Genomic DNA, 533,690 nt, shown 5'->3' with positions numbered 1-533,690 from the left:
TCAGACAGGACTTAGTGACCGAACAACAATGTGCCCACCAATAGGTGGCAGCAGAGAGCAGTGACCACAACCAGCTATTGTGGCTCACAGTCGGCAGTTGGAGCTGTGCAGGCTGAATATGGAAGCTAACTCTTCTGGTAGCAATCCCCATTTGTCTACAGTTGGGGTTGATGAATTCCAAAGGCAGCTTGCAAAACGATTCCTAATGTATGTTGTCTGTGGTCATAGAGTGAGACACACCTGAAAAAGAGGGCAGTTTTTGCCTGTTTCTTTCTGGCCCACCATGTCTACTGCAAGGACCAGAATTGCCTTGAGACAAAAGCTGTGAGAGCACATACTCAATGTGTCTTCGAAATTACTATCTGCACATTGCAGAGTACTAATCCTAGTGGCTATCTTAGCTCTAGACTGGTCCATTTCATGGAATCTCAACATCTCCACATGGGTATTCCTGGGCATCTCAAACTCATCATGTTAAGATTGGATTCCATTTCTTTTCCATTTATTTATTTTTTTCATAGGAAGTAGGTGAGAAGCACTAGCTTCCTTCAAAGCAGCTCCTGAAACCAGAAATCTGGTGTCATCCTAGAATTTTTCCCTTTTCCTCTGTCTTACTGGCTTCAAACTGCTTAGAGAATCTATGTGGAATATCAGTGAATTAAAGAAGCTTTGTTGCCTAATTGGAAAAAAAAAAATTAGTAAAAGGCAAATCTGGGAAAGACTTTTATAATATTCAAATGTCTCTCTTAGAAGGGAATTGTGAGCAAATGGAGGGTGGAGATGGTGATTGGGAAGATGGAGAGAGAGTTCTGAAAACTGTAGCTCCGAACTGCAGGAGTTTGAGAACAAAAATTCGAAGAGTTGTTTGACTCCAGTTGCCTGATTTTGAAATGCAGAAGTCCTCTGACAGGAAACCCTGTGTAGAAAATACAGACTACACCATCCTGCCATTGTCAGCCCCAGGGGCTGAGCAACTGGAGCAGAAGGAAGTTGCTTTTTTTGGTATTGTTTTATTTTTGTCTTAAAGAAATATCCTTCTTAATACGCATATGAAAATCTTGAAAGCTTACAAGAGATGGCAACCATACTGGATGATAGAATCAGAGTCTCAAAAGATCTTGATAGGCTAAAGTAAAAGGACAAATGACAGGAAGTGGAATGAGTAGGCACAAAGGTAAAATTCTACATCGATGTTAAAAAACCCAGTTGCACATGTTCAGAAAGGGGAGACATGGCTTAACAGGAGCCCGTAGTTTTCAAACTTGCTGTTGATGTTATGTTAGTCAGGGTATGCTAATGACTATAATTTTAATTCCCAGGACTCAGTGGTTCTAAGATATCCTATGGAGGAAAAAGTGGCAAAGGGATGATAGTCCTGGTTCAGTCAATTGATTGCTTCTAGCAGGTTTCCAGACATTCCAATAATGTCTGCCCAGTAAGGGGAGTTTCAGCTAATATCTCCTTTTAACTAAGTTAACCCTCATATTGGAAAAATGGCTTTAAAAATATTTCTTCAAAAAAGAAACAGGTAATAGAAAGATAACAACAAAATGAACTTAAAGAAAATGGCAGAGCGAACCTTTCTACTTTTAGTACAAATCAGCTGCATTATGGTTTAAAAAAAAAAAAAAAAAGTAACGTTTGTAATTAGAATAGTCCCATGGCTCAGGGGTAAAGAATCAGTGCAGGAGACACGGGTTCAATCCCTGGGTCAAGAAGTTCTCCTAGAGGAGGGTATAGCAACCCACTCCAGTATTCTTGCCTGGAAAATCCCATGGACAGAGGAGCCTGGTGGGCTACAGTTCAAAGGGTTGGACAGCAAAGAGATGGACATGACTGAGTGACTGAACAGATATAAGAAGGAATCCCTCCAAATCTAAAGTTTTCAAGAAAACCACTTGAAATATGGATATACACCCACTTATATTAATGGACTTCTCCATTAATGGTAGTTGGTTAGCATATTATGTCCTGAGATATTAACTAGTAATACTATGAATTCCAGTGATTAGCCATTTAAAAGCTAAGCATTCAGAACAGGAAGACAAACTTCAGTTTTTCAGAGATACTTAAAGTTTTACGGAACAAACCTGGTTCTTGACAAATCTCATGAAACCTACTAATAATTGCTTAGAAGCCTTTCTTGAGGTCTTTCAATACACAATTAACGAACAAAAGTCACAAATCATCGGCATCTCTAGTTCTTCTTGCCACAGTAAAAACTGTTTGAAATAATTATAAAACAAAAGACCAACAAACTCAAAAGCATTTCTTTGTCAGCACATTTTTAGGGAAGTCACAGAAACATTGCCGAACATACGAAGAAACAAATATTAGAACAGATTGGCCATGCATTTGGGTGATAGTACAAATGTTTGTAACATGTCTCCACTTATGGTGCTTGTTAGAGTCTATTTCAATAGTTACATTGCCAAAGAACTTCTTTTTTTGGTGAGGCACTTAAAATATAGTGCTGAAAAATCCTATCGCTATCCTAGTGATAAATGATTTCATAAATAAAAAAAAGATTTTATGGGAAACCAACTGAAGTGTAGCCACTGAATTCAGAAGAATGAAAGGTATTCCTGCCGAGGAATAAAATAAGGATTTTAGGAAACCTTGACAAGGATGTTCATCTCTGTGGTGTTCATCCCTTAGGGAGCTAAGGTAGTGAAGAAATTGAGGCTAGAAGTGCCCATGATACTACTTGATGCCACTGATGTGATTAGTTTGCTTGAAAACCTTTCAACAGTAGAACTTTACAAGATTGTGAGGAGAGAGGCAGTCTATTGAGATTGAAAATCCATTTTCTTCTCCTGCCTGATAACACTTCCTTCTCTTCCCTTCTACAGGCATGTTTTCCAAGAACATTGCCCAGTTCAATTCCCGTGTGATGGGTCTGCTTCCTGGGAAACTTAACCTGCAGTAGTGGCAGGGGTGGTCCAAGAAAATAGATGCTCATGAGGGATTCTGAAGTTGCCAGCCATCTCGAAGTGAGGACCCTGATCATCAGAAGGAGGAGGGCTGCTCTACATAATGCAACAGAGAAGAAGGTGATGGTACTGTTGATCCATAAGCGGTGCCTCTTGACATTCCTTTGTTCATCTTGATGATAAATGGATAAGCACAGCAGTCATACATCAGAAAGGTGTGGAGATCAGGAGCACAGAGGCCTCAAAACTGAAGATCTGAGTCATGCCAACAGGGAAACCATCTACTCAGCAAAGGCAGTGGCTGAGAACGAGGCAATCTAGAATGGGTAGTATGTGATGAATATGAGTTGTGGTCCCAAGTGCTTGGGCTCCAACTGCTTATAGCCAGGGCTATAATTTATCCCTAACTGTCTGTCTATTTCCCCTAGGAAAAGAGATACAATAGAATCTTGGAAGAACTCTTCTCAGAATTTATATGAAGTGGATCTGAGTAGTGCAAATGGTGAGCCATAGTGAAAGATCTGATCTGCCACTCTGTCCACTAAAGACTGAAGTACATTCCTCCAGCTACTGATGGCACCATTGGTTGACAGTCATCAGAAATTATCATAAGCTGGAGAGTTCTGCCTTGCACAAATTTCCATGCTTCTTTCCTCAGGGCAGCTCAAATCTGATAACTGATCAATGTATAGTATAAAGACCCAAATCCCTCACCTTATCCCAGGAGAACATTAAAGGGCATCAAGCTTCAGGATCCCTAAAGGCTTGGCCTAGTCTTTGCTGAGATTACATCACAGTGCAAGTTCTTCCCATGTCCAATTCTGTTTCCTTCTCTTCCTTTCCATGATGTCCATCCTGAGAGTGAAATTCACTCAGTCGTGTCTGACTGTTTGTGACCCCATGGACTATACAGTCCATGGAATTCTCCAGGACAGAATATTGAAGTGTAGCCATTCCTTTCTCCAGGGGATCTTCCCAATCCAGGGATTGAACCCAGGTCTCCCATGTAGCAGGCAGATTCTTTACTAGCTGATCCACAAGGGAAGCCCAATACTAAGAGTGCTCCCTATAAAAATTTCTCCACACTAATATCCAACCCAGAGTTTGCTTCCTAAGAAATCCACCCTACTACAAAAACATCATCGGGACAGCTCATAGAATTTGAATATGGACTCTTGATTAGATAATGGGATTGTACCAGTGTTAAATTTCCTGATTTGTAAAAATGGTTTTAATTGTTTTTTAATTGTTGTTCTTCAATACCTAAATCGTGTCCAACTCTTTGCAACCCCATGGACTGCAGCAAGCCAGGCTTCCTGGTCCTTCACTGTCTCCCGCAGTTTGCTCAAATTCATGTCCATTGAGTCAGTGATGCCATCCAACCATTTCATCCTGTCACCTCCCTTTGTCCTCAGTCTTTCCCAGCATCAGGGTCTTTTCCACTAAGTTGGCTCTTTGCATCAGGTGTCCAAAGTTTTAGAGCTTCAGCATCAGTCCTTCCATTTCCTTTAGGATTGACTGGTTTGATCTCCTTCCTGTCCAAGGGACTCTCAAGAGTTTGATCATAATATATTGTGTTTATACAAGAGAATGTTTTTGTTCTTAGGAAATACACTGGCAAAACTAGGAATGAAGGCACATGATATATGTGACTTAATCTCAAATGATTAAAAGAAATTGTGCATGGAGAGGTGGAGGATCAGAGAAAAAGAAGAAAATAGGACAAATGGAAATATTTGGAAAACCTGGGTAAAAACTATGGAGCTTAATTATAGACTTCTTCCAATTTTTCTGAAAATTTGAATTTATATCAAAATTTAAAAATACCAAAGTAAAATGACCAGACCTAATACCATTCCAAGAGATTCAGAATCCCTTGGGTACTATTATATTTCCAGTACTCAGCCCCAGTCTGTAGGTATTCAACAAATATTTGAGTAAATGAATGAGTCAATAGGTAACCTTGTAGGTTAAGATAATGAATTCAATTTTGGATATGGAGACTTTTGAGTGCCCATGAGTCCGATTTTGAAAGTCTGCTCTAGGGACTGTATAACTTTTTGTTCAATTCTGAAGGTAACCAGTAAAAAGATAACTCCTGTGTTCTTTTTTGAGGCCATTTTTCTCGATAGCATTTAGAAGTTTGAAGTCCCCATGACACCTCGTATAAGCAATATCTCATCACTTTTTAGATAATTTGATATTTTAAATGAGACTGGATATTGACTTTAAATAATGGAGAAATTGCCTGACTTTTGTTGGCATCCAGATTTCTTTATCCCATTTTGACCATAATACACATAATTATCTTTCCTTTTTCTATTTTTAAATTTTTGAACTTTAGCCTAGTAAGTCACAAGCATATCACATTAAGGTGTTCTGGTAAAAGTTAACTCTAAAAGCAAGGCATTTTTAAGTGGACAAGAAGGACGAGCCAATGAGTAGAAGGGAAAGAAAGAAGAAGGGTGGGGGTGCGGGGTGGGGGGCATCCAAGAATTGTTATTGCCATCCAGTGGTGATGCTCTCAGACAAAGATTGTTCAAAGTCCATCGTTAATCCCTGTTTTCCACTGCAAAGACCCAAATACCATTCATTCAAGCTTAGCGACTAAACTGCAATGCTAACCTGCCATGAAATTTGTATTATGTTTTCCTGATTTTAAAGTAATAAGTTCAGTTTGTCTTCTTGTGGTCCTTAAGAATTCATAAGCTTCCATAGCAACCAGTTTACTCTGAGAGTGTGCTCAATGTGCAGAGAATCTGGCCCATTAGAGACCTTGCCTTGGTAACACCCCAATCACCTGCTCTGTTCTCCCTAGCTCACTCCGTTTACACACCATTACAGAGAGTGAACGTCACTGATTCACTTTTCAGTCCCTACTGGACATTTCCAAGTCATCTTTTTATCTGTGCTCTTTTAATTGTGACCTCCTACATTGACTATTTTTTTAATGTTTACTTATTTGGCTGCATTGAGTCTTAGTTGCAGCACGTGGGATCTTTTGTTGTGATGCGCAGGCTCTCTAGCTGTGGCATGCAGCTTAGTACTTGGCATGCTCAGTCCTAGTTGTTCTGGGCTTAGTAGTTGGCATGCTCAGGCTTAGTTGTTCTGGGCTTAGTAGTTGGCATGCTCAGGCTTAGTTGTTCTGTAGCATGTGGGATCTTATTTCCCCAACCAGGGATCAAACCCACGTCCCCTCCATTGCAAGGCAGATTCTTAACCACTGTACCACCAGGGAAGACCCTGACTGACTATTTTGAGCCCATGGAAATAAAATAGGGAATTGGCCAAAGCCCAACTCATTGATTTTAACCCAGCAAGAGCCTTTTGCCTACTGGAGGGGAAAAAAAAGAAAAATGCTATCACAAGATTTAGAATAAAAGAAAATAAATTGGCCTAAGCATATCATGTAAGTTTTTTTTTTTTATATCTTTTATCTTTTTTTAAACTATTTATCATTTATTTATTATTATTATTTTTGTTTTTACTTTACAATATTGTATTGGTTTTGCCATACATCAACACGAATCCACCATGGGTGTACACGTGTTCCCCATCCTGAATCCCCCTCCCACCTCCCTCCCCATACCATCCCTCTGGGTCATCCCAGTGCACCAGCCCCAAGCATCCTGTATTGTACATCAAACCTGGACTGGCGACTCGTTTCATACATGATATTATACATGTTTCAATGCCATTCTCCCAAATCTCCCCACCCTCTCCCTCTCCCACAGAGTTCAAAAGACTTTTCTATACATCTGTGTCTCTTTTGCTGTCTTGCATACAGGGTTATCGTTACCATCTTTCTACATTCCATATATATGCGTTAGTATACTGTATTGGTGTTTTTCTTTCTGGCTTATTTCACTCTGTATAATAGGCTCCAGTTTCATCCACCTCATTAGAACTGATTCAAATGTATTCTTTTTAATGGCTGAGTAATACTCCATTGTGTATATGTACCACCGCTTTCTTATCCATTCATCTGCTGATGGACATCTAGGTTACTTCCATGTCCTGGCTATTATAAACAGTGCTGCAATGAACATTGGGGTACACGTGTCTCTATCAATTCTGGTTTCCTCGGTGTGTATGCCCAGCAGTGGGATTGCTGGGTCATATGGCAGTTCTATTTCCAGTTTTTTAAGGAATCTCCACACTCTTCTCCTTAATGGCTATACTAGTTTGCATTCCCACCAACAGTGTAAGAGGGTTCCCTTTTCTCCACACCCTCTCCAGCATTTGCTTGTGACTTTTGGATCACAGCCATTCTGACTGGCGTGAAATGGTACCTCATTGTGGTTTTGATTTGCATTTCTCTGATAATGAGTGATGTTGAGCATCTTTTCATGTGTTTGTTAGCCATCTGTATATCATGTAAGTTTTATATAAAGCAAACTTTTTGGCCTGGATGAACACCATCCAGTTTACACGAAGCTCACAAAAGTGTTAATGTAGCTACTTTTAAACCTTACATATAGTGCTGTCTGTGTGCTAATGATGTGGCCTGTTAACCGAAGTTTGACCTTTCTGCACTGTAAACCCAAGCCTACACACTGGCTTGTCCCAAGTCATAATCGCTGGCAGTGATGTCATTCCTTGACTCTAAAAACAAGCACCACCCAGATCTGTGTTCTTTCTCCTGCAGGTTTGTAGCGCATTGTAGAGGTGCCAGTGGGTAAGGGCTGAGGATACAGCAGGCTTTGCTTATATCCACAGGCTTGAGCAGCTGGCTTCCAAGAACCAGCCCAGACCAAAATTAAAAAATGAAAAACAAAAAACAGAGACCAAAAAAAAAAAAAAAAAATCCCAAACCACCTTCAGAGAATGCTGTGTAAGCTCTACTTATGTCATTCACAATGGTGTAAAGACCTAAGCAAGAAGTTGGCATACATTAAAAGGTCAGTATGCATTGTATTTACTGACAGATGACATATGCCAATTTTACAAGAAAATTTGGTGGAGGGGTCTGTGGGAGAAAAAATTGAAACTGTTTTCATCTCACTTGTTTAAAAAGATTTGTAAAGGGGTTCTGTAGCCACAGTAGTCTATATTTAGAAATAGATGAAAATTATTGATTTTGATTATGCATGAATATTCTACTAAAACTGAAAAAATATACATTCACACAATTAAAAAGAAATATATCAGTGACATTTGGTACTGAGTAGGCTATACAACAACAAATTTACTGGTAAATGAAATCCCATATCCCAAATGGAATACTGTATAGAAGGATATCAATACACTCTCCCAACAAATACTGGAAACCAAATGTTAATAACAACATGAAATAAATTTGAATAAATTTTTACACAAACTAATACAAATCAACTAGCAAAACAGAGTACTTAAGAATAATTTCCTTTACAGTAGCCAAAGAGTCAATAAGAATTTGGTGCAGAACATAAAACAAGAAAATAAATGTGAAAGAATGCCCACTTTACACTCGTACATACAGTAAAAGAAAATATTTCACTGAATATTGGTACAGTTGTCCCTCTGCATCCGTAGTGGACTAGTTCCAGGACTCTGGCAGATGCTCAGATGCTTTATATAAAATGCCATAGGACCATTGGCCCTCCATATCTGTGGGTCCCATATCCCAGGGGATTAAACTTTTGAATGTTAGGATACAGGACCTGTGGATATGAAGGGCTGGCTGTATACTATAAACAACAGAAGAAAAATTAATGGATTCTAGTGCAAACACTTGGCACTAACATTACAGCAATGCCTCCGTTGGCTCTTAGATGGTCAGTATCCACTTTGCTCTGAGCTAGTATCTCTGTGTTATTTTCCTAGGAGATCTCGTTACTGCTATTCTCTTTCTGCTTTTTACTCTGCCCTTCCTTCCTTCCTTCTTTTCTACATTGTTGGCTGTTTCATTTTTAATATGGGTACATTGGGGGATGGTATGGGGAGGATACACACCACCAGAGGAAATAAAGTAACTCTGTGCCTCCTAGGTGCTAGGACACTACATTTGGCTGTTCTAGCCTCTGAACTGAAGATTTCCTAGACAGGCCCCTCTGAAAATGCAATATAATCATGCTTTTAATTTTGCACCAAGGTACATACTTGGAGTTGTATACAGTTTGAGAAGTCAAGTTAAAATATCCAGTAATTGGCTAACTTAGTTACCTGCTTAAAGGGAGAATAATAAAAGACTTTATTATCTCAATCAATCAATGAACATTTTTAGAATCCTATGGGACCTGGATTTCTTGGATGAACTACTGAATATTCCTTCCAAACAGAGGCCAGTTCAGACATGTTTCATACTCAGAGGTTTATTCCTAAATTGCATGAGGTTTCTGTTGGTAACAAAACCAAAAGGGATATTTTCTTCAGTGGCAAAATAATTCAATAAAATTCAACGTGTAAATTCATATTAAGGCCCTAGCAAATTAAGAATAGGAAGGAACATTAACCAGATAAAAGACATACATAAAAACAGTTAAGCACACATCATATTAAATAGGACAACAGTAAAAAAGGATTTTCTTTCAAACCAGGATGTCTGCTCCCACCATTCTACAATTCAATATTGTACTGGAGGTCTTAACTAGTTCACTGGACAAGAACCCTATGTCCTTCCTCTCGATTTTTCAATACACATAAAATGCTCCTAAAGTCTATTAATTAAAAAAAAAAAAAAAGCCAAGGTGAATGTACGCCTAAAAAAAAAAAAAGGTGGAAGAATTGACTTAACCAAAAATGAAGGCTTTAAGAAAAAGCCATAGTAATGAAAACACTATGGCACAGATACAGAGATAAACTGAAAGTGATAGAATTGAATGGAGAGGTCAGAAATGGAGCCACGCGTAGTGGGAACTCAATCTGTGTCAGAGCTGTCACAGCAAATCAGTGGGGTGGAGGATGACCATTAAGTAAAATGATCATTTCCATCCACAAGAATACACCCTGAAATCATGCTTCCTAATGTTTTTCACATGATGGCAAAAAAGCCTATTTCACAGATATTTATTTGGCACTCTGGTGTAACAGGGAGGAAATTTGAGGCCTCTAAGTGGAGCATGATGGCAAAAAAAAAAAAAAAAACTCATTAGGATTTTTCTATATTATACATGTATTCATTTTAAGAAAGATAAAATATGAAGTAGCAGGTATGATATTAAGTATATAGAACAATTTCCCTAACCATTCCTAATAAAATGTTTTTTAAAGTTTCACTGAGGAACTTGAGCTTGCAGCTGCAAACTTTCATGTTTTATCTTTTAAATTACTGCCTACAATTCTTATCAAGACTTTTACTTTGATCTCTCAGACTTGTAACGGTCACCTTCAGTGAAAAATTTGCACAGATAGCTGAAAATGTTTAAATCTTCTAAAAATCATTCAAAAATTTGACACTTTAAGTTGTACTTAAAGAAGCTCTTCCTTTCTCACATTGACAAATGCAAAGTTGAAACTTTTTGTCATAAAGTTGTGGGTTTAGAATCTAACCAATATTTTTCATGCCAAGTCTTCCAAATGTTGAAGCTCTAATCTGCAGGATGCCCGTGTATTGTTAGAACTCATCACCTGTTCTTATGCATCTATGGAGCCTACAAACACCCAGCTTTCCAGCGACTTTTCTTGAGATTGGTTAAGGTGTTCTAAGCCAATAGGGAATCTTGGATGTGCTCACACCTTACAAGAGTAAAAACTCAGGCTGGGAAACAGAAGCCATTTTGATAAAAAGAAATCAAAGACGGGGTCCTACTCTATAGTTTGGCACATCGGTCACTTAAAGGAGCACCCTGGGTGGGGTCCTACTCTGTAGTTCAGTGAGTCAGGTGTTTGACAGGCCAGCTTCTCTTGTTCAGCTGCCAGTGCTGGCACGTAGCAAGAGAGAGGCTAAGGTGATGGCTCCACCCCCTACACATGACTCAGCAGTATCGCCTTGCTTCCATGGCTGCCAGGCTTTCCTCCACAGGCATTTTGCACAACAATCTCCTCCCTCATATCCCCTCGATCTGTCTCTCTGCAGTCAACAGCAGCCCTTGCCCTGGGATTGCTCCACGATCCCTAAATTCCAGCTCCTAGCTGCTGTGCCTTCCAGGAGACCTGCATCCCTGTCTGGGGTATGTATGGCTGTGGCAAGGACCTCTGATTCTCATTCCACTTAGGCTGCCACAGATCAGCTGTATGTTTCTCCTCTGACTCAGATAATTGCCCTGATGTGGGAATCAGACCCCTGCTTCAGTTCCCCCAGCTGCTGAGGGCAGGCCCAGTCCTACTAACACTCCTGTTTCCCCCTCTAGTTCCTTCGTCCTTCGAATTTTGCATGGGTCTATAAATCATTTTCTCTGGTCAGGTACTCCTGTCCATTCTCAGCTGGTGTTCTGCATGCATTTCTGTTTTTAAAGATGTATTCCTTATGTATCCATGAAGAAAGATGTATGCCATGTCCACCTACTCCTCTGCCATCTTGTTCTCGAAATCAAAGAATTAGACAAGTTCTGACGTGGTAGGGACCTCAGAACTCATTTTACTGATAAAATAAACAAAGCTACAAGAGGTACAGAGCCTTGTTCAAGGCCTCATAGTTGGCTGTGGAAGAGCCAGAAATCAGGATCAGGAAGGTAGTCTAAGATTCCAAGTTCAGAGCTCTAAGGAAGGGCAGGTGAAGTGGCTGCGATGTGGCTTTCTTTTCCCTAGTGAAATTTAAGGCCAGTACAATTCCAACCATCTCATCTTCTGCCTAGAGTTTCTGCCCCATCCCACCCCACCCACACAGCAGGCCGAATCAGTTGGGTCCTCTTTGTTTCCACAGCACTGTGTTCTAGCTTCCACTGAATTACTTACCTTGTAACACAGTTAATTTGGCTCACATCTTCTGAGCTAGCTGTGGAGTCAAGCACTACAAGTTATTCATGTCTGTCTTCCTAGGGTCAAGCACAGTGCCTGGTAAAATAAGCACTGAGCATGTGTTTATTGGGGAGATGAAATAATGACAATTTTCTTTGGCCTTTAAAATCTTAGCTGAGGCTAATTAGTGCCCATCCAATTCTATGTGGATAAAATCTATACAAATCATTTCCCCCTTTCAACTGCTTTCCCTCTGCTCCTTGCCCACCTGTGGAGGAGACGGATACAACATCTCGAGGACCGCACCTGGTAGGAACTTCTGGTTCTCAAAGGAAAGGGGCTGAAATGGACCCTGCTGGGCGTGTTTCCCAAGACCCACCCCTTGCAATTTCTCTCTGGGTTTCCAAAGGGTGAGAGGAAAGGGCTGTTTTCTCTTCTAAGAGCGGGACGTTCCACCTGGGGCTCAGGAGCAACGTGACATCCTGCTGTGTGTGTGTGTGCCGCAGGAGGCCCCAGGGTTTTTATAGCTCAGAATAATCTGTAGGGAGCTATTAAAGCCACAGGGGAAGGAACCAGCGGGGATCACTCCTTCAGAGAGGAAGAGGAGTTTGTTAACAAATAGCAGAAAAATGATTCATCATTTAAGGGCATTTGAATCTGGGAATGGGATGAAAAGTTGAGATGCCTAAAGGTTGAAGGAGAATTTTTTAAAAATCTTAGGAAGTAGGAACACTTTCTTACCCAGGCCTGAACTCCTCACAGGATAAGAGTTCCCTTTGCCTCTCTGAAGCCATCCATCACCTACGGCTCCACGCGGTGCTCCTTCCACTGTAGCCACACTGGCCTTGCTGGCCCAAAAGTTCCCCAGACTCCCCCAATGCACGTTCTTTGTACTTCCTCTAAGACAGAGGAGTTCCTTCCCCAAGATATCTGCAGGCTTTTCATGCCCTTACTTCTCTGAGGCCTTTGCTCAAATATAATTCCAGGATATGCCTTCCTTAATGTTATGGGAAATAGCCTCTCTCCATCACTCTCCACCTAACCTTAGAGAGTTTCACTAACATGACATTATACTTGATATTACTGTCTCCTCATTAGAATGGAAGTTCCAAGAAAATAAAGAATGTTGTTTATAAGATTGCTGCTGGATCCTAGCACCTCATATACTGCCCAGCACATACCAGTACTCAGTAAATATTTATTGAAGGAATGAATGAATAAGATATATACACTTGAGCCTGACTTTCTGCTTCAGCCTTTGTGACCTGCGACTCATTAATACTAAGTAACCATGAGTCTGATAGAAGACTTGTCCTAAGGGACTCTGAAGGCCTTCCCTGGTGGCTCAGTGGTAAGAATCCATCTGCCAATGCAGGAGACGCAGGTTTGATCCCTAGATTGGGAAAATCCTCTGGAGAAGGAAATGGCAATTTACTCCAATATCCTTGCCTGGGAAATCCCATGGACAGAGGAGCCTGGTGGGCTAAAAAGTCCATGGGGTCGCAAAGAGTTGGACACGACTGAGTGATTAAACAACAAGGGATTCTGCAGGAGAATCTCCTCTACACTCACTTAAATTTCCTGCTGTAAACTGAGAAGTGTATGTTTTCCTTCTAAGCAAGAGTATGCAAGACTGTGGGCAATTCAGGCATGGTGGAAGGGACTATGGCCTGGGAACACAGCTGATATTCTGGGTAATATCCTTGTGGATACCTGGGCCTTTCTTTACATGTAACATGGAGATGGAGTAATAATCTCATGAAAATTGGACATCGGGCTTGACACAGAACAAAGAATCAATAGATAGCAAGTTTACTGTTTGGAAAAGGAGACCAGAGAGGGATAGCATAGAAAGGGAGGGTTAATGCAGATGTGCTGGGACTGAAAGTATTTTGCTGGGAGTGGGATCAATAAGGTCAGTAGGTAAAACACACTGTGTTTCTATGCAGTAGCAACAAGTAAACTGAAATTGAACTTAATAAAACAATTCCATTTAAGTATCATCAAAAAGAATAAAATATTTAAGAATAATTTAACAAACTAGTGTACAGTTTACATCGAAAGCTACATAAAATTGTTGAAACAAATTAAAGATTTAAATAAATGGACAGATGTCTCATGGTTGTGGTTTGGAAGACTTAATATTAATTTGCTCTCCAAATTGATCTACACCTTCAGTGCTGCTGCTGCTGCTGCTAAGTCGCTTCAGTCGTGTCCGACTCTGTGTGACCCCATAGACGGCAGCCCACTAGGCTCTGCCGTCCCGGGGATTCTCCAGGCAAGAACACTGGAGTGGGTTGCCATTTCCTTCAGTGCAATCCCTATCAAAATCCCTGTCTGAGTCTCCAGATCCTGTTGAGGATGGGAGGGCACATCCCCCTTAAACTTGAGATCACTGCAGGTCAGTGTGGCCAGTTTTTCCAAGAGAGAAGCCAAGAAAAACTTAAGCATAAAAGATCTTCTTAAAGTGACTGACTGGAAAAACAGTTAAGGCTGTCCTCAAAAGCAGGGCTTTATTGTTTTCTAACTAATAGATTTCCCCTTCTACCCCCACCGAATTGTATCAGTTTGAGCCTTTAGAGCCCTTTCTGCCCAACACAAGGGTACTTTGAGCCTGGTGCCTTCTGGATGCCCCCTACTCCCATTTGGCTGAAGCAAACTCAAGTATCCCCAGGAGAGCCTTGTACCAAAAACAGGGTGGTTTGGGAGTTACAGGACCTGGGTTAAAATTCCTATATATACAATCTTGGCCAACTCAGCCTCCTTGATCCTCTTTTATAAGAAAGGCTCATTCAGTGGCACACTGGTAAATGCTTAACCATTCACTCTCCATTTGGCAATTTCTGTGGTGTAAATACTCTCAGCATGGCCAATATCCAGCCACCAGTGGGTTGGGAATAGACATCCACAGTTAGTTCTCATGAGCTGGTAACAGCCAGCTCCAGCAACACCTCTTGATACTCAGGTTACAGGGTTGTTATGATGATTAAATGTGAAATGTATGAAAAATAATTACTGGTGTGCTCTACTAGAGCATCAGTAAATAAAACACCTATTGGATGAGGTGCAAAAAAAGGTATTTATTTTAGGCCCACTTGGTGGACAGGTGAAGTTTAGGCCAGTTAACTGACAAAAAGATGGTGGAGTGGGGAAGAAAAATAGGGAAAAAAGAGAATGAAACTGAGCTCCTATCTCAGTATGTGTACATAGGAGGGCATCTTCCTGAAAGAAGTCCCATGATTTCTGGAGCCTGGTGGGCACCCAACCGATGGGTTATTTACGGCAGCGTTTCTCAAACTATCATGCATCAGAATTTTCTGGAGGGCTTGTTAAAACAGATTGCTGGCTGCAAGCCCAGAGTTTCTGATCCAGTAGGTATGGGGCAGAGCTAAGAATCTGCATATCTAACAAGTTCCCAGGTGATGCCAATGCCCCTGTTTGGGGCTCACACTTGGAGAACACCTGAGTTATGGCAATGGCGGCCAAAGGAGCTAGAGATGGAGTTTTCTCTCTCTCTCGGCAGGTATCTCTGGCTCTCATTCTACAGAGTTCGGGACTCTAATCCTCTTCTTGCCACTCTTTGCTGCTGTGCCAGAAATGATTGATTACATATGGCAGGAAGTGAAATGTATGCAGTGATCCCTGAAGGTAAGGCAAGATGATTTATGTGCGTTCATTTATTATTTTTCTTGAACATTGATTGTAAATCTGCTTCAGAGGGCAGTTGTAGCCACAAGGACATTGTTTTCTTTGCCATAAACAACTTTCTTCCCATGTTTCACTGGGAAACCACAGGCTGAGGAATAGAATTGGGAGAGAATGGATCGTCCCAAAGTGTGAGGGCAAGGGAATGGTCAGACCCTCGGTCTGTACTACCCACAACTAGCCGCATGTGGCTATTTAAATTTAACTAAAAGCAGATAAAATCCAAAACTCAATTCCTCAGTTGTACTACTTTTTAAATCCTCAGTATCCACATGTGGCTAATGGCTATCACACAGGACAGCTCAGATGTAGAACCTTCCCATCAGGGCAGGAAGTTCACTGAGATAGTGCTGGTCCAGAGAACTAATGAAGAGGAGGTGGAGAAGGCATTGAGACGGAGGGAAGCAGTGATATACCTCAAGAAGTGTGTTTCTGCCCCATCAACCAGGCTGGGAAGACTTTGGAGGATATTTAACTACCCTGTAGACAATTTGTATAAACTGCAGTGTTTTCAATTCAATGTCCAAAAGCAAAAGTAGTCTGCAGGTATCCCAGCTCTTGTCCAGCTAAGTCATTTTGCAATTAGGGCTTGAAAAGCATAACTGGCTCTTGGACTGAATGATTTGACTGCTTTTCTAGTCAACATGTTGTTTCTCATACAGTTTCTTAGTCCTTGAACTCAATGTCATGGCCTTTCTGGGAAGAAGGGTGTCCCAGGAAAAGTAGGTGGGTGCCCTTAGACGGAGACTATCACCTCTCGAGGAATTGCTTGCCCATCAGCTCGGTGTGGCTGCCTGCTGGAGCAGGGCTTCTGGTCTATTCCCACTGAGTCACCAGGACTTTGCTACGCTGATGGGAAGGCCAACCTCCTAGGGGCCCTCACTGAGCCTCAGGATCTTATTCAGGGTGGGAGAATAAAGCCTTGGGTACACTTGAGATTATACGAGTCAGCGTGGCCATTTTTCTCCAGCAAAGAGAGGATCCAAGAAAACCTTGAACATTTAATACTTCTAAATACTTTAAACTGTCTCAAATGACACAGCCAACTCATGCAGCCTTGAGGCCAATTTGCTCCCCCATCAATTTACTTTTCTCCCACACCTTCTAACACTGATTCTGCCTCCAAAATCCCATGCCTTTTTGAAATTAACAATGTTGTGTTAGTTTCAGGTGTGAGCAAAGTGATTCAGTTATACATATATACGTGTTATTTTAAAAATTCTTTCCCCATTTAAGAAAATTTCTCCATCTATTACAGAATTTTGATCAGAGTTCCCTGTCTTTTTCTCTGGAGGTCTAGATGAATTCTAAATTTACATGCAACTTTTCTCATTTGACCTTCCAAGATCTGTTTCTGATGCTCCATTGCAGCAATTTCCTCCAAAAAACCATTTCAGTCTCTGGGTTAGGAATAGGGTTTCCAGATTCTAGAGATGTGCAGAGTTTAAAGGAAAGTGTATCCAAAGGAGGCCTCAGATTTGGAAGAAAGCAGCTGAAGAAGGGAAGAGAGAAGAAGGAACCCAGACTAATTCTTTGCTGAAGTAAAAGGATCATGTAGAAGAGTCAAGGGTTTAAGTGACATGTGTGCAATCATTGTTTAGTGTTTGTGTGCAATCATTCCTTATCTGCACACAATGACTCTTTCTAAAGCTTTTCCTATATGATCTTATTTTGATCCCTTCTACACTCCCGTGCAGTAATAACTGCAAGTGTCATTATACCTATTTCACAGCAAAGGAACATCACTCAAAGAATAACAGTTCTAAGAGAGAGAATCCCACTGCACCCCAGGCCAATTAATTCAGAATTTCTGGCGATAGGGCCATCAGTTTTTCAAGCTTCCCAAGCGATTCCAATATGCAGCCAAACAAAACAACCCACGTCTTTAAAACAGTGCTTCTGAATATTTACTATGCAGAGGGATCATCTGGGGAATCTTGTTTGCAGGCCTGAGACTGCATTTCTAAAGCTCTTTCAGGAAACATATCTGGTCTGAGGCCCACATTGGGAGTGTGCCTGGCTTCAGAGTCATTTTGGAGGAATAAATCTAAATTCTCGGGCAGTCTTCGGTGAATTCGTATGTAAATGTGTGTGTGGAGGGGATAGTCTGCGGGGAGGAAGCATCAGGATAATCACGGAGTCCTTTTAAAGATTCTGTGTTGTTCACAACAAGAAAGCACAGCATGTTCTAGTTATGCTTTTGTTGTTTCAGTCACGCCGTCATGCCCGACTCTGCTAGAATCTTCTATAAAAAAGAAAAGTCCTCTTCGTAAATGCCTTGGAAGATAACTGGTACACTTCTAATGACGGCTGGCCTACGCTCTCAAAGACAGGTGAAAGCTGGTGACGAAATGAGGGTAAGCATTAGTTACATCCATTTCACCTGTAACCTGCCTTGACCAATCAAGGCCGTTTTAATTGTTGCCACAGAATACTCGGCATGCCCTCCAAGTGGCAAGTAGCCTGATAGGAAGCTGCTTGCCAGAGGTGTTTTCCAGAGATTTGTCGTCAGCCGAACTGATTAAGACAGGATGGGACCCCTGATCCTTCAACTAGGCATGCGCAAGTGTTCACTCGATGGCCTGAAAGTGCGGAGGGTTTTGCTTAGTTAGGCCTGCGCAGAAAGATGATGACCATGCTTGCCGCACCTTTTCCCAATTCAATTGCTCCCCACGCTGGTGATGTTCCTACGCTCTGTGATTCTTTGTTCATTATGTCAGATATGCCAAGCCTCTGCCTTCTCGGGGGCAGATTTGAGATTTGTTCTCCAGTTTCCTCACTTGGTTGCCTTGCCATCTAAGCCCCCTTTGCTGCAGAGCTCTATGTCTCCACGTTTTGGCTTGCTGTGCAAAACAAACCTGGATTGGTGATAGGTTTGGTGAGGGAAAGTCCAGGAGGGAGGTTCACAGGGACCTTTCACTCATGGCTCCTCGCTCCTTGCCAGTACCAAGAGTCTGTGAATGAGTTGGAGGAGCTGCCTTGTCCATGAGTTCTGGAACCATCCCTGGCTTTCCCCGGTGACTTGCTGTGGACCTTCAGTGCTTAGTTTCGTCCTGCGGCAGAGAAATGGTTTCTGGATGCGCGTTTGGAAGCGTCCTTCGTGTGAGTAACTTCGTTAAAGAATCGCACATGTTTCTAAAATGTCTGCAATTCTGACTAGATAGTGGGTTGGTTGGAGAAGGCGATGGCACCCCACTCCAGTACTCTTGCTTGGAAAATCCCATGGACGGAGGAGCCTGGGAGGCTCCTCCCAGTCCATGGGGTCGCTAAGGGTCAGACACGACTGAACGACTTCACTTTCACTTTTCACTTTCATGCGTTGGAAAAGGAAATGGCAACCCATTCCAGTGTTCTTGCCTGGAGAATCTCAGGGACCTGGGAGCCTGGTGGGCTGCCATCTATGGGGTCGCACAGAGTCTGACATGACTGAAGTGGCTTAGCAGCAGCAGCAGTGGGTTGGTGACCCAACTGGGCGAAAAGTTTGTTTCTGTCTGGATTTTGGCTGACAGCATAGAAGATTACAGCTGCTGAGCTACTTATTACCTGGGTTAAAGGTCTGGGGCTCTGGTTTTTGGTTTTCAGCTTGTTTTTATGTGTCAGTTTCTGTCTGCTTGAAGTGTTAAGAACTGGCTATTGGGGAATAAACAGCCTTGGCTGGGCCCACTAGAAAGCTTTTATTGCCGTGATATCTGGAAACAGAGGCCCTTCAAGGTGGGAAATGTCCATTCAGTTTCCTCTTACAGCGCTCTCTGCAGCATTCTCCAAAACTAGAATGTTCAATTATAAATCTGGGGCAAAGAAAGATAGTATTTTTGGTAACACTGCATGGCCACAATAGCTTTTGGCCTCCAGAGCAAAACGGTCTGAAAATGGGCCCTTAAATTACAGTACAGTTTTACAACTAGACGTATTTTGTAAATGGGGAGAAAAATAGGATAAAATACTTATGTACATACAGTCTTGTATGTTGTATCAAAATAAATGTGTGCCAAGAAAATAAGGTTATGATCCAACAGGAAGGAAAGGCAAACCTATTTTTCTTGATTCTAATGAAAGGAAAGATGACTTGCTTGTTAGTTCAGCTGAACACTTAGAAGGCTCCTCCTCCCACCTTACATGATGCTACTTTGCTGCTAGGGCCTGAGCCTCAGGGCTCAGCATCCCCCACTCCCACCCTCATCTCTTAAGAGGGAGAAAGAGTGGTCTTGTCCCCTCATACCTGCTAGGGAGCTACCCAAACTCAGGTGGAGTGGTATCCATTAAGTCAGCACGAATGCTGAGACTTAGCAGCTGATGGTATTGACCTGGGTCCACTCCCCTTTTTCAGCTTTAGATTTATTTCATTGGAAGAACATGTCAAGAGATGACCCAAAGAGAATGGAAAATTTTTTTTCATCGATTTTTTTTTTTTTTTTTGCAAACCACAACCCAACCTAGGCAAATTTTCAAAATGTATTAAATAACCTCCTCCTCACTTCAGACGATTGTATAATGGTGCTAGATAAAGCCAGGACAAAGGCAGGATGGCTTCAGAAAGAAATTCCTGGCAACCCATATTGGTTGCTACAAGAATAGCTGTGTTAACAGATCCTTTTTTTTGATGGCTGAGTAATACTCCATTGTGTATATGTACCACAGCTTTCTTATCCATTCATCTGCTGATGGGCATCTAGGTTGCTTCCATGTCCTGGCTATTATAAACAGTGCTGCGATGAACATTGGGGTACACGTGTCCCTTTCCCTTCTGGTTTCCTCAGTGTGTATGCCCAGCAGTGGGATTGCTGGATCATAAGGCAGTTCTATTTCCAGTTTTTTAAGGAATCTCCACACTGTTCTCCATAGTGGCTATACTAGTTTGCATTCCCACCAACAGTGTAAGAGGGTTCCCTTTAGTTCTAATGAGGTGGATGAAACTGGAACCTATTATACAGAGTGAAGTAAGCCAGAAAGAAAAACACCAATACAGTATACTAACACATATATATGGAATTTAGAAAGATGGTAACAATAACCCTGTGTACGAGACAGCAAACGAGACACTGATGTATAGATCAGTCTTATGGACTCTGTGGGAGAGGGAGAGGGTGGGGAGATTTGGGAGAATGGCATTGAAACATGTATAATATCATGTATGAAACGAGTTGCCAGTCCAGGTTCGATGCACGATACTGGACGCTTGGGGCTGGTGCACTGGGACCACCCAGAGGGAGGGTATGGGGAGGGAGGAGGGAGGAGGGTTCAGGATGGGGAGCACGGGTATACCTGTGGCGGATTCATTTTGATGTTTGGCAAAACTAATACAATATTGTAAAGTTTAAAAATAAAATTAAAAAAAGAAAAAAAAAAAGAATAGCTGTGTTAACAGATCCTAATAAAGTACAGGAGGTAAAAAACAGAAATCCAATTAGGATCTTTCAGAATTTCTAGAAAAGTCTTTAAATCCTATAGGCAATATACAGATCTATATCCTGAAGCCCAGAGAATTTATTTTTGTCTTTTACATTATGGTTTATTACAAGATACTGAATATAGTTCCTTATGCTATAGGTCCTTATGCAGAACAGTAGGACCTTGTTGTATATCCATTCTATACGTAATAGTTTGCACCTTCTAGTCCCAAACTCCCAATCCAACCCTCCCGTCCTCCTCTCCTTGGCAACTAGAGAATTTCAATATGGTTAATGACTTTTGTTCACCAGAGAGCCCCCGTACACAGAAGAAACTGCAAAAGGTGGAGGGGTTTTAGGACTGCCTGTGTCTCTTTTACCAGCTAGGTTCTTGGCCTCCTTAATCAGTATAAATTGATTAGAGGCCAGAGAAAAAATTGAGACAAGGCTTTTTTAGGACTCCTGCCGCAGCTCCAGGATGTAAAAACAAGTAACAGGTTCCTTTACTTGCTCCTCAAGAAGAGCCACGGAGAAGGCAATGGCACCCTACTCCAGTGTTCTTGCCTGGAGAATCCCAGGGACAGGGGAGCCTGGTGGGCTGCCATCTATGGGGTCGCACAGTCGGACATGACTGAAGCGACTTAGCAGCAGCAGCAAGAAGAGGTGAGCTGGTTCTTTATATGGGATGACGGTAGGGGTGTGCCCAGGGGTCGGGTTGGAGGGGTGGCATTTGGTAGTGGTGTGTGCAAGGGGCATTCGCTGTACCCTGCTTTTGTTCCTGGCTCTTCAGAAGAGGCATTTGGGTTCTTGTGGTCTTTTTATGTCTTGTTGCCTATAATTTGCTCCAATTGAAATTATTTTTAGTCCCTTATAGTTTCTCTGTATTTTTATGCGGGAGGAGACATTTGACCAGATGTCAGTACAGCAGCAAAGGGTCCCAGGTTTCAGCCTATCTCATCTCAGTTGTTGAAACTGCCTTCAAAGTTTTTAATGGCAGCCATCAGTTTCAGGAGCAAAAGAGAAAAATAGGCTACTCTGTTTGCAGCTGTCTTAACACAGGGTAGAGCCAGATCCCTTTAGGGACCCCCACAAGGGACTCAGTAAAAGTAGGAGGCCCCAAACCCCTCACTTCCACTGGAATGGGGTGCCCATAGGGGCAGTGCGTATTCCAAACTGAAGGAACCTTGGGAAAGAGACTGTCCCATCCTAAATAAGATTCTTGAAGGTAAACAACAGGTAGCATATCTGTTGTTTAGTCAGTCAGTCATGTCTGACTCATTGTGACCCTGAGGACTGTAGCCCTTGAGGCCCCTCTGTTCATGGGATTCACCAGGCAAGAATACTCGAGTGGACTGCCATGCCCTCCTCCAGGGGATCTTCCTGACCCAGGGATTGAACTCTTGTCTCCTGCATGGAAGGCATATTCTTTTACCACTGAGCCACTGGGGAAGCTATCAGACACCCACATAAATGAAAATGAAAGTGACCAAGAATGACAGCAGGGTCCAGGGGTTCCTTTAAATCTCATAGAGTATATCAGTATCTCTCATATGGCCCTCTAGGTGACTATGATAGTGGAAAATCAATTTTTGCACTTTCCAATCCATTGCGGGACCACTTATTTGGTTTTATCAGTAAATAACAAGGTTTCTATATTTCTGTGACTGTTAGTAACTGGAGTATCCAGGTAAATCTTGCAAAAGCCTTTTTTCCAGCTGCTAGACCATCAAAGAGGGAGACCCATCTGAAACCTTGCTTTCTATATATGCCTGAATGCCCCATTCCCTTTCTGGGATGAGATTTACTAACTAAATGCCAAGTTAGCATTTGCACCTGGATGAATGGACATCTCACATGCTAGTAAAGTAATGCTCAAAATTCTCCAGGCCAGGCTTCAGCAATACATGAACCGTGAATTTCCTGATGTTCAAGCTGGTTTTAGAAAAGGCAGAAAAACCAGAGATCAAATTGCCAACATCCGCTGGATCATGGAAAAAGCAAGAGAATTCCAGAAAAACATCTATTTCTGCTTATTGACTATGCCAAAGCCTTTGACTGTGTGGATCACAATAAACTGTGGAAAACTCTGAAAGAGATGGGAATACCAGAACACCTGACCTGCCTCTTGAGAAACCTCTATGCAGGTCAGGAAGCAACAGTTAGAACTGGACATGGAACAACAGATTGGTTCTAAATAGGAAAAGGAGTACGTCAAGGCTGTATATTGTCACCCTGCTTATTTAACTTATATGCAGAGTACATCATGAGAAACGCTGGGCTGGAAGAAACACAAGCTGGAATCAAGATTGCCCGGAGGAATATCAATAACCTCAGATATGCAGATGACACCACCCTTATGGCAGAAAGTAAAGAGGAACTAAAAACCTCTTGATGAACATGAAAGAGGAGAGTGAAAAAGTTGGCTTAAAGCTCAACATTCAGAAAACGAAGAGCATGGCATCCGGTCCCACCACTTCATGGGAAATAGATGGGGAAACAGTGGAAACAGTGTCAGACTTTATTTTTCTGGGCTCCAAAGTCACTGCAGATGGTGACTGCAGCCATGAAATTAAAAGACGCTTACTCCTTGGAAGGAAAGTTATGACCAACCTAGGTAGCATATACAAAAGCAGAGACGTTACTTTGCCAACAAAGGTTCGTCTAGTCAAGGCTATGGTTTTTCCTGTGATCATGTATGGATGTGAGAGTTGGACTGTGAAGAAGGCTGAGCGCCAAAGAATTGATGCTTTTGAACTGTGGTGTTGGAGAAGACTCTTGAGAGTCCCTTGGACTGCAAGGAGATCCAACCAGTCCATTCTGAAGGAGATCATCCCTGGGATTTCTTTGGAGGGAATGATGCTGAAGCTGAGACTCCAGTACTTTGGCCACCTGATGCGAAGAGTTGACTCGTTGGAAAAGACTCTGATGCTGGGAGGGCTTGGGGGCAGGAGGAAAAGGGGACAACAGAGGATGAGATGGCTGGGTGGCACCACTGACTCGATGGATGTGAGTCTGAGTGAACTCTGGGAGTTGGTGATGGACAGGGAGGCCTGGCGTGCTGCGATTCATGGGGTCGAGAAGAGTCGGACATGACTGAGCAACTGAACTGAATAGACATCGAAGTACCACCAGAGCAGGCTTATGCATTTTGGACTCTTTTGCTCCAGCCACAAAGAAAACAGCAACCACTCTTAAAGAGATACTACAGAAGATGAGTCCAGGGAGAGCAATGAGGCTCTGTCTGTGCAAGTTACACTTCAGTCTGGGGCAAAAATTCCAAACTTAAAGGAGCAGGCAAAGCTTGGAGTTTAACCCCTGCTAACCAACTTCCTTGAATATGTTTTAATATGTCCCTGCTGGTCACCTTGCAATACAGTACTCCAGTCCAGAAACCAGGCACAAATGAATATTAGTTTCTGCAGGACTCAAGACCAAATAATCAAATTCTAGAAGATTTCATCCAGTAGTCACTAAACCATGCACTCTGCTTACTACCCTCTTCAGAGATTTTTGTTGGTTTTTCATATTGGATTTGAAGGAAATCCCCCATTCCCTTTTTTGGGTATACCCTTCAGTGTTGAATCCCAGGAGTTGTTTGCTTTTAAATGGAAAGGTCTAGATACAAAAGGTAAACAGTACTGAGGGGACTTAAGAATTCTGGTTCGATTCCTGGGTCAGGAGAAGGGATAGCTACCCACTCCAGTATTCTTGAACTTCCCTGGTGGCTCAGCTGGTAAAGAATCCACCTGCAATGTGGGAGACCTGGGTTCGAACCCTGGGTTGGGAAAATCCCCTGGAAAAGGGAAAGGCTACCCACTCCAGTATTCTGGCCTAGAGAATTCCATGGACTGTATAGTTCATGGGTTTGTAAAGAGTCGGACACGACTGAGCGACTTTCACTTTAATGCTCTACGAATTCCTTAACAATATTTGGAGAAATCCTGACAAGAGATTTGAGGGACACTTAATGAGGGAGCCCTGCTCCAGTATGTGGATGATATTCTGATTGCTGGTAAGACAAGGACACCTCAGACCAAAACACAGGGTGTTTTTTTCTTTTTTTTAGTTTTTTGAATGTTTGTTTAATTGGCGTATAATTGTTCCACAATGTTGTGTTAGTTTCTGCTGTATACCACAGATGTATGTATACATATATACAGATGAATCAGATGTATGTATACATATATCCCCTCCCTCTTGAGTCTCCCTCCCTGACCCCGTATCCTACCCCTCTAGGTCATCACAGAGCACCGAGCAGCTTCCCACTAGCTCTTTTAGTTGACTCATTGGAAAAGACTCTGATGCTGGGAGGGATTGGGGGCAGGAGGAGAAGGGGACAACAGAGGATGAGATGGCTGGATGGCATCACTGACTCAATGGATTTGAGTTTGGGTGAACTCTGGGAGTTGGTGATGGACAGGGAGGCCTGGTGTGCTGCGATTCATGGGGTTGCAAAGAGTCGGACACGACTGAGCGACTGAACTGAACTGACTGACCACTACTTGGGCAAACTTTGGGAGATGATGAGGGACAGGAAGGCCTGGTGTGCTGCAGTCCAAGGGGTTGCAGAGAGTCAGATGCGATTGGGTGACTGGGTCGACTGAGCGCCTGAACAACAACAACAAAATGTGTATGTCAATGCTGCTCTCTCAATTCATTCTATCTTTTACCAAAATACAGTTTTGACTTTGAGCTTTTTGGTTTAATGAGGCCATAAGGTGCTAAAGAAAAAGGTACAGATTTCTCGGCCCTCTAAAGTATTTGGGTTTTGAACTGATGGAAGAAATTTTGATGTACTGAGGTATTGGAAAGTCATTCTGGTTTACACATGATTTAACTTGAATTTTATGCTAAGTAAAACAGTCTGTGTCCTAGCAAACATACGTTTTACATCTGCGTTTCTTATTTTTATTTAAATTTTAACTATTTTTTAAAGTTTAGTTTTATAATATTTAAGTTTTGAACTGATGGAAGACATTTTGACATATTGAGGTATGGGAAAGCCATTCCAGTTTACACATGATTTAACTTGAATTTTATGCTAAGTAAAACAGTCTGTTTGTGTCCTAGCAAACATACGTTGTACATCTGCGTTTCTTATTTTTATTTAAATTTTAACTTTTTTAGAGTTATAGTTTTACAATATTTAAGTTTCAGGTGTACAGTATAGTGATTCACAATTTTTTAAAGTTATACCCTTAAGCGATTATAAAATATTGGCTCTATTCCCTGTGTTGAACAATATATCCTTGTAGAGTGTTTTAGAAACAATAGTTGGGACCTCTTAACCCTCTCCTCACTGGTAACCACTGGTTTGTTCTCTGTGTCTGTGAGCTGGCTGGTTTTCTGTTATATTCATGTTTGTTGTATTTTTAGATTTCACATCAAAGTGATATCATACAGTCTCTGTCTGACTTATTTCACTTAGCATGACACCTCCAAGTTTGTCCACATTTTGCAAATAGCATAATTTCTATTTTACAGCTAAGTGATATTCCATTGTCATATATATATACACACACATACATTATAGAACCTAGAACCTATCACTCAGTCATGTCCGACTCTTTGCAACCCCCTGAGCCTACCAGGCTCCTCTGTCCATGGGATTTTCCAGGCAAGTGTAATGGAGTGGGTTGCCATTTCCGTCTCCAATATATATCACACACACACACACACACACACACACACACGCCTGCGTCTTTATCCATTCATCTGTTGATAGACACAGGTTGCTTCCATACCTTGGCATTATCTAAAATGCTGCTATGAACATTGATGCATGTATCTTTTTGAATTAGTGTTTGGGTTTTTTTTTTCTTTTTAATTCATATCCATACAGTTTTCCACAGTAGCTACAACAATTTACTACATTTCCACCAACAGAATATCCAGATCCTTACCAACATTTATTATTTTTATTCTTTTTGATGAAAGCCACTCTGAAAGATATGAGGTGATATCCCATTGTGCTTTTGATTTGCATTTCTCTGATGATTAGCTGTGTTGAGCATCTTTTCATGTGCCTGAAAAGATGGCACATGTCCATCTGCATTTCCTCTTTGGAGAAATGTCTATTCAGGTCCTCTGTCCATTTTTTTTTGAAGTATGGTTGGTATACAGTACTGTTTCAGGTGTACAGTGAAGTAATTCAGTTACACTTATATATGTATTTTACAGATTCCATTATAGCTTATTACAAGATATTGAATATAGTTCCTTAAACTATATAGTAAATCCTTGTTGTTCATCTCTCTTATATATGATAATGTATTTCTTTTAATCCCATACTCCTAGTTTATTCCTCCCTCTCCCCTTAGGTAACCATAACATTTTCTATGAGTCTGTTTCTGTTTTTTAAGTACTGCAAGTTTATTTGTATGTTTTAGATTCTATGTATAAGTGATATCATTATATTTATCTTTCTCTGACTTCACTTAGTATGAAGTCTTAGTATGAACCTCTAGGTCCATCCACCTAGCTTCAAATGGCAATATTTCATTTTTATGGCTGAGTAATAGTCCATTTTGTTTGTGTATGTATATAACATATCATATCATATCTTCTTTATCCACTCATTGGTTGATGGACACTCAGTTTATTTTTATGTCTTGGCTATTGTAAATAATGCTGCAATGAACATTGGGATGCATGTATCTTTTAGTTTTTATATTTTCTCATAAATGCCCAGGAGTAGGATTGCTGGACCATAACTCTGGGTTTTTTAGTGATTGTTCTTTTTTTAAATTTTAATCCTTCAGGGTTAAAAGCATTGTAACTGTTGTGGTCAACAAATTATTCTCCAATTGTGTAAGGGGATGAAAAAGTGTACCCAACAGCATCCAACCAAAAGCACCCAACAGTACCCTCATTAGTGCCCCAAGTGGTTCACAAAGGTTGTGAAGTTAAAATATATTTCTCAACATCCGAAGAGAGAATTCTCTTGTGTTCTCAAGTTCTAAATATTAATAATAGTTTACTCCTCAGGAGCAATTCCCTCTTACCTTGTCAACCATTGGTATAGAGGGCACAGCAGTTTGGAATCCAATAGTAGTAATCCTTTTGTGCAGAGTTCGTCCCTTAAGAATGTCTCTTATTAATTCAAAAAACATTACTAAAGGGGCTTCCTGGGTGGCTCAGTGGTAAAGAATCCTCCTGCCAATGTAGGAGACATGGGTTTGATACCTGGGTTGGAAAGATCCCCTGGAGGAGGAAATGGCAACCCACTCTAGTATTCTTGCCTGAAAAATCCCACAGACAAGCAGGAGTCCGGAGGGCTACAGAGTCGGGGGTCCCAAAGAGTCAGACGTGACATAGTGACCAAGCACAAGCACTATTCATTAAGCCTAATGTATGGAACATCCCATGGATGGAGGAGCCTGGTGGGCTGCAGTCCATGGGGTCGCTAAGAGTCAGACATGACTGAGTGACTTCACTTTGCCTTTTCACTTTCATGCATTGGAGAAGGAAATGGCAACCCACTCCAGTGTTCTTGCCTGGAGAATCCCAGGGATGGGGGGCCTGGTGGGCTGCCGTCTATGGGGTCACACAGAGTCGGACACAACTGAAGTGACTTAGCAGCAGCAATGTATAAAACAACAGACTGGTTCCAAATAGGAAAAGGAGTATGTCAAGGCTGTTGTCACCCTGCTTATTTAACTTCTATGCAGAGTACATCATGAGAAACGCTGGGCTGGATGAAGCACAAGCTGGAATCAAGACTGCCAGGAGAAATATCAATAACCTCAGATATGAAGATGACACCACCCTTATGGCAGAAAGTGAAGAGGAACTAAAAAGCCTCTTGATGACAGTGAAAGTGGAGAGTGAAAAAGTTGGCTTACAGCTCAACATTCAAAAAACGAAGATCATGGTATCTGGTCCCATCACTTCATGGCAAATAGATGGGGAAACAGTGGAAATAGTGGCTGACTTTATTTTTGGGGGCTCCAAAATCACTGCACATGGTGACTGCAGCTATGAAATTCAAAGACACTTACTCCTTAGAAGGAAAGTTATATCCAACCTAAACAGCATATTGAAAAGCAGAGATGTTACTTTACCAACAAAGGTCCATCTCGTCAAGACTATGGTTTTTCCAATGGTCATGTATGGATGTGAGAGCTGGACTATAAAGAAAGCTGAGCACCGAAGAATTGATGCTTTTGAGTTGTGGTGTTGGAGAAGACTCTTGAGAGTCCCTTGGACTGCAAGGAGATCCAACCAGTCCATCCTAAAGGAGATCAGTCCTGGGTGTTCATTGGAAGGACTGATGTTGAAGCTGAAAACTCCAATACTTTGGCCCCTGATGTGAAGAGCTGACTCATGTGAAAAGACCCTGATGCTGGGAAAGATTGAAGGCAGGAGGAGAAGGGGATGACAGAGGATGAGATGGTTGGATGGCATCAATGGAGATGAGTTTGAGTAAACTCAGGGAGTTGGTGATGGACAGGGATGCCTGATGTGCTGTGGTCCACGGGGTCGCAAAGAGTCAGAAACAAATGAGCAACTGAACTGAATGTATAAAAATAAAAATTTAAAACATGGAGTTTGCCAACTCGTAAGAAAAATGATTATAAAGCAGTGTGGTAACATGGGAGGGGACAGCTAAGGGAGCAGAGGCAAAGGAACATATAACCCTTCCAGAAGGGTTACAACCCCAATCCCTCTTTGTTCAGTGGTCAACTGTACTCTTATGTGATGTTATAACTGTGCTTTTACCACATAAAATGTTAGGTGGACTCCCCAAACCTGCAACTTGAATCTTTTAGCTTCTCTCCTGCTCTCCAAACCTTCTTTCTAACTGCCTATTTAATATTAATATCTTCACTTACACACTCCATAGTAATTTTAAATTCACATGTTCAAACAACTAATTCTCATCTTTCATCTAAGATCTTTTCCAGTTCATGTTTTCTCTGTTTTTGATCTTCCACAAAGCAGAGCAACACAGAACACTGTAACTTAAGTTTCTTCAGACTACTTTGCCAGCCTCGTGTCTACAGTTCATCCCGTGTGATCATATTCTAGTGCAGTGTTCCGCAGTGTCCTTTTTTAAAAACCAAAATATAGTTGATTTACAATGTTGTGTTAGTTTCAGGTGTACAGCAAAGTGATTCAGTTATACATATGTATCTATTCTTTTTCAGATTCTTTTCTCTTATAGGTTATTACAAAATGTTGTGTGTGGTTCCTTATGCTATACAGTAGGTCTTTGTTGGTTATCTATTTTATACATAGTAGTGTATATATGTTAATCCCAAACCCCTAATTTAGCCCTCCTTCATCTTTTCCCTTTGGTAATCATAACTTTGTTTTCCATGTCTGTAAGTCTATTTGTTTTGTATATAAATTCATTTGTATCATTTTTTTAAGATTCCACTTATAAACAGTATCATAAGATTTGTCTTTCTCTGTATGGCTTACTTAGTATCATAATCTCTAGGTTCATCTATATTGCTGCAAATGGCAGTATCTCATTCTTTTTATGAGTAATATTCCATTATTCCATAATGGTTGTACTGATTTACATTCCAAACAAAAGTGTAGGAACATTCCTTTTTCTATACACCCAATCCAGTATATATCATTTGTACATTTTTGGGTTATGGCCATTCAGACCAGTGTGAGATAATGGATCATTGTAGTTTTAATTTGCCTTTCTCTAGTAAATAGCAATGTTCAGCATCTTTTCATGTGCCTATTGACCATCTGTATATTTCCTTGGGAAAATATCTGTTTAGGACTTGTGCCCATTTTTTGATTGGGTTGTTTCGGGTTTTTTTGATACTGAGTTGTATGAACTGTTTTTGTGTTTTAGAGATTAAACTCTTGTTGGTCACACTGTTTGCAAATATTTCTCCCAATCTTTGCTATGCAAAGCTTATACGTTTGATTCAGATCAGATCAGATCAGTCGCTCAGTCGTGTCCAACTCTTTGCGACCCCATGAATCGCAGCACTCCAGGCCTCCCTGTCCATCACCAACCCCCAGAGTTCACTCAGACTTACATCCATCGAGTCAGTGATGCCATCCAGCCATCTCATCCTCTGTCGTCCCCTTCTCCTCCTGCCCCAAATCCCTCCCAGCATCAGAGTCTTTTCCAATGAGTCAACTCTTCGCATGAGGTGGCCAAAGTACTGGAGTTTCAGCTTTAGCATCATTCCTTCCAAAGAAATCCCAGGGCTGATCTCCTTCAGAATGGACTGGTTGGATCTCCTTGCAGTCCAAGGGACTCTCAAGAGTCTTCTCCAACACCACAGTTCAAAAGCATTAATTCTTCAGCGCTCAGCCTTCTTCACAGTCCAACTCTCACATCCATACATGACCACAGGAAAAACCATAGCCCTGACTAGACAGACCTTTGTTGGCAAAGTAATGTCTCTGCTTTTGAATATGCTATCTAGGTTGGTCATAACTTTCCTTCCAAGGCGTAAACGTCTTTTAATTTCATGGCTGCAGTCACCATCTGTAGTGATTTTGGAGCCCAGAAAAATAAAGTCTGACACTGTTTCCACTGTTTCCCCATCTATTTCCCATGAAGTGGTGGGACCGGATGCCATGCTCTTCATTTTCTGAATGTTGAGCTTTAAGCCAACTTTTTCACTCTCCACTTTCACTTTCATTAAGAGGCTTTTGAGTTCCTCTTCACTTTCTGCCATAAGGGTGGTGTCATCTGCATATCTGAGGTTATTGATACTTCTCCCGGCAATCTTGATTCCAGCTTGTGCTTCTTCCAGCCCAGCGTTTCTCATGATGTACTCTGCATATAAGTTAAATAAACAGGGTGACAATATACAGCCTTGATGTCCTCCTTTTCCTATTTGGAACCAGTCAGGTTTCATTTGTTTTTGCTTTTATTTCATCTTGGGGGACTGAGCTAAGAAAATACTGCTATGATTTATGTCAGAGAATGTTTTACTGCTTTTCTCTTCTAGTTGTATGGTGTTATGTCTTTACGTCTTTAAGCCATTTTGAGTTTATTTTTGTGTATGCTGTGAGGAAGTGTTCAACTTCATTGATTTATATGTGGCTGCCCAGCTTTCCCAACACCACTTGATGAAGAGACTTTCTCTACTGTCTATTCTTGCCTCCTTTGTTGACTGTATAGGTGAGGATTTAATTTGGGGGCTCTCTCTTCTGTTTCATTAATCTATGTTTTTAATGCAATACCATCCTGTTTTGATTACTATAGCTGTGTAGTGTTCTCTGAAGTCTGGAAAGATTATGCCTCCAGTTTTGTTCTTTATTCTCTAGATTGCTTTGGAAATTCTGGGGCTTTTGTGGTTCCATATACATTTTAGGATTATTCGATTTCTGTGAAAAATGTCATGTGTAATTTGATAGGGATCATATTAAATCTTTAGATTGCTTTGGGTAGTATAGCCATTTCAACAATATTAATTCTTTCAATTAAAGAGCATGTTATATCTTTCTATTTATTTGGAATCATCTTCAGTTTCCTTTATCAATGTTTTATAGTTCTCAGCATATAAGTTTTTCACCTATTTGGTCAGTTTATTCCTAAGCATTTTGTGTGTTTGTGTGTGTGCTTTTCTGTGTCTGTGTGATGTGATTTTAAATGGAGTTTTTTTTTTTTAAACTTTCTCAGATGTTTTATTAGTGTAAAGAAATGCAGTATTTTGTGTGTGTGTGTGTTTGTGTGTAATAAAGTTTTATTAAAGTATAAAGGAGATAGAGAAAGCTCCTGACATAGGCATCAGAAGGGGGCAGAAAGAGTACCCACTTGCTAGTGTTAGCAATGAAGTTATATACTCTCCAATGAATCCAAAGAATGTCTGGAGGTTGTAAAGACCTCACCAGACCTACTCCCATAATTTACATTTTAAGATAACAGAATTAGCCAGAAGGTTTAATCCAGTGACTGTCCTCAGGCAGGATACATCCTTGTAAAGACCAGATCCACTCCCATAATTTACATTTTAAGATTACAGAATTAGCCAGGTTTAATCCAGAGACTGTCCTCAGGCAGGAAACATTATTGTTATATAATCCTAAGGAATGTAGAGAAGGAAAAAAAAAAGTTTGTCCTTTCTTCCTCCTTGAGAATTCCAGGGCCTTCTCTTCTTGGGGACCCCTAGTCTCCTTATCAGCCTGCCTAGGAAATGACTCTCTCATTCCCCCCTTTTCTTTTAGGAGAATTATGTTGCCTAGGGAAAAGGGGCATCATTCTCGTTCCATAACTGCTTCCAAGCTGACATGGGGCATTGTCCCTAAATTGGTGAGGCAACGTATTCTCCTAATCCTCATATCGAGGATATCTGATCCAGGGGACCCAAATAGTAGTTGGAGGAAGCTGCAGCAGTAGCAGGAGTTTGAGTAACCATTTGTAACTTAAAAGCTTTCATGCGGCTAGAAACAAATCCAGTTATACAGTTACAGATGCAGGCAACATAGTCATTAAAACAAGTTAAAATCGAAATTAAAAGTCACATTATGTACATAGTTAAAGTGCAACGTGTTGCACCAGTCCATTTTAGGGTTGGTAGATGTCATCAGATGAAGAAGAGGCATCGCATGTGATTGTCGTCAAAGGTATTCAGAGACTTGGAGAAAGTCTTTTCCTTGAAGTGGAGATGTCCACCTCCGGAAGCCTTCCAGTGATGAAGAGGGGAGTGCTCCACAGACCCAGCAGTTAGACCGATTTTGGAATGCAGCATAGGAGTGAGCCCAGGACAGGAAGGCATTGTCTTGAGGATCAAATGGCAGACTCAGGATTTTTGGAGTCAGCAGAAGTAGACTCACATAGATTATCAGGCCCATCTGCTGCCCTTTGCTTAACTCTAGAGCTCGGGTCAGAGCCACAAGCTCCGCTAACTGAGCACTGATTCCCTGAGGGAGAGATTTTGCTTCCAAAACCTGTTCAGCAGTCACCACAGCATAACCTGCTTTACGCTTTCCATCCTGAACAAAAGAACTGCCATCTGTAAATATTTCCATGTCAGGATTGTCTAATGGGGTATCCTTTAGATCCTCCCGAGTGGATAGTTTAAAGTTAGGAATTGAGAACAATCGTGATCAGGTGTTTCATTTTCCTTCTCAGGAAGGAAAGCGGCAGGATTTAGATTTCCACAAACTTTAAGCTTAGTTACTGGTCCTTCTCGGAGAAGGCAATGGCACCCCACTCCAGTACTCTTGCCTGGAAAATCCCATGGACGGAGGAGCCTGGTAGGCTGCAGTCCATGGGGTCGCAAAGAGTCAGACATGACTGAGCGACTTCACTTTCACTTTTCACTTTCCTGCATTGGAGAAGGAAATGGCAACCCACTCCAGTGTTGTTGCCTGGAGAATCCCAGGGACAGGGAGCCTGGTGGGCTGCCGTCTGTGGGGTCGCACAGAGTCAGACACGACTGAAGCGACTTAGCAGCAGCAGCAGCAGCACTGGTCCTTCTAACAAAGAAGCCTACTGTCTGTCATCCAAACATTAACCTTAGAATTTAATATTCCATACACATCATGAAAAGTCAGTAAGGTAAGGTTTCGTCCATTAATTATTTTTAAAGCTTCAGGTGCTAATAAAGCCGCTGCCCCAATTACTCTTAGGCAGTGGGGCCACCCACGTGAAATTACATCTAATTCTCTGATTAGATAAGCAATAGGTTGAGGCCCTAGGGTTTGTGTCAAAACTCCCAATGCCACACCTTTTCTTTCAGTGACAAACAAATTCTGACCCTGTGGGCCAGCTCAGAGCTGGGGCTTGCAGGAGAGCAGTCTGAAGAACCTTAAAAGCCTTTTGAGTTTCTGGAGACCAAACCAGTTTGTCGGTTTGGGCCTGCTGAGTTTCAGCTATAAGTTTATATAAAGGCTGGGCAAGTTCCCCATAACCCGGAATCCAAATGCGACAGTAACCTGTGATTCCCAAAAATCCTCTCAATTGTCTTAAAGTCATAGGCAGGGGATGATTTGGTATAGGTTTAATTCTCGCAGGGCCTATGGCCCTAGTTCCTTCTGATATGATTAGGCCCAGATATCTAACCAGATTGTTGACAAAGCTGAGCCTTTTCTCTTGATGCCTTGTAACCACAGCCTGCCAGAAAGTTTAAGAAATCTTCTGAGGCTTGCAAACAAGCTTCCTCTGTCTCAGCACGGAGCAAGATATCATCTACATATTGTAACACCACTGCTTCAGAGCTATTAAAGTTTAAAAAGAAATGCAGTATATTTCTGTATGCTAATCTTATGTTCTGCTACCTTACTGAATTCATTTATCAGTTCTAATATTTTTGTGTGTAGTCTTTAGGGTTTTCTATATAGAATATCTTATCACCTGCCTGTATTGACAATTTTACTTTTTCCCTTTTGATTTGGATATCTTTTCTTTTTCTTGTTTGATTGCTAAGTCTAGAAATTCCATTACTATGTTGAATGGAAGTGGTGACAGTATGGGCATCCTAGTCTTATTTCAGATTTTAGCAGGAGTCTTTCAGCTTTTCATCATTGAGTAGTATGTTGGCTAGGGTTTGTCATAAACAGTTTTTATTGACGTATTTTTTTCTATACCCACTTTGGTGAGAGTTTTTTTATCATGAATGGATTTTGAATTTTATGAAATGGTTTTTCTGCATCTGTTGATGAGCATGTGGTTTCTGTCTCATTGATGTTGTGTATCTCAATGATTTTGCATGTGTTGAACCATCCTTGCAATCTTGTTGAATCCAATTTGATCATGGTGTATAACCCTTTACATGTACTGTTGGATTTGGTTTGCTGGTGTTTTATTGAGGATTTCTGCATCTATATTCATGAAGATATGGGCCTGTAATAATCTTTTGGGGGGAGTGCTTTTGTCTGGTTTTGGTATCAGGGTGATGGTGATGCCTCTTCAATCCTTTGAAAGAGTTCAAAAAGGATAGGTATAAGTTCCTCTTTGTATGTTTGGTAGAATTCCCCAATGAAGCCATCTGGTCCCGGACTTTTGTTTGCAGGGAATTTTTTTAAAATTACCAATTCTGTTTCAGATCTAGTGATCAGTCTGTTCAAATTATCTTTCTTCTTGACTCAGTTATGGCAGACTGTATGTTACTAGAAACTTGTCCATTTCTTCCAGGTTGTCCATTTTGTTGGCATATAACTGTTCATAGTATTCATAGTATTTTTTTAAATTACTGCAGTATCAGTTATTTCTCCTTTTTCATTTCTTATTTCAGTATTTGAGTCCTGTCACTTTTCTTCTTGGTAAGGCTGATTAGAGGTTTGTTGGATTTTGTTTAGTTTTAAAATTTTAATTTCCTCTTTGAGCCATTGGTTTTTTAGTAGAATGTTTAATCTTCATGTTGCTGTTTTCTGTTTCTCTTTCTGTGGCTCATTTCCAGTTTTATGCCATTGTGATCAGAAAAGATTCTTGAAATGATTTCTACCCTCTTTAATTGTTGAGCGTTTTGTGTCCTAGTTTGTGGTCTATCCCAGAGAAAGTTCCACGTGCATTTAAAAAGAATGTGTTCTGCTTTTTGGGGACCTAGTATTCTGTAGATACCAATTAAGTCTAAGTGGTTTGTCATTTAGGATCTCTGCCTTACTGATTTTTCTGTCTGGAAGATTATTGCCAGTGAGGTGTTAAATTCTCTTATTATTGTATTCCTATTAATTTCTTCTTTTATGTCTGTTACTATTTTTATATATTTAGGTGCTCCTATTTTTCAAAATTGGAGTATCACTGATTTACGGTGCTTTGTTAATTTCTGCTGTACAGCAAAGTGATTCAGTTTTACATATATACACATTATTGTTTAATATTATTTTCCATGGTTTATCATAGGATACTGAATATAGAGTCTTTACTATTATATATTCTTGGGGTTATTTCTGGGCTTTGTATTCTGTTCCATTGAACTATATGTCTGTTTTTGTGCCAGTACCATGCTGTTTTGATTACTGTACCTCTGTAGTATTATTTGAAGTGTAGAGGGTTGTACCTGCTGCTTTGTTCTTTTTCTACAGGATTGCTGTGGCATTTCTGAGTCTTTTTGGCTCTAAATTTTAGGATTATTCTAGTTCAGTGAAAAATTTCATGGGCAATTTAATAGGGATAGCATTAAATCTGTAGATTACTTTGGGTAGTATGCCATATTGTATTAATTCTTCCAATAGAAGAGCATGGGGTAACCTTCCATTTCTTTGAATCATCAGTTTCCTTTGTTAATATTTTATACTTCTCAGCATAAGTCTTCAACCTTCTTGGTCAGCTTTATTCCTAAGCATCTTTTTTGGTGTGATTTTGAAAGGTATTGTTTTTTCACATTCCTTTTCTGATATTGTTAGTGTAAAGAAATACAACTGACTTCTGTAAATCTGTTACTAAGTCCAAGCTCATTCTGTTCACTGCACGACAGCCCAATTAATTGGAGATGAGATGTTGAGGCAAGGAATACAACTTTATTTGGAAACCAACTGCCCAAGATGGCAGACTCATGTCCAAAATAACCATCTTATCTGGGTCTGGATGCCAGATTCTTTTATAGAATGATGTGTGTGTGTGTGTGGCGGGAGCTGGAGAGAGGTAAGGAGGTAAAGTTTAAATGGCCATGAATCTTAAAAACATCTCTTGGAATAGCTAGCCTCGGGACAGGGAGGTGTTAATTTCTTACTTCCTGTAGCCATCCGCAGGTGGACAGGGCTCTAAACAAAGGCATTTTGGTTTAACACTCGGGCAGAGTGGATAGGGTTCCCCAAGGCAAGCCATTATGTATGGACAGTATCCTTTAGTGAACAAAAACGATGAGAAGCAAAAGTTAAAGTGAAAGAAGCAGGTACAACATGGACTCAATTCTTCCCTATAACAAGTCCCCACTGTCACTGTCCATCCCGTAATCTTGTAGGGGAAAAAAGGGCCAATGACCATTCTAATTGTTTCTGGTTGTGTCTTATCAGATGAATCTCTCTGGTAATGTCTGCCATTGGTGCTAGTGTTCCCAAGGTTACTTCTTCTGATCCTATATGGGAAGTTTCTATTTTATACCTGTAGACTTTAAAAATATTAAAACCTAAAAGTTAAGGTTTTATTTGGTGGGAATTTTGAGGACTTCAAGCCCAGGAGGCAATACCTTGAGTTAAGAAAAGTGCTTTTCTATGTACGGGAAGATCTAAGAATCTGGGATGCTGAAATCATTTCCTTGATATGCACCTCTGCTATCTGGGGCCTATATCCTAAGTTTCCTCAGGGTTCACCGTAGGGAGTAGCAGTAGTCTGATGGCTGCTGGATAGCAGGTACTTTTCTCCTTCTTGAGTTTCCTCAGGGTTCACTGGCTCATGTTAGAGGGCTACCTCAGATCCTGTCCTCTCAGTAAGAAATTTAACCAAGATTTGCGAGACGTTTCATGATCATATTTTGTCCCACAGCTCTGGGACGTTCATCCCAGATCAGGAGAAAAATTTTGATATGCCACTTCAGGTGCTAAGTTTTGGATTAGACTCCTATCAATAATTAAAGATTCTTTGGATCTTGTCTATGATCCAGGACACATTTTCCTTTGTTGCCTCTTCCCATACCTCAGTTCAGTTCAGTTCAATCGGTCAGTCGTGTCCGACTCTTTGCGACCCCATGAATCGCAGCACGCCAGGCCTCCCTATCCATCACCAACTCCCAGAGTTCACTCAGACGTGAGTCCATCGAGTCAGTGATGCCATCCAGCCATCTCATCCTCTGTGGTCCCCATCTCCTCCTGCCCCAAATCCCTCCCAGCATCAGAGTCTTTTCCAATGAGTCAACTCTTCGCATGAGGTGGCCAAAGTACTGGAGTTGCAGCTTTAGCATCATTCCTTCCAAAGAAATCCCAGGGCTGAGCTCCTTCAGAATGGACTGGTGGATCTCCTTGAAGTCCAAGGGACAATCAAGAGTCTTCTACAACACCACAGTTCAAAGGCATCAGTTTTTCAGTGCTCACCTTTCTTCACAGTCCAACTCTCACATCCATACATGACGACTGGAAAGTGGATCACAATAAACTGTGGAAAATTCTGAAAGAGATGGAAATACCAGACCACCTGACCTGCCTCTTGAGAAATCTGTATGCAGGTCAGGAAGCAACAATTAGAACTGGACATGCAACAAGAGACTGGTTCCAAATAGGAAAAGGAGGACGTCAAGGCTGTATATCGTCACCCTGCTTATTTAACTTCTATGCAGAGTACATCATGAGAAACGCTGGGCTGGAAGGAGCACAAGCTGGGAGAAATATCAATAACCTCAGATATGCAGATGACACCACCCTAATGGCAGAAAGTGAAGAGGAACTCAAAAGCCTCTTGATGAAAGTGAAAGTGGAGAGTGAAAAAGTTGGCTTAAAGCTCAACATTCAGGAAAACAAAGATCATGGCATCCGGTCCAATCACTTCATGGGAAATAGATGGGGAAACAGTGTCAGACTTTATATTTTTGGGCTCCAAAATCACTGCAGATGGTGATTGCAGCCATGAAATTAAAAGACGCTTACTCCTTGGAAGGAAAGTTATGGCCAACCTAGATAGCATATTCAAAAGCAGAGACATTAGTTTGCCAACAAAGGTTTGTCTAGTCAACGCTATGGTTTTTCCTGTGGTCATGTATGGATGCGAGAGTTGGACTGTGAAGAAGGCTGAGCGCTGAAGATTTGATGCTTTTGAACTGTGGTATTGGAGAAGACTCTTGAGAGTCCCTTGGACTGCACGGAGATCCAACCAGTCCATTCTGAAGGAGATCAGCCCTGGGATTTCTTTGGAAGGAATGATGCTAAAGCTGAAACTCCAGTACTTTGGCCACCTCATGCGAAGAGTTGACTCTTTGGAAAAGACTCTGATGCTGTGATGGATTGGGGGCAAGAGGATAAGGGGACGACAGAGGATGAGATGGCTGGATGGCATCACTGACTCGATGGATGTGAGTCTGGGTGAACTCCAGGAGTTGGTGATGGACAGGGAGGCCTGGCGTGCAAAGAGTTGGACTGAGCGACTGAACTGAACTGAACTGACTAGACGGACCTTTGTTGGCAAAGTAATATCTCTGCTTTTCAATATGCTATCTAGGTTGGTCATAACTTTCCTTCCAAGGAGTAAGCATCTTTTAATTTCATGGCTGCAGTCACCATCTGCAGTGATTTTGGAGCCCCCAAAAATAAAGTCTGACACTGTTTCCACTGTTTCCCCATCTATTTCCCATGAAGTGATGGGACCAGATGCCATGATCTTCGTTTTCTGAATGTTGAGCTTTAAGCCAACTTTTTCACTCTCCTCTTTCACTTTCATCAAGAGGCTTTTTAGTTCCTCTTCACTTTTCTGCCATAAGGGTGGTGTCATCTGCATATCTGAGGTTATTGTTATTTCTCCCAGCAGTCTTGATTCCAGCTTGTGCTTCTTCCAGCCCAGCGTTTCTCATGATGTACTCTGCATAGAAGTTAAGTAAGCAGGGTGACAATATACAGCCTTGACGTCCTCCTTTTCCTATTTGGAACCAGTCTGTTGTTCCATGTCCAGTTCTAACTGTTGCTTCCTGACCTGCATATAGGTTTCTCAAGAGGCAGGTCAGGCGGTCTTGTATTCCCATCTCTTGAAGAATTTTCCACAGTTTATTGTGATCCGCACAGTCAAAGGCTTTGGCATAGTCTGCTGCTGCTGCTGCTAAGTTGCTTCAGTCGTGTCTGACTGTGTGTGACCCCATAGACGGCGGCCCACCAGGCTCCCCCGTCCCTGGGATTCTCCATGCAAGAACACTGGAGTGGGTTGCCATTTCCTTCTCCAATGCATGAAAGGGAAAAGTGAAAGTGAAGTTGCTCAGTCGTGTCTGACTCTTCACGACCCCATGGTCTGCAGCCTACCAGGCTCCTCTGTCCATGGGATTTTCCAGGCAAGAGTACTGGAGTGGGGTGCCATTGCCTTCTCTATTGGCATAGTCAGTAAAGCAGAAATAGATGTTTTTCTGAAACTCTCTTGCTTTTTCGATGATCCAGCAGATGTTGGCAATTTGATCTCTGGTTCCTCTGCCTTTTCTAAAACCAGCTTGAACATCTGGAATTTCATGGTTCATGTATTGCTGAAGCCTGGCTTGGAGAATGAGCATTCTTTGGCATTGCCTTTCTTTGGGATTGGAATGAAAACTGACCTTTTCCAGTCCTGTGGCCACTGCTGAGTTTTCCAAATTGGCTGGCATATTGAGTGCAGCACTTTCACAGCATCATCTTTCAGGATTTGAAATAGCTTAACTGGAATTCCATCACCTCCACTAGCTTTGTTCGTAGTGATGCTTTCTAAGGCCCACTTGACTTCACATTCCAGGATGCCTGGCTCTAGGTCAGTGATCACACCAGCATGGTTATCTTGGTCGTGAAGATCGTTTTTGTACAGTTCTTCTGTGTATTCTTGCCACCTCTTCTTAATATCTTTTGCTTCTGTTAGGTCCATACCATTTCTGTCCTTTATCGAGCCCATGTTTGTATGAAATGTTCCCTTGGTATCTCTAATTTTCTTGAAGAGATCTCTAGTCTTTCCCATTCTGTTGTTTTCCTCTATTTCTTTGTATTGATCACTGAGGAAGGCTTTCTTATCTCTCCTTGCTATTCTTCGGAACTCTGCATTCAAATGGGAATATCTTTCCTTTTCTCCTTTGCTTTTTGCTTCTCTTCTTTTCTCAGCTAATTATAAGGCCTCCTCAGACAGCCATTTTTCCTTTTTGCATTTCTTTTCCATGGGGGTGGTCTTGATCCCTGTCTCCTGTACAATGTCACGAACCTTCGTCCATAGTTCATCAGACACTCTTGTCTATCAGATCTAGTCCCTTGAATCTATTTCTCACTTCCACTGTGTAATCATAAGGGATTTGATTTAGGTCATACCTGAATGGTCTAGTGGTTTTCCATACTGTCTTCAATTTAAGTCTGCATTTGGCAATAAGGAGTTCATGATCTGAGCCACAGTCAGCTCCTGGTCTTGTTTTGGTTGACTGTATAGAGCTTCTCCATCTTTGAAGAATGGCAAACCATTCAATATCACAGTAATCGAAGTCTATGCCCCAACCAGTAATGCTGAAGAAGCTGAAGTTGAACGGTTCTATGAAGACTTACAAGACCTTTTAGAACTAACACCCAAAAAAGATGTCCTTTTCATTATAAAGGACTGGAATTCAAAAGTAGGAAGTCAAGAAACACCTGGAGTAACAGGCAAATTTGGCCTTGGAATACGGAATGAAGCAGGGCAAAGACTAATAGAGTTTTGCCAAGAAAATGCACTGGTCATAGCAAACACCCTCTGCCAACAACACAAGAGAAGACTCTACGCATGGACATCACCAGATGGTCAACACCGAAATCAGATTGATTATATTCTTTGCAGCCAAAAATGGAGAAGCTCTTCCCATACCAAGAATCACACTATTATAATTATCTTATGTTGTAAATGTGATCTATTTCCTCAAGATGTTTAGCCATAGAGGTTTTATTGGAGGCTTGGTTACATATTGGGTACTGTAAGAAACAACACTCATAAATGAGGCACGCTGTATGTAATATAGCTTGCAACACTGACGAAAACACAGTGCAGCAGGGAGATAACAAAGCAATGTTTGGAAACAAAGAACAAATTAAAACAATGATTAGTATAACTGATGGTAATGCAGTTGTAATAATTGAGTGATCAAAGGAGCCATAACTGATTTAATGACCTATCTGCAGTTTCACTGTACCATCTGTGCGTACTTGGACATGTGTGGCTTTGAGATAAGCATATGCCACTGGCAGGATCAATTAGGTACAGAAAAAAATTAATGTTTAAATTTGCTTACAGAGGTATAATTTACCAAATTACTCTGTTGTAATTAGTTTAAGGAGAAGGGTTTTTTTAACATGGAAAACACAGATTTAAGCTAGTAATATTTTTTTAGCTTGAAACCCTAAAAATTATAACCATACTTAGGGACTGAGATGGCCAAAGCCTTTTAAACTAATATTTATGGAAAACAAGTCAAGTTTTATTTTACCTTCTTTTTAAAATTTGCATTTTAGAAGGACAGCAGAGATGAGGGTTCTTTTGAAGACCAGACAGGATGTTTGCATCTCAAAGATACATGTAAGCTTTTTCTAGGATGACTTTGTTTTTCCTTTGTTTAATACTTACAAGCCTCTTGAGATTAATTGAGAAAGTTTTGGGAGTGGTACAAGGATTGGTGGGCTTTGGATTAGTTTTGGAGACACACTTCTGGTCATGTAAATACTACATTTGTAAACAAAGGACAGGTTTGGTTTGTTTTTTCCCCAAAGAATTGGGAGACTATCTCAATGATATTCAAGGACCCATTTACTTATGTTGCAAAGTCTTACTTTTCCTCATTTAGTTGAGAAGGCTTCTTCTTAAATTCCTATCAGGTTCTGAATATTAGCTATGCTTAGTTTAGTCAGATCCATGGCTTCCCGTTTTGTCAGTCTATCTATAAACACTTTTGAGCATCTTCCCTAGGTTTTAACCAGTGGCATTCTAGAGGTTATAAGAACAAATGATTTTGTACTTCTTGCAGAAACTCCTGTGTCAGGGGTATGAAACTGTTTACCTCAGACTGGGACCTGAACCCATGTGCGGGGACTTAAACCCAGCCAAAACCCACGGTACCTAGTTTCAGAACCTAATGAAGCTCAGGTTCTTTATCCCAGAAAGAATTCAGTGAGAGACAAAGTGATAGCTAAGAAATAGATTTATTTAGAGAGAAACACACTCCACAGACAGAGTGTGGGCCATTGCAGAGGGCGAGTGCTGCAGCTGGGAAGTGTGGCGTGGTTAGTTTTTATGGGTTGGGTAATTTCATAGGCTAATGAGTGGAAGGATTATTCCAACTATTTTGGGGAAGGGGTGGAGGTTTCCAGGAATTGGGCCACCACCACTTCTGGTCTTTTGACCCTGCCTTGGAACTGTCATGGCACCTCTGGGTATGTCATTTAGCTTGCTGATTGAGAATCAAGGTCCAGTTGAAGTTGACTTGTCTGCCATCTTGGACTCAGTTCAGTTGCTCAGTCATGTCTGACTCTTTGAGGCCCTATGGACTACAGCACGCCAGGCCTCCCTGTCCATCACCAACTCCCAGAGCTCACTCAAACTCACGTCCATGGCATCGGTGATGCCATCCAACCATCTCATCTTCTATTGTCCCCTTCTCCTCCTGCCTTCAATCTTTCCCAGCATCAGGGTCTTTTCTAGTGAGTCAGTTCTTCACATCAGGTGGCCAAAGTATTGTAGTTTCAGCTTCAGCATCAGTCCTTCCAATGAACATTTGAACTTATTTCCTTCAGGACAGACTGGTTGGATTTCCTTGCAGTCCAAGGGACTCTCAAGGGTCTTCTCTAACACCACAGTTCAAAAGCATCAATTCTTTGGTGCTCAGCTTTCTTTACAGTCCAACTTTCTTTATAATCCAGTGAGTCAGGTACTGAAATGTAAAACCCATCAGTCTACAAAAGAGGTAGGATGAAAATTGGGTTTCTGGGAGATGGAACAAAATAAGCTCACCCAGGGATCGAACCTACATCTCTTATGTCTACCTGCACTGGCAGGCGAGTTCTTTACCACTAGTACCACTTGGGAAAGCCCGTGGCTTGACCACATCCAATTTACTTTGATACATGGACCTAACATTCCAGGATCCTATGCAATATTTTTCTTTACAGTATTGGACATTATTCTCACTACCAGACACATTCACAACTGAACGTCATTTCTGCTTTGGCCTAGCTGCTTCATTCTTTCTGGAGCTATTAGTAATAGCCCTCAACTCTTCCCCAGTAGCATATCAGACACTTTCTGACCTGAGGGGTTTATCTTCTGGTGTCACATCTTTTTGCCTTTTCATACGATTCATGGGATTCTTACAGCAAGATACTGGAGTGGTTTGCCATTTCCTTCTCCAGTGGACCATATTTTGTCAGAACTCTTCACTGTGACCCGTCCACCTTGAGTGGCCTTGCACGGCATGACTCATAGCTTCACTGAGTTATGCAAGCCCCTTCACTACACCTAGGATGTGATCCATGGAGGGATCATCCCAGTGATTACCCAGTAACTCTACCACTAGTGCCCTTGTCCCTGCAGTGAGCCACAGCCGCCCTTAGCACCCCAGGAGACCCTCAAAGACCAGCAGATAGGCCTGGCCCAGGCGCCTGTGAAGTCACTGCTTTTTCCCTTGGGTCCCAGTGCACATAAAGGCTTGTGTCTGCCCTCCAAGAATGACATTTCTCTTTCTCCTCCTCCTGTGGAGCTCCTGTTATCAAACCCTGCTGGCCTTCAAAGCCAAATATTCTTGGGGCTCCTTCTCCTGATCTCAGATCCCTAGACTGCAGAGCCTGATGTGGGGCTCAGAACTCTCACTTCTGTGAGAATTTCTGCAATATAATTATTTTCCAGTTTCTGGCTTGCCCAAGTGGTGGGTATAAGATTATATCATAAATATAATATGACATTTAATATAATATTGCCCCTTCTACCATCTCTGTGACTTCTCCTTTGTCTTTGGAAGAATATCTTTTTTGGTAGGTGCCAGTCCTTTACTGTCGATGCATTGTTGTTCAGCAGTTGTGATTTTAGTGTTTTCACTAAAATCGGAGGTGAGGTGAGGTCTTTCTGTTCCACCATTTTGTCCCCAGATTGACTAGAATCTTTCCTCTCTTCTTGCCAGAGGTTTGAGTAGTAAATCTTAGGTGCTCTAATATATGTTTGCTACTGCTAAGTCACTTCAGTCGTGTCCAACTCTGTGCAACCCCATAGATGGCAGCCCACCAGGCTCCCCTGTCCTTGGGATCTCCAGGCAAGAACACTGGAGTGGGTTGCCATTTCCTTCTCCAACGCATGAAAGTGAAAAGGGAAAGTGAAGTCGCTCAGTTGTGTCCGACTCTTCGCGACCCCATGGACTGCAGCCTACCAGGCTCCTCTGTCCATGGGATTTGCCAGGCAAGAGTACTGGAGTGGGGCGCCATTGCCTTCTTTGAACATGTTTACATAATTCTTATTTGAGAGTTGAGATGATTAGAAAGTGCTTTAGTGCTGCACTTATTAGAGCAATTCCTAAACCCATGGTTATGGTTTCTCCCCACAGAGTGGGGCACATGGCATTAACAGTCATGTGGCATTAACTGTCTTCTTGCACTGTTGACCTAACTGAAATGTTCATGAACCTCATTTTTTTTACATTTAGAGTTTTTTCTGCCAACATGAGAACATTAAAATATACCAGGAGAATTCAAATACATGTTAGAGTAGGAAATAGTCTCTTGTGTGTGAAAACACTACATCTAAATTATGGCATTCTTTTGAATCTATAAACATTTTTTTAGAGACATGATGAAGTTGTACAAAAAAAAATAGTTGATGTATTTAAGGGTTTGCTTTGCTGGATTTGTACTTAGTGCTCATTTCAACTAATATGGCAGGGTTCAAGAATGTAAATTCAAGTTGCATAGGCTTAAATTAGATAGCCAGGCCTAGTTTTGGAGCAGTATTTGATTTTTTATGCCAAAAGTATAGAACGTTACTGATTGCTAGTATTTTATGCTACAGAAACAGTCCTGTGGATGGACAGAGGAAGAGACCTCTTATTCAGGCAGTTGGAAAACACATATATTAGCATAATGGGCTATATAAAATTGGACTAGAAGGCACTTGCTGCATGCCCGTCTCTTCATGGCTGATGAAATAGGACGACAGCCACAGAATCCAAAACTTGAGACTTGGAGGACAACTGGGCTCTAAAAGTAAAACCGTGATAACTACTGAAAAGAGCTAAAAGAATCATATATATTACAGAAAATTTCCTTCTAGGACTGTAAAAACTTAGCTTGAACTGTAACTTCTATTTTGTCTATGTATCTTAATCACATATATAGGCATCTCCTGCTTACTGTCAGTTATCTGTGAAAAGTTAAAGTTTCTGTGTGAAAATGCTAAAAGAATTTGATACACTGCAACTAAAATAGGTTTCTCTGGTGGCGCTGGTGGTAAAGAACCTGCTTGCCAATGCAGGAGATTTAAGAGAGACAATTTGATCCCTGGGTTGGGAAGATTCCCTGGAGAAGGGCATGGCCACCCACTCCATTATTCTTGCCTGAAGAATCCCATGGACAGAGGAACCTGGAGGGCTACAATCCACAGGGCCACAAAGACTCAGACACAACTGAAGTGACTTATCATGAATGCACGCAGCCAAAACCCCCCACTTTCCTAGAAATAAAAACAATGTAGTGATGCTAGAATGTATTATGCTTAAAACACCTTGATCATCAATGAAGTTTCCTTCAGTTCAGTCGCTCAGTCGTGTCTGACTGTTTGTGACCCCATGAATCGCAGCACACCAGGCCTCCCTGTCCATCACCAACTCCCGGAGTTCACTCAAACTCATGTCCATCAAGTTGGTGATGCCATCCAGCCATCTCATCCTCTGTTGTCCCCTTCTCCTCCTGCCCCCAATCCCTCCCAGCATCAGGGTCTTTTCCAATGAGTTCTGTTGTGACCCACTCATGTGGGTTCCTTTTCCACAACTGGACATGTGCTCAGTCTTGTCACTCCATATCAATAGGAGAAAACAAGAGCTCGATGGCCATGGGAAACACTGTGGAAGTGCATTCAAGAGCAGCACAGGAGCCATGGCTGGTCACACTGAGTACAGCATGCCAGGCCTTTCAATGTCAGTGATGTCCCAGGACACATCCACTTGGTTGGTACTGTTTGGGCTTTTCAAACATCTGTGATTCCAACTATTTTATTTGGAATATAAGACTCTGCCAACATCATTTGAAATGCTATATTGAATTGTGGGGGGGGGTATACATTTTTCCTATATAAATGTTAGTTGAAAACTGTTAATAGGTACATTCTATGATGCTGGGGTATTGTTTTAGCTTCCCAGTGCTGCTGCAACAAATAACCACAAACTTAAGTGGCTTCAAACAACACACATTTGTTATCTTACAGTGATACAGGTTAGAGGTTGACACAAGCTTCACTAGACTAAAATCAAGGTATCTGCAGCATAGCATTCTGGAGGCTCCAGATGACAGTAACTGCACCTTGCCTTTTTCAGCTGCTTGAGGCTATCCACATTCTTTGGCTCCTGGTGTCTCCCCACTTTACCCCATCTTCAAAGCTATCAGTAGCAGGCAGTCTCATGTCCCATTTGACTTCTTCTATAGCTGAGTGCTGAAGAATTGATGGCTTTGAACTGTGGTGTTGGAGAAGACTCTTGAGAGTCCCTTGGACTGCAAGGAGATCCAACCAGTCCATTCTGAAGGAGATCAGCCCTGGGATTTCTTTGGAAGGAATGATGCTAAAGCTGAAACTCCAGTACTTTGGCCACCTCATGCGAAGAGTTGACTCATTGGAAAAGACTCTGATGCTGGGAGGGATTGGGGGCAGGAAGAGAAGGGGACGACAGAGGATGAGATGGCTGGATGGCATCACTGACTCAATGGACGTGAGTCTGAGTGAACTCCGGGAGTTGGTGATAGACAGGGAGGCCTGGCATGCTGCGATTCATGGGGACGCAAAGAGTCAGACACAACTGAGCGACCGAACTGAACTGATAGTCACTCATCCCCTTGATGCTCCTATTCTGCCACCTTTTCCTTCCATTCTTGTAGTTACAGGGGGGCCATCTAAATAATCTCTACTTTAAGGCCAGCTGATTACTAATCTTAATTCCCTTTTGACATATGCGGTAACATTCACAGGTTCTAGGGGTTAGGACATGGACATTTCATTTATTTATTTAACTGAAGTATAGTTGATTTACAATGCCGTGCTAATTTCTGCTGTACAAAGTGACTCAGTTATATACATATATATTCTTTTCCTGTTATGGTTTATCTCAGGAGATTAGATATGGTTCCCTGGGATGTACAGTAGGACCTCGTTGTTTATTCCCTCTAAGTGTAATAGTTTGCATCTACTAACCCGAACCTCCCAGTCTACCCCCTCCCTCTTTCCTTCCCCTCGGCAGCCACAATTCTATGTCTATGAATCAATTTCTGTTTTGTAGATAGGTGCATTTGCGCCATATTTTAGAGTCCACATGTAAGTTTTATCGCATCGTATTTGTCTTTCTCTTTCTGACTTCGTATGATAATCTCGAGTTGCATTCATGTTGCAGCAAATGGCATTCTTTTCATTCTTTTTTATGGCTGAGTAGTATTGTACTGTATATACCCCATCTTCTTATCTGTTCATCTGGCAATGGACATTTAGGTGGTTTCCCTGTCTTGACTATTGTGAACAGTGCTGCTCTGAATATAGGGGTGCGTGTGTCTTTTTGAATTACAGTTTTGTCCAGATATATGCCCAGGAATGGCACTGCTGGATCATATGGTAATTTTAGTTTGCTGAGAAACCTCCATACTGTTTTCCATAGTGGCTGTAACAATTTACATTCCCACCAGCAGTGTAGGAGGGTTCCCTTTTTTTCCATGACCTCTCCAGCACTTATTATTTGTAGACTTTTTAATGATGGCATTCTGACTGGTATGAGGTAGTACCTCACTGTAGTTTTGATTTGCATTTCTCTAATAATTATTGATGTTGAGCATCTTTTCAGGTGCCTACTGGCCATCTATATGTCTTCTTTGGAGAAATGCCTGTTTAGATCTGTTCATTTTTCAATTGGATTGTTTGGTTTTTTGTTGAATTGTATGAGCTGTTTGTATATTTTGAAGATTAAACCTTTGTTGGTATCCTAACTTGCAAATTGGGCTTCCCTGATAGCACAGATGGTAAAGAATCTGCCTGCAATGCAGGAGACCCCTGTTCAATTCCTGGGTTGGGAAGATCCTCTGGTGAAGGGATGGGCTATCCACTCCAGTTTTCTTGGGCTTCCCTTGTGGCTCAGCTGGTAAAGAATCCCCTGCAATGTGGGAGACCTAGGTTCGATCCCTGGGTTGGGAAGATCCCCTGGAGAAAGGAAAGGCTACCCACTCCGGTATTCTGGCCTGGAGAATTCCATGGATGCTATAATCCATGGGGTTGCAAAGAGTCGGATGTGAGAGACTTTAACTTGCAAATATTTTCTCCCATTTCATAGGTTGTCTTTTCATTTTGTTAATGGTTTCCTCTGACATGCAAAAGCTTGTAAGTGTGATTAGGTCCCATTTGCTTGGTTTTGTTTTTACTTCTGTTACCTTGGGAGACTGACCTAAGACAACATTGGTATGATTTATGTCAGAGAATGTTTTGCTTATGCTTTCTTCTAGGAGTTTTATTGTGTCATGTCTTATGTTTAAGTCTTTAAGCCATTTTGAGTTTATTTTTGTGCATGGTGTGAGGGTGTGTTCTAACTTCATTGATTTAGATCCAGCTCTCCAACTTTCCCAGCACTATTTGCTAAAAAGACTTGCCCAGCTTCCCTGGTGGCTCAAGACGGTAAAAGCGTCTGCCTACAATGCGGGAGATCCAGGTTCAGTCCCTGGGTCAGGAAGATCTCCTGGAGAAGGCAATGGCACCCCACTCCACTATTCTTGCCTGGAAAATCCCATGGACAGAGGAACCTGGTAGGCTGCAGTCCATGGAGTCGGACACGACTGAGCGACTTCACTTTCACTTTTCCAATTTTATATTATTGCCTCCTGTGTTAAAGATTAATTGACCATAGGAGTGTGGGCTTATTCCTGGGTCCTCTGTTCTGTTCCATTGATCTGTATGTGTGTCTTTGCACCAGTAGCACACTGTTTTGATTACTGTAGTTTTGTAGTATTGCCTGAAGTGTGGGAGCGTTATGCCTCCTGCTTTGCCTTTTTTCCCCTCAGGATTGCTTTGGCAATTCTGGGTCTTTTATGGTTCCATATAAATTTTGGATTATTTATTCTAGTTCTGTGAAAAATGTCAGTTAATTTGATAGTTGTAGTAGTCGTGTTAGTCGCTCAATTGTGTCCAAATCTTTGTGACCCCGTGGACTGTAGCCCGCCAGGCTCGTCTCTCCATGGGATTCTCCAGGCAAAATATTGGAGTGGATTGTTACTACCTTCTCCAGAAGGGAGAATTTGATACTGATTGCATTAAATTTGTAGATTGCTTTGAATTCAGTTCAGTTCAGTCGCTCAGTCGTGTCCGACTCTTTGCGACCAACTCCTGGAGTTCACTCAAACTCATGTCCATCGAGTCGGTGATGCCATCCAGCCATCTCATCTTCTGTTGTCCTCTTCTTCTCCTTCCCTCAATCCCTCCCAGCATCAGAGTCTTTTCCAGTGGTCAGCTCTTCGCATGAGGTGGCCAAAGTATTGGAGTTTCAGCTTTAGCATCAGTCCTTCCAAAGAACACCCAGGACTTTGAATAGTAAGGCCATTTTAACAATATTAATTCTTCCAATTGAAGAGCATGGGATATCTTTCCATTTCTTTGGATCCTCTTTAATTTCCTTTATTAATGTTTTATGGTTCTCAGCATATAAGTGTTTCACCTCCTTTTTCACATTTATTCCTTGGTGATTTCAAAAGACTTTTTAAAAAAATTCTCTGATACTTCATTGTTATTATAAAGAAATGCAACTGATTTCTAAATGTTAATCTTGTATCCCATACTTTGCTGAATTTATTTATCAGTTCTAGTAGATTCTGTGTGGAGTCCAAAGGATTTTCTATATATAGTATCATGTCATCTGCATATAGTGACAGCTTTACCTCTTCTCTCCCAATTTAGATACCTTTTACTTCTTTTTCTTGTTTGTTTGCTGCGGCTATAGCTTTCAATACTATGTTGAAGAGAAGTGAGAGTGGGGGCATCCTTGTCTTATTCTAGATTTTAGCAAGACTTTTAGCTTTCATCATTGAGTACTGTGTTGGCTGTGGGTTTTTCATAAATAGCTTTTATGATGTTGAGATATCTTCTCTCCTTACCCACTTTGGTAAGAGTATTATAAATGGATGTTGAATTTTATTACATTTTTTGGTATCTATTGAGATGATAATGGGATATTTTACTTTTATTTTGTTAAAATGGCATATTACATTGATTTTCATATGTTGAATCATCCTTATGAACTTGGAATGAATCCTAGTTAGTTGTGGTGTATGACCTTTTTTATGTGTGGTTTGATTTGGTTTGCTAATATTTTGTTGAATTTTTGCATCTATATTCATCAAAGATATTGGCTTATAATTTTCTTTTTTGGTGGTCTACTTGTCTGATTTTGGTATCGGGGGATGGTGGCTTCTTAGAATGTCTTTGGGAGTGTTCCCTCCTCTTAATCTTTTGAAACATTTTGAGAAGAATCAGTATAAGTTCTTCTTTGTATGTTTGATAGAGTTTGCCTGTTACACCATCTGGTCCTGGGCTGTTTCTTTGGATTTTTTTGTTGTTGCTATTGTTGTTACAGATTCTATTTCACTTCTAGTGATTGGTCTGTTCAATTAACTATTGTTCTCAATTCAATTTTGTTGGGCTATGTGTTTCTAGGAATTTGTCCATTTCTTCTTTGTTGTTAAATTTGTTGCCATATAATTGTTCACAGTATTCTCTTGTGGTTTTTTATATTTCTGTGGTATCAGTTGAGAATTTTTCCTTTTTCATGTCTTATTTTGTTTATTTAGGTTATCTCTCTTTTCTTCTCGGTGAGCCTGGCCAGAACATTTTCAATTTTGTTTACCCTTTCAGAGAATCAGTTCTTGGTTTTATTGTTTTTGTTTGTTTTTTGTCTCTATTTTATTTATTTTCTCTCTGATCTTTGTTTTGTTCTTTTTTAATTCTTTTAGGTGGTACTTTAGGTTGTTTGAGGTTTTTCTGTTCTTTTGAGCAAGGCCTGTTTTTGAACAAACCTGTTTTGAACAAGTTCATTGCTAGGAACTTCCTCCAAGAACGACTTTTGCTTCATCCCATAGATCTTGTATGGTTGTGTTCTGTCATTTGTCTCAAGGTATTTTTTCATTTCCTTTCAGATTTCCTCATTGACCTAGTGGTTTTTCAGTAGCATGTTGTTTAGTCTTTATGTAATCATTTTTTTCTCATCTCTTTTTGTGTGGTTAGTTTTTAGTTTCATGTCATTGTGGTCAGATAAGGTGCTGGAAACAATTTCTATACTCTTGGTGGAGATTAGTTTTGTGCCCTAGTAAGTGCTTAAAGCTCAACAGTCAGAAAACGAAGATCATGGCATCTGGTCCCATCACTTCATGGGAAATAGATGGGGAAACAGTGGGAACAGTGTCAGACTTTATCTTTTTGGGCTCCAAAATCACTGCAGATGGTGACTGCAGCCATGAAATTAAAAGACGCTTACTCCTTGGAAGGAAAGTTATGACCAACCTAGATAGCATATTGAAAAGCAGAGACAGTACTTTGCCAACAAAGGTCTGTCTAGTCAAGGCTATTGTTTTTCCAGTGATCATGTATGGATGTGAGAATTGGACTGTGAAGAAGACTGAGCGCCAAAGAATTGATGCTTTTGAACTGTGGTGTTGGAGAAGACTCTTGAGAGTCCCTTGGACTGCAAGGGGATCCAACCAGTCCATTCTGAAGGAGATCAGCCCTGGGACTTCTTTGGAAGGAATGATGCTAAAGCTGAAACTCCAGTACTTTGGCCACCTCATGCAAAGAGTTGACTCATTGGAAAAGACTCTGATGCTGGGAGGGATTGGGGGCAGGAGGAGAAGGGGACGACAGAGGATGAGATGGCTGGATGGCATTGCTGACTTGATGGACATGAGTCTGAGTGAACTCCAGGAGTTGGTGATGGACAGGGAGGCCTGGTGTGCTGCGATTCATGGGGTCGCAAAGAGTTGGATATGACTGAGTGACTGAACTGAACTGAAGTGGTCAATACTAGAGAATGTTACATGTGCACTTGAAAAGTCTGTATTCTGCTTTTTTGGATGTAATGTCTTGAAAATAACAATTAACTAACAGTTCTATTGTATATTTCAGGATCTCTGTTGCCTTATTGATTTTCTGTCTAGAATATCCATCCATTGATAAGGAGTGGGGTCTAGAATATCCATCCATTGATAAGGAGTGGGGTATTATATTCTCCTATTATTATTGTATTCTCATCAATTTCTCCTTTTCTGTCGGTATTTATATATTTGGGTGTGGCTGATGAGTGTAAAAATCCTCTTCTTGTGTTGATCCTTTTATCGTTATATAGGGTTCTTCTTTATCTTTCTTTAGGGCCTTTGTTTTAAAGTCTGCTTTGTCTGACATGAGTATTATGACTCTCACTTTCTTGTCATTTTTATTTGCATGGAATGTCTTTTTCCATCCTCTCACTTTCAATCTATGTGTGTCCTTTCCTCTAAAGTGAGTCTCTTGTAGGCAGCATATTGTAGGTTCTTGGGTTTGTGTGTGTGTGTTATTTCTTTTCAATCCAGTCTACCATGCTGTCTTTTGATTGGAGCATTCAGTCCGTTGGCATTTAAGATAATTATTTGATACATCTGTATTTATTGCCATTTTAAACCTTGTTTTCCAGTTAGTTCCATGTTTCTTCTTTGTCCCTTTTTCTTTTTGTAGTTTGATGATTTCCTTTTATGTGTGTATTCTCTTTTTGGTTTTTGTGAATCTATTGTATGTTTTTTTTTATTTGGGGTTACCCTGTTTTTCAGGTATGTTAACTTCTTCCTATATCAACTTGCTTTATGATTGATGGTCATATTGGCTCAAACATTCTAAAAAAAATAGATTCTAAGTTTTCTTACTTTCCCTCCCCACACTTTATGACTTTGTCCTTTTTTCCATCTTCCTGTTTATCCTTTTGCTCTTCTTTGTGTTTATCATTACTTTCACGGTTTTTTTTTTGTCCCCCTTTGTGATCTGTATAATGACTATATGATTTACTTTCCAACTGTGATTTCCTCTTTACCCTATCTTCTTCTTTTCTGAGAATATCTTTTAATATTTCCTATAGGATAGATTTAGTATTGCTGTATTTTTTTAGTTTTTGCTTTTCTAAATGATCTTGCTGGGCACAGTATTCTAGGTTGCAGATTTTTCCCTTTCAATACTTTGATTATATTTTTCCACTCCCTTCTGGCCTGCAGCATTTCTGTAGAGAAATCAGCTGATAAACTCATGGGGGTTCCCTTGTAATTAACTTTTTCTCCTGTGGTCTTTAGAATCATTTCTTTAACTTCTTCCATTTTTATTACAAAACATCTTGGTATAGATCTGTTTGGGTTCATTTAGTTTGGGAACCTCTGTGCTTTCTATATCTGGATATCGGTTTCCTTCTTTAGCTTTGAGAAATTTTCAGCCATAATTTCTTCTTTTAAAAAATTTTATTGAAGTTGCTTTAGAATGTTATTTTCTGCCAAACAGCAAAATGAATCAGCTATATGATTCATTCATTCATAGTCTTTTTTGGATGTCCTTCCCATTTAGGTCACTATAGAGCATTGAGTACAGTTGCCTGTGCTATACAGTAAGTTCCCATTAGTTATCCATTTTATATATAGCAATGCATATATGTCAATTTCAATCTCCCAATTCATCCCACCCCACCCCCCCCCTTCCCTGCTTGGTGTCCATGCATTTGTCCTGTATGTCTTTGTCTTTATTTCTCTGCTGAGTAATATTCTATTGTATATATGTGCTACATCTTTATTATTCCTTTGTTGATGAACATTTAAATTGCTTCCCATGTCCTGACTATTGTAAATAGTGCTGCAATAAACATTGAGGTGCACATATCTTTTGAAATTAATGGTTTTCTCTGGGTATATGCCCAGGAGTGGGATTGCTAGGTAATATGGTAGTTCTCTTTTTAGTTCTTAAAAATTGATACAGCCACTATGGAGAACACTATGGAGGTTCCATAATTTCTTTAAATACATTTTTAATCCCCTTTCTAGTCCCCCTTTCTCTTCTCCTTTTGGAATCTCTATTATGCATAGATTGGCACTTTATATTATCCCATAGGTCTCTCATATTGTTTTTCTTTTTTTCATTTGGCTTTCTGTTTGCTGTTCTGATTGGGTAATTTCCATTTATTTCCATGTATTCTATCTTCCAGATCACATATTCTCTCTTCTGCATTTTTAAATCTTACAGTATAGTATCTTAAAGTACAATAGTAAAGTACAACAGGGGCTGGCATCGAGTGAACAAGAAAGAGTTACTGACTGGAGGAGGGAGAGGAAACAGGAGATGAGAGAGCTGAAGGGTCTTCAACAATAGGAAACAGAGGGCAAACTGCATTTGCATTCACACCTAACACTGATGGAACACACGTTCACATCTTTGAAAGTTTACAACTCGACAGTTCATATGTAGGGGACTTACTATATTCATTCTGCTATTCATTGCCTTGAGCTCAGCTTTCATCTCAGCAAATGAATTTTCTAATTTTTCTTGGACCTAGAAACTATGAGAGGAGCCTTTTTACAGCAATCTGCATTTCTGTTGAATCTTTCTTAATTCCTTCAGTATTTTCATTACCTCCTTTTAAAACTTGGTATATATTAGATTCAAGTAGTCTGTTTGTTCCTTTAGGGGAATTCTCTTGGTCTTTTAACTGGGAGTGGTTCCTCTGCTGCTTTATTTTGCTTATACTGTATTTCTGTTACTCTGTGAGTTGAGAAACAGTTATCTCCTGTAATCTTGGAGGGCTCTTTGTATGTGGGAGTGTCCCTGTGTGGGTTTAATACAGTTTTGGCATGAGGAATGCTTTTCGTTTGGATGTCTCTTCTCTCAGCATATGCTGGAACATTATCCCCTTGATAGTGGGTGTGCATAGCCTGCACAAGCTCCTGGGAAGGCAGGGACAGTGGTTGGCACCTGGTCGTGGAACTCTTGGCAGCAGGGGACATTTTAGGTGTGCCATTCTTCCTATGGCAGAAACTAAAATCCAAAAGCCTGTCTTAGAAGAAAATGTTAGATGGAGATATTTTCTGCTGAGTATGCCTATACATAGTTTGTTTTCTGAAAACGCAGATGTTCTTTATTAAAAATGATTCTGAAATTCAGGTTAAATAAGACAACTGCATGACTGTGGATCTGTATTAAGCAAGGCTTGGAACATCAAAAACTGTTCTTCCTCTGATATCTACCAGTTATTTATTTGCTAGGGCTGTCAAAAGTATGAATACCATAGACTGGGTGGCTTAAATTTATTTTCTTAACCCATTATTGACCAGAGACATTTCAATATTCACTTACATACCAACTTGCTGGCCACTGGTATTAGTTTCTGTAAAAATCCCCCAGTCGATAAAGTTCAAGGTATTGAAGAATTTTCTTCTTAGGCTCCTTCCTTGGCTTGACAATGGCTGTTGGCTCCCTGTGTCTTCCCATGATTTTCCTGTGTGTGTTTTAATCTCATATAAAGACCTCAGCCCTATTGGATCAGGGCCCACCCCAATGACCTTCTTTAATGGTCATTAGCTCATTTAAAAATACAGTCACAGTACTGAGGGGACATGACTCAACATGAATTCCGGGGACACAATTCCACCCATAACAGTATATAACAAATTTAACAATTAACCTGGAAAAGACTCCACATTCATAAAAGACCATTGGTGGTGGGGTGGATAACTGGTATGCATATGCTCATTGACATAACTCTGAGGTAGAAATTTTCTAAAAAAAATGGTGATTTATTTTGCTTTAACATACAGTGGTAAATATATTGGGATCATCAAGTTTTTAAAAAATTTGCTGGTCCTACTTTATACATTACAATACTAATGTAAGCTCATTCATTAGTTCTTCCATTTCAATGTAGGAAAGGGATCCAATTAACACCTACTAGCAGCTTGGCTAAGAATGGACATTAAAATCAGACAACATGTCGTAAATATAAAGTCCTTTTCTCCAAATGTGTATAAAAGTTTTGAAACAATCACCGCCTGCTCCACAGGACAATTTGGATTTTAAAAATCTTCCAGACCTGGAATAGCATAACCCTGTGTAACATTACTTATAATAAACAATATTTTATCGAAGACTTTTGCACTTGACATTTGAAAAAGAAACTAGCCAAGGAACTGCATAACCAAAAAATGAAAATCTTATAAAATATTTCCACCACTATTTAAATGCCAGATTTAATCAAGCAATAGTAAAAAATATCAAAACAAAAACATAATAATACAACCTTCTGTTTAAAATAACAGCACTGTTCTGCCTCTTTTCCACTAAATTTTACATATGAACAGACTATATATACTGTTTTGTTGTTTTTTTTTTTTCAGAGAAATGTCCATTTGGTCTGTCACACCACTCAGGCTCACACTGAATCCTTTCCCTTCTGAGGATATACAACTCCATGATGTTTCCGTATTTCCAGCATTTTGGGTTAGGTGCAGTGTCTGAAGTATAATACATTTCTCTTTCTCCTTTACACAGTGCAGAGTATACAGGCTTAGGTTATGTTAGCTTCTCTCTTACTCCAGGTCACTGTCTTTTTCTAAATTCAAGGCAGTATTCAATGGAGTGCAGTAGTTTGGCTTGTCAGAAGGTACAAAGCCCGGCAGGCACACACACTTATAGGACCCTTCGGTGTTGATGCACTTGGCATTCTTGCAGAGAGACATCCGGTTGTTCAGCTCATCACATTCGTTGACATCTGCAGTAAGCCAAACCACGGAGGTAAGCAAGCTTTCCCATCACTCCGGGAGGAGAAACAATCAACAGCTTACCTGAGGCCCTGCCTAAACACAGCCGGCTATTCCGTGCTCTCTCCACGGTAAGCTGTGTAGTCTTTCCTCTTACTGTCTGTTTATGCAAGGTAAATATGACCTTCTAGATCGCAAAAAGGGAAAGAAATTCTAGAATCCCTTGGATACTCCCCTGTTATTTGACATAACAGGGACCATTTGACCATAAAGGGACCATTTTGTCAGCTTGAGTTTTTATAGTCAAGAAAACTAGAACTATGTTACTTCTAAATCCCTTTCTGCAGATGTAGAAGAGCAGTTAGGTTGTCAAGAGAAATACAGAGCCTCCAAGAAGCTTGTCTCAAGGCTTAAGTTACTTTCTTAGATTTCTTTCCACAGGAAAGAAAGTCTTTTATGCCCCTGAAACACGTGTAACAACCTGGGTTACCTATTTTTGGACCACCACAGACTGAGACTAACAAAACTGAAGTGGGAAAACTACAGGAGGGAGAAAAACAGCCACAAAAATAGGGGAAAAAAAAAACAACACCCTGCAGTCAAAGGTCTTTCAGCATGGAGGCCAGCAGGCTCAGGAACACAGCATCAATTACACAGGAAGGAAAAAAACCCCATTTACTGTTCTCTTAAAGGTAAAAGAGAAGGCTACGTGAGAGTTTTATTAAAAAAAAAAACAAAAACACTTTCTCCAAAATGGAAGCATTTTTTTTTTCATCTATATGTCCCTCATGCTGGCATCAGGTGTTCAGGGAAAACACTGTTTGCTACTGAGTCAAAAGCTCAATTTAAAAGTGTCTAATTACCCCAAATGTTCTGGTGTTTCCTCCATATGTACCATTTGTATGAATTCTTAAGTACTTCTTTAAAAATCAGGGTAAAATATACAGAACATAAAATTGACCATTTTAACCATTTTTGAGTGGATAGTCCAGTGGTGGTAAGTACCTTCACATTGTTACACAATCGTCACCACCATCCACCTCCAGAATTTTTCTCATCTTCCCAAACTGAAACGCTGCAAATCTTTAATGTACTAGACTACATGATGTCCAGCCACAGGGCGTCTCAGGAAAAGGATGATTTCCCGTCAGATACACATGGCTCTTACCGACACAGGTCATCTTGGCCATATCCAGGTGATACCCATCAAAGCAATCGCAGGTGTAGCCTTCCTGCACCCTGACACAGCGACCGTTTTCACACCCATTGAGGATGCCACATTCTTCCGCCTGCAACTCCTCAAAGCTGTTCAGAAAACCTGGAAGGGAACAAACAGGAGGCAAGGAACAAATCTTCATCCTCTTTAACACCAGTTTTAAAAACATGATTTTAAGGTTATGGTTCATCATACATATTTCCAGTACCTTAAAGATAGCATTGAAATTTAAGCGAATATATTTGTACATGATATTAAGTATTTACAGTTACAAACTTAGTATGTTGTACAGATTAGCCCCACATTTTGAATTCTGATGTTCTGAATCAAAATCACATAATACAGCATGTAGGTGTGTGTGTGTGTGTGTGTGTTTGCCTTTAGTTAACATCTTGTCTAAGATTTTAAGTTTCCCAAGTTCTCAGTAGGGCAAACGTCAAAACATCTTTCAGGATGGAACCAATGGAATTCATGATCAGTGTAGGTATTTGCTAAGAGGCACGAGCATTGGAGGCAGCTCTGTTTGATTGCGTGTTCCAAGAGCAGAGAAAAGCCAGGCTGGCCTTGCCTGAATAAGGCCTGTTTGTTTGCTCTGGCTTTGGAAGGAGCCTTACAAAAGGGCCCTTGGGGGATCAAAGGCTAAAGGCAGTTAAAGGGACTCCAAACATCCTGATAAATGAGAAAAATACATCATACTTCTATTGAGAAAACCCAAAAACTTTTTTTTAAGAAAACAAAGACGCTCTTGTTTAGTTCTGAATCAGTTTAAAGAGAGAGCCAGTTTAGCAATACAAAAGCAATGTAACCAGGTGTTAAGAATATTTTAGTTCTCTTTATAGAAAGGGAAGTTGTAAATATAAATTTATGATGACCCCAAAACATGTGGCCTTTCATTCTCTCCCCTGCTTCTGAAGCTACTACCATGGATTAGCTTTCAGGGGGAAGAAAAAAAAATCTCCCTAGGGCCAGAACTCGGAGAAGGCAATGGCACCCCACTCCAGTACTCTTGCCTGGAAAATCCCATGGATGGAGGAGTCTGGTGGGCTGCAGTCCATGGGGTCGCTGAGAGTCGGACACGACTGAGCGACTTCACTTTCACTTTTCACTTTCATGCATTGGAGAAGGAAATGGCAACCCACTCCAGTGTTCTTGCCTGGAGAATCCCAGGGACAAGGGAGCCTGGTGGGCTGCCGTCTATGGGGTTGCACAGAGTCAGACACGACTGAAGCGACTTAGCAGCAGCAGGGCCAGAACTAATTGGCCTTTGAAGTAATTCTCCAGTGGAACTGCAGGGGGCAGCAAAACATCATTGCTTATGCAGCTGTAAGATCTAACATTATTTTACAGCATAGGCTTTTTTAAAATTAATTTAATTGAAGACTAATTACTTTATAATATTATTGTGGTTTTTTGCCATACATTGAGGTGGCTTTTTACATGTCCTGAGGTAACAATGTGGGGTAAAAAATAGAGCTAGTGAGTTAACCAATATATAATTTCATTGTAATTGATTTAAAAAAAGCAGCATCTTAGACATGGAATTGTTAAACTGTCTCAGAAATGTACATCAGGACTTGTTCATTGGGTTGGCAGCATAGGGGCAGAAGGAAGTATAAAGGGAGGGATGTATGTGTGTGCATGTCTTGGCTAAACTGTAAGAATACATTGTCATTAATTCAATGGAAGTATACCCCCTTGCTAATACTTTAATAGTTTAGACTGGATAATGAATCATCTTAGAAGCATTATATTAATACTTTGTTGTTTTATCTTTAATTGAACATTAAGGGAAAGCAGCGTTTTATTCATACCTTTGCCAATATCATTATTTAGAGACTTATTGCCATTTTTGTCTTTTCTGAAATTTTTACCAAGAGTAGCAAGATTTTATATATATATATATATATTTCCTTCCAGATTGAGTTGGTATAGTGTATCAAAATACAGCTTTGGGACATTGAAATGGTAAATATTCATGCGTGTGTAAAAGCATGATACATAACTATATGATTTTAATTACACAAAAATGGATGCTTAGTTGTATAAACACACAAATGAGACTTGAAAGGACACAAACAGTAAACTGCTTGTGACTAAGGATGACTTTGTTTTTTGGTTTCCTATAATACACAAGTAAACTTTTAAGAAAGAAATAAATTAAAATTTGAAACTCCTACACACACATTAAACAGACTCCCCAAAATACTTCTACAGGACTCCGAAACACCAGCAAAGCACACAACCCTGCTCTAAATCGTTCTTGCTACCTATTTGTGTAAACGAAATTTTACTGGAACACAGACAGCCTCACCTGTTCACTAATACCTGTCTGTGGCTGCTTTCCTAATAGCAGAGCAGAGTTGAATATCAGCCGCAGAGAGACTATATAGTATGCAAAGCCCACAAACTTTACTGTCTGGTCAGCTATAAGAAAAGTTGATCTCTAACTTAAGGTAACACCAGTCATTAGCTCAACTTTCTTAAACAGAAAGACAGGACAGGGTGGATCACAAGGTTGGTAGAAATCTCAGCCTCTCTCACTACTTACCCTGTCTTCAGCAGGGGCAAACAACCTGCGATCCTGAGCTGAGAAACAGGAGCTGTTTCTCTGTAATTCACAAGAACTTTAAAGGCCATTACATAGTTAAAGCTGGGGTCCTGCAACTGCATCACAATTTCCTAGGTTGCTGTGTTTATTTTTTAACATTTGTAATGGATTTTTTTTTTTTTACATTTTAAAGCAATGACAGCATTAAAAAAAAAAAAAGGTACATAAGCCAATACCTAAGCCAGAACATTTCAACATTAAAATTTGTGGCATCTGAACTGTAAGGCATTAGAGGCTACACACACAAGCATGAGATTATGTCAGTTACATATAGATTTACCCTGTTATTTTGGATTTATCAGGCAGGCAAAACTGTACTTTTTTCAATTTTAATATTTATTCTCTTTTTTAAAGTAAATGTTTACTGACCTATAACATATACACAGAAGTGTAGAAATCCTAAGTGCACAGTCTTATAGCCGCCAATGTATTTAAGCATATTTCTTGAAGTAGGACATGGTTATCTGTGGTTGATTAAAAGAAATAATCTAAGGTGTTAGAAATTAGGATAGTGGTTACCCTGAGAGGATAGCTGGGCAAGGGCACCAGAGGCCTTCTGCATACTGCCAACGCTCTAGACTCACTCAGATCTAGAAGACCCAACCTCGCTGGTTTAATAGCATGCTGTTTGGAAATTTTAAAGCAGTTTTAGGTCAGCTGAGGGATCAACATACTGCACCTTTCAAAAAACAAAAGGAAAGAAAGGAGGGAGGGAAACACTCTTGGACTCGGAACAGAAGCAGCTCCAGAGGCAGCCATGAAGCTCGTACTGCTGCTCAGGACACAGATCATGGCTAGTCTGCCATGTGCAAAGGTGATAAAAAAGAACAGCCTCATCGTATTTTATGATGTCAGCACTCTGGTCTGCAGGGTGTGGGCCGGGCACCTGGAGTATACTGCCGTCGTCCCATTCGGGAAGGCAGACAGCCTCCTGTCTACTGATATCGCAACTTGTACCATCCCATTTTTCGGACTTCACGTAACTCATCTGTTATTTGCAAGCTCTGGTCTCTTCCACAGACACATTTAGCTTGTGTGGCTCCCCTCTCCAGGACACTCCGGTGGTACCTTCAGGCATTTACTTTCTAAATGGGAACAGGATTCACACATACACATTCCACCTCACACTTAAACTCTGCTCACAAATCCAGGAAAAGCCATCACACATCATCATTTCTTACTTAGTAAACCCCTCACAAATGAATTCTAAAAATTCATCTCTGACCAGGAGAGAGCAACTGTTTTACTTCCCATTTAAATGCTTGTCAAGTTACAACCAAACTATTAGGAAAACTCTGCCCCTTAAGTGAGGCCACCACTTCAGGGGTAAAGAAATGACTTTGTCGTGGAAATTATAGGAAGATGATTTTCTGTAAAGAAAATAAACATACAGCGTTCCCAGCAGTGAGACTCTTAATATGATCCAGTGCTTCTCAAACTTGAGCGTCCATAAGGATGACTCAGAGGGTGGGTCTCACCCTAGTTCCTGACTCAGCAGGTCTATAGCATCACCCACAAACCTGCATTTCTTACAAGTTCCCAGGCACTGCATTTTGAGAACCACTGACTAAGCTTCAAAACCACAATCTAGTTTCAGAGTAAAAAAATGTTGCTTACGGTCTCGAACAAAGTAGGGATCAGCTTCGGGAGCATACTGTTCACTGAAGTCAACCAAGGCATCCCGTCCATATGGCCGCCGGCGTCCCGTGACGGGGATGTTACACAGCTGGGCATAGTCGTCTACAAAAGACAGGACAAAAACCGTGACACACCATCACTGTTTGCTCACACGTGGGTGCGTTCACCCACCGTGTGCCCCTGCCTCCCACGCACACTCCCGATCCTCGGACATCTCAGTGTCCTTTACGGGTGCTCTGCACACCCACATACGATTCATACTCTACAGCACAATTAAGACTCTGAACATAGATGCCAGTAGTAGCTGAACAGTTGGTAGAATGCATTCCAGGAGAGTAAAGAACTGAAAAATCAAACCATCGGAGAGTGCAGCAAGCCTTTGGAAGAATGGCTTTATCTGAACCCATCAGGGGTTTTCATCAAAACATTTTAAATGTATAAAGCAGTCATTTTTACAGATACACATTTTCCCACTCACTGGAAACAGAAAAAAAAAAAAATTTCTGGTGATCTAAAAATGAGACACCAAGCAAGGATGCTACTAAGTACCATTTGAATTTAGTGGGTATGATTATACTTCTCAAGACCTGGTCCTTCATTATAACAGTGATAATGAAGTAATGGCTCTAGTAATAATAGCTAATAGTTGTATAATGTTTGCTCTGTGCCAGCTACTAAGCACTTAAAACATTAATTCATTAAAATATTTACACCATCCTATGAAAAACTATTATCCACATTTTATCAATAGGAAATAGAAGCACACAGTGGTTAAATGACAGCTGGTATGAGGCAGCACCATATTTGACCTCAGTCCAGCGGCTCAAGGTTGTACATGTAACATTTCTTCCTCTCCTACACCTGTCTCAGCTCCTCTGTAATCTCTGTCCTTGCCTCTTCTGAACCTTAGCTAAATTCATCTGCAGTTACCACTTCTTGAGGCCATTTTCCCTTATCCATGGCCAACTTAAGCCCTTCCTTTAGTCCTTCTCACTGGACCCATGGGATCTTGGTTCTCCATTTGTCATGAAGTGATCACCTTTTCACTGCATTTCGTGGTCCCAGGCTCTTTCCTGTATGTTGGTGCAGAATTATTCAGAAGATCTAGAAAGGAAAGCTTTAGAAGAGACAGCTTCATCTTCTGAATGCACATTTTACAAAAACTATACTGCCTGAGGACTCACCCTAGCAGTCGGTGAAAATTCTGAGGCTCCCCAGATGTCAACAGCTGTACCAGAACTGAGAGCTGCGGGTCAGCCAGCCCCAGGACTGGCTGGACACTCTTAGGGCCGCCACACAGGTGACAGCCACAAAAGGCAGCAGCCGCACTTGCCTGGACCACAGATTGAAGGAGCTTTCCTCTATTTTGCTTCCTTCCATAACAAAACTAAAGCAAAGCACTGATGCAAGAGGGTGAATTCTCAAGGCTTTCTTCCATCGCCCCTCCTCAAAGGGGTCAAAGGTGTGTGGGTGTGTGTGCACATCCATGCATTTGTGTACACACCTACACATTCTCTCCTAAAGTGAAAGAAGGGAGTGTAAATCCAGAAAAGATCCTGAACCATCAGACATGGCAGAATTATGGTTGTCCCTTCTTACAAACTCTCCTGGTGGGAAGCATTCCAGGAACAACACCCTCTCCCCCGCCGCGACTTCCCATGCACTCTTCTATGAAATCATTTCATAAGAAGTATTAATGTTATTAAGGAGAAAGCTAAACCTGGAAAAAGACCCTTGACTCACAAAAATAAAGCTTCAAACAAAGAGAACACAAATGGTTGTCAGTTCTGCTTAAAGTCTGAAAGGGAAGAATAAAGGATTTCCCTGTGAGGGCAAGATCGCAGAAATGTTTACAAGTTTGACACACTGAGGTCATTCGTGTTCTCTTATCTCTTTTTATATACATTTGTTGTACATCTGAAAGGGAGACTCAAGATTTTATATGCAGGCCACAGGTGTGATCAAGAGTAGATATTAAAATTAATTCGCGTTCGTATTTTGTAAACCTAGTCCAGAGATGGCTGAGCAGCACACTCCTCTCCGGCACCTGGTGATGAGGCCTGGAGCATGTGGCTTTCCCCTAGACCATGCAGCCTCCACTCTCCAAGCTCTCACCATCTAACATCACAAAAGGAAGGGATCAAACTGGGGAGGAGTGGAGGAGGAACGGACTTCTGTTCCTATGGGATGTTTAGGAACAGCTTCCTGGGAAAGGTAGTACTTCATGAGTGGGATTTACTTCATAGAAGCTATCTGGGATTTTAAAAAGCACTTACCCAAAGGCAGTGAAGAGGAACTAAAGAGTCTCTTGATGAAGGTAAAATAGAGTGAAAAAGCTGGCTTGACACTCAACATTCAGAGAACTAAGGTCATGGCATCTGGTCCCATCACTTCATGGCAAATAGATGGGGGAAAATGAAAAGAGTGGCAGATGTTATTTTCTTGGGCTCCAGAATCACTCCAGATGGTGGCTGCAGACATGAAATTAAAAGATGCCTGCTCCTTGGCAGAAAAGCTATGACAAACCTAGACAGTGTATTAAAAAGAAGAGACTTCATTTTGCCAACAAAGGTCCATATAGTCAACACTGTTTTTTTCTAGTAGTCATGTACGGATGTGAGAGTTGGACATAAAGAAGGGTGAGCGCTGAAGAATTAATGCTTTGGAATTGTGGTGCTGGAGAAGACTCTTGAGAGTCCTTTGGACTGCAAGGAGATCCAACCAGTCAATCCTAAAGGAAATCAATCCTGAATATTCATTGGAAGGACTGATGCTGAATCTCTAAATACTTTGGCAACCTGAGAAGAGCCAACTCAATGGAAAAGACCTTGATGCTGGAAAGACTGAGACCAAAGGAGAAGGGGGCGGCAGAGGATGAGATGGTTAGATAGTACCACCAACACAATGGACATGAATTTGAGCAAACTCTGGAAGATGGTGGAGGACAGTGAAGCCTGGTGTGCTGCAGTCCATGGGGTCACAGAGAGTCAGACCCAAGTTAGCAAATGAACAACAAAAACCCAAAGGCGTCACAAAAGCAACCTATGAGCTATGTTTGGGGACCACCAAGTGGTTCTTAAGGAAGGCTCTGAATGTGACCCAGGCTGCAAAGGGAAGCAGAGGATGGTAATGCGGGTGGGGGGGACCTTTGGTGTTTGCTGCTTCCTCCTTCCCTCCATCCCTGGATATGTGTTTTTCCCTCAACTTCCTAGAACTTACTGTCCTTTGCTGCTTCACATTCTCTACATATTAACAAGCCAGATGTCAAGGTAGTTCTGGTGAGTTTTCAAAACAACACTTCTGTGTTAGATGTACTCTTTTGTATTTGAAGATGACCTGCAGTCCCCTCAACACTGGGGCATGCATTTTGAGTTATTTTTCTGGGAGCATAAATGGGTCTGTTCTAATCCATCCATGCTGCCTCTCCCATTGCACACATCCACTCTCATTCTTGGCCAGGGTCAAGGTTGACATGAACAGCGGGTAATGGAAAGAACCTGGGCTTCCAAGGCAGAAGCAGGAGTTCAAGTTCTGATTGTGCTACTTCACTTTCCAACTTAACAGTTGGAAAGCAACTTAGCAAGTCTCAGTTTCCACATCTGTCACATGGGGATAATTCCTATTTGCCTCTGTGTTAAAAATGAGATGAGGGACCTCCCTGGTATTCTGGTGGCTAAGACTCCACACCCAATGCAAGAGGTGTGGATTACATCCCTGGTCAGGTAACTAGATCCCACGTGCTGCAACCAAGAGTTCACACGCCACAAGACTCTGCATACCAGAACTAAAAGAGCCCGTATGCCACAAGGAAGGTCAAAGATGTACGTGCCACAGCTAAGACCCAGTGCAGCCAAACAAAAAATAGGTATTTTAAAAAGTGAGATGTTACATAATTGTTCATGAATTCTGAAGAACCAAGAAAATGGAGGTTACGGTTTTTTCTCTTTAGGTAAAAATCACTCGAGGCCCTGCTGAACATCTGGAAGTAAATGAGGATTTTCAATGACAGAATGATTGATAGAAATCTTAGTGTCAGCAAAACTTCAAAGGTAGTTGTCAATGGTCTAAGAATTGCACAAGAAATTATGAGCAATGAAAGCACAGCCTCTAGCTGTTTTTAGATATTGTTTCAAGATCAAGAATTCTTAAATAGATGGAGGGAAACTCCAACTCAGTAAATAAAGATGTCCTCATGCATTTCATCTCAAAAACTAATGACTGTTTGGGAAAATTTAATCACTTGGTCAGACAGGGATAAGGTATGAACAACAGCACATTTTAACACCAGACCAATAGAACACATAATACAGGGGAAAACTGATGTTCAGCAGTTGTTAGTATATGCTTCAGCCTTTCAGGAATGCCTCGAGTGGCTGGCAGGTTTCTCATTATCTTCTGAGGGACCAACTGGACTATCATGGAATTTTCTAGTGAGTCCTGGGTAAGGGCACATGCACCTTTTTAACATGTCCTGGGTCTCTGAGCATCCCAAGCCACAACCAGAACCCATCGAGCTTGGAGGTACTTTACCTTGTTCATCCCTAGGGTTGGGTCATGGCTACTGTCCAGTTTGGGGAGGCAGTGAGTTGTGGTTGGCTGATGGCATGGAGCCCAGGAACAGCAGATCTCTGAATTTCCACAACTCCTGATGGGAGCCCATGAAAATCTCCTGGCTGCCATTTCATCCAGTTCAACATGTAAAAATGAACAGATTTTTTTTGTCCCTAAGGCAATGGCAGCCCACTCCAGTACTCTTGCCTGGAAAATCCCATGGATGGAGGAGCCTGGTAGGTGCAATCCATGGGGTCGCTAAAAGTCGGACACGACTGAACGACTTCACTTTCACTTTTCACTTTCTTGCATTGGAGAAAGAAATGGCAACCCACTCCAGTGTTCTTGCCTGGAGAATCCCAGGGACCGGGGAGCCTGGTGGGCTGCCGTCTATGGGGTTGCACAGAGTCGGATATGACTGACGTGACTTAGCAGCAAAGTCTTTTACCTTCTGCAAGATATTCCTTATTTAAGCAGGGTACTTAAGAGTACACCTTACTTAAGAGTTCATATGGTGCAACAAAGACTGAAGATCCTGCATGATGCAACTAAGACCCAGCACAGCCAAATAAATACAGATTTGAAAAACAACAACAACAAATTAAGCACCTAGTTAAGCACCATCTAGTTGTCTGGGGCTAAATGCAAAGAAAGAGCTTGTACTTTGCACAGCAAAAGTCATTTCTTTTTTATTATGATGAAAACAAGCAAAATTTTATTCCACTACTTTATGAAAAGTCAATGTACCATCTCTAGAGAGTCACATTATGATCTGGATTGCTTTGTTTACTCTCTACTTTTAAAGAATAACCCTTTGCATTTTATACATTTCAATTAAAATTTTTATGGTAAAAAGCCATTGCTGGGGAAGGGGAAATTCTCCCTCTGCCCCTCTTGAATTCTTTTGACTGGTCTAATAATTAAACTGATACAAGACAGATTAACAGGAGAAAAAATAAATCAATCTGTACCTATGGAGGTCTCATCGAAATAAGACCTCCAAAGTAAAGAAAGCAGGCTGTTTTTTGAAAACCAGTTTTAGACAAATAGACAATTATTTGTCAAGACTTAACAAAACAAATCTTAACCTTGAATTCCCTAACTGTGATGTTAAGGATTTCTTTTTTCTGCAAATGCCATTTCGAGGACACTATACCTGTCCTACCAGGATCTAGCTGCATATGAACATGAAAAGAAGGAGAAGTGGAAACAGTCACACCTCAAAGCCCCACTCATTGCACTCCTCACCTCAGAAGGCACAGCTGTTAAGCTCTTGATTGGAGCTTTGAGTGACACACGTGGGATGGTGTGGGCCACCACCGCCCACGTGGTCTAAACAAGATCCAGGCCATGGCTCACACTCATCTCCCTGGCATGGCAGATTCACATGACATATGATGCCACTTTGATTTTAAATGGGAAAAAGAAAAGTTAAAAAATTGCCCCCTGGAGCCAGGAGGTCTGAGGCCCCCACTGTCTACAGCAATAGCAAGCACATATCCTGGCAGGAAATCTCCATTCCTTTTGACAGACACATCTGCAGGGCTGGTCTGGACAGTCACATGTCGCAATACCACTCTGGCATGTGAGGACATTGGGAGGTGAAGTCTCTGACTGAGGCAGATTAAATTCAGCTGCTATTAAAAATGATGAAGAGGTTGTATTTTGTTCTCCACACATCAGGGCTGAAAACCGAGTGCTCTGAAGTTTCAAGTGCATCATTTTCAAATAAAGAAGTAAGGCGCAGCAGCTGCATGGTGCAGGAGCGGCCAAGAGGAGCTACCCCATGCCTAAACTCATGGGCGGTAGTCGAGAGGAGATACCCCACATCCAAGGTAAGGAGCAGCAGCTGCACTTTGCTGGAGGGCATGAAGAGATGCCCCATGTCTAAGGTAAGAGAAACCCAAGTAAGACGGTAGGTGCTGAGAGGGCATCAGAGGGCAGACAGACTGAAAACACAATCACAGACAACAAGCCAATGGATCACACGGACCACAGCATGTCTAACTCAATGAAACTAAGCCATACCATGTGGGGCCACCCAAGACGGGCGGGTCATGGTGGAGAGGTCTGACAGAACATGGTCCACTGGAGAAGGGAATGGCAAACCACTTCAGTATTCTTGCCTTGAGAACCCCATGAACAGTATGAAAAGGCAAAAAGATAGGACACTGAAAGATGAACTCCCCAGGTTGGTAGGTGCCCAATATGCTACTGGAAATCAGTGGAGAAATAACTCCAGAAAGAGTGCAGGGACGGCACCAAAGCAAAAACACCACCCAGGATGTGACTGGTAATAGAAGCAAGGTCCGATGCTGTGAACAGCAATATTGCATAGGAACCTGGAATGTTAGGTCCATGAATCAAGGCAAATTGGGAATGGTCACACAGGAGATGGCAAGAGTGAATGTCGACATTCTAGTAATCAGCGAACTAAGATGGACTGGAATGGGTGACTTTAACTCAGAACACCATTATATCTACTACTGTGGACAGGAATCCCTTAGAAGAAATGGAGTAGCCATCATAGTTAACAAAGAGTCCGAAATGCAGTACTTGGATGCAATCTCAAAAACAACAGAATGATCTCTGTTCATTTCCAAGGCAAACCATTCAATATCATGGTTCCAAGTACATGCCCTGACCAGCAACGCTGAAGAAGCTGAAATTGAACGCTTCAATGAAGATTTACAAGACCTTTTAGAACTAACACCCAAAAAAGATGTCCTTTTCATTATAGGAACTATAATGAACTATGAATGAACTAGCTCCTAACTATAGGAACGTTTCATTACTGGAACGCAAAAGTAGGAAGTCAAGAAACACCTGGAGTAACAGAAAAATTTGGCATTGGAGTACAGAATGAAGCAGGGCAAAGGCTAATAGAGTTTTGCCAAGAGAACGCACTGGTCATAGCAAACACCCTCTTCCAACACAAGAGTAGACTCTACACATGGACATCACCAGATGGTCAATACTGAAATCAGATTGATTATATTCTTTGCAGCCAAAGATGGAGAAGTTCTATACAGTCAGCAAAAACAAGACCGGGAGAAGACTGTAGCTCAGATCATGAACTCCTTATTGCCAAATTCAGACTTAAATTGAAGAAAGTGGGGGAAACCACTAGATCATTCAGGTATCACCTAAATCAAATCCCTTATGATTATACAGTGGAAGTGAGAAATAGATTTAAGGGCCTAGATCTGATAGATAGAGTGCCTGATGAACTATGGATGAAGGTTCATGACATTGTACAGGAGGCAGGGATGAGGACCATCCCCAAGAAAAAGAAATGCAAAAAAGCAAAATGGCTGTCTGAGGAGGGCTTACAAATAGCTGTGAAAAGAAGCCAAAAGTAAAGGAGAAAAGGAAAGATATACCCATTTGAATGCAGAATTTCAAAGAATAGCAATGAGACATAAGAAAGCCTTCCTCAGCAATCAATGCAAAGAAATAGAGAAAAACAATAGAATGGGAAAGACTAGAGATCTCGTCAAGAAAATTAGAGATGCCAAGGGAAGATTTCATGCAAAGATGGGCTCAATAAAGGACAGAAATGGTATGGACCTAACAGAAGCAGAAGATATTAAGAAGAGGTGGCAAGAATACACAGAAGAACTGTACAAAAAAGATCTTCATGACCCAGATAATCACCATGGTGTGATCACTGACCTACAGCCAGACATCCTGGAATGTGAAGTCAAGTGGGCCTTAGAAAGCATCACTACGAACAAAGCTAGTGGAGGTGATGGAATTCCAGTTGAGCTATTCCAAATCCTGAAAGATGATGTTGTGAAAGTGCTGCACTCAATAGGCCAGCAAATTTGGAAAACTCAGCAGTGGCCACAGGACTGGAAAAGGTCAGTTTTCATTCCAATCCCAAAGAAAGGCAATGCCAAAGAATGCTCAAACTACTGCACAATTGCACTCATCTCACATGCTAGTAAAGTAACGCTCAAAATTCTCCAAGCCAGGCTTCAGCAATACGTGAACTGTGAACATATTCCAGATGTTCAATCTGGTTTTATTTATTTTTTTCTTGATCACACAACTTTATTGACTCTCAAGACAAACTTAGGACATAGGCATAATTTTCTTTTTTTTTTTAATTTAATTTTATTTTTTAACTTTACAATATTGTATTGGGTTTTGTCATATATCAAAATGAATCCACCACAGGTATACATGTGTTCCCCATCCTGAACCCTCCTCCCTCCCCATACCATCGCTCTGGGTCGTCCCAGTGTACCAGCCCCAAGCATCCAGTATCGTGCATCAAGCTGGTTTTAGAAAAGGCAGAGGAGCCAGAGATCAAATTGCCAACATCTGCTGGATCATAAAAAGCAAGAGAGTTCCAGAAAAATATCTATTTCTGCTTTATTGACTATGCCAAAGCCTTTGTCTGTGTGGATCACAATAAACTGTGGAAAATTCTGCAAGAGATGGGAATACCGGACCACCTGACCTGCCTCTTGAGAAATTTGTATGCAGGTCAGGAAGCAACAGTTAGAACTGGACATGGAACAAGAGACTGGTTCCAAATAGGAAAAGGAGTACATCAAGGCTGTATATTGTCACCCTGCTTGTTTAACTTCTATGCAGAGTACATCATGAGAAACGCTGGGCTGGATGAAGCACAAGCCGGAATCAAGATTGCTGGGAGAAATATCAATAACCTCAGATATGCAGATGACACTACCCTTATGGCAGAAAGTGAAGAAGAACTCAGAAGCCTCTTGATGAAAGTGAAAGAGGAGAGTGAAAAAGTTGTTTTAAAGCTCAACATTCAGAAAACGAAGAGCATGGCATTCGGTCCCATCACTTCATGGGAAATAGATGGGGAAACTGTGGAAACAGTGTCAGACTTTATTTTTCTGGGCTCCAAAATCACTGCAGATGGTGATTGCAGCCATGAAATTAAAAGATGCTTACTCCTTGGAAGGAAAGTTATGACCAACCTAAATAGCATATTAAAAAGCAGAGACATTACTTGGTCAACAAAGGTCTGTCTAGTCAAGGCTATGGTTTTTCCAGTGGTCATGTATGGATGTGACAGTTGGACTGTAAAAAAAGCTGAGTGCTGAAGTATTGATGCTTTTTAACTGTGGTGTTGGAGAAGACTCTTGAGAGTCCCTTGAACTGCAAGGAGATCCAACCAGTCCATCCTAAAGGAGATCAGTCCTGGATGTTACTGGAAAGACTGAAGCTGAAACTCCAATACTTTGGCCACCTGATGCGAAGAGCTGACTCTTCTGAAAAGACCCTGATGCTGGGAAAGATTGAAGGCAGGAGGAGAAGGGGATGACAGAGGATGAGATGGTTGGATGGCATCACAGACTCGATGGACATGGGTTTGAGTAAACTCCGGGAGTTGGTGACAGATAGGAAGGCCTGGTGTGCTGCAATTCATGGGGTCGCAGAGAGTCAGACATGAGTGAGCGACTGAAGTGAACTGAAGGACCAATCCATATGCATAAAGGAAAATGGGTCATATATTTCTAGGTGTTTTTCCTACAGGCCTCCACATGTATTATTAATTGATGATGGTGTTTGGAACACATACACACCCGGATGTGGAGGGAGGAGATGGGGAGAATGAAGATTTATCCTAATGGCTGCTGAGCCAGCAGTATAGTAGGCATTTTTCTTTGAAATTAGTGAAAGCTATGGAATTAGATAAATGTTGACCATTTACAGAACATACTGTCCAATACTGAGGACAGAGGAAGGAACATCAAAGAGGATTATCCTGGCAGTGCCACAGCTTATGGAGTGAAGACATCTGTCTGCTTATGCTCATTCTCAGAGAGTAAACCCTTACCAGCAGTGCCTGCGGAACAGACAGCAACCCTGCTCTTCTGATGTCAAAGCCTGCCGAGTTGGGAGAGAAAACTGGGTATCCTAAAAAGAGAAAGGACCTGGAGTCAAAGCCCTGAGTTCTAGTCCTACTGCTTCCTGTTCTTTGGATTGGAAACCTTTCTCTGAGCTTTATCTACTGAACATAGATTATGGTACGCTGCCTTAGCAGCATTAAAGGATATTTATTGTTCCATTCAGTGATTGACTCACTCACTCATCCAACCAGAGGCTGAGAATATTAACAGGCAGAATGGGGTTTGGGAGGAACAGGAAGGATAAAATGACAGGACTCTGACATATGCGATAATGCATGAAGAAGGGGCAGTGCCTGGAGTCAGTCAGGAAGAGCTGGGGAAGGTTTTGCCTTGGAGGTGAGCATCTACAGAAGTGGGTCAGCCAGGTGAAGAGGAGGAGGGATGGTGCCTTGGAGTCCCAGGCATGTAAAATGGATAAGAAAGCCTCAGGAAAATGCAAGGAGTATGCAGACACTGTCTGCTACAGACCCCTGCTAAAGGACAGTCAAAAAAAAAAAGGGAAAGTTAGTTAACGTCCACTATTATTATAGCACTGGTGTGCCAGGTGCTATATACTTTTGCACCCACTTTCACCTTTATTAATTTTTTTTGGTCACACTGCATAGCATACAGGATCTCAGTTCCACGACCAGAGATTGAACCCATACTGCTTGCAATGGAAGCGTGGAATCCTAACCATTGGACTGCCGGAGAAGCAGAATCACACACTTTTTCCCTTTAAATCTCAGAATCTTACGCAGTAACTGTAATTAGCTCCTTTTGTTTCCAATAAGAAAGCTAAGGTTTACAGCAAAACTGTCCTAGATTAGTTGAAGGATTTGACTCTTAGTCTGCCTGCAAAACCATAATCTTTCTGTTCCACAGCTGCCCTTCTGAAACCCTGAGAAGAAAATTATTAAATACATTCCTAAGACTGTAAGCATCAGGTGAGTACTCAGTTTGGTAATAAGCATCTGTGACTATAATTCCGGGGAGAGTAATAACCATGAATGCTGATGAGCTCAGCCCCACCAGAGTCAGCTTTATCATTAGCAGGATTTATGTTTATTGAATTTGCTCGATTTATTAGGTGAAAGAGATCAAATTGCTTAATGTTCAATTAAACTGTGCTTGTCGAGGACAGGGAAGTAATGAAGTCTAAAGTCTTGGCAGGGTTTACATTCTGCGGGACTCCTGTGAATGTTAAGGCTCTAAGGAGACTCACAGGCCTTCGACCCATCAAGTTCCTCCACCCCCAACCTTCACCCAGGGCTGCCCCTTCCAAGTTCAGTCACTCTCAACGTTTCCCATCACATTGCTGTTTATGTAGCCAGATGCTAACTGGAGACAGAGATTTGTTGGGTATGAACGCCAAAATAATGGAGGTTCCATTTAGAAATAATTTCTAAAACCTGGATTCAACATTTATAGACTTGTAATAGCATTAAATTATGCCACACATAAAGACCTTAAAATAATGATTGATAACTTATGAATTTCTTATGAAACCCTGCATGAAAAGTTTCCCCCATTTCTAAGTAAATAGGACTTTGGAAATAAAACATTAAATCTTGCATTGAGACAATCTCAAGAGATATTAGCAATGACATAACTTCTAAAATTTGGTAAGAGACAAGCCTGGACAATACAATCAACAGGCAAATGGGAGAAAAGTTCAACATGTTAATTTTCTAAGCTGATCTATTTCATATTTTTCCAACTGGAAGGACATAGGAACCGTTTCATTTCCTCCTTTCTTACTCGTTAAGTACCACTCTGAAGTGACAATCTGAGAAGTCAATAATTAGGAAAAACAAACATTATATGGAAGGAACACATTTTGATTTTTCTTTTTTTTTTTGCGTTAACCATGTAAGAATTATTTTTAAGATTTGAGCTATGTGTGCGCTTAAGAATAAAGGGTAGAAACTTCCCTGGTGACCCAGTAGCTAAGTCTCCGCACTCCCAATGCAGGGGGCCTAGGTTCAATCCCTGGTCAGGGAACTATATCACATGTGCTGCTCTAGGACTTAGAACGCCGCAACGAAGACTGTGCCCGCGTGCCCCAACTAAGACCCAATGCAGCCAAAATAAATACATATTAAAAAAATAAAGGGGAGGTTACACAACATAGGGAATATACTAAATGCCACTGAATTATTCACTATAAACACTTACATCATGTGCATTTAACCCCAATTAAAAAATAAGAAAAACAAAATTTAAAGTCCAGTATTCATCTAACGTTTCTACTTTTAATTGGTAAAATGAGAAAATAAGACTAGGTAATCTCTAAGGTCCTTTTCAGCTTACATATTCTACAATTCTAAGCAGAAAATTTTTTCTATTAGATTGCAAAATATTGGGAAGACAGTTATACAGGAGGCAGTGATCAAGACTATCCCCAAGAAAAAGAAATGCAAAAAGGCAAAATGGTTGTCTGAGGAGACCTTACAAATAGCTAAGAAAAGAAGAGAAGCTAAAGGCAAAGAAGAAAAGGAAAGATATACCCATCTGAATGCAGAGTTCCAAAGAATAGCAAGGAGAGGTAAGAAAGCCTTCCTCAGTGATCAAGGCAAAGAAATAGAGGAAAACAATAGAATGGGAAAGACTAGAGTTCTCGTCAAGAAAATTAGAGATGCCAAGGGAACATTTCATGCAAAGATGGGCTCAATAAAGGACAGAAATGGTATGGACCTAGCAGAAGATATTAAGAAGAGGTGGCAAGAATACACAGAAGATCTATACAAGAAAGATCTTCATGAACCAGATAACCATGATGGTGTGATCACTCACCTAGAGCCAGACATCCTGGAATGAGAAGTCAAGTGGGCCTTAGGAAACATCACTACAAACAAAGCTAGTGGAGGTGATGGAATTCCAGTTGAGCTATTTCAAATTGTAAAAGATAATGCTGTAAAAGTGTTGCACTCAATATGCCAGCAAATTTGGAAAACTCAGCAGTGGCCACAGGACTGGAAAAGGTCAGTTTTCATTCCAATCCCAAAGAAAGGCAATGCCAAAGAATGCTCAAACTACTGCACAATTGCACTCATCTCACACACTAGCAAAGTAACGCTCAAAATTCTCCAAGACAGGCTTCAACAGTACGTGAACCATGAACTTCCAGATATTCAAGCTAGATTTAGAAAAGGCAGAGGAACCAGAGATCAAATTGCCAACATCTGTTGCATCATAGAGAAAGCAAGAGAATTCCAGAAAAAACATCTATTTCTGCTTTATTGAAGTCAAAACCTGTGACTGTGTGGATCACAACAAACTGGAAAATTCTGAAAGAGATGGGAACACCAGACCACCTGACCTACCTCCTGAGAAATCTGTATGCAGGTCAAAAAGCGAAAATTAGAACCAGTAATGGACAATGGACTGGTACCAAGAGTACCTCAAGCTGCATATTGTCACCCTGCTTATTTAACTTATATGCAGAGTATATCATGTAAAATGCTGGGCTGGATGAAGCACAAGCAGGAATCAAGATTGCCAGGAGAAAGATCAATAACCTCAGATATGCAGATGACACCACTCTTATGGCAGAAAGCAATGAATAAAGAGCCTCTTGAAAGTGAAAGAGGAGAGTGAAAAAGCTGGCTTAAAATTCAATATTCAGAAAACTAAGATCATGGCATCCAGACCCATCACTTCATGGTAAACAGATGGGGAAACAAGAGAAATAGTGACAGACTTTATTTGGGGGGGGGGGCCCTCCAAAATCACTGTAGATGGTGACTGCAGCCATGAAATTAAAAGACGTTTGCTCCTTGGAAGAAAAGCTATGACCAACCTAGACAGCACATTAAAAAGCAGAGACATTACTTTGCTGACACAGCAAACCTAGTCAAAGGTATGGGTTTTTCCAGTAGTCATGTATGGAAGTGAGAGTTAGACCATAAAGAAAGCTGAGCACTGAAGAATTGATGCCTTTGAACTGTGGTATTGGAGAAAACTCTTGAGAGTCCCTTGGACTGCAAGGAGATCAAACCAATCCATCCTAAAGGAAATCAGTCCTGAATATTCATTGGAAGGACTGATGCTGAAGCTGAAATTCCAATACTTTGGCCATCTGATGCGAAGAACTGACTCACTGGAATGAGCAAGATTGAAGGCAGGAAGAGAAGGGGAAGACTGGGGTTGACATGCTTGGATGGCATCACTGACTCAATGGACATGAGTTTGAGCAAGCTCTGAGAGCTGGTGATGGACAGGGAAGCTTGGCGTGCTGCAGTCCATGGGGTCGCAAAGAATCAGACACGAGCAACTGAACTCAACTGATAATCTGTCATTGAAACTTGTGGCTGTAATATGAAGTAATCACCACCAGAGGGCACTATTGCCTGCACGTGGTCTCACATGGGCATTTCCAGAGGATGACTGACAATCATGAAATTGACTGCACTGTCCGTAAACATGGACAGTCTAACCTCATTCATTTTCCTGCTGAGGAAACTGAGGTCCAGAGAAATGTAATGATATTCCAAAAAAGTCAGGATAAAATTGCAAAATATTGTTTTTTTTAATAAAACTAAATTAGTAAATTCTAGATAGCATATTGAAAAGCAGAGACATTACTTTGCCAACAAAGGTTCGTCTAGTCAAGGCTATGGTTTTTCCAGTGGTCATGTATAGATGTGAGAGTTGGATTGTGAAGAAGGCTGAGCGTCGAAGAATTAATGCTTTTGAACTGTGGTGTTGGAGAAGACTCTTGAGAGTCCCTTGGACTTCAAGGAGATCCAACCAGTCCATTCTGAAGGAGATCAGCCCTGGGATTTCTTTGGAAGGACTGATGCTAAAGCTGAAACTCCAGTACTTTACCACCTCATGCGAAGAGTTGACTCATTAGAAAAGTCTCTGATGCTGGGAGGGATTGGGGGCAGGAAGAAAAGGGGATGATAGAGGATGAGATGGATAGAGGATGAGATGAGAAGTCCATCACCGACTTGATGGACGTGAGTTTGAATGAACTCCGGGAGATGGTGATGGACAGGGAGGCCTGGCGTGCTGCTATTCATGGGGTCGCAAAGAGTCGGACATGACTGAGTGACTGAACTAAACTGAACTGAAGGGTAAAAATAATTGAGCTTTACATTTTGGAACTGTTCGAAACTCTCTTGATTAAAATCCAGAAGTATAGATCTCACGGTTATGAAATATATATATATACTGCTGAATCATCTGAAGAGCACCGTCTAGGTAATTAATGTAACGTGAAAGCACCACCAGAGGAGCCTGGCGGGTGACACTCCACTGGGTTGAGAAGAATCGGACACTGAGCACACACACACAAACGTAGTAAGTGGAACAGATCTGTATTTCACTTATTTACAGGAAACGCAATGAACCTGCAAATCAAAACTGAACTATTTTCAGCTCTGTAACTCTTGGTTTATAACTTGCTCTTACATTGCATTTATCTTCATCTGAAGTGACTCTTCTTACCTGCCCCTCTGATTCAGAACCAGATGCAGTCCTCGTAGCTCTTCCTTCTGTCAGTGACTTATTTGGCTACTATGGTAGGCACTGTAATTATGTTGTAAATGGTTAACTTCTAGGGTTGAACAGTGTACAACAAGTGTAACTGTCCACAACAGCCACTGAGACCCAAAGCTCAGACAGAAGCATAAAGGAAAGCCTTCTTGTGCCCTCAAACCTCCCCATGAGCTCACCTTTCGTAATTTCTTTCTTAAGACACTGGGTTACTGATGCTGAGCAAAACAATTATCATCCTAGTTTCTGCTCCTTGCAGATTTATGCCAAATCACTTCCTAAGCACTTCCTAGACCCTTTCCTCCCAGTCAGTGGGAGGTACACTCTATCTGCATGAAGGGGGAGGAGATAAGCTTTCCCTCATCATTCCTCTGCCAAGCATGCCTGCTCTGGTCCTGAGGTGAGCACATAAAAGGCATGGGCAGCCAGCAGCTTTATTCCAGCCATAGTTGTCTTAAAAGGTCAATTAGGAAAGGGTCAAAGTAAACACACCGTTATTTGACTTCAAAACCTCAAACAAAAGATCGGGCTTAAGCAGTTACATACAGTGGTTGTTCTCACAGCTCATTTTCTTACAGTACCTTTCAACTATTAGTGAAGAGAGAGAAATGCGATCTGCAAAGTTTATTTAAAATACATGAAAGTAAAGCTTTCACTAAACAGCAAATCAACTCATTCAGGGTAACACCAAAAAGGCATTTCTAGAAAATTGAATGTCTATTCATAATCTCTGATTTCAGTTTTAAATGGCTAAAAATTTGATTTGAGGTCAGTTAGATTGCTTGTTAATGAAAAATAAAAAGTGTTGCTTTTTGTAATTGGATTTGGTTCGATCCCTGGGTCAGGAAGATCCCCTGGAGAACAGAATGGCTACCCACTGCAGTATTCTGGCCTGGAGAATTCCATGGACAGAGGAGCCTAGCAGGCTACAGTCCATGGGGTTGCAAAGAGTCAGACACGACTGAGCAACTCACTTTCACTGTTCATTTACATGCATGTCTTATTTTCTCTACTTTAGCTCTACATTATAAAGATCCTAATAGATCAGTGCAAGTTATCCTCCAGTCAGAATATTTTCAGTAACAAAGCATGGCCCAATACCTTCTTAGCACTACAAGTAGTATATAGCTCTTAAGACAACAAGCTTTGAATAAAATGGATACTTCAAAGTTCAAATCATACACAAAGTAAAATTTCAGAAGTGTTCTTCTTATCAACTTTCCATCTGTCCATCAAATTGCCCCCACATTTAACTGTCTTATATTGTTGAGGCCACTGAGACAACAGCTTCAGCCTGCTGGTCCTCCTCAGCTGGCGTCCGGAACCCTTGCTGACTCATTCCCACTCCAGGGAACTGGGTTTGCAGTCCACTTCCAGGACACTCCTCCCAAGTTCATTCGCCAACAGTTTAGCAGGAAATGGAGTAATTTTTCCCCCTGTATAAGAGGTCCACCCCACCTCCGCCTTTTAACTTTCCTTGCTCTGAGACAAACTGCGTTTCCTTTGCTAGTATGTTTCTAATCAACGACTACCATGCGATCATAACCTGAACATGACTTACTTGCTCAGGGCTTTCTCTAATGCACCTGCCTAAGACAATGTTGTTTCAAAAACCCCATATTTTGGCTTCATTTCAAGTGTTCTTTTCATGCACAGTCCCTATTTTCGTGCCTGGCCTTCGGGTCATTCGTCCTGTTTATTCTCTCCCCTTCACAAGTCCAATGTTCCTTTCCTGGTGGAGCGTTTACTGTCCCACCTCCTCCCTGCGTTTCTCCAGCATACATCTGGGGAAGGAGAAGAACTACACTTCACTCCAAACCGAAAATAAAGGCCCTTGCTTAAGTATGTATTTGTACAGGATGGTAATGGGAACTGCAGAAGGTCTACAAAAGGCAAATATTTTCTTTAGCTGGTTCTCAATCTTTTCTTCAATCCCAGTTGTGATGGCTAATGAAAGAAAGAAAGTGAAGTCGCTCAGTCATGTCCGACTCTTTGCGACCCCATGGACTGCAGCCCACCAGGCTCCTCCGCCCATGGGATTTTCCAGGCAAGAGTGCCATTTCCTTCTCCTGGGGATCTTCCTGACCCAGGGATTAAACCTGGGTCTCCCGCATTGTAGGCAGGTGCTTTTACCGTCTGAGGCTAATATTATGTGTTAGTCAGGCCATGGAGTGCCCAGATATCACTGTTCAAACATTAGTTTGAGGTGTCCCTGGTGGCTCATAAAGAACCCACCTGCCAATGCAGGAGGATGCAGGTTCGATCCCTGGTCAGGGAAGATCCCACATGCTGTGGGGCAGCTAAGCCCAGGCACCACAACTGAGCCTGTACTCCAGAGCTGGGGAATTGCAACTACTGAAGCCTGAGTTCCCTAGAGCCCATGCTGCACAGCAAGAGGAGCCACCACAATGAGAAGCCCACACAGCCCAACTAGAGAGTAACCCCCACTTGCCACAGCTAGAGACAAGGCCATGCAGCAATAAAATAAAAATAAATATATGTTTTTAATGTTTTGGGGTGTTTCTGGAATGGGATCAACACTGACATTGGTGTGTTTGAGTAAAGCAAATTACCCTCCTCTTTCAATGGGTTGATGGCTTAATTAAAACAGAAAGACTGGCCCTCCTCTGAGAAGAATTCCACTGCCCAACCACCTCTGCACTTTGGGCTCCTTCTACAAAACTAGCTCTTCCTAATAGCTTCTGACCTGGAACTTCAGTTCTCCTTGGGCCTCCACAGCATCAGGCCACTCTACAGATTTTGGATTTGCCAGCTTCTATAATCACGCCAAAGAATGTTCAAACTATCGCACAGCTGCACTCATTTCACACGCTAGCAAAGTAATGCTCAAAATTCTCTAAGCTAGGCTTCAGCAGTACATGAACCGTGAACTTCCAGATGTTGAAGCTGGATTTAGAAAAGGTAGAGGAACCAGAGATCAAATTGCCAACATCTGCTGGATCATAGAAAAAGCAAGAGAATTCCAGAAAAACATCTGCTTCATTGACTATGCTAAAGTCTTTGACTGTGTAGATCACAACAAACTATGGGAAATTCTTCAAGAGATGGGAATACCAGACCACCTGACCTTCCCCCTGAGAAATCTGTATGCAGGTCAAGAAGCAACAGTTGGAACCAGACATAGAACAATGGACTGGTTCCAAATTGGGAAAGGAGTACGTCAAGGATACATATTGTCACCCTGCTTATTTAACTTATATACAGAGTATATCATGCAAAATGCTGGGCAGGATGAAGCACAAGCAGGAATTAAGATTGCCAGGAGAAAGATCAATAACCTCAGATATGCAGATGACCCCACCCTTATGGCAGAGAGTGAAGAACTAAAGAGCCTTTTGATGAAAGTGCAAGAGGAGAGTGAAAAAGTTGGCTTAAAACTCAACATTCAGAAAACTAAGATCATGACATCTAATCCCATCACTTCATGGTAAACAGATGGGGAAACAATAGAAACAGTGACAGACTTTATTTTCTTGTGCTCCAGAATCATTGCAGATGGTGACTGCAGCCATGAAATCAAAAGATGTTTTCTCCAAGCTATGACCAACCTAGACAGTGTATTATAAAGCAGAAACATTACTTTGAAGACAAAGGTCCACAGAGTCAAAGCTATAGTTTTTCCAGTAGTCATGTATAGATGTGAGAGTTGGACCATAAAGAAAGCTGAGCACCGAATAATTGATGCTTTTGAACTGTGGTGTTGAAGACTTTTGAGAGTCCCTTGGACTGCAAGGAGATCAAATCACTCAGTCCTAAAGGAAATCAGTCCTGAATATTCATTGGAAGGACTGATGCTGAAGCTCCAACAGTTTGGCCACCTGATGTGAAGAACTGACTCATTGGGAAAGACCCTGATGCTGGGAAAGATTGAATGCAGGAAGAGAAAGGGACAACAGAGGTTGAGACAGTTGGATGGCATCACCGACTCAAAGGACATGAGTTTGAGCAAGCTCCAGGAGTTGGTGATGGAAGCCTGGCGTGCTGCAGTTCATGGGGTCGCAAAGAGTTGGACACGACTGAGTGAGTGAATTGACTGATAATCTTGTGAGCCAGTTCCTTAAAATGAATGAATTTAGCAGTCAGTCAGTCAATCTCAATCTCACTCTCTCCTATTGGTTCTGCTTTTCTGGAGAACCCGGACTACACCACCAAGCTGTCCTTACTGGGACAGGGGAAGTTTGTCATTGTTGCGGTAGGCAATCTCAATAAGGTGAGCACATACCTTCAGCAGAAGGTACCTGATTCTTGACAGGAGTTATGATCCCTGGGTTGGGAAGATCCCCCTGGAGAAGGGAAAGGCTACTCACTCCAGTATTCTGGCCTGGAGAATTCCATCTACTACAGTCCATGGGGTCGCAAATAGTCAGACACGACTGAGCAACTTTCATGTGTAGGTATAGAAAAGCTTTTATTAATGCTATCTTCTCTATTATTCCCTTGAAAGTCACTACAATGGAAGATATTGCTTATAAAAAACAATGCACATTAGGAATACTCAGGATCCCCTGTTAACCTGGAAACCCAGAACGTGCCTTGTGTATCACACACATGGCTACTTAGACTCAAACTGTGAGTACACACATCTCATGTCCTGATCTTAATTCTCTAATAACTGACAATCACTGTCATGAATTTTCCTTCCCAGTATCCTCAGTTGCCCTACGATAGTAATGAGGCTACGAAGATAATGACATACATTAAGTTTAGAATATGAACACTTTACTGTTAAGGTTTGAGAGTAAGGGTCTTTTGGTTGTTGTTGCTATTTAATATGTCTAGAATGTTTAAGAAAACCATATACTAGATAATCTTACTAGATAATCTTATGACCTCAATTTGAAATATGTAGGATTTTTATGTTGTATGAGAATTAACAGAACTCTATTAGGTCAGTAAATACTCTCTAAATTCATTAGGGAATTCAATTTCTTGCATTTTAAGTTTGGATTATTAGCTTTGTAAGAGCTGCTTAAATACTTAAGAAGAAAATGCTTGTTAGGATTGTAGGCTGCCCTTTCAGCTCTATAAAGTGCTTGAGAGAAAATCAAATACATAAAGTTTATACATTAGAGGCCAAAGTGTTAAGAGAGTTAATTAACAAGAGTTTTGATATAGAAATAACTCTCAAGGAAAGTTTAATCTGTTCCTTGAGATATATAAACATCACAAAATAAAAATGGATCTTACTTTATATAAAAATATTAGATTCATAAACAGAAGGACAAAATATTTAAGTTGAACTTAAAGTCTTAGGTAAGTCTAGATTTGAACACTGATAAATTGAATATACTGAATTCAACTCTGCAGACCTCCCTGGTGGTCCAGTGGCTAGGACTCTGTGTTCCCAAGGCCGGGGTTGGGGGGTGCGGGGGAGCGGACGCGGGGTTTGATCCCTGCTCAGGGAACTAGACCCTGCATTCCGCAGCTAAGACTGCCAGCGCTGCAGCTGAAGGGTGCACACGCTGCCAAGTTAAAAAAGACCCCACGTGCCACAACTAAAGATGAGGCCCAACAAAAACCCCAACCTCAACCAGTCTTTTCCAGGCCTCTCTCAGACATCATAACCACAGCGGCAGCTCGGGAGCCTCAAGGGACACAGAAGCAGCAGCTTCTTTCGGAGGCTGCGGAGGTGTCTGGCTCTGTGTCAGTCCCCAGACGCACTCCTGCCCCCGCATCGTCTTTGACTCTTGCCTACTTTCAAAGAGATTTCTAGCACTGTATGGCAAGGTGACAATGGGGAATGATTCTTAGCTCAACTCACTTCCTGGAACAAGATTTGATTTATCATCATTGCTAAGACCTACGAAGCGTTTCTTCCGTGTCAAGCATCTCACAATGTATGATCACATTTCTATCCCTCAGTCAATCCTGAGGCAGATGTTGGACTGCTATTTTACAAAAATGAGGAAACTAATGTAAGGATCACATTAAACACTAAGGTTCTATGTGCATAATTCACTACTAAATTTTATTTTGTAATAAGCCTTTCATAGTAAGAAAAGCATTTTCACTCTTTTCAGGAAAGTAAGGAAAAGCCTTCTAAATAAATGTAAAGCATCTTTTCAAGAAGAAGCAATATAAATTGCTTATTTGCCATTCCATACCGTATTCAATTTAATCTAGTTCCATAGATACCAAGAATTTTGTCCCAAAAAAGTGGACCACTTACCGCTGAGAGTATACTCTATGTCCATAGAGTGTATACTTATGGCAGCCACTCGATTGAGGAGATCTTTTGTCTCTTTCCAGTTTGATTTAAATTCTCCACTGTAGTTTATTAACAGCTAAACTTTCTTTAATCATCATAATCAGGATCTATGATCACAATGATAAATGCTCTCATACTTACAGAGTATTAATTACTGTAACCTCAAAAGAGTTCTCAACTTGGGACAAAGGAAACTGCAGTAACTCGTCCAGTGCGATTGACAGAAGCAGTGCCAAAAGCAGGAGGAGATCCCTGGCCCGCCCCAACCAAAGGCGGTGACTACGCGCTGTGCCTCACTCGTAGGATGTTCCAAAGTTATTATTAACGCTCTTTGGAAACATAGTTCTTGGAAAAGCCTTTAAACCGTGACTGCTGAAAGGCCTTTTGCAACCACTGCCCAATTACAATATTTTTTCAAGTTTAGTCCATGAGTCAAATCCTTGTCTTCCTTCACACCTCCAAGGGTATTATGAAACTTGTTACACTAAGATCTTTGGGAACATGTAAGAGCCATGCACGGATATGGAAGAAATCACTAGCTTGGTTGTTCAAAGAGAGATTCCAGCTAACTTCACGCCTGCAAAACCATATAAAAAAACTGGGGGCAGAGATGTTATTGGGAAGTATGAAAAATAGTGTGGCATAGGAAATGATGGATTTATTCAAAAAGGATGTCACCTGTGCATTTAAATGAGCAATACTAAGGAATGAACTTCTAATTCAGCAATACAACATAACTTTGTCAGGTCTACAGAATTTTACACTTCCTGTAAATATAAACTGTTTATCTGTTCTAAAATTTATGGCCGAGATGATACATAGTAGGGTGTTCAAGTAAATAATGAAATGAAGGAATATGTAAATAATTTAACTGAAACTGAAAACAGATAAACTATAAATAATTTAGACTGTATTTCAGACATGGTTCTTAGTAACTGCACTCTGCATATAATAGTTCCCTAAATATGTTGTTATTTGACTTTTTAAAAAGAAAGAATTGGACATTAATCCATATTAAAATCTACAGAATTCTCTACTGACAGAACTGATTTCACATCTTTCTTATGCTGTAATGATTATATTTTTCTTCCTGGCCCTGAGGTGGTTGAGAGCACGGACGCTGATGCGGGGATGTGACTCCACCACTACCAGGTATCTGACCATGGAGGGCAATGTAATAATCTGTATTCCTGCAATGAGAATTTTCAAATCAAATCTAACCTATATATCTGTATCTTTAAACAGCTCTCCAAGCAAAACTGAGAGGATCCATGCCTCTGCATTTCGATTAGTAGCAGTTATTTTTAAAACCTTTTAAAGCATTTGTCCATTTCTTTTGTGGTACTTCAGTTTCCTTGGAGATTTTGTTTAAACACCACTGTCGCCTTTCTATGCCTGACTTGCATTAAGTTATTACTTCAGATATGACACCGCTCTTATGGCAGAAAGTGAGGAGGAATTAAAGAGCCTCTTGATGAAGGTGAAAGAGGAGAGTTTTCTTGGGCTCCCAAATCACTGTGGACAGTGACTGCAGCCATGAAATTAAAAGACGCTTGCTCCTTGGAAGAAAAGCTATGACCAACCTAGACAGCATATTAAAAAGCAGAGACATTACTTTGCCTACAAAGATCCATATAGTCAAAGCCATGGTTTTTCCAGTAGTCATGCACGGAAGTAAGAGCTGGACAATAAAAGAGGCTGAGCACTAAAGAACTGATGCCTTTGAACTGTGGTGCTGGAGAAGATTCTTGAGTGTCCCTTGGACAGCAAGGAGATCAAACCAGTCAATCCTGAAGGAAATCAACCCTGAATATTCACTGGAAGGACTGAAGCTGAAGCTCCAATACTTTGGCCACCTGATGCGAAGAACTGACTCATTGGAAAAGAGTCTGATGCTGGGAAAGATTGAAGGTGGGAGGAGAAGGGGACAACAGAGGATGAGATGGTTGGATGGCATCATGGACTCAACTGACATGAGTTTGAGCAAACTCTGGGAGATGCTAAAGGACAGGGAAGCCTGGAGTGCTGCCGTCCATGAGGTCGCAGAGTCCAAAACGACTGAGCAAACAGGTTACAACACCAGTGGCGCAGTACACTGTATCAACCAATAGGTGGCGCTCTCTCAACACACTAAGTCCCCCGCAAAATTTCTTAACTTCTAAATTTTAGATTGGGCTTCTATCAAGACTTTATCAACTCTTTATGTTCAGTTTTCTCACAGTATGTCTAATTATTTTAACAATTTACTTAACAGAAGTCTAATTATTTTAACAAGATAACCACAGGCACTGGGATCCCTGAGCACTTGAGATCCCAGTGTTCCAATAATGTGTCTCATTTTCTTTCATTTGCAGGTCAACTGGTTTTTATTTCCACAGGATAACAGCAACCTATATATCATGTACATTTTCTCAGAAAATTTCAGTTTATATTTTTAAGAGTAGCAATAAATAAAAACATTAAAGGTTTATTTAGATAAGTGTTAGGCATCATCAACAGTTTAATTCACTGAGAATTACTGACTTGTTTTAATCCATTAATTCATCAAGAATGTATTGTTATCTATGTGCTTAACTCTGATACAGAGTCTAACTTGGCTAAGCTCACTGTCTGGCTCTAAAGCTCATATAGATTTTCTCTCAGCACACAGCAGGGTGAGAAGATGGAAAAAAATCTCAGCTTTTTATTTTTCATTATCACTTTTATATTCTAAGTGATACGGTTTATCTGTGATGAGCTGTGAGACCTTGGGGCGGCAGGGGCTGGAGTAACACCAGGAGCACGGATTGTGGTTGAGAGCACGGATGCCAACCCCTGGATTTGAATCTGCCGTTTCCTGGTATCTGACCATGGCAGTTAATGCAGTCTGTGCCTCAGTTCCTCTCTCCCCAAAAGGAAGTAATTATATACCTACCTCATAGGATGGCTGGGATAATTAAGTATCTTAATTGATGATAAGCATCCTGAACATGCCTGGCATTGAGCAATATACGTTAGCTACCATCATTTTTTATTCAGATGGAGACCCAGAAAAACCAAGCTACATAAAATTCATATTCCAATAAACTCCAGATCTCAGAGTTCATGACTTCCTTCTAGCATGACACTGAAAGCTTACAGAAAGATCAAACAATGGCCACCCTCTGTCGTTCATAACATGGATACAATGGTTGGACTTTCCTGACTTGGTTTTCCAAATAGCTTTTTCTCTCGGAGGCTGGCTGTGATAGCATGATAAGGAGTCCAGACGTGATGGTCCTCCCAAAGCAGTTCAGCACTTCCCTCCCCAGTCAAGACAAAAAAAAACATTTTAAGAACAGGCAGGATTAGAGGTTACTGAGAGGGGAAAGAAAAGAAGAGGACCTGGGGGCAAGAATAAGAGAAATTCCAGAACTGAGGAAGGGGAGGCTGTCCGTACACAACCACTTCAGCAAACTCACCGCGATGCCGCTCTCAGCCCTCTGAAACCTTTTCCTCAGGCCTGGTGTTTGGCCTCCCAGACTGCAGCTGAGACGTAAAATGGGACCCCAGCAGCCCCAGAAATGCACTGAATGGTACAACAAGGCAGATCTCACATCAGGTCACCCTGACACAATCCATCAACCTCCACTCACTCACTCTGCACGTGGTACCAGTCTGCATGTGGTACCAATCCACACGTTGCCATCGAACTTCAGAGAACACTATTTAGGGAGCCACTCCTATCTCCCCCAACTACCAGAATCCTCAGATGCAGTTGCTGCCTTAGCAAGAATTAGTGCCCATGACCTATTGGACCAGAAGTGTGAAAGCCTGTCCTGGCGCCAAGGCTTTACTTTGCACTGCACTTTAATGCTCGAAGCTGATGACAAGCACTGCGATTTATTCCTTAAATTCCTCCAGCACTGTTTCCATCAGCAACTAATTGTTCCCCAAAGCAGTGCTGCACTCCTTGGGAAACTGGAAGGCTCAGTGACAGGCTGGGATTCACCCAGGGCTTTTTTTAACAGATAGATAACATGGTTCTTTTTCAACTATCATATATCCCTCAACTATCATATATCCCTCTTTTTCAACTATCATATATCCCTCAACATCATTTAAAAGGTTCAGTGGCAGAACAAGCAAATCAGTTTTAAAATTCACACATTCTCTGCTTCCTCTTTGAAAAATTAATAACAGCATTAAAGGCAGTTTTAACATAATCAGGTTGAATGCTGTCGGGTGTCTCAAGAACCTTGCTAGTGTGGTCCAAGGACCAGTAGCAGCTGCATTGCCTTGGGACTTAAGAATGTAGACTCCTGGCCACCTCCCCTCCACCTAGAAACTAGAATCTGTCTTTTTTAAAAATAAGACTGTCATGTAGTTGGCATGCCCATTAATGTGGATGAAGCAGCAGTCTAGAAGAGAAAGTTTTATAAAAGGATATTATTTCTGCATTTGTCTATCCTTAATTCATGTCCAGATGCTATTAGGAAGTTGTGTACTTTATAAGAGCCCTGGGTTTCAGTTACATTTGAAAATTCATTTGGCCTGAATCGCCTAGCAGTAGTAGCAGTAAGTGCTAAAATCTTCTAATGCTTCCTATGTCCTTGCACGCTTCCTAGATAGCTCAAGCAGTAAAGAATCTGCCTGCAATGCAGGAGACCTGGGTTCGATTCCTGGGTCAGGAAGATCCCTTGGAGAAGGGCATGGCAACCCACTCCAGTATTCCTGCCTGGAGAATTCCATGGACAGAGGAGTCTGGCGGGCTACAGTCCATGGCATTGCAAAGAGTCGGGACCTGACTAACGCTTTCACTTCTCACACGTGTCGAGCACTGTGCTAAGTGTTCATGTGTTCACGTATTTGATTCTTACCACAACCCTGTGAGGCGGGTGATATTAGTTTCATGTGAGGAAACTGAGGCCCAGAGAGACAAAGGAACAGGGCTATGTAGCTAGAAAGTTGCCAAGCCAGGATTCACAGCCAGGCAACCAGGTCAGAGTCCATGTGCTCACCCCTCAGCTCTGGCCCTTCTCGCTTGCCACACTCCAGCAGAAACACGCTCAGTGAGAGATGGCTTGGTGTAGATATGATCAGAACATCAGGTATGAATCAAGGAAATGCCAGCTAACCAAAGGGCCTGTGCAAAAATTGCTTAACTTTGCCATGGACTTCTCCCTGGTTTCAGGGTATCCCTAAGTTTAGTTCGAGGCCCATAATTTCAGAGCTATGTAAGAAACACTCCTTCTGCGCTATTTACTTCCTATATGCCAACAGAAACAGAATAGTGGTTTTCAATATGTGTTTCTTGGAACCCCAGGGTCCTTCACCAATACCTTGAGAGCCTAACTTGTTGTTCTCCCTACAAGTAGCAGTATTAATGAATTTATACATTGGAAGTTAAAATAATATTTCAACTGACAAAAGACTACCATTTTTTTAAAATAAAGGAGTAAAAATCACTGATTTTGAGGATTTGACTAAGTATAGAGATTCCTTTTGGAAAATTTATCATCACTACTATGCATGTTTAAGTTAGGAAGAGTACAGAAGAGATGCTAAACTTTTTTAATTCGGCATGTGGTACCACTGTTTCTTCATACCACATACTTTCCTAAAAAAAAGTTACACAGTATGTATTTGTTCACATGATTTGTTGAATTTACACTTAAAATTTTGTTTTGTAAAATCTCAGTTAAAAGTTGGAGAAGGACATGGCAACCCACTCCAGTACTCTTGCCTGGAAAATCCCATGGATGGAGGAGCTTAGTAGACTGCAGTCCACGGGGTCACTAAGAGTTGGACACGACTGAGCGACTTCACTTTCACTTTTCACTTTCATGCATTGGAGAAGGAAATGGCAGCCCACTCCAGTGTCTTGCCTGGAGAATCCCAGGGACAGAGGAGCCTGCTGGGCTGCTGTCTACGGGGTCACACAGAGTCGGACATGACTGAAGTGACTTAGCGGTAGCAGCAGTTAAAAGTAACTGATGAGGGACTTACCTAGAGGTCCAGTGGTTCAGAATCTTCCTGCCAATGCAGGGGACAGGAGTTCCATCTCTGGTCTGGAAGACCCCACATGCCTCACAGCAACTAAGTCTGTGCACCACAACAACAGAGCCCAAGCTCTAGAGAGCCCTTGAGCCACAACCACTGAAGCCTGAGCACCGCAACCAGGGAAAGCCCACATGCAGCAATGAAAACCCAATGCAGTCAAAAATAAATAACTGTTTAAAAATTGATGTAATATTTTAAAATTCATTTCTAACACTAAAATAACTTGAATAGTCAAATCTAACTTGAACTTAGATTTGCAAAGGCACTAGATCATCAGATTTACATGCAGCAAATACTTAAATATCACAGGATCAGGACAGGGACAGAATAAAATGAAAATATGTGCAGAACCTTTCATAAAGGAGTTTCCATAACAGCAAGCATCAAGAAAGCAAGCATGCAGAACCCAAATGTTGGGGTTGTAAATAGAATGTGCAACAATGTTCCCACAAATCTGTAAGACTAGACGCAATGTCCAATCAAAGAAACGGTCAAAGGATATAATAATTCACTAACAAGGAAATAATAAATCATCTATAACAAGGAAAAGATGCTCAAATTCCCTAGAAATAAGGGAGACACATGTAAGATACCCTTCTTGAGCATATTATAACAATTTTAAAGATGACTAGTCTTTAAAAGTTATTAGTGCTAAAATGGTATGATGAAAATGGCATTTCAAACACTATCATTGGAGAAGCGTAAATTTGTATTTTTAGAGAATAAAAAGTAAATTTAAAGTTCACATACTTCTTGACCTAGTATTTTCATTTGTAGGAATTTTCTTATCAAGATACTTCCAAAGCAACATATACGGTACATACATGAAGGTTCACTTCATGTGAGCCTTCATACATGAAGATACATACATGAAGATTGGGGCAGGACAAGGGTGGGGGAAGACAGCCCAAATGTCCAGTGCTAGAGGGATTAAATAAAACATGGTACAGACATACCTTGTCTGTAAATATGCTTTGTTTTACTGCATTTTTTTTTTTAACAGATTGTAGGTTTGTGGCAACCTTGCATCAAGCAAGTCTTTTGGAACCATACTTCCAACAGTATTTGGTCATTTCCTATCCGTGTCACATTTTGGAAATTCTCACATTATTTCAAACATTATTATTTACTATATTTATTAGGGTGATCTTCAATGTTACCATTGTAATTGTTGTAGGCTACCACAAACCCCACCCATATGAGACAGCAAACTGAACTGAATGTTGAGACAAAGGACTTGGAATATCATGTAAAACTAGTTGAGAAAGCAGCAGGAGGGTTTGACAGGACTGACTTCAATTTTGAAGTAATTTCAACATTAGCTAAAATGCCATTAAACAGCATTGCATGCTCGAAGACATCATTTGTAAAGAGAGAATCAGTTGAGATGGCAAACTTCATTGTTGTATTCTTTTAAGAAATTGCCACAGTCACTCCTGTCTCCAGCTGCTGCTGCTGCTGCTAAGTTGCTTCAGTCGTGTCCAACTCTGTGCGACCCCATAGATGGCAGCCCACCAGGCTCCCCTGTCCCTGGGATTCTCCAGGCAAGAACACTGGAGTGGGTTGCCATTTCCTTCTCCAATGCATGAAAGTGAAAAGTGAAAGTGAAGTCGCTGAGTCTTGTCTGACTCTTAGCAACCCCATGGACTGTGGCCCACCAGGCTCCTCCGTCCATAGGATTTTCCAGGCAAGAGTTCTGGAGTGGGGTGCCACTGCCTTCTCCGCCCGTCTCCAGCAACTATCCCCTAATCAGTCAGCGATATCAATATCAAGGCAAGACCCTCGACCAGCAAAAAGATAACTTGCTGAAGGCTTAGATTATGGTTAGCATGCTCTAGCAATACAGTGTTTTTAATTAAGGCACGTACATTTTTTAGTACACTTAATAGACATAAATACTTTACAATGTAAATTTAAGTTTTATGTGCTCTGGGAAACCAGGAAGTTCAGGTGACTTCTCTTTTGCAATATTCACTTTACCATGGTGGTCTGGAACTGAATCCATAATATCTCCAAGATATGCCTGTACAGATTGCCAACATCCACTGGATCATAGAAAAAGCAAGAGAAATCCAGAAAAACATCTACTTCTGCTTTATTGACAACACCAAAGCCTTTGACTGTGTGGATCACAACAAACTGTGGAAAATTCTTCAAGAGATGGGAATACCAGACCACCTGACCTGCCTCCTGAGAAATCTGTATGCTGGTCAAGAATCAACAGTTAGAACTGGACATGGAACAACAGACTGATTCCAAATAGGAAAAGGAATACATCAAGGCTGTATACTGTCACTCTGCTTATTTAACTTATATGCAGAGTACATCATAACAAATGCCAGGCTGAATGAAGCACAAGCTGGAAACAAGATTGCTGGGGGAAGTATCAATAACCTCAGATACACAGATGACACCACCCTTATGGCAGAAAGTGAAGAGGAACTGAAGAGCCTCTTGATGAAACTGAAAGAGGAGAGTGAAAAAAGTTGGCTTAAAACTCAACATTCAAAAAACTAACATCATGGCATCCGGTCCCATCACTTCATGGCAAATAGCTGGGGAAACAGTGGAAACAGTGACAGACTTTATTTTCCTAGGCTCCAAAATCACTGCAGATAGTGACTGCAGCCATGAAACAAAAGACGCTTGTTCCTTGGAAGAAAAGCTATGACCAACCTAGACAGTGTATTAAAAAGCAGAGACATTACTTTGCCAACAAAGGCCCATCTAGTCAAAACTATGGTTTTTCCAGTAGTCATGTATGGATGTGAGAGTTGGACTATAAGGAAAGCTGAGCACCAAGGAATTGATGCTTTTGAACTGTGGTGTTGGAGAAGACTCTTGAGAGTCCCTTGAACTGCAGGAAGGTCCAACCAGTCCATCCTAAAGGAAATCAGTCCTGAATATTCATTGGAAGGACTGATGCTGAAGCTGGAATTCCAATACTTTGGCCACCTGATGCAAAGAACTGACTCACTGGAAAAGACCCTGGTGCTGGAAAAGATCAAAGGCAGAAGGAGAAGGGGACGACAGAGGATGAGATGGTTGGATGGCATCACCAACTTGATGGACATGCATTTGAGTAAGCTCCGGGAGTTGGTGATGGACAGGAAAGCCTGGCATGTTGCAGTCCATGGGGTCGCAGAGTTGGACATGATTGAGCGACTGAACTGAATTGAACAGATGCCTGTACATGCACAAAACAAAGCCTGCATATCCATTTAAAAGTTACCATTTTTCACTAGTTCTATGACACCCTAGACTGTAAAATACATCCTGATATAATAGACATTAAGGTGTGAAAAAATAGCTTGTAGCCATTAATCAATTTCAGTTATAGGATACCCCCAATTTCAGAGATGCTGAAGAGTAAACCAAAAAAGAACATGCGCCTAAAATCAATGACACAGCTTTCAGTTTTAAATATTCTCTTAAATATAAATGTATAATAACTAATACAAAACTTAAGCAATAATCGATACACAGAATTAAAGACTTGGATGATGAAAACACCAACTGTTAAGAGTGAACACCTTCAGAGGTACAAGCTATTAGGTATAAAATAAGTGATAAGCATATACTGTACAACATGGGGAATATGGCCAATTTTTCACAATAACTATAAATGGAGTATAACTTTTAAAAACTGTGCATCATTATATTGTACACCTGTAACTTCTATGATACACCAACACTGTACTTCAATTTAAGAAAAAGAGTGAACATTTTCAAGGTGGAGAGTCAGTTTTGATGGGGTAGGTGGAAGGGGACATAAACTCTTAATTTTTTAGAAGTATACATATATATATATATATATTTTTAAAGTAAACAATAAAAACACTGCCTAGTTAGAAAGGTGTAAGCTATCCAAACACCATGATAAGATGACTCAAGTCATATATATTGCATTCGCCTCCTCAGATTTCATCTTCCTCTCCTTGTGGCATCTGCCAGGAACAGAGGTAACAGGGATGCTAATAATCTGCCACGCTCCTGGTTATCCTGCTCCACCAAAATCCTCCCAGTTCTCACGACAATGCAACAAGAGCGATGCCTTCACTTTATAAATGAGCTCCACTGGGTGAGGTTCTTTTTTCCCAGTTCATGCTGCTGCCATGGGCAGCTCTGAATTCCAGACCCACATTTTCTGTACCCAGAACCCACCTTCTTTCCGTTTCTGGGCTACTAGCATTACCATCTATATCTTTGTGTGTTTGTTCTTCCCCCTTTGCTATTCCTTTTCCTTTTATGGCATTTCAAATTACTTTCTTTTTATGCTACCTTGGTTTTAAGTTATTTCCAAGCTAAAAAGCTGATTTATTAAATGGTTGGAAATTTACATTCTAACTAACTAAAAATTAGAGCATTTCCTCTTCTAAGCAATTCTTTCCCTCTTTGCCATTCTGAGAATTTGTTCATTATGAACTCCTGCACTTTATACCCACACAGTATTTTTCTGGCTTTAACAACCAATTCTATAGTCAAAGACAAAAATGCTATACCCAAGACTTTCAAGTGCTTTCCTTTAACAGGCAATAAGAGGCTGCAGGGGTAAGAACAGAAATAGGCCATCAGCACGGACCCCAACAGTTACCAAGCAGCCCAGCCTGGAGCCCAGAGTTGGTACCTTCAAGCCCTCCTCCCAGATGAAGAGAAGGGAGGAAACTGAGAGCTTCGCTGATCCCCCTTTTTCTGTTTTTGACCCCAGGTTTAAAACTTGAAGGCCTTTGCCAGTGGCTCAGCAGCAAAGAATGTGCCTGCAATGCAGGAGCCACAGGAGACATGGGTTTGACCCTTGGAGCTGGAAGATGCCCTGGAAGAGGGCATAGCAACCCACTCCAGTTTTCTTGCCTGGAGAATCCCATGGACAGAGGAGCCTGGCAGGCTACAGTCCATAGGGTTGCAAAGAGTCAGACAAAACTGGAGTGACTTGGCATGCACACACTACAATTTGAAAGTCAGGAAGATTTGTTCAAATACATTTCACTTACTTTTATACTGTTTTCCTTCACGGTTCTAACCCTTCTGTGGAGGGGGGGAACCCTTCTCTCCCACAAAGAGGTTGACATAAAAACTTGAGCTTTGACCTATGGAGAGTGTCTAGTCCCTGATACTTTTTGCTCTAAGCAGAAACTATCAGAAGTGAGAAGGACTGTAGGAAAAAAAGAAGTATCAGGAAATATAAATTCTCAAGACCTATGCCACCAACTGCTAAGATGCATTACATTTCTTTGGGTCATTTATCATTCTTTGGAGGGAAATAAAATGAGGGTTTCAAAAATTAATGACAATGTCTGGATTGGAGGCAAACCAGGAGTCAGATGTTATGTAATCTGCTCCTGTAATGTGCGTGCGCGTGCACACATACCTCTCTGATGAAAGTAAGATATCAGGAGTGAAGTTGAATATATTTAGGTAAAAGAATTATCAGCTTCCAAAGGAGGTGAGAAGAACTGGTTTCTAAACACCTCCAGCAGAAGGACTTGGTAAGGGCTCACCTGAATCCTTCATGGGACAGAGGGCGCACTGCATGCCCCAGGCCTCTCCGTACAAACAGCAGCACTCCGTGTATGTTGTTTGCTTGCCGACAAGAGGGCGGCTACACACATACTCGTCACTCAGATGTTCCCAGCACAGATCTTGGTAGACATCGGTTTCTTCAATTTGTTCTGAAAGGGAAGACACGGTTCCATGACAATTGCACTGCTATTCCGATTTCATAGACACTGTGGTAGAAGCCAGCGAGTCTCAAAGTTTCCATCCCGATTTCTAAGCGTGACTTCCAAGTAAAAGTCTGAAGCCAGCCTGGTCTTTCCATGGATCAAACCTCTGTCATCTCCAACTGCGTGTCATTCCATCAGCTGAAATTCAACCTGCCCATCATGTTCCAATTAAATCCTTCCCTCTGTAGCTTCCACATTATGTAAAACCCTCCACGATCTTGCCTATACTTTATAATCCTGATGGACTTCTTATTCTTCCAATATCTGATTTTTCACGTTTACTCCTCTGTCAAATCCTACCTTTTTCCTTCTACACAAAATTTTGGGGATTCAGCCTTTTTCATCCATTTCATCTGCCAAAGCCCTGAACGAGTGACACTTCATCCTAGGGTTCTTAATTCTAACCTTTCTACTTTTCAATAGATTTCAACCAAAGCAGTCTCCTGAATGTGCTGATACATTGATCAATTAAGTCAATTATTAGGAGCACATCACCTTCAGGGATGAACAGGGACTCCAGAGCCCTCCACTACTGATTAATTCCACCCTCTGCTCTGCCCAGTCTCATCTGTGTCCTCTATTCAGTCAAGCAAACCTAATTATTTTCCCTTCAACTTACATCTTCCTCAGTTGCCTTCGAGGGTTAAATATGATCAACCCCCAGGTATGCAAGAGCTCTGCCATCTGCTCAGTCACTCCTTGTCCTGGTGGCCTTTAAATCAGTATGTGCAGGGTGCTAAATCTGCACATTGATGATACGAAACTCATTCTTTCTCTTAGCATCTCATTTTAATTTTTTCAAAATACCCAAGGAATCCGTTTTTCTATTTTCCGACAGCTCACATTTCAGTCAAAAGGAAAACCTTATGACATTTATTTGGACACAGACTTGCTTCTCACATCCAAACGTACCATGTGATTCAGTTGGTCGGATACATCTTTTTTCTGAAGCATCCAGGACCATTGGGTGTGTACAGAAGCAGTTATAAGAGCCTTCTGTATTAATGCACTGGCCATCAATGCAACTGTTGGGGTCTTGACACTCGTCTATATCTTCAGAGGAAAAAAAAAAATGAAAGAAAATCAGCAATCAGTTACACCTCATACACTTAACCAAACTTAATACACCACTAAATTTAGTCCAGATTTCAAGGTCTGCCACATTTTAATTAGCTACACATCATCATCCAAAAGAGAGCAGCTCTGACTATAAAAATGTTAAGCTGTATTGATTGGAAAAATAACATTGCCCTACAGCTGCTGACATTAAATAAGGAAAGAAAACATTTAAGAACAGGATATACTTAGAAATTTAAGATAAAATGCCTCTTTATGACAGTTTTAAAATTATTTCCTTTTGCTATGTTTTTCTGCATAGTATATATGGTTTTCTGCTTAGGCATTAAAGTCTGGGTCTGTATTTAAAAATGACTTTCAGTGTATGGTATGAGTGATGAAACAGGAGGCTCCCCAGACCAAAAGAACACTTCAGTTATACCAGTGACCTGAATTATAATTCCACACTGAATATTAACTCTTCAAAATCTATTCAAACAATAGTTTGAAGGATTTTTATTTTCTTAAATATTGCTCAAGAAAAGGATTCATAAAATATTTACAAATCTTTTCAACATGAGATTTAGATTCTAATAAACTTTTTATACAAAACATTACTATTTTTTTTCCCATCTGTTTTCACAGGACATCACAAAATATCCTCTTAAAACTTACCAAAGCACTGCAATTTGACAGGATCGTAGTATGTCCCTTGCTTACAGTAGCATTCATAACCAGGCTGAGTGTTCATACAGAAGCCATTTTTGCAGATCTCTTGTCCAAAAAGTAGGCATTCATCTGCATCTATGGGGAAAAAATGGTCATAATATCTGTATCACTGAGATGTTAAAGTGAGTGGTTAATAAGGAAATACTCATATGTGTAGTTTAAATTTCACCAAAGTGAAAAATCTGGAATTTATTTTAGAATTACAGGCTAATAACATGAAATGTATAAAGCACATTGACTTTTATTTTCTTCTTTTCCATTCCTTATCTCTAATCTATGGCCATTAGTAAAAGGTCCTAGCAAAGTAGGATGCTTTATAAAAAAGCAAAAATCTTTGCTTTGTTGATAACCATTAAAGGCCAACATAGTGATCAAATTTATATTGGTCCTAACATACAATTTTTAATATTGTCCTGGAATAAAAGAATGAATCTATTAAAGTACAGAATTTTGTATTAAGTACTTTTACATATGTTACCTTATTTTATCCTCATGACAGCCTCTGAAACATCATTTCAGAGGTGGAAACTCAGAATCTTGAGTGAAATCCCACCGTCATACAGTCTTACATGATCTACTTCCCAAGCCACACTTCTACCAAGACTACTGGGGAGAATTCGAACACAAGCCACGCTTCCACTTGAATGTCAGATATAAACACTCATTGCAAATTAGTTTCTGCTTGAAACTGACCTTTATAGTTTTCACCATCAACGCCATAAGAGGATTCTTCCGAGGGAACAAAACCTTTCCCTCTAGGACACATTTCAGTGAATTCAGCTGATTTCAGAAGAGACAAGGGAAAAAAAAAAAAGGTGGGAAAAAGAAAGAAAAAAAAAAGTCCATGATTTTTTTTCCCCCTACAAGTATGTTTTACATTCAGTTTTGCTTTCTCAAATTCAGCAACTTAAAGGCAAACCTTGCCATCCAATTCAGACAAATAAATTCAGTACAATCTCTAAATTACAAAGTAGGTGCAAATAAACCTAATGACTTCATAAGTTTACTTATAATTTTTAAAAAACTTGATAGTTCACTTATGTTATTTATCCATGTTTTACTTACAAGTGCTATGGACTTTCACGACTTATTGCACCATTACTATGGTCTCCAGTATTTTACCTGGACGAGGGCATGGCAACCCACTCCAGTATTCTTGCCTGGAGAATCCCATGGACAGAGGAGCCTGGTGGGCGACAGTCCATAGGGTCGCAAAGAGTCAGAAAAGACTGAAGCGACCTGAGCACTAGTATTCTAAATTTCTAATAAGAATCCATCAAGAAAAATCTTGGCTTAAATATACAAGCTCTAATTAGGAACAATGCTGTGTCAGTGTCAGAAAAATCATTGCTTTTATATTAAAAATGGAATAAAACTGAATTAAGTTTCTGACAAAATATCATATGGAATGTCACCATAACAGCATATTCTGTGATAAACAGAAGTTCAAGAATTTATATTGAGGCAGGACAGGGTTTGGTTTCTAGCTTTCTAGAAACCCACTCAATTTGACTACAGCAGGTACCAGCACTTTGAGGCTTCAATAACCCAAATGAGAACATTCCAAGACCCGTGAACAGCACACAACAAATACCAGTGTGAACACAGCACTCAGCTGATTCTTACCAGTCCCCGGGACCGGACAGGGGAAAATCTCACAGTTGTCTCCCCACCCAGCACCGGAGGTGCAGCAGCACTCCTGCTTGGTGACATTGGGAGCCAGCACGTTGTCACACAGACTGGCGTCGTTCAGGTTATAGTAGCATTCTTTCTTTTCTTCTCTGGGTTCATCTACTTCTGAGTCTAAAGAGAAAGCAAGAAAGAGTGTTGACAGGGTACATCAAATCTACCTGTATCGCAATGGAGTCAAAACAGAGTGGACTGGATGTGCCAACGGCACTTCATTTACGGAAGGCTGCTTTCTATTCTGTGTCAGATTCTTCCACTGCAAGATAAAAAATGCACTTGAATCCTGAATTTTCATGGATTTCTAACCCACCCCAACGTGTAAATCTGTCAAAATCATTTCCTTTGACGTTAACCAATTACTATATTCATGTGAATTTGGCTGTGAGTACAGTTTCCATATCTGCTTTCTTGCCAAACATAGGGCCATTCTTTACTGAGCTATAACACCTACTTAAATCAATGAACATTTTCCTGACACTGAACCAGAGATGTGAGGCCACTCATAATATTTAACCCTTAGTTATTGAGTTAACCATGCTCCCCCAATCTTTCCTGAACAGTGCAAAGCAGAGGAAGACAACCAGAAAAACACTGCAGTAACCTGAGTCTATAAAATACTCGACTCAAATTGCTGCAACTGTATGACTTTGAATGAAACAGTAAGAGCCAGCTAAGCCTCAGGATAGCATTTCAAGCCCAGGTTCTAGTCCCAGCACAAGTGTGTCCTAAAGAGTATATATTCCAACAGAGTCCTTTTGACTTTCTGTCTAAAAGACAAGGTGATATGATAGAACACAAAGGATAAAGACCTCCAGTGAATTCCCTTGTGGTCCGGTGGTGAGGACCCTGCACTTTCATTGACGAGGGCACAGGTTCAATACCTGGTCAGGGAACTAAGGTAAGATTCCACAAGCTGCACAGTTCAGCCATAAAAAACAAAAACACAAAAAAAAAACCAACTCCCCTTAGTTTCAGACAATACTAATGACTTAATCCCATCAGATTTGAAATCTATGAGCAAGTTTGTGCTTTTAAAAAATGATTTAAAAAATTTATTACCAAGTATCTCACATGCTAGTAAAGTAATGCTCAAAAATCTCCAAGCCAGGCTTCAGCAATATGTGAACCGTGAACTTCCTGATGTTCAAGTTGGTTTTAGAAAAGGCAGAGGAACCAGAGATCAAATTGCCAACATCCGCTGGATCACAGAAAAAGCAAGAGAGTTCCAGAAAAACATCTATTTCTGCTTTATTGATTATGCCAAAGCCTTTGACTGTGTGGATCACAATAAACTGTGGAAAATTCTTCAAGAGATGGGAATACCAGACCACCTGATCTGCCTCTTGAGAAATGTGTATGCAGGAAAAAAAAAAAAAAAAAGAAATGTGTATGCAGGTCAGGAAGCAACAGTTAGAACTGGACATGGAACAACAGACTGGTTCCAAATAGGAAAAGGAGTTCATCAAGGCTGTATATTGTCACCCTGTTTATTTAACTTCTATGCAGAGTACATCATGAGAAACACTGGACTGGAAGAAACACAAGCTGGAATCAAGATTGCCGGGAGAAATATCAATCACCTCAGATATGCAGATGACACCACCCTTATGGCAGAAAGTGAAGAGGAACTCAAAAGCCTCTTGATGAAAGTGAAAGTGGAGAGTGAAAAAGTTGGCTTAAAGCTCAACATTCAGAAAACGAAGATCATGGCATCTGGTCCCACCACTTCATGGGAAATAGATGGGGAAACAGTGGAAACAGTGTCAGACTTTATTTTTCTGGGCTCCAAAATCACTACAGATGGTGACTGCAGCCATGAAATTAAAAGACGCTTACTCCTTGAAAGGAAAGTTATGACCAACCTAGATAGCATATTGAAAAGCAGAGACATTACTTTGCCAACAAAGGTTCGTCTAGTCAAGGCTATGGTTTTTCCTGTGGTCATGTATGGATTTGAGAGTTGGACTGTGAAGAAGGCTGAGCGCTGAAGAATTGATGCTTTTGAACTGTGGTGTTGGAGAAGACTCTTGAGAGTCCCTTGGACTGCAAGGAGATCCAACCAGTCCATCCTGAAGGAGATCAGCCCTGGGATTTCTTTGGAAGGAATGATGCTGAAGCTGAAACTCCAGTACTTTGGCCACCTCATGTGAAGAGTTGACTCATTGGAAAAGACTCTGATGCTGGGAGGGATTGGGGGCGGGAGGAGAAGGGGACAACAGAGGATGAGATGGCTGGATGGCATCACTGACTTGATGGACATGAGTCTCAGTGGACTCCGGGAGTTGGTGATGGACAGGGAGGCCTGGCGTGCTGCGATTAATGGGGTTGCAAAGAGTCGGACACGACTGAGCGACTGAACTGAACTGAAATGCTATAGAGTTCAAATTACTGCCTGATTCAGTTAGAATTTATTAAGTTTTAGTTTATGCTATGTCGAATTAAAAGTTGCTGTAATCAAGATTGCTGGGAGAAATATCAATAACCTCAGATATGCAGATGACACCACCCTAATGGCAGAAAGTAAAGAGGAACTAAAGAGCCTTTTGATGAAGGTGAAAGAAGACAGTGAAAAAGCTGGCTTAAAATTCAACATTCAAAAAAATAGAGATCATGGCACCCAGTCCCATCATTTCATGGCAAATTGATGGGGAAATAATGGAAACAGTGACAGATTTTGTTTTGGGGGGCTCCAAATTCACTGCAGATGGTGACTGCAGACATGAAATTAAAACACACTTGCTCCTTAGAAGAAAAGCTGTGACAAACCTAGATACTATATTAAAAAGCGGAGACATCACTTTGTTGACAAAGGTCTGTCTAGTCAAAGCTATGATTTTTCCAGTAATCAAGTACGGATGTGAGAGTTAGGCCATAAAGAAGGCTGAGCTCTGAAGAATTGATGCTTTTGAACTGTGGCATGAAGAAGACTCTTGAGAGTCCCTCAGGCAGCAAGATCAAACCAGTCAATCCTAAAGGAAATCAGCGCTGAATATTCACTGGACGGACTGATGCTAAAGCTCCAATACTTTGGCCACGTGATGCAAAGAGCTGACTCATTAGAAAAGACCCTGATGCTGGGAAAGATTGAGGGCAGGAGGAGGAGGAGTGGGCAACAGAGGATGAGATGGTTGGATGGAATCACCAACTCAAAGGACATGAGTTTGAGCAAACTCCGAGAGATAGTGAAGGACAGGGAGACCTGGTGTGCTACAATCCCTTAGGTCACAAAGAGTCGGACACGACTGAGCAACTCAACAATAACAATTGCCATCCAATTATTTAGGTTAATACCAATGAAATATTTTCATTAGAATTGCTGTCTACAATTCTTAACCCAAAGAAACTATAGGAACAAAGGCATAACACTTGCCAGTGAGGGTAAGACTTTAATTTCAATACCTACATTTTTAAAAAAGTTGATAGATCATTATACTATTAGGAAAGTTTAATGATTTATTTTCATAACAGTTTCCTATATATTTACTTTGGCAGGGTCAAATTGACTGCAGAAACCTGAATAATATATCACATAACAAAGGTGTCCTTGATGTGTAACTTCATAAAATTCTATCAGAAGAGCTACTGCCCTTCCTTTTCCCTTGTAGCAGTAAAAACAAGCAAAGAAGCAAACAAAGCTTTGACATGTATATTATTCCCAGAATGCAGAGTATCATTGAGAATGTAAAGGATCCCTCTCACCCTTGGCTCTGGCTAATTCTCAGGTTATTCTATGTTTGACAGAATTCAGCTTGGACTCTACTTTAAGTCTTAACAGCTGATATCATATTCAAAGTAGAATAAGTATCCAGGAAAAAAACTGAAATGCTGATCCTATGCAGTTTTTGAAGTGGTTTTAAAGCATTTCCTTGTATGTGAAATTGGATAAAACCTGTCACATTCCTTGTGTCAACTAGCTGTTCTAGAGTGCTGGGGACAGAGAGCTTTGCCAGATCTCGGGGAATGGATCACCACCAGCATTTCATCCTCTTCAAAATGGGCCCCAAGCTCTTCCATAGGGTATCACTGGGGAAAATTAAGGGTATTTTTAATTAATATTAAATCAATCATGAACCCTATAAAAACTGTATAAACTTTCTCCCAAGATGTGTGAATAAGTTGGCAGTCTATTACTATGAACAATTCCACTCATTGTACTCAATTTGCCTTTAAATGCAAATACTTATTAATGAATGAATGCCTTTAGAAATATAAATAACTCAGCAACAGAACTAGAGCTTTGCCAATCAAACTAATAGTCTATTGAAAGAGTGCTCAATAATTGTTTTTCTCTTTGTACAAAGTTGTGGTTTCTATGACAAGATGGAATATTGTACAGTAACACCTCAATGAAGCCTGCTGTATTCATAGGTAATTACAGACCACAGGCTTCTGAGTCAAAAACTTCATATGCGCTTAAACACCTTAAACACTATTTCTACCATGTTCTTTACACTCACAGAAATAAAATTTCTTTTTTCTTTGGAAGGAAACGCTAAGGTGATTGCATAAGAGAAATAATCAATATCACTGTATTATTCGGGTTTTACATTGGTTATTACAAGTTCTGCTCTTATTTTCTTTCCAAGCAGTTTGAAAGTTCAGTGTTTACACAGCTGAAATTGAGGATTAGTCAGGCCCTCATCCGTGTTTGGAAAGAGATGCAAATTCCTTAAAAAAAAAAAAAAAAAAAAACAGAAACTGGTCCATAAAGGTCATTCTGTGAAAAGCTATAATTTCCCTATCTTCTTAACCTTTAAATAATTAACTTCCTAGAGCATTTTTCCACTGGGGCAACAATCTGATCAATAAATACATGTAATGTTATTTCTTCAAAAAAAAAAACCAAACAACTATGAGTTTACATCACTGATGCCAGGGGAGGAATTTTTCTATCACAAAATAATTTTGAAAGATCAAATCAAATGATGTAGAAGGTGCCAAGCTCGGAAAAGAATTGATTCCATTTTTCTTAAAGATTTTATTAATAATGTTAGCCGTACTTCATATCTCAATGCATAGACTTCTAAGCAATATATTACTTCACCTCCAGTATTTTCATATTTGATTTTTCAATATGTATTATGAGGCTGGCTTAACATCTGTGTATAAAAAGCAATGCATGTGTTTTAATCCTGGGGGTGTGGCTAGTGATAAAAAATGAGGTATTGGACCTTCCTACTTGGGTGCTTTTTTTGAAGAAATTATCACAAATGTCTTTTCACGCAATGCACAAAGTATTTAACTCTCCATGAGATAAACAGTACAGATCAAATAGCATCTTCATTTTCTGGAGGAGAGCATTTAGCTTGGATCCAACGTCCTGGGCCTAATGCTTCCCCAAACCTCTTCTATGGAGCTCAGCTTCCTAGTATCTCAATAAACATGAGTTTATGTTGGTTGGCCTTTGCCCAGGGGGCAGCAGCTAATTCCTGCCGGCATGGAGCTTCAGTGTTAAGCCCACGTACAGTGTGATGGTCTTCTCTTACTCTGAATAGGAAGGAGCGAGTTTGAGCAGTAGGTACCACTGGTGAATTGCCCTTTCTAGAAGCTCTCCTCTCCTGTTTCATCAGAAAGAGAACGTGGCTGTTCACTTATATGACTGTTTCCTGCTTTAGTCTTTCCCTAAAGAGACCTAATCTTAGGTTTGCTGCTGGGGGGAGGAGATTTGGAACATTTCCTTGGTTACAGCGGACATTCCATCTGCAATATGTTCTGAAGGCCTTTAGATGCCAATCCCCTCCATGTCCCTCTGAGACGGGATGATGACAGCAACCAAAGAGTCACATTACAAGTATGTGTGGGTAAACAATGCCCCCTAATCCTGAAAAAGACATCCATTTATAAAACTCTGTGACAGTGATAATGCTCAGCAAACTGCTTTTCAACGAAATTATTCAGAAAGCTTTTATTCTCTTTATATTAAAATCATCACAGGCACTAATGTTTTATACTAACTCATACTTCTATGAGAAAAAGAATTCTAAAGCAATATTCCAAGAGAAAAAGAGAACTTGGAAATTCATTTCCCCCCTCTAGTTTTCTCATTCAAAGACTTGGAAAATAAGAAGTGTGTGCATGTGCTTCAAGTGGAATTTAGAAGAAAGCCATTGGTAAGTTTCAGAAAACAGGCACTGATAACAGGAATGGGCCAAAGACAAAGGGATGCAAATAAAAAGGAAGTGTAGAAAGAGGGTAACTTCAGATAGTAAAAGACATGGTGGAAATAAAAAATAGAGGTTAAGAAATGAAGTACAAGAGCAAAAATACTTTCAAAGCAGATTCTTCCACACAGTTGCCATCCTTAAAGAGGTCAATCAGGTGGGGAGTGAGGCCACGACAGTGCAAGAAATGCAAGTGCTGGGCACGTAAGCCATGCTGTAGAGGACAGGCGGCAAGGCTATCTTAGAAGGCTGCCTGGAGGAGCTGACATTTTCAAATCAAGTCCTTGAAAAATAAACTTAAAAAAATTTGGCCAGAAACTAAGGTGTGACAGGTGAGGAGGAATAAAAGTACAACTGTCCTTAGGTCTGTGTGGGTAGAGCAGGCAGGGGAGTGGCGGTCTGTAGAAGGAGTCACAGAGGAGCCTGAGAACCAGGCAGGGACACATTAACACGTGAATAAGGATAGGTGTGTTTGTCACTCAGGTGCTAAGGCAGAGGACAATGCCAATCTCTACTGGAACACAGGTTTTTATGTTTTGCTTTTTTTAGTGATGAAGAAGTTAGAAGATACTGGGAGGAGCAAGCCTGGGAGAGAAGCAGGCTGGGGAGAGGGTGAGAAGAGAAAGTCTCATGAATGGAGGGGCTTCCCTGGTGGTCCGGTAGCTAAGACTTTGTGCTTCTGATGCAGGGGGCCTGGGTTAGATCCCTGGTCGGGGAACTAGATCCCACATGCTACAGCGAACAGTCTCACATGCTACAGTAAAAATCTAACATCCACATGCCGCAACTGAGCCGTGGCACAGCCAAATAAATAAATATTATTTCTTACAAAGGCTCATTGATGGAGCTAGTACTAGAAACTGGAGAAGTCAGGAGAAGAAAAGCGGGCAAATCTGGGTGAAAGAAGAGACTCCTGAAAGCAGAATAAAGTGCCGTGGAGAAAGAAAACCGAGAGAGACACACAGGGGCGATGTGCAGCCATCAACACAGAAGGCAAGCAGACGACGTCACCGCAGCGCAGCCCCAGCACAACACCGGAACACGTGCATGGTGGGCCTAGCGAGGGTGACCTCAAGAATAAAACCACATCTGCAGTGACATGTAAGGTGTCTGGAAATGTTTGAAAGGAATCGGAGAAACCATTCCTCTCCAGGCCCTGTTTGTAGCAAGTTCTAGGAACCAAGGGCTTCCCTGGTGGCTCAGTGGTAAACAATCTGCTTGCAATGCAGACTGGGTTTGATCCCTGGGTGGGGAAGATCCCCTGGAGAAGAAAATGGCAACCTACTCCAGTATTTTTGCCTGGAGAATCCATAGATAGAGGAGCCTGGAGGGCTACAGTCCATGGGGTAGCAAAGAGTCGGACACAACTGAGCAACTAACACTAGGATCTAAAATGTATTTCTTTTTTTTATTTTATTTTATTTTATTTTTAAACTAATGCAACAGTGTGGGTGTCTCTTGTATTAAGAAGATGAAATGGTTTATATATATATATATATATATATATATATATATATAGTTTACTCAACTCGTATGTCAGTTCATTCAAATATCAACACCTCCTTATTAAAAATTCATTTTAGATACTATATACAACAAGCAGAAATGTTCATGAAAATAAAAGCACAATTTGGTAGTAAACGGCTCTTGCTCTGGTTTTTGGAGGTGGAAAGAAACTTGACCCAATCTCTTTTTTTAATAACAAGTGAGCATATTTTCTTCAGCCTTACCTACACTTATGGTATAGATCCACTACAAATACACAATAAGACCTCAGGAGTTTTATGGCATTTTACAATGTTTGCATTCTAAATACTGTGGTTTCACTGTCTTTAACTTTTTTTTCCTACCAAAGGTCTTTTTTTCCAATCAGAAATTATTTTTAAAAAATTCTTCCGAAGTTAATTTATTTTACAGGTTAGCTAAATACATTTTAAAAAAACTCACTCTGCCAACTATAACAGTTGAGTGATATTATACGTGGTCTCCTGCCTTTAAAAAAAATATGTACATGCACAAAACCTGCAGCAGACCTCTCCAGGAAGAGAGAACAAGAACGCTGTTTGGGTTCAATTGTCAGAACCACAGGATGATCTGCATGAAGCGGGGACCTGCTCGTTTTTCCTTTTGCTCTACTTGTAATTTAACAAAAGCACATGGGGTACTGTCCCTGCTACTTAGAAGTGTGGACAGACTATTCCTCAGTTAAGTGTGGTCCATTATACCTTTGATGAAATGAATGATTTTTATTCTACAGAACTAGGAATGAGACGATGGGGTAGAGAAGGAACATCCTTGAATGTGGAGAAACCTATTATTCAGCAGGTACTGAGTGTCTGCCATAGGGCAGGCACTGTGTAGGCAGTGAGCTGGGTGGCAGCCGATGCAAAGAGCAATGACACAGCGTAAAAAGGTCTTGCTACCCTGCTGGTGGATGTGAGGTTCCTGCTGGAGGCAGGAATAAGCAGCTGAAAGTTTTAAGGGTTTAAAACCAGATTTATGTTTTGAAAATAAGAATTGGCAGCAGTGTGGAACAGGAATCGATGAGAGAAACGGGGAAAGAAATGAGGAGAAGGCGAGTGCCACAGTCCAGGTGAGAGATGCTGAAGGACTGGCCTGGGGCAGGGGTAGCAGAGTAGCAGAGAGATTTGACGGATACTGTTGAGGAAGAGTTGGCAGGATGTTACAATGGCTTGGATGAATGGGGTTACGACCTCAGGATTTCCAGTATAGATGTTTGGCAATTAATGAGTATACACAGGGAAAGTAACAAATTGGAGAGGGAATTTGGTCTTGGGTAGTTTTAGGCAGAGATGCTTATAAGACACTCGAGGAAGAAGGTCCAATAACAAGTGGCTGGAAATAGAGGAGTGTGGCACACGGGAGAGGGGTGGAGGCAAACATTTATTTTGGCTGTCCACACCAAGTAAGCAATGGTTGACTCGGAGAACAGGTACAACATCCCAGGAGAAGAACAGAGAGTAAAAAGAGGGAAAAATACGCAGCTCTCTGGGACATGATTATTTAAGAAATGGCAATGGAAAGAGCCCAGAAGGAGACAGAAAAAGACCAATGTAAGTGGTAGGAGGATACGGTGAAGAGGAATGTCCTGAAATCAATCAAAGGGAAAAGGGGGAGGGAAGATGAGAAACTCGTAGAGGAAGGAGTTTCACCCAGATAAAGGGTCTGAGGGCCTGATCTCAGTGCACTGAGGATGAACTGGGAGACAGTTCAGTAGAGGTAGCCATCTCTCTTCCAAGGATTCAGAGGTCAACATGGTGCCAGAAATTATTCCTGGATGGTAACACAGCAGAGGCATTTTCTTTACTGATGTATTTTTATATTTGCAAATTTTCTGAGAATATGCATTGTTTTAAAATGAGAACAAAACAAAGAAATAAAATAAAAAGGAAGCCAATTTTTAGAAGAATGAGGTATCATGGGGTCTTTGGCCTGGAAAAGCAGAATTAAGTGGAAGGATCCTGGAATTGGGTTCCTGGGCCATTCTGCCAAACATTAGCTATATGACCCTAAAGATAAGATTTAGAAATTTTCTATAGGCCTTGCCTTCTTTCAGTTCAGTTCAGTAACTCAGTCATGTCCAATTCTTTGTGACCCCACGGACTGCAGTACACCAAGCCTCCCTGTCCATTACCAACTCCCAGAGTTCACTCAAACTCATGTCCATTGAGTCAGTGATGCCATCCAACCATCTCATCCTCTGTCATCCCCTTCTCCTCTCGCCTTCAATCTTTCCCAACATCAGGGTCTTTTCCAGTGAGTCAGTTCTTCACATCAGGTGGCCAAAGGATTGAAGTTTCAGCTTCAACATCAGTCCTTACAATGAACAACCCAGGACTGATCTCCTTTAGGATGGACAGGTTGGATCTCCTTGCAGTTCAAGGGACTCTCAAGAGTCTTCTCCAACACCACAGTTCAAAAGCATCAATTCTTCAGCACTCATCTTTCTTTATAGTCCAACTCTCACATCCATACATGACCACTGGAAAACCACGGCTTTGACTAGATGGACCTTTGTTGGCAAAGTAATGTCTCTGCTTTTTAATAGGCTGTCTAGGTTGGTCATAACTTTTCTTCCAAGGAGCAAGCGTCTTTTAATTTTGTGGCTGCAGTCACCATCTGAAGTGATTTTGGAGCCCCCCAAAATAAAGTCAGCCACTGTTTCCACTGTTTGCCATCTATTTGCCATGAAGTGATTAGACCCAATGCCATGACCTTCGTTTTCTGAATGTTGAGCTTTCAGCCAACTTTCTCACTCTCCTCTTTCACTTTCATCAAGAGGCTTTTTAGTTCCTCTTCACTTTCTGCCATAAGGGTGGTGTCATCTGTATATCTGAGGTTATTGATCTTTCTCCCAGCAATCTTGTTTCCAGCTTGTGCTTCATCCAGCCCAGCGTTTCTCATGATGTACTCTGCATATAAGTTAAATAAGCAGGGTGACAATATACAGTCTTGACGTACTCCTTTTCCTATTTGGAACCAGTCTGTTGTTCCATGTCCAGTTCTAACTGTTGCTTCCTGACCTGCATACAGATTTCTCAAGAGGCAGGTCAGGTGGTCTGGTATTCCCATCTCTTTCAGAATTTCCCACAGTTTATTGTGATCCACACAGTCAAAGGCTTTGGCATAGTCAATAAAACAGAAATAGATGTTTTTCTGGAATTTTCTTGCTTTTTTGATGATCCAGCAGATGTTGGCAATTTGATCTCTGGTTCCTCTGCCTTTTCTGAATCCAGCTTGAACATCTGGAAGTTCTTGGTTCACGTACTGTTGAAGCCTGTCTTGGAGAATTTTGAGCATTACTTTGCTAGTGTGTGAGATGAGTCCAATTGTGCGGTAGTTTGAGCATTCTTTGGCATTTCCTTTCTTTGGGACTGGAATGAAAACTGACCTTTTCCAATCCTGTGGCCACTGCTGAGTTTTCCAAATTGGCTGGCATATTGAGTGCAGCACTTTCACAGCATCATCTTTCAGGATTTGAAATAGCTCAACTGGAATTCCATCACCTCCACTAGCTTTGTTTGTAGTGATACTTCCTAAGGCCCACTTGACTTCACATTCCAAGATGTCTGGCTCTAGGTGAGTGATCACACCATTGTGATTATTTGGGTCATGAAGATCTTTTTTGTATAGATCTTCTGTGTATTCTTGCCACCTCTTCTTAATATCTTCTGCTTCTGTTAGGTCCATACCATTTCTGTCCTTTATTGTGCCCATCTTTGCATGAAATGTTCCCTTGAAGAGATCTCTAGTCTTTTCCATTCTATTGTTTTCCCCTGTTTCTTTGCATTGATCACTGAGGAAGGCTTTCTTATCTCTCCTTGCTATTCCTTGGAACTCTGCCTTCAAATGGGTATATCTTTCCTTTTCTCCTTTGCCTTTAGCTTCTCTTCTTTTCTCAGCTATTTGTAAGGCCTCCTCAGACAATCATTTTGCCTTTTTGCATTTCTTTTTCTTGGGCATAGTCTTGATTCCTGCCTCCTGTATAATGTCACGAATCTCCATCCATGGTTCTTCAGGGACCTTGTCTATCAGATCTAATCCCTTGAATCTATTTGTCACTTTCACTGTATAATTATAAGGGATTTTATTTAGGTAATACCTGAATGGTCTAGTGATTTTCCCTACTTTCTTCAATTTAAGCTTCCTTATCTGTAAATAAAACTGCTGGGCTTGAAAAACACTAAGGTTTTTCTAGATGTAGATGTCTAGGACTGTCAGCTTGTTACATGAGAATAAGCTCTTACTGTTTAAGGAAACCCTATCATGAATTGTATTAGAACACTTATTTTATAATCCAAATGATAACTCCAATTTATACATCTTATAATTTCTGACCTTGCCTATGTGCTTTTCTTAAATGAAGAACAATTATTGCCTAATGCAAATAACAAGCCCAATTTATGTTTTATAATGTCTGATCTTGTTCATTTTCTTTTCTTATAGCAAAGAACACCTGTATTAATTATAATATATATCTTTGTGTTCTTTTCATTATACTTTCCGTTTTAAAAATAAAATTCAGTTTCCCCCCAGAGTATCCTCTGTGTACCAATCAAGCATTTTGTGGGTATGGCTTCAGTTGCCCACACGAAATATTTATTGCTTCCTTTAGAGTGCCCAAGGACATAAAGTTCTTATTGAGCAATTATCACAGGCACTGAGGAAATAAAAACATCAGGCTGTATTTCATAGCCATATCCTTACAGGTGGTGAGTGGTCTGCTATGGGCCTTTTTTAGGTATTTCTGTTTCAGGTGCTTTTAGGCAATGTACAGCAATGTAGATTAGTGGCCAAAGGCCCAGGCAGTGAAAAAATTCAACCCAGACCTAAAAAATTAGGTGGGAGCCTAGTAGTTTAGAAACAAAAATCCTGGGACAATAAAGGTCAAAAGTACCTTCAGAGTCACCTGGGACAATGCCCTACTGAAGGTAAGAGTCCTTCTGCCAGCCAGTAGGTGTCCCACCTGTTCTTGGACCCACAAATTCACAAGAAATGTGACCAGCTCTAGCTATTGGAAAGTTGTTCTGCATACTGATCTGAAATCTGGCATCTACTCCTCAGCCCCAGTTCTGTCCTCAGTAATGTATCACTTCAGATAAAGATGCTACTGCACCTTGTTGGAATGTCTGTTGCCCTGGGGACATCTAGAGCCAAGTAAAAATATTACGGCCTACAAAGCAAATGTATCTTTTTTTTCCTAATTATTTTCCAGGAAGGATGAGATCTAAGCTTTTAGTTTATCATGTAAAGAATGAAATTAGTTTGAATCCTTGATAAAAACTTAAATATGGTACAACATGTTTTGTTCTAGGTCACAGCAGGTTCTTTGACTGGAAAATGATACAGACTCTTTTAACTTAACCAACTTGTTAGATGAACAAATGTTCTCCTGTCCTCCGAAAAACATCCTGGCTAATGGCCACAAGCAAGTGGAGGGCTCATAGCCAGCTGGCTGTTCTCAGGTGGGTGCACACACTTCTGTTCTAATGTGTTGAGCAGTTCGCCAACTGTGACTCAGCTATGCTTATTCTCAAACACTCTGTGCCAATGTAATGATTATTATAATAAGTAAATTGTATATAAACTAATCAAATATGAGTGAGTGAATAGCTGTTGTTTCTAGAACAAGTTTAAAGCTTTTAGAAAGATTAAGGTTAAAAAAAGTTTTTAAAAAAGTTATCAAACTAGAAGTGGGTAAGACAACCATAGAAAACTGAGAAAAACTGTGAAAACCTAAAGTGACTTTGCACTTATTTACTTAGCAAAGGCCTTTAAATTCTTACTCCCTCTGAAGTGGGTGGTGTAGATAACACATAATAGATGTGGTTTATGGAGGACAAGCCATACAGAATGCAAATGGATTTCTACTCAAAGACAGATCTCAGCTCTTCTTCAGAGATCGGGGAATAAACGTATGTTACATGCTTTAAGTTAAAACTTAAATATTGAAAAGACATATTATCATTTTTATGACTGCCAGTTTTAATCAGCTTTTTCAAACAATTGACCGGTTTGTCAATTTGATGAAGTTTGATGAAGTCAGGGAGGAAGCTCCTCTTGCAGTTTATGGCTAATCTCTCAGGACAGAGAATTATTAAAATGAAGATATTATCAAAGACAATCTTAAGACTCCATAAAATCAGTTCAAGTTTGCCAAGAACCATACAAATTGAGATATGGTAGAAATCAGAGTTGCCAGGGACAGTACAAATTAATAAGCTTCACCAGGCAGATTATACTGACATGGACCAATAAAACAACTGAGTATGTACAATATTTGGCAAAAGCCAGAGAACTATGGGGAAAATAGGCAAGAAACTCAGAAATTAAAGGATCAGATATAATGTTAAGAGGAAAGAGAAACTGTGTATGCATTGGCAGACAAGCTTTATGAAGCTGAGCACTCAAAATGCTGTTCTTTGCAGAAGCAGGAAAGTACTTAGGGAACTCTGGAAGAATTTTCCAGAAAGAGTCAGTCAATGAGAGAACACGGAGATAAAGGGAGCAAAAGAGGCAAAGCAGGTGACAGGCGCTTGATTACAGAAATCCTTAAAAAGTAGAGGATGAGGAATAAGGCTTACAAGAAGACTTACTATGAAGTTTTAAGTAGTTTACAGTGAGCTTGGGTTTCCTGGCTCAGATGGTAAAGAATCTGCCTGTAATACAGGAGACCCGGGTTTGATCCCTGGAGAGATCCCTGGAGAAGGGAATGGCAACCCACTCCAGTATTCCTGCCTTGAGAATTCCACAAACAGAGGAGCCTAGCAGGCTACAGTCCACTGGGTTGCACACGTCGGACACAGCAGAGTAACTGACACTTTCACTTTCACACTGTACAGTGAGCTAATCCAGTTCGTGGAAAATGGTTCAGATGGTCTCATGATCTTATTAAGTCACTATTAATCTCTAAAAATGAAGTGAGCAAATTTTAGGATTGCAGACATCTACCTTAACTGAAACTAGGTGAACTGAACAAACCCCTTCTTGACACTAGCACTCTAGCAAAAAACTATTTGCAATTAAAAAAGATCCACCATCTCCAAAGAGATCACGAAAGGAAGAGAAGTACATAACCCTTATGTGTTTGGATTTTAATACTTCACATAGCACTTTATTATTAACAAATAGCTTTTATGTATATAATTTTTTTTAAAAACCCATAAAGCTCTGTGAGGCAAATATAACCTTTATTTTACAGGTGAGAAAATCAAACTCATAGATGTTGAATGATATGCCCAAGCTTGCATAGCCAGAAAACAGTTCACAGATCAGAACCTGGTCATTCCAATTTAAGTATTCAAAAAAAGTGTGGACAATAAAGGAAAGGATTACAACTTCCATTAATTCCAATAATTATCTTTTTATGTCTTCTTTCCATCCCCTTTCTTCACAGACTGTGATCACTGGACTATCTTTTCATTTTTTCACTTGACATTGTATCACATGCATTTATCATGACTACTAACCTTCATACAGATGACTTAATGACTGCACAATACTGTATGAATTACTGCAGTCACAAGAAAACTATGGGGGACGGTGCTACTCTATAGAACCAAAGACAAATAAAAAGGTAGTTATTTCACCAATCCTATTATTTGATAGGTTTTTTTTTTTATTTTTCCATTATAAGTAGAGTTAAGATGAAAAGTCTCTTCTTTATGGCTCATAAGTTGCAGGATGGTCGTTAAAGGAAAAGCAACCCCTTCCTCCAGAAATACTTTTTTCCCTTTCATAGTGCTTTTGAATTACTGTCTCTACATTTAATTCTGCACCCATAACCTTTCTGTACTTAATCATTAAGAAGAAAACATGTGTGAATGAAAATATTTTTACATTTTATTCCCTACTGCTTGCAAAGATAATTGTCTCACACAGGACAAGTGTACCCTGTTGAGGAAGAGCCAAAGCCTTCTTAGAAGCACGGATGAAATCAACTGGGATTGAGCAAGATAGTAACACAGTCTATGTTTCCTTTTATTTGGGTCTCAAAGGACCATTTAGTCTCCTACTTGCCTCAAAACACAATCATACTATAGCCACATGGCACAAACTAAAAGGGCGATCTGGAAATTGACTGATTTATCTGGAAAAGCATCAGCTCTCCATTTCAGTGTATGCCATGATGACACAGTCTAAATCAAATTTTAAACAAACATAATCATAGCCATTCTCTTGGCCAAATTCTAGGGGGTGCAGGGGGGGGAGCCTTAAGAATTCCAAGTGGAAGGAAGTCTTTGCAGATCCCGAGGGACCTATATGTTGCTTTTAATTTAGAGTAGTGTCAAAATACGTTTCTCCAAGGGCCAAGAGAGAAGAATTATGCAACTGAACGAGATGTTGCCATATTAAGCTCTGAGCTGATGGCTCTCAGTTTTAGGCAATTCCCAGCCAATGTTCTCATCATTTTGGATCCTTCACCCTCCCCACGGCGTCTCCGGGTTGGAAAGCACATTAGAGGTCATCTAGCTCCAACAATCATCACCCACGTCTAAAGTCCACTGATAAGGCAGGCCTGGAAACAGCATGAACGCTTCCAGCAGGGTGAAAAAATATTTGGTCATTTCTTCCTCACTCCCAGAGTCTTTGGCCCAGACCTGTGTAGGTACAGGTCCCCGGAGAGAAGCCCTCCGTCCAGACAGCGTCACTTACCCATGGAGAGCCGGGAGCGGCACTGCCCGGTCATGGGGCTGTACTCCTGGCTTTCGTCAGCGCACACACACAGGAAGGACCCTTCTACATTTTCACAGAAGGCTTCACCACACACGCCACTGAGCAGCTCACATTCGTTCACATCTGGAAAAGGGAGCACAGATCAAGTCAGACGTGTTCCTCACTCCTGACCACGCTTTGTTTTACCAGCTGTGCCATGACTAGTGGTGTCTGCTGGAACAAGGTGACTCCCCCCACCCCGGGAACAATCAAACCCTTCAGCTTTTGCAGGGAAGGGGCTCCCAGAGGCAGGGCTGCAAGCTTTGGTTTGTGTGACAGGACAATGAAAACACAAAGCAAGGCTTGCAAACTCCTATTCTGGTTTTAAGGAACAATTCAAAACTGTACAGCAAGCACTGTCTGTACACTTTGTTTAATTTTCACTTCCCTGACTTTTTGACATAATGGGGTCTTAAATAACCAGGTACTTCTGTCTCAGTTTTATATTCGAGGAAAATGAGCAGCACTGGCACTTCAGAAACTGCCAAATTCTTGAAATGCATTTTTAGAAATTGTTTACAATCCACTCACATATCTAAAGATATAGTTCCCTAGCAGCCAAAATGTTCATAACTTGACAATCAGAATTCAGGTTGGGTATCTCTTTGGGAAATGAAGGAAAAACCCCTGTAAGTAGTTACTGGGTTACATTGATCATTGGCAGGAAGCAAATTGGTCCAGTAACTTCTGATATTACCATCCCTTTAAAATTTCTGTTGGTGTTCCACAGTGTAATTTCTACTTCTGCTAGATATTTTTATTTTTACTTAAATATACTTACCTAAAACACTAAAAATTCACAGCTGAGTCCATTTTATTCAACAGTAAGGAAGTACATAGCCATAAAGAAAGGCTATTTTTATGTTTGCCCTTGTCCAATACTACTTTTTATCTTTTCTCCTCTGAAGAAATATTATTAATGAGTGCCCACTAAACAATGTACCTGACTTGACATCTGAAATGTTCATGTATTTTATGCATTAAACATGATTAAATGTGTATAAACATCGGCTTTCATGAGCACACTCTAAGATGGTTTATAGAAAGTTAAAAATTTGAGCAATTATCCAAATCATTCAGGGAAAAAATACTATTTTCACCTGCAATACCCAATTACTTGGACAAAAAGTTTATCTCTATTGACTTATTTGGATAATTACCTCAGTTTTCCATTTCATTTTGTATATAAACGGATATAAATCCAATAAGCTGAGTTTTGCTATGAAAAGATATTATGACAAAGTAAAGCAGAGAGTTGGTATGTTTAATCAACCTGGACAGTCATAATTTAGACCAGAAAAATTGACTTTAGAAATTTGCCAGTTTGCATTTATCAATTTTAGGTAACTGTCAAACGGAATTTTCTACTTTCTAACTTGTATTATTTCCATAGCTATTGAAATCTTTCCTACCGGATGGTATTCATTCAATCAAAAAATACTTTCTAGTTGACTTCTATGGTTCAGACTGGGGAGACAATGACAATGTAGGAAGCCTTCAGGGAGCTCCTGCCAACTCCTGCCTTCATAGAGCTTAATGTCAAGTCATACAGGCCAGGATAAGTGCTAGGGATGAAAGTGCAGAGCACGACGACAGCATGGACAGTGGACCTTAAGTGCAGTGGTGGGTTAAGGAGGTAATACTGGAACCAAGCTCCATCTGAAGGATGAGCAGATAAGAAGGGTAAGCAGCCAGGATCCAAGCAGCGGGAACAGAGTGGCCAAGGTCCCAGAGGGCTGATTCATCTCTTAAACCCTGAAGAACACCAGTGTGCTGAGGTACATGTAAGAGGTGCTCAGTTAATATTTTTCCAAGAGAACAAACAGACAAATATAACAACATGTGTAAGTCTATTAACAAGATAACAGATATTCCTTCTCTATAGGTGGTTATGTTGTGGGTCGAAATGAAACACTGACGTGGATTTGGTGCACTCATCTGCCTGGTTAGAAATGAACGTTAACCAAGGGCTCAGAAGCTAAGTGGAGTCAGTGGTTTGACATCTGATACCGCAGTAGGTAACAGTTAAAATTTACTGAGCACCTACAATGGGCCAAACATTAGGCCCAGTCAGGAGAGACAGAGACAGACAGACAGACAATGTTCTCAATCACATGGAGCTTGGAAAAGGCAGCTGCAGGCAGCACATACATGATTGATTTATTGCACAAAAGGATTTAAGTATTACAATAGAATTTGCTCAAGGTATTTGGGAAGCAGAAGGAAGGATCATAGCTCAGCTGGAGGGTGAGAAGTGGAACAGGAATGGTCCCTGGGAGAAGATGACATTGAACTTCTGGCTTCAGGGGCTTCAGGAATCAATGAGATGGACTGAGGCTCAGGGAAGGGGAGGCCAGGAGGTTATTCTCAGCAAAAGGAGCAAACAGCAGCCTAATCGCTTCCCAGCTACGTGAACAATCATAAGCAGTTTTATGCTGCAGGAACATAACTGGTGAGGAAGTACGCGGTGAGCCTGAGAATGTAAGTGAGGGCCAGACCACAGGACCTATTAAGTCGACATATTTAGTGAATGGCAGATGGTTTTTACCACTGTAATTTAGTGCATAGGAAACTACAGCAGGAATTGGAACAAGTGATTACAACAATGTTACCTTAAAAGTGGTTACTATTCAAGTGATTTTATTGTTAAATTTCCAAACCGATTTTTGTTTTCCCAGGTCAATCTGGATGGGAAATGAACTGCTGCTTTCATTGCAAATTTCCAAACTAAAATGTTGCCGACTCATCCTCAGCTGTCATCTGCCATGTAATGACCAGAGGCAATTTTTCTTAATTAAGAATAAAGAGAAAGCCTTGTTATCTGTGAAGTTATGAATTAAATAACTTCTTTCCCATTTACTTGCTCTAGTTGCAAGTATGCCTCATGATGAATTTGACTTAAAGAAATCATGGCTGGTCAGAACATGACATAGGAAGTGGCTTCTTTTACGTGAGCATGTGATGGACCATATTCTAGGACATCTGATGGTCCTAGATTCCTTCCAGCTCTGACAATCTCAGAACAGATGGAAGAACTATGCACAAGCCAAAGCATCATTTTACGGGTGTCATTCGTGGAAACAGAAACTCCTGCCAACACGTTTCCTTAAATGCATTGCCTAAGGGAGGTACATTTTGGAGACAGACAAGCTCTACCACACACCAGACTCTATTTCCTGTGCGGGAGGGACTGGAGCGTTCCGCATACCCAGCTAAGAGTTTAAACAGATGCTCTTTTCAATATACATTTAAATCCAAAGTTACGCTTCTCTATTTCGTAACATCCCTAACCATTTCAGAAGCTGCGGGGTCACTGTGCACCTCTCCAAACCATACGACGAGATCAGATCATGATGTCATTCTGCCCAGTTACCTTGCTTCCATCTCTCCTGTGGTTGATGATTTTGATTTCTTCTTGATAGAGAGATGTCTAGAGAAAAAAAAATCTAAGAACTCACCCACACACCCTTGCCCATCCTGTGGGGCCTGAAAGCCCTGATAACAGAGGCAGCGGAAGGAGCCAGCCGTATTGTCACAAAACCCGTGACTGTCACAAATAGTGTTGTTTACACATTCATCAATATCTGCAAAAAAGACATTGACCATGAGACACAAAACACAGACAAACACTAGATATTAATGGAGAGACAGAGGTGCTCAATTAGAGACACCCCGATTAGTATGAGATGATCATGTTTACACAGAATGAACTTCTAAAACATTTTATATATAAATAAAATGTTTTGATGAACATATCTCAACAGACAAAATATTGGGTTCGATGAGAAAGAAAACATTTACTTCTCCTCAGGAAATGTTTTGAAACTGAAATGACTGCTACACTTGCCCCAGTCCATGTTTTCTAAATATTTTCGATTTCTTCATTTCCAAGGAGAGGATATTCCTACAGTGGAAATACGTGCAAGTATTGTCACCTTTTTTTTTTTTTTTTAATTGTTGTAAATACTAATAGTTCTATCTGGCAAATTGGCAGCTGAAATCATTGGCCTGCTTGAGCAACGATTTATTCAGTTCGAGAGATAATGAATGGGCAGAGGAACCTAGCAGGCTACAGTCCATGGGGTCACGAAGAGTTGGATACGACTCAGCAACTGAGCACAAACGCTTGGTCAAGTTTAAATAGCATTCCCACGAAGGGAAGGGGGCGGGAGTAGAGGGAGGGAGAGGGGGAGAATCTGATAAGTTCAGCAGTGTAGCCAGCCAGTCCCTGTTACTCCAGAGGAAAGACTTTATTCACAGGGAACCATTTCCTGTCACCAATTTATAGCCACTCAGATCCTAAATGTCACTGCTGCTCCAACTGATTAGCCAGTGGCCAACTTGTAAGTTCACTTTGTCCTCTATAAACCTGATGACAGTGGTCCTGTGCTTTCTATCTCCCGTTAATAAAAGTGTTCTCGTAAAAATGAAGTCTCAGTTTTAAAGTCACAGATGGACTTTTCAATACAGTTCTTTATCCTCAGCTGCGCTACTCACTGCCCTCTCCAGCCTCCCATCCCCAGCACTTCCATCTTCCTTGTTTATGGCCACACTGCACAGTGCAACTGCCAGGCTCTCTGTCCTCTCTGCCTCTTGACCAAACAGGTCCCCAATACATTTTTTTTTTTTTGAGAAACAATCAAGAGAACATGCAATTATTGCATCCAAATACATGTGAACAAGATTTCATGTTTATGTCCAAATAACAATGAGGTAACAAATGATAAAGAACATGACAAGTGAAATCACACTCGACAGAATTCAGTTTGAGCAAGTTCATATGAATAAAGTTAAGTTTTCCTAAAACTTCAAACACTGAGTCAGAAATTTTTCAAGAAAAGATGCACGCAGTGATATTCAGCAGCTCCCTCACGTCTCTTCCTAACTGTCCAACACTATCAAGCGTAAACTTCAGAGACAGTCTCACTTTTGAACTGTAAAATATAAGTGACTATAAAACTTTCTTAATTTTCTCAAAACGGCATCCCTTCTCCTTAAGGCTGGGCCCTCTCTCCATGCCTACCAGTCACCTCTTCCTCTGGTCCCACCTGCTCATCCTTCTCCTGCATCTTCAACGATTCCTCCCTGGCTCCTTCCCTCACTGCTTTCAAAAATGTCACAGTCTCTCAGAAAAGCTTTCATTCAACCACAATGTCCCCTACTGTGCTTTTTCCATTTCTTCTATCCTTGCAAAATGTATCAAAAGAACTATCTATGCTCACTGCTTTTATCTCCTAGTATACCTCATCAGTAAAAAGGAAACAATAACAATACTAGTAACGTTAATACTACTAGTATGTTTCTAGAATTACTATGATAATTTACAAAATTAAAATGCACAAGGTGCATAAAACACTGCCTACCATATAACTTAGGAAATGTACATGTTACTATTACTCTAATAATTATTACTCCTCTTCTTACTCTTCCCTTACTGACCTACACTCTGTCTTTCTAACTCTTAATCCTTTGAGAAAAACCATCAGCAGCCAACCTATCATTAAATTCAATGCTCATTTTCTAGCCAGTCATTATCATGTCTGGTCACCTTTCTCCTTAAACTCCCTTTTCACGACCCCTGACAGAGGATTATTCTCATTCTACCTTTAACTTCCCAGGCTCACTGAGCCTCACTCTTTCTCAGCCTGAAGGTGGTGCCTGCCAGGGCTCAGGCCGGCCCTCCCTGTGACCTACTTTATTCCCCAAAACTCTCTTCTCCTCTGCTCTTCACCCTCTCCACAGACTTCACAGTGGCATGAATCCAGTCCTGGTCTCTGGCCAAGATCCTTCTTATTCTTGATCATTCCCATTTCATCTTCTGTTAGCATCTCAAATTCACTATTCACTATCTTCCTTCTAAACCCCACTTCCTGACTGTCCTGAGCAATCTCTCTGACCTCTACCCTTTTTTTAAACCTCTACATCTTACCCCAACTCGAATGGAAAAACTCAACGAAATGATTTCACATCTTAAAAAAAAAAAAGTGAATCTTCCTTGCAGCATCTAACACAAAGAAGACACTTATTAAATCTGTCCTGATGGATTTTCAATGTCAGCATCAGGCTGGGATCACAACTGATTTACTAGTCATAACCAGGAGAGACGGAATTGCACTGTGTCATCAAGTCACTTCACACTGGCCACTGCTCATTTTAGACTTCCTGAAATGGGCATTTGTTGAAGAGATTACGTTATTCACTGAACCACAGGACTTAAGGGCTGGAAAGAAACTCAGAAGTGCTTTAATTACCATTTGCATGCTGATGGTTTCCCAATCTCTCTCAAGAGTCTGTCCTTCAGAACCCTTTATCTAATATCTATTGGACACAGTCATAGTAAATGAACTCCCTACTGCTCTCCCCCTTCAGCTCACCTCCATTTCTCTTGTATTTCTGCCTCCTGAGAGCCCAAGCTGTCACCCCAGCCAGGAACCTTGGTGTCAATTCTTCCTTCTCTCCTACTCCTTGTCCCTTCCGAATCCTACCCTCTTATCTTTCCTGGTATTTCTCATCCCCCTAATTGGTTTCTTTATCTCCAGTTTTGTCTGCCTCCCTCAAATCCATTCCCCAGGGATTTCCCTGGTAGTCCAGTGGCTCAGACTCTGCTCTTCCAATGCAGGGAGCCTAGGTTTGATCCCTGGTCGGGGAACTATATCCCACATGCAGTAACTAAGATCTCACATGCTGCAACTAAAGATCCTGCCTGCCACAGCTAAGACCCAGCACAACCAAATTAATTAATTAAATTAATTTGAAAAAAATCCATTCTCCACCAAACTGCAAACCAGCCAGGGATATTCCCTCACTCAGAATGTTCTATACCATTTTGAGGCTAGAGAATACAGACCACTATCTATAGCAGAGTACCGTTCATCATCAGGCGTCTGGCTACACATCTGGCCATAGTTCTTAGCTAACTTCTTTCCTAACTCATGCTTCAGCTCTGTGAGCATAAGTACTAGAGTTCTTTGAAAGCCCTATAGTCTTCAATTTCTCACTGACTTTGTGCACACACCTTAATCCACTAGAAATTCTCCCCTCTGCCCACTTTGCTCAGAAACTCTCCCTGGTCCCTGGTCAGCCCAAGAGATACCTCCTCTGTGGCAGATTTCAGGGCCCATCCTTTGTGCTCCCAGAGTATGTGGGGACACTATAGTGCTTAACAGGGCTACTTCTGGGGGTAGAGAACCTTCAACTCAACCTCGCCAGCAGCTTATTCCCTTCTAAAATGGGACAGTGGACAGTAAAGGATGAGGAAGGGAAAATGGCGCCTAGAAACCCGGTGGCTTTCAGTCCAGACACTTGAAGTAAAATCTCTTGCTTTCCTTTTTATTATTTCTTTTATTCATTCAAGATGATGATTTCTTGTTAATGACAGTCAGCTCAAGGACTGAATAACTGACCTTAAGGTGAACAAGTTCTGCATTGGTAATGAATTACTGGACGTCTTGCAGTCTCAGATTTACTGTAATAGTGATTAACAGAGAAAGTTCAGATGAGCAATATTTTGGACTTCAATGAATAGGAAAAAATAACCTAAAATGCCTGGAGACCAGCTCTTCAACAACTAATATTTTATGAAAATGATATACTCTAGCTCTCTGCAGTTTCATGCTTTCAACAATGAGGTGAGGTAATAGCTTAATAAGAGGATGTTTGTTTCATGTCTCTGACTAATGATCTATATTTAAAAGCCCCATTATTTCATTAGAATTTTCTTTGATGACAAGATATTTTTCCACTGTTAGTCCTATCTATAAACAGATTCATAAGAACTGCCACATTGAAGATTAACTCTAAGGCTAAAGGTTAAGAAAATGTATTATACTAGAATAAAAGCCTGACCAAGATGCATACTTTAGTCCGCTTTTGCTGAAACTGAACTTTGAATATGAAATTAAATTTTGAATGATTCAAATATCACAGATTTTCTTTTTGCTTAATGAAGGATGACTCTAGTAAGTTACTAAAAGAATTCTGCTTAGGCATTTGTAAAAGTCATATATGATATTGTCTATCACCAGCCACAATGTCTACCGAGTGATACAGGAGTAGCTGTTCAGCGATCTCTCAGCTGACAACCCAGATGAAGCTGATACATCAGTGTAAGCACTGATTTCTCATGTGCATTTTTGCTATTTATATTTTACTAAGCAAGGCAGATATAAACATTACCATTTCAATGAAAATGAATTCAAAAGAATTATGCAGATGAAGGAAAGCAGATCATTGATGTGAATTCTCCAACAACAAGATTACCCAAAGGTCAGAAAGTGAAACAGAGCATAATCCTGGGCAAATGCAACTGCCAGGGGCTCATTTTTAAAGGAGCAGCATTGCCAGTGACCATACACTTTGAGGACCTTAACCATTGCCCTACTTGGTAGACCAATGATTCTTGTCTGTATGCTTTTTTTTTTTTTTTTTTGGTGTATAATTGCTTTACAATGTTGTGTTAGTTTCTGCTTTATATCAAAGTGAATCGGCTATATGTATACATACACCTGCCCCCTCCTCATGAGCCTCCCTTCCCTCTCTACTTAGTCCATTTTCTCAATGGACCAAAGGCTTTTCAAAACCTACTGATTGTTACTAGGGATTCTACACAGAAGAGCAGAACTGCAACCTTTTACTGTCCTTCAACTCTCACTTAGGTAAAGTGAGCTATGAAATAAGATAAAAGTAAAGAGAGGAGACGTGATTTTCTAAAAGGGGCTGAAGTCAGGTAACCCTTATTTACTAATAAAGGAATTACAACTGTGTTCAAAGACCTCAACAGTAAAATACATAAGACATCAATGATGCACCAAATATTTTGTATTATAGACACAACAGTCTAAGTACATGGGGATAAGGGGTATTTGTATATTTGGTCAATAAAATGATGTGGCTTTCTTTGTTTCAGACATACTCTTCCATTTTTTGTTTTGAATTAACAAGTCTTTTTGTTATTTTCTTAACATCTCCTACCTTTGCTTTGTCGATTTTCCTTTTTCTTATTCCAAGCAGGACATATCCACCTATTCAAGGAAGGAGCTCTCTGACAAGCCTTCTTTCTGCTGCCAGGGCTCTTGAGAGAGGGGGATGATGGGAATGGGGTGTCATTTTTGGTAAGGGACAACTCACAGGAAAATCTCCACAGCCCTTGTATGGTTGGAAAAAAGAAGCCTTCCTGTCATCAGAGTATTTTTAGATGAATGAAAAGGTTCATCTCAATTTGAAGAGGCTTTGAAGATTACCTGGTTCGATTTCTTCATTTTAAGAACCAGAAAGCTGAAACCTACAAAGGAGAAGTAACTTGCCTCAAGGTTACCCAGTCAATCAGTGGTAGAGTCAACAAAGAAGCAGTGCCTAGTGAAGGAACAATCTTCTGAATCTAAGCTTGTGACAGTACCTACCACATCTTATCTCCCACCATGGTGATGGTTATTGAAGGTCATCTGAGAGAATGAACAGAATTAACTCAAATGTGAGCCCATCAAGTACCCTGGGACGTATGCACTTCAAAGATGCAAGTCAGAAAACACACTCCTTGACTTACCACTTACTGACTTGCAATTTAATCAAGTACCCTCCTCTTGTCCTTTAGCAAGGCCTTAACATCCAGTATCATCGTACCTGAAATCTAAAGATCTGAGGTACTGGAGGTGCTGAAGATGCTGTTTTTCTAGGCGACCCTTGCAAAGAAAGACCTGTCAAGCACCAAGGGTGTGTAAGCCACAGAATGTCCCAGGGCCATGTCTAGCGTTGGTGCTCTTTGGATCTCTCTGTAAGATGGAATGACCCAGTGTTTCAGCCCAAGGATTCCTGACCAACTGAATGGGTTAAATATTTGGCACTAGAATATTAGGAGAACAGAGCCACAGAAAGGGGGCTTACACTAGAAGGGAGTGCATGGCTCCTCCCATGAGGAGCCCTCATACCCTTTACTGAAAGGAACAGAAGCAGGCAAGGAGACAGCAAACCCCAGCCAAGAAGTGGGACTGAACAATGTTAAACCAGCTGAACAGATGCCCAAAGGAATTTCAAATGGCATGGCTGATGGCCCAAAAGAGATTACGGTCTCCCTCACAGCACAGGAGAGAAGCCAGGATTAAACAGAAGATGAGCGCAGGCCGAAAGAAAAAAAAAATACAATTTAGCCAATAGGAAATTAAAAACTGGATTTGGAGACGATCCAGACAACACAATAGGATATGGAAAGCGCCTTTTTAAAAAAAAAAAAAGGTCCACTGAAGTCTGGCAGCATCAACAAGGCTGAAGAATATGGGCCTTATGTGTTATGGAAAATTACTTTGTTCTGGGAAATGGGGATGAGCCAGAAAACAGCAGACATCATCTTTGTGCAGAGTGTGACTGCCATGCTGCTGCCGGACAGATGAGTCGGGGAGAAAACCTGAGGGCCATGATGGTCACAAGCATGTTTTGAAAGCCAGCAGCCTAAAGATCAGCAATGAGAAATGACAGAAGTAGAGCAAGTTATTTCAAATCCAACTTTCTAGCTCCCAAATTCTGGAAAACAAGGCTGGCCAATGAAAGGTCAACTTTTTTTTCCCAGCCTTCAAATGCATTACTTTAAAACAGATTTCACTTAAATCATTCTTTTAAAATTACCCAGAGCAGCCTCCCAACTGATTATCTGAGAATAGCTAGAAATTCCCAAGAAACAAAACCAAAAATTTGCTCTGATTTTAATCAATCAATACATGGATAACAGATTAACCAGTCAGAGTTAAACACAGACTAATGGAAAAGCACCCTAAAATCACAATCATCACCATCCCAGTCAACATATCCAACGACATAGGATTCATCCTTGATCACCTCCCAAAGTACAAGCATTGAGCTCCTTTGATTTTCTCTTCCGTTCATCTCCAAGCTCTCCCCTCTTCTCCAATCTTACTCAGGGCCTCCTCACTATCATTTGAATTCCTGCAAAGGCGTGCCAATGGGGTTTGTGCTCTCAGCCACTCACTACAACTCCAAACCCATCCTCCACAATGAGACAATGATTAACCTACTGAAATGGCCCAGTTGGTAAAGAATCCACCTGCAATGCAGGAGACACTGGTTTGATTCCTGGGTTGGGAAGATCTGCTGGAGAAGGGATAGGCTACCCACTCCAGTAGCCTTTGTGGCTCAGCTGGTAAAGAATCTGCCTAGAATGCAGGAGACCTGGGTTCAATCCCTAGGTTGGGAAGATCCCCTGGAGAACGGAAAGGCTACCCACTCCAGTATTTGGGCCTGGAGAATTCCATGGACTGTATAGTATCAGTTCAGTTCAGTCACTGTCGTGTCTGACTCTTTGGGACACTAAAGACTGCAGCACGCCAGGCCTCCCTGTCCCTTACCAACTCCCGGAGTTTACTCAAACTCACGTCCATTGAGTCAGTGATGCCATCCAACCATCTCATCCTCTGTTGTCCCCTTCTCCTCCTGCCCTCAATCTTTCCCAGCATCAGGGTCTTTTCCAATGAGTCAGCTCTTCACATCAGGCCAAACTATTGGAGTTTCAGCTTCAACAACAGTCCTTCCAATGAATATTCAGGACTGATTTCCTTTAGGATGGACTGGTTGGATCTCCTTGCAGTCCAAGGGACTCTCAAGAGTCTTCTCCGACACCACAGTTCAAAAGCATCAATTCTTCAGCGCTCAGCTTTCTTTATAGTCCACTCTCACATCTACACGTGACTACTGGAAAAACCATAGCCTTGACTAGATGGACCTTTGTTGGCAAAGTAATGTCTGCTTTTCCATAGGCTGTCTAGGTTGGTCATAACTTTTCTTCCAAGGAGTAAGCGTCTTTTTTATTTCATGGCTGCAATCACCATCTGCAGTGATTTTGGAGCCTATATAGTCTATGGGGTTGTGAAGAGTCAGACACAACTGAGTGACTTTCACTTTCACTTTTAAAGCCCCTTCAGGTTTTCTCCAGGGATAATAGTACAAAGGCCCTTGCCACATGGCCTCTGGAACTCATCCATATTCAACTCTCTGTTTATTTGCTTTTCTAGCTGACCCCTCTGCTTCTGTATCTTCTACTGCCCTCTTTCCCTATCTACTGGATCATTCCCTCAGTATCTGTTAATAAAATTTCATGCTATCATCCTAAATAGGGCCTCAGGACACACACAATCCCTTCAGCTAGAGCCACATTTCTCAGTCCTTTTAACAGCCAAGATTCTGGACTATTCTGCTTGTTCTCATTTGCTCTTGGGTGGCTCCAGTATTTAGGACTCCACCAAAATGGCCCTTGATAAGGTCATCATTTTGTAAAATCCAAAGGAATTTGTGCCAGTACCATACTGTCTTGATGACTGTAGCTTTGTAGTAGAGCCTGAAGTCAGGAAGGTTGATTCTTCCAGTTCCATTCTTTTTTCTCAAGATTGTTTTGGCTATATGAGGTCTTTTGTGTTTCCATACAAGTTGTGAAATTATTTGTTCTAGTTCTGTGAAAAATACCATTGGTAGTTTGATATGGATTGCACTGAATCTATAGATTGCTTTGGGTAGTATACTCATTTTCACTATATTGATTCTTCCAATCCAAGAACATGGTATATTTCTCCATCTATTTGTGTCATCTTTGATTTATTTCCTCAGTGTTTTATAGTTTTCTATATACAGGTCTTTATAGATCAATGGAACGAAACAGAAAGTCCAGAGATAAATCCACACGCTTATGGACACCTTATCTTTGACAAAAGAGGCAAAAATACACAATAGAGAAAAGACAGCCTCTTCAACAAGTGGTGCTGGGAAAACTGGTCAACTACATGTAAAAGAATAAAACTACAACACTTTCTAACACCATACACAAAGATAAACTCAAAATGGATTACAGATCTAAATGTAAGACCAGAAACTATAAAACTCTTAGAGGAAAACATAGGCAGAACACTCTGTGACATAAATCACAGCAAGATCCTCTATGACCCACCTTCCAGAGTAATGGAAATAGAAACAAAAATAAACAAATGAGGCCTAATTAAACTTAAAAGCTTTTGCACAATGAAGGAAACTATAAGTAAGGTAAAAAGACAACTCTCAGAATGGGAGAAAATAACAGCAAATGAAATAACTAACAGAGAATTAATCTCCAAAATATACAAGTAGCTCATGCAGCTCAATACCAGAAAAACAAACAACCCAATCAAAAAGTGGGCAAGGGACCCAAACAGACATTTCTCCAAAGAAAACATACAGATGGCTAATAAACACATGAAAAGATGCTCAATGTCACTCATTATTAGAGAAATGCCAATCAAAACCACAACGAGGTATCATCTCACACAGGTCAGAATGGCCATCATCAAAAAGTCTACAAACAATAAATGCTGGAGAGGGTGTGGAGAAAAGAGAACCCTCTTACACTGTTGGTGGGAATGCAAACTGGTACAGCAACTATGGAGAATAGTGTGGAGATTCCTTTAAAAACTAGAAATAGAACTGCCATTATGAACCAGCAATCTCTGCTGGGCATAAACCCCAAGTAAATCAGAACTGAAAGAGACTTGTGTACCCCAACGTTCACTGCGGCACTGTTTACAAAGCTAGGACATGGAAGCAACCTAGATGTCCTTTGGCAGATGAATGGATAAGGAAGTTGTGGTACATACACACAATGGTATATTACTTAGCTATAAAAAGGAATACATTTGAATCAGTTCTATGAGGTAGATGAAACTAGAGCCCCTTATATAGAGTGAAATAAGTCAGAAAGAGAAAGACAAATACTGTATATTAACACATACATATGTAAGGAGATCCAACTAGTCCATTCTAAAGGAGATCAGTCCTGGGTGTTCATTGGAAGGACTGATGCTAAAGCTAAAACTCCAATACTTTGGCCACCTCATGTGAAGAGTTGACTCATTGGAAAACACTCTGATGCTGGGAGGGATTGGGGGGCAGGAGGAGAAGGGGATGACAGAGGATTAGATGGCTAGATGGCATCACTGACTCGATGGACATGAGTTTGAGTGAACTCCAGGAGTTGGTGATGGACAGGGAGGCCTGGCGTGTGTGATTCATGGGGTTGCAAAGAGTCGGACACGACTGAGCGACTGAACTGAACTGAACTGAACTGATGGACTTGAGAAAGATGGTAATGACTATCCTATATGCAGGGCAGCAAAGGAGACACAGATGTAAAACACAGATTTTTGAACTCAGTGGGAGAAGGCAAGGGTGGGATGATTTGAGAGAACAGCATTGAAACATATACATTACCATATGTAGGCAGATGACCAGTGCAAGTTTGATGCATGAAGCAGGGCACTCAAAGTCTGTACTCTGGGACAACCCAGAGGAATACGGGGAGAGAGGGATGTGGGAGGAGGTGTTCGGGATGGGGGGACACATGTATACCCATGGCTGATCCATGCTTATGTATGGCAAAAAAACATCACACTCAGTGGTATTTAATGCACTTGACAACTCTCCTCTTCTTAAAGTACTCTCTTCTGTTAGATTTCACGGTCCTATATGCTCCTGGGTTTTCTCTGGACACATTTCCACAGTCTTTCTCTCTTACTTGACCCCAAACTATGTTTCTCAGGACTTAGTCCTAGGCCTTCTTTTCTTCTCATTCCATGGTCTCTCTTGATGGCCTCATCCATTCTAATAGCTTCAAACACCATCTATATCTGAGGATTTCAATTCAAATCTCCAAGAAAGACCTTCTATTCTAAACATCAGATCTAACTTGATCCAATTGCCTGACTGTCACACCCACATGGATATCCAAGGGCAACTCTAATTCAGTACACCCAAATGATACTTTCGATATTAAAATTTTCCCTTCATCTTTCACCATGTGAAGAAATAGTGCCACCAAATATCTACTTGTTACCTCCAGAACCAGGGATCTATCCTCAATATTCCATTTCCTCCTTCCCCTCATCCAAGCCAACACTATGGTCTAATCCAGTACCAGGGTCTATGTCCAAAGCATTTGATTTGTTCATTTCTTTCCATAACACTGTTACTGCTCTAGTCTGAGCTACCAATATGGCTGGTGGGAACAACATCTAAGAATATGCCCTTGCTTTTCTCTTGCCCTTTTAATCCCATTTCCAAACAGTACCCTGGGCAACATACAGTTTAAAAACATAGAGTATTGAATAACATCAAACCCAAGAGTTTACTTTATATACCCCCAAAACATAAAAGAGCTTTGCAAATTCAATTATTTCCTAGTGTTTATTTTTAAACAAATCACATCAACTGAAAGAAACATTCCTATATTAAAATGTGAAAAAAACACACATCTTATAAATTATGGAATATTATCACAGTCCCACTTAAAATCTGCTAGTATGTTTCAGCTATTCTTAGAATGATATTCAAACTCGTAATGTTTCCTGTGAGGCTTTGTACATTCCATCCCTGACTCTTCAGTCTATCCCTCACTATGCCTCCCTCCAAGCACCAGGCTTTGGTCATTCTCACTTCCCTGAAAGCTCCTAGTACTTTCCTGCCTCGGAGCCTTTGCCCTTCCTACAACTCCACCCAACCACACTCTTCCACAGGTAACTCACTTCTCAGGGCTCAGCTCAAATACCCTGTCTTATGAGGCCTTCAGGTGAAATGAATGAGCTTTCCCTCCTCTCATTGACTAGACTGTTCTTTCCCTTGCAGCAGCTTAATGATATGTGGTCATGTGTTTTTTGAAACACTTATTTGAGTATTTACTGCTTGCGTCCTGCGCATGCATTTCCTAGAGGGCAGAGACCGTGTCTGTTTTGCTAATCACTGTGTGTCCATAGCCTTGAACAACGTCTGGCACATAGTAGGTGTGTAATGGCAACGTTAAACATAATACCGTTTAATACAAAAGCAAGCAAGCCTTTCACAATCTAGCCTTTGTTGACCTCTTCAGCTGTATCTCATGCATCACTTTATCCCCCATCTCACATATGCAACTGAGACAACTTACTAGTCCCAAAACCCATACAGTATTTCATGTCTCCAAGTCTTTGCTCATGGCGTTTTTCTGCCAAGACACACTCTTCTTCCTTTCCCCCTGCAGCTCTCAGGCCCTATTTTTCATCCAGATAATCTTCCTTTGCCCTCCAAGCTCTTCTAGACTCAGCTGGACCTTCTTGAGGGCATTTTGACCCAACCTTAAGTCAAAAATGTATCTACACACAGGCTCTTCCTGCCCCTCACTAAACACTTAGGAAGATCTTAAGTAATGACATTAGTAACAAAATGCAGGGCTGAGCGCTCAAGGCCACAGCATAGGAGAAAGAACCACAGACACAACGGGGCTGGGCTAGAAAAAACACTCATGACCTAGCCAGTTCCCACGCCATCGGAGAACAACAGTCAAATTAAAGCTGCCCTGAAGACAGTTTGAAAAGCAGAATTTATAATGTAGGAATTTGTATTTGAAATTTTCAAATGCCAACTTAAAACACTCTTCTAGAATGAAGATAAAAGGACAAACTGAAGGGCAAGAAAACATTCACTTTCATATCTCAGCTATATGAAAGATTTAAATACAAAAAAAAAGCCCACAAAGATTAAAATACTATAAGAAATATAAATATACAATTGTTCACAACAGGACAGGGAAAATTACCAAGTAGAAAGCAACAAAAGAAATAACAGCATTATAAAATTAAAAGGCAAGTTAAAGAATGAGAAAAACATGTGTAAAGCACAGATAAATGATTATTATCCTTAGCACAGATAAATCAGAAAAACACCTCAGGTAGGTTAAAAAAAAAAAAAAAAACCAGAAAAAAAGGAGATAAATATAAAAGAAGTGAAAGTGAAAAGAAAGTGAAAGTGAAGTCGCTCAGTCATGTCCGACTCTTTGTGACCCCATGGACTGTAGCCTACCATGCTCCTCCAACCATGGGATTCTCCAGGCAAGAATACTGGAGTGGGTTGCCATTTTCTTCTTCAGGGGATCTTCCCAACCCAGGGATCGAACCTGGGTCTCCCGCATTGGAGGCAGATGCTTTAACCTCTGAGCCTCCAGGGAAGCAAATTAAATGAGATATTAAATTCATATCAAGTTCATATCAAATTAACAGAGGAAAATATGAATGTGAGTTTCTTTTTGGAGAGAGTGTTAGAAGACAGGAGGTCTCACTGGGTTCTGGTGGAAGCAGAAACTGGTACATTTCTGGAAAGCAAGGAGCTCACATATGTTGTTAAGACCAATAAAGCTGCTAATATTCTTTGATCTTGTAATTAAATGTCTTAGAATCTACTCCAGGGATAGGATAATTGATGAAAAGAAATATTTACATGCAAGTGTCTTCATAAAGCATTAAACAGCAGCAACAACAACAAAGGACAGAGTTTATACCTCCATAATTAGGGGCATATATTTAAAAATATAGGGTGTAATCATAGGATGGAACTATGCAAAAATTAAGAAGATATGAGTATCAGAAAAATAAAGATAAAAAGCATATGATCTTACTATAACATTTAAATATTGAAAACTATAAAAAAGAAATAGACCAAATAGTAACTGGTTGGTTGACAAATGTTTTTCTTTTCCACTTTTCATCATTTTCTAAGTTTTTCACAATAAACACATATTACTCTTAAGTTCTTTGTTTGCAATCAACTATCTGAAGATATGAAAGCAAAAAATATTCTACTTGAATATGTATCTTGGTATATTCTACATTCTAACAGCAATGAGTGAAGTAAAACTGTGCAAAAGTAGAATAGACTTTCATAAATATTCTAAAACTTAAAAAAAAGAAAAACTTGTAATGTTTAAATAATTCTTCCAGTTGAAAATTAAGAAACTGAATGTTGAATTTTAAAATAAACTGTTAAATTTTAAAATAAACTGTTTTGCTTGAAATGATAAAAAAATACTTCTTATGCTGATCATTATTAAGTTAGGAAATATTTTAAGTTATAAAACCACAGCAATTTTCAACAACCGCAGCTGCAATTGAAAACAATGCAGCAAACAAAAAAAATCTTTAGGTGCTTTTTAATCTAAACAAGTTTTTTTTTTTTTTTTGGCATACAAAGCTATATTTATTTCCTTTCAAAATCTCTGGAGACCCTGCCATAAGTACAGTCTTCTGTACATGAATTCAGAGATTCTGTTGAATGAAAAATAAACACTTTGGAGCCAATCCCTTCCTCAAATATAAATGGTAAACTGCCAGCTATAAATATTTTCTCTCTGAAGATTTTACTTTTCTACTGTATACAGATAAGTACTGTATAGAATTTCACTTTCCATTATGTGAAAGTAGAACTTAGGCCAATATGCTTTGGATCCCAAACTTAACTTTTGGTGCATTTTATTTTCCTTTCATTCATTATTCAGTTTAAAAAATCATAGGAAAGCATTCTTTCAAAAACATATTTAAAAAACAGGGTTGGGAGTGATATAATAAAAAATACTCTAAAATGTAGAGGTAGGAAAGAAAGGAAAAGGAACAAAGAGATGAGACAAATGGAATACAGAGGTTGATACAGATTTGAATCTTCCAAATACCAGTAGTTAAATGTATACAAACTTAATTATATACATGAATTAGAAAAAAACTAGTATACCCTTCTTATAAGAGAAAGAACCTTTAACTATAAGAATACAGAAATATAGGAAAAGATACATTGTGTAAAATCTAATTGAAAGAAAGCACATGAAAGATACAGTCGATTTAAAGGTCAATAGATTTTAAGGTAAGATGCATTGATAGAAAAAGTGACACTTCAAAGAGATGAAAGGTTCGATCCACCAGGAAAATACACAAATTCTATATCTAATTCGACTGCCAGAAAATATATAAAACAAAATCCGGCAAAGTAAAATCAGAAACAGATAAATCTCCATAACAATGAAGATTATAAAATAACCCCTCAGTAAATTATGTAATAGGCAGACAAAAAACAGTGGAGTTATAGATGATATGAACAACACCATTTACAATGTATTACCACTGTGTAGTAGAGGTACTAGAAAGTATCAGGTAAGAAAAGGTGTAATTATTGAAAGAAAAATAAGACTAACTTTAAAATAGCTGAAGTAACACTTTTTCAGCTATAACATAATGGTTTATGTACAAAATCCAAAAGAATCTGAAGGTAAACTACTACAAATAAGTAAATTCAGTAATGTCATGGATACAAGGTCAATGTACAAAAATCAAATGTAGCTCTATACACTAGTAAACAATTACAAGGGTTAAAAAACACTCTAAATACCATTTACAACAGTATAAAAAATATTAAAAACCTCAGTATAAGTCTAAATACGTTGTGCAAGACTGTACACACAAAAACTGCAAGAAAACACCACAGTAAATGAAAGAAAATCTACACAAACAGAAGGATATGTCTTATTTGTGGACTGGAAGACTCAATATTGCAAAATAAGAAACTTCCCAGATTAACCTGTTGAGTCAATGCAATTCCAATCCAAATTCCTACAGTTTTGGTTTTTTGTTTGTTTTTCTGTTTTTTGGTGAAAATCAATAAGCTAATTATAAAACTTACATAGAAATGAAAAGAGCCAAGAATAGGCCTGACAATCTCAGTGAAGAACAAAATACTATAATTTAGAATTTACAGCACCATATATTTAAATTTACTATAAAGCTATATATATAAAGCTATACTATAAATTTATATATACATTTACTATAATTAAGACAGTATGCTACTGGTGCAAGCTGTGCATAGAATGAAGAAGGAGGAAATAATCCAATCTACATTTGAACACATGTTTCATGACAGAGTTACCATTGTAGATCAGTGGGAAAGGGGTATGCTTCTCAAACAGTGATGACCCAAATGGAAATCCATTTAAGAAAAAAAGTAAATCCTGACCTCTATCTCATACCATATGCAAAGATCAATTTCAGGGCAAGGACAATGTAAAATATAAAATAAAGCTTTCAGAAGAAAATATAAAAGAGTATCAAAGATTATAAACACAAAAAGTACTGATCTCAAAATAATCAAAATACTAGAAACTTCAAAATTAAGGTTCATCTGAAGTTACCATTGACAGGATTGTTGTATTTAGCATCTCCTTGGGAAGGGATGTGTTATACAGAAGCAGACAAATGAAACAATACTGAAAGAGCCAATGTAAAGGTATGAAAACTTGTTCTACATCAATCCTCACAAGAGAAATGCAAATTGACACCATGATGAGATCCCATTACTTAGCATGACTAATTGTTAAAAGGACTAACCATTCCAACTGTTGATAAAGATGTGGCACTGGAAGTCTCACACTTAGCTGGTAGCAGTGTAAATTAATACTCTGAAAAACTGGCTATGAAAATGAGACATACATATGATCTATGACCTATAAATTACATGTGTGCATGCTAAGTCACTTCAGTCATGTCCAGCTCTCTGTGACCTTACGGACTGTAGCCCTCCAGGCCCCTCTGTCCATGGGATTCTCCAGGCAAGAATACAGGAGTACACAACCAGGTAATATCCAACAGAAATGAGTGATTATGTCAATCAAAAGGCATGCTCAAGATTAGTCACTAAAGCTCTATTTACAACAGTCCCAAAGTAATCCAAATGCCCATCAACAATAGAATGGCGACATAATTGTAGTATATTCATACAAAGAAATCTGTGAAGATGAAGTACTGCTACATGTAACACAGGTGAAGTTCACAAGCATACTGTTGCACAAAATAAGCCAGAGACAAACGAGTAGCTACTACATGATTCTATGAATATAATGTTCAAAAACAAGCACAACAAAGCCCTGGTAATGCAGACAAAACTGTGGGTACTGCTGTGTGTGGGTAATGAGGAGGGGATGGGTAATAAATGGAAAGAAGCTTGAGAGAGGGTTCAGGAGGCTTGCTACCAACACTCTCTGAAAGTTTACCAAAAGTGCTCTATGATTGATTCATTTTTCTTTATATATTTTAAGCAATTAAAAATGCTACTGGAAAGAAAAAAAAGCCTGTCCACACTCTATGCTAAGCTGCGATGTCACTTCAGTCGTGTTCGACTCTGTGCGACCCCATAGATGGCAGCCCACCAGGCTCCCCCGTCCCTGGGATTCTCCAGGCAAGAACACTGGAGTGGGTTGCCATTTCCTTCTCCAATGCATGAAAGTGAAAAGTGAAAGTGAAGTCCCTCAGTCGTGTCCGAGTCTTTGCGACCCCATGGACTGCGGCCCACCAGGCTCCTCCATCCATGGGATTTTCCAGGCAAGAGTACTGGAGTGGGGTGCCATTGCCTTCTCCCCACACTGCTATATTTCCTGGTTAAAGACAATCTTAACCATTCAAAAACTTGTTCTATTTCTTTCCCCTTGGTAAGACTTATTAGACTAAAATATTAAGAGACTGAGTAGTAATCCTGGTCGCCACTTCCTATCTGTCCATTGTAAGCCACTGAAATTCTCTGAAACTTCAATTTCCTCCATATGCAAATGAAGTCAATTTTTTTTTCATACAGGTGAAAATGAGAACCAATGTAACAATACATATTTTCTTAAAATTTTATCATTTCTATGTGATCCACTGTAAGTCAAGGGAATCAACTGAATACTGTCCAGACTATGCTACTATTTTTTGTCTTGTAGAAGGTGTTTGAGTGTTACTATGGAATGAATTTTTTAATCACTTCTTTAGAATTACAACAGCATTGATATATGTTCAGAACGGACTGAAATCCTAATGTTCTAGGACATATGGTTTTAGAAATTATGAATATTTAAACAGGCAACAGAAAATGGAAGACCGATACATGTGATGTGTGAAAAGGAGGCCATATTTAGCTACTAAGCATTAATGAGGAAACACTAGGTCAGTCCAGCTCCTAGGCCCTCACTGGCAACACTCCCTCCCAAGAGCATCTGAACTGAGAACTGAGAGTAGGTTCCTAGTTCTCTTCTCTTTCTGCAACTTGCATGCCCTTTCATAAGTTTAAAATTACTGCAGTTAGTAAATGTCTTTCTGCATGAGGATAAAATATAAAATTAATGAGCTTTTAAATTTTGTGGGTTTTTTCTGAAGATCTAAAAAAGTCTTAAGAACTTCTCAAATATTTACATTATGTCCCTTTTTCTCATTTCCATATGGCTTTTGAAGACAAGGAAATGGAATAAATGTACAGAAAATGATTATCTCTATCATTCAGACTAAGGCCAAGGATGAAAATCCTCATGAATGAAATCATTTTAAATCAACTGCTTAAAAAAAAAAAACAAAAAACTGAAGAAGCATAGTTTGGCTTTTACATTTCGAACTGTATTATCATGCAACTGCAGTGAAAGACTAAGGAAACAGGGAAAGGGATCTGTGGCCACTTCTCCTCATGGAGGGAGCCCACAAAGCTCAGGTTCGGCAGCTGGAAAGGTTATCTGTGTCGTTAAACATCCCTGAAAGCCTCCAGCTTGCATTGGGTTCAGATCGTCCCCCTCAGAGAAGAGGACATGAGTGGAGCAGAGAGGTGCTGCCTGAGGAAACCATTACAAGGGCCAGATGTTTGTTCAATTGTGATAAAACCTCGGTACCATAGGTGCAAATCCCAAACTGAGTATCTGTGACATCTAAGGAAAAATTCCGAGTTGAAGAGTAGTATATTTTTAATCAGATACCGAGCACTTTTTCTTTTTAGAAAAGCAAAAGCTATAAATGCAATAAATCATCTGTGTTTCTTTCCAGAGAAAGAGAAGCAAAGTGATTTCTGAACTTAAAAAGCCATTTTCTTCTTATTTCTTCCTGTGATAGGCTGACAGAATATTATATAAAAACAGAAATTTAAGAAGTATTTGAATTTGATACACACACACAATTTCTAAAAATTTATAGAGAAGAAATAAGAAAGCTTTAAAAAAAAAAAAACTTTCTCTACTCCCAAAGGTTAACAATAATTCTAATTTACTGTCACGTAACAGAATATCACATAAGTGGGGAATTTTAATAAGTTCTCCAAATAAATCCAAGGCCATTCAGAAAAAGTTCCCCAAATTTTAATTGCTTATTTCTCCTACCACAATTTACAAAAAAGATACTATGTGTGAAATACATATCTTGCATTTTCACATGGTTTCAGTTTTTAAATGACAAGAATTTTGTTTTAACATGTTATTTATAACCATTTGGGTTATCTTTGCATTCATTTAATGGTTTTACATTTCTACACCTGAGCTGCTCTAAAAATACATATAATATCTTATTCTAACTTCAGAGCCATGCTGTGCATTTTCTCTTTTCATATAGTATTTCTTACACTAAGAGGTGCTGCCAGTGAGACCAGGAGAAAACCCTAACCACAGGCCAAACGCATCAAACCCCAGATTCATCTTTCTGACACTTAGGCCCCAGAGGCAATATAAGAGCAGCCAAAAAAATTCCCATTTTTTTACTATTATAATTTTTCTTTCTATATTCATACAGGATGCCAATAAAGATGAGTTTTGAAACCACAGAAAATAGTACCTCTAGAAATAACACTGCTGATACCTAAATGCAAACAAGTGTTAGCATGAACGATCAGTTTATTGGCAACTGACGCATCAAACACTTAAAAACTTGAAATACTTGGGGAGTAATCAGGGAAAGTCAGTCATATGGAATGCTTAGGGAAAATAAAGGGTGAGGAATTAAAGCAAATTATATATAAATGAGTTACTGAACCATATTCTACATGACTTTAATAAATTGGGATTTAAATGTAGAAAAAAATATAGTAGTAATTAATTTATATCCAGACTTGGACTTTGAATTGCCAGACTATTTAATTCACAATACACAATTGTGTATCAGATCAAATAAAAATAAACAGGTTTTAGATGCCCCCTTCCTTTTAGGTACCCACATATCAAGGGAAACATATGGCAATAACTAGGGTGTCAGTATAAGTGCTAAAATACTAACAATAATTCACATCCATTGAGCATATTCTAGGGACCAAGCTCCATTCCAAGTGTGTGTTAATACTTGCCAACACCCACTGACATACTTAATTCTTCCAAAAACTCCTACAAAAAAATGTAGGTGCTGTATTTTATGCTTATTATGCAATGCAGAACTGAGATATATGACTCATGTGAGTCAAGTCCACACAACTGTAAAGTGCTGGGGCAAGAATTCAAGTCCATGTATTCAAATTCCACAGCCCAGCTCTTTAGCCACTGCTGCACCCAGTCACCAAGCAGAGTGTGATTTAGGGAGTGTGCTTTTAGGAGTCAGATTTTCAAAAAATAGGGAAGGCTTTTCACTAAGTCCCTTCATTCATTCATGAGGTACTGGGTTGGCCAAAAAGTTTCTTTGATTTTTAGTAAAAATTAGACATATTTTTCATTTTCATTAGGAACTTTATTGACACATTCACTAACCAAATGACTCTTTTGGCCATCCCAGTTTTTACCGGCCCTACCTAACATTCTCAAAGGCACAAAATTATGAACAAAACAAAGATTCACATCTTATGAGCCTTAGTGTCTAGCAGAAAGATTGGACAATAAACAAGACAAAGAAGTAGAATAAGGTAGTTTAGAAAAGAGAGAGAAACAGAAATGTGGGGAGTGGGTAAAGGTGAGAAAAGGATGATTAGAGTAAAGTTCACTGATAGATGAATAGATAAAGAGGATATGATACATATATACAATAGAATGCTACTTGACCATGAAAAAGAAATAATGCCATTTGCAGCAACATGGACACAAGAGATCACCACACTAAGTGTAAGTCAAAGAGAAAGTCAAATACCATATGATATTGACCATATCAAATACCCTATGATATTGACCATATCAAATACCCTATGATATTGACCATATCAAATACCCTATGATATTGACCATATCACTTACATGTGGAATCAAAAACATGACACAGTGAACCTATCTATGAAAGAATCAGGGACATAGAGGATAGATTGCTGGCTGCCAAGGGAGAAGGTGAGAGGGGGATGGATTGGGAGTTTGGGATAAGTAGGTATATATAGAATGGATAAACAACAAGGTCCCATTTACAGCACAGGGAACTGTATTCAATATCCTGTGATAAACCATAATGGGAAAGAATATGAAAAAGATCTTCCATTATGGTTTATCACAGGATACTGAATACAAATAATATTCAACACTGATATTGAATATTACACAGCTGTATAGCAATAATTAACACATTATTGTGTATATCAACCATACTTCAAAAAACTGAAAAATAAGGACCTACTGAGAAAGTGACATTAAATAAAGACCTATAGTAGATGAGAGGTAACAATCAATGTACTTCTTGTTAGTATAATAAATTCCCTTATTTTAAGCTGCTCATTGCAACCAAAGCAAACAAATTAATATTTAACCTACCTACCTATATGTTTGTTGTGAAAATTAAAAGAGAAAATAGGTACAATACATTTAGCATAAGTGCCTGGCTCCTAAAAAGCACTCAGTGAATGCTGGCTATTACTATTACTGCTTCTGTTTTAATAAAGTCATGAAATCAGATATGTGAAGTTTCTCCAGTACACTCATACAGGGTGTCCAAGACAAGCACATCATACTTTCTGTTAGATGCCTATAAAGTAACTGATTCTGGACTCAATATATTAAGCATTACAATTTAGGTCTAAAGTACAAAAGTATCATTGACAACAACCTTCCATGATATAGTTCTTCCATGAGAACATGGGTTACTGATGACATCCAAAGATTCATCAAAATAGATACAAGAAGCTCTCGGCGCCCAGACATGAGCTGGGGGACATAGCAGAAGGTGTGAGGGGCAGCCTGCCTGTTCACAGACTGCCCTTTCTGGAAGCTTCATGTCTATTTTTTGGCCGAAAGGAAAAGTGTTTATTTCTTCGATGAACAAATGATTTTCCATAGCTCTGGGATATGAAAAGGTCAGTAGCGATAAAAGGCTTAGGAAGAGCTCTCGAATTTTTTTGCCACCATTGTGAATTTCTTTATAAAAATGTTGATATATGGAGGACAATCAAGCAACGCATGGAAAATATGTATTCCAGGTCCAAAAGGAGCTTATTCCAGCAAGATTTCCTCAGCTCTCTCCCTAATGATTTAAACATCCATTTCATTCACTTCTGCAGAAGTACATTCACAGGAGGAGTGAGTGTGAAGAACAGTAGCCTTTATAGTAAGAGGCCACTTCCTTTCCTTACCTGGAATGCTGTCTGATCCTTTTTCACACAAGGGAGGGAAAGGATCCTGTTGTTAAGCTAAATTCCCTGTCTTTAGAAAAGAAATACTCTGGTTGTATTCCCTTACTAGATTTTTTTTTTTTTTTTTCACTTTCCAAGCCTAAAAGTACTAAAAAAACCAAAAAATCTTTGGGCCAAGTAGCCAGATGTAATATATTATTGTGTCAGGGTACTTCAATGTCCTACTTGGCTAAGTCATTTTCAAAAATATTTTCTCTTTGGTGATAGACATAAAGTTCTATCTTCATGCCACAAAACCACCAACTGCCTTGGAGTGCTGTCAACATGGTTTTATACTTTCTTTCTACACTGCTCGTGGAAAATGTACCTCAAAGTCTGAAAACAAAACCACACTCACTCCCAGTTCATTTTTCTTTCTTTGATTTGGCAAAGGTTGTCCTTAGTGTATTTTCTGGTTCCCAACGCACACAAAATTGATCTAAGAGTTTGGACCCAACTTCTTTTAGTCTTTATGATATCACTGTTCTCAGTGAACTTCATGAAGCCAGCCATCCTTATCACTTGCATTTGCTGTTTTTCCACCCAAATGAATGAGTTAGTAAGAAGCAGTTTAAGGTAGATATCTAAACAGGTTACAGGATTAGAGACTATAGCCATTCAACAGTAAGACTTGAGTGCTTTGGGTTTCAGAGTTAAGTTCAATGTTCCAAAAGTCCCCTTCCAATCCTACAGTTCTCATTTTTAAATCAATATGGGAGATGCTTTGAATGTGAGAGCAGAAGTTCCTGATCACATACTCCATCTGAGGTGCTTTTTTGAAAAGTAAGAAACAAACAACAACATTCAGAGAAGAAAAAGATAGCAGTCGAATACAGAATTGAACTTAAAGGGTTTTTGGTGTTTTTTTTGACAAAAAGTAATTAATTTTTTTTCAGGTTAATTTCAGGAATGTCTGATTTTTAAAAGCAGACTTTAAAGAGCAGTTTTAGGTTCACAATAAAATTTCACAGGAAGTTTGCTTATTCCCCTTGTTTTCCCAAAACCGTCCCCTCCCCTAGCTTCTCCCACTGTCAACCACCCCCACCAGAGTGGTACATTTGCTATGACTGATGAACCTACACTGACGCATCACTATCAAGCAAAGCCCATAACTCACATCGGGCTTGCTCTTGGTATTATGCTCTGATCTTTTATTCCCGTCTGGACAACAGAACTCACATGTTGGCAACTGGAAAGAGGCCTTCAGCAGACAATCTTACATCCTCCGATCTATTCATCGACAGCTATTATTACTTAGCCAGTCGATGACCAGTTTGAAAAAGAAAAGCACTTAATATGGCTCCATCTGTTACTCGGACACAATTTTGGCATTACTTTCATTAACGTACATTGCTATGCTATGCTAAGTCACTTCAGTCGTGTCCGACTCTGTGCAACCCCATAGACGGCTGCCCAACAGGCTCCCCCGTCCCTGGGATTCTCCAGGCAAGAACACTGGAGTGGGTTGCCATTTCCTTCTCCAATGCATGAAAGTGAAAAGTGAAAGTGAAGTCGCTCAGTCGTGTCCGACTCTTAGCGACCCCATGGATTGCAGCCTAACAGGCTCCTCCGTCCATGGGATTTTCCAAGCAAGAGTACTGGAGTGGGGTGCCATTGCCTTCTCTGTAATGTACATTATAGAGGCAGAATGGCCAGTTGTGACTACCCTAGTTGGTAACTTCCGTTCTTTGCTCTAGCCCTCAGACCCTCATTACTCTGCTCTCTTTCATGGGGTTTACCACTTTATAGCATATTATATAGCTGACATTAGTTTACTGTCTCCAAGCAAGTGGAGCTATTCTTTGTTCAGAGACATCACCCCAGTTCCTAGGAGTGGCCAGTATATAGTAGACATGCAATAAATATTTGTCAAACGGATGACTCAACGAGGATGCTTTCTAAAGGACATGATTTTAGGGAGTGATTTTGGTCATAGTTTAGAGCCCTAGTTCGTCATGACTAACCAAGTTCTGTAAGTCACTGATGTTCCCTCTGTGCCGCTAGGCTCCTCTGGGGTCCCTGCTAGATCAGTGTGGCCAGTGTACTATGCGAACAGACTAGAAACCGCAGTGGAATCTAGAGGTGCCTGATGTCCCCAGTTTCATCTGTTGTCATGCAAGGTCTCAGTTGACATGGACGGCCAACTGGGAGAGCACAGCCAGTCCTGGCCAAGAGCAGCCCTCCCAGAGGCACGTGAACAGAGTGATGCCAAGTCAGAGGCCAGGAGGCATTTCTCCAGGGGGCCCAGAGCACGGACATGGTGACACTGAGGATTCTGACTGTCACAAGTTTCCCCAGTCTTCTTCCCACTCACTCACATCCTGTTGCCGATGAAGAAACGAAACTCTGAGTAAGCTTACAAATGGGAGGACACATATTTTTCCTATGAACCTACACTGATATTTCATTATCAAGAAAATTTGAATTCTGTAATTTAAAAAGTGGGGGAAAATAAAGGAACCAAAGAATTGGGACTGTTTAAAACAAATGGATAAGCCAAGTTAAGATATAAAACAGTGAGCTGAATGAAAGAAGTCAAAAGTCTCCTTTGCTTTCCTACACAATCTCTGGCTAGAGGGTGTAAAGGGGGGTGGCAGGAGGAGAGGAACCACAGTTATGAGAAGAAAAGAAAGAATTACAGAAATGGGTAAATAAAAAGGGCCTTGCTTCCCTGTACTTTCCTGACATTCACAGGTAGGACTTGGGGAAAAAAAAAACTCTGTGAGTTATAGATTATACATGACATGCAGTACCCTGTACTTTTTTATATCCTTAAATAGAACCGTGCTATATTATTTAAATACAAAAACATAAATTTCAATATGCACTATTTACTTATTTATCCCCAAATCTCTTCCTGGAATGTAGGTTCCATGTGGACAAGAACAGGGTGTATTTCGCCCTCAGAACACTAACAGTGCCTGGCACGAGATAGACACTCTGTCACTGAGCAAATGAATAAACAAATAGCTGCACACCCACCACTTACTTCCTATTCCAAGTTCAACTGACACTTGTTCTTTATCTCATGTGGGAAAAACAAGATGCTTCTTCATCCTCTCCCGCATACGTGCTCCCAGAGCAGCATAAGAGAAAGGATGGAGCCAGGGGTGGTGTTTTTATTTTCAAAGACTCGATCCTGCTCCTTGATATCTGAGACAGTTGATATTGACAGATTGCCTCTTCATTGTGGTTCAATATCTGTGAACAGATGTGGACAACTCTCCAAGTCACGGGGGATTAGGGAAGGGCCCTCCTCCCCTCAGCTGGGCCGGATTCCTTCAGCCCTGCTTGAAGCAAGGTATGCCAGCCCTCGTGTCCATGTGGCTTCAGCTGCTTTAATTAGAAGTTAGGAGGTAAGCTGATGGATGGGCACGGAGCAAGAGTGCCAGCCACTTCTCGGTGTTAATTCAAATCCCATACACATCGGCTCCATAGCTAAATCCCAATCACAAGGACTGGCTCCGTCCTCGACCACTGCCAGGGGTAGAATCAAGACGTATTGCTACTGTCACAAGTTTCAAACTAAGTCCAATGAAAGAAAATTTGAGCCAGTTTAGTCTACTGGATTAAGACCATAAAAAATGAAAATCTCGCAAAGCCTATTCAAGAAAGAGATTAACATGCCTAATAATGAGGGGGCTTTCTAGTTATACTGCCAGGTACCAGCACAATATTCTAAAGTATCTGCTTTATTACATTTGTAAAAATTGTCCAGATTCTGGAATAAAAAATATGGAACAAGGGTCAAAGACCGTATACTAAAGTACAGGAATTTACAAAGCCCTAGAAGTTTTCTAAAAACACAGTTTAAAATTCAAATCCCCGCCAAGTAAATGCCTAAACAAATTAGAACTGCAACTAAGTCACAGTGATTATATAACTCTTGAGTTGCAGAAATAAAGATTTTAAAAGACACAGATTTAAAGAAAAGTACAAAAGAAAAAACAAACATGAGTATGTTTATACTGGTATATGGCTTTGACTGGTGAGCACTTGAAATAACTTACACATTTTTTTAAAATACAGTTTTTGCATGGCACAGCTACTGGTATCTGTAACTTGGACCATTTCTCAGTTAAGGAAGACCTTACTAGCCATGTTTACAGCTAGCTGAAGAAGCAAACCTGCACCCTTCTAGAAGGCAGGGAAATGAACATTCTGCAAATTTCATGTCTTCAGTCACTCAAGTCAGCTAGCACCCTATCCTCTCTACCAGGGAATTCAGTGATTCCCCCTAGAAGGCCGGCATGCATGCTCTTTCTTATGAGCTCTAGTCTCAGAGCTCTAAATATAAAATTAATTAAAACTCAAACCACTGAAACATGGAGTAAACCTCTCATGGGCATCTTCTTTATGATGTTTTTCTCCATTTCCCCACTTTTGATCACTTCCAAACCCCTCATAATCTTTAAACCCTGCCCTGCACTATCTTTCTTTCACTTGAAGCCAAATCTGGCATTCATGTTTTGTCTACTCAGCAGGAGAGCAATTTCAACAATCTCCTGCTTTTTATAAGATCAGTTTATTCTTCTCAATAAAATAATTCGTTTCAGATGAACCTGTTTGCCGGTCCTCGGCTTGATTCCACTGTGGTGTGAGTAAGGAGAGAACACACTTCCTGCTCCACTCCTTTTTAAAAGCAAAGACACTAAGTCCTATCACAGGCCCAGAACAGAACTTTCATACTTCTTTAAAACAGAGCTGGGTTTTGATAACCTAGATTCTCAAAGGGATGGATGAAAAATTACGATTACAGGACTCTTCCCAGTTTACTTTTATAAAGGCTCAGATGAACTATTCTTCAATTTTTAAGTCATCAAGAATATAAAGCTTATATATATAACCAGTGCTGCAGCCCTGCAAACATAAAGAGGTTGCCAATAGGAAGCCAACATGTTATCTTAATGTCTTGCAACTTAATTTGCTCCTAGGATATAATAAATACTGAAAGGTAGGAAAATATACTGGTTCAGAGCAAAGGATCTTAAAGGAATAACTCTGGAAAATTTCTGCTGACAATGGTACAGAGAAAAATCAAGCAAGGCATGCTTATATACAGAATGATACAGATGATCTATACGAAACATAATCAGAATCAACAGAGTCTTGGGTTCCATCAGAGGTGTTGCTCCATTTTCCTTTCTATCTCCCACATGCACCTAAAATCACCACCTCCTGCACATTTTGACTCATTAATTCAGTACCAGTCATGGAAGCACCTGTGAGTATTTTCACCATTATAATAGCAGTTTATCCTGTCTGTAAATCCTAGCCACCTTGAGCTGCATTTCAAGGAGGGGTCCCCTCAGTGCATATGTGCTCCAAGGCCTTAAATCATGAGTGCCTGTCAGTGTCTCAGAGCCTGTGCTAATTAAAATAGAAATAGAAATTAAAATAGAAAGGCATCTCTGCTTTATCATGCAATAATTACATGAGGTCTTATTGTTCGTCTTACCTTCACACGTGCGTCCATCTGCAGAGATTGAGAAACCCTGTTCGCAGATGCAGTGAAAAGAACTGTCTGTGTTTAGACATTCTCCATGAGGACCACAGAGTCCGGGTTGTTCACATTCATTAATATCTGGAATCAAGAAGAGTTCCACAAGCTTGAAAAAAACCTGTTTTGCTTTCTGATGATATCAGATAAGATGGGAAGCAAAATCTATTACAAAATGGCCAGACATGTATTTTGTGGCACACTACACCATTCGTATACACACCAGACCACAAGACAAGCTGGACTGTCAGGAGAGAGAAATTACCTGGGTTCAATCATAGGAAATAGCCAATGTTCACCATTTTTATCCTAAAAAAAGCAAGTTCATAGGTTCAAATCAAGGATACCATTTTATATATATATATATATATATATATATATAGGAGGCTTGAGGGTATTTAATAAATTAAGTCTTTCGTGAAATATTCTTCAGTACGAATACTGTGTTCTCCTTCATCTTCTTTCACCACCATGAAAACAGCTCTCTTGTGGCCTGTATGTCTTCTCAAGTCCATGCCTATCCATCCCTGGGAAGTGAACTTAAGGGCAAGGTTGGACATGTCTCACAGTATTTAACTCAAAAATGTGACTTCTCAAATATCTGAATATACAAAGGAAATTGACTCCAATCTATTTCACTGAAAATGGATACAAGAAATAAAGTACAAGAAAAATGTGGCCTTTAATATTCGCACAGCTTTGTGATAATGAAATTATGGATGAGCATCCAGTGCTTAGTGCAGTACTCAACACCACCAAGAGTCAGAAAAGTGGTAATGAGCACTACTAAGACTCGTGTCCAATTCATGCTGTAGCTGTGTTGCCCACTGTGTGTTGACCATCTCATACTCTGCTTGTCCTCAATGAAGAAAGATCACGCTCCCTCCAGCCAGGGTGATGATGTACTTCTAAATGCTAATAATGCAGGAATTGTTTGGTGTCCACGCAATGTTCTTTCAAAGCAGTCCTAATGATGCTAGCTAAGAGCACCTGAAGGGGACAATGTAAGGAATCATGGAGAATGGCTCACCTAGTCACAATGGTGCTGACTCACATGACTACCTGTGTGCACTGCATCTTAACTGCTGTTTGTCTCCTCTGTGTCCCTCTTACCCTGACTGCTTCTTCAAGAGAACTTCGTATTTTAACTCTGAGTCCACCTCCCAGTAGAGCAAGTGGAGAGTGTATTGTGAATACTCGTTCACCAAAAACTCTCAGTTTTGTCCATTTTGTTCTAACTGAACAGTGATTGATTAAGGTTCTCTTAGTCAACTGGAGTCATAAAGGTATCACATGTCCTAGGCACCATCCAAGCAGTAGCCCTACTAAGGTCATTTTCCTGTCTTTCTGAAGTCATTTCTTACTAACGGGGGTCCTCGGGCTTCCCTGGTGGCTCAGTGGTAAAGAATCCACCTGCCAAGGCAGGAGACATGGGTTTGATCCTTGGGTCAGGAAGATCCCTTGGAGAAGGAAATGGCAACCCACTCCAGTATTCTTGCCTGGGAAATCCCACGGACAAAGGAGCCTGGCGGCTACAGTCCATGGGGTTGCAGAAGAGTCAGATATGACTTAGCGACTAAACAACAAATAAGCCCTCAACACACCATCTTGAAAGTCCATCTTTAATGTGGTACATACATACAATGGAATAGTACTCAGCCATTAAAACAGAATGAAAAATGCCATTTGCAGTAACATGAGCGGACCTAGAGAGTGTCACACAGAGTGAAGTAAGTCAGACAGAAAAGGAGAAATATCATATGACATCTCTCTTATGTGAAATCTAAAAAGAAAGGATACAAATGAACTTATTTACAAAACAGAAACAGACTCACAGACTTCAAGAATGTTCTTATGGTTGCCAGGGGAAGGATGCGGGCAAGGGATAGTTAGGGAGCCTGGGATGGACGTGTACATGCTGTTATATTTAAAATATTTAGAATGGATAATCAACAAGGACCTACTGTATAGCACATGGAATTCAGCTCAATGTTATGTGGCAGCCTGGATGGGAGGGGAGTTTGGGGGAGAATGAATACAGGTATATGTATGGCTGAGTCCCTTCAGAATTCATCTGAAACCATCACAATATTATTTGTTAATCGGCTACACCCCTATGCAAAATAAAAAAAAAAAACAAATTTCAAGTCCATCTTAAGTTCAATTAAAAACTTTTACTAATGGTTTCCTAAAAGATGGTTGAGTAGGCAGGGGCCCATACTGTAGAGAAGCTCACAGTATGATAGGGGAGGCAGAAACCAAGACAAATAACTATAAAGTTGAATGGGAGCATGGAAAACATACATATGACAGGCCTTTACAGTGACCTAGAGAACATGCTTAGCCACCAAGCTGGCAGCTCCCCTCCTCCAGAGGGTCATTCCTTTCCCTGTATCCAGGGTCTCCTGGGGCTCTTCCTCATGTCTGTTCCTCTCACTGTGTAACGGGAATTCTGGCAATATTACTGATTTAGCTATCTGAATATTAAGTTTGAACTCTTTACCCTTCCATCTGCCATATATTTCAGGCCAGTTGGCTTATCTACTGCTGAACCTAACTAAGAAATCAAGCAGGAATTACTCATTTTCTTAACAACTCTCCCATTCTGGTTATTGTCACTAATTTTAAAATATTTCAAGAAAGAGCAATGAATCATTTTCTACTTTACTATTTCTTAATATGATGCCACTCTGTGAAATCCTTCCCTTCTTTTGTAAATTCTCTGGTATCCTCTATGTTTGCTATCTACTGAAAATATCTTAGATTGTAATCTTTCCTGAACTCTGACCTTCTTTTACCCGTTAGCACTACTCTTTCTTTCCAACCTGCTGCCTGGAATCCGTTGGCCTCCACCTGGGCAACAGGTGCCCTAAAGTTCCACTGGCCTGGGGAGCAAGTCCAGGGTCGCTGTCTATCTGCCTTAGAGGTTATCTAAGACTACCTTCTTACTTTACCTATGACTCAATGTGACCTTCTCAAAACTGTCAGACTTTGCAACTTTGCATAGGGAATCGTGTGCATAAACATTTTTGCTTCAAGAGAAGTCACTGATTAACAAATAATTGTCTAAAAAGTCTATGACAGGAACTGTAGACGAATTCCCAGACTTTTTTCCAGGAAACCACCAAGAAAGAACAACATGAATATCTGGAACCAGAGAAACATATGCATTCAATTTGGGTTGTACTTATTGAGGCATTTCTAAACTATGCTGCTAGTAACTCAGCTGAAAGTCAGACTATATTTAAGTTGGGTTTCTTTCATGGGTCCGAGATTCCACAGAAATTCACAATTTGGCATGTGTAAGTCAAACTGTGAAACTGAGTATATTCTGAAGCTCAAATGTATGCCGCCACATTCCTAAAGAGACTATTAACATAGAATTTCCATGCTGTCTGTGTATCATAATTAATTGTCTTGAGGGAAGAGATTTTTACACTTTCAATTGAAAATGCCTTCCTGAATATGGACCTATCTTTAGATTATTAGGTAAGATGTAAACTTAATGCCTATCACACATTATTTTTCAAATATGTTCCATGATTATTCACATTGTCATAAATTACGTTTTCAGCATTAAAACAAACTGAAATCTATGCCCACATACAGAATGCTGACATGATCATGGGATTAAATAGAAGTAGGATACTAACTTCAAGCAGAGTGAAGGATCATAAACCTGCCTCCAGTGATGTGGCAAAGAGAGATGACTCAAAACAAGGTCAGTGCACAAGACATTATAAACAGCCTCTAATCAGAGTAGGTGGGTGATGGAGCAAATTCATATACTATTTTTTAAATGGTGCTATATCCCACTGCAGGAATATTCTTCATTAATTTGGATATAAGTTTTTCAAGTAGACATATTAGTTTATTCTGGAAATTGGGAGTCACCAATGTAACTGAGAATAAAGTCAATTTAATAATGATTTATAGTCAATAAAACATCATATGTTTGAAGCAGCCACATTTGAGCTCCTAAAAAATCTCAAACAAATTTTATATACTGAGAGAAGACAGTATAATTAATTAATCAGATGACTAAGTTGGTTTCTTATAATTTAACTCTAGAAGTACATAAACTTTGCAATATGAACTCATCGTCCATTTATACAAGACTTGGTTTTACTTCTATTTGGTCAAAACTTTATGACAAGAAGAAACAAAAAAAAATTATTCCTAAGCCCAAATGTCTGTAATAAAAACAGGATTCAGAGGTTTAGGGGTATCTCTTGGCATTTTTATATAAATCAAGGTTCTATTAAGATTTAAAAGTCCCCCAAATGGAAATACTGTCATAAATTTACAATTCAAATCTTTCTTCTCAATTGTATTAAGTCCGAACACATTTAGTTTCTGTATTGGGAACACTGAAAATTTTAAGTTTACCTTGAAGGTAAATAAATATATACTCTCTAAGGTGCATGCTGCAGAACATTTACATCCTGGGATCAGTAAGGGCATTCATTTTAAAAGATCTTGAGGCAAAGGTCCATGCATTTTATATCTCAGGGACACAGAGCTGAATGTAGATAAGATACGTAGGGTAAATATTCTAGAACCACAGCTCAGAGAGTAGACACCATATTCCCTTTTTTAAGAATACTGTGATTTGGGACATGTGAGAGGAACATAAATTATGACAAACCAGAATTTTACAAGTCACATGTGTCCAGGAACAACAGATAAAAATGACTCCAACAAACTTTTATTTATATGTAATTTGGGCTATATGGAGATCAGCCCTGGGATTTCTTTGGAAGGAATGATGCTAAAGCTGAAACTCCAGTACTTTGGCCACCTCATGCGAAGAGTTGACTCATTGGAAAAGACTCTGATGCTGGGAGGGATTGGGGGCAGGAGGAGAAGGGGACGACAGAGGATGAGATGGCTGGATGGCATCACTGACTCGATGGACATGGGTTTGGGTGAACTCCGGGAGTTGGTGATGGACAGGGAGGCCTGGCGTGCTGCAATTCATAAGGTTGCAAAGAGTCGGACACGACTGAGTGACTGAACTGACTAAACTAACTGACTGAGTTCCATAATGATGGAGGAACAATAAGAAAATTTATCCAGTATTATAAATAAATAAATAAGAGAACAGGTAAGTGTGAGTTTTCAATGGAAAAAGGCATGGGTTTACTAAGACTAATAATTATAGGAAAATTTGTGGGGTAATTAGGTGTAGCTAAAAATGTTGGAAGAAATGTGACTTTTTAATCACAACATAAAAAATAACTCTATGCATTATATTGGGGGGAAAAAATCACTGAATCTGTCTGCTTTCCTTTGGCTATACATGTAACAATAATTGGCATGGCAATGCAGAGAAAATAAAGGGGAAAGATCTTGGGTTCAAATCTCAGTTCAATTACTTCTTAGTGAGGAGCATGCTAATTAACATCTCTGAGCTTCCGTTACTCAATCACAAAATGGATAAAAGTTTCCTCCTCGAATCTCTACAAATCAAGTGAGGTAATACAGTAACTGGCACACAACAGGCATTTAGTTAAAGCCGTGTTGTGATCAGTGCTATGATCTTATTAGTACTTGTGTCCACTGTACAGTGAGTCCTCCTTTATCCCCAGAGAACACATTATAAGACCCCTAGTTGGATACTTGAAATTATGGATAGTACCAAACCATGTATACACTACTTTTTTCTTATATATACATATAATGAATTTTAATTGATAAATAAGGCACAACAAGAGATTAACAACTAATAATAAAATAGAATGAGAACAGTATACCAAAATAAAAGTTATGTGAACACAATTTCTCTCTCTTTCCAATTATCTTACTGTGCAAGTTTAATGTCTTTTTCATCTTATAAGGACTTAGCATGTACTGTGGCCATGACTTTTGCAGTCTGAGGGTCAACAACAAAAACAGAACGAATTTCTTCTCCTCTCTTCACGGTATCACAGATAAAAGATTTGTTCTTTTGTTGCCATTGATCTTAGCAACCTTAAAATAGGATTTTTTTTTTTTTCTTAAGAACTTTCACTTCTTCAGTAAAAGAAAAAATACCCTATGGCTTCTTTTTGGTCTATCCAAATGGTGTGCATCACTACCCTTGTTCTCTGGAACCATTATGAGGTAAGATAAGAGTTGCTGGGACACAGGCACTATGGTACCTCAACAGCGGATCTGATGACGGTAGAGATTGGCTACTAAGTGACTAACAGATGAGATGTGCTGCACAAAAGGATGATTCACATCCGGAGCAGGATGAAGCAGGATAGCATGAGATTTCACATACTCGTTAGAACAGCAAGCAATTTAAAATTTGTGAATTGTTTCTGGAATTTTCCATCTATTTTCAGACCACAGCTGACGGCAGGTAACAAACAGCAGATAAGGGGAGGAGGACAGCTGTTCGGGAGATCAAATGTGATAGCACTTTGCAAAAATATAAAATTCTGTCCTCTGTAATTATGACCAAATTATTAATAAGGCTTTTTGGGGGAGAGGGAAAGCTAGATACTGAGTAAAAACAGGGATCAGGAAAAACAAAAAAGCAGAAACATGTTATGGGACAAAATGAAATAGGCCCATGAAGGATATGTAAAAATGAAAAGGTAACTTAGAATGAAATACCAAGTTTGGCCAATGGAAGGAAAGTACAGCAAAGCACAGGTGAGCATAGTTACCACAGAATCACGCAAAGCTAGGACACAGCTCCAAAATGCACGAGTTTTAGTTAGTTTGGTGCAGTGCAAAGCAGGAACGTCCTGTACTTGATGTAGACTCAAAAAAATTATAATAATACTTATAAATAAATTATTAAAAATTTGCATCAGGAAGCAACACACAACTGAGTAATTATGTAAAGTATAATTTAAAAAGCAGAGAAAGAAGTTTACCTTGACATCCTTTATTGTCATTTAGCTGGAATCCATCTGGACAAGTACATTCATAGGACCCTTTAGTATTAATGCAGTCTCCTCCCTGGCAAACACTCTTGTCCTCCAAGCATTCATTGATATCTACAAGTCAATTTACAAGATGTATAAGACAAACTGTATTAAGAAAAAATTTTCCTTATCTTTACACACTAGACTCACATAAACGAACATTATTTTACATCTCTGGTAATGCATGATTTTAAATGAATGACTGTTTACCTTTTAGAGTTATTAAAAATGAAACATTTTGAAAGGATTTTAGCCTTTGAAGTTTGTACAATATAAATAGATGCTATACAAGATCCTGTATTACACATCACAGGAAAGATTTTAAAATATCTGGCATGCTCCCTGCCTCCAAAGAAAAATGATTGTACAAAAAAAAAAATCCCCAAATTGTATTATAAAAGTAAACACAAAAATATTGAGTTGATTTATAAGTTCAAAATAATTTAAGAATTGTCAAAGATATATGTCACAAGAATAGTACCAACTTCCAGAGTCACATGAATTTAGAGAAAGATACTGTGAAGATTAAAGGTAGCTTGTGTAATAGAAGGAACTTACTTGAAGCCTTGACAGCAGCGTGAACAGTGGCAGAGTGGTAATAAGAGGAGTTTTTGGAAGGCAACGGAATGAGCAAAATCAGAAGTCATTTACTCAGAAGTTATCACAAACAGGTATAATGCTGTCTGGACTTCTTAAAAATGTAAAAACTTGTAACATATGTCCAACTAAAAACGGTTTATGTAAGCACTAATGAGTCTTGACTGTGAGCATGTAAGACAATTAATGACCCCACTCACTGCATGAACTTGAGGCAGATCTTTCACAAGGGTTGTTTATAACCTCAATTACTCCTATCAAAGTTCATTATTCCTAACACACTCCATGAGTCTCAATTCCGTTGTATGTGTAAGATTCAAATTATTAGCACTGAAGAAACCTAAAGGACAAAACCTTCTTTGTTCACTCAGAATTTGGTATGTTATGGTATTTCTTGCAAATAAGATTGCTACTAAAATACAACTGCACTCATTTTACATTCTAGCAAGGTAATGCTCAACATCCTTCAAACTAGGCTTCAACAGTTCGTGAACCAAGAACTTCCAATGAATAAGCTAAATTTAGAACAGGCAAAGGAACCAGACATCAAATTGCCAACATCCATTGGATCATACAAAAAGCAAGAGAATTCTGGAAAAACATCTACTTCTGTTTTCATTGACTATACTAAAGCCTTTGCATGGATCACAACAAACTGTGGGAAACTCTTCAAGAGATGGGAATACCAGACCACCTTAACTGCCTCCTGCAAAATGTGTATGCAGATCAAGAAGCAACAGTAAGAACCAGACACGGAACAACCGACTGGTTCAAAACTGGGAAAGGAGTACATCAAGGCTGTATACTGTCACCGTGCTTATTTAACATCTATGCAGAATACATCATGTGAAATGCCAGGCTAGATGAATCACAAGCTAAAATCAAAATTGCCAGGAGAAATATCAACAACCTCAGATATGCAGATGATACCACCCTAATGGGAGAAAGTGAAGAGGAACTAAAGCTCCTGTTTATGAAGGTAAAAGGGCAGAGTGATAAAACTGCCTTAAAATTCAACATTCAAAAAACTAAGATCACAGCATCTGGTTCCATCACTTCATGGCAAACAGAAGGGGAAAAAATGGAAACAGTGACAGACTTTATTTTCTTGGGCTCCAAAATCACTGTGGATGGTGACTGCAGCCATGATATTAAAAGACTCTTGCTTTTTGGAAGAAAAGATATGACAAACATAGACAGCATATTAAAAAGCAGAGACATCACTTTGCTGACAAAGGTCAAAGCTATTGCTTTTCCATAGTCAGCTCTGGATGTGAGAGTTGGATCATAAAGAAGGCTGAGAACCCAAGAATTGATGCTTTCAAACTGTGCTGGACTTCAAGTGCTGGAGAAGACTCTTGAGAGTCCCTTGGACTGCAAGGAGATCAAACCAGTCAATCCTAAAGGAAACAACCTTGAATATTCATTGGAAGGACTGATGCTGAAGCTCCAATACTTTGGTACCTGATGTGAAGAACAGACTCACTGGAAAAGAACCTGATACTTGGAAAGACTGAAGGCAGGAGAAGAAGGGGACGACAGAGGATGAGATGGTTGGATGGCATCACCGACTCCATGGACATGAGTTAGAGCAAATTCCAGAAGATGATGAAGGACAGGGAAACCTGGTGTGCTATAGTCCATAGGGTCGCAAAGAGTCAGACAAGACTTAGCGACTGAACGACAACTAAAATACATGAAAATGCCCAGAACTGAATGTGAAGACTGTTGCAGTCTATTCTCCTTGCTGTCTGGTTGACAATGTGGGCACATGGAATTAAGTATTTCTCATAGAATCCGAACAAGTAATTAACTGCCCTCTGTACCATTCATGAGGCAGATAAAAGAGAAGCACCTTATAATTTCACTCTATGAAAAGAAATTATTATGAAGTTCACCCATTTTCAAAGTGTTTCTGAATACTGATCCTAAAATGTAAACCACAGCTGATGTGACTGTCACAACTAAAATAGTTTACTACTTTTTTAGTGTTTTTCCAACTTCATTTAAGTGTAAATTACATATTACAAATGCTTCTAAGAGTCCAATTCAATGAGCTCTGACAAATGTAAACACATGCTTGTAACCACCATCACAACCAAGGCACAGGCATTTCTGTATCAATTTATATCTCTTAGGATCCACTGTTGGATTCTTACACCATTGCAAATGCAACATTTTTTAAAGGGATGAATGAAACACCTTTCTAAGAACGTTATTCTGTAGTGACAAACATCAAGTCTGGAGACATTTTCCTTTGTCTTTTTGTCTAATCTCCATTCCTGTTAACCTTGTGCCTTGGGTGTTTTAATTGCCATCAAAGAGTCAGTAAAGGAAATATGCACAAATACAATGAAGAAAGATAATAGCACAGAGGACTAAGTGTCTCTTACAAAGCCTGAAGGCATCAACAACTGGTTTATTCACTGGTTAACTGACCTTTGGTGTATCAAGATTCCTAAAACAAAATTTAACTGGGAAAAGGCTCTTAGATACAAATTCTGTGAAAATAATTCTTAAGACCAAACTTTCTGCTAATTTCATGATTTTGAAGTAGTTGAGACAAATGGGAATATTCTAGTCTACTGTTGGTGGATCTTTGCCATAAAACATGTATTAAAGGAAAAATCTGGACCAACCATTACCAAAAAATGTACAGGCATTTCCAATGCCCCCAAAGGTTTACTTGTACCCCTTTTCTGTGTGGCTGCTTCTGGTCAGCGTAGTGTTTTTGAGTCATCCTGGTTTGTCACATGTATCAGTAGCTCTCCCCTCATCATTGCTGAGTAGTGTTCTGTTGTATCAATGTCTCCTGATTTGTTTACCCTTCTCCTATGCTGAGTACTTGGATTGCTTACAGTTTTGCTATTGTGACTGACATTTTTATTCATATGCAAATCTTTGTGTTAACATATGCTTTTCCTTGAGTAGATTCTGAGGGGTAGAATGGCTGGGCCACACAGTAGATTTAACTTCTGAAGTTTTCTAATGCGGTTGCATCGTTTTACAATCCCACCAGCAAGGTAGGAGAGTTCCAACTGTTCTATATTTATTCTAACAGCTTCACAGCCATCCTAATGGCAGAGAAGGCAATGGCACCCTACTCCAGTACTCTTGCCTGGAAAATTCCATGGATGGAGAAGCCTGGAAGGCTGTAGTCCATGGGGTCGCTAAGAGTCGGACACGACTGAGCGACTTCAGTTTCACTTTTCTCTTTCATGCAATGGAGAAGGAAATGGCAAACCACTCCAGTGTTCTTGCCTGGAGAATCCCAGGGACGGGGGAGCCTGGTGGGCTGCCGTCTATGGGGTCACACAGAGTCAGACACGACTGAAGCGACTTAGCAGCAGCAGCAGCAGCAGCATCCTAATGGGTGCTGAGTAAGAGATCCACATTTAGATTTACCTTTCTTTCTTTGCTCTTTGGGAAACTGAGACAAAATAAGAAACGGCACCTCTGACCATTAGCATTATGTGAAAAATTTCAAATCAAAATACAGCAAGTAGAATACCAAGGATATGAATTTAAGGAACAATACTCCATTACCTAGTATGCCCTAGCATAATGGAAATCTATCAGCTTTGTTCACCTCTCCCTAAAATAATTTTCTTTCACTTTCCAAAGTCTAGGAGAAATAATATATGTGAAGAAAAGAAAGCATTTTTAAAAGTTCAAAAACAACTGGACAGATTTTAAAACAGTTCATTACATTAGAATCTGGTTTAGTTTACATATTTTTGCAAGACCTCTAGAAAGTAAAAAAAAAAAAAAAAAAAAAAGAGTAGCTGGAATATTAAGAGAGCCCAATGTGGGATTGTCCAGCACCGAAGCTGAGGGTAATATGAAAGAGCGACTTCTTCTAGGAAAGAAAAGATTTCTTGTAGGAGCTGGCCATCAGGCTTTAAAGAAAGCACCAGTCAGTCGTGGTCACCTCTCCACTGAGACTGCTGCCAGTCACCAACGACCTCCACTTTGCTAAATCCCATCAACTTTTGGTCCTCATCTTGCCTAGCAGCAATGTTTAACACAGGTTCATTACTCCCTCTCTGAAATACTTTCATCTCTTGGATTCTGGTTTTCCTCCTTCACTTGCCACTTTTTCTCAATCCCCTTTGCTTGTTCCTATCACCTCTTCACTTCTAAATGAGGGACCATGACAGTCTTTGGACCACTTCTCTCTTAGCTACATACACTCCCATGTGATTCCATCCAACTTCATGGCTTTAAACACTGTCTACATGCTGATGAATCCCAGCTCAGAACTTACTGCTGAATTCCAAACACGTAAGTCCAATTGCCTTTCAGATATCTTCATTTGGATAGTCACCATAGGCATCGCAAACTTAAAATGACCAAGTTCCTAATTCCCTCCACAAAGGCTTTTCATGGAACACTCCCCCCATAATCAAATGTCATCATCTCAGACTAGCTGCTGCTTGCCTACTTATTTAAAACTCTCCCTCCTTCCCTCAGCACTCCTCATGTACCCTACTTTAATTTTCCACTTAACATTTATTGCTATTTAACAAACTATATAGTTCACTTATTTATCATGTTTATTGTTTTCTCCCTCACAAATGAAATGTAAGCTACCCAAGGGCAAGACTTTTTTTCTTGTTTAGTTTACTGCTGTATATCCTGCACCTAGAAGAGTGCCTGGCACATCCTTGTCACTCAAATATTTGGGTTTTTGTTTGTTTTTGTTGTTGCTGTTGTTTTTAAAAATTTGCTGACCTAGTTTATTTATTTCTCTGTTGCCAGGTCTTAGTTGCAGTATGTGGGATCTTTAGCTGTGGCAAACAAGATCTAGTTTCTTGATCAGGGATCAAACCCAGGCCCCTAGCACTGGGTGCGTGGAGTCTTAGCCACTCGACTACCAGGGAAGTCCCAAAAATTTGTTGAATAAATGCATAAAAGAATAAATGGGGGATGACTTTGACTTGGAAAGAAATGTCAGAAGGTAAGAAATACCAGCATTTCCCTGTTTCGACTTGGTCTGCAAAGAAATGACCAACAGAAAGAAGGGCTACAAGGAAGACAGAGTATGAATCTTTTTCTCAGGCTTTGCAAGGGACTAGCATACAGCAACCGCAAGTTACTGCTCCGAGGTAGGCACAGGGGCAGAGACTGTGCCTGGAGGAAGACAAATCAGAGGCAGAGCCTCTGAGGACTGAGATGCCAAACACCTCTAATAACCAGGACAACTGGCCACACAGCATCACAGACTGGGTGGCTACTGAGTGTGCTGGAGTAGAGAGCACACGGAGATTAGCGCAATACTCGGGATTCTGACTCCCATGAGCAGTCCAGCAGGACTGCAGGATGACAGTGTAAGAAAACACAGTCCCTGCCAGAGTTATTAGAAAAATATTACACATGTAAATATAAACGCCAACAAGAAAGATGGCTCTTCCTCTCACAGCTGCGAGAGGCATGTGAACAGTCACAGCTCAGTTAATTACAGCTGAGTACGATTAGGAAGGGTTGGAAACAGTGCTTGTTGGGCATTAGCGGGCTGAAGTCCTATTATCGTTTCAAAGGGAGCTCTGAAGTATTGAATGGACTCCAGTCCTATTTATAATCCAGAACAGTAGAGAAATTAGCCCTGATTTGAAGAGTCTGATGATATGCTTAAAAAGAAGGTTTCTTTCTATCTTTTGAAGATAATCTTTAGATATATTTTCCAATTTATTGTAGGGATATGGGTTATTTCGGATGTTTTGCTTCTTGGGTTGATTTTTATGATTTAAATTTTCTTTTAAAAAGTACCCATTTCAATGATTTGATCCAATATATTTTAGATACAAATGTACTACTGTCTTTTCATGTTTTAATTTGCTCTATACTGCTCAAATCCTTTTGGATTTCTAATTTTTTCTTTCTTCTGAGATTTACACGAAATTGGTCCATTTTATTACGTAGCTTTTTGTTTAATCAATTTCTACTTTTCTCTTTTGTACCTCTCAAATTTTTCTTTTTCTGAAAAGAAGCTTTCTTATGGAACATATATACTAATGATGACAAGCAAGCTGAGTAAAAGTTTTTATTTGGCTCTTCACATAATGGTTTTAGAATAAAAAATATTAGCCTCCTGGTGAAATGGTTACACATTAAAACAGCCAAAATAAGAGGGATATATCCCATAACAAGGACCTATTGCCCAAGATTTAGTCAGTGAGCTGGTTATCCTCTTGGCTAGGCCAGGACACAGGGCAGACAGAATACATACTAGGGTCCGTGTTGGTTTTCAGTGCCTTGGCATGTGCCCTGCCACCTACCCACTTCCAAAATAGACCCTTCCATGACTGGTTCCTGAGAATACGACTGCCTCTTCCATCCTGGAATGCCATTATGTCGAATCATCAACATTTACCCAGATATTGTCGTGTTCCCCATTCACAGTTTTCAGAAAATCAATTATTACTCTTTCGACTTATCACTTGATCATCTGCCTACTTTTTCAATAGGTACATTGATTACAACTTTTCACTGGTGGTATTAACTCTTCAAAGAACATTACCACCTTAGGATAAAATCCTAGAAGATGATTCACTGATTCAACAACAACATACATTTTAACACCTCGGAAACTGCCCCTACTTGCCCTCCAGACAAGTTGTGACTGTATGTATCAAGTTCTCTGGTCAGAGCAGAAGGATGCTATACAATACAGTTGGTCTTTCCCAACCCTTGGAACTGAAAAGTATTTGGAGCCACTGAAGTATGTGTCACAAAACCAGTCACTAAACGAGCTTATTCTCATCTATAAAACGTGGGGTTCAGAACCTCATGCATATTCTACCTAACTGTGTGAGGCAAACTCTGTTGTGTTCACATTCCTTGTTTCACAACTGATAGGATCTAACAGTAGCAAATCAGTAGATAAACTGGAAAAAAATGCCATTACTTGGGTGGACAGTGAACCCAGAGAATTCACAAGCACCAGGCTGGTGACAAGTGGCTACAGCAACCCCGACCACCTCAGAGGGGCTCTGAGCCAAGGCAGGTAGTGAAAGTGGGTGAAGACTCACAGTGGGATATCTTTTAGAAATATTTTATGTGAAAAGCTCTAAATTAAAGTCTGACTTTTAAAATTTTACAGTTATCTGGAAAATTAACTCATCTTTGCTTACTTGGACCGTTGGGACCACTTGTCCTGCACCCCAATGGATGCTATACAGAATGAGATACTCAGGATAAAGTATCCGTAGCTGAGAAAAGTTACACTGCTTCTTTACACACTTCGCTGGCATAACTTTTCTTAAAAACTGCTCCGAGCAGGGCAGACAAAACCTGGATCCTCGCATTTCTTTGCATTATTTGTGTGACCTTGGGCAAAATATCTCACAGGGATCAAAAGTCCTCAACCGTGAAGTCAAAAGTATGGGGTTGAGGACAGAAGCCAGGATGATGTTCAGACTTCCCTGATCCTGATTCTGGCATTTTATGATTCTGTAACCAAGAGCAACTCTCACCTTCACAGTGGTCTCCAAGGGCGGATGCTCTGTAACCATGGTCACAGACGCAGCGGAAGGAGCCCTCCGTGTTCCTGCACTGCCCGTTACTGCAGAGATGATGGTGCTGGCACTCATCAATATCTGTGAGCAAGAGAGTAAAAGGAAACTTAGAAGTGGTGCTTTAAAAGGGAGGTTTTTAAAAAATAGTTATTTGCCTGTGTCAGATGGGATCTTCGTGGCCGCATGCAGGCTTCTCTCTAGCTACGGTGTACAGGTCCAGTTGCCCTGCAGCATGTGGGATCTTAGTTCCCCAACCAGGGATCAAACCTACATTCCCTGTATTAGAAGGCAGATTCCTAACCACTGGACCACATGGAAATCCCTAAAAGTGAGTTTTTAATCATTCACGTAAAGGAGATCTGTAAACCATCTGATTTCTAATTCATTTAGAATCTTTATCATGTGACTCAGACTGAGCTCTAGTAAAAAGGTCACTCATTAATATTTCAGTAGGGAAACCCAGATGAGCAATGAGCTAAGAATCTGTACACATGTATCCACTGGGCACTGATGAGGGGCAAATGCTTGGCTGTAATCTGGGAATCACAATAAAGCTTCTTAGAACTCCTTCTAAAGATTCAAGTATAACACTCTGAGTTTAAAAGCACTATGGCCTATGATAGCCTAAAGCAGGGATCAGTAAGCTATAGCCTACCACTACCTATTATTGTTAATAAAGTTTTATTGGAAAATAGCAGCACACAATGGTCCTTCCCTGCTCTCAGCCTATCTGATACCTACGTTTGCTTTGAATCTTTCTTCCTCGATGCTCACATCTTCTGTAGAGATTATTTGTTCTGTAACCACAACCCTGAGCTCAGACTCACACATGTGCCTGCATCATATCCACATACAAAAGGCAAAGTAATGTATTCCATATATTTCATCACCTGCTTTGACCATTAGATTTTAAGTTTCTTGAGGCAGAGCCCATGTCTACCACGCTCTTTACTGCTCTTCAGATAACCTAGTATTTTACCAATCAGCGGGCACTTAATTCATGTAGGTCGCTGATAAACTTTGTTGATTATATTTACACATATGGGCCTACTGGCAACGTGATTATTTATTTTTAATTGAAAGATAATTGCTTTACAATATTGCATTGGTTTCTGTCATACATCAACATGAATCAGGCATGGTATACATATGCCCCGCCCCTCTTGAACACCCCTCCCACCTCTTCCCACCCCTCTAGGTTGTTACAGAGCCCCAGTTTGAGTTCCCTGAGTCATACAACAAATTCCCGTTGGCTATCTATTTTACATAGGGTAGTGTATGTTTCCATGCTACCCTCTCCATTCATCCCACTCTCTCCTTCCCCCATCCTCCCATGTCCATAAGTCTGTGCTTTCCGTCTGCACCTCCACTGCTGCCCCACAGATAGGTTCAACAGTACCGTCTTTCTAGATTTCATATATGCGTTAATACACGATATTTTTCTCTCTATGACTTACTTCACTCTGCATAATAGATTCTAGGTCCATCCACCTCATTAGAACTGACTAAAATGTGTTCCTTTTATGGCTAAGTAATATTCCATTGTATATATGTACCATAGTTTATTTATCCATTCACCTGTCAATGGATACCTAGGTTGCTTCCATGTCCTAGCTATTGTAAACAGTGCTGCAATGAACAGTGGAGTACGTGTGTTTTTATTTCTTTTTTCTCAAATTTTGGTGTGACCCTATTGCTAACCTGGTGAGTGATTCTCCCGTGTCTGACTTCTCTCTTGGAGTGACATCACAGGCTCTTCAAAAGAAAGGCCTGTGAACACGATAGCCTTATTATATTATGTGTGGACCTCTACTCTTACCATACATTCATTTGCACAGTCCAGTATTCATAAAATAAAGAACTTTGAGAGGGACTAGAATTAAGAACAAATCACCTAATTAATCTGTGTACATGAGTGTGTTTGTATGTGTCCGATCAGTCTTCACCGCTAGGTTAGGTACTGTAATGACTTTCCATATTCTAGAAAGGGATAATAGAAGAAGGTTATGATACTATTGGTAGATCGCTTTATAGTATCATTATACCTTGTCTCTTTTATAACACTACCTCAGGAGACCTTTCTACTCATTAAATATCTTAAGTTTACATACAGACATGGATAGAAATTGCTTCCTTATAATAAAATAACTGATTATGTGCAGTGTGTATTCTGTTCTTAAATGACATTTCTTGTCAAGAATTCTGGATATCTGTGCTTGTCACAGGCAATACCACAGCATCTTTAAATTCAGGAAACATATCCTCCTTCCTGAGAAGTACAGTACAGTTAACCCTTGAATGATGCAGAAGTTACAGATACTGACCACCGCACAGTCAAATGTCCACATTTAACCTGACAGCTTGTCTTCTGTATCCACGTTTCTATATCTGAGGATTCAACCAACCACTGATGGTGTAATACTCTAAGTATTTACCAAAAAATCTGCAAATACATGGACTCATGAAGTTCAAACATGTGCTGTTGAAGGGGTCAACTTGTAATTCTGTATGAAGTTCAATGAAAAAAACTAACTTTTTAAAGTCTAAGGTCAACCCCAGCAAGGCCCAGAACCCTCACTGTCACCTGTAGGAACAGAGCACACTGCACAGACTGTATCCCTGAGCACAAGGCAGACACTATTTCAGTCTGCCTGAACAGTCTTCTTTAGTGATTTTTTTTTTTTAAGGAAGGAATTTAAAAGCTTAATGCACACAAAAACTAAATCACTAATATTCCACAATGTAATACCAGGCAGACATAATTCCTTTAAGTAAATGTTAATCCTATTGTGTGAAACTTTCATGTAATTTTAATAGAATTGATTTTCTGCATATAAGGAATTACACAGGGAGCAACCATTTTTCTTTCCAATAGTAATGCCAGCCACTGATCACTAATACCATATTTTTCAAATTCAGCCTTTTTAAATCCTGTTTCATTGATTTCCCTGACTTAAGTGTAAGTGCCTTGCTTTCTGGCACAATAACACAATCATCTGGGTAGTTTCTCAGGAACACACTGACACATTTGCTTTACTGAGTGCACATTTTTTTAAGGCAGGTGCCTTAAACTGAAATCACAGCAGTTCATGTTGCCACACACCTACCTTCACATTGGTCTTTTGCTGCTGACAGCTGGTAGCCCTGCCCACAGGTACACCTGAAGGAGCCGTCGGTGTTTTTGCACTGCCCATTCATGCACATAGTCCCTTGCTGACATTCATCAATATCTGTAAACACAGTGACAATTGCTTTACATTAAGTCTTACATCTAAACACCTATTGGCTCAAGTTTGAGACCCTAATCCAAGCTACTGCCTTCTAAGCCTCCCATTTCCAGGGTGGACTTTTATGGCATGACCCAAACAACAGAAAATTTTCAATAAACATTAAAAAAGAAGTTTTGCCCCCTATAATGCATCCTAGGGTTATTACTGCAAAAATAATAGTACTTCTGCTATGTGATGCATGATATATTTTAATTTGAATCAGCCCACCGATGTTCTTCATATCAACTTCAGTGTGCTGGACTATAGAAAACAAATAATTACAAATAGATGATAAATTATGATGAAATAAAAGTGCGTTCAATACAACATCAAGCTCTTTGCCATGTCTCTCTCTCTCACTCTGGGTATAACACAAACATAATAGGAAATATTTTACAGTTGATAAAGAAAGAATCTCAAGCACAAAACAATGGCTATGAAGCAGCTTGCTGACCTATGGAGTTTCAAGAAAGAAGGCAGAATTAAAGCTCTACCAAGAATTTTAGAAATAAAACCAGAATGGAGGCAGTTGTGGAGGGAAATAGGCACTTGTACTATATTAGAAGAAGCTGAAAAAGTGTAAGATCAAACAGTTGTGTTAAAGGACACTGAGCTCATTTTCAAAGTAACAAGGAGAGCCAAGAGAAATGATCCTGTTTTGATGACAGATGTTGGAAAGTCAAAGAGAAAGTGATGAGTGAGGAGTTTTCAAAATACCTTGCGTAAACAAAAAGCTATTGACTGAGAAAGAACGTAATTCTTTGTAAGTGTTCTAATCGTGGAAATGAATTCACATAAATGAAGAAAAGACTGGACTCATCAGTAACTTGAACACGAGGCTGAAGCAGCACTTATTTTCTGAATGTTTTTGTTTGGACATGAGGTTGATCCAGTTTAACTGGGTGACTCTGTCTTGTCTTGTCTATGCAGATACAGCCTCAGAATGTCCTGCTGAGTAGCTACTCAGTGTGTGAGAGTTCATGATGATTAAAATGTGGTAGTATTGAACTTCACCACCTGCACTATAGGTTTGTTGTGAGAATTACTGGAGAGAACGGATGAAAACACACCAGCCCTATACTCAGAGTGGGAGAAAGAAGTCCTAATCTAAAAAGGAAACCAGGTCCCAAAGATTAATGTCTGACTATTGCTTCCTTGGAGAAGGCAATGGCACCCCACTCCAGTACTCTTGCCTGGAAAATCCCATGGACAGAGGACCCTGGTGGGCTGCAGTCCATGGGGTCGCTAGGAGTCGGACACAACTGAGCGACTTCACTTTCACTTTTCACTTTCATGCATTGGAGAAGGAAATGGCAACCCACTCCAGTGTTCTTGCCTGGAGAATCCCAGGAATGGGGGAGCCTGGTGGGCTGCCGTCTATGGGGTTGCACAGAGTCGGACACGACTGAAGTGACTTAGCAGCAGCAGCATTGCTTCCTTCCGAAAATATCCTATTATTTAATAAAATGCATCTACAAGTTTTTGCCAGGAGAACTCAACCAACTGCACAGTCCTTTCCCTTAAATATTACTGACAATTACCTGCTTCCTAAGCAAAGTTGCATTTAACCGCCAGTTAGGCATTATTAACCTTTTGAATTTTACCCTGATACAAGCAAGGTGAGTCAGGTTATCTCACATAACCTGAAAAAGCTCACATTGACTATTAATGTATTCAGAGTTCAGGAATTTGTTTCTGATTTAATTTCTTCTAGCAGTTAGTTTACTAGAAACTTTTGTTTCACTTCTTGTGCAATCAATCCCTTCTTTTGTATATAATTCCTAGCTGTCAACCATTGACTACCAACAGAGAAATTAAGAATTTTGTCTTGTGAATGATTCAACACCTTTCCAAAACACTCAGTCTACTAGCTTTTTAAGTGGTCGTCAGCAAAGAGGAGCCCACATCATATTTTCTTTCAGCACATTTTATAAAATACTTGAGACATCAGTTCAAGAACTTAAGACCAACAAAAGCTCATGTAGCTGGTTGGATCTCATGTAATGTCTGACAACATTTTTAGTGCTTTGGCCTCTTTCTGATTTTCTCAAAGAGGATGACAAACTAAGCATTCCCATGTGAAGATGTCTGCTGCAAGAACATACCCTCCATGCCAAGTACTGTCAGGGTACACCAGACATCCTACATAAGTTACTCATTTATGTTGGGAAGACTGTCAGAAGTAATTCATTATAAGTAATGATACATACATTTGGAATAACTCCAGGCAACTCTGTTATCTTGAATAAGGTGATCTCTGGGTCTTTAAAAGGACCAAGGGGAACGAAGGCAGCATAATTCTATGCATTTAAGGAAAAAAAAAAAGCATCTTTTCCTTTATTGATTGAGATATAAAATTTCTATACAAAAGAACACTTTCCAATAAAATAGGCATGTGGGACAAATGTCTTCTCTCCCTTGTGCCAAGGGATGAATAGAGAATATTATATTTCATAAAAGGTACTTTTCTTTAAAGGACTTTTTGCACATATTACTATGATAAATTCTGATAGGAGTTAAAATAGAGGCTATCTCTAGTTATTTATACATTTAGGACATATACCAGTAAAGTGTACAAAGAGATGCAGAGATACAAAAAGATTCAAACAAGTAATGGATTAATACTGGCTTGGCTAAAAAGTTTGTTCAGATTTTTCTGTAACATCTCAGGAAAATCCAAATGAATATGTCAGCCAATCCAATACATTAGATAATGTATTAATATTTACAACCTGAAAAGAGTTAGGGAGGTGAAGACACTGATAATAGTTAGGACTATCAACAGAATGAAACTGGCAGTTACTGCAGTGCTGGAAAACAGATTTATGTTCTGAGCAGAATCTGGCATCTGTAAGTTGATGTCGTTTGGGAAAGATTAGAAAATAAAGAGAAAGGATGTCATACAATGTATTATTGTGAAAAGGAAGGACATTGGGGAGTAAGAAACACAACCAGTGAGTATGCAGGTTTCTCAAGCAGGTGGTGGGGACCTTGCCTGATCTTATCCCAGGCTGTAATGGAAAGACACCGGGAAAATGAGAGAAGAGGGCACGCTTAAGTGGCAAGTGGAGAAAACAGTTCTTTCCCACCTCCAAGTTTTGATATGTGCTGCTTCCTCTGCCTACTAAGGTTCTCCCCTCTGCACTCAATATTTTAAAACCAAGTTCAAATAGCAACACCTCTGTAAAGCCTTCTCAGGAGCATGCAAGTAGAATTAGTCACACAGTACCTGGCTGCAACAGGACTTTGCACATGCCTATTACTTGGTGAATAACACCATCCACCACAGAATGTCATGCTCTGCCTCTGCCTTCTCTCATCCTCCACGTATTACCTCCATATTTCTCCAGTATCTCGTTATCCTATTATCTCACACAATTCTCACATCAACCCTCCTAGGTGCCATTACTGCTACCTTCCTGCAGATGAGCAAGTAAGGCTTGGTGAAATGAGATTACTTATCCATGCTCACACAGCTCCAGGCTATCCAAACCAGAATATGATATACTGCATTTAAAAAAAATCCAAAAACTAAACTCCAAATTTATTTGGATTTCACCAGTTTTTCCATTCAGGCCCTCTTTCTATTCCAGGATCCTATCCAGGGGACCACATCATGTTCAGATGTATTATCTCCTAGTCCTTCCTTGTTTTAACAATCTTAATTGCCTTGAGGATATGGGCCAGGAATCCATAGTATGTCCCCAATTTGGACTTGCCTCGTGTTTTTCTCATGATTAAGACTGGAGTAAGAGGTTTTTGGAAGAACAGCAAGAAGGTAAAGTGTCCTGGTCCTCATATGTCAGGAATACATGACATCACTGGTGACTTAACTTTCATCACTTAGTACTTTGTGAACTCTAATTAGCTGTTGCAGCTATGCATCTCTTTCAATGAATAATACATCTTTGAGAGATTATAGTCTCTTGGTAACATATGCAGTGCCTGGAATGCATTGGTTCCTTGATACACTTGACAGAAAGGATGAATAGAAGCAGCCGCCCTGCACAGTGTCCCAGAGACTGGAACATACAAGTGTTCCTAGGGGGTGATAGCAATTGATGGTGTGAATTATGGAGTGGGAAGCAGACAGATTAGAGAGGAGCAGGCTCATTTGGGATGGCAATGCCAGGAGGAAGAAGGTGGTCATGAGTTATTCATTCAACATGTATTAACTCTGCATTTTCCCTCTACAGCATTTAATTCCTGAATTTTAGAGATGACATGATTTTGGGAAACCTGAGATTGTTTTTCCAAGGTTGTACAGTGGATCACTGGAAGATCACATAGAAAAATTCAAATGTCTATGAATCTGCCCGTGGAAGATGCTTCAGTTCTTACAGGTCTATAGTAGGGTATCTGTTTACTGTTTCCCTACCACAGTGACAAATTAATTACCACCCTGCTGCTACTGCTAAGTCACTTCAGTCGTGTGCGACCCCATAGATGGCAGCCCACCAGGCTCCCCCGTCCCTGGGATTCTCCAGGCAAGAACACTGGAGTGGGTTGCCATTTCCTTCTCCAATGCGTGAAAGTGAAAAGTGAAAGGGAAGTCGCTCAGTTGTGTCCAACTCTTAGCGACCCCATGGATTGCAGCCTACCAGGCTCCTCCGTCCATGGGATTTTCCAGGCAAGAGTACTGGAGTGGAGTGCCATTGCCTTCTCCCAATTACCACCCTAGACCCTTCACTTTCACTGAGACAGCAAAGAAAAGAAAAAGGTTTACTTATTTCCTCTTCCTTCCTTTGAAAGAGCATCCTTTAAGTATAAAAGTGATGGAAGACAGCAGAAAGGAAACAAATTAACCACAGAGAAGATGAAAACTTCTTTAAAATTACTTTAAAAATTAGAGAAATCATGGGCAAATTACACTAATATTCTAGAGGAAAGTGTATATATTAAATATATACATATATATGTATCTGTTATATATAACATGTTCATATACACTGACTTAAAAACTTGACTAATGGTAAAACATATTAACAAATATACAAAAGAGGAAATACAAATGCTTAACAAATACATGATTAAGTATGTAATAATAAGTGTTCACACATTTTAAAGTTAGAAAGTAGTGTTCTATTGAAATAGTTAAACACAGAGCACTTTGCCCAATTATTCCACCTTTACAAAATCTGAAGAACAGAATGAAAATGCAAAAACAGCAATACACTGGAATATTACACTGCCTTTAAAACTAATGTCTGAAACAAGTTATTAATGAAAGATGCTCATGATATACTATTAAATAACAATAAGCAAGACTGAAAACTGGACACAGTACATAATCTTAATGATACAAAACATCCTTGAGATATGAATATCCACAAATGAGGCTGAGAGATTATCTATTTTACCTTTCTGCATTTGCTACATTTTCTATAGCAAATGCATTTTTAATAGCAATGTTATTAAAATAAAAAATTATATATCACATAGTTTATCTATTTAAACTGTACAATTCAATAGTTTTCAGTATATTCACAGAGTTGTAGAACTGTTTTTACAACTAGAAAAAAACTAAATAGATCTGTGGTTTATAGATGTTCTCAAAAAATTCACTGTTTTTCTCTATGTAAATAAATAGGAATTTAACCACCATGAGGATTCACTTTCAGAGACCAACCAACATGTGCTCTAGGAAGCCCAGTTAAATAAATGACAAGTCGTATGGTTTCCTTTCTTAAAGCTAGTTGCGCTAACACGTTTTTAAGTGTAGTTCAAATAAAATGAGAAATCTGATCGCACTACTTACCTTCACAGTGCTTGTGGTCTGGAGTTGGGCTGTAGCCCTTGTGGCATGAACACATGTAGGATCCTTCAAGGTTGGAGCAAGTACCATTTGTGCAGATCTTTGGTTCCAGGCATTCGTCCACATCTTAAAGAATGTGGCATAATGGAAAAGAGGGGGAAAAAAAAGAAATAAAACATGAATTATTTGAATGTGGTTAGAAATGGAAACAGTGGGTCTTCAAAAGAGGGGCAGATTCTTTAAGATAAGCTTTCGAATTAGCTCTTTAGGAGGAAAAGAAGCTCTGGTATGAGGTGCACATATAATGGTTTCGTGGCTTTATTTACTTTCTGCAAAATAACTCTAAAAAGGAACCAAACATGCTCTGAATAAATTCAGTGGAAGGCTTACTGTGGAAGAGAGGGAGGAAGAGAGGATAGCTGTAGAGCAGCATCCCCTACAAGATAAAATATTCCAAAGAATCACAGATGTGTGGAGGTCTAGTTAGGGAGCTGATGAATTTCAGTAGAATGTGAGGCATCACTGAAGCAAGATACATGACTCATGACTCTGGGAAACTGTGGGAAAATCTGTAACAGGTGAAAAAAAAATCTTTCAAAAATTCTAAGATGGCATTGAATCTGATTAAGAAAAAAAAAATCTAGGGGACAAACAAAATAAGACTACTGGGTAGTCTGAAGGTGGAGTACAGGCAGAAGAGGCAGATAATGTAGCTAATGTTTATCAAGCACTGACTGTCTAAAGTCACTGAAGGCTTTACATATATTCTCTCACTTAATGGTAACAAAATCCACATGGGCTAACAATTCACAGAGGAAGGACCTGAGATTTAGAGAAGTTCAAAGCTTCTCACATAGTTGTCCAAGGTCCAAGGTCACATAGTTAGAAATTGATGGCTCAGATTTGAACCCAGTCAGCCTAACTCCAAAGACCATCTTTTAAACCTGACTATGAGGTTCTGGCATAGGCAATGTTAAATCTAGAGATGGAAACAGTTGAAGAGAGAAAGTATGACTTTGTTTTTATTATTTGCTAACACAGCATTATATCAATAATCATTATCTAATCATTCACTGATCTCATTCAACAAACATTCGTTAAGCTCCTACTAGGATACTGTTAATTCAAAAGGAAAAATCTGAGTTCTGTGCCCGATCTGAATGCCCCAGGGTAAGTCCACTGTATATTGCAGTAAAAAGGCATATAATGAGCATAAACAACCAAAAATTTAAAGAAAAACTTTAACTACAAAAAGTACCCAAAATACACAAAGCATCAAAATTTATGCTTAATTTTACAATGGCCTGGAGAAAGGAACGGCAACTCACTCCAGTATTCTTGCCGGGAGAATTCCATCAATAGAATAGCCTGGTGGGCTACAGTCCATGGGGTTACAGAGAGTCAGACACAACTGAGTGACTTACACTTTACAATGGTCTATAACTTAATCAAGGTCTTTCATACATAAAGCAGAAAACAGTGGAGAGGGAAAGGCTCCTGATTATATCCATTTCATTTCACGATGCTCACCACAAAAGCAATACAGCTTTCCACTTCAGTATTAACAGAGAATCATGAACACATTAGCAGAAACCTAGTTTTAGGTCAGCGACCATTCATTTGCATTGTAATTCACTAAAATGAAATCTTTCTTATTATGGAATTCAGAAATAGAGTATTATCAGTAATTATCATTAAATAATGCACAGGGACATCTTGTACGTGTGCACCATATGCATACTGAAAACAGCCAAGTAACTGACACTGCCTAGGTATTCTACTGCACTTTCACAATATCACTAATTATGGTAAAGTGACCCTAACTCCATGACAAATGGAAATATCACTTTCAACTGATCAATTATCCAACCTTTCTTTGGCTGTGGGAGTCCACTCTCGTAAATACTGAAAGCAAACTACTTGAAAGAAGAAGCCAAAGATCGGAGCCAAAATAAATAAAGGGACAGAATGAACTTAGATACTAGGCATGGAAATTCCAACAGCAATGTGAAAATGTTATGTCTAGGTTCTGGTTTGGTTTCAAATATGTTAAGTTGAAAATTGTATGAACTGCTCCCTTTAATCATACATGGACCAGAGACTGCAGAATAGAAGAGTAAAATTAATTTCTAAGACCATATTTTCTCTTGAAGCAAATTAACAGGCATTGCAGATTACCATTCATGAGATACTTGAATAAATTCTATTTTGCCAGGCAACTACCATGATTAACAATGAACCAGAACACTCTGAAATATCTAGGAGAGCTTGATGTGTTTATTTCCTTCTTTACTTGCCACAGTCATAACTGCATGGAACCAGAATCCTGTGGATAGAAGAGTTTGAATAGTTTGAATTGAATAAGTACATAAGCTTAGTGGCACTTATGCTCTTAAGGAAACAAATGTTATATAGTAAAATATCATTAAAAATTCTTTGATTTAGACTCAAAAGGCAGATATATCCAGCTATAAAATAAGTTAGTCATGGGGATGTAATGTGCAGCATGGTGGCCATAGTTAACAACACTGAATTGCATACTTGAAAGCTGCCAAAAGAATACAGTTGGCCCTTGAAGAACATGTGTTTGAATTACATGAGTCTACTTACACACAGCTTTTTTTTTTTTTTTTTCCAGCAGAAAATACTACAGTACTACACAATCTGCAGTTGGGAGCAACCACAGATGCAGAAGGTGAACTATAAGTTACATGCAGATTTTCAGCTGCACAGAGGGTTGGTGCCCCTAATGCCCACATTGTTCAAGGGTAAACTGTGGGTCTTAAAAGTCCTCATCACAAGAAAAAAAAATGAAACTATGTATGGTGATGGATATTAACTACACTTATTATGGTGATCACTTTGCAATGTATACAAATATTGACTCATTTTGTACACCTGACATATAATACTCTCTCTCAATTATACCTCAATCTTAAAAAAAGAATATATAGAAGGAAGGTGTCTAAAATGGAACCTCATTTGGTGGATGCAAAAGAAATGAATACACTCAGTTTTGTATCTTTAGCCAGACCTCTCTCCTTAACTGCTCATCCCCACACTTTGTTGGTTAGTCTACTGGGACATCTCTATTTGATGTCACTCAGGCACCTCTGAGTCCTCATGGCCGAAACATCTTTCTCTTGCCTTCTCTCTATGCTGTCTCCCGGGTCAATATAGGTTACCCCTATCCATTTAAACACACAAATCAGAAACTTGGGAGTCATCCTTTCTAGATTCCTTCCTCTCTTTCTTTCCCCACATTCAATTTACTACAAAGTCACATAAATTCTACTACCCAAATGTCTCTCAAATACACCCAACTTTACTTCATTTTTGCCACTCCCAATCTCTCATATGGGTTACTGGCATCGTCTTTTATCTCTCTATTTAAAGTCTTTCCCTATCATATCCATTATCCAGCCTGCAGCCAGAACAATCTTTCTAGAACACAAATCTGGCCAATGATGTTGTTGCTCTACTTTAAAAACTTTCAATAGTTTCCAATGTTCATCAATTTAGTCAAGGATACAAACTTGTGGGGCCCTGAGTGGTACCGACAGAAGGTCAGGTTCCCACAGTTCCTACCTCTAACCCTTGGGAGAAACAATGCCATAGGAAACAAGGTGGTCATATCTACCCTATCATCCGTCACCGATTATCCACCTCTTACCCCAAGTCAGAGGAAGATGATTGTATCTATGTTTTCTATATTGGAGCTCAAAACTCATTCTAGCATTACAGTCTAGCATTACAGAAGAGCCATATCACCCAACTTCTTACACAAATACATGATGAGTTCAAAAAGGACACTGTCCATAGAAAACTGGGTTACAAATTCAAAAAACCAATTTACCAATGGGACTTGGGGACATAATCTGGCACTTGCCATTCAATAAATTAATTAAACCTCCCACAGCAAGGAAGTTCCCAGGAGTTATGAATCCACCTCACTATACTATCATCCACTCTGAATTGATCCTTCTTGTCTACAATACCTTCATATGTCTCTCACAAATGCCTGCTGAAAACTAGATATTCCATGAGTACAGGATTTCCTGATCTCCTTTCCTAATAATCCTATTAGAAGAGGCAGTCAGGACAGTCTGGCATAATTTGTGTCCTTAGTGAACCCTGGCTAATTCTTATGATCATCACATCCTTTAAAAAATGTTTCACTTCATCATTGAAATCCTGCAGTCTACAGTTCTTTGTCAAGAGCAACATGAAGTTCAATGGTCATTAGTTCCTGAACTCCACCTTCTTTCTTCTTTGGGAGAAATGAGCACATTAATCTCGCTCTAGCTTCCTGGCAACTTTCCATCCTCCACAGTTTCACAAAGATGATTCCCAGCTGGCCAGCAATCCCACCTGCAAATTCTCTCATTGCCTTGAGAGGTAGTTCATCTGGGTCAGGAAGCCTTTTGAAATTTCCCTTTTTAGTATCCTGGGAACACGCCAGTCTGCCTGAAGCCCTTCCCTGGTGGGCGGGACCTGTAAGGTGCTGAGAACATCCAGGGGCCACCTTCCCATGAGTCAGCCCATGGTGGTGCTGCCCCCTATCACTCCACCCATCAGTTCCTTGAGGTTGGTCAGAACTGGGTCCAGGGCAAGAGTTTACCTGCATTGCTTCATTTACTTTCAATGAGTAAAGAAAAGATTTACTTCAAAGATTGACAAGGTGAACCAGTCATTTTTCTGAGACCATTCAGCCTCATTTAATTCCTTAATGACCAAGAGACTTCCATGAGTGAGCACCATTTGATACGGAATGAAAAGTCTTATTCCATCGCCACAACTACATGAAAATACAGGATTACTCCCAAGGCAAACATTACTTCAATCATCCCTCAGCTATTCTTCACACATCATCTTTATACTAAAGATGATGGGAGAATACATTTGACAGAAAAGCAAGCATGGTAAAAATGAAAGACAGACTCTGGTTAGGCCAGGACAATCACATCCTCCCCTCACTTGCACTCGAGGTATATAGTAAGTCCTTAGGATCTCACCCTCTGTCAGTTCTGACCAAATTTAAAAATGTGCAGTAACAGAGCTGTCAATGAAAATATATTGTCTGTTCCTCAAAGATTCATCACTACTTTTTGGGAACTGGAAAACCAATGCCAATGGTGTGTGCATGCCAGATGAAAATCAATCCACTAATCTCAGCACATCACTGGCTTCCTATCTCAGCTTTACAAAAGATCATTTTGTTTTCTAGCAAAACTCATCTGGGCTACCTTGGACAAGTCTGCCATCTCAGACTCTCGAGCCAAAACTATTGCTGCCTGCAAGGGATGGTTCCAGTTCACATGGATCTTTCCTATGGACTTTAATTTTCCTTACTATCTCAAAATCGTATTGCGCTGTCCTGTGATTTTCCTGGGTGTACATGAGAGGTATATGAGCTACTACATAAGACAAAACAATATTAGCTTTGATGCTAAAAGATGAGGGATCATGTCCTAGCTCTGCCATTTATTACCTATGATGGGGAGCTATCCCATTAACCTATTTGAGAATCAATTTCTGTACCACAGGTAACTGTAAACTATTAACATATACAGTTATTACAATATACATAAATTATAACATATACAGAAATTATTACAATAACTAGGATTCCCACACAGGCATATTTCCCACCTTCAAAAGTAGTTTTGGGGGGTTTCTGTTGAGATATAACTGACATTAAAACAATATGTAAGTTAAGCACCAAGGATATAATGGGCAACATAGAGAAATACAGCCATTATTTCATAAAACCTTTAAATGGAGGATAATCTTTAAAAATACCAAATCATTATGTTGTCATATGAAACTAATATAATACTGTGAATCAACTATGAAGTGAAGTCAAAGTAAAGTGAAAGTCACTCAGTCATGCCCAACTCTTTGGGACCCTATGGACTATAGAGTCTGTGGAATTCTCCAGGCCAGAATACTGAAGTGGGTAGCCTTTCCCTTCTTCCAGGGGATCTCCCCAACCCAGGGATAGAACCCAGGTCTCCTGTATTGCAGGCAGATTCTTTACCAGCTGAGCCACAAGGGAAGCAGTGAATTAGCCATACTTCAATAAAAGACAATACTGTGCAAGCTTAAGGGATGCTTTGACATCCTATCTCAAAATTATTAACATTTATTGGAGTATTACTAACACTTCTATCATGTCACACAATTATCATTTCTTTCCTGATGAAGACAATTAAGTTCAAGTCTCTTAGCAACTTTGAGATTTCCAATTCAGTACTGTTGATTATAATCACTAAGCTGTGCATTTCATTTCCAGGGCTTACCTACTAGTTGCAAGTCTGTACCCTTTAATAACATCTCCCCAACTCCTCTACCCTCACATCCTTATGACGACCATCCTACCTTGTTATGGTTTGCTTCTTTACAACTTCACATCTTTTCTGGCATCTAACAGATCTTGTAGACAGTGTGTGCTCTGTGGTCAGTCATGTCCCAGCTCTTTGTGACCCTATGGACTGTAGCCTGCTAGGCTCCTCTATCCATGGGATTTTCCAGGCAAGGGGAGTGGGCTGCCATTTCCTTCTCTGGGGATCTTCCTGACCCAGGAATCAAACCCACATCACATGCATTGGCAGGCAGGCTCCTTATCACTGAGCCACTTGGGAAGCCCATATGAAGGCAGGTGCTCTACTAAACTATTTATTGACTGATTAGAAGATTCCTTTAGCACTTAATGATTCAGGGATAAGACTGATCCTTGCACATTATCTACAAAAGGTAGACCTTGAGCTCAGTTGCCATCTGATATAAGAACAAATGTAGGACTAAAGTCTTCAATTTCACTTAAGTCTATGAATATTCATATATTCCATAAAGGTTAACAGTGACTCCTAAAATCTGAAAAGAAATCCTAGGGTGAAAAGAACTCCTAGAACAAGGAGCTCTCCATATCTATCCTGCAAGTTTTCTGTACCTGGTTTTAGTTAAGATTGCAGCTAGCCAGTTGTCAAGTGATTTGAATGATATGAAGTTCTTCAAATGCTGAAGATCTACTACATTTACAAAACTCAAATGGGAGTCATAAACTCATCATCAACTTAATTATGGCCAACAAAGAAGGATTGCTTTGATTAAAATCTCAGAAATTTGTGTTCCCGAGTCACACATATTTTGTCACAAACTCAACACAAAGCAAGGTAATAAACTCAAAAACAGCTAGCTGACATATCTACCAGGTGATAGATATTGTATTTTGTGAAGGTGAGCAAAGAAAATGAAGCCAAAGAAAGATGTTAGTACTGCAAAAGTGGAAACATTTGTTAGGAATGATCAATCTTCCTGCAGAGAAATCTTGTGATTCTCAAGAAGTATATTTCAGCAAAACAAAAATGTTCAGAAGTTGAAAGAAAACTAAGATGAATTAAATGTATAAGAGAAAGCTTCTATGACAGAGAGTTAAAAACTCTGTGAGATGAGCTTAAAGAAAGCCAAAGAAAAGACAATTATCCACAGAACTCTGACATATAATTTACTTTAACAGATATCAGTTATTATTCCATTCCCTTTCTTTCAGGACAATGGAAATAAAACAGAGGTAACAGGATTGGGGAAGAAGAATGATAACGTTTTTGTGTTAGTCGTTCAGTCGTGTCCAGTTCTTTGTGACCCCACAGAGTGTAGCCCGCCAGGCTCCTCTGTCCATGGAATTCTCCAGGTAAGAATACAGCTGGAGTGGACAGCCATTCCCTTGTCCAAGGGATCTTCCCAACCCAAGGACTGAACCCAGGTCTCCCACAATGCAGGCAGATTCTTTACTATCTGAGGCACCAGGGAAGCCCAATACTACATTTAATTCTGATAATAAACCCTATGAAGAAAGTACTTCGATTTCCATTTTACAGATATTAAAACTAAGCTTCAGAAAGGTCATATAACCCAAATCTGCTCAAATTCAGGGAAACGTGATCGATATATCAGAGTTACTGAATATACCTTTAAACAATTAAATGTTAGAGAAATTTCCTTTGGGAGATGGCTGTAGTCAGGTTTGAATCAGGCCAGTTTAACTTTCCTGAGACAAGCGAAACATGTAAATTGAGGACTTGACACATTGGCTTCTTTCAAGAAAGATTCTGATTGAAAGCAGCCAGAGAGAACTGGCCAGAACTCAAGGTGATGAAATAATTCTAAGAGGTGGAGATCGCATGGGCAATAGCTCCAGGCTGAATGTGAGGTCCAATGAATACAGTGCTCAATGATGAAAGTGGCTCTCAAGAGAGCACCGAAATCCACAACTTGAAAGAAGCAGCTTCATTAACAGAGGAGCCAACAAAGGTTGCCAAGAAAGCACTGAGGGACAGATATAATAAACTATTGAGAATGAAGGATCATGTGCCCTGAACTAAACATAGCAGGTGTGGCCTGGGGGTTCATGCTAGGGAAAAGGATGAACCCTCAGGCAACACTTGCTAACATTTTACCTGTTTCTGCACCAAACTCCTGCTCTAATTCATAAATTAAGGAGCAGCACCAAATAGTAAGATACAGTATACATGGCATGAATACAAAAAGGCCATTAACGGTTTCAGTAAGTTCACCATTTAGTTAGGAGAAAGTGTCACTGGCTTTAAATCTCTGTAGAATAGAAGGGTCAAAATGGTCATTCTTAATTCTTAATGAAACTGTTTAACAGAAAAAAGAGCCAAATGGACATCAAGATCGATGAGTTTTAAATATATATATAAAGCATAATGCCAAAGAAAGTATTACTCTGTACAACAATGTCTAGGTTTAATTATAATAACTTAAAAATATGCTGAGAGAGGAGAGTGGTAGAAAAAACGGTTACTAAGATCTACAGAACAGCCCTGCAAGGTAGAGACTGTCATCTCTCCAGATGAAAACTAACAAATGCCCTGTGTAGGACTTTTCTCCAAACACTGAGATTTAGGAATGCTTTTTTTAGTCTTTCATGTTCTCATACATTAAAAATTGAAGGAAAAAGTCTCATCAATGTACCCTAAGGTGTCTGTACTAAAAGGATAGAGGAAGCCTCAAACTAGTCACATTTAACGGTTAGACACAAGAAGAGTTGAACAGCAAGGAACACTTGGTGAATCATTTATCATTTGATGCTTTCCCTGACCTCCATAGAAGCTCTAACACTCTCTAATCCCTTAGGCTGCTTTTTTCCTTAATGGGATTCATCACCCTGACATACCCTATACTCTACTTTTTGCCTTGTGAGCTCTAGAGTCTAAGTGCAATGAAGGGAAGAAATTCATTTTGTCCACTATCAATCCCCAGGGTCTAAAACAAAATACCTGACTCATAGTAGGAATACAGTTTTCAATGATGAAAGTGGCAAAGAGAGAAATAAATATAGGTCAGGTTGTGCTATGGATGAGCTCAACTCAAAGACAAACTTAGGTAGGACTATGCCCTCTGAAAAGTTTAGAGTAGCAGAATTACAAAGATGAGAAATAAAATGAATAAAGCAACAAAGCCAAAAAGATATGATGGGGTATTCATGAGCATTGTCAGAGCGCTGTGGAAAAATCCAATCCATTCATTGGCTCAATCTGAACAGAAAGGTATTCTGCAGTATCTGCTTTCCATCACATTCAACTTTCACACTTGAAAGCTTGACTGCCATAAAATATTAAGATGGAAAAATCCATTTTGGTACAATCTGCAAAAGCTCACAGGAGAAATTTACAAAAACTGCAAGTTCAAAATGAGCAATGGATGGCACTGCAATTACATCACAGACAAGAAGCTTGATCAATAGATGATACAGAACCTAAAACTCTACCCAAAGCAGAAGGAAAAAAGGACATGGCCTATTTGTAATGGGAAATGTGTGACTTTAGTTAGCAATGCAAAACTGCTTGGCCAAGTGGCCAAGTGTGTAACTTGGGGTGAGTAACAGGGTGACCTAATAGCTTTGCTTATGATTCTGCTAATCTGGTTGGCAAAGTGAAATTGCTGCTAAATGAGGTGCTTTGTTTCTGTCACTCAACTGCAGCAGCACGGTCATGATCAGATTGATTGCACACATCTAGGTGTAAGAACTCATATACTTTTATTCCCCAACCTGGATCCACGCAGGATGTTGTGGAGAGCAATCACTTGCCAATTTGGTCAGTCATGTTCCATTAGTAAATCCATGAATCAGGGCTGCGTTTATGCCATGGTTGTGAATTTTAGTTAGTTAAGGTAAAGTTCAGGCTCTACTTTTGGATTATAATATGCATTGGTATGTGAAAATGAGTATAAGAATGGAACTTTGATAGGCAACTGTGAAATTTATGCCAAACGGGAAAATTAAAACCACACGCACTTTCTGACCAGCACTGATTATATAAACAAAAGCTTATCAAATAGGCAACTAATAAACAAACAAAAACAACTTCTTCCCAAAGATCAACACCTCACAGCTCTACTGATAGAGACCCTTGGGAATGGGCATAAGATTCAAGGCAGAGGGCCTCCTGCACCTGGTTCAGGGGCTCAGCTCATGCTGTCTCGTGAGGAGTTCAAAGTGTTGAAACTACCAGTACTTCTGCCAAATCTACCTATCCCATCTCCTCTAACACACCACATATCTCCTCAGAGATGTATGAATAAAGACCAACATTTTTAATAGGACCAAGAGGGTCTGGCATGGTCTTTCCCCTCATGGTCTTCCCCCTGCAGCAAATCTTCCCTTGTACTCTGTCTTACAACCACACTAGCTCTTCAGCCTCTGGAACATGATCTGCTTCCGCCTTTCATGAGCCCCTTGCACACACCAAATGTCCAAAACAATCTTCCTTCCATCCCCTTCCCCAGACAAAGCCCTGGTTAAACCTCAAGAATTTTCCTTGAGGCAACTCATTGTATCATGTGCTCTTGTAATATCAAAGAACCCTCTTTCCTAACACATGTCTCTTTTGCACAATGAAAGAAACTATAAGCAAGGTGGAAAGACAACCCTCAGAATGGGAGAAAATAATAGCAAATGAAACAACTAACAGAGAATTAGTCTCCAAAACATACAGTCACACAGCTCAATATCAGTAAAACAAACAACCCAGTCAAACAGTGGGCAAAAGACCTAAATGGACATTTCTCCAAAGAAAACATACAGATGGCTAATAAACACATGAAAAGATGCTCAACATCACTCACTATTAGAGAAATGCAAATCAAAACCACAATGAGGTATCATCTCACACCGGTCGGAATGGCCATCATCAGAAAGTCTACAAACAATAAATGCTGGAGAGGGTGTGGAGAAAAGGGAACCCTTTTACACTGTTGGGGATGCAAACTAGTACAGCCACTATGGAGCACAGTGTGGAGACTCCTTGAAAAACTGGAAATACAACTGCCATATGACCCAGCAATCTCACTGCTGGCATACACTCCGAGGAAACCAGAACTGAAAGAGACACATGTATCCCATGTTCATTGCAGCACTATTTACAAAGCTAGGACACGGAAGCAACCTAGATGTCCATCAGCAGATGAAGGGATAAGGAAGTTGTGATACATACACACAATGGAATATTACTCAGCTATAAAAAGGAATCTTGCCTGGAGAAACCCTATGGAGAGAGGAGCCTGGTGGGCTACAGTCCATGTGGTCACAAAGAGCTGGACACAACTGAATGACCAAGCACATAAAAAGGAATGCATTTGAGTCAGTTCTAATGAGGTGGATGAACCTGGAGCCTATTACACAGAGTAGAATAAGTAAGAAAGAGAAGACAAATACTGTATATTAACTCATATATGTGGAATTTAGAAAGATGGTACTGACAATCCTACATGCAAGGCAGCAAAGGAGACACAAACATAAAGAACAGACTTTTGCACTCAGTGGGAGAAGGAGGGGGTGGAATGATTTGAGAGAATAGCACTGAAACATATACTTTATCATATGTCAAACAGATGACCAGTGCAAGTTCGACGCATGAAGCAGGGCACCCAAAGCTGCTGCTCTGGGACAACATAAAGGGACAGCATGAGGAGGGAGGCAGGAGGGGGATTCAGGATGTGGAGGGGGACACACGTATACCTCTGGCTGATTCATGTTGATGTATGGCAAAAACCATCACAATATTGTAAAGCAATTATCCTCCAGTTAAAACAAATAAATTAAGATAAAAATAATTAAAAACAAACAAAAGAAGAAGGTACTTTGGTTGGTCCCTCAGTGTATCCCAGCACTGAGTACCACTCTGTATGTAAGTAAAGTGAAAGTCACTCAGTCATGTCCAACTCTTTGCAACCCCATGGACTGTAAAGTCAATGGAATTCTCCAGGCCAGAACACTGGAGTGGGTAGCCTTTCCCTTTTCCAGGGAATCTTTTCAACCCAGGGATCGAACCCAGGTCTCCCACACTGCAGGCAGATTCTTTACCAGCTAAGCCACAAGGGAAGCCTAAGATTACTGGAGTGGGTAAACTATCCCTTCTCCAGGGGATCTTCCCGACCCAGGAATCAAACTGGGGTCTCCTGCATTGCAGGCAGATTCTTTACCAACTGAGCTATCAGGGGAAGCCCACCACTCCGTGTATAGACAGTGAATTATACAGTATTTAAGAAGAAAAGAAAGAAGAGAGGAAGGATGGAAAAATTTAACTCACACTGTCAGATTGTGGCATGGGGTGGGAAAGAGTTCAACTTTTGTGAAAAAGATCACACGGTAAACAGAAACACAAAGGAAAACCATTAGGGGGGAAAGCTGACTCGATCACAGAAAATCAGGAGCAAAGCAGAGTTGTTATCTTCCTCAGTGCCTTGAGGAGGAGGTACTCAGTATTCATTAAATACTTGAGTGAATGAATAATGAACAAATATAAGGGGTTGCTGTTGTTCAGTCACGTCCGACTCTTTACCACCCCATGGACTGCAGCATACCAGGCTCCTCTATCCTCCACCATATCCTGGAGTTCGCTCAGATTCGTGTCATCAAGTCAGTGATGCCAGCCAACCATCTCATCCTCTGTCGTCCCCTTCTCCTCCTGCCTTCAATCCTTCCCAGCATCAGGGTCTTTTCAAATGAGTCAGCTCTTCGTATCAGGTGGCCAAAGTATTGGAGCTTCAGCTTCACCGTCAATTCTTCCAATGAATATTCAGGGTTGATTTCCTTTAGGATGGACTGGTTTGACCTCCTTGCAGTCCAAGGGACTCTCAAGAGTCTTATCCAGTACTACAGTTCAAAAACATCAATAGGCAATCAGTCCAGATTTCTTTTTATATTTGCTGCTTCTGCTGCAAGTTTATGTATATTTCTTGATTCTATAGGTCTGTGGTAGCTCCGTCTCATACCTTCTCTTTTTAAGCATTTTGCTCTCCACCTCTCTCCTCTTTGTGGCACTTATTATCAATATTTTATTTGGTTTTGAGTATTAATCACATCAGGAATAACAATTTGTTTCAATCAGAATTATGTTTCATGTAAAATCTTCATGTCCACTCCATTTCTTATTTTCTTCATGGTTAAAAGTTACTCAGAACTTTTCTCTGAATGACATGAGTTTGTTACATTCCTCTGTTTCTCTCACCTTTTTCCATTTTGAGAGACAGCTCACTTGGCATTATGCCACTCTATCAGAAAACCAGCCAGACAGAAGACACACAACTATAAGTGCCCTCCAGTACTTACCAAGACACTGCCCGTTCCAGCCTCGAAACCCTTCCGTGCAGGGAACACACTGGTAAGATCCGGGAGAATTCACACACTGCTCATCTGGACAAGTACTTGGAGTCAAACATTCATCAACATCTGAAAAAATAAAAAAGCTAGGTCACAGACATTTTATCAGAGCACTACAGCACGAACTGACTTGTGATAAAGGGGAGAACGATTGGTGGGGAAAACAATAACTGGAAAAGTAAAGCCCTAGGTATGCACTTAAACACTCAGTGGAATGCATGGCCAGGTATAACTTGATTGAAATATTTACATATGTTTCAAGGAAGAACTTGGCCCCAATTCTCCAACTGGCAGGCCCAGATCTCTCCACTCTGTGAGTTGGCAGTTCTCTAGGACCACTTTTTGGACATCAACATCTTTTAAGTAATAGTCTGGTTTGCCAGAAAGAAATACAAGAAATGAACACAACAGTGAGGAAGCCATTTATCCACCTGGCTAGAGGTTCTCTCTGCAGACCATGGGGTACTCTAGGGAAACCCTTGCTTTGGCTTCACGGTCCCCAAAACATCCGAGGTTTGAATAATTTAAAACTTTTCCCGTGATAGGAATTGCTTGGAGGTCAAAAAAGAACATTAGGAGAGAATGAACTCATCAAATACTTCCAAGATTTTCCAGAAACTATGGTGAATAATCATAGGGTAATATATTCTGGTTTAAAATACACCTTGCTTTTCACATTCACAGCTAACTAAGTTATTAATCATTGTTCTTTTCAATGTGAGGAGAAAAAAAAGTCACCTTAAATATGGACAGAACTGTGGCAGAGATACAATAGCTTCAGACTTTCTAAAGAATGGTCAAACAATTGGAGATGTGGATACAGAAAAAAGATTTGTAGACACAGTTAGGGAAGGAGAGGATGGGATGAACTGAGAAAGCAGCATTGACATACATACACTAAAATGTGTAAAAGTGGTGGCTAGAAGGAAGCTGCCATATAACTCAGGGAGCCCAACCTTGCGTCCTTCTGACAACCTAGAGGGTTGGGATGGGGGCAGGAGATGGGAGGGAGGCTCAAGAGGAAGGGGATATATATACATACACACACACACAGTTCTGATCGATTTGAGTTGTACAGCAGAAACCAACTCAACATTACAAAGCAATTAACCTCCAATTTAAGAAAAAAAAGAATGGTAAAACAATAAAATGGGGGGAAAGGTGACAGAGGTAACTTTCAACCATTTAATGAAATGAAAAGGTAACTTTTCAACCATTTAAAATGAGCACTGACACCTGCATACCAACCCCAACTGAAACAGGTATTTTCCAAGTGAGTGGATTCAGTGTCTAAGCGTCATGATATAAGATGTATATAGGACCTCTGCTGCTGCTGCTGCTGCTAAGTCACTTCAGTCATGTCTGACTCTGTGTGACCCCAGAGACTGCAGCCCACCAGGCTTCCCTGTCCCTGGGATTCTCCAGGCAAGAACACTGGAGTGGGTTGCCATTTCCTTCTCCAGTGCATGAAAGTGAAGTCACTCAGTTGTGTCCGACTCCTAGCGACCCCATGGACTGCAGCCTACCAGGCTCCTCCATCCATGGGATTTGCCTCTAATCATACTTAAAATTTAAACAAGATTTTTCAGGAAAAAAAGTGAAAGAAATATATAATGAATACACTGAACATGCACGGGTATTTGATGTCATCATGTTGGCAAATTCTCAAAAATCACCTCCCATTATGTATCATTAGAGATGTATGAAAAGATGCTTAAAGTAAAAGATGTTATTAATAGAATAAGCACCAGGTCAGTGTTGCAATTTTTTTTTCCTATCAGCAAAAAATCCTTGCCAATAGACAATGACACACAGTGGTTTTTTTTTTGTTAGGTCAGATGTTCTGGGACTTCTTGTTCTACAAAAAGATGATGCTTGCCAGTTGAATTTTCCAAACAGCATTACATTCTTCTCTGGATGGGATTTAAAAAAAAAAAAAAATGGAACCACAACTGCTAAGTCAGAGAAGGTCATTGAGATAGGCTGGTCTGATAAATAAGGTACAATGCTGAGCAACATAAGACAGTAACATCCCTGGATTTCCTGCTGCTCTCACCTGTTTGCTTGTTCCCTCATCTATAAATGAGGGACTACCTGCCTGGTAATACCTTCAGAGAATAAAGTAAGGGTGCATGAGATAATGTCTGTAAGCTACAGTAGACTCCTTGGAGACTGGCGCTGTTTGAAAGCAACTTTGTCAGTGACAGCTGAGAAAATCTTCAGTGAGCCAGAAGCCCAGGGACCTTTGGTTCTGATCCATGGTGAAATTAGGAAACAGCCACGTTATTTGGCTCCTTCATTTCAAGCTTTTTCATGGGGATAGAATTATATAATTATTAACTCAGGGGATGCTGGTGAGATTTCTGTTAAATAATTTCCATGCACTGAATATTACTGAAGAGTCTCCTTCTTTCTATTTACTTACTTATCTTCAACTTTCTTTTCTACTCCTTTCTACTGTGCATCCTTAACCTGTAGTAATTCCTTAAATGTTTTATCTTCCCATCCTGAGTCTGTGTGTAGAACCTGAGGATCTATATTTGATCTTTTGGGGAAGCACAGTTTTGCATATAAGTGCTTGCCATATAAACCCAAGCCCCATTTTCTTCTAAAAAAAAACTCCCACAATTATAGATATTCTGAAAATACCTATGCAAAAACCAAAGGAGTCAGGGAAAGGGGGAGTTCAGGGAAACTAGTGCTTCTTGAGAGCTAACAAGGTGACAGGCACCATATGACATACGGCAACACCCATGTACCTGCACGAGCCGGAACGTTAACTGCATGGTTCCCATTTCACAGATGAAGAACTAAGTTTTGAAGGGCCTACATAACTGGCCCCAAGCTAGACAGTTACTGAGTATGGGGATCATGAGCTGAAAAGCCATCGTCTCCATTCTACCCATCCTCAAGCGGCCTCCAGAGCAGAGGGACAGTCCCCCGTAAAAGAAGAGCGGGGACACTTCACACCTGCACTTTCCCAAGGCCCTCAGCCATCAGGGGAAGAGTTCATATCTCTGTTATGATGGGAGCTGATGCGGTAACATAAAATGCTCCCCACTTCTCTCCAGATAACTCAGGGGCTGAGGCAAGAGGCCAGCAAGCGAGGCAGGTGCAGGCTGCCAAAAAACTGTCTAATGAGCTCTCCCTCCAGGCCTGGTCATTAGAACTGTGAAAAAAACCCAACATATTGGAGCCAAGAAACAGCAGAGAGCAGCCTTCCCCAACCAGCCTATCCCTCCCGAGCTCTGGAGGCCCAGCCATGTCTGAAAACAGGCTAAATGTCAGGTAGCCAGGCAGCGAACATGTGGAACCAGCACCAACCCCACACCCAGGCTCCTCAGAACATGTCCAAAGGCCCCTGCTCCTTTGTCTTGTTCACGTTTCCATGAAGACTGAAACAGAGGTTCAGTGCATTTCTTCACAAAAATAATTATTCAAAGTGTACCACGGTGCTTTCAAAAAGAACCCATGTGACTTGGGACACATACACAAACAGAAATATTCAACGGTTAATCATCTTAACTTTGAAATGTTCAAAACTCTTCAAGACATTTTTGCAATGAGAGCAAATCCATTGCTGGGGTCAGCATTAAAGACATTTTATCTGACACAGCTGGAGTCTGACCTGTAGTTGGTCAGACATTTTTTAGAGATCTGCAAGCAAGTCCCGGAACACAGGCGAAAGTAAGAAGCTGAGACAAACGAATGGACCAAGATGAAAAGCTTGAAAACAAAAAGTTCACACAGGTGACACCTGGACTATGTCCCCAGGTGAATGATGCAGACAGACACTGTGATTAAATCTGGGTTTGTACTAAGATCCTCTGCAGTTCACTGTTACAAAGTGATGTCACTCCACCTACCAGGGAAGGCAGATACTGAAATGAGTAATAGAGAGAGGAAGAAGACAGGAAAAGACCCAGACAGAGTCACTGAAGGGAGGCAAAGAGGCTCTGATTCTGGGAGGTAGCCAGAGCCTGGGCGAGCTGGTGTCCTGCATGGATTGGCAGTGGAGGAAAACCCGTACCAGGCCAGATGCCTACAAGCCTCAAGTTCTGGAACTAGCCCTGCATGTCATGGACATGTGTGCTCCACACTGCGAAGGGCTGTGGTCTCCCCTTCCTCTCAGCAGACTCACCCTCGCACTGGCCTCCTGGGGTCATGTGGTACCCGCTATCGCAGTATTCACATCGGAAGGCCCCCATGGTATTGACACAGTGCCCTTCCCCACAGACGTCCGGCCTCAGACACTCATCGACATCTAAGCAAAGCAGAAAACATTGTCGAGTGTTATTTCCCAAAACCTAATTTCAAACCTCTCCCATCTTCCAGGTTAGTTAAAATTTAAGAATGAAGCAAGTGATTCCTACTATCTATTATCTCTTTGATTTGTTCCAAAAAATTGAGTGGCTTGGATTTACTCGAGTCCAAAAAAAATATTTAACACCACTGGTCTTTGTAGACATTTGATATTCTTCATTCAAAAGTGTTGGGGGAAGATATTTCATTTTTTAATCTTCCAGAATCTAGCAGATTACTGTGTTGTAACGGGTTTAATAATAAATTCTGGGTTGTCTGAATGGGCCCTGGACTGATGGAATTGGGGGAGCTAGAAACCCACATGAGGGAATTTATGCATCAGAAAGAACACTGTCATTACCTATGCAGTTAGTACCCTCCTCACTGGCCATGAATCCTGCTGGGCAAATACACAAGAAACTTCCCTCAGTGTTTTCACAGCGTCCCTGGGAGCAAAGGTGTTGATCCTGAGCGCATTCATCAATATCTGTTAACAAAAAGATATACAAAAGGATTAGCGTAGCATGAAATTCTCAGACTCTCTGTTCATGAAATACTAGCGTTCTGTCTCCTCTGTCCGACCTTATAAGTGAGGAAAACAGTAAAAGGAATACAGCCAGTTTCCCTGAATACTTGAAGGTCTGCTATTGCAAAGAGGGAGTACACGTATGGCGTACTGCTTTGAAAGTTCAAGCTACAGCTATGATATTGGTGTTTCAAAAGAAAGATTTCAGGTCAACACAAAAAGACGTGCCTGATAACTGGAGTCACGTAAGTGCTGGAATTCACTGTGCAAATCCCAGGCCAGCTCAGCAGAGGCAGTGAGCAGTGTCATGATAGGTGCTCTCTTTCACAGTGCACACAGGTAAAGCGAGACTGAATCATCTCGACTGACTGCCCTTTTCAACTTTACGCTTGTGATTCTAAATATAGTAAATCTCATGTATGCAAATTCACGAGAAACAGTCATACTATAGAGCAAGTGGATGTCCCCCTCACACCTCAGTCCACATATATATGCAAAACCAAACAGCAGAAGTCATATTTGCGTAAGGGAATTCAGCATAAAGTGGGTTTAATTAGGTATATCCCTTTGCGGCTCCATATTTGCCTTATAACTCTTATTGAACTTCCTTTTTCTAAAAAAGATATTAAACTTAGTGTTAACACATTAAAATGACTTAACACATTTACACCCCTTTGTGAGATACATTTTTCCCCAAAGAAGCATATATGAGCTCCCTACGTTATAAATCCATTAACAGTCTCTTGTCAGCATATACTGATTTTCAATATAGAAATTTCAACAAAGGTAGCTAGAGTCAAAGCTATGGTTTTTCCAGTAGTCATGTATCGATGAGAGAGTTGGACCATAAAGAAAACTGAGCACCGAAGAACTGATGCTTTTGATCTGTAGTGTTGAAAAAGACTCTTGAGAGTTCCTTTAACTGCAAGGAGATCCAACCAGTCCATCCTAAAGGAAATCAGCCCTGAATATCATTGGAAGGACTGATGCTGAGGCTGAAGCTCCAATTCTTCGGCCATCTGATGCGAAGAACTGACCCATTAGAAAAGACCCTGATGCTGGGAAAGATTGAAGGCAGGAAGAAAAGGGGACGACAGAGGATGAGACGGTTGCATGGTATCACCAATTCAACTGACATGAGTTTGAGCAAGCTCCAGGAGCTGGTAATGCACAGGGAAACCTGGCATGCTGCAATCCATGGGGTCACAAAGAATCAGACATGAATGAGTGACTGAACTTAACTGAATAGAAATTCCTTTTAAAAATCAAATTTTATAAACTTATATAAACATATTTTTATTGCAGGATATATTAATATTAATTTTTGCTAAACATGTTTATAGATAGCTATTTCTAGAGCTCTTAATTATTGTCTATATTCTTTACCTGAAAAACTTTGGGAGATTATCCCACCTTGATGTAACTGTATTACTCTTGGCAAAGCAGGCAGCATTGAACCAAGAGGTAAGAGCCTTCTAAGAGTTAAGCAAGCCTCTTTTTTGAGTACCTTTAGCTCAGGGAGAAAATTTTTTTTTAATTAAACAGTATTTTCCCCATGATTAAAATGTTCTTAATGTGCAAACATTTGATATTTAATAATCTCATCAACCAAAAGTATCTTCTTACCAACACATTTCCTCTGTTGCTCATTGAACTTGTAGCCATCGTAGCATATACAGGTATACCTCACTGGCAGGTTAATGCAGTGTCCTGCTCCACAGATGTCAGGGTTCACAGTACATTCATTGATTTCTTTAAAAATAAGAAAATGTGGGACAAAACAGATATAAACAAAGATTTCATTGCACCTTGCAAACGATTACTTTGTTTTTCCTGAATACCTTATTGCCAGTTATGCATTCAGAAAACAAAATTTTACACTCTAAAATCAAGTGTAAACTCATCTGATTACATTATAATTGATCAGTTAGTCACAGCCAAAGCCATCAAAAATTCTTAAAGAGACAACTTCTAAGATGAACTTGAGTAGGTGGAAATTTAGAAAGAGGCCATCCTGGACCTTATCATCAATTCTGAACTTTCAAGATAGCCCATCAATGAGTTTCTACAGTCTCCAGTTCATTTTGGATGATGGACTGAATCACATGATTCCTTCTGATAAGAAATAGATGGCAACTGTCTACTATTTGTTAGCAGGCCAAATTCAAGTTCCAAAAAACATACTCAACCTCCTCCCAAATTTCTCATTAATTCTCCAGAAAGATTTACCACTTCTAATCAAAGCAGAACTTCTGGATGCAACTTAGTCTTAATTTGCCAATTTCAACAGGAGCATATTTTATTTATACTAGTAGAATATAGAATCTTATTCCAAATCTTTTCTGCTCAGTTCCTCCCTTCCTTTCCTCCTGATTCCTGCATGAGACTGGCTGCTTCTGTGAAGTCCTTGCTCCACTCACAGACACAGGCCGTGTCAAGGCAAGGGGAGGGGAGTTGCCAACGGGTAAAGGCCATCACAACATGCTTTATTACCAAAATGACCTGAAAACTCAAAGGTGACTTTCTGAGATGAATTACTCCAAGATAGTCTGTTGAATTTCAATGATCTTTGTAAGGATGTATAACAGTATAGTAGGGAGTGGGCAGTACAGCTGGTGGTCAGAGCTCAGGCTTGAGACGAGAGTACAGATACCAACCTTGCTGCCCCTTTTTGCTCTGTAACAGAGCACAAATTACTTAAACAATCCAAGCCTCACTTTTCTCTATGTATAAATGAGAATGACCAGAGCACCAGCTTCAGAGTGTGAGGTTCAAAAGAGATAACCTAAATAATGCATGTAGCTCAATGCCTGGCACAGTATATGTGCTCAGTAAAAATTAGCCATTATTACTGATTACTGTAGTTGCCCCTATTGAAGTTATTTAAGAATACATAACAGGGTCTTTCCTAGTGGCCCAGTAGTTAAGAATCCACGCTGCAATGCAGGGGACATGAGTTCATTCCCTGGTCCAGGAAGACTCCATTCACCACAGGGCAACTAAGCCCACACACCACCACTACTGAGCCTTAGATCTAGAGCCCATGAGCTGCACCTACTGAAGCACATGTTCCCTAAGACCTGAGCTCTGCAACGAGAGAAGCCACTGCCATGAGAAGCCTGAACAGCACAACTAGAGAATAGCCCCTGCGTGACGTAACTAGAGAAAGCCCATGCACAGCAATAAAGATCCAGCACGGTAATAAATAAATAATTTGGGAAAAAAATATATAACACAGAAATAGCACATAAATAATACTACTATTATCTCACTGTCATCAGGCAATAAACAACACTTAAAACAGATGACATCATGGATAAGCCCAAATGGCCCAGTGGAGGAAGACCAGGGCTCAAGTGTGACAAGCTAAAACACACCTTTGTTAATGGGGTCTATGGTTTGAATGAAAAGAAAAACAGTCATGCTACTGTCATCAATAACCCACTGTGAATTCTGAAGAAAAATGTGGAAAACAGTGCTTTAACAAAACTTCACTATGGAAATGACCTAAATTGGGTTGAGGTTACTCTCCAAAACCCAAACCACATTCATTTTTCATCAAGTGTTATTCACTGTGCTGTGATTTTAAGACAACTGATGCAAGTTATTTGAAAAGTTGTTAGGCTTTAAAAGGAAGCATATGACTACAGAGCTGCAGTATTTTGCATAAAATCACTTGGATTATGATAAAGGCACACATTTAAAATTATTTATATCTTTAGTGAACCTATTTATACTAATTCACTATCAGAAAAATAGTTTATAGTCAGTATAATGTCAAGATACAGGAAAAAAAATCCAAAAGACTAAAGTCATAGGTAATTAACATGACTGCTTAAACTTAAATGACTGATAATAACCATATAAAATAATGAATTATGAGACATACACAGTATAGATTATATAATAATCTTCAGCAGGATAGGAAAATGCTTATTTTTTAAGAAAATATAGTCAGGTACATATTATAATATAGGATATGATCTAAATTATTTTATACACAGAGCAGCAGATTGGAAGAAAATAAATCTAAGTGTTACAATTATGGGGATTGGTACTGTCTATATTTTTCTGTATCTTCCAAAATTTCTACAATGAACAAATGTTATTACTTCTATAATCAGAAAAGTCTTTCTTAAAAAATTATCATTTCTATGTGCTGCAAAAATCTGAAGGTAAAAAATGTAATCCTCTCCAGGTTCTACTTCTAGACTCTCAGGTAAGAATTCTCTTCTCTGTTTATAAGAATTCTTTAGTAGAATAGTGTGAGAAGCAGTTCTTTAACCATCTATTCTTAATGTAAGCCAGATGGCTCCTTTTAAAATTAATGGTATTTAGATTTCTTGATTTCCTTTGAAATTATTTTATGTTCTTCTCTGCCATTTGCTTAAATCAGAGAAGACATATTGATCAAATTTGCAAAATTTGACAATAGAAGATGACAATATACTAGGAAGAAGTAGTCAGAATTAATTAAAAGATTGTACATCTGGGGTTTTCAGGAAATGCCTGATGGGTACTCATTGCCCCCACTCCCACACATACCAAATATTTATCTGTTCTTTTTCAGGCACAGCTTTAGAATGGAATGTTTACACGTGTAAGTAAAGTCTTCAAAAATATGTGATGCTTAATTCAGATGGGATACTTTCCTATGCCAATGTGCCAATATTTAGATAATTTCTTCTTAAGTCAACTCTAAGATAGAAGAAATGATTAAGAATTTTAACTCTTTTGTCTTAAGAAATGAACAATAACGGCCTTTCCTTCCAATTTAGTATCTTAAATAGAAGCTATGAGGTTGAAATATTTATGAGGAAAGCTTGAGAATTCTTAGCTGATTACCTCATAGATTATGTATATAAAACTGCAGTTTGAAAATGTTGATCCCAAATGGCACTAACGTATGTAAGAAAATGCTACTCTGACACCACTAGAGGGTACTAAGAGATACATCAGTGTGAGGGGATATTTACTAACATATTCTAGATTTCTATAGTTTGTCCCATTTTTTATACACATGATAAATTGTATCAGTTTATCCTCAGAGATCCCATTTATCTATTTGCTATCCCACCCTTGTAAGTTCAAAAAGAAAAATTAATAACTTCAAAATACTTCCGCTTCCTCTTTACCATTCATCAAAAAATTTACCAGATTATAGTCAACAATACTAAATCTTAACTTTCCTTAACACACAAGAAAGCATGTGACTTGATAGAGATGTTAGCAAATTCTTTTGCAGTAATCATAGTGCAATACACAAATGTATCAAACCAGCACTGTATACCTTAAACTTATACAATGTTATATGTCAACCACATCTCAAAAAACAACAAAAAAAACAACAAAATTGATCAACACCATTTTTAAAGTTAAAAAAAATTATTGATACTCCTAAAAGTTTCACACCTTCTCTTCCTACACTTCCCTTCTTTGCCTGTTACACTTTCATTCTTGATTATAAGTTACACAGAAAGGCAGTCCTGATGGTATTGTCTTAAAACTGAAAAAATTAAATTTCAGGCTTAGGAAAAAAAGTTTCTGGATTTCTCTGCATTTGGGGGGGGGGCAAAGACCTTATTGCTTTACATTTTTCTAAGAGGTCACTCACACAGCCATGCTAGCCTGTTCCCACAGAAAGATAAGTTCAGGTCAAAATATACATTTCTCCGTATGTGCTGATGGCACAGACACAGGCTCTGGGAATATGGTAAAGCCTTGCACAGAAAGCAGTAATGATTGGTATCTGGGGCACTCAGGTTAATGATCATGTCTTCTCTTCTGAAGCATGTTTGGCTCCCCAGAAACAAGAGACTGTTCCCACTGGACTCTTGGAAGCGTCCCCCTTCATAATGCCCATCATATTTCCCCTAGGGTGCAGGACTGCCCTTACACACGCGGCCCCTGAAACAGCTTCACCTACATCAGGCCAAGGACTTCATTGTATCTTTCCCGGGAGTCCATTTAGAATTTGGAAAAAAGAGTCATGACCAAAAGCCAATGGAAAACCAAATGGTCTATTTGTCCCAGAAAGACAGCCAGGGATAGATTTAAGAGTCTGGTGTCTTTTAGAATTAAATGAAAAAGAAAGCTTTTGGCAAGATATGAAAATGAATATGCTGACCTTTTGTTTTTTTCCTGCTCATGTGATTACTCAAAATAAATAAATAAACAGAGCTGGAAATATTAAAGCATGATGATTTTACATGCAACAAAGTTCATCTTCCATGAGCCTACATAGTTTATTGAGGCTGTCATGACGCTGGTAATATGCTTCAGGGACAAAGGTTTTTATAAAGGGGTCACTGATGAGTTCTGGAAAAGATCTGATGAGCAAAATAGTTTTTACAACGTTTGGGCCATGATGATTACAAAGGTTTACACAAAGCAGTCATGAAAGTCAGAAAAATTTCTGGCTGGTCTGCAAGGGCCACGGAGAAAGTTTAGGAAGAGCTGGCAGAGGAAGGTATCAAATGTCAACTCATGGAAAGGTTTACAAAAATGCCCTGGCTTCCTAACTGCCCCACAAAGAGCATAAATTGTCCCACAACAATTGAAGCAGATGTTTCCACTTTGTAAATACTCGCCAGAGAAATAAAGGTTTGATTTTCCAACCTATCCTTGAGCTACTAAGACACTATGCTAAATCAAGAATTTATATGCTGAAATGTATCATTTCTTTGGAAACAGTGTGCCAATAATATTGCAAGCCACCAACTCAGCTGCTCAGAGTGGAAAATATCACCCTTATTCCCTCCAAATATGTGGCTCCCTTTATAATTATTGCAAGTCAAAGTGAGTCTGACGAAATCTACAAAGGCTACTTCCAATTTCGCCATCATAAAGATATCATTGCTGAGCAATGTGAGGCTGATTTTGGTTATTTTAGACGCCTACATATTATTCTATTCCTTTCTTCAATTCATGGAAGAAACTAAGTGACAAACATCTACCTCCTTTCGTGTTCCAAGAAAAAAAAAAAACAACTCTGCCTAAGGTTCCAGAGAGACTTGATCAGATTGCTCCTTCAATCTACATACCTGGCTCTCTTATCAAAATCAATGGGAACATCTATATTTTGATTTCAATTAAATTTGATACAAAACATTCTTCTTGTTCTAGGATAGATTACAGATCATAGTATAGCTCCAAAACTGCAAATTATTTAAATTCAAAAACTATTTAAAATGTTCTCCCCATGCATTGGTTCAGAAAGATTCTTTTACTATAGGAAGTCAGAGCACCTATAAATGCTGTGTGAAAATGAAATTTCAATGTCACTTGTTTCCTGGAAGGAAATATTTGTGCTTCAAACATGTGATAGCAGATGTTAGCCCTGTATCTCTGCCAAACTCAAATTAAGCTGTCTTCTAACAACTTGATATAGCACAACTACTTTCATTTTTTCAATCAGTTCCACAGTTCCACACTTCACTTACTGAAGCTGAGTAACTGCAGTTTGTTATTCCTCACAGGGCTGCATTTAAATGATCAAACTGCGTGTATCTAGCCAAACCTCTACAAAGCTAAACTGCAAGAAGTCTGTTTGTTAAGTCAGCCGTCGTTAAAAAGGCACAAAACGACAGTGTCTTCACAGTGGAAAATAGAAATAGAGTACTTGAAAGAACTAGCACATCGACAGACTGCAATTTTCTTTTTTAACGCAAATATAAACAATGAGAAGACTCGCTGACCAAACGGTACATTATATGTTTGTATGCCTTGCACAGCAGCCATTCATGTGCTGTGCTTTGTCGCTCAGTCATGTCTGACTCTTTGCGACCCCGTGGACTGCAGTCCGCCAGGCTCCTCTGTCCATGGGCTTTCTCCAGGCAAGAATACTGGAGTGGGTTGCCATGCCCTCCTCCAGGGAATCTTCCCCAACCCAGGGATCAAACCCAGCTCTCTCTCATTGCAGGTGGATTTTTTTACCATCTGAGCCATCAGAGAAGCCCAGTCTTTCATAAATGGGTTTAATGAAATAAGTAGATACAGCTGTAACTTCAGAACAGAGAAAAACAATTTTAGCTACAGCCATTAAAAACAAACAAAAAATCACTAGCATTTCACTCTGTCACTAGAAACACAGGGTTTGGCCAGAAAATTCATTTGAGTCAACCCACTACTTAGAGGAGTTAACATTTCTGTATCACTCTGCTCACTATTTACAGTAAAACCAAAGAGCAGCTGCTTTGCATTCACATGGGAAGGCCATGACTCTGGGTGCAGCTGTGCCTTGAGGGTATAGCTGAAGCAGGTGAGAACACACTGCTGGGTCCATGACGTGACTCTGCACTACTTATCTGCACTTCACCTCAGGACAGGGCAGTGGTTTAAAACCACTTTTCTGTCTGCTGTATCAATTCAAGTGTCTAAGAGAAAGTGCATCCACAGTTTTGAGAAAATAGGTCAAAGCTTTGGTTTTAAAACATATAAAAACTGTTATGTACTTAACGGCGTACAACTTGACGTTTTAATATCTATACATTGTGAAATGATCACCACGATCCAACTAATTAATACATCTAACCAAGCATGTTTCTGTTTGAAATGACGCAATGTTATGTTTCTTAAGAGGCAAAACTCTGAGAGAGGCTGCACACTCCTCTATTAGCTTCTCCTGTATACACTGCCAACAGCATCCTGCAATGGTATCATGAACTTATGCTATTATGATGCACCTTAGTGATACTTTGTCTGACTACAAAAATATTTTTCCACATCAGAATATGTGGAATACACAAAAAAATCCAGTGAAACAACATCCAAACCCCTCAGACCCCACTCCCAAAATAACCACTGCTGATCTGGTGTATTTTCTTCTAGCATTTTCTCAATGTATGTCTTTTTTTTTATATAATTGGTTTAATACTTTTTATCCTTCATCTTTACATACTTCGTCTTGTATTTAGCAATATCTTGTGACCATTTTTCTGGTATATTTTTAAAAATTCTTCAAAAATACTGTAGTAATTGGTGGTAGCATAATGTTTCAATGTAGATATAATTATCTATTTCCCTGTAGTTAAATATTTAGGTTTTTCTATTTTTTCTCTATTATACACAGTGCTGTGGTAAGTGCCCATTTATACAAACCATTACATTATTTGTAATGGGGGGACATTATTTCCTTATACTAGTTATCTTAAAGTGGGATTACTGAGTTAAAAGTCTTGAACATTTTTAAAGTTCTTGATACATATTGCCAGTTTGTGCTTTCCAGGAAAGTTGAACTACTTTATATTCCTTTCTGTAATTGTGTGAGAGCCTTGACTTCACTCTAGTAAAAATGAAATATTACATTGATAAGAATAAAGAATTCTCACTTTAATTTGCATTTCTTTGACTACTAGTAAAGTTGAAATTTCCTATTACATACCTGTTTCTTGATATGTTACCTATGAATTATCTGATGATATTAATTTCATTTTTCTATTAGTATTTTTATTGCTGACTTATAAGACCTCACTATACATTAAGGATATTAACTTTTAAGCTGTTGGTTATAAATTATAATAAATCTTTATAATTTCTCACTAATGGCTGAAATAACATGTTTATTAAACAGAATTTTGAAAATATATAAAAATATATTGAAGAGCAGAAAGCTTATCCATGATCCTATTAACTGAGGATGGTTAAATACTTCAATGAACTTTTTTTTTCTGTGTTTATAAACATTTAGAAGATAAAATTGGAATCACTGTGTTCTGTATTTCTTAATACCATCCTATAAGCATCTCCTGTGACATTACTTTTAAAACATTAACAGCTGTGTGATATTCTACTGTATATGTGCCATAACTTATTTAAACATATTCCTACTTCAAAAATATTTAGATTATTTCCAAATATTTGCTCTTATGACTAACTCTGCCATGAGCGATCTTATATATGTGATACAATTTTGACTTTACATTTAAAATGTTCACATCCCTGCCTCCTCCACAGACTCTGCAATATCAATACTGTGCCTACCTGTTACTTGAGTAGGTGCAATGACTTGGCTGGCGCTTGATGTTGAAGCTTCAGGAGCTACTTCCACAGGCATAGGAGGTGATGTTTTTTCAATCACTACTATATGAGGAGGGAGAGAATAAAATGAAAATTAAAGCCTGTTATATGCATTGAGATCCCATTTCAAAATGTAAGCAAAATTTAGTCTAACAACATACTGCGGTTAATTCTTGGATATTAAGAGCAGCTATAGGTCCCTAAAGGTCATGATATTAACCTATAGCCCTGCTTTCCACATTTAGTGACATATCTGAGAGCAATTCGGAAGTCAAATGATGAACCCTCAATGATGTTCTAATAATATATACTACTCCTGACCACAGAAAATAGTGAAAAAATTTTATCATTATAACACTTATAATACAGTAGTCTCCCTTTATCCATGGAGCATATGTTCTAAGACCCTCAGTGGATGTCTGAAACTGCAGGTAGTATCAAATCCTATATATACTGTGCTTTTCCTATACTAGTGGGCAGGAAGCATATAGAACATGGATACTGGACAAAAGGATGATTCACGTCCTGGGCAGGATGGCGCTAGATTTCATCATGCTACTCAGAACAATGCACAATTTAAAACGTATGAATTGTTTACTTCTGGAATTTTCCATTTAATATTTTTGGGCTGTAGCTGACCGCAGAAAGTAAAACCATGGATAAAGAAGGATCGACTGTACCATACTTACACTAACATTATATGAGGATATTAATATACATAAGTGTATTTCACATTTCACTTCACTTAGGAATTCTCATGACTAAAACTTTAAAACCAGAGACACTCAACAATCTTCATCTTACTCTCTTATTCTGGGTACTCTTACAAACAAACTCCACAAATCAACACAGGCTACCTGGAAACTGTGGATGCAGATGAATGGTTGAAATGCCTGGAGAGAGCTGGGGTTGACCAGGCTCAAGTCTGGTTTTCTCTTGATCCAATGAAGGTATTTCCTGGATGGTTGTATTAAAAGGGGGAGAAAAAAAAAGAGAACTGAGAGTAGGAATTTTTAGTTTCTACATATTACTATTTTTATTTCATTAATTCTACTCTTAGGCAACAAATATCATAGGATATTACACAACTTGTACAACTGTGTAAAAAAATTTTTTTAAACGTACTATTGATGTGCTACTATACCAAGCCCTTGAGTTTTCCTAGCAGTGCTGATCCATGCTCACACCCTCACCCATTTCCCAGAGGCCCAAAGCAAAAGGTCTCTTAGACATTTTAAACAAATGCCTTGGCTCAGAGGCCCATGTTTGGTCTGGAACAAGGCAAAACTAATCCCAGAGAAGAACTAAAATAAGCTGTCACCTCATTCACATGTGGCTTCTGCCCAAATAAAATGACCAGCCACATCCTGCAGATTAAAAATGGATACAGGTGTGTCATAAGAAAGAGCACACAAGTATGGTAAGTCTGCCAATTACTTTCCATCTCCACCTCTCAGAATGCTGGTAGTTGAACAGCAACAGAAAATTAGGGACTTGGAGGAGACCAGGGATTTCCCCACACATCCTTTTGCCCACTCTTATCTCCTGAACCACAGACTTGTACCCAGGACTCAGTTTCCAGTTACAGCTCCTGTCAGGACTCCTGTAGACTGAACCATCAGGCTAGGTAAAGGTCTGTGACCTTGCCCACATCCATGTGGGGCCAGGGCACTCATGTCACCACTCCTGTAAAAGTATTCATCAGGTTATCCTACACACTCCTTCCCTCACTTTAATCACCATCATCTTCCAGAAAACTCACTCCCCTGGCTTCTCCCTTTTATTCAGTTCAGTTCCAGTCTGACATGTCAGTCACGTCTGACTCTTTGTGACCCCATGAACTGCAGCATGCCAGGCCTCCCTGTCTATCACCAAATTCCAGAGTCTACACAAACTCTTGTCCATTGAGTCGGTGATTCCATCTAACCATCTCATCCTCTGTCGTCCCCTTCTCCTCCTGCCTTCAATCTTTCCCAGCATCAAGGTCTTTTCCAATGAGTCAGCTCTTCGCATCAGGTGGCCAAAGTATTGGAGTTGCAGCTTCAACATCAGTCCTTCCAATGAACACTCAGGACAGATCTCCTTTAGGACAGGATCTCCTTGCAGTCCAAGGGACTCTCAAGAGTCTTCTCCAACACTACAGTTCAAAAGCATCAATTCTTCAGTGCTCAGCTTGCTTTATAGTCCAACTCTCACATCCATACATGACTACTGGAAAAACCATAGCCTTGACTAGATGGACCTTTGTTGGCAAAGTAATGTCTCTACTTTTGAATATGCTATCTAGGTTGGTCATAACTTTCCTTCCAAGGAGTAAGCATCTTTTAATTTCATGGCTGCAGTCACCATCTGCAGTGATTTTGGAGCCCCAAAAAATAGTCTGACACTGTTTCCACTGTTTCCCCATCTATCTGCCATGAAGTGATGGGACCAGATGCCATGATCCTTGTTTTCTGAATGTTGAGCTTTAAGCCAACTTTTTCACTCTCCTCTTTCACTTTTATCAAGAGGCTCTTTAGTTCTTCTTCACTTTGTGCCATAAGCGTGGGGTCATCTGCATATCTGAGGTTATTGATATTTCTCTCCGCAATCTTGATTCCAGCTTGTGCTTCTTCCAGCCCAGCGTTTCTCATGATGTACGCTGCATATAAATTAAATAAGCACAGTGACAATATCCAGCCTTGATGTACTCCTTTTCCTATTTGGAACCAGTCTGTTTTTTCCATGTCCAGTTCTAACTTTTATTGGGTTGGCCAAAAAGTTCGTTCAAATTTTTCTGTAAGATGTTAAAGAAAAACCTTCTCTCCTAGCTTTCTTTACTTATCACCTTTTCTGCTCTTAATAAAATAGATATCCTGCCTGAGTACCTCAAAGGCCCAATTTTGAAGGCATGAGTGCTTACAGGGTAACTCCATTTAGATATTCTACAAATCCCTCAAACCCATCTCTTCCTGAAAACATCCGGGCTCTGATTCCAACTTCTTCATCTCTGTGAATGCCACAGTCATTGATCTGTCCAGGTTTAAAGTCACTTTTCATTCCTCATTCCAAGCCCTGCCTATTTCCACTATTCCTTATATTGGTTCATCTTTTTCCACATCCACAGCCCCCCACTACCTTCATCTGCACTCACTCTCATTCTCAGTTCATAGTTGTCGTCTAATTGGCCTCTCAAGCTTCCTCTTCCCCCATCTCAGTTAATCCCATTGTGTTGCTTCTTCTAGAAACACAGAGCACTTACTACTTTCCCCTTCACATTTCCCCCTCTTCTTAAGAATACAGACTGCTGCTGCTGCTGCTGCTAAGTCGCTTCAGTCATGTCCGACTCTGTGTGACCCCATAGACGGCGGCCCGTCAGTCTCCCCCGTCCCTGGGATTCTCCAGGCAAGAACACTGGAGTGGGTTGCCATTTCCTTCTCCAATGCATGAAAGGGAAAAGTGAAAGTGAAGTCGCTCAGTCGTGTCCGACTCTTCGTGACCCCATGGTCTGCAGCCTACCAGGCTCCTCCACCTATTACCCATTGAAAGGTGATGCCAATCAGGCTCAACTACACCCCATCCCCTGCAGCCCAAGGTCAATGCTACCAAGGAGTGGACCATAACCAGGTGTTAATCAACTCCTGCAGCTTACAGACAGGATCCCAGACTTGTCCCCTCCCTCCCCCACTACCCAGGAGCATGGGGCGGTGGACTTCCTACTTCCTGATCCATGCCACTTCTCCACTTGACAAGTGGGTCCAGCTGAGGAGGCCAGTATTTCCCCACTGACTACAACTGCAGTTTGGTATTCCAAGCCTTCCGAAGCACCTCCCAAGTTCTCCGAGTCTTTCCTGCTCCCCTCAATGACCTCGTGCTGTCCCCACCCTCGACTTCACCTTTGTGCACATGATTTCTCATCAGTGGATCACCCTGCTTTCTCTTCATTGATCTTTAAGAACATGAGATCTCCACAGAAAGTCAAGACCATGAAGTCCACGGCTGCATTTTCCCCACTGCCTCCTCTCCGAACATGCACAAGAAAATTTTCGGGCCCTCTTTCCGAGTCTTTATGAAAGTTTCACAAACTCAACCATAAACAGAGGAGAAGAAAATCAGATAAGATGAGGTTGTCAGGGAGCTGGCTGGACCACTCGTGCTAAAGGAGTCCTCCCACTTACAAACCAGAACTAAATTCAAAATCAACAAAATTGCAAACTACCGTACGTCACTGATCTTTAGAGATGCTCTCCAAGAGCGGCAAATTATCCATGTAAAATATGCAAATCTCTTGTACTTCTTTTGGGGGTCAGTATAAAAACATTTTTCCTTACTGGATGCTATCACTCTAAAATCATTCCTTTTTTCCTGGATTCTGTCAGCACTTTTAATGTTTGTGTTATTCTATCCCCATACTTATAAACTAAAGATTTTTAAAACTATTTATAATATTTTACAGAGGTCTATGTCCCCATCTAAAGCCTAATACTGCATTCTTATGAGAGAATGAACACTACACAAATGTACAAACATACAATAATTACCTAATTTTCATGTTACCAATAAATCTTCAGACAAGGAACAATATTATATAAACAGGACAGAGCTTCAGCAAATGCCAATATTTTCTACTAACAAATCTCACAATCCAGTGTCCCATTTCATGGCCCCCCCAAAATGAAAGATTAAAATTTCTCTAAAATTTTAAGGAAGCAATATCCCAGTACTTGATTATCAATTTCAAGGGTAAGTTCTGCTCATACTCCAGTTTAAGTCAAACATGCATATCAAATTTTAGTTGAAGTGAGAAGTACATCACTCAGTATATATATGAATTCTGGAATAACACAATTACATAAACATGTCAGAACCTTTCTTTCCATAGATGTTCCAGGCCATAAACTAACTCTCTGAATTTCACTTAAGTCCCTGATTCCCATGAGGCCCATCATTTTCTTTCTTTTTTTTTTTTTAGAGCATTAATTTTTTTAATATTTATAATTCATCTTTTATAAATTATAAAAGTAAACTATTTTAAAAACTTCAAGTTATATGAAAGCTATAAAGCAAAATACTGAATTTCCTTCTCCCCCCCCGACAGGGGTAACTATCTTTTAGTGTTTTTTTTTTTTTTTTTTTTAATAGTAGCCTTTCTTTTTTTTTTTTTAAATTTTATTTTATTTTTAAACTTTACAATATTGTATTGGTTTTGCCAAATATCGAAATGAATCCACCACAGGTATACATGTGTTCCCCATCCTGAACCCTCCTCCCTCCTCCCTCCCCATACCCTCCCTCTGGGTCGTCCCAGTGCACCAGCCCCAAGCATCCAGTATCGCGCATCGAACCTGGACTGGCGACTCATTCCATATATGATACTATACGTATTTCAATGTCATTCTCCCAAATCTCCCCACCCTCTCCCTCTCCCACAGAGTCCAAAAGACTGTTCTATACATCAGTGTCTCTTTTGCTGTCTCGTATACAGGGTTATTGTTACCATCTTTCTAAATTCCATATATATGCGTTAGTATACTGTATTGGTGTTTTTCTTTCTGGCTTACTTCACTCTGTATAATAGGCTCCAGTTTCATCCACCTCATTAGAACTGGTTCAAATGTATTCTTTTTAATGGCTGAGTAATACTCCATTGTGTATATGTACCACCGCTTTCTTATCCATTCATCTGCTGATGGACATCTAGGTTGCTTCCATGTCCTGGCTATTATAAACAGTGCTGCGATGAACATTGGGGTACACGTGTCTCTTTCAATTCTGGTTTCCTCAGTGTGTATGCCCCGCAGTGGGATTGCTGGATCATAAGGCAGTTCTATTTCCAGTTTTTTAAGGAATCTCCACACTGTTCTCCATAGTGGCTGTACTAGTTTTCATTCCCACCAACAGTGTAAGAGGGTTCCCTTTTCTCCACACCCTCTCCAGCATTTATTGCTTATAGACTTTTGGATCGCAGCCATTCTGACTGGTGTGAAATGGTACCTCATAGTCCATCAGGCCCATCATTTTCATCTCCCCAGATTTAAGTTCCATGAGAACAAGCAGATTCATCTGATTTGGTTTCTACTATTTCCCTAATATTCAGCATAGCGCCAGTCATATAGCAGGCACTCAATAAATGTTTATTGAATGAATGGCTGTTATTCAATATATTTCCTTAAGTGAAATGATGTATAATAGACATGTTACTATATTTAAGTCTTAAAAAATCACACATAATCTAGAAGAGAATCATTATGAAGGTAACAAAAGAAGACTTGCAAACAATGAATAAATTACCTTCTCAGGAGGTACAGTTGCCACTAAAACCAAAAAAGAAAGAAGAACATTAGTACAACTCAAGACAGTTTACTACATAATAGTTCAATTTTTAAAAAGCAACAAAAAAATAAAAATAAAAAAATAAAAAGCAACAAAAGTTCAGTCTCCAAAAGGATTAAGAATCAAACTAAATCAAGTGCAGAATTATAGTCAACTACCATTTTGGAGCATTTTACACATGACTGACAGGGGAAAACTGTATGTCATTCCTCAATTGCAGGAGATCAGCAGTAGATGGGATGCAGTTCTTTCCAACTCACTAACTATTAAAGTCATAGGAGGCAACACTTCCTGATTCATTGTCTCATGCCTACTCACAATTTTGTAGCACTTTCCATGCCTTAGAAAAGGAACATTTTCATTACAGTTATCCTTAATATAATAAACAATGTTTGAAATGCTTTCTGATATCAATGTTAAAAAAAAAATAAATGCCCCTGTTTCAGTAAGAGACCTAAGAAAGGGTGCTGCATTCTTGGTGCACACTGATCTTTAATGAAGCCCTGTGAGCATTTTCAGAAAGATATTCTAACAAGATTACAAAAAAAAAAAAATCACAAGCCAGCAAGATTCAATGAGCAATTAGCATCACTATGTTGAACAAATCACAGATTACACAATCACCAACATTATTATAGGGTGGTGGTGGTAGTGATTATGCCTTTCCATTTGAAACACTTCAAAAATCAGTTGTAGAATTAGTCCTCAAAACTTAGATCAATAATCACAGGGATTCTGCTCATGCGTCAACATCTCCATAAACATTAGTATAAGATATGGTAGATGCATTACTCCTAAACGCAATCAGGGTACCAGATTGCTACCACTGCTGCAACATTCTTGTGGTTAGAAAAAGTCAATAAACTTTCTAGCCTGTCTAACCTACCACCAAGAAACTCTTGAGGCAGAATCTGGACCACAGCCCATTTTCTGCTGCTTATGAAGAGGAGGAGGAATTGCAAACACCTGGCCAACCGTCCAGGAACCAAGTGGCCAGCACTGTCGATCTTAGATGAGGTCCTGCCTCATCTGCCTAACCAAGGAGAAGTGCAGCAAGTCCAAGAGCGGACTTAACTGGGCTACAGCACATGAAGGTTCAGAGCCCTGAAGAGAGACCTCTCTTCCTTGCCATGCTCCCAATGCCTCATCTAGCTTGAGCCCCTTCTCTCCTCACAAAATCCATAAATGCACACCCTGAACTCCCATCCAAGATCCAAGTGTGAAAGACCAACAGAAGCTTTATGAAAGCCAATACCTATCCCACACAAAGTTATGATTTTTGTTCATCCTATCTGGGGTGAGCACTTCTGTGGTGAAAAAGATATTCAAAGTATTGGACACGCTGGCTTCTATGAAGAGACAAAGATAGATAATCCTTCTTTCTGAAACAGAACGAATTGTCTCTAGTCTCCTTCTGGAGAAGAAGGCCTTAACCACCTCCTGGGAAAAATGTGTTCCTTGGTTTTATCACATGCTCTTCGTATGACATTTGCAGGTCAGTTGCTCTATGTCTCCAGTTCTCAAAATGCAAATCAAAGGACTTCACTAGGTGAACTCTCTCCAAAATCCCTTTCAAGGACCCTATCTTCCTTCATTTTGCTGCCCATTATCCCTGACTGCCTGTGAAACTATTTCATGGAAGCTGAGTTGATGCTTCAAGCCTGTGGATTCCACTTTTTAAAGTAAACACATATTTATTAAACAGCTCTCTAGATACAGAAGCAAATTCTGGCTATTCCCTGAAAAATCTAAACCACTATCCAGGAGTAAATAGCAAGAAAAAGTAGCCCCCAAACATAAGACAATGTCATTAGATTATCATGGAATGCTGTCACAATTGTTCTGGAGCAGTGGTTCTCAATCAGGGGTAATTCTTCCCCCAGGGGACATTTAGTGATATCTGGACATCTTTTTGGTTGTAACAATCGGGAGGGGGAGGGTGCTACTGGCACTAGAGGTTAGAGGTTAGGGATGTTGCTAAACACCCTATAATGCACAGAGCAGCCCCTCACATCAGAGAATTATCCACCCCAAACTGTCAATAGTGCCGAGGCTGAAAGCCCCTGTTGTAGAAGTTACATACAGGGAAACCAAAGACACACAAGACAGAAGGCTAGCTCCATGATCCGTTTCCACTCTCACCTTCTGGCTCCACCGCTCCTGGCCCCTGTTCCCGGGAGAAGGTCAGGGCCTCCACTGGTTCTTCCTTGGCTGGGAGAGGTGGAGGATGAGTACTTTTAGCAACAGGTTGAGTGTTCTTTGGCTTGACAAATACAGGTCCTTTACCTACATGGTGATGGATTGGCCTGCGTCTATGAACGCCAGAAACCGTATAACCCATTCCACCAGGACAGATTTCCTTAAAAGCAGCTAGATTTGGGATGGGAAAATATTCCTTTTAAAAATCTAAAAGTGCAAACTTATACAGAGGAAAACAGCATGATGAATATTGCTTAATAAACCATCACTAATTTATAGTTACATTTAAAAACTTAAAGAACAGATGCAAAATGCTCGAATTTCTCTCAAACTTGCATATTTACAGGAAAAAACTCAATTCTTCTAGTAAACATTTCTCCATCTGTTAATTCCTTATCTTACACAATCAGAATCTTATATAGAGAGAGCATATATTTTATATATCAAATTATATATATCAGAAACAAATTAAGAGATAGTATACATATATTTTATATTTCATATTCTTTATCACACTATGTATTACACATAAAATATATGTAATACATGAGATTTTTAGGTACAGAACATACTATATAGATTATATATATATATCGGAGGAGGGTATAACATCAGTAGAAATCAGACTTTTCACTCTTGCTTTGGTCTAATTTCATTAACTATTAACCAGGAACTTAGTAACGTCTAAATTAAATGACTAGCAAGAAGGTTAAAAAAGAAAAAGCAGTCACTATTGAGGGAAATGAGGTACTGAAATCATCCTAATTTGATTCCCATTGAAGAAACCAAAGATGAAGAAACCAGGGTGGGGAGTATCAGCTGATATGCAGAGGTTGGTTAAGAAGGAATGAAAAGGGCAAGTGGTTTTGAAGAAATACTCTCAGGATGCTGAAAATGAAGCCAGTCAAAGACACATGCTAAAGAGATGACAGGTAGAAATGAAGGGAAACGGACACACCAAGTTAGAACGTAGTTATTTTCAAGGGGAGGAGTGACAAGTGAGCAAAAGCCAGACCACAACCAACTGGTTGAATTATTGTGAGGACAAGGAGATATTCTGTATCCTGTAACTGCTATTCCTGCCAGGAAAGTGGTTTTGTACACTTAAAAAATATCAGCCGGGCACATGTGATTTCCTAACCTTCATTGCATAATCACCAGGAATAAGTCAAGGGGGAAGACAAGGGAGGCAAGGCCATGTGTGGCCTGAGGAGGAAAAGTCCACCTAATCTCTTTGGTGTTGGTATTGGAGGCAAGTTACCAAACGCAGACAGCAAAGGGCTTACAGTCAACTCCTTCATTTCTACCTTTAAAACTGAAAGTAAAATAAGTCACTTCCACTGAACAAGAGATCTCCTATGAATGTTCTGGACCTAAAATTAGTTCTCAGTAAAAATAGAACTCTAAAATACTCCTTAAAGCATGCTAAAATACTGTTTTTCTAAGGATCACACATTAAATGGTAGAACCTCATTTTTACGTTCAACTATGAAATACAATTTTCATGTGAAAGAACAGAAGTTTCTAAAAAAGTTTTTCTATCAAATACTTTAGGTACATGAAATAACTAAACATTACTTTCATGAAAATCATCTTATAATCAAAAATTGGTTAAGTGTCCAAGTTTTATCTTTAATATTATTTTCAAACTTAGTGACTCTACTTTATGGGAAAATCTTCCTGTGTTACATTCACTTTCTTGATTTATGCTTCATGTAAGGGCTATAAAAGCTATCAAAATGGAACTTAAAGAGAAATGGGTCTGTGAATTATCAAGATCATTAATTTCACTGATTATTACTTTTTAATACTGAGCAGATCAGACTCCTCAGGAGGCTACTAGGGCCTTCTGGAGATGTCTCAAGTCATACAGTATGCCAAAACATCATCAACATTATACTATCTCTGCCTCACCAGTTCTTTATGATCCTAGGCAACAACCAAAGTGGCTTGTGATCATTACATTTATATTTAAAACTTGTCTGAAACAGTGCAAGTTATAGGTGTAAGACATTAAATGTCTCTCTGAGAGTGAACGCACTTCCATAGATGGGAACCACCTTATCAAATAAGAAACCAGGTAGACGTCTTATGCCCACCCCATGTCAGCGAAATAGGTACACCACTCTTTATATATATATTTATATATATATATATATATATAATATTATGCCCAGTATTTGCAGGTATGTTTCTTTCTCTTCCATTAAACTCTACTTGACCCTGCTTGAGAAGTTGGTGATGCCTTGGGATACGTACGGCACTTAGATAAATTTATGCTTTCAGAGCATTAGGCAATTATATACTCAGCTGAAGGATAAAGAATCATCACTTCTTATATTCAGTTCCCATCCAGAAGTTTATAGGAGGACCTGCCCTTGAGTTATGAATTTTCATAGCATAAATTCAATTGTGAATACAATTTTCTCCATTTCCACCTGGAGAAATCAAGCATGATGTTCTTAATAGAACCTGACAGGCACCCATTCAATACATGAGTTAAAAGAGTTAACCTACAGCAGGTCTAGTGACCATGCAGGCAGTGAACAGCCACTGATCAGAAAAGTGCAAGCCCCACACGGCCTTCCGGGGTCTCCACACTTTTAAACAGCAGAAACTAGGGACAGCAACCAGGAATAAAAAGCAATGGCTTTTCTTCACATCCAAAAGGAAGTCTAATGTTACACACAAATGGGAAAAGCTCTTTGCATGTAATTTTTTCCACTGATTCAACCTCGTACATTCATGGTCTGTTCAAAAGGATAAAAACACATTGTATTACTAATAACTGATTTAAAGTCAGAAACCACAAAGAACCCATGCTGTCCAAATCATCCTGTGTGGCCGGGAGTGAACGAGCACATGCCGGGGCGCGTCTTACCTGTGCCTGGAAGGGGGCATTTCTCACAGTGCGGGCCCCAGGCCTTGCCCACACTACAACAGCAGAGCTGCTTGGTGAGGTGGACAGACAGAGGGTGCATACACTGCCTTCCGGAACTGACCAGTCGGTAACACGGCCCTTTCTCTTCCGAGATCACAGGGGTGTCCGCTGAAGCAGAGAGATAAGGCCTGATGTCACCCAAGAAATGACAAAAACCAGTTTGACATTTCACATAAATACTAAAAGGAACCTTAAAGTTTGTATTAGAAGCCATACTTCAGGATAAATCTATCTAGATGTAGGGCATTACCCTACCTGATGTAGGGTCAGCTGACCTATTGAGTCTTAGGAGTCAGGATATCAAACATCCCTGTTGTTGCCTGGCCCCTTCTTCCATTTTAGCTAGTGTTAAAAATCAGTTATATGATCCTTTAATTAGAACTTAAAATTTAAAAATATCAGTTATGTGTGCATGAATGAAAATAAATCATTGCAACCAAAATAAACCTGCCTAAATAAACCTAATTGTCAAAATCATGATTTCATTTGCTGTTTTGTAATTAGCCATAATAGAGGTTATTTTGGGCTTCCCTGGTAGCTCAGCTGGTAAAGAATCTCCTGTAGTGCAGGAGACCTGGGTTCAATCCCTGGGTTGGGAATATACCCTGGAGAAGGGAATGGCTACCCATTCCAGTATTTTGGCCTGCGGAATTCCAAGAACTGTATAGCCCATGGGGTTGCAAAGAGTCAGACACGACTGAGCGACTTTTACACACACACACAGGTTATTTTAGGATAGCATCTATTGAATAGCCAAGTACCATGGAAAATCAGGATTTGAACATAATTGATACAAGTCAACTGTTACTCTTCTCACTTGGAGGACAGTGAGAGCCTGCAGGGCCTCATCCAGTCTCATCCTAGACCAGCGACCAGAAATCGGAGGCTGAGAGCAGCTTCTGACTGGCCCTGCCACACAAGGCCCCCTGTCCAGCCAGAAAGCACACCAGAAAAGGAACAAATAACATCCTCACACCTCAGAAAATATCTTTAAAAGCACATCAGCCCATACCCATCCAACATCTAAGTCCTAATTCGGATTCTTCTATAAATGTAGATGAGACTTCATTAAACTAACAGCTACTGGGCAAATGAGGTGAATATGAGAGAGAAAGACACATCTCTGTCTTCACAAAGATCACTTTCTAAAGTAAATGTGCATGGAGAATGTTTTTACAGGGCCAATTCCAGGCCAAGTCAACACTGCTGTATGCACCAAGCTTGACGGTCACCTCTCAGCTCTTTCTTCTACATCAAGACGAGTTCTTCTCTATAGCACCATTGTCCAAATGAGGTTTTTCCAATTTGCCTTTCCCTTACCCAATTGCTCTAGCACTTGGAGCTTCCAAATCAACTTCCCTTTCCCCTCAAAGCTGTATATTCATTCTCACAAAAGGACTGACATCTCTGCTACAAGAAACAACCTCACTCCATGAAGGTACTACAGGACAGTGAAGAGAGCAAGGGTTTTTAGAGCCAGATAGACCTGGGTTTGCATAGTAGGCCTACCACTTACCAGCAGCATAACCCAGGAAAGTGACTTTGACTGACTGCAATGGTTTGTGAGTGCAAAATTGACTGGGCCATGGTAACCCAGATATCTGGTCAAAGACAGGTCTCAATGTTGATGTGAAAGTATTCTGCATATGAGATTAACATTTAAGTCAATAGATTTTGAGTCAAGCAGATGACTCTAGAATGTGGGTTGTCCTTATCCAAGCAGTTGAAGTCCTTAGGAGAAAAGACTGATCTCCTCAGAGTTAGAAGACATTTTGCCAGCAGATGACCTTCAAACTCTGGCTGCAACATTAACCCTTCCCTGGGACTTCCCTTCCCTGCCAGCCTAAACTGAAGATTTGGGGCTTGCCAACTTACTCCTTGGATGGAAAGTTATGACCAACCTAGACAGCATATTAAAAAGCAGAGACATTACTTTGCCAACAAAGGTCCATCTAGTCAAGGCTATGGTTTTTCCAGTAGTCATGTATGGATGTGAGAGTTGGACTATAAAGAAAGCTGAGTGCTGAAGAATTGATGCTTTTGAACTGTAGTGTTGGAGAAGACTCTTGAGAGTCCCTTGGACTGCAAGGAGATCCAACCAGTCTATCCTAAAGGACATCAGTCCTGGGTGTTCATTGGAAGGACTGATGTTGAAGCTGAAACTCCAATACTTTGGCCACCTAATGTGAAGAGCTGACTCATTTGAAAAGACCCTGATGCTGGGAAAGATTGAGGGCAGGAGGAGAAGGGGACGACAGAGGATGAGATGGTTGGATGGCATCACCAACTCAACGGACATGAGTTTGAGTAAACTCTGTGAGTTGGTGATGGACAGGGAGGCCTGGTGTGCTGCAGTCCATGGTGTCGCAAAGAGTTGGACACGACTCAGCGACTGAACTGACTGAACTTCCACAATCATGTGAGCCAATTCCTTCAAAATCCCTTCCCATCCACCCACCCTGCTGGCTCCATACCTCTGGAGAGAATGTTAATACAGCAGCTAAGCTTCAACAACTCCCTGACATAAGTGACAAGTTCAATGTATAGACTAGATTTATCATATGCTAAACATTTGGTTCAGGGTAGACACAAAACACATGTCAGCCTCCCTTATTAATAAAACCGGTTATCTCCATCCTCTCAAGAGCATTTGAACACATCTTGATCACTATTAGTTGCAGAATTTCAACAAGCGAAAAATATTCGGAAAAAAAGATATAAGTGAATTGGAAGATTGGAGCAGTGAACTGAGGGGAGCAGAGGAGACCTTCCTAAGGCTTCAAAACTTAGCTCCTCTAGTAAAGCCAAGTTTGCCCAAAACTACTCAAAATGCGGTAAAAGGGATAAGTTTGAGTTTTTTCTCTCCCTTTTACTACTCACTTTCTGGAGTCTGTGCCAGTCAGCTGTGAAAAATCAAAGGTCACAGAAGTAAAACAAAATGTAAGAGAATAGTTATTACCCCCAAAAGGATAGTAAATTTCTGAAATGACTGACCATCACTTATACAGCACATATATGTGTATGTGTGTGTCTGTCTGTTTCTATAAGTAGGTTGTATAATCTTAAGAACATATACATAGTTCTAATATAGTCAGCTCACCAAGGATTTTGCTCCAAAATTTCTCCTCCAAAGTGTTTGGAATTCACAACACATATTTCCATAGAAACAGTGTTGGGTCAACACACAAGAGCCTATTTTACACACGTGCTGTGTGCTTAGTCACCCAGTCACGTCTGACTTTTTGCAACCACATGGACTACATAGCCTGCCAGGCTCCTCTGTCCATGGGATTCTCCAGGCAAGAATACCGGAGTGGGTAGCCCTTCCCTTTTCCAGGGGATCTTCCCGACCCAGGGACTGAACCCCAGGTCTCCTGCATTGCAGCTGGACTTTTTTTTTTTTTTTTTACCATCTGAGCCAACAGAAAAGCCCATTTCACACGTGGCAGGGCTTAATGCTAACACTAATAGCATTAAGTTCTAGATCCCAAGAACAAGGGCCATTTAAAGCAGGGCAGAGTTTCCCCAAACCCTGGACACTGGCAAATGGGGACACTGGCCCCTTGCACTGACTTATCCAGGTTCAGCCCCTTGTGTCCACTCACCTGCTATCCAGGGTGGGACACTATCTCAGGTACCACCCCGTTACGCTCGCCCTGGTCTCCTAGCCAAGGCCTCTACTCTGAAGTAGCACATTGGGCCTGCTGCCCAAACTCCCAATCAGCAATTCAGTTTTCAAGGGATTAGTATGTATACTAGTGTGTGAGTGAATGGTAAGAGACTGCTGGTTCATTCAAGCGAATCTCTAGTTGAGACTCCCAGGCACGGCATTCACAAGTAAGTAAACTTTTAGGCATTTTACCATATGGAGAATAGCTAATTCCTAAGTATCTTCCCCTGAAAGGTCTCTTTTATAGGCTTTTGTTCTTCCCTCATTTCCTAATATCAAGATTTTTCCCTAAGTGCTGGGGTACTGGTGTTCTTTTTCCATGACAGCTTCCAAAGCACTTCAAGTTAGGGGGCAGTCTTTAAGGGAATAAGAATCATCAGCTTACAAAGTCATCAAAACTCAACTGTTGTACTTATTTTTATTTTTAATTTTATTTTATTTTTAAACTTTACATAATTGTATTAGTTTTGCCAAATATCAAAATGAATCCACCACAGGTATACATGTGTTCCCCATCCTGAACCCTCCTCCCTCCTCCCTCCCTATACCATCCCTCTGGGTCATCCCAGTGCACTAGCCCCAAGTGTCCAGTATCGTGCATCGAACCTGGACTGGCATCTCGTTTCATACATGATATTTTACATGTTTCAATGCTAAGATTTTTTTTTTAACTAATCATTTTGGGGTGTTCAAAATGTACTTCATTTTTTATTAAAAATTCTATTTACACTTAAAACTCAACAGTTGGTGTGTCGGAACATCAGACCATGTTGCTACCAAACATTTTGCTTCATCCCAAGTACACATAAGCTACTAACTAATAAAAAATCTGCTCCTTTGAAGATGGAAGAAAACCCAGGAGGAAGCCAGTGAAAAGCTTTGGGTTACATACCTAAATTTTACTGATGTTCCTATGATTCAAATTTTCAAAAGTATTAATGTATGTCTCCCTCAGATTTCTAATAGGATGTGATATTTAAAGCAGCCTCTATTGTAATACCTAAGTCATCTGTTATTCTTTTATCATTTTAAATGACTTAGTGGCAATTTCACTTATTTCATTAAACATTTCTATAAACTCAGGAACAATATGCTACCTAGAATGATGCAACATTGGTGTTTCTATTGTTTGAGTACTATCTTTAATCATAGATGGGAAGCCTGGTTGTAAAGGATAATTCAGTGATGTTAGTATACTACATTTATTATTTAAAATATGATAAACAGGATTAAACATTCTACTGCATTGTAAGGATTTACACTATACTAAAAAAAAAAGAAAATGAGTATTGCCCAAAGATTGCTAAAGGATTGGTGGAAATGGGAATGGGATAGAATACTGAGGAGGAATTACAAAGCATGCTGATGGGTTCATATTTGTCAGTCAGTCAGTCAGTTCGGAGAAGGCAATAGCACCCCATTCCAGTACTCTTGCCTGGAAAATCCCATGGACGGAAGAGCTTGGTGGGCTGCAGTCCATGGGGTCGCTAAGAGTCGGACACAACTGAGCAACTTCACTTTCACTTTTCACTTTCATGCATTGGAGAAGGAAATGGCAACCCACTCCAGTGTTCTTGCCTGGAGGATCCCAGGGACGGGGGAGCCTGTTGCTCAGCCGTCTATGGGGTCGCACAGAGTCGGACACGACTGAAGCGACTTAGCAGCAGCAGCAGTCAGTTCAGTCGCTCAGTCGTGTCCCACTCTTTGGGACCCCATGGACTGCAACACGCCAGGCCTCTCTGTCCATCACCATCTCCTGGAGTAAACTCAAACTCACATCTATTGAGTCAGTGACACCATTCAACCATCTCATCTTCTGTCATCCCCTTCTCATCTCATCTTCAATCTTTCCCAGCATCAGGGTTTTCAAATAAGTCAGTTCTTCGCATCAGGTGGCCAAAGTACTGGAGTTTCAGCTTCAGCATCAGTCCTTCCAATGAATATTCTGGACTGATTTCCTTTAGGATGGACTGGCTGGATCTCTTTGCAAAACAAGGGACTCTCAAGAGTCTTCTCCAACGCCACAATTCAAAAGCATCAATTCTTCAGCGCTCATCTTTCTTTATAGTCCAACTCTCACATCCATACATGACCACTGGAAAAACCATAGCCTTGACTAGACAGATCTTTGTTGGCAAAGTAATGTCTCTGCTGTTTAATATGCTGTCTAGGTTGGTCGTAAATTTTCTTCCAAGGAGTAAACATCTTTTTATTTCATGGCTGTAGTCGCCATCTGCAGTGATTGGAGCCAAAAAAAATAAAGTCTGTCACTGTTTCTCCCTCTATTTGCCATGAAGTGATGGGACCAGATGCCATGATCTTAGTTTTCTGAATGTTGAGCTTTAAGTCAACTTTTTCACTCTCCTCTTTCACTTTCATCAAGAGGCTTTTTAGTTCCTCTTCACTTTCTGCCATAAAGGTGGTGTCATCTGCATCTCTGAGGTTATTGATATTTCTCCTGGCAATCTTGATTCCAGCTTGTGCTTCTTCTAGCCCAGCATTTCTCATGATGTACTCTGCATATAAGTTATATAAGCAGGGTGACAATATACAGCCTTGACGTACTCCTCTTCCTATTTGGAACCAGTCTGTTGTTCCACGTCCAGTTCTAACTATTGCTTCCTGACCTGCATATAGGTTTCTCAAGAGGCAGGTCAGGTGGTCTGGTATTCCCATCTCTTTCAGAATTTGCCACAGTTTATTGTGATCCACACAGACAAAGGCTTTGGCATAGTCAATAAAGCAGAAATAGATGTTTTTCTGGAACTCTCTTGCTTTTTTTGGTTAGTATTCTGTGATTGTGGTTTTCAGTTGTCTGCCCTCTGATGGAAAAGGATAAGAGGCTTATGAAAGCTTCCTGATGGGATAGACTGACTGAGGGGGATACTGGGTCTTGTTCTGATGGGCGGGGCCATGGTCAGTAAATCCTTAATTCAATTTCTGTTGATGGGTGGAGCTGTGTTCCCTCCCTGCTGTTTACTTAGGGCCAAACTATGGCTGAGGTAATGAAGATAATGGTGACCTCCCTCAAAAGATCCCATGCATGTACTCTTACAGTCCATGCCCCCAACCCTGCACCAGGCCACCACTGACCCATGCCTTCACCAGAGACTCCCAGACACCCACAGGCAAGTCTCCTGTGGGGTCACTGTTCCTTTCTCCTGGGTCCTGGTGCACAAGGTTCTGTTGCGCCCTCCAAGAGTCTATTTCCCAGTCCTATGTAAGTTCTGGCAGCTCTATGGTAGGGTTAATGGCAACCTCCTCCAAGAGGACTTATGCCTACCCACACGCAGAGCCCGTCCCTGCAGCAGACTGCTGCCAACCCATACTTCCGCAGGAAACACTCAAACACAGTTCATATATATAGGAAATCTTAAGTATGGGTTTTGCAGATTCTATTTGTTTGCAGGGCATGTTGCTAAGACTAGGGTACACAGATTCAGGTACTCTGTATAGAGGGAAAAGCATTTCAGAAGCATAAATCCTATCGGAAATGCCACGGTCAGTCATTCAAGGAAACAAATCTTTTGCTCTTGGCAACAAACATGGGAAAAATCTTCCAAAGTAATAACCGTACAGCTCTAAACCCAAGTGTAGTATTGAATCATCACCATATATTCAATGCTGATGGTGATTCCATTACAAACCACAGTAAGAAGATATGACACTATGGTTCTCACAGCTAAGCTCCCCAATTATACATTAAACACCTTATGAGTTAATTATAGGGTTGTACAACCAACTCTGTAACACTCTCAAAGGCATGCTGCTCTTATCAATTCAAACATTATTAAACAGACATAAATTACTCTGGGACTTTGAAGAAGCTGAAAACTACAACAGACTTGAGAAGATAGCTAGTCTCTCCTAGTAGTTTATTTCTACTCCTCCCCGACCCCAAACACCTCCAATATCCTTACTCACTTCTTGGAGGAAATTCCACATTAGTGTTTCATGTCTTTAAAGCTTAGAGTCCCAGGGGAATGAGCACTGGGATGCAGGTGTGGGAATCAGGTAACACTGTTAGGAGGAGTCCAACAGATGACTTTACTAAGGAAGTAAGAGCCACTGGGTAAGAGCCTTTTCAGGAAATGGGCTATTAAAAATCAATTCTGGGAGAATCAAATTTTTAAAAATGACCCTGAGGCCACTGCAGAGTCAGACTAGCTATTATACAGTGAGACTAAATAGTGGCTCCACTTAAATATATGACTCACTCCTATCAATTTAGACTAGTGTCCTCTTCCTGATTAAAGGCTCAGCTAGTGGTGTGAGACAGAGTTTCAAATTTGGGCTCTACCACTTACTTAAAGGCTGTGTTACTTTTGGAAAGATCCTTACCCTCTCTGTGCCTCAATCTCTTCATTTCCCAAATAGGAAGAACAACAATACAAGCCTCACAGAGATCCTGCAACTATAATATTTGGTAATCCATACAAAGTACTCATCACAGTGCCTGGCACTTAGTAAGTACACAGTAAAGATTACTACACTAGTGTCACAGTTTGAGTTGTTACTGCTTTTATCTGGGAGCAAACACTTGGCACAGATCTGTTTGTGTAACCTCAAGGCCGTGATGCTATGTGGTCACTAAATGAGGAAAACTAGGGGTCTAAGCTGAGACAGCCGCAGCAGAGGCTGGAGGAAAGGAAAAAGCATAAAACAGATTATGAAGATTTAATGATTTTCTTGAAGACCAAAGGAGATGAGAGAGTCAGGGGTGACAAAGAGGCTCCCAGCCTCACTTCTGGGGAAGAATAATCTTACCATGGACAAAACCACCAGGTCAGGAAGGAAAGCCCATCTTGCTCTCTCTGCTAGGGAGATCTTGGTGGTCATTTACCCAATCAGTTTCACAAAAACGCGCTAGAACTATGAGATCCCATTCATTAGCTCCTACCCACATACTCCTCCTTTGATAAAATTTAAATGAGATACTGCTCAATGTTATGTGGCAGCCTATGAATGGGAGAGGAGTTTGGATGAGAATGGATCCATGTATACATGTATGGCTGAGTCCCTTCGCTGTTCACCTGAAACTATCACAACATTGTTAATTAGCTATACTCCAATATAAAATAAAAAGTTTCAAAAATTGAAGACAGATACAATTAAAGATTCAATCTCTTTGGCACACCAGCCACCTATGACTAGTATCTATCACCTCAGACAATGTAGATACAGAACATTTCCATCATTACAAAAAGTTCTACTGGACAGCACTGATTCAGCCCAAAAGCCAGAAATCTTTCTCTGTGAAAGGTAAGATAAACATTTTAGGCTCTGTGGTCTATATGGTCTCTATTGCAACTTCTCAGCTCTGCCAACAGCTATTTCACAGCCGTGGATAGTATGTAAATGAATAGACAAGAATGTGTTCCAATAATAAAACTATTTACAATTACAGACAATGGGGCATATTTGGCCCATGGCTATTATTTGCCAATTCCTGATCTAGAACCCTAAATTTAAGGCACAAAATCCAATTCTATCATCTCAAATGTCAAGGATGAGCTATATGATCTTGAAAAGTTACTCAAACTCTCCTGGCTTCAGTTTCCAATTGTGTGAAATAACTCATATCTCTTGAAGGAAGCTGAAGAAACTAAAAAGAAACAGTGTTCATGAATAAAACTGGCTTTTCAAAGGGATATGTTCGACATCTCGCGATTTCTGGAGTCAGAGTAGGAGTCCATCTTCTCTCTAACCCCCTCTACTGGCCAAGGGTATAATGGACCAGCAAACAGGCAGGCTCAGAATTCAGATGCTAAAGCATCTGCCCGTAATGCAGGAGACCTGGGTTCGATCTCTGGGTCAGGAAGATCCCCTGGAGAAAGAAATGGCAACCCACTCCAGTATTCTTGCCTGGAGAATTCTATGGACAGAGGAGCCTGGCAGGATACAGTCCATGGGGTCGCAAACAGTCAGACATGACTGGGTGACTTTCATTTCACTTTGAACCTGTGGACACACCCTTCCCAGCATTCATCCTAAGAGGTCTCAAGTTTCTGAAGAAAATTAATTGCAGTTTAAAAAGTCAGGAAGCTTCCCTACTCGCTCTTCACAGGTTATTACACTTTTCTTGGATGTGCTCTGAGAGATCTTGGGTTTCAGCCTTCCCCACAGATAGGCAGAAGCAGGTCTAGAGAATGCTATTGCAGCAGAGCCCTGATCCACAGATGCAGAGGTCGCAGGCGGCCAAGACCAGACCCCTCCTACCTTCCTCTTTCAGCTTGGCTAAGTCGAGCATAGGGAGTGGGCAAGGAGAGAAAGTGAAGTGGTTGCAACCTTTGGCTGAAGTCAAGGAATTCTGAGGGTGTTCACCTCAGCGTATTCGAGAACAGGGAGAGCTTCCCACTGCTCTTCAGCCACTGCCAAGTCCATTTCTTTGAGTTCACAGAGTCAGCCACACCTTTTATGGCCGGGATATGCCCTAAATTCATGCTGCCTGAGCAAACGCAGCCAGTCACCTCCATCTGCTTCCACCATCTATCTAAGGCTGTTTTTCTGTCTTGCAAGAGCATTCATTTCAAACGGTAAATAGCTTTGCTCAGTGCCCTGTGCGTCGGTGTGCGTGTGTGGCCCCCTGCCTCCTCCTGCTATTTCCTCCATGACTATCAAAGGTACCACCATCCTGCCAGTATTTTTTGCCCCTGTATTGTAAGTATCTCACTCCAGTATTCTTGCCTGGAGAATTCCGTGGACAGAGGAGCCTGGTGGGCTACAGTCCATGGGCTCACAAAGAGTTGGACACGGCTGAGCGACTAATACACGTACACGCTGTTAAGTATCACCTTCTCCCCTCCTTATTTCTCAAGACATTCTTTCTCTTCGGACTTCCCCCATCGACTTGTTCAAAGTATAGTTCACCCACAAATCGGACTAGATTGAACCAAGTCACAAATTCTAAAGGACTCTACATATTTCTGTGATATTGCATGTGGTAAATTCAGAGGAAAGAGAAATAAATCTGCCCACTCAACGCTGGTAAGAACCCAAGTTTTAACTTCAAATCTAAACTGGAACACTTAACTAGCAACAAACATCTCCTAATACTTATCATTTCAGCTGTTGTAGCTGAACCATAAAATTGAATTATTTATTTTTCAAATACGAACGGATGGCTGTTTAATATGTTCAGTATTATCTGGGAAATGACAAGGAAAATAAATGCTAAGGAAATGTGTAAGTGTTTCAAAATCTCATTGGCAGGTTCCTGCAATCTCATTAAAACCTGGATGTCTGCCCTTAGCTCTAGACATCAGATCTAGTCAAATAAAACACTTTGTGACCAGTCCTCCAAGTTTACCTAATCTACAACGCTCAACATGGCCATTTTAACCAGACTACAAATCAATTTAACAGAAAAAAAAATATTCACAATACCCAAACTCTAAAAATCTTTTATGCTTAAATTATAAAAATATATTTATAATACTTACTTATGTAATTCCAATCAGCCAGAAATTATCCCTAAATTATCTGGATATTTTCAACAATGTTTTTTGGCATGAAATTTCCAAATCCTTGCATCAGTTTGCAAATGAACCTTGTATGCAAATGTAATTTTACAGTCTGATTTCTCCACCCATCAAAAAAGCCCTATAATTAGTAGGTGTCTGTCTGCTGCATGATCAGAACTGTCTGTGAAAGGACATGGAGGAAAGAATTTACGTGCAAAATTTCCTAATCTGCATTTGACAGGTTTTAAAGGAAAATAACAGTAATTAGTAACAATGTTCCAAAACCCTCAATAAACTCATCTAAAAGTAATGAATGAAGTTGTCATTTTATTTTACTATATCTGTCTTTACTTCACCATGTCTATCCATCAGCTTAGGGCACAGAGTTAAGAGATGCACAGTTAAAACCAAATGATAGTACCTTCATGAAAAAAACATGTCTTGAAGATACAGCACATTTAAAACTGGGGATCAGAAAGATACCAAATAACAAATACCGGAGCCACATTTAAAAAAAAAATAGGTAAATAAAAATAGAAACCCAGCAAGACAAAAATTAATGAAGAATTGCTCATAATATTATCTTGACAACTTTCTGCCATGCATTAGTTTAAAATGTTTCACATTTAATTGTATATGACTTTGAAAAATCTGTTGTGTTTACCTACTTTGTAATAATGGGCACAAATACCCTAAAAATTCGGCTTCCCTGGTGGCTCAGATGGTAAAGAACTGCCTGCAATGCAAGAGACCAGGATTTGATACCTGGGTGGGGATGATCCCCTGGAGAAGGAAATGGCAACGCACTCCAGTATTCTTGCCTAGCACTTCCATGGATAGAGGAGCCTGGCCGGCTACAGTCCATGGCGTCACAAAGAGTCGGAGACGACTGAGTGACTTTCACTTTCACTTTTCACCTTAATAAATAAGGTAGTCTTAAAAAAAAACTCTGTGTTTGAGCACTTTACATGTAAAATGCATGCATCTCTAATCGTCAGGTGATCTGTAATGATTACACTGGATTGGGTTTTGTGGTAAGAGTGTCTTTTTGGAGAAACTACATTTTCTATACCAGTATTAGAACGTACAGAAAGTTTGATGGAGGATCTTTATCCTTACCAAGAAGAAAAATCGTAGAGACAGATTCATAAAGCAAAATAGTTTAGGGACACATTTTGGTGGTTTTTAAGGACACCAGAATAGAATATTTGAAATTAGAACTGAATAAAACGTTTGAAACACAGGGCCTTGGTAACTATTTCCCAGACTCTTCCAACCAAGAAAGTACAGTGAAACCTCATTAAATCAGACACAAGTGACTCAGAATTTGGACTAATTAAAGACAGAAGCTGGAACAAAGTTTAACTCCACCTAAATAATGCTTAAAATACTCATGAAGGAAAATCTGTTTTCATCTCTTAGGTATGCTAATTTTAATCAACTGCTTTCTTTGCATTAAAGTATCTTTCCTCTGTATGCCTGCTCTTTTTCTTGAGTTTTAGCTTTCATTTTCTTCTGAACACAATAAAAATGAAAAGGCTTCATAACATAGATTTACTCCAGTATATCAGGCTACCTCATCCCCTTTATTATTTTAATGACATCTTCCTGCATATTTACAATATTCGGTTGACCACCAAGCTGTTACCTTCTTTTGGATTCTCCTCCCACACCCTCTCAAAGCAAAACAAAACGAAACAAAAAACCTGATCCAAAATAGGAATAAAAAGTGATCATTACTTACGAACACAACTTGAAAAGGTAGGATCTGGCCCAAATCCCACTTTGCAGGTACATCTGTAGCTGCCCATGGTATTCAAACACTCACCATTAGGGCACACACCCTGTAGTTGGCATTCATTAATATCTGCAGGAAAACAACTCTTTTAGAAGGAGATATCAAGCACTGTTGAACAGATTCTGGCTGTAAAATGCATACCCTCTCCCCTCTTTTTTTTTTTTTCCCACTATAATATCTCTCAGTCACAGTAAGTGTGAGATGCTAGCAACTTTTAATGCATTAGCAGTTTAATCAAATCAAACATTTACTGAGCATCTACAATTTAGCAAATATTTACTATAAGCCTATTAGGTACCTGGTTCTATTCTAGATACTAGACCCTTACCACTGAATAACAGTGACAAAGATCCCAGCCTTCACAAATCTTCTATTTTAGTGTCTGTGTTGTTAAGTATTATAGAGCATACAGGTAAGGCAAAGACCCTTGCCCTGGAGACTTTTACAGTCTAGCTGTATATATAACTATGTAAAAATTAAAGAACTGAAAATCAGTCAAGTTATCACCACCAGAAGAAAGGTCATAACCCTGAACAAGTTATACCATGAGACTGCCTATCTAGACAAGTAAGAGCTATGGGGGGAAGGTGCAGGTAAGGGAGACGGCAGCATGGCAAAGGAGGTAAGACTTCATCAGGTAGTGAATCTGGGGAGGAGCCAAATGGATGGGCAGGAAAGGGTAAATGATCTGCATGGGTGGACACGAACATGAGCACAGAGACTGGAGAAAGAAAGGCGATCAGGAAATCATGAGTCAAATCATCGGCTGGAAAAGTTTTAGGAAGGTGAATAGCTGGAAAAAGAGCTGGTTAAAGCCAGGCTAGGTTTGGATTCAATTTTACTGAAAACAGAAATATACTAAAGGTTTGTGAGCAGGAGGAAGATGTAATCAATGGCAGGCTGTAGGGAATGCATCTGGCCAGCACATGGCTTGGTGAGATGAGATTTAAAGTTTGATCGCTGAAGGAATAATGCAAGTATGAGACTAGTGACAAGCCAGGTTGGTGACAGTGAGAATAATCAGGAAGAGAAGGAATGAAGTATTTTTTGTATTTTTGGAAGGAACAACTGACAATGCATGGCGTTCGGTATTTGACTAGCCAACACAGCGTTGGACAGGAAGAAGGTCAAAGATGCCTGCAAGGCTTCTAATCTGAGCAAAGAGGAAAAGACATGGTTGGTTTTGTGCAAAGTTCTGTGAAGGAAAGAGGGAGATGAAGAGATATGTTTGATACTACAAGGTCACACTGGGATACTCAAGTATAATTATCCAGCTGCAGCAGCAGATTCAGGAATAAAGTGAAAGGAATTACAGCCAGAAAGAGAGTCTCAAGATCGTCTACATAAGGTGACTGCTATGGTCTCAATGTTCTGTGCCCCACCCCGCCGAATCTGTTGAAATCCTAACCCTCCCCAAAGGTCACAGTGTTAGGGCTTCCCTGGTGGCTCAGCAGTGAAGAATCCGCCTGTCAATGCAGGAGACACGGGTTTGATCCCTGGTCCAGGAAGATCCCACATGCCGCAGAGCAACTAAGCCCATGCACCACAACTACTGAGCCTATGCTCTAGAGCCCAGGAGCTGGAAGCCCATTCACCTGCTCTAGAGCCCAGGAGCTGCACCAAGAGAAGTCACTGCAATGAGAAGCCTGCACACAACTAGAGATTAGCCCCCACTTGCCACAACTAGGGCAAAGCTGGCATAGCAACAAAGACCCAACACAGCCAAAAATAAATAAAATTATTTTTTAAAGATAAATATATTTTTAAAAAAGGACACAGTATTAGTAGGTGAGGCCTTTGTGGTGTGTTTAAGTCATGAGGGAGAAACCCTCGTGAGTGAGATCATTGTCTTATTAAAGGGGCTTCAGGGAGACCCCCAGTCCCTCCCACTATTTTGAGGATACAACACAGACATCTATAATCGAAAGAGGACCCTCACCAGAAGGCGACCATGCTGGTGTCTTGATCTTGGACTTCCCTGCCTCCAGAACTGTGAGCAATAAATACCTGCTGTTTTTAAGCTACCCAGTTGGTGGTATTTTATTCTAGCGGCCCAAATGGACTAAGACAGTGACCCAAGGGGACGTCAAAATGATTTAGAAGAGGACAGACAAAAATGTGGCAGCTTTTTTAAAAAAAGATTATGGAGTCATTTGCAAAGATAATTAAAAATAAATAGAATGTGACGAGTTAAAAATTTTTTTAAAAATTAGAAGTCATCTATTTTATTCAGTGTGACTTATGAAGCTCTTTTTTTTTAACATTATAGTTTCTAATTATTAAGAAGTATGGATTTTATTAATCCATACTTCCTGGAGCAGCAACTGGCAACCCACTCCAGTATTCTTTTTTTTTTTGACTTTCAACTTAATTTAATTTTATTTTTTAACTTTACAATATTGTATTGTTTTTGCCATATATCAAACTGAATCCGCCACAGATATACATGTGTTCCCCATCCTGAACCCCCCTCCCACCTCCCTCCCCATACCATCCCTCTGGGTCGTCCCAGTGCACCAGCCCCAAGCATCCAGTATCGTGCATCAAACCTGGACTGGCGACTCGTTTCATATATGATATTATACATGTTTCAATGCCATTCTCCCAACTCATCCCACCCTCTCCCTCTCCCACAGAGTCCAAAAGACTGTTCTATACATCAGTGCTAACAAACTTGACTCTTAGTGTCTCCATTTCAAATAATACTTACTTCTTGCAATAATTAATTCTAATAAAACTACTAAGGATCTTAAAATGCTAATTTTCTACATTAAAACTGAACACCATGGTAGTAAACAATTACTAGTAGAATCATCACATAAAAGGTAGATACAACCTGAAATAAATCATTATTTGCTTATATTTCATATTCAAAGTAGCCAAAAACATGTATATGGATGTATTTTACCCAACATATGCAATTTTTAACTTCAGTGACAATATGACATTTTCAACGACATTCAAATGACAACCCATATTTGTTGTATAAATTCTAGAGCATTCCAGGTTTGCACCCAGCTGGAAGCTGGTACAGCTAGATGACACCTGGCCCAGCATATGGTCTAGCATCCATCTTATACTTGATCAGAGTCTGTGTTTTACTATAAAGCACATTTATGCACAACACGTAATTGAGAACATCCCCCTGTAACTCATTCTCCTTAAGAGAAGCACCATAAAGAAGCAGGAAGAGTGTCAAGTTGAGGTGGGCCTGGTACACGCAAAGCCTTTACGTACGTCCCCACTTAAACCTCAAATGTGGGTAACCAGTCAATTGGGTCAAAAAACCTGGACAAAAATCTCCGTTTCCCCTCATGTTCCCACTATGGTGTGATCATCAGCCTTCCTCTTTCTCAGAGTGGACTTGACTCCTAATCATCGGTTGCGCCATTACACCATCCATGTTTACCTCTTAGGACCCAGAAGCTCCCCTCACCTGGAAGTTTCTATGATAGTCCTGTCAGGGCCTCCCTGCTGGCTAACCTCCCTGCAGGTTAAAGTCGTGTCTCCCGCCCTCTCCGCCCCAAGACATAGATACCTGATACACAACCACTGCCCTGTACCCTCTTCCAACGTCCCCTTTTTGACTCTTAACATTGTCCACCGCCTCGACCATGATGCCATAGGAATGGAGGACACAAGTTAGGACATAATCAAAAACACTATGGCTGCAGACAGGAAGAAATAGAATGAAGAAGAGGAATCATGTAAAACTTTTCCTTTTCTTACCATCTCTATTCTAATCAGCTTGTGCCGCCAGCACTAGCAACACCACTTCCCCTAATTTTGGCTCCAGAAACTCAGAAACATGGACACATGCTAATAGCTTCCAGATAAACTCCCGTTTCCCTAAGCTGCGTCAATTTATTTTTATCACATTCTCTAAAATACCATAAACGAAATTAAATTTCCAAGATTTTTTCTTTCTAAAGTTATAAAAAGCTAAGTATATCAATCCTAAGTATACAGCTACATGAGTTCTTTGCATGTATATATACAACTGGGTATGTGTATGTGTGTGTGTGCAAATACTGTGTAACCACCATCAACATCATTACTTAGCACATTTCACTCCCCAGAAGGCTCCTTCATGGCCCTTCCAGGTAACTACTATTCTGCCCCAATAGGTAACTACTATTCTGATTTCCATCATTATTTATTAGTCTTGCCTGTTCTTAAACTTCATACAGAGTAAATATCACTAACATTTTTTTGTCTGACTTTTAATTATTATGCTTATGAGATTCATCAATGTTGCTGCATGCGGTTCATTTTTAATTGCTGTTATATTTTATTATCTGAGCACAAAGTTAATTTACCATTCTACTGTTGACAGACATTTGGAGGGTTATTTCCAACCATACACCAGTGAACATATATATATATATATACACACACATACATATATAAAGATATATATATCTTTTGATAGGCCCAGGTACTCATTTCTCTTGGGAACATATCTAGGAGTAAAATTTCTGAGTTACTAAACAAGGCTCATGCTTACTTTAGTAAATACTGTCAAACAGTTGCCCAAAGCGATTATGTCAAGTTCCATTTCCAGTACTAACTGCTCCACATCCTCAAGTTATTGTCGGTTTTCTCATTTTAGTCATCAAGAGAGTATGTAGTGTTATCTCATAGTGGCTTCGACCTGCATTTCCTTTTCATATATTAATTAGCCACTTAGATGGAAAAGCAATCTCTTCTAACATGTAAATACCTACAGGAATGTTGTAGGTCAGTTAAGATAGCTTCGCTCTTAGTGCTCAGGGAGAATCAGTTGATTCTCAGAGGAGGATATGCTTGTTCCAAGGGCTGGGGGGCACTCACTGGGTGGACACTAAGCTAAACAAACTGTGGTTAGTCCCCCTGGACAGACAACTGTTCTGCCAAAATTGTCAATAATGCCCTCACTGAAAAACATACAAAGAGGGGATGAAAAATGAGCTTATAAGCACAGAAAGGACCATTTTGAAGTGAGGTTGTCTAAGGAATGATGGGGTGGAGCCAAGTGGTGGTTCCATGACAGGATTTGGAGGGTTTCATTCGCTCAACTCAGCATCTACACTGTCTACATCTGGATGGTCTCCTACTATCTCTGAGGAGGTTCTCCAGCTGAGCAAGAAGCAAAACAGACTAGGTTCCCCAGATTGCTGAGTATGGGGCTGTGTGCTTTGTGATCTGCAAGACCAGAGTCCTAGCATCACCATGTCTGACCAGGGCTCTAAGGTAAATTCATCAGATTTAATTGTGATCTGCAGACCCATCCCAGGAGCCTGGGCATCCTGCCTACCTCTTTTAAGCAAGACAGTTCCTTTACATCTGCTTCAAAAACGGAACTTTTGAGTTGGTATTTGTCAAGAAAATTTGAACATCACTGACATTATTTCTGTGAAAAATCACATTCTGGTTTCAACAACTCACAAATAAAAGTTTAAAAAGTATTCCATTCATATACTGTTCATTCCTAATATGCCAAATTTTTCACATCTAAAAATTGGATAGAAATTCTCTTATCTTTGCCACTTTATTCTTCTATCCCCTGCTTTGTTCTTGAGAGGATTGTGGGTAGCTAGATAGGGTATACCCTTTGTGTTTAAAAGAAAAAAAAGGACAAAAAACTTATGCCCCATTGTTTTTAATTTAGAACTCCAGGATTAATATGAAACATGAGCAATTATCTAAATGACTTTCTGAGGTACTCAAGCTCTTTAGTTCAGTCACTCAGTAGTGTCCAACTCTTTGCAACCCCATGGACTACAGAAGGCCAGGCCTCCCTGTTTTAAATAAGCTAAAGGAAAGTAAAGATTCACAAATGCATTAAGAACAAAACTGAAAGTGAACTATCTGGATGTGAGTGGTTTAAGAATTATGCTAAGAGAAGGCATTACCAGGTCAAAGTTTAACAATTATATGGAATGTAACTGACCCATTATGAATTATAATTCTATTTAGACTACAATTCCTTGGGCTATTTTCTTATTTAAAATTAAATAAAAACTTCTAACTTGATTATAACATCTATAAATTATTTACATTTGACAAATATAACTGCTTCAGAAGTGTCATATTCTCTAGGAACAGCCAATTTCCTTTAATGTGTTCTGATTAAATTGAAAGTACTGTAGTGCTTAGTCTAAAAAAACAAAACAATGGTAAACAAATGAATTTGGTCATTGTTTCCCTCTGTGGACCACCAAATTTCTCTGGACAACTGTGGAATTCTATTCTTTGAAAGAATGGTGTAACCACTTGCAAAAAAACCACAGTTTACTGAGTTCAAGAATGAAGGTCAAAATGAATGGCTGAAGGAACTGGCACTCAGAGCCATCACCCACTCCTATATGTCCGTCTGAGCTGCGGTGGTGGGCAGTCTAGACGCTTACAGATGCAAAAAGGAAGGGAGAAACTCTTCCAGCCCACTGTGCACCTTTAGAGAAGGCAAAACCAAGGGAAGGAGTACAGCTCGTATGATTTACATACTTCTCCATTCACTTAGAACATTTATAGCATTCTCTGCCCAGTACAGCCTCCCATGAACCTCTGGCCACTTATCAAGTTCACTAATACAAAACTGCTCTTCTTATAAATCTAAAAGGGTTGAACATTGGCAGCATTGCATATTGGGAGGTATGCATAACAAGAGACTGTTTAAACAATCAAATGTAACCCAGCCTCAGCATTTCAGCACCCAAGAACGATATAATAACCCAGTACAATGAAGCAAGGATCGTCACCATCATCTTTTGTATCTGTAGAGCGCACCTTCTCTCAATGGAACTTTGGAACCACTTTGGACCAACAGCAACATAACAGTTATTTTCAGCTTAGAGAGAGAACTCGGTCCAAGCTCTTATTTTTTTAGAAAAGGGGTTAAGGGAGAATGGGGAAATCTAACAGGAGAAATCTCTCAGTATGACCTAGTCTGGTAACTAGGATCTTAAACTATGTCACCCAGAGTAAGTCATTTATTTTCTCTTGAGCTCACTTTCCTCTCTCACAACACAGATAATCCCCACAGTTGCTTCCAGTTTAAATATCCTGACTTCACAACAATCTGCCAGTTGCCAAAGTTAAAAATGCCAAGGAATAAATAAAGTAGGACATTTACTGCAGAAGATATATCATGACTAGTATAAGTACCCTGTGGGAAATAAACACATTTTTATGTATCCATGCTCCTACAGGAAAGTATGTATCTTTAACCGAGTACTAATTTACTGCCTTTTTAGTGACGCACGTTTATCCAGGAAATGAGGCATGTCCAGTAACCAACAGGAATTAGGCACAAGGTGAGAACAGAACATGCAGATCTTTGCACTTTGCACTTTGTGAAAATGTGAAGCACTGTGGAGATTCTGCGGTGTCTACTCAATTTTTGCTGATGGGCAGAAATTCCACCACAATTCAGCAATCTGACTTCCAGTTGAAAGCAGAAAGAAAAAAAAAAAAGACAACAAACTACCTCTTGAGGTAAGTACTTTTCTTAGCCAGACAGATCATATGGCTATTCAAGAGGGATCACTTACTTTAGAGAAAGGAGGAGTTCACTCTCTTAAGAGCACATATGTAATTTTTAATCCTTCCTTGCCCCTCTTCTTTCCCAGAAGCAGCTTCACACCAGGTACACATACCCCTGAAGGCAAGTGACAGGGGACACATATGCTTAAATACTTTCATTTAAGGAATCAATTTCTAGATCTTAAGCCTTCACACGTTTCCTTCTCTGCACTCAGTCACTCAGGCACGTCTCTTTGCCACCCCCATGGATTGTATGTACCCTGCCAGGCTCCTCTGTCTACAGAATTTTCCAGGCAAGAATACTGGAGTAGGTTGCCATTTCCATGTCTAGAAGTGCTCTAAAACCACATAAGCCAATCTCCTTTCCTTTCTCTCCTTTACTCAGTGTCTACTTTCCCTCCAAGGCACACTTCTTACTCATCTGGAATCTCTCTAGATACACTGTCCTACAATGTGAAATGATCAGACATCAAACGAACAATTCACAAATCTCTTTCCTGAAGCAGAGTCCCAGGACAAGGGATAAGCCTGATCTCTTTCATAAGAAGGTCTGGTTTTGCCAATTATGTTAGATGACAGACATTATTTATAAATTAAGTAAGCCAACTCCGCTGCTCCAAAGTTTTGATGAAAGCGTTTAAAGTCCATATCTAATATCAATGTCAAAAATGAATCTACCTATGCCCATTTAATTTTTGATTTACAAAATGTAGATGTCAGGTTAAAAATGTGTGAACATCTACATTTTTCAAAGTAGGAGACAAGGCAACAAAAAAATATTTGAAGATCAACATTCTAGAGCAATTTTACCCAAGGTATTTTATATAAAACACAAGCTCTGTGAGACTTCTGCCCAAAGAAGGGTTTTGTGGTCGAATATGATTGAGAAACGTGACATATTCTGTATAATTAGCACATTAAAGACCTTGAGACGTTCTCTGGCAAGGACTCTTGGCTTTCTCTGTTTAACCTGGTGTTCTCCACTCATTTGGCTGTGGGCTCTTTTTTCACACACCATCTATTAACATCTAGCTGAACTGGTGGTTTGTGGAGCAAATTGTGTGAAATGCTGCTCTCTTGGGTCAGCCCCACAAACTTATATGGGTCTCCTTGTGGCTGTATTTGTTTCAACCTGGGCCCTGATGCAGTTGTTTATAAAACAATCATCAGGCTTCCCTAGTGGCTCAGTAGTAAAGAACCCACCTGCCAGTGCGGGAGACACAGGTTCAATTCCTGATCCAGGAAGATCCAACATGCAGTGGAGCAACTAAATCCATGTATCACAGCTACTGAACCTGTCCTCTAGGGTTCATGAACCAAAACTACTGAAACCCGCACACCCTAGAGCCTGTACCCCACAACAAGAGAATCTACCGCAACGAGAAGTCCATGCACTGCAACCACGGAGTAGCTCCTGCTTCCCACAAAAGAGAAAAGCCCACACAGCAACGAAGACCCAGCACAGCCAAAAATTAATTAATTAAATTAAAAAAACAGAAATCCTCTATCATGGGATGGATTCAATCACTGGACTCATCCAAAGGAAGCAAACTACTGTGGAACAATTCCCTGCCTCCCAATCCTTCTGTCTGCAGAGTAACATGATAAAAAGAACTGTTAGAGCCCAGAAAACAGTTTGCATTTATTTCTCAATACATGTGTGCTACACATGGAAGATGCACATCTCTGCTGGTCTTGGATTTCTGACTATAATCTATAGACACTACATTAATTTCTCCTTGAAACATTCATAGTACCATATCTATCATGGGCTTTCCTCATCACTCGTGATTCAACAGGCATCTTCCCATTGAGTTTACAGCTCCAGAGATTAAGGTCAAAGAGAGCTATTGGAAAATACAATGTGCTAATGACTCACTTCACCACTGTCTTTCCTGAAGAAAAGTGAATAAAATAAACAGACATTTCCTTTTTGAGTCCTATCCCAGCGATAGAGGCATAGGAAGAGGACACACTAGAAAATGATTCTACAATGGGTGGGAATGGGTCCCAAATTGAGTTTAAATGCTAAAATGATACTCAGGTCTGGATCAAAACTGTTTAAATTCTTACCCAAAATACTGTACCTATTTAGACCACAAAGAGCAGCAGGAGTTCCAAGAGAATCTCTAGGACAGTAAAATAACACCTTCAAATCAGTAAAACATATCAATTGCTTTGATCATCACTACTGCAAAACATGATTCAGCATCACATTAAGCACCCCCACAATTTCTGGCATTAAATCACTAAATACAGCACAGCTCTGAGATGAATCTGATAGGTAAGTTAAAAGAATTTTAAACATTTTAAGTACTTTGAGTAATTTAATTATCAAGTCTGGTTGACTCCAGCCTTAGTTCATACCTATTATTTTCTACTATAATTTCCCAAATATATAGCAACAACAATGGATCCTAAGTTTCATTTTTTCACCCACACTACTCTCCTATCAGATCAGATCAGATCAGATCAGTTGCTCAGTCGTGTCCGACTCTTTGCGACCCCATGAATTGCAGCACGCCTGGCCTCCCTGTCCATCACCAACTCCCAGAGTTCACGCAGACTCACGTCCATCAAGTCAGTGATGCCATCCAGCCATCTCATCCTCTGTCGTCCCCTTCTCCTCTTGCGCCCAATCCCTCCCAGCATCAGAGCCTTTTCCAATGAGTCAACTCTTCGCATGAGGTGGCCAAAGTACTGGAGTTTCAGCTTTAGCATCATTCCTTCCAAAGAAATCCCAGGGCTGATCTCCTTCAGAATGGACTGGTTGGATCTCCTTGCAGTCCAAGGGACCCTCAAGAGTCTTCTCCAATACCATAGTTCAAAAGCATCAATTCTTTGGCGCTCAGCCTTCTTCACAGTCCAACTCTCACATCCATACACGACCACAGGAAAAACCATAGCCTTGACTAGACGGACCTTTGTTGGCAAAGTAATGTCTCTGCTTTTGAATATGCTATCTAGGTTGATCATAACTTTCCTTCCAAGAAGAAAGCGTCTTTTAATTTCATGGCTGCAGTCACCATCTGCAGTGATTTTGGAGCCCAAAAAAATAAAGTCTGACACTGTTTCCCCATCTATTTCCCATGAAGTGATGGGACCGGATGCCATGATCTTCGTTTTCTGAATGTTGAGCTTTAAGCCAACTTTTTCACTCTCCACTTTGACTTTCATCAAGAGGCTTTTGAGTTCCTCTTCACTTTCTGCCATAAGGGTGGTGTCATCTGCATGTCTGAGGTGATTGATATTTCTCCCGGCAATCTTGATTCCAGCTTGTGTTTCTTCCAGTCCAGCATTTCTCATGACGTACTCTGCATATAAGTTAAATAAACAGGGTGACAACATACAGCCTTGACGTACTCCTTTTCCTATTTGGAACCAGTCTGTTGTTCCATGTCCAGTTCTAACTATTGCTTCCTGACCTGCATACAGATTTCTCAAGAGGCAGATCAGGTGGTCTGGTATTCCCATCTCTTTCAGAATTTTCCACAGTTTATTGTGATCCACACAGTCAAAGGCTTTGGCATAGTCAACAAAGCAGAAATAGATGTTTTTCTGGAACTCTCTTGCTTTTTCTATGATCCAGCGGATGTTGGCAATTTGATCTCTGGTTCCTCTGCCTTTTCTAAAACCAGCTTGAACATCAGGAAGTTCACAGTTCACATAGTGCTGAAGCCTGGCTTGGAGAATTTTGAGCATTACTTTACTAGCATGTGAGATGAGTGCAATTGTAAGGTAGTTTGAGCATTCTTTGGCATTGCCTTTTTTTGGGATTAGAATGAAAACTGACCTTTTCCATATTCCTTCTTTCCTCCGGGAAAGAAAGAAACATCACAACAATCAATTCCCTTATGATAATGGAACTAAAGGGAGCTACAGAGAAAACACTAACTGTAGCGAATGTTGCATAAACTGCAAAATCACAGAAGAATGAAAGGAAAAGGCACTGAAAAGCTTTTACATCGAAACATCGATGGATATTACCACTTCACTAGTCAGTGTTCTGAATGTTAAGAAAAAGTAGTATTGGCCACATCTGTTAAGTGAAAGAAGTCACGAAACATAGTGGATAATTTGAAAATTCATAAAAAAGATAACACATCTATGCTTATAAGAGTTGGCACAGTGACCACTTCTGAAAAAAGGGGATATGGTAAAAACTGAGAAGAGACAGAGGGAGGGCTTTAGGGTGCAGGGGATCTTCTATTTCTTGATTTGAGTGGTAAGTACACAGTTATGTTCATTTTGTGATACTCACTCACTGGGATTTTCACTGTTCTATACATTGGTTACACTACTAACAAAAATTAACTATGTAATAAACTACATAATTTCTAATATCAGACTTTTTTTCACCAACAACATGGCCTCTTAAGTTTAAACATAAAATGATCACCCAGGTGGCATTAGTGGTAAAGAACCTGCCTGCCAAAGCAGGTAGATGTAAGAGACTTGGATTCGATCCCTGGGTCGGGAAGATCCCCTGGAGGAGGGCACAGCAATCGGCTCCAGTATTCTTGCCTGCAAAGTCCCATGGTCAGAGGAGCCTAACAGGCGACAGTCCATAGGGTCGCACAGAGTCGGACACAACTGAAGCGACTGAGCACGCACGCACAACCTCCCAGTAATACAAATAAAGATCTTCATTTCCTTTTTTCTCAAGCAAGACATAAACCGTCAAGGTGTCACAGAATGATTTCTAAAATAGGCCCAATTCTCTACCTCTCTTTGTATCCTTGTCTATACGACTTTGTAGCTTCTCCCAGTAAGAAGTAGAGTCTTTTCCCCACTCCCTCAATGTAGGTTGGCTTTATGACTTCCTTCAGCCACTAGAATACAGCTGAAGTGGCACTGTGTAAATTCCAAATCTAGGCCTGAAAAGTTTTAGATGAGAAGAAAGCTGAGCCAACCCAACTGAAGCTGTCCTGGACCATCCAGCATAAGGCAACCATCAGCTGATCACAGACCCTAGATGGAGCCCGGCTGAGATCATCCACAGCCTGCCTGGGTCAGCAGAACTGTCCAGCTGTCCCCAGCAGCGTGAGAAACACACGATTGTTTTAGCAAAGTAACTGTTAACTTGCAGGGGAAGGGGAGAGACTCAGGAGGAGTGCTCAAGAGGAATGCGAGGTTAAATAAATACCCTCTAGATCACCAACATTCTGCTAGTTAAGGGCTTCAGGATAAAACTAAGGCACAGTGCTAATAACGTAAGAGAAAAACACTTTACCTACAAAGAAGACACATTGAAAACCAGAAAATTTGCTATGAAAATAAACAATGAAGTGTGGAGAACTCTGATTTCTAAACCAAACTACTGAAAGCATGGAACAGGCTAGTACAACCTAAAGACTAAAAGAATCAGAGAGCATTACTATCCCTCCCAGCACTGCTGCTTATTGAGCAAGGCTTTAAGCCATGGTTTTCTAACTGTATCAAGCAGATGCAGTTGTTGTCAGGAATTGATAACATAGAAACCACCTTAAAAAGTACTACAGACTACTACATAAATGTTAGTAGTCCAAAGTGGGGAGCCCAGGCAGCCAAGGTTGACCCTTGGATACATACACTCTCCATACATACATACATACATACACTCTCCAGGTATGTCATCTTCCATTACTAATTTCTTGGAGACTCAGGGCTCAGTTTCACTGCAAGTTTAAAGAAAAATAGCACTACCTCACCGGGTTACTGTGAGAATGGTGACATAGCTGGAGCACCCAACCCAACAACTCCACTAAACAGGCATTCAATAAACACTAGCAAAATACATAGAGAAAAAAATGTGTAGGCAATAATAACCAAAAAGGAAATTGATTATTATGAGCCTGATGGGCTACAGTCCGTGGGGTCACACAGAGTCGGACACAACTGAGAGACTTTACTTTCACTTTCAGTAAACAGAAAGTTATCAAATTTTTTTATCCAAGTGTTACCATAAGGAGAAAAGCATCACATAAATAAAATCAACAGTCATTAGAGCAGCAGGTGGCCCAGCTAGTTCACCTCTGGAGAAAGTCTGGGGAAAAGTCGGGTGAGGATCTGGGATTACCAGAGGAAGAACTTAGGTTAAGGGTCAAGCTGGCAACAAGGATGTCTGTGCAGCACAGGGATCTCTGCTCAATGTCATGTGGTAGCCTGGATGGGAGGGGAGTTTGGGGGAGAATGGTTACATGTATATGTATGGCTGAGTTGCTTTGTTATCCACCTCAAACCATCACAACATTGTTAATCAGCTACACTCCAATATAAAGGTTTTTTAAAAAACAAAAACAAGGTTAAGCTGGGTTGGAGTGCTAGTGAACTTAGCACACTTTTAGTACCAGATGTTTCAGGCTCACTGTCACTAAGAGTATAATTATGTCTACAGTTCTTCACTGTCTACTTTGTTCCTTGACACCATCACTGCAATAAGGCCCAGAACAAGTTGAGTGGGCCTTGAAAGAGGCAGTGGGGGAGAGAGAGGGAAGGAAGATTGAGGAAGATGGGTAAGTGGGGAAAGGGGAGGAAGAATCCAGAGCACTCATCACAGTCGTCCCCCAGTATCCCTGGGGGATTGGCTGCAGAACCCCTTCTCTTCGTGAAGATCTCCAAATCTGCAGATGCCCAAGTCCCTGACATCAAAGGGCGTAAGACAGGCAGCCCCCCATATCTCCATGCAGAACCCACAGATAAGAAGGGCAACTGTACTAATCTGAAGACATTTAACTTTTCAGAAACATTTATGTCTCTGAAGACATCCATGAATATTTGGTCACAATCCAAACTCTTTGAAGGAAACCAAAAACGTCAATGGGGGAATCAAAAAAGTTAAAAGTTAATTCACAAAATATATCAGCTTTGCATGTATTTAAAATAAAACCTTGAAAGAAGCTGACACTCACTAGCCTGAGGCACTGTACCAAACCGATTTTGAATTTAGCCTGCCTCCACCCCCAAATACCTTGACAAGTCTCACCCATCCCCACTGGTGTAAATGCCATCTTTGATTTTCCAACTCAATGGGAAATTTCCTCTGACACTGCATAGTATCTGGTTCATTTCTTACAGTGCTTACTACATGCTGCCTTGATGTTATAGACTGACATGATGCCTTTTAATTATTTGTGAGAACAGTGATTTTTTTAAGGGTATGAACTGAGTGTTAATATACTTCTCAGAGTGCTCCCACTTAAATTGTCATTAAATATCCATAAAATAAAGGAATGCGTGAATGCCAGATGGTGAATAAACTTGTGTTGATGGGCTGCATAATTACAACAGATAAAAAAAGACTGAGGATAACTGTTAATTATATAATTTGAAGTCCTCTGAAAAGCTTTTCTATACTCACAAAGAAAAACAATTTATTATATATATGTTAGAAATCACATTCTGATATTGATTTCTTTAAATAAAAAAATTAAAAACCTCAGTCCTGATATGAACACTTTTTTTTTTTTTTAAGTAGCATAGTAAGTTCATGCTTTGGCACTCACCCCTATTTCTAAATATATAAGAATTACTAAAATATTAATACATGATACAGGGAAGCCATTGAAACTCTGGGTCTACTGTCTAGAAAGCACCAAGAGAAGCCAGGATACTATCAACTGAGGGTAACAAATTAAATGTATCTATGAAAACACTCCTTCCTCAGCAGCTGAAATCCAGCTAAACTTCTCAGCATGCTTAAAATGTTGAATAAATACATTTTTAAAAAATGAAATAAGAATAGATAAGCTATGACAAACAATGAGATTTCAAAAATGAAAAATAATCTTATAATAAAAAGTGTAACAGATAGGGTAGAATCTAGATAGGCATAATAAAGCAGCAATTAGAAAACTGGAAGACAGAACTAAGGTATTTATGCATAAAGCAGCAAAAGAGACAAGAGGAGAAAAGGACAAAGGACGTGTTATGAGAGACATTGAAAACGGAATCTCCAACACTTGTCTAAAAGGAGTTACAGCTGGAGAGCACGGTGGAGAAGCAGTATCTGAAGAGATAACATCTGATCATTTTTCAAATATGAGGAAAGACTGGAGTCTTCAGATGGACAACACACTCTGCCTACTGAGTAAAATCAAGATAAATCCACATATAGACACATCATGGTAAAACTACAGAACATAAAGAATTAAGAGATGATCTCCAAAGACAGAACCATTCTCTACTAAGGAAAACAGTATCAAAAAGAAGTCAGAAATCCAGTGGTATTCTGTAGGTCAAAAGTACTGCTGGAAAATAACTGTTATCCTAAAATTGTATACCTGATTACTCTCATTACAGAATGAGTTCAAAATAAAGATATTCTCAGGCATGTAAAGTATATACTTCTTAGTGATTCTCACTTAAAGAACTGTTAAAGGCTGTGATCTCAAAATATAAATTAGCAAGTAAAAATATAGGACAGCCAGTTAAGCTTGAATTTCATACAAGCTAATACTTTAAAAATATATGTCCCAAATTATTTGCAGTTTACCTGGCATTCAAATTTAACTGGGCGTCCTATATTTTATCTGACAATCCGATCACAAAAGAAAACATGAACCCAGAAAGCAAGGATACAAGAAACAACGCTGGGTGAAAAAAACTGATACCATCTCAATAAACTCATTTAACTATTAGCCATACCAAAAAGTTGTTTCCATTAACTATACCTTTGGAAATAGTTCTAAAATGATAATCTCTTTTCCAAGAAAGTAATCACAAATCCATTTTCTTTTAAATATGCAAGCTGTTGTCATAATGGTCTTTGGACATCTCTACATTAAAAGAAGTGTAAATCCAATAACTGTTTCCTCAGCATGTACCACAAGTCATATTACAAATGATGCATGCAATTAATCATTAAAAAAATAAGAAACTGGTCTTAAAATTAAGTATCACTGTATCTCACCCTACTGTTTTAACCCAGCAGTATACCACAGGCCAATTCTTTTCTCCAGCCAAGCCAGTTTACTTGAGGGTCTTTCCTGTACTTTCTAGCCTCCTTCATTTTTCACTTTCATGCACTGGAGAAGGAAATGGCAACCCATGCGAGTGTTCTTGCCTGGAGAATGCCAGGGACGGCAGAGCCTGGTGGGCTACCATCTATGGGGTCGCACAGAGTTGGACACGACTGAAGCGACTTAGCAGCAGCAGCAAAGCACTCAAAGACCAGTCTTCCTCTACATATTCACCATAGTGCAGTCACAGCAATTTTTTTATGTTCACTTAAGAGGCCTGAAATGTAAGCTACAGTCCAGACAACCTCTTTATAACCAAGAAGTTCCATGTACACCTTCCTTATATGGACTATTCATCAAGACTGGTCAGTTTCATTTAATGACAGAGGTATGCCCCTGGGCGGGGCGGGGGTGGGGGTTAGGGGGAGTGCATTATCTTTTCTGTGGTCTGAACACAATTCAATTCCAGATGCACCTCGGAGCACTTTCTAGCAAAAAGAAGTCCTGCAGTGAAAGTTTTAGTAGAGTATTATTGTGTCTTAGTGTATCTGTTTTGTAATTTTATTTTATTAGAGCAGAACAACCAGTGTAATAAAATCAAGCCAAAAGAAAGTTATGTGGACAGCTCTTTTATATTTGCTTTAACGGGCTCATCTGGAGTGAGCTGAAATTCAGCTAGTTGGATGACTGAACAAAGCAAATTACATCCTGCTGATTCAAACTGATTTAATTACACTGAATCCAAAGGGCAAGACTGATGTCTTATTCATCATTCATCACATATCCTCAGTCTGTAGTTCAGGAGTGCCCCGCCAACTCATGTTTACGGGCTATGGGATATTTTTTAAAGATTTCAAGATTCATGAAAAAGAAATATACATACACTGGATTCTAAAAGCACAGACACTGTCTGGCTATGTATTTTGGCATTGCCCATAGCACCTCAGCACATGCTAAAAATGTAGAAAACAGTAGGTTGATTTCAGAGCTATAAACTAATGAAAGAGGCAGGTGATTTTAGAATGTTAAGAGAGATATTTGCTTTAAATAAAAGATTTCATTGAATAGACTGGTCCCCAAGTAATTTCAGAACCCAACTCTAGAAGTGAGATTTACACCTAATTTTTAAGAACACATTTAGTTCATGGCAAAGTGACAGTCAAGTGTTCTGTCGTGTCCAAATCTTTGTGACCCCATGGACTACAGACCACCAGGCTCCTCCGCCCATGGGATTCTCCAGGCAAGAATATTGGAGTGGGTAGCCATTTCTTTCTCCAGGGGATCTTCCCGACCCAGGGATTGAACCTGGGTCTCCTATATTGCAGGCAGATTCTTTACCATCTGAGCCACCAAGGAAGACCATGAAACAGGAGTTCCTATGATCACTGCCATGAGGTATTTCTTCATTTAATTCTAATTCTACATCAAACCTTCAGCATAATAATGAAATGACAAATGCTGCTCTAGATATCCACCAGAAATTTTAATTGAATTATTTGTTTTTATAAATGAAGCAAATTATAACAATTCCATAAATGTTGAGGGTAGTGAGGGCAGGTTTTAGAGCTCCATGTGTGTATATGCAATAAATCATTCCTTTGAAAACATAATTGCAGCACCACTAGAAAGGAGGGGAAAATCCAACTTTTAGGGCAATTATTTGAAAGCTTCTCAAATTAACTTGTGCACAGTTGGCTCTTTGTTACAGAGTACACGTTATGAAAAGTTGTTTCAGGCATTAATTCACTTAGGTGAAGGAAATAATGCAATTCTAGTTATTAATCACTTTAATTTTAAATGTGCTTTGTAAACTGAGAAGACATTAAACTCTAAGAACAATGTGGAACGCACAAGTAATTAGATGGTTAACGGGCTTCTTTTGAAAAACTTCAAAATAAAGAGCTTCAAGGCTCTAGGAAAATCCAAGTGTACATATGTAATGTGAGAAAGTTCTACCTAAGTTTAGTGGCCAATATCACAAAGGGAATGAAATTAAGCCCTTCACTCAAAAGTAATGTAATAGATTATGATGAATGAAGTCATATGATGTTATGAGTCAATCTACTCTGTAGTGTAATTTAGCAGTGCCTTCTTGAGGCACCATGAAATAGAATTTTCTGTGATATTTCACTCCAGAATTCATGCCAAAAAGTACAACATTGTTTTGCAAATATTCTCCTAAGACAAACATAAGCCAGGATTCGGCATTACTGAACATCAGTGTGACTGAGGTGGAACCATTTGATATGCTCAGTATGAACAAAACTTGTTAAAGGTCACTCCATACCAACCAAACCAGAAAAGGAAAAGACTAAAATCCTCAGGGAATTACTTGAAGGCTTCTCCACTTTATTTTGCTAAATGAGATGACAAATGATTACTTGCAAATTTTCACTTCCACTTCTATAGTGGCATTTTTCTGAACATGAACTGTTAAAACCTTGAACCAGCCAGTAGAAAGAATATATTAGATAACCATCCTTTCTTATTAAATCAAATATTAATTTCATTAACTTCTATTAGTTCTCAAAGCAGATAGTATATCATATTTACATTAGTAATACTTAACAGATACATACAAAATTGGTAAAGAGGTCATGCTGCACACAGAAACAGAGGTGGCTTGGGAATTTAATCCTGGCTGGGCCTCCTCATTATCTCTGTGATCCTGGGTACTCTCTTTCAGTTCCTAATTGGGATTAATAATGTCCAAATCCTATCCCACCCCAAGAAAATGAGTAAACTCTTCATCATTTGACATTCAGAGAAATTAGGAGCATCTGACATTTCTGGAGAGTTTCTAACAAGTAGTCATGCAGACTTAGAATGCTGAGGTATAAATATGGATCGTCCTCTTTCTACAGCTTAATGAAGAGACCAGATATACCTAATCAAAGCAACACTTCAGGAAACTACATGTCTATGGTCTAAAATTTGTGTGACAGACCAGTCATTTCTTTCTTCTCATGCACAACACCTCTATCCCAGGTGACAGAATAATACTGCTATCAGAATAAATTGACAGAGTCATTTAACATCACGTACTGTTCAGGAAAATCCCCCCTGTAGCATCCTGGGCCATCAGCTATTAGGGATCTGTCGGATCACTCCTAAGTGGTGGAAACTCAGTACTTCCAAAAGCATTTCATTACAATGATGGGGAATTCTAATCCACAGAAAAGGTTTGCACGTAGTTGTTATAAATATGCCTCCTTATAACTCCAGGCTATTGACTTTAGCTTTTGAAGTAATTTATAAGTCTTGTAGGACAGTTGACTAAACATTTAAAGGCATATTTCTAAGGTAGCCACTATATTTCTCTTCAGTCAACTTGGTTTATATTTCTCTTCAGTCGAACAACTTGGTTTATATGGTAGAATATACATTTAGCCATCTATTCATTCTTCCACCCATTTAGTTCAACCTTCTACCCATACAGTATGAACTTTTAATGATATCTGAAATTCTACTGATTCTTACATAATGTTGATTAATCTGCTACTCCCACATCCCTAGTAGTACTACAAGTTTGCAGATGTTTCTCAAAAAGCATCTTGAGCACTCTCTCCTTTGCCAATATTCTTTGATCTACAATGAGGGCTTAAAATATTTGAAGGAAAACGTTTTAAAGACGTGGTATATCTATGTGCATTTCAAAAGAAGATTCTTTCGAAGTCAGCAAAAGCTCTTTAAATCATAAAAGTTATACAGATGCAATATTGAAGAGACAATTCACTTGAGAGAATTCTCAGATAATTAAGATATTCCCATGACTTGAACCATTTTGATAGGGATTAACCTAAATATTGTTAACACTACATTAATCTGCTCTGTCCCTATAAACACATACTGGTCAAGGATAGAGAGTCTCAGACCACAAGTCAGAGGACATGTGCTGCGTTTTGATATGGATTTTGGTTCAATAAGACTCTTGAAAGCTCCTTCTCTGTTTATTGCAAAGTACACATATTTCCAAGTTACTACCACCACCTTCATCCTAGACATGTAGTGGGAAATTAAGAGCACTGATTGAACATCTCCCAAAGTAAATGAAATGAAATTTGCTATCATATATGGGTACTATAAGCTAGGCACCGGTATTTGGCCACAGAAAAGTCACTTAACCAGTCTGGACTTGAATGTCCTCACTCATAAAGCACAGACACTGAACTAAAGGATTTTTGAAGGTCCCACTGCTTGTATGTTTCTATATAGATTGAACAAAAGCAATTATCCTTCAATTAAAAAATTAAAAAAAAAAAAAAGAAATGTGTTTGCTCTGATATTTAATACCTTAATAGTTTGAGTAGCCAGAAACAGTCTGATGAGAGAAGAAAGGGAACTCTGTGGCCCAATCATATGTCAGTAAAGAAGTAATACTTGTAGGAACACGCATGTGCTCACGTGTGCACACACCCCATGTGGATCGTGCAGTCCATAATGTAATCCAATCTGCCGTGGATTTCAACACCAATAGATGGGGGGTGGGGGTGGGGAAGTTCCATAAAGTTTAAATGGTAGTGATGTAATTCTAGCAACCATACACTAAACTTCTTTTTCCTAAATGGAGTGAGCAAAAGGTGGTTCTCTGTGTGACCTTCACAAGCTGGGTTAATGAGCAAAACACAGCAAAAAAACTCAAGTTTCTAAAAGCAAAACAACCGTTGAGCTCATACACCAGTGAATTCACAGCTGATCTTACCTTGACAAAAGGTGTTGTTAACCCGTTTATAACCTTGTAGACATTCCATCATTTGATTATACCCATGATAAGCTGTAAAAAAGAAACAATGCTGTTACATGCTTAAATTCTTACAACCCTAAACTACTGTATGTGATAAGCAAAGGGATATAAAGCATCAGTGATCTTACTTCTAAGATATCAACCCAATGTATATCCATTTTCCTTTGTTTTTCAGTATATCTCATGTTTTGCAACAGACATAAATCTCAATTAGTTGTCAATCTTTATGTTCATTCAAAAACCATAAAACTGTTCTATATTTTCTTCTAATTAGTGACTCTTACCAAAAAATTCAGTTCCTCCCCAATGATTAACTACTGGCAGTTGAATTTTCTTATAAATTCAGAGAGGGTGATTGACATCCTGGTCTGCCTAGGACAGTCCTTGATGATACCTGTTGCTCCATCAAGGTTCATTAACAGCACTCCACTCCACTCTGAAAAGTTCCCCAGTTTAGATAATAAACTATATGTTCACTTTAATTATAGGCTCACATATTCTAGTATAAGCTGATTCTCTCTACCATGCAGCTGAGAAGAACAGGTGTTAAAGGAAGCTAGGAGATATAAAGAGCTGCTCTGATACATTGTCTGATCCAGCACTCAGAAAATTCAACCCGTCAAATGTTGAAGCCACCAATTTACCAACAAAACCCTAGCCACTGAAATTTTGACATCCTACTGTGATACCTGAGAGACTTCTTGGCATAAGTTCCAGGACCAGTTTGACCTAGGTTCAAATCTTGGCTCTGCCTATTGACAGCTCTGCCACCTTGAAAGACAAGCTTTCTGGGTCCCAAATGGAATTCTGTACAATGGGAGTATTCCCAACTGTTGAATAAGTCAGGGCTGTTGCGGAGTATAGAGATACTTTATACAAAATGCCTACCGTAGGGCCTGACAAAAGTATGCACAGATATCATTGCTTCCTGCAATAATGTATTCTTTTATTAAGATAATAGTGGACTGTCGTGAAAATAGGCTAAATGGTTAAACGACTTAGAAGACCTAAACAAGCAGTAAAACAAAAAAGTTCCAAGTAAAATGGAAATTTTCCTTTGAAAAATAAAATTATTTTGCCCCAACACATGGTCTTTATTCTCACCACCGAGGAATAGCATTAAGTATTTACTACTCTCATTCCTCTCCTCTATTACTTCCTTTCTTTGCCTTATTTCCTCTGCTAGAAAATGGTCAAAGTGAGGAATCTGGAAATAGTGGGTTAAAAGGAAAAAATCAGTATGTGGGGAGTCACCCATTCAGCCCCTTGGCCACATGTCCAGTCTTGTCCCATTTAACGAGGCCACCCTGTAACACGTTACCTCCAGAGACTGTGAGATCTCTGTCCGTGAATTGTTCAAAGTCAAAAGAGAGATTATTATCTCATTTAAAAATTAAGTCATTTACCTCAAGGCAGAAAGCCAGACCAGATGATCTTAAAGTCTTCCTCTGCTTAGAATTCAATGCTAATTTTCTTCAAAAAATGTTTAAAGGACAAGCAACTTGTTCATACCAAGTACATTTTTAATAGATTACAGACTCTTTAATGAAATCATTTGCAGATTTAAAACTAAGTTTTCACAGTAAGAACTGATCAACAATGAAAGGCCTTTCTGTATGTGGCTAAACAAAACCTTCAAAACATTAAATAAGAGCCACTTGAAAACTACTCTGAGTGGTGGCGGGTGGGGGGAAGCATGGAGCACAAAACCCTAGCTGCTGAAGCCAAGAAAAGTCTGCTGCTGCTGCTGCTAAGTCACTTCAGTCGTGTCCGACTCTGTGCGACCCCATAGACGGCAGCCCACCAGGCTCCCCCGTCCCTGGGATTCTCCAGGCAAGAACACTGGAGTGGGTTGCCATTTCCTTCTCCGCAAGAAAAGTCTGCTCTCTTCCAAAATGAGTATGATTTTAAAATAAGCAAAGAAAGTTTTTTAAATGACACAGGAAGAATATGACTCTGAGCGTGTTTCTTGGGAGTGGACTACATGGTAGGATGGCATAAACGGAGTAAAAGTCAAGATGTCAATAGCTTACTTCATTCATAATCCATGTTGCTCTTCAATTTATACATTAGATCAACCCATACAGACCTTATTTTCATTAGTTAAAAGTGATAGCAACTTTGTGCTTTTACTTTCTACTTAAACTATTATCAACATTAAAATATAGAGCTAACAAAACCATATAAAGTATTGAATTTATCCCCAAATAGTACAATTCTAGATAGAAAATGATGCAATACTGTGATTCCCTTTACTCTTCACTTCTGTCCCTGTCTTGCAACTTTGGGCTTTGGAAATAAGAGGAAAGACTGAAGCAACTTAGCAGTAGCAGCAGCAGTTCCTCAGTTCTTAGACTCAGCAATGGAAAACATATTCACCTTCATACTATTCTAAACTTAGCCCCCAAATGATGGGGAGACATTTTTTGAAAGGCAATGCTTCTTCAACATTTTAGACACAGATTTGTTTCATGGTCCGTAAGACTTCACAGCAAATGACAGAGCTGGAAGTCAAACTCAAGTCTGCTGCTGCTAAGTCACTTCAGTCATGTCTGACTCTGTGTGACCCCATAGATGGCAGCCCACCAGGCTCCCCCGTCCCTGGGATTCTCCAGGCAAGAACACTGGAGTGGGTTGCCATTTCCTAACCCTAAACTCCATGGTTTCGAAATCATACAAAACATCCCCTAGATGTCCCTTTGGTCAGCTTGTCAGGATAATTTTATGTAGATAGATCTTTTAGTGAGGTGGGACCATCAAACTCAACCCACTGCTGGAAATCGCATTGCTAATCATTATTGAAACCCAGAGAAAATTACCTGGAGACAATGTCTCAGTACTGAATGTCTTTATTTATATGGGGTTTTTTCCCCTGCTGCTGCTGCTGCTAAGTCGCATCAGTCGTGTCCAATTCTGTGCGACCCCATAGATGGCATCCCACCAGGCTCCTCCATCCCTAGGATTCTCCAGGCAAGAATACTGGAGTGGGTTGCCATTTCCTTCTCCATTTTTCCCCCTCTATATGAATAATTCATTAATTATCAGAAACTTCAGTAGGTGTTTCCAAAAATTATTCCTCTAAAGGAAGATAGGAGCAATTATCAAGGAAAAAAGTAAAATTAAATTAACTTTAAACATCAAAAGATTTAGAGAACAAGTTTGAGAGATAAGAATCATTTATGATGATGGAAGAATAGTATACAAGACAGACCAAAGGAGATTCTTAGGGGCAGTTTCTAGACTGAACAGGTTTTAAAAGGCAGTTGAGAATACCATTCAGATCAACAGATGTTTAACGAAGGATAAATAAAAATTATCCAATGGAAGCAAATGAGAAACTCCTTGCAGCATAAACTATTAAAAAATAACTATTAAAAAAAAATGACAACATATAAAAATATCACTTGCTTTCTTGGCAAAAACATGACAAGAAGAGGGAAAGCTCCACTTAAACCCAGCTACCTCTGTCTTTCTAAAAAGTACTAGGAATCAATTATCCAGAGCAGACACTATATTCAAAAACTGGGGAGAAAGTAACAGAAAGATGTAAATCTGGATTTATTCACATCAATAGGTTCTGGAAAACAAATTTTATAGACTAATCAATGCATGCAGATGTCAGTAGAGATTTATGTCTTGAAAAATGTGATAGTTTAACAGCAGAGACTAAGAGGAAAAGGGAGGAAGCACTGTGTCCTTCTGACTAAGCTTCTCTTTCACAAATCAGCAATCATTCCTTTCTCTATTTTACTTTTCTTTTCAGTGAAATTTGAAAACCTATAGCGTAATAAAAACTACAAGAGAAGTTGTGGATATTAATACACATTTAAGGAAACTTAACAACTGCTGATTTTTTATAGCAGCATTTCATTATCATTTCATTATCATTTCATTATCATTTTAAAAGAGACTTTATTTTTCTTTCATCTTAGAAAATAGAGCCTACTTATAGCACATCCCCTTTTAAAAGATTTTTTCTTTAAAGTAATCCGGCTGAACAAAAGGCAACCGATAACTATGTTTATTAAAAAGCAGAAATCGATATGAAAGCTTTCTCAGACTTGCAAGGTTTCTGGAAATGCAAATTATTGTACTATATTCTACAATTCAATGTGATTTCTTTGAAGTCTAATGTCTCACCATTAAAACAGTCATCATAAGAAAACAGACATGCTACATTAACTTGCAAAAGAATGATGAAACGTCACTTACATGGTTTCTTGGGGCATTTCTGGCATTTGTGAAAGCCCCAGGAGGTGCCCACAGTTCCACAGCAGTCCTCCTGCTTTGAAAGGCCAGGGAGAGCTTTGCCACACTGCAATGATGAGGTGTGAAATAGGAAAGTTAATTGAATGCAGGATGCCCAGCTCCAGAGCACTGGTGTGCTTCACAGCCACATTATAAAACAGTTCCCTTGTTGTTGACACAGAACCTGGGAGGTGGGGACTGTTCAGAGTGGGGGCTCTAAAACCTCAGAATGAAACATCAGTACACAATCAGTAGGACACTCAAGCAAACAAGCATATTTCCAAGAGTTCCTTGGCATTTTTAGAGTCTTCATACACCCTATCACTGTTCAGAGCACTTTATAAAACTTAACCTTCCAATGCCTTTTTTTGTATTTTTTTTTTCCCTTAGTAAGAAGGAACTTAAAAGATACTTTGAACTTTTTACATTTGAATTTTAACTGTCTACTGAGATGTCTGCAGTGGACACTCAGGGAACAGCTGTAAGGGTGAGGCGTGCACGAAGACCTTGAGAATACGGCACAGATCCCACCTACAAGAGGCCATGGGTCCTCCTGTAACACCAAGGCCTGGGCAGGGACAGAATATGACCACGGGCTGAGCCAGATCAGCCCTGGGTGAGACAAACACTCCAGACATCCATGCAGCCTGACCCAGGGAAGTCAGCCACGCTGGGAAGGTTCTGGCAGGTTTAAATCAGGCCAGCAGGCAAAGGAGCCTGGCTTCGGGGTCACCTGAGCACCATGGAGATGACAAATGCAAGGATCCATCTCATGTTCCAGTCAGCCAAGGTCAGAAGAGGCCAAGGGGCAGAATCCTGAAGTTAGACCTGCTCAGTGGCATTGACAAGACTTTAGAATGAAAGACTCTGCTTTGCGCACCGATTTTGAGGCCAATGGTGCAGGAAGGGCCACCTGGCTCCTCACTCCTAATATGCAGGCAAAGCCCAGATCTAAGGGGCCACTCTGCCTTCCCCTGCCTCAGCCTCTACAAGATTCTCCAAATGGCTTTCAGAGTCACCTTGGCTTCCCTTGTGGCTCAGCTGGTCAAGAATCCACCTGCAAGGTGGGAGACCTGGGTTCGATCCCTGGGTTGGAAAGATCCTCTGGAGAATGGAAAAGCTACCCACCCCAGTATTCTGGCCTGAAGAATTCCAAGGACTGTATAGTCCATGGGGTCGTCCATGGGGCCACAAAGAGTTAGACACGACTAAGTGACTTTCACTTTCACAAGACAAATCTGATCACATTACTCTGAATGAAAACCTTCAGCGACTCTCCCCTGTATGAAGACTGCAACCTCCCCAACATGATACGTGTGACGTTCTAGTTCTCACCTCGGACAATCTCTCTCTGTCCCCTCCCACCACTCTAAATCCATCCTTCAGGCACACTCAAGGACTCCTTATTCTTAACAGGCCCAGAGAACCCTCACCATGAAACCTCCTGTCTCCTCAATTTTAGTGAGTTCCTCCAACCATCCCCTTTACTCCATGACACTTTCTACACAGTTCTGCTGCCTCCACTATATATTTTAATCAAACACAGATGTATTTTATTCATCTTTATATACCAATGTATAGTACAGGTTGCAAATAAACTCTCAATAAATGTTAAGGGGAGGAAGGAGCAATCAGAAGAAACTAAAGAACAAACCAGTTTCAGTCCATTCAAGCAAGCAATGGTCCTGGGGAAAACAATGGAAACTAGCAAACTAGCCCAGGCTGGTGAGCAGCACTCAGGGGCAGAAAGTTGGGACAGGTGGTGACTCGTAGAAGGGCAGCAGACAGTGGATACCACTTGTCTGGCAGGCCTCCAGGGACCGCACTGCCTGCCCTCCAGGTCCACCCAGGCAGCATTCCCAACAAGGCTCTGACTACATGTCCAACTTGTAAAACAAAACCAGAGAAGGCAGAGCTCGGCTAATGAAGTTGGAGTTACATCATAGCTTTGAAGTCCTTAGGTTTTTGTGGGTTTTCAAGATTTCAACAGGATGTCGTATTCTCTCCAAAAATAGTGTATGATGAGCAGGAGGAGGGGAGGGGGGCAATGTGGGGAGAAAGTGAACACATGTACAAATGCAGAACCTCGGGGAGGAACAACACATACTGGCTGCATTCAGGTAGTTCCCAGGCTCCTTCAGCTTAATAACAGAAGGCTTAAACCTGAAATACGAAGCAAGGAAGAAGGAAGATGGAACAACGCTCCAGGCGTTAAGACTGCAAACAAAATGATATGTGAAGAACACAGAGGTCTCCACGGTTGCAATCAGCTGCCAAAGCGTGCTTGTGGTTTACTTCCAGTATGATCAGTCAGATTTATGTCAGACACCAGTGCACATCACATGTAGACCATTCTCATCCCAGCCCCTCTAGGTTCTTCTCCTCATCAAGCAAAACTCTCAACACTTGCCGATTTTATATGCTCCAAATGCTGGTAGCAGTTAAAATCCAATTTTCACCTTGGATTCCTAGAATGTTTGATTTGGGAGGGCAAAAATAAATCATTTCTCCCGACTGGGCCTCAAAAAAATGGTACAAGGTTTTCATTACAGGATTCAGGCTGCTTTATCCTACGGCTTTGTTTTTGCGGGTCCACAGCCAAGAGCAGCACAAGCCATCCAAGTCGATTAAATAAATGGCAGGGTAGGTGGTACCACAACGCTGTGTGTTCCTCTCAAAACTGGGTCTGCACAGTATGAGGACAGACTGCCGGAGATAAAGTCAGGTTTGTAAAAGGCATGAGGTTTCATGGGCGCCCCTTTAGTTAATTACCTATGCAGAGATTTCAAAGGGCAGCAAGAAACTCCACCTGAGATCTTTGCAGCCAGATGCAGGACTTTCTCTCATACAAGAGGTTCCTCAGCACCTGATATTACCTGGATGCTGGAAGCATCTAGAACAAAAGAAGGTAGAGGAAGGATCTCCCCTCCATACCAAAAGTCCACACAGGAGACAATGACATTGAAAGAGACATTAGAATCTCGAATGCCCCCTGTCAGCCTGGAGGAGTCTACTTCTCAATAAGACATAATCACATGGACATAGGCTGATGCTACTGAGCTACATTTTTATTCCCAGAGTAAAGTGATTTTTTTACAAGTTAAAAACACAAATGGAATTTCTCTTGTGTGAATCACTCACCACATTTTCAGAGAAAGCCTGTCTCTCATTTCAAGGCATATCTTATTAGAAATCCAGGAGAAATGTGCTAACTGTATAACCCAATATTTAGTTAGTTCAAGCCAGAAAGGAAAACCTATGCTGTCCATCGAGCAATGCGATAAAGCTCAAAAAGGTCACACAACTCCGGGCTGCACATTAGGGGACTCTTGGACCCCACACGTCCATGCTAGGATTCAGCAAATGCATGGCCCACCTAGAGTGGTCCAAACAGAACAATAAAGGTTCAGGCTACCAGGTTCAGTGACTATCAGCTGAAGAAAGCAGAGATAATCAGACAGACAGCAGAGTTCAGGCATGTTCAACAAACTTGTTGCTTGAAGTTATCTGCATGGTGAAGGTATTAGCAGGACTACAGGCTCCAGCTCACAAGAAAAGAGGATTCTACTCATTAAGCAGGAGACCTTTTCAACACTGAATGATTCTCAACAATGGAAGAGGTCAGCATCTTCACTGATGCTGAAGGCTGAAGGATCATCTCGTGGGAATGCCCAGGGTAAGAGCAGATGTCTCTTAGGGGGTCTGTCAGATCTAGGGCTCCACGTTCAATATACACCGATAGGTCGCATTACTGACAAAGGAAATATTAGAGCCAACCCCAAGTATTGAGTTGCTCTCCTGTCTCTAACAGGACGGTGTCTGGGCAGATACACTCCTACCCAGCTTCTGTGCTTTACCTCGTCCCTCAAATCAACACGGCCAGGGATGCTCATACCAGTCTGAGCTTACTCCTAAGGGACCTACACAAACTAGACAGAAAAAGAGGAAAACAAATAGAACTCCTCCCAGCCCTAATCACCATGATTCTTAGAAGGCTGGCTGCATGAAAATAACTCATCAACCATTACTATCTGCATATCTGGACTAGCACCATACATCAGAAGGTAAGACTATTTGGAAAGCATCACAATTACTCCATGAAAGTTCATGGTACTACTTTTACAGCAAAAAAAGTTATTACAAACAATGGTGTAAAAGCCTTTGTTAAACATTGTTAAGAATTAACAGATTGCAAAACCATGAACTCTTCTAAATCTTGACCTGATTGAGAACACTTATCTGTAGACTTATCTGCAGCACTTACCTGCAAACCCTCACTTTTAAAATATCATAACATTTTCCTGCCACTCAAAATAAAGCTGTGATGACAGCTGGTTTTAGATCTCCCTATAAATATATGAGCATTAAGATTTAAATTTAATGGCTTATACTTTTTGTCTATTAAAAACTCGCCAATGGAATTGCTTCATAGATGAACAATCACTTGAAGAGAGTATGATAAATAAATATTGGAATATGGTTTCAAGAGATTCAATTTTCACACCTTAAAATGACTAGTACCTATAATATCCTCATTTCAAGAACATTTGCTGCACCAGGCCAGTGGATCTTCCCCAGGAAAGATTCAGCCATGGGGAAAAGAAAGGAACAATGGTGTGGAATCATTACACCTGGACCTAAACCTCAAGTCTCTCTGACAAGATGTTCCACACACCATCCAGCATCTCCAGACTAGTTCCCAGACAAAGGGATGGTAATCCCAACTTCAAAGGACTGTGGTGAGATTCCACAGTGCTTGTCCAAGCATGGCTAACCTTATCCCGTCAGCCCCTGTGCAGGGCCTAGTAGACAGTCATCTTCTGGGGCGTGTTCTGCACCAGGACATAGTGTTTGGTAAGCAGAGCATGGGCTGGCTGGATTTCCACCATCCTCCTCAGCTTATATCTTATGTGGGTACAACCTACCGAGAGTTACAGTGCTGGTCAATTTGTTAGGCTCTCAGGATACATTTCTTAAAAGAGTTCAGATACTTTAGGAGTAAACGGGCTGCTTTATGAAGATGGCAACCATGTCAAGGACCCAAAACTGAAGACATTTGAAAATGTTAATACTGAAATACTCTTACAAATTATCTTATCATGTGTACGTAACTCACTTTATTTTGCTATCAGGAACCATTATATACTGAAGTATAAAAGACTCTGAGTTTGAATAAAGAACATTTCTCTCAATGAGATTAAGACACTGGAACCAAAGAAACACAGAGAAACTAAACTATTAAAGTAATATAGATTTTTAAAATGCTCCTAGAGATTGTACCGAAGTAAAACATGAAAGGAGAGAGAGGCTGATTCACTGCAACTCTCTTTCCTGTAAGAGTATGCAGAGCAGTGTTTAGGCAAGAACTGAAACAAGGCAGTGACTCAACGGCTGGACTGGGGAGAAAGATTCCAAAGGGATGGAGCAGCTTTAGCTAAGCCCAATACCTAATACCAACTGGAAGGGACGCCAGGGCGAGAGTAGGCGAAGGACAGAGGAAGGCAGGCCAAATGCAAAGGAACCGCGAGCCGGTGGGGCAAGTCAGAGAATGAAGTGGAGCTAAGGCATGGAGCATTCTCCCAATCTGGGATTCAGCTTGTAGCTGGATATCAAAATTAATCAGGAGGCAGGAAAAAGGAAAGGTCAAAGCAAAAGAGTTCTGGATTGCTTGCAGTGAAATATCTGGCATCTGTGAAGCAGCATGGCAAACAGAAATATTGATCAAGAGGAGGAGGAAGAGAAAGAAAAGATTAAGTGTTTTATAAAAGTATAGTGCTCTACATCTGGTTTGTGTGTGCATACTAAGTCACTTCAGTTGTGTCAGACTCCTTGCAACCCCATGGACTGTGGCCCACCAGGCTCCTCTGCCCATGGGATTCTCCGGGCAAGAATACTGGAGTAGGTGGCCATGCCCTCCTCCAGTCTACATCTGATACTTCCCCTCAAAAGTAAGTATGAATTATTAGGATAGAGTACATCATTCATGGGGAAAAGTAGAAAGTAGAAGAAATTACTGATCAATATGATCAGTAATCAGAGGCCCATAACAAAACTAGGTAATTATTAAATTACTAGAGAAGTGTTGGCTATACTTCTCCTCAAAGAACTAGAAGAAGGGCGTTTTTAAGTTCACTACAAAAGATCTCTTTCCCAACAAATGCTGTCCCCAACAAGAGACATCCCAATACAAACTCCCAGGCATCTCTGTGTTTGGCAAAATTAGTACATTATGATTGTGAAACTGACCTACCCACACAATCTTATTCCCGGATGTGGGACCAGTGAAAAGTTGTATAAAGATGACCCAGAACTGAATAAAGGACAAAAGTATAGCTTTTGAAGTTGGATCAATGTGTCAAAATCCTCACTTTATCCATCACCACCTACATGGTCATGGGCAAAATTCTCAGTCTCTCTGCCTATTTCTTCTTTTAAATGGAACTAAAAATTTCCATTTCCACCAAGCTCTCAAAACTTAAACAATGCATGGAGGCAGATTCTACATGAGACAGCCACGTGTCCAGACATGCTTGGCTCAGAATCAATATTAGACCCCTTCCCTCTGGGTCACTTGTTTAAAAACCTGGGCTTATTTAACAAATGACCGAGTAATCTAATAGTTACTCAATATAATACAGTGTCCCAACTTACAGAGAAGAGCTGCATTAAAATAAGTTAGATCTAGAAATTTAAAGGGCTTCCCTGATAGCTCAGTTGGTAAAGAATCTGCCTGCAATGCAGGAGACCCCGATTCAATTTCTGGGTCAGAAAGATCCACTAGAGAAAGGATAGGCCACCCACTCCATTACTCTTGGGCTTGCCTTGTGGCTCAGCTGGTAAAGAATCCAACTGCAATGCAGGAGACCTGGGTTTGATCCCTGGGTTGGGAAGATTCCCTGGAGAAGGGAAAGGCTACCCACTCCAGTATTCTGGCCTGGAGAATTGCATGGACTGTATTCCATGGACAGAGGAGCCTGGTGGGCCACAGGCCATGGGACTGCAAAGGGTCAGACACAACTGAGTGACTAACACAGAGAAATTTAAAAAGAAAAAGATATTATTATTATTTTTTTTTAAGCTGCACTGCACAGCAAGGAGATCTTTGTTCCCCCACCAGGAATTGAACCCATGTCCCCTGCAATGAAAGTGTGGCATCTTAACCACTGGACCACAGGTGAGTTCCCAAACAAGATATTCTTAAGATTTTGCTAAAAATGTTCAGGTTTTCGCTAAAGTTATCTGACTAGTTTGTTAAAAAATAAAGGTCAGGGGGTTAATGCTGTGGAGAGTTTGTGATTTCATTTTACTTCTACTCAATAAGGACAACATGGTATCACTGAATCACAGTGAGTTAACCAGTTAATATCAGTATTTAAGCAACAGATGACTTCACTTTGGGGACATCAAGATTCTTCTTGTCATACGTCATGTCTTGGTGAGAGGACCAAAATCATGAAACCACAATAATGGAGCCTACTACTCTGCATCCACTCCCAAGCATCACGGCCCAAGCGCAAAGACACCGCAGAACACAGACTCCCTGAGACAGGCCCCAGAGAATGTCTGTTCTTTCCTGTTCAGCTAGTACCATGGACTGAATATTGTTGTGCCTCTCTGTGCATATTCACATCTGACCCCTAACAGCATGACATTAGGAGGTGTGGCCTTTGGGACATAATTAGATTTAGATGAGGTCATGAGGGTGGGCCCTTGTGATAGGATTAGTGTCCTTATGAAGAGAGACAGACTAGAGCCCTCTTTCTGCCCTAGGAAGACAGTGAGAAGGTGGCCATCAACAAACCAGGAAGACAGCCCTGAAGTGAAGTGAAAGTCGCTCAGTCGCGTGTGACTCTGCGACCCCATGGACTATACAGTCCATGGAACTCTCCAGGCCAGAATACTGGAGTGGGTAGCCTATCCCTTCTCCAGTGGATCTTCCCATCCCAGGAATCAAACCAGGGTCTCCTGCACTGCAGGCAGATTCTTTACCAACTGAGCTATCAGGGAAGCCTGAAGAGAGCTTCCAGGAATTAAATCTCTCAACATCTTGATCTTATACTTCCAATCTCCAGAACTGGGAGAAAATAAACTTTGGTCATCTCTACTACCCAGTCTATAGCATTGGGTTGGCCAGAAGTTCATCTGGGTTCTTCCATAAGATGTTACAGAAACCTGAACAAACTTTTTTGGCCAACCCAATATTTGTGATGGCAGCCCAAGCCAACTTATACAGAGAGCAACGGTTCTTGTAAATCCTCCAGAAGAAATGAGGATTTCTAAGAGCCTGCATGGAATAGCAGAAACGATACTGGAGTAAGACCCAGAAAGCCTCAGTTTTAGTCCTTACCTACCATAAACTCAAAACAAGACATGAAGCAAGTTTATTTCTCTCTGGACTTCAGCTTCCTCACCAATCAAACTTTAAGGACAGACTAACTGTGAACATTCACTGATAAGCCTAGAGTCTATGATTTTTGAGGGTAACCTGTGAAGGTCCACGTTCATTGAATGTCCCCTGCCTGTCAGGTTAATACACTAGATTCTCTGCCGCCATGTGATTCCACATCCTAACATCATGCCCTGACCTAGACCAGCTCTATCAGTGATAACCAGAATGGGCTTCCTCTTCTGGACCCTGTTTCACGTCCTCCCCTTTTCCTGCTGGTTGGCACTACCAAAAACAAACAAACAAACAGTTCTTTCTAAAAACAGTTGTGGCTTTTCAGTGACTCCTTTCTAAACTATAAGAACTATAATAAATAGATAATTACCAATAAGTGAAATAAATTATTCAGGATAGGCATGGAGATGCAGACTTTCCATGCCTTGAGGTATGACTGTTCAGAAAGTTACATTATGATTGATCAACCCACACTGCACAGGTGTCCCATGAATTATTCCATGTGTGAAAATGCCACACTCACCTCTACCACACCCAGAAGTACCTTATTCCAATGTTCTGGCAAAAAGCCTCAAGGTATTCTGGCAAGAAGAAACTACACCCTCAGTTCTACGAATCTGGTTGAGGGAACATGAATCCCACTTATTAAACCCACTTATTTAAAAAAAAAAAAAAAAACTCTGGGATTTCTCGTAAAAACCAGAATGAGGACCGTCATGGGAAGAGCTCTCCCTGCAAGTAATGTAACGATTAATCCAAACTCCTGTCACAGCTCTTCTTTGTTTCTATTAATCTTTTCACTATGATATAAACACATCTCCACTCTGGCAAAATGACTTCTGCCCATCTTCTGAGCAAAACAGTCCTCCTTGAGCCTGTGGACCAACCATGGCTCCAAATCAAACTAGAAAACCTCATGAGAGCTCTTCAGCATCCATGTACCAGAACATTAAATATGTTTATGTCTATGTGCCAATAAGAAAAAGCGTCCAAATCTCTGAACCCTATCACTAACGCAACATATTTGATCAACTTGTTCTAAAGGCCTGTTGTCATAAAGGGGAATATTGTTCGATGGAGCACTGGCAGGGTAACAGGCATTGTCTCACAAGAAGAAGAGGAAAACGCTTAAATACTTCCAGATTTTCTAAAAGAACTTGTAAAAAATTTGCTTTGGCTTGAGTAGAACATTCTTTACAGGAAAGTTTTTTTTTTTTTTTTAAAGTTCACCCAGCTTTCTTTTATTAGAGTAATTAAAGCAATGTTAGGCATTTGGGGTATCTGATACAACCATAATCCTCTGATATTTCAGGGTATTGATTTTACAAAGTATCTACTGTGACTAGGGCATTAACTGTTGTAAATGTATCCACATTGATTTCTGACAGTGTATTTGTTTAAAGCCTACTGAAGCCAAACCATGGCTTCAAGGAATTCCAGACAACGACTTTAGTTTTATGAAATGGTATTTTTAAAGTTACACTAAGGCAAAAAATGGCTTTAAAGTAACATAAAAGGGGAAAAAATTCTTAAGCATGAAACTTATGATTCTACTTGACATCTTTTCTAAATAAACGGTCAAATTTGGGCTGCCTGTTTTCTCCACCTCTACAATGATTTGAGGATTTCAATAGTCAAGTCTAGCAGGCTATGATATGTGTGTCTTGCTACTCTTAAATTGCAAAAGGAATAATTATGCTTTGTCATGATTATATTCCAACATCATAATTCCCTTAACCTCCCCTTGCAGCAAAACATAAACAACATCATAAATCCTAGTACTAGATGATACAGAGATGAAATTTATCCTAACTCCACTACCAAGGATACTTCCTTTATAAAGACAGACCCAAGATGAGGACGGAAATTAAGACAGGCAGATTGGCATGGCATGGTTATTACTACAGTAATCGGATCTCTCCCAAATGATGAACATAAAGGCCTCTTCTGCCCAAAGCTTATTTCCAGAGCTGTATTGAGAGAAATTCTTGCTATACAGCTTCACTGCCTGTCAGTTTCCTTTTTGTTTACAAAGAAAGATACTGAAAGGAACATAAAACCGTTTGGGGCCTTATAGCACTACATAAACTGTAACACGTGCCTCATTTGGTTAAGCTTTCAGTTTTTCTGTATCTCATCCAAGTACACAGAACTCAAAACTAATAATTACCTGTGGCTTGGTCGCAAGTAGTATAGAAAAACTGAATGCCACAAGTCATATTAAGAGGTTTAATTCCCTGTGAGCAGGGAACCATGGCTGTCTTGACCACTGCTCTGCCACTTGTGGCAGGAACATTTGCTGCTCACCAAAGAACCACTTGCCTCCCCACATGTTCCGGTTCCTAACCCTTATTAGTCAGCATGGACTGCCATAACGAAATTTCAGAGACTGGGTGGCTTCAACAACAGACATTCATTTCCCCTCCGAGTTCCAGAGGGTCAAGATCAAGGTGCCAGCATGGCCAGTTCTGGTGAGGACTCTCCCTGGCTTGCAGGAGGCTGCCATCCTGCCATGCCCTCACCTGGCAAAGAGATGGAGCTCTCTGGTTACAAAAAACACTAATCCTGTTGTATCAGGGCCTCACCCTATGACCTCATTTACTCTTAATTACTTCCTTACAGACGATCTCCAATTACAGGCACATTGGGGGTTAAGACTCCAACCTATGAGTCTTCCTTGCCGCAGGAAGTGAGAGGCCGTGCATTCCACACAGCACAGCAGCAGAGCCGTGGAGACCACCGTTGGCCTGAGTCCCTGGCTCACCTGTGAGACATCGAGTGTGTACAAAGTGTAAGCTTTTGCAGGATTTGGGACTACAGTAAACCTTGCCTACTCTAATACTAATATATTTGCTGATGACTCATGTGTGCCTAGTAATGAGCTCAGTTCATAAGTGGCCCATCCTCATGAAAAGCACTAGTCTGTGGGGGAGAGAGGAGAGGTACAAAAATCAACTTTAGGACAATTAACTTTGAAATGGTCTGATTGGATTTCACACGCAGTAAAAGGTTAGGGAGGAGGGATCAATGTGCATTGAAGGAGGACTGCAAGGCTTTTTGGAGGAGCCAACACTTGAGTCTCTCAAGCGGGATAGATTTGAAAGATGATTCTGGGTACTGACTGTCTTTGATGTTTGTACAGTTTGCTTTGTCCATTGATACTATGAGTAAGTAAAAGTGGCATCTGAAGCTATGGAAAAGAAGAAAGATGTCAAAATCATCACAGTCAGAGCACTGCATGGCTAAAAGGAGCCTTGGTAGTCTTCTCAGCCAAACCAGTTATTTGAAAAATAAAGAAACCAAGGGCCAGGGACATGGTGAATTTGCCAAAATGGAAAAAGAGCGATTGTCTTGGAAATACTAATATAAGCTAGTCCCCTCACCTCTCTGAGCCTCAAGGTTCATTTAAGTAAATGGGAGACAAGAATACCCACTTCTCCTTGTTTTTTGAAGTTGTTTTGAAGGTCAACTAAGGCCATAAATGTGAATGCTCTCTATCAAATATTTTTTAAAAATACACTGCCTCATTAAAATGCCTGCCCCAAAGCCACAGACCGTTAGACCATTTTCCTAACTCCGTCAAAGCTTGCACACTCTAAAGCAGTCCTCTTCAAAGTACCATCTTGAGAGCAGTGCTCTTTGTTCAAAATACTTAGAACTCCTCTGTCTGGATTTCAAAATGCAGGGCTGATGTTACACTATTTGAAATATCCTCAATGGTGGCAAATCCCTGTTCATCAAAGGGCTGACCTGAGAGCACTGGACACTTTTGAATTCACTGAGAATACAGTAAATGGGTGGACAGAAAAACAGACATTTTCATGTGAAGCTCATTAACAGGTTCTGAAACACTTCCTTCAAAATCAATTTCCTAACTGCAAACAGCAGTGTTACTACAGTAAATTGCACAGTCTCAAAGAATGAGCTCATTGAAACAACATCCAATTTCATATATAAATTCTTTTATATATGAAAAAAGAAAAAGGGAGAAAAACTGTAAGGATAAGAAAATAATGTTACCATTATTGTGGGGGAAGGTGCAGAGCAAAGTCGGGAATCCTTTTGATATCTTTCAACAAAGGGCAATGCTGTTTTTTTTTCTCACTAAAATTTATGAATCGGGTTCTGAAGGATTGGGTTGTGGCTTATGTTTGTGCTTTTAGTAAGTCAGATGATTCCACTTCATTTTCAGTTTAGTTCAGTTCAGTTGCTCAGTCGTGTCCAACTCTTTGCGACCCCATGAATCGCAGCACGCCAGGCCTCCCTGTCCAACACCATCTCCCGGAGTTCACCCAAACTCACTTCCGTTGAGTTGGTGATGACATCCAGCCATCTCATCCTCTGTCATCCCCTCTTCCCCCTGCCCCCAATCTCTCCCAGCATCAGAGTCTTTTCCAGTGAGTCAACTCTTCCTTCACATGAGGTGGCCAAAGTACTGGAGTTTCAGCTTTAGCATCATTCCTTCCAAAGAACACTCAGGGCTGATCTCCTTCAGAATGGACTGGTTGGATCTCCTTGCAGTCCAAGGGACTCTCAATAGTCTTCTCCAACACCACAGTTCAAAAGCATCAATTCTTCAGCGTTCAGCCTTCTTCACAGTCCAACTCTCACATCCATACACGACCACTGGAAAAACCATAGCCTTGACTAGACGAACCTTTGTTGGCCAAGTAATATCTCTGCTTTTGAATATGCTATCTAGGTTGGTCATAACTTTTCTTCCAAGGAGTAAGCGTCTTTTAATTTCATGGCTGCAGTCACCATCTGGAGTGATTTTGGAGCCCAAAAAAATAAAGTCTGACACTGTTTCCACTTCATTTTAGCATCTCAATTCCAAGGGGTCAATGCAGACAAAGCCAAGAAGCAACATCAGACCCTAGAAATGCCAGCTGTGACTCTTCAAACATTTCTGTAATGTACAAGAGCCTAAACCAGCCATCAGTTCAAGCCATGATCTCTTAAAACCACTTCCAACATGCTCAGAATTGTCGTCTTCAAATGACCACAAAACCTTGCCACTTTGCCGATACCAGAAGTGAAATAACATGCATCTACTCGGAACTGCCCCATGATTATTTTCAATGCCTACTCCTCTGCAAAAACAAGAGTCTAATTAAAATAGGTATATTATTTCAGTGAGCCCTAGAGATATAAAATATGGAAATCTGATATTCTATGTCATGATAAAGGCATTTTCACTACCAATAAAATGAAAACCACCTGAGTGGACTGAAGAAGCATAAACACACTTGTCTATCAAACAAGTCAGGGTGAGTAAACACTCAAAACTGACAGCCCTTCTGGTGCCCAGAAGGCATTGCCAGGGTAAAGACGGGATGCTAGGCAGTAAGAAAGGTAACGTCTGGGTCATCACCCATTCTCTGAATTACTCTACTTCAGTTCTAACAATCTATATTTTGATTATCCTAATGTCTCAGTCCTACATTCTCAATCCAAGTAAAACCAGCAGTTCTTCCTGCTGTTGGCAGAAGCCCAGTGACATGGAGACATGTTCTCTTTCACATGCAGTGTGTGTTTCCCCTTTGGATCATATCCCTGGCTCTATTGATCTTTTTGACTCCAAGAAGAGGGCCCCTGCCTGAAGTCCATCTGGCAGAGGTGGCCAGAGCAAAAGCAGGTGACACTGCAAGGTCCAGGACCTCTCGCGCGAGGTGTCGTGTATATGACACCTTTGGTGACACTCTGCTGTTGACATAGGTAAGGTCTGGCAAAGATGAGCATTTCAGAGCCACTGGGGACAACCAGACTCCCTACCAGTCAGTTAAGCATTGCTTAGATTATGCCAAAGGGCTACTGGAGTATGACACTGAAGCAAATCTCAGATGGCATAGGAAGTGTCTGGTGGCTATGATTTATTCCACCTGAAGGAGGCCAAACTGCAGTAAATGCAACCAACACACTCTCACGGGGCTCTCTGCTTCTGGAGAAAGCAGAGATATTTGGTAACTCTGGCTCTACTTTCCCTCATCACTGCCCAGCAGCACCTCTGCAAGAAGGTCAAGTTCACCCAGGAGAGCCCTGACCCCAAAAGCCTGGGGAAGTGGGGAAGAGGACCGCATACACACCTGACCCCGCTGTTGAGCCAGCCTGGCTAACTCCGTTCACCTCACCACATAAGGATAACACAGAAGCAAGAGGCCGAAAGTCTACAGTAAAATGCTTTATATTAATAGTTGTTCCTTTTTGAAACTTCTCATCTATTTATGTAAGTTATGGACTCAATTATGGAATTAACCAGTGTGAAAGTGTTACAACCATTCTGGCACCATCCTCCTATCAGGATAAAATTAGTATTTCATCCTCACTTCAGGCCTCACCCCAGTAATGCTCATCATCAGTGCAGAGGAGAGTCTGAAGAAATCAAAGAAGAGGTTTCTAAGCAGAATTTCATGTCCTAGATCCCTTAATTGAGCACTAAATTCCTTTCTCATCAATGAGAAGAGACTTTCAAAGTCTGAAGCCCATCAGTATGTCTACTGGGCTGGCCAAAAATTTGTCTGGGTTTTTCCGTAACATCTTATATGTGCTATGCTAAGTTGCTTCAGTCATGTCTGACTCTTTGTGACCCTATAGACTGTATCCCACTGGGCTCCTCTGTCCATGGGTTTCTCTAGGCAAAAATACTGGAGTGGGTTGCTATACCTTTCTCCAGGGAATCTTCCCAACCCAGGGATTGAACCCGTGTCTTTTATATCTCTTGCATTGATAGGCAGGCTCTTCACCACTCATGCCACCTAAGAGGCTTATGGAAAAACCCAAACAAGCTTTTTGGCCAACCCAATACATCTCTACTTACCCATCTCTGTTTTTTCTGCTGTAGAGTCAACAGACAGCTCTATTTTTTCATTGGCTTCTATGTGGTAGAAACAAGGAAATATTTTTCTTCAAAGTCCTGAGACTTTTTAAAAAAGTACTTTCAGCCATGAAGTTAATATACTTTCCCACTTCAGTGAGCTCACACTTTCATGCTAGTTTCTCCATGATGCTTTTTTTTTTTAAGCTTTCTTTTCTTTTATAAGAAAAGCAAGTGAATCTGGTCCTTCAGAAGTATGTGCGTATCCCAGTGTTGTGGTTTAGAACATGAGAATGTTACTGAATTTATCTGCCAAAAAGACCAATCTTCAGTTAAAGAATCTCTTTCTCCAAAGGTCCATTGTTTCTATTTTCCTGTCCAACTTCTAGAACCTCTAAGGGGATCTCAAACTGTTTAATTTTTGCCCGAGGGCTTATTATTTATATGACCAGCAATTAAAGGAAAGAAAGATTTTTTTCAGTGATACCAGGATTTCACATCAAGAAGTGGTCCTTTTCTTCCTAATACACATAAAAGCTTACTTTCTTCTATAGAATTTACAGTGTTTCTTATGGTTTTTAAAATTAAACTTTCCTTATTTTAATTGAAATACAGTTGCTATACAATATTATGTAAGTTACAAGTATACCGTATAGTGATTCACGATTTTTCAAGTTTATGCTCCATTTATAATTATTGTAAAATATTGGCTACATTCACCATGTTGTACAACATATCCTTATAACTTATTTCACACCTTATAGTTTGTACGTCTTGTACCCATGGAGCTTTTTTCCCCAACAATATGGGGATATTACGGTTGCCAACTATGAAAGTGAGTTTGAGTGTTATTTGATTATCTGTGCTAGAGTGCTGTACTAAAAACATCCTCTCTCTTCCGCTTACATCTACTTCAGGTTTTCTGGTATTTCTGTTCTCATTAACGCAAGCATTCATACGTGCAGTGTGCTGCTCTTTTGGCACTTGCAACAGGAAAGTCTTGAGGCTCTTGAATTTTTGTCACATCTTGTACGACTGTCTAATTAAGGGGCACGTTCCCACAATGAACAAAAAACACATGATTTCACAAAGCGGCAGTGGCACACCCGGCATGGAAGCCGGACTCCCAACCGTCCATCTCTCACAAGGTCTTTTCATACCATCTGGCATCATTCAGTTCGGTTCAGTTCAGTCGCTCAGTCGTGTCTGACTCTTTGCGACCCCATGAATCGCAGCACGCCTGGCCTCCCTGTCCATCACCAACTCCCGGAGTTCACTCAGACTCACGTCCATCGAGTCAGTGATGCCATCCAGCCATCTCATCCTCTGTCATCCCCTTCTCCTCCTGCCCCCAATCCCTCCCAGCATCAGAGTCTTTTCCAATGAGTCAACTCTTCGCATGAGGTGGCCAAAGTACTGGAGTTTCAGCTTCAGCATCATTCCCTCCAAAGAAATCCCAGGGCTGATCTCCTTCAGAATGGACTGGTTGGATCTCCTTGCAGTCCAAGGGACTCTCAAGAGTCTTCTCCAACACCACAGTTGAAAAGCATCAATTCTTCAGCACTCAGCCTTCTTCACAGTCCAACTCTCACATCCATATATGACCACTGGAAAAACCATAGCCTTGACTAGACGAACCTTTGTTGGCAAAGTAATGTCTCTGCTTTTCAATATGCTATCTAGGTTGGTCATAACTTTCCTTCCAAGGAGTAAGCGTCTTTTAATCTCATGGCTGCAGTCACCATCTGCAGTGATTTTGGAGCCCCAAAAAAATAAAGTCTGACACTGTTTCCACTGTTTCCCCATCTATTTCCCATGAAGTGATGGGACCAGATGCCATGCTCTTCGTTTTCTGAATGTTGAGCTTTAAGCCAACTTTTTCACTCTCCACTTTCACTTTCATCAAGAGGCTTTTGAGTTCCTCTTCACTTTCTGCCATAAGGGTGGTGTCATCTGCATATCTGAGGTGATTGATATTTCTCCCAGCAATCTTGATTCCAGCTTGTCCTTCTTCCAATCCAGCGTTTCTCATGATGTACTCTGCATATAAGTTAAATAAACAGGGTGACAATATACAGCCTTGACGTACTCCTTTTCCTTTTTGGAACCAGTCTGTTGTTCCATGTCCAGTTCTAACTGTTGCTTCCTGACCTGCATACAGGTTTCTCAAGAGGCAGGTCAGGTGGTCTGGTATTCCCATCTCTTTCAGAATTTTCCACAGTTTATTGTAATCCACACAGTCAAAGGCTTTGGCATAGTCAATAAAGCAGAAATAGATGTTTTTCTGGAACTCTCTTGCTTTTTCCATGATCCAGCGGATGTTGGCAATTTGATCTCTGGTTCCTCTGCCTTTTCTAAAACCAGCTTGAACATCAGGAAGTTCACGGTTCACGTATTGCTGAAGCCTGGCTTGGAGAATTTTGAGCATTACTTTACTAGCATGTGAGATGAGTGCAATTGTACGGTAGTTTGAGCATTCTTTGGCATTGCCCTTCTTTGGGATTGGAATGAAAACTGACCTTTTCCAGTCCTGTGGCCACTGCTGAGTTTTCCAAATTTGTTGGCATATTGAGTGCAGCACTTTCACAACATCATCTTATCATTAGGTCACTGTAAATGTTTATTTCCAGTAATTGGGCAATACATAAAACATGTTTGAAACAATCAAAAACTCTGGATGCCAAATAAGTCTCCAACTTGGGTCACTGTTAAGAAAATCCATTTAGACTAAAGGACACCCTTGAACAATGGAAAACGTGTACCCATTCAATGACCTTATGGTGCAAAAATAGATTTGAGGGACGTTTTATGAAATTTGGCTTCTCCAGTATTCTTGCCTGGAGAATCCCCATGATCAGAGGAGCCTAGCAGGCTACAGTCCATGGGGTTGCAAAGAGTTGGACATGACTGAGTGACTAAGCACACATTAGAGATGAAAACTTGCTGGAAATGTTGAAATAACTATAACCACTAGAAATGTAATTCTAATTTAATCTATTGAGCAAAATATCAGAAATATTTTCAAATATTTATGGAGTACCAGTGCTTACTGTAGGCAACACTGATACCTATCTTTGCCAAAATTATGACTTTTCAACTATTTAAACTTGATTTATTTAATTTTTTATTGGAGTATAATTGATTTTCTTTTTTTTAAATTTTATTTTATTTTTAAACTTTACAATATTGTATTAGTTTTGCCAAACATCGAAATGAATCCGCCCCAGGTATACCCGTGCTCCCCATCCTGAACCCTCCTCCCTCCTCCCTCCCCATACCCTCCCTCTGGGTCGTCCCAGTGCACCAGCCCCAAGCATCCAGTACCGTGCATCGAACCTGGACTGGCGACTCATTTCATACATGATATTATACATGTTTCAATGCCATTCTCCCAAATCTGCCCACCCTCTCCCTCTCCCACAGAGTCCATAAGACTGATCTATACATCAGTGTTTCTTTTGCTGTCTCATACACAGGGTTATTGTTACCATCTTTCTAATTGATTTTCAATATTGTGTTAGTTTCTGCTGTACAGAAAAGGGAATCAGCCATACATATACATACGTCCACTCTCTTCCAGACTCCATTGCCATATAGGTTCATTATGGAACACTGAATAAAGCTCCCTGTGCAATACAGTAGGTTATTATTAGCTATCTTTTATTTATTGTAGTATACTTCAAACTTGATTTACATTCAAGAAACCGATTTCTCTTGGCCATCCTGTGCTTAGTTGCTCAGTTGTATCCAACTCTTTGCAACCCCACTAACTGCAGCCTGCCAGGCACCTCTGTCCATGGGTATTCTCCAGGCAAGAATACTGGAGTGGGTTGCCATGCCCTTCTCCATGGGATCTTCCCAACCCAGGGATCAAACCCAGGTCTCCCACATTTCAAGCAGATTCTTTACTGTCTGAGCCACCAGGGAAGCCCAAGAATACTAGAATGGGTAGCCTATCCCTTCCCCTGGGGATCTTCACAATCCAAGAATTGAACAGGGTCTCCTGCATTGCAGGTGGATTCTTTACTAGCTGAGCTACTGGGGAAGCCCTGATCACCCTATATGTTCTATTAATTTCTGTTCTCTTAATACTTCAAGGTGAATTTAGTGATTCCTGTACCCAGCCTGATTCACATAGAAATCAACAGTATATATAATCTTAAGAATAAATTATTTTTTAGGACTCTGAAAGATGAAACATCACAATAGAAAGGTATGTTCCCCTTTATCTTGACACTCTCCATCAAGGTAAAAAACATTTTAGATATTTCTAATCACATTATTCGTATTCTTTCCACTTTATAATATTAAGACAAGTCCAAAAAATCTGTATTATTTATCTATCATCACTAGGTCTATTCGCTAACCACTGAATTTTCTCCATTAATCCTCTCTCACTTCATCTCTAAAACAGCATTGGATTCCCTGACTGATATTCAAGAATACCTGATTCTTGACATCAATCAAGGATGGAACTGGTTAAAACAAAGATGTAGCTACTCATCTTTACCTCATAATCCTCCCCTGCAAGGGTCAATTAATCAATCAGACAGCACATTTATCTGATTTCTGAAGCCAGTAAGTTCAGAATAGTCCAGCTCATCACCATGTTTTTCTTCACAACAGCCCATAATCAAATCCTGATGCTGGATCCTTTACAAAAGCCTCTGCATTCAACTCTTTATCTTCAAGTTGACTTCTTAGATTGGACTCTGATCATTTCACAACTGGACCAAGGCCAACTTCTCCTCCCTGGCTTCCTCATGTCTACCATGTCCATATCTACTTCCATCTTATTCAAAAGTTGCAACTTTTAAAATTTTCTAGATATTCATTAAATGTACTAAACATAGGGCTTTTAAATTCATCTTAAAATTATATTATTCTATTTATAAGTCAAGAAAATGTTCACATTTTCTTTTTTTTATAAGGAATTTTCAAATATGCTGAGATAATTCAAAGAATAAAAACAGTAATCACTTGTATTTCTACCTCTGAATCAATAGCTGTTACAATTTTGCTATATTTGTGTATAAAGGGCATTTAAAAGTAAATTACAGACATCATGGCATTCCTCACTCTAGAGTAAGGACACTGCCCTACATACCTCTAATACCATTATCATAGCTAAGAAAAGAATAGTTCCAAAATACTATCTAATATCCAGTCTATATTTAAACATCCTCAATTGTTCTTTAAATGTCTTTCAGAGCTGGGTGTTGATATTTTTTTTTAAACCATGATTAAGGTTCATACATTAGATGTGCTGTTATCTCTCTAGTCTCTTTCTGGGGAAGTCAGTATGTGTGTGTGTGTCTTTCTGGGGAAATGTGTGTGTGTGTGTGTGTTTAATGATATGAATGTTTTAAAGAAACCAAGCAACAATTTATCAATCTTTTGATGTGATAGTTTTGGCTTGTTTCTTCTCCTTCAGTATTCCCTGTGAGGGTGGGGGGGTGGGTGTGTGTGTGGGTGTGTGTGTGTGGGTGGGTGTGTGTGTTTAATGATATGAATGTTTCAAAGAAACCAAGCAACAATTTATCAATCTTTTTGATGTGATCGTTTTGGCTTGTTTCTTCACCTTCAGTATTCCCTGTAAGCTAGAGGTTAGGTGTAAAGGCTCAATTAGATTCTGCTATGTATTTCTGGCAAGAATCCTTTTAAGGTGTTGCTGTACATTTCATACTGTAGCCCATCAGGAGGTACATAATGTCACTTGTCCTGCTTTTAATGATTCTGAATTTGATCACTTGATCAAAGGGGCATCATGCTAGTTTTACTTTGACACCAAGTCACTTATTTTGCCTTAAACCTAAGGTTTAAAAGACTTTATATCTGTACCAACATCTTCCAGGAACTCTAGTTTACTTCTCTCATCTCTTCTGATGCTTCTTTCTTACCTGTTTCTTACAGTGTTCTCTCTCGTCTGTTTAATTTCTCCCCTCTTCTCTGTGAGCTTAGTTTCCTAACCAATCATCCATTTTCCTCCACTATCCAAGCAGGTCCCGAAATTCTATTGTGAAAGTCTCATGCATTCGAATACACTGATCACAGTTCATGTTGTATTTTCAACCTCAAGTTTACTGCTTCATTTTTAGAATGTGCTACAGAAACAAGAGTATTTTTACCAAATGTTGCATATGACTTCTATTGGCAATACATAAGCATAGGTGCTTACTGATTATGACATTAAGTTCTCAGTAGGTGTAATCTACAGTGAATAAGAATCTTGCTACTGAGCAAAACACCAGTATTTATTTAAAATAAATAATAAAAGTTTAAGTACTCGTTAGGGTTTTCTGTCATTCATTTAAAATCCACTTATACCTCCCTCTGTAGCTGTATTTGCAAACCAACCATAGCAAGAAAACACAAATATTTCCAAACACCTCTGTAGCATACATCTTATATACTATTGACTATTTTGTCAGTAATTTTTTAATGCCTGGATCATCTTAATTGCACAAATTGGACAATCATAGGCATTCAACATTTCTCACCAATAGGAAAAAAATGTATTCTGAGAATATTTTGAAGCTGTGTATTACTGACTACACATGCAAAATGAATTAAGCATTGAGGTCACTGTCTGGATCATTTAGATCAGAAGTCAGAGAAATATCCAGATAAGGCAAAAATGTATTCCAATGAGTCTGAATTATTTGGATAATTCCACCAACTATTCAATTCATGTGAATTGTATAATCCACCTTAGGCCTAAAAGTAAATAATTTGTTTATATTCTTTCCAGTGAGCAAGTGTCTGCCTACAATTACATGTACAAGAATAACACGGTCTGTTGACATCTCATTTTCTTGCTTTTTACCATCTGTGTTCCAATTTGGAAACTAAGGAGAAAGATACTGGGCACAGAATTTTAAAAGGACGTGCTTTTTCCTCATGATCGACCTAAGCTGAAATGACTAAACAATGCAAATGACACCAAATTCATCCTCCTCCTCCAAGGCTTTTCTGGGGCAAATTGTGCAGTGCATGAGGCTTACTTCAGCCCCACTGCCCCTGTAAAAACTTGCCTTTGACACAGTAATCCAGTCTTTACTTCTAAGCTAAATGTAACTTGATGATATTCCTTCTGCAAAAAGCATGTTTAAACCTGGTCTTCAACTGAGGAAGAAAAAGCCCCCCTTTCAGCAGGCATTTCAGGCTCTACAGGCAGACCAAGGTTGAGTGGGAGATTAAACCTTCCCTGCCTTAGTGAAGTTACATGACAAAAGCAATCACCTGCTCTATTTTTACGTTTGACTCTCTCAATAGGTAAGCATTTTCTAAGCGAGTATTTTTATAGTTCTGTAACATTTGCAGAGCATGTCACTTTGCCTAGTCTAATTCTGACCAAGCCCCATACTCTTGTCTCCACTTTACAAATAAGGAAGCTGGTTCCTTGCCACCAAGTGCTGAGCCCATGGCTCTAACCAAGGTTTTAAAACTCTACATGGCTCTTCTTTCCATTCTGGTCTACAAACCAATTTTGCTTCTTCCTTTAGGAGAAAAGGGTTTCCCTGGTTGCTCAGTGGTAAAGAAACCCTGCCAATGCAGGAGACACAAGGTCAATCCCTGGGTCAGGAAGATCCCTTGGAGAAGAAAATGACAACCTACCTCAATATTCCTCCCCGAGAAATCCCAGGGACAGAGGAGCCAGTAGGCTACAGTCCATGGGGTCGCAAAAGACTTGGACACGATAGCAACCAAACAACGAGAAGAAAGGAGATGACCTACCCATAGACTTGCCCGGCACCTAAAAGTGTTCTCCAGGTTCAAAAGCGAGAATGACTCATTCTATTATCAACATATATCACACACACAGACACACATCATTTTTTGAAGATTCAGGTAACAGTAGATAAACAGATCTCACCTATTCTTCTCACAGGGGGTTAAAACCATAATAAGTGACAGGAGAAGAACCACAGAACAAAGCTATGTCATTATCACCTAATTCCAAAGAAGGACGCACCAAGTAACTGTGGCAGAGGAACCAGTAATTTTCTGTTGCTTTTACCATGCACATTCAATGATGAGTTTTAAAGAAAATTCAACTTCTCTCTCACTTAACAATATATAGGCCTACAGTTACACATAAATGCAATATTTAAAATATACTTCAAACAACTTATACACTGCTATTCTAGTTATATAGTTTTATAAGAAAATAAAAGATGACAAATTATTATTGTCTGATGGATTCAAAACGACTATATCCATTAACCAGCAAACTATTGCAAAAAGGCATGAAAATTTTCAAACATCTCTGTAGAATATATCTCATGTACCAAATCTCATGTCTGGCACATGCTTATTCACAGATTACTGTAACTGAAAAACTACCAACGGGCAATCATGGACATCTTACAGCATTTCTGGAAGTTCAACACATACTATTATCTTAGAGGTACTTCCAAATATCTTACAATGCTTACAGTATCTTATATGTCAGAGGTTGGCAAACTCTTTCTGGAAGTCTTTGCAGACCATATTTTAGGCATTTCAGATCATATGACCTCACTGAAAGTATACAATCCTTCTGTCAGTAGCATGAAAGCAGACATAGACAGTATGTAAATGATGGATCTGGCTGTATCCAATAGATCTTTATTTATAGTAACAGGCCCACAGGTTGCCAATTCCTTCTACAAAAACCTCATTTCATCAAGGCTGTCTTATTAAAAGAGACTATCTAGAACACATCACTAAAATGGGCTGGGCAGTGCTGCTCACCTGTGACCCAATGGTTTCCTGGAAGCACCGGCCCAGCTGGGTCTTAGCAGCCACCGGATACACGTGAGGAATGACTTGCTGGTATGAGGAATGGACCGTCTGGGTCTTCTGGACAGGAAGGCCTTGGTAAGGGGCTTGGGACTGGCCCGGTTGAGCTTCTTTAACCTTCTGACCTGTTGGGCCATCAACTCTTGAAACCTGATGTATCTGGACCGAGGCCTCGGGAGGGTGCTTCACATGGATATTGACTATGTTAGGAGGAAATTTCACTAAAACAGATAGGGAGGAAAACTTATCAGCTGTAAATAATTAACATGCATGTCATGATGAAAGTAAATTTTCATGCTCATCAGCATGAAACTAAGTTTTATACATACACATATACTTAAGTACATATATATTATGCTGTTGTTTTGTTGTTTAAGTCGTGCCAAACTCTTTTGTGATCCCATGGACTGTAGCCCACCAGGTCCTCTGTCCATGGGATTTCCTAGGCAAGAATACTGGAGTGGGTAGCCATTCCCTTCTCCAGGGGATCTTCCCACCCAGGAATCAAACCCATATCTCCTGCATTGCAGGCAGATTCTCTTTACCGCTAAGCCACCAGGAAAGCCCACATATATATTATACATAGGATAAATAAAAGATTTATAGTGTGGATCTAGTTTTGCTGCACAGCCATTAAAACTCTTGAGAGTAAAAGGGGACACTAAAAAATTAAACCTGAATTTATATACCTTAAAGAATAAAACTACTTTTACAAAGCAAAATTTAAATCTCTCAGAATAATGGATTCATGAAACATTTTTTTCAGAAGAGCCAAAAAACTATGAAATTTGTGCTACTTGTGGTCATGCATTTTATTGAACAAAAGTAATTAAGACTCAAAAGTTAGATTATTTTCTAATTTCTCACAAAGTTTTCATCAGAGAGACTATAGGATTTATAACACAATTTCAGAAAACATAGTTCTCTTACCCTTAAACCTGGTGTGTACATACTTTTGTGCTTCTTTTCACACACACAAAATATTTAAGTGTGACATTTTATATCAGTATTTTCTTTCTCTGCAGGTTTCACACAGAATTTTATCTTCTGATTCTAAGATTCAGGTTTTAAAGAATATAAGCCAGTAACACTGCTCTGACCCCTTTTTTAAAAATTGTGCATGTGTGAGAGGTGCCAGGTTGAAAAGAATGAATTAGTCACAGAATTTGAGCTCCAACTGACCTAGTTTATCTTCCTCTACAGATGAATAAACTGAAGCCCAGGGAGGTTACAGATTGTTTAGAACTAAAACCAAGTGCTCTTTGACTACAAAATAGACTTGGTATTCAACAGCAGGTACTGCTAGATGATTAATGACCATCAGAGTCAGAACACCATCCTGTTCATCTTCCCCTTTCCCAGGTCCTGCCAGAAGAGCACGGTGTACGTTTATTAGCTCTTGGTCCTATGTCACCAGAGAAAGATGGGCTCCATTTTCTCATTTCCTAGGTACCATTCTCTATGGCTGAGAAAGCACTGTCGCCATCTAACGGGGCCCATATTCTGTTCCAGTGCCAACCCCGCAGGCACTGGGCTTCTGCATATATAGGTCTGGCATGTTAACAGAGTTCTGACAAATAGGCAAAATCAAAAAATAGTCAGCCTACCTTTTACTCCTTGCTGGCTGGTCATGGTCAGAGGCAAAGTATGTGTCGAGTGGACAACATGTGTTCCCAACGCCTTGCCTGACTGCTGGGAATGCTGATACACTTTAGGCAGGCTGGCCCCGTGGACTGGGATCTGACAGAGCTTCCCTGTGAAATTTGGAGGGCACTGGCATTTGTCCCTCGAACTGCACTGGCCTCCATTCATACATGGAAGATGGCAAATTACTATAACGGGAAAGAGAAAATGTGAAGAGTTGGTTAGTTTCTCAAAAGCTAAGTAACAATCAATCAATATAACACTCCCAAAGCACAGCCATCATATTACCAATGACTTTAGAAATGGTTAACAAAGGAGAACCTACACTGGGAGAAAAATACTTTTTTTTTTTCCTATCTTTTTCTTTCCACCTTAAGTAAGTCATTTAGCTCTCCAATTGCTTGTGGTTGTTCATCCACAATGCTGGAAAGAATTCATGGGGGAAAAAAATACATATATGTAAATATACATAGTTACTTAGGATATCTCTTACATTCTGTACTTACTTTGTTTTCCTATTACTATTTACTGTCTTTCTAGATTATAAACTCCTTGGGGGAAAGAAATGCCTGGTTTAATGACCTTTATATCCTCAGCAACTAAAATAATGTCCAGCGCATAGTGGACATTAAATATTTCTTCCAAGAATAAACAAATGAGAGTGCTAAAAATAATATCTGTTGAGAATTTTCTCTACATAAGGAACTGAACTAAGCTCTACCCAGAATAAGGGAGTAGAATAGTTTGAATCCCACTTTACAGGAATTTGCAATCCCATTAGGATAACAAGACCACAGTGAAACCTAGGAGTAGCAGAGTGATTAATAGTTGGGAATTTATTTAGAATGCCAAAAGGTAAAAGGATGTGTCTGGGTGAAGAATTTTATGAAGAGTTTAAATTCTGGCTAAATTCAGCTTATGGCCAACCTCTTTACGACTAATGAATTCTTCCCGTCAGCCTTTAAACTGAGCATATTTCCAGCAGCTTAAAAAATAAGTCTCTCAACTCCATTCTCTTTCAGCTTCTACTCTGCTTCAATCCTCTCCTCCATGACCAAACTTTGCAAAAGAATTATCTGCTCACTTCTCTGCTCACTACTAGCTAGCCAGCACCAAGTTGTATTCCCTTCTTTGTGTGTGTTCCCTTTTCCCATACCTCTCCTACACTGAAACTCCTCTTACTCAGGTCACTAATGGTCTCCACATTGCTAAATCCATTGGTTGGATTTCAGTCTTCCCTTAGCTTCTGTGACATCTCACCCACCTAGTTTGCTCTTTCCCCTTTGTCTACTGTCTCTTGCTATTCTTTGCAAACTCCACTCTTTCCTTATCCTTTAAACACAGATGTGCTTCAAGATTTGGTCTCAAAATCTTCTGCTTCACTAACCCTACACTTTCTGATTTCATCCTACCATATGATGATGTCACTCAAAACCATATTTCTGAGCCAAAGCTTTCTTCTGCGCTCCACACTGTCTACATCCTGTACATCTTCTATAGACATCTCAAACTTACAATGTCCCACTTGGAACAGGATCATCTTCCCCCTAACATCCCCCATTCACTGAGGGATGCTTAACAGAAATCTGAGGGTCCTCTCAAACCACTCAAATATCCAGTTCTCCAGGCCCTGCCTTCTAAACATTTATCAAATATGCCCACATCTTTCTCATCATAGAGATCCTATTTTCTCTAAACATCATTTCCTACAATTCAGCTACTTTGAATTTGATTCCTGAGTGGACAGGGCTCTCTCACCCCTCCTCATGTTTTATCTACCCTGCATCCTTGGCCTGGAACACTCTTTCCATTTGCTTCCCAACACCCTCCCCGTTTGCCCACCTAACTTCTACTCACCTTTTAGATTCTGCTTAAACCTCACTTCCTGGAAGCATTTCCAGTTACCCCTCATCTAGGTTTGGGCCTCTCCTCTGTGCCTCCATGGGCTCTCATTCACTGTTCATCATGCCCCTTGGCTTACTGCATTATAATCCTCTGACTTCGTTTCTGTATGTCCCATTCAACTAGAGCTCTGTGAGGTCAGGGACTTCAATGTTTTACCCCTAACATGTAGCTCAGCTTTTAGAAAAAATGCTGCAGCTCAAAAAAAAATTACTAGATGAAAGAATGAACAGATTTATGGCTACTACTTTGTCAAATACCATTCCAGGTACTACAGAAGAAAGTAAAAGCTAACTGGAGCTGTTAGATAATACATGATAACTAAAAATACACATTAACAAATAAGTAACACTGGAAAATATAAAATGCAAATTCTATGGAATTTCAGAGAAAAGTCATTTCTGGGAAGTCAAAATAGACTTTTCAGAAGAGCTCACTTGAAATAAGTCTTTGAAGCTGGGGATTCAGAAAAACAGAAAGGACTGCATCCCAGGAGAATGGTGTGTGAAAAGGCCAGAGGTAGGCAAATTTGGAAGATGAGAAAGCCTGTGTTGTTGAAATCCCAGATTCCTTGGGGAGAGGGGTCAGGTGATAAACTGGGAGATGTAGACTTAACTCTGGGAATGGGTAAAGGTCTGATGAAGAGTTTGGATTTTATTCTGTAATTAGTAAATCATTTTGGAGACTTCAGGGAGAGAATTTTCCAGGAAAATTACTCTTGTGATGGCATGTGGCATTAGCTGGAAAGGAGAGTGACCAAGTAGAGAAGTCAGATAGGAGAATATTAAAATAACTGAAAGACAACTTGAAAAACCCTTGGATTAGGATCACAGTAAAAAGAACTGATAGAAACATGAAGTAATATTATGATAGACAGGCAATCAGTAAAACGTGGAGATAGGACACAGGAAGTTAACAGAAGTGAAGGAAGAGGTAAGACACTGAAGGAGAAAGAAAAGAACTGGAAAAAAATGACCAAGGTGACTGCCAAGAACTATGTCCAGGGTCTGACTATGGGGCAGATCAAGTCAAAACTGTCCATGCAAGATAGGGTCTAGAATACGCTTCCTCAAGTGTCTAATCTACACTGAGGTGCTGAGTAAGAAGAAGAGTTAAAGCTGACTCTGAGGTTGAGTCAAAGACTTCATAATTCCAAGTTCAATTCTAAACTGAATTTCTACTAAACAACAGCTTGCTGCTGGATGAGTTTAATGTGCATGCCTAGCCAAGATTTTCAGTCCGTTCAGTTCAGTTCAGTCGCTCAGTTGTATCCAACTCTTCACGACCTCATGGACTACAGCACGCCAGGCTTCCCTGTCCTTCCCTGTCCTCCCGGAGCCTACTCAAACTCATGTCCATCATGTTGGTGATGTCATCCAACCATCTCGTCCTCTGTTGCCCCCTTCTCCTCCTGCCTTCAATCTTTCCCAGCATCAGGGTCTTTTCCAACGAATCAGTTCTTTGCATCAGGTGGCCAAAGTATTGGAGTTTCAGCTTCAGCATCAGTTCTCCCAGTGAATATTCAGGACTGATTTCCTTTAGAATTGGGTGGTTTGATCTCCTTGCAGTCCAAGGGACTCTCAAGGGTCTTCTCCAACACCACAGTTCAAAAGCATCAATTTTTCGGCACTCAGCTTTCTTTATAGTCCAACTCTCTCATCCATACATGAGTACTGGAAAAACCATAGCTTTGAATAGATGGACCTTTGTTGGTAAAGTAATGTCTCTGCTTTTTAATATGCTGTCTAGGTTGGTCATAACTTTTCTTCCAAGGAGCAAGCATCTCAAATAATTTATCACTGGAATAGAAGCACACTTTATTTTGTATGCTCGATCCCTGGGTCAGGAAGATCCCCTGGAAGAGAACATGGCAACCCACTCCAATATTCTTACCTGGAGAATCCCATGGACAGAGAAGCCTGGCAGACTACAGTCCATGGGGTCACAAAGAATGGGACATGACTGAAGTGACTTAGCACAATATGCATGAATTTCAGTTAATACAGTTTAATTAAATAATACCAGTCTCCCAAAAACATGATCTGAACTTCATTTGCCACAATATTAACTAGGTAACTTCACTGCTATCTCCTTGGTCCACAAATCACTACATAAATAACAGATGTGTATCACGGCCAATAACCAGTCATATCACTCCTTCAGAGTCTGTTGGCAAGTGATCCTGGCATATCTGCTATTCAGTTCATATATCCCCTCTCTCTTGAACCTCCCTCATACACGGACAGCAAAGCAGGTAGTTGAGTTGCCTCATCACTTCACAAGGACAAACTCACATGACATTTTACAGAAGTGTATAATCAAAATGGCAAAAAAAAAAAAAAAAAAGTAGGCACAGCAAAGAAACAGAAAGTGGTAACACTGGAAATAAAACTGGAAAGTGGTTGTGATGTAGGATAAAGATGGTCCCACGGAAATGACATTAACGGAACTCAGATATTCCACAACTTCAAAAGCACAAAGGTGAGTTGTTGAAACCTGATTCAAACTTAGAAAGGTTCACTAACAGGTTCACTAAGGCAAAGAAAAGATACTCACTCCACATCATACAGTATATCAGAAGAAAGTGAAAATATTCAGGAGACTCTTAAGTTCTACTGAAAGAAATAAAACACTTTAATTCTCAGTGTTTCTAACACTTTAAATCATAGGGCACTTTGTAAATATTGCCTCTACTATTTTTTCCCCTTTCCCTATACATACATCACCTACAGTAAAAGAATTTTAATGTTTTGACAAAAAAAAAAAAAATTTAAGGCAATGGAACTAGTAATTTCTCCATTGATTAAGATTGTTTTGCACAGTTATAGCTTCCATGGTCATTTTTATGGTGCTGCACCACCACGCAAAGAGGTCTGCCTATCACCTTTACTAAAATACCATCTTTATTTTTTTTAACAAAGCTGGTGTTTATTTCTAGTATCAATAGTAGATTTTGAAATCTAAAATTAATTTAATTAGCTTTGTTTAAATTTATTTTTAAACCTTGGAGATAGCTTCCACGCAAACATTTCAAAAACAGTACCAGTCTAAGTGGATACAGCAACAATCCCAAAATAGAACTCCAATAACCCTGTGTCTCTCTGGTCATAAAAGAAACCACTTCTGCTGACTTATTCTAACCAGTAACTGGCCACTATTTATAACCATTTATGAATGAGAAATAAAATACTTATTCTCCTGTTCCAGCATTTTCACAAAAATCTAAATTACAATCTAAAGTTCTTTGCCTCAATTCATTCACTGTGCATTGAGTCCTTTGTGGCAGGTTGATCTTTTTAAAGCTAAATAGTCTTTTGTGTCAAAGAAAACAAATTTAAAATCACCCTACAAAAGTTAAGGATTTGACTATGAATAGTTTCTTTCTGTTTCAAAAGTTCGTGCCACTCTCAAAACATTGCCTGGTGATATATAGTCTGGGGTGCCACTGTTCTAGAAAACGTTCTCAACACATGAAGGGGGAAAAGAGTAAGTTATCTTTAAGGCTGCCTTGAGAAGCCTGTGGTATGCTAGTTGTAAGTCTAGCTATGGCATATATTTTAGAACACATAACTGGAAGGTGTAATATAGAATGCTGGCTGAGAAATGTCATAACCTTGTGAGCTCGACATCTTGTTGGCCATCACCATAATTCACTTCATTGCATCATACAGTCGCCTGGGACCTACCGCAAATAACAAGAGGCATGTGTGCCTTTAGCCTGATATTCCAAAGAGTGTGATTTCATGACAACCACTCCAAGCATCTCATGGTACAAATATAAAAGGTCACAATGAGCAAAAGGATCCAGGCTGGAAGAAAAAGTTGGAGGATTTAAATATGCCCAGCGTTTCGGTACATTCCACCATTCACAGTGGTCCATAAAACTAGCAGGCCTCAACAAACTAGGCTGAGAGGATAATATTCACAGTCTACGCCACAAATTGGAACTTAGTTTAAATGAATAGGTACTGATCTGTATACAAATATGGGCAAACTGAATTTTCGACACATTGGGGCTATAAAAAGCTAGACTCTCATTCTTCCCTGTTATCTTAGCTGACTATAAAATATTTCAGCTGCTTGTCCCCAAAAAGCGCTCTAAGAATGTGCTTGACTTTCCTAAAGGCAACTCCCAGCAACACCCTGGCCCCTCTACCCACCCCCTCGCTTTGTGCGCCAGCAGACTGTTTCAAGTTATTGTGGTCAAGGCAGAGCACAGCAAACTCCCATCTGAAGGAAAACCTACATCTGTCATTTTGTAGAAGAGACACACACATGATTTTGATTTGAAGAGCTACTTCCATTTTCCCACTTGTCTCTCATTAGGAGAATAATGTTCTCTTAAAGGCGTTCAACGTTTTGGTTGCTATCCCTTGCAAAGTGAAAAGAAAAGTAATAATATTTTTAGCAAGTTCAAGTTATCACTTTATCTCTCCCCTAAATATACCTACCTTACTCTCTTTTAAAGGATACCCACAGATTCTATTCAGCCAGAAAGTAGGTTAATACTGTAGCCGTTTAAAGGTTTCAGATAACAAAATGTCAGATAATAAACACTGCAGCAAACCATTGCTCATTTTTTAAATGTATTTTTAATTGGAGGATAATTGCTTTACAATGTTGTGTTGGTTTCTGCCATACAACAATGCGAATCAGTACCCCCTCTCTTGAACCTCCCACCCTTCTAGGTTGTCACAGAGCACCAGGCTGAGCTCCCTTTCCACTGTCTGTCTATTTAACATATGCTAATGTATATGTTTCTGTGCTACTCTCTCAGGAAGCAAAAGTTAGAACTGGACATGGAACAACAGACTGGTTCCAAATAGGAAAAGGAGTACATCAAGGCTGTATATTGTCACCCTGCTTATTTAACTTCTATGCAGAGTACATCATGAGAAATGCTGGGCTGGAAGAAACACAAGCTGGAATCAAGACTGCCGGGAGAAATATCAATAACCTCAGATGTGCAGATGATACCACCTTTATGGCAGAAAGTGAAGAGGAACTAAAAAGCCTCTTGATAAAAGTGAAAGAGGAGAGTGAAAAGTTGGCTTAAAGCTCAACATTCAGAAAACAAAGATCATGGTATCTGGTCCCATCATTTTCATGGGAAATAGATAAGGAATAGTGGAAACAGTGTCAGACTTTATTTTGGGGGGCTCCAAAATCACTGCAGATGGTGACTGCAGCCATGAAATTAAAAGACGCTTACTTCTTGGAAGGAAAGTTATGACCAACCTAGATAGCATATTCAAAAGTAGAGATATTACTTTGCCAACAAAGGTCCATTTAGTCAAAGCTATGGTTTTTCCAGTAGTCACGTATGGATGTGAGAGTTGGACTGTGAAGAAAGCTGAGTGCCAAAGAATTGATGCCTTTGAACTATGGTGTTCGAGAAGACTCTTGAGAGTCCCTTGGACTGCAAGGAGATCCAACCAGTCTGTCCTAAAGGAGATCACTTCTGGGTGTTCACTGGAAGGACTGATGCTGAAGCTGAAACTCCAATACTTTGGCCACCTCATGCAAAAAGTTGACTCATTGGAAAAAACCCTGATGCTGGGAGGGATTGGGGGCAGGAGAAGAAGGGGATGACAGAGGATGAGATGGCTGGATGGCATCACTGACTCGATGGACATGAGTTTGGGTGAACTCCCGGAGTTGGTGATGGACAGGGAGGCCTGGCTTGCTGCGATTCATGGGGTCGAAAAGAGTCAGACACGACTGAGCGACTGAACTGAACTGAATGTATATGTTTCTGTGCTACTCTCTCAATTGCCGCGCTGTATCCACAAGACTGTTCTCTATGTCTGTGTCACTATTCCTGCCCTGCAAATAAAACCATTGCTTATTTTAAGAACCTGTCCCTCTTCTTAAAAACCTGCATGCTTCCCATTTAATTCAGTATGCATCACCCCACCTCCTACCCCCACTGCATCAAAAAATAAATAAAACGACTGAAGCTGAAAGCCAAGATGGAGAGGTCACATCTCTCTGGGGCGAAGACAGAGGAGCTGTCCTACACATGAGCCAAGAAAGGAAGTACAGAGATTAGTAGGCATTTACTAAAATCTAAGTTTGAGGTTTTTTTTTTTTTTGAATGCAGAGATTTACCATTGCTGTGCTCCAAAATTGCTTAGAGTCTATTCTTGATTATCTGTCTGATAACTTAAACGGAGTCCCAGACGGAACCAACAAAACATCTGCGATCCAGGTTGTCTGGAACAACCTGTCCAAGGAGGTGACATTGCACCTAAACCCGAAAGGAGAAGAATCTAGTGATGTGAACACTGGCAGAAGGGTGTTTGCAGAAGAAGAAATAACAGGAGGTAAGATCTTAAGGTGAGACAAGGTTTAGAAAGGCCCAGAAACTGAAGGAGGCAGATGTGGTGGGAATGTCAAAGGAAAACAGAAAGTGAGAAAAGCTGGCTGGAGAGACAGAGCAGAGTAGACTCTTCTTTCTTTCCAGAAGGATATTTGCTGGTGTTGTTCAGTCGCTCAGTTGTGTCTGACTCTTAGCAACCCCATGGGCTGCAGCATGCCCGGATTCCCTGTCCTTCACCATCTCCCAGGTTTTGCTCAAACTCATGTCCACTGAGTCAGTGATGCCATCCAACCATCTCAACCTCTGTCATCTCCTTCTCCTCCTGCCTTTAATCTTTCCCAGCATCAGGGTCTTTTCTAGTCAGCACTTCCCATCAGGTGGCCAAAGTATTGGAGCTTCAGCTTCAGCATCAGTGCTTCCAATGAATATTCAGGATTGATTTCCTTTATAATTGACTGGTTTGAACTCCTTGGAGTCCAAGGGACTCTCAAGAGTCTTGTCTAACACCACAGTTCGAAAGCATCAATTCTTTGGTGCTCAACTTTCTTTATAGTCAACTCTCACATTGATATGTGACTACTGGAAAAACCATAGCTTGGATGACACAGACCTTTGTCAGTAAAGTAACGTCTCTGCTTTTTAATATGCTGTCTATGTTTGTCATAGCTTTCTTTCAAGGAGCAAACGTCTTTTAATTTCATGTCTGCAGTCACCATCTGCAGCGATTTTGGAGCCCAAGAAAATATAGGGCTGCCTATAAAGCCTTCCCAGCGGTAAAAAGGCCACCTGCCCTGCAGGAGCCGCAGGAGACATGGGTTCAATCTCTGGGTCAGGAAGATGCCCAGGAGGAAGGCATGGCAACCCATTCTAGTATTCTCACCTGGAGAATCCTCATAGACAGTGGAGCCTCCCAGGCAACAGTCCACAGGGTCGTAAAGAGTCAGACATGACTGAAGTGACTTAACACACATAATAGCAGATACCATTAAAACAGGAAAAATGTAAGTTAAAACTCAGGACCAGGATAGATTAAGACGTACAAAAGACAGAACCAGGAGAAGAGAAAGGACAAAGGTAAGTAAGGTTAAATAGAATCACCTATTGTATGTATGTGAAATGTGCACTGTGAACTTGGCTTTGAGTTAGTTCCTGGACCTCATTTTAAATTTCTGAATAACTATTTAGCCAGACTGAAGTTAAATTCTTAATTTAAGACTCAAATAGATAATGACTCTCTACGGTAAGATGACTTTAAAAAAATTCTTTTTATTGATTATCTATGCACATCATAATCACAGTGGGCTGAATGGTGGTCTCCTGAAAGATATGCCCATGTCCTGTGAACACCCAGAATCTGTGAATATTACTTCAGGTGGTAGATGAGTAAAACAAATGTGACTAGAATTTCTGAGAGGAGGCACTTAACCTGACTTATCCAACTGACCTCTCATTTCAATGACAAAGTCCTTTTAAGAATGAGGTCCAGAGCAATTTGGCTAAAGAGGAAGAAGCAATATGACAGAGGAAGAGATGGAAATGATGCAGCCAGAAGTCAGGGAGCATTGACAGCCATGAGAATTGGGAAGAGTCAAGAAAGGGACTCTCCTCCTAAGCCTCCAGGAGGAGGGCGGCCCTCTACACCTTGACTTTGACTTTCTGGTCCCCAGAGCTGTGGGAGAATACATCTCAATTGTTTTCAGTAAGAGGACTGTTTTCTTAATGTGTGAGACATGAGACTAATGTTTGTCATAGTACACGTAAAAGGGGGAAGAAAGAGTCCAAAGTCTTGGGGCAAGGGAAAAATGCTTTCCTAAAAGCTAAAAATGCACCCACCACAATCTATGTTTTACTTGCTCTGTAAATTAAGATGATCATTTGCATCCCATCCCCATCTATCAAATACTATACTGGACTAGAATGAAAGGAAATACACATTTCAACAAATGCAAACCTTAATACAAACAAAAACCCCACGAATCTAATTTTTAATGCTGGTGTGCATTAGCAAATGCTTGGATAGTACGTTCTGTTTATAACAGGGGCGATAGGAAGCCCTACCACCCACACGCTCACCAGAGCTTCCAATTTGGGATGAAGCCATTCACCATCTCCACTTTGTTTATGGCTTTCTGCTCACAGATCATCAACCTCACCATAGCTGTGGGCTATCTCATTTGATCCAGTTTTATATTTTGCATAACCTAGGGAGCTTTCTGGGGTTCCCAGGTGGTTCAGGACAGTAAAGAATCTGCTTGCCATGTGGATAGACCTGGGTTCAATCCCCAGGTTGGAAAGATCTCCTGGAGAAGGAAATGGCTACCCACTCCAGTATTCTTGCCTAGGAAATCCCATGGATAAAGTACCCTGGTAGGCTAGAGTCCATGGGGTCACGAAGAATCGGACATGACTGAGCAACTAATACTTTCTTTCTGGGAGCCTTCCATATCAAGCAAATCATAAAATTCTACTTTATACCCTTCATCCATAGAGGCTTGCTCTCAGTAATTCCCAAACCTAGGGCTCTTTAGCCTTTAGGAATAACACAACAACATCTTCAGGTTGCAGAGTAAACACATCAATCCCATACACCTTGGGAGACTGAGGCAAGTCATTTCATTTTGTGGATTACTGTGCCTGCCTCTGCAAAAGGGGGGTGGTTCAATGACATAATCCACAGGTTCTTTCCTATTTCTATAATTATGGTTCTCAAAACTCTAGACAAGGTAGGAGAGTGAAATTCAGATTTCCTCATCTCACCTAATGTGACTGACACAATATAAATTCTTTAAAAGGAACAAATACATATGCAGTCACTTGTAATTTATGTAGAAGGGGCTGGGGTTAATTTGCCACATGATGTGCTTTCTTTTTATTTTAATGTATAGTCAGACACTGATTCAAACATCAGTTGCCTACTTAGCGACAAAGCAGTTTATAAAATGCCCAAATGTTTATGAAAAGCTGACCTCACTTGAAAGCATTACGTGAACATAATGGGGGAAGTGATAGAGCTGTAGACTAATGGACAGGGAGATAGGTTTTATAAAAACGATGCCATGCTTCATCCCTAAAGACTATACCTTTTACAGTGGTATCACTGCAACTATCTTCAGAGAAACGACGTCATTTTAGCTATTGTAGCAGGGCATTTTCTTTAATATCATTGCAAAATGCTTTCTCAAAAAACAATACCACTTAAGTTATATATGATATTAAAAATAAGTTTAAAAAAATGTACTGCACCACTATAATTTGCAAACTTGGTCTGGAGAATCAAGTTCATACTCATTAAATTAATTATTACCTGCTTGTTATTTATTTATTCTTGAGCCATCGGGATAGGATTAGAGATTAATCTAAATTTATCATTTTAAAATATTTGCTGAGTCAAAACCTTGACATAGAGACTTCCCTGGTGGTCCCGTGGCTAAGACTCTGCCACACTCCCAATGCAAGGGGCCTGGGATTCCACCCCTGGTCAGGGAACTAGATTCTACATGCCGCAGTCAGTTCACAAGCTGCAACTAAAGAGCCTTCATACTGCAAATAAGACCTGGTACAGCCAAATAAATATGTATTTTTAAAAAGAGTAATTAAAAAAAAACCTCGACATACATATCTAACTTGAGAGCACATAGCTAATGGCACTCAACCTCCTGACTTCACAGCACATCCTAATTCCTGCAGCCCTTTCAAGTCTGGTCTAAATATGGCCTCCAATAAAGAAACTTTCCTCCAAAGAAAGGGAGATACTGAATAGGAAGAAGCCTAGAAGCACTTGCAAACATGGAGGGAGCATCTAATACTTAATAATTTCTATGTCATTTATCAATTTGCCTTGTATTATAATTATTTTTCTCTTCCTCCTACTGGATTTTAAATATAGAAGGAAAGGGACCATAATGCTTTTTCTTCTTTGTACTGCTCCCGTATTTCATAGCACAGCCTTTTGCAGACAAAAACTCAACATAAAAAAATGTTGCCATTAATTCCCTAAAAATTCAAGATGGAAAAAAAGGCAGCATTTATCTCTTGTAACACTCCTCATTGCTTTCTGATGCTGTTTAACTTAAGCATACACAGGACTTCTTTAGCTTACATTGTGGTTATGTCCCAATAAACCCATCTATAATATCAAAAGTCAACAATGCATTTAATACATCTAACCTAGCAACCATCCTAGCTGAGCTTTGTCTACCTTAAATGCTCTCAGAACACTTATAATTAGGCAACATCATCTAACAAGCCTATTTTATAATGAAGTGTTGACTACCTCATGTACTGATTAAATACTGTACTGAAATGAAAAACAGAATGGTTGCATGTGTACAGAAGAGGGTTATGTGTATATTGGTGGTTTACCCTCACGATGGTATGACTACTGGAAACGCAGTGGCTGCCACTGCCAAGCCTCATGAGAGAGGATCCTAGCACTTATCGTTAGCTCAGGAAAAAGATCAAAATTCAAAGTACAGCTTCAACCAAATCCACATGGCTTCTGAATCATCATCAGGTAAGCTGAACCCCTGTAAACTGGGGACCTTTTGTACTAAAGCGGTAGTTTTCAAACTATGTTCCATAAAGCATTACCGTGCTAAAGGTGCTAAAAAGGAGATCTTCACGACCCAGATAATCACGATGGTGTGATCACTGACCTAGAGCCAGACATCCTGGAATGTGAAGTCAAGTGGGCCTTAGAAAGCATCACTACGAACAAAGCTAGTGGAGGTGATGGAATTCCAGTTGAGCTATTTCACATCCTGAAAGATGATGCTGTGAAAGTGCTACACTCAATATGCCAGCACATTTGGAAAACTCAGCAGTGGCCACAGGACTGGAAAAGGTCAGTTTTCATTCCAATCCCAAAGAAAGGCAATGCCAAAGAATGCTCAAACTACTGCACAATTACACTCATCTCACACACTAGTAAAGTAATGCTCAAAATTCTCCAAGCCAGGCTTCAGCAATATGTGAACTTGCAGATGTTCAAGCTGGTTTTAGAAAAGGCAGAGGAACCAGAGATCAAATTGCCAACATCCGCTGGATCATGGAAAAAGCAAGAGAGTTCCAGAAAAACATCTATTTCTGCTTTATTGACTATGCCAAAGCCTTTGACTGTGTGGATCACAGTAAACTGTGGAAAATTCTGAAAGAGATGGGAATACCAGACCACCTGACCTGCCTCTTGAGAAATTTGTATGCAGGTCAGGAAGCAACAATTAGAACTGGACATGGAACAACAGAGTGGTTCTAAATAGGAAAAGGAGTTCATCAAGGCTGTATATTGTCACCCTGTTTATTTAACTTATACGCAGAGTACATCATGAGAAATGCTGGACTGGAAGAAACACAAGCTGGAATCAAGATTGCCAGGAGAAATATCAATAACCTCAGATATGCAGATGACATCACCCTTATGGCAGAAAGTGAAGAGGAACTCAAAAGCCTCTTGATGAAAGTGAAAGTGGAGAGTGAAAAAGTTGGCTTAAAGTTCAACATTCAGAAAACGAAGATCATGACATCTGGTCCCACCACTTCATGGGAAATAGATGGGGAAACAGTGTCAGACTTTATTTTTCTGGGCTCCAAAATCACTGTAGATGGTGACAGCAGCCATGAAATTAAAAGACGCTTACTCCTTGGAAGGAAAGTTATGACCAACCTAGATAGCATATTGAAAAGCAGAGACATTACTTTGCCAACAAAGGTTCGTCTAGTCAAGGCTATGGTTTTTCCTGTGGTCACATATGGATGTGAGAGTTGGACTGTGAAGAAGGCTGAGTGCTGAAGAATTGATGCTTTTGAACTGTGGTGTTGGAGAAGACTCTTGAGAGTCCCTTGGACTGCAAGGAGATCTAACCAGTCCATTCTGAAGGAGATCAGCCCTGGGATTTCTTTGGAAGGAATGATGCTGAAGCTGAAACTCCAGTACTTTGGCCACCGAGTGCAAAGAGTTGATTCATTGGAAAAGACCCTGATGCTGAGAGGGATTGGGGGCAGAGGAGAAGGGGACGACAGAGGATGAGATGGCTGGATGGCATCACTGACTCGATGGACGTGAGTCTGAGTGAACTCCGGGAGTTGGTGATGGACAGGGAGGCCTGCCGTGCTGCGATTCATGGGGTCACAAAGAGTCGGACACGACTGAGTGACTGATCTGATCTGATCTGAACTAACCTAATTCAATCACTGTATTCACCAAAGAGTGAGCTACAGAGATTGTGTGTGCTTAGGTTTCAGGACCAGATTGTGACAGACATGGGATTGAGCCCATGCTTCCTAAACCCTGATCCAGTGCTCTTTTCCACATAGATCTTATGATGGAAAGACCAAGAGGTATCCTTCGAGTCTCACCACATGGTCTTGTCCCAAGTCTTCCTTTCTTCTTCCACAGAATCAGTTTTCATAACTGGTCACCAGATGTGCAAATGGGGCAAAACCTAACTTAGATGGAGATCTGGCCAGTTGTAGATGAGGTACATTCACAAAATCCTCCAAGGGTTGAAATACATGAGCTGAAACATATCAGGGCTTCTTTTTTTTTTTTTAAAAAAAAAAAGAAGGATGCACAGACATCAGAGGAAGACTCAGAACAAAGTCAAAAACAGTGGAATGAAAAAAGAATCGAATAGTGCTTGTGGACAGCACAAAGACCCCTTTCACGACTGCAGAAAGTGCTACTGCAATCTGCTGATACATCACTGTCCCCCTCCATTCCCGTGAGGTGAGAAAGGAAGGCCTGAAGCTCAAAAAGTGGTATCGGCTCATTCAGTGAAGTTTTCTTCTATGTCTGCCATAGCAAGTACTGTTCTAAGCCCATGGCAAATGTCAACAAACCAAGCAAACCAAAATCTCTGCCCCCCGCCTGGCTCTTCCCTTCTGCTGTATCATCATCTTTGTGAGACTCTGGGCATGAGGAGAATCTTGGTTTGGGGCCCAGGAGGAGGACAGGGTTAGAAAAAGGGTTATTCTCCCAGTTCTACAGGTTATCAACCACCTCTCCCTGAGCGTGAAGCAAGGTCAGGCAGGGCACTGTGCTGGGTGTTCTGGGGAGGGACCTTCAAAGGGCGGAGTGAGGACCTCCCTCTTGGGGCTTCATCTGCAGTGGGTCTTGAAGGGTCTGGAAAGAAAGACCTGGGCAGATGGTTTGTGATGTGCAGCTCACCAGCACTGGGTGGGGAGGAGGGAGAACCCTTGGTGATCCTTAGGTATTCTCCCAAGAGTTGCAGTAGGGATGAAGTTTCTGTGTAAGTAGGCAAGGGTCTGGAGCTAGCATAATTTGTGTTTATTATCATCATTATATTATCTATATCCCATAAGCTGATGCCTAGAGGGACATCCAGGTTATGGTGTGGATCACCACATCTCACATTTGTATTCTTTTGTCCCTATATAGCCAAGATACTGTCCCATGTTATAAATTGATATAGAGCCTAAAGAGCTACAAAATATCTCCCTAAGCAGACAGATGGTAAATTACATAACCATTCCTTTTTTATTTGTTTAGATTGTCTGAATTTCTTTTTAACTCTTACAGATAAAGCTGCAAGGAACATCCTCAAGCACATCGTTTCATCCTTCTTAGTAATTCTTTCCTTATGCATTCAACTAATATTGAGCAACCACTTATTAGGTAACAGGCAATGTGCTAGGTGATACCATCAACCAGAAAAACATATGAACCAATTAAACCAATGTAACCGTCTTATCACAGGGAGGACAAGGAGCATAAGCAGTAAGAACAAGGGCCTGGAATTAGATCTCAAGGGGGTGTGGATGCCAGTTTCATCATTTCTTAGTGATATGATCATAGGCAAGTTATTTAGCATTTCTCTGCCCCTCATTTCTTCACCTATGAAATGAGCATAAAAACTGAACCCAGCTCATACGGTTGTTGTGTGTCTTGAATGAAGTCATTTATTCAAAGCACTCAGCACATAGTAAGTACGCAGCAAAGGTTAGCCATCAGCGTTAACTCCCTGATTAGGATATGATGGGAACATATAAAAGGGGAAACCAGGGGCTTCCCTAGTGGTCCAGAAAATAAGACTCTGCCTTGCAATCCAAGAGACACCGGTTCAATCCCTGGGCTTGGAGGATCCCCACATGCTTCAGAGCAACTAAACCCATGTGCCACAACTACTGAGCCCACACACCGGAGCTACTGAAGACCGCACACCTAGAGCCCACACTCTGCAAGAGAAGCCACTGCAATGAGAAGTCCTGGAACCTCAATGAAGAGTGGCCCCCACTTGCTGCAACTAAAGAAAGCCTGCATGCAGCAAAGCCAACAATCTTTTTAAAAATAAAAGGGGAAACAAAACCCACGCAACAAGCGAGGAATGGGTTGTTGCATATACTGCATGTTATTTCATTCACTACTCCACTCCCAGTACTCAATGAGGAGACACGGAACTTCTCAGTACATCAATAGATGAATCCTCTAAATAAGAGTTTATCAACTATTAACATCAATAGCCGTGTATGAACATATATCCAAATTCACATCTTGCCAAAACTGGATTTTGTTCTTTAATATTAGCACCAGTTTAACAGTTTCAGAATAACTTCTAAGCTGTAATATTCTACATGCAATCAGGTTACTTTATCACAATGTTGATTCTTCATGCAACTATTTACTAAAGATTTCTAACACTTCCTGTAGTTTTTTTTTTTTTTTACTGTTTTAACTATCTTTATATTTTACCTATCCCATAAAATCTTAATGATTTTTAAAATTATTTCAATGATGGTTTTTATAGATAATAGATTTAAGATTTTGTCTTTATGATGAAAATATCTTTGTAAATGTATTTCCTATTCATTTTAGTTTATTTGGATACAGATATTTTACTAATTCCATGCAATTAAGTTTATAGCTTCTTTTCTCTATAACGTTCTGTTTCATTCCTTTAAAAGCTGCTACCCCTCTACGTGTGTGACATAATCTATTTCATACCAGCTCTTCAGATGATTTTCATCTCTTTCTTGCTTATTTAACTTGTTCCATCTGGAGTTTTTACCCACTGAATAAACATGAGTTATCACTCACTTTGCTTCAAACTGCAACCTAAATAGCTTACCATTAGTTATTAATACAACTTCCTTCCCCCCCGCCCCCCACCTTTTTTTTAAAAGCTAAGTTATTTTGAATGGAAGTCTTCAAAAGGGGGAAGACATAATGCGGTAGAAAGAAAAAAAAGGAAAAGAAGGAAGGGCAGTTTAGGGTGGGGTCAAGGATGGGAGAGTGGGGGAAGAACTCAGGATAACAGAGTGGAGGCCCAGGACTAACACAAAAGCAGAGAGACATTCCCTGAGAGATGTAAAAGAAGAAACTCAGTGGGTAATAAAATGAAATGGGGTCTGTAAAATTCAGCTGGATGCCAAAAGGGATAAATTCTGAGTAGACAATGTTTGGGAACCACTACTATAAACAAAAATCTGCATGGCCCGTCTACAGCTTCCTTTTATTCCCTCCCTCCATGGATCATTACTTTCCCATGGCTCCCACCTAACAACGCCACCCCAGGACACCATATTTCTTCATCCTGGTCTTTTATTCTCTTTTAAAGAGAGGGGATTCCTCACAGTGTTCTCTTCCTGATAGTAAGCCATCACCAAGGAGCACAGAGGAAGGTGACACGGGGGTGCAGTGCAAGGCATCTCGAACGCCATGACCAGGAAAGTATCCAACACAAAGGATACGGATATCCCGTGTGGCCACCGAAGGAACGTGCAGTTGAGAAAGGCAGCCACATATCTTTCTAGGTATCAAACTAGAAAATTCTTGGAGAAATAGACTCCTAATGCCTTTTTTACATACTTAAGAGTACAGACAGATTGTGACCTTTAACCTCTGTGTAACACAAAAATGCACAGAGAAAAGCAGTTGAGAAGCCCCTCTATACTGGTGGGTAAACTATCCCAAACACGGATGAATTTCAACATTTTACATGTAGGTGACAGAATATACACACAGGTATAGAAAGAGATTGCATAAGCTCGACCATCAAAATCAGCTGAAGAACCACCTGCCAACGGCTGTCATGATGAGGTAACAGTTTCTGCTTCAGGTAGTGAGAACTGAGTTTTCGCTTCTTTGCATTTTAGACCTATAAGGCCTTGGTGAAAGAATTGAAGTTAGAGGGAAAAGAGGAGCCTTTTACAAAACACTCAATACTAAAAATGTATAAAGCTGTACCACAAAAGTTGCAATTCTACAACCTGTTAGAATAAAAGAAAATTCTACCTCAGATTTCTCCTGACACGGCAGCCTATTTTTGGTTCTCTTACCTCGGGGCGGAGAAGAATGAAATGCCTAACAAGAATGAGAAGGTAGTTTATAGATATGATCACAGAGTAGGGTGGTAGGGAAGAGGTTCCCCAACAGTTTTCACTGGATCATTCCATCTGATATTCGGGTTCATTTGAGCTAAAAGCCAAATGCATGAATCTCCTGCTTCACAATCTCAGAGATGGAAGACATCGAAACCCAATCATGACGGGAGGCTTCTTCTTGGTCTAGCTCCCATTAGCTGCCCAGCCTCTGTGGTGTCCCCACCACATGTGTCCATGTGTATCTAGTGGTGTCCCCTCCATTGAGGTCACATTCCCTTCAATTCCAGTCATACCCAGCCCTTGGTCTGTTCTAAGCAGGCCATGCTCCCTCACACACATGTGGTTCTATACAGGCTCTTTCCTCCTCCCAACTCACCACCCCAACCCTACCATGTCAACCCAAGCATTTGCCTAAGCTTTACCTCATCACTAAGGCCTTTCCTGATGACACTGGAGAAAAACTGATAGCTCCCACTTCTGCCACATAGTCTCAAAGTGATGCATTCATGTGCACAGCCAGCCCAGCACAGACAGCATTCCACTATAACTGAGTGCATGTCTGACTTCTCCAAAAGGTCACGAGCGCCTGGGAGGGAAGAAACCTTGTCCCTGGGATCTTGCCTGTTTTAGCTGTCCAGCCCTAGAGCTTAACAAATGCTAGTTACAAGGTGGGTAACTTGTTGTTGTTGTTCAGCCACTAAGTTGTGTCCAACTCTTTGCGACCCCGTGGACTACATCACGCCAGGCCTCCCTGTGGCTGGGTACCTAGTAAGTGCTTCTTCAATGAACAACTGAGGCTTCTTACAAAACAATTATGGAGCCAGCTGAATGCCGAATTCCAGCTTATAGTTGCCTTTCCAGTTTCTTAATGTTTTCTTACCTGACCCTCAACTGACAGGCTAAATTAGTGATTTGCTTTCTGAATTATTCACTGAATTTTCACAAAAAGAACCCTTTTTTGATCAGTTTACATACCATTTAATTGAATGATGTTATTTCCAGTTAGAAACAAAAGAACTGACCCTTGGAAGCCATATTACTCAGACATGGGAGGTATAATGTGTGGGAAGAACTAAGAGCTAGGAATATTCAGCATGCCATGGGCATCAGTCAGTGTATTTTTAAAGAGGAATGGAGGGAATTGGTTAATTTGCAAATTCAGCTACATGGAGATTGTTTTAGAAAGCTTCTACTGCAGACAGCTTAAAATCACACACAGCAGAACTTTCCAGAGTCAAATGCTAAAGCTATTCAAAGCCACGTGATTCATTACTGACTGTGAGATGAGCCAAGATGTCTTCTTCCATTTAACTTAAATAACTTGATATGTCAAGTTCAGGTTATTAAAATAGGCCTATTCATTCCTCGGGGCTCCATATATACTTCCTGAATCTGGAACATTCCATTAAAGCAAGACAATGTGTATCAAAACTGACTTCCTGAAGATAATTCCTTTTAATCCCCAGTATTGGCCCGTGAATATGTTTCTAATTAATTCTCTTGAGATGTAGCTCAGACTCAGACTAAGTTGACTTTTGAAACATCCTAGTGTATACTCTACTACTCAGTTACCACAATAAAACAATCAGAGGTCTAGATTTTGCACAGGATAAGAATCAGAGACATGGAAGACAAAGTAAATTAAAACTACCATCATTAATCAGGACTAGAAAAATTTCCAAATTCTCCTGGCAACGTTCCTAAATAAACCAAGTATCATCAGGGAAACTACTTGGGCATACAAAGAATTTCAGAAACTTTTCCCTAGTATTCCTCCTGTTTCATTCTCCTTTCCTTTTATGGCCAGTCAGACACTGAAGTTAAGGAAACTATATAAGGATATTTTAATTCAGAATTATAATGCGCCATACAATGATTGCTACTGATAAAAAACGAGGTGTTTTAATAAACAACAATCACTTCTCTGTCATTTTCACAAACTAAAACATTTTACTAAATTGATTTCAACATGAAGTGGTGCAGAATTTATCACAGATTTGACCTAAACAATTAGAAAAGTCTATACACTACTTAGAGAGAGATGCATCTACTTTCTGAGTTAATGCTGTTCTGGAAAAGGTAACTGCCAAAACTGAACTGGCAACTTGAAAAAGCTGCAGAAGCGGAAAGAAGGAAGCATTTTACACCTTTTACACCTACTAATACATTCAATTCCATGGGAGCTTGAACCCCAGTGACTTCAAACATCTCTTTTCACAAGCCATTTGGAGCACAGCATGTTCTCTACTTCACTTCTAAAATTCTATTAACTCTCTTTGTGGAACCAGTGTATTTAATCAACTTTACCACATGATTCACATTTTCCAGTCCATTATTTTTATCAGGAAAGAGACCCAACCAATAAATAATAATAATAATACTTCTTCCTGGATGTGATACAAGTTTCAAGTCTAGCGTGTCAGAAGGTCCGTGTACTGGGAGACCAATGACCTGAGTTCCACTTTGTAGGTCTACATCACACAGCTAAACAACCCTCAGCAGTTCAGTGTTTTTCTAGTAGGTAAAACAATAGATTTAACTGATATATAAATTTTTTATGGTCCTACTACCACTACTCCTAAGTCACTTCAGTCGTGCCCGACTCTGTGCAACCCCATAGATGGCAGCCCACCAGGCTCCCCCGTCCCTGGGATTCTCCAGGCAAGAACACTGGAGTGGGTTGCCATTTCCTTCTCCAATGCATGAAAGTGAAAAGTGAAAGGGAAGTCGCTCAGTCATGTCCAACTCTTAGCGACCCCATGGACTGCAGCCCACCAAGCTCCTCCATCCATGGGATTTGCCAGGCAAGAGTACTGGAGTGGGGTGCCATTGCCTTCTCCGGTCCTATACTCTATTAAATATGAAAGAACACTGCTTAGAAGCCACAAACATTGGCACCTGGTTTCTTCACCAGCCCATCACACACACATCAACTATCACCAAATTCTACCATTTCTCTCTTCAGTATTTATTTCTTCCTTTCCACCCCAATGCCTTTGTCCAACTTCAGGCTCCAGTATCCTGCAGAGACCATGACAAAGCTGTTCTGATAGCCTCCCCACCTCCCTTCTTACTTTTCTCCAGTATGTCCTCTGCATACCCTAGCTAGAAAGTACTTTTTGACAAGTATGCTAAATCAGCTCATTTCCCTACATGATTTATCTATAGTTGTCACCTAAAGGAAAAAAAAGCAAACAAACAAACCTGTTTTCTCAATGGAATGTAACAAGTCCATGGGCTGCCTCCTGGGGTTTGTGGTGAGCATTAAAGGCCTGGCTGTGCACTAAACGCCAGGTGCTGCCTGTCTTACCCCCACCACAGAGGTAATTCTACACCGTCAACACCTGAGGCATTCTAGACCACAGAACCGAGCTACCTGTGATTCCTGAAACATACCACTCTCCCCACCCCCCACCCCCCACATCCAAGCCACATGTCATGCCTCAGGCTACATTCTGGAAGAATTCCACTCCCCCTTCTTCACTTCCTGAGCCCCACCCTCTCCCTGCCCTACCCGCCCCCAGTGACCCTCCCTGAGGCCCAGGCGCTTTTGCGTTCTCTGCACCCGGTGCGCCCTCAGTAGGCACCCAATAAACATCAGTGATTTGAATGAACCTCAGCGGAGCCAACTCTTCAGCCTTCCTACCAAAGCCAGAAGACCCCAAGTTAAATGCTCTAGGTTTATACATGGACCAATTAAGAATGGTTTTTTCCAGGACATCTTTGCATGTCCCTTTTTATTCCAAATAATTCCAAAATATGTAATGTTTGAAGTGAAATGATAGTTTTTGGCTAGTATTCCATGATGTTTCAGATTGCTTCCAGCGCTTTTTCCACTAAATATTGGGTTGGCCAAAAAGTTCATTTGAATTTTTCTGTAACAACTTAGGGAAAAACCCGACTGAACTTTTTGGCCAACCCAAGAGGTAGCATCAATCTGGGAAAGATTTAACTTCTGCTACTTTAGACACAGCCCTCAAACAGTCTTAAAACTTTTAATATTATATCCAGAATACTTTAAAAGCCATATTTTGTATTATTTCCATCATCTTTAACATACTGGCACATTTCCAATGTCAAGTGATTATCGAAAGGCTCTTAGAGTTTCCTATTTTTTAGGTCTAAAATGAACATTCTCTCACTCTCTTTACCAAAGCCCTTCTCCTTTGTCTATATCTGGCAGGCCTCTCTTTTTATAAAACTCAATTGATTTTAGCTTACTTTGCTGTTCTTTTTTTAAAAAAGAAAACTACAACACAATTTCATAAATATTTCATTAATATTTCATTTTCGAATACAAAGCATCTATCACTGGAAGAGAAAGGCTATACATGTGGATTAACTTACAGCTTATTCATTATCTTCATAAATGATTTATGATTAGATCTTCCAGCTGTTAGCAAGCTGATCAACAGCCAGGCAGAGGAAAAACACTGAATCCTACTTGTCAAAACGATACGCAATCAATGTGGTCTAGATTAAGAAAGCTTAAACTTGATTCAAAGGCAAGAAAAGAATTTCTGCTTTCACCATTAGCATAAAACCATAGAGTTCTTACTATTCAAATGGAAAATTCAGGTTTTCATAGCCCAGTACCCCAGGGAAAAAGGAAAAACCAGAGATTGATAGAATTTTCCAAGTAAGTATTAGATATATGATCATGATATCCAGTCAGAATTCCTAAAGCCAAGAAGAACAACTCATTTTGATTTTTAAGAGGTTATCTGGCCACTGCCTTTATATATGCTCACTTATTATGTACAAATCTATTGACACACATACAAACAAAAGTCCATTAAACATTCACAATTGATAAATGTCACCCTCCATTTCTAGTACCTTAAATTGAACACTATAGCCACAAAAGGTAGGTCAGAAAGACACTGTCTCCTGCCAAATTTGCACTTCTGAGTCAAACAAGTTATTTATAAATGACTGTCACACTGTACAAAAAATGCTTGAGTCTAACAAGTAAGTTCCTCACCATGTGTCTTTCAGGCTCCTGTAAGACTATCAAGGAATGCCAGCAAGCGTGCTCTGACTTTTACCAAGTCACTCCATCCCCATCTGACAGAAGCAATCCAACAGCCATGAAAGATACAGAATAACAGCAAAGTTCAATGAGAACTGTCCTCAACATATTTGGCAAAACCAATACACTATTGTAAAGTTTAAAAATAAAATTAAAAAAATTTTAAAAAAAGGACAGAAGAGATTATTTACCAACCAAATGATCCAAAATTTATAAAACTGATCAGTAAAGTTATTAACTGAATGTTTATTCCAAGATGAAAGTTCTTTAATACGCCAACATAAACCTGTTGAAAAGTTTCCTCTTACTTTGTTAATAATTAAAATATATTAACCCTTTTCAGCTAATATATTTAGTATGTGAAAGTGTTGGAAATGACATAGCTATCTGAAAATGCTTTCATATTACTCTTGACATTATTTACCCATACAAAAAAAATTGTTTTCAGAAGGCAAGGACAATAAAGTTTCCATAAGGAAATGGCTATATAGCCTCTACACAAAGGAAAGGTACTACCAATTGCTGGACTCTTACTCTTTTATTAAATTTACTATCCCAGCTACTTCTTCAAACAACTCTGTGAATGACATAATTTTATACCAACTTAAGAAGATTAACAGACTGAGACATTTAGTTTTCTTCCCAAAGTTCCTCATTAATAAATGGCAGAATCAATATTCAAAGTCTACCACACTGTCCCCAAAATGTGCATGTTGTCCCAGCAGAATTTAGAGAGGCCAGGAGGGGATAGAAAGCCCAGTCATTATTGCTATGACAAGTGGCTGGTGCAAACACCCATGGAAGCAGCAGCCACAACATAGACGTTATATTCTCTCCTTTTTTAAAAAAATTAATTTTTTATTTTATATTAGGCTAAAGTCAATAGATCCAACCAGTCCATCCTAAAGGAGATCAGTCCTGGGTGTTCATTGGAAGGACTGATGCTGAAGCTGAAACTTCAATACTTTGGCCACCTCATGCGAAGATTGGACTCATTGGAAAAGACTCTGATGCTGGGAGGGATTGGGGGCAGGAGGAGAAGGGGACGACAGAGGATGAGATGGCTAGATGGCATCACTGACTCGATGGACGTGAGTCTGAGTGAACTCCGGGAGTTGGTGATGGACAAGGAGGCCTGGCGTGCTGCGATTCATGGGGTCGCAAAGAGTCAGACATGACTGAGAGATTGAACTGAACTGAAAGTCAATTAACAATGTTGTGGCAGCTTCAGGAGGACAGTAAAGGGAGTCAGCCATATATATACGCACATATCCATTCTCCCCCAAACTCCCCTCTTCTCCTCTATCTTTAAGAAAAAATACTTGTCTACCACAGCTCTTGCTAGACCTAGAGACACTGAATCCTTCTCAATACACTACACTGGTCAGTCACAGGCAGACTTGGTGGGTAAAATCTACTTTTTATCCTGAAGGACTGCAATCATCAATCATGAAACAGAACAGTTGCTACTAGTCACAAGAGCCAAACACCTAGTTGATAGTATGCCTGTTTACAATACAGAGTTATTCTCAACAGCACTGTAAAAAGCCTATTTCTACAGTAGGTCAACTCACTGCACTGAATTCCCATACTTTTCCATTTATTTTACTAATCATCATTATTGAAACAACATAAAGAAAAGATTGGTGCCTCATCTGTAAAAGCTTAAAAGCTAGCTAGAGGAAACCAAACTGACATAGGTATTCAGGCTCTTGGGCGGGCCACCCAAGGACGCTGACACAATCAATCAAAATATTCCCTTGGAAGCAACACTGCTCTAACCACATGAATGACCCGCTCAAACACAATTCCAAAGCACTTGGATTCCATTAACTTCAAGTTTTGCTATTCATCTACCAACAATTAAAAAGGAACAATCTCCTCAAGATCCTAATAAATTTTCCCTACGTGGCTATGTTAACAGTTTTCTCGATTGAGGGCTTTACCTAAATCTATTAGGCCTCTGTTTTCTAATTAGTAAATGGAAATGATACCCATCATTCTCAGGATGAAGAGAAATTCTATGTGAAAATACCTAAACCTATGATGCTACTGTCTGGATCACAACAAACTGTGGAATTCTTAAACATACGGGAATACCCGACCACCTTACCTGCCTCCTGAGAAACTTGCATGCAGGTCAAGAAGCAACAGTTAGAACCGGACACGAACAATGGACTGGCTCAAAATTGGGAAAGGAGTACATCAAGGCTGCATATTGTCACCCTGCTTATTTAACTAATATGCAGAGAACATCATGAGAAACGCCTGCTGGGTGACTCACCAGCTGGAATCAAGATTGTCGGAAGAAATAGCAACAACTCAAATATGTGGATAATACCACCCTAATGGCAGAAAATGATGAGAAACTAAAGAGCCTCTTGATGAAGGTGAAAGAAGAGAGTGAAAAGGCTGGCTTAAAACTCATTCAAATAACTAAGATCATAGCATCAAGTTCCATCACTTCATGGCAAATACATGGGGAAAAAACAGAAAGAGTGACAGATTTCACTTTCTTGGGCTCCAAAAGCACTTCGGACAGTGACTGCAGCCATAAAATTAAAAAATGCTTGCTCCTTGGAAGAAAAGCTATGACAAACCTAGACATCACTTTGCCCACAAAGGTCTTATACACAAAGGTCTTGCCCACAAAGGTCTTATACACTTTGCCCACAAAGGTCAAAGCTATGGTTTTTCCAGTAGTCATGTATGGATGTGAGTGTTGGACCATAAAGAAAGCTGAGCACCTAGGAACTGATGCTTTCAGACTGTGGTGCTGGAAAAGACTCTTGAGAGTCCCCTGGATTGCAAGGAGATCAAACCAGTCAATCCTAAAGGAAATCAACCCTGAATATTCATTAGGAGGACTGATGCTGAAGCTCCAATACTTTGGCCACCTGATGTGAAGAGCTGACTTATTGAAAAAGACCCTGATGCTGGGAAAGATTGAGGGCAGGAGGAGAAGGGGGCAACAGAGAATGAGATGGTTGAATAGCATCACTGACTCAATAGACATGAAAGAAAAGAAAGAAAGAAAGTGAAGTCACTCAGTTGTGTCCGACTCTTTGCGACCCCATGGACTGTAATCTACCAGGCTCCTCCATCCATGGGATTTTCCAGGCAAGAGTACTGCAGTGGGTTTGCATTTCCTTCTCCAGGGGATCTTCCTAACCCAGGGAACCTGGGTCTCCCGCATTATAAGCAGACACTTTACCGTCTGAGCCACCAGGGAAACTATGTGGTCAACAGACATGAGTTTGAGCAAACATCAGGAGATAGCAAAGGACAGGGGAGTCTGGTGTGCTGCAATGCATAGGGGCTCAAAGAGCTGGACATGACTTAGCGACCAAACAGCAACTATGATGGATACAGAGAAGGTACTCAATGAACATTAGCTTTCCTTTCCTTACAGCTCTGGACAAGATCTTTCCTGTTTTACTCTGGGAACTTCTAATAATCCACCCAGTTATCACACAGGAAGCTAAAACCACCTAAACTGGACCAATCCATAGACCCAAGAGGCAGAGTCAGTACGGAGCATCAGTGGTGGTGGTGGTTTAGTCGCTAAGTCATGTCTGACTCTTGCGATCCTATGGACTGTAGCCCACCAGGCTCCTCTGTCCATGGGATTCTCCAGGCAAGAATACTGGAGTGGGTTGCCATTTCCTTCTCCAGGAGCATCAGTAGGTGTCTTCAAACAAGCAGAACCACTGGTGTTCCTATAATTGTAAAGTATCATTCAAAGAGTTGAATCATCGGACATAAAGAATAAGAAACAGATAAGGAACAGAAATTCTTTCTCTAGTGGTAGCAGTAGTGAGGTTACATTTTTAAGGTGCTGGACAGGAAGGGATGGCCATGGTGGCGTTTTGATAACTCGAATTCAATGACTTGGTTAAGTGGCTGCTGAACTGGCTGAGATTTGACTCTTTAGCAAGTACTCAAGGTTTGGAGGGACTATTATCATTAATTTAGCTGCAGCCTGGAGGGATTCATATTTTTCATTATTTGTGATGGGAAGCCCTAGAGTCACAAGGCCACAGCGGCAGCCGGCTGCTCCTCTTTGTGACTAGCAGGGTTCCGTCAAGGCCAAGGGGAGGGAACCAACCAAAGTGCAGCTCTTGCTGCTACAACCACAGCTCACCAGGCTGCAGCTTTGTTCCCTCACTCACAGAGGCACTCTCAGGGCCAGGATTAAGCAGACCCTAAGCCCCCTACATTCCCATCTTATTGCATTCTGTCTGGCCATGAGACAAAGCAGCACAATAGACATTTTCATCTCACCTTCAATGAGCTCTCCACAGAAACGTGATTCCTGTCTCACTATATGATGTGCTAGACTAAGAATATGTCATCAGGTCTGCAGAAAAGAAAAAAAGGTACACGCTATGTTTCTGCCATTTTGAAAATCAATCGTTCTTTGTCTCCATTTAGTTACAACACTTAGGTACCTTATGATGCATTTGAAGAGTAGGGTTATAGGTAGTGGGGAGGGAAGAAGAGGAGACGGGAAGGGAATATTCATTGATTTCTGGTGTTCAAGAGTTGTTGCCAGGATACCTCAGTTTCTATTTTAAATTCCAGGAAGCCAAAGTGTTCTGGGCAATACATGTGAATCATTGCAAAGAAATATTCCATTTCTTGGCTAGAAGGTGACTCCTTTGATAACCACAATGTCCATGAATCATAGGTGCTTTATTATTCGACTTCCTCTAAATGAGCTAAAACGTTACTCAGGACCCTTCTAGGAATTAGCTAGGCAAGAGTGAATCTCCCGGACCTGAGTTCATCTGAAATGTCTTCTCTCAATTTCTTCTTTGGGTTAATTCCAGAAAAATGGCATACAACTGGGACATCCAGTCTTGATGAAGCCCTGCAGAAGGTGCAGTGGGCAGGGAGAAACCCTCTGTGGCTGGGACAGAAGGACCCATCTGCCAGTGCCCCAGGATACTCTTTCTGCATGATTAATTGTATTTTTAGTTCTTAATCCCTGGATATCTGGGTTAGGTATTCTACACATCACTCTCTATCTAAAGTTTACACAGCATAATCTACTTATTCTTTTGTTGAGGTTCATAGTGATTGGGGAATAGCATACTTATGTTGGAGTACAGTCAGTCTATTCTTATTCAGTTACCCAGGGACTCATCCTTGCCTTATTTGCATGGGAATGGGGGCAGTAGGGAATGGCTGGAGCAGAATCTCTCGAAGATTCTCCACTCCTGTATTAATATATGTAAACTGCATTAGAGATCACCACACAGTAGCATTATCCAACAGAAGGCCACTGTACAAAATCTCCAGATATAATAATCTTACAAAAACAATCTAATTGGCAATGCAATGAGAATCACAAGGCAGGGTCTGAATCTGAGTCTTGCAACTAGCTGTGACCTTAAGGTCATCCCTTTCCTCTCTGGGCCTCAATTTTTTGACACGTAAAATGAAAAGGGTGAGCTAATGATACAAGTTCTCTAAGCCACTCTCAGTGTGAAGAGCTCTGCATTCACTTCATGAAACAAATCCCCACAGATTTTCAAGAAATGATGACTCCTCATACGCACAAGATTATTTGGTACAATCATACGATCATAGGGCTTCCCTGATAGCATTCTGTTGGTAAAGAATCCACCTGCGATGCAGGAAACCCCGGGTCAATTCATGGGTCAAGATCTGCTGGAGAAGGGATAGGCTACCCACTTCAGTATTTGTGGGCTTCCCTTGTGGTTCAACTGGTAAACAATCTGCCTGCAATACGGGAGACCTGGGTTCAATCCCTGGGTTGGGAAGATCCCCTGGAGAAGGGAAAGGCTACCCACTCCAGTACTCTGGCCTGGAGAATTCCATGGACTGTATTGTCAGACATGACTGAGCAACTTTTACTCACTATGATCATAGCTTGTGACTTATCAGAAACACACTGATATTGATAGCAGTAATAACACCTGTGAAATGTCACTTTCCTTCATTGTTTACCATCCTCACAGCTCTTCATTTCCACACATGTATTATAATAATCCTATTATTAGTAGTAATAATAATAATTCTATCTGCAGTAACAACATCTTAAACAATCCCAAACAATAACAAGTCTGTTTGACTTATTTTTCAGCATCTATAATTTTAACATTACCTTATGTGTCTCAAAACTCAAGTACTTCAAAAAGGAGGGAAATCAGCACGTGTTTTCCATGCACTCCCTAACTCTAAATTTTTAAAATTCTGGTCTTTAGTCACCTATGGAGTGACTATCATCTGTGTAAAAATCTGTCATTTGCAGAACTGTGAAGTGTTTAAATTCTTTATGAAAACTGCAAATAGTAAATTAATGAAACAAAATTCTTTAGATTCTCCTAAAATTAAAGCTATGAATAGGAGAAGATAATGTCTTGGTATCAGACTTGAAACTGCAGCTAAATGATGTAAGACCAAAGTACTGGGCTATCAATTTGTGATATTTAGTAAATTTTAATGTACACAAGCAATTCAATATATATTGGTAACGTCAGTTAATGCCAGTCTCTTACATCTTATAGTATGTTTAAATATGTTCAGTGCTGTGGTTTAATGAACTGCATTTTGATGTAATCAAATATATGATGTGTCATAATCAAGCAATTAATAAGAAACATAACACGATAATATGGACACTATTCTCACCATAAAAAACATTTTTTTTACATAAGTCATGCTTCATATTTAACCATGACAACAACTCCATGAGGTGGGTATTAATCCCTCCCATTTTAGAGATGAGGAAAGTTGGGTTTACATATGGATGTGACAGAGCTTGGGCCATGACTGAAGATTCAACGTATGACTTGAGTCGGATGCAATGGATCAAAGTACACTGTGGGCCTATCCAAGCCCAGCAGAAAGACAATGGATCTCACAAACACATCAAATGCACTCCCTTGAAGTTTCATGGCAACCTTGGCACAGAGAGGTGACCATGAGACATCTCCATGAAGGGTGGAGCAGAGCCCTGGGTCTCCAGTCTAGCTCTGCTCCTTGCTTGCTCTTAGACTGTGGGCAAGTGACTTAACCTCTTTGTTCCGGAGTTTCCTCAACTACACACTCATAATAAAACCCTGCTAACTCAAGCTGCTTAAGGTTAAAATGTACTAAAACATGGAAGGTGACCAACACAGGGCTGGGCTTGCAGAAAGCACTCAAATAAGTGTTAGGTGAAGATTTCTAATCCATTCAACATATTTATATGCCACTCAACAAAATTCAAGGCTTGCATAGGTGTCCCTCTGAGGTGTCTCTGCAGATCTAAAGAAGATGGATTAGGTACCTTAATTTGATTTAATTTTACAAAAACAGATTTCTTTATCAATTCTAAGTGGTAAACAGCAGACTCGTGAGTCTGATTATATAAAAATTGAAAATTTCTGCATGGCCAAAAAAAACACAAAACCCTACCTTAAAACACCAACAATTCAATGGAAAAGAAAAACTGGAAAACAAGAAAAAGTTTTAGACAAGTGGGTTCGCAAACAGTGGTGACACTGGCCCCAGAAGCGTTTGCCAACAACTGGACACATTTTTAGTTGTCACAACTTAATACACGGCAGGAGTGGGGGAGTGCTACTTGAATCCAGTGAGTAGTGATCAAGATTCTGCTATACAGTCTACAGGGCACAAGACAGCCCCTGAAACAAAGAATTACCCAGCCTCAGTGGGAAAATGCTGAGGCTGAGAAGCCGTATTTTAGACACACGGGGAGCCTTATTCTCATGCACAAGTAAAGTACAAATGAGAATTCTTACCAGAGTTACAGAGTTCAAAATACTTTATCATCTATTTTGCAAAGAGTATGATGAAGCAAACTATCTCTCTATTGGGAGATGGAAATTAGGATTCTAAATCCTAATTGAGTTTCTCAGTATTGTGAGTGTAAATGATTCAGCTTTTATAGCAGATGATTTTATAGCTTTTTTTTTTTTTACCAGCTTTTATAGTAGGTAAATACCTGTTAAAATTAAATCAGAACATACCCTTTGATGTAGTAACTTTTGTTTCTAAGAATTTATCCTCAGATAATCACGCATGTGTACTAAGAATTCATTATTCACTGCAGTTTGGATGATAACAGCAAAAGTTGCAAAGGCAAATGTTGAATAATACAGTCTAGTTAAATACATTATAGTATATGCCAGGATGGAATATTATACAGCCATCAAAAATAACAAGACAGACTTGTTGGTACTCATATGAATTGCTAGATGAACAAAGTGAAAGTGAAGTCGTTCGGTTGTGCCCGACTCTTTGCAACCCCATGGAGTGTAGCCTGCACCAAGCTCCTCCGTCCATGGGATTTTCAAGGCAAGAGTACTGGACTGGGTTGCCATTTCCTTTTCCAGGGAATCTTCCCAACCCAGGGATGGAACCCAGGTCTTTCACATTGTAGACAGACGCTTTACTGTCTGAGCCACCAGGGAAGTCCAAAGCATGGTGAAATACAGTAAATAAAATATTCTAGCAGCTTCAAGGCTCCATTCAAATGAAAGAAGAATACTCAAGAAGTGGGTAAGAGTATTTGCCCCTATAAAAGAGAACTGGACATAAAGAAGTCAAAGAAGGAACAAAGGCTTTGTTTTCACTCTAGAGGAGGCTTTCTTGTGTCTTTTAAAATTTTGTACCATGTGTCACATAATCAAAAAAAGCTAATTATACATTTTCTTAAGTAGGCGCCATACAAATTTACCATTTAAAAAAATTTGCCATCAGGTCTTTTAAGTAATTTTAGTATGAGTCAAAAGATAATCAGGCACAAAGAGGCACATTAAAATGGGGAAAATGGAAGTCAGTCTAATAAAAAGACTCTTGACATAGGTATCCAGGAACTTTGCTGAGTTCTGGACAAACCACAGTGAGAAAAGTCTCCAGGCAGTGCAGAAGTAAGGACCTGGCTCTGAACTGATACCCCCACCTCTCTTTCCATCTATCTCCAATCTTCTGAAGGAAAAGGGAGCTCCCTGTTGCCCCCAGAGGGAAGCAGAGCACGCTGGATTTCCAGCACAGGCACTGTTGAACTCTGTTCTGTGACTGCTGCAGAATGCTCATGCATCTGGCCTTTTCTTTAATTCCACAGGAAGAAAAAAATTCAAGGCGCCGTTAATCCAAGTAAATTAAGATAACCCGGGGAACTGGCAAGAGATAAATGAGCTCAAACATGTATCAGATGGAAAAGGTACCTCTTCAATTACAATAAAAACTACGTTCCTCAAGTTTAAAATTGGTTTTGACTTTATCCTCCCTGTAAGGTGATTTAAACCCTTAGAGCTCTGATTTTTAATCCTAAACCACACATTTGTTACAGTGTGTAGAAGGGGCCCAGCTCATTCTAAGGCATGCCGGCCTTCATTTCAGTGTTCTCCACCAAAAAAAAAAAAAAAAAGCTCGCTACAAACTGGTCCAGCCCAACTCAACCTCATCCTTTCATCTCACTCCATGCAAGCTGTGCTTCCTTCAGGCCACCATGGAGTCATTCTGTTTCTGGCCAAACTCTTCTGAGCACTTTGATCTCAATGACTAGGCAAGAAAAATACAGTTATTTGCAAGTTTGTCAAATGTTTCAGGCCTCTAGTGCTCTGATCAAGCTTGTCAGGCTGATGACACAGCACCACAAAATATATTCCTAAACTTGTATAAAATCATCCTTTGAATTAAAGTGGAAAGTGGAGCCAAAAAAGTACAAAAGGGAACACACTGTATATATTTGGAAATCATAGTATTTTCAGAATAAAGCGAACTAAAGATAGCCTCATTCCACTGACACTCCTAAAATCATTCTCCTAAAACAGGCTTTGTATCAGACAGAAGAATAGCATTTCAGGCCTGCAAGAGATCTTGAACATCTACTCTTTTAAGCTCCTCTGTTGCCAAATTAAAATACTAGGACTTCAAAATCACTCTCATCCAAATGACAAGACCAGGACTAGAACCTGGGCCTTCCAGAAGATTCACAATTAGTATCAGCTATAGATAACACTGTAATTAAATGCCTAACTTGGTAAGTGGAATCCCAGCTTTTAAAAAATCCACCACAGCAAGCTAACTCAAAACTGGGCAAAGGATTAGAATAAGTATTTCTGCAAAGAAGATATACAAAAGGGTGATAAGTCCATGAAGAGAGATTCAACATCATTAGTAGTTACAGAACCATAAATCAAAACCACAATGACATAGATACTGCTTCTCATCCTCTAGGTCACTATTACCCAAGGGAAAAAAAAAAAAAAGAAAGGAAGGAAAGTAACAAGCCTTGGTGAGGACATGGAGAAATTAGAACCCTAGTACACTGTTGTTACCACTGACTAAATGTGTGACAATTCCTCCGAAAGTTAAACAGAAGTACCATATGATCCAGCAACTCCACTTCCAGGTATAAACCTCAAAGAAACGAAAGCTGAGCTTCCTGCAGCCACTGGTACACCCAAGTCCACAGCTGTCTTTTTCACAGTAGATGGGAACAACCCTGATGTCCATCAAGAGATGAATAAACAAAAGGTAGCATGTACATAAATGAAGGATTATCCAGCATTCAAAAAAGAAATTTTGACACATGCTCCAACATAGAAGAATCTTGAAAACATTATGCGAAGTGAAATAAGCCAGACACAAAAAGACAAATGTTGTAGGATTCCACTGACATGAAATACCTAGAATAGGCAAATTTACAGAGACATAAAGTAGAAGAGAGGTTAGCAGAGACCAGGGAGGGAGAGGGATAGGGAGTTACTGTTGAATGGGTACTGAGTCTCTGTTTGGGACAATGAAAAGTTCTGGAAATGGATAGTGGTCATAGCTATACACCACTGCCAATGTACTCAGTGTTTCTGGAGTAGACACTTAAAAATGATGAAAAGGGTAAATGTCATATTTTACTACAACTAAAGAAAAGACACAACAGAAAAAAGAAATCAGCCACTCGAATTATGTTTGGGTTCTTAAGAAATAAATCACTGCTATATTGGTGGAATTAAGAACAGGCATTCCATTCAAGTAAAAAAGCACCAAAGTATCAACTGTGAAAATTCCAAGTTTCCTGGGCAAGATGACCAAAACATAACGGAAAACTGCCATAAGAGGTTATAGACAGGTGAAGGCAATGTCTTTACTTGCTCTCTTGGGCTCTTTCTCATCCAAAAGTGAGCGCTTGAAAAACATGATATATACATCACTGTCCAGCTAACCCAGAGTGTTTTGGCCACAGAAATTTTTCTGTTTTTAAGAAGTTAAATGACATATCAGACTTTTAATGCTTGGATCGTTTCTTCCTCCAAACTTGGCAATAAAACCCTTCAAAAGGCATGTGTAAAGACATTTGGGTTGGAAATAACAAACCTGTCCTTTCCCAAGATGCTATGTTTATTTGAACATGTGATGATGCTATCATTCAAACAAACACACTTGGCCTTCTTTCCTTTCCCGACAGCCACAGCACAGACACTTTTCAAATGAGTATCCACAGTAGCAATGGTTAGTGTTGAAAAGTGGTTTCTATTGTACAATCATTTCTGAGATGTGTGCTTTAAAAAAAAAAAAAATGCCTCCTGTACTGCTTTCCCATTTGTTATTTCTTTAATTTCTGAAGAATCCTCATAATAAAGGCACATCAATCCTACTTGTTGAGTCATCCTGAGTTATCCCAAATCACCTCAATCCTCACACCCTCTGAAAGCCAATGAGATCTCATAAAAGCAGTCAAATGCAAACCGAGCCTGCAGGAGCCACTATCCGTTTTTTAGGGAACACACATGTGACACATGTGTGTTCAGAGCCACAGCACCATCACGAACACATTTGTGACAAAATGTTGGAGGCTTTACCTAGAGAACAAGCTGGAGATTTAAGAGGGAAGATTCTCCAGGGACCCAAACAAAATACCAGTGTGTGTTCAAGAGGTTGGCCAATGGGAGGAAAAGGTGATGTTTAGGGCAGGGTTTCTTTGGCACTGTTGACATTTTGGACCAATAATTCTTCATCGTGGGGACTGTCATGTACGCTATAGGCTAGGAAGTAGCATTCTTGGCCTCTACCCATTACATACCAGGATACCTCTCCCGCTCTCCCCCAGCATGCACAACCAAAAACTTATCCCGGCACCACCAAATCTCTCTCCTGGGAAGCCAAACCTCTCCTGGTTGAGAACCATTGGACAAATTCAACATTTTCCCTTCCCACCTACATTAACGGCATGAACCAGATATTTCAGAGGCAGAGGAAACTGGGTGAGCGTCCAGGTAAGAATATGCCCACTGGATATGGGTAAATAAGAGTACCTCAGAGACAAAGATGAAGACACGGAACCCAGGTATCAGTAGATGACACTGGAGGAAGAAGAGGCCAGACTGAGGTGAAGGAAATATGGCGGACTTTTGAAGGCACAAAGGGGAGTTTCAACTCTGCTACCCCATTTAATAAATTCATGTTGACTGCTGTCCGTTAATTGGAAAAGGAAATGGCAACCCACTCCAGTGTCCTTGCCTGGAGAATCCCAGAGATGGGGGAGCCTGGTGGGCTGCCGTCTATGGGGTCGCACAGAGTCGGACACGACTGAAGGGACTTAGCAGCAGCAGCAGCAGCTGTCCATTAATTCAACTTCTCTGCGGGGAAGAAAGTGCTCTCAAGCACCATGATCCTAAGTTAAAATCCAGGCACCGTCAGTAGGAAAGTTTAGGGTAAAGACTGTATGTTACCAGAAAGTCAGGATGATGACTGTATGACAGGTTTAGAAAACATGGTATCATTCAAGTGTATCTTCTCTTAAAGACTAACTTCAAATGCTTTCAAAATACTTAACATTAATCTCAAGTAGGACTTACCTAGAACAATAGATCTGTGCAAATATATCTTCCTGTCCACTACTCCTGAGAAAACAAATCTATGCCCTAGTAATAGGAAGCCAAGACCATCATCCTTGCATATAGTTGTACAGATTATGGAATGGAACTTCTGATAATGGATTTGGGCTACATCCCAGAGCTGAGGACAAAGGCCAGTAACCGTCACCTCACTTCCTGGAATGCTGTCTACACTGCAGAAACCAGCTTGTTGCGCTGGAGAAAAGAAGGTAAAAAGTCTTTAGAGAGCCTGACCACATTTCTCTTGGAATTCAAGGCAAATAGTGAACAGAGAGACTTTCTCACTGTCTCCTGGAAAATTCTGTAGGTAGGAGGCAGACTAGAGGAGACAGAAATGTAGGGTAAAGAGAGAAGGTAGTTTGTGCCTCAGCTTTCACATGGCAAGGATGCAATCCTAGTGGGACCCTGCCAAGAGGCTTCCTGGAAGGGTGTGGAAATCTCAGCTTTAAGCAGGAAACTGAGATAGGAGATCTGCAGAAGGTTAACATATCTTGATTACATGGTTGCATCTTCTCTGGCATGTATAAATCGTTTCCTAATATAGTCTGAGACTCATACAGGAACACAATAGATAGATATCATTCATTCATGATACTTTATCTTTCTGAAAACCACTATTTATTATAAACTAATGACACCTTAAAACCTTTGCTATGAAAAGGGTGATCCTTGGGCCAAGCAGTACCTCATCCCCCTGGAAACTTACTAAATATACAGAGTATCAGGTCCCACCCCAGATCTACTGAAACAGAATCTGCATCTTATCAAGAATCAAAGTGATTCTTATAAATAGGAAAGGGTGATGAGCACTGGCTTAGACCACAGGTCTCTCACACAGCTGTATATAACAATCTGCATCGTTTGCTGTCAAACTACACATACCCCAAAACACACCCAGAAATTCTGATTTAGGAAGCCAGAGCATGGACTGGCCATCTGTATCTTCTAAGTCCTACAGGACATTCTGTTGTATCCTGAGGACCAAGACCACTGATTTAATGGTTGGAGAAGACAGGCATTTGAAGCCAGGGTTCACCAACAGCTCCTAATGACTGTCGCATCTCCCCATAGCAAGAATTTTTACACAGGTGAACCCTCTTCTCCTTCCAAAGGCTTCATTAAGTCACCACCAACCTCTAACAAATCATCCAATTGGCTACAATTTTGCTTTTGAGAGCGATCAGGGCTCCCATTCAAAATGATCAAAAGGGACAAAAATGACACACCCAGTGGGGACACGCAGAGCAAGACAGGTTATAAAGATACCAGAGGCCTCCAACTTGAGCCCCGTCCATGGCTGCCTGGGATATGTCAGTTTGACTCAGCACCAACTTCTCATAAAAGGCTTGTTATTTGTGAATGAAAATGAAAAGAACCATTCACCAGTCACCACCAAATGTTAGGTTTTCTTGTCTAGATTTTGTCTTGAGAGAAGAGTGAACACGACCTGATTTAAATCAGACCCTGACTTAGCCACTGTGACTGCTGCAGACCCAAATGGTCAAACTCCGCCACCATCGGAGCAGATCAAATTTCAAATAACCAGCTAAAAGAGAGCCCAGAACTCTTGAATCCCAGCTCAATTTCTAGGGTAGACACTAGGCAGACTGGGCACTATTAGTCCCTGCTGCAGTTTGTTTCTAAGAGTTAATTTCCTTAAATGAGATCCCTCAGAATTCTAAGGTTTTTAAGCAACTGCCAGGTAAAAGGAAGAAATACTTCTTCTGGCAGAAAATGGTCTATAATATGATGAAGTCTGACAGAAGGGAAATGATAATTACTGTATGAACAGCACAGTCAGGAGTCTTTTACCAAATAAGGTTATGATTTCTGCAGTGAGTGTATTTCAATAAAAGGATATTTTCAGCCTGAAGAGCCTAGCCTCTTTTTCAAAAAATGGTATAACAGAGTAAATTTTGTTTAATGCTAATGTATCTATTTATCAAGTACACAACTTTGGCATGCGCATTATTTTTTTTTTTTCTTTTCCATACAACATGATGGTTTTCCAGGCACATTATGGGACTCTCAGATGTTTCTAATTACCCTCTGTATACACCCAATAAAACAGCTGGCTCGAGATATTATTAATACCACGAGAAGATCCAAAAGGCTCATAAATCACCCTTTCTTTAGAAAGGGACAATGCAGTGGCAAAAAGTGACATATTTTAATCTTGCTAAATAGCCTTAAGAATGTTCTAGTGCACTTACCTAATCTGCCAGGGACAGAGCAGTGGTCCGCTTTTCTCACAGTGAAGAATTTTAATGTCAAGTTGCCCTTTTACCTCTTCTAGGGAAAATCTGATGGAAATTAGGCTGAGTTTTTGTACTAGGAAAGCTTAGAAAGTCTCCATAATCCAGAACAAATTTTTATTGAATCTGATGGGCATCTGAAGTTTGGTCTCAGAGCGAAGAAATCTCTCATTACTGCATAAAGTTCTTTCTTTTTTCCACCAAATCTTACAAAAAGCCAATACTGCAGTCATGCCAGTTTCTCAATTATTGCATAAGTCTAAGTTCAAGATAATGGAGTCAAGCAGTAAGCCATTCCTCAAATCAATGCCCTTCAACTAAAGAGAAAATCGAGTTTTAATAAGTACATCAGTGACACCATTCCATTAAATTGGGAATGGAAGGGCATCTGGTTCGTCTCCTTTTCTTTCTGATATAACTTCGGGAAATAAATCGCAAACAAACTTCCTCACTCACTTAATCCTTCTCCATTTGGTAGTTATTTTATTTTCCTGGACTGCACAGGCTGAAGAGGACTGGGTGGCTGCCCTCAGAAACATTTTCACATCATCTGTAATGTTAGTTCCAAGAGGTTTTTCCAACAATACACAAATTCATTATTCTTCCTCCACTTGGAAGAAGTGTATATACCTGAATATCAAAAGCTGATACAAATGTTCAACTTGTAGACAACAGACGCAAAATTGTTCCCAACTCATAAGCCAATAAATGCTGCAGGTATATACTGTATCACATAAATATGACTTCAGTGTCTATTTTAAGTCCGGCAGTGTTTTTAAATTGACTCCAACCTAGGAGCCCAGAGGTAAAGGACACAGACGACAGCCAAGTGAAGAAACCAAAGCAGGATCAAATGTTAGAATCACACATCACTGGGGATGTCCCATCTATTCAGGATGATTACTTATCCTCCTGACCATAGCTTTGGGTTCCAAAGTATACCACATGGTCCAAATGCTCTCAACCCTTGCCAGCTCATAAAATGCAAGAGCTTCCGGGGTAGACCCCTCTCAAAGAGGTGGTGCATGATCCAAGGCAGAGGGGGCCACAGTGCTAGTTGGCTGTCTCTGCCATATGACGATGCTGACAATTCTTTGTGGGTAGTCTCACCCAGAGCAAGCCTAAATGTAAGGAAAAGAGCCTTCCGTGCACTAGAAGAGTTGGTTCTAACAGAGTACCAACATGAAGGAGTACTGGATACACGCTCTCGGGTCTTTCTTAATGCTACTGTGCTATCAGGATGCCCCTCTCCATGGGACACGGCAGCAAATCCTCTCCAAGCTCCAAGAGAAGGCAGTACTCTCCCTCAGTACACAGGAGGTAGGGTTTGCTAAACAAGAGGATTTGTTATATTTGGAAGTAGAGAAAGATCTTCAAGGAACCCACATAAACCTCCAGCCTGTTTCTTCTCATGAGCCTCAGAACAGCTCTATAAGGACGGTCAAGGCATTATGGGATTCATTTGACTAGTGTGGAATCAAAGAGGTTCAATAACCAGCCCAGGGGCCTTGGTCAGCAGTCCACCTGACTCAGACCACTGAGTGTCCACTAACGCAGTAATGACTAGAGGTGAAATAGGAAGAGAAAAAGGCAAAAGGCATCACAGGTGGAAATATTTGAAATGGAACTTGAGGTTGTTCCTTAAAAAAACTGTCAGTATTTAGACAAATGCAGAAATAGGGAGCAGGAATTCCATGTAGTGGGAAGTTACACTAAAGGTCTAGGAATTTAACTGCATTTCACCCTGAGCAGCCAGTACACTGCAGTCAGTGTTAAAAGTGTAAAATCCAGGACTTCTCTGGTGGCTCAGTGGTAAAGAATCTGCCTGAAAATGCAGGAGACACAGGTTTGATCCCTGGTCCAGGAAGATCCCACATGCCAAGGGGCAACTAAGCCTGTGCGCCACAATTACTGAGCCTGCATTCTAAAGCCTGGGAACTGCAGCTACTGAAGCCTGCATGCAGTAGAGCCTGCGCTCCCCAACAATAGAAACCAGCACACTGAAAAGCCTGCACACCACAACCAGAGAGCAACCCCTGTTCAACTCGTCTAGAGAAAAATCCTTGCAGCAACAAAGAGCCAATACAGTCAAAACTAAATGAATACATTTTTAATGTAAAATCCAAACTTCAGGCAACGTGTTACAAACATACCCTTTTTCATGCATCTTCCAGACACTGGACTGTGCTCTTCCCTAGGACCCCAAACCCTATAGAGACTTCTCAGATGATTATTCCACTCCTGTAATTTCAGTTGCCCAAGGAGTCACGAGGAGGCTGTGCTGGGTAGGTGTGTGCATGCCATCCTCACACGCGCACCTGCAGAGACAATGTACTCTGTCCACCAGCACGCGTGAGGCATCTCCCAAGTGCAGTACCGCACCCACACGGGGGATGCCAACAAGAAACACAGGGCCCTGTTCGCAGGCAGTTCAGAGCTCAGTGGAAGAAACGGGCATGGCTACCGATAAGGAAAGTGGGGCCCTGGAGCCAGAGTGGCGCTTGGCTGACTCCTGCAAAGGCAGTGGGTGATGCCCAGGCAGAGCAGGTAGGGGAATGCACCACCCCCCACCCCAGCAGAGGCAGCAGTGTGAACAGAGGCACTGAAGACGCGGAGCACTGTGGGACCTCAGTACCTCCAGAGGCTCAGTTTAGCTGAAGCAGAGAGAGTTTCATGAGCTGAGCAGTTTAGAGTTTTCCAAAGATCATTCCACATGCTCAAGCTGACAGACGAGGAAAGAACACACACTTTGCGACATTGTGTTGCAGACTCCAAGGAATTTTGAAAGGTCATTTATCCTAGGCTAGCCTAGACTCCTTTAAGAAGTCCCATCCACCCCCATGATATAGGCCAGACATGGCTTAAAAGGAACAATCGATCACACATGCCTTTCTCACAGCCTCACAGACTGCTGAACCCTCTTTTACCTAAGGCTTTTTTTCAAACTGTCCCAACTACAGACATACATTCTATACTACCCACTCAGGGTATCTTCAGTATACATTCTATATAGTGTAGTATATATAGTATATACATTCTATACTACCCATTCAGGAATCTTCACCTTCAGTCAAATAGCATCTCATTTTCTCCCGATTTTGGCTTTTAGTGTTAACCTATTGGCCCTCTTTGGTTGAACCACCATTCCATGAAGCCCCCTTCCATTCATTACCCTCCCCCAACACACACAGACACACACACCCCTGCCCTGATCCACCTTTCCATGAAGCCCCCTTCCACTCAGTGCTGCTGCTGCTGCTAAGCCACTTCAGTCATGTTCGACTCTGCGACCCCATAGACAGCAGCTCACCAGGCTCCCCCGTCCCTGGGATTCTCCAGGCAAGAACACTGGAGTGGGTTGCCATTTCCTTCTCCAATGCATGAAAGTGAAAAGTGAAAGTGAAGTCGCTCAGTCATATCCGACTCTTAGCGACCCCATGGACTGCAACCTACCAGGCTCCTCTGTCCACGGGATTTTCCAGGCAAGAGTACTGGAGTGGGGTGCCATTGCCTTCTCCGTTCACTACCCTCCCCCAACACACACACACACACACACACACACACACACACACACACACACACCTGCCCTGATCCACCTTTCTGTGAAGCCTCCTTCCATTCACTACCCTCCCCCAATACACACACACACCTGCCCTGATAAACAGAACTAATTTTATTTCCCTTACTTAAAAGCTCCATGCCAAAAATCATGTCACCTGTCTAATACAAAATAATGTTAAAGAAGTTACAGCTTTTCTGGTAATTTGATTCTACATCTAAGACCCTATCCTTGTTGCTATAAATAACCAAGACTCCTTTTGCAAAAATTCCAGGACCATTTTTTCACCCAGAGGACAAGACTTACTTGCCTCTATCCTCTGTAGATAAGGGTCTTTATCTACAGGTACTATTAAATGATTTCCTGATATAATACACATTGCTAAAACCAACCCAAAATGACATTTGGGAAAGTCTGAATAAATGCTTCTCACACCAGCCTTTGGAGAGGCTCTACAGCTTAAATAACACAACAAACACAGTCACAGAGTTAGATTAATAAGTTTGTGGTGTTCCCTCCAAGAGCTCATCACTAGCTTCACTTAAGTCTTTGCTTAAATAGCGTCTCAGACAATCCTTCCTGACATACTTGAAGTAGTGATCCAGGCCTTCCACCAAGGCTCCCAAGCCTCTCCCCCTCTCAACGTTTCATCACAGTATCTATCACTACATGACATTATATCATAAATAATGTTTCTGGCAAAATATTTTTGGTAGTATACATTTGATAGTAGTATACACTCACTCAGTTCAGTTCAACTGCTCAGTCACGTCCAACTCTTTGTGACCCCATGAACTGTAGCATGCCAGGCTTCCCTGTCCATCACCAATACCCAGAGTTTGCTCAGATTCATGTCCATCAAGTCAGTGATGCCACCCAACCATCTCATCCTCTGTCTTTCCATTCTCCTCCTGCTTTCAATCTTGCCCATTCCAACGAATCAGCTCTTCACATCAGGTGGTCAAAGTATTGGAGCTTCAGCTTCAGCATCAGTCCTTCCAATGAATATTCAGGACTGATTTCCTTTGGGGTTGACTGGTTGGATCTCTTTGCAATCCAAGGGACTCTCAAGAGTCATCTCCAACACCACAGTTCAAAAGCATCAATTCTTCTGCACTCAGCTTTCTTTATGGTCCAATTCTCATATCCATACATGACTACTAGAAAAACCATAGCTTTGACTAGATGGACCTTTGTTGGCAAAGTGATGTTTATGCTTTTTAATATGCTATCTACATTTTTCATGGCTTTTCTTGAAAGGAACACGTGTCTTTTAATTTCATGGCTGCAGTCACCATCTGCAGTGATTTTGGAGCCCCAAAAAATAAAGTCTCTAACTGTTTCCATTGTTTCCCCATCAATTTGCCATGAAGTGATTGGATGCCATGATCTTAGTTTTCTGAATGCTGAGTTGTAAGCCAACTTTTTCACTCTCCTCTTTCACTTTCATCAAGAGGCTCTTCAGTTCTTCTTCACTTTCTGCCATAGGGTGGGGTCACCTGCATATTTGAGGTTATTGATATTTCTCCCAGCAATCTTGATTCCAGCTTGTGCTTCATCCAGCCCAGCATTTTGCATGATGTATTCTGCATATAAGTTAAATAAACAGGGTGACAATATACAGCCGTGATGTACTCCTTTCCCAATTTGGAACCAGTCTGTTGGTCCATGTCCAGTTCTAACTGTTGCTTCCTGACCTGCATAGATTTCTCAGGAGGCAGGTAAGGTATATTCCCATCTGGTATTCCCATCTCTTGAAGAATTTTCCACAGTTTGTTGTGATCCACACAGTCAAAGGCTTTGGCATAGTCAATAAAACAGAAGTAGATGGTTTTCTGGAACTCTCTTGCTTTTTGATGATCCAGCGGATGTTGGCAATTTGATCTCTGATTCCTCTGCCTTTCCTAAATCCAGCTTGAACTGGAAGTTCTAGAAAATGTGGAAGTTCTCGGTTCACATACTGTTGAAACCTGGCTTGGAGAATTTTGAGCATTACTTTGCTAGAGTGTGAAGTGAAGTGAAGTGAAGTGAAGTCGCTCAGTCGTGTCCAACTCTTTGCGACCCCGTGGACTGTAGCCTACCAGGATCCTCCATCTATGGGATTCTCCAGGTAAGAATACTGGAGTGGGTTGCCACTTCCTTCTTCAGGGGATCTTCCCAAACCAGGGTTCAAACCCGGGTCTCCCGCATTGGAGACAGACACTTTAACCTCTGAGCCAGTGAGATGAGTGCAATTGTGTGGTAGTTTGAACATTCTTTGGCATTGCCTTTCTTTGGGACTGGAATGAAAAGTGACCTTTTCCAGTCCTGTGGCCACTGCTGAGTTTTCCAAATTTGCTGGCATATTAAGTGCAGCACTTTAACTGCATCATCTTTTAGGATTTGCGATACCCTCTTGGAGAGTACACTCACTAGTTTGTAGTTTTTTAATTTTTGGTTGAATATATGTGACATAAAATTTACTATCTTTACCATTTCTAAGTGTACAGTTCAGCAGTGCTAAGTATATTCATATAATCTTTTGATTGTTACCTTCAAACAGAAACTTGGTACTCATGAAATAATTCCTTATTTCCCCGTTTTCACCAACACCAGCAACAACTACTACTACTCTAAGAATCTGATTATTCTAAGCATTACGTAAATGGAATCATATTTGTCTTCTCATGATTAGCTCATTTCACTCAGCATAATGTCCTAAGGTTCATACGTTTTACTGCAACATATTTTTAATATAGCAGGAGAGCAAGGACTTTGCCTATCTTGTTCATTGCTATATTCCTAAGGCCTAAACCAGTCCCTGGCACACAGTAGGTGTTCAATAAGTATATATGAGATAAATTAATGTCCCCAATGCAAAGTCTTTTATGGATGCTTCACAGCTTAAATAAAGGAAATGCTCTACATTATGATATTTACTAAGTATTAGAAGATAATTTGAGAATGCCAAATATATTTCAGAGTAGTTGGACAAGTTCATAACCACTCTAAATTGTCCAAATGAAAGCAACCATTTTCTTAATATTGTATTGGCTCATCTTTCAAAAACATACAGCCTGTATAATGCATTAAGGAGGAAATATATGTGCCAATTCAAAGAGTGACGTGTTGCTTTCCCCTGGTTTCTGTGCTGGATGACTGTCAAGGGATCTGAACAATGACAAGAAGGTGAAGGCCTGAGTGTCTGACCTAAGCTGCTCCCCCAAAGTCTCAATGCTTCTCCATCCTGAGCAGTGATGCTGGTTTATTTAATGCCTCATTAAGAGTGAATTTCCTTCCATCCTTATGAGGAGAACCTATATAACGAGTGTATTATCACAGAGGCTTCCTTTCCACCCCACAACACTATGGTGTTGAGATGGCTTTGTGCCATACGTGGGGAGATCCCCAGTGTAGGGCAGCAAACCAACCTCAAAACAGGTGAAAGTGGCTAGAGGCTGTTGGCATAATTATGGGCTGTTCAAAGCTTAGATGATTAGACCACTAGTTTCCTGCCTAAAAAACTGAGAAACCTTCCCTCTCTCTCCTTCAAAATGACAACCTTTTCAGAGAACTCTCTTAGTAAGTTCTGAAAGACTAAAATCCAAATGCTTAAGCTTAAAATTCAAGGTGCTCCATGGCCTTGCTCCAGTCTACCTTCCCAGCCCCGACATCTAGTATATTACCACCATTCGAGTTTATATGTAACTCCTCTCAATTTCCATATACCACCTGTGACCTCTTGTTTCCAGGTCTCAGTCTAAAGGGTTCATTCTTCCTTCCCATCCACCCTTATTTGGGGATGTATCACCGTGTCAAGCTGCATCATCTCCATCAGTCTATCATCAGACAACAAGCATTTACCCAGCTCCTCCTAGAAGCCAACAGGTTTAGCAGCTAAGGAGAGCATGAAAAACTAAACAGAAAAGTCGCGTGCCATCCCTTCTCTCTCAAAGTATTCTTCCTCAGCTAGAAGTGGTAGCTCCTCCTCTGGGGTTCTGCTATGCGTTTTCTACCTTAAACAGGGGTTGTTTACACATATTCCTCATCTCCGCCTCAAAGCATAAGCACTTAGAGGACAGTTTATGATTTTTTTTTGTTCTGGAAATTCTAGCACAGAGTTGTCTACCTGATTCCTTAACATAGGAGGCACCACAGGAGGATAAGAGGCTTTTAGACTCTGAAATAAAAAACCTGACTTAAAGTCATCTTTGACCAAACCACTAAAGCCTTGGAACTCATATCTACAAAATATGGATATTTACCTCGCTCAGGGGAAACAGGAACCAAACGAAATAACATGGGGTCATAGTTCTTACTGGGTTAGCCAAAAAGTTCATTTGGGTTTGTCCATTAGCCCGAACAAACTTTTTGGCCAACCCACACATTATCAAATACTTTTCGTCAGTATTCAATTGGTGCTAACAGAACATGAGTCCCTCATGTTCTCCGCAGAGAAAAGAGCATCACAGAAACCACATGTGCTAGTTTAGCAATCATGATTGCCTTTCACTCTCTCTCTCTGCAAGTAAGTTATGCCAGACAACAGTATTATTTTATTTGAAATATTCTGGTTGTGACAACATAGAATTTCTATATTCTTCTTATTAGAAGAACTTATAACTATAAACAACAACTTAAAAGTCCCAGGAGGTCATCTTCATGACATCCCCATGAAACGCAAAGAATCCATTAAAACAAACAACAGTTAACCTGCTGGCCCACCCAACTCGGGATATGCTTCCATCTTGGAAAAAAGGCAAAGGCACTTTCTATTCCAAAGCTGCTTTTTGAGATAGTATGCAGGGCTGTGTGGTTTCTGAGAGCTTCCACCATGGCACACAGGGCCCAGGGCCAGATGGTGAAGAAGGTGATGGCGCAGTCCATCGATCTCATCTTCAGACACTTGCAAATAGATCTCAGATTCAGGTATAGCTTTACGAGCAAGTGAACATGCATACAGAGGGCTGTATCATTGGTTTTGATAAGCATATGAACTCGCATTAAATGATAAAGAGATTCATTCTAAAAGTCAAGAAAACTGGGTCAGATCATGCTAAAGGAGAGAAACATTACTCTGTACCACAGTGTCTCCAACTAGGAATGATCAGTGAAGCGAGAAATCACTTGGCAATATGGTGTGTTTTTTAGGCATCCTTCGTTAGAAATGTACTAAAACATGTATTCATATTGTTTAGCTCACCCTCATGTTATTGCCCTCTGGAGGAGGGCATGGCAACCCACTGCAGTATTCTTGCCTGGAGAATCCCCATGGAGAGAGGAGCCTGGTGGGCTACAGTCCATAGGGCTGCAAAGAGTCAAACATGACTCTCTGCGACTCAGCAGTAACAGCATGTTATTACCAGATGACAAAAAATGCTGTGGGATTGTTTTTAATCAAAAAAAGAGAGAGAGGTAAAGGCAGGACAGGGCAAGGAAGTGTGCCTCCAAAAAAAAGTCATATTTAGAGTCTGCTTCACAGAAGATTCCACTTAATGCAAGTATTCTGTTACATCATGTCAACATCACATTCACAAAATAGAGATTATCCTAGAATCTCAGAGTATTTCTTGTGGACATCATCTTCATCCAGGCTTCACTTTTAGAGTCAAATTAAACAGAAGTTATAGTTATTTCTCCCACTGAATTACCAGGAAAAGAGACTATATGCTTAATGGTCATGAGAAAAGCACCTGCCTCTCACATCTGAACAGTCCAGACTCACAGTCACCAAGACCAGAAAGACAACACAGAAGCAGCACCAAAAACAAAAGAAGGAGGGGACTGCCCTGGCGGTCAAATGGTTAAGACTCTGCACTTCTATTGCAGGGGGTGTGGGTTTAATCCCTGGTGGGGAACTAAGATTCCACATGCCATAGGGTGCACTCCCCCCGCCCCCCCAAAAAAAGGAACCAATGTCACCCCTGCGCCTGCTATAACCCTCAACCTACCCACTATCTAACCTGCATTGTGTGGACGAGTGACCTGGACCAGGACAGGACCGAGAGCCAGATGAGCACGACCAATGGACACGAAGAAGCCAGTGTTCAAATCCAGGGCTCTTAAACACCAGTTGCTTATTCTCTGTTGTAACATCCAGCCTACTCAGAAAACCTAACTCCCTCAGGTTCTTCCTTTACTTTATCCCTCCTACACATCACAGTCAGACGCCAGGGAGGTAAAGCAGACACAAGGAGACCTGGGCTCTAGCCCCAGCTGGCTGACTTGCGTAATGAAGGGAGACTCACTGAAGCCAGTGTGCCTCAGTTTCCTTGTCCAAAAATATGGTGACATGAACATCTATTCTACCTGGACTTCACCATGGAAATGTTAAAACTTGTTTCTGCTATTCTGATCATCAAAATGGATTATTTAATTAAGGTACCTTAATTACGAAATCTATATTGTTTTCCCTGTATTTTTTTTTTTTTTTTTGACTCTTTGGGGGCAGGAGTCAGCAAATGCTGGCACTAGAGTCAAATTCAGCCCATCGAAGGCTACAATGCAGCCACACCCATTCCCATACCTACCATCCATGGCTGATGTCACCAGGTCACACAGGACAGAGTGTGACACACACCGTGTGGGCTGCAAAGTCTAAAATACTCACTCTCCGGCCCCTGAAAAGTTTGCCAGCCCCCACATCTCAGTAGCCTTAAACATCAGAGGCCAAAAAGTAGCTGACAAATTACATTTTGAATTTTCCTCAAACCACTATTTTCCATGTAACACATCTTATTTGTCAAAAGATTTAACACATTGTGTGTGTGTGTATATATATATACAGAGATATATATAGATATATATAATACATATACAGAGTGAGGAAAACCAATTAGAAAACCACTTTCTGCAAGTAATAAAATCATCTAAAACCAGTACATCTCAAGAAGGTATCTTAGATGCCTAAAAATGAATTTCTGAAATTCTCTATTTCTAGCAAATCATAATCTCCAAATTCTACAAAATTACCATCTTAAACAAAATAATTTTAAAAACTTGTCTGTCAAATCACCCTGTACTGGAATTAAAGCAGAAAAGAGAAACGGCTCAGGGTATAAATGAAACATTTCCCATAATTTCCGATGTGAAATTATTCATTACTCTGCCCTCTTCCTTTTATTATTCCTTCTTAAAATCAAACTACTTTGTCAATCCTTTTGTGGCAGAGTTGAGTTTTGGTTCTAAGATTTTTCAGTAAATAGCTGGGCTCCGTTTTGTATTTTGAACAGGCTGTGTGTATCCTGTTCCTAAACATATGCTTAAATGCCAGAGAGGAAAGCGTGCAGCGTGTTTTAACAAGTAGACTTCCTCTGCTCCTCAAAGCCTTCAAATATTTAGTTTCGAAGTGAATACACCATAAGCCAAAAAATTACCACCCACCCAATTACTCTGTCATTTCTACTGTAAAGCTTTATGAAAAGAGACAAAAGGAAGAGAAGCAGACATTATCGATGATGGAAAAGGAAGAAAAGCAATGAGAATAAGGAAGGCAATCAAGGATAGTAAAAATGGAAAAAAGCCATTTAGCTCATAATAACCTAATTGGGAACTTCTTCTCCCCTTCCTTGTCTATAGCCCTCCAAAAATGCCAAAAAACAGTTTCGCTTATTACTGATAAAGAAGAAGTCCTAAGGTTTTTAGAGATGGACTGAATTTTAGAAGCCACTAAATAGAAACCATTTATTTTATGGGCGAGAAAAACTAAGGTCCAGAAATATTAACTGTCACGCCCCATGGATTAGCTAGTTAGCAGCAGCACCGGGATCAAAATCCAGTTTCCCCGATCATCAGTTTAAACACACTTCCCATTAGACTCAGCTCCCTGCCCTGCTAAAGCATAATATGCCATTTGGCACCTAGCAGCTAAATTCTTCTTAAAAATATGTCCGAAGTACCCCGATCATCACCAGGAAATTAACAATACCCCTTTAAATAGTATCTATGGGCACATGTTTTTTCCAAGTATAGACTATCAAGAACAGTGCTTCAACCTCCAAAGAAACCCGAGTCACAATAGAGCAGCAGGATAATCAAAGAGCTAATGAGGACTTAAACTGCTTCCTTGTATTTGGTCTTGATGGAAATCAGTTTGAAACAGACACCCCCCCACCCCCTAGACACATGCTCCCAAGACTAAACAGCAATATTCCATAAAAAGACCAGATCTAGCCAGTGTTATTATCTGTCTGACATTTGGGTTATTCTTGTGAGTAACTCATAAAGTAACGTGGGTGTCTGTGATTATTTGAGTACACATGGCAAACCATAATTGGTCAAAAAATAATAAAAGACATTTTTCCGTGACAAAAATACCGTATTGAATGACAACATGGCAGTGTGACAGCATTCAGTGGACTGCAATACTTTCTCCATTTACAAAGTAGTAAAAAGAAACAAGAATGTAAAAGGAAAAGCCTTTTTGCAGTAACTACCATAGTTCATATTTAGATTATGAAAGATTAAAAGGTTTTAAGTGCTGACAGTAATCCAGGAGCATATCTTCCCCCAAATCCATGTCATACATCAAACTTATAATTTTGCCTTTTGATACACAGCAGAAACGTGGCAAAAGATGCAAGTCTGTATCCCTTTCTACAACTGAAAACACACATATTTGACAATTTTAAGCAATTTTTTAGAACCTGGCTATTTATAAAAGTTTCATCACCACCACCCAAATTTCCTCATATAAGTCAAATCTAACGTAAATTCGACTTATCACCAAGCAGATAAAATCTGAAATGGGTCAATGCAAGCTGTACATCGGGGTCTTAACTTAAAGCCTCTTTCCTCCTGTCTCCCGATACCTCCCCATCACCACAGGCTGTGTCCATGATAAGTAACCAAGGGTAATACTCTCCTTGCCATCTCTCTCAGAAACCAAAAACCAAGTTAAAAATGATTCTGAAAGTAATTTAAAAGATCTAGTGAAGGCAGCATATTCGTACTGGTAGACAGAAACCCATTCAAGCAGACAGCAGTGTGAATGGAGGGGGTGTCTAAATGCTACGATCTCATCAAACGCTAGTCAGTCAGGACAGTTAGGGACCATGGAGGAACTCACCCACTCGGAAGTTCGTGGCTGTCAGGGTGTCGGCAGCGTGACCATTCTCACTAATGAGAGTGGTGGTGTTCCCCTTCTCACAGCTGTTCTGACAGCTGCCCTTGGTGCAGGTCACTTTACAGATGCTCGGAGTAAAGACCACCTTGATGCGGCCAGTGTGGTTACTCACTAGGAGCGGAGGCAGAGAGAAAAAGAACAACAAACACATCAGCTTAGTATCCATGAACTTGTCTTGGAAGGTTTAAAAAAAAAAAAAAGGAAAAAGAGAAAGGAAGGAGAGGGGGAAAGAGAGAGCCCACAACCCGACAGGTTTAAGGAAAGAGGGAAGCCTTTAGTGCTCGCTGCTCTGTATCCAGTGGTGTCTCTGAAACAGGAGTAGGAAGCTTAGCAAACAGAACTCTGGGATGCACTCCAAAACCACATTTGAAGTCGAGTCACTGGAGTGGGATTACTAACCACAATGCTGTACTTTATTCACGGGCAGACAAAGAGCAGTACGGAGGGCACGACAGATGAAAGAGCCAGCCCTGACAGGCAGATGTAACGCACAGAGGTTGGCCGTGCACCTAGTGCTGAATAAACTCCTGTGTCCTCGACGTGCATACTTTCCCTGTTCCTCCACTTATTAAGTCACTATTTGCAGCCCGACCCCTGGAAATGTTTTAGGCATGCGGCATGTCTGAAAACATCTGTCTCAAATCTCCTGGCACTCCCAGCTGAAGTGATCAAATCCTGTGACGCAGCTGCGGGAGCCCAGTGCTTTTTCACAACTCTGGGGCACTCTTTCTCCATATAAAATTTTTCAACCTATATTTTGTTTTACTGTGAACAAGGTCCATCTAAAAAAAAGGGAGGCCAAGTCCCTGGGGCTAAAAGGTTGGCCTCTGTTAAAATGCCATCCCGGAGCTCTCACTGTGGCTCTTCACACGCCACCTAAAGTAGGTATTTCTTTCACTCATACAGCCCTTTAAGAAAAAAAAAAAAAAAAACACCAGGTGCTACCACCTGTTACAAGACAGAGGCAGCATAACATCATAGAATTGGCACCCATCTTCAAGTCAGATTCTGGGTGGTAATCCTGGCTCTACCATGCTATGATCTTGGATCTGCCATCTCACTTTTTCTGCAAAATTTGAGAGAATTAGAACTGATATTTTCCAGCCAGTTTTAACTTGCCCGGTTTATCAGGGGTCAGCAAGTTATGGCCCTGGGATCAAATCTGGCCCACTGTCTGCTTTTGTAAATAAAGTTTTATTGGAACACAGCCACTCATGCATTTCCGTATTTACGGCTGCTTTTGTGTGGTAACAACAGAGCTGCACAGAGAAGAGATGACTTCATCCAGAACTGTCACTTGCAGCCAAGCCCCAGTATAAACTCTGGCAAAGCACAATACAGAAACCCTATTTGGAGATCCACATTTGTGGAATGCCCCCAGCCAGGTTCTTTCACTTCCCAGGAGCCTAGGCAGAAAACAAAGATGGTAGCAGCAGCTCAAGAGAGTGGAAGAGAGATGACTCTTCTCTGAAGCTTTAAGGCTGGTTGGAAGCAGTGCTCTTCCTGGTGTCACTGTGTTACTGCTGTTGCCATAGGAAAAGCCTGCCGTTGGGTCAGCCCATCTCCTGCCATCCCCTGTCCAACAGAAGAGATTCTTCCCCCTTTACACTGCTTTGTTTGACCAGGATTGTATTTTCAGACAATCATCCAAGAAGCCTCTATAGGCCCTCAACAAAACGTGGTCAAATCTGAGCTTGGAAACAAAAACATTAAACCAAAGGAGCCATCAGAATTTCAAGGTTGGAATGGGGCTTCAAATATATTCTGACTTCTTTTATTTGAACATCTGTAGGAACAGGAAGCTCATTACCCACTAAGATGGCACATTCTAGTCATGAGCTGTTTCTCAAAAATGCTATTCTTAAGCTGAAGTTATGTCCTCACAGTCGGCTATACTCATTAATTCTAGTTCACCTCCCCTCACGATCTAATGCCTCTTTCACATGGCAGCCCTTCAACTCGTCAAAGATATTACAACAGAAGCCAAGAAGGCTGACGTTACAAGGGATCTGAGAAGATCCACTTGGGTTGGCCCTCTCACTGAAAAGAAAACGATTCTTCTGGAGCAGAAATGCCCTCAATTCTTTTCAAATGTTTTTCTAAGACTGTTTCTCATTCACCAGTGGTTCTAACACAGATCAGGATACATACTCTGGGGTGGGGAGGTATCTTAGTGGCCTACCAGGTTTTCCAGGCCCTTCCAAGAAGGCACCCAGAAACCTCTTCTACAAAGAGCTACACAGTGAATATTTTAGAGCCGTAGGCCTACAGGACTCTGCTGCAACCATTCAACTCTGCTGCGGTAGCAGGAAAGCAGACTGTGAAAAACTGTATGTCAATGAATGAGTGTGGCTGTGTTCCAATAAAACTTTATTTAAAGAAACAGTTTTCAAACCAGTGCTTTACATGCTTTCAGGACATTTAAAATTTGGGGTGGATTATGAAAGTGAAAGTGTGTTAGTCGCTCAGTCGTGTCAACTCTTTGCAACTCCATGGACTGTAGCCCACCAGGCTCCTCTGTCCGTGCAATTCTCCAGGCAAGAATATGTGTTGCCATGCCCTTCTTCAGGGGATCTTCCCAACTCAGGGATCAAACCCTGGTCTCCTGCATTGCAGGATTCTTCACCATCTGAGCCACCTCATACATTTTAAAAACTACAATGGAATGCTGATTCTAAAACAGACAAAACTCACCTAGTTTGATTTTTTTTTTTTTTTTTACAGTAGAAGGAAAAAAAAATCAGCTTAAGTTGTCAGACCACGCTTACAAATATCTTGAGAACACTTTGTGTGTCTAAGTGTGTGAAGCCCGGGGGAAAAAAGGAGACAACATCATCCCACTTCAAAAGAATATAAACTTCTATTTTTTCTGGCTCCTAGTACAATAATGAAGATGAAAATGGTGTGCCAAGTATTTTGTCTTCTCTGGCATTAACTCGTAGTATCAGCAGCTGCCATGCAGATGCCCATCCCGTTACCTAAATTATGCTCACTTAGGTGAACTGAGACATCCAAAGAAAGCAAGCCCTTCATCATTATTCCCATTTTACCTCCCAGCTACCGTAGTCACTTTATAGGCACTTGAGATTCTCTAGGCCTATTGTTTTTAGTATGTTTCTTGGCCAAAAAAAATTCTTTTTGGCCTAGAATTATCTGTATTTTCAAAAGACAGAGACAGTTTCACATGACTTAATTCTGAGTTTTTAACACTCACAACTTCTTGGAAATAGAAGATATATTTTATATTTCCCCCCTTGTGTTTCATAAGTATCCTACTATAAAGTAATCTAATTCTAAAACAGACATTTGTATTCTCAATGGATCCTGTGTCTACAGAAGCATTTAGAATATTTCTTCACTATAATTAGTTTTAGTTTTCCATATCAATCTGAAAATCAATACTGAAAAACTCAACTGTTTGACATTTTGTCATCCAGAGCTCTCAGAGGATCTGCGTAGACATTAAATGCATTAGAAAATAGTCTTACCTATGTTCACTCCTTTCAAATCATTTCCACTTCTTTAAAATCATTTCATCATATCTAGGGTATTATGTGAAGAGTAAGTTTCATGATACAATACCGAGTTTGAAATTCTTGGCATGTGATGAGCTGAATTTACTCATCTCTCAAGAGTTCAGTCGGAGAAGGCGATGGCACCCCACTCCAGTACTCTTGCCTGGCAAATCCCATGGACGGAGGAGCCTGGTGGGCTGCAGTCCATGGAGTCGCTAAGAGTCAGACACGACTGAGCGACTTCACTTTCACTTTTCACTTTCATGCATTGGAGAAGGAAATGGCAACCCACTCCAGTGTTCCTGCCTGGAGAATCCCAGGGACGGGGGAGCCTGGTGGGCTGCCGTCTATGGGGTCGAACAGAGTCGGACATGACTGAAGTGACTTAGCAAGAGTTCAGTGGGAATTCATTTGGTCTTTAAGAGGCATCTCCCTCAAAAGCCTTGAATAAATTAATACCCAAGGGCCCCGTGAAAGAGAAAGTGAAAGTCGCTCAGTCGTGTCCGACTCTTTGCGACCCCAAGGACTATAAGTCCATGGAAGTCTGCAGGCCAGAATACTGGAGTGGGTAGCCTTTTCCTTCTCCAGGGGATCTTCCCAGCCCAGGGATAGAACCCTGGTCTCCCGCATTGCAGGCAGATTCTTTAGCAGCTGAGCCACAAGGGAATAAAGTAGGTAACCCAATTAATGTGGAATAAACAAAGAGACTCAAAGGATGACTAAACAACCCCACAGAGATCGGGGCTCACAGGTCTCTCTGGTGCACCTCTGGGTTTACCAGTGATGAAAAGTGAAGCCCACAGTTCAAACCCCTGGAAGATCATTCCTAGCTGCACCCATTGGCTGATTGAAGTATTTCAAATCTCTGAAGCCGAAGTCAGCCCAGTCAGAAGTTAATAGGGTTATATTGTAAAGTAATTAGCCTCCAATTAAAATAAATAAATTTAAATTAAAAAATAATAATAATTAAAAAAAAGAAGTTAATAGGGCAACTCTTGGCACAGCTTTCATGCTCAGTCCCTCTGATGAAAACATGTGATTTGTAGATCCTCATAGGTAAATCAGTCCCAGAAATCTTTACCAGGCACTTTGGGTTTTAGAGTCCTTGGCTAGAAACAGATTGCCCGAGGCAACATAGCGCCTCCACTGAGCCTCCGAGTCACTCAATCAAGACACTTGAGAGTCAACATCCTGTTTACAGATCCTGCCAGACCCTGTGTGCATTCACACCACCAAGAAGGGGTGCTGGCACATGGTTAAAACAAACCACAGACATTCAGACTGAAAGACAAATGGGGTGGAAGCGAGGCCGATACCCTCCCCAGTACAAAAACCTTTCATTTCTGCTTCCCAATCCTAACAACAGAGCAAAACTTAAAAATGCGAACACTGTCCTTGACAAATGGACTTCAGTCTAGAAAAAAGCACAGCTGCCATCTTTCAGTCATTAAACTAGGATGTGACCAAAAGCAAAGGCAGCCAAAGAAATAAATATAACAAGTTCAAGATTCACATCAGAGGTCATGAACAAAGTGTCTCTCCTCGCATCCAACCAGAATGCTGTGACTCAGCCCTCACCCAACGTCAACAAGAGGGGCCAACCAGCACCAGCAACATCCTCGGAAGGAGAAGCATTGTCTCCGTGGGTAAAAGGCACCATCCTGCCTAGGGGACGGGGGCCTATTTAAAGAGACTGAGGAGCCGATTCAATACCCAGGTCATGTGGGAAAGAAATGAAGTGAACAGCTCATTTTCCAGCTTTGCAACCCACTGCCGACCCCCGGGCCAAGGATTCTTTGAAGGACAAATCATAAACACATTAAATAATGCTTAGAATAACAGGACTTGATTGTTCGGCTCTCTGGCCTTGCTTAACTCCTCCTGGACTATTAAAATAATGCCAATAGAGTACCCCGTTCTCAAGAAGGTGCTATGTAAACAGAAATGTGTCAAATCTATTACTTCATCAGGTTGCCCCAGTCACGGAAAATTCTTCTAGAGGGAAACAGAGGTAACTAGTTCTGCTGTGGGCACTTTCTCAGATGAGAATCTAGGGTTACAGTCCTGCACCATCTCTTGGAGTTCTTCCATAGAGAACTAACTGAATGAAGAGGTAGGGAGATATAGTTGCTGTGCAGGTGATATAAACTAAAACATCTGTGCCCCCTCCTTTCAATGCTCTCTTAATATTCACTGAAGGAAACTGTGTCAGTTCCTCACCTCTTACAGAGGCCTCCATGATTTCCTTACATTTTTATACATGTAAGAAGATAGATATATAAAGAGGCAAAGGAAGCAAGTATATTAAATCATTTAAGAATACACTTCTGGATATATTCTTAGTTTCTTGAAGAATGGCTTATTTCTCATAAAGCAGGTACTAAACATATGCCATGTTTAAAAATGTAAATACAGTTCCCAAAATATTCGTTTGGCAGAAATGCTGCAGCTAATTAGCTGTGCTCAAGTGTGACTTCCCTTATTATTTCATGGAGAAAAGAGAAGCTACAAAGCTAGGCTACCAACTTACCTGGATCGACAGTAATCCTGCTTTCTCCCAATACAGGAGGTGATCCTCCCTAGGATCAACCGTCCATTAAAGCAATGGATCCCCTTCCCCTCTTGCCCAAAGACCTCCTCCCTGTTTGTTCCCATTAGCAGGCACAGCTGCTGTACCACGTCCCATCTGTCAAAAACACCTCTCCTCTCATCATCCCCATTCCGTTCCCCTGCAGGTTCCACTCTATTTCCCAGCTCTCCTTACAGCCAAACCCCTCTGAAGAGAGGCTCTGCTGGTTGCCTCCACCACCTCCCCTCCCATTCTCTCTTGAACCTGCCAGAGCCAAGCTCTTGCTGTCAACACTTCAAAGCTGCTCCAGTGAAGGTCACCCCTGGCCTTCAAATCCAACGGTAAATCCTCTAGCTCCTTATGAGTCAAACCTCCAGCCTATTTGACACAGAAGAACCACTCTGGTTCATGATACACTTTCTTTACTTGGCTTCTAGGTTACCCTGTCCTCTTATGGTTCTCTCCTACCTTGCTGGCCCCTGCTCTTCCTGATTCTGTTCAGGGGAAGGCTCTAGAGCTCAATCTCTGTAGCCCTTTCCTTTCTATATCAACTTGACAGATGCTATCATCCTACCTCATGGATTTAGATGCCTTATACAGATTTCTGGATAGAGAATGTTTAACTCTGGCCTGGACCCCTCGATCTTGTATATGTGCATATAGGCACTGGAGATGTGTGTGTTTATGTATACATCCGAGTACCCAATTGTACAGCTGCTTCCGGGACTCTGTCAGGTAGGTGTCTAAAGTCTAGTGGTCATCCCAAGCAAACATTCAAAATTAAGCTCTGGTTCTTTCCTGTACCCACAATCTAATCTGTTCCTCTTCAAGTCTTCCCCTGTCTTTGAAAATGGCAAATCTATTCTTGATCGTTTTTTGGTTATGTGAGATGCAGTACAACATGCAAGGTCTGTTAGCTCTATGTCCAGGGGAATAAGTTCTCACCACCTTCTTCATGGCAAACACTTTGGTGCAATTCACTTTCATCTTCTGTCTGGATCATTTCACGTCTCCCAGCTTGACTTCCTGCTTCCAACTCTGCCTTCCTACAGCTTTTACTCACACAGCATTCAGAGCATCCTTAAATGTTCGGCAGTCAGATCATGGCACTCCTCCCTTCAGTGACCTCCCATCTCTTTCAGGATACAAGTCAAAAGACCTCACAAGGGCCTGCTGGGCTCTGCACAAGCTGTGAGTGCCCCACACCCAACCATGTCTCTTACACCTGTTCCCAATCCACTCACTCTGGCCTCCGTGCTATTCTTCAAATACTGTGCACATTCCTGTCTCAGGGAACTTCTTATTCCCTCCGTTTAGAATATGCTTCCCCAGAGATACACAGTGTCTTCCTTCCCTTCAAGACTGCTCCAAAACATCACATGACCAGATTTTCTCCAACTACCTGGCAAAAACTGCAACACCAACCCCTCCCCCTCCGCCGCACATAACTGATTCTTTCTGTGCCTTGTTTCACATTTCCTATTTATTCTAAAGACACTTTATAGATTTGGTATTTCACTACTGTCATTAAAAACAGGCTCCATGAGGGCGGGAAGGTGTCTGGTCACTAATAAACACTGAACTTGTGTCCCATAGCAAATGCTCAAGAAATATCGAATGAATAAACTTCACTGACAGAGAAGTAAGGAAATAATATTTATCTAAGGGATAATTGTCAGTAATTTTATTTTAAAAAAATAAACTTCTATGAAACCTTTGGCCTCAAAACATTTATTTGATGCTATATTTGTCAGAGAAAAATATTTTAGTCATAAAAGTTTCAGATTAAGGGAAAGCACAGTTGTTATTCAGGAAACCCTGCAATAATTACAAAAAAAATTTTCCCAAAATCATTAAACTGTTACCAAAAAATGGTCAATGACATAAAGTAAAAAATTTCAATTAAACATGCCAATGACCGAATAACTGAACAAACAGGAAATAGAAATTTCTCAAGAACTTTTTCAAAAGAAAAACAATTACTTGCTCCCAAAATTTCACAACATATTATGCAAAAATCAACATGACACATAATGGAAATTTCCACTAATTTTATAAATAAAATTTAAGATGATGTCTAAGGAGTTTAGTTTTTGAATATATTTCTGATTTACTTAGCATTCATTCTCTTTGTTAGGCTAAAAACAACTAGGAAATTAAAAACACTTCTACTCAGATCTTCAAGACTGATGTGAATTGCCATGAAGCCATAAAATCCACCCAGAAAGAGAAATACACTTTGGTTCGCAGTTCAGGGAGACTGGCAGAAGAACTAAGCAGAGATCCAGCAATAAAGATGGTAGATTTCATCCCAAATTTCCACTTATTTTAGGAGTTGGGTCTCATTCACCATTTCACTCATTTAAGCTTTGTTTTAGCTTGACTTGAGATTAAAGGACCAAGACTTTCACTTAGAATCGTACATTTTCTCAACTTCAATCTTGCCTTGCCAGCCAGACTCCACTATCCCAGCAAGAATTTAAAAGGCACACCTTGAGTCTTCAGGATTGTTTTAATAATCCTTCCTTTTTCTCCTTGGAGTTTTCCCTTCTTAAATAACAAACCTAGGTTCTCTTCTCTAGAAATACAATAAAAGGTCCTATTTTCATCCCTGGAACAAAATCCAGTATGTTTGAAGGTATAATATATTTTATAGTCAAAGAGACTCACTTTTACCCAACAAGTAGTTTACCCACCCAGCAGAATCTTACCAAGCATATTCGGGAAAAGAAAATATAGTTGGTAATTAAAGTAGAGAACTAGCAAAACAAAGGCTCTCTGATATTTTCATTTTCTGATCTTTTCTGTAAAATATGTTTCTTTAACATCATAGACCCTGAGGGAATTCAAGCAACTGACCAGCCATCCTTCATGGGGTGCCCTCCTCATTTCTGGGGTCCTACAACTGCAGCAGGCCATCGTTCCATGGTGCTTTCTTCAACATGACTTGAAAAACCCTATCTAGAACATGTGGGAATCTCTCCTCTGCTCCTAATCCTTAATACCAGAGAACCAGCCCCTCCAGAATGAACTGTGGTATTTGAGATGTGGTGACTGCAGAGTTGAAGAAACACAAGACTTAAGTTCATAACCTTCAAAGTAATAAAGAATACTGGGAGGAGCACAGTAGACCCACTTCCCCAATCCTGAATGGAGAGTGCAACTCTCTGCCTGGATCTAGAATCCTGACAATCATGGCAACCATCCTTAGTGAGGGTTACGTGAGTCTGCCTAGGGATTTTTAGTTCTTTGGCATCGTGGTTCAAGATGTTCGAGAGTTTATCTCTGAGGGATAAATACCATTGAAGAGATGCACTTTTTCATGTGAAAAGTCTCCACTTCTCTCAAATAGCCTACGTCAGCCTTCACAGCAGCACGACTCTCTAGATTCCACACTGACCAAGGCAGTAGAAGAGGCTTAGGAGGACTTCTCCACTGTCCCCAAATCAAAAGGACAAGCTGCAGGGCAGTAAACACTTACCTGTCTTCCATCCCTAGCACTCATTTGATCTGGCTAGTTTGTGTGGGCTCCTTACAGAAGCAGGGGGCTAGAAACGCTTCACATGATTCAAATTTTCTGTCCCTTAATTTTAGAACAGAATTAGGTTTTATTTATCCCCACATTTGTTGTTTTTCCAAAGAGAAGTCAATGAGGGCATTTGTTATCGGTCTATCACTCACCATTTCCATAAATAACATCTGCTTGTTTTGCACATGAGAACCAAGTCTGACTAAAAGGATACATAACTACTGGGCTGCATGTTTATCAAGGAACAAATTTCATGGCTTGTTCACAAGCCTTATCAAGTGGGGGCCATTCCTCTTGAGAATCTCCAATGGTATCTACTATCTGCTTGGAGAATTAGGATTCCACATAGTCTAAGCAATTATTAAAAAAATATATATTCCCAACAAAATCAAACTCCTTCAAAGGAAATGAAGACTCCTTCCCATCCACATTCGATCTATCTCAGCTTCAGCAACCACGAATAGCCAAGACATCAGGCAGGCAGGACCATCCCACCATCCTCACTCATACACCTGCTTCCTTCTCGTGCAGATTCCTCTCCCCTCCCCGCCCCCAGAAAACCTTTCCTCCTTTCTGTCCACCCTTCATTCTTTCAGCCCTGTTCATGATTCTCATCAAACTAGGCACGACCAAACATTCCAACCTTCGACTTTTTCTTGGCTCTTTGCACACATTTCTATTTATGTATGTTTCTCTCCTCCAGCCTTCCCTTGGCCACAATCAAGCCAAAGAAAACAGTTTGTATTCTCATCCTCCTTTGCTATTTTTAACATACGTCCCACCTGGTGATTCTCCCCTTTTGGGAATGGGAAAGTGTACGTGGCGAGACGGGAGTGACAGGGGATAGAATACAGGGGAAGGAAATGAACTCAGGCTGGGAAGACAGGGGAAGAAAGACAATGGAAAGGGCAGAGAAGTGACTTTTACTCAAGTAACTAATACCTGGAATTCACAAGACATTAATGGAGTTGAATGCCATCAAGGCTCTATTATTTCCACAAGGACACTTGGAAATTTCCCTCTTATATTAAAGGCAGACACAAAGAAGAAAATGACCCACTACACTTTACAAAAGCTAACTTTGCTTGAAAGAAAAAGTCAAAAGACACAGCAGAGAAGGAAGTCAAAACCTATTGTACCCTGGACACGCGTTCTGAATCACTGGAGTTGCCAGGCCAGGAGTAGACACCTTGATGTGCCTCTGATAGATCGCAACACTTTTATGTAGGTAATGAGAACCCACTGCAAATAAATATTATATATTAGAATGCCATTTGAGAAGTACTAAGGAAGCTGAACATATGAATATTTTTGTTAACTATCAAAACTCCTCCAAAGTTTGATGGATTCAACTGAAAGAAAAAAACTATTGAAGAAATTAGTTATATAGAAGAAAACTAGCATTTTTTAAATCTCTCAAGTAATTTAGAACTATAGAATCAGGGATATTCAAGCTTGCAGAACACCAATTCCGTCATTTCTTCTTTCCCCAGCACAAATTTCTCTCTGGCTCAGTTTTTAAATGACTCCATCAAATGGCCCCAGCTACTCTCCCCAAGGGATTACTGCCAAATTCAATACATCTCATCATTAGGCAAGATTTCAGCCTAAATATCCCTTTTCTCAAAGTCGTCATAGTATATCTAACTATGCTCTAGTATCATGTGATAAATAAAATTGAAAACTGATTAGTTGCCAATAAAAAATGAATTACTGATGTGCAACTACACATCGTAAGTTTTTCAGCTGTCAGCTAATTCTTTTTAGATTACTCATTTTCAACTTTTTCCTTTTGACTCTCATCAAGATAATGCCTCTCCCGTTGAACATGGATAGTTTTAAAATGTGTCTGCAAATTCTTTTTATGTCTTCCTTCAAGAGATGAGGTCCAACTCCCCTCCCCTTGAGCCTGGACTGGTCTGAGCAACTCATGTCTGAAGAACAGAATAAAGCTGAAGAGACAGTATGTGACTTCAGAGACCAGATCACAAAAGGCACTGCACTGCAGCTTCTGTCTTGCTCTCTTTCTTGGATCACTCATTCTGAGGGAAGCCAGCTCCCAGGCTGTGAGAATACTCGAGGAGTCTATAGAGAGCCCCATGGGACAAAAAACAAGCCTCCTGCCAACCCCCATGTGATTGAGCAATCCTGACAGCACATCTTCCAGCCTCAGACAAGCCTTCAGATGACTGCTGCATTTCCCAGAGAAGGACCTGAGCCAGAACCAATCAGCTAAGTTGACAATCAATTCCTAACCCACAGAAACCATAAGATAATGTTTGTAGCTTTAAACCACTAAGGTTTGGAATGACCTGTTACCCACCAATAGGTAATATAAACACACACACCCACACACACACACACACACATACCTTCTTCTCTTCTTTTCCTTTTGCATAGATCTGAGAACATAGAAACAATATGTATGGACCTTTCTAAATGTACAGAGCACTGTCTGCATGATTGATGAACTCAAGAAACATGTTGTTCAGTTGCTCAGTCGTGTCCGACTTTTTGCGACCCCATGGACTATAGCACACCAGGCTTCAGTGTCCTTCACCATCTCCCAGAGCTTGCTCAAACCCTTGTGCATTGAGTCAGTGATGCCTCCAACCATCTCATCCTCTGCCACCCCCTTCTCCTCCTGCCTTCAATCTTTCCCAGCATCAGGGTCTTTTCTAATGAGTTGGCTCTTCACATCAGGTGGCCAAAGTGCTGGAGCTCCAGCATCAGTCCTTCCAATGAATATTCAGGGTTCATTTCCTTTAGGATTGACTGGTTGCATCTCCTTGCAGTCCAAGGGACTCTCAAGAGTCTTCTCCAACACCACAGTTCAAAAGCATTCGTTCTTTGGCACTCAGCCTTCCTTTACTGCCCTACTCTCATATCCATACTGACACTGGAAAAAACACAGTTTTGACTACACGAACCTTTGTTAGCATGAAACCTACTGAGCACTTACTAAACTACAAAGTTCACATACACACCACAACCATGTAAGTAACAAACTCATAGCCATTTCACAGACTAGGAAACTACAAAGACATTCATCAGAAATTTGACTAAAGTCATTTTGTTAGGAAATGATAGAAACTGGGTTCAGTGCAAGCCCCATTCTTTCCTCAAAATCCCAATGCTTCTCTTACACTTTTAATGAGCAGTACTATGCAAATTACATGACACTAAGTACTTGGAATGAAGGAGAAAAATCAAGATGGAGCACATAAGGGAAGGATAGGATGAAGGAGGGAAATTAACATAGAATGGAGCACAATGTATTTGGCGGTACATTCAGCGTCGTGCCCTTCCTCTCAGCTCATTCTTACAATAGTCTTATGGCGTAAGTGTTAAAATTTTTATTTGACCAAGAAACTAACAGAGGTTCAGCAAGACAGGACACAGTGAAACCCCTCACTAGCTCCACCCTCCAAATCTTTCAAACAAGAGTAGAAAAAAGACATGCACAATAAGGCCATTCAACCCATCTACCCACACAAGGTTGTGGCAGAGGCCATATGAAATAATTTGTATGGATATGGTTCATAAGCTGTTAAATATGCAAATTCAAGAGGTTATCATTACATGCGGTCAGCTCTTAGTGGGAAAACTCAAATGACCAGCAACACTTTCCCCATGATATTATATATTATAGAGCAAAACACCCAAGAGCTTGTAAAGATGGGAAATTTTCATCTCAAAATGTTTGCTTTTATGATCATAATGATTACTAAAAACTCTACAATAAAGTAAAATTCTATCAACTTTGCTCTCTACACAATTTTCAGGTAAGATCTGATTGCTTCACTTTGTCTGAGAGGTATCAAATGGATCTCAAACAGCAGTATGAACCCACTGATTAGAAAGGGTTATCTTGTGTATGGATTATTTTTGTTAAAAAAAATTTCCTGCCAGGACTTCCCTGGTGGTCCAGTGGTTAAGAATCTGGCTGCCAATGCAGGGAACACAGGTTCGATCTCTGGCCTGGGAAGATTCCACATGCCACAGGCAACTAAGCCCTAGCACCACAACTACTAAGCCTGCACACCTCAGCTACTAGAGCCCACACACCTGCAGCGTGGGCTCTCCACAACGAGAAGCCTCTGCAGTGAGAACCCCACGCATCTCAACTACAGAGTAGGTTCCACTCACCACGACTAGAGAAAAGCCACACACAGCAACAAAGACACAGCACAGGCAAAAATTAATTTTAAAAAATAGACAGGAGCTCTAAATTTTTGTAAAGTCTTTACTAAATTTGTTACAATATTGTTTGTGGTTTATGTTGTGGTTTTTGGTTTTTTGATGAAGCAGCATATGGGACTGTAGGTCCCTGAACAGGGATCCAACCCCCACCCTGTGAGTTGGACGGTGCCCACCAGCTGAGTCCCCAGGTAATTTCTTAAAAGTGTCATCATCATTAAAGTCCTACATATAAGAAAGTTGAAAATTTTTTAAATATAGTCAAATTTTGACTTTGGATTCACCTAAAAGTAATGTAGGCTAACTGAATTCTGCCAAGAGAATATACTGGTCATAGCAAACACCCTTTTCCAACAACACAAGAGATGACTTTATACATGGACATCACCAAATGGTCAATACCAAAATCAAATTGATTATATTCTTTGTAGTCAAAGATGGAGAAACTGTATATAGTCAGCAAAAACAAGACCTGGAGCTAACCGTGGCTCAGATCATCAGCTTCTCATAGCAATATTTAGGCTTAAACTAAAGAAAGCAGGAGAAGCCACTAGGCCATCCAGTTCAGTTCAGTTGCTCAGTCGTGTCCAACTCTTTGTGCCCCATGAACTGCAGCGCGCCAGGCCTCCCTGTCTATCACCAACTCCCGGAGTCCACCCAAGCCCATGTCCATTGAGTCGGTGATGCCATCCAACCATCTCATCCTCTGTTGTCTCCTTCTCCTCCTGCCCTCAATCTTTCCCAGCATCAGGGTCTTTTCAAATGAGTCAGTTCTTCACATCAGGTGGCCAAAGTACAGGACTTTCAGCTTCAACATCAGTCCTTCCAATGAACACCCAGGACTGATCTCCTTTAGGATGGACTGGTTTGATCTCCTTGCAGTCCAAGGGACTCTCAAGAGTCTTCTCCAATACCACAGTTCAAAAGCATCAGTTCTTCAGCACTCAGCCTTCTTTATAGTTCAGCTCTCACATCCATACATGCCAGCCAGGTATGACTTAAATCAAATCCCCTATGAATATGCAGTGGAGGTGACAAACAGATTCAAGAAATTAGATCTAGCAAGCAGTGCACCTGAAGAACTATGGATGGAGGTCTGTAAAACTGTACAGGAGGCAGCGAACAAAACCATCCCAAAGAAAACGAAAAGCAGGAAGGCAAAGTAGTTATCTGAGGAGGCTTTACAAATAGCTGAGGAAAGAAGAGAGGCCAAAAGCAAGGGAGAGACAAGAAGGCTTTCTTCAATGAATCGTGCATAAAAACAGAGAAAAAAAACAGAGAGGGACAGACTAGAGATCTCTTCAGGAAAACTGGAAACATCAAGGGAACATTTCACCCAAAGATGGGTACAATAAAGGACAGAAATCGCAGAGCCCTAGAAGCAGCAGAAGAGATCAAGAAGACATGGAAAGAATACATGGAAGAACTGTACAAAATAGATCTTAATGAACCAGATAACCACAATCATGTGGTCAGTCACCCCGAGTCAGACATTCTGGAATGTGAAGTTAAGTGGGGCTTAGGAAGCACTGTTGTCAATTAAGCTGGTGGATGTGATGGAATTCCAGTAGAGCTACTGGAAACTCTGAAAAACGATGCCATCAAAGTCTTGCACTCAATATGTCAACAAATCTGGAAGACCCCAGACCCCACAGGACTGGAAAAGGTCAATCGCATCCCAATTCCCAAGAAGGGCAGTATTAAAGAATGTTCAAACCACCGGACAATTGACCTCATCTCCCATGCTAGTAAGGTCATGCTTAAAGTCTTCCATGCTAGGCTTCAACATTATGTGAACCAAGAACTTCCAGATGTCCAAGTAGGGTTTAGAGAAGACAGAGGAACCAGAGATCAATTGCCAACATTTGCTGGGATCATAGAGAAAGCAAAGGGATTCCAGAAAAAAACATCTACCTCTGTTTCACTGACTATGCCAAAGCTTTTGACTGTGTGGATCATAACAAACTACGGAAAGTTCTTAAAGAGACGGGAATACCAGACCATTTTACTTGTCTCCTGAGAATCCTGTAAGTGGGCCAAGAAGCAACAGTTAGAACCCTGTATAGAACAACTGGTTCAGGATTGAGGATTGGTTCAGGACTGAGAAAGGAGTATGACAGGGCTGTCTGCTGTCACCCTGTTTATTTAACTTATATGCAGAGCACATCATGAGAAATGCTGGGCTGGATGAGTTACAAGCTGGAATCAAGATAGATGGGAGAAACATCAACTACCTCAGATATGCAGATGATACCACTCTAATGGCAGAAAGCAAAGAGGAACTAAAAGAACCTCTTGAGGTGGGTGAAGTAGGAGAGTGAAAAAGCCAGTTTAAAACTAAACATTAAAAAATTAAAAATTAAGATCATAGCATCCAGCCCATTAGTTCATAGCAAATAGAAGGGGAAAAGGTGGAAGCAATGACAGATTTATTCTTCTTTGGCTCTAAAATCACTATGGATGGTGACTGCAGACATGAAATCAGAGGACGATTGCTTCTTGGTAGGAAAGTATGAAAACCTAGACAGTGTGTTGAAAACACAGCATCACTCTGCCAACAAAAGTCCATATAGTCAAGGCTGTGGTCTTCCCAGTGGTCACGTACGGTTGTGAGAGCTGGACCATAAAGAGGGCAGAGCACCAAAGAATTGATGCCTTCAAACTGTGGTGCTGGAGAAGACTCCTGAGAGTCCCTCAGACAGCAAGGAGACCAAACCAGTCAATCTTAAAAGGAAATACTGAATACTCACTGGAAGGACTGATGCTGAAGCTAAAGCTCCAGTATTCTGGTCATCTGATTTGAATAGCTGACTCACTGGAAAAGTCCCTGATTCTGGGAAACATTGAAGGCAGAAGGAGAAGAGGGTGTCAGAAGATGAGATGGCTGGATGGCATCACAATGCAATGGACACGAACTTGGGCAAACTCTGGGAGATGGTGATAGACAGGGAGGCCTGGCGTGCTGCAGTTCATGGGATAGCAAAGAGTCAGGCATGACTGGGCGACTGAACAGCAACAAAAGTGACTTACACGAAGAGCTAAAGTGGCAATCTTTTCAAGAAACACTATTTGTTCTGGCAAATTTCAGCTCACTATATTTCTGGTTTCTAACAAATTCATGTGTGACGTGTAAGGTGATGGTTTAAATAGTCAAATAATGTACGAATACTATTGATACAATGTAATACACTGAATGAATGCATATGAAGCACTTAGTACAGTAGATGGCAAATAATAAGTGCTAAATAGGTAAGGAGAAAGATAGGATGCGATCCACATATTGTCTTTTGGGAAGACAAATGAGCCTATGTCCAAATTTCCTAATTAGCTGACCTTTAGAGACATGAATATAACTTACAATGCCAAGAGCAGGTTTTTTAAATATATTTTTTATGTTCCTGAGGTATATTAAGGTGTGGTTTGGAAACTGGGATCCCTGACAAGAAACATTATGAATCACTTTCTCCACTGAGTATTTTTAAAACTCCTTTTTAAAAAGGTATCTACTTTTGCTGTATTTCCAGGTTCAAGACATGGCAGAGTGCATCTGATATGAATTTATACACACTCCCCACCAAGCACTGTGGTTGCCTGCAAACCCATACCAAAAACAGTGATGAATGAATAAAAGGTATAATGGGGTTTTGGAAGTCTTACTGAAAGTGTTCCTATCCACACTCACTAACGAATTCTAAACTGGACATTCTCCAATCCATATGAGCAAGAATCCTGAAACCAAAAATCCTAATGGCTGCTCAGACATAAATGTGGTAAAACAGCAGGTCTTACTGAAACCAAGCCAGGCAAAACAATTCTTTACATGTTTCAATAGTCTTGAAGAAATGATGGAACTGACCCATCCACTTCTCTGTCCATTGCCAGCCCACCCCAAGTTTTCTTAGAAGTAAGGGGGTGGACAGGAAAAAGAGCTAAAAAATAGAGTGAAGAAATAGAAATCGGCTGGTGTTTCCTTCTCTAAAAAGCAACATCTGATGCTCTGAGATGTCAGGACATGCAGTGTTAGAGGTACAGTCTCTGCCCCCAATGCAGTGTGTGCGTGTGTGTTAGTCATTCGGTCTTGTCCAACTCTTTGCAACCCCGTGGACTGTAGCACACCATTCTCTGTCCATGGAGTTCTCCAGGCAAGCATACTGGAGTGGGCTGCCATTCCCTTCTCCAAGAAATCTTCCTGACCCAGGGACTGAACCTAGGTCTCCTGCATTGCAGGCAGATTCCTTACCATCTGAGCCACCAGGGAAGTACACAACTCTGTGGGATTATCCCAAGTGATGGAATGCTACAGCACAGCTGTGTGCGGCAGTAAGGGGGACAAGCCCCAGGAAGATCCAGGAACAGCCAGCACTCACGGAGACAGGCGTATTTCAGTAACTGTACAGACGGTGAGAATCCACGCCACTTTTAGCACCCATTATATGTTGCGTCCTTTCCGAAAAGGCTGATGAACTTCTTCTACCCAACATTAATGTAATATAAAGTTTCTCTCCGGCTGCTTCTGCTTCTATGTGGTGTTACACTTTTGTTACAATTGTGTACTGCTTAGCTCTACCTTACATATACCTTAAGAGAGATTCTGATTCATTTCATCGATATCATCCCTGCTGGGGGAAGCTCTTCTGCCAAGATACCTTCTAAGGCAGCTCATCAGCTCAGATCACTTTTCGTGACTTAAACACCTTTCAGTTTTCTAATCCACTCTGGCAAGAAAATGAAGTCAAGAAAATGAAGCAAGAAAATGAACATATTAACTTTTGTTCATCTATATATATCCTATATGATTAAAACAGTATTGTCTACTCTGCTGGACTAACTGACTTGTCCAGATTATTTCAAAAATTAAGTCTTCTGCCCTGCTGATAAGGTCACCTAAATTAAGAGGTAGACATTAAAGGAGACAGTGCATCAGCAGACCAGATATATGTCTTTCTCATTAACAAAGAGTGGAACCACACCAGGCCTCTCACTGGCTCCCTAACATTTTACCCACACTCATTGGTCAAAGCAAGTCACAAGGCCAAGACCAAAGTCAAGGGGTGGGAAGGTCCACTAGACCCACTGGGAAGCTACAGCAAGAGGGAGGACTCAAGAATATAAGAAATAAATAAGATGTATATTTTTATTCATTCTAGGATGAATAAAATGTCATGGAAAAAAAGTTTAAAAGGTCAGGAGGGCATTAACAGAAATATATGTACCTCCTTCTCATGCTATAAAAACAAACCAAAGCACGCTTAAACAGTTGTCCATTTTCATTAAATATTTACAGTCAAACAAAAACAAAGGGAAAAAAGTCTCAGGGCAAGAAAATAACTACCTAACTGAATCACAGAGGGAGAAGATAAAATTAAAAGATTTTGTTTGGGGGAAGACTACTCTGTAACGCTGAAAACCAAAGCAGAGGCCCCTTCAGCAGCCTGCTGTGGAATGTCAGCTGAACCACGTGGGAGGAAGCACTCTGGTTTCTGCTGGCTCTGAGGCAGGCGGCTGCGATCATGAGGTGCACCTGTAGCTGTTAAATGGTGATCGTTAAAACAAGCAGCGGCAGCTGTCTACTGCATGTGGTTCTGGACGTCATTAAGGGACACGGCTCAATCCCACACAAGAAGCCCAGTGGCCGTAGACCAGAACCACGACCAACACCCTCTCACCAGTCCTGTGGATGTTAGCTTGCTTGCTTGCTTTCAGCAAAGCTTTCCAATCTGTTTCTAGGATACAGATTTTTTATATACAGGGATTTTTTAAAGTAACTATGATGTTTTTCCCAAGACCAAACACTGCCTACTTAAGATGTTTTCATTTAGTTAAACTGGTACCTTGAGAGAAACTTGTGAAACACAGATAGGGCTACAAGAATTTTTTTTAATGGACACTTGAAAAGTGAAAAGTGACAGCCGCTCAGTTGTGTCCAACTGTTTGTGACCCATGGACTGGTGCTTGCCAGGCTCCTCTGTCCATGGGATTCTCCAGGTAAGAATACTAAAGCAGATAGCCATTCCCTTCTCCAGGGGATCATCCTGACCCAGGGATCCAACCTGGGTCTCCTGCATTGTAGGCAGATTCTTTACTGACTGAGCCACCAAGGACCCTGGGAGAAACATGTGAAGCAGAGTTAGGGCTACAAGAGATATTTTTTTAATGGGTACTTGCTATATAGATATATATAGATAATGTAAGAAGCTGCAAAAAGTAAAAGTTTAAATAATATACATTTATATATTTGATTGAATATATTTGTTTGTTTGTGTATACACACACACATACACACACACATCTCATCACTGAAAACTTGCCTGCCAGAAGAATTACTTATACAACCATGTTGCAGTTACCTCTTAGAGAAAAGGGTTTTCCTCCTACTTCGGCTATGTATTAAGTTCTACTACCTTTGCTTGAGAAGAGCAAGGGAGAATGAGGGCAGCTGGCTTTTAGCTTAGGTACATTTCAATTTCACAAGAGGCTAATACTAAGTCAAGACTGAAAGTTAATGCCCAACTAAAATCACAGAAAATTACAACGCAAAAACTTCTTTAACAAATGTCATATAAAAACACACCCAAAAAGGTCCTGAGTTCTTTACCTCCACAAAGTGGGTACAGATTCACCAGAAGGCCATCATTTCAATGCTAAGAGGGCCTTTCTATAAGGAGACTGACCCCCAAGAAGACAAAGCATTCTACTTTAATTCCTTTTATTAATATAACATCTCATGAACAGTATTCTTGTATCAAAAATATCATTCAACTCTAATGATGATTAATTTTATAGCAGATTATTTTCCCATTTAGAAGAAAAATCAAGGCAAGCCCTGGGTTTCTGGTAAATAAATCCTAAGGCTGAGTAGGCACCAGCTTTTTTCAAATGCAACTTTTCTCCTCCCAAAATGCTGCTTTGTAGTTTGCCTCAGGCAAACCGTAAATTCCTGTGTCTTATTTTTCCTTAGAATATCACAGTTTGGTCACAGAATATTCTGGAGCCACACAGTGTTTCTCAATATCTTGAACTCAGTCTCAACACCCAGCAATATCCTTGGATCGGTTTATTTGTTATGAAATCTTGGGCCCTTTGGGATTAAAGAGCCTGTTTCTCTGGCACGGAAGGCTACCCACTGGGGAATTTAGGTTACATAATCCTCTCACTCTAGGTTTTCCTCCACTGTTTTCATATTGCTGGATAAGCCTCTTGGCAGTGTTTATAATCAATCTGTGTCTACCACCACCCGCTCTCTTAAACTGTGCGTGAGTAATCAGGCAGCAAGAAGCTCATGCTCACATACCTTCCCGGACTAAGATGTGACCAAACAACTCCTGGATGAAACAAACCACGCACCCTCGCCCCTCAACGGAGACACAGTGGCCACAGCAAGACCACACATGAAACTGCTTCTACAACAGGCAATACTCAGCCCTTTAATGGAATCTGAATTCTTAAGGACATCAACTCACTCGCATGCACCTGCCTGCTTCCTCAAGCACTTTTTACACCCAGTGTGCTGAGGCTTTGCTGTCTAGGCTTTTAGGCCAACAAGGATATTACCAGGATTATTGAAGACTGGGTGATTTTCTTCTGGCCATCTCAGTGCTAAGATCCACACTGCCACATGGCTGGGAAACTGGCTCAAGGTTCTCGATTTCCACACAGACTATGTGGGTGACCAAGTAGCTTCAGGAACTTGTTGATTTTACAAGGGGAAAAGCACACAGTTTCACCATCCTTCCTTCTTCTTCAAGGCAGCAGGTATCTTAATATCCCTTTTGAGTGCGAAATTGCTCGTTAGTTTGTTTCATGTAAGCTAGTCAGCTTCATGTGAGGTCATTTCTGGCTGGAACAACTTCCACTGTCACTTAGCGCTGGCTGGACTGGTATGGGGCTATTCCCTCGAGACACACTAAGCCGCACATGACAAGCTAAAGCTGGTTTCCAGGAGACCAGGACTTTCAAGCACTGAAGAAAGTACATCTACAGAACTCTCCTCTCTCCAAAGTGCCCACTTTGTCCATCTGCAAAGCTTTGCCCTGGTGGGGCTCCCATCCAATCAGGATCTATCAGAGAGGGCATCTCAGAGACCTGGGACTGCCAGCACCCTGGATTCCTCCTTCTCTTTTCTCCCTTCACCAGGGAGATCATCCCATCCATCCAATAGGATGATCTTCCTATGGTCTGTATCCTAACCTTCAACACCCAGATGAGGTGAGGGTGGTTCTCAGGACCGGATTCTTCTTCACTCACATTTTCAAACTGTTCCTCCTCCAGAGGTCTCCCACACTGCAAATTCATCCTGTACTTAAGAATCTGCTTCCAAAGCTTCTCATCTGTACTTACTATTTGCCTTCATCTAGCTGCCACTCTACGGCTTCTCCCCTTTTTTTTGCAAAGGCCCAATGCATGGAGGATGAATTGGGTCTTCCTTACTCTAAAGCCAACTCCCATCTACAGTGGGTGCTCTGAACTTCACCACTGACTCCCTCCCTGTGAAGATTCTGCAACTGGCATTGGGTATCCAGAGCCTTTAATGAATATTCCTGCCACTGTCTTGAAATGGCTGGCACAGGCACAACCGTCCAGGCCAAATACTGCCTGCCTATCCTTTAAACTTCAGATTTGTTTTGCTAAAGCAAAATTCTTGGATGTTCTCCTCTAACCTTCTGCAGAACTACTCTCTTCTCTCAGGACAACCGGGAAGAGGCAATTTTAATGGTAACATCTTCGCTCTATCAGTCTGCAACTACAGAAAATCTTGACTGCAGACACAGGAACTTTTTCTCCAGGGGAGATACAACACTTGTCACCAAATCCTGAGATACGTTCAAGTCTTAAGCTTCTTGGTGGTAGTGCGAACATAGCCCGACAGCTAATGCTAGCACATCCAACCATAGTTTTGCTAAAAGAGGAAGCCCATGTGCCCAGAGGGACTGTGCTGTTCACAGTATGGAAACACAGATGGCAGTCTGGCAAGAACTGGGCTGCAGGGACCTGGGCAGCAAAGTGGCCCACTGGACTCTGCCCGCCTCTCAGACCTGCTGAGGGGGGCTGCCCTATTTTCACAAGGGGGAGACAGGAATTCCAGTCAGCCCATGACTGACGGGGACAGAAGCTAGGCTGACTGGCTTGTTGCAAAGACTGGGAGGGGTCAGCACAGACCACAGGATCCAGAGCTAAGATGTTTCCTGGGGGTCCCAGTGCAGGCAGGATAAGGTTTTCTTCTGTGAGAGGCGGCCTAATGGGGCTGATGCATACTTCCTGCATCACTAACACTGATTACCTAAGCAGAAAGGTTATGTTTAACAATTTAAGTAAAAATTAAAAGCGGGCTTCCCTGAACTTTTTATAATTGAACAGTATCACATTTGCAATGCCAGTAATCACTCACTCATGTCCCTCAACACATTAGGAGATAACCTGGTATTAATAACTCTTTTAAGAGTCTGATTTGTATCAGTTTTTAAAACTTTGGGCAGTATATAAAAAGATGGTATTGACCTTTCCAGAAATTTAAGATTTTGACTTCACTGAATCTGAAGTAAAATTTCAATCAGTTCAATTCAGTCGCTCAGTCGCATCCAACTCTTTGCAACCCCATGAATCACAGCACGCCAGGCCTCCCTGTCCATCGCCAACTCCCGGAGTTCACCCAGACTCACGTCCATCGAGTCAGTGATGCCATCCAGCCATCTCATCCTCTGTCGTCCCCTTCTCCTCCTGCCCCCAATCCCTCCCAGCATCAGAGTCTTTTCCAATGAGTCAGCTCTTCGCATGAGGTGGCCAAAGTACTGGAGCTTCAGGTTTAGCATCATTCCTTCCAAAGAACACCCAGGTCTAATTTCAATAGACAACTTTAAAATATAATTAACCTTTTTAAAAGCTAAGAGCATCTTGATAGGAAAACAATTAGAATAAACAATGAGAAACCTGATTTAAAAAGTCTACATTTCTAAAAATTTCCAAATATTAAACTGAGGTAAGAAGGGAAAAAAGTTGAGCAGGTAAATATTTAAATCAGAGATTCCCCAATTTCCCAGTTCAAGGACTCTGTATAATTTGCAAATTAATAGTCTAGGGAATTATTCCAGCTAAAGGGATGTTGTTTCTCCTCATCCTAAAGCACTCTTTTATAAAAGTAACTCCACATTCTACCCTAGGAAGCTCTGCATTATTAACCCTGAGATAAAAAAATGTCCTTCCACCATTGACCATAATACAAATATTATTTTCTGGTTTCAATATTATTAAGCATCCCATGGTGTGTGTGTGTGTGTGTGTGTGTGTGTGTGTGTGTGTGTTTAAGCACAAAAGCAGATGGTCTGGGGTGAATACTTAATACCCTTACCCTCAAGGTCTTTTTCTAGTGCTTTATATCAAACTAATCTCTCTAAGTGTGAGATATTTGGGTTTGCACTTCAGTAGATACTAAGATAATCTGAACTGCTTTTATAAAATCATCTTTAAATGTTATCATCATGTCATTTCAACTTTCCTCCCTCTAGACTAAAAATATGAATTCTACTAAACCAAGCACAACAGAATTTGGTTTACACAGTCAAATCTGTCCTACAAATTACCAAAAAATGGGTAAAAATGGGTATGGGTAAAAGCAGACCTCCTCTACCCAACACCATTCTTAGCACTTTTCAGAGAACCAGTGGCCTCCATTTCTTGAAGCTTTTATAATTACTTATTTACTTGCAAATAACTAAGAATTTTCATGTTATTTTTAACATAACATGGGTTTACCATATTCACAGTTTGTGCAACCATCATAATCATTTAATTCCAGAACATTTCCATCAGCCCAAAAGAAACTCTCTAGCCATAAATGGTCACTCCCCATGGTAGTTGGCAAACTACAGTCCATGGGCCAAATCCAGCTAGCTATCTGACTTTAAAAAAAACCAAAAACCTACCAGCTAAGAATTTTTAAATTTTAAATGTCTACATTTTAAATAGTTACATAAGTACCTATATTGTTGTTGTTTAGTCGCTCTAGGTTGTATCTGATTCTTTTGTGACTCCATGGAATGTAGCCCTCCAGGTTCCTCTGTCCATGGGATTTTCCAGGCAAGACTACTGGGGTGGGTTGCCATTTCCTTCCTTAGGGGTTCTTCCCAATCCAGGGATGGAACCCACATCTCCTACTTTGGCAGGGGGATTCTTTACCACTGAACCACCAAGGAAACCCAGATACTTATATACAACATCCTCAATTTGCATATCAGCTCCCAATGCCTAAAATATTATCAGGTCCTTTAAGAAAAAGTCTGCAGACTTCTGCTCTAAATGATACTCATGCAAATTAAGCTCTAATAAGACCAATGAATAAAGAGAAACACTATTATTAACTTATCACTAGAGATATCCAGTAACCAGAGAACACTCAACCCAGGAAGGACAGTTACTAGGAAGTGACCCAGAAAACTGGTAAATGAATTAGATCAAAATAGGAAAAGCAACATGCAGACACTGGAGAGGGATGGTGAGTTATATCATCAAAACTTTAAAAGACTCCAATAAAGTATTGATTCCTCCTAGCAACTTGACAGTCTGTGTTTCCCAGCCTAGGCTACTCTACCTGGTGAGTGCTTCACTTAACACTTCAAACACATCTTGCTTTACTAAACTGATCACATACCCCCTCAACATTTCCCTGCTATTCTGACCAACTCCCTTCTCCCTCATCAAATGGCAACAGCAAATCTTTATTCACTGGCTCCTGCAGGGTTGCTGCCTCCTCCTATGATAAGCTGATTAAGTTACTCCATGCTTAGAGCTCTAGGTTCACATCCTTATTGAACAACTGTTATGGCATGTGTCACATTCCTTTTAATGGCTGAACAACCGATTGTAGGATGTGGTACATTTGTTTGTCCACTATCAGCTGAGGAACATTTTGGTAATGTTCACACTCTTTGGCTATTATGAATAATGCTGCTATGAACATTTGTATATAAATTATCAATATTATACCAAGTGGTCACCAGTTACTGTAGGCTACATTTTAAATATATACATATATATATATATATATATATCCCATTTAAAGGGGGAAACAACATTTGTTCTTCTTAGTGTTTTCTCTAGTCCTCTCTGCTTCTCAAAAGCACTGCCAGTGGACTGTTATAACACACTAACCCCTCATTTTCATCCCAAGATACAGCATGCCCACCTGATTGTATCACCTTCTATTTTTCCAGAGTCAGAATTATCTACTCTCTGTTGGACCTTCAAATCCTTCAGCATAATAAACTAATCTGTTTGCATTTGATCCCTTTTATAAAGATTAAAGTGAAGTGATTAAACACTTCTGCCTTTTGCCTGGGAGGCAAACCCTGTACCTACTGAACAGCTGGATATAGGACAACAATACCTTTAGGTCCTTCTCCTGACACAGCTTTTACCTCCTGGATTCTAGTTTTAATCTTCCTACTGTTGTTCTCACTCAATCTTGGTGTTTTAGTGTCCTTAATAGTCCTGCCAAGTTACCTGTTTTCAAAACTTTGATTAGCCCTCCAGCTCTCAGTAGAGCTCTGGTCTCCAATGAAAATAGCCACATCTCTCACATGGTCCCTTCTATATACCCATCTGTTTGATTTAGTTCCTTGGCCTCTTTTTAAACACCAACTTTTGATGGGTTTGAGAGAGAACTCAAGAGTGATCATGATCAGTCTAAATTACTTAACTAGCTCCCCCCTATGGAGAAACTACATTTAAAAACATGATCAGTGGGACATTTATGGATAGTTCACATTCTCCTAAAATGTAATTTCATCTCCAACATTCTCCTAAAATGTAATTTCATCTCCCAAAACATAGTTCAACAAAGGTTTGAGAGTTTAAAACATACACAAACACACTCACACAAATATATGTACACACACAGTGTGAATTTTCATTTCAGTAATAATCAATAACCAACCCAAACCACAGTCTGGTCCCCAGTCTTAATATCAGAGATTCTCAAAGCATATTTTCTTGACATCTTCATGAAACTCAGAATTCTTTGATCAGTTTGATAGTAAGTTTTCAAAACCTCTTCCCATTACATTCTAATTTGGAGAGCCTCTACAAAATACAATCTACCTAAAGCTCCAAGAAAGTAAATTGTAGCTCTTTTTGATTTTTTAGATTGAGATTAGAAAAGTATTATATACTCAGGAAGACCTCTACAGAACAATCTACAAGCACTGATATCAAAGGATCTTTAAAAACAAGATGGATGAATCTATTGTTTTGCAAATATAACTTGGAAGTTATCTTGCCTAAAGGGCATGGAGATGATCTATACACTTTCTCCATTCTTCCCTCATTACCCCAAGAAATCACCTCAAACCATTGCTCTGGGGTCGAGCCTCAACTCAAGAGCACAGTTTTCTCAAAAGATGAAAAGTGTAATGTACACACGTTATAATAGCCACTCTTTTTGTTAACTGACCAACCCTGGGAGGTGGGGGTGGGCCTTGGGAGTCAAGTCTGTAGAAACACAGTCTTCTGAAGTGCCAAACAGTAGCAAGAATTCTCTCAGCTCTCCACACTACCCTAGGTGGTGAAAGACCGTCCTTTTCAACCTCACAACTGGCATTCCCTTTCATTGCTTATGGCGCAGGCCATCCGTCAACGTGAGACAGAGCAGGAAGCTGCTGGAAGGCACGAGCATCCAACTCTCCCCTTTGAACGGTCTGCCGCCTCACTGAAGAACATTTTCTCCAGATGCTGCCAGCAGACACTCTGTAATACCTAAACCACAAATCATCCATTCCCCACCCTTTGCGCCAGGGCTCGTCCCTGAACTTCCCCCACAGTGAGATATTAACCACGCTGGCCACTGATACACTAGCTCTTTACAGACTCAGGAAAACCTGCCACACCGTCTAACTGATATAATAAAAACGTGGCCCTCCTAACATAAACATACCCACTGTAGGTGCACCTCGGAGTAACTCAGGACACTGCAGACATCTCACAAGGAACAAATCCTGGCTAACTCACCAAGGAAAATAGTTTATCGATGTAAACATGTCAGCCGTTCAACTGTACAGAAAATTAGAGCAAGTATCTTATGGAAATGGAACCACCTTGCAGAAACATATTTACAGGTGGCTCACTCCAGATTTTTCTGCCTTTCCTCTGAAGAAGGCAACTGTCTTGCTGTCTGATTGTTTTAGGAACCAGCATGGGTTTTTCAAAAAACAATTCTCGAATTTTATCTTCTGTGACACATTAAAGCCATCTACACAGAGCAAAGTGTTTCCAAACCGTGACTCTGTAACTTAGAGAGATGACTCACAGGACATACTCACACTGAAAAGGTGCTGGCACGTGATCCTGCCCGAATCTTAAAGGGAGCGAACCTTCAGTGGACTGCTCTCCAGAAACCACCTTCTGGGCTGTGAAGTATGTGGGCTTGAGCACGTATTCCTGGGTCTGGCCATGATGTATCATCACATTCTGTGAAGACAGGGGTGTCATCCTGCAAAGAAACAAAGGATAAGGAAATTAATAACGGACTTTTAACAGTCAACTAAGAACGAAGGAATAAGAAACCAGTTAAACTTAGAAAGGGGCATAAAAATGCCATGCCAGGCTAATTTTTTTCTTCAAAACTGTAGTCATGGCACATAAAGAACTAATCACTGACCTCCAGCAGAAAGGGGATCCTGTCTGTCTGTCTAGTCAAGCAGGATAAGGACATACAGGCCATCACTGATGGAATTTATCAAAGTATTTAAAAAAGTGCAGCTACCAGGACTTCCTTGGTGGTCCAGTGGCTAAGACTCCGAGTTCCCAATGCAGGGGCCTGGGTTAGGTCCCTGGTCAGGAAACTAGATTCCGTGTGCCTCAACTAAAGATCCCACATGCCTCAACTAAGACCTAGTGCAGCCAAATAAGTAACATTTAATATAATATATTTAATTAATATAACTTATGTTAAGTATCAGTTCAGTTCAGTCGCTCAGTCATGTCCGACTCTTTGCGACCCCGTGAATCACAGCACACCAGGCCTCCCTGTCCATCACCAACTCCCGGAGTTCACTCAGACTCACGTCCATCGAGTCAGTGATGTCATCCAGCCATCTCATCCTCTGTCGTCCACTTCTCCTCCTGCCCCCAATCCCTCCCAGCATCAGAGTCTTTTCCAATGATATTATATATTAAACACATAATATATATTAAACATAATATTTACTATAATATATAAATATACACCATAATTACTAGTCCTTAAGAACAGTAAGAATAACAACCTATTCTACCATTTAGTCCCTAAGACGTGTCTGACTCTTTAGTGACCCCATGGACTATAGCCTGTTAGGGCTGTCCCTTGATTTCCCAGGCAAGAATATTGGAGTGGGTTGCCATTTCTTTCTCTAATAACAATATATGAAAATCTTATAATTTCATCAATGACATGAGTCAAGATCTGAGAATCTCCCTCCCACCCCCCACTCCGAGAGGATATACACACACACACACACACACACACACATAAACTGATTCACTTCATTGAACAGCATAAGCTGGCTTCCCAGGTGGCTCAGTGGTGAAGAATCCACCTGTCAATGCAGGAGACACAGGTTCAATCCCTGAGTTGGGAAAATCCCCTACAGAAGGAAATGGCAAGCCACTCCAGTATTCTTGCCTGGAAAATCCCATGGACAGAGGAGCCTGGTGGGCTACAATCCATGGGTCACAAAGAGTCAGACACAACTGAGTGACTAAGCATGAGCGTAGCAGAAACTAACAACACTGTAAAGCAATTACACTCCAATAAAAAAAAAAAACCTCTGAGGACTGTTGAACACAATTACTGTGCTTTCAGCCTCCTGGGTGAAACTTTTTGTCTTCTGTGACAGTTCTCTACTGCTGCATGTACTGTATACTTTAAAATAAGCCTTCATCCAGATTTAATCATTCCATGATGGACTGAAATCATTCACTAAGACAAACAATGGAAAATATAAAGATATACCAATTAATTCCAGAAAACACAAACTTGCTATTAAAATTGTTGGGACAGAGAATTTTAATAGCAAACCGAGACTTTGGAAGGAAACCTTCTCTCTAGTGTGGTCTTGAATTTTATCAATTGTGACATGTTAAAGCCATTTGAACTGAATATTTCCAAACTACCATACGTTGGGAAAATGGTTGACTGGGTTATACTCAAACTAATAAAGTGCCAGGAAAAGCTCAAAGACGGGCCCTAATGAGAGATTATATGAACAAGACAAAGAAATGACACAACTGGTGAGTATGAATGATAAATCATCAAGCCACCAAAAACACCCACACAGTGTCTCATCAAAAGCAGTAGCAGAGTCTTGAATAAATCCAGCCTTTTGGGTTCACTGCAGTTGGGATGGATGAGCTATTCTGTGAGACCAGGCATCCATGAGACAAAGGAACAAGAGAGGCTGGGATTAAGGGTGCTCCCCTCTTAGCCAGTCAGTGATCTAAGTCTCACTTTCAACCCTGCAGTCCCAGGAAAGCCTAGGAAAATACATCTTGTGCCTAGATTTTCCCAGACTTAATGCCATGGAAGGACATTCCCTTTGTCACCAGACAAATGACTTAAGTTACTAAAAGCCTAAGGCTTAACATTGTAAACACTTTTGTTTTGATGATGTAAGTGTTGATTTGAACTTTAAGTATGTTTGACTGGGATGAAGTAGAAAGTGGAACAGCTGGACACATCTGGTGGTGACTGATAAGAACCACAAGGCAACTCCGTTGGTCTTGTCGAAAGGAAAAGTCCTCTTTTTCATCTCAGAGGCAACTCGCTCCCCAGCCACGCTGTCAACCTCATCACTATGCTGCTGGGACCTGCTGAGAGATGTTCAGGCCTGACTCCCATTCAGAGGAGGACAGCCCAGCATTCCAAAAGACCTTAGAGCTGGAATAACTAATTCCTGCTCTGACCACTGCCAAGGAGACCGTGGGCTCTGCCTTCTAAGGTGAGGTCCTCCCTTTCTCTCCCCTCTGAATCATGGAAGTGAGAGGCAGCAATAAATGAGCTGAAAGTACAGATGTGTAGAGGCTGCTTTTCCCTAACATAACAGAAAGGTAATGAACAAATAAGACAGCTACACCAGGTCTAGAACTTGAAAAACAAATCTCAGCCACCACCAATCAAAGGAAATGGATAATATACTGGTAACAGTATTAGATCTTACTACATTATAGCAATCCTGTGAATGACAAACACAGTGAAAATATGAAACTATGTAGAGCTGTGCTTCCTCACCTTCCATCTCCTTCCCTTTCCTCCAATGTGAGGACGTAAATAAATACTTGTGCTCACAAAGACACAGACATATGAACAGACAGGCCATTTCATCTCATAGCCTCATGAAGATCCCAAGCCACAAGAAGTGACACCACGTGGGGGCAAGTCAAGGCCACTGTCCACTCAGTCATTCCACTAACAGATAGTAAGCGAAATCACCATTTTACTCTCTCGTCCTCATTTTCTCCTTCATAGCTGGCATCTATCTTTTCCTCTAATTTCACCCTTCACAGTTATTGCCTCTTTGGACAATCTCTCAGCCTTCCAAATATACACACACACACACACATACACACACACACACACACATTCAGTTCAGTCACTCCGTCATGTCCAACTCTTTGCAACCCCATGGACTGCAGCATGCCAGGCTTCCCTGTCCATCACCAACTCATGGAGATTGCTCAAACTCAAGTCCTTCAAGTCAGTGATGCCATCCAACCATCTCATCCTCTGTCGTCCCCTTCTCCTCCCACCTTTGATCTTTCCTAGCACCAGGGTGTTTTCAAATGAGTCAGTTCTTCACATCAGATGGCCAAAGTATTGAAGCTGAAGCTTCAGCATCAGTCCTTCCAATGAATACTCAGGACTGATTTCCTTTGGGATGGACTGGTTTGATCTTGCAGTCCAAGGGACTCTCAAGAGTCTTCTCCAACACCACAGTTCAAAAGCATCAATTCTTTGGCTCTCAGCTTTCTTTATAGTCCAACTCTCACATCCATACTTGACTACTGGAAAAACCATAGCCTTGACTAGATGGACCTTTGTTGGCAAAGTATGACCATTGCTTTGGGGAGAAAAAAATCTCCTTTCAGTTGAGAGTTTTCTCCTCTCTTCCCTCATCCCTTTACATTAAAAAACAAAAACAAAAACAAAAAAACTCAACAATCACTAATGAAAATCAGATTTCTAATAGCATTATACAAAATTCAAGGGAAAGGCAAAAATGTTTAAAGAAATTAGGTTAAAATGAAAATTAAAGGACCTCTGGCTCAAAATGTATTTGGGGCACCCATATATTTTCCCTTCCTGCAAAAAAAGCCCTAAAAGTTATAGGTAAGGAATAAAACAAGAAATCCAGAGTTGACATTTGGCTATTAATCAATAGGACAGCCACATTCGTCACTGAAACATTAAAATACTGTTCTGTCAAACATCTACTGTCCCAAGCCCTCAGTGTTCCTCCTTCCTCAAGACACTGGCCTCCCCAAGATATCAACTCAGTCTCACAAGTAAGAAATTCACATTTGACAGAGCTAGAGAGCTTGGGGTCTCGGCTCCAACATCCTCTCTAATGTGTGGGTCAGGTGCTGACCAAAGATACTAAAAAGGTTTCACATCGTTCATTCAACACACAGGAAACATTTCCGCAAACCTGTAAGAGATCAAGGCAGACTGAGAAATGTTGACTGTTATAGCAGGAAGGAAGCCATGCCTAAGTATTTTAACTTCTTTTATCTCAACCAACAGCAAGAAGAACATTTTACATGGAGATCCAGTGCACGTTCATACCTATGTTTTTTAATACAGCTAAGTATTATAAAACAGTATCTATCCTTATGATTCAAATGACACAAATATCTTCTAATTCTTTTAAATGCCAGTCTTGAACCACTACATTGATGTCAAGACTTCTTGACTCCTAACAGGTCACAAGGCAGCTTAAAGATGCTGGTCTAAAAACCACATCATGAGTACAGGCTCAGAGGAAGCCGTCTTCCCGGGAGACCATGGGCAGCTTCTGGATACTCAAACCAGGTAAAGCACAGGGTGACAAGGAGAAGTAGGGCTGAACACTCATGTCTTCACTAAAAAGGCTACATATGAAAGCAGCCGCTCTCCCTAGTTCAAGCAAAGAAACGGCCAAAGTCGGGCTTCTACTCCCATCAGGGAAAAAGATGAGTCTTCTCTGAAAGAATGGAACTGTGTGGTATAAACCACAAAGTTTACTCCCCCAGAGTAAGGCCCTCTCATTCTGGTGTTTGGAGATCCCCTAGCTTCAAGACTAGTTCCCCATGTTTCTCCATAAAAGGAAGGTTGCCAGGCAACCAGGAGGACAGGGAGCTTCAGGAGAATAATCCTAGGAGGGAGAGGGGGAGTCATGAGAATGGAAAACATGACTGCGATGTTGGAGAAACTTGATCCTATATATATGCAATTGATGGAATGGAAACAGAGAATCCATACCCACTTGATGCTAGGAACACACTCCTTCAAACAGCACAGAGGTATTGGAAATGGACAGACACAGAGGGAGCAACCTAAGCACCCTATGCTCCGCTTTGCCTTGAGTGGAACACCCACAGACAATATTGCAAAAAACAACTCATGTATCCAACTTAGGTGATATAAATGCACATGTTTAGCTGGAGGAGGTTGGCAGATTCTGGAAGGGAAGGGAAGACTAGGAGAGTCACTGCCCTCATCTTACAGAATGTAGGGTCATGAGAGAACATTCACAACCTTAAGCGATGAGGATGACAGAAGAGGAAACAGAGGCTGCAAGAGGCAGTGAAACTCTGAAAAGTACACAACTCTTTTGAGAGGTAGGGTGAGGGGCAAGAGGTGAAATGAGTAAGCTGACTCTTCATCTCCTATGGCAAGAAGTTTTTAGACAACATCTAAAGGGAATAAATCCCCAACTGGCCAGAGGTCACTACCAGAAGGGGTAACAGGACTTGAGGATTAAATTAAGGTGTGAAGAGAAACAAAAGGAAAAGGAACCAAGTGAAGATGAAGGTTTCCAGCCTGGTTGACTGGACAGGTATTTTTGACTCAAGTCCAAGACAAAAAGCAAAGGCAAAGAGGTCTGCGGAGTCAGTGTGATCAGGAAAAAGGGCCCATGTGCAAGGAAGAGAATTATGTTTGTTTGGGAGATAGAAATATGGGGTGGCTCTCTGGGGAGAAGATACAGAAAGCCTCTGGGTTTAGCAACAGTGATGTTCTAAGAGGGGCCAATTTATTCAAAGGCAGAAAGAAAAACTATGGAACTACCCTCTTGGAGGATAGTCACACTTAGTGGTAGGGACATAAAGAGAAAATGCGAAGAAAAAAATCAGGAGCAGTTAAAAACAAGAGTAACACAGATGCAGAAATGACAAGCGAAAGAAAGTTTCTAGGTGGAAGGTAAAGAGAACCACCTGAAAACTGCTGCAAAAAAAGCAGGGAAATAATCAATTAGTAAAAGGCCCCTGGGTTGGGTTGCAGGTTGCCAGCCCCCTGGGCAAGTGTTATTTTATCAACATTAGTGACAGGAGTGAGACTGCATTGGGTCCTACTTGGTGGGTGCTGTACTAGTGACCCTCGGAAAAGGAGAAAAGTATGGCACCCCACTCCAGTACTCTTGCCTGGAAAATCCCATGGATGGAGGAGCCTGGTAGGCTGCAGTCCATGGGGTCGCTAGGAGTCGGACACGACTGAAGCGACTTAGCAGCAGCAGGCCAGAAGTTAGGGGTACAGCCGGGCATCTGAAGACCTGAATCTGTGGAAACCTCTGTATCTCTGTGAGCAGAAGGGAAACAATTACATAAAACTTCTTTCCTTAAAAGAAAGGATTAGTCACACACTGTTTACACTTCTGCCTTCATAGTGGCAATTTTTGGCCTAAGAATGGACTAAATTTTTCCATATTTCCACTAAATCCATTATTTGACCTGTGGAGCGGGTGGGAGGATCTGGCAAAGCCCAAGCCCCTTTCCACTTAAGAACTGTGGACCTCACAGAAGGGAGCCTCCAACAGGCCATAAAATGCTTCCCCCAGAAGGCGGGTTCTGACGGAAGTGAACTCTTTCCCTTACAGTTAAGGCATTCAGGTTTATCATCAGGATGAAAGAAAAAAAAAAAAAAAAATCGGGAGAGCAAGCTGCTGCCACAGAGAAGTCATCTCCAGTCTTTCAGCGCCTGCTTCTCGTCACAAAATTCATGCTATCGTATGTGCCCTGGTTGTGTTCCAAGCTGCTCAGAAGCGTGGGTGAATGCTCTTCAAAGAACAGAATACACCAAAGTAAATGAGAAATGTGAGCTATGATTTGATGGAGAAAGGCTCTTTCCGGCAACGTTCAAGGACAATATGCACGTAGAGATGGACAAAGACAAATAAACCTTTAGGAAGAGGTCGCAAGGTAGCTTCTCTCTCTTTCTCACACACACACAGGTAAGACGAGACAAGTGTTTGTTGTCAGCAGCCCCATTCATAGGAAATTATCTATCCAAATCAGAAAAAAAAAAAAGAGGACATAAAAGGCTGCTGATGAGACTAAAAGACTGCACAGACAGCACAGACTTCCAGTAACAGTAAGTGAGGCCTGGAGCATGCCAGAACAAACACGGCAAAAGGAAAATGAAACAAGCAAACACAGTGGTGAGAAGAGGAGGAGCGTGAAGATTACACTGAAAATATCTATGCAGGGAATAGACTGGGAAAAAGCCTTAGATTTCAAATGAGATGAAAAAGACAAAGAGATTGAAAAAACACAATGAAAGAAGGTAGATATTGGGGGTGGGGTGGAAAAGACAGGGAAATTGAACTTCGGGGGTCATGAATAAACACAGTGAACACAACCAAGTGGAACCAATTTTCTATTTATCGGTGGTTCTTAACTAGGGGTGATTCTGCCTCTTGACCAAGAGGAGGCATCTGTAATTATCAGGACTGGGAGGTAAGCTGTTTACATCTTATGGGTAGAAGCCTGGGATACGACTAAATATCCAACCATGTACAGGACAGTCCTTCACAAGAAAGAATTATCTGGCTAGAAATATTAACAGTTCTGAAGCTGAGAAACACTGCTGTAACCATGAGCTATTATCACAAAATAATAATGGACACCTGAGAAAAGAGCCTCTGGGGACAGCAATGAAGCTGTCCACAGAAATGATGCAGTCAGGCACATAACGATCTAACGACATTAGCTGCTGCTGCTGCTAAGTCGCTTCAGTCATGTCCTAATCTGTGCAACCCCGTAGACGGCAGCCCACCAGGCTCCCCCGTCCCTGGGATTCTCCAGGCAAGAACACTGGAGTGGGTTGCCATTTCCTTCTCTGATGCATGAAAGTGAAAAGTGAAAGTGAAGTCACTCAATCGTGTCCAACTCTTAGCAACCCCATGGACTGCAGCCTACCAGGCTCCTCTGTCCATGGGATTTTCCAGGCAAGAGTGCTGGAGTGGGGTGCCACTGCCTTCTCCTATGACATTAGATTTGACAGTAAAAAAATGTATAAAAAATATACAGCCTCCTCCTGTGCCTTTTGAAATCCCCATTAAGACAGGAAGGTGGCCCTATACTCAAGTTGCTGGGGTGCCTTGGGTGTCAGGAATGCTAGAACATCACTAGGGTGGCCAAGAAAAAAGTCATTTTTATTAGAACACCTCAAAGGAACAGTATAGAATGCGGCTGGAGAAAACCCTTGAATAAACTGCCTAGCATTGGGATGAGGGTGTGCCATGAAGACATGTAACAGCTGGACAGTCACCAAAGTGCTTTCTGAGGGAGGTGAGTCCCATCGACTGTATGGCTTTGGTTAGGCCAAGAAGGTCAGACACATCTACGGCCAGATGTGAATCACCTGGGATAATGACGAAGAAAGCCTCAGTGCTGGAGCGCCACCTCTCCACGCTACCCTTCCCCTCACAGCCCTCACACTCTCCACTGCAGCCGTTTGTCTGATCGCACACGCCACACGCTGGCCTGTTCCGTGTCCTGGAACAGCCCTGGTTAGGAGAGTCTTTGGGACCTGACTGCTACATGAGAACATTCAAGGAATTCTCCAACCCTCTAATCCCAAGTTCCTAGAGGAGAGGAGACATAATAACAAAGAGTTATAACGAAGAGACTCCAAGAAGCAGAGTGAGCATGGTCTCCTCTTAGGATGTTTAATAATCATAACACTTGGGAGACTTTTTAAGAAATGAAATGGTAAATCAATTATTCTCCAATTAAAAAGAATTTTTAATGAACTGCAATTAAGTGCTTAAAAAATAGAAATGGTCTAAATTCAATGAAACATCAGAGGTTTTCAGACTGGATAAAAAGACCCAGTTCTTGGACCTATTGCTTACAACAATTCCATTTTAAATATAAAGACACAAATGGGTTAAAAACAAAAGGATGAAAAAGAGAGGCAACACGTTTAACATGAATCAGAAAAAAAAAAAAAAACGTGCAGTGGCAATGTTAGTAACAGGCAAAGTAGATTTCAGAGCAAAGAATATTTTCGAGGATAAAAAGCATTTCATAAGGATAAGGGTCAATTCATCAAGAGGACACAAGAATCCTAAACAGTTGTGAACCTGATAACAGAGCTTCAAAATAAGCAAAGCAAAAACTTAAAAAGGTCATGAGAAACATAAAACTTTCAGTTTTAATTGTGGTTCACTACCTTTCAATTGACAGAACAAGTACACAGAAAGTCAATAAGGATACAGAAGAGTTCAACAGCGCTACCAACTAGCTTAACCCAACTGACTTTCACAAACCAAACTTCAAAATAACCAACGGATCAAAGAAAATCAAAAAGGAAATAAAAATTATTTTGAACTGAATGAAAACAAAAACACAACCTATCCAAATTTATGGGATGCTGCTAAACCACTATACTAAGGAGTAAATTTGTACTAAATATCTACAGTACAAGAGATGTCTCAAATCAATGACTTTAACTTCCAAATAAAGAAATGAGCAAAAATGAAAATAAAACCCAAAATAAAAAGAAATGAAATAAAAATCAGAGCATAAATCAATGAAATTGGGGGCAGGGAGTCAATAAAAGCTGTTTGAGAAGATCAGTAAAACTGACAAATCTCTGGCTAGATTGATACACAAAAAGAGAAGACAAGATACCAATATTAGAAATGAGAGAGAAGGTCAAAAGATCTAATGAAGCAATCTGGAGGAGCTTCCATTAGCCAAAGAATAACTGGAATGGATTGAATTATTTGAAATATGTTTAAATGTATCCATGCATTAAAAACAAAATAAAACTAAGTCACCACTGTAAGATGTCAATCAACTCATTTGAAAACTGGCCAACAACTAGCATCATACCTTCATGTGATGGTTAATTTTATGTTTCAACTTGGAGGGTATTTTTGGATGAAACTAACATTTATCTTGGTGGACTGTGAGTAAGCAGATTGCCCTCCATCATGTGGGTGAACCTCATATGATGAGCTGAATGTCTGAACAGAACAAAAAGACCAGCCTTTCCAACTAAGAAGGAATTCTGCAGCAGACTACATTCTAACTTTACCTGCACCGTTGGTTCTCCTGGGTCTCTGTCAGCCCTCACTTCAAATCTGGACTTGCCAGCCTCCAAAACAACATGGATAATTTCTTAAAATAACCTCATTATATGTAGTGCATACACACATGCACACACACACCCTCATATATGCACATACGCAATTGGTTTTGTTCCTCTGCAGAGCTCAATACTTTTACTTGCTACTTTTTTTCTTACTTTTACCGCACTACTTTTTCTATTCAAACTGAACCTCAAGCAAACAACTGAGGAAAAGAAAGCTGGTTTGCAAAGTTTTTCTAGCAGAAAAAGGATAGAATTAAAACACCGTATTTGCTACTTCTGTAGGAAGTGTGTGACATCACAAAAAGAAATAACATGGAAGAGCATATTGCCACTTAGGAAGTGGCAAAAATCAAACCTGAATGTTATTAAGCCCCTAGACCTACACACCACTTACAGCAAATTCAAGGGGCAGGATACATGTTAATTTCCCAGCATCACAGTCAGCAAAATCACAGTTCAATGAAGAGATTTCAAGGAAATAGAGAGGGAAGAGGGACTCACAGATCAAAATATGTAAGACACAGACTGTCATCACAATGAACATTTTTTAAATTCCAATCTAAACTAATAAGCCATAAAAAAAAAAAACTTATGAAACACTTAGGGACATTTACCTGGATTCTTAATGATAATTTTTATTAATTATCTTTTGGTGGGCTAAAGGTCTTAGGGGGGATGTGTTAAGAGCCCTTATCTTTTACAGATATATGGCAAAAATATTTACAGATTGACTTCAAATAATCAGGGAGAAGAAGAAAAATAGGCAGGCTACAGAAGAACACAACCAGCTCTGAACTGATAAAATGGTCTTTTGAGGTTTCTTCATTCTGTTTTCTCTGTTTCTGTGTGTTTAAACCATTCTCAAAGAGTTTACAAAATGCAAGTCTATGAAATTATCTTCTCTAATTTTTTAAACCTGTATCAAATGAGATCATCTATTTACAAGAACTTTGAAAAGTGGGGGGGGGGGGGAATCAATAAAACTGGAAGAAAAAAGTTGAAAAGTTGAAAACACTACTTATGTGTTAGGTAGCAATATTACCTAGTATTTACAAAAAGAAACAAACAGCGAGAGAGAGAGAGAGAGAGAGAGAGAGAGAGAGAGAGAGAGAGAGAGAGAGAGAGAGAGAGAGAGAGAGAGGGAGGGAGGGAGGGAAAAAAGAGACAAAAAGTTCCAACAATGTTCATCTCCACTTTTCTTCTAAGTATCAAAGCTACACACTAAAAAGGCAGATATCCTATCCACAATGGATGAGGTAACTGTTCAAAACCTCCGAAAAGCACAGATGACTGTACTTACTCAGTTCAAGGTTTTGATGATTTATTTAGCAAGTCACCATGGAAGGAAATAATAACCAAAGTCCTTAGTTTTGTCAAAAATGAGCTGCTACATTTGGTTCCTTGGGACTGAGCACCCTGAACACAAATTTGAAAGCAATTACAGCCATGTCCTATTTATCTAAACTAAGAGAGGCCAGAGTAAATCTAACTAAATATAATCCAAGAAAAATGCAAAATGTAAACAATAATTAAGGGCTTCTATGCTACTGAGGAAGTGTCAACTGCAATGCTTTTTCATCAAATTCTAGGATCCAAATTCTAACTCTACCACCTGCCAAGGGAAGGAAGGGAAGATTATCTCAATTTTCTCATTGCAATATAAGGGGAATGATACTTAACTCACAAAGTGAAAGACAACATGAAATGGAATTCTTTTTAAACGTAGGAAAATACCCAGCACGATACCTGATGCACACCCAAAGGTGTTGGATCTCTTTCACTCACCTACACCAGCAAGGACAATGAAATACTATTGGATTTCACCCCTCTGGCAAAATTCATATTCGGAGACTGCTCAAATGAACAGTTAAAAGCAGTATTTATTTCAAAAAAAATGTTTATTAAAAAAAACTCTGGTTATGTGTAAATATTGAGTTTGGAATTTACAGTCCCATGCAGCACCCCTGACGTCAGCTACCTGTACAGTTACACCTACAACTGAGAGACCTCCACCAGTTTCCAATACAGTGAAGGGACCCAGCACCACAGCCACTATGGAATGCAGTTTGGCAGTTCCTCAAAAAGCTACAGCCAGAATCAGACAGTCCAGCAATTCCACTCCCAGGTACATGCCCAAAACAAGCTGAAAACAGAGACTCACACACATACTTACACACCAATGTTCACTGCAGCATCATTCATAATAGGCAAAAGGGAGAAACAACCCAAAGAATGTCCTTTGACAGAAGAGTAAACAAAATGTGAGATGCACACAATGAAATATTACTCAACCATAAGGTATGAAGTTCTGATACATGCTATAGCCTAGAAGAACCTGGAAAATATAATGGGAAGTGAAATAAGTCAGATCCAAGAGGACAAATTCTGTATGATTCCACTTAAATGAGAGGCAAACGTAGAGAGACAAAGGTAGAACAGAGGTTACCAAAACACGGTGGGAGGGAGGTGGTGCTGTATAATTTAATAGGTAGAGAGCTTCTGTTTGCAGTGATGAAAGTTTAAGAAGAACAGAGGTGCTGGCTGCACAACAACATGAATGTAATTAAGGCCAATGGCTTGTACACTTAGAAAGGTTAAAAATGGCCAATTTAGTGATATTTACCACAATTTTTTTAGAACTATGTACAAAAAGACCCCAGATTTCTTACAAACAAACCCAAAAATAAAAAATAAATGTAAAGAATTAAAAAACTGGAAGAGGTAAGAAAAAGGCAGGTTTCTTATGCTTCCTATTCCCCATCCTTCAGTATTTCTAGACAATAAAAAGGTAAGTCTTGTTCATCTCGGTCAATTCCAAATGTTTTCATTTCCTTTCAGCCTGCTGCTTAAGATGTAATTACCAGTAATAATCAGGTATATGCATCTAATCCCCCACGTTATCACTTCAATTTTTTCCCCTCCTGCTTCACTTTGGTAGCTACACTTTGGTAGCTGCTCCGTACACCACATGATGAGATTTCAGCCTCAGCTGCCATAATGTTACATTCTCCAGTGACCCACGTCTTACAACACTGCAAGGAATTAAAGTCTGGTGGGCCAGATGTGGGAAATAAATATCCACTTGTCTGGAAAGCCTTTCATACCTAACTTTGCTCATTCTCCAAATTCTTCTCCCACAGCATTGTGAAAGCTCTTGTATCCACATGAATTTTGAGTTGGCTCTCCATCATGGACCCCAGAGGCAGCTACAAGAGACATTCATGGCTTTAGGGTTGGGATGTTAACACTACACACTCCCTTCTCGTTACCTGTAAACCTGGAAGAATGAAAACAATCGTGGGAACATGTCAAACAAGCTGTTCTTCCACAATCTTTCCACTTCCTAGCCAGAACCTTCCTTATACTGAGCTCTGAGACAGGCATCTAGAGAGTCAAAGATGGGTATAATGGAACAAAGATACAAATGCTCATTCCTCCAGGACACGGCATCCACAGCACTCAAGATGGAGAAAGGAAAAACACTGGATCGGATTTTGGAAATTCAAATTATCCTTCTGCCTGTGCCACTGAATCTCTGAGAGCCATGGATTAAATTCCTCTAAGTCTGCTCCCTCATTTATAAGGTGTAAAGCTCTGAGACGACCTCAAAGTTCCTCAGCTCTGAAACTCAGTTATAAGCACATCAAGAACTGTAGCTGCAAGACTGTTCTCTGATTATATCAACAAATATTTCATATGGGAAACCACTTTTAATGCAATATACATATAAATATTTGCTCAAAGGGGGAAGAGAATTTCTCAGGGCTTTATTCCCATATTCAAGCTAAATTTAAAAAAGGGGAAAGTTTTTTTATTTTTAAGGTGAATGCAATAAACTCTGTTTTTCCCAAATGGCCTTGCTTTTTTTTCTATTACAATTGCTGCTAAACTAGGTCACCTAAGTAATAAATATTGAAAGCATTTAACCAAATTCAAACATCTGTTCCATTCCTCTTTCAGAGTCTGATCCAGCTGAAATAAAATATCCACTGCCCTACAGGACCTGCAAGATCCACACTGCTGGAAATGATGTTTTCCTACAGCCAGTATCACCTAGTGAAAAAACACGGCCTATTTCAAGAAGTCTGAAGCAAGAGGAGGACAAAACTATAGGAGAGACAGCAAAATGCAATCAAGTAAATCTTGCCCTGTTGGATAATCCCATAGTAGGGCAACGGGCTCATAACAAGCCTTGGTTGGGTACGTGCCCAAGTTAAGCCCCTGCACGGCAGGCTGATCCAGAGAACATGGTGAAAGCTGTGCCACCTCAGCTCCTGTATACACTAGGAGAACTTTGCTCTCACAGCAGCTGCCATATTTTGCATTGGAATTTCTAAGCAGATAATTCAAATTTAACTTTGGGAAAAATTATGTTGACCTTAGAAAACAGAAATTGGCTTGTATATAAAGAGACATCATAAATAACATTAATTAATTATATAAGAGATCAGAAAAGGTACCTGCAATGCACAGAGAAATAAGGGAATGAGATGCCAAGGTCTCTTCTAAATTAACAGCACTGCAAATGGTAAATCAACGGGAACAAAACCCAGTAAGAAAATGGACAAAGGACACGAACATGGAATTCCCTGAAGAGAAAATTCAGAAGACTGATTAGATGCCCTGCCTCACCAGGAATGCAAACTTAAAACTGCATTTTGCACCCACTCTGCCAAGACTTTTTCAAATCACCAAAATGTGAGAGGCAAAAATGGAACTATGTCTGACATGAACACAAAATGGAAGAAGAAGAATACTCTCTGGCATCACTGGTGGGAATATGAGTTCTAAGACTTTGGACGTCAATCTAGAAAAACAAATTCAAGATATCCAATGACCTAATAATCGCATCCTTTATACTTTAAAAAAATAAATCCCAATACATAAGGATACATATACATAACACATTTACTGAATCATTGTTTACAACAGCAAAAAAAAAAAGTAAGCATACTGAAAATAAGCTGAATGGCCAATAGAAGAATAGTTCAATAAGTCAGCACATTTACAACACGAAACATTATATGACCATTAAAAATGAATTTTACCTATGTTGGAGGATTTTCTACAACCTATTTTATGTTATAAAATCAAGATGCAGAAACATTCATATGTCCTCGTTTATGAGGCAATAAGGAGCTTCATAAATGACTATATGGATATGGGGAACACAGTGTAGCTTATTCACTAGATTATTAGGTTATCCATGAAGGGGTGTAGTATGGTTCAAGTCAGGAGGAATAATAGTAAAGCTGAAAAACAAGATTGAATTTTACAGCTGTACATAATTTTTAAAGACATGATAATCCAGTTGTATAAAATTCTGTATATACTCCATGCTATGCAATGCTATGCTAAGTCACTTCAGTCGTGTCCGACTCTGTGCGACCCCAGAGACAGCAGCCCACCAGGCTCCCCTGTCCCTGGGATTCTCCAGGCAAGAACACTGGAGTGGGTTGCCATTTCCTTCTCCAATGCATGAAAGTGAAAAGTGAAAATGAAGTCGCTCTCCATAAATAGAAATGTAGACAGGTAAGCCCAAACAAGTAATTCCAAATACATCCCAGTACTGTATTCTCATTGCAGAGGGCTTCAAACTAGATACCATCTCAAAACGTACAAAACATAACACTGTGTGACCCAACAGTATTAGAACTTTTTATACTTTTGTTTCTTTGTACTTTTCTTCCTTTTTATCTCCTGTTTAAACTGTCTTATCACATCATAATGTATTAGCTCAATAGTTCATGGGCTACATATGTAGGGTACATACTAAGACATTTTTGCTGATACCAGTTGTGCAATCCAAAAGTTTGGAGACTATGTTGGATACATTTGAGAAAGATACTTTTTTACACCAAAACTCCTTCAGGAAAGGTTTGATCATCGAGTCACCTATGGCCTCTGTAGGGGACCTAATTCTAGATCATCTAGATTCTGGCCATTGTTTCTACTACGAGTGAGTTACCAGTGGCTTCCTCTTCCCCTTCATCCCCACTTCTTCTCTCCATTCCTAACCCATCTACCCTATCAGAGTTACTGTAAGAGAAGGATCTCTCAGAACATACAGAAAATAATTTTGTAAAAATTTTCTTGGCCCCCGCAACTATCGATACTTCTGGTCCTGTCAATATGTGGTCAATCGACACCCACTAGCACCATTACTTCCTTTTCTCTTACAATCTGATTCTCGCATTGTCTAATTTCTTCCTCCCAAACAATCCTGTGACAGTAATTTAACAAATGACCTACATATTCTTTTAAGAAACTAAAAGCTACAAAACACCATAAAATTCTTATTTTTCTTGCAAGAACACTGATGGTTTCACAGATCTCACTATCCTTAAGATTCCTACAGCACTCGTAATATATATTAAAATGTAAGAATTTTATATCTACTTATGTTATAAAACCCCACACTAGCTCCATCTGGTGTCATTTCCCTTGAGCCTGAAGAACTTCCTTCAGAATTTCCTGTTGGACAGACCAACAACAAATTGTCTCCATTTTCATTTCTCTGAAAATATTTTTTATTTCACCTTTGTTTTTGCAGGATTTCTCTTTGGACATAAAATTTCAAATAGATTCTTGTTTCTTTAGCACTTTAAAAATGTCCCACCGCCTTACAACCTCCTTCCTTTTTCCCAGTGAGACCTGATCCATCATTTGTATCATCGTTCTACTGCATGTAATTCATCTTCTCACACTGGCTGCTTTCAACATTCTTTGATTTTCAGCTGTTTTCTAGGAAGTGTCTAGGTGTGACTTTCTTTGTATTCATCTTGAGGTTTGCTGAGCAGCTTTCATCTTTGTTTCTCACCTAATCTGGGAAACTGTCCGCCATTATCTTTTCAAATACTTTCCCGTCACACTCTCTTATCTTCTGAGGTTACAATTACATATGTACTATTTGATATTATCCCAACAGCTGATATTAGGATACTATCTGTTAGGATAACAGCACCAAGACACTTTTCCATTTTCCTTGAATCATTTCTCTTTGTTCAAGATAGAATGACTAAACTTGAAGAGAGTTGATTGAAATTTTCTTATTTCCAGGCTTCCTTGGTGGCTCAGATTGTAAAGAATGTGCCTGCCATGCAGGAGACCCGGGTTCCATCTCCATGTTGGGAAGATCCCCTGGAGAAGGGAATGGAAACTCACTCCAGTATACTTGCCTGGGAAATTCCATGGACAGAGGAGCCTGGTGGGCTACAGTCCATGGGGTAGCAAAGAGCTGGTCATGCCTGATCAAGTTACACACAGGTATCTCACTTCCTCTTGAGTTTTCTGTTTTCCATTTTTCTATTAAAATTCCCCATCTATGGTTGTATTGTGACTATATTTTAAGTCTACAGTATTTATAATAGCTGCTTTTAAAGTTCTTGTGCATTAAATTCCAGTATCTTAGTCATCTTGGGGTTGTTTTATAGTCACTGTTTCTTCTCTTGACTATGAGTCATTTCCCTTTTTTTCCACATGATTGGTATTATGGCAAGAGTATTATGAATATTATATTGCAGAGACTATCTTTTTCTGAAGAATAATGATCAGACAGTTATGTGGCTAGAATCAAACTCTAAATTCTGTCTCCCTATGGTGTATGGTGACTGGAACAACTTAATTCTTTCAGCTTTCCAGCTGTTTCTTTTCACTGGGAACTTTAGTCTTCCCATGAATCAGTCAAGAATTTAGAGAGAATTTATGGACAGAAATTGGGGTTTCCTCTTCTGTAACTTTCTCCTTTCCTGGATGTGTCTCCTCACTTTCCAGTCACTCTGGCAGCCCCAAATACCATTTATCTCCTAATTTCTCCTGCCAGTAACTGTCATTTTCTGCTCCATGTCTAGCCATCCCACTGTGCACAGACTGGAGAATGCCAACAGGCAAAACAGCATATGAGCATTAACTTTACCCAGTGCAATTCACATCTCTCAAGAATCAACTTCCCTCCAGTTTCTGTCAGCAATCAGTTGCTCTTCAGTGACTTCAAATAATGGATTTTATATTTGGTCCACAGTTTAACTGTTATCTGCATCAAGGTTCACCCAATAAAAGTATGGTGCTATTGGCATGGCCAGAATAAGAACGCTCCCACAGTGATATTTTAGAAATGTATCTTTCTTTCATTTCATTTAATATTCTTATGCCCTTAAAGACAAGACAGCAAAATTTGGTTACACTAAGCAAAAAATAGTATAAATTTGGAAGTGATCACATCTTATTATACATGTTTATATTTGGTAACGAAATTTTTTTAAGTGGGGCAAATATGTTCTCTTTAGAGAAACAGGGTCCATCCCACATTTGGAAGATAGCATTACATCGTACGTTAGCTCAGAAAACCATGAGGTTTATCATCATGTGCTATGCGACTCATGACACATAACTGCCAAGGCCAGAAGATTCATCACAGTTTTGGCAACTAGGGAATTTGTAAGATCTAACTCACTGAGCAATGAAATAGCATCATTAGGTGATACACACTGAGCATGGCAAATCAATTAGGATAGAGGCTTTCTAGAATCCCCCAGACTTACTCTGTAATTCGGGCTTCCCTGGTGGCTCAGCTGGTAAAGAATCTGCCTGCACTGCGGGAGACCTGGCTTAGATCCCTGGGTTGGGAAGATCCCCTGGAGAAGGGAAAGGCCACCCACTCCAGTATTCTGGCCTGGAGAATTCTATGGACTGTATAGTCCATGTGGTCACAAAGAGTGACTGAGCAACTTTCACGTTCACTCTGTAATTCACAGGATAATGATCTTGTAATCTACATTCTGCAGGGAGGCCAGTTACACCTCCATTGATGAAAAGCAGGGTTCAGACAACTCAGAGATTTGGACATCATTTAGTCCAATCCACTCTCAAATGGGGAAACTGAGCGCCAAAGGAATTCAGCCACTTATTCAAGACCAAAAAATTAAGGAAGTGTCCACAATGGCAGAAATAAGACTGGAGCCAACTTCTTGCTCCTGTATTTCACACTATTTCTCCTAGATGCAGAGGGGGAAAAATTAAATATAAAAGCTAAAAAATAGACAAAAATATTAAGGAAACAAAAGCCCTATATTTTCCCCCCTCACTGTTTCTCAAGACTGGGCATTTAACCTTCTTGTGTCTTTAAAGACTAAAGACAGCAAAATAAAACTATTCCAAAAGAGAAGTCTTACAAAATAACAAAAGATATTGCAAACAGTTCACAAATATGAACAACTATAAGAGCTTTGCTGAAAATTGCTTATCATGAACTTCCTTTACTAACCTGCTACCTTTTATTGACAGAAACCATCTGTAGTTCCCTGTTGCTCCCCTGGTGGCTCAGATGTAAAAAATATGCCTGCAATGCAGGAAACCTGGGTTTGATCTCTGGCTTGGGAAGATCCCCTGGAGAAGAAAATGGCTACCCACTCCCATATCCTTGCCTGGAGAATCCCATGGATTCTGACGGCCCATGGGGTTGCAGAGAGTCGGATACAGCTGAGCGACTAACATTTGTCCTGTTAAAATCTCTTTTCAGGTGATTCAGTTCCCATATGGGACCCAGAAGATACTGAGTTCTAATTTGTTGAAGTGTTGAAGATAGAATTAATAACTTTCTCATTTCTGTGAAATATTTCATAAACACCAAAGCAAGCCCATGAGTTCATCATTATCATTACTTGTACCTGATAAAACTATACTGATAGAAACACTCTGCAAGGAATTCAATTAGTTGATTTCTGATAGTTAACTTCAGTCACCATTTCTCAACAAGAATAACTGCATTTTTAAAGAAAAAAAAAATGTAACCTTTGTGTGTATATACATTATACCAGTTGCCTAGGTTCTAAAGAATGAAATCAAGAGAACAATTTGGAAACATTTACACTGGCAAACACAGAGCTCACTAAGGTAAAACATTTTTTTAAAAAAATATTCTGAGCAGGCCTATCTCAGCTGCCAAAAAGTAAAAAAAAAAAAAAAAAAATCCAAGAAACTGTTTCAAAATGCCTGTATTGTTCTAACTGCTTCCCCTACCCCACCTTCCAAGTGTTTCCACCAGGCAGTAAATAATACCCCATCAGAGTCCCAGGGCAACAGGCTATCTGACCGACTCGGGGGGAGCCCAGGGGCACAAAAGCAAGGAGGGGGGCAAAGGGGCGAGCCAAGAACGTTTGCATTTAACCATCTTAACTGCTGTAAACCAAATATTTGATTTTGCTCACTTATTTCCCTTCAAAAATACATGCAAGTGAAACAAAGGTTTGATTCAAATGTACGAGGGACTGGTTAGAATGTTACGAATAAAATGCTCGTCTGTTGAAAGGTATGTTCCACTTTGGAGAAAGTCTGCGGGAGTGCATGCTGTGGGTACCACACAGCCTCTCATGCTGGGAGATGCCCGTGAGGTGGTCTCTCCCTCCGATGCCTCTGGTTTCCTATCTTCCATCTAAGACAGGCATGAAAGAACATATGTAAAATTCTAAGTGACTGAAAATTTCCCTGTGATTGGAAGGAGCCCAGATCTCTGAAGCAGCCCCAGAAAGGTGGGTGGGATTGGTACAGAGACCAGAATTTAAAAACAAGGCCAAGAAAGGAGGTGGGATGTGAAGAGGTTCAAAGTGTTGAGGGTCATGGGAATGGGGACCCTTGGTGGGTAGCAGCTAGGTGCAGAGATCAAGAACCAAGAGAGAAGATTTCAAGATTTTCTGTGGGATCCAAGAGCTCTTCAACGCTCACCCATTAAATGTGTAAACTGGAGATGAATTACTGATGTTCCCTGTAGGGCTAAAACTCCATCCACAAAACATCATTCCACTATTTACTCCTCCAAGAAAAACACATTCATCCTTTGTTTGTATATAACATAATAGATGAGAACATGGGGTTAAAAGCCAGAAGGAATAATCCAGAAGTCTTAAAGTCTGGAGTTGTCAGCACCTCTTTGATAGGAGCCTACACCAAAACTCTCAATCTTCTTCTGTGTCAGAGCCCAGGTTGAAAGGCTTATGAATTTGACTAGTCTCAATACAAACTGTCTTCACAATAAATCTGCTAATTAAAAAGAACGCAATGTTACTGTGGCATGCCGTACACTGTCAGAGGTGGAGACAACCCAGTAAAGAAGAGAGCCTTCACATGGCATAAGTGGTAGACGGATGGGTTTTGTGTGAGGGGGAACCTGAGTCCCACAGAATTATGTGTTTTTAACAGATTCTTAAAGAGGCCAAATGCGGAGGTGGGGCGGGGGGGACTATAGCAATAGACTACATACAAGTCCCTCACTTACAGGGGGGAAACTTGAGAGGCTTTTTAAAAAGGCCAGCCTCTCTTCCACAGTCCCACAGCTCGAGGGGCCCCACACCTGGACCCGGGGGTGGGCAGGCCTTCCCTTCAGGGAGGCATGGGAGCCACCATCAGGGAGTGTCAGAATGAAGAATCAGACTGAAAGTCAAAGTCCAAACGGCATCAAGGAACATTTGCAAAGTTTTCCCTGGAAGGGCTCCAGAAGCCGACTCTGAAGCTGCACTGGAGACTGGGAAATCCAGACCCGAGAGACGCGGAAGGGCGGAGGCCCTGAGAACACAGGGCTCCACTCCTGCTTTATTCTGCAATTCTGCATTGTGTTCAGGTAAAAGCAATGCTCAGCTTCCACCTGAAAGAGCTCAGGCATCGTGCATTCCTCCAACTAACATTCATTAACCACCATATGCCAGAGATGGAGATGAAAGTGGAGGAGAGATGAAAAGGGGGAGAAAAGGGCACAGGTGCTGACATCAGACCATCCTGTGTAGGAATCTCAGCTCCTCCCCTCACTGGCTCATAACTTCAGGCAGTTGCTGATCCACCACGGCTCCATTTCCTCGTCAAACAGAGGACCTAGAACACATCAGGTCTCTTTTATGACTAGTATTAACCAATCTGAAGGAGCTCACAGACCCGAGAGGACTAGGCAGAATTAACTGCTTACACTCCCAGGGGACCAAGTTCTAGCAGGCGAGCACCCAGCACCCACAGGAGAGACCATACCTCCCTCATCCCAGGCAGTGTGAGTCTCGAGTCCTACACGCACACGAAGCAGACTGCAAACCTCAATTCATTTAGTTTCTGTCAACTACAAACTGGCACTTGTCAAGAGCATCTGCCAGCTACTGAACAACAACAAGGGCATTTGCCATCTGCCTCTGGGAAGATTGAACCCCGTGCTCTTGCAGCTGCTGACCTTCAGCACCCTCTGAGGGGAATTCAGGGTGGAGAGCGAGGCATTCTGTGCTCCAGAGAAACGGGTAGAACAGGTTTTTAGATAGTTAGATATTTTCAGGAACTGACTTCATGATCCCACTCCTCGCATCTCTTCCTATCTAGAAAAGCACTGAATCCCTTCACGGTGACATCAATTCCTCGTGACTAGCATAGAACCTTTTGTAAAGGAAGCATGAGATTGCATTGAACTCCTCCTTCACCAAAATATATATTGACCTTCCCCCAACTACCTCTCTGGAGCAGTTTCTCAGAGCTCTCTGAGGTGCTGTCTCCCACGCTGCAGTCCTCATTTTGCCCCAAATAAAACTCACAACTCTCACGTCATGCATCTTTTTAGTCAATGCTTCCTAGACATGAAAACCCTTTAGAAGTGCTTCCAAACCAGAGATACTGCCATATCCTAGAGAGCCATCAGGCACACCTGGAGGGTTGCGTGGCCTGTAGAGGTCTGTCGAAACGGAAGTAGCCAGGCCAGGCAGCTTCTTCTCAGGTCGTGGAAGTCATTGCAAGTCAGTACCTCCCCGGTCTGCCCCCACTGCTTAGCAAAAGGGAGGGACACTGACTTCACAAGGCTTTTAAAACCCTATTTCCACAACCTAGAGGGGTGGAATGGGGTGGAGGTGGGAGGGAGGCTCCAGAGGGAGGGGATATATATATATACTTCTGGCTATTCATGTTGTTGTATGGAAGAAGCCAACACAACACTGTAAAGCAATTATCCTCCAATTAAAAAGAAAGAAAAAGGACTTCCCTGGTGGCACAGTGGATAAGAATCCACCTGGCAATGAAGGGGACACAGGTTTGATTCCTGGTCCAGGAAGATTTCACATGCCATGCTGCAACTAAGCCCATGTGCTGCAACCACTGAGCCTGTGGACCACAGACGCTGAAGCCTGCTTGCCTAGAGCCCATGTTCCACAGCAAGAGAAGCCACGGAGAGGCCGGCACACAGCAACTAGAGAGCAGCCCCTGTTCTCTGCAACTAGAGACAAGCCGGGGCAGCAATGAAGGCCGAGCACAGCCAAAAATAAATAAATAAAATTATTTTTAAAAAAGAGAAATTAAAGAAAAAAAATACATTTGGAAAAAAAAATTCTTCCACCAGTAAGTCCCTTCCCTGTCCTGGCAGAGCTATAAAAAATGGTGGTGCTCTACAGTTCATGTATTATTTCTGTTGCATTTTAGGGTTCATGTCAGATCTCTCTCTGTATTTTCCCACTCAAGGTACACCACCATCAACTAGACTCCCTCCTCAGAAGAGAGTGAAGGTCACTAAGCTGGCCTGGCCCCACCACCCTCTAGGTCATATTACAACCACAGACAAGTCACTTGACCTCTCTAACAGGGGAATCATAAGAATAGTTACACCCCACAGCATCGTGATGAAAAGCCGTGTTGTACCTAAAACAAACTCAAGTACTAAGTATCATCAGTGCCACTACGAGAAACCATTTTTGAGACTGCACCCAGGAGTTGAGCGCAAAATCGCAAGAGTGAAGGATTGAGCAACATCAGAGCCCCTTCGGAGAAACATCAGACCACCAAAGTCAACAACTGCTACCCTACCAAGTGAGTACCTGATGTGTCACGAAACATCCAGGGAAAAAGGTCAACTTTTAAGCCAACAATAATAAACACAAAATATATCCTCAAAGTCTCTTCCATTCTGTACAACTAACTCAAACATGATACGCCGCCCAATGTCTAATGAGAAACAAAACAGCGGAATTACCCAAAATTTCCAACTCTCTTCTCTTGCCTCAGAAATCCACAATATTCTTCCAGGGAAGTAGAAATTTTATTTTAATGTTTAAAAAAATCAAAGAGCTTACCAGATTTAGACTGCGGGCTAAGTGCCATATGAAGCAGATAATGTCACCCAGTTTCATGTCAGCATTAGCTAATCAACATTAGTAAATCAATCAAATGTATTTTGATCAAACTAGCAAGTTAATACTTTCAGTCTTCTGTGGCAGTTGTAACTGTATCAAATGATACTGTTTGCTGAGCTCAGCAATGATTCACTAGGCATTTGTTTATTCTACTGTTTAGAATGCAAATAACTTCTTAACATACATAAATAAATTGGTGACAAGAATCCCTGATATTGACAGAAACTAGGAAAACTAACTTTGGTCAGGAGCCAAAGTATCAAGAACTGAAAAAATTCATTTGCTACTTATCAACAGAATAATATCTTATCCAACTTAAGATACGCACAGTGATGTTTTTTAATTTGCTCAATACTTTAATACTATACTTTCATGACTGACTGTTTGTCAAGCTCAGCACTACTGATGCTTTGTATCAGAGAATTCTTTATGGTAGTGGCTTGTCTTGGGCATTGCGGAATAATTTAGCACAGCCCTGGCCTATGCACAGATGCCAGCAGCAGTCTCCCAGGTCCTGACAAACCACCACATCTCCAGACATCGCCAAATGTCCTGTGGCACCAAACGCCCAAAAGTACTCTCGATGAGAACTACTGACTTAACACATGACAGCTTCCTTCTCGGTGTTGTCCGAAAAAGCGCTAATGAGAACAGGAAGAAACTGTTCTATGCTAAGCATTCTACACACACATGTCCAATCTCACAGCTATATTTCTCCCATTAAAGAAAAACAAGGCCAGAGCAGTCTTTCCAGCCCTGTAGCCCAAGCTTTGCCTGTTGTCATGCAGTTACAGTGTACATACTTAAACGATAAATTTAAATAATAAATTCATATCACTATGATTATGCTCAAGAAGCACACAAGCCCTCTGTTATTAAATGTATGGTTTCACTTACTAGTCCATTAATAAAGATGTACCTTCATTTCTTGCAGCCTTTATATACGCTTTCATTAAGTCACTCAACAAATAATATTAAGTTCCTTCTTTGTACTGTTCTGGGCCAAGGGATTCACCAATGAACAAAACTAACAGCCTTGCCCTCATGAAGCTCAATCCCATGAGACGTTTCTGAACAAAACACATTGAAGGCACCAGCATAGGCAAATCAACAATTTGCTTTTGTATTTTCTGCTTCAAAATCTTGAGTCCAAGAAGTCACTGTCTACTTAACAAAAGGCTTCTATTTCATTACTCTGTACATTGAAGACAACCACTTCAAACACTTTCTATGAAAGCGTTTATCCTTTATGTGCCTGGTCCTATTCAGGAGTTTTATCAAAGTGAATGCCTGAAGACTGAAGTTTCCTATTTTAGTACCAAAAAGTCTAGATCTTGAAACTGTATGTAAATTTTGATGCGTCAGACAAAAATCACTTTGGACCCCTACACTGTACTTCTACCCTCAAGTCACATCCAATTTTTGGAACTGTCTAAGACAGCAACCAGAACTCGATGGTATGGCTTATCAAGTAAACTCATTTCAATTTCTGCAAATTGAAATGTGCTTAAATAATTAAGGCAGGACTTCCCTGGCAATCCAATGGTTAAGACTTCATCTTTCAGTGCAGGGGGTGTGGGTTCATCCCTGGCTGGGGAGCTAAGAGGAAAAACCAAAACATAAAACAGAAGTAACAATGTAACAAACTCAATAAGGACTTTTTGTTTTTTAATTAAGGCAAAGCAAATTCTGTTTGGATAAACTCCACTGGCATATTTTAAACAAAATGACAGATTTGCGTCCAACTTTCCAAAAGATGATTTGAGACAATGCTACCATTTACATTCTGCTTCCTCCCTTGCTGGAAGTTGGGAGCTGGGTGGAGGGAAGGGTGGTAAGTGATTTGCAGGAAAGAATTCGGTGTGACTTAGCAGCAGCAGCAGCAGCAGCAGACCTTGGGTCTAATATTGATGTACTATATGTTACCTCCATACTTTTACACTAATAGAAGTGAAGTGTTAGTCACTCGGTTGTGTTCGACTCTTTGCGACCCCATGGACGGGGGCTCGCCAGACTCTTCTGTCCATGGGATTCTCCAGGCAAGAATACTGGAGGAGGTTGCCATTTCCTTCTCCAGGAGAGCTTCTCAATCCAGGAATAGAACCCATATCTCCTGCATAACCAAACTCTTTACCACCTGAGCCACCAGGGAAGCTCATACCAACAGAATACATAGCCTATTCCTTAAGATGACCTGAAGGATCAAATGAAATCATTTTTAGAACCTTTGAAAGCCGAAGAATTGATGCTTTTGAACTGTGGTGTTGGAGAAGACTCTTGAGAGTCCCTTGGACTGCAAGGAGATCCAACCAGTCCATTCTGAAGGAGATCAGCCCTGGGATTTCTTTGGAAGGAATGATGCTAAAGCTGAAACTCCAGTACTTTGGCCACCTCATGCGAAGAGTTGACTCATTGGAAAAGACTCTGATGCTGGGAGGGATTGGGGGCAGGAGGAGAAGGGGACGACAGAGGATGAGATGGCTGGATGACAATCACTGACTTGATGGATGTGAGTCTGAGTGAACTCCGGGAGTTGGTGATGGACAGGGAGGCCTGGCGTGCTGCGTTTCATGGGGTCGCAAAAAGTCGGACACGACTGAGCGACTGAACTGAACTGAACTGAAAGCATTAAAAGTGAAATATTAGGGTACAGATAAATCATCATCACATGAGATTGTCTTGCAACCCATTTGTCCAGAACCCAATGTGACAGCAACGCTGGAGACCAAAGAAGTCTTCAAGAAGTACATCTATGAGAAAGTTCACAAGCCAGTCAAGTTTGATTTGTTTTTTTTACCTCACTGCACAGCGTACCGTGTCTTAGCTCCCCAACCAGGGATTGAACCTAGGCGATAGCAGTGAAAGCCCCAAATCCTAATCACCGGTACGGCTTATCAAGTAAACTCATTTCAATTCCTGCAAATTGAAATGTACTTAAATAACTAAGGCAGGACTTTCCTCATGATCCAGTGGTTAAGACTTCACCTTCCAATGTTAGGGGTATGGGTTCTATCTCTGGCCAGGAAGCTAAAATCTCACATGCCTTGGGAACTCCCCAGCCAGTTTCTATTTACACCTGTAAAAGCTAAAACACAACACAAGATGGGGATATTCTCCCACAAGGGGAAAAAAAAAAGTGTTATTCTATTTTTCTTTGCCAAAAGTTAACAAAAGATGGAACAAGGCCCAGTGAGACAAGGAAGTAAAAATAATCTGGCTGCTGAATCAACAGAAACTCTTCTAAATGTTCCTAATCAATTAAAGGCAACAGTAAATGCTATAAAGATAATTTTACTGAAGATAAAAATTAAGCAAACTTAATCATTAGGTTCACAGAAAGCCTATGTTGTACTGCTCAGAAGTTGTGTGGCTGAACCCTCATGTTCCCTCATTATAATCAAAAGATAAATAAGAAACCATACTGACACCAAGTGAAAGTCACTCAGTCGTGTCTGGTTCTTTGCAACCCAATGGACTATACAGTCCATGGAATTGTCCAGGCCAGAATACTGGAGTGGGTAGCTGTTCCCTTCTCCAGGGGATCTTCCCAAACCAGGGATTGAACCCAGATCTCCCGCATTGCAGGTGGATTCTTTACCAGCTGGGGGCTCCCCTGATAGCTCAGTTGGTAAAGAATCCTCCTGCAATGCAGGAGACCCCAGTTCAACTCCTGGGTCGGGAAGATCCCCTGGAGAAAGAATAGGCTACCCACTCCAGTATTCTTGGGCTTCCCTTGTGGCTCAGCTGGTAAAAAATCTGCCTGCAATGTGGAAGACCTGGTTTTGAAAGATCCCCTGGAGAAGGGAACGGCTACCCATTCCAGTATACTGGCCTGGAGAATTCCATGGACTGTATAGTCCTTGAGGTCACAAAGAGTTGGACACAACCAAGTGACTTTCACTCACTTCTTTACCAGCTGAGCCATCAGGGAAGCCCAAGAAGACTGGAGTGGGTAACCTATCCCTTCTCCAGAGCATCTTCCCAACCCAGAAATCGAACCAGAGTCTCCTGCATTGCAGGTGGATTCTTTACCAGCTGAGCCACCAGGAAAGCCCAGGGCTTACTCGAAAAACTTCTGGACTGAACGTACGCCACCTACACCATCAGGTCGTAACCCTGGGGGTTTCAACACCGAGCTCTACCTCTTCCCCATCAGCCTGCGGCTGCTCCACTCTTCCTGGGGTTCCCCAATGACTTCTGGACTTGGTGTAAGTCATTCTTGTTGCACATTCACCGCTGGCTGCAGACCCCAGTTACCCTGAGTTGACAGCCTGAGCCAACATCTCTTTCTTGGTAATCCACCTGGTACACCAGTTCCTCCTGAACAGACTTCTGCTTCTTGCCCTCCCCTCACTCAAGAATCTCTCTGTACCGAACTCCAAGAAGTTACACCTCACAACTTACAGATGCTCCCTTTCTGTGCTATTATTACTTGCTTCACGACGGGCTAATACATACTAAACACTTAGAACACCACCTGGTGTATTAAAAAAGGCTCATAATAAAGTTATTACTGGTGTTCTCACTCCTGGATTTTCAGTTCACCTGCTGGCACCCCACCACCCTATCAAGGGCCATACATGGGGCCGTTTTACCAACACCGCATGCCCTATGGAGCCCACATCTCAGACCAGACTTCTTCCTGAAATTACAACCAGTCACCACCCACACCCAGAGGCCAGCCCTTGTCCACACAACATGGCACCCCAAATTTAAAACATGCTTTATCTTTCCACCTAGGCCCTGTCCCCTACTTATTTATGGTCTTACACAAGTGACTTCAGTTCTCTAATCCGCAGTTTTCCATCTTTAAAATGAGCTGCCAGTAAGTATGTGAAAGAGTTGCTATCCGTGTCGACACAACGCTTAACACAGATGAGTGTTCAATGCAGTAGTTGCTTTTCACATGATTCCTAAGACAAGGATGCACACGATACATTTGAGGGAGAAAATATTATCAGGACTCAGAATCAGAATTCCACTTGTGGAAGCCTGCCCTATTGATGAGCTCTAGAGGGGAGCCTGGTGGGCTGCTGTCTCTGGGGTCGCACAGAGTCGGACACAACTGAAGGGACTTAGCAGCAGCAGCAGCAGATGGTGTGCATGGATGTGCCTTTTGAGAGTGAGTGTGGCATCTTTCAGAACACGCAGAGAGGTCTTCAGTAGTAAAAGAATCTGCCTGCAATGCACGAGACACAGGAGATGCCGGTTCAATCCCTGGGTCAGAAACATCCCCTGGAGGAGGAAATGGCAACCCACTCCAATATTCTTACCTGGAAAACCCCACGGGCTGAAAATCCCTGGTGCACTGCAGTCCATGGGGTTGCAGAGTCAGACACAACTGAAGTGACTGAGCACAAATATGCTAGTTTTGTAGGACTGTCATAAAATTACTACAAGCTAAGGCCTTAAAACAGAAATTATTCTCACAATTACAGACACCAAAAGAATCCCCCCTCCAAAGAAAATCGAGGTGTTGGCAGGACTGCACAACCACCTCCAATGACTGTAAGGGGGAATCGTCCCTGCCTCCTCCAGCTTCTGGGGGCTCCAGGCAACTCTTGGTCTTTGGCTTCATCCTTCCCAAGTCCGCCGCTGTTTTTAGGTGGCCTTCTCTTCCTCTCCCTGTCTTGTAAGGATATCTGTGATTGGATTTAGGGCCACCTGGTTAATCCAGAATGATCTCATCTTAAAATCCATCGATGAATGACATCTGCAAAGACTTCTGCCAAATAAGGGCACCTTCCCTGGTTCCAGAGATGAGAAGATGGATTAAGCTTTCGGAAGCCACCATTCAACCCACTGAAGGCTGGAAATGGGGGACAGCTGAAGTGTTGATTGGAGACCCTGGTCAAACTATGGAACATGGTGGAATACTCCCAGTCACGGGAGATGCTGAGCGGGACTGATCTGCAGAAGGCAGCACCTGAGGACAGGGTTGGCATTTGCGTAACAATGTGTCAGGTGGCACAATCTGAATGGGGAAAAGACTACTCGGGGTTTTTTTTTAATGTGCACCTATCTGTGCAAAGAATTTTTGTTTAAAGCAGGAATGATGAGGAAATAGGTAGCAACTGGCTCAGACGGTAAAGCGTCTGCCTACAACGCGGGAGACCCGGGTTCAATTCCTGGGTCGGGTTCAATCTCCTGGAGAAGGAAATGGGAACCCACTCCAGCACTCTTGTCTGGAAAATCCCATGGACGGAGGAGCCTGGTGGGCTACAGTCCATGGGGTCGCAAAGAGTCAGACACGACTGAGCGACTTCACTCACTCAAACAGTGGGATGCAGTGAGAAGATGACCCTTACTTTTTTTTTTGCCACTTTATTTTTTAATTGAAGAAAATTGCTTTACAGAATTTTGTGGTTTTCTGTCAAACGCCGGCAAGAATCAGCCATAGGTACACCCATGTCCCCTCCCTCATCTCACCCTTCTAGATTGTCACAGAGCCCTTGTTTGAGTTCCTGAGTCATACAGCAAATTCCCACTGGCTATCTATTTTACATATGGTATTGTAACTTTCCATGTGACTCTCTCCATGCATCTCACCTTCTCCTCCCCTCCCCCTCATGTCCATAGGTCTGCTCTCTATGTCTGTTTCTCCATTGTTGCCCTGCAAAAAAATTCATCAGTACCATCTCTCTAGATTCCATATATATGCATCAGTATATGATATTTATCTTTCTCTTTCTAACTTACTTCACTCTGTATAACAGGCTTCAGGTTCGTCCACCTCATTAGAACTGACTCAAATGAGTTCCTTTTTATGGCTGAGTAATATTCCATTGTGTATATGTCCCACAGCTTCTTTAGCCACTCATCTGTCGATGGACATCTAGGTCGCTTCCATGTTCTAGCTATTGTAAATAGTGCTGCAATGAACAATGGATACATGTGTCTTCTTCAGCTTTGGCTTCCTCAGGGTATATGCCTAGGAGTGGGACTGTTGTGACCCTGACTTTTTATATTACATCCTTTGGAATAGTTTGAGTTACCTGCTTGCCAACAGAAGATCCAAGAGAGTTCCTAAGTGCAAGTTCTTACTACTGCCCAGGATCTACCAGCAGCCCTGCACCAACTAGTACAGAAACAATGAGGAGACACACCGGAGCCGGGGGACACCCTCACTCGCAACACCCTCCCAGCGCCCAGGCTCCCCTGCTCCAGTTCCGCTCACATTCTGAAAGCCTCCCTCCTCCTGTCTTGCCCTGAAGATGCCTATCTGAACGATCTTGGTAATTGAACCTGGCCTCAAATTTTAAAGCATAAATACCTATCTGGGCACACACACATAAATCTGATACACGCATGTGCCACAAATATGGGATCATCAAGTTTCACCAAGAAGTTTTTAAATTACATCCTATAAAAGCCTTCTTTGTCTGATGTTTTCTGAAGAGTCACAAAGAGTGCCTTGAAGATCCACAGCTCAGCTCATCCTTTGAATGAAAGGACAAAGCATTTCTAGACCTCGGAATCCTCCACCTGTAATACAAATTTAATTAACACTCGGCTCTGCCTCCTCAAGTCAGCAAATTTAGGGAAGGCCCTGATCTTCTTAGAGGAGCTTCCTCTGTTAGAGTGTCAAATGTCCTTCCAGGTCAAAAAACCACGAGGAATTTAAGCTTTCTCCATTTTACAGTGCATCAAGAGGTCACAATAGAAAAAGAACATTTCATTTTAGTGACCTTCTGGAACTTCCTTTTTCAGTAACTGATTGGGAAACTTCAGAGGTCAAGAACCATTCAAATAGTGACATTCTGTGGCATTGAAACATGTATAATATCATATGTGAAATGAATCACCAGTCCAGGTTCAATGCATGATATAGGATGCTCAGGGCTGGTGCACTGGGATGACCCAGAGGGATGGTACAGGGAGGGAGGTGGGAGAGGGGTCCAGGATGGGGAACACATGTACACCCATGGCGGATTCATGTTGATGTATGGCAAAACCAATACAATATTGTAAAGTAATTAGCCTCCAATTAAAATAAATAAATTTATATTAAAAAAAAACAAAAACAAATAGTGACATTCTGCAATCTGAACAGCCCTGCCTTAAGGGTACATCCAGATAAGAGCTGTAATACAGGTCTTTTCTTTGAGATTTCCAGGAACTAAACCCTTGAGTGAGGCCCGTGAGAACTCAGTGGTGCACTGTTAGGGAAATTCACCAAGGCACAGGAAATGACCACTGTGCACGCCTGCAGGGACCACAACTCAACCCCACTTCCAGACTTGCCACTGCCCCAAAGCACAACCCTGATCCTGTGTCACTCAGGCTTCCTGCTTGTTGCCTCTCAAGTGGAGTCCAGACACACAGAGACACACACACAGAGAAACAAAGACACACACACAGAGAGGCAAAGACACACACAGAGAAACAAAGCCACACACACAGAGACACACACACACAGAGACAAGGACACACACACACAAACAGACACACCCACAGAGAGAGAGACACACACACACAAAGACAAAGACACATATGGAGAGACACACAGAGACACACACACAGAGAAATGAAGACACACACACACAGAGGCAAAGACACACACACATAGACACAAGGACATACACACAGAAACAGACACACCCACAGAGAGAGAGAGACACACACACAGAGACACAAAGACACACACACACACAGAGACACACACAGAGAGAAGCAAAGACACACACAGAGACACACACACACAGAGGCAAAGACACACACACACATAGAGACAAGGACACACACACATAGAAACAGAGAGGCACACCCACAGAGAGACACACACATATAGAGACAGACACACACAGAGGCAGAGACACACAGAGACACACATAGAAACAGAGAGAAACACACAGAAACAGAGACAGACATACACAGAGAGACAGAGAAAGACATACACAGAGACACATACAGAGAGACACACCCACAGAGACACATCCCCCCCCACACACACACAGACACACCCAGACACACACACAGAGGCAGAGAAACACAGAGACTTACATACACAGAGACAGAAACACACACAGAAAAATAGATAAATAAAGCTGCTTTCAAGGGTTAATTCCTATGTCAGTTATTTGAAACAGAACACTTTCATAGAAAATATGTTTTATATATAATACCTAATACGATGTAAATTTATAATTTTTAAATGATTTTATATTTAAAATAGAAATGCATTTGAGTCTGTTTTGAACCCAGATACAAAAAGAAGAGCTTAGACTTAAGTAGATGATGGACAAACATATTGAGCCACGGAGATATGAACTAGAACTTCTGGAATTTTTCAAGGGCTTAAACTAATGGGGACATTGCTTGCAGTTCAAAATGTGCTCTGTCTTAACAGAGCAATAACATTTATGTGATTTTCGTTATCTCTAGTCATAGCTAGGGTTTTATCTGGTCTACATTTGCAACACAGAAAGGAAGGATATCAGGTCAAAAAGATTCATATAGATTAAGAAGAACATTTTTTAAAAGGCAGTCTATCAGGGAGTTAGTTGCTATGCATGTAGTTAAAGAATTACAAAACAAGGTTTCTAAGACAACGCACTGGTCATAGCAAACACCCTCTTCCAACAACACAAGAAAAGACTCTACACATGGACATCACCAGATGGTCAACACCGAAATCAGATTGATTATATTCTTTGCAGCAAAGATGGAGAAGCTCTATACAGTCAGCAAAAACAAGACCAGGAGCTGACTGTGGCTCAGATCATGAACTCCTTATTGCTAAATTGAGACTTAAATTGAAGAAAGTAGGGAAAACCACTAGACCATTCAGGTATGACCTAAATCAAATCCCTTATGATTATACAGTGGAAGGAGAAATAGATTTAAGGGACTAGATCTGATAGATAAGAGTGCCTGATGAACTATGGACAGAGGTTCGTGACATTGTACAGGAGACAGGGATCAAGACCATCCCCATGGAAAAGAAATGCAAAAAAGCAAAATGGCTGTCTGGGGAGGTCTTAACAAATAGTTGTGAAAAGAAGAGAAGCCAAAAGCAAAGGAGAAAAGGAAAGATATAAACATCTGAATGCAGAGTTCCAAAGAATAGCAAGAAGAGATAAGAAAGCCTTCCTCAGAAATCAATGCAAAGAAATAGAGGAAAACAACAGAATGGGAAAGACTAGAGATCTCTTCAAGAAAATTAGAGATACCCAGGGAACATTTCATGCAAAGATGGGCTTGATAAAGGACAGAAATGGTAGGGACCTAACAGAAGCAGAAGATATTAAGAAGAGGTGGCAAGAATACACAGAAGAACTGTACAAAAAAGATCTTCACAACCAAGATAATCACGATGGTGTGATCACTCACCTAGAGCCAGACATCCTGGAATGTGAAGTCAGGTGGGCCTTAGAAAGCATCACTACGAACAAAGCTAGTGGAGGTGATGGGATTCCAGAGGAGCTATTTCAAATCCTGAAAGATGATGCTGTGAAAGTGCTGCACTCAATATGCCAGCACATTTGGAAAACTCAGCAGTGGCCACAGGACTGGAAAAGGTCAGTTTTCATTCCAATCCCAAAGAAAGGCAATGCCAAAGAATGCTCAAACTACCGCACAATTGCACTCATCTCACACGCTAGGAAAGTAATGCTCAAAATTCTCCAAGCTAGGCTTCAGCAATACGTGAACCGGGAACTTCCTGATGTTCAAGCTGGTTTTAGAACAGGCAGAGGAACCAGAGATCAAATTGCCAACATCCCCTGGATCATGGAAAAAGCAAGGGAGCTCCAGAAAAACATCTATTTCTGCTTTATTGACTATGCCAAAGCCTTTGACTGTGTGGATCACAATAAACTATGGAAAATTCTGAAAGAGATGGGAATACCAGACCACCTGACCTGCCTCTTGAAAAATCTATATGCAGGTCAGGAAGCAATAGTTAGAACCGGACATGAAACAACAGACTGGTTCCAAATAGGAAAAGGAGTACGCCAAAGCTGTATATTGTCACCCTGCTTATTTAACTTATATGCAGAGTACATCATGGGAAACGCTGGGCTGGAAGAAGCACAAGCTGGAATCAAGATTGCCGGGAGAAATATCAATAACCTCAGATATGCAGATGACACCACCTTTATGGCAGAAAGTGAAGAAGAACTAAAGAGCCTCTTGATGAAAGTGAAAGAGGAGAGTGAAAAAGTTGGCTTAAAGCTCAACATTCAGAAAACGAAGATCATGGCATCTGGTCCCATCACTTCATGGGAAATAGATGGGGAAACAGTGGAAACAGTGGCTGACTTTATTTTTCTGGGCTCCAAAATCACTGCAGATGGTGACTGCAGCCATGAAATTAAAAGACGCTTACTCCTTGGAAGAAAAGTTATGACCAACCTAGATAGCATATTCAAAAGCAGAGATATTACTTTGTCAACAAAGGTCCATCTTATCAAGGCTATGGTTTTTCCAGTGGTCATGTATGGATGTGAGAGTTGGACTGTGAAGAAAGCTGAGTGCCGAAGAATTGATGCTTTTGAACTGTGGTGTTGGAGAAGACTCTTGAGAGTCCCTTGGACTGCAAGGAGATCCGACCAGTCCATTCTGAAGGAGATCAGTCCTGGGTGTTCATTGGAAGGACTGATGCTGAAGCTGAAACTCCAATAATTTGGCCACCTCATGCGAAGAGTGGACTCATTGGAAAAGACTCTGATGCTGGGAGGGATTGGGGGCAGGAGGAGAAGGGGACGACAGAGGATGAGATGGCTGGATGGCATCACCGACTCGATGGACATGAGTTTAAGTGAACTCTGAGAGTTGGTGATGGACAGGGAGGCCTGGCATGCTGCGATTCATGGGGTTGCAAAGAGTCGGACACGACTAACTGAACTGAAAGAGCAAGAAAAGAGGTGACAGGGTGAAGTTGAAGATGATGCAATCCCTCTAACAGACCCTAGGTGACGCCATTGGTCTAGGATAGCTTGGTTACCTTTTGGCAGGCCTTTAGCTATACAATTGGGAGTACAGAGTGCAATTGGTTCCTTTAAGATATGGATCATTTTTAACAGAAGTATGCCACATAGCACATTTATCTATCACAAGTTTTACTCAAAAGGTTCAGATTTAATCACCCAGAAAAAATGGAAATGCTTCTGGATAACTAATCTCATACACCCTTTTAACATACTGTTTCCTAATATTTGTTCTATATTAATTCTCCAAATTCCCTGATTTGCTGAGATTAAGATATATAATCAGTCCAATTAAGTGAATTACTACATTCCCACCTGCTGGTTTTGCTGTTTTAGTGCAGTAACTGGAAACATCTAGAAAGCTTCCTTCATCCTACATCTGGACTCCCATTTCACTGACTATGATCATTTTTATCCTGTGTCCTATGAATCTGGTTTAGTTTCCTCCACTAGAATATTCCATCCCTGAGGACAAGACAGTCTCATTTATTTCTTTATACCTCCTCCACCCAATACAAAGTGCTCGATTAACAGTGAATAAATAGGGTTAAAACAATTAGTTAGAATATACAAGACAAAATTAACAGGTAAAATGAAAATGGAATTATCTCAATACCACAGGAAGGTTAAAAACATAACCTTACTCAACAGACTATATGTAGTCCAACTTAATGATTAACTACTTGAAGATTTCTACTTTTAAAAGTATTCAAGGGACTTCCCTGGTGGTCCAGTGGTTAAGAATCCGCCTTCCAATGCAGGGGATTTGGGCTCCACACCCGGTCAGGGAACTAAGATCTGACAGCCACAGGGCTATGGAGTCTGCTTGATACAACGAAGATCCCACATGCTGTAACTAAGACTCGATGCAGCCAAATAATTGTACATATGAGTGTGTGTTGTTGTTAAGTTGCTCAGTTGCATCCAGTTCTTTGCGACCCCATGGACTGCAGTCCACCAGGCTCTTCAGTCCATGGAATTTCCCAGGCAAGAATACTGGAGTGGGTTGCCATTTATCTCCAAGGTATCTTTTTGACCTAGGGATTGAACCCAGGTCTCCTGCATCACAGGATGATATATATATATGTAGGTATTTAAGATATTCATTAAAATTAGTTCAAACTCACCTTCAGTTAAGTTGTGACTATAAAATCTGATTATATTTTAAACATTTTGCTTTCCTTTGAATTAAAAATAATTATCTAGATAAAGATTCACTGCTTTGCCAATTTTTCTCCAAACAGATACTCCCACAATTTTTTACCTCTCAGTAAAGATAAACATATTCAAAATGAGTGTGACCTAACTGCTTAAAAATTCAGGTCAGTAGACCTGTGTTCGGAGAAGGCAATGGCACCCCACTCCAGTACTCTTGCCTGGAAAATCCCATGGACGGAGGAACATGGTGGGCTGCAGTCCATGGGGTCGCTAAGAGTCGGACACGACTGAGTGACTTCACTTTTACTTTTCACTTTCATGCACTGGAGAAGGGAATGGTAACCCACTCCAGTGTTCTTGCCTGGAGAATCCCAGGGACGGCGGAGCCTGGTGGGTTGCCATCTATGGGGTCACACAGAGTCGGACACAACTGAAGTGACTTAGCAGCAGCAGCAGCAGACCTGTGTTACATGGTGGCTTCACTAAAATTCTGTTGACCCTGCCCTGCAGAATACTTGTAAGGTTAAAAATGCAGCCTTTTCACTTCCTTAAGAGAAAATGTTGGGTGTGTCCCCACCACTTAACATCAGTTAAGTGACCAGTTCCAAGTTCATGGTGTTACAATAAGTGTTATTGCATTTCATGGTGAATGAGCAGACTGAATCATCTCAAGTATCTGCTTACACATAAATGTCTCCAAAATGTGTACATCTAAACAGGACCTTCCCAGCTCCCTGTATCAGCAACTGCATACTAGGCATCACCATCATTTGAACATCCTCCTGCAGCCAAGTTCAAATGCAAAACATCCAACAATGAATTCATCAGCTTCACCTCCAGCTGGGTTCTATATGAGTGAACTGGTCCCTAACTGCCCCACCACCACACCTGACTGCCCACATCTACCAAAAGTTAGGTTTGAAAAGAGAACTCAATTTATCAATACTGCCTATATTACAATTTCAACAAGAGTTTTTAAACATTATCTCTGAGAGTAAAATTCAGCAATAAAAATGCTTTCCTAAAAGCAGATAAGCAAATGGGAGAAATTTTGAATCATCCTTCATAACTCTTTGGAATATAAGCAAAGCATGTGAAACCATTCCAAGCGGTAAGAAGAACTGTGACCTGGCCATTGGTTTGAGAAGCTTAATTGGGGATATCCACTTGAGCCACATGATCTTCTGAAATTAGTGATGGCTGACTCTGCCCAACTTTAAGACTGACAGCTTGCCCTCCCTATGTAAGAGGGAGCAATACACCTCCCTACTGCTATCAGTTTATCTCCACTGGAAGAGCAGAGACACAAATCTCTCCAACTACTCATAGTCAAACTATACAAATCCTCCATCATGCCCTTGGTACTGCTTGGTAATCATTTCAACAATTCAAAAGAGATTTAATACATTACCAGGAAATCAGAGGCTCTGGTTGCCTAATTACACTAATAATTTAATCACTGAACTTACATAATAAATTGGGGGGGGGGGTGAAAAGTCCCAGTGTCTAGCAAAATAAGCACGTGTATATAAAAAAGAAAAAAAATGACCTTCAGAAGGATTTGCTTCCTAAAGCAAATCACTTTAAGGCACCTGGAAATGACTTTTATCAGAATACCATCCTATCCTAAGAAGTATGGATTATATCACTTGCTTAGAGTATTAAGTTTAATAACTGCCTTTGAATAACACACAACACCTAGTAAAAACAGTAAATTGGTAACAGGCAGCTGGTTAACTTCAAAGTCAGATGTGGGTTCAAGCACGCATCAGGCCATTTTAATGGTGCAGTTTTACAGTCTATCATGCTTGCATCTTGCCAAAAGGTGGGAAGGAATTTTTCATAAACATCATTCCAGTATGACATTCACAGCTGAATAATCTCAACTTTTTGATGGGACCAAATGTTTTTTGTAGTTATCTCAAGATAATCTCACATTATTAGTATAACTTTTACTGCACGTCAAATTTTAAAGTTGAAAAACCACAAGGCAAATGAGTAAGCAATCAAAATATATACCTCATATTTACTTCTATTTCAGGAGTCAGCTCCCTCTAGCCCTTATGTTACTTACTTGAAATTCTACTGCCTGAAAAGAAATGGGAGAGTAATGAGAAGAAAATGGTAGCCAAAAAAAAAAAAAAATCATAGACTTTATTTGTAAGCCACAACTATTCTTATTCAATTCTTCTATGTTAATGAAGTGACAACTTATTTAAATGTTTAGTTCAGGACAGTATATTGCATCTTAAATCTACTTTGTGAAGTTCTGTGAAGTACAACTGGTGCTCCATCACCAGTTTCAGATCATCTGCATCTTGACTTCAAACCACTAGCTCACTACAGGAACAAAATGTGTGCTCCATTACTTTCTGAGCACCAAGAAATCATGGAAACAGAGGCAACAACTTGTTACTTTACAACTTACCCAGTACTTTCACGTATCCTGGCTTCAGTCCTGAACTCAGCAGAAATGGACAACTGATGTTTCAGAGCAAATTTGGAAAATGAATAAGATCTAATTATTTCTAAACTTCCAAAGAGTCCTTAATAAAAAAGGCAACATAAAGAAGAACAAATGAAAAGTCCATTTCCTCAAAAAGCTTGGCAGTTCTCCTAATACCCTGACTTTGGCACAATAGGAACATTTATAAAAATGGGTGATTTCTTGTTTGAATGCAATACTGCAAAGGAACACCAAGTTGATTCAACTCCCGTTGGTTATTTCTGAGATTATCGAAGCATAAATGCACAGCAGTGCTTCATGGTTATGGAATCACCTGTTGAGATGTGTCCGATACCCAAAAAGAAACCACCATAACACTGGTCTATGATTAAATCAAGGAGGAGGAGGAAAGACTAGTGATCAGAGCTGCTTTTCTGCCTGGTGAAGCTATTTCTCCAGTTTCTTCCTCCTGCCTCTCTGCATGTTCCCGTCTGCCACCCTCTCCTTAACCCACTGCAATTGGGGAATGCCTCATCTGTTCACAACCACCGCCCTGGCTGACACAAGGACCACATCACCACCAATTCCAACACCGTGTTTAGTGGGCACACTGCCCCTCTGTGTAGGGCGGCGCTCCTGACTACTCCCTCGGGGGCTGACCCCAGTGCCAATCACTAAGAGTCTCGGAATCGCCACTCTCGGACACATAGTAAGAGTACATTTCCTCACTCCCTTTGCGGGGAGGCCGGTCCCATGACATCACTTATGTCAATGAAATGTAAAAGGAAAGAACGTGGGCTGAAATTCTCTGATAGCTAATGCCTGGGTCTCCCTAACTCTCCCCCTCTGCCATGGCAACTGGCAATGTTTCAGAGAGTGAAGGTTTCCCAAACTGTCAGCTTAGGTCCCTGAATCACCTTCATGGACGTGGTCCAGGGATGATTATGTGACACAGAGCCCAAAGTAACCTACGATGAATACGCGCATGAACCAGAAACAAATCTTGTTTCTAAGCACCTCAGATGAGTTATGTTACATCATAACCTAGTCTATGTCTGAATTCTTTCCTCTTTTCCATTAGCTTGTGGGACCACACTCTTCTGCTGCTTCTCTTGCCTTCAGTTACCGCTTCTGCTCTAAAACCCCCTAGTCAGCCCATCTCTTAGATGCTATGCTAGTCAGTCTCCAAGGGGCTCCCAAAGACCCCCACCTCCTGTATTCAGGGTTTTGTGTAATCCCCTCCCCTTAGGAGGGGGGAAGACTAAGTGACTCATTCCTAGTCCATACACCAGAAGTGATATGATGTCATTTTTGATACTGACTAGGCCTCTTATCTTACTCACTGAGGGAAGCCAGCTAGCAACCAAATTGGGAAGATGCTGTTGTGAGAGGCCCAGGTGGTGATCTAGGAAGACCTGAAGCCAACGGTCAGCAAGGAACAAAACCTATCCAAAACCACAAGTGACCTTGAAAGTTGGTCCTTCCCCAGTCGATCCTTCAAATGAGACCACAGTTTCAAACAACAGCTTGACTATAGCCTTACAAGGGATTGAAACAGAGGTTCCCAGTTAGGCTGCACCTGGAAACTTAACCTACAAAAAGAGAGATAACATGTTCATTGTTTTAAGTCACTAAATAATGACTACATCATCTGGGACATGCAGGCCTGGCATGCTGCAGTCCATGGGGTTGCAAAGAGTCGGACACAACTGAGTGACTGAACTGAACTGAACATCTGGGACAATTTTGTTACCTAGCAATAGAAAGTGAAAATCGTATCCAACTCTTTGTGACCCCATGGATTATACAGTCCATGGAATTCTCCAGGCCAGAATACTGGAGTGGGTAGCCTTTCCCTTCTCCAGGGGATCTTCCCAAACCAGGGATCGAACACAGGTCTCCCATATGGCAGGCGGATTCTTTACCAGGTTACCCACAAGGGAAGCCCAAGAATACTGGAGTGGGCAGCCTATCCCTTCTCCAGCAGATCTTCTCGACCCAGGAATCAAACCACAGTCTCTTGCATTGCAGGCAGATTCTTTACCAACTGAGCTATCAGGGAAGCCCCAACGTTCACCTCCTCCTTCGAGCTGGAAACAAACCAGCAACCTAAGGATACCCCACATCCAAGGGCAAAGGAGAAGCCCAAGCAAGACAGTAGGAGGAATGAAATCACATTTAGAATCAAACCCCATACCTGCCAGAGACCCTCAGAGGGCTCAAACATACCTTGTGTGCACCAGGACCCAGGGACCCCACAGAGACTGAGACAGAAGTGTGTTTGAGTGTCTCCTGAGGAGATGTGGGTCAGCAGTGGACTGCTGCAGGGACAGAGGCTCTGGGTGCAGCTGACCTGGGTATGGCATAAGCCCTCTTGGAGGAGGTCACTATTAACCCCACCAGAGAGCCGCCAGAACTTACACAGGACTGCGAAAACAGACTCTTGGAGGGCACAAACAGAACCTTGTGCGCCAGGACCCAGGAGAAAGGAGCAGTAACCCCACAAAAGACTGACCCAGTCTTGCCCATGACTGTTCAGAAGTCTCCAGCGGAGGTGTGGGTTGGCTGTAGCCTGCTGCAGGGTTGGGGGCACTGAGTATAGCAGTGTGTGCATGGGACCTTTTGAAGAAGGTCACCATTATCTTCATTACCTCCACCACAGTTTGGCCTCAAGCCAAAGAACAGGGAGGGAACACAGCCCCACCCATCGATAGAAAGTTGGATTAAAGATTTACTGAGCATGGCCCTGCCCATCAGAACAAGACCTCAGTGCATTCTCTTGGCACAACTGTGTTAGCCTTTGCCCTGCTTCATTCCGTATTCCAAGGCCAGATTTACCTGTTACTCCAGGTGTCTCTTGACTTCCTACTTTTGCATTCTTGTCCCCTATAATGAAAAGGACATCTTTTTTGGGTGTTAGTTCTAGAAGGTCTTGTAGGTCTTCATAGAACTGTTCAACTCCAGCTTCATCAGGGCATAGAGTTGGATTACTGTTACCCACAAGGGAAGCCCCTCAGTCAGTCTCTCCCATCAGGAAGCTTCCATAACCCTCTTATCCTTCTCCATCAGAGGGCAGACAGAATGAAAACCATAATCACAGAAAATTAACCAATCTGACCACATGGACCACAGCCTTGTCTAACTCAATTATACTATAAGCCATGCCATGTAGGGTCACCCAAGATGGATGGGTCATGGTGGAGAGTTCTGACAAAATATAGTCCACTGGAGAAGGGAATGGCAAACCACTTAGTATTCTTGCCTTGAGAATCCCATAAACAGTGTGAAAAGGCAAAAAGATAAAACACTGAAAGATGAACTCCCCAAGTCAGTAGGTGCCTAATATGCTACTGAAGATCAGTGGAGAAATAACTTCAAAAAGAATGAAGAGATGGAGCCAAAGCAAAAACAACACCTAGTTGTGGATAAGACTGGTGATGGAAGCAAGGTCCGAGGCTATAAAGAGCAATATTGCATAGGAACCTGGAATGTTAGGCCTATGAATCAAGGCAGACTGGTAGTGGTCAAACAGGAGATGGCAGGAGTGAACATCGACATTTTCGGAATCAATGAACTAAAATGGACCGGAATGGGTGAATTGAACTCAGATCACCATTATATCTACTACTGTGGCCAAGAATCCCTTAGAAGAAATGGAGTAGCCATCATAGTCAACAAAAGAGCCTGAAATGCAGTACCTGGATGCAATCTCAAAAACAACAAAATGATCTCTGTTCATTTCCAAGGCAAACCATTCAATATCAACAGTAATCCAACTCTATGCCCTGATGAAGCTGGAGTTGAACAGTTCTATGAAGACCTACAAGACCTTCTAGAACTAACACCCAAAAAAGATGTCCTTTTCATTATAGGGGACAAGAATGCAAAAGTAGGAAGTCAAGAGACACCTGGAGTAACGGGCAAATCTGGCCTTGGAATACGGAATGAAGCAGGGCAAAGGCTAACACAGTTGTGCCAAGAAAATGCACTGGTCATAGCAAACACCCTCTTCCAACAACACAACAGAAGACTCTAAAAATGGACATCACCAGATGATCAATACCAAAACCAAATTGATTATATTCTTTGCAGCCAAAGATGAAGAAGCTCTACACAGTCAGCAAAAACAAGACCGGGAGCTGACTGACGCAGATCATGAACTCGTTATTGCCAAATTCAGACTTAAATTGAAGAAAGCAGGGAAAACCACTAGACCATCCAGATATGACCTGAATCAAATCCCTTACAATTATACAGTGAAATTGAGAAATAGATTCAAGGGATTAGATCTGATAAACAGAGTGCCTGAAGAACTATGGACAGAGGTTTGTGTTACTGTACAGGAGGCAGTGATCAAGATCATGGCCAAGAAAAAGAAATGCAAAGAGGCAAAATGGCTGTCTGAGGAGCCCTTACAAATAGCTGAGAAAAGAAGAGAAGTGAAAGGCAACGGAGAAAAGGAAAGATATACCCATTTGAATGCAGAGTTCCAAAGAATAGCAAGGAGAGATAAGAAAGCCTTCCTCAGTGATCAGTGCAAAGAAATAGAGGAAAACAATAGAATGGGAAAGACTAGAGATCTCTTCAAGAAAATTAGAGATACCAAGAGAACTTTACATGCAAAGATGGGCTCAATAAAGGACAGAAATGGTATGGACCTAACAGAAGCAGAAGATATTAAGAAGGTGGCAAGAATACACAGAAGAACTGTACAAAAAAGATCTTCAAGACCCAGATAATCACAATGGTGTGGTCACTCACCTAGAGCCAGACATCCTGGAATGTGAATTCAAGTGGGCCTTAGGAAGCATCACTACGAACAAAGCTAGTGGAGGTGCTAGAATTCCAGCTGAGCTATTTCAAATCCTAAAAGATGATGCTGTGAAAGTGTTGCACTCAATATGCCAGCAAATTTGGAAAAGGCCATATTGGCCAATTGGATGTGGCCATCAGCAGTGGCCACAGGATTGGAAAAGGTCAGTTTTCATTCCAATTTCAAAGCAAGGCAATGCCAAAGAATGCTCAAATTACAGCACAATTGCACTCATCTCACACGCTAGTAAAGTAATGCCCAAAATTCTCCAAGCCAAGCTTCAACAGTACGTGAACCGTGAACTTCCATATGTTTAAGCTGGATTTAGAAAAGGCAGAGGAACCAGAGATCAAATTGCCAACATCCGATGGATCATCAAAAAAGCTAGAGTTCTAGAAAAACATCTGCTGCTGCTGCTGCTGCTAAGTTGCTTCAGTCGTGTCCGACTCTATGCAACCCCATAGACGGCAGTCCACCAGGCTCCCCCATCCCTGGGATTCTCAAGGCAAGAACACTGGAGTGGGTTGCCATTTCCTTCTCCAACGCATGAAAGTGAAAAGTGAAAGTGAAGTTGCTCAGTCGTGTCCAACCCTCAGCTTCATTGACTATGCCAAAGTGTTCGATTATGTGGATCACAAGAAACTCTGGAAAACTCTTCAACAGATGGGAATACCAGACCACCTGACCTGCCTCCTGAGAAATCAGTATGCAGGTCAAGAAGCAACAGTTAGAACTGGACATGGAACTGATTGCTTCCAAATTGGGAAAGGAGTAAAGCAACGCTGTATATTTTCACCCTGCTTATTTAACTTTTATACAGAGTACATCATAAGAAATGCTGAGCTGGATGAAACACAAGCTGGAATCAAGATTGCCAGGAGAAATATCAATAACCTCAGATATGCAGATGACACCACCCTTATGGCAGAAAGTGAAGAGGAACTCAAAAGCCTCTTGATGAAAGTGAAAGCGGAGAGTGAAAAAAGCTGGCTTAAAGCTCAACATTCAGAAAACTAATATCATGGCATCCAGTCCCATCACTTCATGGGAAATACATGGGGAAACAATGGAATCAGTGACAGATTTTATTTTGGGGGGCTCCAAAATCACTGCAGATGGTGACTGCAGCCATGAAATAAAAAGACGCTTACTCCTTGGAAAAAAAGTTATGACCAACCTAGATAGCATATTAAAAAGCAGAGACATTTCTTTGCCAACAAATGTCCGTGTAGTCAAAGCTATGGTTTTTCCAGTAGTCATGTATGGATGTGAGAGTTGGACTATAAAGAAAGCTGAGCACTGAACAACTGATGCTTTTAAACTGTGGTGTTGGAGAAGATGCTTGAGAGTCCCTTGAATGGCAAGGAGATCCAACCAGCCCATCCTAAAGGAAATCAGTCCTGGATATTTATTGGAAGGACTGATACTGAAGCTGAAACTCCAATACTTTGGCCACCCGCTATGAAGAACTGACTCATTTGAAAAGATCCTGATGCTGGGAAATATTGACGGCAGGAGGAGAAGGGTGAATGGCATCACCAACTCAATGGATATGAGTTTGAGTGAACTCCGGGAGTTGGAGATGGACAGGGAGGCCTGACGTGCTGCAGTCCATGGGGTTACAAAGAGTCAGACACAACTGAGCGACTGAACTGAGCAGTAGAAAACTACCATAGATTTAGGCATTTCTTCTTCCCCTAAAGTACAGCAATATTATTCTTTTCTGTGGTTGTTAAATTCACATTGGTCACCCCTGAATCTGTATTTTGAGCACTGACTCCTCCAAATGCCTCTCTCGTTACTCAAACCCCAGCTAGGTATTTTTGCCTGAAGGTCCACACATCTCTTTGATCTCCCCAATGGATACCTCCTCTATTCACCTGCTTTCTATTGTTTGTAATCCACATGTCAAATGATGTCCAAGCCTTCCTCTTGGCACCCAGCCAGAAACCTAATCATCAGCCAGAATTTGCCCTCCCCCTTACCTTGTACTCCAATTACCAAGCCAATTACCAACTTAGTTCAGGACCACAATACCTCTCTCCCAGACGTCTCTCTTGCACCCACACCCTGACCTCTCACATTTATAGTCTTAATAGTCACTGCAACCTCTCTAAACAGCAGCTCTGACTACATCCCTCTCCTGCTACCAATATTTCAAAGGTCTGGGATATGAAACCCCATCTCCAAGTCTGGAACCCGAAGCCTGTGATGATCAGCCGCCTGGTCTTCTAACATCCCACCAACTTCACACTCAACTATCAAGAACATCTGTAGTCCTCTCAGCTCAGTCTGTCACGCTTCGGGTCTCTGCGCCCAGCCTTCCTCTCACTTCACCTGCCCCAGGCTGCTGAGTGAACTCCTACCCCGCCTTCAAAACTACTCAGGCTTTATGAAAAGGAACGAAGTTGGGTCATTTGTGGAGACGTAGATGGACCTAGAGACTATTATACAGAGAGAAGTAAGTCAGAAAGAGAACAGATATTGTGTATCAATGTAAATGTGGAATCTGAAAAAAAAACCCCGCATAGAGGATATTACTTACAAAGCAGAAACAGAGACACAGATACAGAGAAAGAGGAGGATGGATGAATCAGGAAATTTTGACTGACACACACACACTATTGGTACTATGTATAAAATAGACAATAAGAGCTTACAGTACAGCACAGGGAACTCTACTCAGTGCTCTGTGGTGACCTAAACGGGAAGGAAATCCAACAAAGAGGGGATACATACATACGTAAAGCTGATCCACTTTCCTAAACAGTAGAAACTAACACAATAGAGTAAAGCAACTAGCTCCAATTAAAATTAAAAAAATAAAAAACTACTTAGGCTCTACTTGTCTAAAGCCTTCCCTGATAACCTCCCACTCCCAAGAGTAAGTTATTCCCCTACTCATCTATTACTGTGCTTAGCAGGTTGTAGCCTAAGAGCTACTTTTTCCATATGCCTGTCTTCCTCTTCTGAGTCTCTCATCTGAGAGTCTCAGGAACCTAGCACAGACCTCAGCCCACAACAGGATGTAACAGTGTATCTGAATTTTATTAGATAGCCTAGGAACACTCCCCTAGGTGTTCAACTCAACACCAGGGAGTTTTGTTTGAGAATCAAAAGGATCAAAAATATAAGAACTACCTTCAAGACTTCCCTGGTGGTCCAGTGGTGAATACTCTGTGCTTCCAATGAAGGGAGACATGGGTTCTATCCCTGCTCAGGGAACTAAGATCCCACATGCCATCTCATCAAAAAAAAAAAAAAAAAAGGCTTCAATCTTTACAAAAGAGACCAGAAACTCAACCCAGAGCTCAGGCACCCCTATGCCACCTCTCCTGCTATTATCCCTGAGCAGTCCCATCCTGTCCTCTGGCCTCAGTCTTTCCATTTCATTCAACACCATGCTCCACCTGCCAGAGTCCAGACACCAATTCAGATGTTTCTATTAAGGAAAAAAGTTTGTTTTTTTTTTAATTTCTCCCTTTTCTCTTTTTTTTTAATTTCTCCCAGTATTTTTAAAACCTGAACACAAGGTCCTACTTAAGATAAGCTAAGGAAACCTAAAATAAAGGTATGTTAACTACTCAGTCTTTGCTCCTATTATTTAGCTAGTTCTTAAATTAATTCATAACAGGCAGGTAGGACTCTAGGCAGAGGCCCTCAATTCTTGCCATAAGGAACTTCGGCAAACTACCCACTCCTCAGGCTCCACCCAGACCTGTTGAACCCACCATTGATGTATATAGTCCAATCACATTTATTTAAATAAGAGTCCACAGGTGTTTCCAATGCATAGCAAGACTATGACCCATTGCTTTTTAGCATCTCTCATTCAATCTAATAATCAGATAAGGAACTGTCAGATAATAGTCAGATAATTATAATAATCGAATAATGAGATAAAGATCTTATAGCTACTGGCCAACCCAGAGTTCGGGTCTGGTTCCCCAACCACTACACAGGTGTAACTCCCCCATACCATCCTGCCTTCCCTATCAGGGTCTGCTCTAACAGCAGAGGCAGACACAGGAGGAAGACACAACTCAGCCTTCAAGGATCCGCTTGCAAAAAATGTATAAATTAGTAAGAAAGGAGCCCGTCAGAACATGTTTCTTCCATGAGCTGTAAGAATAAACTGTAGACTGGAATAGACGTTCTGTTTCTTGTAAATTAGGTGTGGTCCTCAGGCACTGGGAAGTTCCTAATGCAGGCGAGCAAGTCTAGGCATTCTCTTGGCATAAAACCACTCAATGGTGAAGAGGTATCCACTTAGATGAGGAACCAGGCAGGCAATTAAAGGGCCTCTTTAAGCAAATCCCAGCCACACTTGAAGCAAACGCCTGTGGCCACGAGCCACGGCCAGTCACGCACTGTCTGACACCGGTTAAGAGGTTCCATCTTCCCAGAAAGGCACACCGCCCTAGTTTATTTTACCCTTTACTTAGGGCCACAGTCACCTTGCCATGGCCCTAAGCAAAACCATCCTTGGCAGGGTGATAACCAACACCAGACGGAGAAATGACCAGCTATGCCAAAAAACTTTTCAAAGAGGAGAGGAAAAAAAATATCTGAGTTTGTTTTTTTGTGGACAGCTGGAAAAATAAATAAATAAATCTACCAAATACCAACACCTCTCCAAAAGTGTTCCTGCCAGGACCATGATGACTGGTGTCAAGAATGCAAGTTTCCGGCAGAGAGAATGTGACACATCACTGAGTCAAAGGCAGGTCCGGTCCCGGCTGCAAATCTTTGTCAGAACTGGGTTACACTTTCACTGTAAGAAGTTTCAAATGAGGGCAGCAGTGAAGTCACATCGATGAGTCATTTTCCCAAAGAGCTAGGCTCACCTTTCAACAGGATCAACACACCAGGTTCTCCAAGATCTTCCTTGGGGTTGGGAGCTGTTTCCAGCACTTTGAAGGGTAGTGTCTGACATTCTGAAGCACCATGCTCGCTCACTCCCCACCAGTAACCCAAAGAAATCCAGACGGCACAAAAAAGTCACGACAATGAAAATTTGCCAACAAGAGAGAGAGAATTAAGAGGTGAACACTGAAACTGCATTGTATCCCTTCTCTAACTTCTGTGAGAAGACTGGTTCATAAGCAGACATCAGTGCTATGGGAACTTAAAGTTGTGATGCTTGAGAGTAATTCCAATCCAGGATTTCCAGCCTGTTGCATGTCTGAATGTGGGCGTGTGCCCTTCACTGTGGGTTTCTAGGGTAGCAGGGTCACTGCTACCTGCTTATTCATCCCTCTTCTTCCCAAGGAAGCCTAACTCTGGGGCTAGCAGCTCTGACTTTCTAGAAGGTAATGTCATCCTCCAGACCAAAACAGATTATCCAGAAGGAATGGCTGCTGACCCATGGAGGTTGGTACTTGAGGAACTAGTGATGGGAGTCCATGGACAGTAGGAAGAACAACACTCAGCGGAGTAGGAGGGCAGCGTGCACAGCGCCCACAGCATCCTCCCCTTCCTCAGTCCAGACTCGTAAGAAACCAGCCATGACTGGGGCCAGCATTTCAGCGCAGAAGGAACACGTAATAAGCACACGGAGACAGGTCCATCCTCAACCATCTTGTTCAGTGCTTTGCCCTCAACACAGTTCAAGAACAAGAGTAAAACTTGCGTGAGAGTAACTTCTAGAGCAAAGCCACCTCAGCCTCCAACAAAATTTCCTTCACATTGGTTTCTGAAAAAGATCTTGAACCAAACACAAGAGCATTCATTCCCTGAATATAGATAGTTAGAATAGTGAACACGAATATAAATCGGAGGTTAGCAAACATTTTCAAATAAAGGTCACGAAGTAAATATTTGAGGCTTCTGGACCAAGAAGGATAAAGGATATTATACTTAAACAGCAAAAGAAAATTTGCCACAAACAAAACTTGAAAAAATATAGTATAATTGTTTGTAATGGAAAATTCCTAACGTGAAGAATGATACCTAGGGAGAACAATTTGCTTAATTGGGGTTCAAAGCCAGTGCCTCTTGCCAAAATCAAGTGTAAATATTAATCTGTCAGTGCTGATCTGTAATGCAATTTTACATATTTCACCTTCAAAATGTCTTTTCACACATATAGACAATACCAAATACTTATATCCACGAGCACAGTGTTTTAGTTAAATATATTCATCATCATTGGGAGAGCATTTAATAAATACTGTTACATGTTTCTCTTGATATTTTCCTTTTGGCATGTCATTCAATCACAGATTCTTTACTTCCAATTGAAATTAGGAAGTTCTTCATCTGCACAGTTAAATCTATTTTGATATCTGGAAATCTCCTTTGTATTTGCATTGAGGTCTGAAATGCAGTACTGATATGAGTTTAAGAAAATGTATTTGCCACAACTTTGATTAGAAACAGATCTCTTAATTTTTGACAGTATCAGATCAGATCAGTCGCTCAGTCGTGTCCGACTTTTTGCGACCCCATGAATCACAGCACGCCAGGCCTCCCTGTCCATCACCAACTCCCGGAGTTCACCCAGATTCACGTCCATCGAGTCAGTGATGCCATCCAGCCATCTCATCCTCTGTCGTCCCCTTCTCCTGCCCCCAATCCCTCCCAGCATCAGAGTCTTTTCCAATGAGTCAACTCTTCACATGAGGTAGCCAAAGTACTGGAGTTTCAGCCTTAGCATCATTCCTTCCAAAGAAGTCCCAGGGCTGATCTCCTTCAGAATGGACTGGTTGCATCTTCTTGCAGTCCAAGGGACTCTCAAGAGTCTTCTCCAACACCACAGTTCAAAAGCATGAATTCTTCAGTGCTCAGCCTTCTTTACAGTCCAACTCTCACATCCATACACGACCACAGGAAAAACCATAGCCTTGACTAGATGGACCTTTGTTGGCAAACTAATGTCTCTGCTTTTGAATATGCTATCTAGGTTGGTCATAACTTTCCTTCCAAGGAGTAAGCGTCTTTTAAATTCATGGCTGCAGTCACCATCTGCAGTGATTTTGGAGCCCAGAAAAATAAAGTCTGACACTGTTTCCCCTGTTTCCCCATCTATTTCCCATGAAGTGATGGGACCGGATGCCATGATCTTCGTTTTCTGAATGTTGAGCTTTAAGCCAACTTTTTCACTCTCCTCTTTCACTCTCATCAAGAGGCTTTTGAGTTCCTCTTCACTTTCTGCCATAAGGGTGGTGTCATCTGCATATCTGAGGTTATTGATATTTCTCCCGGCAATCTTGATTCCAGCTTGTGCTTCTTCCAGTCCAGTGTTTCTCATGACGTACTCTGCATATAAGTTAAATAAACGGGGTGACAATATACAGCCTTGATGAACTCCTTTTCCTATTTGGAACCAGTCTGTTGTTCCATGTCCAGTTCTAACTGTTGCTTCCTGACCTGCATACAAATTTCTCAAGAGGCAGATCAGGTGGTCTGGTATTCCCATCTCTTTCAGAATTTTCCACAGTTTATTGTGATCCACACAGTCAAAGGCTTTGGCATAGTCAATAAAGCAGAAATAGATGTTTTTCTGGAACTCTCTTGCTTTTTCCATGATCCAGCAGATGTTGGCAATTTGATCTCTGGTTCCTCTGCCTTTTCTAAAACCAGCTTGAACATCAGGAAGTTCATGGTTCACTGAATATTGCTGAAGCCTGGCTTGGAGAATTTTGAGCATTACTTTCCTAGCGTGTGAGATGAATGCAATTGTGCAGTAGTTTGAGCATTCTTTGGCATTGCCTTTCTTTGGGATTGGAATGAAAACTGACCTTTTCCAGTCCTGTGGCCACTGCTGAGTTTTCCAAATGTGCTGGCATATTGAGTGCAGCACTTTCACAGCATCATCTTTCAGGATTTGGAATAGCTCAACTGGAATTCTATCACCTCCACTATCTTCGTTTGTAGTGTGCTTTCTAAGGCCCACTTGACTTCACATTCCAGGATGTCTGGCTCTAGGTGAGTGATCACACCATCATGGTTATCTTGGTTGTGAAGATCTTTTTTGTACAGTTCTTCTGTGTATTCTTGCCATGTCTTCTTAATATCTTCTGCTTCTGTTAGGTCCATACCATTTCTGTCCTTTATCGAGCCCATCTTTGCATGACATGTTCCCTGGGTATCTCTGATTTTCTTGAAGTGATCTCTAGTCTTTCCCATTCTGTTGTTTTCCTCTATTTCTTTGCATTGATCGCTGAAGAAGGCTTTCTTATCTCTTCTTGCTATTCTTTGGAACTCTGCATTCAGATGTTTCTATCTTTCCTTTTCTCCTTTGCTTTTCACTTCTCTTCTTTTCACAGCTATTTGTAAGGCCTCCCCAGACAGCCATTTTGCTTTTTTGCATTTCTTTTCCATGGGGATGGTCTTGACCCCTGTCTCCTGTACAATGTCACGAACCTCAGTCCATAGTTCATCAGGCACTCTATCAGATCTAGTCCCTTAAATCTATTTCTCACTTCCACTGTATAATCATAAGGGATTTGATTTAGGTCATACCTGAATGGTCTAGTGGTTTTCCCTACTTTCTTCAATTTGACACACAGGAAGCACTATAGCAGCTTGACATTACTAGTGAGATGACAACCAATATTGTTTGACTAAATGACTAATTCAATATTAAGTTTTAGCTGTAAGTGCTATTTCTCAAGTCTGCAGTGAAATTTTACATAAAAAGCCATTCACTATTCAATGATGATGGCTTAAAATTCTTCATTTTAAGAATTTTCATTTCAGTCCTGAACCTAGTTTTTTGCAAAGAACATATATACTTTTGCCACACTGTCAGGCCACCAAACTGTTTGTGTGGTCAGGCAAATGAGTATATTCAGCTTTCGTTTTTGATAAAAATTCAAAGAGCTGGTCAACATTAACCTGAGGAAAAAATGAAGTTCATGGGCACTGCTTGCTCAGCAGCACAAGACAAATTCAAACATCTGCAAAGTTCTGGGGATAACAGTGGCCAAAGGCTCTAAATACCTTACCTTTCCACGAACTCTATAGATTTATCCAACCAAGCCTTTTTCTGCTTTACATGTATCACCATCAGTCCTAAACCATCTTAGATTCCACTTCAGACTGTACTGAATTCAAGTTCTCCTGGTTTGTTTTGTTTTTGACAATCTACTGTTCTATAGAGACTATTCAAAGAGACTAACTTTTCCTTCACTTCAAACTCTACATTGATCCCTCGAGAAAACAGCAAGTGAGTTGGACTGGTACTACTTGTGAACTCATCCGAGCGCCCAGGAAAACCATCCAAAACCATCTGCTGTGTTAATTAACTATTGACATTGAGCCCAAAGTCCTCAACCCCTTCAGCAACTGTTCCCTCCTGAAGGCTAATAGTTTAAACAATTTTGTTCACTCTGAGCACATTTCTTCAGCTGCTGTAATCAAACATGGTTTCATTAGCCCACCATCAAATGGCTTTTCTGGCTCAGCTAAGAAACAAGCCACTTGGAAGCACTCACTGGCTACACCTCATTCTCAGTTTTTATTTTGGGGAAGAAACACTGCTGTAATGAGATACTTGGTTTTAAGTTTTCCCATTTTTTACTGTTGCATTCCTGTGAATTGGGTACATTGTAATGAGGGCTTAATCTGCCGATCGAGATGTGTATTCTTTCAGGGCAGTTACCCTGTCATCATGTAATAAAGGCAATGCTTTGCTATCTCATCAGTAACAAAGTAACCCTCACGTGTACACCCTGCCTTTAAAGCACACCACTCACAGCCCACTTTTCTCCTCTCTCCTTGTTTGGACATCAAGGATATGCACTGATAAATGAGTACAGTGTCCCTGCAAAGCAATACACATGGCAGTGGACACTGCTGAGTGAGACCTGCGTCACTGATTCGCAAGGCACAGAGAGGCAGTGCTGAGTTACAAGGAAGTTCCACCCAGCCTCTGTCACAACTCCTCAACTTTGCGGTTGCCACGAGAAAGCAGCTACAGACAATCTATAAACAAATGAGCATGGCTGAGCTCCAGAACACTTTACTTCTGGCAAAACTCGTGAAACTTGGCTTTCATAAATTTTCACTTTCAGTCAGTTCAGGTCAGTCGCTCACTCATGTCCAACTCTTTGCAACCCCATGGACTGCAGCACGCCAGGTCTCCCTGTCCATCACCAACTCCCGAAGTTCACTCAAACTCATGTCCATCGAGTCAATGATGCCATCCAACCATCTCATCCTCTGCCATCCCCTTCCCCTCCTGCCCTCAATCTTTCCCAGCCTCAGGGTCTTTTCAAATGAGTCAGCTCTTCGCATCAGGTGGCCAAATTATTGGAGCTTCAGCTTCAACATCAGTCCTTCCAGTGAACACCCAGGATTGATCTCCTTTAGGATGGACTGGTTGGATCTCCTTGCAGTTCAAGGGACTCTCAAAAGTCTTCTCCAACACCACAGTTCAAAAGATCTAATTTTCACATTATGTGTCATAAAACGTTATTGATTTGTTTCAGTCACTTTTAAATGAAAAACGCATTCCTACTCACAGGCAGTACAAAAGCAGGCAACTAGCCATTGATCTACACTGATGGATTTGTATCCATCAGCAAGGTCATGTCATCACCAGACTCTCACCCTTTCCATTTCAGGAAGGTGGCCAGAAAGCAGGATGCCACTGCATCCATGAGGGAGTAGACATGATGCCAACAGAGAATGAAGAAAAAACCGGTTAGAGATGCCACAGATAAACCTTGCCCATTTCATAGTTTTCCGAAGGCAAATGGCTTAGACCTCGGCAAAAGTTTCAAATCACAAATTCCCTGACACCTGATTAACAGGTTTGGTTGTTATTATGGTAACCATCACCATCTATGGACTAATGTCCCAGGCTATGATCTTGGAGTTTTATATTTAAATCCTTTCTGTACAATTATGACACAGGTGGTGGTATTCCTCAATGAGAAAACCATGGATGGTTTATTCCATTCACAGAGTCAAAAGTATACAACACTTAGGAAAATATTTAACAAAAGATATTTTTAAATGCCTATCTGAAATTTATAAAACATAATTTAGAGATACACTATACTTATGAATTGGAAGAATAACTATTATTAAGGTGTCAATTATTCATACTGATCTATAGCAACAGTTTTCTATCTCATTCTCAGGGCTCCTTTGACACTTTTAAAATAATTGAACACCCCCAAAAGTTTCAATTTATGTGGGTTATATATAATAAATTTTACCATGTGAAAAACTTAAAATGAAAAAAATATTTTAAATTAACACTCACTAAAAGCTACCATTACTTGGGCCACCTCATGCAAAGAATTGACTCATTGGAAAAGACTCTGATGCTGGGAGGGATTGGGGGCAGGAGGAGAAGGGGACAACAGAGGATGAGATGGCTGGATGGCATCACTGACTCGATGGACATGAGTCTGAGTGAACTCCGGGAGTTGGTGATGGACAGGGAGGCCTGGCGTGCTGCGATTCATGGGGTCGCAAAGAGTCAGACACGACTGAGCAACTGAACTGAACTGAAAAGCTACCATATTATAAAAATTCATTCTTCCTAAATTTTAGTGAAAAATAAATTTCATTTCTGCAAATATTTTTAATATTGAGAATATAAGACAGCTGGATTTTCCTATATGATTCTGTATCTAGTCTACTGCATGCATGCTCAGTCACTTCTGATGAGTCCAACTCTTTGTAACCCTATGGACTGTAGCCCACCAGGCTCCTCTGTCTATGGGATTCTCCACGTAAGAATACTGGAGTGGGTTGGCATGCCCTCCCCTAGGGGATCTTCCTGACCCAAGGATCGAACCAGTGTCTCCTGCATTGCAGGCAGATTCTTTAGCACTGAGCCACCCAGGAAGCCCAATCTAATCTATTACAATATCCTATATCACACAGCCTCTGGAAAACTCATAGTACAGCCCTGATAGAATGAAAGCAAGAAAGCAAACGGTGTTTTAGTATTACGAACACAGTCTTGACTTGGTAAATGCCAGAGTTTGGAGATTCCAGACAATACAAATTGTAATCCCACTGAGCTTTTAAAAAATAAACAGGGCGAGCTGATGCTATAACTTATGTGGCACTGCAAAAGGCCTACAAACTTCAAAAACCAGTTCTGAAAATGAACAAACTTGGAACATGGTTCTAGCATAAGAAAATCAAAACACATCAAGAGAATAGGCTAAAATTACCACAAAACACCACAGATATAGCTGACTGATTTTTTATGTAAAAGGTGCAAAAGTACTCCAAAAGGGAAAAAAGCCTTCTTAAAAAATGATGCTGGAAGCTAGACATCAGTACGAGAAAAAAAAAAACCTGGATCCTTACCTCACATTACACAACAACTCAAAGTTAATCACAAATCTAAATGCAGAAGTTAAAACTATGAAGCCTCTAGTAGAAATCACAGTAAAGTAGCTTTCTAATTTGGGGATAGGGAAAGATTTCTTAAAAATAAATGAATAATGAATTAGACTTCAAAATTAAAAACTGCTGCTCAAAGACACTGAAAATTAACAGACTGGCCACAGATGGGAAGGAAAAAATGCAATGTATGTGTGACAAAAGATGGATATTCAAAATATGTAAAGACATCCAACTCAATAAGGAAAAACTTGATAAACAAATGGACAAAAGCCTGAATAGACATTCCACTAAGGAAAATATATAGATGGTCAATGTGTGCTCTAAAAACCATTCACAATCATTAGTCATCAAGGAAACGCAAGTGCAAAACACAGTGAGATACCATCATACACTCCTAAGGAAGACAAATATTCAAAAGACTGACAATATCATGTGTTGGCACAGATACGGAGGAACCAGGAACTATCATCCATTCTTGGTGGGACAGTCAAATAGTAAAACCACATTAGAAAAAGGCCTGACAGTTTCTTATCAAGTTAACCAAACATTTACCTTTACAACACAGCAATTCCACTCCTAAGTTTTTTTACCCAACAGAAGTGAAAGCATATGCCCACATAAAAACTAGAAACAACCCCGGTGTTCAACATATGAATGGATAAACAACAGCTGTATTAACACAGAGGAATACTACTCAACAGTGAAAAGGAATGAAACTACTTATTCAGATGACAGTATGAATGAATTTCAAAAACAGTACAGAGAGTAAAAGAGAAGGGTACACACACTACATGATTCCATTTATACAAAGTCTTGGAATAGGAAAAACTCATCATGAAAACAGAGAAGAACAGTTCTCTCTGGGGTAGAAAGTAGGATTGAGTGGGGAAATCACAAAGAGACCTCCTAGGTAACATGTATACATTTCTCAAAATGTAAAGGGTGTGCGTAAGAACTGTGCTTTTCAGTGCCTGTAAAATTTACATTTAGGTGATCAGCAAATACGTGTGCTAAAGCATTTACAGGTAACAACATACTGCTAATGTAGCAGCTTAGTCTGAAAAGCATCAGGAAATCAGGAGGCACTGATGGGTGAACACTACTTCTAAGGCAGTAAACCCACCACGAGATAAACAGACTAAATTAGACTTCATAACTACTTTGGGGAATAATTATGGGCAAAGCAATCAAAGTGAAAGGAACATACCCACCAAAACTAGGAGTTCCTCCACCTCAGTACCAGGTAAAAGTTCCCTGTTATTGTTACAGGATCTGACATAACCAAGTACATGGCTACAATTAGTCTTCGGTTTTCATTTGTTCAACTGTCTCCAAGAGCCATTACAGGAAAAAAACTATGAAAATATCTTTTTTTTTTTTTTTTTCCCCAAAAAGCTGCCACACACAATAAAATTCCAGCTGCTATAAAACAGGAGTTTTTTGAAATGTAAACATCATACTTTAACTTGAAAACCAGAAGCCTTTCTGACCTGTCTGTTAAAAATGAGAATACTCTTCCCACTGATCACTTTGCTATTGAAGACCACAAAGATTTCAGTCTTATTCATCAGAAATGCGTTTCTGCTCCCCACCCCCAAAAAAGTGAATCTTAAATTCAGATGTTACCAATGGCATTTAAGTTCCCCTCCCTTCCTCCTCCACCCCACATACATCATAGACACACACACACACACCCAAGATCACCACACACAAGCCCAAGTTAAAATATAAACCTTTAATGGCAAAATAATGTGAGACAGAGACCCTCTACAGGACTAAAACAGCTGAACCGAACACTCTCACCCTGAGCCTTCAGATTTGAAAGGGCTGTGGTTAGGAAGTTGGGGTCTAAAGAGGAGTAAAATGGACAGGGATGTATTCGCCTAGGGATACTCACATGTTCCTGCATCAGATAGGCAAGGAAATCATTAGATGATTTTGCAGGAGAGAAGTTTTTTAAATAATTCAAAATGCCATTATATATTGAATTTAAATGATTCCCAAGAAGAAGCAAAAGCAACACATTACCTAAAGTTTATCTACTCTAAATACATTTATTCATACAGATTTTAGAACTAAATACCTCTGTGTGTTATACGACTAGAGGTCTTTAAAAGGGGGAAATTGAAAGAAAAGAGATCCATATGATCATTGTCATTTATTCTCTCCACATTTCCTTCCTCTCGACCTGCTTCTCATAACTTCAGAAACTCAAATTCTCAACTCATCATGCACCAGCCCATAAACTAACTTAAATAATCCCTGGTTTTAGCACTTGAACAGTAGAAGGGTAAAGCATGTGGGAGTGAAACAAAGCCTGCAGTTTAAAAATAGGCCTATGTGCACAGTCCAAAGTCAGCTTGCAAGAGAGGAACCATGAAGAATTTCTAACACTGCTTGAACCAACAACATCTAGAAGAACTTCGATCTTTTTTTCCAAAAACTTCTCTTGCCTATTTTCTTTTTGAAAGAACTGAATGAAAGGCCAGTCTGCCTGCCAAAAGTCTAGGAATAGGCTGTCTTTATATTTGCCATAGACATATCTGAAGTCCTGAAGGCATTCTGTTTTTCAGGGATGTGTCTATTTACAGAAATTCACAACATTTTTCTCAGTCTTGGTCAAAAAGCTTTTACGCTCTTATTTTCTTGCCCCCAAGTCAGTTTCAAAACCCCACTATAATTATATGCTGAAGGAAAAACATTCTCCCCTCCTGCAAAATCATCTTATGATTTCCTTACCTATCTGGTACAGGAACATGTGAGTACCCCTAGCTGAATACATCCCTGTCCATTTTCCTCTTCTTTAGACCCAGACTTCCTAACCACAAACCTCCCAAATTTGAAGGCTCAGGGTGAGTGTGTTTGGCTCAGCTGTTTTAGTCCCATAGAGGTTCTCTGTCTTGCATCTAGATTTTTCAGTTCAGCCGTTACTCTGGGCACCATGGTCCTAGCAAGTCTAAACCAAAAAAGGAGTCCCTTTAAGGTGTTTGAAATTAGATCCCAAGACTCGCTTGATGTTCCCATGTTCATTCTTTTGATTTATGGGTCTCATTACTGGGGAAGGCTGAAATAGCTCTCTTCTTTCTCTCCACCAGTGGCTTCAAAGCACTGTATGCTTGGTTACCCAAATACATTAAAACTAATTTATATCATCTTAAGCACCAGTGTGCTCAACAAACCAGAAAAGACTCTGGAATCCAAAATATATGGTCACATTTTATACTGAATAAGATGCAAGGTAGCAAATCCATCAGCATAATGGTATAGGTTGTTATGGGCACAAGCAAGACATTTCTTAAACGCTGTACTACCTAATACTGCCTTTTAAAGATGAAATTAATGTCATCCTTCAGCTGAAAGGCAAACTTAATGACGATCACTTATAAGGATAACTCCAACTGACCATGAATGTCTACGGCTGTGAAAGGATAAATGCTTACATTTATGTAAACCACAGTATAAGTAACAAGTTGGCACCATTTTCCATTTATCCTTAAAGCACTGTCACTTCAACGCACACATATCATGTTAGTTTCTGTGTTTTATCCCTCGCTACAGTCCACGGGGCTGCAAAGTGTTGGACACAACTGACGCGACCGAGTCTACGCCACGACCAGTAATGCTGAAGAAGCTGAACAGTTCTATGAAGACCTTCAAGAACTTCTAGAACTAACACCCAAAAAAGATGTCCTTTTCATTACAGGGGACTGGAATGCACAAGTAGGAAGTCAAGAGATACCTGGAGTAACAGGCAAATTTGGCCTTGGAGTACAGAATAAAGCAGGGCAAAGACTAACAGAGTTTTGCCAAGAGAATGCACTAGTCATAGCAAACACCCTCTTCCAACAACACAACAGAAGACTCTACACATGGACATCACCAGATGCTCAAAACCAGACTGATTATATTCTTTGCAGCCAAAAATGGAGAAGCTCTATACAGTCAGCAAAAACAAGACCGGTAGCTGACTGTGGCTCAGATCATGAACTTCTTATTGACAAATTCAGACTTAAATTGAAGAAAGTATGGAAAACCACTAGACCATTCAGGTATGACCTAAATTAAATCCCTTACAATTATATAGTTGAAGTGACAAATAGATTCAAGGGATTAGACGTGATAGAGTGCCTGAAGAACTATGGAATGAGGTTCGTGACATTGTACAGGAGGCAGTGATCAAGAACATCCCCAAGAAAAAGAAATGAAGAGAGGCAAAATGGCTGTCTGAGGAGCCCTTACAAATAGCTGAGAAAAGAAGAGAAGCAAAAGGCAAAGGAGAAAGGGAAAAATATATCCATTTGAATGCAGAGTTCCACAGAATAGCAAGGAGAGATAAGAAAGCCTTCTTCAGTGATCAGTGCAAAGAAATAGAGGGAAACAATAGAATGGGAAAGACTAGAGACCTCTTCAAGAAAATTAGAGATACCAAGGGAAGTTTATACACAAAGATGGGCTCAATAAAGGACAGAAATGGTATGGACCTAACAGAAGCAGAAGATATTAAGAAGAGGTGGCAAGAATACACAGAACAACTATACAAAAAAGATCTTCAAGACGCAGATAATCACAATGGTGTGATCACTCTCCTAGAACCAGACATCCTGGAGTGAGAAGTCAAGTGGGCCTTAGGAAGCATCACTACGAACAAAGCTAGTGGAAGTGATGGAATTCCAGTTGAGCTATTTCAAATCCTAAAAGATGATGCTGTGAAAGTGTTGTACTCAATATGCCATCAAATTTGGAAAATTCAACAGTGGCCACAGGACTGGAAAAGGTCAGTTTTCATTCCAATCCCAAAGCAAGGCAATGCCAAAGAATGCTCAAATTACCACACAATTGCACTCATCTCACACACTAGCAAAGTAATGCTCAAAATTCTCCAAGCAAGGCTTCAATAGTACATGAACTGAATTTCCAGCAAGCTGGATTTAGAAAAGGCAGAGGAACCAGAGATCAAATTGCTAACATCCATTGGATCATTAAAAAAGCAAGAGAGTTCTAGAAAAACATCTACTTCTGCTTTGGTGATTATGCCAAAGCCTTTGACTGTGTGGATCACAACAAACTGAAAAATTCTTAAAGAGATGGGAATACCAGACCATCTGACCTGCCTCCTGAGAAATCTGTATGTAGGTCAAGAAGCAATAGTTAGAAGTAGACATGGAACAGCAGACTGGTTCCAAATCAGGAAAGGAGTACGTCAAGGCTGTATATTGTCACCCTGCTTATTTAACTTATATGCAGAGTACATCATGAGAAATGCTGGGCTGGATGAAGCACAAGCTGGAATTAGGATTGCCGGGAGAAATATCAATAACCTCAAATATGCAGATGACACCACCCTTATGGCAGAAAGTGAAGAAGAACTAAAGAGCCTCTTGATGAAAGTGAAAGAGGAGTGAAACAGCTGGCTTAAAACTCAACATTCAGAAAACGAAGATCATGGCATCTGGTCCCACCACTTCACAGCAAATAGATGGGGAAACAATGGAAACAGCGACAGACTTCATTTTGGGGGGCTCCAAAATCACTGCAGATGGTGACTGCAGCCATGTAATTAAAAGACCCTCGCTCCTTGGAAGAAAAGTTATGATCAACCTAGACAGCGTATTAAAAAGCAGAGACATTACTTTGCCAACAAAGTCCGTGTAGTCAAAGCAATAGTTTTTCCAATAGTCATGTATGGATGTAAGAGTTGGACTATAAAGAAAGCTGAGTGCCAAATAATTGATGCTTTTGAACTGTGGTGTTGGAGAAGACTTTTGAGAGCCCTTGGACAGCAAGGAAATCCAACCAGCCCATCCTAAAGGAAATCAGTCCTGAATATTTATTGTAAGGGCTGATGCTGAAGCTGTAACTCCAATACTTTGGCCACCCGATGTAAAGAGCTGACTCATTTGAAAAGACTCTGATGCTGGGAAAGATTGAAGGCAGGAGGAGAAGGGGATGACAGAGGATGAGATGGTTGGATGGCATCACCAACTCAATGGACGTGAGTTTGAGTAGACTCCAGAAGTTGGTGATGTACATGGAGGTCTGGAGTGCTGCAGTCCATGGGGTCGCAGAGAGTCAGACACGACTGAGCAACTAAACTGAAGCAACTGAGCATGCATGCCTGGACATTTATACTAAACTGACAGTTTCAAGATAAAACAAAATTAGGAAGACCTACAACTGAATTAGGACCCGTTAGACCATTTCTTGAAACAAAAGCATGACCAAAAACCTTGACACCACTTTTCCTTGCTAAAAACCACATCACAATATGAAATTCAGTAAAAAGTGTTTCTTAATGTGCCATTAACGCAAGCTGCCAAGTCGCTTCAGTCGTGTCCGACTCTGTGCGACCCCATGGACTGCAGCCTACCAGGCTTCTCTGTCCATGGGATTCTCCAGGCAAGAACACTGGAGTGGGTTGCCATTTCCTTCTCCATTAATGCAAGCTATCACCTTGAAATACAGATATTCAAAATTGGTCTTCTTGCATTATTTACTATATAGCAGCTATGTATAATTCTATATCTGGAAAAATATTCTAGAATATTCATCTTTTGAAAAAGAAAAAAAATACATGCTCGATTTCATAGGAAGAACTAGGTTTAAAACTCATTTGAGTTGTTTTAGTCCCGGCTTTTCTCAGACAAATCATTTAGACTTTGGACCCTTTAGTTTCTCATCCATTGAGGTAGGATAAGTTCACTTCCAATTTCCTGAATCTATAATCAATGGTCTTTTACAGGCATTAACCTCTTTGAAATAATAACATTCAATGCTAAGTAGAACTCCATGACTAAATGCTCATTACTTTCATAAATACTGGCAAGTTTCTATATACATCCTTGTAAATCATTATTACAAAGTCTCCAAGAACTTTAGAAACACCATAAAATACTGCTCATTTAACAGTTACCACTTGAGGAAGTAGAGAAGTCCAAGTTTACCCAAGCCAAAGTAACTAGAATCCAAAGACAGAAATATTTTTAGTTCTAAGTTTTTACCTAGGAATCAAGCTGAAAAAGCTCCCAATGGCCAAAGGTGGGATAATTTCAACAAAATAATGATCAAAAAACCAGAAGAATAAAATGAGGATAAATTAACATAAGTAAATGATTGAATAAGTGGGGGAGAAGGGACAAACCCCTGAATTACAAACAATCCATGAAGATACGTCCCTGTTTCCTTCTTCCAGAGAGAGAACTTAATCTCCTCCCCATGAGTGTGGATGGTATTCAGTGATTTGATTCCAAAGCACAGAGTATGAAATGTGGAAATATTAATTTTACAGTAGGCAAATCTGACAGACTATACCTTAATCCAGTGGTCAAGATAAGTATCGCCAGTGTTAACTCAAGTTTCTTTCACAAACACTCTTGTGTGATATGATGAAAAAGGCACTTCACCTTTGCAGTATTCTCCCAAACCCATAAACCTAGTCTATTCATAAGAAAACACTGATAAACCCAAATTGAGAGACATCCTACAAAATACTTTCAAAAGTGTCCAGGGAAGACTGAAAAACTGTCGATTATAAGAGGTCAAGGAGACATGAAGTGTCACCCTGGAATGGATCCTGGAACAGAGAGAGAACATTCATGAAAAAACCAGTGCAACCAGAATAAAATCTATAGCCTGTAACACTATGCCAATGTGGCTTTAAGTTTTGACAAATGTACCATCGTTATACAAAATGTAACATCAGGATAAACTACATGGGAACTCCCAGTATTATCCTTGCAACTTTTCTGTAAAACTGAAGTTATTAATATTAATAAATGGGTTTTTTAAAAAACATTTAGACTCAAATGTACTACATGGGTGATTCATCCATATCAACTCACTCCATTAAAATATGCCAATAATTCAGGGAATTTTAAAATATGGCAAATAAACATTTTAACACCTCAAAGATATTCCCTAGAGAATATTTTAAGAGATACACCCACCATTTTAAAGTACTATTTCACAGTAACTCATGATTTTGTGGAATAACAAAATAAGAAAGCCTCCCATTTTCCATAAAGGAAAATTCTCCTCAATGCCAGAAATACCTATTAGGTACTTGGACTTCCTCACCTTCAACTCCAGGACTGAACCATAAAGGACAGGACTAAGAAAGGAATGCAGAAAATTGTCAAGTCAATGACCTCACGCAGAAATTATCTTCCTGAAAGTCAAATAAGAGAGAACACGGCGATTCAACCTCTTGCACAATATGAGATTTCCCACAACACAAGGAAGGCATCTAGCATTTGTGCCTTAGGCAGACATTGGCTTAGGCGATGCTCTGAGCGATCGGTGCCCCTTTCCCTGCTGGACTGCACAGGGGAGAAAAGTGGAGAAGCCGGAGAACGGAGAAGCGAGCTTCAAGACCTGCCCTTCCGTCAACTGTAGGGCAAGGAAGGATGAGCACCCCATGAGTCAGGCAGACACCACCAAAGATAAGCAGGGCAGTGACAACATCCGGTGTTTGCCCCAGTATTTTCTTCTCCCCAGGCACCTAGAGGGGCTACATTTCCCAGCCTTCCTTGAAGTTAGATTAGGACTTTGTAAGTCCTCCCCAATAGGCATGTGAGCAGAACTTTCTACTTCTAATTATAGGCAAGTGAATGTCGTTCAGTCATGTCCAACCCTTTGGGACCCCATAGACTATACATGGAATTCTCCAGGCCAGAATACTGGAGTGGGTAGCTATTCCCTTCTCCAGGGGAATCTTCCCAACCCAGGGATCAAATACAGGTCTCCCACACTGCAGGTGGATTCTTTACCGGCTGAGCCACAAGGGAGGCCCAACAATACTGGAATGGGTAACCTATCGCTTCTCCAGCAGATCTTACCAATCCAGGAATCGAACTGGGGTCGCCTGCATTGCAGGTGGTTTCTTTACTGGTTGAGCTACAGGGAAGCCCAATTATAGGCAAGGGTGAGACAATTCCATATACTAAACCCAATGAACTGGACACTTAAAATGGATGAATTGTGTGACATGTTAGTACACTCTTTTAAAAGATCTTACCAGGAAAAAAAAAAAAAGTGGGTATGAATCTTAAGCTCTCTTTCCTGAACTCAGAGTTGGAAGTGAAGAACTACAGGATGAAGGGCTGCAAAATGGAAGCAAGTGGGCTTTGATTGACTCGGGATAAGGGTCAGCATGAGTCACAGGGCCACCCCAGACTGTTACATGAATGTGTTAAGGTACTGAGATTGTACTTGTTACTATAGTGAAACCTGGTCTACCCTCATTAATGCAAATATAGCTCAAGCTTTCCTGGTTAGTATGATACTAAAGGTAAATATCTACTGAGATTGTACTTGTTACTATAGTGAAACCTGGTCTACCCTCATTAATGCAAATATAGCTCAAGCTTTCCTGGTTAGTATGATACTAAAGGTAAATATCTCCAGTGGGCACTCATTTCTTACCCATCCCTCTATCCTACCCCAAACCTCAGAAGACTGAAAGTAGTCCATGCACCACTTCCTCCTTCCATCAACCCTACTCCCAACAGAGACTGAAAGAGAAGGGGAATTTTTTAGTCTAGTTTGGGATTGGAGTCTAAAACTGAAAAAGTCCCCAAAACCATGGAATTTAACCAAAATGTTGGATTTTGACAAAGTGTAATTCTAAAACAGCAGTTATGAAAAATAAAACCATTTATTGTTAAAGACACCTCAATAAATCTATTTCCCTTAGCATCTCAGTCTCTGCCTTGTGCTAAATCTAGGCTTTAGGTATCTTCCTTTTAGACAATTTAAGTTCATTGTCAACAAAAAGCATGGTTGCAAAATAGTACAACAGGTCCCTAGACTCACATATGATACTGCTGCTGCTGCTAAGTCGCTTCAGTCGTGTCCAACTTTGTGCAACCCCATAGACGGTAGCCCACCAGGCGCCCCCATCCCTGGGATTCTCCAGGCAAGAACACTGGAGTGGGTTGCCATTTCCTTCTCCAGTGCATGAAAGTGAGAAGTGAAAGTGAAGTCGCTCAGTCGCATCCGACTATTCGCGACCCCATGGACTGCAGCCTACCAGGCTCCTCCATCCATGGGATTTTCCAGGCAAGAGTACTAGAGCGGGGTGCCATTGCCTTCTCCGAGACTCACATATGATACTAGACAGCGACAATTTGGATTTTTTAAAATACACTTCTCCTAGATTTCAATAAAGAAGTTTCTTTGTTTTGTCAATATCTTCCCATTCACTTTTGGATAGAAAATGTTTAAATATGTCTAAAGAATCTAACAATCCTAGCTAGATATGAACATTAAGAATGGCTCACAATTTAATGAACATTAGCAGATATCTCTTTCAAAGAATCAGCCCACCATTAAACATGTTTTCACCTAAAGCTTTCCAAATAGCACATGTGCATATATTTGGCTATCAGCAAAATATGGATTATAAGAGCTCATGGTTATCTCCCACAGTGACAACCAAATGACATGGCTTTCCAGTAGACAGCCAGAATGCTGCCCAGGTCCTGGCTGAAATGTCATGGTTCTGGAGAGAAAAGCACACGCAATGACACAGAAGCCTGTCCACCCAAAGCAACAGCTTGAGACCAGGTTATGCCCTTAAAAGCAATGACTGTAAAACTCGACTGACATATGCAAAGCTGACTCCCAGCTTCACACACATCTGTTTAAAATTCAAACAGCTTGTGCAAACCATGGATTGGTATTCCAATAAAACTGTAAGGGACTGTATTCATTTAAAAAGGAAATGAACGTATGTGCCTATGGTTCGACATTTCCTGGGGAGAGCTGACAGGCCTGCTCAGACTGAGATGCCTGTAAGCCTAGTAGAACAAGCAAGGTGTGGGAGCAGAAATCAGCCCGCTTTTGACAAGAAAGCACCAGCATCCTCAGGCCCATGAAACACCAAGGCTGCAGATCCCCAGCAACTTCACAAAGATCCTGAAACTTGAAAACATGGGTTCTGGAACCCAAGAGTAGCCCCAAAGGCAACTGAGCCATCACAAACAAAACCTAGCTCTGAGCTGATATACTGACAAGTACATCTAGATAAGTCTCCATTTCAGCAATGGCAGGACCACGTTAGTTGGGATGAAGGTACCTGCTTTCATGGCACTTTCTCTGCCTTAACTCACTGAACTTCACAGTAAGAGGGACCATGCTCATCTTCTGACTTGAAGAAACTTCATAACTTGCTCAGTGTTAGTCACTCAGTCGTGTCCGACTCTTTGCAATTGCCATGGACTTTAACCCACCCAGCCTCCTCTGTCCATGGAATTCTCCAGGCAAGAATACTGGAGTGGGTTGCCATTCTCTCCTACAGGGGGACTTCCCAACCCAGGGATCAAACCTGGGTCTTCCACATTGTAGGCAGATTCTTTACCATCTGAGCCACCAGGGAAGCCCCAGATTATAAAGCTCGAATGAGGCAAAGAAGAACCCTGACCCCAAATGTTCTAAGTCCAGGGCTTTTTCTCTAGACCAATACTCTCCTACTCCACTTTTAGGACATTCAGGTGACAATACAGATTCAGAGATGAGTTTCCCTGGGGCTCAGATGGTAAAGAATCTGCTTGCAGTGCAAGAGACCCAGGTTAGATCCCTGGGTTGGGAAAGTACCCTGGAGAAGGGAATGGCTACCCACTCCAGCATTCTTGCCTGAAGAATTCCATGGACAGAGGAGCCTGGCTGGCTGAAGTCCATGGGGTCACTTTCACACATGGAATAACTTCTATTCTCTGAGTGGCTGCCAAAAAGTAAGTAGTAGCACCTTGGTCTCTCTCTGTCTGGAAAAGATTGATTCCAGAAAGAATACACAATTCACCTATATGCTGGCTATCAAAACATGTCAGTTAACAATTACACATTCTTTAAAATATAGGACTCCAACTATTTTTTTTAATGAAGGAAGTAGAGGATCCTGAAGCCAGTCAGACATATAAACCATGAGATTAGATGATCTCCACTTTCAGCTTCACGGTAAGGTTCCCGACTGCGGCTGTTTTAAAGCTGCACTAACTCTGCCTAACACATACTTGAAATGAGGCTAGTTCAAACCATATGAAAGTGTAAAACTACACACTGGTTTTCAAGACTTAGCATGGAACCACCACTATAAGATCTCATTTTCTATTGACGACATGAAATAAGGTTTTCGATATATGAGGTTACACAAAGTAAATTGAACAATTTCATCGTTTTGCTTTTTAATATGGCTACTAGGAAACTTAAACTTACATACGTGGCTTGCATCATATTACTATTGGACAGTGCTGTGGTGAGGGCAGAAGCCACGATCAAAACTCTCGCTGCCAGAGATGGTGCAACAAGCCATGCAGAACCTCTGCAAGGCTCTCCCACCATCCCTCCCGGCTGCCAGTCAGAGCCTCATCAGCGGGGCACAGAGGAGGCACTCCTGTAAAAGCCCTCCCCGCTCCTCCACGGCCCAGCCCACACCTGCCAGACTCTCAGATGAGCAGGGGCCCCACTCCATCTATGGGGTGCTGCTGTCTCTTCTTCTTCTTTCCCCTCTCTGGTCACTGCTGCCACCTTTCCAAGCGCAGGAAAGACCAAGGGATGTCTCAGGGAATTTTCAGTCTCTCCAGACCCAGATGATTTTGTAAGTTCCCAGCACATTTCCTTCTGTACATCAATGGCCTCCCAACTTTTATGATCATATACGACATTAGAAATAGCTTAGCTCAACCCCCAATATGTGGTTATTTATAAATTACACACATGTTCTAATGCATTAATATGTATATTATACAAACAGAAATTTGGAAGCTGAGATAAAGATGAAATAAAAAAATTTTTAAATAATTTTACTGCATTTATCTTTTTTTGTCCTCACTAAAAACACTTTAGTGAATATAACATAGCCATCTGTTTCATTTGTTTTTTTAAAATCTCGGTTTAACACTTTTTGATGAAGCAGCTCAAAGGTCTAAATTCAGTGTATTTCAATATTTAGCTTCAAGGTCTTTCTCTATTTAGCTAAAATAGATACCTGACAAAGACAGACACAGAAAGAAATGTGCTTACAAAGTCCTCCTGTTTCAATCTCATATGCTAATTACTCAGTCTTGAAAATAAAAGAACTTTCTTTTTTCCCTGTCAGGCAACTCATCTTGCAAACTAATTGGAAGATGTTTTAATTCAGTTTGAAAATCTTTGTTTGAAAGATTTGAGTTTGTTTCCAAGATTTAAGTACACAGATACGAGTTTTATACATAAACACTACTGTTTTCCAATGAAAATCATGTAACAATGGAAATACCTCTACATACTTATTTTTTAAATGTTCTTTCCACTATTAAGTATTTACAGGGCAATAATATCATAGCCATACACTGTATAAAGCGCCAGCTATTTTGAAATGCCTGTCTTTGCAAGAAAACTTCTTAATCCACATTCAACAACTCCCCTTTAAATAATTTGCTACAGTTACTATCTGTAGTACAAAAGATTATGAAGTTCACTCCCCATGTCATTATGAAGTATGTAAGACCTTTTGGCCATTTAAAATGGTATAACCTGTAAATCTTTTCAATTGGGTAGAGATAAACTTCTATCAACAAAGACAGCCCCCATGATGACAGAGTACACTCTTCCCTTAAAATGCTGAGGCTGTAAACCCTACCTTCTCTAATTCGGATCAATGAAGGCACCAGGGTCAGAATATCTACTGACTGACCATCAGTAAAGTTTAATTCCCATTTTTCAGACAGAAGCATGTGTAAGTGAAATGTCCACTTTTCCTGCATCCTAGTGGAAAGTCTTACACCGGTCCAGAGTACAAGCATCTCATTTTGGAAAGAGCTGCTGTGGACAGCAATGTGCCAGGCCAACATCTGACTGTTGCAACCACTTCTAACCCAGCCTGTTTTCCTCTCCTAGAAGCCAGCAACACTGCTCGCCTCCAGGAGAAATCTGGAGCTCCTGAACTGCACTCCCAGAATCCCATCACGGTTCTACTTCTGTCTTTCCTGCCAGTCCTTCGTTGCACACAAAGGAATGGGTTCCAATATGGAATACACTTTCTTGTACTGAATAAATGGTCTCAATCTCTTTACACCAATTATGGTCACACACCTCCTTGTACTGAATAAATGGTCTTAGTCTCCTTCCACCAAGACAACTTGTTACCTGAAATCCCTAGCTTCCAAACTCCTGATGGCTTTTTCTGTTCTCTTCACAGCCGACCTCTGGAATACACCACTCCAAAATGGCACCAGGTAACCGCATGTGGCTCTTACCTTGTTTATCCCACATGGTTTGTTTTTTCTTTAACAGCTACTTAATAAGACGTCCAAAGCACTTTTCCCTCTGAACATTTAAAAAGATGTTCTACAAAACAGGTATAAATCTATACTGAGTCACCTCATCTGACCCTAACCCTCTTTCTGTCTCTACAATACACACGCCCCCTCCCCACCAAGGTTTTCCCAAAATATCATTTCACTTATGCTGTATTCTCATCCTCACTCGTATCTAATTCCCTTAATAGAAATACTCCATGTGAAACAGTCTCAGACCATTTCTCCTCAAATTCCCTCCCCTTAGCAAGTGCTTACACATTTTCTTCCAACTAAAAGGCCACTTCCCCCACTTTCAACCTTCCCATCCATCCACAGCTAAAACCTGCCACCCAGTCAAAACCACTCTCCTTCCAACAGTCTCCATCAGGCTTTGTGTTCTTCTTGTGGATGCCATGTCTTCTCAAAAAGACTGCACTGTACACCGTTTTATCTGCAATAAATAGCATGTGCGTGTGAGTGTGCATGCTCAGTCATGTCCGACTCTGCAACCCCAAGGAGACTGCACCCCGCCAGGCTCCTCTGTCCATGGGATTTTCCCGGCAAGAAGACTGGAAAGGGTTGCCATTTCCTCCTCCAGGGATCTTCCCAAACCAGGGATTGAACCCACATCTCCTCTGTCTCCTGCATTCGTAGGCGGATTCTCTACCTCTGAGCCACCAGGGAAGCCCATACCATATATCATGGAACAGGACATAGACCAGGCTCACCCTGTAAGTTGGGTTAATCTTTATTAAACACAAAAATATAGTTTTTGTAATTGTAGAAATATCATCCAGAACACGCATTATCTGGGGTACTTTTTTCATTAAGTTAAAAGGCATTTTCTTGGCCAATTATTAATTGTGTCGGGAAGAGAATCAAAGCCGCCTCTACGAGAGCTGAAAAGACTCCTGGCTCAGTCCCACTACTTAAATGTACACCTAATTTCATCTGACGCAGGACTTCCTGCCATAATGTTTTCAAGCTGAGACATGGAACGTTTGCTGTGCCATTGCTACAGTGAAATTTGCCAAGCACGCCCTCTAGGGCAGTGTTTCACAGCCATCTGGGGATTAGAGGGCTCTTTGAGGCTGAGGAAAGCCATGTAACGACCCCCATAAAAATACTCATATACAAAAGTGTATGACAGTGCTAAGGGAAGGGGGATCAGATGCCCCAAAGGCCTCGAATCCCAGTCAACGTAGAAAAAGAAGCCTGGGTGGTTTCCCCAGCATCAAAGGACCTGGAAGTCAGCCGACAGGGAGAGTTTTATCATTGTACAGACTCCTTCCCAGAAGTTTTTACGTAAGTCAGATAATAAATTGATATTTTTAAAGGAAAAACAACTGCCAGTATAGCTGTCAATATTGAGGCATAGATTAAGGCATCCTTACCCTTCCTAGAAGTATTTGATATCTGCTTAGATGACTCGAGGGTTACAAAACTAATTTGATGTCACTGCGCAGTGATACAGACCTCCCACTGGTCTTGCCTTATCCAGTTCCAGGCTGAAAAAACTAAGCATCTCACAGCCTCCCTGCATTTCTTCTTGTTGCTGTGCAACTGCTTTTATCATCAGAGTAAACCATCCTTTGATATCTCTAACCCTCCTAGTTTCTACTGGCAACTGAGCAAATCCGTTTTCCTTTTTAGGCTGAACATCAAAGTCCCTCCTGTGCTTTCTGGCTTCCCTCTCTCCTCCTTTCCTCTGTCCTCCTGCCTCAAAACCACATTGAGCCACGTCAAATCTCATTACCACTCGTGTGCCACTCAGGATCAAAGTCCTTTCAGTTTCCCTTGGCAATCACTCCTAGATCATCTTCTCTGAAGTACTTTATCAACGGTTTACATCAAAAGGCAATGAAAACCTTATTGACTAATGCTTGAGAAGGAAGTTCTCTTCAAGATCAGTCATATCAATAAGAAAGTCAACAGCCCAATTAAGAACATGGGTGAATGAGCCCAACATTTCAAAGAAGATACATGGATGGCAAGTAAGCATATGAAAAAATGCTCAACATTTTTAATCATTGTTAAAATTCACATTAAAGCCACAATGAGAAACCACTATACGCCTATTTGAAAGGCATAAAGAAAAAACCAACACTACCAAGTACTGGTGAAGATGTGAATTTACTGGATCTCACACTGCTGTTAGGAAAGCAAAACAGCAGAGTCACTGGAAAGCAGTCTGTCAGCTTCCTGGAAAACTAAACATACACTTATCAAACGGCCTCATCCAGTTCACCTATCCCTGGAGGCTCAGACGGTAAAGAAGCTGCCTGAAATGCAGGAGACCTGGGTTCGATCCCTGGGTTGGGAAGATCCCCTGGAGAAGGAAATGGCAATTCACTCCAGTAGTCTTTCTGCCTTAAGAATCCCATGGACAGAAGAGTCTGGTTAGTTAACTCCGCAGACAGAGGAGCCTAGTGAGCTAAAATCCATGGAGTCCCAAGGAGTTGGAGCAACTAACACTTTCACTTATTCAAATAGATGTGTCTGGTACAAATTTCCTTCCTTGTATTTATCACAGCGCTCTAGAATTATTTCTAGATACTTTCATTTGTGTGTGTGTGTGTGTGTGTGTGTGTAGTTGGCACTCCATATCTGAGGGTTCCACAACTATGGTTTCAGCCAACCATGGATGGATCAGCAGAGAGCGACTGTACTACACCACTTTACATAAGGGACTTGAACATCACAGATTTTGGTGTCCATTTTGGGGTATTTGGAACCAATACCCCAGAGATGGAGCTATTCCTGGATACATACATGCCTTATATTAAATGATGAGTCTTTTAAGGGTAACTATCCTGTCCTATATATCTTTTTATCCTTTGCTTATGTCTTAACACAAAGCTTGGCATCTGAGTGTTCACTGAGGGTTTGCTGAATAAATAGAAGCATGAATGATATTTATCATGTGCTCCATTCCAAACAAGGCACTGGGAATACAGACCATGGAAGAGATGTGGTCTCCGTCTTTAGAAACCCATCCCGCTAGAGAAACAGGCTTGACCAGAGAAAATGGTGAACACCACACTGTAGATGACTGACCACCAGCTGTGTTAGGTGACATGGTAATAAACAGCTCTCCAACGCTGGTTGTAGTCAGACAGGCTTGGGTTCAAGGTCTGATTCTGGCTTACAAGCTGTCACTTTGGCAGGTTACTTGATGCTTCTGTAACAAATTTCCATAATCTATAAAAAGACCAGGTTAACGATGGGGTTGTTGAAAGGCAGTCTGACAGTCAACTGGCAGGTATCAGTACAGTGCTACCATAGTAAAACTGTTGAAATTCTTCCACAGGAGATGGCAAATAGGTGCTGTCTTGAGCCTCCCAAGTGCTGTTCCCCACCAGGAACCTTCCTCAAAACCTCCCTACAATTCACCACCAAAAGAATAACCTCCAGGACAGCAGGTGACCTTGGGGACCCTGTCTGCCCACACCACAGCTGGCTGTTCTAACTGCTTCATGCCCGCACTGTACAGCAATGATGTGAACATCACCTGTTAGGAGATCGTGCATGCAAAACACCAGATGAGTTGTAAACACTGTTCTCAATAAATGGTGCTAAGCTGCTGCTAAGTCACTTCAGTCGTGTCCGACTCTGTGCGACCCCATAGACGGCAGCCCACCAGGCTCCCGTCCCTGGGATTCTCCAGGCAAGAATGCTGGAGTGGGTTGCCATTTCCTTCTCCAATGCATGAAAGTGAAAAGTGAAAGTGAAGTCACTCAGTCGTGTCCGACTCTGTGCGACCCCCATGGACTGCAGCGCACCAAGCTCCTCCATCCATGGGATTTTCTAGGCAAGAGTACTGGAGTGGGGTGCCATTACTGTCAAAGTGCAAGGGAGGCTCTTAGGAATTGAATCATACCTGACAATTCAAGGGGCTTTGACAGAGAGATGAAGAGACCACAAAAGCAAAGCAGAAAAAGATTATGAGGGATGGGGGTGAGATGAGAAAGAGGTAAAAGTGAGCAGACTGTGCCAGGAGGAGAGGGAGACATGGGCTGGAAAGCAATGAAAAATAAGGCTGAGCAAAGGTAGATGAGACCGTATTATGGGAAGACTCTGAAATGGGTTTAGGTTTGATGGAGTGGGAAATGGTACACTCTTCTTTCAACTGCTAAAGCCCTGCAGCAAAACCTCTCCCATCACCTTTATCACAATGACATACTATCCTCTGTATGCACACACACCTGCCACTGAACTCGGAGCTCCCTAACTGCAAGGAGGTGACTCTGGTCCTCACCAGCTGGGAGAAGCTCTCTCTGGAGATGAAGTCCACTCAATGCCCACTGCTCCAAGCGCCTGGGTGCACACCTCTCCTCAGATCCCCTGTCAATTCCCTCTGACAGGCTTCCTTCCCCTGCCTGCAGACCCTCACCAGCCACAGACTATTACCTCTCTTTAATAAGTACTCACGATCACAAAGCCAAAGCTTATCAAGTAACCCTTGCTCATTGTCTTCCACATGAGGAGATGAAGCCTCATTGAGTGTTTGTCCTGCGTTAGCCACCACACCACCTGCAGCTGCATCTGGCTCTTGCCAGCCACTCCCAGTCTCCAAAACTGGCCCCATCAGATCTGATAGTGCCTTGATTCCTAGCCTACACGCCAAGATTCTACAACTACACTCCCTCCTCATCCTGTGTTCAGACCCAAAGTAAGTCACACATAAAACCAAGCTTTCATGCATAAAATCTCATCTTTAAGCAACCACTATTGGCCTTCCCATCGACCCAGGATCTGCCTTTTCAAACCTGTTATAACCCCCACACTTGACAATAACATACTAAACTGATGGTTATCAAATTTCAACTAAGATTCCTGAAACAGAAATAATTTGGGACCAAAAAAAAAAAAAAGTGGGGGAGGATTTAACTCACTTCCTCAATTTAATTGCCTATGATTATAATTATTATAGCCCCCCACAAGTGTAACATGCAATTTCTCAATGATTTACACAAGCCTGAGATTAGAAATGGTCAGCCAAAAATATACTGGATCTCAATTTTGGCTAGAAAAGATGTTTTACTTGGTGTCCTGGTATATTCAGCCATGCCCTTCAGGCTGCTAAGCTACAGGTGGTCATTGCAAGGGATGAGTAAAACGGCACTAAAGCTTGTGAATTTAGATTCAAGAAGTAGTGAATTTAGACCCGGGAAACAGCACATTCAAAACTAATATAGTATTATTTTCATTTATAGCTCTCAGTTCAGTTCAGTCGCTCAGTCGTGTCCGACTCTTTGCAACCCCATGAATCGCAGCACACCAGGCCTTCCTGTCCATCACCAACTCCCAGAGTTCACTCAGACTCACGTCCATCGAGCCGGTGACGCCATCCAGCCATCTCATCCTCTGTCGTCCCCTTCTCCTCCTGCCCCCAATCCCTCCCAGCATCAGAGTCTTTTCCAATGAGTCAACTCTTCACATGAGGTGGCCAAAGTACTGGAGTTTCAGCCTTAGCATCATTCCTTCCAAAGAAATCCCAGGGCTGATCTCCTTCAGAACAGACTGGTTGGATCTCCTTGCAGTCCAAGGGACTCTCAAGAGTCTTCTCCATCACTACAGTTCAAAAGCATCAATTCTTCGGTGCTCAGCCTTCTTCACAGTCCAACTCTCACATCCATACATGACCACAGGAAAAACCATAGCCTTAACTAGACGGACCTTTGTTGGCAAAGTAATGTCTCTGCTTTTGAATATGCTATCTAGGTTGGTCATAACTTTCCTTCCAAGGAGTAAGCATCTTTTAATTTCATGGCTGCAATCACCATCTGCAGTGATTTTACTAATTCAGAAGTAGCAATGTATGTCTGGAGAAGGGAATGGCAGTAACATATATGTCCATGGGGCTTCTTCCACTCTCTCGTAAGGGCAGTTATGTTTTTTCTCCTGTCAGATGCCACTGGAATAGAAGCAACAACTATGTGTCTGCCCTTTTCCTACTCCAAAATTATGAGCTCTTTCCTCCTCCTCCCTGTTTAATAATAAACAGTACTTCAGTTTTCTCTTGTCAAACCCTGAAAGAGAGGAGTGGGATTATAACACACAAAGGCCAATTTAATCTTTGAATACACTCATCAGGACTCTAAAAGTACATGTCTGTGAGTGCTTAAAAATGCCCAAATGAAACTATCGAGCAAAAAGAAGCAACAGGAGACAAGGTTTAACTACTGGGCAGGAGACAAAAAGACAAAGGGCAGGAAATGGAGGCAGAGCCCAGCGCTCAGGTGTCCCTGTCAGGGTGCCAAGGGGCTGACACGGGGAAAGCGGCCCCAGAGGAGCCTGCAGGTCCCTCAGGCTCATCAGCTGCTTGGCTGGATGAGGCTCCCCACCCACACACGAAAGAGGGGGTTTTCCATAAGACTCCTCATGCCATAAATGACAAGAATGTACGAATCTCTCCAAAGACCTAGAGTATAATTATTCAACTGAGATGAGCTGCTTGCAGCACAGGGACCTTCAGGTTTATCCTCCAAACATTAGGTTTCTGATTTCTCAGAACAAAAGCTCTTTAAAATAAATTAACTCAGATCACTACTTCCGGCAGAATAGAGGGTTAGATGTCTACAGAAAATCTGCCAGTATCGGACAAGTAAAACTGCTGCACAAAATACCCAACTACCGGTGAGCTGGCAGCGGACTAAGGGAAATTCTGAGAAGCCAGACACACCTGAGAGCGTGAATCCAGGGAAATGAGTTGGCACCACAAGAGGCATTTGCCCTGAAGGGATATCTGCCATTTCTGGATGCCTAGATTGCAGGTTGTAACATGCTGCGCGGGCACAGGGACAGACCCAGGAGCCAGACGAGGTTAAGAGGTCCCACGTCACACCAAACAGCAAGACTTTCAGTAGGTGACCCCAGAAAACCACCCGACAGACAGACTATGCAGATATGTGCCTGTGTCAGCTTGGGCTCTGGGTAAACATGAAGTTACAGTAACAAAAATAATCCGGGGTGAGTATTTCTAATTATAAATCCGCCTTTAGGCAGTTTCAGCAGCCAAATTTAAAAATACCTGAAAAAAGGAAGAAAGAAAAAAACCTGAGTGACCAGAACAATGGCAACTCAAATTTAAAGGTGGGCCGGGATTGTAGGTACCCCCAGAAACTGGTTAAAAGCAAATACAAAGGTCTCTGTAGGAACGTATCTTCAAAACTGGATCTGAAGGAATTCTAGAAGCAAAATTCTGGTGAACGTTTACTCAGTCTGAAAGCACACGATGTACGAGGCCATCGGCCACAATCAGAACAAAAATCAGACTGCAGTCTCAGTCCAGTAACAACTGCATATTGTTATACTCTGTAGCTTACGATTCTAGTCTATTGAACGCGTGTAAATAATGACGACACTGAAATTACAACTAATTGATAAAAGACTTAAAGACTAGGGAGAGGTGAAAGAAATCAAAACAAAACTTTTAGATATACAAATATGTAACATTTGAAAAGGGTAACCCCAAAAATGACAGCATGTATGGTAGAACTCAATAGAGAATTAGTAAACTAGAAGAGACGACCCCCGTGTGCAGCACATAGAGACAAGGAGCATATGAAGGAGAAATTCAGAGAACGTTTAACAGTTGTCTAACCACACTTACATAAAATGAGCACTGGAAAGAGGCAACAGTCCAAGAAAAAAAATGACTAAGAAGCTTCCAAAAGGCAAGAACATGAGTCCTCCCATTCCAATAAATCCCAAGCAAGATAAATTTTTAAAATCCAAAAAGAAAAGAGAGATTACCTATAAAGGAACAGGAACCAGGCCAACGACCAGCTGATTTATCAACAATTAACAAGGGAAGTCAGAAGACTATGGGACAAAGTCTTTCAAATGCTTGCCAAAACATTAGTTGTCAAACTACAACTGCACATCCAGGAAAAAAAAAAAATCCAATGAAATCAAGACCCTCACCACCTGATTTTCTGGAAGTGGCACTTTAAGAAAAAATTATCTCAAAGAGACTGTCTAAAATATAAGTAGTAATGGTGAACAACAAAAAGAAAAAAGGGTCAATACGTGGGAAGATCTAAATAAGCATTAATTATACGAAGCAATTACACAATATTTAATTTATAGAATTAAAGTTTTTTCCATTGAAATGTTGAAAAATAACAGCCCAGACCTCTGGAGGGAGTGATCCAAATGTAAGCATCCTACAGCCTTCTGCTATTTTGGTTGGAGGTAAAAATACTGAATACCTTTTGCCTTTGTTAATTTAAATACACATTGTTTATTTGGGGTAAACATCTAGGCTAATCACTAAAAACAGCAAAGAAGTATATCATCGAAAGCATTTGTGATGAGGGAGGAAAGAACAGCAGAAAAGAAACTAAATCTAAAAAGTAGAACAAAAAGAAAAAAAATCAAGTACAAATAATACAAAATGTCAATTAAAAATTAGATCATCCTACATGGAAAATACCTAGATAATTTTATAAGTGAGTCCTACCAAACATCCAATCTTATATAAAATTTTCTCAAGAAAGGAGAGAAGGAATACCCCACATCTCATTCTATTATGCTAACATCACCTTATACCAAAATCATAACAAAACAGTGTGAGAAAGCACCAGTCTCAGTCACGAATATGGATGCAAACTCAAAGATTAAAAAAGACATCATGGCCAAGTGATGTTTATTATATGAATGCAAGTTTGTTCCAACATTAGCAAATCTTTTAATATAACTCCCCACATTAAAGATAAAAGGAAACCATATGATCAAATCATATGATCCAATTCAATATATGTAGAAGATACTTTTGGCATTCAAGCAATACAGGAGATCTCCTTTAACTTGATAAAGTGAAAGTGAAGTTGCTCAGTTGTGTCTGACTCTTTGCGACCCTTTGGACTGTAGCCTACCAGGCTCCTCCGTCCATGGGATTTTCCAGGCAAGAGTACTGGAGAGGGTTGCCATTTCCTTCTCCAGGGGATCTTCCCGACCCAGGAATTGAAGCCGGGTCTCCTGCACTGTAGGCAGACGCTTTACCGTCTGAGCCACCAGGGAAGTCAACTTGATAAAGGCTAATTACAAAACACCTACAGTAAATGTGGTGCTCAGCAATTAAAGACAAAACTCTTCCAAAATAAGGAACCAAACTCACTAATATTAATCTGTCTCACAATGAGCTGGGGACCCCAGGCAATGCAGAAAGGCACAAAATTTACAGATATGAAGGTTAGAAGAATAATGTCTCCCCACAATAAAATTTTCCATAGAAAACCCAAAAGAATTAGACAACATACTAGAATTAATGAGTTGAGAAGTTTCAGTGTACAAAAACCAGGCAATCTCATTTTTTTTTATGAAAGCATGTTTGAAAATGAAATTTTAGGGACAATTCTACTACTAAAGCAACCAGAAATATAAGGCCAATAGGTCTCACAAAAGATCCACAAGAACTTCATGAAGACAGTTATAAAAATGTGTTAAGACATGAAAGACCTAAATAGAGGGACACACTTATGGACAAGAAGAGTCAGTATCAAAAAGATGCATATTCATCTCAAAATTATATACTGATTCAATGCAATAATCAAAATCCCAGGCCGATTTTTTTTAAAGGGGTGACAAGTTGATTCTATAATTATATGGAACTGGAGTTGAACAAAGACAGGAATCGCCTACCAAGATCTACTGTATTAATACAATTACAGTTCTTAAGGTACTGACTCCAGGATAGAAACCATCATTAACAGGATAGAAAATCCAGAAACAGACTTACATATATTTAGAAACCTGCATATGACAAATACTGTGTCACAGTTCAAGGGTAGGGGCGGAAGTGGAGTTTGTCAATAAACAGCACTAAGCCACAAAGTTACCAATATGGAGAATATATAAAATCACACCATACTCAAAAAAATCAATTCCAGGTACACTAAACAAATGTGAATGGAAGAGCTTTTAGAAAAGAAAATAATCTGAGGGCAATGAGATAGGGGAGGATTTCTTAAACAAGATAACAATTTATAAAAGAAGACATTGATCAATTTACTCCATGCGAGTGGTTTTAAACTCTTGTGATGAGCTTATCTGTAAAAAGAAAAAAGTCATTTCATATAACAGAGTATGTGAAAAAATTTTCTAAAACAAAAATCTTTGTGAAACAAAACTTACTGTTAAATACAAGTGGAATACTTGGATGTTTTTTAATTTCATTCAATAAAAACTTAATATTTGACAGAAGACTCATACAAAAGTGCTCTTAACTGTTGGAAGCAACCCAAATGCCCATCAACCAGAAGAATGGATATAAAAACTGAGGTATATTCACATAATGGAATTATATAAGAAGGAAAAATAAATGAATCCCAACTATGAAGCATCAGGGTAATCAGGGGCTCTCAAAGTGCTGTCCCGAGGCCAACAGCATCAGCGTCACCTGCAAGGTTGTTAACCTGGCAAACTCTCCTCCCTAGATCTGCTGACTTACTCACCCTGCAAGGGCCCAGCAAGCCATGGTTTTAAAAGGCCTCCCGGTCAATCTGATATTCTCAAGTTTGAGAGCCACTGCTACAAAGGGCAGAAAAGCTACTCTCAGAAGAAGACAAACAACATACTTATTTTAAAAGTGAAAAAAAATCGCTACTGAAGTAACAGTGTTCAGAAGTACCAAAATACAAGGTAAAGCTATAAGGAGAAGCAGAGACTGATTCATACAAATTACTTTGTTGGAGGGAGAGGGTAAGGGGATGAGAAGGGCCACATGGAGTGCCTCTAAGATAAGGCAGTGTTTTACCCAGTTAGACAGTGGGTATGAGCATTTTGCTTTTTCATTATCCTTTATACACTCTGCTAAGGAACTATATTTTGTAAATATGATTAGTAACATGTAAAAATGCAGAGCTGGAGTAGGAAAAAGGTTAAGAACAATTACATACATACAATATAGCCCATATGAATTCAATTCTCACAAAAGGTCTAGAAAACGATTTAAGTACCTAGCAGGTGTTGAATATTTATAGACTATTAAATATTTATAGTGATTCATATGCTTCTTCATTCTATTCTCCCCAATTTTTCCATAATGCAAAAAACGATCCAAGAAGAAATATTTTTATAGAAAGTATAAACAAACAGTCTATAATTTGGTGTCCACTTCACCATCACTCCCATCTTGAAGCTTAATCTTTTTTCCAGACTTAAAATTCAAATCTTAACTAAACACACAGTATAGCCTAAAGGAAGATACGGGTTTTCAATTCTGGTTTCAAAATGTATTTTTCTCCAACTTTCCAAAAACACTTCCATGGAACTCTGTTCAGTTCTGTTTAATTACTTTTCACACCTAGGTATCAAGGTACCTAGCCAGTAAGAAGTGATTTTTTAAAGTGAAAGCAAAAAAAAAAAAAAAACAAACCCAAAAGGTTATCTATGTAAAATTTAGTATTAAAACAAAAAACTGTACAAACAAAATGTGTAAATCATACACGGACTGCCCTAAGAAACTCATTTGTTTCTAATTCATTTTCTCCACTAGCAATGTGTTATTAAAAATCACGAGAGAATAAAACATCACTCATATAAATTAATTCTTATCCATCTGCAACATGGGACTCAAAAGGCTGTCTTTAACATCCAAAGAAAGGCAATTATGCACGATGAGCGAAGGAGGTGGTTCAAGGTCACACTGCCAAGAAATGACATATTCCAGTGGATTCAAACCACCCTCTTCAAATTTTGGCATCCTTTGGTGTAAAAATAAAACCCAAATCCATTGAAAAGCAAAGCTTGCCACCTGCTGCCCAATGGCAAAATCATAAAAGTTCAACTTACATTCATATGTTTTGACTTGAACTCTTTTATGAATCGATTGGTATGGATATTTGCATTTTCTGTATTCATTAACTCATCCCAGTCTTTTTTTTTTTTTTAAAGAATGTCAGCCCCAGTTTTTAACCAAATGCTATTTCAAACCCTCTACAAAAATCAGCTATAGCTGGTGCACCTAAAACAAAAGAAAAAAAAAAAAAACTTCCAAACTATCATACATGTTGTGTATATAATAAGTCGACCAAACTGCACTTGTGTTTATTATAATATCCAGACCAGGGAAGAATTCCTTTGAAAACGTGCCAGCATTGTCCCAGGCTTCCATGGCCTGTCATCATTCTAGAGAATATGGAATACTAAATCCATTTTCTGATCCACACAGACTTTAAAAACCAAACATTAACAGTTTAACTGCAGTGTATATACATTTATATGATAAAGTTTTAGGTAGCAACCCCATTAGCCAAAAAGAAAAACCTCACCTCCAAGATTTCACCCGTGCTTTGTCAGTGCTAAACATTTAAATTCTTAAGTATCTTCATTATATTAATGTCAACAAGCATTTCACAGGTTAAAATACTCCCAATATTTTTTCATTTGAATTTATTCTAAGAAAATCTGAGAAGTAAAACCATTTAGCCTTTTTCCCCCCTTAAACAAAGACAACAAACCTACCAATTTTGCCTCATCCTTCAAACTCCATAGATTTGTCTATCCAGGCCTCTCATCCCATAAAGACAAAAAAAAAAAAAAGAAAAGATGGATACAAAGCACTCTTAGGAAGAAAGTGAACCTTTGAATTTAGAGGGTAAACACCGTCTGAGAGAAAAAGAGATGTCCTGAAAATTCATCACAAGTCAGACCAAGAAAGAGTGCAAGGACTCCTCCGTATACGCGCCTTGCGCCCAGAAAGCCAGGCAGGTGCGGGGGCTCCTGGGAACTCTACAAGAAGCAGTCTCATCACACCACATGGATAACTCCTGAGGCCCCTCTGAAATATAACTTTAAAGGCTTCTGCCTGTGGAACTTGTCCATATGCAAAATAATTAGTTTTTTAGTTATCTGGAAACTGCTTTAAAGCAGTCAATAAAAAATAATTCATTTTCAAGATAGATGGCACCATAATGTTACACAATTTTCCAGTGTGCATTTTTTCCCTAAACACTAGAGGCAGTGTCTCCATACAAAAGGAAGCCGGTCCGGCTGAAGCCAGTTAACATTCAGATTCTGCTCTTCCTGGGAAATCTCCCATACATAAAATGCCCCCCTTCTTTTCTGCGGCTGGCTTACCCTTCAAAAACTCTACAGAAGCTATGAACTCACGCACTGTCATTGCTCAAAGCTTCTAATCAGGCAAAAATCTCCTTTCTCATTCTCATTTAATTGCCCACACCTGCAGTGGTTTGAGATTGAAAGGCTAGTTCTAGGGGTTAGTTAGATCTTCCCTCAGTACTGGCTACAAATAAGAAGGGTGCCTGGCATGATGTTACAGCAAGCTAATCAGCTAATTCACCAATTTCAGGCCTTTTAACACCAGAACTGGACTTTGATGGAACAGGTCAAATATTTGATTTAATATCAGTAGAGGGAATTGCATTATAGATGTTTTGTCCTATAAAAATATAACTACTAAAAACAAATAAAAATTTAACTTCTCATTCTAGAAATACTAGAAAGAGAGGAGAAAAACATAACAGATATAGAGTATTCACTGAAATTAAAGAATTGTTTAGCCACTAGCATGGTACCTGGCACATAGTAAATACTCAATAAATATTTGTGATTCAAAGTCACAAATCCTTCCCTTTGGTTTCTTGCTAAAGAATTCCTAATGGGTTGATCAAATCTTTACTTTGTAAAAGATGATCCTAAGTTGATTTGAACCCTAATGATGATATACGTAAGTTTTTTTGAAAGAAGCAGTGGGTTTGGAAGGTATTTCTGATTCTGTGAAAGAAAACACTACTTTCAAGTAGCATGTTGCTGGACTGATTACTTTACAAAGCAAATCATAAAACCTTCCCTAGCAACCATAGGCCTCAACAGCTAAATAACATATACAAGTGAAGTCAAACAAAACTGCATTACCTATTATTTAAGACTGTAGAATAAGAAATAACACAATTGTTTCTGACTTTAGTTTTTTATAGTTGTTGTTTAGTCTCTAAGTCATGTCCAACTCTTTGGGACACCATGGACTATATAGCTCGACAGGTTCCTGTCCATGGGATTTCCCAGGCAAAAATATTAGAGTGTGTTGCCATTTCCTTCTCTGGGGGATCTTCCCGACCCAGGGATCAAACCCACGTCTTTTATGTCTCCTGCACTGGCAGGCGGGTTCTTTACCACTAGCACCATCTGGGAAGCCCTTCTTTACTACATCTGTTTAAATAATAACTAATGATAATACAATCCAACTAGAAACTAGATAATGTGATCCAACAAGAAAGATATTTAAAGCCTATCATCATGTAGGTTGTTATATAGACCTTTGTGTGTGCACACGTGTGTGTGCATATACTTGCATATGTATCAGACTCCTTTCCAGCTCATCATAAAGACATCATGGAAGATATGGAATTTCAATCCTAGCACAAGAGGCATATAGCTGAATTGATCATTCCTAGCATAGCATGAAAACCACAGAGAAGATGCACAGAGATTTATGCTGGAAGAGGCAGAGATCACATGAATGGCAAAAACTGTTGAGCCAACAAAGGTAAAGGAAAGGAACTGGAGTCTGATGAACACTTGAAAAAGTAAAAAGGGACCTCAATTTCTGTACAGAGAGTGACGCAATGTCACCAAATACGTACTGAAATGTCAGCATGATCAACATAGAAGGAAATAAAATCTGGTTCTGATTACAGATGAATGAATTTGAATACAGGGATAGAGTGGAGTAAGAAGGAACTTTTCAAAGACAGCCCCACATTTTCCCATTCCTCACGTGGATACAACTGTATATCATTTGACTTAACACATCTAGAGAGAGAGAAAGAGAGAAATATACATGTAATTCCTTAGCGTGGATCCAAAGGAACTATTTTCTTGACTTCTGGTCTGTATCCCTTCTGTTTTAAAGAAAATCAAGTTGGCTCTCAAGAAGTTACTATAAGGAGTAGGTAGACTCAGCTTCTTCAGGCACTGTTTTCTACCATCTGCCCATCAACCACAGGCCTCCCCTCCCACAGTCACAGCACCGCACCTGATCTGACGTCCCACAGGTAGGTCTTATATTTCTCTAGTGACTAATATCTCTTATTTCTCAACACAAAAAGATCCTCTCCCCAGTTTTCAGGGCATTCTATAATCTGGATCTGCCCATTCCATCCTATTTCCTAGGCTTCCCGGATAGCTCAGTTGGTCAAGAATCTGCCTGCTATTCTTCAGTCACCTGATGAGATTAATCTTCTACCTCTCCTTGGGAAACAGGAGACTTATTCCCACCATATCTTCCATCTTGTTATTTTCCTTTACTTAAAAGCCAGCTTCTCCTTTATTATTCTAAGTCCCTCAGATTCTAGTATGCTTTCCTTTACTTCAGTCCTCATTGATAGCCCACCTCCTCATGCTTCATTTGAATTTATACTTTACTAGTCAACTGGGTATTGGAGAAGGAAATAGCAACCCACTCCAGTGTTCTTGCCTGGAGAATCCCAGGGATGGGGGAGCCTGGTGGGCCACCGTCTCTGGGGTCACACAGAGTCAGACATGACTGAAGCGACTTAGCAGCAGCAGCAGCAGTCAACTGGGTAACTATTTAACTATATTATTAACATTTGTTCAGCATTTTAGCCTGATCCCTCCAACTGGAGTGCCTAGAACAGTACCTAGCACATGGTCGTCTGCTGCTGCTGCTAAGTCACTTCAGTCGTGTCCGACTCTGTGCGACTCCATAGACAGCAGCCCACCAGGCTCCCCCGTCCCTGGGATTCTCCAGGCAAGAACACTGGAGTGGGTTGCCATTTCCTTCTCCAATGCATGAAAGTGAGAAGTGAAAGTGAAGTTGCTCAGTCCTGTCCGACTCTTATCTGCCCCATGGACTGCAGCCTACCAGGCTCCTCCGTCCATGGGATTTTCCAGGCAACAGTACTGGAGTGGGGTGCCATTGCCTTCTCTGAGCACATGGTCAGCACCCAATAAATCTTTGTCTACAGACTGAATGAATCAACTATAGTTAATTAAAGTTCTGGATTGTGGAGGTGAGAATAGAGCTTCTAACTTCATTAAGGAAGATGAGGCTGGCTTAAGGCAACCAGTTCAAAATGCTCGAGAACTATTTAGGCTTGGAAAGTTATAGATGGTTCACGAGAACCAAAAGATGTCTGTCTCTGTCGATCGGCAAGCCTCTCGTTGGACATTAGAATTCTGAAATAAATTACGCAACGAGTCACAGACTATATTCTTGTCCTCATGTGCAAGTGGGAATTTTCAAAAATCCAATGTAAGAAACTTATTCCAAATTGGGGCATAAAAAGATTCAATAAATACTAATAACATTCTTTGCATTCTTTCCGCCCCTCTTTGAGAGTTCTTGAAATGTTTAACAAAGGGATTGTTAATATGAAAAGAGCTCTTATAAATTAAAAAATATATAATTATAGGAACATGCAGTATAAATTACATGTAATTTAAATGTGGCAAAGGATGTAAATAGATTATTCACATAAAAATACAGAGGGCTAATAAATGTCGGAAATGTTCTAGCTCAGTTTAAAAAAACTAAGAAGAAAAATTGAAATTATTCTGTGAGCATGTGATAATTTACTTCATAGGAATATTCAAAACCACTAAGAGTTTACAGACTATAATTTACTTATCGGTCTTATTTGACAATGACCACACTTACTCTGTTCAAAGCATTAAGGATCTGAAACATATACATATCACAAATATACATCATATCACTTCCACATAAAAATCACATTAAATTAAGACAAAAGAATATGGCAGCAAGAAATGAATCAAGGAGATTGCAAAGTGCTTCAACCTGACATAAAATATTTCTAATATATGCACATTAAATTTTACAATCATTTAGATTCCCAGCTCGCCTTTCAAGACATTAAGCCAATTAAGTTGTGAAATGCTTGCCTCATCCATGGAAATTAGTTTCTTAGACTTTTTTTTTATTCCTTCAAAAAGCTTACTTAAACCAGGAGATAAAGGGGAACCACAGGAATGGAAGAGAAACATAAAGAGAGAGGAAAAAAGTTCCACAAAAGACCAAGAAGGAAAATGGTCATTTGTGCCCAGGGAATGAGAAATGGGAAAGAGAGAATGCCTCCTTTCAAATTTCTTTTCTCTGAGTAAAGTGCATCCTAATCTCCTCAAAATGCCCATGTCATCTTCCTGTTTGAGTTAAGAACATCCTTCCTAGAAATATAATTAGGAAGGATTAGCTGGTGCATAAAGAGGCTTTGAACAAATTAAGAAAGAATGATGTCTCACGTTAGATTCTGTCCATCAAATCTCCAAATACCAGCACTTGGCAAGACACCAACATCAGGCAAAAAGAAAAAGAGGCAATGCTTTAAAGCAATAACAGTGATATCCGTGTCAAGAAAGCCCTAACATTAGAATTTTTTAAAAAATAACCTCTGTACCTGTAACAGGCTAGCTAATTTTTTAAAATTTAAGAACAGCTTCTACATTGGTAACTTACTATATTGAACTATCACATTTTCTTCCTGAGACAATACACTTTGATTAAATGAATCTTGATTGTTTTGAAAATAACTTTTTGTCCAATAAGAGTAGTTTGCTTGAGATTTCATGCAACAGCTAAAATTTTCCACTCTTCCATCCTTTCTATTTATATTCAGGCTTCAAAATTACTGTGCATATTGTTTTTTATTATTTTGGTAGAAAAGAGTCATGAGCTTCCCAAGTGGTTGCTAGTGGTCAAGAACCCACCTGCCAAGGCAGGAGATGTTAGAGACATAGGTTTGATCCCTGGGTCAGGAAGATCCCCTGGAGCAGCAAATGGCAACCTACTCCAGTATTCCTGCCTGGAGAATCCCACGGACAGAGGAGCCTCGAGGGCTACAGTCCACAGGGTCACAAAGAGTTGGACACAACTGAAGTGACTTAGAACACACACACGAGTCAGACCATGGCGTATAAACGAGGGCAGGTTCAAGTCACAGGTCACTGCCACCTTCCTGTGTGACTCTGGGTAAGGTTCTTGCCCCCTTAAGCAATAAGAATGTGCAGGTTGAAAAATGTGGATGATGAAAAAAAATCTGTACCTAATACACTCTTGTTTTATTTTCTGTTATGCTCAAATAACTTTCAAAAGGGACAGGTTGAATTATTCATCCCAAGGTTGAATAATCCTATTCAAAGATACCGATAAAATATTTCTCCTGTGTTTTACTAAGAGCTAACTCCATGAATAACATCACTCTGGAACCATATGAACCCTGAAAAAAAAAAAAAAAATAGAAGTCTGCCTAAATGTCCTTGTTTGCTTTCTACAAGAGTTGAGCCAATCTTGAGTCAGGTTCAAATCAATTTATATTTAATTAAGTGCTCATGAGTACTTCGAGCTCATAAACTGGATTGATTTATAGTGTCAGTTTCAGTAATCTCCCCAAGAGACTGGCTGCCTGGGCTCTGCTGTCACTTTGTTGTTTGTTAACATGCCTTACGTCTATTACAGGCACTCTAGGAAGTGTAAGGAGCAAGAAGACTTGGCATTGCAATGTCAAAAAGATAACATCCAGATAACTAAGTGGAATCTGATCAATGCTAGTTCCTATAACATGCAGAGATGTTAGGATGGGGTCCCATCATCACCTAGGGGTAACCCAGAAGACCGGGACGCCAGGACTGAACTGCTGTCCTGGAATGATTCAGTAAGTGGGATGATTCAGTGAATTTCTGCCCACTCTGATCAGTGACATATTGAACTTATCTCTTCTAATTATTTTGAGGAAACTGAGGCAGCTTAGAAGATGGGTTAATGTCTGCATTCGTGTGTAATCAGATTTTTTGATTCAGAGCAGTTGTAATACCACCTACATTTATTTGTTTGCCAAGTAAGCACTGTGCCTGGTAGAGTAAATCACACAAACAGAAATGAATGCTATGAAGGGAGGAGATGGTGCTAGGAAAGCATCTTTCAGGGAGTAAGGGAGGTATCGGGGAATTCTTTCCCTGGGAAAACAGATCAGTGGAACGAGCAGGTGTTAACAAGAAAGAGGAACATGTATGTGCACACATGGCTGCAGACAGAGAAAACGTGTCAGGAAGAAGCTGGGCACAATCTGGGAGCTGCCTGTAACACAGCTACAGGTCGGGAAAGGTGAGACCATGGAGTCCCATCCCCTAGGTGTGTTGTGTGTTCGGTCACTTAGTCATGGCTGATTCTTTTGAGACCACATGGACTGTAGCCCACCAGGCTCCTCTATCCATGGGGTTTTTAAGAAAAGAAAAATGGAGTAGGTTGCCATTTCCTCCTCCAAGGGATCTTCCCAAACCAGGGACTGAACCCCGCGTCTCCTGTATTGGCAGGTATTGGAAGGCAGATTCTTTACCACCGAGCCACCTGGGAAGCCCCATCCACTAAAGAACTAATCTTTACCCACAGAGCACTGAGAAACCAGTGAGACTCTTATGCAGAGCAAGACGAGACAAGACTCACGTTTTGAAAAGATCCCTGTATTCTGAACTAGACCTCATACTTCGGAAAGACCCCAGCACCTGGCATACGGGGGACAGTCAGAGCCTTTCCACCCACCTGTGGAAAAGCCCCCTGACTCTGATGGGTACAAGAACATTCTCCAATCCACGATTTAATTTCACCCAGTCCTTCTGGTTCCTCCTGCTATGCCCGATAAACACAACTTGTCCAAAAACTGCAGTCCTAAAAAATGAGGGACATTTTTTCTGGAATAGCAAATCCAGGGTTTTCTTTTCTCCATGGAGTTTGAGTAGACTTTCTTTCTACTTAAAACTTCTTTTCTGTGGACCCTAGGATCAGCTCTTTCTGCTAGGTCATCTCTAGTATGATTACAGATAAATAGGTAAAAAATATACTCAACTTTGAAAACCTCAGTGAAAATACACTAACCTGAGGCATATTTACCACACAAGTTATTTAACTCAGATTTTTATTTCCAACTCACGCACATGTTGTATAATGTGAGGTGTACTTATCACCTCCCTCACAGAGGACTCACGTCTTACAGGTTCTTCAGTCTGATCTCAGGCAACTCCAGGGCAGAGAACTGTTACAGAAATTTAGTCTTTATAATTTAGTCTACACTCTTCTCAAACACAAACAAACACTTAAGCCAAGAAAAACAAGGAAAGAAGATTTAGAGCAACCCCAGAGGCACTTTGGAAGGATTCACAGGCAGTATCTATGGAATGCCAAATATATCCAAATGTAAAGAGGAATCTTTAATCTGCACAACTCACAATCAGGCCCTGAGCATCATTCTCATGCTTGGCATCCAACACGCAGGCCAGGCCTGAAGCTCATGGGTCCCACATGTGAGCCAAACTGTGTTTTGTTCCAACTTCTTATCAGTGGATGCGTGTGTGTTTCAATCCCAGTTCCATTGTCCATTCACAGCAAGTGCTCTGACAAGTAATTAATTCAGCTTTCAGTGCACAAATTTATTTCAATGCAGAAGAATAATCACACGGGAAACACTTTTTCGGGCTCAAGGGCCCCAGTCTAATTGTTGAAGGGAGAGGTATTCCCAGACCTCTCCCCCCACCTCCCCCCGTCTGCCCACTCCTTCCTCCCTGCCCCGCCCCCCCGCCAAGAAAGTGGCAATCAGAGCCCACAGGCCACTTTGTCTAGTGGGTGGGGCCATTATATGTCAACAGTGGTGCTGACTTTTCAACCCCCCCTTCCAGGAGGCTAAGAGCATGAGGAGCCAGCCCCTCCTGGTCCCTGCCATCTCTAGGCTCTTGATCTCTTGATTTCCATCTCCCTTTCATCTACCACAAATGCCTGAGTGTGCTGGGCCCAAGATTTCCGAGAACACTGGGGGCCACATTCAGGCCTTCAATCTATGTGGAGTGTTTCCATCGAACATTATACGAGTCCTGAGGGCTGTCTCTGCTCTTCACTAATGAATACTGTGATGATTAACTACCATCCCTCTGATGATGGCTCACTCGAGAGTAGCAGAGAAGATTGCCAGAACAAGACCAGGTCCCTGGTAAAAGCCTGTGGCAGCCAGAATAACAGCCCCCTGTAGATGTCCACATCCCAATTCCCAGAACCTCTATGTTAGGTTACATGGTTGGAGAAGGCAATGGCACCCCACTCTAGTACTCTTGCCTGGAAACTCCCATGGACGGAGGAGCCTGGTAGGCTGCAGTCCATGGGGTCACTAGAAGTCGGACACGACTGAGCGACTTTACTTTCACCTTTCACTTTCATGCAGTGGAGAAGGAAATGGCAACCCACTCTAGCATTCTTGCCTGGAGAATCCCAAGGACGGAGGAGCCTGGTAGGCTGCTGCGTACAGGGTCGAACAGAGTTGGACACGACTGAAGCAACTTAGCAGCAGCAGCAGCAGGTTACATGGCAAAGGGGAACTAAAGTTGCAGATGAAATTAAGGTGGCTAATCAGCTGACCCTGTGATGGAGAAACTGTCCTAGACTATTCTGATGAGCCCAATGCCATTACAATTGTCCTTAAATGTAGAAGAGGGAGGCAGAAGGAAGAACCAGGGAGTGGCAGTGAGATGGCAGCCCAAAATTATCAGCTTTGATGATGGAGAAGGGACCATGAGACACAGAATGCAGGCAAGCTCTAAAAGCTGGAAAAGGCAAGGAAACAGATTCTCCACTAGAGCCTTTGGAAGGAAGGCAGCCCTGCCAGCAAGGTGATTTTAGTCCAGTGAGACCCATTCCAGATTTCTGACCTCAGAATTATGAGAACAGATTTGCACCACCTGAAGTCCCTAAACTTGTGGTCATTTGTTACAGCAGTGATGGTGATAGTCACTGAATCCAGCTCTTGCAACCCCATGGACTGTAGCCTGCCAGGCTCCTCTGTCCGTGGGATTTCCCAGGCAAGAATACCAGACTGGGTTGCCATTTCCTTCTAGGAAACTAGTAAGAATGCCATCAAAGGAAGAGGCAGAATAAAGAGGCCAACTTCACAGACTGCCTGAATTTGAATACTGACTCTGCACTTACTAGCTGAGTGCATTTAGGCCAATTATTTCATCCTTCTGCATCTGAATTGCCCCATCATATGAAGCGGGGATAATAATGATAATGTCTATCTCACATTCTTTTCAGAGGGTTAAATGAGATAATGCTCAAAAAATAATTTTAAAAGCCACCTAGCACAGAATGCTGCTGCTGCTGCTGCTGCTAAGTCGCTTCAGTCGTCTCTAACTCTGTGCGACCCCACAGACGGCAGCCCACCAGGCTCCCCTGTCCCTGGGATTCTCCAGGCAAGAACACTGGAGTGGGTTGCCATTTCCTTCTCCAATGCATGAAAGTGAAAAGTGAAAGTGAAGTCGCTCAGGTTGTCTACTTGAAAGTTACACAGTCGTGTCCGACTCCCAGCGACCCCCTGGACTGCAGCCCACCAGGCTGCTCCATCCATGGGATTTTCCAGGCAAGAGTGCTGGAGTGGGGTGCCATTGCCTTCTCCGTAGCACAGAATAGACAAACAATAAATATTAGCTCTTATTATTATACTGCACCAAAAACCATCCTGATTTCCAGCAATTAAATTGGAGAGCAAACTATCCCAGCACTTGCCCTTTTCAATTGCAAAATTTGAGTTTCCACAAAATTTCTTATATACCTTTAACCAGAACATAAACCCAGGCATTCACTGGTTCTATCTCAAAACCATTCTTGGCCAAGGCTTCCTCATGGGACCCCACAGTGTGCAGACAGCATGTGGAACAAAGTGACTACCCTGATTCTCCCCCTGCCTCTCCACCCCCACTCCACAGTCTACTCTTCCTGCCAAGCCCTGCTCAGGAGGAAAACATTCTTTGCTTCCAGTTCCTCAAACTCTCTCTCACCCCATCCCTTTCCTCATGTGACTATTTTTCTCAAAAAACCAAACACCACTGACCAACAGAAACGAACATGATCAAACTTCACACAATGGATCATGACCTCCTTCTCCTTAACATTGCTACATCGAGTTGGGCTTGTTTTTCTGATGACTTAGTTCACAAAAGTCTTTTTTTGGAATTTGCATATGTCCACAGCATTCTTCATAAGAGCTAAAAACTGGAGAAGTTCCAAACATCCATCAAGTGCAGAACAAATAATAAGTAGCAGTATATTTATATGATGGAATCATCTTTGGAATATAAGTGTGAACTACACCCACACACGATTACATAGAGGAATCTGATACATCACAGTGAGTGAAAAGATACACACTGAGATTCAATTATTGGTGTGGTTGTTGTTCACTCAGTCGTGTCTGACTCTTTGTGACCCCATGGACCGCAGCATGCCAGGCTTCCCTGTCCTTCACCATCTACCAGAGCTTGCTCAAACTCAAGTCCATTGAGTCGGTAACACCATCCAACCATCTCATCCTCTGTCATCCCCTTCTCCTCCTGCCTTCGATCTTTCCCAGCATCAGAGTCTTTTCTAATAAGTCAGCTCTTCACCTCAGGTGGTCAAAGTATTGGAGTTTCAGCTTCAACATCAGTCCTTCCAATGAACACCCAGGACTGATCTCCTTTAGGATGGACTGGTTGGATCTCCTTGCAGTCCAAGGGACTCTCAAGAGTCTTCTCCAACACCACAGTTTAAAAGCATCAATTCTTTGGTGCTCAGCTTTCTTAATAGTCCAACTCTCACATCCATACATGATTACGGGAAAAACCATAGCTTTGACTAGACAGACTTTTGTTGGCAAATCAATGTCTCTGCTTTTTAATATGCTGTCTAGGTTGGTCATAGCTTTTCTTCCAAGGAGCAAGCGTCTGTTAATTTCATGACTGCAGTCATCATCTACAGAGATTTTGAAGTCCAAGAAAATAAAGTCTGTCACTGTTTCCATTGTTTCCCCTATTTGCCATGAAGTGATGCGACTGGATGCCATGATCTTAGTTTTCTGAATGTTGAGTTTTAAATCATCTTTTTCACTCTCCTCTTCCACCTTCATCAAGAGGCTCTTTAGTTCCTCTTAGCTTTCTGCCATAAGAGTGGTGTCATCTGCATATCTGAGGTTATTGACATTTCTCCCAGAAATCTTGATTCCAGCTTGTGCTTCATTCAGCCCAGCATTTTGCATGATGTATTCTGCATATAAGTTAAATAAGCAGGGTGACAATATACAGCCTTGACGTACTCCTTTTCCAGTTTGGAACCGGTCTGTTGTTCCACGTCCAGTTCTAACTGTTGCTTCCTGACCTGCATACATTCATTTACATAGAGTTAAAACAGAACCAATCTCTGGTGTGAGAAGTCAAGATAATGGCTCCTTTTAGGGAGAAGGAAGAGGGCAGATCTGGAAAAAGAGGGTATTTGTGGTGCTGGCAACATTCTACTCTGATGTGGATGGTACTTCCATTAAGTATGGGATAATCAGCAAGCATGTGCACTTTTGATCTGGTACTCTTCTGTATATAACTTCAATTTAACTTCTACTTTTTCAAAAAGTTAAACACACACACACACACACACACACACACACACACAGGACTTCCCTGGTGATTCAGTGGTTAAGACTTCACCTTCCAGTGAGGGGGTATGGGTTCAGTCTCTGCTTGGGGAGCTAAGATCCCACATGCTTTGCGGCCAAAAAACCAAAATATAAAAACAGAAGGAATATTGTAACAAATTCAATAAAGACTTTAAAAAATGGCCCACATCCAAAAAAATGTTTAAAAAATAAAAACTAAAAAAATTAGAAGCACACACATAAAATGATGAAAGTCCCTGGCTCACAGTCTTAGTTCCCATCGCATCCCTAAAGTGTCATGAATGCCTAAAATCACCAGACTAAGTCCCTCTTCTTCAGCTTTCTACCATTTCATCTTTTTTTCAATATCATAAAATAAAGCTCAAAACCTTCATCTTGTAGACTTCATGGGCAAACATAACAAAGAAGGCAGAGTATCCAAGAGAATAAGATAACTCCTGCAATATCAGTATTTAGGCACCCATCCTAGGACAGGGACTTAGACATTATTATTTTTTTTTTCTGCAAGAAAAACTCAACAAAAATGTATTAAATGTTTATTATAGCCTTTCTATGTACCTATATAGATACACAGATGACTGTACAAAGGGGAGGGTCAGCAGAGTTGAGGGGAAAGCAGTAAGCAAGGGCCCCCCCAAAGTCTTCCAGATCATTTGAGGAAACTACCTATTCTAGTACTGACCATCTCCTTGGCTTCTTTAATAAATTCAGACCAGGTTCCAATCTCAGCTACTAAGTGCTACAAAAAGCTTGGAACTTCTCCCTAAAATTTCACCTATTAGTGTAGCTTTATAATGAGTTTTCTGTTTTCTTTTAGGGGTAGTATGAGAAAATCCAAATAAAGGGAATGACCTTATATTTCGTTGTTGTTGCTGCTATTAATTAGAAGAGCAGAATATTTCAAGGAGCATTCCACAAAGTCTCCCATCCTTGTAGATATCATAGCATATAGTTGTTTGTTTTTGTAAAAGACTCAAACAACAGAAAGCTAAGAACAGAACAGAGATAAAGGACAGTGTAGCCCTCTTCTCAATGGTACAGGCATCACTCAACACTACTTCCTATCAACCTACAGGTGGCAAATGGGAAGTATCATTTCTTTCTTTTTGTTTCTCAAGTGCCTTTTAAAAAATTTTTATTTATTTATTTTAATTGGAGGATAATTTCTTTACTATATTGCCATGGTTTTTGCCGCATATCAGTATAAGTCAGCCACAGGTATACATGTGTCCCCTCCATCCTGAACCTCCTCCCACCTCCCTCCCGACCCTATTCCTCCAGGTTATCACAGAGCACTGGCTTTGGGTGCCCCGGGTCATACATCAAATCTGCACTGGTTTTCTGTCTCACATATGGTAATGTATATGTTTCCATGCTATCCTCTCAAATCTCTCCTTCTCCCACTGAATCCCAAAGTCTGTTCTTTGCATCTGTGTCTCCTTCACTGCCCTACACATGGGATCATTGGCACCATCTTTCTAGATTCCATGTATATGCATTGATAAGCGATATTTGTCTTTCTCTTTCAGATTTACTTCACACAGTATAATAGGGTCTAGGTTCATCCACCTCTTTAGAACTGACTCAAATGTATTCCTTTTTATAGCTGAGTGATACTCCATTGTGTATATGTACCACAACTTCCTTATCTATTCGTCTGCTGATGGACATCTAGGTTGCTTCCATGTCTGAGCTATTGTAAACAGCGCTGCAATGAACACTGGCGTACATGCGTCTTTTCCAATTTTGGTTTCCTCAGGGTGTATACTCAGCAGTGGGATAGGCTGGGTCATAGTTTTAGTTCCTTTTTTTTTTTTTTTTTTTAAGGAATCTCCACACTGTTCTCCACAGTGGTTGTATCAGTTTGCATTCCCACCAACAGTGTAAAAGGGTTCCTTTTGCTCCACACCCCTTCCAGCATTTATTGTTTGTAGACTTTTTGATGATGGCTACTCTGACTGGTATGAGATAATACTTCACTGTGGCTTTGATCTGCATTTCTCTAATAGTGAGCGATGTTGACCATCTTTTTATGTGTTTATTAGCCGTCTGTATGTGTGAAGTATTATTTCTTTAGACCTTTGTAAGTGGAACCCATCATCTCAAGGTGGACTTTAAAGGGCCTTCCCTATATGTACAAAATAACTGGTGTAGTATAAGCTCAGAGAAGGCGATGGCACCCCACTCCAGGACTCTTGCCTGGAAAATCCCATGGACTAAGGAGCCTAGTGGGCTGCAGTCCATGGGGTCGCAAAGAGTAGGGCACGACTGAGCAACTTCACTTTCACTTTTCACTTTCATGCATTGGAGAAGGAAATGGCAACCCACTCCAGTGTTCTTGCCTGGAGGATCCCAGGGACAGGGGAGCCTGTTGGGCTGCTGTCTATGGGGTCGCACAGAGTCGGACATGACTGAAGTGGCCTAGCAGCAGCAGCAGCAGCAGTATAAGCTCACTTGATAAACAGAGAACACAGTTGAATTCTAGCTGTCTTAAAAGAACCCAACCCTGCAAAAAAGAGACAGAAAATGGATCTTCGATGCCATTAGGTAAGTCCAAGCCCCCTGCCCTGGTTTGAGACAGGACAAATCTAATTCTTCCATGGAAACTAACCACCATCCTTTGAAACATCAGGACATAAAATGATGAAAATAGCCATCAACAGGGAAGAAAAGACTAGATTTACGTGAGCTCTTCAGATAGATTTGACATCCATATCCTGAGTAAAACCAGACTTCCTCCTCAAGCTCAAAGCGAGGTAACTGGGCACTCTGTGTCCTGTGCAAGCGCCTCCTCCTGTCACAGTACAGATAACAGCTTCCCGTTTGGCAAAGCAGTGGTCATTTGTCCTTATGTTCTCTAAACAACCAGAAGATATCAGCAGCTGAAGAATGCCCCTAACGACCTCCACCTCGTAGGTCCAAGGTTGGTGCCTGTGACAGCCATCATGATTAACAAGGAGAAAGACAGATATTTCCCACAAACAGCCTCACTGAGCAGCACTGAGGGCCGAAAGCAAACTCTTGTGGGAAAGTTCAACACACGTGTGAAAAATGGTACTGACAGGTGATGAAAAAGCTCTGGAAAACGGAACAGTTTTGATTTTTGCTCCTCTGTGAAGTTCGTGGCCACAACACACAAGCACTGATGCCCTTCCACATCTAGGACTAAAGACAGACATTGTAGGTGCACCTGTGACCTGACAAGGACAATTCCTCAGGACATACTGAAGCTATGTATAGCAAATGGATAGCTATATATGAACATCTACAGGCTGCAATGATGAAAGTACCCTGAAGTGTTCACATGGACTTCCCAAGGAATGAAGGATTATAAAGCAACTCAAAAGTTTTAAGAAGGAGAAAAATTACTCCCAAAACTTATACACAGGAAAATGAGGCATCGTTTGGTCTTTTCTCTAGCTCATGGAAGGTCCAAGATGTGGCCTGGAAAACTGGAAAAAAGAACACCGTAATAGTAAACTTCAATGAAAAGCATGAATGGAATTACCAGCTATTGCGATGACCACTGCCAGAATGCCCTGACCAAGGTCTTTCCAAACCAATACCTGACCAAGTGGCCAGGTATGTACCACTGATACCCACTTGCTTTTAGTCCCTGATGGGGTACAGAGGATGATCTTGGCTGCTGCTGCTGCTTAAGTCACTTCAGTCATGTCCAACTCTGTGCAACCCCATAGACAGCAGCCCACCAGGCTCCTCTGTCCCTGGGATTCTCCAGGCAAGAATACTGGAGTGGGTTGCCATTTCCTTCTCCAAGGCTATTCAGCCTATAAAGCTCTGTCAGAAATCATCCATTCACCAAGTATCAACCATCAAAGATCTTGAAGACTCATGAAATTACCAAGAAATATAAAGACTTCACATCCTCCCTTTCTCCCACAGTCCCAAGCCTAGATAATACCCGATTCTCGTTTTCTTTGCCTCCCACCAGTGATTAGGTGGCCTGGTGGCTCAGACTGTAAAGACAGTAAAGAATGCCTGCAATTGCAAGACCTGGGATTGATCCGTGGATCAGGAAGATCCCCTGAAGAAGTAAAGGGCTACCGACTCCAGTATTCTCGCCTGGAGAATCCCATGGACAGAGGGGTGGCAAAGAGTCAGACACGGCTGAGTGACTAACACTAACACAAAAGGTCTTTAAGGATAACTCCTGGGATTTCCCTGGTAGTTCAGTGGCTAAGACTGTCCACTGCCCATGCAGGGGGCCCGGGTTCAGTCCCTGGTTGGGGAACTAGACCACACATGCCACAGCTAAAGATCCTACATGCCGCAGTGAAGACTGGAGATCCCACACAGCGAAACTAAGACCTAGCACAGTCAAATAAATAAAAAAAAATTTTAAGTAGTTCCTGAGCTCACATCCTTCCTCTACATTACCAGCGCTACTTCATCTGTTACAGAGTCACCCTCCAATTACCAATTACCACTAGTTCTAATCCATTTTATGTGCTATAACCAGATTAATCTCCTGAGGCAGAAGAAAAATCCTAGCAGTCTTCCTACTTGTATCTTTCTCATTTTAGTTACTTTTTATTATAGAAAACTTCAAAAATGCATTAAAAAAGGATTGCATAATAATTGTGTGCCTATCATCTAGCTTCAATAATTATCCCCTCAAGACTTGTTACCTCTATACCTCAACCCACTGGGTCAATCAAAGCTCAGAAATCATATAATTTCATCTGTAAATAGTATTATTTCCCTTCCTTAAATAATGACAAGGTCATCATCCCAGCCCTCCAAATCAACAATCACTCTTTTATAGCATCAAATTTCCAGTCAATGTCAGCATTTTCATTATTGTCCTGTACGTCATCATCATTATCTTTTTCTTTAATTTGCAGCTTCTTTGCATCAAGAGAAACATAATCTAAATATTGTGATTGGTTAATCTGCTTCTTAACCCTCTTTTAAGCTATTTAGGTTTCCCCTTCATTACTTTTTCTATTTTGTTTTGTGTCTTTTCAGAATTGTTTTATTGAAATTGTAGTCTTTAACTTGGTTTTTAACCAACCTTTAACAACTTTCATTACCACTAGTCTTCATTTATATCAAGTTTCAATCAAATGATACCCTAAATGTGGTCATTTTAAAATACATTCACGAATTCTTTGCTATTTCTTTCTTCAAGCAATGCAGCTTATTAACTGCAGTTCCTTTGAGAGTGGACTCAACTGACTCATTTCTAATGAGTAGAATAAGGTGGAGGTGAAGGTGTGTCATACAGGACTACAACGGCCCTGTGGCTTGGGGTTCACTTGCTCAGGAAGAAGCCAGTGGCCATGTTGTGAGGATGGCAGCTCTGTGGAGAGTCCATGTAGAAAGGAAAAGAAGTCTCTTGCCAACAACCATGGCAATGAGTCACCTTGGCAGTGGGTTCTCCAACCCCAGGCGAGCCACCCCTGCTGACTGCAACCTCACAAGAGACCCTGAGCTAGAGCTTCCAGCAAGCACCTCCTGGATTCCTGACCCACAGACTGTCAGACAACAAATTATCATTTAAGGCTGCCACATTTGTGGGGACCTATTACACATCAGTAGACAACTAATACACCAATCTTTCTGGTGTCACATCATTGTTTTTCCTAGAAATGCTCTTCTCCAGTTCTTTGTGTCCAAATTTAACATCTTTTCAATGTCCTCCATGCTCCAAAATCTGTAAATGATTATTCCTTCCTTCAATTTCCTAAAGAACTTTGTATCTGGTTCTAAGTCAAGCTGTCTAAAACCAATGTGGCCAAAGGTTAAACAAATTCATCTAACCCTCACCTGCCTAAAATGTGTAGTTTCAACATTACAGTTTTACTAAAGTCCCCATTCCTCGAATAGGCCAGGCATATAACATCTCTGGGGAGAAGGCAATGGCACCCCACTCCAGTACTCTTGCCTGGAAAATCCCATGGACGGAGGGCCTGGTAGGCTGCAGTCCATGGTGTCGCTAGGAGTCGGACACGACTGAGAGACTTCACTTTCACTTTTCACTTTCATGCATTGGAGAAGGAAATGGCAACCCACTCCAGTGTTCTTGCCTGGAGAATCCCAAAGACGGGGGAGCCTGGTGGGCTGCCATCTCTGGGGTCGCACAGAGTTGGACACGACTGAAGTGACTTAGCAGCAGCTGCAGCAGCAGCAGCAGCATACCCCCTCTGGAGCTTCTGCCCCAGCCCCACACATCTCCATGATTCACACCCCACCTCCTCCTCACTTAAATATCACCTCAAGAGAACCTTCTCTGACAGCCCATTTAAAGCCACCAGAGCCCTCCCTCCTCCCCATCTCACACCCACCCCGCACTCCCTGCCCATCTTTGCACTTTTATTTTCTCCACACCACCAACCACAATCTAAGATATGTTTTAAATACAGCACTCATTATCTCCCTGCTTCCAGACTATAGGCTCCAGGAAGGAAGATACTGTGTTTAGCTGTTCAGTGCTACACCCTGAGCCCCTGGAACAATGCACAGTACATACCATGTGGTCAGTAAAAACCTGAGTAAACGATCAAGACTGCAGCATCTCACATGCCACATTAGGGATGTAACACTAACCACATTTTTATATTTTAGGTGTCTTTATGTCTATAAGAATTTTTTTTGGCCACACCTCTCAGTATGGTCCTCTCAGGAATCTTAGCTCCTGGACCAGGGATTGAATCTGTGTCCCCTGCAGTAGAAGCACAGAGTCTTGACTACTGAGCTGCCCGGGAAATCCCTGTCTACAAGCATTTTAGGGAGCTTAATTAATTTCCTCCTTCACTAGATAAAAACAAAACCAAAGCCTGAAACACCGTAAAGTAGGCAATCGAACGAAAAGATGCTTAAGAATGGTTACATTTCTCAAAAGTAGCCAAAGTGATCCTGTCACATGTGCCTCCTTGGCAGTTTACATTTCAGGTGATCATGCTGCTGCTGCTAAGTCGCTTCAGTCGTGTCCGACTCTGTGCGACCCCATAGACGGCAGCCCACCAGGCTCCCCCGCCCCTGGGATTCTCCAGGCAAGAACACTGGAATGGGTTGCCATTTCCTTCTCCAATGCATGAAAGGGAAAAGTGAAAGTGAAGTCGCTCAGTCGTGTCCGACGCTCAGCGACCCCATGGACTGCAGCCTTCCAGGCTCCTCCGTCATGGGATTTTCCAGGCAAGAGTATTGGAGTGGGCTGCCATTATTCATGCATGAGTCAACCACGCCACTCCCTTGGTACCTCTCTCAAGTGATAACATCTGTCATTTCAAAATCTCCTTAAGAATAGAACTGGGTCTTATACATCTTAATATTCCCTGCCAGATAACAGGGCAACTTAATACTCCCTGCCCAGATAACAGAGCAACTGACAAAGGTTTATTATGAAAGCATCAGAATTGTTAGCATCTTGGGCCATCTCTTCTCCTCACCCAAAAGGACACAGTAGTAGGCACACCCATAAACACACGCCTGTAACAGTATTATCATGAAAAAAGCATCTTCATTCAGCAGATGAAGTCTCTAAAGTATATTATCTAATGACTTCTTTTTTCCCAAAGCCAAATTAGAGCTGAAACCTTAGCCTCCTCTTTGACTCACAACATTCTCGTCTAAATTACACTGCTGCTACCATAAAAAGAAAGAGTGAGGAGGAGGGAAAGGTTGCTTCTTTATCTGACATCTGACATATGATTCTCAGTAATAATCCACATATACACATCATAGAGGGTCACATTCTAACAGGGGATGGTGATATTCAAGATGAATGATGCTGCTTGTAAATGACTTCACAGTTTATACTAGAAAAAAAAAATAATTGCAATGCACAGGAATCTGACTCCTGATTGCCAAGGCATACTTCAACACAGAATTGTTCTTTGTTTTTAAGATACAGGGCAATGCTGGAAGAGGGCTGTCTGGCTATGATATAATCAAAGTTTTATTTCATTTCAAAGATGCATAGTTGCATTTGTGTTCTGACACACAAAAAAAGGGCTACTATCCTTTGGAGAAGGGGCCAGCAAACTACACTTCAAGGGTCAAAGCTGGCCCACAGTCTGTTTCTATATGGCCAAAAAGCTAAGAATGATTTTTATACTTTTTAATGACTGAGAAAAATAAAACAGTATTATTGGGTGCCATGAAATTTATATGAAACTCAAATTTCAACATCCATCAATAAAGCTTTATTGGAACACACACACACTCATCCACTTACACATTGTCTCTGGCTGCTTTTGTGAGGAATTGAGAAACTGTCACAGAAACCACATGTCCCACAGAGCTCCAAATAGTTACTATGCAGCCCTTTACAGAGAACGTTTGCCTCTGCTTTCGGGTGTGGATGCTGGAGCCTGGCTGCCTCCATTTAAGCCTAAAATATATTCTCCTTGCTGCTGCTCAGCTGCTTCTGCTGTGTCCCACTCTTTGGGATGCTGTGGACTGTAGCCCACCAGGCTCCTCTGCCCATGGGGTTCTCCAGGCAAGAATACTGGAATGGGTTGCCATGCCCTCCTCCAGCGGATCTTTCTGACCCAGGGATCAAACCCGCGTCTCCTGTATCTCCTGCATTGCAGCCGGATTCTTTACCACTGAGCCACCACGGAGGTCCATATATTCTCTTTATTCAGCCTCTATCTTAACACTTATATTCACTTATTAACTGTGTAAGCTTGAACACATTGTTTAACCACTCTGCACCTCAGTTTCCTCATGTGTAAAATGGGGTTAATAAAGGCGCCCACCTGCTAGGATGTCACTGTGAGTTTTTAATAAATAAAACTACAAAGCATGTGAAACAGGACCTGGCAAGCAGGAAGCGGTTTTTAAGCACGGGCTACAACTACCATTCCTTCTTGCTGAGGGTGACAGGATGTATTTTCAGATGAAATGGTAGCAAAGCAGTTAGATTCCAGAGCAACATCCCAAATCTCTTCATCAAGGTAGAACTGAAGTAGGAGGCAAGAAGGAATGAGAGGGGAGAAAAATAAAACCAGAAACAAGAGAAATGAGGAGGGAATAAGAGAAAGGAAAAAGTTATCAGGACCTCACTCAGCAAGGACAGTAGGTGGCCTATTCACAGGGGAAGTATAAATTAGGGTAATTTCATCTGTAGTAACAGATTAAATCACTTCTGTGGGCTGACGGGATACTAATCACCAGGTGGAAGCTATCTCAGGGGCTGGGGAGGGAAGCATTCAAAATTCTAAGCAAGTGACTTACAGATGAACTGCTGGGTCATTTTTAAGTTGAGCACTTCCTGTATTTTACATTCCTAGACAAATGACAAGTGATAGCTATAGTAAATTCTGCATCTTGTTATCCACATAGAGTAGCTAATTAAAAGGAAACAATTTGTGTAAGGACCCTGTCTTTACAGAGTTCTCATTTTGTTCAGAACAGCACTGACTTCCTAATGCTAAAAAAAAAAAAAAAGTTCCTATAAATAAAACACAAGCTCATTCACCAAAAATGGACCTGCATAGCAACTGGGAGGTAAACAGGGTGTTTACTAGAAGATACACTTCACTTGCTACCGGGGTAGAATAATTCTCTTTCCCAAGATGCACTTTCATTTGAATCCCTTCTCCGTGCAAAGCTGAGTTCCTACCTTTTCCATGTACCTATAAAATTGCACTCACCGCTTCTCTTTTTGCATTATGACTTCAGAAGCTTTAAAGCACCCCCCGCCTCAAAAAAATAAAGAATTTTTTTAACTCCACCATAATCAAACAACTATATTATTCCCTTCCACCCTTGATCCCCTTAATCCTCACCACTTCTTTGCTTAATGCTTATGGTAAATCTTCCCTGCAGAGGCTAAACACACATATCAACTATTTTAAAGAGACTTGATGTGTAAACATAAAATGCAAAATCTGAAGGAAAGACATTATTATCCAAGTGATTTCTGCAAATTGTGCTGGAAAAGAAGAGTGATTTAAAGCAATGCATCCAAGAGAACATCAAGATGCTCCCGAGCTGGAGGTAAGTTCAAAACACTCACTGAGAATGGATCTGCTGGGAGAGTCCCACTGAAGGCTTCGGCTTGAGGGTCAAGGTCATCTGGGCCACGGGACTGACTCTTGGTAGCGCGTCCGCCTTCTTAGATGAAGTGCGCTTTGCGGCTTGCTCAGGAGGGACCCAGGAGGAAGCGGCCGCAGTACTCTGCCCTCCAAAGACTGGGGACGAGGTGTCCTGGGCAGCTGTCGTCTCACAGGCTTTGCCCTTGGTCCCTGGTTTACACACACAGAGCTGAGGTCGGAGACACATCCCTCCATTCTGACACGGCGGAACACAGCTTGCTGTGGAAAGATAACAGAAGACACACTTTGAAGGAGAGTGGTTCAGACTTCACTAATTCTTCCAGGTGCTTACCACGAGCACTGGGCTGTTCCTCAATGAAATAAGATGCTGATGATGTTGCTAATGATGATGATAATAGCGAATATTTATTCATGGTTTCCTATGTGCCAGGCACTGTTCTAATAGATATTGACAAATTTAACTCCCACCCCCAGCAACTGATTTAAGGAGATGTTTTATTTTGCCCATTTTACTGATGAAAAACAGGCACGGGGTTATAAAATTTGCCAAAAGTCCCACAGTCATTAGGAAATAAAAGAGCTTGGATATGAATTCAAGTGAACTGACTCCAAAGTCATCTTTCTTGACCACTTTACTATAGCTGCTGCTCAGAAATGCATCAGAAATACAGGGGGGGAAAAAAGTACTCTGTCCTTTTTTAAGTCGTGTTCCGTGGCTTCAGTTTAAACTTTAGGTATCCAAATAAGTCTTGGCAAAAAAAACAGAAGCCCGGTCCCAAACCCAAACCCCCCAAGAGGGTAATGACCTTCATCTTGCATTAAGCTATCAAAGCTTGGAGTGACTGTTTAGAAATTTAGTCAACCTACTTTTTTTTTTTTTGAGAGAAAAAGCAAAGGTAAAAAGATTGAAAGTCATCTAATATACACTTTCATACATGCATTATATATTTTAAAAGCCAGTACACCCTTAATATTATAACAAAAGGCAATCAAAAAGAAACCACCTGTTTATCTCCTATTAGCTAGGGTGCATTTACTTCGGGTTTTGGGTTTGTTTTTTTTTTTTTTAATATGGACCATTTTTAAAGTCCTTATTTAATTTGTTACAATATTGTGGCTGTTTTATGTTTTTGATTTTGGGCCATGAAGCATGTGGAATCATAGCTCCCTGATCAGGGATCAAACCTACACCCCCTGCATTGGATGGCAAAGTCTTACCACTGGACTGCCATGGAAGTCCCATGAATGCATGTACTTGGAATCATCAGACTTGTGGCCAAGCAGAGTTTTAAAGTTAGCAGGGCTATGGGTCACGGGCAAGGTGAATGGATTTTATCACAAGCAAGGTCCCCTGGGAGTTTAGATGTTATATGTCATAAAATTTATGACTTAAATTTTATTAACATCATAGGCCTACAGACATGATTCCTTCAGACCCTTCTTTATTTGTACCATTTATTTACACCAGCCTTTTGGTATCAGTCCTCTTTGACTTAAACTCTCTGTCCTGAGGCAGATCATAATACTAAACCTCCCATACAATTCAACCCAGGATTCAGTCTACAAGCAATTACAAAATAGATGAAGAATACACACCAGAGGAGGCTCAAACATGGAGCAACCAATGACCGAGACCTAAAAACCCTGAAACCTCCTATAAAAGAGAAAAGATACTTTTCGTATTTCCCTATAATTCCTATTAGTTATAGCAAATAATGATAAGAAATAACTGTCAAGTGTCAGAATACCAGGCCGACAAATTTTCTAAGAGTTGAGAAAGATTCTTAAAAAAGGAAAGAAAAATGCAGCCAGCTCCCGAGGTCACCCTGGGGTGAGTTACTTGAGCTTGGCCTCTGCACCTACACAAGTCTCAGTGCAGGAGGAGGGCAGTAGCTGCTTTTCTAAAATGGTCCCCAAGGGCTCGTTCCATATTAGGCTTCTAGAAGTCAAAGTCAAAAAGCTATGCACTTCGAGAGTTCGGGAGTCTAATTTATCCGCGCCTTCCTGGCCAACATGATCATCGGGTCCCTCCTCAGCCATGCTTATTTATGGAACGTCTCAGGAATGGAAATGGGCTCCACCCAGAGACAGCAGAAGTGGTCACAAGCGGAAGAGGACGGGGCTTTCAAGGCTGAGCCTCTGCCAGAGATCACCCCCCACCCCCAGGCACTTTCATGTACACATTCTCTTCATGCTTTCAATTAGAAACATGTCTCGGTTTAACATCTGAGAATGATTTCCGCTTCTCCCTCCCAAGGTGTATTGCAAACGTCTCCTAATCTCTCAGGAAGGCTGCACAGAGTGGCTGACAAAAGCTGGCACCTAGGTGGAAGCCAAGCACAGAAATCTCCCCCAAAACACCTACAATAGCCAACAAGGGGCTGTCTGGAGGATGAGTTAGAAGTATAAAGGGTAGCCTTGTTTGTTGTTTTTTTTAACTCTTCAAATTTTGCATATGGAAGGATGAGGGGAGCAGGGAAAAAATAATGAAAGAAAAAAAAAAAAACAACTTTAAACTTACACCAAAAAAGGACACTTTATATAATAGTAGTTATATATATATACACATACACAATACTATCCTTTCACAGTAAGGATAGTATATATACAATACTATCCTTCACAGTAAGTTTTAAGAGACAATAAGGAGACTGATTAGACGATTTTCTCTTCTACCCTCCCCATTTGGGCTTCAGCAGTAGCCTCCTGGAGCAGATAGGTAGGGCTGGCTTGCACTGCGGGGGTCGGGGGGTGGGGGAAGCAGAGCGGGTAAGGGAACAGATTCCCCAGTGGCCAAGACAAGCCCCTCCCCGACCTGAAAAGCAAAACTGACATCCTGCAGCCACACTTGAGCAAGCCATTTTCCCACCACATTTGGGCTTCGTGCAATAGTGGCTCCCACGTGTCACTTCTCAATGTGTGACGCCTGGACAAGCCGCAGCATCACCTGGAAACATTTTAGAAATGCATATTTGGCCGGCCCCTGGCCTGCTGAATCCCAAACCAGAACCCAGCCATCTGCCTGCCTGCCTGCCAGGTAATGCACAAACCAGCGGCCTTCCACCAACACCTTTTTTGAGAATTTACATTTTTGTCACTGCAAGTTTGTGTTTTTGCACTACAGTGGCTTACTGAATTCTTACCCTCATAGCTGTGTCTGTTTTATGTCACCCTTCTGTTTTTAATGCAAAAAATTAAAAAAATTTTCCATGTGACTAAATTCTCAAGATAATTATCAGTCCCTTTTAAAAATGTATACATTTGTCACTACTTCATGGTCAGTGTAAAAATTTGTAGGCATTTATGAGAAAACTGTTATTTTTTTAAATTCAAGGATGGTTGACTTACAGTGTTACATCAGTTTCAGGTGTCAGCACAGACAGTATGTTTACAGATTACACTCCAATGTATCCTTGTTGCTTCTCTATTTCATACACACTAGTTTGTATCGGAGAAGGCAATGGCACCCCACTCCAGTACTCTTGCCTGGAAAATCCCATGGATGGAGGAGCCTGGTGGGCTGCAGTCCATGGGGTCACGAAGAGTTGGACACAACTGAGCGACTTCACTTTCACTTTTCCCTTTCATGCATTGGAGAAGGAAATGGCAACCCACTCCAGTGTTCTTGCCTGGAGAATCCCAGGGATGGGGGAGCCTGGTGGGCTGCCGTCTATGGAGTCGCACAGAGTCGGACACAACTGAAGCGACTTAAGCAGTAGCAGCAATTTGTATCTGCTAAACGCATACCCCTAATTTGTCCCTCCCTCCTCTCTCCCCTCTGGTAGTCGCTAGTTCTCTGTGACGTTATTTCCGGAGAAAACTGTTATTCTAACTGAGGTATTGCACTATGTGGAGTATTTTAAATCTTACAGAAGTTCTTTAAAAATGTTATCCATCAGTCATCCTGCATTTGCCCAGCCCAGCTGTGGCTCCACACAATAAGCGAACACTATGGAGATCTTATCAGCGGGTGTGGCAGTGGTTCTCAGGCTCTGCAGCACAGCAGAATCACCCGGGGAGCTCAAAACCCAGGTGTGACTCCAGGCTGATCGAATCCCAATCTCTGGGGAAAGGGGCTCACTGGTCACTTCCGTTTTTCGGTTTTTTAACTCCCTAGGTGATGGCAACGTGCAGCCAAACTGGAGAACCGTCGGTGAGGGAATAAAATCCTACCAGACTTGCTGATCATCTTCCCAAAATGTCGCTCTTTGAATTTTTTCTCCTTCATTTAAAAATTTTCAACATATTCTAGCTGCCCAGGAGATACACTGAAGGCCTCATCTGGACCCCATCAACCCCCGCCCCTGGTCCACCCCTGCAAAAGCTCACCTTTCCTGCCTCTGTACATAGGGTGCCCTGTCCTGAAATATGGGCCAGCCCCTCAAGCGCTTATTCACCTGAAACGTCCTGCTTCTCTGTGAAGTCCTTTCCAAATGCCCACTCACCCCGACCTCCTGAGCCATTTTCATCATTCACTTCACATCTCACCTGTACAGTCACATATATTAATCATCTTTTAACAAAGCTCTTTTATTTCCCAACTAGAATATCATCTATGAGGTCAGATAATTGGCTAAGACAGAACTTTTTGTACCCAAGGACGGAAGCCTGAACCTCATCTTGGTTGACTGACCGATGTCAAAGTAGATCCACCTCTTTCCAAGAATGCTGGGACTTCAGGACATCTATAAAAGGAAGATAATAAGTGGGTTCATAATAACATCTACAACCCTGGATGTGGTTTACCAGTTATTCAGTCAGTCTCCAAGCTTTCAAAGTGAAAGTGAAGTCGTGTCCGACTCTTTGCGACCCCATAGACTGTAGCCTACCAGGCTCCTGTGTTCATGGGATTTTCCAGGCAATAGTACTGGAGTGGATTGCCATTTCTTTCTCCAGGGGATCTTCCCAATCCAGGGTTCGAACCCGGGTCTCCTGCATTGTAGACAGACGCTTTACCATCTGAGCCACCAGGGAAGTCCAATCTTTCAAAGATATTTTTAAATCACAACTAATATCTAAGTATACTTTGCTCACATATATGGCTTGCAGTGGCATTTAGCAATATGTATATTAAACAATTACAGAAGCTCAGATTCAACGCATTCTAGAAAAACTCTGAACGGGAGGAACCCTCTGAAACTGGTCATGAACTCACAAGAGAAGAACATCACAAAGGGCTGATAGGAGCTGTGATAAGGTACTAAACCTCCAGTTCAAAAGTGCATTAAGAGAATTAGCCTAAGACATTCAGGTGCAGTAGGAAAAAAGCTTCTGAAAGCTTTTTTTGTGAAAAGGAATTAGAAGTGGGGGAAGCCCACAATTTATTAAGTAGATAATCCAATAAAAGGACTTCTGCTCAAGATAAGCACAGTGAATTAACCTCTACCACATCTCCCATTCCAAACACAGAACAATCATTTTTAAAGACTTTTTTTTTAGATTAAAGAAACAGACTTCCACAGCTGGGCATGATGGAATAACTGTTACCAAACAAGCCTTTTTGCCATGACAGCTAGAAAACTGGATGAAAGATATAAGACAACTGTTGTCAGATACCAGACAACTGGCAAGAGAAGACTGAATCCTAAGAGAAGGGGATCAAGAGGGGAGCGCTAGGATCACCGTAACCACCTTGCAGGAGGCACTCGGTCGACCACTATGCAGCAAGGATCACCACGCACAGTGTGATAAAGGCCGAGTGGCTGGGATCTCCAGGCAGAGTCTTGGACAAGAGAGATCTGCAGAGAGTCCTGGAGTCTTCACCTGATTCTGAGCTGTACAGGCATAGAGTGCAACCACCCAGGATCTATACGCTGCAGATTCCCAGTCCTGGCCTACCAGAGTCAGGACATTCAGTACAGACCCCAGAATCAACTCCCGTTAAAAGTAAAACCTCTATACCAAAATCAGACAGGAATTGTACACAGACACAAAGAATCAAAACAAAAATGAAAACTCACACACAAATCACAGTTAAGAACATATAGATGCACAATTCCTTAAAAAAAAATTAGTAAATCTAATACATTATTTCCAAACCAAATTAATTCAAGAAATATAAGGATGATTTTAATGTCAGCCACTCTTTCCACAGAATTCCCCACGTTAAAAATTAAATGAGAACTTGTCTCAGTGAACGCAAAAATTTTCCAATGAAATTCATCACTTATTCATAATAACAAACAAAAACTGGTAAGACAACTAGGAATACAAAAGGATTTCATTGTTCTGGTAAACAGTACCTACAGCAAATCCCGCATACTAAAGAGGATACCAAAACCTACAGCAAATATTATGTGCAAACTGTAGAAACATTCCTATTAAAGCTGGAAACAAGTCTAAATGCCCACAACAGCCTCTATAATTGATGTTATATTGTAAGTCCCATGGCAAAACAAGGAAAAAGAATAAAAGGTCTAAAATGAAGAAACAATGTGACATTATTTCAGTTTATCTAAGTGGTTATGTACATAATCAAGAAATTCTACAAACTATAATAGCAGATAAGACTGTGGTACTTGTTCAAAGAGAGAAAAACAGATCAATGAAATTTAACAGAAAGCTTAGAAACAGACTCAAATATAAATGGAGGCTTGAAACATGACAGAGGAGATATAACAACCCTGTAAAAAAATGGACGAAATAAACCGTGTTGAAAAAGAAAGAGCCACACATCTAAAAGAACCAAAACTAGATCCCTACCCAACACAGGAGTGTGCATTCTGGTGTGTTCCAAGGCCTTCAGTTGCGTTCAACTCTGTGCGACCCCATGGACTGTAGCCCGCCAGGCCCTTCTGTCCATTGGATTCTCCAGGCAAGAATACTGGAGTAGGTTGCCATGCCCTCTTCCAGGAGATCTTCCCGACCCAGGGATCAAACCCGAAGTTCTTCTGTCTCCTGCATTGGCAGGCGGGTTCCTTACCGCTAGCGCCACCTGGGAAGCCCATGCATTCTAGATCTATAAAACTTAAGAGAAAACGTGACAGAATATCTTCATGATTTGGGGTAAAGAGGAATTTCTCAAATGTGAAAACAGTAAGTAAAAATCGAAAGGGATTGATGAGCTTGACTGTATTAAAACTTAAAAGACACCATACAAAACTGAAGCACAAATGACAAAAAGAAGACCCTCGCAATATATTTAACAAACGACTAATAATCAGATATAGCAAGAATTCCTAAAAATAGATAGGAAAAACAAAGTAAAAAATGGTCAAAGGATGTGAGCTGGCTATTCACAGATGGTGAAATGTAAAATACATGTGAAAAGATACACGACCTCTCCAGTTATCAGACAACTGCAGATCAAAACAACACTGAGATGCAATTCCACACTCACGAGACTGGCAGTAAGTCTGTTAGCACCAAGTGTTAGCAAAGATACGGGAAATGGAAACTCATATACTGTTCACGGAGGCGTATGAGATACTCAGCTCTGTGAGAAGCAGTATGGCAACGTTCAGTAAGGTTATGATGTGCACACCCTAACACCTAGCAATTTCCCTTCTAGACTGTCATGGACTCAAGCGGACATATACACCAACTATAGTAGGAAAATAGTGACACGGACAGATGAACTGATAAACTGTGGTATATTCATGTATGGAATTGTTTACAGCAGTTAAAATCACGATCTAGATCTATATGCCAAGCAATATGAATGAACCTTGTGAAAATATGTTGACCGAAGAAAGTAATTATAAAATGCTACTCTGTAGTACTATTCTTTACATGATACTATACTACTGTCCATGTAATTTTTAAAGACATAAATCACTACTCCTTGTTTTTAAGGATATATATGAAATCAACAAAAGCATTAAAATATGTATTGGATTCCCACTAAATTCATAACCATGACACCTCAGGGAAGGATGCGGAACAATTCCAGAGAAGGAAATACGTCACTTTATTGGAATTTTTTCTTTAAAAAATAAAAAGACGGGGGACTTCCCTGGTGGTCCAGCAGTGAAAGCTTTGCTTTCCAGTGCAGGGGACGCAGGTTGAATTCCTGCTCAGGGGGCTAAGATCCCACACGTCTCATGGCCAAAACATCAAAACATAAAATAGAAGCAATACTGTAACAAATTCAATAAAGACTTTAAATTGGCCCACATTATTTAAAAAAAAAAAAAGATGTATAGAAAATATGACAACAGGTATTAGCTGTGGGTAGTAGATACACAGATGCTAACTACTGTATCCTTTTTACTTTCCAGAATGCAAAATTTTTTCAAAATCAAAATAATTTTTAAAAAAAAATTAGCCAACACAAGGCAATTGAGAATTGAAGACAGTTAAAACCTGATTCTTAATCATGGGGTGAAAGGGTGATCACAGGGATGAGGTTGGTCAAAGTGGCAAAAACTGCCAACATCACAATGCTGTGCTCTGCTCAGTCATGTCCGACTCTTTGTGACCCCCTGGACTGTAGCCCACCAGGCTCCTCTGTCCATGGAATTTTCCAGGCAAGAATACTAGAGTGGGCCATTTCCTACTCCAGGGGATCTTCCTGACCCAGGGATCAAACCGGAGTCTCCTGCATCTCCTGCTTGACAGGTGGACTCCACCACCAAGCCACCTGGGAAGCCCACCGTGACAGTAACGAACTCAGTGTGCACACAGCAGGCTTGCAGGAAGCCCACATCAAGACCTGGGCGAGAAGAATGGACAATAAAATCCTACCCCACTGCGGCCCAGAGATGGTCTTAGGAAACCACTCATCTTTTGAAACAAATCCTCAATTTTTGCTCCAAACAGTAAATCCTCTCAGATTTCTTCCACATGTGAATCCTACTCCAGTTTAACAAGCTGATCCTAATGTTCTTTAAAAGGTTAGTGACTGTATTTTTAGGAAGTGTCCCATGCCCTGAAGCTCAGGCTCTATTGCTCTTAATTCTAAAAAAGTAACTCTTAGTTATATTTAAAACCCGTCCCAGCCCACACAGGGCAAACAGAGGGAATCTCTGCCCCTTGCCTAACTCCAAGCAAGTTACAGCATGTCGACCACATGTGTCCCAGGGAGAAATGTAAGTCTAACTGTGTCTTCTGTGATCAGAGACAGCAGGTGAGAAACTGCTTTGCTGTGTGTGCGTCTTCACAGTAATTCCCAGCTGCCTTTTGAAGTCATTCAATAACATTAAGTGATATCAGATCACAAGACTCATAGCATGAGGTCACACATTTTCGTCTGCCCTCACTCCGTATGCCCCTTGTGCCAAACTTAGATAAAATGCTGTACTTTCATTGTGAATATCTCTGGGTCAGCTTCCTCCAAAATCCCTAAGGAGCAAAAAACAACAGTATAAACCCCAACACCTTTTCTATCCAGCCTTGTGAAATAATGAAGAGTACCACAAAATCACATGCTCTACATAGGCGAATCAAGCACCAAGACATTTACTAACTCATAGGTTTGGAAGAGCTCTATGAAAAACCTCAGGGGTGTGCGTGCTTTCAGAGCGCCCTGCTCTTCAATCAGGATCTCTCCCCAGCCTTTCTACGCCGTTTGCTTTTCTAATCTACTCTCAAGTGACAACTTAACCAAGCAGATAGTCAGATGATTGAGCACAGCACAAATTACGTGGAATATATGAGGCCCAAAGGTTGTGTGAAGACTCTCAGGGCTTTATGAGGACTTGACTTACTGCCTTTATGTCAAGGAGTGAGCCCTCGTCTGCCTAATTCCCCGGGAGCTGTATTCTGGAGGGTGGAGGTTCTGGAAGCCTGAGTTCAGCAGGAGAAGCTTGTTACCATGTGATTTAATTTAAAATAGATGGTCAGCCGAGGCCAAGCACACTCCTCCTGATGCCATCAATAACTGTGAAATCACTCACAGAGTGTAATAATTAAGTCATAAGTTACATAATGAAAAAACCACCAGTAATTTTTATGGGTTCTGTTTCTGGGCTTATTACTGCTGTTTTATGATGTTTTGTTCTTGTTTTTTTTAAGTCAGTGAAAAAGAAAACAAAGTTAAAGATCTACAAGTTTTTATGATGTAAATATTTAATTTAAAATAGCAAAAGAAAAATGAGGAAAAACCAGAAAATTTTCAGAAAATGGTTATATATAGGAAGAATTAACAAAAGCTGTCTTTAACAAATTAAGACCAAAATTGAAAAGGTGAAAAAAGGTCAGAAATAGACAATTGAGACAAAAGAAAATACAATTAGCAAGTAAACCTGTGGTATACTGTCTAAATTAAGGCAGTCATCAAAAGAAATGCCAACCAAAACAAGGAGGTACAATATTATGGCTACTTTGTATTTTTTTTTTAAAAGACATGTAGAATATTAATACAAAGTGTAATAAAGGGTAGTAAAATGATACAAGCCTTTTAGAAAGCACTTCAACAATATGTTCCAGGCTATTTCAGTAGCTTCATTTCTAGAAATTTACCCTAAGAAAATAGTTTAAAAAAGAAAATAACTATACACACACTTATGCCCAGCTGTCCACAGCAGTGTTATTTATACCAATGAAAAATGCAAAAGCAGCATATAGATTGAGTAAAGGATGGTATTATACAGCCTTTCAAAATTAGAATTATAAAGTGATATTGTAAGTTTTTAAATGTCATTATTAAAATGTATTGAAAACATAAGGTTATTTTGCTATTCAGTCATTAGTTAAGCATCTTCTCTGATAATAGTATAATTTTGTTTTGTATACTAACACTAGTACAGATGTATAATAGACACGGGGCTTTCCCAGTGGCTTCGACAGTAAGGAATCCACCTGCAAATTCAGGAGACACAGGAGGCATGGATTCAGTCCCTGAGTTGGGAAGATCCCCTGGAGAAGGAAATGGCAACCCACTCCAGTACTCATGCCTGGGAAATCCCATGGACAGAGGAGCCTGGCGGGCTACAGTCCATGGGGTCTCAAAGAGTCAGACATGACTGAGTAACAACACAAAACATGACAAACAAGTTCCTGACAAATCTTGGGTTTTACAAACTATTACGCCCATGTAAAGTATAAGTATAAATGACATTGTCATAATTCATTATAGCAAGGCCATAAATTTCTAAATAATAAATCTTTGATCTGTTTTAATACCATAATCTTTCTCCATTCATTATTCAAACATTGAGCTCCTCCCCATTACATGCTAACACTGTGCCAAGACGTGTGGATTAAAAGATGGAGAAGACAAATTTCCTGCTCTCACGGAGATCAGAGTCCAGTATGGAAGACAGACAAGTGTGTGTGTGTGTGTATACATAAAACTTCACCATACAGTTATATGTTGGAATAATAAAGATATGGAAGAAATGAGAAATGAAGGGCCCTAAGTGAGAAATCTGGAGAAGGAAATGGCAACGCACTCCATATTCTTGCCTGGAGAATCCCATGAACAGAGGAGCCTGGCAGGCCATGGTCCACAGGGTCGCAGAGAGTCAGACACAACTGAAGCAACTAAGCAAGCAAGTGGGAAATCAACCAATACTTTCAAAATTATATTCAAAGGACCAAAAAGGATACAGACAATTCTCAGGACAGGACAAACCTGTCCCCTTGAGGAGATGTAAAATCCACCTACTGGTGGAAGCCGGCAGTAGGGTGACGTGAAGCCGGACTCAACGTCGCACAGACCTGAGTCTGAACCCCTCCCTGCCTCCCCAGCTGGGTGCCCTGGGGTCAGTTCCAAGTCTGACCTGTGCTTCAGACCCTCACTCAGTGAAGTCCTGAGTGACAGTTCTGCACTCCAGGTTGCACCAGGCGCCATCACACGCCCCATGACTAGAACTGTAGATAAGAAAACACTATCTCTGCCCAGTGGAACTCACAGCCCAGCCAGCAGACCAACAGAAACAGTGATGATAATTATAACAAACATTTCAGAAAGGGAAGAATAAATACTGTGCAGCAGGCACCTATCCCTAGGGGATTCAGGGTATTAGGAAAGACCTCACTGAGATCATGAACTTACTATCAGATCTGAAAGCTGAGAGAAATAAATAACTCATTTGCCCAATCCCAGAGTATGGGGACAAATGCTAGTGCTGAAACCTGCCACAAGCCATCAAGAAGCAAAATGCAACTTGACTCTACTGATTCCAGAATGACTCTTCGTAAGAGATGGGGTTCAGGGGAGGGGGAAGGAATTAACATATATTCTTTAATACATGTGTCCAGAACGCTGACCTGGTATGATTTAGTGTAACCGGCAGAGACATTACCCTGTAAAACAGGAACAGAAACATTGATGTCCATCGTCACCACTGTAACTTAACACTGTTCTGGATGCTCTGGTCAACTCAGTACTAGCATAGCTGTACCAAGCCAGCTCCTACACTGCCGAGGCGGTGTCCACGGTACAGACTATCTATAAAGCAATCAGCCATATTTAAGATTACACCCTGAGAACACTCATGCTATTTGGATTTCATCATGAATAACCCAGGAAATTTTCTATTCAAATCTGTCCACTGCAGTATTACAATCAATACAGTGGTTAAAGGAGAGAGAGAGTGAAAGAAAAGAAATAACCTACCTGTAAAAACAAAGAAGAGACAAAAATCATGAAATGTGATTAAGTCATCAAAAACCAATGTTCTAAAAACTTTTTAATGACTTGGGGTAATGCTTATGAAGTAATGCCAAGATTAAAAAAAAATAAATAACCCTCCACTCTCTCTAGAACACACTCCAGTCAGCCTTGCACCTCTGCCTGTCCACCGGGTCACAGACACTAGCAAGCTCCTGGCTGCCAGTCCCATGGCCTTCTCCCTTCTCCCCAAGAGCATCGATGGACCAATCCCTCCTCCCTCACTACCTTCTTCCCTGCCTGAGACGTCACCCCAGCAGCCTCTGCCAACCTCACTATCAACCTTCACAATCTCCCTCCGGCTCCTCTTTCCCTTTCTGATCTCTCCATGTTGACACTTCCCAGGGCTTTCTTGGTCCTTGGGCCCTTCTTCTGATGACCTCATTCAGTCATGTGGCTCTGATTTCCATTTAAACTGGGCCCTAATTTAGACCTCAGGCCCTGTCCTTCTATCTGAACTCCAGATTTCCATGTCCAACTACCTCCTCAACAGCTCCGAGTGGATGTCTAACAGATGCTCAAATTTAGCACATCTTGATTCCTGCCCGCCTCTGCTGAATGCATACAGCACAACCAGCTCCTCCTCAGCACTCACCTCATTCAAAGAAACAACAATAGAGGGAGGTGATATCCACTGTAGAGGAAGGTGATGTATGTATAATTATGACTGATTTGTGTTGTTGCATGCCAGAAACCAACACAACGCTGTAAAACTGCTTTCCTCCAACTAAAAATAAATCCAAAAAAAATTATGTACCAATCTAAATGGGAAAAGAATTTTTAAAAGAATAGATACATGTATGTGTACAACTGAATCATCTTGCTGTACACCTGAAACTATCACAACATTGTTAATCAACTACCCCAAAACAAAAGAAAACCAAAAAAGGGCACCACCATTTGCCAAGTACATTAGTTTTCTAGGGCTGCTACAATGAAGCACGACAAACTACATGTTTTAGACAACACAGAGGCACTGGTCAGAAGTCTGAAATCGAGCTGTTGGAGGCGCTGGTCCTTTCCGAGGGCTGTCTGGTTGCTTTCTCCCAGCTTCTAGTGGCCTTGGGCATCCCTGGCTCCCAGAAGCTGTTTTCGCACGTCTTCCTTCAATGCATGTCTCACCACCTGCCCTCAAACCCTTCTCCCAGCCACCTTGTCCCCTGCAATCTATTCTCACCAGGGCAACCAGAGGAATCCTGTAGAATCAAGTCAGATCACATCCCTCCTCTGCTCCAAACCCTCCAAAGGCTTCCATCTCACTCAGTGAAATGCAAAGCTTTTATTTTCACAGTCACTTCCTCACCTTGCGCACCATACTCCTGTCACACTGGCTTCCTTGCTCGCCCCTGGGCAGACAGTACCTGCTCCCACAACAGGGCCCTTGCATCCGCCTGTAACATGCTTCCCCAGATATTCACGGGCTCCCTTTCTCACATCACTCAGCCTCCCTATGACTATCTGCCCCAAACAACAGTGTATAGGCCTCGATTAGTCTGCTTCATTTTTCTTCAAAGCACTTATCCCTAAGCCTATATTATTTATCTATTCACTGTTTCCCACTAAAATATCAGCTCCACAGGGAAGAAGACTATTTCGGTAGCTGCTTTTTCCCTGGGACCTAAAATAATGTCTGACTCAAAGAAGATAATAACTTAATCTCTGGTCTAACTCAAAGAAGATAATAACTAACTGCAGAATGAATGAACATGTGAAGGCAGGCTGGAAGAAAAATATATTTAAATGCTAACATGAATTACAATCCTAGGAGTGGTAAAATTGTAAGTGATTACTTATACCATATTATACTTTCCGTATTTGCTACAATGGCCTTCACAGCATGGCAAATATCAATACTTTATCAAGAAAAAAATGTTAATTCACTTAATGGCTAATTTAAACATACTTACATTTTTAAGGGGTATAAATCCTACAATCTAAACAATCCATGAGATGGAGTACCATATACTAGATTTTATGGTAACTGTATGATATTGAAACATACATTATTTTTACTTTGAAACTTATTCTTAACAAACTTGGTAATGATTGGGTAATATGTCTAGCATTATTATTTACATGTTTAACCTGTTTGAAAAGCTTTTTATTTCCATCAACCAAAAATGCTGAGAGGCTTTTTTGAAAATCAGAGAAATAAAAAACCAAGATTTATAAGGCCTAAACGACTGCCAACTTGAGAATCATGTATCTGAAATTTGGATTAAAATAAAGGTAAAAAAGACTAAGACAGAAAACATAACTTTACTCTGATTAGGAAGCTAGAAGTAAAGAGCCCACTAAAGTCAGGCAGCCCATACCAAGCCCAGTTCAGACAGTGGCTAGCTGTGTGCCCCTGAGTATATTTCCATTACCTTTTTTTTGCACCTCAGTTTTCCCATCTGTAAAATGGGAGTGATTTTTTTTTTTTAAGAGGGTTTCTGATGGATTAACTAAACGCATACACACAAAGCACTGGGACGGGGCCTGCTTTAGAGGAGCATCTGACAGGTGTCCGCTACTATTATTATTCTGCGCATCAAATTCATCCCACACATGCCCCAAAATAGCCTTTAAGGAAGCTTCTGAAAAGCAGGTCACATCTATATCTGGGAGAGAATTTTACTTCTGCCATTGGAATTTTAAATTTATGCAAGACAGCCTTTCACACTGAATCAAACAAAATTAGGTACCTTTTTCCCCTGTCTTTCCCACATTTAATCACCCAGAATAAAGCTGTGGGAGGCAAAAAGTGATAGAGCATCAATCTAAAATAAAATACTACATGGTTGTTACCATTCTCAAGACTCATATTTCCAAACAAATTTTCTTACCTGAAGAAAGAATAATAGCTACATAAGTGAGACAGAGCCTTTAAAAATTACTATTTATTTTGACAGCATTCCTTTAGGTAAATTAAGAGTATTATGTGACCAAGGATGCGAACATCCTGGAAGAGATACAATCCAGGCCATGCCAAAGGCTCTCCTTGCTAAAATAAAAACACTTGTAAATGTCACTGATGCCTGAGCATCACTGTAGAACACAAACATTCAGTGGACTGTGGACACGGCCCCTGCTACAGGGATCACAATGATTAGGCTCTAAAACCCCAAATGGGAGCAACAGTTGACGCCTCACTGTGAAATACCAGGCCATGCCTCTAAATGGAAGGAAGAAGCAAAGCAGATGAGGCTATTTGCAAACACTTAGCCCTATGGCTACTAGCTCTATTGTGAAACGTGATACAACCATTTTCAGAATTGAAGCTGAAACAGAGCTATGGACATCAAGGACCCATCAGCAAGCAGTTGAAAGGAACAAGCAAAGCTCTGTTCTCAATACACAAAATTAAAATTGTTTAAATAGCATTTCTCATTTCCGACATCCTTCAGAGTAGAGCGATTATTTTAGTAAATGTTGTGAATATAAAATGCTCCTTTTAGTGATATACTGGGCCTACCTTCCACATGCATTTAAATTGTTTTGTTTTTTTTTAACTGAATCGCTGTAAGTAGCTTCCTTAACAGCTGATCATCTCAGAACTGAAATGTATAATCAGCAAACAAAGAGAAATTTACATAATTATTAGGACAGAAATCAACAAGAATGATCTTTCTGTTAAAGCAGTCAACTTTAAAATAAACCATTTCCATCTAAAACACAATGCCAAAAATGTTAAATAATGGATGATGTTCATAGGGTGTTACTCTTCCCAACTTCTTAATGTTTTGTATTTTCCAAGAAAATAAACCATAAATTTAAAAACCATAAAATAAGTTTTCTAAGACTTAATCCAAGTAATTATTTTTATGTTTCAAAATATGCCATGAAATCCAACTTATTTTAGTAGTAATTTTATTTGTTTCTGTTTTCTTACAAAGTAGAATCACTAAATTTCCTGCTAGTCAATTCTGAAAAAAACATAATTAAGAGAAAAAAATAAAGAAACTTTACACAATTCTGGAAGTAGAGATTTTAATCTCAAAGTGTGAAAAACACAATCACGAATGTCTTCACAACTGCCCATTGAAGACTGATTATACAGTCACTATTCTCAAGCCACAATCCCCTAAAGATCATGTATTCCTAGTACCCATTTTTATTCTTAGACTTCTTCCCGTTGTCATCACCAGTTCATACCACAATTAAGGGTAGGCTTCTGTGGAGTTAGAATGAGAAAGAGAAAGTGCTTGTGTTCTACAGTGATGCTCAGGCATCAGTGACATTTACAAGTGTTTTTCGGTGATAGATACTTTCTAAAAATAGTCCCAAATCTTTTCCTTCCTATCAGCACATGCTGCTTCTCCCATGAAAAGGTGACTCTTATGTCTCTCCTTGTTGAATATGAGGCTGGGTCTATGACTTGTTATTTCAGTCACTAAGTCAAGTCCGACTCTTTGTGATCCCATGGACTGTAGCCCACCAGGCTCCTCTGTCCGTGGGTTTCCCAGGCAAGGATAATGGAATGGGGTGCTCTTTCCTCCTCCAGGAAATCTTCCCGAGCCAGGGATCGAACATGAGTCTCCGGCATTGCAGACGGATTCTTGGCAGCTGAGCCACCTGGGAAGCCGGGGTCTATAACTATTCTACCAAAAAATGCAGACGTGCCCTACTGAGAACCTCCCAGCCCAGGCTTGAAAAGGCCCGCAAGCAATACTTCCTCCCTCTTGAAACCTAGCTGCCATGTCATGGGGAAGCCCAAGGAACCAAGGAAAGAGGCCCACATGGAAGAGAACTGAGGCTCTCAACCAACAGCCCCTGCTAAGCTGTCAACCAACAGCCAGCGTCATCTTGCCAGCCGTGGGAGTGTTCCAGCTGATGCCATGTGGTATGGAGACAGGCTGTCCCTACTGAGCCCTGCCAAATTGCAAAATCATGAGTAAATAAATGATGGTGTTTGTTTTAAGCCACTGAGTATTAGGATATTTTGTCTCAGAGGCATAGATAGAAATAGAAACAATCTTCCTGAAGAAGAGTCATTATCTCTCATCCCAGGGCTTCTGCTAATTCTATCATGCTAAATTATCCTGCATTAAGCACTTTAAATCTGTGGTTGTGTAATCAAGTCTTCAAAATAAAAATGAGCATAGTTGTGACTAACAGCCTCCTGAAGCCTATGAGGAAGGGAGAAGACCCAGCACAGGCCTCTGCATCTATGCATTCCCAAGTACTGAAGATGATCAAAGACAACCAAGGCTTTCTCCAGTGACTTCCTGGCAAAGTTACCAGTGCAGAAAAACACTCATCTTTGATAACTGTAGCCACAACTGAATACTATTCTACAAATTTTATGTTATACTTTACCACAATATTTAAAATAATGTAATGCACACACACACACAAAACACTGTATACTTGTAAGTGGGAGAATTAGATGATATGTGAATTAAATCTCAATACAGCACTTCCATACAGTCCTCCACACGGTAAACAGTCCAGCTCATCTTTGACCAGCTCTATCTCAAAAAGGTTTTTGTGTGTTAAAATGTGCCTGCGCACAGCTTTCATTCATCAACTCCCCTTTCCACAGTATTGAAGAAAGCTCCACCGTTCCACCTGTGACTTTTCTTCTCCTGAATCAAGCTACCCATCCCCGCAGCTCCTCATGTCGGCTCTGTGTTCCCTCCATCATCCAGCTGCACAATTCTGAGTACATTACAGCAGCTCCTGGTACTGCAGAAGAGCATGCACTTTGGAGTCAAAACGCCTAGGTTTAAATCTGAGTTCTATCACTTACTAGCCACGAGAAGCTTCAATTTCAACATGTGTAAAATGCAGATGGGGAAAGAAGTCTCATCTTTGGGAAGGAGTGAGACAGGGATTGAAGGCAGGGCCTGAGATGACAATCACCTGAACTCAAAAACGACGCTTGCAAATTTACTTAGTATGGTCAACATACTGTTTCTCAGTATGTCTTTCTGCATTTAACAAGCCACCATTTCTTTGTTTAAACACACCCTCTCCCCTTCTGCCAAGCACGTGTAGTTAATTCAAGCTCATTAAATGCACGAATGATGCAACTTCATAGAATAGACCCAACCTCAACATTAAGCAAGCAGCAACAGGGTCTGGAACCCAGGAAGCCCACCAAAACGACTAGCTTTTATTATTCTATTGCAATTCTGGGCTTCCCTGGTGGTTCAGCAGTAAAGAATTCACCTACCAATGAAGACGAGGATTCGATCCCTGGGGCGGGAAGATCCCCTGGAGAAGGAAATGGAAACCCACTCCCCATATTCTTGGCTGGAGAACCCCATGAACAGAGGAGTCTGGTGGGCTACAGTCCGTGAGGTCGCAGAGTTGGACACGACTGAGCAACTAACACACACCAGTATTCTTGCCTGGGAAATTCCACGGACAGAGAAGCCTGGTGGGCTACAGTCATTGGGTCACAAGAGAGTCAGACACAACTTAGTGACTAAACAACTGCAATTCCAGGAGGGAATGACAAAATCTAATGTGATGTCTCCAGAGTGGTCAGCCCAGCTGGCGTTGGGTGGGGCAGAGTGGGACAGTGCTGGGAATGGTTTTTTTTAATGTCATGGCAGAACCTCATTTTATGATTTTGATTATTTGTACTTCGTCCAGTTGGCAGAACATCCACCTCCAAGAGCACTGGAGAAGAGACTCAGTCCCCCACTTCCAGGACCCGGTGCCCATCTGACCTGCAGGCACTCACGCTGATTCTCAGCCCCCAACCCAGCCTCACAGGCAGAGAAGGAAAGTGTGGTTTTTGCCTGACCCCACCCCACTGAGGAGAAGGCAACGGCACCCAACTCCAGTACTCTTGCCTAGAAAATCCCATGGACAGAGGAGCCTGGTAGGCTGCAGTCCATGGAGTCGAGAAGAGTCAGACATGACTGAGCTTTTCACTTTCATGCCTTGGAGAAGGAAATGGCAACCCACTCCAGTGTTCTTACCTGGAGAATCCCAGGGACGGGGGAGCCTGGTGGGCTGCCATCTTTGGGGTCACACAGAGTCAGACACGACTGAAGTGACTTAGCAGCACCCCACCGAACATTAAACACACATTTTCCTTTCACCATCCCACAGAGGTCCACCCGATTACCTGCACAAATGTAATTACCTTCTCAACTAAACTTCTGCACTTGTTCCAAAGGAGTGGTGGACTCACCCAGGTGTACTGCTGAAAACTGAAATACTTTCCCACAACAGGGGTGAACCACTACAGAGGTCAAAATGCTCAAGGGTTATTTTTTAGTGTCACAATAATGATAGTCATCTGCCTGATCAAAACGTTCGATTGCAGGGAGAGTCCAGGCAGATTAACCCCCCAGAGGCCAGTGATGACCACCAGGCCAGGCAGCAAGGTCCTTGATCTCATGTCTACCTGGCTACTGGGAGGATCTCTCTCTCTGCCTCGCCACCATGCCCAGCTCAATGCGAGAATGTGGGGCAGTAAGGAGGGGAGCCCTTACAAAGATCATTTAATGCAGGATACTTCTGTCCTATAACATTTCAGGGAGGAGAAATTATTGCCTTTCTGATAACCAGTGTTTGGTGATGGCTTGCCACTCTCTCGCCTGATCAAGCCCTTGGCCACAAGAAGCCACTGACAGATCTCTGTCACCGGCACAACCCTCCGCCAGGGTCCGTGTGATGAGTGACAAGGGGAATATACCACAAAGCTGGTTCCGGCAGAACCACATGGTAAACGGTTGTCAGCCTGGCAAGTGAGCCCAGCAGAATCTACTGAGAACACAGAGGACCGAGCCATAATCTGAATATACAGAGTTCTTTATGCCCTGTACCTTTTACCCCTCAAGCAAGACATTTTCTCTTACCATCCTTCCTAACACCCAAAGAAGGATAAAATCTCTCTAGTAGGAAAACTGGGCCCCAGGCGCATCAGCATTATTTAATCTCAAGGCAGAGGTTCTAAGTGTGGTCCCTGGAACAGCAGCAGCACCTGGGATCTTACCAGACATGCAGGTTCTAGTGTCTTGCCTCAGCCATGTGGAGTCCAGCAATCTGTGCTTTAACAAGCACTCTGGATGACTTTGATCCATGAAGAACTTTGCCAGCTACAGTCGGATTTGCGAGTTGCTGTCTTAAGGTACTAAGAATCTATGCAAAGGGGATTTCTGGGGTGACCAGCATTCATTAGCTGCAAAGTAGTCTGGGACTTGGGACAAAAGGCAGAGTCAGGCTGTCCAATAACATGAGTGGAGTCAGGGTCACTCAGGACCATAAGCACCATGGGCAGGTCAGGGACTAACTGTCCAAGTAACAGAAAGGATGGGTGATCTGCCCTGGAGTATGGCTTGAAAGGTAAGACACTGCCAACTTCAGGGACATCCTACACCTCACTGGACAGCCATGACTCATTTTCAACATCTTATAAAAAATGAAATCCTGACTTTCCTGGTGGCACAATGGATAGGAATCCGACTGCCAATACAGGCGACACAAGCTCGATCCCTGGTCCAAGAATATTGCATATGTCTCAGAGCAGCTAAGCCCGTGTGCCACTACTACTGAAGCCTGCACGCCTGGAGTCCATGCTCCACAAGAGAAGCCACTGCAATGAGCAGCCCACACGACCCAACAAAGAGTCGTTCTTTGTTCCCGCTTGCCACAACCAGAGAAAGCCTACACCAAGCAACGAAGACCCAGCACAGCCAAAAATGAAATAGATAAGTAAGTCAAAATTATTAAAAAAAAAAATGAAATCTTCTCTTCAAAGGCAGTTTTACACTGAAGCTTAATATACGAGACTGACAAGCACCCTCCCCACCTGCTTTTCCTCTTAGCTCTCCCCCTTTGTAGCCCCTGATACACTTCAGTGGAATCTTGAGGGTTTCTGAGAGCACAGGTTGAAAAACATGGGCTGCTTCCGGAGCCCCACCAGACCTACTGAACTAGAAGAGCTGGGGATGGGGCCTCGGGACCTATCTTTTTCTTCAGGTAACCCTGATGATCAGCCAGCTCAGAGCCACTAAGCAATGCTTGTCTCAGAATAGAGCCTAGCCTTGTATATCATCTGCGGGAGCCTGTTAACCCTGCACACTCCTGGGCCCTCCCCAAGCCCTACTGAGGCTGGATCTCCAGAGCAGAGCCCAGAATCTACAATGGAAGGTGGTTCTCACGTGCATCTGGTACACGCAGTCTTGTGGTATGCTGACTCCACCCCCCTCAATCTCTCACCCTCTCACCTGAAAATATAAAGAGAATTCATCCCTCCTGGCTAGTTCCTGAGCCTTCACTCGTAGAGCCTGGGTGTCAAGTCACCCTCTGAGACACTGGAGGAGCAGGAAGGAGGCATGTCTTGGAGCCTGGACTCCTTTTCAGTCTCAACCCTTAACACAGGAGAACAGGATCGCTGACATCCAAGCACCAACACTTGGGCCAGTGGGTCTCAGCGTGGTTTGCAAGATTAGAATCACATGACAAACGTTAAAAACAAGGCGTCCAGGTGCCACCCTCCCCGCCCCTCACAGATTCTGCCTTAATTGCCTTGGGTGGGGGCATGGCATTGACATTTTTTAAAGACCTCTTGGGTTAAAATGCACAGCCTAGTGCAGACGTGTGCAAACGTGAGCGTGCACAGATGCTGTTACAGTGAAGATTCTGATTCGGGGGGTAGAGGTGGGGCCCACGGCCTGCGTTTCCAACAGCCTCCCGGGTACTGATGCTCGGATCACATCTGGGGCAGCCAGGATCTCATGGTTCTCAAACTTCTGAATCATCTGGAGGGCTTGTTAAAATGCAGATGGCTGGGCCCACCCCGACAGTTCCCAATTCAATATGCCTGCAGCGGGACACTAAAATTTGCATTTCTAACAACTTCTCAGGGGAGCTCAAGTTGAGGACCCAGTGACCACACTCTAAGAATTAAAAAGGCCATGGTTTTCAAACATTAATGTACATTAGAACAGCTTGGGAGTGTTCTGAAACAGAGGTGAGCAGGCTTAGTCCAGATGATTCCCATGCCTGGAGAGGAGCCCAAGAATTACAGCTCCACAAATTCCTGGGGATAGTGAAGGACAGGGAAGCCTGGTGTGCTGCAGTCCATGGGGTGGCGCACTGAAGGCTGGGAACGAATGCTTGCTTAAGGGAGGAATTGTCATTCCAACATCAACTGTCTTTAATCCTACTGCAGAAACTGCAGTCACCAGACACAAGTTGGTGACTAAACAACAACAAAGCTTCTCAAGGGACTCACACGGTCTTCTAGGCCAGGGACCTCATTCAGGTCTAGAATTTGCATCCTACCAATGCAATGACGTATCTGGTACTAACAGCAAGCTTTACTGGAAAGAGAGGCTGAACATCATAAATGTCCTTTATAAAGTGCCACCACACTGCATATGTAAGACACTCTCATAAAGCAGGCCCAACCTAAGGAAAAAGAGAACGCCACTTGGAACTAGACAAGTTCCAAATCACTGCTGGGCTTCCTGGAAGCCTTGTCTCTAGGGCTCCAAACCTAACCTACAAGGTTAGAAGAGAAAGACGACGCCACAGAAACTTTGCTCTGAACAACACCTATACGCACAAGGGAAAGCAAATAGCAGGTGGTTAATCAGATAGGTGTAGACTCAGGTTCGGACTCCAGCCAATCTCTAAAGTGGGGGAAATGATATCTCACTTGGAGGTTGTTGAGAGGACGTAATAAGGAAATAACGTATGTAAGGTACTTAGCACAGGACTGTCACTCAGTAAAATCATGAATATATGACACTCTGACAGCAGAGCCATAAAATCGTGGAACTGGAAGGGACCTTAATGTTTAGCCTTCAGCCGATAAAAGAAACCCAAAGACCAGGAGGACAGCAGTATCCTGGATACTGCGGTATCCCAAGCAGTATCCCAAGCCCACCCCAACCTTCTGGATCAGAACCTGCATTTTAACATGACCTCAAGAACATTCCTACACACATTAGTTTGAGAACCACTACCCAACAATAACCCCACCAGCGAGGGAGTATGTCAGTGGTTCTGAACCCTGCCAAGTTGTAATCATCTGGAGGCTTTAAAAAAAAGTTACTCATGCAAAGTCAAATCCCCAGCAAGTCTAATTCAACTGGTTTGGGAGGTATCCTGAGAACTGAGTTTTTTTTTTTTTTTTTAATCTTAAGGCAGCTAAAGGTTGAGAATCACTAGTACAGAATAAGGGTGCAGAGGAACTTCTGTGGCAGTCCAGTGGTTAAGACTCTACACTTCCAATGCAGGCGCTGAGAGTTTGATCCTCTGGTTGGGGAACTAGGATCCCACATGCCATGTGGCGTGGCAAAAAAAAAAAAAAAGAAAATTAATTTTTTTCTAATTTTTAAATTATTTTTTAAAATTATACCTTAATAAAAAAATACATTGTACAAAATACATTAAAAAAAAATATGTGTGCAGGCTCTGCAGTCAAAGGGATAAGTTTAATCCTGCTTATACCACTCACTGGCTGTGACACCTGGGGCAGGTTACTTACTCCCTTTGGTACTTCAGTCTCCTTGTCTTAAAATCAGCATAATAATGGTTGCTGTTGTCACTGCTGTTTAGTCACTAAGTGGTTTCAACTCTTTTGCAACCCCATGGACTTTGTAGCCCACCAAGCTTCTCTGTTCATGGGATTTCCCAGGCTAGGATACTGGAGTGGGTTGCCATTTCCTTCTCTGGGGAGACTTCCCGACCCAGGGATCGAACCCATGTCTCCTGTCTGGCAAGTGGATTCTCTACCACTGAGCCACCAGGGAAGCCCTAATAATAATGGTGCCCAATCTCATAAAGATACTTAGAAGACAAAAGGAGACATAATCCCTGAAAACGCACAAAACTGTGCCAGGCACAGAGTCTGTCCTTGTTAACAAGCACTGACCAGTGCTCACCTGAGCAGGGGGATATTTAGCTTCTACATAAAGGCTTCCAGTGATAAGGAGTTCAGGCTTCACACTTTAGCACCTTCCTCTGTGGGATGCTTACCAGAAAGTTCTAACTATGAGGGCATTGTAATAATCACTCGGGTTGGCCTTTCCAACAATCCAGCTCTAACCTCTGTAGTGGGCCTGCGCCCTGACACACACGCACACTCCTGGGTGAAGACCCCTTCTGTCTGGGCCATCGCTGTGAATGCAGCCCAGACGTCCTGGCCTGGGATGAATGCACCCCTTCAGGCAGCAGGAACACCCAGCATCCACCCCCAGGCTCTGCCTCAACCGAGCTGTGTGACTCTGGATGGGCCACAGCACCCCAGGCCTTGGCTTCCTCACCCCCTACACAAAGGGTCAGGCCAGGCAGTCCCACGTGCCCCCAGCATCATCCACTTGGGTTCCCTGGGCTCACAGTGCCAGAAAGGGGCACTCACAAAGGACTGGGTTGGGTTTTCCCTCACCACAGTCTTCCACAGTACAAAAAAGGCAGCCCACTGCCCACTCAGCAGAGACGTGTGATGGACGCTCCTGCAGACTCTTAGCGACTCCCCTGCACACTCAGACTGAACAATAGGCTTTCTCTGAAAGTCTCCTAAATATAGACACATTCTCCGGGTGAGCAGAGGATTTCCTGAAGGGTTTTTCTGGGGCAACAGACCTAAATAATAGATGGGTGTTTGGTTTGTACTTGTATATATGAGTGTGAGTGAGTGTGTGTGTGTGAGTGTATATAAAAACAATCTGGCGATTGTGTTGGGTTTTTTCCCTGAGAACACTAAGACATCAGGAATCATTAGTCAGGCTGTCTCAGCCAATTTTCCTTTCACTGCGTCTCTTGAGTTCAAACCTTTCTTTGCTTTTAAACGAGCCCCTTTTCAGTTCTGGCTCCTCCTGCAGCACATTCAAGGCTGGCTTGCGGCTCCTGCAACTGGGGGGTCCCACCCACCTGCCCATGTCCCCTCTTTCTCCTGCCCCAAACATTAAACCTAACTCTATCTCCTTGAGCAATGTCCCTGGCCCTCTTTTCCATTCCCACGGCCACCACTGTCGTATATACACCTTCCTTTCTCTTCTAGAGCTCCACCTCTGAAGTGGTTTGTTTTTCTCTATAAATCGCCCTGCATCCCCACAGCAGGATTGGCTCCTGCCCCTCCCAGGCTTCTCTGAACCTATCAAACACAAGAACATAACAACTGTTGTTTACCAAGCCTCTGCTTCCTGCCAGTCATGGCACTGGCGTTTTCACTCACCCACCCTACAATCCTTACAATATGAATGGATCTATATTTTCGGACCAGGAAGCTGAGGCTCCGTGACAACACCTGTATTCCTGTATTCCAATCTAGTGGAATCGTGGCTCTACTGGACTAATGACTGGGGAGCGGGGGTGGAATCCGCCTCTCAGAGCCTACCACGTGGTCCTTCCACCTGCCCTTCCTCCACAGGGCTTCCCAGGTGGCTCAGACAGTAAAGAATCTGCCTGCAGTGTAGGAGACCCAAGTTTGATTCCTGGGTTGGGAAGATCCCCTGGAGAAGGAAATGACAACCCACTCCAATATTCTTGCCTGGAGAATTCCATGGACAGAGAGCCTGGCGGGCTACAGTCCATGGGGTCACAAAGAGTCAGACACAACTGAGCGACTAACACTTTCTTTTTAACTTCCTCCACAAGCATTCTGTAAGCTGAGTAAACCCCCACCTTATGGACACAACTCATGCTTCCACCCCCAGGCTTGGCTCACCCTGTTCTCTCTGCCAAGAATGCCCTTCTCCCAGTCTCAGCCTGCAGAAGCATCCTACCCACCGAACTCAGCTCCCTCCATGTGTTGCTCTGCAACTTCTCAAATGTACTGCGTTTGATACACATCTCTCTCCTTTGGATCCCATGGCCCTTGACTTCCCTCTTAAACCAATCCATGTGCTTTCCGATCCATTTCACACTGCAGCATACTCTTGGGTGGCAAGAACCAACTCATCTTTGTATCCTCACAAGTTCCACCCTAGCACTGAGACGGTCTCGCGTATAACTGATCCTCAACAAATACTTGCTGAATTGGGCAACTGTTGTAAGATGCTATCAAGGAGAAGCATGCTGAGAAAACGCAAGAATCAGAAATCACATGTCATCTTCCTCCTTATGTCCCTGAGGACTCCTTTTGTCCCCTACAAGTAGTGACTACCAGTATTAGGAAATGAATGAAAATTTCACTATTTAAATGAAAATTATTTAAGACTACCAATATTAGGAAATGAATGAAAAGTATTTAAGCATATTTAAGCTCTACAAAGTCAATTTTTCACAAATAAATTGTTAAAGAAAAATAAAAACCTGGTCATGAAGAAGTGAGCTTTGTGTCTCTAGAAGGATTCAAGCAGTGGCTAAGTGTCCTGGGGCAGAGGTGCCTGGAGGATTCCTGGACTGGAGTGGGGACAGCGTAGATGGCTGGCTTCCTAGATCATTTGCAAATAGGATTTCAGCCACCCCCTTCCTGCTGTCAGCACACCCACTGAAGATGACAGGCATTTTCTGTCATATATCACAATTGAAAACAGTTTCCTGAAATCCTACCCAATGTCATTCTGCCAAGCATCAAGGTGTCACTGAAGTTGTACAACAATTAAAAATAAGTCCAAGCAGTCAGTGAGTTCATCCTCTGATCCCAAACCCTCATTTTTAACATGAAAATCTATGTGTGACTTTTATATACTTTCCAAACCCACCAATGGAGAAGGCAATGGCACCCCACTCCAGTACTCTTGACTGGAAAATCCCATGGACGGAGGAGCCCGGTGGGCTCCAGTCCATGGGGTTGCACAGAGTCAGGCACGACTGAGCAATTTCACTTTCACTTTTCACTTTCATGCATTGGAAAAGGAAATGGCAACCCACTCCAGTGTTCTTGCCTGGAGAATCCCAGGGACGGGGAAGCCTGGTGGGCTGCTGTCTATGCGGTCGCACAGAGTCGGACACGACTGAAGCGACTTAGCAATAGCAGTAAACCCACCAAAAGCCAGCTTAATATTTAGATACTTCAAGGTGACTTAAATTCTCTATGTGTGTGCCAAGTCACTTCAGTCATGTTTGACTCTTTGCAACCCCATGGACTGTAGCCTATCTGGCTGCTCTGTCTGTGGGATTCTCCAGGCCAGAATACTAGGGTGGGTTGTCATTTCCTCCTCCAGGGGACCTTCCCAACCCAGGGATCGAACCCAAGTCTCTTATGTCTCCTGCATTGGCAGGCGGGTTCTTTACCACTAACGCCACCTACAAATTCTCTATAGTTACAGGTATTTATGTGGGCAAATATTTAAAAAGAAAGATAAGCAAATATGAGATCATATTTTGTTCTGTAACTTTAAGCAACAAGTCCTGTGATGGGAGATAAAAAGCAAAATGAGGAACAAATTCAAGCAAAAGAAAATAAGCACTCTCTTCTTCTCAAGTCAAAGTTTTGTCATCACACTCTCAGAAATCTGCTATAGCCATCTTTATTAACTGCACAATCCAACTTGGAGCCAGAGGTAGAAGCTATTATAATCCTTGAAAGTAAACTGTTTATGTGTGAGTGATGGACTGTCCACCAGGAGCAACGAACAAATGCCAGGGCTTCCCAAGAGAAAGGATGCTCCTTGACCACCTTACAGTTAAAGAGGTGACTAATCTCTTCATGGAAAGCTCTGACACGCACCTTCCTTTATGTGGCACCCAAAAGCTTAGTTAATTTGTCTCAGATGAAAATGCTGCACAGACAGGTAGAATCCTAATACTAAACTGAGTCATAAAAATGACTAATGAAATGTAGGACTTCTCCCCACACAGCTGCTTTGCAGGACTGTGCTATGAATCAGACGAGGTAATCTGAAGATCGCTCCCCCACACACATTCATTTATTTAGCAGATTATAAAACAGTCATCAAAGAAGGTATTCAAGAAACCTAGATGAAAAGCATGAAAATGTGGTTAGTGACCCAGACACCAGTCTTCATGTAAACAATACAAGCAAATAGTAAAGAATAATACGACTTCAAACCAACGGTGTTAAGCTTTGGGAAACTCACACCATGTGTTTCTAATTGAAATTCTTTAAATGGAACTCCATTAGAATTTTATGGAAAAGTTACTCAAACTAAACTTACACTAAAAAAAAAAAAAGTTTTATCTCCTCTATACTTTGTCTCCATAGACCTGATAAAAATAGTCATCACTGAGCTGAAATTTAAATGTGAGTTCTAGAAGCACTCCAGGCTGGCAGAACACCCAGCGATCATGATAATTCCCGGCAGATACAAGAGACCGTAAATTAATTGGCCTGAAACCTTTGCAAACTGCAGAGGCACAGAGTATCAGTGTGCACAGTAAGCATTGGATCCAGAAAGCAGCTCTCCAAATGGTAAAATGCAGAACTTACTCCTGGTTATTACTATTCTTCCTTGGAAATTAACAACAGCTAACACTTAACCTACCCCTAGGTAAATGTGTTTTAACAAGGGTTCCCACATTTTCATTTTGCCCTGAGCCCTGCAGATGATGTAGCTCATCTGGTCTTGACATGACCATTCAATTCCTCAGATCCAGTGAGACCTAAAGTCAGCATCAACCTTTAGGCTTCCAAGTTACCTGGCTAAGAAAAAAACAAAAAACAGCTTCTCTTCCTCCAGCTAGTCTATGTAACTTCCACTTAACAATCACAGGGTCCTACTTAACTCTGCCTCAACGTTCATCCCCATCTCCCACCGCACCTGCAGACACCCGCTGCACTTGACTCTAGCTTCCTCTGCATCATCCTCCAGTCAATTTACATCCTCACCGACACCTTCCCAAAAGTCCTAGCTGATCCACTACCCTGGCAGCTAAGAGTCTAGACTTCCCTAAGAAACATGAAAAAATCAAAGTCAGTCTTCTATGCTTATAAAACTTAATTGTGTCAACAGGGTCAGGGATTCATCCATTCATTCAAAAATATTTTTGAGTATCTACCATGTACTAGGCACAGGAAAGATACAAGAAATCTTCTGGCACCTGCAGTTGACAGAAGAAACACCCTTAGAAAGCTTCACATTACCTATGGTCTTCCTTCAGGAACAGGCAGAGAAGCTTAAAGGTGTGGGAAGTGGAAAAAGCTGATCAGAAGCCAGATAAAGAAGGGGTGGAAAAAATAACTTGGATCTTCTTTGTGGTTTCCAGAAGAAACAAAGATGTGCCCCCTAGAGGTTTAGACAGGGTGAATCCATCCCCAATATCCTGATTCTCACCCCTCAATGTCCCCAGACCCGCCTGCAAGACCCCTGCCAAGCCCACTCCACAGGTGCTGCTGAGCTAAAGTATGCCAGAGAAACTTCTCCCGTTTTAAAAAACCATCAGGAATGAAGATTCCACAAGGTCACACAAGATCAGAGAAGCCCTTCAAAGCCATGCGTTTTACCACCAAGTTGAGTGATGAGAACACATCAGGAGAGATGAAAGGGGAACCTGAAATGTATTCAGATCTGAAAAGAGACGGCCAAAAGCACTCATCGTATCAGCAGTAGAATGAGATGATCACGGGAATGAAGCAGAAGCTGACAGTCTTGTGCTTGTCCAGGTACACACTGGACAGAAGATACATACTGGTCCTCTAGGAACTGAGGAACTCAGAGCTGTGGGTGAGGCCACCCTGTCACTGACACCACCTTCTAGCATAGTAGGTACCTTCTGTAAACAGCATCTTTGGAAAGGGTCCTTGGAGGACCTCACTTGAGAGTCCTCAGTTAAAAGCTAAAAACATAACAAATGAAAGCTGTTGTCTTCATTACCCACAAGTCCCCCTCAATAAGAAAAAAAACACCATATGACAAATGGCTTAGAAGAAAATTACTCAGGACTATTTTGACAATCCAGCTTTATAACTCCGTGATCCACATAGGATTTGAATGAAAGGATTATCAGAGGATGTTTCCGAGCCCTCGTGATTTGTAATTTTATTGTTCTTAAAGTAAAATTCAATGCTGCCCACTTTGGCCATAGAGCTTACCCCTTTAATCTACAAGGATGCCTTATTCATCTGCTGCAATGGTAGATTCTTCCTCTTTAATAAGACTTGTGGTTAAAGCAAATCCAAACCCTCCAAATGGGAGAATCCCTTTTCCAGCCAAACTATAAAGTCAGCACCATCCATTAATGGAATGAGAGTTTTCCCACCAGACTCTCCGAGTCCAAATTCTATCCTCAAAAGCCATTTCAAACAATTCCTATTCTAATACCTCGCCAAAGGAGAGCAAGTCCTTCCTTCAAAGTGTCACTACTCCAGACTAGGAGCTACTTGGAGATACAACCAGGCTTTACTCATGTTTGCATTTCTAGTACTGGAAAGAGAATGGCTCACGGACTGTGTTCACCAGGTGCTCCTCTGATGAATGAATGAGCCTTGGGGCTGGGCTGCTCTTCTGGCATCTGCACATTCTTCCTTATCGTGCCTAACAAAGTATCACCGTTTCAAAAGCTAAGAACCATATACATTTATTATCTCACAGTTTCTATAAGTGAGCAGTCTGAGCACAAATCAACCAGCTCTTGCGCTTCAGGGTTTCACAAGGCTATAATCAAGGTGTCAGTGGGGCTGCAGTCTCATCTGAGGTTCAAGTGGGAAAGAATCTACTTCCAAGATCATTCAGGTTGTTGGCAGACTTCATTTCCTTGTGGCTGTCAGACTGAACACTCCAGCTGCATACTGGTTACCAGCTAAGGACAGCCCACAGCTTCCTGCCACATGGTCCTCTGCATAGGCAAGCCACAAGCCCAATAGGGCAGCCCACTTTTTCCCAGCCAGCAGGAAGTCTCTCACTCCAGTCCACTAAGACAGAATCACACATAACATAATCAAGGAAATGACACTCTATCACTTTTGACATACTGTACTGACCTGAAGCAAGTCACAGGTTCCTCCCACACTCAAGAGCAGGGACTTCACCCACAGGGGCTACCTTACAGTGTGCAGCCACAGTCCTGGTGCCGTGGGTGTCTTGGCCTCCTCCACTGGCCGTCAGCTCCGCAGAGCAGGGTCTTAGCCATCTGTACAATGCCTTCTATATAGTACTTTATTAAAAGTTTAGTGAATTAAAATGAAAGGCTAAGCAAGTGTAAGGTATAGGCCTCTAGGGACATTTACAGAGATATAACTCACCTATAAAAATGTTAGCAGTTTTTTTGGGGTTTTTTTGTAAAGTTTACCCATACTGAGACCGAAGGAATAAGAACTAATTTTTTTTAATCCATATTTTAAGCCATTCTTCAAATTTGGGTCTTTTCAAAATTTGAGCACCATTTTCCAGTATTGCAGCCTTGTCTACATAACATTTAAATTTCTGGATGCTTTAATCAAAAGTAACATATGGGTTTTCGGAAATAACTACGTTTGCATTGGGAAGCAAAGACAAAATACTTACTTTAACCAGGTGTAACTATTACCACAGTAACTGATAATTTAAATAAGATCCACCCCCCCCAAAAAAAGTATTTCTACTTGGAGAATAAACAGATATATTTTTTAAAAACCTAATTTTCCTTCCATACACAGATAAAGTATTTTTGCATCCACTATTTTGTAGGAAAAAAAGACACGTGATGGGGAAAACAGTCCCTATTTCACAGGACAAGCAAACCAACTCCGTATTCATTCTTTTTCTACAAGAGCTCCTAGTTTTATGATAGGCAATTCCTTTCCTAAACACACATCTTATAAAAGTGTGTGTCACTGCTGAAATTCTTAACAGGGCTAATTCCAAAGATCTGATGCATTCCTCCAGCAACTTCCAGGAATGAGTCAGCAGGACCCCAAGGAATGGCCGAGCAGCACTGACCTGTCCCTTTTCCATCTGAACTTCCTCATCTCCACACAAGAAGGCTTTATCCCTGCCAACGCTGAGGGCATGTTCTGGACTAGAGCTTGTTCTTCATTTCACTTTTAAATTATCTTGGACTCGAGAAGCAGTACCTGCCTCCAAAACAAGATGTCACATTCGCTTCTGTTCCTTTTATTAATTTTTTAATACCTTTCACATCATTCCTTGCCTGTGACATCTTTTATTTCAGTAGATCCACTCTAAACCCAGGCTCCTCAAGCTTCCTTGTGGATCAGCTGGCTAGGTACTTGTGAAAACGAGAGTCCTGGGTGATCCCCCTGGGGCTCCACTGTGGTGGGTCCGGGATGGGGCCCTACAACCTGCATTTCTTTTTTTTATCGGAGCATAGTTGATTTACAATGTGGTGTTACTTTCTGGTGTACACCAAAGTGATTCAGGTATATATATCTTATGTATAATATAATATAGAGAACATGTATAGAATATATATATTTTCATATTCTTTTCCACTATGGTTTATTACTAGATATTGACTATAATTCCCTGTGCCATATAGCGGAGCCTTAAAGTTCATCTATGTTATATACAGTGGTTTGTATCTGCTAATCCCAAACTCTTACTTTGTCCCTCACCCACACCCTTTCCCTTTGGTAATCATAAATTTGTTTTCTACATCTGTGAGTCTGTTTCTATTTCACCAATAAGTCATTCCCACAACCCACATTTCTTACATATTCCACGGGGGGTTGTGAGGCAAAGGGGGGCTGTGTACCCTCCAAAGCTGATAAATGTAGCTTTGAAGCGTATGAAGTGTGATTTCAATACCATCCGCAGTGAAGAACAGAACTAGGAAGGCCCACAGATACAAACTCATATTCACGGAGAGGCAAAAATGCCTTTTCCAAGGCTCCTCGGTGACTGCGCAGAGCAGACTCTGTGGCAGCACGCATGGAGGCGCCTGCTCAGGCCCGAGGTTCCCGTCTGGGATGAAGCAATGGCTCCAGTCCCTTGGGCAGAGGAGAAAACCCAAGCTTCCAGTCCCCAAGGCCTGGAGCCCACAGGAGCCAGTTTCCCCGGACTCCTCCGCACCATGGGTGATCAAGGAAAGGGTGCATGACAGAGGATCATGGAGGGGTGGGGGAGGGAGGGGACAGGGATGCAGAAAGGGAGGAGGTGGAAGTGGGTTTGGCCAGAGCAGTGGTTCTCAAACCATAGCTATATTGGCACCCCCTGGAGTGTGCATTAAAACAGAGTGCTGGGCCCCAACCTCAAAGCTTCTAATTCAGTGAGTCCAGGATGGGGCGTGGGAGTCTGCCTTTCCAACAAGTTCCTGGGTGATGCTGCTGCCCCTGATCCAGGGACCATGCTTTGAGAACCACTAGGTCTGTGATATGCCATTCAAGCAGACTATTACAGGAAGGTATGGGGCAACTGTACCAGAGAAAGGCTCTCAAACATTCAACAGTGGGCATTAAAAACTCTCATCCAGGAGGTTTGCTGTAATATACATTCCTAACAAAAGGAATGGCTGACTAACATAATCTCGATTGCCACTAAGTTAAATGAATTTCAGCTGATCTTTCCCTCAAAACAAATGTGACTTCTAATACTTATTAAGCAAGCAATTGAGGGTCTATTGTATATGCAGAAATGCTGAGGAGGCCAACTTCCCAACCGATAAAAAGTAAAACAAAAACAGGGACCCTGCCTGTCTTTTAACTTATCATCTGTATTATTTCACCTCTGATTACTGAGAAACTTTGGACTAAAAACACAACCCTTTCATTATCACAATAAGAAAGAAACAGAGCTTTCTCGAAAGAAAGGTTGTCTTTGCCTGCACTCTATCTCTAGGAGAATAAAGCAAATCAATTGTGCGTTGTGGGTAATGGAAGTAAAGTGGCGATTTAGGTACTTTTGCCTGTTTTCAAGCCAACTTCTAGGAGTTGCCCCCACCCCCCGAGACTATAAAACATTGGTAAACAGGATGATCAATGTAAAGATGTGATACACAAGATCTGTGATCCCCCAAAACTTAAGAAATACATTAAGCCTTCTCACTTTCAAGACAAGAATTATACCAACACATTACAGGAAACAATTTTCACTAACAATTGAAAAATTTTCACAAAACAGTCGTAAATCATTTTAACATCACCTTATGTTTATAGGGCTCTTTGGTGCAGTATGTTCATGAGCCTCATTTTATTTGATCTTCACTATAGAATGGGAGATGTAGCCAATGGATGCTATTAACCCCATTTACAAATAGGAACAAAATCATCTAGGTTGCCTTTGTACCTACTTCAGTTTCACCCCAAAATCTGCATGTTAGATTGGGGGGAGAAGGGGCACTGAAGAACAGAATTCAAATGCAATGCTAAAATTTTACACTCTTACTTTAATACATCCTAACTGCTCTCTGTGAATTTCCTACAATCACAGGATTGGGATTTTTATCTTTAAACTTTTTTGAAGGATTTAACATTTTATTTTTTATTTAGTATCATGTGAAGATCCCCCTAATTGTTAACATAGCAGTAACCAGAGACTTTTTTTTTTTTTGATACTCAAACTTTCATCCTAAGTCTCAGCCTCACAGCTCTGGTGAGCATGTTATCTTCTGGCAGAGCTTGGCTGAGTCATGGAAGTTCAGTTGGCATGGGGCCGGTCTGGAGATCTGGGTACAATGCAGGCAGTTGGACTGTGACCATAATTTGGGTGTGATCTTGGGTACTTCACTCTTCTATACACCGCTTTTCGCATCAATACAAATTAGCAATAAAGGGGATTAAAATTTCTATTTAAAACACTATTTTTCAATTAACAATTGAATCTGCTGTACTTCTTTACACTAACAATAAAATATCAGAAAGGGAAATTAAAAAAATAATCTCTTTTAAAAGCACATAAAAAAAAATTGATCAAGAAGGTAAAAGACTTGTATGTTGAGAACTATGAAACACTGATAAAGGAAACTGAAAATCATTTAAAGAAATGGAAACATATCCCATACTCTTGGATTGGAAGATTTAACATAATCAAAATGGCCATACTGTCCAAAGCAATCTACACATTTAATTGCATTAATTTAATTGCATTAATTCCTATAAAATACCCATGACATTTTTCACAGAACTAGAACAAATAATCCTACAGCTTATATGAAACCATAAAAGACCCTGAATTGCCAAAGTAATCCTCAGGAAAGAGAACAAAGCTGGAGGCACAACCCTCCCAGACTTCAGACAATGCTACAAAACTATAGAAATCAAAACTGTGTGATATTGGCCCAAAACTGACATATCAGTCAATGGAACTGAAGACAGCCCAGAAATAAACCCACACACCCGGTCACCCCATCAATTAATCTTCAACAAAGGAGGCAAAAATATACAATGGAGAAAAGACAGTCTCTTCAGCAAGTGGTGGTGGGAAAGCTGGACACCCACATGTTAATCAGTGAAGTTAGAACACTCCCTCACACCATAAACAAAAATAATTCAAAATGGCTTAAATATGACACAACACGAAAACTCCTAGAAGACAACGCAAGTAAAACATTGTCTGACCTAGCAATGTTTTCTTAGGTCAGTCTCCCAAGGCAACAGAAATAAAAGCAAAAGTAAAGAAACGGGACCTAATTAAACCGACAAGCTTTTGCATGGCATAAACAAAATGAAAAGACAATCATAGAATGGGAAAAAATAGTTGCAAACAATGTGACCAACCAGGGCTTAATTTCCAAAATATACAAACGGTTCACACAAACTCAGTAACAAAACAACAGGAACCACCCAATCAAAAAAGACGAAGAAGACCTAAATAGACATTTCTCCAAAGAAGACATACAGATAGTCAATATGCACATGAAAAGATACTCAACATCAATAATTATTAGAGACATGCAAATCAAAACTACAGTGAAGTACCACCTCACACTGGTCAGAATGTCCATCATTAAAAAGTATATAATTAGCAAATGCTGCAGAGGGTGAAGAGAAAAGGACCCATCCTCCACTGTTGGTTGTCGGAATGTAAATTGGTACAGCCATGGAAAACAGTATGGAGGTTTCTTTAAAAACTAAAAATAGAGTGGCCATATGATCTAGCAACCCCACTCCTGGGCATATATCTAGAGAAAACTATAATTCAAAAAGATACACAAACCCCAATGTTCAAAGCAACACGATCTACAATAGCCAAGACACAGAAACAGCCTAAATGTCCATCAATAGATGGCATGGATGGATCTGGAAATCACACTTCACACTAAACGAAGGAAGTCAGACGAAGACAAGTACCGTACGGTATTATTTATATGTGGAAATACATACGTTAATACCAATGAACGTATTTACACAACAGAAACAGACTCACAGACATAGGAAACAAACATGATTAACAAAGGGGAAAGGGGATGGGGAGGGGTCAATCAGGAGTTGGGATTAGCAGATACAAACTACCATATAGAAAATCAACAACAACGTTCTACTGTATAGCACCAGGAATTATATTTGACATCCTGGAATAAACCATTATGGAGATGAATATGAAAAAGAATGGATGTGTGTATCTCTGAATCACTTTGCTGTATGCCAGGAACTGATACAGCATTGTAAATCAACCATACTTCAGTTTTTAAAAAAAAAAAGTTCAACAAAACAACAAAATTCTTTTTCCATGCTTTCAAACTAGTGATGAAAAATACCAAATCCTATACTGTGTTTATTCCTTAGTAATACAATCCACTTCTATCTGTAACTTCCCTATTTATGGTTTTCCATAAGACCTGACGGGGGCTCCAGCCCCGTCTCCCTTACCACCTATTACTCTAGCTCTCACTGACAACCCAGCAAAACTCACATCTGGAGTCCTGTACAGGGTCAGGCCTACTCCCAGCCCGAGGCCTTTGTGTTAGCTGTTCTCTTGGCTGCAAAAGCCCTTCCTCCACACCCTTTCATACCACACAGGTCTCATAAGTCATTTCCTTATATAAGGAAAGGTGGACCTTTCCTTACTCCCCCCCTCTCTCCCAGCCCCCACCACTCTTGAGCCTATTGCCCTGGTTTTTTTCCTTCTTTGTACTTAATACCTTCTGTGAGGCATTAACTAGCACACAGGGACTGAGTGAAAGTATAACAAATGAATCATTCATTCATTCACTCAATCATTCCATCCCGTCCTTCCTTCCCTGAAAGTCCATGTACTTACTAGGTCCTGAGGATAAAAAGACAGTTATGGTATGATCCCTCCCCTCACAGATGGAGCTCACATTCCAGCTGGGAAGCACACAGCCACCCATGCACACGTGCAGCTGTGATACAATGTGGAAACGGGTAAGACAGAAGAGGATTTGTATGCCTGATATTCACAAGAATGACCTGAATTGGGTTGGGTGATGACTGACCCTCTGCCCATTCATTTCATTCATCCAGGTTGAAAAAAATCTCAGAAGAGTTAGGTAACTTTAAACTACACAGTCAGTAGCAGAGTCAAAAGCGCCCCCACTCTTGAACCAATGTAGCAAATGATTCATCAAGGTGAGGTGGTACCTCTGAGCTGATTTAAATAGCTTTTATAATGAAATATTTTGAAGATGCTAATTGTTAACTGTCCACGTGAGATGGTGTTAAGATAAAACACATATCAGTGACAGGATGGCAATTCTACTTTTAATTTATAATAGTAACAATAATAAACTGAAGTTCCTGCAAGACTGAAAGGGAGATTGGAATTGTTTGGTAATCTTATAAGAAATACAAACATTTTAAAGTCTACAAAGACAAAGGGTCCTTATTATTATATTTTCCTTATTTTATTATCCTCTTTCCCTCCCGTGGTTTTTTGCTGGTTACATCTTCTATCCTCTGTAAAGATGCTTCCTTAATTCATTACCAAAATACCTCTGAAGGTTCCTCTTCAACCATTTAGTTCTCACCTTTAAATAATTGATGAGTAAATCAACCACATCAACTTCAGTTAAAAACACCTCCCTCCAATTTGTCTTCCCATCCATTAACCAAACTTATCTTCCTCTGGTTGAGCAGAACCAAGAGCATGTATTAAAAAACCAGCCCATCCATCTCCTAATTTACAAAACACAACATTTCACAAACTGTTTACTTAGGTCCGTGCCAACAATATTACTCAAATGTGGTGGAGTGAAAAAACCACAGGGACTAGTGTAGTTGGCCAAGAGCAGTATTTGGGGATCTAAAATTACAGGGAAAATCATACAACATTCATTATACTTAGTCCCAAATCTCTATCAGATGATGTTGAGCAGAAAGATTCTAAAATTGGCAGTGAGAAAGGAAAAGCTGTCTTACGGTTTGGGCCATGCCAGGGTAGCCTTCAGAGAAGCAGGAGGAAATGGAATAAGGTGGTGTGCCCTTGAAAAGCTGTCATAATAAGCAGTGTCCGTCGGGCAAGGGATAAACACACAGAAATATATAGTGGAAAGAAAACCAAAAGGGAATTACCACCCAAAGGTGAGAGGAAACAGAAAAGGAAGTGGAATTCTTTTTTTTTTTTTTTTTTTTTTTTTTTTTTTTTTTTTTTTTTTTTCGTGAGTTACACATTTACTTAGAGAAACTTAAGAATCTGTAGGGTGTGTTGGCTTAAAAACACACACGGAGAAGACAGCACGAGTTTAGTACATTCGGATCTCTGAGTCACCGCTGCGGGGAAGCAGGGAGCGGCCGAGGGACGGCGCCCCGCCGGGCTCACAGCTCGTCCTTTGCCTGACGCAGGACGAAGCGGTGCAAGGAATCCAGGTCGCGGCTCCCGCTGTGCTCGCCAACCTTTTCTCCTCCACGGAAAAGCAGCAGTGTGGGATAGCCTCGTACCGAGTACTTGCTACAGAGGTTCCGTTCAGCAGTGCAGTCCACCTCGGCGATTTAGAGGAAAGTATTTACAACACAGCAAAATCAGAGATACTTGTTCAATTCAATTCTACTCAATTCAGTTAGCATATGTCCTACGGCAAGGAAGGGAGCCTGGGTACTTAAAATGATACAGAAAATCCTGCTTCCCAGGAGGTCCACGCTGATGGTGGGGGCAGATGCCTCTCCTACCTGGTCCAGTCATACCCAGAGCCAAGTGAGAGTGTAATCAGAGTGCTCCAGAAGAGGGGAAGAGAGAAGAACAGAAGAACAGGGCATCTGCGAAACACCAAGAGGGGTGTGTAAAACGCTGGGGTGCCCACAAGGGGGAACCCCCCTAAACAGACCAACAAGAGCCCTTGAGAGCTCACATCTGGTAAATACTACTGTGTGGGGGGCAGCTGCTCTCTAAGCGCTCTTTGTGTATTAATTCATCTGGTCCCCTAGCAGCCTCTAAATGATGGCAAAAACCATCATCACACCTACAATGTGAATGGGGTAACTTAGCCTTGCCCCAAGGTCAAGTCCAAGATCAAAGAGTGAGGATGTGTTGGCAAACTGTTAACATCAAGTTAGGTGCCTTGTATTCTAGCTCCAAAGACTGAACTTGTAACCAAGGAACTCCACCACCTCTAGTTCAGGGCAAGTAAAACTCTGGCCTAATAAGGAGAGAAAGAGGAGGAAGGCAGAAAGGTGGGTATGATGGGGGGGTAACAGACAGCATTTTCTTCACGTTGTCTTGGGTCTAAATGGCAGTGTGCACACAAATGCTCACTGGCCACTGGACTGTGCCTACATGAGATGTTCAACCTGAATAATAAGCTGAGCAAACAGGTGCACGAAAGCATATACAAATACAGCTCTGTATTTTTCCACAAGTACCAAAACAACCAATTTGTGTCACATCAACAAATTATGTACTGTTTTCTCTCCACTAGGAAGACAGGAAACATCATTAGTAAAACACGCAGTTAAAACAAGATAAGACCTTCGTCTCTCCCTTATCCATAAATCATTGTGTTTAATTACCACGTCAGGGAGGTTTTAAAAACATGAGCCCAATGAGCAGCTGCTGGATGTATTATTGTCTGCATTTCTGTGTATTTAAAATATTTTATAATTAAAAATAAAACAGTAGAAAAAAAAGCACCCAACATGTTCCAAAGTGTTTAAACCTTTTTTAAAACCACTTTATTTAACCACCATTAACAATTTTTTATCATTAACAATTTTTGCAAATTTCTAACGCTTATAAAAATACATGTATTGGGACTTCCCTGGTGGTCCAGTGGTTAAGAACCTGCATGCCATGGCTTCCATTCCTGGTCCGGGAAGATCCCACACGGCTCGTGGCAACTATGCCCTTGTGCCACAACTAGTGAGCCTGAGCTCTAGAGCCTGCCCATGAGCCAAAACTGCTGAGCCCATGCACCACAACTATTGAAGCCCTTGAACCTAGAGCCTGGGCTCCGCCAAAGAGAAACCACCGAGATGAGAGGCCAGCACACTGCAACTAGAGTAGCCTCCACTCATTGCAATAGAGAAACCTCGCATGCAGCAATGCAGACCTAGCACAGCTAAAAATAAATGTCATTTTTAATGTATTTATCATTCAACTAACTAAAGAAAAACTGGGTGTAATAACCCTATATGCAGAATATCTTTAAAGCAGACCAAGTGGAAAAGGCCAGAGGTATAACCAAAATCACCAGTGGCCAATTCCTTACATTTCCTGCTCCTTGGAGCAGCCCAAGCTTCTGCACTAGGGAAGAAGCCACATTCCATCCACAGTCACAGACTGAGGGGGACGGTCCCAACTGAGCCTCTACCCACCCACCCTCGGGTCACTGCAAGGGAACCCCCAAGTGACTAGGGATGGCCCAGGGCTCTGAGTAGCCCACTTCTCAAGCCTAGGTGCAGAGCATCTATGGATGCTACTGTGAGTTGAATGATTCCCCCGACAAAGAACTAGAGTCCTGATCCCTAGTACCTGAGTATATGACCTTATCTAGTGATGCTCAGTCACTCGGTAGTGTCCAACTCCTTGTGACCTTATCTAGAGCTAGGATCTTTACAGAGGTGATCACATCCAAACAAGGTCATTGTTCAGTTCAGTCGCTCAGTCGTGTCCGACTCTTTGTGACCCCATGAATCACAGCACGCCAGGCCTCCCTGTCCATCACCAACTCCCAGAGTTCACCCAGACTCACGTCCATCGAGTCAATGATGCCATTCAGCCATCTCATCCTCTGTCGTCTCCTTCTCCTCCTGCCCCCAATCCCTCCCAGCATCAGAGTCTTTTCCAATGAGTCAACTCTTCACATGAGGTGGCCAAAGTACTGGAGTTTCAGCTTTAGCATCAGTCCTTCCAAAGAAATCCCAGGGCTGATCTCCTTCAGAATGGACTGGTGGATCTCCTTGCAGTCCAAGGGACTCTCAAAATTCTCCAACACCACAGTTCAAAAGCATCAATTCTTTGGCGCTCAGCCTTCTTCACAGTCCAACTCTCACATCCATACATGACCACTGGAAAAACCATAGCCTTGACTAGACGAACCTTTGTTGGCAAAGTAATGTCTCTGCTTTTGAATATGCTATCTAGGTTGGTCATAACTTTCCTTCAAGGAGTAAGCGTCTTTTAATTTCATGGCTGCAGTCACCATCTGCAGTGATTTTGGAGCCCCCAAAAATAAAGTCTGACACTGTTTCCCCATCTATTTCCCATGAAGTGATGGGACCAGATGCCATGATCTTCATTTTCTGAATGTTGAGCTTTAAGCCAACTTTTTCACTCTCTACTTTCACTTTCATCAGGAGGCTTTTTAATTCCTCTTCACTTTCTGCCATAAGGGTGGTGTCATCTGCATATCTGAGGTTATTGATATTTCTCCCAGCAATCTTGATTTCAGCTTGTGTTTCTTCCAGTCCAGCGTTTCTCATGATGTACTCTGCATAGAAGTTAAATAAGCAGGGTGACAATATACAGCCTTGACGTGTTCCTTTTCCTGTTTGGAACCAGTCTGTTGTTCCATGTCCAGTTCTAACTGTTGCTTCCTAACCTGCATACACATTTCTCAAGAGGCAGGTCAGGTGGTCTGGTATTCCCATCTCTTTCAGAATTTTCCACAGTTTATTGTGATCCACACAGTCATAGGCTTTGGCATAGTCAATAAAGCAGAAATAGATGCTTTTCTGGAAACAAGGTCATTGGGGTGAGCTCTAATCTGATATGATTGGTGTCCTTATAAAAAGGGGCAACTTGGACCTCAAGATAGACATGCATAGACGAAAGGAAAATGAGGTGAAGAAACACAATGAGAAGACAGCCTTCTGCTAGCCAGGGAGAAAGGCCTGGAACAGATCTTCCCTCACACCTTCACAAGCAATCAGCCCTTCTGACATCTTGATTTTGGACCTCCAACCTCCAGAGCTCTCATTTCTGTTGGTCTAAGCCACCCTGTTGGAGAAGGTGATGGCACCCCACTCCAGTACTCTTGCCTGGAAAATCCCATGGACGGAGGAGCCCGTTGGGCTGCAGTCCATGGGGTCTCGAAGAGTCGGACAGGACTGAGCGACTTCACTTTCACTTTTCACTTTCATGCATTGGAAAAGGAAATGGCAACCCACTTCAGTGTTCTTGCCTGGAGAATCTCAGGGACAGGGGAGCCTGGTGGGTTGCCATCTATGGGGTCGCACAGACTCGGACACGACTGAAGTGACTTAGTAGCAGCAGCAGCAGGGAATTCACACAGTGAACTCTGGAGGGGAAAGTCGATCCAAGGCAGGGAGGGCTGTCGGGGGAGCTGAAGACCAAGACCTCAAGAGAGAGATTTCAGCATCGGGCTGTCCAGGAAGCAGCAGAAAGAACAACAAACTAAGAGCCATAGAGCTGGGTGGGGTCTGGGCCCTGCCCCCCACTTAAACAGGGGTAATAAATCATGCCTGCCTGGCCTACACCCCCAGGGATGTGGAGGTCAAGGAATGCTCTCCAGTGCCGGCTTGGCAGCACATATACCAACACTAGAAAGACACAAAGATAAGGATGATCCCTGCACAAGGATAAAATGCAAATTCATGAAGCATTTTGCATGAAGCAAAATGCAAACTTCATGAAGAAGTTTCTTTTTTTTTAAGTAAAAGAAACAGAATGCCCTCTGCAGGCTACAAAGAACTGCACAAACGTGCACAAATCACCCTCCCTCCTCAGCAGATCTTCAGCTTCTGCTGTGATTTTGCTCTCTGTTGCCAGAGTGGTAACGCCACCCTTGTAACGCCACCCTGCTCATCACTCGGAAGGACTTGGAAGCAAAATGTGCATTTTAGGAAAACTGAATTCGAGCTCCCAAACATGTTTGAGTCTGTTTGGAATATCCAAGACAACAAATAATAGGGTCAGAAACAGCAAACTCCTGCGGTGGCCAAAGGTCCTTTCACCAAGTCAGGCTTCCGAAGGTCCCAGGGTTCACTGGACAGAGAAACAGTTCCCTGACGCCTGCCAGGCAGCGACGGGGTGCACAGGCTGGCCCGGGGGGCTTCAGGGCTTCGCCACAAAGGTTTAAGTATGATCACAGCCCAGAATTTATGGTTCCTAAATGTTTGTTTTAACCAGCGCTGAGAACACATATTTGACCCAGTGTGAACTTGACCTCTGGGTCCTTCTCCCTTCTCTGGGCTGTCTGTGCCGCACGACAAGATTTTTCCAGCCAACCCTTGGGCCCCTGCTCCTTGCACTGGGGCCGGGGCCGCCCTCCCAGCAGCTGCCACAGTAAACCTCATGGCAGATCTACCGGCAAGGCAGCTGTCAATGGCCATAGCAGGCTGACGAAAAATGTGTGATCACTCCAGGCCCACTCCCACACTTAGGCAGCACAACGCTGAGCCAAGAGGCATAGGAGCCTCTCCATCACCTGGAACTCTAGCCACACTGCACATTCATGGATGGTGCTGCACACTCATGGACGATGCCCTCGATGCCCACAGCTCCAAGAATCAGGGCATGCAAGACTCTTTCTCTTCTGTATATAATTAAGGAAAATGTCTAGAGTTGGCTTTTTTTTTTCCCTCCAAAGCACTGTGGGCTGAATGCCAGTGGAAAAGCAATGGAATATCGATTTTCTGTTTCTTGCTAAGCAGAGAACAAGTCATTTGATGTGCCATGAGTTAAGTGAGTAAAAACAGACTCTGCGCGCCCTACAGCTGGCTGCATTTCTCCTCTATTCATAGACCCTGGCACATGGTAAAAGCTCAACAGATACCCATTAAATAAATGAAAGAACCATCCATGCATTTAGGCAGGGCCTGCCCTGTGCCAGGCACCAGCTTTGGATTCAGATCTGCTGTCTTTCCTGTTCCGTCCACCTCACTCTGCCAACCCGGCCTCAGTCTCATCTCGCCTTTCTTCTTTTGTGTTGTCTGTTCCCAAGTCCGGTCTCCTCTTTAAAGCTGAGCCCACTGGCAGTGTTTCTCTCTGGCCTGCACTTACACTGAGAGGGGGACAAAAAGATTGGAACAACCAATCTGGTGGGTTCAATTTAGGCAGAGGGGAAAAAAATGCAAAAATGGGGAAAGAAAAAAAAAAACCTGTTAAAACCCTTGCAATAAATGTGAAGCCCTTAGAAAGAAAAGAGGTGCAGTACCATCTTCTTTGCCCAAAATGGACACCACTCTCAGCAGCCACTCCATGCATGTGTGCAGCTCAGTCACTTCAGTCGTGTCTGACTCTTTTGTGACCCCAGGGACTGTAGCCCACCAGGCTTCTCTCTTCATGGGGATTCTCCAGGCAAGAATCCTGGAGTGGGTTGCCATGTTCTCCTCCAGGGGATCTTCCCAACCCAAGGCTCAGACCCCCATGTCTTATGTCTCCTGCATTGTCAGGCGGGTTCTTTACCTCTAGCACCACCTGGAAAGCCCTAGTCACTCCACGTTAATAACTAAAATGCCATGTCTCGCGCTGGGATTTCAACTCCTAGAGACCCATACACAAAGAGTGTTTGCAAGAGCAGCATTAATATGCGATGGGGCATCTCTACATGGAGGCTGGGTGGCGAAGCCCTCAGGGCTGCCCTTGTGGACACCCACAACCAGTCTCTGCCCGTGTGGGTCTGCGGCTGCTTGTTTCACATCTCTCTGATTGGCAATTTCAGATTCGCTAAATCTTCAGTGTGCAGAAGCATTTGTCCGTGGCCCGTTTAAATTAAGTCTCAATCAGCTAAAATCAATCCAGTCTGCCTCGAAGGGACACCTCGTTTTCTCACAAGATTAAGCAAACTGAACAACAGAAACATATCCCATCTCCTACGCAGAAACATTTTTTTGCATCAACTGGAAAACAGCCTCTACAAATTTAAATTCTTCAATTAAATCCTTTCAATTATCCTGAAAATAGAATTGACAATTAGCATCCTCGGCGTTAATGTGCACATTCAAATTGCATACACACGGTATGAGGACTCCTACCTTTTTATTTGAAGTATAGTTATTTTACAGCAGTGTGTTAATTATATGATGACTACTATCTTAACAGGAAAATTGATGTTGATGTGCCATTGCCTTTGGTATTTGTAAGTGTAACAAACCATACCCAAGTGTAACTGTTCAGTCTCAGCATAATAAGGAAGTGAGAGGGGAAAGAGACCACAGACCGATTTCTTTTGCAGCCTAAATTTCACTAGTATTTACCAAAGTAGTTGTAGTCACAAAAACCGGTATCAGAATTTTTTCCATTCAAATGATGAATGCCTTAGGGAGTATTTTCCATCTGAACAGCAAGCTTTACACCAAGAGAACTAGAGATACACAAATAATCAAATATTTAGTTCCTTTTAAAGTTCTTTTTAAAATAAATCATTCTGCGCTACAGAACAATCCAATTTACTTTATTTCTTTTTTCTCAGTAATCAAAGCCAGGCAGTATGGAAGTGACTGGCTTTTTCATCTCTTCCTTTTTTTTTAATTCATCTATATTGAAGTATAATTAATAAAAATTGTATATATTTAAGGAGTATGACGATGTTTTGATACATGCACACACTATAAAATAAACATCACAACCAAGCTAATGAACATAACCCTCACCACACAGGTGACATTTTTTGTGTGTGGTGGGAACACTGAGGAAATTACAAGTTTATAATACACTATTGTTAACTACAGTCACGCTGCTATACATTAGATCTTCAGAATTTATTCATCTTAAGGGACTAAAACTGTGCACTCCTTGACCACAGTATCTCTGTATTTCCCCCTCCCCCAACCCTAAACTACTTTAAAAATGTACTATAAAAAGGGATCCACATGTACATTCTTTGAAAAGAAGTTGACGACAATAGGAAACATACATATGGAAGGGGCTTCCCTGATGGAGCAGTGGGTAAAGAATTCGCTTGCAATCCAGGAGACACAGGAGCCATGGGTCAAGAAGATCCCCTGGAGGAGGGCATGGCAACCCACTCCTATATTCTTGCCTGGAGAATCCCGTGGACCGAGAAGCCTGGTAGGCTACTGTCCAAAGAGTCACAAAGAGTCAGATACGACTGAAACAACTTGGCACACACGCACACACGTTCATACGGAAAAAAAGAAAACTGAATAATGGATAAATGAGACAAGGTTTACTTGGCTTGATTCAATAATAAACTCTAACAATCCTTCTGGTTTAATCAAGGCTTTCAAACCTATAATTCTCTTTCACCTTCATACGAGCAACAATCCTGCAAAATATTCAACTTTTTTTTTCCTTTGGCCTCACTGCCTGTGAGATTTTAGTTTCCTGACCAGGGATCAAACCTCAGCCTCTGCAGGGAAAGCATGGCGTCTTAACCACTGGACCACCTGGGAAGTCCCAATAGTCAAGTCTTTAGCAGTCATTTCACAATAGGAAAATATAAGGGTCACAGAGGTCAAATGAATTCCCCAAGGCCACACAGCTAGTGAAGGCTTGAGGATTTAAACTCAAGTTTCCTGAATCCAAGGCCAGGGGTCTTTCCCAGTGTCACACTGTTCAGCCACGGACACAAGTTTCACTGCATCAATGGTAACCCTGGTTTTCCCATGTGAAGGCAAAAGGCTCCCTCATCTCTGGCTCTGCCAGACAAACACAAGGCCCCCACTGAAACTTACCATTGAGCAGATATAGTACTTTGGAATGAGCACTGACCTAACACAGCATCATTTTTAAAAACACAATTATTCTTGAAAGGAGTTGTGATTTAAGCTTCCAGCCTTGGGCCCTGAATTAATTTGTCAGATTGGGCAGTACTGGAAGGCTAATGTTGCACTGATTACTTAAATCCTGGTGCTGTCCAAGGGCTACCTTCTAGCAGCTGGAAGGATAACTTGAACCAAAAGTCGCAAGCATTGTAATAGGTATTATGAGACTAAACCATGGTGTAACATCCTCTGGAATGCTGCAGATGGTAACTATTCAACCCTAACTCTTCTGATTGGTCGGAGAAGGCAATGGCAACCCACTCCAGTACTCTTGCCTAGAAAATTCCATGGACGGAGGGGCCTTGTAGGCTGCAGTCCATGGGGTCACTAAGAGTCAGACACGACTGAGCGACTTCACTTTCACTTTTCACTTTCATGCATTGGAGAATAAAATGGCAACCCACTCCAGTATTCTTGCCTGGAGAATCCCAGGGACGGGGGAGCCTGGTGGGCTGCTGTCTATGGGGTTGCACAGAGTCCGACACGACTGAAGTGGCTTAGCAGCAGCAGCAGCTTCTGACTGGTAGCCTTTTGCAGCCTTATCTTTTTCTGGGTCATCAGAGGGCAACTCTGGCTAAACCTAGGCACAACTCATGCCCTTGCCCTGTCACCTGGAGAAGCAGGAAGCATAAAGTGATTCCTCAATACAAGTATACTCTCCTTCCAGAGCATCTTTGGATCACCAAATCCCCAGACAACCTAAGAATGGGGTATTACTATTATCTTTTCAGAGAGGGCACTCAGTTGAATAGCTTACCAAGGAAACTTCTTTGACAGTCTTAACATATTCTAACAGGCATCAAGGAGCACTCACCCATGACCTATAAAAGAATGCTCTCTATTTTCACTCCTTACCAGCAGTACCCCACTTTACACAGCAGCAGTGCTGTCATGGATGGGCTGTCTCCATGTAACAGGCAAACCATATCATATCAGGTTTTGAGCCGGAGTTACTGAAGGGAGGAGAGGATGTGTAATTTGACCCAAGCAATTGTAAACTCAGGAAAATACTGGTGCACTATTGTCAAGTGTAATCTAAGAAGAAGTGAAGGGTTATGAGTTAATCTAAAATGCCTACAACCCTATTTCTGATCTAGCCGTTTGAGTTCCATAATGAGGAGGCTGATTAGTGAGTTCATGTCTGCCACTACTCCTTGATCACAGCCAAACCATAACCTGTCTGGACATCGCTCTTTCCAAAACTAAAGTCACTATGCCAGAATCCTATTTCTTTCAGGGACTGAAGGCACCTTTCAACAAGCAAGTTCACCAGAATAACTGTAATAGAAAAAAAATTTTTAATTTATTCACCAGTATTTTGAAATCCAAACCATATACAAGACAAATTGCTTAATTTGATTTATGACACTGAATACTAGTAAGCAACTAAAATTTTGGACGATTCTAATCCATATGTTTATGGTTCAAGCTCTGTGCAGAGAACACCTAAGAATGCTTAACTTTTTCTGAATGGAAATAAGATTTCTTTATTTCCAATTAGCACCAGACAGAATCAACTTGTCAAGAGGATTCTCGAACTATATTGAAACTTCCACAATGCAGAGGGGAAATAGTTTCTGATGTTCTCAAATCTATATGCATCATTAATACATTTCAAAACACTGCTAAGCATGTGTATTAGTTTGAGAAGCCCTGCAGGAAAACCCACCTGTCAGTTCTGATAAACAGTAGAGTGGTTACCTCCTGGGAACCGACCTCGAGGATGGCAGATTCTGATTGCCATTGTCAGAAAGCTTTAACACTACTGATTCCAGAGCAGGGCCTCCTACTTACCATTCCCTTCCTGCCATCAACGTAAAGAATGTTTTTCATTGGTCGATATCCACGTTTAAGTTAATTGTACCGGTTCTGCCATACTGCACACCTCCAATGAGAATTTTCTTCCTAGCCCCCCATGGGTGTAACAGAGGTTGAATGCAGGGGAATCTTGGATGCAAGGCACAGTTGTATCCAATGAACTGGTATTGATACTGTCATTACTTTGGCCCAGCCCTTCCTAGGTGGTGACGAGGCTGCAGGTAACTGGGTGGACTGCACTGCAGGTATCAACTTCCTCAGGGCAGCATTAGCCTCTTCAGATGCCCTCTATGTGATCCCCACCCCCATGTGGACTGACCCACGTGGCTTACTGTGCAGGGTAGCTAGGAATATGTACACTTACGTTTGGTGCACCTCTGGGAGCCAGGGGCCTTACTCCAGCCATGACAGCACTGCCCACCACAGACATTGACCCTGAAACAAAGCAAGACCCCTGAGTCCAGCAGTAGCAACACTCTTGCAGAGAACCCAAGCCTCCATCCGACTCCTGCAAGCCCAGCCTCCTGCTTCCACCTTCCTCTAGCTTCCAGAGAGTCCTAACAGGTACCCAGGAAGCCCAACCCAAAGCTGCCCAGGTAGAAGGGGAAGGACAGGAGATCAGAGCGGGATGGGAGAATCAAATCCTGCACAGCCTGGAACTAGACGGGAGAACAAGGTCCAAACTAACGGTTTTCTTACAAAAGTAAAGTAAAGCCAATTGTATTTTGTATATTATCTGTGACCACATTTTAAATTGAATCTGAGTTTCAGAGAGAGGCGTCCAAAGAGAGGTGAGATCACAAGGCCTGGAACCACCCTTGAAGGAAAAAAAAAAAAAAGCAAAACAAGTTTCCCTCCACACCCTCAACCTATGATTAATGGGGAGGGGGGCAGGGAGGATGTTTAGGAAAGCCCAATAACAGAAACCATTGAACTGAAATTCTTGTCAATGCTAAGACATCCCCGTCCCGGGAAAGCAGACCCCACAGGTGCAGGGAAGCCAAGCCCACAATTACTAGGATGCTGAAAATTCTAGGTTACAGAACAGAGGCTGGATCTTTACAGGCAGCCCTCCTCCAAACTTTTTTTTTTTTTCCCCACTAGCTCACACGCACAAAAAAAATTAAACTAAGTTGCAAAGGGAAGTTTAATTGATGATGGGGGATTAAGCTGTAGTGACTTCATGTTTACGCCCATCTTCTAGGAGTAGTTTGGTTCGCGCACAGTAGGTTACGCCCCAGGCAGAAATGCCTTTTGTGTTTACCCGCAGCTCAGTAACAATGTGATCGGACTTTTTATGCTCCGAGTTCCCCTGCTTCCCCGCACTCCGCTCTTCCCGCCGCACTCCCGGGAAGGAAGGCAGAGGCGGGCGGGGAGGAGACAGCAGACTCACGGCGGACGATACCCCCGGTCACCGCGGGGCTCCGAGGGGCCGGACCCCGCGTGTCCCCGCGCGGGCAGCGCGCGCGAGCAAGGAGGGAGGGGGCGTGTGGGCTTACCCCTGCAGCTGCTGCTTCTGGTGAACCTGCAGCCTCGAGCCCCCGCCGCTCTGGGTCTCCTGCGGCACCTTGGAGCGCATCGCTTGCCTGCCCTGTTTGGCGAACGGGGCGGCCGCCGGGTGACCGCCGGGCTTGGGGTGGAGCGGCCCGCCGGGGCCCCCGGGACGCGCCAGCTCCGGCGGTGGCGGTGGCGGCCGGAGCCCCTGTAGGGCCGCGCCGCCGGGCGGGCTGGTGCGCCGAGTCCGCTCCGAGGGGGCCCCGGCGCCGGCCGAGCTGCGGCTGTACCTGGCGTTGAGCGCGACGTTGAAGGTCCGCGGGCGCGGGGGCCCGCCCAGGGGCAAGGCGCCCGCCGCCAGGCCGGGGCCCGGGCGCACCACGTACGTGATCCTCCGCACCCGGCCGTGCGCCGATGAGGCCAGCAGCCCTGCCCACAGCAGGAGCCCCCACCTGAGCCAGGCCCCGGCCATCGCGGGCCCCAGCCGGCGCCCCTGGCCCCCGCCCCCGGCCGTGCCGCTTGCTCGGTGCGGCCGCTCACGCGCGCTCAGGATCCCCCGGAGGACGGCCGGGAGCCCGGGAAAGGCGGGGAGGAGGAAAACTCGGTTGCAAGAGAGGAAGTTCCGCGGGCGGCTGAGCAGCCCCAGACCCCAGCCGAAAGCGGCGGGGAGGAGGGGGCGGGGTGGGGGTGGGGAGCGCGGGGTCGGGAGGGGAGGGGCGCGGGCCGCGCAAGGTGAGGGTCGGCTCGCCCAGCCGCGGGCTCAGGGGGTGCCCGCCCGGGACCCGGCGAGAGTGGGCGAGGGCGGTGTGAGCGCGCGGGACGCTCAGCGGCAGCCCCGGCTGCAAAGTCTTTAAAAAGTTTCTCTCGCCGTGGAACCGAGTGTCAGATCTGAACAGCCAATCTGGCAGACGTGACGTCAGGCAGTAAATCCTAATTGGGGAAAGCGTGAGATGAGCCCGAAAACGCGCCGCCACCCTCCACATCCACAGAGATTGTGCCTGTGGGTCGGCAAAGGCAGAGGATCCCGTCTCCCGTGGAAAGGACAAAGGACACGGCAAAGTCACTGGCTGGTCCTTTCCTTCTAGAAGCCCCAAAAAACTCACTTCATACTGTCTGCACAACATCTCCAGTCATTTTCTGACGTGGTTTGCTCGGGTACTTGCTGCGGGTATTGGATTAAAATACCAGATCGGGCCCCCGAAAGGACTGCTCGGGGTGCGCTGAATGTCCATTGCAAAGTGCTTAGATGGTTCCTTAGGTTTGTAAACTCCGCGGGTCTGTAGCTTCTGGTACCCTACTCCTCGCTTGGCATATACCAGGGTGGGCACCAGGGGGCGCCTGTATAGACGGGGAAAACTGCAACAGGAATCAATCCGGGAAGCAGCTCTACCCTTGGTGAAAAGGCCTTTATGATGGGAGCACACGGCTTAGAATCCATAATAATGCCAAGCCGTTATTAGTATCTTTTTAAAGTCAGATCAATGGAATGGGGAGGGAGGTGGGAGGGGGGTTCAGGATGAGGAACACATGTACACCCATGGCTGATTCATGTCAATGTATGGCAAAAACCACTACAATATTGTAAAGCAATTAGCTTCCAATTAAAATAAATAAATTTTTTTAAAAGAAATAATATCAAAAAAAAAAAAAAAGATGAGTTCCCTGGGGCCCTATTGAAAAAGAAAGGATCACTCACTGGAGATAAACCAAAATCACGTTAAGAGAGATGCAGAATGTCCCAGGGGACAGAGGATCTGGGGTCAGGGTGCTTTTGGGGGAAAACCATGAAATAATAACATATTTACTTCTAGCATTTGAATTTAAAACAGTTTCTCCAGCACAATTCATGCTTTAATTACATGAATGCAATAGAAAATCTCATTGGCTCGTGGACAGTTGGTAGCAGGTGACAATGGTTTAAAAAGAATAAAGGGAAAAGAAAGTTGAAACTTAATCCCTTAATCTATTTTTTCTGTAGACTGGGGAAAGACCTCCGATATTTGATTTGGCAGGAGAGAGCTTCAGTCCATCTGCCTGAGCCCCAGTTTCATGTGAGAACACCCTCTGAGAGCCACAGTCACAGAATCAACAGCATCTGGCTGGAGGGAGAGACCTCAGTTCAGTCCTAACACTGCTGCTAAGTAGCCAAAAGACCACAGGCAGCTCACCTCTCCTCTCCGCACCTCAGCTTGCTCCTCTACAACACAGAGAAGTTGGATTCAAACTTCCTTCCAGCCCTAAGAGTCTGTGGCTCTAAGAACATCCGGGGTCCCTGTGGACAAGATGAGTGAGGTCACTCGAGGTCAGTCTCTGAGTCAGGCCAAAGGGAACCAGCTGAGAAGATTGAGGAAGGAGGATGGGTGAAGAAACTGTCTCCAGCCTGGGATCCTGGAGAAAGGACATGGCACAGGCTAATAAATATCTCCCAAGTGCTACTCTGGAGGCAAGCAGAGAGGCTGACCCTTTGCAGACACAACATATCAGAAGCACAGCCTTTCTATTCTGGAAAAGCTTCCTATCCTATTCAAGAGAAAAAATGTAAATAAAACCTTTTTAAAAAGATAAAGAACTCAGTGAAGCAACAGTTTGAAACAATCACAGAACCCTCACAAGGCAGGATTTGCTTTGTGAGAGGCCAATACAACAGTGGGTTTCCCTGGTGGCTCAGATGGTAAAGAATCTGCCTACAATGCAGGAGACCCAGGTTTGATTCCTGGGTCAGGAAGATCCCCTGGAGAAAGAAATGGCAACCCACTCCAGTATTCTTGCCTAGAGAATCCCATGGACAGAGGAGCCTGGCAGGCTACAGTCCACGGGGTCGCAAGAGTCAGACACGACTTAGCAACTAAATCACCACCAGGGTCACAGTACAACCCATAATTTGTTGTCATCTCACGGAGAATCTGCAACATGTACGGAAAACGTTTTCTACCTGCAATTCAAACCAGTTTATAGAGATTTTATAATCTCTATAATCTCTCAGGTAGGCAGCAGTTGAAATGGATGAGGGAGGGGATGTCTAGAGCACCAGCTCCATTCTGAAGAGTCTAGACTACAAAGAATGCATGTCAGACAGGTGAAAGCTCAGGAAATAGTGATGGGCAGCATCACCAAAGGACCAGACTTTAGTCTGTGGTGGTGGGTGAGCTGTTCTTGTGACTCACTCCAGGACCCAGATGGACAGCACACATCAAAGCCCATTTTGGTCAATGAGAGGCAGCTGCCTGCAGAGGGCAGAGCTTGGACATGGAACCGGAGGGCTGGGCTCGAGCGGCCTGGCTGTTTCACTTTCCACAGGAACTTGAGCAAGCCATTTCACCTACGAGCCTGTTTCCAGAGGGCCTGGGGGTCCACCCAAGGTCCTCACATTTGACGAGAACAAGGGCGTTAACCATGCTCTGTGATTCTGCAGAAAAATGTTTAAAAAGCAATCTTCCTTTCTCTTGATCCACAGAGGTGAGTATTTCACCCCAATCTTCAGTCTGATTACAACCTGCCTTATGACATATTTGGATACATCACAATTAGATCTTCTCTGAAACATAAGCACAGGAAGAATCTCTAATGTAAATGTTAATCTCATCCATAAATGATCCATATACATTTGTATACATGTGTGTTTACTTATATACAACCATTAATGTGGTAATATGGTGGCGCAATGATAAAGAATCTGCCTGCCAATACAGGATACACAAGAGATGTGGATTCGATCCGAGTCAGGAAGATCCCCTGGAGAAGGAAATGGTAACTCACTCTAGTATTCTTGCCTAGGCAATCCCATGGACAGAGGAGCCTAGTGGGCTACAGTCCATGGGGTCGCATAGAGTTGACCACCACTGAGCATACATGCATGCGTACACAGAAGCAAGCAATCTAGTCGAGAAACTCTAGCAAAGTCTCAGTTTTTCCACATCAGTCTCTTGCTATCTACATAACTAGCAAGATAACCCTTGAAAAATGTGTTGTGCAGCCTATGTACTATCGTATGAGATGGTCACTCATCTAAAACACTGGACTCACTGTTACTCTGAAAGTGAAAGCCCAGTTTCTGTCAGGCTGGGGGACCAGCCTTTGCCAAGTCTAGACCCTGTTTAATGCCAAGCCCCCTAGGTTTTAAGGTTCATTTATATTGGCAGTACACAACTTCCTGGTTGAAAAAACAAGTCTTTAAAGATCTCATAAAACTTCTTGGACTTCAGATGGTTTTTACAAAACAATACTCAGATGAGCTAAGTGTAAATGAATCAGAAAAGAGGATTATGTTTCGCATAAAAACTCATGGGTTTGAGGATTAGGGGAAGAAAAGAAGGCTGGCAAATGCCAAACTTTTAAAGCACTTTGAAACCATTAGTCAAATTCAAAAATGCAGCCAGTTTCCCTCATCCTTACGTTTTATGAGTTTTGTAATTGAAATCTTTTCCTATATTTAAGGTCAGCTACAAATCAACTGAACGGCTGCCTATGATCAGAACTTCTTCCACTCATGTTTTCCTCCAGCCAAGGATTTCATGGAACCTCTCTTAGTTCTCTTCTAATTTCATCAAGAAATTCTTAGAAAGAGAAGGGAGAAGGGAAAGAGATAAACAAGAATTCGGTGAATTGTAGGTAAAAGAAAGAGAAAAGGAGAGTGAAAGCAAGAGAGAGAGATTGAGGAATGGAAAAGAAAGGGAAAACAAGAGAGGAAGTGTGAAGACAAAAAGAGGGGATGCAGTGGAAGGAGGGAAAAGAAGAGGTGGGTGGAAGGAAGAGAAGAAGAGGGCAGATTGGGCAAAATGAAGGAGAAATCAATGAATGAGAAGTGGGGGAAAACAGGCAGGAGGAGGGGGAAAGGAAAAAGGAACTATCGGGTGAGAAGCATTATACCCAGCATCTGTGAGCTAATCTTCTTAGGTTGCTCACAGGATCCTGCCATTTCTGAACCTCAGCCGGTTCTGACCTGAACATCAGCTTGTCCAGGTTTGGGCAAGATTTAAGCCTGTGCCCTTAGAAGGTGCTAGAATGGAGGCTGGCTGGCTGCCACACACCACATGCAAAGCGGGAGGCACAGGAAGTCTCGTGTTCTCTCACACAAGCCGGAGGCCAAAGACCACAGCTGCAGCTGCAGATACCTGCAAGGAGATGCTTCATTTACTCTCATGGTCCTCTCCCTCGTTCTTCCAACCATTGCATCAAAAAAAAAGCAGAGGTGAAGGAGATTAGAAATGTGGGACTTCCTCCACGTTTAACTCAGCATCCATGAAAAATCACACAGCTTTTCCGATGAGGAATTAAAGCAGAGACTCATCCACTGAACGTATCCATGTTTCTCCCGAGATGTGACAGCAAGTTGGAGACGGGGCCCATTTGCAGAGAAGAATGAGGTGCTCCTGGGACTAAGCAACAAGTGGAACCAAAGTTTACCCCAGGCTTTCCCTCCCTTTAATGCTTCAGGTTTGAAATCTAAGCATCCTTAGTTGTCAACAAACATTTAGGGCCCTAAACCTTACAGCCCTCAGATAGCCTACATAACAATTACAGCAAAATCAAAACAAACTTCCATTTCAGGTGGAGAAGTTTAAATAAAGCCTGGTTGGACTGCAACCCAAAGTTGCCCCTAGGCCAGCGAGTGTCTTTGTGCTGACCCTGAGTGCTCAGCCATAGCAAGATACACCCCATTCACGTGGAGTCTAATGAGGTATAATTACGTGTAAGGTGAGTATTGAATAAAGGACTGTGGGAAATGAGACCCATAAAAGGAAAAGGGTAAAGGGTATCGGTTACCACTCTACAAATTTTGAAGAGCCAATCCACAAAAGGAAAATTCACCAAAAGTAAATTTTGGGTACACTAAATTTCCCTTTCTGATTGGTTTGGTCCTTTCTTACTTACCTTGAGTATAATCAAGGGTAAGTATCACACAGTGGTGGCTGCCAAAGGCAATGAAATGCCTGTCTACAGGGAACCAAAATCTGTTCGTTAATTTACTCTCATCGAGGTTTTTCATACCCATTTATTCAAATTTTTGGACATTAAATATGAAACCATGTAATAATCAAGTAGTTATCAATACAATTTTATTTACACTTTTCATTCACTTCCAAACTTCACTGGGTCAATCAGCTGGACAACATTCAAGAGGGCACATAGGAAATGTGTTCTTACTCTCAAAGAGTTTGCGTCTTGGAAAATAATTGGATGCACACTGAACTGACATGCACCTCACCTCTATGAAACACTTGCCTTTTGATCACAACATAGCCCCCAAGAAATTACATTTCACTTCGATATCTCAATTATATCTCTTTGGCCTTCCATTAGTCCATGAAAGTTTACTTAAATTCCCTGCTTAAATCTAACTTCAAAGATGCCCAGACACCTGCAAGGTTGGTTTAGTGCCAGGTAGGCGAGCAGAGTAACACTCTCTGCCCTCAAATACAGCTTTGTTAGAAATCATGACCCAATTTTAAGAGGAACCTCCTGTTTTGTGTCAATTTCTATGCTTCCCAGGTTGTAGAGCTGCTGTAATTTCTTCTTTATGTAAATTTCAGAACACTAGTCGTTCTCTTGTCTATATTAGGATTTTCACCCAATGGCGTAAGTGCATGATGATGCTTGAGTTAAATGTGTGTGTGTATGTTCTAAGTTGCTTAAGTTTGTCCCACTCTTTGCAACCCTACGTACTGCAGCCTGCCAGGCTCCTCTGTCCATGGGATTCTCCAGGCAAGAATACTGGAGTGAGTTGCCATGCCCTTCTCCAGGGGATCTGCCTGATCCAGGGATCAAATCTGTGTCTCTTACGTCTCCTGCATTGGCAGATGGGTTCTTTACCACTAGTACTACCTGGGAAGCCCTGCCTGAGTTTAATACTTGATCCTAATTATTTTTCTTCCAAAATATTCTCTCTGCCACCCAACAAATTGATTAAAATATCATACAGTGAATAAAGCAGCCTAGACAAAAAGAAGAAAACAAGGGAAGTTATTGTACCATTTCTACAGATCAATTCTTAGCCAGCCTGTCTGGTCTTCTAAGACCCAGGACCCTTTAAAGATTGCCTCCTTCTCCTTTTTTTAACCTCATCTTGGGTTACTCCCCCAAATGAACCTCTGGTCCAACTACGTTTATCTACCCATTTTTCTTCTTTCTCTTTGAAAGAAAAAAAAAGGCAGCTAGCCACTAGTCTGCAAAGAAAGGATATCCACATTCCTGCCTCTAACCACCCCTCACATCATTTTCCTGACAGCCTGTCATCTCTTCAGCTCATCCTCCTCCTCCTTCAAAATAGAATTCAAGATCCTTTAGTTCCATGAAGGTCATTGAACCATCCTAAAGCGCCAAGGGGTCACAAAGACTCGGACATGACTTAGCGACTAAACAACAACAGAACTTTAGTTTACCCTCACTTCCTCTTAGAGCATTTATCATCCGTCTCAGGCATTAAGCACAGAACACATGCTTTGCGGGAGACATAGAGCACCTTTTGAAGCCAAAGCCTTTTTTTCTTCTTGGTCTTATTAAGATAAACCAGAACTAAGGCAAATCCTGGTTAATAACAGTTGAGGTTTGGTTACAATGACCAGTGACAAAGTGACTTTTCTTTAGCTCATTAAAGGCAGGGTTCTGCTGAGCAATGGGGTTTGCCCAAATTTTCCCCCAAATCTAAATTAAGTTGAATCAAGCCATGGTAGGGAAAAAAAGTTTTATACCTCTGAATTGATGGCTTGAAACGTTCTGTAGAAAGAATTTTGTCTTATTTCTGTTTGAAAACTGTTACATTCCCAGTAATACCATTAAAACAGTCAAGGCTTTTATAACCTCTCTGTTTTGTTGCTCTCTCAACTTACTCTGTTATGGGAGGCCAGGACATACTCTGAGAAGGCAGCTAGTAAAAACCTACATAATATGGATGAACGGAGCAACATAACAGAAGTGACTCACACCACCAAGGAAACCAGCTGTGCAAGGAGAGGCCTGGCTTTCTGTACAGTGTGGGGAGACCAGTAAAACCAGCCCAGTGTCTGTGATTCCTCCAGGTTTCCCGGTTTTAAAGCCCAAGCTACTGCTGAGAGGGATCAGGTTACATCTGCCAGCTGCCCCAGAACTTTCCACTTAACCCATTTCAATCCACAACCTGCTTGTTACACTTACATTTCACTTAGAAAAGCACCTTCTGGCTTTATATTTTCCCCCATGGTTTCTTCCCAACACACAAGTAGCCAGCCGGCCCCTATGAAGCTTTTCTTCCCCACCCCCATGAAGCTACCTGCACCAACGCTTACTTCCGTGCCTCCATCATCCCTGGAAGCCTGTGCTGAGGGTACACACCTGGTGTGCCGTGTTCCCAGCACCTAACACAGTGTGCACATCATAGCAAATGTTCACTTAAGTGAAGGCACAGTGTTTGTTGAGTGACTGACTACACTTAAATGCTGTGAGCAGTCCCCAGTAAGAAATCTCCAACTATCTTTTTTTTTCTTTTTTCTTTTTTTTTAAATTTTATTTTATTTTAAAACTTTACGTAATTGTATTAGTTCTGCCAAATATCAAAATGAATCTGCCACAGGTATACATGTGTTCCCCATCCTGAACCCTCCTCCCTCCCCATACCATCCCTCTGGGTCGTCCCAGTGCACTAGCCCCAAGCATCCAGTATCGTGCATCGAACCTGGACTGGCATCTCGTTTCATACATGACATTTTACATGTTTCAATGCCATTCTTCCAAATCTTCCCACCCTCTCCCTCTCCCACAGAGTCCATAAGACTGTTCTATACATCAGTGTCTCTTTTGCTGTCTCGTACACAGGGTTATTGTTACCATCTTTCTAAATTCCATATATATGCATTAGTATACTGTATTGGTGTTTTTCCTTCTGGCTTACTTCACTCTGTATAATAGGCTCCAGTTTCATCCACCTCATTAGAACTGATTCAAATGTTTTCTTTTTAACGGCTGAGTAATACTCCATTGTGTATATGTACCATAGCTTTCTTATCCATTCATCTGCTGATGGACATCTAGGTTGCTTCCATGTCCTGGCTATTATAAACAGTGCTGCGATGAACATTGGGGTCATCCTAAGAAAAAACCTTGCTCAAGATCTCTTAAGTTGTCAAGGGTCTGGAGATTGATTCACTGACTCATTTATTCATTCAGTAACCATTTTTGAGAGCCAATTGTGTGTGTGTGTGTGTGTGTGTGTGTGTGTGTGTGTGTGTGTGTTTTGGTCATGCCATGCAATTGCAGGGTCTTAGTTCCCTGACCATGGATCAAACTCTGATCCTCGGCAGTGAAAGCACAAAGCCCTAACCACTGAACAACCAGGGAATTCCCCCAGTTGTTTTCTAATTAACTAATAATGGAGAATGAATTTTAGACATTTTTGCTAAGGGATCTAATATGTCTGAATATATGCAAGGATTCTCTCTGAAAACTGGGTACATTTTCTTCAGAAGGGAAGGGATAAGCAGATAGATGGAATCTTTTCCTACAGTCCTCTTGCAGCTGATTGCTAGAAAATCACTGGCAGAAAACCTATGAGCACTTAGAACAGCATCTGTAGGATGTAAGTACATAATCCTGGATATTTGCTTGCCAAGAAGGAATAGAATGTATGGTCAAAAACACAGACTTTGGAGTCAAACAACCTGGACTCAGTTCTTTTTTTTTTTTTTAATTGGTGTATAGTTACTTTACAATGTTGTGTTATTTTCTGCTGTACAGCAAAGTGAATCAGCTATATGTATATACATAAATCCCCTCTTTTTTGCATTTCCTTCCTATTTAGACCACCGCAGAGCACCACGTAGAGGTCCTTTTGCTATAGGTGTATAGTAGGTTAGCCTACTCTAAGTTTTCATTAGATATCTATTGTATATGCAGTATGTGTGTGTGTGTATATATATATATGTGTGTGTGTGTGTATATATATATATGTGTGTGTGTGTGTGTATATATATATATACATATATATATATATATATGTTCTGCTTCTAAATGTGGAGTAAGCCTATGTTCTTGATGAATCTAGGAAGCAGCCACTGGGAATTAAGGAACTAGCCTGCTGAATCCCCCTTGAACAATCACTTTTATGAGGGGATGTATTTGAGCTACTCAGTGCCACCTTGGGAACTGCTTCTCAGCTGGAGGCAGTTGGAAATAGATAATCTCAGCCTTCAATGTGTGAAGGCTGCTTTTCTTTCTTTCTTTAATCACTGTATGGTTCAGCATAAGAGTAATTTCTTAGTGATCATGAAGTGTTTCCTCAGTCTCTACATACTTACTGCCCTAATTCTTCCAGTTGTCATTTCTGGAAAAATGGAGCTTCCTCCAGGAGTTACAAAGATGTAAAAAAGTAATGAGTCTCTTGTGTTTTTCCCTCAGTAGAGAAAGCTCCTAGTGTGTGTGTACTCAGTCATGTCTGAATCTTCTGTGACCCCATGGACTGTAGCCTGCCAGGCTCCTCTGTCCCTGGAATTTTTCAGGCAAGAACACTGGGGTGGGTTGCTGTTCCTCCTCCAGGGAATGTTCCCAACCCAGGGATCGAACCCATGTCTCCTGCTGGGCAGGTGGATTCTTTACCACTGAGCCACTTGGGAAGCCTGCAGAGATAGGAGAGGAGACCTCAATTTTATAAAGGGAGATGGTGGAAGGAAGGGAAGGGAAGAGAGCTGTTCATATTCATTCTCTGAGCACCCACAAAGGTCCATAAATGGCCCAGGAGGGTTCTGCGCCTGCTATCACTCAAGGGGGACATGCCACAGACACTTGCTTCTGTAACCAAAAAATGACATTCTGTCATTTAATAAACCATCCGCCGCTCTAAGCTTCTATTTTCTTATCTATGAAAGTGGGAATTTTCTTATCTATGAAAGTGAGTATTTTCTTATCTATGAAGTAGGAATAATACACACAAGGTTTAGCAAGCTTTTTTGAAAAGGGATGGATAGTAAATACTTTCAACTTTGTATACCATGCAGTCTCTGTCTCTCTAAAACTACTGCAAACGGTGACTGCAACCACAAAATTAAAAGAGACTTGCTCCTTGAAAGAAAGCTATGACAAATCTAGACAGAGTATTAAAAAGCAGAGACATCACTTTGCTGATAAAGGTCCGTCTAGTCAAAGCTATGGTTTTGCCAGTAGTCATGTATGGATGTGAGAGATGGACTATAAAGAAGGCTGAGCGCCGAAGAATTGATGCTTTTGAACTGTGGTGCTGGAGAAGACTCTTGAGAGTCTCATGGACTGCAAGGAGATCAAACAGTCAATCCTAAAGGAAATCATCCCTGAATATTCATTAGAAGGACTGATGCTGAAGCTGAAGCTCCAATACTTTGGTCACTTGATGTGAAGAGCCGACTCACTGGAAAAGACCCTGATGCTGGGAAAGATTGAGGGCAGGAGGAGAAGAGGATGACAGAGGATGAGACAGTCAGATGGCATCATCAACTCAGTGAACATGAGTTTGAGCAGACGCCAGGAGATAGCGAAGGACAGAGAAGCCTGGTGTACTGCGGTCCATGGGATCTCAAAGAGTCAGACACAACTTAGCAACTGAACAATAACAACTGTCTCTGTTCCAACTACTCATTTTTGCCATTCTAGCATGAGAGCAGCCTGGACAGTTCAGAAAGGAATGGGCATGAGCAGATGTGGTCCACAGGCCAAAGTTTGCCATCATCTGGTCCAATCCCCTGGTCTAGTATAGGGTGTAAGGAGGATTTCATGAGCTAATCCAAGCAACATATTTTTGTACAGCATGCAGCAGATCAACACTCTATAATAAAGATTAACTATTACCATTGCTCAGATTTTAGACCCTCCTGTGTGTGTGTGCTACCTCTGCTTACCTTATTGAGTAAGGTAATCCTTGGTGCTCCCTGGAGGATATTTCTAGACCTTGCCATCTTGGGTGTAACCCTGTGGAAAGAAGGAGAAGGAAGGAGGACTGGGCAGAGGGAGAAGTCCAGCTGCCCAACAACAGGCTGAGCCGAACCTACAGGGATCTCTGAAGCTAAAATGGCCATTAGTGTTGTCCCACGTGGATCAGAGTGGGTGGGCCTTGGTACCCTCACCTGGAGCAGTCACTGGATGTGGGCTGCCCTGGGAAGGGAGGCTGCTCTGTAGCACAGGCACTCCTGGAGGAGCTGACAGCTCACAGCATGCCCAGCAACTGGGGCAGTGGAGGGGAGGGAAGGGAAGATGTGACCAATTCTGACCTTGAATTATGCATAGGAATTGCAAACCAAGCACTGAATTGTTGTTGCAAGAGCGTTCAGAGCTCCTTCCGCCTTTGGTGACCAGCAATCTCAAAATGGTGTTTGCTCCATCAGCCTGGGTCCCAGAGGGACCACAGTGAAGAGCGTTTCCTATCAATTGTACTGGAACCCAATGTGAGCGAGACTTAAATCTGAGTTCTTTAACCTCTGGGATTTTAAGGTTGTTTGTTGCCAAAGTATTGTTGTTCAGTCGCTAAGTCATTCCGACTCTTTGTGACCCCACGAACTGCAGTATTGTTAGCTTTCTATTAGGAGTCCTCAGCTGCTGCGCTGGATGTATCTGAAGGTTTGGAAGTAAAGATACACCTGATAATCTTATAAAATCAGGGGACTTGTTTGAAACCACCATCAGCATTGCCAGCATCATCATTTTAATATCAGCATTTACATGAATTTTCTAATTTAATGCTCATAACAATCTATGTATAATATAAGTATTGTTACCCTCATTTTAGAGATTAGGAAACTTACGCTTTAGTTTGCACAAGGTCAGGGGTCTGCAAACTATAACCTGTAGACCAAATCCAGCTCACTGTCTGTTTTTGTAAATAAAGTTTTATTGGAATACACCCATGCCCATTCATTATATAGTATGTAGTTATGGCTGCATTCATGATATTGTGGCAAGAGCTGAGTAGTTGCATCTGGCCTGCAAAGCTGAAAATACTTACCATCTGGCCTTTTTCAGAGTTTGCCCACTCTCCCTGTCTCCCTCTACTCTACACAATACCTGGTTCCAAACCCAGGTTGTCTGACTCTAGAGACACTGCTCATAATTCAGATTTAAGTAAATACTAGGTAGGTTTGGAGCCTGTGGGGGCATTATAAAACTTTCCCATTTCCATTATTCTAACATTGTTTAATTTAAGCTTTTATGACATTTATTTCCAGCATTGACAGACTCCATATCATGAAAATCTCTCTCTGGAAAACACTTAGAAAGTTCTGGATAAAAAATGAATAGCTGACTTGGCAAGAAATTAAGGTAAACCTTCAGGGTTTGTAACTGAAATAGAAGCCAAAATCCAGAATGGGCATGGTAAATGCTCACCCATTTAGGCAGTGGGCCCCTAATGGCATGTGCCAGTATGGACGGGGACAGGACAAGTGTGTCAGTAGGGAGACTTTGGAATGAGGTCCCCAGAGGCCCAGATTTTCAGTGAAAGAGTAGACTAAAAAATATTTGCCCTGCAAAGGGAGAGAGGAAAAGAAATTGTGTCCTGGCTTTGATTTGGGTTGGAAGAAAAAAGGAAAGTCCCTATGTACCAAACCAGAAGTAACAACTATAACCCAGGCCTCAAGCCTGAGTTCAAATTCACTCTATTTGCCCATTCTGAAACTAATTTAAAATTGTCCTAGATTATTAGCTTCCCAAGCACTTAGCAAAGTTGACACAAATAAAGTGAATATTCTCTCAAGTCCCCTAAAACTCTCCCAGATAAGGCCACAACAAAAAGGAGCTCACAATGAAAAATCACAAAACCACTCACAGAGCAAGACATCATGGGACAGAGTCAGCAGAAGCGTCAAGCAGCAGAACCAGACACATAAGGTCTTGAGGGGTCAGAGCATCCTATGTAGCAGGGCTTGGCAAACTTTTTCTATTAAGGCCCAGGTGGTGTATATCCTAGGCTTTGCAAGCTATGTAGTCTCTATCAAAAAGATTCAACTTTACCATTCTAGAGTGAAAGCAGATAAGCAATATGTATAGGCTTAGCTGTGCTTCAATAAACCTTTATTTACAAAAATGAGGAGGATGTCAGATTTTGCTCTAGTTTTTAAAGTATGCTTCCAATATTTAAAGAATTTAATGTATGAGCAAGGAATAAAACACTATCATTAATATCCAGGCAGATTCTTAATTTCTGGAAGTAAAAGGTTTAGTTGAAATCTTAGGATTCAACATATGAGCTACCGAGCAGATTAGAACAATTGAAAAACATCATTAGCAACTTGAAATTTGGATATGACAAAACTACCAAGAATTTTGTACAGAGAGACAGAGGAGGAAAATACAAAAGAGAGGTTAATAGGCATGAAATCTGACTGAGAAGTTCTAGCATTCATCTAGTCAGTGTTCCAGAAGGAATGAGAAGAAAGAATACTCAAGAATTTTCATGGATCCTAATATTTATGATCTATAAAATATTACCAAAAAAACCATTGTTTTGAAATTGCAGAATATTCAAGACTAATTGAGTAGTTTTAAAAGACCCCTTGCCTCCCAGAAAGACACTTTATCTACTTTATATCTAATTTCTCATGAACAATTAGCAGATACCAAAATACTGTAAGACAATGTCTTCAAAGTGCTAAAAAAAAAAAATTGTCAATCTATAATTGCATATCCAACAAACTTTAAAGAATGATGATGAAATAGAGACATTTTTATACAAACAAAAGCTAAGATAGTTTATTATCAACAGACCCTCTTAAGATTTAAAACAGAGAAAACAGAAAGGAACTTCTTAAAAGTATATATACTTTAGGAAGAAGGAAAAGGACCACAGAAGGGAGATTTGAGATTTAAGGTTGGTAACCAGGTGAAAGTGGTAATCATATGGATAAATCTAAATAAGCATCAACATTAATAACATCTAATTTGTGAAGTTAAAAAAATGGGGGGGGCACATAAATAGAGATAATATTCTGTCTCTTATAATAGTAGATACAAAAAGTAGTAGGCATATAGGCATTCATGAATGCATGTAGTGTGCATGCTGTATTCTCTTCTATGTATGATACATTTTGCAAAGCATTTTTTAACACTATCTTTGATTTTTTTAATATAAATTTATTTTTTAATTGGAGGCTAATTACTTTACAATATTGTATTGGTTTTGCCATACATCCATATGAATCCGCCATGAGTGCACACGTGTTCCCTATCCTGAACACACCTCCCACCTCCCTCCCCATACCATCCCTCTGGGTCATCCCAGTGCACCAGCCCCAAGCATCCTGCATCATGCATCAAACCTGGACTGGCAATTCGTTTCACATATGATATTATACATGTTTCAATGCCATTCTCCCAAATCATCCCACCCTCGCCCTCTCTCACAGAGTCCAAAAGACTGTTCTATACATCTGTGTCTCTTTTGCTGTCTCGCATACAGGGTTATTGTTACCATCTTTCTAAATTCCATATATATGCGTTAGTATATTGTATTGGTGTTTTTCTTTCTGGCTTACTTCACTCTGTATAATAGGCTCCAGTTTCATCCACCTCATTAGAACTGATTCAAATGTATTCTTTTTAATGGCTGAGTAATACTCCATTGTGTATATGTACCACAGCTTTCTTATCCATTCATCTGCTGATGGGCATCTAGGTTGCTTCCATGTCCTGGCTATTATAAACAGTGCTGCGATGAACATTGGGGTACACGTGTCTCTTTCAATTCTGGTTTCCTCCGTGTATATGCCCAGAAGTGGGATTGCTGGGTCATATGGCAGTTCTATTTCCAGTTTTTTAAGGAATCTCCACACTGTTCTCCATAGTGGCTGTACTAGTTTGCATTCCCATCAACAGTGTAAGAGGGTTCCCTTTTCTCCACACCCTCTCCAGCATTTATTGCTTGTAGGCTTTTGGATAGCAGCCATTCTGACTGGTGTGAAATGGTCTCTCATTGTGGTTTTGATTTGCATTTCTTTGATAATGAGTGATGTTGAGCATCTTTTCATGTGTTTGTTAGCCAACTATATGTCTTCTTTGCAGAAATGTCTGTTTAGTTCTTTGGCCCATTTTTTGATTGGGTCATTTATTTTTCTGGAATTGAGCGGTAGGAGTTGCTTGTATATTTTTGAGATTAGTTGTTTGTCAGTTGCTTCATTTGCTATTATTTTCTCCCATTCTGAAGGCTGTCTTTTCACCTTGCTTATAGTTTCCTTTGTTGTGCAGAAGCTTTTAAGTTTAATTAGGTCCCATTTGTTTATTTTTGCTTTTATTTCCAATATTCTTGGAGGTGGGTCATAGAGGATCCTGCTGTGATTTATGTCGGAGAGTGTTTTGCCTATGTTCTCCTCTAGGAGTTTTATAGTTTCTGGTCTTACGTTTAGATCTTTAATCCATTTTGAGTTTATTTTTGTGTATGGTGTTAGAAAGTGTTCTAGTTTCATTCTTTTACAAGTGGTTGACCAGTTTCCCCAGCACCACTTGTTAAAGAAATTGTCTTTTCTCCATTGTATATTCATGCCTCCTTTGTCAAAGATAAGGTGTCCATAGGTGTGTGGGTTTATCTCTGGGCTTTCTATTTTGCTCCATTGATCTATATTTCTGTCTTTGTGCCAGTACCATATTGTCTTTATGACTGTGGCTTTGTAGTAGAGCCTGAAGTCAGGCAGGTTGATTCTTTCAGTTCCATTCTTCTTTCTCAAGGTTGCGTTGGCTATCCGAGGTTTTTTCTATTTCCAAACAAATTGTGAAATTATTTGTTCTAGCTCTGTGAAAATACCATTGGTAGCTTGATAGGGATTGCATTGAATCTATAGACTGCTTTGGGTAGTATACTCATTTTCACTATATTGATTCTTCCGATCCATGAACATGGTATATTTCTCCATCTATTAGTGTCCTCTTTGATTTCTTTCACCAGTGTTTTATAGTTTTCTATATATAGGTCTTTTGTTTTTTTAGGTAGATATATTCCTAAGTATTTTATTCTTTTCGTTGCAATGGTGAATGGAATTGTTTCCTTAATTTCTCTATTTTCTCATTATTAGTGTATAGTAATGCAAGGGATTTCTGTGTGTTGATTTTATATCCTGCCACTTTACTATATTCATTGATTAGTTCTAGTAATTTTCTGGTGGAGTCTTTAGGGTTTTCTATGTAGAGGATCATGTCATCTGCAAATAGTGAGAGTTTTACTTCTTCTTTTCCAATTTGGATTCCTTTTTTTTTTTTTTTTTTCCTGCTCTGATTGCTGTGGCCAAAACTTCCAAAACTATGTTGAATAGTAGTGGTGAAAGTGGGCACCCTTTTCTTGTTCCTGACTTTAGGAGAAATGCTTTCAATTTTTCACCATTGATTATAATGTTTGCTGTGGGTTTGTCATATATAGCTTTTATTATGTTGAGGTATGTTCCTTCTATTCCTGCTTTCTGGAGAGTTTTTATCATAAATGGATGTTGAATTTTATCAAAAATTTTCTCTGCATCTATTGAGATAATCATATGGCTGTTATTTTTCAATTTGTTAATGTGGCATATTACATTGATTGATTTATGGATATTGAAGAATCCTTGCATCCCTGGGATAAAGCCCACTTGGTCATGATGTATGATCTTTTTAATATGGTGTTGGATTCTGATTGCTAGAATTTTGTTAAGGATTTTTGCATCTATGTTCATCAGTGATATTGGCCTGTAGTTTTCTTTTTTTGTGACATCTTTGTCAGGTTTTGGTATTAGGGTGATGGCCTTGTAGAATGAGTTTGGAAGTTTACCCTCCTCTGCAATTTTCTGGAAGAGTTTGAGTAGGATAGGTGTTAGCTCTTCTCTAAATTTTTGGTAGAATTCAGCTGTGAAGCCATCTGGATCTGGGCTTTTGTTTGCTGGAAGATTTCTGATTACAGTTTCAATTTCCGTGCTTGTGATGGGTCTGTTATGATTTTCTATTTCTTCCTGGTTCAGTTTTGGAAAGTTGTACTTTTCTAAGAATTTGTCCATTTCTTCCAAGTTGTCCATATTATTGGCATATAATTGCTGATAGTAGTCTCTTATGATCCTTTGTATTTCTGTGCTGTCTGTTGTGATCTCTCCATTTTCATTTCTAATTTTATAGATTTGTATTTTCTCCCTTTGTTTCTTAAAGAGTCTGGCTAATGGTTTGTCAATTTTATTTATCCCCTCAAAGAACCAGCTTTTGGCTTTGTTCATTTTTGCTATGGTTTCTTTTGTTTCTTTTGCATTTATTTCTGCCCTAATTTTTAAGATTTCCTTCCTTCTACTAACCCTGGGCTTCTTCATTTCTTCCTTTTCTAGTTGTTTTAGGTGTAGAGTTAGGTTATTTATTTGACTTTTTTCTTGTTTCTTGAGGTATGCCTGCCTGTATTGCTATGAACCTTCCCCTTAGCACTGCTTTTACAGTGTCCCACAGGTTTGGGGTTGTTGTGTTTTCATTTTCATTCGTTTCTATGCACATTTTGATTTCTTCTGTGATTTGTTGGTTATTCAGCAGCATGTTGTTCAGCCTCCATATGTTGGAATTTTTAATAGTTTTTCTCCTGTAATTGAGATCTAATCTTACTGCATTGTGATCAGAAAAGATGCTTGGAATGATTTCTATTTTTTTGAATTTACCAAGGCTAGATTTATGGCCCAGGATGTGATCTATCCTGGAGAAGGTTCCATGTGCACTTGAGAAAAAGGTGAAATTCATTGTTTTGGGGTGAAATGTCCTATAGATCAGAGAAGGCAATGACACCCCACTCCAGTACTCTTGCCTGGAAAATCCCATGGACAGAGGAGCCTGGTAGGCTGTGGTCCATGGGGTCACTAAGAGTCAGACATGACTGAATGACTTCACTTTCACATGGCAACCCATTCCAGTGTTCTTGCCTAGAGGATCCCAGGGATGGGGGAGCCTGTTGGGCTGCCGTCTCTGGGGTCACACAGAGTCAGACACGACTGAAGCGACTTAGCAGTAGCAGTAGCAGTCCTATAGATATCAATTAGGTCTAACTGGTCCATTGTATCATTTAAAGTTTGTGTTTCCTTGTTAATTTTCTGTTTAGTTGATCTATCCATAGGTGTGAGTGGGGTATTAAAGTCTCCCGCTATTATTGTATTATTAATTTCCCCTTTCATACTTGTTAGCATTTGTCTTACATATTGTGGTGCCCCTATGTTGGGTGCATATATATTTATAATTGTTATATCTTCTTGGATTGATCCTTTGATCATTATGTAGTGTCCTTCTTTTTCTCTTTTCACAGCCTTTATTTTAAAGTCTATTTTATCTGATATGAGTATTGCTACTCCTGCTTTCTTTTGGTCTTTATTTGCATGGAATATCTTTTTCCAGCCCTTTACTTTCAGTCTGTGTCCCTTGTTTTGAGGTGGGTCTCTTGTAGACAACATATGTAGGGGTCTTGTTTTTGTATCCATTCAGCCAGTCTTTGCCTTTTGTTGGGGCATTCAACCCATTTATGTTTAAGGTGATTATTGATAAGTATGATACCTTTGCCATTTACTTTATTGTTTTGGGTTTGAGTTTATACACCCTTCTTGTGTTTCCTGTCTAGAGAAGATCCTTTAGCATTTGTTGAAGAGCTGGTTTGGTGGTGCTGAATCCTCTCAGCTTTTGCTTGTCTGTAAAGCTTTTGATTTCTCCTTCATATTTGAATGATATCCTTGCTGGATACAGTAATCTGGGCTGTAGGTTATTTTCTTTCATCATTTTAAGTATGTCCTGCCATTCTCTGCTGGCCTGAAGAGTTTCTATTGAAAGATCAGCTGTTATCCTTATGGGAATCCCCTTGTGTGTTATTTGTTGTTTTTCCCTTGCTGCTGTTGTTTTTCCCACACATTAATATGTGTCTTGGGGTGTTTCACCTTGGGTTTATCCTGTCTGGGACTCTCTGGGTTTCTTGGACTTGGGTGATTATTTCCTTCCCCATTTTAGGGAAGTTTTCAACTATTATCTCCTCAAGTATTTTCTCTTGGTCTTTCTTTTTGTCTTCTTCTTCTGGGACTCCTATGATTCGAATGTTGGGGCATTTAACATTGTCCCAGAAATCTCTGAGATTGTCCTCATTTCTTTTAATTCATTTTTCTTTTTTCCTCTCTGATTCATTTATTTCTACCATTTCTACCATTACTTCACTAATCCTATCTTCTGCCTCCATTATTCTACTATTTATTCCCTCCAGAGTGTTTTTGATATCATTTATTGAATTATTCATTATATAATGACTCTTTTTTATTTCTTTTAGGTCTTTGTTAAACCTTTCTTGCATCTTCTAAATCCTTGTCTCCAGGCTATTTATCTGTGACTCCATTTTGTTTTCAAGATTTTGGATCAATTTCACTATCATTATTCTTAAGTCTTTATCAGGTAGATTCCCTATCTCTTCCTCTTTTGTTTGG

At 41.0% G+C, this 533,690-nt stretch overlaps 1 protein-coding gene across 8 annotated transcripts; it reads right to left on the bottom strand.

Annotated features, from left to right (window-relative positions):
• Positions 1 to 57,336: 57,336 nt before the first annotated feature.
• LTBP1 (latent transforming growth factor beta binding protein 1) lies at positions 57,337 to 513,901 on the bottom strand. Of its 8 annotated transcripts, none has more exons than XM_027554980.1 (34): positions 513,339 to 513,901; positions 512,204 to 512,274; positions 462,610 to 462,907; positions 356,790 to 356,959; positions 328,614 to 328,781; positions 277,248 to 277,472; positions 275,593 to 275,861; positions 251,606 to 251,708; positions 247,352 to 247,423; positions 226,133 to 226,255; positions 213,196 to 213,363; positions 210,258 to 210,485; positions 208,074 to 208,096; positions 202,661 to 202,760; positions 201,768 to 201,866; positions 193,413 to 193,538; positions 191,622 to 191,747; positions 191,100 to 191,222; positions 186,908 to 187,027; positions 173,275 to 173,397; positions 167,355 to 167,477; positions 164,206 to 164,328; positions 156,083 to 156,205; positions 149,169 to 149,294; positions 121,015 to 121,140; positions 117,497 to 117,640; positions 101,097 to 101,273; positions 100,164 to 100,250; positions 99,417 to 99,545; positions 98,598 to 98,738; positions 97,461 to 97,631; positions 63,763 to 63,885; positions 59,490 to 59,639; positions 57,341 to 58,332 (listed from the first exon to the last, which is right to left on the bottom strand). In XM_027554980.1, the coding sequence occupies exons 1-34, from the start codon at positions 513,803 to 513,805 to the stop codon at positions 58,151 to 58,153; spliced, it is 5,127 nt and encodes a 1,708-aa protein (XP_027410781.1). In that variant the 5' UTR covers positions 513,806 to 513,901; the 3' UTR covers positions 57,341 to 58,150. The 8 variants fall into 8 exon arrangements, with proteins under 8 accessions (XP_027410787.1, XP_027410786.1, XP_027410788.1 ...); XM_027554981.1 differs by having other exon boundaries at positions 201,768 to 201,863; XM_027554983.1 differs by having other exon boundaries at positions 210,258 to 210,326.
• Positions 513,902 to 533,690: the final 19,789 nt, after the last annotated feature.

This window comes from Bos indicus x Bos taurus, chromosome 11 (genome assembly GCF_003369695.1).
Source record: "Bos indicus x Bos taurus breed Angus x Brahman F1 hybrid chromosome 11, Bos_hybrid_MaternalHap_v2.0, whole genome shotgun sequence".
Lineage (NCBI taxonomy): Eukaryota > Metazoa > Chordata > Mammalia > Artiodactyla > Bovidae > Bos > Bos indicus x Bos taurus.
Note: the sequence above shows the minus strand (reverse complement) of the source record. Positions and strands in the feature narration are given on the sequence as shown.

Excerpts from the sequence above, each read along its gene's own strand:
- LTBP1 (XM_027554980.1), bottom strand. The coding sequence starts at position 513,805 with ATGGCCGGGGCCTGGCTCAGGTGGGGGCTCCTGCTGTGGGCAGGGCTG. Across the intron at positions 202,761-208,073 it reads CAACTGTACCTCCTGAGAAG|GAAATACCTTCATTGGATCA; the intron begins GTAATTTATTCA and ends ACAACCATCCAG. Across the intron at positions 100,251-101,096 it reads CTGTCCGGTCCCGGGGACTG|CTGAATTCACTGAAATGTGT; the intron begins GTAAGAATCAGC and ends TTCTGAAATCAG.